This window comes from Kogia breviceps, chromosome 16 (genome assembly GCF_026419965.1).
Source record: "Kogia breviceps isolate mKogBre1 chromosome 16, mKogBre1 haplotype 1, whole genome shotgun sequence".
Taxonomy (NCBI): Eukaryota; Metazoa; Chordata; class Mammalia; order Artiodactyla; family Physeteridae; genus Kogia; species Kogia breviceps.
The window spans coordinates 78,191,833-78,752,427 of NC_081325.1; the positions used below are offsets into that span (position 1 = coordinate 78,191,833).

General features: G+C 54.8%; 10 protein-coding genes, 4 long non-coding RNA genes and 2 pseudogenes across 41 annotated transcripts in view; 8 read left to right on the plus strand and 8 right to left on the minus strand.

Annotated features, from left to right (window-relative positions):
* Positions 1–21,501: 21,501 nt before the first annotated feature.
* On the minus strand, positions 21,502–75,424 carry TUBGCP3 (tubulin gamma complex component 3). Of its 3 annotated transcripts, none has more exons than XM_059041562.2 (22): positions 75,162–75,424; positions 67,648–67,755; positions 66,571–66,638; positions 63,516–63,593; positions 61,876–62,093; positions 59,905–60,077; positions 59,024–59,142; positions 58,299–58,424; positions 56,279–56,347; positions 55,781–55,913; positions 53,709–53,875; positions 46,848–46,958; positions 46,407–46,515; positions 43,533–43,704; positions 41,506–41,641; positions 40,358–40,426; positions 37,726–37,861; positions 32,720–32,808; positions 32,463–32,594; positions 29,107–29,247; positions 24,972–25,088; positions 21,502–22,596 (listed from the first exon to the last, which is right to left on the minus strand). In XM_059041562.2, exons 1-22 carry the CDS (start codon positions 75,235–75,237, stop codon positions 22,438–22,440), a joined length of 2,706 nt encoding a protein of 901 aa, XP_058897545.1. In that variant the 5' UTR covers positions 75,238–75,424; the 3' UTR covers positions 21,502–22,437. The 3 variants fall into 3 exon arrangements, with proteins under 3 accessions (XP_058897545.1, XP_058897544.1, XP_066872349.1); XM_059041561.2 differs by having other exon boundaries at positions 43,533–43,722; positions 75,162–75,320; XM_067016248.1 differs by lacking the exon at positions 24,972–25,088 and having other exon boundaries at positions 43,533–43,722; positions 75,162–75,320.
* A 56,597-nt stretch (positions 75,425–132,021) lies between these two features.
* LOC136792756 (uncharacterized) lies at positions 132,022–134,554 on the minus strand. Its single transcript, XR_010837103.1, has 2 exons — positions 134,376–134,554; positions 132,022–133,494 (listed from the first exon to the last, which is right to left on the minus strand). It is a non-coding gene; the product is annotated as an uncharacterized lncRNA (long non-coding RNA).
* An 84-nt stretch (positions 134,555–134,638) lies between these two features.
* ATP11A (ATPase phospholipid transporting 11A) lies at positions 134,639–249,687 on the plus strand. 7 transcript variants are annotated; one of them, XM_067016862.1, is made up of 31 exons: positions 134,639–134,735; positions 187,358–187,480; positions 194,755–194,844; positions 195,843–195,923; positions 199,316–199,423; positions 202,329–202,457; positions 205,068–205,171; positions 205,660–205,710; positions 208,537–208,601; positions 209,270–209,351; positions 210,802–210,952; positions 212,328–212,525; positions 213,739–213,897; positions 215,215–215,378; positions 217,068–217,139; positions 218,191–218,264; positions 222,434–222,537; positions 227,011–227,192; positions 229,136–229,387; positions 230,515–230,689; positions 232,941–233,043; positions 233,297–233,442; positions 234,003–234,062; positions 234,525–234,652; positions 236,548–236,683; positions 242,102–242,167; positions 242,829–242,932; positions 244,959–245,124; positions 246,468–246,549; positions 248,400–248,503; positions 249,314–249,401. In XM_067016862.1, exons 1-30 carry the CDS (start codon positions 134,697–134,699, stop codon positions 248,444–248,446), a joined length of 3,441 nt encoding a protein of 1,146 aa, XP_066872963.1. In that variant the 5' UTR covers positions 134,639–134,696; the 3' UTR covers positions 248,447–248,503; positions 249,314–249,401. The 7 variants fall into 7 exon arrangements, with proteins under 7 accessions (XP_066872963.1, XP_058897541.1, XP_066872964.1 ...); XM_059041558.2 differs by lacking the exon at positions 248,400–248,503 and having other exon boundaries at positions 246,463–246,549; positions 249,314–249,395; XM_067016863.1 differs by lacking the exon at positions 249,314–249,401 and having other exon boundaries at positions 246,463–246,549; positions 248,400–248,472.
* On the minus strand, positions 147,756–153,268 carry LOC136792828 (uncharacterized). Its single transcript, XR_010837309.1, has 3 exons — positions 153,087–153,268; positions 149,235–149,380; positions 147,756–147,982 (listed from the first exon to the last, which is right to left on the minus strand). It is a non-coding gene; the product is annotated as an uncharacterized lncRNA (long non-coding RNA).
* On the minus strand, positions 212,042–297,035 carry LOC136792825 (uncharacterized). 2 transcript variants are annotated; one of them, XR_010837299.1, is made up of 7 exons: positions 296,611–297,035; positions 296,275–296,436; positions 294,422–294,610; positions 291,699–291,859; positions 290,293–290,706; positions 278,502–289,173; positions 212,042–212,051 (listed from the first exon to the last, which is right to left on the minus strand). It is a non-coding gene; the product is annotated as an uncharacterized lncRNA (long non-coding RNA). The 2 variants fall into 2 exon arrangements; XR_010837300.1 differs by lacking the exon at positions 212,042–212,051 and having other exon boundaries at positions 277,999–278,627; positions 278,668–289,173.
* MCF2L (MCF.2 cell line derived transforming sequence like) lies at positions 258,387–381,481 on the plus strand. Of its 10 annotated transcripts, XM_067016852.1 has the most exons (33): positions 258,387–258,544; positions 264,117–264,289; positions 331,822–331,905; positions 334,993–335,107; positions 347,411–347,501; positions 356,532–356,651; positions 358,755–358,871; positions 359,286–359,435; positions 360,134–360,258; positions 360,599–360,713; positions 361,979–362,098; positions 362,394–362,585; positions 362,993–363,184; positions 363,568–363,727; positions 364,373–364,446; positions 364,705–364,778; positions 365,997–366,063; positions 366,628–366,743; positions 367,975–368,044; positions 369,289–369,381; positions 369,483–369,575; positions 370,358–370,483; positions 371,307–371,528; positions 371,640–371,732; positions 372,798–372,876; positions 373,033–373,099; positions 373,938–374,056; positions 374,270–374,362; positions 375,386–375,460; positions 378,274–378,395; positions 379,600–379,712; positions 379,780–379,883; positions 379,983–381,481. In XM_067016852.1, the coding sequence occupies exons 2-33, from the start codon at positions 264,121–264,123 to the stop codon at positions 380,066–380,068; spliced, it is 3,636 nt and encodes a 1,211-aa protein (XP_066872953.1). In that variant the 5' UTR covers positions 258,387–258,544; positions 264,117–264,120; the 3' UTR covers positions 380,069–381,481. The 10 variants fall into 10 exon arrangements, with proteins under 10 accessions (XP_066872953.1, XP_066872956.1, XP_066872958.1 ...); XM_067016855.1 differs by lacking the exon at positions 374,270–374,362; XM_067016854.1 differs by lacking the exons at positions 258,387–258,544; positions 264,117–264,289 and adding an exon at positions 297,061–297,292.
* Positions 381,482–383,754: 2,273 nt separating this feature from the next.
* F7 (coagulation factor VII) lies at positions 383,755–389,719 on the plus strand. The gene is made up of 8 exons (XM_059041598.2): positions 383,755–383,824; positions 384,845–385,005; positions 385,566–385,590; positions 385,665–385,778; positions 387,163–387,303; positions 388,124–388,233; positions 388,448–388,571; positions 389,121–389,719. The coding sequence occupies exons 1-8, from the start codon at positions 383,755–383,757 to the stop codon at positions 389,717–389,719; spliced, it is 1,344 nt and encodes a 447-aa protein (XP_058897581.1).
* A 3,989-nt stretch (positions 389,720–393,708) lies between these two features.
* Positions 393,709–412,652, plus strand: F10 (coagulation factor X). Its single transcript, XM_059041597.2, has 8 exons — positions 393,709–393,778; positions 395,582–395,742; positions 404,668–404,692; positions 405,644–405,757; positions 407,084–407,215; positions 408,882–409,123; positions 411,099–411,216; positions 412,004–412,652. The coding sequence occupies exons 1-8, from the start codon at positions 393,709–393,711 to the stop codon at positions 412,570–412,572; spliced, it is 1,431 nt and encodes a 476-aa protein (XP_058897580.1). The 3' UTR covers positions 412,573–412,652.
* Positions 397,145–397,751, plus strand: LOC136792834 (lysine--tRNA ligase pseudogene; annotated as a pseudogene).
* Positions 412,653–420,572: 7,920 nt separating the features above from the next.
* PCID2 (PCI domain containing 2) lies at positions 420,573–437,122 on the minus strand. The gene is made up of 14 exons (XM_067016947.1): positions 436,422–437,122; positions 434,488–434,577; positions 432,397–432,470; positions 431,306–431,371; positions 430,217–430,258; positions 429,271–429,325; positions 426,749–426,852; positions 426,153–426,228; positions 425,263–425,404; positions 423,859–423,959; positions 422,387–422,460; positions 422,111–422,236; positions 421,265–421,388; positions 420,573–420,984 (listed from the first exon to the last, which is right to left on the minus strand). The coding sequence occupies exons 1-14, from the start codon at positions 436,983–436,985 to the stop codon at positions 420,895–420,897; spliced, it is 1,728 nt and encodes a 575-aa protein (XP_066873048.1). The 5' UTR covers positions 436,986–437,122; the 3' UTR covers positions 420,573–420,894.
* On the plus strand, positions 436,582–480,360 carry CUL4A (cullin 4A). The gene is made up of 20 exons (XM_059041594.2): positions 436,582–437,137; positions 437,807–437,922; positions 447,270–447,373; positions 448,921–448,990; positions 450,150–450,223; positions 452,665–452,827; positions 453,216–453,305; positions 454,303–454,385; positions 456,620–456,687; positions 458,884–459,002; positions 461,978–462,170; positions 463,500–463,604; positions 463,908–464,018; positions 464,101–464,186; positions 464,770–464,877; positions 472,619–472,732; positions 474,933–475,038; positions 475,159–475,331; positions 477,842–477,994; positions 478,987–480,360. The coding sequence occupies exons 1-20, from the start codon at positions 436,984–436,986 to the stop codon at positions 479,080–479,082; spliced, it is 2,286 nt and encodes a 761-aa protein (XP_058897577.1). The 5' UTR covers positions 436,582–436,983; the 3' UTR covers positions 479,083–480,360.
* Positions 466,922–468,168, plus strand: LOC131743134 (cbp/p300-interacting transactivator 1 pseudogene; annotated as a pseudogene).
* A 12,727-nt stretch (positions 480,361–493,087) lies between the features above and the next one.
* Positions 493,088–507,686, plus strand: LAMP1 (lysosomal associated membrane protein 1). 4 transcript variants are annotated; one of them, XM_067016949.1, is made up of 10 exons: positions 498,600–499,522; positions 499,691–499,842; positions 500,058–500,176; positions 502,022–502,238; positions 502,354–502,512; positions 504,728–504,915; positions 505,460–505,582; positions 506,168–506,234; positions 506,311–506,481; positions 506,733–507,686. In XM_067016949.1, exons 2-10 carry the CDS (start codon positions 499,836–499,838, stop codon positions 506,870–506,872), a joined length of 1,191 nt encoding a protein of 396 aa, XP_066873050.1. In that variant the 5' UTR covers positions 498,600–499,522; positions 499,691–499,835; the 3' UTR covers positions 506,873–507,686. The 4 variants fall into 4 exon arrangements, with proteins under 4 accessions (XP_058897757.1, XP_066873049.1, XP_066873050.1 ...); XM_067016951.1 differs by having other exon boundaries at positions 499,236–499,420; XM_059041774.2 differs by lacking the exons at positions 498,600–499,522; positions 499,691–499,842 and adding an exon at positions 493,088–493,388.
* A 1,197-nt stretch (positions 507,687–508,883) lies between these two features.
* GRTP1 (growth hormone regulated TBC protein 1) lies at positions 508,884–528,558 on the minus strand. 2 transcript variants are annotated; one of them, XM_059041836.2, is made up of 8 exons: positions 528,403–528,558; positions 527,971–528,122; positions 523,036–523,194; positions 520,359–520,483; positions 518,285–518,381; positions 514,342–514,514; positions 514,086–514,271; positions 508,884–509,146 (listed from the first exon to the last, which is right to left on the minus strand). In XM_059041836.2, exons 1-8 carry the CDS (start codon positions 528,447–528,449, stop codon positions 509,057–509,059), a joined length of 1,029 nt encoding a protein of 342 aa, XP_058897819.1. In that variant the 5' UTR covers positions 528,450–528,558; the 3' UTR covers positions 508,884–509,056. The 2 variants fall into 2 exon arrangements, with proteins under 2 accessions (XP_058897819.1, XP_066873053.1); XM_067016952.1 differs by lacking the exons at positions 527,971–528,122; positions 528,403–528,558 and adding an exon at positions 525,026–525,106.
* Positions 528,559–535,315: 6,757 nt separating this feature from the next.
* Positions 535,316–540,319, minus strand: LOC136792841 (uncharacterized). The gene is made up of 3 exons (XR_010837315.1): positions 539,723–540,319; positions 537,150–538,645; positions 535,316–536,285 (listed from the first exon to the last, which is right to left on the minus strand). It is a non-coding gene; the product is annotated as an uncharacterized lncRNA (long non-coding RNA).
* A 12,098-nt stretch (positions 540,320–552,417) lies between these two features.
* The window catches only part of ADPRHL1 (ADP-ribosylhydrolase like 1), a 12,333-nt gene continuing 4,155 nt past the window's right edge, over positions 552,418–560,595 (minus strand). For 5 of the 6 annotated variants that reach the window (XM_059041578.2, XM_067016381.1, XM_067016384.1 and 2 more), the window contains exons 3-7: positions 557,956–558,081; positions 556,369–556,509; positions 555,268–555,395; positions 553,873–554,005; positions 552,418–553,358 (exon numbers count right to left, since the gene is read on the minus strand). In XM_059041578.2, coding sequence (XP_058897561.1) covers positions 553,201–553,358; positions 553,873–554,005; positions 555,268–555,395; positions 556,369–556,509; positions 557,956–558,081 — 686 coding nt within the window. In that variant the 3' untranslated portion in view covers positions 552,418–553,200. The remainder of the gene's footprint in view (positions 553,359–553,872; positions 554,006–555,267; positions 555,396–556,368; positions 556,510–557,955; positions 558,082–560,595) is intronic. The other variant, XM_067016379.1, reaches the window with a different exon arrangement.

Here is a 560,595-nt window from a genome sequence, read left to right on the forward strand (position 1 = left end):
CATATATATACACTACCAAACGTAAAATAGCTAGCTAGTGGGAAGCAGCCGCATAGCACAGGGAGGTCAGCTCACTGCTTTGTGACCACCTAGAGGGGTGGGATAGGGAGGGTGGGAGGGAGGGAGACGCAAGAGGGAGGAGATATGGGGATATATGTGTAAGTATAGCTGATTCACTTTGTTATAAAGCAGAAACTAACACACCATTGTAAAGCAATTATACTCCAATAAAGAGGTTCAAAAAATCAGCAAATAAGAAAACTATTTTTCACTCATTCACTGCAAAATTTAACAGCAGGCAGAGTGAACTTTTCTGCTAAAGTTGATCTCACCTGTAGAACACTAGAATGACAGAAAGAGATCTTTGCACTTTTTCTAAACTGACAATTCTACCTCTTTTCTGGAATCTCTAAGTTCTGGGATGCACCTACCGACGTGAAGAATAGAAGAGAGAATGTCTATGGGAAAACATGGGAGAATGGAAACAAAACATGAAAAATTGGTGCTAAAAAAGAAAAAAAAGTCAATGTGTGTGTGTGTGTATGTAATAAATACCTGATGTGATCTGCATGTTTTGAAATAGAACTCAGTTCTATTTCGAAAGTGAGTTTCTGTCAGTACCCGGACAGTGAGTGGTGACGGGTGACCTTTGATATTGTCCCTCCCAGAGGGATTTCAGGCTGAAAAAATATGTTCCACGCTAAGGTGAAGTTCTCACCAAATGTAAAATTCTACTGCCAGGTAACACATTCAGCCCAAAATTCCTTTAAGTTAATTATACATGATCTGAGCAAGTGTATACACGTTCAGTCTCTTCACATCTGTACACATTTTCTAGTACTTTTGTTCTGATTTTTAAAGAACCTTGACTAATTCACTTTAGCGTGAAGCTAATCCTACACCGTGGGGCTAAGTATAAAACAAGTGACATTCTCAAATGGGTGACAAAAATGAACAGGCTGGGGACAATTAAGTCTCATTAGCTGCGTGTTGTCACGTTAACTACAGGGTGTGGCACCAATTTTCTCTTCTCTGTCATGAGCCAACACTCCCCCAGCTTTTACGGAGCCTCTTGGTGATGAGATGCCCAGAGCAAAAGCCCCGGTTCAGCTCCGTTCACGTAGAGCCCTCTGGACTTTACTTCCATTGACACAATCTTAGAAGTTCACCACTCAGGTCTGCTGGTCACAGTGATGAGGAACTGAAACGGTCACAAGTATCAGAAAAGCAGTTCTTTCCCTGCTACTCAATCCGCACCGCAGTCGGAGCCATGGGTGGAAACAGAGTGATTTTATTTCAGGTCATGATTTTAGAATCTTAACGGTGGTCATGAGACCCAGACATATAGGATGCCCAATTTTAATTCTTAGTCACTCAATCCCAGCGGTTGTAGGACTGACAACCGTGGATTTGTGAATCGGCCCAGGGGTATTAACTGTTGTCTGCTTTTCCACAGTGATGGGGAAAAACAGCAGTTAGGCTGAAGCACATATATTAGTGGGAGTGTTGCTGGTTTAAAAGCATCTTTAAAGTTTCCTTACCCTGTTTCCCTTTTTGTCTCTCTCTAGTTAATGATGTCCTTTGGGGATAAAAAAAAACCCTGCATTTAAGTTCAGCTAACAGAGGTCCTACTCCATAGCGGTATGTTCTGCAAGGAGTGGGTCTGGATAAACTCTTGTAGCACCATTTTATGTCTAAGCCCTGATTGCTTTTTCTTTGAATTTTCCAGTTAATACTTAATTCTATGTAAGCGACTTTTTTTCCCCTTTAATTGTAAAAGGTGAGCCTATCCTCAAACAATAGTGTGTTTTGTAGAATATATTGGGTTTTGCTAAAATTATTTCTTAAAGCAATATTGGGTTCTTTATCTGAATTCAAGAGAATGATACAAAACAGACCCTGAAAATGGACGTGGTCTCAGGGAGCACGTCTGCGCAGAAGTTCTAGGCCAGTCTTTGCCAGCGTGAGGTGCTCACAGCTGAGCATCTACACTGACCAGCCATAGGCAAGAGGTGGGATTTTATTACATGTAGAAATGTGTAAATCATCTGATTTCCTGTAACAGCAACACAGAAACACAGTCTTCTCAGAAAACACAGCCCATGCGGAGACAGAGAGGATGAATGAATGAATAGATGAACGGATGGGTGGATGGGTGGAGAGATGGATGGATGGGTGGAGAGATGGACGGATGGATGGAGGGATGGATGGGTGGAGGGATGGATACAGTGTTGTTCTCAGGGGTCCCCTCACTCAGGCAAACCCTCCCTGCTGCTTCCTCGGCAGAGGTGGCATTTCACTTTTCTCGCCCACACTTAGAGTTCCCGGTAGAGGCTCCTGGGAATGCAGAGCTATTGGTGCCCATTGAGGTCAAGGTTGGGGTACCCAAGCGCAGCGCCCGGCACCCCCAGCAGCCTCGGGCTGGGCAGTCGCAGGGCTGGTCTGCTCGGACTCCCCTCCCGTGGACCCTCCCCAGGTAGGAAGGGCCACTGGCCACAGCCCACGTGGCCTCCGTGCGAGACCCAGGTCCCTTCCCGCCCTTGCAGCATCCACATAACCCGTCCCTACGGGTAATCCGCGAAGCATCAGAACTCGGTGACCCTGACACAGCACATCTTTCCCAGCAACTCTGTTTAGAGCTTTCTGAGGACAAGAGTGAGAAGACAATTATACAGATTGCGGAGACCAGAGGAAGAGCAGGAGAAAGAGAAGCTCGGACAGACACGCCCCGCCCCCCCCCCAGTGGAAAGTGCGCAGCTCAGCAAATAACGGGGCAGCGTCCCAGCTGACAGGACGACGGCCCAGCGCCTGAGCGCACGCACACGCCTCGTGACACACCACGGCGCTCCCGAGAAGACTGTAAGCTGGGATGCGTCTTTGCAAGAAGCAGCCCATTAACCGCTGCTTGTGCGCTTCTCCAACTACAGTCCTTTAATTCCTTCATTTAGAAAACAGTTTACATGATAATACCCAGCGGCACTTCTGTTTTCAAACAATTGATTATATGGCTATTGTCAAATTATGGATCCACTGGATATTTTCATAAGTGAAAACCACTGCAAATGTGCTTTGAAAATGACCTTTAATTGGGGAGTCTGGTGACACATAGAGGCACGGCCTAAGGGTCCTGGTGCCCCTATTCCGAGGCCTCCCGGGGGTTGAAACATCTCCTCTCTCCTCTCAAGTTTTCTGGGAGCAGAGCTGCTCTGTGGACTTGGCAGCAGAAAGCCCGCGAGCCACAGCCCCCGCCCCCCGCCCTGGGGTCTCTGCCCCGCAGACCCCAGCCCTTGCAGACGGTCACCCTGCATCATCGGAGGGCCACGTGCTGGTGACCACACGTTCATTCTGTGGCTGAAAGTGCCTCAGACAAATCTTCCCGGAACCTCAAAATCCTGCCAACCCCCCCGGCTCAGCACCCGGCCAGCAAGGGATCTTCCCCAGCCCTAAACATCACAGACGTCAAGGCGGCAAAGGGCAGAGGCCCAGAGGCCAGATGCCCCCGGGGATGAGAGCAGGGCCTTGAGGAGCTCCTTCAGGGACAGGAAACGGCACAGCCAGTGGGGGATGGAGGGCGGTGGGAGGGGGTGTTGGGACATGACCCCGGAGGCCAGCCCCAGCCCAGTGATCTCAGCATTAGCCAGAGGTAAGCGACCCAGCCCCCTGGGGAGGGCCGTCCTAGGGGGATCCGTGTAAGAGGCTTGTCTGAAGTCACCACCCAGCACGTGGCTAAGCTGGGAAATCATCCAGCCCCTGCGACTGGAGCTGACCTCTTAACCGCGGTGCCCGTGGCTGCTCCAAAGCTTAACCCAGCTGGACACGTGCCCCGCCCGTTTCACAGACAGCCCGCACGCTCCTCTACTGCATGAGAATTGGAGCAGAGACACCTTTTTCCCTATTCTTCCCACTAAGCGCCTCGAAAAGTCCTGGTCGTCGCACACAAAGCAAACATGGGAAGCCTCTGGAAGGTGGGGGGGGGGGGGGCGGGCGGACAGGGGCCATGAGGGCCAGCCTGGCCGGGAGCCCCTAGGTTCGCGGTTTGGCTTATGGTTCCCACCAGGTGCTGGAGAAACTTGGCAAACCTGGAGACACCCACCGATCCATTCGAGAAAGCCTGCTCTCCAGCTTAAGGACCAGGAGACCAGCAGTGTTTCCACCGTAATGGCTCCACCCCCGCCAAACAGCACAGAAGAAATTCAGGCCCCGCCCCCAGCCTGCCAGCAGAAGTTCAGCGGCGAGTCAACACCTGCACCGTCGCGGGGCCGAAGAAAGGCGGCCAGCCCATGTTTGGGGTCGTGGTGGAGCGGGCTGAGGGGGGCACATGCGCTTCCACCCCAGCTGACAACACCACAGTGCACCAGTGCGGGGTCCGAAGCCTGCCCGCTCAAGGACAGGTTTAAATGAGATCCAGAGTCTTATAACACACACACCACCCACGTTTCCATCAGAGACGATCCACCACACCAAGAGCCAGGAAAATGTCACATGGAACAAGAACAGAAGCTCAATATATGCCAACACTGAAATAACAGATGTTAGAATTACCTGATAAGGACGTGAAAGCAGCGATGGTAAAAATGCTTCAACAAGCATTTACAAACACACTTGAAACAAATGAAGAAATAGAAAGTCTCAACAAAGACATAGAAGGTTTCAGCAAATAAATAGAAAATACAAAACAGAACCATCTAGACATTTCAGAGCTAACAAATATTGTATATGAAACAATATCAGATACAAATATTGTATCTGACCCACAAGATTGGCTCAACAGCAAAATGGAAAAAACAGAAAAAAAATTCAGTGAAAAAAGGTAACACGATAGACATTCCTCAGTGTAACTGACCATCTTAGCAAACTGATGAAGAAAGAGTCACACAATCGTATCAATTCATGCAGAAAAAATATTTAACAATTCTCCTCAAGTGGATGTACAGGTTTCACGCAAATTCCATCAAAATCCCAGCAAAATATTGTGCAGATATAGACAAGATTACCCTAAAATCTGTATGGAAAGGCAAAGGAACTAGAATAGCTAAAACAATTTTGAAAAAGAAAACTAAAGTGGAATTACTCTACCTGTTTTCCAGACTTTTTATGTAGCTTCAATAATCAGGGCAGTGTAGAATTGGTTGGGGCATAAACACATAGGTCAGTAATACAAAAGAAACAGAAGAGAGAACCCGGAAAGAGCCCCACACAATGACGGCCAACTGATTCTCTAAAAAAAGGCAAAAACAGTTCAATGGAAGAAGAATAGCCATTTCAAAAAATGGTGCTAGAGCAATTTTAAATCTTAAGGCAAAATAATGAACCTTGAACAAAACCCACAACTTATCAAAAAGTAACTCAAAGTCGATCATAAATTTAAACGTACAATTATAAAATTTTTAGAAGACAGGAGAGAAGCTTCAGGACCTAAGGCTTGGTGAAGAGTTCTCAGACGTGACACCAAAAGCACAAATAAAAGGAAAAAAAGCAAATACATTGGGCTCTTAGCACAATTAAAAACAGCTGTTATTCTACAGAAGACCTTGTAAAGAAGATTAAAAGACAAACTAGGGACTGAGAGAAATTTTTTGCAGATCAAGTGCCTAACAAAGCACTCATAGTTAGAATACATAAAGAGCCCTCAAGATGTAACAGTGAAAATCCCCAAACAATCCGGTTGGAAAATGGGCAAAAGATGTTGTCTGCAGAATAATGGTTCCCCAAAGTTACCCATATTCTCAGGCCTGTAACCTCCAGAACCTGAGAATATCTTGAGTTTTATGGCAAAGGATAACTAAGATTGCAGATGGAGTTAAGATGCAAGTAAACTGAGGGCTTCCCTGGTGGCGCAGTGGTTGAGAGTCCGCCTGCCGATGCAGGAGACGCGGGTTCGTGTCCCGGTCCGGGAGGATCCCACGTGCCGCGGAGCAGCCGGGCCCGTGAGCCGTGGCCGCTGAGCCTGCACGTCCGGAGCCCGTGCTCCGCAACGGGAGAGGCCACAGCAGTGAGAGGCCTTCGTACCGCAAAAACAAACAAAAAGATGCAAGTAAACTGAATTTGAGGATGGAGATTATCCTGGATCATCCACATGGGCTGTGTTAGGTTTCTCCAGGAAGCAGAGCTGATGTAGTAGGTGATGTAGGTATATATATAGGTGTAGGTGGTGTAGGTATATATATATAGAGAGAGAGAGAGAGAGAGAGAGATTTACTTTAAGGAATTGGCTCACAGAATTGTGGTGGCTGGCAGAGCCAAAATCAGCAGGGCAGGCGGGCGTGCTGGAGACCCAGGGAAGAGGTGACCCTACCATCTGCTGGCACAAGTCCCTCTTGCTCAGGGGACGTCAGTCTGTTTTTTCTATCCAGGCCTTCAACTGATTGGATGAGGCCCACCCACAGTCTGCTTTACTCAAAGCCCACCAATTTTTTTTTTCCTTTGAGAGCTAACATTTAATGAGTACTTAATACATGCCACGGACTCTTCCAGGCACTTTATATTTTTTATATTTTTCCCTCCCAATTTGAAACACAACATAACATAAAATTTACCACTGTAACAATTTTTAAGGGTATAGTTCAGCGATATTAAGGGCATTCATACTGTTGTTCAATCATCACCCCCATCTATCCCCATAAATCTTTTTTAGAAAAAAAGACATTGATTCAAGGAACAGAATATACTTAGAATTGTTTGCTTCTAAAAAGCCCATTTCCCCCAAGCTTTAACTTTCTGATTTCATATTAAGCAATGAAGTTATTTTACACAATCTAGTTAAACAATTTTACAGAAATAGTCCCATAACTCTTTTTATCTTGTAAAACATAAAGTCTAGACCCATTAAACAATAACCTTTCTGCCCTCACTCCGCTCCTTGCACCTACCCGTCTACTTTCTATCTCTGTGATTCTGACAGCTCTAAGTATCTCATATAAGTGCACTCAGACAGTATTTGTCTTATTGTGACTCTAAAGCCCACCAATTTAGACATAAATCTCACTCAAGACACCCTCACAGAAACAGCCAGAATAGTATCCAGTACATGTAGGTACTGTGGCCCAGCCACAGAGGCCATCGTAATCACAGGGGTCTATAGATGTCGCAGCAGAGAGAATCCGAGACAGGACAGGCTTTGAAGATGCAGGAGAAGAGCCGCAGCCCAAGAATGTGGTGGCTCCTGGGAACGGGAAGAGGCAAGGAAACAAATTCCATGGAGTTTCCAGAAGGCACACGGCACTGCTGACACCACGATTTTAGGCCAAGGACGCCCGGCTGGGGCTTCTGGTCTCCAGAACCAGTAAGATTATAACTTTATGCTGTTGGAAGTGAGCATGTAGGACACACCTGCCCAGGGTGGGTCCCTCCGGCTTTGCTGTCCACACCCTTACAGGGAAACGTCCAGAGCTTCATTCGTGAGAGCCCAGCTCTCTCTGCTTGGTCTAAATTGGAAGTGGAGACAAAAATTAGGAAAACTGTCAGTTACTGATCAGATCCCGGCAGGGGCTGTTGTTTAGCTACCTGGAACTACCTGGACGGTTACTGTGGATGGCGCTCTTTGCTCCTGGACGGTCACCACGGACACTGGCTCCCCTTCCCGGGCTGTGTGGTCACTGCAGACTGTGGGTCAAAGGTCTACATCCCTCCATGGTGCTGTTTTCCATTTGAGGCTGCTGGTCAACTGAATGGAAAGTGTCCAGACCACTGGTCTGTGCGTCATCAGATCATTAATTGACTCAGATGGGACACGGAACCCACCATGCCACCTGCAAATGTAAGCTGTGCTTAAATCCAACATGTCCGTGGACACTGCAAACGTCTGCAGTCTCCTCCGTGGCTATCCCTGAAGGGAGACTGTTTTCCACTACATCTACCCGAAGAAAGTCTTTAAAACATCTGCAGTAGTTCCCCATAACAGCAATGAAAACATAAAACATAAATGAAAACATAAAAAGCCAAAAGATCCCTGGTGGGCCTGCCACCCTTGGGTCCTCCCCGGGTTCAGGGGGCATCCAGGACCTCCCCCCTGTGGTTGGGCGACTGTCCACGTGGGACCCAGCCCTGCCCTGGGGTGGACCAGCTGCCCCATTCTGAGCCCCAGACACAGGAATCGGTCCCGGATTGGGATATGGGGTGCGATATGTCCCAGGCAAGCCAACCAGAATCCTGTGGCATTTTCTCAGTGCTGTGAATGGAGCAAGAGTCTCGGGGATGGAGCTGGGAGGTGGAGCGGGGGGGACAAGCAGCCGTGTTCCTGCTGAGATGGAGGGGGTGGGCTGGGGATGGTGGGGAGACTTAGGCGTCAGCCCCTGCCCTCCTGCTGTGGCTCCAGCACCTGCTCTGTAACTCGGTGAGCTCCCAGCCTCCTTCCAACGCGCCTCTCCGCCCCGCAGCTGGCTTTGCTGGGTTCTGCCAGGTCTCGGGGTCTGCAGGACTGAGGGAGGACCGGAACGGCCAACAGAAGTAAGGGGAGGGGATCCCCGACCCCCCAGGCCCCGGGGGTCTCCCGCATTTTCCTGTCTCTGCCGCCCACACAGGCAGGACCCGGCTCGCTTCCAGCCGTGACCGTCACACACCCCGGACATTCCACGGTGTCCTGGAGACCAAGGCGGGAGAGTCGGAGGGGACCTCAGGAGAGGCTCCTCCTTCCGCAGCTGGAGGTTCGCGGCGGCTAATGCAGGAGCGGCCCTCTTCGTCCTGCTGCTTTACTGCGGGCAGGGAGCTGAGCTCCGGCCAATAAACATGACCACGGGTACGGTCACGGGGCATCGCTGTGGCCGGGAGAAAACGGGTGCCTCCCCAGGCCGAGTCAGGCGGGCCATGGCTTTCTCCAAGGGGTCCCTCCCCTTCATGCCTCCCCAGATTTACCATTTGTTCCCGGGGAATGGAGCAAGTTGAAACGTTGTTCTATATTTGAAGCTTTTCTCAGATCCAATAGTCCATGGGAGAGTAGCATACATTATATATTTTAACTTTTAATTATGGAAAATTTCTAGCTTACCCAAAAGTAGGGGGAATCGTGGAAACTCCATCACCTGGTTTCAATCGTATACGTTTTGCCATCTTGTTTTACTCACACACACACACACACACACACACACTTTAGTTGTTACTGGAGCATTTTAGCATCGTCCAAGATGCCTTATGATTTTATGCAAATGCCTTCTTGCTAAGATAAAGGCATTTTTCTCTTACATACCTACAGCGTCATTGAAACACTAACAAAATTAACAAAAATCCCGTGCAGGGCTGGTACTGGCCCTCACTCAAGCCTCGCCCCAGGTCTCAGAATGTCCTTTACAGGTGGCTGGTTCGAATCCCACCCAAGCAGGCCCCACTTGGCTCCGGCTGTTGTGTCCTGACCTCTGAGTTGAGGAAGCGGACAGTGGACGCGCCCCCCCTGCTGGGATGTGACTCGCTGGCCGAGGGGGCTGAAGGTGCAGACAGACAGGGGTGGGCCCCCCAACCCCCTCTTCCTGGCAGGAGGCTGCAAGCCCAGGCCCCCTGCTCCCCCCTCCCCTTCCTGCCCCCCTCAGAGGTCACCGAGGGCGAGCTCGAGGAAAGGGGCCCCGACAGGCTCCCGGCCCGGCTCCCAGGCCGGACGAGCAGGCCCTGGAGAGTCAGCACAGGGCCCATGCGGCTCCCCTGAGATCAGGGCGTGGCCCAGGCCGGGCCCCGAGTTACCAGGGGGCGGCCCGGCCCAGCCTGGGTCTGGGCAAGGAGCAGCAGGTCACCCTGCCTGACCTCGTCATGGAGAAGCTACTGTTTCCAGCTGCTTTCCTGCAAGAAGCTTTGAGTTTTGAGGCTCCTACCAAGGACGGCATCCTCTGGGTGCTGGGGTGTCGAAGGGTCTGTGACAGGTGGGCACGTGCGGTCAGCCCACACTGCTGGGTTCCCCCGGCCGCCCGTTCCTTTTACGACTGTCGGGCCCCCGGTGCCCGCGGGAGCTGCGCCCACACGGGTTTGAACCAAGCGCTCGTGACGCAGCCCCAAGTCGGTCGGTCTCCTGTTGCAGACAGAGACGTCCGCAGGTGACCTTCCCGGGCTACCCAGCTCGGTTACCCGCCTAACGCGGGCCCGGGGCGGGCGGGGGGAAACTGAGAATGTCAGGAGGAGGAGGAGGTGCCGACGGGCGAAACACGGTGCGGCAGCCACGCTCGCTCGACAGCGCGCTTCACAAACCGGCCGAGGGCACAGAACATAAACACTTCCCTGCGGGCGCCCACTGGCCGGCACGCGGCTCCACCGTGCCTGGGGACAGACGCGGAGCGAGAAGCGCGCGGTGAGCAGAGCGCTCGCACGGGCGCCGCACCCGCCCGTCACGACCCGTCGCTGCCGCATCCGGAGAGGATGTGCTTTCGTCTGCGTTTGTGTTTACGGAGCTCGGCGCCCTGGAAGGCGTTGTCCTCGCAGCGCGGCGCTCGTTAGGCCCGTTTCCGGTGTCGTTCCAAGCCGCGGGCGCGCCGACGAGCCGATCGGTATGCAGATCGGCCACCGCGCCAACTGTTTGAAAAGCAGCGGCGTCGCCGCTGTGGTGCTGCAACTGGAGCGTCTGCGGGCGCCACCCGAGCGCTCGGTGCGCCCCGAGGGGAAGGCGGCCCCGCCCGGCCGGTCCCCGGGGGCGGCTGCAGGAGGAGGCTGACCCCGACCTTGAACGGACGACGCGGAGCCGCACGCCCAGCTCTGAGAAGAGGGGGCGCAGGCCTGGGGGTGCAGCCGGGGGCCCTCAGAGGCCCCGCCCACTCCCCGGCCCGCGGGGCGCCTTCCGCTCGGCCGGGCCCGGGAGGCCGGCGGCCAGGAGCCCAGGGGCCCCGCGGAGGACGGGCTTCCGGCGGCCAGCTCCCCCGGGGGACTCGGGCCCCCCGGAATCGCTCGCTTACGGACGAGGGCCGGCGGGGCCAGTGTCTCTGCCCCCCCCCCCCACCCCCGAGGCACAGGGCAGGTGGCCGTGACGGTCTCCCTTCCCGCACGTCACATCCTCAGCCCCCGGTCACGCTCAGCTTCCCAGAGCTGGGCGTCCGGCTGCACGGCCTCCACTCAAGGTCAGCAGCGTGGGCTTTTGACGGAAGGACGTGCGGGTCCTGTATTACAGGCTTCGTAACATCGTCCTCATGAGCCAGACCTGGGAGTCACGAGGCAAAGAGGTTCCAGAGGAGGGCTCCCAGCGATGGCTCTCCGACGTGGACTCCAGGCTCCGCGGCAGGGGAGCTGCTCTCACTCCCCTTCCTGGGCTGGAAGAGGTTCCTCACCACGAAGGGGTGTGGTGCCACTGACCACATAACATCACCTTTCCCTGACGTTGATCATTTTAGCCCAGTCTTAGATTTTTATTGGTATCTGTCGCAGTCCAGAGGAATCCAACCTACCTCCTTCGTCTTTCTCTGCTGAACGGAGCGGAAATTGAAAAGTTTCTGTGGGACATGGGGGTGTGGGAAACAGTGCAGGGTAGAGGCCAAGAGCTGGTCAGATCCTGGCTCTGACTCTTATTAGCTGGGCAACCTTGGTTAAGTTACTTCACCTCTCTGAACCTGTTTCATCATCTGTAAGCTATGGAGTTACTGTGAGGATTAAACGAATTGACAGAGGTAAACGACTTGGGGCAGACAGAGTCTGGTTCATAAGAAATGTCAGGCATTATTACAAGACTTTTTGGTTTTTATTAAGGTATAATTTACATACAGTGAAATCCATCCTTTTTACCATCCAGTCCTGCAAGGTTTTTTTGCTTTTTTTTTGTTTTTTTTTTTGTGGTACGCGGGCCTCTCACTGTTGTGGCCTCTCCCCTTGCGGAGCACAGGGTCCTGACGTGCAGGCGCAGCGGCCACGGCTCACAGGCCCAGCCGCTCCGCGGCACGAGGGATCCTCCCAGACCGGGGCACGAACCCGCGTCCCCTGCATCGGCGGGCGGACTCTCAACCACTGCGCCACCAGGGAAGCCCTGCCTGTCTTTTGATCCCAAATATTTTCTGTTGCCCCAGGTCCTCCTCAACATTTGATATTTTCTATTGTTTAACCAATCTAGTGAGCCTGCAGTGGTATGTTATTGTACTGTTGATTTGCATTTCCCTAGTAACTAGTAATGTTGAGCGTCTTGTCCTGTTTATTTGCCATCTGTATATCTTCTTTGGTCAGCTGTCTGTTCAAATATTTTGCCCATGATTTATTAGTTTGTTTTCTTATTATTGTATTTTGAGAGGTATTCGTATATTTTGGATACAAGTCTTTCACCAGATATGTGTTTGGACAATATTTTCTACCAGTCTGTGTGTGGTTTGCTTTTTCATTTGCATAACACTGTTTTTCAAAGATCAGAAATTCTTAATATGGATCAAGTCCAATTTATCAATTTTCATTGTATGGATCATGCTTTTGGTGTCAAATATCAGAAATCTTTGCCTAATTCAAAGTCACAAATATTTTCTATGTTCTTTTCTAGAAATTTTACAGTTGTAGATTTTACGTTTAGGACTATGATTTATGTTGAGTTAATGTGTGTCCATGATGAAAGGTATAGATATTTTGTTTTGGTTTGATTTCTTGCGTATACTGAGGCTCCATTGTCTCAACACCATTTGTTAAACAAACTCAGCTTTCTCTGTTGAGTTGCTTTTGCTGACACTTTGCTCTTTGAATTGCCAGATGGTGACAATCAGTTGATCACATGTGTGTGGGTCTATTTCTGGACTCTTTCTTTTGTCCACCAACATAAGATCCACTCTTTTTCAGATTTCACTTGTGTTGGTCACCGTATGTTTACAACAAGATTTGAAATCAGGTAGCGTGAATCCTCCCACTTTGGTCTTGATTTTCTAAATTGATTTAGCTGTTCTAGTTCCTTTGTCTTCCCACATAAATTTAAGAAACAGCTTGTTAATTTCAACAAAAAAAAATTGGGTGGGATTTTGATTGGGATTGCTACAGATCTGTAGATCACTTTGCAAGACGCTGACATCTTGACATATCCAGTCTTCTGACCTTGCAATGACTTCATCTCGTTAGGTCTCCTGTGACTCCCCTCATCAGCAACAAAACCCTGCATAATTAGATCATACATAAATATTTCCTATTTCTTAGTGCTCTACAAATGATACTTATTTTAATTTCCAATTGTCTGTTTCTAGCATATCGAAATATGATTGTTTCACACACTGAGTCTGTAAGCCACCACCCTGATCAACCTGCCTTCAGTTCCAGCAGTCTTCCTGTGGATTCTTCAGGATTTTCTACAAAATTATATTATATCTGTGAACAGTTTTGTTTTCCTTCTCCAATACAAACACCTTCTATTTATTTTTCTTGCCTTATTTCACCAGCTCCAATACAATGTTGGATGTTAAATAGGAGTGGTTAGAACAGACATCCTTTCATAACTTAGAGTGAAAACATTAAGGATGCTTTTACTAAAGCGGATGTTAGTTGTGGGCATTTTTAATAGAAGACCTTTATTAGGTTGAAGAAGTTACCTTCTTTCTACTCCTAGTTCACTGAGCGTTTTAATCACAAATGGAGGTTGAAATTTGACAAAGTTTTTTTCTGTATCTATGGCAGGCGTAGTGAACTTTTTGGTAAAAAGTCAGATAGCCAATATTTCAGTCTTTGAGGGCAATATGGTCTCTGTTGTAACTACTTAACTCTGTCATTGTAGCACAGAAGCAGCCAGAGACAATACATAAAAGAATGGGTGTGGCTGTATGTCAATAAAACTTTCTTTACTAAAACAGATGTTGATCCTATATCTTATGGCCCATAAGCCATCGTTTGCCAACCCTGATCTTTTGAAATCATCAGCTGGGTTTTTTTTAATCCTGTCCATATGATGAGTCACATGTGATTGATTTTGAGTGCTGAACCAGTCCTGTATTCCCAGGATAAACCCATTTGGTCATGACATAGTTTCTTTTCTATATTTTTGAGATTCAATTTGCTAAAATCTACTTAACAATTTTTGCATCTATGTTCTTGAGTGATATTGGCCTCTGTTTTTTTCTCCTTCTGATGTTTTTGTCTAGTTTTGGTTTCAAGGTAATAACGGCCTCCTAGAATGAGTTGAGAAGTGTTTCCTCTTCTTGATATGTCTCTATGAAATGGAAATTATTTCTACCTAAGATGTCTGGCGTACACACACACACACACACACACACACACACACACCCCTCTGGAATTCTCTTCCGACCCCATCTTTGAACTCCAGCTGCTTCGGCCTCTCCCTGCCCCCAACCCCATCTCCTCCGCACATTGAGACCTCTGGGCTCGGCTGTGTCCCCATCACTGTCTGGCCTGGAAAGTCTCCAGGCAGATGAACTGGAGGAACCATAGGAAACCCTTCATTAGTTTCCCCTCTCAGGGATTTCTATCCTTTGCTGCCTGTCTGGTGTATGTGAAATCATTATTTCATATATATATTTTTTCTAGTTTTTAAATTAACTTGGGAGGATAAATCTGTTCCTTGTTATTCCATCTTTTCCAGTCATGAAAATTCAAATACTAGGTTATACTGATGTGGTTCCATTGGGGGTCCTGTAGCTATGAAAATCTCTGCATTGTAACCCAGAGAGAAGACTCAGGTGGCCTGGAAAGAGCAGGGGCCAGAGACCCTAGTCCCCTGGGTTCTTTCCCAGCTAGGTCACCCGTGGCCCCAGTGACCTCAGGCAAAATCTGCCTCTCTGGGCTCTCACCTGTCAAAGGACAGTAAACATCATTCCTGAGCTTCGTCAGGTGCACTGATGGTCAGATGGAAGCCCACCTGCACAGGGGCCATGTGAATTGAATGTTGTCGTGATACGTGCTCCCTTGGGACTCCCAACTCCACAAATAAGCAAAGTTAAGATGTAAATTTTTATATTTATTGATGAATTGTATGTTTTTCCATAAATTCCCAGCCTGAATTATCTGTCAAAATTTCCTATACAATTTCCTCTTAAAAATACAGGTGTGGTTTTAAATATTCAGTGAGAGGATGATGTTGGTAATAATCTCTACGATGTGCAAAATCCCTGGAAGGACAACACACAGGGAGGGCATGACAGCTGCGGCTCCAAGAGGAAACTAGAGCCGATGATCGGAACGGCCAGACTTACCACGGACAGACTCTTTCAATTTAAAAATTGTACCATTGAAATTACAAATGTGGTACTTAAATAAAATTTAGCTTAGTTAGTATTTTCAAAGCCTGAAGCATCTTGAAGGATACTGGAACTGCAGACTTCTTCCCTTCCTTGTCGCCAGCACAGCCAGCTCCGCCTCTGTGATTTCCGGGGTGTCTGGAAAGTCCTCTTGGTCCCCGACACTGTCCCCGACATCCAGACTGTGCCTAAATGCCCGGTTTAGACTGGGGGCTCTGTTGAGATCGAAGCGTCCCACGGGGTAGATACAATTTTATGCCATAATCATTACTTTCCTATTAACATTAGCTTTAACAAAAGAGTCATTCACTCACTCAGTAACTATCTACTGAGTATCTGCTCAGAACAAGGGGTTCTTTTCCAACAGCCCACAGAGTAGCCAACGACTAGTTATTTCTCATGGGTTCAACACATATAAACGTCTAAACCTGAGGGTTTTCCTTAAGTGTTCCAGGCTGTACCTACATGGAGTTTTGGGAAAACCGAACGGAGGCAGGTCTTCTTGGTGAGCTCGGTGAGCAGGGCGGTGGGAAGGGCAGCTTCCTGCAGGCGAGGTCGTCCCCCGACAACAGGGACCCTCACGGGCAAAAGCTGCCTGAAGTGGCCCCCGCACCTCGCGCTGCTTCCCTTCCTTGGCAGCGGGACCAGTGAGTCCCACACAGTTATGCGTGCAAAGGGGTGGACAGGAGGGAGGGTGGAGGAGAATCGCCCTTTTGAGGAGTGAAGCATCTTACAAAATGAGTGTCCGGGACCAAGGACAGCAGCCAAGCGGCAGGGAGCATCGTCCGTGAAGGAAGCGGCGCCAGCGCGCACAGCAGACGACACAGATGACGCCAGCGTGTGCTCAGAGCGAGGGGAGGCGCACGGGAAGCATGAAGACGTGGCCTCTCCACCCCGCGCCTGAGCGCCCAGCAGCCACTCTCGGCTCTGGGCTCCCGCAAGGAAGGATGTTTCGAGGCCATGTCACGTCACGTGCTCTGCGAAACACTGCTTTCTCAGAGCTCACGGTTGTCTGAAGCTGAAAAGATGTTTGGAATCCTGCCTTAACGCTTCACCAAAGCTCGATCGTTATACTTACTTTTCCTCCAGGAGAGAAGAACTCAGACAGTGATCAACATGCGAAACAATCGGTTCTGGACACAATCCTTGAAATGACTGGAAAATCTCCAGGTAAATGGGAACAACAGTTTGGCTCTAATAGGGATTCTCTTCCCCGGTGAGAGGGCCCCGCGCGCCAGGGAGCAGCGCTGGAGGGGCAGCGGGCGCCGTCCCGGGGGCAGCGGCGCGGGCGCCCAGCGGCTCCGGGCCCAGCGCGTGCGCGTCGCAGGAGCCCCGGGCCGCGGGCGGGCGTGCCCTCCCTTCCCGCCGAACCGAGCGCGGCCGGGCCTCTTTCCCAGGAGGAAGCGGGACGCGGGGCCCCGGGACACAGCCCCGTGCGGCGGTGTCCGCGTCTCCGGCCCCGGGAGGCCCGCGCCGCCTGCCGGAGGCGCCACCCCGCCTGGGCCCCCGCTTCCCCGCGAGGCCTCTCCAGCCGCGACCCCTCCCCCCGGGAGCCCCGGCGGCTGCGCATCGGCCCCGGGAGGGAGGGTCCGGGTCCCGCCACCGGGGACGCCGCCAAAACCACGGGCGCTGCTGAGGGCAGGGTCTTAGAAAGGATGCTCGGGTCGCGGGGGGGAGACGAGGAGGACCCGCTGTGGCTCCAGAGCACCGGCACCGCTGTCCCCCAAATTAACCTCCCGCAGGAAGACGGGTGCTGCACGAAGCGGCGGGGGCCTCGCCACGGAGGAGCGCGCTGTCCAGAGCCGGCAGGAACGGCGGCCAGCTCTCCGGCCTGCGCCACGTGGAGCAACGAGGTGGCCAGGAGTCGCCAGCGAGCAGCCCTGCCTGAGCCCCTCGGGAAGCTCCCCACCCAGCCTGCACCCTCCGGGCCCCCCCACCGGGCATCAGCGGCTCTCCTGAGCCCACGCGTCTCCAGAGAAACCCGACAAGCACGCAGCCCACCCGATGTCACGCGCTGAGCGCAGGCCCCAGAGATGCGCCCCGAGGAGGGCAGGAGCCGGTACCCACAGCCAGGCGGCTGCCGCGTCCCTGCGTTTCCCGGTCTGTGAACGGCTGAGCAGGAACCACAGCCGCGTGAGCCTCTGGGGACAAAGCGAGTGGATGTTTCAGAGCCGCGTGGGTCCTGGCGCTGAGGCCGCACGGTGCCCTGGAGCGCTGAGCTGGGCCGTGCAGATAAGGCAGGCAGTGACACGGTGCAACGCGTCGGCCTGGGCACGGCCGGGGCTCCGTCCTCTCCTGGAAACGAGGCGGGGCTTCTCTGCCCTCCGCAGAAGACAGTAACAAAGATATCTGCAGATTATTATGAAAAAACGTTATCAGCTCCGGGAGTGATGATTTAAAATGGGTTATTTGTGAGAACCCAGTGGACACAGCACATTGAACTAGCGCTGCCCCTGTGCTGATGGGGCCGTGGGGGGGGGGGGGCGCTGCCAGGGCGGGGCAGCCCCCAGCGTGACAGTCAGCAAAAGCCCTCGTTCTGCCTCTGTCCCAGATGGTGACGCCACGTGTCAGGCTACAGGGAACCTAACCTGAGGGCTAAATCTGCCTTATCCTCTTCCTTCCTCTTTTCATCTTTTCAGGGACCCGGACGCCAGGCGGGGCAGCTCCGCCCCTGGACCCGGCCCGCCTGCGCCTGCATCGTGTGGTGACCCCGGCCCCTGTGGGCCTCCGCCAGGTCCTGTGAAAGGCACAGAGGACGAGGAAAGGAAACCGGCGCTGGGGCCTCCTGCCCCCCCCCCCTGCACCTGCGGGGTCCCCACCCTATAGATCCTGCAGGTGAAAAGGCCTCCGCTGGCCCAGGAGCAGGGGGACGACGAGGGCTGCTCAGGACGGTGCCGAGAAAAAGGAGCGTCACGGCACTGGCGCCTCGTGGAGACGGGGTTCCTCCTGTGGCCCCAGCAGACGGCCACACCGACGGGCACCCAGCTCAGCGCGGCGCGCGGCCGGGAGCCCGGCCGGAGCCGCAACACAGACGCCCTTTTCTTCCCACACCTCCAGCCTGAGCACTCGCGATCCAACAGCCCTCCCGGGACTCCCTCCCCCTCTGGCTGGAGACCCTCAGCCCCTGCGTCTTCCACCAGCGACACGAGGACGCCGCCTCGTTATACGATGTTATAGAAGACACATTTCGTTTGAAAAGTAGCTGCTTCCTCACTTGTCACTCGGGAGGCTCCCCTCGTGGCCGGCTGTGCGTCTGAAGGCCGTTGGGAATGTTTGCTCAGTGAGACCCGCAAATTTGGACATTTATTCTTCAGTAAAATCGCACATCTGACCGTATGAAGGCGCAGCCCTGAGGTCACAGGGCATCACGGAGGACTTTCAGGGCCTCTTCCCACCTCCCGGCAAAATACCGTGAACGCTCCACTACGTAAAGGATAAACTGAGGCTTCTGCTTCCACTTGGGCTTCGAAGGTCAAGTGGAAACGGGGGCAGCCCAGCTCCTTCCAGGCAGGGCCGTCGCAGGGGCCCATGCGCTGTGATGTCCCGGGAAGGGGGGCAGCGAGGAGGGGGCACATCCGAGACGACGCGAGGCCTGTGGTCCCGGAGGAGCCGTGCCCCGCAGACCCCCGCGGGGCAGCTGAGACGCAGGAAGAGCGGCCTGGAGACCCCGAGAGAAACGCTGGGCCCCTCACTCCTCTGGGGGCCGGCGTGTGGGGTCCTCTGTGCCCCTGCTGGGGACACGCAGGAACCAGGCCCCCTCGCCTGCCGACCGCAGGGCGGAGGCTTCTCCGGGGGGACCCCTTCCCCCACGTGCGGCTGGTGTCCCCGACACACGGCGGTGCTCTCGGGGCTCGGAAAGCTTTGCATTCCGATGTGTCTGAGCTTCCTTCCTCCTCCTCCGCAGCCCCGACCCGTGACCCCTCCGGTCCCGTCAGGGGCTCCCAGCCCCCGCCTGTGGTGCCGGGGTCACCGGGGCCCCCAGGGCTGGGGCACACGGCGCGGCCCTTCTGGAATCCGCCCTGAGGCCTTGGGCGGGCCATGTCGGGCTTCAGGACGCCCTCTAAGGGCTTGGCGCTCCCTTGAGGGGCCCAGGGGTCCGGCGCAGCTGCTCTGGGCGCCCGGGCTGGTGGGGTGACCCCAGCCGGCCCAGGCCTGCAGCCCACAAAACGAAGCGGCCTTCCCCAGCCCCACCCTTCACGTCAGGGCATCTAAGGGAAGGACCGCAGCTCTCCGCCAGGTAGGGTGGGCAGCACAGGCTGCAGGACAGGGCGGCCCGTCAGGTGTGGGCACAGGCTGGGACGGGCCAGCCCTGGCCCAAGCATCCCGCGGGCAGGGGACCCACAGGCCCCTGCAAGGACACGAGCCCAGCTCTGCGAGAGAAGGATGAGCAGGGCGGCGCTCTGATGGCAGAGGCTGGGCCGCGCTCCCGGTGGGGACAGACGCGGGCTGTCGGGCCCTCTGGCGTCCCTCGGCGGGACAGGGTTAGATTTCCGGTGGAAGCCGGAGAACGTGCGAGAAAGCCAGGCGAAAGCGCTTGTCAGCAGCATGAATCTGGGCTCCGAGCAAGTTGCTAGGCGATTCTCCGTGGCTGCATTTTTATTAAAACCGTAAACCGGAATAAAGGCAGAGATACAAATTTATTTCTCTTCTTGAAGAGACACCTGGCAACACGTCCACAGAACAATATCCATAATCACTTAGTCAAATTTCCATACCATTTGACTCAATTTTCTGGAAAGCAGAGGCATATTTTCAGCACAGAGAGATCCGTGTGTGATTCGCGCCCCCCTGCGCCCCACGCCCCCGCGGAGCTGGGCGCGGCCGGCGGGGAGGCTGCGGCAGCGGGGCCCGGCCCCGAGCGCCTTCTCCCCGCGGGCGGCACCGTCTGACACAGTGTCCCGGGGGCCCAGGTCCCAGCGTGCGGCTTCAGCACCTGGCGGCCCGCTCTGGCCGGGCCTGGCGACCTCAGTCACCTCAGCTCCTGAACCTGGGTCACCCTGCAAAACCACAGCAATGCAAACACCTCTGGGGCGGCTGGAGGGGAGGGAAGGCGCGGGCGCTGCCCGGTAGCCCCGGGGTCCGTCCCAGCCTCCCCGCCCCACACCCCCGCCGCCGCTGCCGTTTCCGTCGCGCTCCCCCCTCACGTGGCTGTGGTGCCCCGTGACCCAATTTGAGTGTGACCGTGGCTATTTGATCAAAGGGCTCTTTTCCCAACAAGCGGGATTTTCAGCTTGGCTGCGCCCTTCTGCCCTGCGAGGCCTGCGGGACACACCCTCCCCAGTGACAGAGAGTCACACGCCGGGAATTCTGCCGGCGACACGGGCCAACGCTAAGCCAACAGGCGGGAGGGTGGCAGGTCCTCCGAGCCCCAGGACGGCCTTCGGCCTTCGGCCTCGGCAAGCGGCCTCCTGCGCGGGGGGCGGGCTGGGCCTGCGGGGGCCGGGGCAGGGGCTTCTCCCCACGGAGCGCACGGCCCCACGACCGCGGACCTCGTGCACCGGGCCCTGCACGCGGCCCCCCAGCCGCGGCAACCGAAAGCTCAGGATGATTACCACCTTCTGGGTGAAACGGCGGCCCTGCCCTCCCGGGGCCGCGTGGGGCACCTGCCTCCAGAGGGCTCCCCCCCCCGCACCCCGGCACGGGGCCCCCCGCTCCCCGAAGCCGCTGCCGACTCTGGTTGGTGAGACCCTGCTCGCGGGTGACAGGCTGCCTGACCCTCTGCAGTCAGCGCCTCCGTCTTCCAGGCCCACGGCCCCTCCTGAGTGAGGCCCCCGGCCCGGCCCGGCCCGGCCTGGCCCGGCCCGGCCCGGGCTCCTGTCGGAGGCGACCCAACCCACGACTCAGCCCGATTACCTGACGGCTCCTAAGCCAAAGGGCGTTTCTGTCCCCAAATCTAGAGTGGCTTCTGCTGAGGAGTCATCTCTGGAGAAACGCTTCAGATAAATTAAAAGCAGGCTCCAAGGTCCCATAGCTTCGGGCAGTTTCTCCGGGAGATACACAATATATCATCATTTCTGGGAAGCTCTGCAGTAGAGAAACCTGCTTCAAATTCCTGATTGTACGAATTTTCAAACTGAAATTAAACGTATATCCTAGGAAGTTCTGACCTTCGCCCTGGGTCCATCTCTGCACAGCCAGCACCCCTGATGCCCCTCTTCTAAAGGGACTCTACACCCAAAGGAATGGGACGTGGGTAAAAACTGAAAGGACGCATCACGCAAGCCGCGAGGGGGGCGCTCCCTCTGGATCTGCACTGGAAGTCGCACACGGTCTGATTTCTTGGTTTCACTGATTCAATAATTCATGTACTGAAGCATAAGCTCTGCCAACCCCCAGCCCCCGGACCTGGCAAGTGAGCTATATGTCTCTTCATAGACAATCAAGAAAGAACCAACACTTCTGAAAGATAATTGCTTTTAATTTTCTAAGTTTTCACTTACGCAACATAATAAAGGCAGATTTATGTGACTCGATATGACATTTTTACAAAAAATGTCCCCCCAGCATCTGGGCAGTAGTATATAAATATTTACAATGAAAAAATAGGCAAGGAAAAAGGAAATCTTCATTGTTCAAGACAATTTCTTTCCAATGCTTATCAGAATCTTGAAAATAAAATACTTCATTAACTTTCTTAGTCATCCATATTTACATGTTGATTCAGCTGATGGTTCAAGAAATCTAGGCTTAAAGATGTTTTGTTCTACATCACTCCTGCTCTTTTTCTACACCATTTTCCAAGAGTTATCTGAGAGTAAATTAAATATAAAAATGTAAACTCTGAAGGAAGAGAAAAAAAGAACGTGTAAATGCACTGATAGAAAGGTCCTTACAGAGGTTAATATTTTACAACACTAAAAACCAAAATAAAATGCTCTATATATTTCTTTAGTAGGGACATTTGGTTTCGATTTAATTTGATTGTATTAACAAAAACTGCCTCTAAAGAGGATGCCAAAAAAACCAGCAACGATGCTACCATCCTAACTGCTGAATATCCATCACCCTAATTCTAAAAGAAACTGTGGTTTTTTTTCAAAACGTGACAAATATGAATTACATCACGGAGAGCTTAAAAGCCTCAACAAAGTGTGGTATCTTTTCAATATGAAGACTTTAAAAAATAAATTTGAATAGTGCAAGCCAGCCTCTTTAACGTAGTGATATTACAAATATATTCAACTCCAACGTAGGCAAGCACGACTCTGCCGCCGCCCGACGCCAGGCTGTCGAGGTTGCCGGGATCGAGGGCAGCAGGCGGTCCCCGAGGATGCGATGCGAGCGTTTCCATGACGACGCCTCCAGCGGTACCTGCCGCCCTGCGGCCGGGGCCTCACGTGTGGGAGCTGCGCCGGCCCCTGGCGCCCAGGGACACGCGGAGCCGCGGCTCCCGGGCGCGGTAATGCTCGTTGAAATCCAGCCTGAAGCTCAGGAAGCGCAGGCTCTCATCGGGGCTGGTCGTGAGCAACACCAGGAACTGCTGCACGATGCCCTGGAGAGACGCAGGGGACACACGCCCATCTCAGGTCCAGGAAGGAGCTGCCCACACAACCGCCCCGCCTTTAACCCCTTCCGGGGTTATTTCCACCAACACCCACCCTAGCGGTTGTCCCTGGGACCAGAGTTCACCCAGCCAAGGGCAGCCCCACGGGGAAGAGATGCCCATTTCCACAAATGCAAATTCACAACAGTAATTTCATGGAAAAGAACTAACCAACAGATTTTTCCTTTTTGCCCTTAAGTTCTACAAGAATTAGCAAAACAGCAAAGCAACTGGTGGGAAAACATCCTATTTTTAAAATTTTGAGTAGATAACTTCAGTGTGACACTTGTCATCTTTCACATGAGTTATGAAAGAGTATTTAATCATAAAGCCCTGACGGGAGGACAAATTGCGAACGCCAGGAACAGACACGTGACGTAAACCATGGCCTCGGGGTCCCGGTGCCTTTGGGGGTGTCGGGCCACGATTGCCCCCAAGGGCGGGCAGGGTGCGGCCGCATCACCGCCTCATGGCGGGGGGGGCGGGGGGGGGTCTGCAAAGACGACGACAGGGTGTGAGAGACGTTCACTCAACTTTAACAGAACAGAATTCCCAACTGCTTCTGTCCAGGCAGAGTCACTGAGTGAGGACAGCCCCCATCCCGGCCAACCCCTCGCCCGTCTCACGTCAGCTGACCGTCACCTGCTCCGGGGAAGCGCTCGGGAGGCTCTAATCGGCAGAGAAAAGGTCACCGACACGCCCTTGTCCATCCTTCCCGAACTCTCGGGGTGGACACTGCCCCCAACCCTTGCTTCTGGTGGAGCTCCTGGGAGCTGGGCCGCGTGCAGACACGTATATGTGACACGAGTCACTTTACACCGAGCAAACACACTGCCTGCGTGCGTCACCGTCTCTCTGGGTGAGGAGGACTTGGGAGAAAGGCCCGAAGGAACCATGCTGCTCAAAACACTGCCAGGGCTTCTCGCGAGCGTGAAACTGAAACACACCGACGCAGGACGCCTCCACCGGGACGCGTGAGGACATGCCTTCCCGCGGGGCCGGGCCCAGGGCCGCTCACAAGCAGCAAAGCACGGATGGTTGTTAAGACTCTCCAGTGTTTCAGCCACCGACACAAAGAAGACAGCAAAGGACTTACGTGTTCAAGCAGAGAAGTCTGAACGGCAATGGTTTACAAAGATCAAGGCTATAATGTTAAGTAATGCTGGGATTACATTTAAGATTACTTTTTTTTTTTTTGCGGTACGCGGGCCTCTCACCGCTGTGGCCTCTCCCGCTGCGGAGCGCAGGCTCCGGACGCGCAGGCTCAGCGGCCGTGGCTCACGGGCCCAGCCGCTCGGCGGCACGTGGGATCCTCCCGGACCGGGGCACGAACCCGCGTCCCCTGCATCGGCAGGCGGACTCTCCACCACTGCGCCACCAGGGAAGCCCTAAGATTACTTTTTAAAAACTGTATTAACTCTACCGGGAAATCATGGAACCACCACTGGCCTTTTAGAAATCAGCACTTGGACACATTTTAAGGTACTGAGTACTCCCTGCAGCTGGGCAGCTACCTTAATTAACAGCACGAAGCTAACCACGAGGCGTCCATTTCTGAGAATTATGAACCCGCACCACATACGTGACCGGGGTCAAGACGGTGCTTCCCCATCAAATCACCTGCCCAATAAAGATATGTTTGCACTGGACATAAACCCGTCATTACCACCATTTATGAAACATGTTTTCAACAAAAAGGTAAAAGGAGGCCAATGCCAAAGTGAGGCCACTTACAAAAGGGACAAATTTACCCCTTAATTATGCTGAAGAAAAATTCAAAATTAAAAAGTATGAGGACCTTGGGAAGCAAACTGGATGCCTAGGGAACAGGGTCGTGACGTTTCATTTAGAATTCTCTGAACCAATGAATCCACAGCACAAAAACATAATTTTCAAAGGTCTGGGGTTCAATGCTTGATTTGTCTAATTAGTTACCAGCAACGGAGTGGAAGAACTCTTCATAAAATCTTTTCATCTCTATTTCCATCACTAAAATCACCTTGAGAAACATGAAATCAGAAACCAAACGCTCAGAAGAGACAGACAACGCAGAGCGTGTGGCCTCCGCGGCCCCGCAGCCCGAGGCCCGACCCGCAGCAGCTCCCCGCGTGTCCGCAAAGGAGGGGGCCGCACAGCCGTGCCCACCAGAGCGGCCACGGGAAGGAAGGGCCACCAGAGGTCGGACAGCGCCGAGGGCAAGACTCCCACCCAGCGGCAAAGGCTGCACCGGCTGGAACGACGCCCCTCCGGTCACCTGGCCTCGAGCGTCAGTTACGGGAGGAGCGCGGCGTGACGTGGGCGGCACCCTGTCGCTGGACACGCACCTGGTAGAAATGCGTCAGTATGCGCAGCTGGGAGCACAGCCTGGGTATCGACTCCTGGAACTCCCGGACCCTCTGGTTCTCCTGCTCTTCTTCTGCGGCCGTCACCCCCCACTGGCCCTGAGGGTGCGAGGGAAGCAAACGGGTTAGACTGGGGTGGGGGGCCAATGGGGCGGGGCTGAGGCGGGGTTAGTGGCGGGGGCGGACTTCCACCCCTCTGCGCTGCTGGAAACGCCCAGGATCGTTTTCGGATGCCAAACTGTTCTCTGGCTTACTTTTTTCAATTAATCACGTGCCTCGGAAGTGTTTTACGTCAATACGCATGAGTACACGTAGAACTCCCTCTCTGTTCTTAGTAATGTTCATCGGCCAGTGTTACATTCTGTGACACCCCACAATTCCGACGATTTGTCACAGCTCACGAGTCTTCTGCTATTAGAAACAATGCTGTAATAAACAGCCTTGTATCTGCCATTTTGTACGTATTTCAATGCAGACAGTTTACGTGTCCGTAAACTGACCCCGGCGGTTCAAAGCACTGGCACGCTCCCACATCGCATTAGCTCCTGACTTGAACGCGAGCGCTTCTTACCATTTCCCTTAGCCGTGATGCGTGTAAAAGACTGTTCTCAATCACTGCTGAAGCTGACTAGCTGCCTTCCAGCCGGCACATGCAGGAATTATCACAGGATCGTTTCTTACCAATTAACAGGGTAAATTCCACGAGGGGACCTCCTGAACCCGGCGCCCCTTAAACCAACCCCAGTCTTGGTGGATTACTCTCTCAATACTCTGCCCAATGTTCCCACCGTATTTTCTGTAAGACTTCTTCCATCAGCGTTTACAACCTCGGTCTGGGATCAAGATTCTTGCATCTGACGTCAACCTCACAGGGCTTCCCAGGCAGGCTCTGGACGCTTCCCTCCCTGTGGCTGGACTGGCGCGCAGAGGTCCGGCCACGCCCACCGAGCCACGCCCTTTCCGGTGGCAGAGCTGCTGATAAGCAACTTTGCTCCGTGCTGAGCCACTGTTCTGCCTAGAATTTGCCCTCTGTCCTGGGGTCAACTCTAGCGAGTCCAGAGAAAGCCCTTCATCTCCCTCCCGTGTGCAGGCTGACCGCACGGATCCGAGCAAGACTGCAGGCGGCATTTCCTCACCTCCTCGGTGTATCTGTCTGCCCCCCACGGCCTCCTGGGCGGGCGCCCGGCTTCTCCTGCTCCCCCTGGGCCTGGGACGCCCTCCGTCCACGCTCACCCTCATCTCACCGGGGCCCTCCTCCTGCTGCCCGGCCGCCTCCGGGTTTCGCTGCTTCCCCAGCGGCTTCAGTGGGCGTCTGGGTGACTCTCTCCCCATTTATTTCCGTCGGCACGAGGGTTGTGCATTTTCAGAATTGCGTCCTGGGGCTCCGCGGCCTGAGAGACACGGGTCGCCTCTAGCGCCCCTCCGCCCCGCCCGCCGTGGCGGGTCCTCACCGCAACCCCATCTCCCATCACAAGCTGGCCCTGTCCTCCCGACTGCCTTGTGCCCTCGACGGCAACCTGCTTCCCTCTGGGCAACTTCAGTGCCCGGTGCGTCGCCCGTCCTTTCCACTCTATCCTGTCTCTTCTGTCCCAGAACCTCCCGACCGAGCAGGTCTGCCCAGACGAGCCCTCAGCCATGGGCGAGCAGGCGACAGGTCCAGAGGGCCGCCCCAGACCAGAGGTTACCCAGAGGCCTTTCCTTTGACGAGGTGGGTTTAGCCCCGCTACCTCTGTTGAGAGGACAGACACGTCTGGTCTCACTGCCATCATATCCACGAGACGCTTTCCGGTCTACCTGACGGTGGTCATCTGTTACCATACGGTCTGTGTCTCTTCTGATGACCAGAAGACTTCTCAGTTTGTTCCAGTGGCTGCCTTCATGCAACGGGCCACCCCTGCGCTCTATTTCTCCGGACAGCGTTACCAGCCAACCTGAGCGCGAATGAGAGTGTCCCCCTTCTTGCTGCCTGATTTTAGAAGACATTATTTTCATGTCTACATCTTTTAATGTATGTATACCTGTTTCACTTACTTCATGAGCTTTAAAAAATATCGTTCAATGCTGGGTTTTAAAAGATGAAGTAATTACTAAACTTATATTACTTTCTACCTCTTCTTCCCCTACCACCTTTTGTCTTTGCAAACAAACTTTGTCAAAACTCCACTTTACCGTAGTTCATATAAAAAAGCACAAGAATCCCAAGTGGATAGCATGATGCAGCGTCACGACGCGGTACACGCCTCACAGCTGGGCTGACACGTACGCTCACGTCAGCAGCACAGCGGCTGCGTCCAAACACTTTGTCTTGTAACCAGGTAACGATTTTACATAGTTAAATTCGATTTTGTTTTATAAATAAAAACTATCCCTAATAATTAAAAGCAAAAATGAAACCAGTTAATCTAACTGGGTACTGAGCTGGTGGCAAAACCTTACGGGAACAGCTATCGCAGGGAGGTCACCTTGCGGTAGCGGACACGTGGCTGGGAAGTCGCACGGGTGCTGCACTGTGAGGGGAGGGTCAGGATGCCTGTTCTGAGACCGTGGTGTGTACAGGTGTGTGGGGGGTGGGTGGAGTCAGAGAACAAAGAGCTGGGTGAGCGCCTGCTAGAAAACAAGATTTCCAATTGTGAGACGGAGAAAAGAAAGAAAGAAAAGGCCTTTAGCCCTAAATTTGAATTGGACATATTACCACACACGGTGTTGAGAAGTGGGAAGAAAGGAGAAAACGGAAGGCAGAGACTGAAGGAGGACAAGGCGCCGGGGAGCCCTAGCCCAGCAGCAGCAGGAACGCAAAAGGCTGCGGGCGGGGCGGGCAGAGGCCCCCCACCAGGCGCCCTGGGCCCTCCGAGCCGCCGCGCAGCCCCTCCAGCCTGCGGGGGCCTCAGGCCCGACGACCACCTGCAGATCACTCGGCCGCGTGACCCCTAACCACCCCCCGGGGACACTCGCGGCTCCGCCCTCTCCCGCGTATCCCGAGCACATCTGGACAAACACGCTGAATAAGCTGTCTCATCAGGCAGATCTGCTCCGAGGCGCTGACGGGTAACCGTCCGGAGAGGGAGCCTGGGCGCCCCGCCAGAGCGCAGACTCACGGCTCAGTGACTCCCCAGACGGGCAGAGCTCTGGCCGAGGGGGCAGTTTGAGAACCCGCAGCCGTGGCTGGATTTACTGGACACTTAGCAGCTGACGTACACCAGCACATGAAAACCAGGAGCTCCAGGGGAGCCTGTTTGTCTATTATCACTCCCATTCTACAAACCAGGAAACTGGTCTCAGAGAGGTCAAGTCAGCAAAGGCACAAAGCCGGTGACGGGGTCGTGGGCCTTCAGTCCGTCTGGTGCCCAGGCTTCCCGGGCCCGGCCAGGAGGCCCCGGGAGGCGGGGAGGACGCCAACTCTGACATTTCAGCCACAAACCCCTGCTCCTGGCAATGCAAACCAAGTGAGCAGTACACCCATCTCTAAAACAGCCGGAAGGCACGACACATACACGACGCGCTGTGACCCTTCCAAGTTAACGATCCTCTAACACAGACTACACGGAAATGCTCAAAAATAAAACTAATCCAACCGCATCAACTGAACAATTTGTCTGTCACCACCCCGAGAATAAGCATCTTGAAAAAGTGAAAGACTGTACAGATTATATCCAGTACAAGAAATCCCACAAAGACTCAAACTCATTCAATAAATCTTTGTACTTCAAGGTCATGAAGGACATGAACTACATCAGTAAGGTCACTGAAAAGAGCCGACGTGCAGAAATCCGGTTCCCACGGGTATACATGTGTCCAGCAGCTCCGGATGAGAGCGCTGCAGAGTCGGGCGCCGCCCAGCGGAGACAGCGGTGCCGACGAACGGATCGACACTTACCGAGGAACATGGCAAGAGACCGGCGCTCCCCGCGAACGCCGCCTTCGTTTATCTCTAGAGCTGAGGACGGCGACGGTGCCCACTGCCCGTAACAGGGGCCACAGCCGCTCAGGACCCCGGCTGGACGTGGATACGACCACAGCCTCAGCGGAAGTCGGGCGGCAGGGTCTCTGCCGCACTGGTAATTACCGCGGCAACGGGTCACTATCTAAACCGAAAAGCCCGCCAGCACCAAAACCGTACCTCGGCTTCACGCTGCTGCTTTTTCTCCTCAAACTGCAGGCGCCTCTGTAGCTCTTCCAGGGCGGCTCTGTAGATGGCGTCTTGAGTGTTCTGAAGCTCGATGATTTGATCAAACACGGCCCTCAGCTGGTTTAAAAGTGCCTGGGGAGAGAAGACAAGTTTTTTCTTTTTATGAACAGAGCCCCCAACACACTTATTACTAAGCTTTGCAAATAAAATATTGATACTTAGTGAAATTCTCAACGAGCTCTTTAGCTGTGAATTCATTCATGCGTCAGCAGACACTGAATGAACACCTGGTCCTGACAAACACGCGAATTCTGAATCACCATAGCAACAGCAAGCGGACAGAGCCCAGGCTCTCGGCCGAATCACCTCCCATCCTCACCGAGACCTGGCAACCCGAGGTGCTGCCCAGCTCCAAAGTGTGGAGCACGTAGCTGCATCCGCGGTGGGACTGCTCGAGGATTAGAAAGGGATGGGAAAACAATTTCTTTCTTTTTTTTTTTTTTGGTGGCACATACCAAACCTAGACATGGAGAATATGAGAGAGGAAATTCTTAAAAGTATAAAAAACAAATTCTGCAAGGTTTTTTGGAAAAAGGTATCATGCTTTACACAGGAATGAAAGGATGGTTTTTAACCAAGGGCAACAGTGCATCTCCCGAATTCACGGCGTTCCTCAGGGCACACACCTACCGCAGGTCATTCGTTCTCTCTCCAGGGCAGCACGGACAGGAGGCGACCACAGCACACAGTCTGTGTTTACACCAAAGGTTATCCACGCACCCTGCACACCCTAACCCAAGGCTGTACGGCAAGCACCGCGACGCGGGCGCCCGCGGAGGGGAAGGGGCGGCGCCTGAAAGGCAGCATGAGAGCCAACGCCCGCGGGGCCTTCCGCGGACAGCAGGCGCTGCGCCCGGCTCAGAGCCGCCTGTTCCTGGTGGGGCTGCAGCGTAACACAAAATCAAAACAAAAACTGGAGACGACTTTTCAACGAGGATTTATTTCTGCTAGTTTGTTTCTTTATCGTAGTCAAATAAGAATTTACCATTTTTGGAGCTGGGGTGACTTACTGCTGTTTACTCCAAGCTAAGAGTGCAATATGTGCTTCTGTTACCAGCAATCTGTTCAGACAGGGCGACTACAAAAGTGCCTTCTGTGCTGACACCGGTTTGCAACAATTTACAGTGCGACTCAGGATTTTTCTCAAGAATGCACAAACAGAAATTACAAAAATGTATACACACACCTGTCACAACCTCCAACTTCAAAATTACATGTATCAAACAGCCTTGTTTTTCTTACTAAGTGACGTAAGAAAAATACATTTAATTTATGTCAATAACAGACTGCCTTAATTTGTTTTATATATCGGGTTTCTTAAAAACCAAAAAACCCTCTAGTGATTACTTTAAATAAACCATCAAATTAAAAGTAAAACCCTCAGCAGACGGACCATTTCAGAAAAGATCATTAAGGCCTGCAGCAAATGACTCCTTCCACGAATTTAGCCAGGACCAACTCACACGTAAACATTTACTATCACGAGAACATTATGCTACAGGCAACACTGTTTTCTCCCTTGGATTCTGTTCCTCCCCGCAGACACTTGAGCAGTGAGCAGCGTGGCCTCCAGCTGTTTACAATGGAATTTCCACATGTGCAAACGGGCAGAGACACCGCCACTGGCAGGTGCACGTGCTCCTTATTCGCCGGCTGGGGGACAACCCGCAGCCCTTCACACGTTTTCTAAAAAGCATTAGATCCAACGATCATAAATCTCCCCGCAAAACACACACACACAAGATGACTTTTAATTGTTTAAAAACAGTAGCAACTCACGCGTGCCAGGCACTATGGTGACGGCTTACGAGCAGCGCACAATTTAATTCTCACAAATGTAGGGGAGAGAGAGGAGTGCCGTGCTCTTTCAAGACACGGGAACACCGGGGGCAAAAGCTGAGAAGCGGGACGGAGCCTCAGGCCCACCTGCCCGCAGCACTCCGCGCTGTGCCAGTGGACAAGGACGCGGTGGCAGTGAACGCCCGCAGCCCATCAGGCCGGGCCCTGGACACTCATCTACCCGGACTGAACATACGCGTGTCAGCAGGCAGACCCCTCACGGGACCTGCCCACAGCGTCAGCCTGATACAGACGAGGTGCAGTGATCTAGGCTGAAAGCCCGGAGGCGTGTGCTTCTTAAGATCTCCTCACGCTCCAAGTATTTTAAATTACTCCTGTGCCACTGTGTCAGTATATTTATAAGACATTCTATATAGAAGCATCTTTGATCTGAAGCATCTATAAAGAAGCACATATGATCAATAATTCTCTAATCATGAAATCTGGCATATCAAAATACCTGTTTTCCCAGCCATGGATGGCTAACCAGATATACTAAAAAAATCAGACAAGCAAAGATTCACTTTGTTATATAGCAGAAACTAGCATAGCACTGTAAAGCAATTATACTCCAATAAAGATGTTATTTTAAAAAATGATAAAAAAAAAAACAGTACTAAGATACAACTTCTCACCTATCTATCCCACTGGCAGAAATTTAAAAGTGTGACAATATGTTCTGCTGGCGAGGCTGTAGGAAAATGCACTCTTATGCACCTGCTGTGGGGAGAGCAAATGCACACAACGCTCTGGCAGGGATTCTGGCAACATCTAATAAAGCTATCTACTTAAAAAAAAAAATCAGACAAAACAGAAGCCCTTTCAAGCAGCGTGTTCCCACAGCCGGACCCCTGCAGCGGGTGGGGGCTTAGTGGGAAGCAGCCTCTGCAATCCTGAAATGTCTCTAGAGTCGCACATTTAACGTCAAAAACGTCCTTGAAATTTTGCTTCCTACTTCACACTTGCCTCAAGTGAAAGCGAAGTGCTCCTTATTTTCCCAGGTCTCTGGATGAAATCTAAGCTCCGGGAAGACTCGCCACCTGGAACGTGCAGCTTCCAGCGGGGCCCACGGGATGGAGTGGCAGTAAACAGGCAGACCGACAGCCTGTCCCAGCTCGGCCGCGGGGCCCCGGGAGGCCTGGCCCCGCCCACCTGAACTGAGGACGGGCTCTGAGCGCCTGTTCTCGCACTGCCGCCCCTCGGGCCGGCTCCCCGCGAGCGGCGCGCAAGGGCATCGCTGCCCCCCCAGGAGGTGGATGGGCGCCACCAGTCTTCACCCTTTCGGGCCCAGTTCAAGGCACGCTCTCACCTGAGCACCTGCTGCTCCGACCCTGACGGGGACACCACACATCACACTAACAGCAAGGCCGTCCCGACCGCCAGGGCAGCGGCTGCACCAGGGGACGAGCCCAGGGGAAGCGCCGGCTGACCGTCCGCTCCCGTCTTACCCTGGAGTCGGCATCCAGCAGACAGCGGGAGATGACGGTGTCCAGGAAGGCCTCGTGCGCGGCGATGATGTGGTCCAGGTCCTGGGCCTGCTGCACCTTGTTCCAAAGTTCATCCCACGAGCACTCAAGCACCTGGAAAAGACGAGAGCCTGAGGGGGGAGCTGGCGCCACGCTGGCGCGGCACCTTCTACGAAGCACAGCACGGAGGCCTGAGACAAGAGGACCTCAACCAGAATCAAGGGCTGATGCGAACGTACCTCAAATGTAATGTAATACTGCATCTGATGGATGAAATGGACCATCTCGGACGCCAGAATGTGACAGTGGTGCAGCACCCCAGAGAACTCTGCAAGAGAGCCGGACACCGCGGTCGGACGGCAGCACAGCCTGCCCCCCTGGCCGCCGGCAGGCTGCCTTCCCGACGACCCCCTCACTTTCACTCTCGATCCCTAAAGCAGGAAACGGCCTTTCCAGAGTCCGTATCTCTGTGCTACTTAAACACGTACTTAGCCACCTAATCGTGCAGTGACAGATTACTTTACAGAATACAAGGATCTAACAAGAAATGGCATAAAATGAAATAACTGTATTTGAAAATTAGAGAAACTGCTTTACAATAATGCAATATCTTGAATAAATATAAGCTCAATTTTATGGTTTCTTTACAATTTCACATCCCTTTAAAAAGGTTTCCATGACCAAGGCAAATTTGGCAACAATGCTAAAATATGTGTTATTTTCTTTATAGTCTTCAAGTACGACCAAATGTATTTTCACCCTAGAAAAACCATCTGTTCTGGAGTCTGAAGGGAGCACGGAGGCCAGCACCCTCCTTCTAAGATAAAGCCTCTGCAAGTGAAGGGACCCGAGGGACCCGAGGGCACTGCCCCCTGAAAAGGCTCTGGTAAAACGACCCACACGGTGAGGTCCGCAATCCCTCTAACACCACAGGGCTTCCCTTCCCCACGGGGCGCGGGGAGCCAGCGCTCTGAGCTGCAAGATTTCGGAACTGCTCACTGCCCAGTTAAGGCTCTACCGACTATGAAGCCAATTCATACAGAGACTGAATTCACAAGGTATACTTTGGTCCTTTAACTCCTAAAAATACAACTTACACCTGAAACAGCCCTTGAATCTCTTTACCCACAACCTTGAAAATACACTTAAAACATACTTAAACTATAAGTACTTGTGTTTTTGTAACTGAACCACACAAATAACCATGTAATTCTAAAAATCCCCAAAGCAAAGCAACATTCACCCTGAGGTCCAATAAATACATCAACACAGCACATCTCCCGCTGGGCTAACGCGGCGGCAGACAGCTTTACACAGACACCAAGAATGACCACTGTCCACTGCGGCGGCCTTAGGCGTGAGACGTTAGACCCGTCCGAAGTTCTCTACTGCCCCTCAAGGCTGCGGCAGGGACTTCGGGGCTTTACAATACACCAGCAGCTCTCACAGGCTTGACTGTGTGGTCTGGACATCCTTCCCAGAAGCTTCTGCCCAACTGGAGACGCACTGGAAATAGCCTTGAGTGTTGTTAAAAATTACAAAAGTTTCTTTCTAAAAAATACCCTAAAACAATTTATTCACAATTTCAAAATCACCTCCTTCAACTTTTATCTACAGCTGAGGGGATGATATTTAAAAGTGACTTCACCAAATTACCCATGAGATTCATTTCTCAAGGCTATGGAGTCAAAGGACGTTGGTAAGGTCCTGGGTCTTCCCTGTCTCCTGGGTACAAGACCTCTGGTCACCGGTCAGGGCCTCCTGCAGACACCGTCTGGCGTCCTCTGTCTACCAGGCAAGTGTGAGGACACCTGTCCGCGTGGGGCTCCCCAGGGGGTGCTGGGCTGAGCGCTGCACAGATTCCATCCTGGCAACCCCTGAAGGCAAGTGCTGCCAACCAGCCCCGACCCAGACGAGGACTCTGAGGCAGAAGACTACGAATGAGCTCGAGGCCACAGCCCGACCAGGCAGCACGGCCCAGCACCTGGGCAGGGCACTACACACGCAGCTTAGCGGCCTGGCGAACAAGAGGAGAACGCTTCACAGGCGTGTCAGCACCGAGGACGACCTACTCACCCACGTGGGCAAAAACGACAGACACAAAAAGGAACTTTCAAAGCGAAAAACATCTACTCAGCTTTGAGCCACCATTCCACTAAGTCTGGAACGCCAACTGTAAGATGGATCATCATCATACGAATCACCAAGAAAGGAAAACAAGTCCCGTGCCAGCAGGGGAGCCGACCACTTCCCCTACCTCCTCCTCCTCGTTCAGTTTTATTTCCAACGAGGACCAAAAAGGAGACTAGTTTAACATCATTCTTTGGGGAGGGGAAGCTCCATGCACTCCCTCCCCGCAGGACACAAAGGCTGAGAAAGAACGCAGCAAGCTCATTTACCTGTCCTTCCCTCTTTGTCTATTTCGTCTGGCTAAATGTTATTTGAAATACACATTTAGTTGCCACTAATAGCAACAGTTTTTAGATTAACTGAATCTAACAAAAGAACTTCCGTTTCTTTTTAAAGGAAAAAAATTTTTAAACCATTTCAGATCAACAATCTTTTCTGTCTACCTAAATGGCAAATATATATAAAAATGGGTTTAATCGGCTTGGCATACCATTATCAAAAACTCTTGCTCTGAGCAAATCATTTTCAGGTGTAACTATTTACTCCAAACAACTTATTTTGATGAATATTATTAAAATTATATCTGCGATGATAATCATGGATACTGTGCACATGACCAAACACACACGTGCATATGTGAAGGACTCCACGGGCTGCTTTCAGAAGCATTTTCTGGAATCTTCCTGTATTTTTGCCGCAGATTTATGGTTGGTGGGACATTTCTAAATCTGCTGTGTTAAAAAGACTAACTACCTGGTTGATCTCTGTTCATCAGATTGCCTGGCCACTAATAACTAAAACACTTCCTTATACGTTAAAGGTAAGAATGCTGCACTCCAACAGAAACATGAGCAAAAAAATAATTTCCTGAAAAAACAAACACAAATGACAAAAAGAAAGAAAGAAAGAAAGAAAGAAAGAAAAAGAAAGGAAAGTGTTTACATTCAATGATAATTTAAAAAGCATTAAAAGGAATTAGAATGAATTTCCAGGGAATTCCCTGGCGGTCCAGTGGTTAGGACTCTGTGCTTCCACTGCAGGGGGCACGGGTTCGATCCCTGGTCAGAGAACTAAGATCTCGCATGCCATGAGGTGTGGCCGAAAAATTTTTTTAAGTCATAGAAAACAAACAAATAAATAAATAAATAAAATGAACTTCCATTTTCACCTATCAAATTAACAGTTTGTTTGAACATAATATCCAATGTTAGTCAAAAAAAAAATAAATAAAAAGAAAAAAGAAGAGAACAGCAATACAGACAACTCTCAACCAGTGACAGCTGTGCTTAGGGGGATGTAAATTAAATTGGTACAAACTTTCCTGAAAAGTAATCTGACAATAAATACCAACAGAGTTAAAATATAAAGACTAAGAAATACAAGTATTAGTAAATGTAAAGTAAAACTAAGATTCGTATCTGTTAACGCAGCAATTCCATTTCCAATTCACCTATTCTAAAGAAATATTCAGAGACATATAAATATATATTTACACAAGGTTTATAGCATTATTTATACTCGTGGAAAAATAATTTTAAAAAACCGAAAAAACTGTATATCCAACCAAAAAGAAAAGATAAAATGATATGTCCACAGGAGGCAATATTATGCTATTAAAAATATTTTAGAAGACGTTTTAATGACAAGGAAAAAGACTCAGTGAAAGAAGCTGAAACTGAACACGATATAATAGGATCAAGTTATGTTAAAATTACACAGAAAACTGATCAAATAAATGTATTAGTTATCTTCAAGTAGAAAACAAAACTCATTGCTGACTATTCAAAATAATAACAGAAAAGCCAATTTGCATAGATGCTGATATTCAAATCAGAAAAATGTATCAGAACCAGCTAATACTTCGAACTGTTACAGAGCTCAGATTTCCCACAGCTAAAAGTAATACGGTTGCTTATTTCGAAAGGAGAAGAGTGATACCATGACAAATATCTGCGCTGCGCTGAAATGATCTCCGTCAGACACTGAGGAAGATGAGGCCCCTCTGCTCGCAGGGAGGGGACAGGGCGGCCCGGTGGACACCTGGCAGGCGCACCGACCGTGTGCGACTTCCGGGGAGGGGGCAGGGCGGCAGAGGCAGAGCCAGGAGCCAGCGCCTCCGCCCTCATCGACTCGAAAATGGACGCTGAAGGCATATTTACCGTCCACAACCACGAGAGGCTTTCAAAGAAAACGCGCCCTCTTGCCTCCTTCTCAGCCGCTCCAGAGGGACCCTACCGTTAATCTTCACGAAGTGAGTCTGGAGGAAGCTCGGCCAGGAGCCTAAGAGCATCAGGACCACCCGCCGGGTCCCGCCGGGAATAGAGACGCCTGGACGCCAGTAAAGCTGTGATTCCGCGTGTTACCACACGGACGGGTACCCACCAGCCCCCAGCTTCCGGGGTGTCACAGTTCTGGAACTCTGGGAGCTGCCCAGGGAGGAGCCTCGACCTAGTAAACAAGCAGAGCTCATGCAGGCCTTTCTGCAAACTACTGCTCCGTTTTTAGTAACTGCTTTCACCACAGGATTAAAAGTATGACTGTTTGGTTCTTCTCTGGAGACATAAATTGTTGAAATACTTTCTCAAACGTTTTGACCAAATCGCTTTCAATATAAAGATTTCAAAACTATTCATAACTGAAGTCACTCAATATTTATAACATTAAAATGAACTTGACTACATGATGAGTTTTATTATAGCTTTTAACTATAAAATATTGTAAAATCTTCCCATGTCCTGGTTTATGAACCAAAGCAATATTAAAGCAATTCCCAAACAGTTTAATTAAAACACTTAGTGAATTTTAAATGAGCCAGTGTTTTATTAAACGGCTTTCTTTCCTTAAAAATTATTTTTTTTAAAAAAATTAAAGTACATATATGAACACTACATGATTCTAAAAGAAACTTCAATGTCTAAAAAAACCTAACTTGACTCAATTTCTTTTCCTGATTTGCACTGAAGTCAAGATAAGCATATTACAAATGAGCCTCTTCACAAAAGACAAATCCAAAAGCACAAGAAACCACTTTTCAATTACTTTAAGAACACTTTTGTTTTTGTGAAGCTGCTATAAACCAAGAGCCAGGCAGGACACGCCCTCCGCCGGGGTTTACCTGGCATATTTCTCAGGAGCTTGGCGTTGCACATGTGCCCCTTCCGGATGTCGGTGAGGATGTACTCCATCCGCTTGGCCCTCCAGAGGAAGTTAAACACTCTCAGGTAGTGGCTCATACACTCTCGAGTGAACACCTGGAAAGTGCAGAACACAGGCTGACAGGGTCCTGTGAGGTGAGGGTCCTCCCAGGGCAGGGCTCAGTCTTTTTTTTTTTTCCTTAAACAGAAAGCCAGAGAACACACAACCAACTCTAACACGTTCTAAGTAGTATGTAAGCAACCGACACAGCACACTTTAGGAAAGTGTCATCACACAGCAACCACGCGGGTCGTTTATGTGTCAGAGCACATTCAACGGACCTGATGTACAAAAGTTCAGCGTGACCGAAATTCCTTACAAGTGTGAACTGCCTCGAGGGGACACTCACATCCCGCTGCACTCACACAGGGAAGCAGCAGCCCAGGGCGTGGCCCCTCAGTCCGTCCCTTACCGCAGAATAAAGTTCGGAGGAACATTCAACAAATAAGCTCCTGTGTCAGGAGCTCCTGTAACACCCTGGAGGTCAAGGGTAGAAATAAATGGATTTTATCCTGCCCATTGTCGAAACGACATTTGTCTTTCCATATCCTTCTTCACAGAATTTGTAAGAATCTAAAATAATGCTGTGTCATAGAAGATATAACTATGTAACTAAGATATGTACCCATTCTAATTACATTCTATATAAAAAATGACAATCTCAATGAGAATAGAAAGGAAATAGAGATTAATGTGGTAAATTAAACAGGGAAAAATCAGGAAATCCATTTGCTTCTAAAATCTGATTCTAAAACCATAAATTTTTAAAGCAGATAGTCCTCTTTTTACCTTTCCAGTAACTTCTGTAACCAACTGCACAGAATTTAATGTGATAGTTAAAAATTATTTCAATTTCTAACGTTAGTCTGATTACCTGCAGTTGTATAATAAGATGGCTACAGGTACAGCCACTCCACTGAGAACGTGCCAACCCAGGACACATGCCGAGCCTGGGACCGGAGGGCAAAGACCGGACGGGCAAGAGGCCGCTCCCCGGTGAGTCCCGGGCAGACCCCACCGAGCAATTACAAGACCTCTTCTCCTCCCAATCCAGCCTCTCCCACTGGACCATCAACCCAATGGAGTCGGCAGGGAGACTGACACCTATTAGCCATAGGCAGGGATCTATCTTAAATTTCTTTTTAAATACATCTATGATATAAACTTCTTTTCTTGACTCTATTAGAGCTTTAAAAAATCTAAAATCTTGAAAATATAACACTGCGTGATCAATTGTTTATGCACAAGGTATACCATGCATAACTTCGATACTCTCAGTAAGATGTGCGATATCATATACAATAATTAAGAAACCGTGTATACAGACCATGTTCAGTGTACCTACTACTCCAGGCACCTACATTTTGTGAAATAATCGATGCAGCTGCCTTCACTACGGTATCATTTATACTACGAAAAAAGTAATATGTAATATATGCAATATTAACAAGGTAGATAATATGAAAGTTTCTAACATAAATAATTTGTTAAAATATCCTGTTTTGTACATAATTACCTAAAACTATTTATGACATACATCAAAGGAGAAAAAACTAATTTGAATATGACCAAAAATTAAGTTTGAGCACAGTTATATATTGAAAATGTAGTAGCTTTGATCTGGTAAAATTTAAACACTGGGAGTTTATGCGTAAAAAGCCTGCCCCAGTAGCTACTGCCTCAGAGGAGACAGACAGAGCCACCTGCCAGAGCAAAGCTGTCAGCCCAAAGGGAATGCAGGAGAGCCTGGCTTCAGTGCAAGCTCTCCAGCAGGAGACAGGCCCACATCACACCTGGAGAGGAAGGACAGCCACGGACTCCAGCTCTGCAAAGACCGCTAGGGAAACACTGTAGAGCCAAGTTACACTACTTCTTAACAAAATATTTTCCCAAGAATTAGAAGAAACGTATGTCCTTCTTCAATATTTCAGATACGAAAATGACTGAGATAAGTTCAAAGAGATACCTTGGTCAAGGAGAGTTCACTCAAGTCTGAATAAAGAAAAACTGAGCACCAAAGAGGGCATTTTAATTGCAGACACACAAGAAGAGAGCTGTGCTGGTCAATCCTTTATGATCTGGGAACCATTCAAGGAAACAGTACTTTTCTTTAAACACAGTGAAAGCACTGTGAACAACAGGACAGCTATTTTCTCATCAGTTTAAATGAATACTAAATATCAAATTTTATCCAAGTAGTAAAAATACAACGCCACTAAAATACCTTATAGTTCCCTTCAAATTATCCTAAATTAGTCACTACAGTCTAAGAATAATGGAACAAAGTGAATAACCCATTTATTAAGTACTTGCTGAAACCTATGATAAGAACAAATGATATTAAGCATTCTTGAAATACTCCAGCACTTCAGCACTCATCAGTGACTGTTGCACACGCCCACGCCCACGCCTCTGGCTCAAGCATTCATTCAATGGACGCATCCGGGGTGTAAGCGAGCATTTCACAAGGCGCTCTCGAGAGGAAACCGACGCGGAAGCAACAGGCCGCGCAGCCACCCACACGGCTAGGACGGCGCCCAGCAGGATCTTACGGTCGCGATGGGCCCGTCGACGTGGTAGTCCAGGCTGAAGACGTCCCAGCCGGTGTCACCTGGAGAGACCTGAGGGCAAAAACACACACACAACTGCGGGCTTTCCCACCACTGTGAGGCCGTCGAGCCCTCAAAGAAAAGGCATTAAAATAAAGCCCATTTTTGGGGCTTCCCCGGTGGCGCAGCGGTTGGGAGTCCGCCTGCCGATGCGGGGGACGCGGGTTCGTGCCCCGGTCCGGGAAGATCCCACGTGCCGCGGAGCGGCTGGGCCCGTGAGTCGTGGCCGCTGCGCCTGCGCATCTGGAGCCTGTGCCCAGCAACGGGAGAGGCTGCGACAGTGAGAGGCCCGCATATCACAAAAAGAAAAAAAGAAAGTAAAGCCCATTTTTGACAAGCACTCAGCAGTTTTGAGCGTGGGCTGCACGGGAGCAGAGGGCGCCTTCTGTCCCCTCCTGTCCCCTCAGCATTGAGACACGGACAGGCACCTACGAGGTGCCCTGCAAATATTCTGGAATAAAGAGCATGTTTTTAATGAATGTTGTAAAATCAGTTTTAACATTCATCAGCCTTTTCTTAAACGACAAAAACCCCACCGCCTTTTGTGTTCCTGATCCTTAAAAGTAAACATTTTTTAAAAACCCACAGGTTCTGCTAATGGTCCTTCATCATAAGTAAGCAAACAGTGTATATTATGTTTATGAAATACTCATTCCCCTAAAAAAAGTCATCTTCTATCAACTAAAACTAAACACCTCTGTTTGTGGTCAATGCTGCTGTGATCTGTCACCGCTGTGCCCGGTATTGTCACCAGCAGCAGCAGCGGTGTGGCCAGGCCCCAGGACAGAGCTGCATGTCCCCTGCCCACAGCCCTGGGGGCCCTCTGTCAGGAGAACACACAGGTGCGGCGACCTGTCTGAGGCCACACCACGCCAGGCCACCGGACGGAGATTCCAACGCACGGTGGCCAGTACCCCCCCACCAGAGCGGAGCAGTGTGGAGCAGCACAGGGAAGAGAAGAGAGGAGAGGAGAAGAGAGGAGAAGAGAAGAGAAGAGAGGAGAGGAGAGGAGAGCAGAGCGGAGCAGCAGGGCCTCAGGCCACATGGACGGCGGCAGCGAGGAGCCCCGGGTGGGACCAGAGCTGCGGTACCTCCAGCAGCCTCACATCCAGTCTTCTGAGGGCCTCAGGGCTGTCAAACTGGGCGTTGGTGGCTCTGACAGCTGTTTCAAGAATTCCAGTCAAGTTGTGTTGGTACAAAGTCGTAGCCGGACGGACAAGTTCTGGTCTTAACAGATTTTTGTAAGAGTAAAAGAGAATGTTACTTGAATTCTTAATGCACTTCCTAAAAACTTAAAATTATAAAGAGTTCAAATTACAAAACCTAAAAGGACAAATGGAACCAATACAACACAGTAACAAAATGACTGGAATCTGAATGCTACAGAATTAACTATAAATAAGATTTCATCAAGTATTTTGGGGAGCAAAACACTTCTTTAAAATTAATTTTGATTCAGCTTAAAATTGAAAATCCTTAAGTGAGCCACGCATGTTAACAAATACACTTTTCAAACTTAAGCCTGGCCTACAGTAGCATGAACTACTGTAACTTCCTGTACAGATCCAATGGGCAGAAAGGGCTAGATTAAATCAAAACAATTGGCTGTGTGGACACCACGATTCTAAAGGCTAAAAACTACTGCATTACCGGCAAACATTTAAGGGTTACTGACATCTGCGTTACTAAATATGAAGCTAACATTTCTGAGATCCGCCCCAGGTGTGCGCAGGGTAAAAAAGAACCAACAACGTCAGTGTCGCTCAAATAAATCAGAGGCAAGCTAGAGACCGATGACATTCCCCCTTTAAAACTGGAAACTTAAAACAGGCCTTTGAGAAGAAATAAATTTTTCATTTACTATCAAGGGTGAGACACTCTAATTATTAAAACCCAGCATAAGGCAAACACGGGCAAGCCATCTAAATGATGCGACCTGCGACACGGCCATGGCCGCTAAACGTTCACGAAGCGCCCGCTCTCCTCCACCCCAAACCTGCATACTTGCTCCCCACTCCCTGGGCCACTGAAAGAACATCTCCCCCTAAACACTCATCTCTACCCACTCCCCACAGGTGCTGCCCTGGGACCAGTACCTAAGTCACCAGCGACCCCCTCCCTGACGCAGAGCAGAGAGGCTCCTTCAGGAAGTATAACCACTAAAAATTCATGCTCAGCAGATCACCAACGCTCTCATGAGCTAATTCCTCAAACAAGGTTACCGCCGAGCCTGCCACGTGTGCCCCCCAAACTCAATCGTCTTCCGTACTGAAGACGGCCTTCTGGTTAGGGGCGGAGCTACGGAGCTCCCGCGGCGGAAGCGGCTTCTCAAGTGCGCTCTCCCCACGCCCGCAGCTCCCCCTCGGCTGGGACCCTCTCGGGACGCGCCGTCCTGGCTCCGGCCCAGAGCCACGGAGACGGGCCCTGCGCGCGGCCCAACGATCCCGGAGGGGATTCTGACCCATGGAGTCCGGGGACCAAAGGCCTGAGGCACCGCTGGGCTCACACGGGCGGGACTCAAGTGGCCCAAAGGCGGCGCCAAGAAGCCACGTGTCCGGCCCTGGGCGCCCGGGTCCACGCTGTGCCCACCCCCGGCTGCCCGCCACAGAGCTGGCCCTCCTGTCTCTATGGCAGGAAGGAGGGACACACACTTCCTTCTAGAAGGGACGATGCCGGGGGAACGTCATGGAACTAAATGGAAGGAGTAGCTGTATTTGTGCTATGAAGTTGTTTTGTGTTTTGGTTTTTTTAGCAAGAAATAATGTAAACTAAAAACATGGAAGGAAACATTCCAGTTTAAAACGTGCATTTTCCCTCTCAGAGTGCACCCTCAAAGTGACGCCAAGCTGACCCACCCCCACAGCCCCGCCGGTCGGTGCCGGCGCCCGAGACGCGCGCGAGCCCCGAGAGCGAGAGCGAAGCGCCGGACAAGCAGACCTAAGGGGACGTGGCTTGACGACGCGACACTTTTTCTCCTCGGATTTCATCCTCCCAACGTTCTATGAGAATTCAACCCATTTCCCCTCCTGCCGCTTATTCTTTTAAAGAGAAACTTAAAGCGCTTTATCATGCTGATCTCTACCGCACGTTTACGGGAAAACCTCAAGAGCCTTCTTACTTGAGCAAATCCATTAAGTGCCGGATAAAGTCCCCTTGACCGAGCAGCAAGTACCGCCGCATGGCCTGCATGTGGTCCAGCAGGCTGTACTTCTTATTCAGAACGTCCAGGAGGTACTTGCTGGTCTCAAAATAAGCCGCGTCAATTTTCCCCTGAAATGCATTTTCCAAATCTGTGAAAAAATCTGCAGCTGTAAAGAACAAAAGGGAAAAGTACACGTACGTACATAATCTGCGGTTTACGAAGGAGGATGAGAGACTCACACACACAGAAGTCACTCCACAGCCGCTCCCGCTTCGCCGACAGGCCGAGGGCGCGGTCAGGAGGGCGCGTGTGTTCCTCCGAATAACGGTCCCATTACGAACAACCTGTTTCAGCACCGCTGCTGTTCTAATTACACGTGAGCGCGGAGCACGCGAGGCGTCCCCCCCTGCAGAAGCGGAGGTCTGGTGGTGCAGTAACGAGAGGGCGCCGGGCGCCGAGCTGACCTCGGCCACACTGCGGGCACGGGGCGGGGGGAGGGGCACCATCAATTTCTGTTGATCTACGTCATTTTAAAGATGTCACCATCGTCCCCCAGGAGTGTCCCTGCTGTGCCACTGTTTGGGTCACGAAGGGTTTTCACGCCAAAGAAAGGCCGAACGCCTGCGAGCGGCGGCCGAGGCGCCTGCCGGGAGGCACGCGACCCGAGCCTGAGGGCGGCCTCTGCTCCTGTGCCCCACAGGGGACGTCGACCTTCACCCTCTGGGCTCGCTTTCCAACCTCCAAAATGCCTCACAAACGAGAAATATAAACGCGGCTTTTCCCACCGCTTTCCGTAGCGGGCCCAGCAGCCCTTGCGAGCGCGCGCCTCTCCCCCGCCCAGCGGGGCCGGGAGCCAGGACAGGCTGGCCCGGAGGGCAGCAGCGGAGGAAGCAGGAGCCGCGGGCCGGCCAAGCGGCGGCGCTCTGCGGCATCTCCTGCCCGCCCGCGGGTCTCCGCAGCAGGCAGGGCGCAGCACTCGTCCTCCCTAAGCGCTATCTTCTCCGGCCACTAGGGGAACGTCGAAAGGCATCAAAACAACTCTTCACCTGGCTCTTCCTCCTCCTGCTACCTCTTCAACACAGGTGTTTGCAAACATTCTGTACTGGGACCTCCGTAGTCTAAGAACTAGCCTGGCATCTCTGAATCCCTAAAAAGTTCACGCAGAATAGCGCGTGTCAAACACACGTGAGACGGGGAGCCAGAGGGGTGAGAGGGAGACGTGTCTGGCCCGCGGCCGCAGCCGCCGCCTTGCCCGGGAGCCCTGGCCTTAACCGCATGGCGACACAGGTGCAACCACATCTCCCGTCAGCCCTGACCGTGATCTGGATTTTCAGTACAGCTCCAGCACGTTCTGGAATCTCCCCTAGTGAGTCCTCTCAGATGCTGAAAATCAAGCTGGGCCAAAAGGAACACAAAAAGCTGCTCAACATCACTCATCAGCAGGGAAACGCAGATCAAAACCACAATGAGATAGCACCCCACGCCGCTCAGAATGGCCACCATCGAAAAGTCAAGCAATTACAAGTGCTGACAAGGACATGGAGAAAAGGAAATCCTAGTACAGCGTCAGTGGGAATGTGAATGGATGCAGCCACTGCGGATAGTATGGTGGTTCCTCAAAAAATTAAGAATAGAACTGCCATACGACCCATCAATTCACATCAAAAAAGGAAATGAAGTCAGGATCTCAAACGAATCTCTGCACTCTGTGTTCACTGCAGCATTACTGACAAAAGCCAAGACATGGAAAGAACCAAAGTGTCGACGGACATATGCATGGATAGAGAAGATCCAGTGGAACATAACTCAGCCTTGAAAAAGAAGGTACTTCTGCCATTGGCGACAGCATGGATGGACCTCGATGACATCACGCTGAGTGAAGCGAGCCAGACAGAGAAAAGAAGTGCCGTATGGTCTCACTTACACGTGGAATCTAAAATAGTCAAACTCATAGGGCCAGAGCATAGCACGGTGGCTGCCAGGGACGGTGGGAGGGGGAAACGGGAAGGTGACGGTCCAAGGGTACCAAGTTTTGATTATACAAGATGCCTAAGCTCTGGAGACCTGTATATACCAGATGGCACAGCGCCGACGGCTAGCAGTACTGCACTGTGTACTTCAAGCACGTTATCTGCACACCTCATTTCATATATCACTTTCCAGCATTTTCTACTCAATGACTATTTCACTTTATTGTATGTTTAATCTCCATTCCTAGATCATATAGTCCATGAAAAGCATCATCATGGTGAATTCACACCATCTCCCCTATAGCTACCACAATGCCTCACACAAAATAAACTTGCATGAGTCAAGACAACAGTACAAGTTACAAATGTAGCCAAGACCGGACAGCTGTCCGTGTTAAGTCAGCCACACAGAGAACACGTGAAACTACTGAGGATGGGGCAGGCAGCAAGTGGGGAAAATGGCAGAGAGGACAGTGGTAAACGCAGGAAAACCACAGAACGGTTTTTAACACAGGGCGGCATCTGAAAACATAAACGCTGGGGGTCCGTGCTGATTTCTGAACAAGCCTCTGAGCTCATTAGCAAGTGTTTCCTTTATTTCCTTACTTTGGCATATTGTCACCGCATCATAAAAAAAGTAACACAAGTTACCAAGGAGAGTAAAATAGCTACACCTAGTTATTGCTTAACTGTCTAAGAAGGGAAATTCAAAATTTACACAGTAATAGATATTTTATACGCATCACACTGTGTATTAAGGTATCTTGGATAATAATTCAGAAAATCTGTCAGTCCTACTGAACGAGACATACTTCAAGCAACACAGAGCACTGTCACCACCACCACCACCCCGACATCACCACCATCATCGTCACCATACCGTCCTGGGGTGACTCTGCAGACTTGGTCACCGCTATCATCTTTGTAGTGGGCGTCTGGTCATGGCAAACCTGGTGCAGGAAGTTTATCGATTTTCCTATCAAAAGGACCTAAAAAAAAGAACATATTCTAGAGTTACCTTTATTCAAAATTAAAACGATCAAACATCCAAGCACTACACATATTCATAAGCAACAAATTATTCTATTGATTAAAAACTAAATAATAAGAACATCTGGGATAGTATCAAGTGAATTCCAGGAACTGAAAAAACTGTTATTAACCAACACATATTAATATGTTGAGGCAGTCAATTAACATACTTCACCTCAAGAATGTAAATCCTAAAATGCCACAGAACCGTGTTTAACTGAAGACTGGCTCTGTCAGCGGATGCAGGTAAAGAAGCATCAGCACACCAGTCAGAGCAGCCCCACCCCACCTTCCTGGACTGGTCCATCGTCATGAAGGACGGGATCATCGACTTCCTCAGGGTGTACTTGTCGTGCCACAGCCGGTCTGTCTTCACCGTTGGATCTGATGCTACGAAAAACTGAAAGGAAAGAGGCAGTGAAACGTGAGCAAGTGATCTTTATGGCGAAATATTAGCTAACAGCAGCACCAAGAAATAAGTAATTCTAGGAAGCAAAATTCTCCAGATATTGGGAGGCTTACCATTTATACAATAAATCTTATTTTAAGAGGCATTTTGATAGATCTCTCTAAATGGAATCACTTATTCCCCACTTTTTAAAACCAAAATATAGTGAAAATAGGATAAGCTTTTTCTTGAAGACATGTGGTCGCCCTCGTAAGTATAATATCAATCACAGCCTCTGCTGTGTACATCATGGATCTGAGTGTGAGGCCTGCCTAATCCACACGGACTCTTCCCAGAACCTTAGGAAAGGCACACAAGCCTCTGGGGCTGTTTGAATATTCAATTCAAGGCAATCCGGCCTTCCTCTCCTCCTTCCACCAATCAGCTGCGTCTCCTCTGGCCGCTGTGCCACCGCCAGCAGGGGCCCCAGGTCCACCCGCAGCACTGCAGGAAGCGACCTTCCCGGAGAACCACCACCCCGTTTCACTTCCTCACCTTCCCTAACCCCGCCCACCGGCCCGTTCCCTGACATCCAAAAGGGTAGGGTGTTAAGGAGAAAACTAAGCTGCTATTATTGTTTCCAGCTCCTTTGCTACTACACCGAGGCCATTCTCCTTTTTCAGTCATAGTCCTAACAGACTTGTGCTTTTATTTCTATAAACTCGATCTCTAATAGCAGAACTGCTGAGTCAAAGTAATTTCTGATTTTTATAAACTGCCAGATCTCCCTTCCAAACGGCCCTGTCAACTGACCCTCCCACCACAGGAAGCTCTACATTTCTGCATCCTTTGCTCCGTTTGAATTTTGCCAATCAGGCAAAATCATGGTTGCTTGTACTGTTCTTTTACTGACGACAAAGGAAGTTGGGACTATTTTCATAATGCTGATTACCACAGGATTTTCTCCTGTGAATTGTCTTTTCATAGCTTCATCCCATCTTTCTACTGTCTTTTTCTTACCAATACACAGAGGCTCTTCGTTACATAAGGGAGAGTGACCATTTGTGAATCATTAAGAATTACAAATGTTTCCACGTTAATGATTTGCCACCGTTTGTGGTCTGCTCCATGTTTTGTCTTTTTCTTTCTGGGTCATATTGGTGACTGTCTTCCTTAATGGCTTCCGGGTCTCCTGTCTTCCTAAGAGCTCCCCACCCTCGATTACGGAAATATCCTCCACAATTTTAGTAAGCACACTGGGCCCTGTGTATCCATGGTTGGGTGAATCCACGGATGCAGAACCCAGGGACGCGGGCTGGGTGGGCACCGCGCCATTTTACACAAAGGACTTGAGCATCGGCAAACGTTTATCTGCGAGGGTGCTGGAAGCAATGCCCCACGGATACGGAGGGACAGCCGTGTTCCCGCTGCGCTGTCTTCACTCTTAGATCTTCCATCCCTGCACACGGTAGACACTGGGGTCTGTTTCCTTCTGGGCCGCATTTTCTCTTTGCTGGCCAGGCCAGCGCCTCTTACTTAATACAGCACCCTCTCCTCTGAGCTCGCGTCCTCACCAGGAGCGGTCACTACAGTCACTCACACCCAACGATTAAAAGGGGAAAAACCGACTCCACCAAGAGACGCTGAGGAGCGCCTGACGGTGCGCTGACACCCACCCACGCGGCTCGTTAGCCGGACTGGAGCGCACCCGGCGGTCGGATCCGTCTCGGTTCCTGTCCCTCCCGGGGCCCCGTTTGCCCACCCTGGGAGGGCGGACCACCTTGAGCTGGCGCCGCGCCCTTCAGGCTCCACACGAGGTGCCCTCCCTGCCGCCGGCCTGATCCAGGCTCTAGGTCCCTAAGTGTTCATTTCTCCCCCGACCTAGAACCAGCCGCTTCTCCGAGGAGCCCCAGTCCCTTTTAGGGAGGAGTGGCATTTGGAGCACAGCCTGAGGACTTGGCCGCATTTTAGGTCAGCAGCCGGGCGTCTGAGACGCAGCAATGGCCGCGCGACACACGGCAGCTTGGTCCTCCCGCTGGGCTGTAAAATCCATGTAAGTCCTAACACACCTAAATGCCTTTTTGTTGATTTTTACATAAATTCCAAATCACCGATTGGTGACTAACACACAACCCTGGCTACAAAGGTGTGTCTGCAGATACAAAATGGATTTAAAGAATTTTAAAAATATTTTTTAGCAAATATATAGCAATGCAAAATTAATAGTTTCCTAGCAAAAAGTAAACAACCAAAATAAACCTAAGGAAGGGGCTTGAGAAACAGGGGAGGGAGGGAGAGAGAAGACTCTGAAAAGAGCAGTATCTGTAGAAGAAATCAGAAATGTAAACTGCTATCACTAAGACATGGGGCCTACTAAACTGTAAAAAAAGGTATCTTTCTTATATTATTCTAGACCACAGAAGAATGTGTGGTACCTGCTTGTTATTTTTATAAGCAGATATTCATTTAAAATTATTTATTTATTTATTTATTTATTTATTTTTGGCTGTGTCGGGTCTTCGTTGCTGTGCGCGGGCTTTCTCCAGCTGCGGCGAGCGGGGGCCACTCCTCATCGCGGTGCACGGGCCTCTCACTATTGTGGCCTCTCTTGTTGCGGAGCACAGGCTCCAGATGCACAGGCTCCCGGGCCGTGGTAGTTGTGGCTCCCGGGCCATGGTACCTGTTTATTTAATGAATCTCGTTTAACACAAGCTAATCCTGATAAAAATAATGCCCCAAATGGAAACTACACCACTTTCATTTGTGAATACAGATGAAGAAAGTTTGAGTGAAACATTATCCTCGCGTTACTGGAATGAAGTATTTGGGGGCACAACATACTTGTAATACACACTAAATGTGTAAAAATGAATTACAGAATATTATCATGTAGTCATTAAAAATGAAGTTTGGGAATTCCGCGGAGCAACTAAGCCCATGTGCCACAACTACTGAGCCTGCGCTCTAGAGACCGCAAGCCACAACTACTGAGCCCACGTGCCTAGAGCCCACGCTCTGCAGCAAGAGAAGCCGCTGCAATAAGAAACCCATGCACTGCAACGAAGAGCAGCCCCCGCTCACCGCAACTAGAGAAAGCCCGTGAGCAGCAACGAAGACCCAACGCAGCCAAAAATAAATAAATAAATTTATTTTTTTTTTAAAAAAGGTTACAAAATACTGTGTGGGGTATGATATACACACACATAAAAATATATAAGAATACACTGTAAAAAAGGGATATACAAAAATATTAACACAGGTTATAGGTTCATGATGAGATTCAATAAATTTTAATTTTCCCCTCTGTGTTTACATACTTAAAAACGTTTTAATTGCACATTTTTAAATCAGAAAAAAATACTGTTCAAAAGAACTGAGTAATGTAAGCCAATGAGTGAACATATGGTACAAGTAAGAATTTTTTTAGAAACACTGTTTTCCCAAAGCGATCAAGTAAAAGAGAGTTTTTTTTCCTGTTCACAGAAATCTACTCCCAAGGGTAACTATTTAAGGAAACAAAATTTCTAATGATGTTAAGGTCTTATATTTGATCTTTGTATTTGATCCTAGATGCTATCGAGCCATCTAGGATCAAATACAGCCAGTTTCCTTTAAGTAGGCATCTGAACAAATGCCAACATTTTGATGACCATGAGGATGAGACGGATACATTTATTTCCAACTCATGTTCTTATCTTTAAATATCAACTTAAATTATGAAAGTATTTATTGATATTCCTGTTTTTAGACTTTTTTGGTTTATATTCCCTTTCTAATTCTAAACAAATAACGACTGCCTTCAGTACTATTATAATGAGGCTATCACCACTTGAACATAAACTCAAATCAGCCCTGATAGAACTTAAAGTGTCACAAGCTCCCCAGGAACAATCGAAGAGGTTACCCAGTCACCACAGTACGTCCGCCCTGTGGCTCGCCATTCAACAGATTAGATTAACCGCATATAAATTGTTATTTATCTGTTATTCAATTAAACAGAAGCGCTAGTTTCTACAGACAACACACTAATTTATCCTGACAGTTGGAGTACAGCTGGATTTTTATCAGTATGAACAATAAGAAAATTTAATTTAAAAGATAAAGAACTCAGGCATTCAGTCATCTTTAGAAGTTATGAAAGCGTCACTTCATCTGAGGGCCAAGTAGCACTCAGTCACCCGACTAGCAAACACCGAGACGCCAACACCAAGAAGCCCGGGCATAATTAATTTTGCAAACAATATAGTTACAGAGGAAAAGAATCAAGGTCAGGATGTAATTGAAATATGTTTTTCTTTTACTGATGCACTTTCCACTCAAGGCTCTTTAATTTTCACCACTGTGTTAAACACAGAAAGAAGTGAGGGAAAATATAAAGCATAATTGAACCATGATTTCTCATGAAGTGCTGGACAAACGCCAAGGTCTTCCTGCTAAAAACAGAAATGAAGAGGGTAATTTCCTCAGCAAGCGACTTATCTTCTAAGACCAGATCCATTCATTCAGACCACAAAGGACCCCAACTTCAACGGGTCACCAGGCAGGCCGCCACCAAGAGACCCGCCTCTGGCCACGCAGAGAGGAGCCGGAGGCTCTGGACCAGGGGAAGAGGCCAGAGGCAGCTGACCAGGCAGACTGGCAGACACAGCTCTCAGGGCTGGGCGTGGAAGTGCCAAAGTGTAAGATAGGTACATGGTCAACCTTTAGATCCAATAATGCCTAGCAAAAGTGTAAGAGGAACAAAATAAGGAGAGTGCTGAAGGCATCCACAGAGATAGTCCAAAAAGCAGCCCCTGCATTCTCTCTAGTTAGCACACCGACCTTCCGAACCAAGCATGCAGATTTGAGAGCATCGCCAGAGCATTTCAGCTAACGTTTGATTGCTGTCTGAAATTTTTCTGATTTTGAAAGCAAGAGTGCTGACTTCTAACTTTTCCCTTATCTTCCTGTTCCTAGTTGAAGGCCCCAATCCTTTATAGCTCTGACAGGTTTATCCAAAAGGCAAAAATATAAAACAGGGCTTCCCTGGTGGCGCAGTGGTTGAGAGTCCACCTGCCGATGCAGGGGACACGGGTTCGTGCCCCGGTCCGGGAAGAACCCACATGCTGCGGAGCGGCCGGGCCCGTGAGCCATGGCCGCTGAGCCTGCGCGTCCGGAGCCTGTGCTCCGCAGCGGGGGAGGCCGCAACAGTGAGAGGCCCACGTACCAAAGGAAAAAAAAAAAAAAAGTCAGACAAATCCACAGGACAAATCGGGAAACAATACAAAGAGCAATTAGTAGGACAAACAAAAATAACCAATACACATGAAAAGCTGGTCAATCTCACTAGTAACCAGTGAGACACAAATACATAAATAACACAGGAGATGCCACATCTCATACATTAGATTAAAAACACTTTTACTCAGGTTGGGTAACAGGAAGGAGGAATAAGCCGACAGGGGCGCAGGGGGTGTGGGGACCAGGAAAGCCATCCAGCACTCGAGACGGAGTCAAACCTACACCTGTGCCCTCCCCACAGCCGAGCCAGCCCATCTCCCAGGACTGACTTCAGAGAAGCTCATAAACACTCCCAGGGAGGCACATAAAGGGGTGTTCACTTTAATAATGTGAGTAAGATTTAAAACTAAAAGAACATAATCTGCTGGGATAGGAGAGCTGTTAGGCAAAAGGGCTGTGTCCAGGCAGCAACAGTTACAAGCCCAACCCTGCACAGGAGGCCTACAGGGCACGCTGGAGGCCTCCACAGCGCGTGCGCGCGCGCGCACACACACACACACACACACACACACACACACACACACACACACACACACACATATACACACGTGGATGCCGTGTGTGTCCCCAAAGCACACAACAGTACCACCTGCGGTCAGATCTGCTTCCATGATTGCTTACATGCACTTTCACTTGCGAAAAACTAGGTGAAAACAGAAGCCTGGCCACATGGGCCACACGAACATCCCCACAGACGCACCTGAAACTGCCCTGCCACCTTCACCCACGCGTTCCAGCAGCCACGACCATCCGTCCTGCCTCTGCCCAGGCCCACAAGCTACTACCAGGGCTCTGTCAAGGTCAATTCCATATTTACTCTAGAATCTACCCATTTCTTAACCGTTTACTATGGGTTAAAAAATGTGCTACAGCTTCCATGTAATTCCCGTCCTTTTAAATGTAACGTAACGACAAGGTTTCTGAGTGCGGCGCCCGTCACTCTACTGACGGTAGCGCGACGGTCAGAAGTCTGGTTTTTACCGTATGGTTTTGCAGAGCAGTGATTTTTAGGGACAAATATGTTACATTCTGGCGGAACTAACTGTATTTCAAAAGGCACGTATACATATACACCTATACAAGTAACCTGTCTCATTCAACCTGTCGCACCACAGCTAACCAGGATGAGTTTAGTCCACGCAGTAACGGTGCAGAGCATCAGAACACGTAATACCACCTGCCAGGGAAACCGGACCGAGACTGGGGACACCTAGCCCTGGCTTTGCCACCAACTCGCTGATAAACAGGGACAGGCGATCTGACCTTGCTGAGTTTCCCACTGTTCAAACGAGGACACCAGTTTCTCACTAACCAAATACAGCTCTGATCAATGAGGTAAGTGGCAAAATAGGCCAGGCATGCAAGTGAAGTGCGGTGGCATCACTGTGAAGAGAAACTAGTTTTGGAAAGAAAATCAAGAAGGAGTAAGTGCTGCCACGGCCCTCGACGCCGCGCGCGAGGGGGGCTGCACGCGCCCCTTACTTCGTGGTACGTGTCCTCGAGCTCCCCATCGTAGATCCACCGGTAGAGGAAGCTCAGGATGGGGTGCGACACCAGGCTGAGGATGTGCTGCACCAGGGACCTCATGGAGGGGTCGCCCGTCTTGGTGTAGGCGTGGACGGCTGAAGCCAGCTCACCTCCCTTCCTTCCTGGGGACACAGCAAAACATCCACGTTGACACTCACGGCAGAAACCAACAACCGAACGCTAATGCAAACGGCCAAGTCACGGAGATAAAGTGTGGCTGCTCTCTTAGTACCGTTTGGACGGAGAAGCAGCAGTCAACGCATGACGGACCAGGAGCCCAGAGGCCTAGGGTCTACCTGGGCTTCACCGGAGTTAGAGGGCTTCACGTGACTCTCCACGACCTCTATGGAAAACGTGACTCGAGATACGATTGAGAACACAATTCTTCACCTTTTCTTGACTGACACCCACATCAAGACTCACAGTTGATACCACAATCCAATACACAAATAAGCATATACAGAAAACAAGAGTTTTAAAAAAACAATACTTACACTTTAAGATTTTCTGTCTTTTCCTTTTTCTCTTTTGGTATAATACGCTGGTCTCAACTCATTAGACTGATGTCATAACCCATTAACTAACTGGTGGCCCCACAGTTTGAAAACATGGCCCTGTGGTGACAGTGCCCGGTGTCCCAGGAGCACAGCTCAGCATAAAACATCGGGAGCAGCAAAAAACAGATCCCACAGTAGACGCACACCAGGAGTTTCCCGTGTGAATAATTCTGGAGTTTATTAGATTGCGGAAAGCGTTTTATTTAACAGCTTTATTGGAGTATAATTGCTTTACACTGGCGTGTTAGTTGCTGCTGTGTAACAAAGTGAACCAGCTCTACGTGTACATATGTCCCCATGTCTCCTCCCTCTCGCGTCTCCCTCCCACCCTCCCTATCCCACCCCTCTAGGTGGTCACAGAGCACCGAGCTGATCTCCCTGTGCTGTGCAGCTGCTTCCCACTAGCGATCTCTATTTTACGTTTGGTAGCGTATGTATGTCCACACCACTCCCTCACTTCGTCCCAGCTTACCCTTCCCCCTCCCCGCATCCTCAAGTCCATGCTCTACGTCTGCGTCTTCGGATTGAAGACATATTTTAAGGAAAGAACTGATGGGCCCTGACTTTAGTAAGATCCCTCTCGGCACGTGTGCACAAACAGAGACAGAGACAGCTGGAAGGTTATGAGGACAGGGCATGAAGAAGGTCCGGAGTGGGGACCCCAGTGTCCCCAGGAGGGCAAAGCCTGGGGGCCTGAGGAGGAGCTGGAGGCGCCAGGACCATGAAAGGGATGGGGGTCGGCAGGAGGACAGCTGGGGGGCTGCCGGTAGCTGGAGAGAAAGGAGGCATTTACTCACTGTATTCGACTTCTCTCACCTTTTGAGGAAGGTGCCCCCCACACCGTGCTCTTGGCATCAGTGGCCCTGAGAACCATCTCGTGGGAGGGGGGCAGCGCACGCGCAGCCGGGAGGGCGGGGCAGCCACCAGCCCCCACATCTCACCTGGCCCTCCCACCCCGACGGGGCAGGGACCCCCAGTGCCCATGGTTACAGGCGAGGAGAGACAAAGGGCTTCCTGGCCAAGGGAGCACACGCAGTGAGAAAGGTGCCGAGAAGCAACTAGAAACACAGGCCGAGGGCCCAGGGGACGCCCCGCCCAGACGCGCAAACAAGGGAACTTGTGACACAGCTGCTGAGCCCAGAGGTGGGCCAGAACCTGGGGCGGTGAAGCGCTAGGAGAGGCTGCTAATTGAAAGACAAATAAAAGAGGGACAGAGATAAGCAGCTGGGACACCATGGGCCACAGGAGAAGGCGAAATCTCTGAAAACTAGACCCCGCCCCATTCCCCTCAAGGAAGCTGAGCCTCCAAAGCAGCTATGCGGGCAGCTGGTTATTCTCCCCTACGATTTCATGTCTATTAATTTGTATTTAATCAGCATCCTTCTGGCTGTTAAGCATAGAAAAGGGCAGGCACAAAAATAAACCTCGGTGACATTCCCTAAAACCTGCTTTGAAATAAAGCAAAATGACCTTGGCAGTGGTCCACCAGGGCTGCCAGGGTCTTCAGTCTTATCTTGGGGTCATACGTCCAAACCAGGAGACGCCGGAGCGTTAAGCTACTCTCAAGGCCCAAATTCACACCCTGATCATCTTCTAACTGTAGCTGAAAAACAGGAAAGACAGAATGTGTAAGTACAGGTCACCAAACAGGCCAAGCATGTCTTAATCCATGTGAAGTAGACACAGGGAAAGGATTATCCTCAGAAAAATGAAACAGAAGGTCCCTCTGGGACGGCGACAGTTCCTTCAATCTACAGAGGAGGTCTGTTTCAATGGCAGACAGGACCCTGAAAATCAGCAATGAACTGGCTCTAGGACACACTGAAACTTTACAGACATCCAATCCTTCCCAACAGGATTATAAGATTTTTATCTTTTAAAAGTAATATACGAAGAAACATAAAAATTCTGTATAGTGGTTTTTCCTAACACTTCAAATCATGAAGAAATTTAAAATGAGGTATTTACCTGGGAATGTAAAACAGAGAGTAATCGGTAGTATTCTTTGAGTTCCTGGTGCAAGGCAGCACAAAAGCTCTGTGGAGAAAGGACGAAGCACAATTAAAGCAGGACGCGGTCACTGCACACGACGGTCACTACACCGCAGCACACGGGGACCTCGCGGGACGACGCCTTGCGACGAAGTTCGGGTGTCCGCGAGATGGAAGTCTGCTTCTGTCCACAGTACCCACGCCGGTGTACCCACCACGATACACGCATTTAAGAGCATCCGGAAAGGGCTGTCCCTCAGCATGAGCTTTGCAGGAGGGAAGTGGAGAAACACGGTGCATTTTTCATAAGCTAAAGGCTATTCACTTTAGACACTGATGCTTTATTTTCAGATTACGTCCCTTCTAATTTGTTTTTCATTGAAGTATAGTTGATTTACAATATTCTGTTAGTTTCAGGTGTACAGCAAAGTGATTCGGTTATACACATATATGTATACATCTATATTCTTTTTTTTGGACTCTTTTCTGTTAGAGGTTATTACAGGATACTGAATACAGTTCCCTGTGCTATACGGTAGGTCCTTGTTGTTCACCTATTTTATATACACGTAGTACCGTGTATCCGCTAATTCCAAACTCCTAATTTATCCCTCCCGCCACCTTCCCTCTAGTAACCATGTTTTCTGTGTCCTTGAGAAACCTGTCTGTCCTTTGCAGGTTCTATCACAGGCTCTCCTCCTACATATCCCTAGGCTTACACCCAGAGTTCATTCCAGAGTCACAGGAGTATGTGAAGGTCCTTCTGATATCTTTCCAGAATTTAAGATGGAAAAGGTACAAGGCAGTTTATAATAATGTGGACGGTACAACTCCCCTCACCAAAGTGGGGGGAAGTGGCGTGGAGCTGCCAATTTAAAAGTATCGCTAGTGAAGAATGTTAGAGAACATGAAAGAAACATTAAGTGTCTATCAACAGATGACGGGATAAAGAAGATGTGGTGTGGGGGGGGTGTGCATGTACGTGTACACACACACACACACACACGTATATATATATATGCAATGGAATATTACTCAGCTATAACAAAGAATGAAATAATGCCACCTGCAGAAGCATGGATGGACCCAGAGATTACCACACAAAGTGAAGTAAGTCAGACAAAGACAAATACCATATACCACTTCAATGTAGAATCTAAAAATAATACAAACGAACCTATTTACAAAACAGACACAGACTCACAGACATAGAAAACAAACTTATGGTTACCAAAGGAGAAAGGGAGGGAAGGGAGGGAGGGATGAACTGGGAGTATGGGATTAACAGATGCACACCACTATAGTAAAATAGATAAACAGGGATTTTAAGGTATAGCACGGGCAACGATAATCAATACTTGTAACTACAATGGAAGGTAATAAAAATACATACATATATACATATATACGTATACCCAAATCACTCTGATATACACCTGAAACACAACACTGTAAATCAACTATCCTTCAATTAAAAATTTTTTTGAGAGAATCAAGTCAAAGGGAAAATACACTAAAATATGTAAAGTGACTCATACATGGTCAGTGTTCCTAAGTATTCATTCAAAATTTTAAAAAATCGCTATAGGGCTTCCCTGGTGGCGCAGTGGTTGGGAGTCCGTCTTCCGATGCAGGGGACGCGGGTTCGTGCCCCGGTCCGGGAGGATCCCACGTGCCGCGGAGCGGCTGGGCCCGTGAGCCATGGCCGCTGAGCCTGCGCGTCCGGAGCCTGTGCTCTGCGACGGGAGAGGCCACGGCAGTGAGAGGCCCGCGCACCGAAAAAAAAAAAAAATCGCTCTATTTGATTATCTTCGTCACTATCCACTATGTTTTCTTTTCTTGAGTTGACCATGACTGACACAGTCCATTTTCAAACCTTCTTTATGTAAAAAGAACCCTCTTCAGAATGACTTTCTTATCAGATTCTAAGAAATTAAGCATTTCCCGAGGTGAATGCCACCCCAAGACCCCACGCGTCTCCGTAACAAAGAACATACCTGGCCTACAAGTCCAAATGAACGGTCTAGGCTCCTCTGGTCAGTGTATTTTCTGATTTTATTATGTAACCATCCCAACTCAGCAAGTCTGACTGTCGTATCCCTCAAAGATTTATTTAGGTTTGCCTAAAAAGTAAATATATCCAGAGTTTAAAAGAAAAAAAATTTTTAACACTAGGATTTTAATTATTATTATTTTTTAACTGTTTGTACTTTTATAATTCTTAGGCTTCAACATATGAAACTTAAAGATAACTAACAGCCCATCACTAAAGTGAAAGCAGTGAGACTCTAGGGAACCAAAAGCATCACAGAGCAGGCAGGGAAGTAAGACACCTCTGAGCAAGTGTTAGGCTTAGGTCCCACGCCCCAGGAGTGACTGGCCGGGGTACCCGGCGTGGCAGGGACAGTCTGTGACGTCAGTGGCCTCATGACTCGGCTAAGAGTCGCAAAAGGACAGAGGGTCAACAAGAAGGACTGTGGGAAAGGCAGGTTCTGGAAGACAGAAGCAAAGATGCCGGGATAGCTGGCCGTCAGGTAACTCGGGCGCCAGCGCCACAGGAGGAAAGGGGCCAACGCGCGGAGGATCGGACCAGGGCTCCGAGGTGCGGGCTGCCCAGGACCCCCGAGTCTGCACGCCAGCGCTCGGGAGCCCAGCACCGCCCGGCCCTGAGGCCATCTGCCTTGGCTCCTGAACACCTGAGGCAGGGTTTCAGCGGCCGCACCTTTCCCTCCACCCTGTAACAGTTGTCGGCGTTGCTCATCTTGACATTTCTGCCGTCTATGCCCTGGAAGACGTACAGAATATCTCTGACTAGGGCTGCCTCGGCAACTTCCACAGCACCTGTAACACGGTTTTCACAAGGTGAGATAAATCGCACAGCACGGTTCGCTTCAGGTAATATATTTGCAACCAGAACAAAATTTAAAAACTGAAGAAACGAGTTTAAGGTGAGAAAGAATATGAAGTTATAAGAGACGAGGAATTTCTGAAAAGGATATGGCGGTCATACAGTTTCTCTTCCAAAAGTCTGCTGAAAGGACAGAGCAATATGTGGGAGCTTAATATACGATCGAGGAGCAGCACACAAAGCACAGTCACGACAGGGCGGATAGTCAGTCCACACGGCGTTTAGAAAGCCGGCCGCACGACAGGCTCCACCTCCATCACCATGACGAAGGGAGCGAACACAGCACAAGGGGATTCATGATCTCCACAAGCCTTGGAACAAAAGCTCGCTCAGAATTGAGGTGTCACCCCACATGCCATGGCGAGAGGCAGAGCCCACAGACCCAAGGTGTCAGTGGGAGGAGACACAGTCAGAGCCCAGCCGGGGTCAGGCTCCCGCTCCAGGGCTGCAGCCGGTTGTGGCGATAATGGTCTGTGCGTATCAGATCGCAGCAAACCGGGCCTATCGTCACTGGGGAAGGGAGAGCGGACCCAGGAAAGCACTCGGCAAGGACTTGAGAAGTGGGCGGCTCTGGGGAGGTGCGGTCAGGGTGACAAAGCCAGCCTAGAGGACTGAGGCTCCCGAACCCCGTCACGGGAACGAGAAACCAGGCCGAGGTTGTGAGCGTTTAAAACAAGGGGTGCGTCCCTACTCACCACCTGCATCCCCCTCTCTCCGTGGCCTCGTCACGTTGCGAGAAACAGCACTGGGGACACCTTTCGAGGTAGTGGTTTGTAAAGAAGGCTGGTTTGCAGTTAAAGTCCACGCAAGACGTGAGCCCAGCTGCTGTCGAAGGCAATCTCCCACGCCCGGAGCTGGGTGAGACTGTCTGAAAGAGGAAGGGACCGTCTGTGTCTTCACATGCCCAGCTATTCACGGAGGACACAGAGACAGCCGAAGACACACCGCTTGAGTTGCTATCCTGAGTGACTTAATCCTGAGAACCTGAGACGCCCGAGCGACCGCACCACCGCCGCGCCCCCGTGCCCCGGCGACAACGCCCAAGGCCTCCTGGGCTCCCGCGGTGGCTCTTGGGCTCTTCCCGCCACCTCCACAGACTTCTCAACACACAAGTCACAACCTACGGGACTTTTCTTTACAAATACATAACACACACCACCCAGCTAAAACCACTTTGAGATTCACTACTGGTTTTACCCTAAAAGTTAACATCTTCCATCCAGTCACCATTCGCTGAGTTAAAAAATCCAAAACACTGTCCCCCTTCCCTGTCCTCCCTGTCCCTCAGTCTCCACAGCACCTGATACGAAAAGAAATACCGTCACCTGCAATTAGTTTTAAAAATGCACAAACATAAAATATAAGGCAAAGGCACATCCAAAGTCACGACAGCTTCTAATAATTTGGAGAACGTGCCAAAGCTGCTCCCTGAAGATGTAGGAAGCTGACAGCTGATTTCTAATGACATGTTTTGACAACCACAACAAAAATAGTGCTTCCTGGGACCGCAAAATGCGGAAACAAGGATCTCAGTGGCACTACTGCTTCCAAGTGGTGAGCTCTGGTTTTAAGTGGTCGAGTAAGAGAGGAAACAAAAACCTGAAGCGGCCCTGGCTTTTTCCTATTTTTGACGGGGGGAAGGTCATCAACAATAGTAAATTAAAACTATGTTTTTGAAGAGTCCTAAATTTAAGAAAAAATTCTAAAAGACCACTTCAGTTCAAAGTTCTCTAGACAGCTTTTTTATATCATGACACTATTTCAAATACTTATTTTAAAGGTGAAAATAAGAACATCTGTTTATTCTTTTAGCCAGAATATGAGTTTAAGATTAAATTTGGGGATGTATTGTGCCGTCTTTCTAAAATACTAGGCTCCATTTATTCCGCACGTGTGGTACACACATTCTATCTTCTAATAACTGTAACAAAATTTGATTAAGCCACACAATGACTTATAACTGTATCACGCTCACGTGGAAAACATCATTTGATGGTAAATCCTTGCTCACTGTTCTCCTGGGAAAATATCCACCTTGTGATACTTTAAAGCATAGTCTGCTTTAACGTGATTTCTAGGGATGTGTATGGAAAAACACACAGGAGCGCAAGGTTGCACGTCCACCGCGGCACTGGCACTTGCTTTAGTCTCAGCCGCGAGCTCTGCGCGGAATCGGACGCGACGGCGTTGGTGCAAAAGCACCGTAAGGTGCCACGCCCCTCAGTCTGAAGACTCGGCACCCGAGGGTGAGCAGCTTTCTCTTACGTCCCTGGCGCTTTAAGTAGCCGAGGACGAGAGCAGCACACGCTCGAAGGGGACAAGGAGCGCCGGGAGAAGGACGAGAGCCCAGCAGGGGCCTGCGCTCAGTCGCGGCCAGAGAAGGCTCTGCGCGCCGTCGCCCCCAGCTCACGGGCCTGGCCCCTAACGGGCGGGAGTCGGCCCGAACCCTTCACAGCCCGCGGGGACGAAACGCGGGAGAGCTCCCGTCTGAAACGGAGGGAGCTCCTTGAGGGAACACCCTAGACAAAGCACCTCGGACCCGCGCCCGGAACACCCCGGGCACAACGAGGCTCTGGAGGTGGTTTCGGTGCAGACGAACTGCCCGATGAAAGGCCCAGCGCCCCCTGCTCCTCCTGCGTGAGGACCCCGCGCGCAGGCTGGGTTACCCGGCGGGGAGGGGCTGGGGCGTCGGGGCCGGGCCGCCGAGCGTGCTCGCGCTGGCGCTGTTGATACCGCTGCTCCCCAGGCCGCCGGAGCTCTGGGCCGGCTGGGCGCTGCGGTCCTGGTAGCTCAGGGGCAGGGTCTGAGGCCTGGCGTAGTAGTAGGGGGTCGAGTGAGCATCTCGGGGCAGCGCTTGAGCGAACAACGTGGCGTAGCTGGAAACCTGAAAAGAAAAGGTGTCACGAATATGGGTACGAAATTACAGAACGCTTTCCCACACCAGCAAAGATACTTTACATTCAGACTTTGGTTCTATTTCTGTAACTGGATTTTGCGCAGGCAGACCTCAGAGATACTGTGGGTTCAGTTCCGGACCACCGCAATAAAATGAGTCGTGAAACAAAGCAAGTCACACGAACTTTCTGGCTTCCCAGTGCATATAAAAGTTACGCGTACACTATACTGTAGTCTATTGAGTATGCAACAGCATTATGTCTAAAAAGCAATATACACACCTTAACTTAAAAATACCTTATTGCTTAAAAATGCTAACCATCGTCTGACAATGCAAAGCTGCCACACACCCTCAGCTTGTAAAAAATGCAGTATCTGTGAGGCACGATAAAACGAGACGTGCCTGTATTTATTAAACGATAAATCAGTTAACATAGTTTTGAAATATGCCTGAACTGATAAAGTTCTGGAAAGTTTTCTGAATCTCAAAACTCCCACATGGTCTGATAACTAAACATTTTACTCGGAAACCAAGCAAACTGAAACTCAAATAATTACTCAAATATTTTTAAAAGTCTGGCATTATTATGTAATGAAAGAATGCTCATTACTCAGACTAAGGCTTTAAAGGTAAATATGACTCTTTCACCCACATTCTTCAACTCTTTAAACACTCAAATTTCTGTGGTTGAGCATCATATTACACCAGACTCTCTGGGACTCCGGGCGGCGGCCCAATAGCTCTTTCAAACACCGCACGGGTCAAAAACTGAACCCACTGACAACAAACTTTTCATGGTATAACAGTAATTAATGTTCATCATGATGTCTGAAAACCCTAAAAGGTCTTCTAATCCAACAAATAACGAAGCTGTGCTAATATTAATAACTTTACAGAATAAAAATCTGAAAACTGATAGTTTATGCTCTGTTTAACCAGACATTGTTATATTTGAAGTAATAACATGATTCTCAAAAACATCTTAAGGAAACACAGCATACTGACTAAAAATGCCCTTAAAAACAAAACAGGGCTTCCCTGGTGGCGCAGTGGCTGAGAGTCCGCCTGCCGATGCAGGGGACACGGGTTCGTGCCCCGGTCCGGGAAGATCCCACATGCCGCGGAGCGGCTGGGCCCGTGAGCCGTGGCCGCTGAGCCTGCGCGTCCGGAGCCTGTGCTCCGCAACGGGAGAGGCCACAACAGTGAGAGGCCCGCGTACTGCAAAAAAAAAAAAAAAAAGAAATCTCTTGACCCTCATGACTGCCCAGAAAACTATACAAATTTTTTTGCTTTTCTCCTATTATCTTCTTAAGTATGGAAGCCAATTCTTATCAAAATTTGGTGTAACTGTCCCAGCAAAAGGCACTGTGCTTTAAAAAGGCATCGCGCTGTGAAAATAGAGCCTCTCACCTTGTTAGGCTGCTTGCGTGGATCTTCACTAAGGCTTAGCAAGAGGTAGAGAATTGACCATTTATTTTTCAAAACTCCCTGTTTAGAAAGAAAACATTAAAAGAACAACTTTGTACTAGTTCCCAATTTTATCTTCCTCTCTCCTAAATTACCCTTATTTCCAAAATAGAAACGCATTTTAAAATTCACCTGGTAACATCAAATCTAAATTTGTCCATTTTTCAGGCACTACCATAGTGCTATCCATGAGAAGGCAAGAGAACATTCTCAAGAGGTCAAGACCCTTGGAACCTTTATCCCCCGGAAATGTAACTCCAAAGTCCCAACGCGAACATTTTTTCAATTACCCTATTCCTGTCTAACGGTATTTCCTCCCCGAAATAATTCTTATAATAACCAACTTCCCAAACACAGTGATTATAGGAATAATGCCATCACAAAATGTGTGAATGTTTTCCCCACCTTAAGTCCAATTTAAGCCATAAAAAAAATTAGGAAAAAAAAAATAATTCCAAAGTATAAGACATAGGTCTCAGCATCACGCACTCTTGGGAAACTCAAGGTTCTGAAGCACTCAGATGTCAGGATAACTACCCCTAGGTTTCTATGTAAGGTAATCATAATGATTTCATTAATTTCCAAACATGTATCACTCCCCCTGATTCACAACCGTTAACAGCAAGCAGCCCGCCCTCAATACGTTTTATCCCAAATTTACGGCACATTCCACTCCATTCCTGTATTCCTACCTTTCCTATCCATAGGCTAGAAACTATAAATACTTTATTTACAAAACAAATTATGGGACGGTTACTCAAGTTGCACAAGTTCTTCATTATATGTATAAAATATTTCTAGAAAGTTTCTTTAAAGAATAAGCTTATTCCAGGCATTTAATTGATTCACACAGAATTTTTCAGAAACAGCAAACTCCCCAGCTGGGACGACAGCAAGGAAGAAAGAGGGCAGCCCTGACAGAGGCCTCAGCCCAGGGGTAAGCAGACGTTCCGGCAAATACACTTCGGTATCGTGAACTGCCCTTCCGGACACAGGAGGATCGCTCAGTGGCCCAGGCTCACGAAAGGACCCCCGAGGAGACGTGCGTCTCTCAGAAACAGAGACGTGTCCCTGCAGCGCGGCAGCAGGGGCTCACTCTTCCTTCCCTGCCCTGCCTGTTCCAGGGGAAGCCGACCAGAAGCAAGGGAGCCTAGGGGCTGCAATCCACACCCGTCGGCCCCCCGGAGCCCAGAGCAGCAGAAAGGGGGAGAGAACAGAGCTGGTGGAACCACCGGAACCAACAACCCCAGCAGCGCACGTTCCAGATGATTCTAAGCCACTTCAGACCCTGCTGTCTCAGACTTGGAAACGGAAAGGACCTCAATTCAGACATAAGACGTTAAACGCCGTGCACACGCTGAATTTTAAGTGCGGAAGCACGTATCGGGGCCCCGTAAGCTCCAGAGGAGCATCGGAACAGGCGCTGCGCGCACAGGTATTTCCACCGGCGCCCACCCCTCCGGAGCCCCCCCCCCCCCCCCGCGCAGCCCCCCGCCTGGGGTCTAAGGACACAATGGCAAACGCAAAGGGCCCCTGGGACCCGCCCTGGTGCCCACGGGCACACTGCTGGAAGGCCCTGGCGGGCGAGAGGGAGGACAAAACACCGCAGCGGCAGCGGCTGCGGTTCCAAAGAAGCAGACGATTGCGCAACAAGAAGGAACGGCTCCCGGCTCCCGGCTCGCTCGCTTCAGCCTCCAGCCCTCGGAAGCCGGCTACTAGGTAAAACGTCGCCGCTTGAGGAGTAAGCATTTGGTGCTCCAAACTGAACTGTGGAAAACAGCCATTTAATTTAGAAACTCCCTAAATATGTTTTCGCCTAGTGGCCAGTGTTAACAGACAAAGCAGCTCTTACTGATGAAACTTCCCTTTGGGGATCTCAGGAAGGCTAATAAGCATCTCGGGAATGTGACACCTGATAAGCAGATCTTGGTAATTTTCAATGCACAAGGGAAGTTGTTTTTAAAAATAGAGGAAGATTAAGAAAACCAAATAATACAGCAGTTTGAAACTATGTGCCTGGAAATGACTGTACAAAAAAAGGTTCCTCCCTTTTTTTTTGATTTTATAATTTAATGTTAGATTATATTCATATTGAAAGGTTTTTCTAAAAATCCTATCTCTCGCAAGGTCATTTCTTAACTTCATAAATATCATCAAAGATGGAGAAACATACTTAAAGCAGTGAATCCAAGTAAATCCAATTGAATTAAGGAATCAAAATGGTCAGCAAATAAGGTTAGGCTTCTTTCTAGGGACACAACAGGCGAACAACGAGGAAGAGCTGAAAGAACCACGAGTTCTACTCCTGGCAGCATCAGGCTGCTCCGTGATTTCAGCATCGTGAGACTAACCCTGAGCCCAGGGTTTGTTGAGCAAAGCAGTGAACCACTCAGGATTTCACTTTCTTCTCTGTAAGAGAAGGGAGACGGCTACCTAGCCGTCTAGCTTCCTTTATAGTCTGAATCACAAAAATCCCCCCCTAGGATTCAGTTAGTTTACTGGGGTAAAGGCCAGCAGAATCTTTTATAAAAATAACAGGTTAGAAACAGCGCTCACGTGCAAGTATCGACATCCAGGCACAAAGTGTCCAAATCAAGTTTTTATTTATTGACTGTGCCAGTAATTTATTCACGGTAACAGCGGGAATTGGACCTGATGAACAACGAGACGCGCCAACAAGCTAAGCCTCTGCTGTCGTGTGTAGGCGCGTCAGAGCTTCTGCTGGTGTGCTTCCTCCCAGGGACGTAACTAAGGCTTCGGTGACACGCTCACGGCCCAGGAAGTCCTATCGCTTTCTCACTGTAGCTTCTTTCCTCTTTATAAGCAATTTCACATTCAACCCAGCTAGAATTCTACTTCTAACACCGAACGTCTTTGAAAAGCAAACACTGTCTAGAGTTGAAAGCCACTACCCAACACAGAGAAGGTGACCACGTGCTCCCGGCCCCACGAACTGCCTCGCCAACGGCAGAGCAGCTTTCAGACACGTGCGTGATACCTGTGAGTGAAGTTTCCTGTGGAGTTCCGAAAATAACGCAGCATCTGCTTCTCTTCTCTGTCGGGTAACTGGAAAGTCAGAAAATGAGCATGTGAACGACACACACCACAGTTTATTCTTATGATGCCCTTTCACCATCCACAGTGATGGGTAACTCGGACGTCGGCAACGAATATCGCGCTTAAGAATCAAAATAACTAGGCAATGTCACTTCAGCTCCATAAATTTCGTCAAGTCATTGGATCTGAGATTTGTAAAATATGGACAAAATTAGGGTGGAATCAACGTTTATGTGGAAATTGGCTAAAGTAACAGAAATGATGGCATTTTTTTAGATCCTATCTATAAATAGCAACAAACGGCCCAGTGAGGCAAAGTCCCACGAGTTTAGCTAGTTAATAAAGGCCACCTAGAGGGAGGGATGGGAAGTGAAAACATCTTTGGGATCCTAACTGCAAAAGGCAGTAACAAAGAAGTACCCCATTCATGACAGTGTGACTTAAAACCACACCTTCTAAGCATTTTTGTTAACGTATATGCACTGCTTCAGCTTGCTTTGGTGTAAGACGTAATAGTCAGTTACCGTTTCAAAATCGAAATCGAAACAGCTAAGGGGCTAATCTTCACCCAGGAACTCATTCCATGTCTGCGTGTCCCCAGGGCTCATGGCCACAGCACATTCTCTAGAAGTTGTTTTAACTGCCAAGATAATACCCTCTGTTATCTGGTCAAAAGGTGCATAAGATTAAATACAAGATGAGCAGCAAGTTACATGAAGTCCTTTTATCTTCCTCACATTCTTAACCCAGATTATGTTGTTATAACAGTATTTAAAACAACCCCCTTCCACTAAGTTCTTGTCCTTGTTTTTAATATATATTTTTATATATTTGTAATAGTGCCTATAATTAAAATGTGCTTGGGAACTACATATTACATACACATACAAAGAAATACATACATATATAGAGAGATACACAAGTATATCTGTGTGTGTGTGTGTGTGTGTGTGTGTAAACTTAAGCTCTGACAAGTTTAAGAATGCAGCACACGAGAACACTTAAGAAAAATACATACGTTCTTTCTTGATTTTTTCAGCTACGAGAAATTCATCTCTTTCAACAGTTGGGGCAAAGTTGCTGCCAATAACTCGCACGGCATACTGGAACTGCTGGGCCACATCGGCTGAAAGGTAAATAAGAGGATGCAAGTTATCACCATTACGTTACGTTGTGACCCCCGGAAGCTTCCAGTTCAGCACAGTGCCCTGGGCGTGCGCATCTACCGTCCACCCTCCCCGGGCTTAACGGGGAGGACAGAAGAGCCACAAGAGGCACAGACGGCGCGACTAAATGAGCAGGATGACAGTTTTACAGGGAAGGAGAGGGAGACAGCGACACAAAGTCTGAAAACCCCTAGGAGACAGAAAACAGACTGGACTGATAAACACAGAAAAAGGAGCAGGCAGAGCGCCAGCCCAAACCATGGCACCTGCTCAGCAGAGCCCACGGGGAGCGCCAGGGCTCACGTGCACACACACCAGGAGTGGCCGCGAGCAACCAAAACGGGCAGTAACTTGTGAACCACGTGTGCACTTCCGGGCAAAGAGGATGGCTTAAACACAGACACGTGCCTCCACGCCCTTCAAAAACCCCACTAGACTGAGAAAAGGGCATCTCTTTTTTTCTAAGACAGAAACCTACAAGAGCAAGGGAAACAAGGCAGGTCAGTAAACGCTGCTGACCCGACCTCTAAAAGTGTGTCCCACCGTGATCCCCTCTCAACAAGTCTCCCGAGTAGCTGGTGACCCACTCCTCCTCTTGCCCCTGGGGTAAATTACCCACACGCAGTCAGGCTGACCCTGAGGAAGGCCTACAACACTGGGCCCCTTGCCACCCGCCACGGCTCCTGACCCAGCTCACGACACACCAGCCATGCTCTGCGGTCCTGCCCTTCCTCGAGGAGGCCTCACTCACGCCCAGCTGAGAACCGACACACCCTCCCCCCCAGCTCCTCAGACCGCCTTCCCACCTCCAGCACACGTACGCACGCGCACGTACACACCCACGCACGTGCGGAGTCTTCCTTAAACACCACTGCACCACAACACAGAGGTGAGTGTCCACATGGGGGAAAGGAGCAAAAAGAAGTAGTGGAGTCACAGGATTAGAGGGGAGATCTTCTTCCTCATGGTTTCCCACGCTGTAAAAATTTTCTACACCAAGTAGACAGTAATTTTATAAATATTCAGTGTCACTGAACATCACTTATTTAAAAGGAGTGCTTGTATAACTATTTCAGTTAAAAATAATTTTTCGATAACCACGATCCTGAGTTCTACAAACAACAGTTCATTAACTACATACTCAAGGACATCACACAAAAATCCCCACTCTAAAAGTGTCATAAACTTTTGAATTTTCTCCCACCCAAAATCCAAACCTCCTCAGAACCAGACACAGTCTCCTCTTGCTGGTCTTCACACCGCCTCCACGCCTCTGTACGTCTACCACACCCCTCCCACCTCTGCAGCCACACCGCGGTCTCCCTATCTGCCAGCCAGCCAAATTTCCAGTCTACCTTTCTTGTTGATGATAAAATATCTGAAAAACCCACCAGCTATTTCTTAAACCAAATCTACCTATCCTGTGCTTCAAAGGCGGATGCACAGAATCCAGACTATGAAAGAAATTAGCAGAGGCAGTTATTCTTTCTTTAATAATGACTATCATCAATATGACATCAATAATGACTATCATTTAATAATGACTATCATCAAAGATTAAAATGCAAAATATCAGACAATGTCAACTACAAATTTCTCCTTTAACGTGTCAACTAGAAATTTCTCCCTTAACACTCCCAAAACATCATTCAATTTTTAGGGTATAAGTAACTCAATCAGTAATTCAGTGAATAATTCCAAAGCACCTACTACATGCCACACAGTACAGGCCCTAAGAACAGAACAGACAAGAAACAGTGGCTAACAAGGCAGCCTTAGTGAGAATACAAAAAAATGAGGCAAACAGTACACAAGGTAATCAGACTGTGAAAAGAGCTACTAAGAAATAAGCAGGACATTACGATGGCAAATAACAGGGAAGACTTCGTGAAACAGGCTGGTTAAGCAAGGCCTCTCTGAGGAAGTGACCTTTAAGGTAGGCAGGAGCCGGCCAGGCGAAAGGCCAGAGAACCAGGGGGAAAGGACGCAGCAGTGGGATTCACAGGGCTACTCGGGACACTGTTCCTCAAGGGAGGCCAATGACACTGGACTCTCAAATCCAAATCATCAAAGTCAAACTCATTCCATCACGAGTCCCAGACAAGGAGGTCCACACGGCAGCTCTGTGATGATCTGGGTTAACCCAAGACTGAAAATAGAAGTATTCAAACTTTTGACCACAAAGTACCAGAGTCCTCTCGCCTCCAATCTGCTCTGGGTACGTGCCAGGGGCGGGCGGCTATCAGGAGCGGGGAAGGGGAGGTACACCCCCCGCCAAGCCTCTGACGACATTTCTTTGAGAAGAAATGTCAGCGGTGAATTCAAGGATATACTGTCTGACGAGTGCCAGAGAGCCGCTGCAGCGCTGCCGACACACACACTTTCAAACAAGCGGGTGAGAGGCCACCCCACAGGCAGGGCCACGACTTCCCTGCCTCTTCTCAGCACAGAGACACGAGCAGGAGGGGCAGGAATGAGCCAGTTCAAGACAGAGGCTCCAGAGTCAGAGCCCTGGGCTCCCGTCGCAGCGAGCCAGCTACTTCACCTCCAGGCCTCAGGGACGTCATCTATAAAACGAGGTCGCTAGTAACCACCACAGCCTCCCAGAGGGCAAGCGGAGCATCTGGCACATCGCAAGGACTCAACAAACGTGAGCTATCCGTATTCTTATTAACCTGAAAATGTCATTTAAATGTACATTTTGTCTAGCAGAGCCATCAAAATTACAACTCAATAGAGCACCCCTAGTTTTTAACCTGAAGCAAGATAATGTGGTCTTCATCCTGTACGTTACAGACAGGGAACAAAATCAGCCTGCAACAGATCTGATTAAATTGTTTTCTAGAAATGACCCTCTGGCTGCAGGGTGGGAGAGAAACTGGGAGGAGGTGTAAATCCAGGGCCAGCGACACCGTGGGACCACAGGATCTCCACCCGACACGCGAAGGCCCAGAGAACACGCAGGGTTGGGCCCAAGAGGTTTCGGATGGAAGACAGCTGCCTCTGCATCCTGAACGGGTTATTATCCACACGTTCAGGTAAAAGACAACCACTGAACTTCAAGGTGCACAAAAATAAGCGAGTCCCCAGGAAATACAAAAACTCTACAGGCGTGTGCTTCCCAGAGATTCAGAAAGTGATGGAGGACAAACCGTCCAAGTCGTACGTTTCTGCCTTCCTGCACCTCCTCTACCTGTGGGCTTGTGCGCACATGACACTGCTTTCGTAAAGGACAGGCCAGCAGGTCAGTAACTTGAACCAGCAATCCCCACCCCAGACACAGGTCAGGATGACTGTTCCAGACACCAAGCTCCAACAGACACTGCCAGGACCAGTATCTCTGGAGGTGGGGCCCACAATATTAGCTGTGAATAAGTGCCACGTTCAGAGAATTCAAAATGAAAAGACGTAACAGTGCATACAGGAAAAAGTCTTCCCTCCACTACTGTCTGGCCACCAGCTCCTCTCCCCGAAGCAGCCAGTGTTATCAGGTTCTCGTGAGATCACAGATGACTCTGATGACAGTGCCAGTTGAAAAGCAATGCTCTAAACAAACAAAATAAAAACCATTGCTCTAGTTTGCGGTTCTCAAGTTTTGGTATCGAGCCCCCTTTACACGTTTAAGATTGAGGAGCCCTACAAGTGTGGTATTTATGGGGGGGTTACATCGATCTATATTTGCTGCGTTAAGAACATAAACCATGGTCATTTTTAAAGTTTGGTATTTATGGGGGGGTTACATCGATCTATATTTGCTGCGTTAGGAACATAAACCATGGTCATTTTTAAAGTTTGGTATTTTGGGGGTTGCATCGATCTATATTTGCTGCGTTAGAAACATAAACCATGGTGATTTTTAAATAGCAATAATAAACCCATTACATACAATTTTCAAATGAAGCCTAAACCTTTAAAATTTCAATATACACATTAATAAACATTTAGTGTACATTTTAACATACACATAAGTTTTTTCCCCACATAATATGTTTTGATGTATATTTAATATACATTGATTTTCCCAAGGTAAAGACTACACTTTTTTTGGAACTTCATCAAGAACTCTTAACAATTTTCAAAAATCATAAAGCCCGCAGCAACACCACTTGTGATCCGCAAACCACCAAGACGACATCCTTCCCCCGCCTGCGCCGTGGCTCCGGCTGCCCTCCCACGGCCGTTCCCAGTCAGGGCCACCGTCTGACCTCAGTATGTGGGCTACTGTAGTCCTACCTAAGCGCCTGTGCTGAAACACTTACCTGACAAAAACTCCTGTATTTCTTCTTAATCTCTAGTTAGCAAGAGGATTACAAAGCATGAAAAGGAATGTTGCCTCTGGCAGAGCTGAGACACTATAACATCAAGTACACTGTTTCCAAAGACAGAAATAATGACTATCCAAACATATAATAATAAGTAAAATGTTCTCCAGGAGAGGCTCAAGGATGTGGAGAGAGAATTCTCCTCTCACTGACTGGCACTCTGTGTTTCAAACAAACTCACAAGTGTTATAAGCTGGAAGAGGTGGGAAGTAATGGTTATACTAACTTTAAAAAAGGGTCAAGCACCATCACAGCTAGGTGCTTTGCTTCTGAAGGTCCCGTGAAGCTAACTACAAACTAAAAAAAACTTCATGAAAAATTGATTCATATGAAATTCACATTAAAAGTAACAAGTGTCTATTATGCCTCAATTTCACAGTATTAAAAAAGCAATATATTATAAAAGCATAAGGCCAATTGTTTGTAAGGTCACTAGAAAATGTAGTTAATCAAATGTTCCACTAAGTTAACAGATAAAACACCCACCAATGAAAAGAAATTTTTTAAAAATCTCAAACACTGTAAAGGCAGTAATAACATTGCTCCTCTGTTCACTAAGGAAGAACAAATTAAAACAGAACGAGGCAAGCTATTAAAGACATGTATTCTTCAGTAAGTAGCAGCATAATGTGGAATTATGAATACAACTGTTGGCGATCGTAGCTGTCCGGAACAGAATAAAGAGAGCATCGTTTTAGTGGATTTTACGATATATTTTACTCTGAGAGGATCTCAGGATCCTCAGGATCTCACAGTTTATTTACATTTTTTTCCTTCCAGTTTTATTGAGATATAACTGATATACATCACTGTATAAGTTTAAGATGTATAGGAGCCAATTTACTCTTAATTTAGACACAATTCTACATGGAGAGAGGACAGTGCAGAACTTTCTGAAAAGTTTTTCAACCTCCTGGAATGGGTGAAACTAAGTCAATCAAAAGGAGCCTCAAATGTTAAAATAAAATTTGAGAAACATGATGACACCTCGCAACGAATGAACTGTCTTCAAAGTCTAGTTGTGACAACGGAAATGGATGAATGTGTGGTATATCCCTGGAGGAAAACTGAGGGCCCACGGGTGTAACGTAAACCCTCACTTTAACATGAGTGAATCATAACCAGCAATCTCAGTTCCCTGGTGTCTCCTATGATCAGGAACATCAAATCAGAAAGGCAACTCAGACACACACAGAAGAGCTGGAGGTAAAAACAGAAAACAGCCAGGCCCCGCCCTCCTCAAGACCTCAGCACAGGTGTTCCAGGGCCCCTCCCTCTCTCCACCCAGGTCTCTGTTTAGGTATCCTCAGCTTTCCCTCAATATCCCTTTACCCTGGGCTTCCCTGGTGGCGCAGTGGTTAAGAATCCCCCTGCCAATGCAGGGGACACGGGTTTGACCCCTGGTCCCAGAAGATCCCACATGCTGTGGATCAACTAAGCCCATGCACCACAACTACTACGCCTGTGTTCTAGAGCCCACGAGCCACAACTACTGAGCCCGCTGAAGCCCGTGAACCACAACTACTACGCCTGTGCTCTAGAGCCCACGAGCCACAACTACTGAGCCTGTGTGCTGCAACTACTGATCCCAGGTGCCACAACTACTGAAGCCCGTGCACCTAGAGCCCATGCTCTGCAACAAGACAAACCACTGCAATGAGAAGCCCGTGCACCGTAACAAAGAGTAGCCCCGCTTGCAGCAATGAAGACCCAATGCAGCCAAAAGTAAATTAATTTTTTAAAAAAGATTAAATCTAGTCTAATAACTTGTAAATTTAAAAAATAAATCCCTTTACCCTACTTTATTTTTCATCACAGCACCACTAAACAACATTATAAGTTTACTGATTTTTTTAAAATAAGAAACGTTTCTTCCACTCTAAGGATGAGAGAAAATCTTCTTGTTTTTAATTTTTATTTATTTATTTACTTAACTTTTTGGCTGCCCCGCATGGTATTTGGGATCTTAGTTTCCCCGACCAGGGATCAAACCTGCGCCCCTTAATTGGAAGCATGAGTCTTAACCACTGGACCGCCAGGGAAGCCCCTAAGTTGACCGATTTTTATCACATATCCTCCACTAGAATGTAGGATCTATGAGAGGAATTACCTGTCTCTCTACCTTTGCATCACCAGCGCCTAGCACAGTGCCTGGAGGTGGGGGGAGCCCAACGATTTCTTCGATGAACAACGAGAAAGAGTGAAACTTCAAAAACTGGAGCAAGAACCGTGTAAAGTCAGTGTCATTTAACAGACTGACCAAAGAAAATTCATCTTTTTACTCCTAAGACCATCAAATAAATTATGTACGCTAATTGTCAGGAATCATGAAAGGTCAAAATGCAGTCTCAATTCTTTAATTTTGTTTTAAGTCTTCCTGCAAAAACTGCACACTTTCTTTCCCACATTATGGTGCTCAAGGAATATGTAACCCAGTTGCTTCAATTACCCAAAAGACCCCTTCGTAGTGCATCCCCTCTTCCCCCCTCCCTCCCGCCAAAACAAATATCGAGACGACAAACTGTGCCGTATTTTACGGTTCCAGGACTATACAAGGGCTTGACCTACTGCACGGGACTGGTCTGGTAGCAGGACTCGCCATGTGAACCCTGCAGAAATGGTTTTACATCAAAAGCAACCCTCAGCCCTTCCTCGAAGGAGAACGTGGCAGGTAACCGTCACGTTCATCCTCGAATCCGCTGCTTTGCTAATGTTAAGGGGAAACTGTGTGCCTCCACCACCCGGACCCCCTCCGCGGCGTCGCCCCCGCGCAGTCACGGGCGTGTGACCCGGGCCAGCCCGCCGCGCTCTCCATTCCGATAAGCGCGGGAGCGCCCGCCCGGCCCTGAGGCCGGAGGAGGCGGACGCGCGGCGGCTGACCGTCCTCCGGTCTGCACCCCGGCACTGCGCCGGGCAGCGGTGACTCAGCCGCTCAGGGACCGGCCTCCTTCCCCCGCCCCGGGGGCTGCAGCGCCCGCAGGCCCGCCAGCCCCGACCCCGCCAACCCCGGGGACGCCTCCCAGCCGCCCGGCCAGCCCCGCTACCTTCACTCCTGCCCAGGATCCGGCAGCACAGGTTCTGCAGCAGGACGTTCGGCGACTTATGGTCCGGGGTCGCCATCCTAGCCCGGGGCTACCCGCGGGGGCCCCGCGGAGCCCTCAGCGCTCGCCTGCCCCGCCCCGAGCCCGGCGTGCTCCGGAGGCCCGGCCGCCCGCGTCCGCCCCGCGGGCTCCCGGGTTTTCCACAGGTTAAGGGCCCGCTGGCAGCGCCGGCAAGAAGGACGCCATTTTGACGGAACCCGCCGAAACGCGGGCCCCTCCCACAATGCCCCGCTTCTTCCGGGCGCTCGGGGCCGGAGGTGCGCCGGCCTAAGGGTTCCTCCCGACAACTGCGGCCCAGCCAGGAAAGTTCCGGGACCAGGCACCCCAGCCGCTGATGCTCGCGGTGCTCAGACCCAGAAACGTCCCCAGGTGTCTTCGAGGGTCAGGACGGCTCTGACCCCCAGACGTCCCCAGCAGAGGGTCAGGACGGCCCCTGACCTGCTGTGAGAGTGGTGGGTGCCCTGCAGCGCTTTCACAGTCCATAATTTTTTTTTTTAAAGGATCATTGGTTCTGCTTACACTTTGGGTGGAGAAGTTAAGCAGATGCTGCGGTCAGGGGTAATGATGGCTGCAGAGAGCACAGGGTGGGGTGGACTGTGCTGGGGTACATGTGGAAACCTGGGGTCCTTGCATTTCTAGCTAGAGGCACAACCATAGGCAGAACCAGAGGGCGTCTATAAGAGCCCTAAAAGAAATCTCTTATTCTTGTACCTGCAAAGTCATCAGAACTGAGGACCAGACTCCAGTTATGATGCAAGTTGAACACACAGTCCTGCCAAGTCTCTCCTGTTAAGGGTGGATGGTTAATTGAGAAGTGGACCCTGAGGTTTGAGATGGAGACGTTTGGGTAAAATGTGAAAACCCAAGTCACCTGAACCTTCTTAAACACAGCAGGAAACCCCTCCTCGTGTGTGTGTGTGTGTGTGTGTGTGTGTGTGTGCAGAGTATGGCCTTTCCTACATTTTCTGAAGAATCAGGTTGGCTCTTCTCAGCAGCAAGTGAAGCAGAATTCCAAAGGACTCAAGTCATCCAAAAGGAGTGAAAGAGTGGACAGAGAAACAAAAAATCAAAGAGGACAACAGAAAACAAACTTTTAAAACAGTGTACCTAAATCCAACCACTCTAATGACTGCAACAAGTGTTAATGGATGAAATGCTCCACTAAAAGGCCAAGATTGCCAGAATGAGTGAAGGAAAAAAGCAGGACCTGATTACAGGTTAAGACATTTTAATATAAAAAGTTGGTAGACAGTAAATGGGTGGAGAAAAGATATACCATGAAAACAGTGAGTATAGCAAGGCTGGAGTGGCCACATTAACATCAGGTCAGATAGACTCGGAGACAGGGAGTATCCAGAGACAGAGAAGGACATCTCGTGCTGATAAAAGGGTTAGTTCCTTAGGAAGACACAACTGTAAATACGTGTGTGCCTGATGACAGACCCTCAAAATACATGAAGCCAGAGGGACTTCCAGAGATGATGGGTGAGGATGCAAGCAACTCCTTTTTCACCAAAAAAAAAAAAAGCAGAAAACTGGACCAAATTGCCAAGATGAACCAAGCCAGGGCACTGGAAATCAACCAAAGATAGACCACAAATTGGAAAGCATTCAGTCTTTAAAAAAATGATGGAGCTTCTAGGGAGAAAAACATGCATCTGTGGTCTTCTTGCCAGGACTGCTCCAGTCCCCACCACACAGCTTGACCCAGGAGAGCCCTGGTACTCCCAGTGCACGGTGGCTGCCCGACCATCGGCTTTGGTCCCAGAAGGGATGGGCTGAATTTGGGGCAGGAGGTGAAAAGCCATGGCTCACCAGTTAAAGGGGGCTTGGTAGGAAACGAACAGGGTGACACTCCAGCTACAGTAGCCCAAGGTTGGGGGCCCACTTGGTACAAGTGGCAGCCCTGCCAGGATTTTAATGCTGAGGGTGACTTTTGTGTCACCTTGACTGGCCATGGTGCCCAGATGTGTGGTAAAACATTGTTCTAGGTGTTACTGTGAGTGTGTTTGGGGATGAGATTAACATGTAAATAGTAGGCTTTGAGTAAAGCAGATTGCCCTCTGTAGTGTGGGTGGGCCTCATCCAATCAGTTGAAGGTCTGAATAGAACAAAAGACTGACCTTCCCGAAGGATGAGGGAGCTCTGCCGGCAGGTGGCCTTCAGACTCGAGCTGCAGCATCAGCTATTCCCTGGGTCTCCAGCTGACAGCTCACCCTGAAGATTGTGGAATTGCCATGCCCACACTCATGTGAGCCAATTCCTTAAAATAACTCAATCTCTTTCCCTCACTCTAGATAGATGATAGTGTAGAATATAAAACAATAAAAAATTTTCCTCCACTTAAAGAAAAGAAAGAAATAAAAATGAACATAGAACAGGAGGGACAAGAGAAAACATATTAAGATGGTATGTTGAAACCAAAGTAGCTCACAAATTACATTAAATATAAACGCACTAAGTCCACAGAGGTGAAGAACAATTCTAATCACATCCCATCAAGGCTGCAGTCTATTGACTGGACGTCTCACAGCTGGTGTGGACCTTGGTTAGCTGCCCTCCAGTGGTGTTCGTACCGTTACTCCTTTTCTCTTTCCTTTCTTGCTCTTTGGAAGAATGTCACTGTGCAGCCCACGCCTAGGGAGTGGGTAGTTATGGTCCCCTTCCCTAAGTGTGGGCTACCTACACAGATTTATGTAAAATTTTTCTGCATGGAGATTTCTTTATTCTCCCCCCCCCCATTTGCTTGTTTTTCAACAATTTACTTATATCAGTATGCATTTGCGGGTATTTATTTTTATACTTTGGGTCATAATCCAATAATGCATCACTTATTTTCTTGCTCAAATTGTTCCAGCCTTGGCTCTTGGGAGCTGTTTCAGCTGGCTCCTGTATGCCTTGGACACTCCCTCATGGCTGTGAGTTCTTTAAAAATAGTGAATAGACTTAATGGTTTTTAGTATCGTTTTCTTTTCTTTTTCTTTTTTTTTTTTTTTTTTTTTTTTTGGCTACACTGGGTCTTTGTTGCTGCGCGCGGGCTTTCTCTAGTTGGCAGCGAGCGGGTGCTACTCTTCGCTGCGGTGTGTGGGCTTCTCTTGTTGCGGAGCACGGGCTCTAGGCACGCGGGCTCTAGAGTGCAGGCTCAGTAGTTGTGGTGCATGGGCTTAGCTGCTCCGCGGCAGGTGGGATCTTCCTGGACCAGGGCTTGAACCCGTGTCCCCTGCACTGGCAGGCGGATTCTTAACCACTGTGCCAGAGAAGCCCAGTATCATTTTAAATTTATAGAAAGTTGAGTAAATAGTACAGAAAGGCTCATACACCCATCCACCCCATGCACAGCTTCCCCTATTATTAACATTTTGCATGAGTGTGGTATATCTGCTACAATTAATGAACCAATATGGACATGTTATTAACTAATGTCCATAGTTTATGTTAGTCCAGTGCTTCTGGGCGGTGGGTTATTGTGGTAAGACAGTGGATTCTGTGGTCAGGTGCCCCCGTCTCAACTTTTCTGTAAAACGGTGAGGCAGAGTCATGTGGGATACCACGGTAACGAGTTTCCACTTCTGGCTATTCGCATTCCCTTCTTCCCCGTGTGACCTGCTGCTGTGTCTCACTTCTCCTTGATATGGGGCTATACATTTAAAATTCTTTCATATTCTATCTCTTATGTCACATTTGATATCGTAGGAAAAAGCCCATTCAAGTTGTGTCAATCGGAAGCTTTGTGATTAACGAGCTTTCGGTACCAACTCAGTGATTATAAAGATCGGTAATGATTGATTGATGAAAACTAGTGAACAGTCTTTCAAATTACAATGAATTTTTTAATTGATATTCACTTTTCTTTTTTGAGACCATAATAATTTACTGTTCTGACATCAGATCAACAGAAAGAAACTCCAATTAGACTTTAAAACCTCATATATTTCAGGAACATGTCATTTAACCCTAGTAAGTGGATGGACAAATTACTTTAGAAGTCAAGAAGTCTTTTGAGCCACTGTCTTTTCTGTTATCTTGTTTTGTGAGTATGTAGTGTTTCTTCTCATACTTAAAAAAAATTGTAATCGGTTTTCAAAGGCTGACATCTGACACAGCTTTACTATAAATACCACCAGGGTTGAGTATTACCTTTGCCCTTCTCCCTGGCTTAGGAAGCAGGAGCCCCGACTCCCCTCTTTTCTAGCATTGTTTTTGTCAGATTTCTTTTATCTATTTCTCAGGTCTGTATTTACAGTTTTTGAAGTATATCACATTTTTTAGTATGGTGTTCAACCAGCACGTTGCTTCTTTGATTTTAAAAGTATGTTAAATTAATTTTTAAAACACCATTTTAAAAGAATACAAATGACTTTTCATAATGGGGATGAAATATCCTTGTTTGGGTACAAAATTCTGTGACTGGTATTTCCATCCTGCCCTCATCTCTCCCCTTTGACCGTGAATTTACCAACTTTACCTTCCCAGTTTACTCATGATCTGGTTGAATGTTCTTATGCTGTTGTCTAGGGGTGGCTGGGCATAGGTGGATTCTCTTGGTAGAAGACTGAACAGAGTTTTAGAGATTCTTCAAGCCTAAGCAGAGCCGTCGTGAGGAGTAAAGAAAGAGAAGGTGCACAGTGGGGCAGGTTGTACCCACCGCGTAGCTGGTGGGTCGCGTCTGCAGTGCTCGGCGCGTGGTGCTGTCGTCTGATCTTTGGGAGATAGAACCTGCCTCCGGGACTAGGGACTGGACACCCTTTTCGAGTCAGGTTAAAGGTGACAGCTGGGCTGCCTCCTGCGTGGGTCCCTCCGTGCCCTGCACCCGCCCCTCATCACCCCAGGCACATGAGGTGGGCTGACGCTTCCTCTCCTCCCGGGGCTGAGAAACCTGTGTTAAAGCCCTCGCCGGCCCAGGCTGGCCCTAGTACAGAGTTCGATTCCACGGCAGGATATATACCCTGTCCCTGCGAAGCTTCTGGGACCCAGACCGCCTTTGTCCATTCATCACTCCCAGGCCCTCAGGGCCCATCCGCAGGGGCTGTGGGGGTCACGATGTCCACCACGGCCACCTGGCCCAGCGTTGCTAGGTTACAGAGCTGCCGCGACCTGCTCTTTGTGTGCAGCGTGGACTAGCCCATCTCTAATCGTCACAAGCCCAGTCCTGTTCTCCCCATTGCAACCTGAAGTTATCAACCCCTTGTCCGAGTTCATGGCCAGGGTCAGACCCATGATTCAAACCTGGGTCGCAGGACCCTGAGACGGTGCGTTTCAGCCTCTCCTCCAGACACTCCTGATCACTGATATGTTTTGGAGCTGCTCTCCGGGGTCTTCAGCCCTTCGGTGCTGAGGAATTTGAGGAACGCTGCAAGGAGAAACCTGATAAAGCCTTTGAAAAAAGAAGTTAATTAGTTTTCCAGATGATTAGAGCGCTTAGTCCCCTTTTGCTTGAACAAATGCTTCGCTGAATTAACAACGGGCAGATAGGGAGCCTCTCTGAGCCACAGACGCTTCAAGGAGCCCTCGTGGCCGCTGGGGTCTAACACTCTCTCTGCTGGGCTCGCGCCTTTGTGCTCAGGCGTTGATTTGAAGCACGTGAATGACTGGGCAGCTCGCTTATTTCTATAAATATCTATCCTACGTTACCTTGGCAGCGCCGGAATTCAGCTCATCTCTGCAGAGTGGAAAGAGACATTTGCTGTTTGTCACGTTTTTATCTTTGCTGTGCCTCAGAAGACAATGGGATGGACCCATGACCCATCATGCACAACCAACACTGCTCGTTTTACATAAAATTTGCTTGAATATATTTTTAAAGACACAGCTGGAATAGATCAACACAAGGCGAGCTGTATAATATGAAGCACAGAATCAAAGCCGAGAAAATCCCCCCATCTTGTGTCTTACACATTAACTCTTTTTTTTTAAACATCTTTATTGGAGTATAATTGCTTTACAATAGTGTGTTAGTTGCTGCTGTATAACAAAGTGAATCAGCTATACGTATACATATATCCCCATATCCCCTCCCTCTTGCGTCTCCCTCCCACCCTCCCCACCCCACCCCTCTAGGTGGTCACAGAGCACCGAGCTGACCTCCCTGGGCTAACACATTAACTCTTCAATTTACACCAATTACACTCTCCCACAATCCCTTGCTGCCATTCACATCCAGTGTATAATGTAAATATAAAATTACTGTGTAGATATTCCCAAGGCAAGGTCTGCACTCGAAAGTCTCCCTGTGCACAACCTCAATTTACAGTTTAGAAGCAACGGCCTTAACACAAATTGTAAATCAACTATACTTCAATTTTAAAAATTGATTAATTTTTTTAAAAAAGCAGCAGACTTACTAAAGCACAGGAAGAACACCAAAACCAGAGGTGGATCATCTGACGGCCCTGCCTGGTCCTTACGCGGGCGGCTCATCTAACTTCTTCTTGCCTGCCTTCTGATCTGAAAAACAAAAACTGCAGCATTTTATTAATTTCAGATTCTTGTTGAAAGAACGGAGTGGATCACACCCCGTATACTCAGGCCTTTCCTGACCGTGACACCTCAGGGTCCCCCATCAGCCTTCGCAGAAATTGCATCCCAAGAACGGCTGCGATATCTTTGTAAGCTTTCAAGGCTGTCTTTGTGTTATAAGGGGGTTGTTTCAGAATTTTTCCCCCTAAAACCGGGTCTTTCTTCTTTGGGGGTAATTTTATTTAATTACTAATTCTCTATATTTGGTAGCTTTGTGTTGCTTTGTTCTTAAACTCAGAAGCCGTTCAGAATTCAGTATAACAATCCTACATGTTAATAACATCCACAAACGTATCGTGCTTCATTTTTTTATCTTTGGTTTATAAAATGGGGTCAAAGGTAACATGTACATAAAGAAAGGAAAGCAAAGGAGGGAGGAAAGGAAAGAGATTTTTTTTTAAATTTATTTATTTTTGGCTGCGCTGGGTCTTCGTTGCTGTGTGCAGGCTTTTTCTAGTTGAGGCGAGCGGGGTCTACTCTTCGTTGTGGTGTGCGGGCTTCTCATGGCGGTGGCTTCTCTTGTTGCGGAGCACGGGCTCTAGGCGCGCGGGCTTCAGTAGTTGTGGCACGTGGGCTAAGTAGTTGTGGCTCGCAGGCTCTAGAGCGCAGGCTCAGTAGATGTGGCGCACGGGCTTAGTTGCTCTGTGGCATGTGGGATCTTCCCGGACCAGGGCTCGAACCCGTGTCCCCTGCATTGGCAGGCGGATTCTTAACGACTGCGCCACCAGGGAAGCCCCAAGAGATTGATTTTGCTCACTTTATATCCAGAATTTTGTTATGCTGGCTCTGCTTCAAATCGACACTCCAACTCTCTTGTTTTAACTGTAACTGTGACTTTAACTGTCCACCTTCTCTATTCAGATCAGTTTTCCTCCCTGGGATCTTAAGAGCAGATTTCCAGGCAAAGACGTCACTGCTTAAGCCCTATCTCCAGAATTCCGAAAAGCATTTTGGTGGTAGATTGATAAGATTTCTTATTGTCCTGTGAGAAAACAATCCAATCAGTTTCAAATGCTTTGTTCTAATTTCTGCCAGGTCTTATTAAGTTTTACCCCATTTTCCTTAGCGTCTTGGCATTATGACCTCTTATTTTCAATTTATGCATACGTTTTATCTTTCTAAGGTTTTCTTTTGGCATCTTTTAGTTGGGGAAATAGCCTCCATATATTACCTTATGAAATTGTTTTTACTTCATGGCAGTGTTATATATACGCAATTATTTAAAAATAAACTTTTTTCTGCCCCCAAGGTAACAAATGTACATGGGAAAAATTGAGAACTGACAAAAATACTTAAAGGATAAAAATCAGGCATAATTGCACCCATAGGGACAGCCCCCATTCATTTTTTTCCCCCTTAATGTTTTAGCATCTATACACCCAGTCTTCCTCTGTGTGTGTACACATCCATATACATGCAATTGCACTACACATACTATTTTGTGACCTCCAGTTTCACTCGATATCACATCCTGTGTTTTGCTATGTCATCAAATAGGCTAAAGCCTGACCATTAATGACGACATGATATTCCGGCATATGGATATGTCACAATTTGTGTGATTAATCTCTCTCTTCATGATCCTGGATGTCCTGTTTGTTTGCAAATGTTTTGTTATTATATGCAAAGAACATTAAAGCCAATAAAGACAGCTTTGGACCCCAAACACTGGCTGAAGTCCATTTGTAAAGCCATCAACTTGGAGCAGACAAGCACTCTAAGTCTTCATCAGAACTGTGTCCTCGGGGATGACGTTCTCTTCGCCCGTCTCATTAGAAGTTAGAGCGAGTTGGGAACGATTCTGGCCTTTCCACCGCCGCTTGGCGCTTCACAGATTTGACCAGGCGGTGCCACGAGGAGGAAAGCGGCAGGGTTTGGAGCCAGGCGAGAGCTTCCCATCTTGGCTCTGCTGTCGACCGTCCGTGTGGCCGTCGCAGATGCACGGACACACTCGAGTCATGGCGTCCCGGTCAGTACAGAGGAGGCGGGCACACTGCGAAGGTAAACATACTGCGAAACGCTACACAAACTGAACCTCTTAGTGACACGGAATGATAAGTCTTATCATACCTACACTCCTAACCAGGAGCTACAGATAAGCCGGTTTGCCCCACCAAGCCTCCCTGATGTGGCGGTTATGATCGCTATTTTAGAAATAAGGAGCCTGAGGCTCAGAGGAGTTGAGTGTTTTACCTAAGCTCACACCGCAGTAAATGGCCAAGCAGGGGCCAGGATTCGTGTCTCTTCCAGGCTGAGGCTGTTCCTGCTATTAGCACACTACCTAATAGTAACTTTGGAATAGAAATTTGGATTACCACTTAGAATGTAGTTTTTAAATCTCTATTTGATTATTGATGGTCTATAAAATGCATTAATACTTCTTTTTTTAAAATTTATTTGGTTGCACCAGGTCTTAGTTGAGGCAGGCGGGCTCCTTAGTTGTGGCATGTGAGCTCTTAGTTGAGGCATGCATGTGGGATTTAGTTCCCTGGCCAGGGATCGAACTCGGGCCCCCTGCACTGAGAGCACAGAGTCTTAACCACTGCGCCACGAGGGAAGTCCCTAAAATGAATGATTACTTCTTATTTTAACACTATTTAAAAATTAGGGGGACCACAATGAGAAGTCCACGCACAGCAACAAAGACCCAACACAGCCAACAATAAAGAAAGAAAAAAAAATTTATAAAAAAAAAATTTGGAGATAAAAACTCAGTACAAAATCGTGTGTTAAAAAAACCTTTGCAGGAATTCCCTGGTAGTCCAGTGGTTAGGACTCCCTCCATGCCTTCACTGCCGTGGCCCAGGTTCAATCCCTGGTCAGAGAACTAAAATCCCACAAGCTGTGCGGCGTGGCCAAAAAAAAGAATCTTTGCCAGTTGACGTCTACCGTGTCAAAGCTGCTGTCTCTGTACACTTTTTAAAAGCAACGTTTTGTGGTTTTTTTCCCCAGTGAACAGTTTCCTTCCCAAAATTCCCTGGTGGGTTACATGGAAATTTAAGTTTCTCTGTATCTTGTTATCTAGCTCCTGGGAAATCATTTGAAATTCTTTTTTTTTTTTTTTTTTTTTTTTTTTTTTTTTTTTTTTTTGCGGTACGCGGGCCTCTCACTGTTGCGGCCTCTCCCGTTGCGGAGCACAGGCTCCGGACGCGCAGGCGCAGCGGCCACGGCTCACGGGCCCAGCCGCTCCGCGGCACGTGGGATCCTCCCGGACCGGGGCCCGAACCCGCGTCCCCTGCATCGGCAGGCGGACTCTCAGCCACTGCGCCACCAGGGAAACCCTCATTTGGAATTCTTGCCGCAAGAAGTACAATCAGAAATATTTTGGAAGATAGCATTCAATACATTTGATGCAGAAATCTGACAGGATCACTAGGTGGAGAAAATGTGCGTTTGGTTTAGAATTTTCTCAGCTCTTCTCTCCATTCTGTAAACCCACAGAGGACCAGAGAGGAATCCCCTCTTTTGCCATTAGGCCCTTCACGACTTAATAGCGCCAGGTCACCAGTGCCCCGCAAGGGGCCTGGGATGGGCTCTACCCAGGTAATGAATCAGGAGAGCGAGGCCAGGTGACGCCGGTCACCGCTGGACCGGCCTCCGAGTGCCGGCCTAGTGCTGCCCTCTGCTGGCCGGATGGGCCGAATTGCTCTCCCGAGACCCGGGAATTGCAGCTTAATCCCATCACCTGGTTTTAGAGAGTAAACCTCGTAAGCATTGTATCCTTAACGTTTCTGTCCTGGTCCACAGTCTTTGCCTTACTGCAAAAAGCTAATCCGGAGTGTGTGTTTTCTGCATCAAACGAATTAAATGCTATCTTCAAAAACGATGTTGGAAGAGCCTGTCTCATTTTCAGAATGCTTCTGAGACTGTCGCTCTGCCCTCAGTAAGAGAAAGTGGGAGACATCAACGCGTGCTGCAGAGTTCTTCAGAAAGACTGCGGCTCGAACGCCACCACCGGGGGTGTGACTCTGAGCAACTTACTTCTTCCAGCTTCAATTTTCTAATTTTCCAAATAGAATGAACACATTCACCTTGCCAGACTTGGAGAGGATTCAACAAGTTAATGTTTAAAAAAAAAAACCCAACCTGGTAAACATTTGAAAATTACAGTTTGTAAGGGACGTTATGGAAAGTCTACGAGTAGATTTCAGTACTTGAATTTTTTCAAGATTACATTAGAAGGCCTACCAAAGAGATTCGTTTTTATCACATTGAATCTATTTAAAAATGAAACTAGGGCTTCCCTGGTGGCGCAGTGGTTGAGAATCCGCCTGCCGATGCAGGGGTCACGGGTTCGTGCCCTGGTCCGGGAAGATCCCACATGCCGCGGAGCAACTAAGCCCGTGAGCCATGGCCGCTGGGCCTGCGCGTCCGGAGCCTGTGCTCCGCAACGGGAGAGGCCACAGCAGTGAGAGGCCCGCATACAGCAAAAAAAAAAAAAAAAAAAAAAAATGAAACTAATTCAGCATTACACATATGTGAATATTGTATTATTACATGTATTAAAAATTAATCAAAGATAATTTGAAAGTCGCCAAAGGTCTAAATATATAAAATTATTTCAATAGTCGTAACCAATGAGCAAAGGTCTGGTCTGTAGAGATTATTGACTTTATCTACATGGGACACCGGTCACTGTCAGGAGCACTGCTGTCCACTTGAGTCACGTGAGGCACAAATGAGGTCACATATATAAGGTGGAATCCCTATAACCATGTTTTCAATGTAGAAAATTAACTAATTTGTCAGTTACTTAAGATTGTGTTGTCTTTCGTCTTACTTGCTGAAAGAAAGCATTCTGGCCTCAGAGCCTGAAGCCCTAAATTTGAATCTGAGTCTGGCCACTGGGCAAACCCCTCCCAGATGTTGGAGAGCATCTCTGAGATGGACGCATCTTAACCCAGTGGCCACAGAGACCTCACCCCAGCGAACCATTGCTCCCTGGGATACAGTCAAACTGTCCCAACCCAAGAACTTCTCATCTGCTTCCTCTTTTCCTGGCCATGACTCTCGGCCATTCCTTTGACTCTTTGTTAACTTGGACTTGGTGTCTTCCATGCTAATACATGGGATCGAAAATACATGTCCACACTGAATTTTCATTTTTCTAATTACAACGTGAATACATGCTTAGTAAAGTTTTGAACTTTGTTGAAATATAAGCAGACCAGAATAGCATCGAAAGGGCCCTGAAAACTACATTGTCATTGGAATTACAGGTCTCAGAAGCAGGCTAGGCCTTACACACGAAACATAACCAGAAGCATTGCCTGATAAAATAGGAGACTTGAATAGGATCAAGATAAGAAACTGATGAAAGAAATCAAAGACAAGGGGCTTCCCTGGTGACAGAGTGGTTAAGAATCCGCCTGCCAATGCAGGGGACACGGGTTTGAACCCTGGTCAGGAGGATCCCACATGCCATGGAGCAACTAAGCCCGTGCATCACAACTACTGAGCCTGCGCTCTAGAGCCCATGAGCCACAACTACTGAAGCCCATGTGCCACAATTACTGAAGCCCGCTCACCACAACTACTGAAGCCCATGCGCCTAGAGCCCATGCTCCACAACAAGAGAAGCCACCACAATGAGAAGCCCTCACACATCAATGAAGAACCAATGCAGCCAAAAATAAATAAATAAAATTTATTTAAAAATTAAAAAAATTTTAAAAAGAATGTTAGGTGATAAAATGTATTTTTTTAAAAAGATATCAAAGATGACACAAACAGATGGAGAGATATACCATGTTCTTGGACTGGAAGAACCAATATGGTGAAAATGACTATACTACCCAAAGCAATCTACAGATTCACTGCAATCCCTATCAAACTACCAATGGCATTCTTCACAGAATTAGAACAAAAAATTTTACAATTCGTATGGAAACACAAAAGACCCCAAATAGCCAAAGCAATCTACAGAAAGAAAAACGGAGCTGGAGGAATCAGGGTCCCTGACTTCAGACTATACTACAAAGCTACAGTAATCAAGACAATATGGTACTGGCACAAAAACAGACATATAGATCAATGGTACAAGATAGAACACCCAGAGATAAACCCACACACATATAGTCACCTAATTTAAGACAAAGGTGGCAAGAACATACAATGGAGAACAGACAGCCTCTTCAATAAGTGGTGCTGGGAAGACTAGACAGCTACATGTAAAAGAATGAAATTAGAACACTACCTAACACCAAACACAGAATAAACTCCAAATGGATTAAAGACCTAAATGTAAGACCAGACACTATAAAACTCTTAGAGGAAAACATAGGAAAAACACTCTTTGACATAAACCACAGCAAGATCTTTTTTGAACCACCTCCTAAAGTAATGAAAATAAAAACAAATAAACAAATGGGACCTAACTAAACTTAAAAGCTTTTGCACAGCAAAGGAAACCATAAACAAGATGAAAAGACAACCCTCGGAATGGGAGAAAATATTTGCAAGTGAAACAACAGACAAAGGATTAATTTCCCAAATATACAAACAGCTCATTGAGCTCAATATAAAAAAAAAAACAAACAACCCAATTAAAAAATGGTCAGAAGACCTAAAGAGACATTAAAGAAGACATACAGATGGCCAAGAGGCACATGAAAAGATGCTCAACATCAGTAATTATTAGAGAAATGTAAATCAGAACAACAATGAGGTATCACCTCATACTGGTCAGAATGGCCATTAACAAAATATCTAGAAACAATAAATGCTGGACAGGGTGTGGAGAAAAGGGAACCCTCCTGCACTGTTGGTGGGAATGTAAATTGATACAGCCACTATGGAGAACAGTATGGAGGTTCCTTAAAAAACTACAAATAGAACTACCATACGACCCAGCAATCCCACTACTGGGCATAGACCCTGAGAAAACCATAATTCAAAACGAGTCATGTACCACAATGTTCACCGCAGCACTATTTACAATAGCCAGGACATGGAAGCAACCTAAGTGTCCATCGACAGATGAATGGATAAAGAAGATGTGGCACACATATACAATGGAATATTACTCAGCCATAAATAGAAAGAAATTTGAGTTATTTGTAGTGAGGAGGATGGACCTAGAGTCTGTCATGCTGAGTGAAGTAAGTCAGAAAGAGAAAAACAAATACCGTATGATAACACATATATATGGAATCTAAAAAAAAATGGTTCTGATGAACCTAGGAGCAGGACAGGAATAAAGATGCAGACGTAGAGAATGGACTTGAGGACATGGGGAGGGGGAAGGGTAAGCTGGGACGAAGTGAGAGAGTGGCATGGACATATATACACTCCCAAATGTAAAACAGATAGCTAGTGGGAAGCAGCCGCATAGCACAGGGAGATCAGCTTAGTGCTTTGTCACCACCTAGACGGGTGGGATAGGGAGGGTGGGAGGGAGGCTCAAGAGGGAGGGGATATGGGGACATACGTATACATATAGCTGATTCACTTTGTTGTACAACAGAAACTAGCACAGCATTGTGAAGCAATTATACTCCAGTAAAGATGTATTTTTAAAAATAAATAAACAAATAAAAAGAAAAGTCAGCCGAAATATTTTTAAAAATAAAATTATAGTTAGAGACTTCATTCAACACCTTATTCTGTGATATATATCAAATTTCTAGGCAGAAAATCAGTGAGGATATAGAAAAACTGAATACATTCAACCAATGGAATCTAACATTTTTAGAACACTGCACCCAACAGCAGCAGAATACACAGTTTTTCAAGGACCAAGGTAAACAATAACCTAAGTCACAAATTTAAAAGTATTGAAATCATGCAGAGTGTGTGTTCTCTGACCAAGTGGATTCAAACGAGAAATCAATAACAGAAAGACAACAGGAAAATCTCCAACAGGTGGAAACTAAGCACCACACGTATACATAATCCTTGGACCAAAGAGGAAGTCTCAAAAGAAATGTTGAAAATATGTAAACTCTAGGAAGATGAACATACATCATATCAAAATTTGTGGAATGCAGCTAAAGCAGTGCTGACAGGGACATTTATAACTCTAAGCGCTTAATCAGAAAAGAAGAAAAGTTTCAAATCGATAATGTAAGTTCTCAACTCAAGAAATTAGAAAAAGAAGGCTGAAATATATCCAAAGAAAGAAAAATGAAAAAAAAAATGATAAAGGCAGTAATCAATACAATTAAAACCATAAAAACATCAAGAAAGTCAATGAAACACAAAGTCACTTTTTCCCCCAAAATCAACAAAATTGATAAACCTCTAGAAAGTCTGAGAAAGATAAATAGAATACACAAATCAGCAATATCAGGTATAAAACAGTAAATATAACTACAGATCCTGTGGTCATTAAAGGATAAAAAGGGAATTCTATGAACAACATACGCTCATACATATGACAACTCAGAAGAAATGGACCAATGCCTCGAAAACCACAAACTACCAAAATTCAGCCAAGATGAAACAGATAATCAACTTATAGGTATATAACCTTTTTAAAAAAATTGACCTTGCACTAAAAGTTCTGAAAAAGTAATATCCAGATCCAGATGGTTTCACTAGAAAATTTCACCCAACATTTAAAGAATAACTACACAATTGCCTCTAGCAAACAGCAGAGAAGGGAAGGTTTTGTGAACCCAGTATAACCAAATGTCATCCAAAATATATAAGGAACTCCTACAACTCAATAGCAAAAAACACACAAATAATCTGATTTTAAAGTGGGCAAAGGACCTGAATAGATGTTTTTCCAAAGAAGACATGCAAATGGCCAACAGATACAAGAAAAGTTGCTCACTGGTCATCGGGGAAACGCAAGTCAACACCACAATGAGAGACCACCTCATGCCTGTCAGAATGGCCATCATCAGAAAGACAAGGAATAACAAGTGTTGCCGGGTATGTAGAAAAAAAGGGAACCCTTGTGCACTGTCGGTGAGAATGCAAATTGGTACAGTCATTATGGAAAACAGTATGGAGGTTCCTTAAACAATTAAAAACAGAACTACCATGTGATCCAGCAACCCCACTTCTGGGTCTGTATCCAAAGGAAATGAAATCAGGATCTCAAAGAGATATTGCACCTCATGTCCAGTGCGGCCTTATCCACAGTAACCAAGACATGGAAACGACTGAGTCTGCATCAACGAATGAGTGGACAAATGATGTTTCTCAGCCAAGAGAAAGAAGGAAATCCTGCCAACATAGATGGACCTTGAGGGCATTGTGCTAAGTGAATAACTCAGACAGAGAAAGACATACGTTGCATAATCTCACTTATTTGTGGAGTCTAAAAAAGTGCAGCTCATGGAAACAGAGAGAAGAATGGTAGTTGCCAGGGACAGGGGGGCAGGGGGACAGGGGAAACGGGGTGGAGAGGTGGTGGTGCTCAAAGGATACAAGCTTTCGGTTGTAAGAGGAAGAAGTTCTGCGGGTCTGATGTACGGCAGGGGGACTAGAGTTAACGATACTGTGTCGGATATTTGGAATTTGCTGACACAGTGGATCTTAAATGTGCTTTGGCACACACACACCAAAAACAGGTAACTGTGTGGCATGATGGATGTGTTCACTGACCTTGATGTGGTGGTAAATCATCTATATCTATATCTGTATCTGTACCTGTATATCATTACGTCGTACACCCTAGACTTACCCAGTGTTATTGATCATTATTGCACAATAAAACTGGACAAAAGGAAGGATATGCAAAATGAGGCAAAAAATGTGTCCTTCTGATTTATTTTTATCATTTAGAATCCTGCTGTCTCAACACACAGCTACAAGCTCCTTTCTATATATATTTTAAAAATGGGACGAGGTATTTCAAAGGAAGGAAGAAAGCTGTCTTTTATTTTAGGTTAATGAGCATTACCTTGCTCAGGAAATGTCCTTTCTATCCACCTCAAGTTCCTTTCAGCATCTGCTAGAGATGGCGAGAAAATGGCACTCTGATATGAAATCAATATCGAAGCAGATTGAAGGGGTGTTTTATATCGGGTTTCCATTTGCCAGCGTCGGCTGTGCAATAATGCTCAGAAAGGGTGCTGCGGTCCCTGCCAACAACAGACTCAGAAGTGCAATTTTGGCAAAATAAATAAAATGGTGGTTAAAAAATGATTTTCTTCTGCGGTGATCTCATAGGTCACGACATTGTGATCAAGGACACATTTCTTGCGAGTCCTGTAGAATACGTGGGAGATGGTTGAAAAGAAAAGCCGTTGTCGTGTTTTTAAATGATGTAGAAAGAGGTGAAAGAGACAAGAGGAAACTGGAATTCACCGCGTACCTACTAAGTGCAGGTGCTTTCTGTAGATGTAAACTGCCTTCCCAGAGATGCCCCAGAACGCGCTGGCCAACGCCGTCTGTGGTTCCCAATCCCAGCTGCACACTTGGCGTGCAGAATTCTCTGAACCCCCGTCAGGATTTCTGGGGCCTGGGCCCAGGACGGGTGTTCTGTGTGCACCACGGCCTCCCCGCTGGGGCAGCGCAGAGATGGGCCCCGTCCTCCGCCGAGGCCCAGCGCCGCCTGCTTTTCCTTCTTCACAGGGCTCTGCTCTTAACTGCCTGTGGCTCTCAATTCTTCTTTTTAATCTCTGGCTCCTATTTCACCAAAGAAGAGCCTGCCTGCTTCTGGTCTGCGCGCACCTGCAGTGCGGTCTCCCTAGATGCCACCCCTGACCCCGAGTCCTTAGCCCTGACCGACACCCCAGCTGTCAGAGGCTCACACCTCCCCAGGATGACTGAAGCCAGACTCAAACCTCACCCTGCAGTGTCTGGGCAGATGGTCGATATTTAACCAGGAAAACAAATGCCAAATGCAACTGAAATGATAGCAACTTTTTAAAACTCAGCACTCTCTGGTACTGGGGACACTTCTGTGGAGCTGGGGAGAAGAATGGCCGCCTGGTCTACCTCGCGGGGTTGTGCTGAGAAATCCGTACAGTCTCCGCAAGACGCTTTCCAGGTGCTGAGATGCTGCATCTCTGAGTAGCGGCCGCCCCTCCCGCCGACAGACCTCAGGGCGGCTTGTCACGGACGGGTCCTCGAGTGTGATGCTTTCCCAGGGCTCCCCCCGTCCTCTGGCACCCTGGTCCGGGTCCCCCATCACCTCCTAGTGGCCCAGGTCACCGGCCGTGTTCAGTTCTCGCCCAGTGGGACCACGCTCTCTCCCCGGAGTCAGGACAACTGTCCCCCCAGCCCGGTCTGTGGAGCTCACGTATCCCTGCTCTCTCGCCTCCTGCGGTGGTTCCTGCCCCGTCGACCACCCTTAAGGAGTAGATCGCCCACGTTTTCACCCTCGGTCCTTGTTTAGCTGTTGCGATCTGTGCGTACAGAGCATGTCCACTGCCCCACCCACGAGCTCCGGGGCGGACTTCTGGGCGCCAGAGGAGGCCTCGGGAAGGGGTCTCGGGCGCCAGGGACGGCCAGCGCTGGCCTGGGGGAGTTGGGGCCGAGCCGGGCTCTGCGCAGCACCCCCACCTCTCAACGTGCGGCTCACCCGTCGGCCCGGGAGCTCCTGGAGGGCAGAGGCCACGCTTTGCTAATACCTGGGTCCCAATACCGATGCACCGCCTTTCAATAAGTATTCGCTGTGGATAAATAAATGAGCGCTGATTCAATACGATTCCAAAGGCACCTAGGGGAGAAGACCATTCGTGGATCGTAAATACTTAGAGGAAGCGCCAAGGAGGAAGCTTATGTAAGCACCTCAGGAGCCTAAGAAAAGGCAACTTTACCCCTCATTCTGTGCTCGTGAGATGACAGAATTGATGTCTGATATTCATTAGTTTGGCAAATAACCAACAACTTGAAACTGTATTTCTTCACATCAGCAAGGCCTTGAATCTGCCTCAAGTGCATGCAGTTTCCTTGGAGAAGGAGGCAGCCTCTCCCCACGAGGCCCCTTCGAAGCCGTCGTCTCGGCACCCCAGGGTCCGCCCGCCCAGGGCACCGTGCCCTCACCGTCGTGGTGCGAGGGCTACCTCGTGAGCCCCGCCGGTGCCCTCACAGCGACCAGCAGAAGCTGAGAACCCCGCTTTCCTCCGTGGAGCTGTGCGTCCCGATCACCAGCTCAGCTCTTCAAGCCTCCTAAACCTTCCTAGTGTTAATTATAGGATCGGGAGTTCCGCGAGGTTACTTATCGTGGAACAGTAAAGCCTCCTTTGAAAAGCAGTAAATTTGTCTCTTCCAAGTTGAGGGGAGCCTCCGCCACCCACGTTCTGGGGTCTGGGCTCAGCAATCAGACTTTTTGCTCTGCCTCTGAAGCTCACCGTTTGAGAGAGTTCAGTCTTGCCCTCGAAGGCTTCCTATTTCTGTCCCTCCAGCTTTACTTTCTCCCAAGCGGTGGCTCCACTGCTATTGGCCTCTCGCAGTATTTCTCACGCTTCCTCTCTGCCTCGGGCTGTAGTGTGTGAGCTTTGCCCAGCATTTCCAGAGTGGAGTTAACGTGCTTTGTCCTAGAGGATGCTGGGGTTGTACATCTACCTCCAGTACCTGTTTGGATGACCTACAGAGTCTGGCTGTTCTCATAAACCGGGGTGTCTAGAAGAGACCAGACAGAGCATTTGCCTTCATCTGAATCACCTCCGCACATGCAGGCGGATCACGTAGGAGCCCCGGCAAAGCCCGCCCAGACGTTTCAGTTTTCCAAATGCATTCGGAGTTGTACCTTCCTTACGTCAAGCGGTGGCAAAACCGCGGAATCACGGAGCTAGGAAGGACCTTGACCATCATTCGGATCCATTTCCTGCCCCTCGGAAGGACCGATTTCAGCTTCCCCAGACGGGGGAAACGAATCCTGCCTTTAAAGTGCTTCAGCGAAGGTGACCCCACGTCCTCGCCCAGAGTTGGGTCCTTGCCGGTACAGCTCCTGCCTGGGGCCTGGACTCATCAAGCCCGTCCTGAAGAATCGTTCCTTCCAGGACACCTCCCATCCGCAACCTGAATCCAGACGCTTGTTCCTCTCCTCCTCTGCCAGGTCAGGGCGCCGAGCTGCGGCCTCCTACCCAAGCCCAGCCGCTGGGGGCTGCTGGCCACCTGCGTTCCACCCGCCCCGTCTGCCTTTGTTGGAAGTTACCCGGGGCTGAACGACGTCCACCACCCCCTCCTTCAGCTGTGAGCTCCTCTCTCAGGCCCCCAGATTTGGGGAGACGCCGAGGGACGAGAGCCAGGCTCTGCTCCTGCAGAGATGCGCCAGGGCCTTGCCTGCTGGGAGCCGGACAGACACCGAGAAATACAGGACGGGACGAATGGATAAATGCGTCAATTCCCTTGACTCAGGAAAATAAGTTTCAAGAGTCTCATGAAGAATTAAGATCTCTAGTTACTCTGAATGGAGGAGGGGACAGAACCTATTTCTAAAATAAGTTGTACAGATGATATATTTTCAGAATTTTCAACATAATAAGAATCGTAATTTCTTATTTGTTGATTTAAGTGTATCACCTTTTATGGGACCCAAGGAACTTTTTGACAAATAACTAGAAAAGAGCCAAAGGCAGTAAAAAAGAGGATCGGCACTGTTATCCGCTCTCTGCCCACGTTTATTGGATCTAGGTCTGTTTCCACACGCGCTGCTCAGGAACAGGAACAAAAGCCCATTTACAGCCGCTAAAAGGACCCGTGTGCACGTCGGGCGCTGGCTTCAGCCCGCGGTCATGCTGCCCGGTGCTTCCTCCGGGGAGAAGGCTTTGCATCCCAAGCGCCTGCTTCTCCTGGGATGCCAGCCTCTCCCAAGCTCACCGTGTCTCTTCTCTCACAAAGCCTCCTTCTTTCCGTAGCCGGGAGAAGTTGTACCTGCACAAAGTCAGGCTTGAAAATCTCTCTCGGAGGCGGCAGGACTTCATAGTCAAGCTAGTGATGTTGACTAGTGTGATGGAAATCATTTTACGAAAAAAAGTGTTAGAATGAAATGTCACCACCGCTCTAATGAAGATGAAAGTTTACATTAAATTATCCCTTGAACTAATGTTGGATAACCAACTCATTAATGAGGAAACTGCTTGTTCATTCTGGATTTCTGGGCATAATCCTGAAATTCAAGATCAAAGGGGTTTTACTATCAACCAACATTTGAAGAAATATTTCCTAGTGTCTCGTGGGCACATTTGTGACGAGAAATTCAAATCGCGTTATTTTAGCTCCGCCCAGAGCTGCGAAGGCCACGTGCAGGGGTGTCGCCAGCTCGACGCCTAGGCCGTGGTAGGACGGGGCCTGAGATGCTGGCTGGAAAGTGATAGGGTGATAAGAGCAAACAACCAGTAGCATTCTCCTTGTGCCGGGGAAAGAAGAGATAAGAGGAAACACGAGAGACTAGGAGGGAGAAAGCAGGAGAGAACCTGCGTGATCTGCTGGCCGGCGTTGGACTGGGACACAGCCGATACAGATGATGCGTGGCTGCCGCTTGGAGAATAGTAGCCCAGGACCGAGCAGAGGGGAAGTAACAGGTGGGAAATAGGCTGCTTACCAGCCCTCGCTCCTGCCACCCGTGTTTTAACCACACCTGTGAGCCCTGGTCCCCTCTCCCAGGACCAGGTGTTTATTTTATTTTATTTTATTTATTTTGGGCCACGTTGGGTCTTTGTTGCTGCGTGCGGGCTTTCTCTAGTTGCGGCGAGCGGGGGCTACTCTTGGTTGCGGTGCGCGGGCTTCTTCATTGTGGTGGCCTCTCGTTGCGGAGCACGGGCTCTAGGTGCACAGGCTTCAGTAGTTGTGGCGCACGGGCTTAGTTGCTCCGCGGCACGAGGGTTCTTCCCGGACCAGGGCTCGAACCTGTGTCCCCTGCATCGGCAGGCGGATTCTTAACCACTGCGCCACCAGGGAAGCCCCGGACCAGGTGTTTATTACTGGTGGATCAGATAAGCCCCATCACGGAACAGTGTCTGTACCCAGAAGCACTGACGTGCATTTCACTCATTCGGAATGAGAATTGCTCATAGAAAGCGCCGACGCTTCTGCAGCGTGCTTTTCAGGCTGGGCTCTGCGGCCCCAGCGGATACCTGGGCTGGGGTGCATTAATTTTGCTCCCGCTTGAGCCCTGGTGGAGAGAGGGGGCTCGCGCCCACCGCTGCCTCCTGCACCTGATGAGGCACCGGAGGTCTGACGACGGCATCAGCTCAGGGTGGGGTCGGAGGTGCAGGAGCAAGTTGGTGTCCAGGGCCAGGACGAGTTGCGTGGTTACTGTGCCAGTGGCTGTTGAGTCCCTTCTCCTCTGTGTGGAGCCAAGGCTGCTACCTAGAGTTGGGACAGAATGATCCCGGACCTGCTGTCCTGGCACGTCCCATACGTCACCTCACAGGGGAAGCCTTTCTAAAGAAAAGCCCAGGCTGCCAAACCAGCCGTCCCCTGACCAGAAAGAGACAAAGGCAGGGGGATGGGCGAGAGCATCCCAAGCAGTGAATCAGGCGTGCGGGTCCCCACCTGCCCTGGGCGCACAGGGGGTGGCTGTTCTCCCAGCCACGGTGCAGGCTCAACCAGGGACGTGGGTGAATAGCCACCTACCCGCCCACCGATGGATCGATGCTTCGATAGAGCGTGGGGGGCGCGGCGCCCGGCAGGGGGCACTCGGTGAACCCCCTGGGGCCCCTCCGAGCCTCTGTGATCTGGAACGGGGATCCTGCGCTTGGCGACAGCCCCGAGACGGAAGCTCGGGGCCGGAGGCTACGGACGGAGGACTCGGGAGCCAGGTGGCCGTGGGGGCGGCAGCGGGGGAGGCTGGCGACTCGGCTTTGGGGGACGCGGGAAATTTGAGCGGCCCGAGAACGCTGGGGGGTCCGGCAACCAAGACCCAGAAGTGAACGTAAGTCACGCGAGACAAAAAGTTAACCTTGGAAAAACAACAGAAAAGACTCTCCGTGGACAGCAGATGTGAAAAAGAAGGAGGGTATTCGTGTGGCAGATTGTCCGCGTGGACCCGGAGAGCCACGTGGCCGAGGAGGTGACGAGTGTGACGAGACCACCTCCTGTGTGTGCCCATCGCCCCCGCCTCACCTCTGCACCAAAGCTGTGCGTGCAGTCGCCCCCTCCCCGCGCGGGGTACAGCCCAAGACCCCCCTGTGGCTGCTGACAGCACGCGTGGTGCCAAACCCTACCTCCACTCTGTTTTCTTCGCTGCATCCGCCGTACGGTAAAGTTCAATTTGTAAATTACGCACAGTAAGATATTTACAACAATAACTAATAACAAAGTAGAACAATTACAACCATATGAAACCAAGCCCCCTAGAACCTTGTTCCCTAACTGAGTTTATGATTCAACTCTCCATCCCAAACTTGACTCCCTGTCTTGTGCCCTCTGACCTCAATCCTGTGCTCACGGGACGCTAATCAACAGGGTCGGACGGCTAAGATCGCTGCTGTGGATATGACACTGTCAATGGAGTAAAACCGCTATCACAGACGCGTCACCAGCACCTACAAACTCGGGTTGTCTCTCCAGGGCGGTACGAGTGAACAGACCCCCGAGCCGGGGACCATCTGGCCTGAGAATCGTAAAGCGGGGACATCCTGGCTCCCGAAATGTCACCGGATGATGATTAACCCCGGCCTCCTGGTTCTTCCCCTAAAAAAATCCCCGGCAACTCAACGCCCAAGAGGGAGTGGATCTGAGGCTTGTCTCCCACCCCCTTGCCTGGCGCCTGCAATAAACCTGTACTTTGTTGCAGACTCTCACCGTCAAGAGTTTGGCCCTTGCTCGGTTACAAATACCCTATAGTAACCGTCATGTGAATGCGGTATCCCCCCCAACCCCTCAAAATACCTTATTTACAAATGTAATACCTTTTCCATCTTAGCTAAGCAGTTATCACACACTGTGGCTGTAACTTCTGCAGTTTGAGGTGTAGCAGCAAAACCAGCTCGAATTTCTTTTTCCTTCTTCACGGTTTCATGGATAGAAGGTCCATCCTTGCCGTAGACCTTAGCAACCTTAGCATACAGGGTTTTTTCTTAGCTTATGAAGTCAAGAACTTTCCCCTTTTCACTTAGAGGAAGCACTTTACGGGCTTCTCTTGGTGTATCCGAGTTGCCAGCATCGCTGCTCTTACGCTTTGGGGCCTTTATTAAGTAACATCGGGGTCAGTTGAGCACAAGCCCTGCGGTACCTGATAACCGAGGCTACCGAGTGGCCGGCGGGCCTCGATTCGCTGGGCAAAGTGGTGGTTCACATCCGGGGGGTCCCCGTAAACCGAGTCCCCTTACTGAGTTCACATTGACCCTCTCCATCCAAAGCTTCAGTCCCTTTCCTGTCCCACCCCTGCTCCCCTCAGGGCTGAGGAGTGTCACAGGAAAGGGGCAATTGGAGCCAAGCAGGGCCCCTTGGGTCCCTCCCGGTTCAAAATCCCCTCCGTGTCCCCGGTTTCTTGTTTGTAGAAAAAAAGGCTTTAGTCTCCTAGGCCTTCCCCGAGTTCCAAAGAGCAGATTTATTGTCTTTATAGGACAATAAAGTCACGGGCCTCCTGGGTCCTTCTGAAGGGATGGAGATAGGACACTGATGCATATCTCTGAGTTGTGCTCTAGAAGCTGAGAGCCCCGCCCAGGTGGAGGATGGTAACCACGTGCTAACCACACGCACGCGGACCCCACGCCCCCCCACCCACGCCCCCCGAGCGGTTGGGACCAGAAGGCTGAGATTCCTGAAATGCCGCCTGTTACCTCACCGCCAACCGATCTGGAGAAGGCCCATGAGCCGATCACACACCCTGCAACCCTCTCCCCCAGACTGTCTTTTAAATCCCTTCCCTGAAAAACTGCAGGGATTCGGGTTTTTGAACGTGAGCTGCCCGTTCACCTTGCTTGGCACCTGCAGATAAACCCTGACTTTGCGGCAAACTCCCGCTGTCAGAGTTGGGCTTTTTGTGTCGCAGGCGCGTGGACCCTTGCTCACCTACAGCATCACACGTTGGAGGAAAGTATATGTCATGTCCCTGACCCATCCATTTAAATGCCGACCTGCTCAAACTAGCTCTGCAGATGAAACAGAATCGTGGAAAACCATGCCTTCGTCCCACAGTAAATGATACGCAAGGAAAAAGTGAGATAGAAAATGCCGTGTGTGTGTGTGTCAGAGAGAGGGTCCTCAGAGAGATACTAAAGTTCAGCGCAGAGATTCTAAACTACTTTATTCGGAAAACCTGCAAGCTTACAGATTTGTAGAATCAGCGCGAAGAATGTCCATAAAGCCTTTGCCCAGATTCACTTACTAACGTTTGGCCCCATTTGCTTTGGCATTTGTGTTCGCTCTCTCCGTGACACGTATGATCGCATGTACACACGCACCCCTTCCCCTGAGCTGCGTGACAGCCGGCTGCATGCGTCGCTGACCCTCTGACTACTTGAGCGCCGGTTTCCTTAGACTAAGGACCTTGTCTAACGTGACCACAGAGCAGCTGCCAAGGCCAGTAAATTCAACATCAACTCGATGTTTTTATCTAACCTACTGCCTGTATTCCAATCGTATCACTGACCCCATAACGTCCTTCATCCTATTTTCCCTCCAAGACAGGATCTCTTCCAGGGTCACACGTTGCTTTTGGGCTGCTCGTCTCCTGGTCTCCTGTGCCCGGCCTTCCCGTCTTTTAGGGCGCGGAAGCGGAGAGCTTTGGTCACAAAGCCGCAGACGGTCTGGGTGGGGAATGTACGCGGCCGGGGGCACCCCCTCCAGCGAGGCGGACCCACGGGCATCGGCCGCCCTCAGCTGGTCTCCCCCAGCTTGTCCCTGGATGTCCACACGTTCCTTCCGTCCCCCAAGCTGCTGGCCAATGTCCCAGGCCCTGGACGGCCTCCGTGTAGCCTTCCTTTTCTGCCCCGGGAGGACAGGCGTCCGGGGGAAGAGAAAGAGAACTTCCGGGACCCCGTAACTCCCACCCCAGGCCCGAGGAGACAGTACCGACAACGCCATTCGCAGTGGCCAAGGGTCCGGAGAAAGCCGAAGGGCTGCACAGAGGCCCCACATCACTGCCCGGTGGTCTCTGCGTCCGGGGGTCACTGACCGAGCGGCGGGAAATGCACACCTTGCTCTGGGCTTGTCCGCAAGGCCGGGCAGGACCGTGGGGCCTCTGACGGATGAAAACCTCCGGGACCCATTTTTAGGTAAAACGTAAGCACGTCCAGCCTGTCTGAACGCGGGGCTAAAGCCAGGTATTTCCGAATTCGGAAATCTTCAAAGGCAAAATGAAAACCCTGGAAACGCTTTGGATTACGACAACAGAACACGAGTGCCTTTTTTAAAGTAAAAAAAGGGCTTCCCTGGTGGCGCAGTGGTTGAGAATCCGCCTGCCGATGCAGGGAACACGGGTTCGTGCCCCGGTCCGGGAAGATCCCACGTGCCGCGGAGCAACTAAGCCCGTGAGCCATGGCCGCTGAGCCTGCGCGTCCGGAGCCTGTGCTCCGCAACGGGAGAGGCCACGACAGTGAGAGGCCCGCGTACCGCAAAAAAAAAAAAAAAAAAGTAAAAAAAAAAAATGTTTCAGGATCACATGTTTGAAAGGAGACTCGATCTAGCTGATACTGGTTATTTGCTCCAGGCAGATTCCAAATGCACTCTGTCCTTACGTTTTTCTGATAGAAAAAAAAAAAAAAAATCGACATCTGTTGCAAAGATCAGACCCTGTTTTCCTTAGTTGAGCGTTTGAATTCCCATCCTCTCGCGTGGCCCCTTTCTGCCTGCGGCGTCGCTTGTCACCGGTGCGCCGCGCTAGCTGTGCCTGGCAAGCCTGTGCTCACCGTTCGTCAACCAGTTACGCAGATTGACCGGGCTGGCCGTCCAGAATATGCGGAACTGGGCTTCCCCGTTTATTTGAAGACTGTGGTGGCGCAAAGACGCAGCAGCGCTGTCCCGTCAGGGCGCTTTCAGCCGCGGGGAAGCGCAAACCGCGCTACAGTGCGGGCAGGTCCCGGGCAGGTCCCGGGCCAGCTGCGCGTGCGGCGCCCACTCTTCCCCGCTCCGGGATTGCAGCTCCCCGCGGCGGGGACGGCGGCCGAGCCGGTGCGCTCCCGGCCGGGGGCCGCCCGTTCCCTCCCGGAGGGCAGGGGTAAGCGCGGCCCACGCCTGGTGGGGCTTCGCACGTGCGGGAGCCGGTCCAAGGCAGGGTTCTCACGGGCTGTCACCATGCCCGCGTCGCAGGTGAGGAAGCCGGGAACACGGACACGTCCAGCGACTCAGGGTAGAGCCGGGCTGCGAACCCCCCGCGGCCTGCGCCCCCCACCGCTCACCACGGTCTCTGCCCCTCCCAAGCCCACGCACACGTGTGGGCGGTGCGCGCGTGTCACCCCCACGTGGCGCGGGCCGGCACACGCCGCTGTCAACCTGCCCCCGCCGGCCTCCCGAGCTCCGCGGAGTCCGCCCGTGGCCCCAGCCTGCTCCCGGGGCGCCAGGAAGCCGGGGCCGAAGGCTCTGGGGTCTGTCGACGAGAAGGGCCCGTGTGGGACCTCCAGCCTCCTGTGCCCACTCCCTCCTTGAGACCCACATCTCAGGGGCCCAGAGCCCGTGTGCGTCTTCCAGGGGGAGGCCTGGGAGGCTTCAAGCAGCTTCACAACCAGCCCGGAACCCTTCACCAAGCTCAGCCTGAGGATGCTTCTCTCAGTTCGCACGATCGGTCGCAGTGACAAGCGCCGCCTCTCAAGAAATGTGGGAAATGTGGGAAAGGCCCCCAAGGAGAAGCCGAAACAATTAAGTGCTGCTTCTGCCAGTGGCACAGCCGGGCTCTCTCACGTAGCAACAGACGAGGGGTGCTGCCCGCCAGCCGCAGAGACCCGGCCTTTCCCCTCCCCGCCCTGCAATCAGAGGAAACCCCAGACAGAGGAGCCTCAAGGCCGCAAAGGTGTTGGCTAGAGCCCGGTTCCCTTAGCACGGCTCACACCTGCCGAGTCATCCGGCGCCTCTGCTTCAGGAAGCTTCGGCCGCTAACTAACCCCCAAAAGTCTCATGGAGAAACCGGGTGGAGTCCTGTAGGAGCTCTTGAAGCACTTCATTCAATTACAGGGCCGGGCGGCAAGCCCTCGGCTGAGTTGCTGACCCGGTCCGTTCCTGGAGAAGGAGGCTGGCCGGGCCGCTCGCTCCCCCGCGGCCCTGACCTGCGCCGTGTCCGGGTGACGACCCGAGGCTGACCCCCAGCAGACGGCAAAGCACAGGCTGAGTCTTCACTCTTTCCCCTGACGCTGTAGCTCTTACCTGGGGAGCCTTCCAGACAAGCCTCGGCCGGGGCTCCACCACCAGCCTTCTGGGTCCGTCCCGGGTGGCTCTGCTGGGAACATGGGTGAAAAGCCGTGTTCTGGATCTTTGTCTTGCAGGTTGAGGTAGGGAGCGTCTGCTCAGTTCAGTGGAGCACCGATGCAGTGAACCCCTATTTTGTACCCAGGTCTGTGTGAGGCCCAAGCTGCCCCGGGTTTCTGCGGCGCTTGGTGCGGCCATAGCCTGGCAGGGGCTTTGTTACCAGGCCCCAGGTGACCCCAGGTGGAGCCGAGCGCAAGAGCCGCTGTGCCCGGCAGGTGAACATTCAGACTCTTCCTATGGGATGTTCCGGGCATGTCCACCTCTTCAGCCGCTCGAGAAACCACTTGTGCTGTTCAGGCGCTGGAGTTTCGGGAGGGGCTGGCTCCCGAAAAGGCAGAGTCGTCTTAGCTTGATGTCAGCACGTCCGTGCACCGTGCTGCGGCCCCGAGCTCACTCTTTCCTAGAACCAGCTTCCCTCTCATCCATCCTGACTTTGTTGCTGAATCAGCACAGCATAAAAATGCAATCAGATCAATTAGTTGCTACTTGATGTTATGGCCATGTAGGCAGGTGGCATCCATCCCATCAGATACGTGGCCATGGTCACTTCGGATAAAATTACCCGAGAGGCAAAAATTAAGTGTAGCAGCCCATCCTCCTATTGGCAGCCTCTACTCTCCATCCGTCTCCCATCACTTGGGAACCCAAAACGTTCCCCTCCCCGTCCTCTACTTTAAAGCTTAGCTCATTTACCTCCAAAAGTGGTAAAAAGCAGATACATTCATTTTCCTTAAGATATAAATGGATGCATAAGGCTTCGGATGTTTGCTTTCTTAGAGATGTCTGTTCCATTGGCAACAGGACCTTAAAGTGTGAAAGTGAATTTCTCACCATCTCTCTCACATTCTGCACATCCTGCAAGCAAGGCATCAACCGCCTTTGTCCCCACTGGTTCTTCCAGAACGTCCGTGCAGCTGACAGCCTTGCAGGAGAGCAATGGCCGGGCCCCCCGGAGCAGAGGGCAGGCATGCCGAGTGCCTGCAGTAAGAGGTTCACGTTCCCCGAGCCCAGGGACCCACCGTGTGTGCAGCCCCTGTGTCCCCCGTGGGGCTTGGACAAGGGGACCACTCGCTCACGCTGATGCCTCTGCTGTCTGCAGGGCCAGGCGTCACACAGTCCTCTGTCCCCGACGGGGGTCTCCTGCTTCCTGCCAGATCTGTGGACCTGACGGGCTAACGTGAAAGCTCACGAGCAGGGTAACACCCGGTCATGTCACGGTTCTGGGCGCTGTATTCCTATGATGGCAAAAGGACTACAGCAAGGCGTGGCGACACAGGGAAACAGCAATTTAACAAGTGAAAAAGTAAGTCCAGAAACACCACGGAAAGGACAAGACCATTTTTACAAAGTTAAAAACAATCACACTCACACATATGCTTTTTAGAAATACATACGAATGCAAAACCCCAGAAAAATGAAAGCAAGGCCACAACGAACATGAGATGTAGGACGGTGGTTGCCTGGGATGGGACGCGAAGGGGCTGGCACGGGGCAGGGTTGAGGTGGAAATTACACAGTTCACGGTAGCTTATGGTAGAAGTTCTAGCTCTGTTTGGGGTGTGGCTTTATAGCTGCTTATCACATTATCAAAGATATCTAACGAGTAACTCACCCACCATCCACTGGCCAATGATGAAACGTGCTAATCCGGCTTGTACACCTGAGTCTGGTTAGATAGGGATAGATAATACATTAATTAAGTTAATAAATGGATGGGTGGATGGATAATAAATAACGGAATAAAGCTTGAGCCCCCCCAAAATCTTCCCTACTGAGGTGGTATCTGGAAGATGAAATGAGAAAATATTATGGGGGACATTGATCGAAAAGAACTGAGAACTGGTGCCACTGCAGATTTTTTTTACACCAGCACCAATGGTATCAACATCTTATACTGTGGAGGCCAAAGACACCCTTCAAGTTCCCACTCTAGGCCTCCCTGAACTTTGCTAGGTGTCCACATCGACCCATCTGCAGCATTAATTGAACTCCTAAAAAAGTATTCCAGGGCTTCCTCGTGGTGCAGTGGTTAAGAATCCGCCTGCCAATGCAGGGGACACGGGTTCGAGCCCAGGTCCGGGAAGATCCCACATGCCGCGGAGCAGCTAAGCCCGTGCGCCACAACTACTGAGCCTGCGCTCTAGAGACCGCGAGCCACAACTACTGAGCCCGTGTGCCACAACTACTGACGCCCGTGTGCCTAGAGGCCGTGCTCCGCAGCAAGAGAAGCCACCGCAATGAGAAGCCCGTGCACTGCAACAAGGAGTAGCTCCCGCTCGCCACAACTAGAGAAAGCCCGTGTGCAGCCATGAAGACCCAACGCAGCCCAAAATAATAAATAAAAATAAAATAAATTAATTTTAAAAAGAAAAGTATTCCATTTGGGGAGTGGCCCCCTAGAACCCCAAAGGTGCTGAGGGAGCCCAGAAACAACACGGAACCATGGTTGCTGGTTCCTGTGGAGCGTTCACTGGGCCATGGGCGGGACGTGGAGAAGAACCCAGGTGCCCCGCACGGGACGCTCCGGCCCAGACATGAAGCATCCTGGCGGCAGCTCTGAGCCTGGCCCAAGCCCACTGGCGTCGCCCTGCTGGCCCGCCTGGTCCAGGCAGCCCTGAGCGTGCTCTGCGTGTCAATGCCTTTCTTAGGACCTGACCTTTCACCCGGGACCCCCCAGCACAGCTGCCTTCCTCCCCCCGAGGGGCACTGCCTGTGCTAACACGCTCGGAGAAAGGATGCCAATTCACGGACTTGTCTAGGTCTCTGGGCTTGAGGGCTACCTTCCAAGGGGATTTTCCTGGAAGGCAGAATTGTCCTGGGCTGAGAAAGGCTTGCATGGTCCCCAGGCAAGGAATCACGTGTGTGCCTTAATATTACTTCGTAGGAAATAAAAGAATAACCACCCGAAAGTGGAATTCCGAGACCCAGGCGACCCAGGGCCTTGCGAGAGGCTTCGCCGTCAAGGAGGTTCGTGCCCTCACGCGAGCCTCCACTTTTCTAATCTCCCCAGCAGTAAAGGGCAGGCGCGGTCCCTCCGTGCGCTGAAATGCCGCGCGTCTGCGCTGGGACGTCACCCCCGCGCCAGACAGGGGCATCGCTTCCCGGCCCCTGGAAGAGGAGGACCTCCTGCAGCGGCCGCCCGGCTCCCCTCCTCCCCTTGCACCTGCGAGCGAGCTTGGAGGAGGTGGTTGTTTTCCTGCTGTGGCCTCCGGCCAGCAATACCTGCCCCGCCAGTCGGGGCGGGCTCAGGACGTAATGTCTGAGAAGCTCCTGACCTCATCGGAGAAGAGCGCTCTGTGAACCCAAGGAATTGGAAATAGAAGTGAAAGCAGCAGACGTTTAAGCGAGAGGGCAGACTTTCCCGTGCGGCTCAACGCGCCTGAGGGTGAAGGGCAGCGCGCTGAGGTCGGGGAGTGGGTCGGCTGACGGCGCACGAGGCGCCCGGGGCCGGCGGCGCAGCAGGCAGGGCCCGGCTGCCCACGAGAAGGCCTGTGCTCTGGCCAAACTCGCAGGCGGCGCTCAGCATCCCCGGCTGCTCCCAGGAAGGGGCCTGGCCGCCCGGAAGGGTGGCTGCACCGAGTACCGGGGGGCCGAGGACGCGGTCCCAAGCCTTCCCCAGACCCCGAGCAAGCCTCCCCCGCCCTGAGCCGCATCCCTCGGGGGAGGCGCGAGCAGAAACTTCTCAGCCTCCGCCCAGTCCGGTGATGCTTCGGTCAAATCCCTGAAGCGTCTGGGGTCCACGTCCTCCTGCCTGGGAGGCAGGGGCGCACGGACGCCAAGAACCTCGACCCTGGAGCACGGCTGCCTTGGCCTGAAATTCAGTGCTGCCACTGTTAAATGTTTTCCCCAAATTTTCTTATGAAACATTTTCAACTCGGCGAATCTGAATGAGTCGTCCAGTGAACAGCCCACCGCCTAGACGCTGTGCCACCACCGCCCGATCCACCTATCCTTCTCCCCAAGCCTTCCTGCCATTTGTGTATTTCAAATCAGCACCCCCCCGACGGGACACCAGCCCCTCCTCAGCTCAGCTCTGCCGCATCTGGGCCGCGTGGTCTCGGGCGAGCCAGTCTCTGCTGCTAATATTGTGCTTTGTCAGATTATTTTCAGCATAAACGGTTTCAAATAGAGAGGACATTTCAAAAAAGTAACCCATTGCCCTTAACGATCGCTTTTTTTTTTTTCTGATCCATTTCATGCAGACGGGGTAGCCATTCACACCCAATCACCTCGCCCTGCGTCTCTCACACAAGCAAAGGCTTCCTGTCATACAGGGAACTCCATCCGCCCTGTCCCGACGCCCTAATCACAGAACCCAGTCAAGAGTCATGCCTTGGGTTTTGTCTCAAATGTGTCTTTTGTCTGTTTCAATCTAGAACGGCCTCCCAAAATGTTCTCCCTCCTTTATTTACATAACATTCTCCCACAAAACGTTCATTTCTCTTCCATTAAGAAGCACACAGACCCCTCACCCCTTCATACCGTTTATGAACTCAGAGCCAATTTTACTTTCAAGTGGAGAAGGATATCCCTCAGACACACCTACCTTCTCCAAAAGTCACGTTGCTTCCTTCCTTTACAATGAAGATTCTGCGTTCTCGTCATTTTTTAACCTCTCAACCCTCAGAACAATTAGAAAAGGAACAACAGCCCGTGTGAACTGAATCACAGGCTGGGTCTCTTCTCCACAGGGTCTCCATTGCTGCTAAAAATAACTGACTCTTGAAATTTGATTGGATTTCATCAAAAGTATCTTAACGCCTCTGCAATGCATCCTGTTTAGGAACCAGATAGGGAAACTCTGGAGTCAGTTTTTGAATGTTACTACGTACTTTATCGACAGTTGTAATTTGCCTTTCATTACCGCATGCAAGTCTCGCACAAAAAGCTAAAATATAAACACGTTCTTCACCTGAAGGGAAGGAATCCTGTTCAAAACTGGTACGAAGTGGCCCTATTGAGGCTGTGCCGCCTGGCGGTGGCTCCGGCCCACCGGCTCCAGAACAAGGTGCAGACCCGGCCCCCCTGAGCCCGGCTGGGTCAGTACCACGGTCACAGCCCCTCCCCGGCCCGGCCGGCGTGGGGCGCGGCGCTGGGACACGGCGGGTGCGGGAGGTGTGTCTGGAAAGCACCGCCCAAGACAGAAGTGAAGTGGGCACTGCTGCTTCTCTGGGCTCCCGCCTCCCTGTCATCGTCGCCGAAACCCCGGACCCCCGGCCACCCCTCCCCGCACACGGAAGGCCTCGGCCGGCCTGTTCTGCCCTAAGCAGCGTCCAGGCCCTGGCCTCACAGCCAGCGGCAGGTGCTCAGGGATGGGCAGCGTCCCTCCGAGTCACGCCCAACAGGAGCCTGGGAATGCGGCCCCGCCGGAAGTAGGGTCTTTGCAGACGTCATCGAGTGAGCTGAGGTCATCCCGGGGTCGGGCCAGTCCTCGCCCAACACGACTGGAGTCCTCATAGGAAGCGGGAAATTTGGCCACAGACACAGAGGAGCCACGTGAAGACGGAGGCCGAGACTGGAGAGACGCACCTGCAAGCCAAGCGCTGCCAGCCGCCGTCACCGGGAGCCGGGCGAGCGAGGAGGGCGCCCCCGACACCCGGCTTCCCGACTCTGTGGCCTCCAGACTTTCTGTGGCGCTCGCTGCCCGGCCGTGGCGCTTTGTGGGCCCCGCCAGCCACCACGGGAGGCGTTCACGGCCGGTAAAGGCTGCCCTTTCTAACGGCGGGATCATGGCTCAGCCCCGAAGGGGACACCCCAGATGGTGACAGCGTAGAATCAGCAACACGCCAGGGAGGGGAGGAGGGGGGAGGAGGGGGGAGGAGGGGGGAGGAGGGGGGAGGAGGGGGGAGGAGGGGGGAGGAGGGCTTCCGGGGGCCCCGGCCCCACCTGGGCTTCAACAGGAGTCAGAGAAAAGCTGCTTCTCATCATTCTTCTAAGCGACTGTGTCAGAGCAGCCAGGTCAACCCGAGGAATCACACCTCTTTCTTTCCAAGTAAAGTTTAGGCAGACGTGCCTGACATGCCCCCCCCACCCCGCTGAGGAGACGCTCGGCCCGAGAGGGGGCAGCTCGCCCCATCATCCAGTGGAACCATTCGGTCACTTTCAAAAGCATGAAAGGTACTGCGTGGGGTCTCTGGCTTGTCGTTTTTCTAGGTCAAACAGAAAAGCAGCCAAGTCCGGTCATGCGCCCTGGGCAGGATTCTCCACATCCTCAATAACACCAAAAACACACAAGTTTTTCCCCCGCTCTGATCTCATCGTTTACACACTAATAAGGAGAAACACAGGACACAGCACTTCGGTATAATCACACCATTTCTTCCTCTTTTCAACAAAGACCCCACCACGCCAAACTCTTTGGCAGCTCGTTGATTCAAGAATTGGCAAATGAAGTAACCCCACCTGTGTTCTTAAATAGGTGGACAAGAGACAAAGACACATTTCACCTGATATCACTTATATGTGGAATCTAAAAACCGTGATACCAGTGAACTTATATACAAAACACAAATAGACCCACAGACATAGAAAACCAACTTATGGTTACCAGAGGGGATAGATGAGGAGTCTGGGATTGACAGACACACACCGCTATATACAGAATAGACCACCAACAAGGAGCTACTTTGCAGCACGGGGAACTCTGCTCAAGACTTTGTTATAACCGATACGGGGAAAGACTGAAAAGGAACAGGTACATGTATATGCACAACTGAATCACTTTGCTGTACACCTGAATCTAACACAACATGGTAAATCAAGTATATTTCAATTTTTAAAAATTCGTTTTTAAAAAAGACGGAGAAGAAAAGAGCCTTGAGAAGTGTCTCCTGACTTTTCCTTTAAGGGGGAGGGGGTCTTGAAAACCAGACCCAAGATCTGCATCCAGGATTCCAGGCCTTCTGTGCGGTGACCACATAACACGAGCTGTACCCTGTGGGAGCCTGGAGTATACATTTTCTAACGACCTACAGTTTGGGGTTGAATTAAATATTGAAGCAAACTCCAGAAATATCTACAAGGAAACACAGCAGCAATAGCGTATCGATTGTGCTAGACTGCTTAATAATTAATTCACTCACCTCGGGGTTTGAATGTCTTTCTGTTTGTGTCTCGGCATCACAGACAAAATACCGGGTGAGGGGCTGCAGCTTAGAGCCTCACTGGTGTCTCAAGTTCTGAGCAGAGTGTGGGAAGGAGAGGGCTGACCTCGAGTCCCTACATCCTGCTGACCCAGCGAGGGCTCTTCAGCTCAGCCCTTCTAAGCTCAAGCCTCGTAGGAACCTGGCAGGAGCGTTGGCTGAACCCCTGAAGGGGCCCTGGTGGACGTTTGGTGCTGCTGCTTCTGTGGCCTTGCATTACCTGATCAGTGTTCTGAACACGGTTAGAAGTAAGTGTTTCTGTCGTAAAGCTGGGTCCCCACGGCTTGTTCACATGGCCCCATGGGAAATAAGAACCAGAAATACCGGTCTCGCATCTGTGTCTCCGCCTCTTTGCAGCAGAGACCTGTGTTTGGCGTCCTCGCGGAGCATCACACCCTGCCGGTCCTCAGCGCTGAGCTTCCGAACGGGGCTCCGGGAGGCTCCGGTTCCGGGGGTCTTAGCCAATTCTTAAAAGGCCTGATCAAGTTACTGATTTAACAGCTGAATAGGTGAAAATAATCTTGCTCCAAGGGTTTGCCAACAGGAAGTTCCCTAGATTATGGGTCAGAGTTTTTGTGTTTCTTTTCTGCACAGGTACACTGAGATGGCGGAGGACTTCATTCCGGGGAAGCAATGGGTGTCACAGGTCTCAGAGAGGACACGGACCCCCCGCCCCACCACCACCCCGCCAGGGCCAACCCCCGCCTGGAGGGGAGAGGGGCCGGCACCCAGCTCGGATCCCACGGGGATCCAGAGCTTCCAGCAAAGGTTCTGGGGCCTGGGTGGGGCTGAGGGCGCTGGCCTCCAAGCTTATGTCAGACGATCTAGACAATCCAGTGGTGTGGGAAAGGGTGACGGATCCGGGCCCACGCGGCGAGGGGTGACGGTGGGTGGACGTGACCATCAGGGCCTGGAAGGAACGTAGGCAAGGCGTGCGGGTGCTGACGGGGCCCAGTCAGGTGAGGAGAAGGACCACAGGCCCTCTGCCCTCGGGTCTCGATCTGATTCTCTAAATGTGTGAGTTCCAGGACTTACGAAGCATAGATACTCAATTGCGTCTTCACCGCACCGCCTGGGACTTCGGAGCTTAAGCAAGCGGAGCACGGAATGTGGCAAACGTGGGGCCAGCGGGCCGGGAAAGCACGCCGGGCACCTTCACACCTTCATTCTTTCCTTCGTTCCTCTGCTCCGCAAATATTTCTCAAGCATCGACCAAAGCAAGCGCTGCCTCCTACTCCGAGCCAGGCCACTCGGCGCTCCTTCTGGACGCACTGCGCCCTCAGTTTTGTGGTGGGAGGGGACGGGAGGGGACGGTCCCACCGTGTGCAAGTGAAGCATAACGCGACGCTCACCTTCAGCACCGCGTGGTCTAGAATTAGAGAAACGCCACGAAGCCGCAGGATTTCTCCGTCCGTTGCAGAGGCGAGGGGTCCACGCGGACGAGGGCGGAGGGGGCCCTCTGAGTAGGCCGCCTCCTCTCCACCCATCGGGGTCTGGAAGTGCGCACCTCCCTCGGGACGGGGTGTCGTGGGGTGTCGTGGGGTGTCGTGGTGGTCCCGCCCCCGCTGCCACTTCTTGGGCCCCCCCTGAGCCTCCCCAGCGAGAACCAGCGGCGGGGCTGCGTTCCCCTCCGGAAAATTCGACGGGTGAGAACTCACATTTCTCACCATGAAGCAGACATTTCACACAACTCCTCTTAGCCAGCCGTGTTCCCTCCTAAGTTCCCCTCTTCCTTCGCTCACCCCAGGCAAAGTCTCATCTGCAGTCCTCACCTCTCTGTTCACCCTGTGGGTCATCTACCTCGGACCTTCTCCGGGCCAAGCGGAGCCTTATGCCAGGCAAATAAACCAGAAGGTGTTTCTTCAAAAGCTTTGAAATTCAAAGAACAATTCAAGGTAGAACTCCAAGATAATAACAATAACACCCAAAGGCACCATTGCTAAGCGTGTAAAGCGGCTCAGAGTGACCGCACGGACCCTGTAAGCACGAGGAAGGAACAAGTTTCCCTCGAAGGAGAGGTGGTGCAAAATCTCCCATCTTATAGCAAGAAAAGTGGGAACCCAGTAAGAGGGAGTGATATGCACAGACACACCCTGTGACCGAGATCTGGGAGATGGCGGGTTGGACCGCCACCCAGCTGTGTTAGAAACCCTGTGGGACTTCCCTGGTGGCGCAGTGGATAAGAATCCGCCTGCCGATGCAGGGGACACGGGTTCGAGCCCCGGTCTGGGAAGATCCCACATGCCGTGGGGCAGCTAAGCCCATGCACCACAGCTACTGAGCCTGCATGCCACAACTACTGAAGCGCACATGCCTAGAGCCCGTGCTCCACAACAAGAGAAGCCACCGCAATGAGAAGCCCACGCACCGCAACGAAGAGTAGCCCCCGCTCGCCGCAACTAGAGAAAGCCCGCACGCAGCAATGAAGACCCAAAGCAGCCCAAAACAAAAATTAATAAATAAATTAAAAACAAACAAACAAACAAAGAAAAAAGAAACCCTGTGCTCCGTCCTCTGTGAGGCCCTGGGTCCTGAAATGTTCCTGAACTTTCCTGGCTCCCATGTCACCTGCCACACAGCACTCTGGCCAATCTTGATTTTAAAGCTTGTCACGCAGATAAGGCCTGGAGAGCATTTAGAACAATGATTGGCATTTTGCCGTTCAAAACCTCACATGACCTCCAATTTTAAGACACCAGCCTTTGAAGTTTATTATCATGCAGCCTCCTTGATTGTAAAGCTTCCCCGTCCTACTGAAATCTTGGGCTGTACCTGGGCACAGGAAAAGCACAGCTATTGTGAAAGGAAAGTCAGAAAAGCAACAAGGAATATAAAACAGTTGCAAAATGCCCTCCTTGATATTCATGTTTTATTCATGAATGGACTTCGTCAGCACTTAGACCACAAACTTTGTGCTATAAGTAGAATTTCTCAGGAAAGTGGCTATAACTTAAACTTCCTTACTTCAAGCAGCTCTTTATGAATAATGTATCATGTATTATCCAAGATGCTTGTCAAGTTTGACTTACAAAATGGGAAAGTAAATTTAGTGAAGTAAAAAGGAAAGGAAAAACTCCAAATCATTCAAGTAACAACAAAATATGACAAACACTTAAAAAAAAAAAACCAACCAAGTGAAATTCTTCTCCTTAGTCACCAGGTAGATGCAGAAAAACCGATCATCACTTATGTAGAACTTCATTTAATGACATTGGTTTTCTGCATACAGAATGTCCTCTGTCCTTGGCCCCTGCCTGGTACCAGCCGTCTGTAAGTTCCCCTGTAAGGAATAGTCAGGGAACTTAAGTCTGAGGCCCCAAAAGTCCTGCTTCAGACACCAGCATAGCACGTGTGGGGTAGAGCCCGCCTCGTGCCCTCGGAGGAGAGGGCGGCCCTGTCCCAGCACCCTTCCAGTGGCACGGGAGCTGGGCCTGGACGTGCTTCCTGCATGGAGGGAGAGAGAGGAAGAGAAAACCCCCGGGTGAGGGAGGGAGTTTTGTAGGTTTCAAACAAAGATTTTTAATTAAATTCGTTTTCATTTTTCTTTGGTGGAAACTAATTCAAGTTTTTTATGTTGAACCAAATGCAGCTGCAATTTTTCTAGGTAAAGTGGGTCATATAGGGGTAAAAGATCACATAGTTCAACCTCGTATGTTGTTTGTGGGGCTCGCTCTGGCTCAGGCCCACACATGCTACACCTTCCCGGTCGGGGGCCGGGAGTCTAACGTCCTAACTCACCGCTTGCCTCTTGGCAGGAGGGGGTTCGCTACCCAGTGTCATTTTTGCCAGAAGCTCGATGGCGTGAAGAGGGGGAGGCACCCAGGAGCGAAGCCTCTCCAGCCTGACGCAGAGCAGTGGGTGAGGGGCTGTCAGGGTGAGCGGCACCTCCAGAGACCACCCGGCACAGGGTCTCTGCCGCACTTCATTCATTCGACAAGTATTGTTCGGGGACCTACTGTGCGCACTGCGAAGTTTGGGGATAGCGAACAAGACAGAAATCTTCCCCGTCCTCTGCCCTTTCATGACCTAAAATGTAAAATGAGGCCACGGTTTCTCAGGTAGGACACCAAAAGCGAACCCATGAAAAATAAAGTGCATTTCATCAGAATTTAAAACTTTGTATTGAAAATACCATTAAGAAAGCAGAAAGCCCCTAGAGTGGGAGAAATACTTGCAAATCATGTATCTGCTGAGAAAATTGCATCTGGAATATATAAAGAGGCCTTACAATTCAACAATAAAAACACAATCCGTATCTTAAAAGGAAATGGACTTGCCCAGACATTTCTCCCAAGGAGACACACAAGGATCCCATAAGCCCATGCAAAGATGCTCAACATCTTTAGTCATTGGGAAATGCAAATCCAAACCACAATGAGGAGCCACTTCATACCCAGCAGGATGGCGATAATAAAAAGACACATGATGACAAATGCCAGGAGGGACGAGGGGACCCTGGAGCCCCGCACATCACTGGCTGGATGTGAGACGGGGCAGCCGCTTCGGAAAACAGTCTGGCGGTTCCTCTAAAGGTCACACACAGAGTTACAGCGTGACCCAGCAATTCCACTCACAGGTATAGGCTCCAGAGCAATGGAAGCATATGTCCACACAAAGACTTGAATACTAATGTTTGTAAAAGCATCATTCACAATAGCCAGCAAGTGGAAAGAGCCCAGATCTCCATGCACTGACCAACGGACAAATAAACAGTGGTGGGTTCCGACCATGGAACATCACACAGCCCTCAGAAGGAAGGAAGCGGCGACACGCACCGCACCGTGGAAGGACTGTGAGATCGTGGAAGAGCCAGTCACTCTTTCCCATGATGACAAGCCCGCCCACGCGTCCTGCTTCGGGCCCATTTGCCGAGATGAGGACGTGGAGGGGGTGGCTGCGGGGAGGACAGGGAGGACGGAGCCGCTGGCGGGGCCGAGTCTGAGGCGGACCCGTCCCCGCAGAGGCGTGGCGGGTCCCTGCCCATCCCGGCTGGCACGCCTCGGGGAGGGGGCACTGGGCCTGCTGTCCTGGGGGCCTGAGCCACCTGCTTCAGCAGGTGCGTGAAGCGAAGGAGGGCCCCGGGCTGCCTGGAGGCGCAGAATCGACCCCCTTCTCGGCCTGTAATCACCTCAGTCTCGGTTTCAGTGCATTCGGTCCCGTGAACACTGTTCTCTGGGCCCCTCGCAAGGGACGCGGCCCGGCCCTCCCGCGGGCCCCGGGGGGCAGAGCATCACTGCTCCGCGGGAAGGGCGTCCGGCCTGCTCGTCTCCACCACCAGCTGCCCCGAGGCAGGTGCCCGCACCTCCGTAAAATGAGGGCAGGGTGGACCCTCCCCCTACGGCTCTACAGCCTCAGGCCGGAGAGCGCAGGGCACACGGGAGCCTGACTGCCAACCTCAGCGTTGGGCAGGCTTTCTGGAACAGCTTCCCATTTGCTTTACTTACTTCCAAGGCCTCCGTCTTGGTCTCTGTCCAAACCAAGAGATGCTGAGTGTGAGTCCACGGGGGCAGAGTCCGTCTCAGGAGGACCCGAGATCGGTACCTGGCACTCGGCCGGTGCACGCAGAGTGACTGGGGGGGGGGGGTGCGTCCTGCTACTTCCCGGGGCGGATCTAGAAGCCGGTGCGGCCTCGGGACCCCAGGGGAGAACTGGAAGATCGCTCTGCACTGAGCCTCTCTGAGGACCCAGGACCTCTTGGGAACTGGCCCGGCCCTCGTGCGCCTTAGGCCGTGCGCCCGGACCTGCAAGACGACAGCAGCGGTACACGTGCGGTGAACCGGCGCACGGAGACACGCAGAGCAGCGAGCTGATGCTTCGTCACAACCCTGGCCACTGTGGCGCGTCCCCACGAGGACGTCCGGCCCCCTGCCTCCGGGGCACTCTCGGGCCTTCAGGATGGAAGGCGTGGCCCAGGCCTCTGCCGAGCCGCACGTCTTAAATACCGTGAATGCTTTTTTGGTGGCGTCTTTCCTTTTACTGGACAGGATACATTGTTTTATTGTTTCCTATCTTCCTGCTCGTTAATGATTTTGTAGTCTCAGGGAAATGCACACTATTTCTATAAGAGGAAGCGGGGGAAGAAAAGAGCCTTAAAGGCCTGAAAATAAACTGCCTCTGCTAAGGCACGGACCTGAGTCCCCTCCGGGGCTTTGCCAGTTTGGTCCGTTCTGCCATGTCAAGTGTGCAGGCTTGGTTTTGCTCTGATCAAGTCAGCTCAGGGATTCACCTGGGGCTTCCCTGGTGGCACAGTGGTTGGGAGTCCGCCTGCCGATGCAGGGGACACGGGTTCGCGCCCCGGTCCGGGAGGATCCCACGTGCCGCGGGGCAAGTGGGCCCGTGAGCCACAACGACTGAGCCTGCGCGTCTGGAGCCCGTGCTCCGCAACAAGAGAGGCCGCGACAGTGAGAGGCCCGCGCACCGCGATGAAGAGTGGCCCCCGCTCGCCGCAACTAGAGAAAGCCCGCGCGCAGAAACGAAGACCCAACACAGCCAAAAATAAATAAATAAAATTAATAAACTCCTACCCCCAACATCTTCTTTAAAAAAAAAAAAAAAAAAGAATTCACGCTGTATGTTTTACTTCCAAGCTTACCAGGATGAAAAGGATCTTTTCATTAATATCAAGAAGAATACAGCCAAACCGAATCAGGTGTTTTATAAGTGGTGACCAAATGCAACTGAATAGTTTTCCATCTTGAATGTCTGTGAGAAAATATTTTCAACTTGGAGAGCCAATTAGTGAAAATAGGAGACTCTGAGAGCAGGATGGGAATGTCTGATTCCTATTTCTCTCCTTTTCCTTTTCGAAGCATTATTTGTGGATCGCTAGCAACTTAGACGTGAGGCGATCCCAGCGTGCTATTGACTAGAATGGCTTGCACAGATTTATTACCTTTCTCTGCGCACAGAACAACATTCTATTCTCAGATACCATGTTTAAGCCCTTCATGCATGTCAGGTAAATATTTTCTAATCTATCTCCTTAGACATTCCTCACAGTAATCAATATCTTTATATTGATGTGGAAAAACTCAAGATTGTAAGTTGTTTTGCCAAAATCAGTTCAGCAATCTAGGAGAAGATGTGAACCTGTCAGACCCGTCCTTCAGAGGCTGCCGTCTGCCCAGCCTCGCACGGTAGAGGAGATTCCTCCAGAACCTTCTCGGGCGTCCCTTGGAAGCTGCGCGCCATCCCACATGGGGTGGGGGGCGGGGGACGGAGGGGACACAGCCAGACTCAGCCAGGCTCCGGCCCCGGCTGGGTGGGCCCTGGCCTGTCCCATGACCTCTCTGAGCCTCCGTTTCTCCCAGCGCGGAATGGAGAGAGCCTCTCGGCCCTGCCCTGCAGGGTGTTTGAGATCATTCACGCGAAAGAACTTAACAACGATAAACTTAGTATGAAAGAACTTAAGCATCCCGTAAACACAAGGCACATTTTATTGCTCTCGAGGTTTGACCTTGAAAATACAGGGTAACATCCCTGTGCTGTTTCAACTCCTGGAAAAAGAAAGAGTCATAGGTTTATTTAATCAGTCTCCTGAAATCAGAGGTCTTCTACAGTAGTAATAGTGAATTATCCTCAAAAAGACCCAAGAATTCATGTCTGGGCCGGGGGTGAGGGGCGGGGAGCAGATAACATCTTCGCTGTCCTACAAAGCCCTGTGTTCGGACAACGCTGTATCTGTGAGCCCTTCTATTTGTGGATTCGTTAGAGAACAGTGGTCGGCTTTGATTCATTGGAGCTCAAGTGATGCAGAGACTTAGGCTCTCCGCTTCTACCGGCTCAGCGCCGAGGAGAGACGGCAGCTGGGGGGCGTCTGCTGTTCTGTCGTGACCGGTGTGCGGCCGCGGTACAGCGAGCGGGGACCCTCCAGGCCCCGGAGCGGGGCGTGGGGCTCCTCCCTGCAGCTCTGGGTCCCCGCGGGGGAAGACGCTCTCTTCCCTCCGATGGTTTACGTCAAGGTCAGGACAGCACACGTGTTTCCTGTGACCGAGGGGCATGAGGCCCCTCCTGGGCTCAGCTGTGAGGTTTGGGGGCAGCGTTTGTGGACTAATTTTTTTAATTGTTTATTTATTTTGGGCTGCTTTATATATTTGGGGTCTTCGTTGCTGCGCGCGGGCTTTCTCTAGTTGCAGCAAGCGGGGGCTGCTCTTCGTTGCGGTGCGCGGGCTTCTCACTGCGCTGGCTCCTCTAGCTGTGGAGCACGGGCTCTAGGCGCGCGGGCTTCAGTAGTTGTGGCACACAGGCTCAGTAGTTGTGGCGCACGGGCTTAGTTGCTCCGCGGCTTGTGGGATCTTCCCGGACCAGGGCTCGAACCCGTGTCCCCTGTCTTGGCAGGCGGATTCCTAACCACTGCGCCACCAGGGAAGCCCCCTCACATTATATATTATGTGTATATACCTATATATTCCCCTAGCACATAACAGAAATATGGACTTATTGGGACCCCACGTGGGACTAGATCCACTAGTTTGAGATAATATATTTTATACTTGGAAATAAGAGAGAACATGATATTGTATTTACCTGATAGTTTGTCTAGAAGTGACCACGCACATGTGACTGGGATAGAAGGAAAAACTGGAGAGATGTACGGTAATCTGCCTCTCCACTTTTACACCTGCCCCCCTCCCTCTCCTGGACCCCCTGCCCGATCCTGGTCGCCCAGGGAGGCTGCAGTCCGCAGAGGCAAACAGGAGAAAGATCAGAGGCTGGGTCGGCAGACTTCAGCCCTTCAGACCAACACCTTCACCAGCCTGAGATGAAATTAATTCACACATGGTGTGAACACCTCACACAATTTAGAAAAATCTCCGTAGCGCCCAAATTCCTACTCAGAGAAATATAAAGGAGAAGCCAAGTGTAATTTATGATGAAATAATGCATATCTAAGAATGTAAATTCTCAGGTATGATCACAGGGCAAAACAGAAAGTACTCAGATAACGTAATCAGAGGCTCACTCACTTTAATGTTTCAGTCTTTTCTTTTTTTTTTTTTTCTTTTGGCCACCGCACACAGCTTGTGGGATCGTAGTTCCCGAACCAGGGATTAAACCCAGGCCCTTGGGCTTCCCTGGTGGCGCAGTGGTTGGGAGTCCGCCTGCCGATGCAGGGGACACGGGTTCGTGCCCCGGTCCGGGAAGATCCTACGTGCCGCGGAGCGGCTGGGCCCGTGAGCCGTGGCCGCTGAGCCTGTGCATCCGGAGCCTGTGCTCCACGACGGGAGGGGCCACAGCGGCGAGAGGCCCGCGTACTGCAAAAAAATAAAAAATAAAAAAAATAAATAAACCGAGGCCCTCGTCAGTGAAAGCACAGAGCCCTAACCACTGGACCACAAGGGAATTCCCTAATGTATCAGTCTTGATGCTTAAAAAGTATGTTAAGAAGTGCTACTGCTCAAGAGGTAGAGAACATGGCAAAACAGTGGTACAGGTGGACATGAGAATTTAATCCGTAAGTACAGAGTCTGCATGTTAAAACCGCACACGAGTTCTTTGGGTTCCTATGTGACACGAGTGTCCAGGATGACTTTAAAGATGCCTCAAGGACCACTTCCGTTACGGTGGTGACGGCCCAGAGCGCCCCAGAGCCCCAGGACACACCGGGGAGGCACCACCGCTTCTGTGGGAGGGAAACAGTCAGATGAACTAATAGCAACCACCTTTCAAAACAACAACAAAAAATAAACCCTGTTGGTTTTCTTAAAATTGGTTCCACGGGCTTCCCTGGTGGCGCAGTGGTTGAGAGTCCGCCCGCCGATGCAGGGGACACAGGTTCGTGCCCCGGTCCGGGAAGATCCCACGTGCCGCGGAGCGGCTGGGCCCGTGAGCCGTGGCCGCTGGGCCTGCGCGTCCGGAGCCTGTGCTCCGCAACGGGAGAGGCCGCAGCGGTGAGAGGCCCGCGTACCACAGGAAAAAAAAAAAAAAATTGGTTCCACAGAATTCTAGCCTTCAACATGATAAAACCCCGAGTGATAAAGGTCATCAGTGTCCATAAATCTGGGTGATGTGACATCCGCCACCTTGACCTTTGACGCCGCTGTTCGGCCTTGAAAACGGGCTACCAGAGAGAAAACCTCGTTAGGGTGATGAGTCGATTCCTGCCCAGGAGGCCGGTGTGAGACAGGGATTCTCAGCCTCAACGCTGTCATTTCAGACCCAATACGGTTTGGACGTGAGGGCTGCTTGGCGCCCCGCAGGGTGCGAAGCTGCCTCCCAGCCTCCACCCACCGGGTGCCAGTAGTGAAGCCACGAGGCTCAAAACTGTCTGCAGGTCTTGTCCAATGTCCCCGGGGGACGGAGTCTGTCTGCTGTTTAGTGCAGTTAGTGATGTTTTTTTTGTTTTTTTTTACAAAAGAGAGTATGTTACACAGAAGCTTAACTCACCCGCTTAGAGCAGGGTCAGATACTATTCTATCAAGACCATGAATGGAGGGACCTGGAGTCTGTCCTACAGAGTGAAGTAAGTCAGAAAGAGAAAAACAAATACCGTACGCTAACACGTATATATGGAATCTGAAAAAATCGGTATAGATGATCTTATTTACAAAGCAGGAATAGAGACATAGACGCAGAGAACAAACATATGGGTATCAAGGGGGAAGCGGGGGTGGGGTGAATTGGGAGACTGGGATTGACGTACGTACACTATTGACGCTCTGTATAAAATAGGTAACTAATGAGAACCTACTGTAGAGCACAGGGGAACTCTACTAGGTGTTCTGTGGTGACCTAAATGGGAAGGAAATCCAAAAAAGAGGGCGTATATGTATACATATAGCCGATTCACTTTGCTGAACAGCAGAAATGAACACAACACTGTAAAGCAACTATACTCCAAAAAAAAGACCGTGAAAATGTATCTCATTACTTCCAGAAAATTGACTGAGAAAAAAATGCTTATTTTTCTTCCATTATTCCAATTAAGATCGCCCCTTGTTTTGTATATGAATACGGCTAATACGAGTTGAGCTGGTAGGGTGAGGGTGTAGCTCTTGTTTAGGATTTTCTCAGCCAACGGGAACACCTCTCGACAGTACTGAAAGCACACGTGAGCCCTTCTGAATCTGCCACTCAGGTGCAGGTTTGATCAATGCCATCATAATGAAGATTAAAATGTGATTTTGTTTTCTTAAGAAACATTGGAACAATTTATCCTAACCAGTCAGGTAGTCAATATGAACAAAACTTACTGGAGAAAGATAATCACTAGCTCATGTGATACAAATTTCATTGATTTACTTTTATGATTAAAAAACGAGTGGACAATTTGTCAGAGTTAAATATTTGTAGTTCTAATTTTAAAATTCGAGCTCTCCTTTATGACCCTAAAACTAAGCAGAGAGCCGCACTGGAAGTTCTCCCAGATTACACCAGAAACAGCCCCGCGAGCCAGTAAAATACGTGGTGCTTAGTGTTTCGTGTTTTCCTGACCTTATCACTGTTTTTAAATTTTAAACTTAATTTGTACCTGTACAGCTTTTCCGTTTGTTCAAAAATACCTTCCCACTAGTTTTATTTGTAAACGAAGCAGGTGACTTAATGATGCCACATTGAAGCTGCAGCATCTCCACATTCAGGGACGAGCCTGTGAGATGATATTTGACAAGGCACATTGCACGGCCTCGTTACCCCATTTTACAGGAAGGAAGCTGAGACCCCCCCCCCAAACCCGGAGACGGCGTCCACAACGAAACCAAGCCAACCCACAGCTCTGAACGTGAGTAGGTGAGAGGAAGCCCCCAACAGCTAGGAACCCCACAAGGTGTCACTGTCCGTGGTAAAGACACGGAGGGAGGGCTGACAGCAGGCCTGCAGTGGCCGCAAGTCCCAACCAAGAGGCGCAGCAAGGCCAGCGGAGCAGGAGCCCAAACTCGGGAGGGTCTGCAGGTTCCAGTCCGGGGTGGCTGCCGTGTGACCCCAGCAGCCTCTGAAGCAGCAGATGTGGGCCCCTGAGGCCAGAGCAGAGCTGAGAGGGGCGTCCAAAGGGAGCAGCGCAGGGGCACCGGGGCAAAAGGAAGAGAAGGCCCTGCGGAGGAAGAGGAGCAGGCGGGTCTCCGGAAGCAGGAAGCAGCTTTCAGGCTTTGTCTCACTTTGTGAGAACAGCAGGAGAAGTGAACAGAAAACGGACCTTTCTGCCAATGGATTAGATAACTTAGATGAAATGGCAAAATTCCTAGAAAAACAGAAGCTGCTGAAAATGGTTCATGAAGTTATAGAAAATCTGAATAGACTTTTTTTGGGGGTTTTTTTTGCAGTACGCGGGCCTCTCACCGCCGTGGCCTCTCCCATTGCGGAGCACAGGCTCCGGACGCGCAGGCTCAGCGGCCACGGCTCACGGGCCCAGCCGCTCCGCGGCATGTGGGATCTTCCCGGACCGGGGCACGAACCCGCGTCCCCTGCATCGGCAGGCGGACTCTCAACCGCTGCGCCACCAGGGAAGCCCCAATGCATGTAGTTTTTAACATAGCCAGACATCTGTGCTTTCTGTGGTCTGACTGTTAATAATGCATTAGTATTTGTTTGTATTCCCAATAAGTTGTATGACGGGAAAAGACACCAGAATTAAAACCCACTTGTGTAGTCTAAGCTGCGTGTCAAATGTGGATGACCCCTCCTCTCCACCCCCCCCCCTTTTCTCCCCCACCCCACCCCACCCCGTCCCATTCTTTGGCCATGTTTGCGAATCTTCCCTTTTTCAAAGTACCTATTTCACCATTGCATTCATTTATTTCCTTAAGATCAGAAGATCAGTCATTTACAGTTCGTTAGCTTTCTCGTACTGTTCTGGCTGCAAGTTCCGTGTCCGGAGGCGATAGTCAGTTCACCCTGGTCCACGTGACGCAGTCTTTACAGCTGGTGTCTGTGCTGCCTCCATCCTGCTTGTCAGACATTTTGAATTTCTCTCCAACTCCTTAAATGGCAAATGGTGCCCCTAAATGTAATCTTGATGGATTAACAGTCCTACTCTTTCAACGAAAACTGTGAGGCTGGGTCCAAGCCACCCTGGCTTGTGAGGAGGAGTGAAGCTATTTCCCGAGGCTTTGAGAGGTGAGCTGCGCGAGGGCCTGGCCCGGAGGCAGCTGCTGGGCGCAGCGGGAAGGAGGGTGGGGCCGCTCGGCTTCAGTCAGCTCCCTGCTGGGATTCATCGACAGGATCCAGACCGTTCTGGCGTGTGCAGAGCCCCTGTCGTGTCGGCAGCGTCGTCCAGAGGCCGCTGCGGGTCGGGCTTTGGCATCTAAGGGCAGGTGTGATCTTCCAGTTAGAAAGGTACCTGTGGTCACGGGTCCCATGACACCTGCTGTACCGTGCAGTCCCCGTGCTTGGCGCTCAGACGGAACGTAAACAAAGAATAGCCTCGTACCTGAAGGACCTTACAAGTTAGTCCGGGAAACAAGAGTAATCTGTAAAATGACGCTGTCCGAAGGCAAACAGAAAAGGATGAAATAATAGCAAACACGTACGGGCACAGTTCCCAGAGCTCCACCTGTGTTGATTCACGGATCCCGCACTAACCCATGAAGCAGGGATTGTCATTTCCCCCATTTTACAGACGAGACCCAGAGAATGTGTGCGGCCTTCCGAGGAGGCAGGCCCAGGGAGCGAGCCCGACGGTCCTGTGTGCACCATGGAAGCTGAAGGTGTGATGGGCTGGTGGACGGTAGAATAGGGAGGTAACTCCTCCTGGGCGCTGGGTAGGAATCACCCTCTCTTTCGGGACAAAGGGAATTCACAGGAAGCATTCAGGTCTCCCGGAACTGGAGGAGGCTGCAAGGCCAGGCTTAGAAAATTAACTGGCCGGAGACAGGCTGGGGCCCGGGACCACGGGTGGTGACACCACAGGGCGCCGGGCTGGCTGCTTCTGCCAGGAGGGATCCCCTGCGGCGAGCGTTCCCTGTGCCTTCCAGTCGTGGGGTCAGGTGTGAAAGTCGCGAGCGAGGGGTGCACGTGGGCCGGCAGCAGGTCGGGCAAGTCCCCCTCCCCACGCTGGGTCCCTGTAAGCGGTCCCCGCCCACCCCGGCACCGCGGCGGGAGTGCGGTAGGGAACAACCTCTCAGGTGCTTCTCCGTGGCTCAGATGTGCCCTGGTCATTACCGTGCGGGTGCGGCCACTGCAAAACCCACGGCGATACCCCTTGTAGGAACTCACAGGCGCGGGGCCGGAGAGCAGGCAGCAAGCAATGAGCATTTAGCGGGGAGCCGCGCTCGGGAGACCTGCTGCGTGCCACAGACGCCTGTAGTGGTTCCCGTGGCTGCAGACACGCGATCGCAGACTCAGGGGTTAGGAACCACGCAAGCTGTGATCTCACAGCTTCTGTGGGTCAGGAGACAGTAGGGTTAGTGGCGTCCTCTGCTCCGGAGGCCGATCAAGGTGCCAGCTGGGGCTGTGGTTGCACCCGAGGCCCGGGGCCGCCTTCCACACTCGCCGGTTGCAGCGGAGCTCGGTTCCTTGCGTTGGGACCCAGGTCGCTGTTTCTGGCTGCCTGACAGCGGGGGCCGTCTCAGTTGTGGGGCGCCCGCTCCCTGCCACGTGGCCTCCACACTCTGTGGCCGTTTGCCCTGTCTCTGCTGCTCGGGTCCGACCTCTCTCACCTGTTCTCCAGGCCCATCCAGGAAGGTCTCCTTTTGACGAACTCAAAGTCAACTGACGGCGGACCCCTGCTCCATCTGCAGAGTCCCTTCCTGTTCTCAGTACGAGGTGGCAAGTCGCGGGGGAGACACCCGGCGTGGCCACACGCTCCCCGTGGCAGGATGGGAAGGGGTGGTAGAGGGTGCCCCGGGGTGGGCTGGGGGGCATCTTGGAATTCTTTCCGGATGAAGGAGCCAGTGCCTAGTGGAGGGGGCACCCCAGGCCCGATCTCAAAGATCGGTGAGGTTTGCCCAGGACACGGAGGAGGAGGCGTGGTCCAGGGGATGGAGAGTAAAAATGTGGGGAGAAAAGGAAGGGAATCTGTCTAAACAGGTGCAGATCAACCAGCCATGAGACACTCTGAAAACTAGATGAGCACGTGGAGGTTTCATGGAGTAAAAAGCAATCAGATCTAATTAATATTAAAATGGTTCTTTTGGAATTAAAAATAAATTTTATTGACGTATGGTTGATTTACAATGTTGTGTTAGTTTCAGGTGTACAGCAAAGTGAATCAGCTATATATATAAAAAATATATATAAATATATATATTAAATATATATATATATAAAACTTTTCTATATATATTCTTTTTCAGATTCTTTGTACCTATAGGTTATTACAAAATATCAACATTGGGTATAGTTCCCTGTGCTATACAGCAGGTCCTTGTTGTTTATCTATCTTATATATAGTAAGTAGCATGTACCTGTTAATCCCAAACTCCTAATTTATCCCCCTCCCACCAATATTTAACTGTTAATAAAGTGACCATGGATTGGGTAACAGGATCAAATTCCTTACAGAAAAATTCACAGAGTAAAATTATTCCGTAACTGTATTGTCACAAAAAATCGGGCTTAAAATAGGTCCTAAGCAGCCACTGAGGTCCACTTACAGTTGAACCTGAAAGCCCCGTACTCTTAGCGTCCCTGTCTTTCATCAGGAAGTCTTGGGAGTATTGATTCTCGCACAGCAGATTTCAGGAAGGTCACCCACCCCAGACACTCGTCTGATGACGTTGAATGAGGTCCATTTGCCGAGCTCCCCCACACCCCCCACCCCAGCTCTCTAGAGGGCCTGGGGCACAGGCGTTCACTAGCCGATGGCAGGGGTAGAGAGAGAAAGCACGGAACACAAGCAGGAAGGCAGCACACCTGAGGGTCCTCAGCTGTCTTCTCTGCAGACCAAGGGTTCAAGAGCTTCGTGTGGCTCGTCTGCCCTCACAGTTTCCAAACCCTCAAGATTACAAATAACAAGGAGTTAAATTTTTTCTTTTTCCATTCTTAATTTACATGGAATTCCAAACCATGGAAACTCAGAGCCCAAACAGGTGACAAAGAAGTGTGCTCAGCACCCCGACAGACTTGAGGGCAGATTCAAAATCTCTTGTCACACTTAGAATCGTAGGAGACACAATCTCTGGGAAAGTTCCCGTAGAGACTCACGTGCCAGCCCTCAGATGACGTAACGTTTGTACCAGATCCAAAGGCAGCCGGCACGTTCATCTTCTGCCCATTTTACCCTCCCGGCTCAGCGACTGCTCCCCCGGCAGCTGGAAAAGACGGGTGTTTATAAAGGGCTTTGAAGATGGAAAGTAATGCAAGTGCCAAGATTATTATTAGTAACATTTCAAATTGGCTACTTGGAATTTGTGGCTGTACTTGATGACATTTCAATTAAGTTTCTAATTTTTCCAGTCAGGGGCAAAGAGAATTTATTTCTGGCCCCAAAGCTGAAGTCACGTCTGGCTCCCAGACGGCAATGCTCAGTACGCCTGAGCTCTGGCTGACGGGGTTTGCACACGGGCTCACTTTCTTAAGGCTTCCACAAGTAGACGGGAAAGGATACCCACCGCCCCTTTGTCTCCTGGAGCTCAGATTCCTCTCCTTTCCATGAGATGTCCCCACCTCCTTCTATGTTAGCCCAGAAACTGATCACTTCTGGAATCTAAAGACTACAACACAGTAGTGACTATAGCAAAGAAGCAGCAGACTCAGAGATTTAAAGAACAAACTAGTGCTTACTGGTGGGAAGAAAGGAGGGGTAAGGACAATATGGGGCTGGGAGTAAGCGGTACAAACTATCAGGCATAAAACAAGCTCCAAGGACATACTGTATAACACAGGGGATCTAGCCAACATTTTCTAACTATACATGGAGCACAAGCTTCAAGAATTGTGAATCACTATATTGTACACCTGTAGCTCATATAATATTGTACGAGTGGACTTCAATTAAAAAATAACCTCCATAGTAAAAGTCTGATTAAAGAAAAGAAATCGATCATTTTTGCCCAAAATTGGTAAGCCTCCTTCCATTTACAGCTTAGATTTTAAAATGAGAAATGGGGCTTCCCTGGTGGTGCAGTGGTTAAGAATCCGCCTACCAATGCAGGGTACATGGGTTCGAGCGCTGGTCCGGGAAGATCCCACGTGTCACGGAGCAACTAAGCCCGTGCACCACAACTATTGAGCCTGCGCTTTACGGTCCGCGAGTCACAACTACTGAGCCCACATGCCACAACTACTGAAGCCGACGTGCCTAGAGCCCGTGCTCCACAACAAGAGAACACACCACAATGAAAAGACCGCGCATGGCAACAAAGAGTAGCCCAAACTAGAGAAAGCCCACGGGCAGCAACAAAGACCCAATGCAGCCAAAAAGAAAAAATATAAATAAATAAAAACGAGAAACAATTTTTAGAACACTTACTGGTTTAAACTAAATATACTTGCTCTTTGTAACGAGTTTTTAAAGTTAGAGTGAGCTTGTCCGAGTAAGATGTCATTTTAACAAATTCCCACATGCTGTTTACTCGATTTTTTTTAGTTGTTTATTTAGTAACTAATTTGCAAAGTTCCAATACCTAAGGTGGACCATGAGAACTTCTCTTAGTAACATCTACTCATACACCCAACTGTATCTTGGAGTTCATGGAGATACCTTTCACCTATTTTGTTGTAGGTGTGGTTCATGGGGTTTTGGCTTGACTATCCAGTTGCCCAGTTTTAATGTTGGGATTTGGAAAGATTAAAAACTATGTCACCACCATCCTTTACCTTCAACATTTTTTTTTTTTTTTTTTTTTGCAGTACACGGGCCTCTCACTGTTATGGCCTCTCCCGTTGAGGAGCACAGGCTCCGGACGCGCAGGCGCAGCGGCCACGGCTCACGGGCCCGGCTGCTCCGCGGCATGTGGGATCTTCCCGGACCGGGGCACAAACCCTCGTCCCCTGTATCGGCAGGCGGACTCTCAACCACTGTGCCACCAGGGAAGCCCCAACATTTTTAAGACGAGTAATTCCTACCTATGATGATGTACCCAGTCAAATTATTCATCAACTATAATGTCAGAGAAAAAAACATTTGTAACATTTACTTTCCATGCACCCTTCCCCAGGAAGCTACTGGAGAATATATTCCAGCAAAATAAAGAAAGAAATCAGGAAAGGAGACAACATGGGATCTAGAAAATAAGCAAGAGGGAGAAGGAGGGAATTCCCAAGACATTGAAGTGAAGCCTATGGAGAATCCACACAAAGGCTGGGGAAGTCCTGTTTACAGAAACAAAGGGACAAGAGAAAGCAGCTTCCTAGTTTTCTAAAATATGTCCATAAAGAGAATATGCAGTGAAATGATGTTATGTGATGTCAACGTGACTTGCTGGGGTGAAGGTGCAATTTATTACAAGTAACGCTGATTTCTAATTATTGTCCAGCTCCTGCTTCGGATACCTTGTGATTTTATTTACCTTGCTGGAGAGGAGCAAAAATCTAAAGTTTCTGTTGAAATAAATGAGAACAACAAATTGCTTTCATGACTTTATTGGTAATTTTCAGCATCACAGACGTAGCTTTTTTTTTCCTGAAACGAAACTGGAATTAAAATAATAAAGCTCGGTCTTCCCTGGCGGCACAGTGGTTAAGAATCCGCCTGCCAATGCGGGGGACATGGGTTCGAGCTGTGGTCCGGGAAGATCCCACATGTCACAGAGCAACTAAGCCCGTGCGCCACAACTACTGAGCCCGCGCACCTAGAGCCCGTGCTCCACAACAAGAGAAGCCACCGCAATGAGAAGCCCGCGCGCCGCAACGAAGACCAATGCAGCCCAAAATAAATAAATGTATTTAAAAAAATCTCTTTAGAGGGGGAAAAAAGAGTGGGAAGGGTATAAAGGATAAATAAGGAAAGAGAAAAGGATGCTTAGCAATTTTTCACGTATTCTCACTGAAAAATAATGCGGAGAAAATGGGTAGCCTAGAAGCAAAATGAATCCTGAATAGGCTCATTTTGGGACAAGTACCCCTTTGCCTGAGTGACCACCGAGAGGCATGAGAGGGGACGGGGCCCGTCTGGGTCTGGGCAACAAACACCTCACTGTAGAGGGGAAGGGCCCGCAGGCAGTGGTCATTCTGGCATTCGGTCTGGACCTGCCTCTGACACCCCAAGGAAGAAAAGGGCTCCGAGTGACAGAGGAGACAAAAACCTCAAGAACACAAAAGGCAAGAAGGCACCGTGTCTCGCGATGGGCCGATCAGACCCGAGTAAGGCCAGGAATCCCGGGACCCAGCAAAAGCTTTCATGGGACAGCTCACAGCAGCGCTATAGGCACGTTTCGATCCTGCTGATTCTTTGAGACTGGTACTCATCCTACGCACGTATTTTGGATTAAGGATGATAATGAAGTGAAACTTTCCACTTTTTGGTATAACTGGGTAATGAACACGTTAAGCTAGACTTTTGAAAGTGACTCGGTGTCGCTGCCCCGCCGCTCCTCCCGTGTGGAGGGGTCTACTTTCCGCGTGAGACGGTCCGGCGGAGCCTCGTGGATGGGGTGACCTCGCGCTCAGTCCTCACGGCCACGGGCACTGATTTTCCCACAGGTGCTCAGACCACAAACTGTAAAGCCCTCCCTTTATTTTGCTATATTAATGCTCAGTGGCTGAAATAGCAGTTTAGGTGTACTGGTTCTTTCACCATTTACTGAGCACCTTTCTTGTCCACGGGACGGTGCTGTGCTGGGGGGGCGTCCCCCAGACCCTCCCCACTCAAGCAGGGACAGACATCTAGAGGAGCAGGTCTCAAACCTGCTGTATCCGAGAGCTTTTGAAAAACAGGGATGCCTGGGTCTCACGCTACACAGACTGAATCAGGATGCCTGGGCTAGGGGAACGGCTCCTGGGAAACAGCTGCTTTTTAAAACTCCGTGGATGATTTCAATCAACAGCCAGGGCTTAGAAATTAGTTTTGGACAAGTTAGTAAGTGAACTAAGAGTGCCGTTAAGAGGCGAAGGGAGGGGCTCATTGTCAATGTGTGGGAAGATGTCGGGGAAGGTGACATTGACGCGTGGCTGCAAAAGGAGGAACAGGACTTGGTGGGACAGACAAAGGATGGGGTAGAAGATTCCAGACAAAAGGGGTGGGGGAGGTGGGGGGGAGCCTGTAGGAGGACTTCTGCCACCAAAAGGACAATTCTAGGACCAGTCCACAGAAGGATGGCACCAAAATACCCCCAGACCCGTGGGAACAGTAACCCAGGAGAGGGGTGCAGATGTCCCAGCACTTGGAAGAGCAAGGATGCTCAGCTGAGGCCCTGCCCCCTTGTACATGACGTACTCTTCCGCCTGAAAACCAAACATGGAAAACTGAGACTGTCATACAGAGTGAAGTAAGTCAGAAAGAGAAAAACAAATACCGTATGCTAACACATATATATGGAATCTAAGAAAAAAAAAAAAATGTTCTGAAGAACCTAGAGGTAGGACAGGAATAAAGACGCAGACATAGAGAATGGACTTGAGGACACGGGGACGGGGAAGGGTAAGCTGGGACGAAGTGAGAGAGCAGCATGGACATATATACGCTACCAAACGTAGGGTGGATGGCTAGTGGGAAGCGGCCGCATAGCACAGGGAGATCAGCTCGATGCTCTGTGACCACCTAGAGGGGTGGGATAGGGAGGGTGGGAGGGAGACGCAAGAGGGAGGGGCTATGGGGATATATGTATACGTAGAGCTGATTCACTTTGTTACACAGCAGCAACTCACTCACCATTGTAAAGCAATTATACTCCAATAAAGATGTTAAAAAAACAAAACATAACATGGGAAACTCACACTTCCCTGTTCTGTGTTTTCAGCTATCAGTTTTGGCTTCAGGTTTGTTATCTGCGGTCCCAGTAACAATCACTGCTTTTGACTGTCTCCACGGGAACGCCCCACTTCTTTGCCCCTGTCCCCTTGTTTCTCAAAGGTCTTCTTCACGTGGGAGTCCCGGAACCAGGAGCCCTGGCTCCCACCCTCGTCTCTGCACGGTGGAGGAGGGTTAGGGCACATGTGTGTGAGCCGGTGCACGGGTGTGGGTGGGCGTGCAGCTGCTGCAGATCCACAGTCTGGCCTCGGTTTGGGGTTTGCCTCCTGCCTGCCCCTCCTACTTGCTCGTACCACCCTCCTTGGGGAAGCAGCCACGCTGTGTGGGGGTCAGGGGAAGGGCCTGATGGCCCCAAGCTCATCAGGATCCTACCATCCCCCTTGGACACCTACTAGACAGGGGTCTGCACTTAACCCAGGCCTAAGCCAATCATCTGATGGCATTCCACCGTCCTAGTAACTGGCCAGGAATGGGCAGAGGATGTGGCCGGTCCAGAGTGGAGACTCTTTCCCCTTGGATGGGAATAAAGAAACACACAGGCCCTGGAGCTCCCACAGCCGTTTCACTGTGACCTTCCTGTGATACTGTCAACATACTCAGTCATCGTCTGACGTGTAAGGTAGGTTATTTCTGAAGATGACTGTTCATAGGTTCTCTCATCCTTTATGCACAAGGCTCTGCCCCTGCCCCTTGAATCCAGGATGGTCGTGGACTTACTTTCCCCAATAGAATGAGAGGAGGGCGACGATCCAGAACTTCCAAGCCCAGACTTTCAGGGGCCGAGCAGTGTTCACTTTGACCCTCTTGGGATCCAGCTGCGTGTAAAGAAGCTCAGGCTGACCACCGAGTGCGCAGAGAGAGGCCACCTGCTCCCAGCTCCCCATTCACCCAGCCGAGACACTAGACATGTGACCAAAGCCGTCAGAAACCCCCAGGGCCCAGCTAAGCCCCCCAAAGAATGCAGATTCATGAACAATCCCAGCCAAGACCAGGTGGAACAGAGGAACCTTCCCCCAAACACAGTCCTGAGAAATAATAGCTCACTGGTGTTTAAGCTCCCAAGTTTGTGCGGTCTGTTACACAGAAATAAATAACCCACTCACAGCGTGAGTTGGACTTAATGTTACTTTAATAGAGTCCTAACTGGTTTGGTTCCATAGGTTTATTTTTTTATACAGCAGGTTCTTATTAGTTATCTATTTTATACATATTAGTGTATATATATCAATCCCACGTTTCCATAGGTTTAGCATTAGGATGCTGTGAGCCGCCAGCAACAGAAAATCCAACTCGGTAAGGATATTTATTATCTCTCAGAACGTGAAACCCAAGTCAGGGCAGCGGCCCAGTGGTGTCACCAAGGACCCACGCTCTTCCCATCTCTCCACGCTGCCCTCCCCACTGTGACGCTGTTCCTGTCACATCACCGATGCAAGAAGGCTGCAAAACGCCAGACATCACATCCAGACCCACAACATCCAGCAGGAAACAAGGAGCATGTCCTCTTTATGCGCCTTTTTGCGAGTGAGGAGACTTTTCTCAACAGTGGATTCACTGGGTTAAAGTCGTTTTAAACCAATCACAAGAAGAGGCATGGAGTTACCGAGATTAGCTTACATGGACCAGTCCGCCCCGAGCCACGCAGAGGGCGGCTACCTGCACCAAGGTGGGTTTCTGCCAGCAAGGACAAAGAGGGCGTGGCTGTGGCCACCCCAGTGTTTACTACAAGATGAAATTAGCATTGACCACTGAACAAAACAGGCACTCCTGAAAGGCACACAGCCTTCATCCTGCGGCCTTGTACGATCTCTGCCTGTGCCCTTCTACCCGCACCCCCTGCAGTGTCACCGTTTGCAAGGTGGTAGGCCAGTCGGTATCTGGCTCAAGCAGCCAGGGTCCTGGCAGAACGCAGAAGGCGTTCCCGGGAGGAGATGTGGGAGACCGCGTGGCGACAGGACCACCTGCTGCAGTGTCATCACGGCTCCACGACCCGCTTGAGGTGCTGTTCCCCAGGGCCCAGCTGACGCCGCCGCCTGCCCGTAGGAAGCATGGGGTGACAACTGTCACCCACTCATTCGGAGCCTGACACGAACTGATGCAACAGAAGAGAAAGCTGGACAAGCGCTGTGGTCACCGAAGGACACAGACACTGCCAGGCCGGGGTGCAGAGGAGGGAAGAAAGGCCCCAGCCTCTCTGCTTGGCCTCAGCCCGCAGCTGGCACCCCGTTGGCGAAGATCCACTGATGATGGCCGTGGGCCTCCTGGATGCCAAGCAGGAGAGAGTAGATTTGGTTGGAAAGTGGAGAATCAACGAGTTAGGAGACCGAAAACGAGCATTTTACTGAAGAAAAGCAGTTCAGAGTCCGGGTAGTTCAGCCATGACCACCATCCGCTCCCGCTCAATCCCAGGCTTCTGTATCTAATCCCCAAAGGGTCCAGCGGCTTCTCGTCCACGACCAGCCAGGGGGGCGCTCAGCGGCGTTCCCCCAGGGGCTTTGTCAGGCCCCTCTGGTTTCACAGCTGGTGGCCCGTGGCAGCGAGGACAGACGCTGGAAACAACGTGCATCCATTAATTCGAGGCTGACTGTGATGAGAAGAGATAGTTCGTTTCACGTCGGGAAAACAAGCATTCCCCGGGACTGAAATCGAGGTGTCTGAGAGACGCAAGGCTTCTCCGTCTGGTGCCCAGATAACGCACGAGCGCGCGCCCCCCGGGGCCTGGAGGCCCGGAGCCCAGAGCTCCTTCCTGCGGGCCCGGCTCAGCCTCCGGGTTGCCGCCTGGCACAGCCGGGGACGGAGGCAGGAGCTGGACCGGCAGGACTGAAGGGGGTGGCCAGCCAGGGGCGGGCTCGCCGAACAGGTTTAAGGCTGATTCCAACCCCTCAGCCCCGCCGGATTACAAGTGCCTGTGACTGTCGCAGCTCTGGAGTCCTTGGGCCAGGGGCCCCGGGCGAGGGAGCCGGCGGGGTTTCAGAAGGAAGCGGGGATCCTAGGTGGGAGACGCTGCGCTCACCTTCGCTCCAGCGCAGAGGAGCTGCGCGACCCCGGGCAGGCCCGCGGGGCCCGCCTCGGCACCCCCTCACCTGCCAAGCAGGCGGGCCGCGCTTGGGGCCGGCGAGCACGAGGGAGACACAGGCCGGGTTTAGCTGGTCTCCTGCCCAACCTGACCCCGCCCCCTCCCCTACTCCCCGCCATCTCGCGCCCGCCCTCGGCCCTTCGCGGGGAGATAGACGTTGCGGGCCGGACCCAGGGCTGGCTGGGCGCCCAGGCCCCGCCGTCCAGGCCCCGGCTGCGCGGCCCGCAGCCCCGCCCGGGAGGCGGAAGCAACAGGGAGCCGCGCCCCCGCCCCCCGCCCCCGGGTCCCCTCGGCGGCCCTGCGCCGGCGGGCGGGCCGGGGCGGGCGGGCCCCAGAGCGCCAGGGCGCGGGAGCGGGGCGGGGGCGCGGGCCGCGGGGCGCATGCTCACACGCGCTCGTGACGTGCGCGCGGGGACAGGCCTGCCGGAGGCCGGGCTGAGACGGCGGCGGGCGGAGACCGGGAGCAGAGCAGAGCAGGGCAGAGCCGCGGAGCGGAGAGGAGGAGCCGAGCAGCAGAGCAGCGGCGGGAGCGCCGGCCGCCGCGGGCCGGGACGGGCATGAGCGCGGAGGGGCCGCGGCCGCCCGCCGCACCGCCCGGCGCGCCCAGGCCGTGACCGGGGCGGGGCGCGCGGCCGCACTCGGGCCCGGGCCCATGGGCGCGCCGAGCCGGGCTCGGGGGCGCTGAGCGGGCGGGCGCGGCCGGAGGAGCCATGGACTGCACCCTCGTGCGGACGCTTGTGCGCAGATACGTGAGTGCGGCCGGCGCGGGGCCGGGACCGGGACCGGGCGGGACGGGCCCTCCGCCCCCGACCCTGCTGCGGCCGCCGGTCCGGGGGCGCTGAGGGCTTGGGCGGCCTCGTGCGGCCGACCACGCCCCGGGGGGCGGCAGGACGCGGGGTACCTGCGGAGCTGGCACCTGGGCCCCGACGGCGCGGGCGCCCACCCGCCGCGCGCCTCCCCGGAGCCGGGCGGGGCTGCCGGGGCAGAGACTGCTTAGATCGGCGCGGACCGGGCTGGGGAGGGATGCTCGCGCTCAGCCTCGCCTGCCGGCTCTGCCCCAGGGTTAAGGGACAGGGAGAGGGGCGCCCACAGGGAAGAAGGCGGTGGCTTTGCTCGTTAGTTTGGTAACAGCACCGGGGGGTTCGGAAGTGAAGTTTGGGACCTTTGTCCCGAAAGTAACTAAGCAGACCCGAGGCCGGCGGTTCGGGGTTCCCCCGGAGTCTTCGCTCCGGGAGGCGCTGGCGACGCCGGGCGCGGGCAGGGGGGCGCGGAGGGGCAGGTTGGGTTTGTTTCACATCCGCCCGAGGGGAGCCGCGTGCGGCGCTGACGCCGGCCCCGGGGAAAGAGGGGGTGCGCGCAGGAGAAGGACACCGGTCGCGTCTCTGACAAAGGCCCCCCCGTCCCCCGCGCGCACCGCCGCCAGTCACAGGTTGGAAAAGTCGCGCTCACTGAGGTTTCCGCTGGAAGAGGGAACGGTGGTGGGAACTTGGTTTTTTCTGGTTGAGGAATTCCCTTCGTCAGTCATTCATATTTATGTGCTTTCTTCGAGGAGACCTTGGCCGCAGACGAGAGTGTTTCTGTTCATGCAAGGGGAACGTTGAATCAATGCCTTCCCCCGAATCCATTCACTCACCAGAGGACTCAAGGGCCAGGGGAGCTTGTGGCACCTTCCAGTAGCTCCCCCGGGGGGGACGGCCTGCCTTCCAGTTACTGGGCGGACCCCTCTGGGATTCTGGTTAGAGCCGGGAAGGCTTCCCGTGGGAAGGGCCCTGTCCCCTCAGGGATTCTTGAGTCCATTTTATAACGTGAGTGTAAACATCAGGGTCACCTTGATGTCTCTACAGTAGTAAGTTCTGGAAAATCAGGTAACAGTGGCAGTAGGTAATCAGATGTCTTAGAGGAACGCTTGACGGGTCCCAGACGTTCTGCTCTCGGGCTCATGGCCCACGAGCTCGGAGCCGGCGTTTACAAACTAGGATGTGCTCCCTAGTTTTCCAGTTAGTGTCTATTCTTTTCCAACTCTGAGGCTCTGCGATAGGAAGGAGGGTTGAATTGTGAGCGGTGGTGTGCAGTCCCTATCCAGGAGAGGTGAAGGGGGGTCGACCGCCCTCCTGCCCCTGCCCCCTGCGTCCTCGGAGTCGGGCGGACGGGTGTGCAAGCTTTGTGCTTTTACTCCCTTACTTCCTCCAGGCCTTCGGCTGTTTCATGTCCTATCAATCTGTGTAAATGTCGGTGTACCTTATATTTTTTAATTCCCCTTTGCTGTGTTATAAGACTTACTTTTCTCAAACCTAACTGGTAAATGTTCTTCAGTGAACTTTCCCAGCATATATATTTGGTAATGTCCCTGGAATCCAGTTATGGGATGTGCTATTATTATTTCTTTGCTTCTCATTCCACATTTTTTCTAACAGTCTGATCATTTGGCCACTTCACCATATTCACATACAAAACCATTCATTTCTATGATATTAAACTCATGTCTATGTTATTAAACTAATTTGACTCTTTCCAGAAACAGTCAATCTGTTTGCTTATAATTGGATTATCTTTCAATATTTAGGGATTCATTATACTTCCTTTTGCTAGAGGGCGAAGGAAGATTCTGGGATTAAATATTCATATTTCCTTGTGGTTGCCATATATGACGTATTTCATAAGCATGAATAAAGTCATACCCCGTTCCCATCTGGTGTTCACACAGTCAGAATTTCTAGGACAAAGAAACCTTTTCATGATGATGCCTGAGGGCTGCCAAAGATAAAGGAGTCCTTGGAAACCATTGCTGTGGGTATTTTCTCTGGGTTAATTCCAGAGAGGTAGAATAGGCAAATGACTGAGAGAATTCCCTTCCGGGTTAGGCCAAGGTATATGCCAAAGCTGGCACGGCCGGTCGTTTGTGAGCCTGGATGCATATAAGCCACGTAGAGATGCACCGTACTTGTAAATGGCAAAATGCTTCTGTACCTTTTGAGCTTTCGAAAGAAATGTTTAAAGAAGTGGTGGAGAACTAGTGTTATCCTCTTAGAAGAGATGTGAGGTGGGAACCCTAGAGTCAGGTAGTTTAAATTCTGAGAGGAACCTGCAGAGTCTCCAGGAGCCCACCTGGGTGTGGACCTGGGCTGCCCACTCTGAGGCCGTGTCACCCTGGGCGGGTGGCTTCGCTTTTTCTCTGCCTCGGTTCCTCACCTGAGGATGAATAGCGGTACCCGTTGCAGAGGGCTATCGTGAGAATTGAATGAGTTAGTACAGGCCAGGAGCGAAGAGTGGTGCCCGGCTCTGCGGAGGGACTCGGCACACGTGTCACGACCAGCCGTTAGCGTAACTTTGCCCCCGGTCACTGGCCGGGGGAGCCAGGCCAGTCAGTACGGCCACCAGGGGCCCTGGTCCCCTGCTCTGGAGCAGCTTCGGGAAATTTTAAAACGAGGGGTGCCAAAATGCCACAGGCCCAGCGAAAAGCCTGCAGGCCACATTTGACCACAACAGTTATTTCCAGGCCAGGAGGACCACCTTGTCAGGACACTTCTCTCCTTCTTTCCATCCACGCCTCACATTCAGGAGATTTGACTGTAAAGCTTAATTTTGTTATGTTTCTGGCGTTTGTTTTTAGCAAACATCATTGATCCCTGGAGAACCTCAAGCATGGCTGTTAGAGTGCTTTACACCTTCTTAAAAATTCACCATTTGTATGCAGGCACGTGGGTCTGTTTGGGTTTGTTTTTTATCAGCAAATGGTGTGTGCCGTGGACGTCGGTGCCCGCTGATGCCGCCCTACCGGCGGACCCATCCATCGGACGCAGATTTAGTTTTAAAAACGTTCAGTGCCCGCTCACTTGGGGTTGCTTCTTAATGGTGCTTCCGATGTGGGGCCTCCGGATCTGCTCCTGGAGTCTACACCCCAGGACACTAACTTAAGCCACTGGAACCACTGAGGCCTTCAGGTATTTGAAGTAGGTGACCCCTTAGGCTGGCCCGAGGGCTGTGCTACAGTGTTTGCACAGGCCTTTCAAAGCAGTCTGCCAGGTGTATAATTTAACCTTTGTGTCCTGGCTGTTAAGTTCAGTTCCTTCCATTGTCCTTTCAAACCCTGTTTAATGTCTGTTGGGGATGAGGGACCTTGACATGCTTTTCTTTCACGCCTGAGGTAGGTTTAGTAACCCAAGGGGAAAAGAGAGTTTGGGTGGTTGGGTGTTGCTGCAGTCGGTTGCATTTCTAGGGATGAGCATACTGTCCTCAGTTTACAGTTAGCTAAAACCACCTGCAATCCACTGAGCTGCGGCTCAGTACGCAGGAAGGCCTCTGTTTACAGCTGTGCTGGGCCCTGGAGCCTAGAGACGCACTGTTCCTCCGTGCTGGGACCACATGTTCCACTGCCAACAGGGCTAATCAGAGATGCTTAGATCCCCAAGCCCCAGACTTAACAGATGCTTTTTTAACCAAGTTAAATGCTGGCAGAAATGCTATTTATTTGCAAGGAAAATCAATAAAATGCCATTTTTACAGCAATATAAACTGAACAAGATTGAACAAGGGATTGTTTTTGCTTTTACTTGACTCCTGGTATCTGAGAAACAAGATAGTTGTTTGTGGAGGTCAAAAGTTCAGCGTCAGAGCCTAACAGGCAGCTTGAGACCTGGCCCGGCCCCTGAGCGAGGCCTCGGGCGGCTTCCTGCTTGAAAGGAGACACCGACTGCGGCTCCGTGGGGGGCGCTGCCAGGATGGGGCGCTGTGGCACGAGGGGATGCTCCGTCCAGGGGCCTCTTGTTTGAAAGGTGAGCCTGGTGCTGCTGGCAGCCCCAGCTCCTCAGAGGGATGGCGTCTGCTGCTTCCTGGAGGGCCTCTGGCCCCCCTCCCCCCGCGGAGGGTGTGGAGGGCCGTGCTTGCCCTGCGCTCGGTGGAGAGCGCAGTGGTCCTCAGACAGGACGCCCCCCTGCCACCGGCCCGCGCCTGTCGGTGCCCTGAGTGCCCGTCTGGCTCGGGGCAGGTGAGCCCCGCTCTGTAAAGGTCTGTCCTGCAGCTTGGGGTCCCCCGCCCCTCACCCCTCCTTCTCCTGAATCAGCAGCGTCTCCCTTTTAGGGTGACGTCACCCAGTCCCTGTGGTACTCAGCCATGCCTTGAAATCGCCCTTTTTTTGAAAAGCAGACTTTCTTGACCCCGCATTTCCCTCCCACCATCTCCCGGCTTCCCTTTCCTTCACAGCCACGTTTCTGTAATGTGGCATCTCGGTGTCCCCCCGGTGGGCGTGTCTGTCCCCACCTCCATCGTGTCCGAGGTGGCCCCACCAGGGGTCACCTTTGTGTCCTCACAGCTGACCTCAGCGTACTTGGTGCAGGTGTTACCAAGTGCAAGTTTATGTGCCCGACGCACCGCGGCGTCAAGTTCGGAGCAGAGAAAGGTTTATTGCAGGCAGTGCCGAGCAAGGAGAAGGGGCGGCTTGTGCTCAGAAACCCTGAACTCCCTGACGGTTTTTGGGGAGAAGTGTTTAAAGGCAAAGTTGGGGGTGAGGGCGGCAGGGCGCGTGACTGTCTTCTGATTGGCTGGTGGCGAGGTAGCAGGGCGGGGCTCCAGGAATCTGTTCTCAGCCTGAAGCGACTGGGTGGGGTCTTGGTTCCTGCACAAGAGCTCGGAGGAGATGTGAAGGTGGTGATGTGCCTCCAGGGGAGCCAGGCCCCAGGCTGCACTGTCCCCCCTCCCGTGTCTCTGCACACCCCCCCACCCCCCCACGTCTCTGCACACCCCCACCCCCGCGCGTCCCTGATAGCAGCTGTTGGAGTCCGCCCTTTGGAACCCAGGGCAGGTCACAGAAACGGAAACGTTTTTCCTACGAACAAGAGACGGGGGACCCGGAAAGGATTTGTACCCGGAGGGCCTCACAGGGTCCTGCTGGGTTTCTTTGGCACGGCACATGTTTGGTGTGTGTTCACCGATGCAGCCTGAGCCAGACAAGGGGCAGACAGCCGGACCCCCATCCCTGTCCCTGTGGCATCTACCTTGGGCAGGGGGGGCCCAGAAGTGCTGTCCCAGGGCTCTGGGCAGTGGTGGGTGCGGGAGCTGGTGCCGCGAGGCTCGCTGAGCTGCGGTGTCTGGCGGGCGCGTCCGGGCAGAGAGGAGGGCCCAGCGGGTCAGTTGCCCCTTCGCCGGGGTCACCCCTGGGGCCTGATGCTGGTGCCCTCTCCCTCCCCTTCAACACCTTGCTCGGGAGAGACCTGGAATTCCTCCTCTGTGTCGCAGATCCCACATTACCTTATGGAGCCCAGCCTCCCTCCCCCATAAGCCTAGGACCACTCCTGGCACAGAGTCAGCGCTCTGTGAACATCTGCCCCCAGACTGATTATGCCTCTTATCATTGCTGTTAACAAGAACCTTGAAGAAGCTGCCCTTGGATGCTTCCTAAGGAGACCGTGGCGCTTCCAAGGACTTGAGTGATTTAATGACACGTCAAGCTTTTGGATTCTCTTTCCCTGGTACATTTCACAGAGCCTTAACGATATGGGAAAAGACGGGGAAGGCGTCCGGTCCCGCCCCCTCACTTAATAAACACTAAAGGGGAGGAAGTTAAGTCCCCAAGGTGCGGACGCCTGACTCGGTGGTAGCTTCCGCCGTGCTCTGTCTGCGGCTCGGCTCCAGGGCCGGTCCTCTGAACACTGGGCTCCCGGGATGTGTCTCCTCTTTTCTTGCATCCGTCCTGTGGACCCCGGGCCTGGAAAGGACCCTCTCCCGGAGCCTCATCATGAACGAGCATTCTTAGCTGGTTCCCTGTGAGGCCCGGACCCCCACCGCACACAGCGCAGAACGTTTTGCGTGGATGCTTTTTGTTTTCTGGGCAGGGGTTTCCCAGATTTGCTAGGTTCGCAAAGGAGTGCCTGCCCCAGTGAAGGCTGAGAACCTTGTCTGAAGACGCAGGAAGGGAACCGGCCCTTTGGTCCCTCCGATGTGGTTGTGTCAGAGCCACTTGAGTGTCAGGCCGACATTTAAACATGACTGAGTGTGAGCAAGTGTCCAGGTTTCCTCACTTTCTCATAAATGGTGTGATCTGGCAGTGCTGCGTTGGGTGGCTTCCCGGGACCACAGCTCACGGAGGGTTCGGCACCCTGTCCTGTGGCCGCCCTGTCATCACCACCCCGGGATACAGGCTCCTCCAGTTTGGGTGGACCTTTGAGCCCAAAGCAAGCTGCGTCTATAGGTAGTTTAGAAGACACCCGTGTGACGGGCCGCCGAGAACAGAGGGGTGGGCTCCGTGTCCCACGCTGTGTGTGCTGGGTGCAGGGGGGGGCGGTGCCGGGGGGGCGATCCGGCAGTATCTGCAGGGGTGGGGGGCTCGCTCATGCTGCGTGTGGACCCGGAAAAAGCCCGGCATTGGGTCGAGATCAGGAGAGGATTTTAGGCCCCCTCTGTTAACGTTACCTGTGTCACCTGGGCGAAGGCCAGACCGGAACAGGTGCGCTCTGTGGGTGAGTTAATCATTAGCTGCCTCTTCAAACCAAACTTTACATATTTTCCCCCATTTTTAAGTGGAGCGGGAGGAAAGTCACTTCCTCTGAGTCCTCCTTTCCCCACGCTCTCAGCGAGGAGTTTGTTGGTAACATATTTACACCCGTTTGCAGGTGTCCTTCCTATCTATGTTTCCGTCACTCCTGACTTGAGGAGTTAGTCATCCTCTGAGGAGAAAAGTCACTCGGATGGATTTCCAAATTCTTGTTCCAGAAATGTTTAGCCACCTCCCACCCTCCTGGTTTGTGTGGGCAAAATGTTTCCCATTTGTCTGTGCTTTTGATTTTATCTGCGGTGGGCTGCAGTGTCAGAGCACCTCCCGGGAGTGATGTAGGCGGTAGAAGAAGTCAGTTTTCCTGGGCGGCGGCGGCGGCGTGCCCCGCGCCACCCGGCATCAAAATCTGTGCGCGCTCGACACGGACTTGAGCCCACGTTAGCTGGCTGCACCTGTCAGGGCTGGTGGCCCTTGAGAAATTTGCCCCGTCCGTTGTGTGTGACTGACGGATAAAACATCTCCGCAAAGGTGGGCTGCCAGCGGCACAAAGGCTTTTAACTTCCACTCCGCGATAGGCAGAGGCCAGAGTTACCGTCTTCTGCACCGTTTGCCTCACGTGTTACCTGCTGGGGGGCGCTGCGTCTGTTCCAGGCGTCCCTCCCGCCGCGGGGCTCTCGGCGGGACCGGATGCCGCCCGCGTGGGCCTGGTGTCCCGCCGGAGCCGGTGCGCGTGCGCGCCTGAGAACACGCGGGCGCTCTTGGGAGTTTCCGTGGGACTCACGAGGCTTTCCGTGAACACACAGTGGGCGGGGGCGGGGCCCCGGTCCCTCCAGCCCGCCCCTCCCGGCTGTGTCCCCCGGGGGCAGCTCGGCGCCCTCGGTTCCCTCGTCTGCGCCGGGCGAGGGGCTTCCCAGTGAGCGTGGACGTTGTGCCCTTTGCCTTGACCTTTCAGCGCCCTTCTTCGCGCCTCTTTCCTGGGTCTTAGGTCGGAGACCAGCCAGCACGACTGTGCGATGCCGATCAAGTCAACACGCACGTTTCATTATTGAGGACGTTGATGCCAAGACTGTGGCCGAGGAAGGAGTGGTCTTGATGGCGAAGAGCTGACTTTGTTTCTGGGGTTGATCCCTGCGATGCTCACGGCGGGTCTGTGAACTTGAATGTTGTGTTTAAGCGCCAGCATCTAAAATGCGAAGTTGTGAGAGGCCTGGGCGTGTCCTGGTCTGCGCACCGCAGGCAGGGCTGGTGCCCACTGCGGAGCTCAGATCCTCAGCCTCGGGGCTGGAGGTGCGAGACCTGGGACCTGCAGGGGGGGTCCCGCGAGGGGCCTCCTCCTGGCTTGCAGATGGCAGCCTTCCCTCCCCTCAGCTGCCTCCTCTGGTGCCCAGAGAGGGAGGGAAGGAGGGAGGGGAGCAGAGCAAGTGATCTCTTCTCCCTCCTCCTGTAAGGACATCAAGCCTATCAGATTACGAGTCCACCCTTATGACCTCATTTCATCTTAATTACCTCCCCAAATCCCTGTGTCCAAGTCTAACCACATTGGGGGTCAGGGGTTCAACATGTGAATTCAGGGAGACACAGTTCAGTTCAAGGCTGTGAAAGGAGGCGCTGTTGGGTTGTAAACATTCACACAGGTAAAGAGCCTCAAAAGAGGCAGCTTGAAACAGTGCACCATTTGCTGACCGTTTTATCAAACAAACAAAAAAAATGTTCCACAAAATCGGGGAAGACTGAAATAAAATAAATGTGTAGTGGGAATGGGTTACTTTTTAAACCGTGGAGCAGGTTTAGGCCGTTGTTACCCCTGACAGACCACAGTTTGCATTATTTGATCAGAGCTAAGGTTGTGTGTATTTATATCTTTTTCTTCTCTTTCTGTTGCTGCTTCTTTCCCCCCGTAGGAGGCTTGGTAGGAGGACGGTGGTTGGTGTTAAGACAAGACTATAAAGTGTTGTTTGGGGTTTTGTGTTATGACCTAAATCCACAGCGTCTGGCTTGGTGACAGGACAGGTGTCACGGTATCTGCCACATAACTGGATTGGGCGGACGTGTCTGCTTCGGAAGTGGGGAGGCCGCCGCGTAACGAGCCAATTCTCCTGGTCAGTGGGGTTGGGTTTTAGGGACTCCACGCTGTCGGCCTGCTCTGTCCAGGGTGACCACTTACCATTGGCAGAATCGGAAAGTGACGGTTGGAAGGTGACCCCGAGCTGTCGTTAGGGTGACAGGGACGTGACTCCTCTGCACCCCCAGAGCGTGGCGTCACCCTGTCGCCCACACACCGTGGGCTTTCGCGGTAGTGCGTACGTTCCCAAGCCAGCTGCTGTGGACCTTTCCCTCTTAGGTTACTCTATAAGCACAGCCTCGTTCCCTTTTATTAAAAATGCGCTTACGCTGTTGTTAGCCCGCGTCGGAAATGATCCTGAAGCGTTATTCATCATATGATTAGGACCTTGGATGGCCTCGGCTGTTGCTGTGAGGCTGGTCGCTCACCAGCTAGTTAAAGCCACAGGACCCTCAGGGGCTCTCCCACCTCCCCACCCTGTCCCGTCCGAACTCTCTGTGCAGAACGACGGGCTCTGCTTCCTGAAGGTCAAGTTCGTACCTGGGCCATGTGAGTCTGACGCTGGCCTGGCATGTTGCCCTCGCTCCCGTGAGCCTGCTCCCGGACAGGGGCTGACCGCCCCTCCCTCCTCTCTGGACAGACCCCGGGCTGCCGGCGGCTGGGAAGGAGTCGGCCATCCCAGCCGTTACATAATCTCCCTCCTTCAGAGAAAAGAGGATCTCCTCCACCCGGCTTTCAGCCAAGGATTAGGGACAGTGAAAGGCGGCCTCGGGGACTGCGCACAAAACATGAGTTTTTAAATCATGGAATTAATTTAAAGTCATTGCACGGAACAAAATCATGGGGTGATCATCGGTGGGGAAGAGATGTGATATGAGGGTAAAGCAGACCTAGATTTTTCTGTCACTTTCAGGTGAAATATCTGATAAAATATCTGAAAGTGACAGAATCATGCATGTGGAATAATTTACATTACCTTTTCCGTTTAGAAAGTGTATGGAAACAGTTCTTTTGACTTGGATAAATTCAGGCAGACCATTAAAATAGTAGACAACCGCGAGGTGTGCGCGTGCATTGCTCTCAGGTGGATGTAAATCTGAAAGCAACGTGTTAGGAAGTCAGGGCGACCGTCTTGTGGCTACAGTCCGAGTCCTCCCTTCTGATGTTCAGCTCACTTCGCCATTTTTCTGTTGTAAAATGGGAATAAGCTATGGGAACCCTCGGCACTGAAGAACGTGTGGGGGGCAAACCTAGTTAGATGCCAGCAGAGGAAGGCGTGCGGTGCCCTCGGTGCCCACTAGGTGCCCAGCGTTGGCGCTTCACCAAATGTTTCGTGACGCTTGCCGAAGGGATTCCGTGGCAGGGAAGAACACACAGACCCCCCGGGCGCCCCTGGAGGCTGCATTTGGGTGGTATGTGACAAAACAAATAAGCACACAGTGGGCTAGGTGTCGGGAAGGGCCGCGGACAGACAGGAGCCGGGGAGAGGGTCACGGGGCGGTGGGGGGGTGACAGGAGCCAGGTCTGGGAGGGGGAGACAGGATGGTTCTGGGAAGGATGGAGGCCAGAGGCCAGCCCAGGGCGGCAGGCCCGAGGGCAGTGTGTGTGTGGGGGGGGATGTGACAGGAATGATGTGTCCCCAATGTTTTAATAGGAGCACGTGGCCGCCCCGCAAATTTCATTGTTTAAAATATAGAGTGTGTTATATATGTTGCCTTTTATAAAGGTTCCAGTTTGTTTGAAGATTATATGGACCTACTGTAGAGCACAAGGAGCTCTACTCAATACTCTGTGATGACCTATATGGGAAAGGAATCTAAAAAGAGAGCGGACGCATGTATCTGTATAACTCATCCACGGTGCTGTACTTCTGAAACTAGCACGACATTGTAAATCAACTGTATACGCTAATAAAACTTTAAAAAATCATATGGCCAAATGAGGAAAATGTTACATAATAGATAAATTAAGATGGTTTAACATTATAAAGATGCATTGACTTATTGAGTGAATATACGGTAGGTTGGCTTATGGGCAGTTGTTTTGTTATTGTGGTAAAATATCCCTAAAATTTACCATCTTGACCATTTCGAAGTGAGTGTATATAGTTCAGTGGCTTTAAGTACATTCACATCACCACCACCCATTTCTAGAACTTTTTCATCTTCCCAAACAGAAACTGATTTAAGAGCAATTTTAAGTAGTTTATTCCACATTTGATATTGTATATCTTGCTTTTTTGGAAACATGTTTTTTTAAATCAACGATAAGGACCTTAGCAGGGTCAGGGAAAGACTTATTGAAACCTAAGCACTGATTAAATTTTAACGGAAAATGTACCTTTGGCAGGAGGGTGTTTTTTTCTTTTAAATAATTGGCAATGGTAAGTTTTATTAAAATTTAAATACTTGAATGTGAGGATTCATTGGGGCTTTATGTTTCGTTTAGCGTGAGCGTGTCGAGAGCGGCCAGAGGTGGCGATTATCGCTCCAGAGAAGAAGATCTGATATTTGTCTTAGAACAAGTAATTCTGTAATGAAACAGAATATCATAAAAGTTATGTCTAGTTGGCAGTACTTTCAAATAATATAGTTCATAATGGTGTTTGTTTAACGATATTATAAGGCCACGTGGCTTTCTCCTAAGTGCGTTGATAAGGAATAGGGATTAAAGCATTTTATGTGAAATTTTCCTCCAGAAACTGCATTCTGCTGAGTCACTGGTTCAGATCAGTTTTCTGTTTTGAGTTAACCTGTAACATGTGTTCTTTTACTGTCTAAAAAATTATTAAGAATAGATTAAACTTAAAATGAAATCTTTTCTGTAAAATTATTGGGTCTGTGAGAAGCAGTTTCCTGTTATTTCTACTCCAAAGGGGATATAAGATTTTTCTGTTCTTAAATTGAAATAATCCCCTGATTTCATAAATCGCCCTGTTGCTTTTTAGAGAACAGCATGGTTTCAAAAGCAGTAAGTCCCACTCTCATTAAGTACTTAATTTATTAATGAGAAACTTAGTCGAAAAGTTGAATAATTACATCTCTTAAATAGTTTGGCTTGTAAAACACCGCAGCTGTAACAGAGATTCGGCGAGATGCTCAGCTTGGCAGGTGACCTTTGGAGCTGACGGAAAAGTGAAAATTAAAGAACGCTGATGGCACCTCCTCAGCACCCTCACGATTTACGTTTCTTGAAAGATGGGCTGATGCTGGTTTCCGTCAATCCATTACCCTTGCAGATTCAGAAGGGTTTTAGGTCTGGGGGATGACGTCTCGCCCACACAGAGGCCTCTGTCCCTCCCTGGGGTGAGGACTTGTCACTGGGGTCGCCGTGCCCGCTGCTGATTTTTTCCCCTTTTTTGTCCCAACCCTGGCAGACAGCTCACCCACCTTCAGTCATTTTCTCGGTGAACGACTGACTTCCCGCCTGTGCTCTGAACTCGCCGGGGGCGGGGTTTGTGCCCAGGTTGAGGACGCTGTGTATCTGACTCTCCTTGAGTTTGTTATTTTAATGGGCCCGGTCGAGGAAGAGAGCGATTTGGTTCAGGTCTTGACCCGAAGGCCGTGGGCCGGGCCTGAAGAGCAGACCCCGAGGGGAATTCAGGGAGCCCGTGTGTTTCGGGGACCCTGCTCCATGGCAGGCGGCCCGTCCAGCGCCCCACGTGGGCCCACGAGCTGCCCGCGCCCGCCCCGGGCTCGCCGGCCCTGCAGCGGGGCTGGGGGCTGGTGGGAGGCAGGTTTGCCGCCGGCCCGGGACTGACATTCCTCCTAGAGCAGAGCCGGCTTCTTTTCCAGTCCTGTTGTAACTTAGAATTTAGGGTTCACTGTAAAGTTTTGTGGGTTTTTTTTTTTTTTTTTTTGTGGTACGCGGGCCTCACTGTTGTGGCCTCTCCCTTTGCGGAGCACAGGCCCCGGACGCGCAGGCGCAGCGGCCACGGCTCACGGGCCCAGCCGCTCCGCGGCACGTGGGATCTTCCCGGACCGGGGCACGAGCCCGCGTCCCCTGCATCGGCAGGCGGATTCTCAACCACTGCACCACCAGGGAAGCCCAAGTTTTGTGGTTTTACAAATTGACTTGAAGTAGTCAGGGGGAGACTTGTCCGAGGTTACTTGTTTGTTCAAACTAGAAACTCCGAGGGAAGGAACGGAGCTAACTTAGGTCAGATCTCTGCTCTGCTTGGTGGGACACTGGGGAGGAAAGAAGGGCCACCGGACTTGCTGACCTGTGACTGTCCCCGGGTCCCGGGTGTGTTTTCATCTTGGGGCAGCTTTTCAGAATTCCGGGCTTGAGTTTGCTAGAGAGTGGTTGGTTATCCAGGGGCTGGGAGGCTGCTCCAATGTGTGAGGTCGGGTTGAACTGCCACGGTGACGGGGACAGACAGAGAGGAGGCTGTGTGGTCCCCGCCGTCTTTCTGAACGTGCCCCAGGAGCCTCGGCGCGGACCCGGTTCTGGAGGGCGAGGATGAAGAGAGGGCAGGGGAGAAGCCTTACTTAACAACCCGAGTCTGAGGTTCCTCACCCCCGCCCGGCCAGCTGTAGGGGACACGGAGCTAGACGGAGCTTCGTGATCAGAGCCGCCGCGCGCGCCTCTTCTCCATGTTTGCCTCCAAGTGCCTATAGCGCTACATGTGCCTCAAACATACCACAGTCGGCTTCCGCTTCCCGGTAGCTCCCAGGAGTAAGCAACGCAGTGTTCCTACAGGTAAAGAGCAACCTGATTAAGTCCCCCCACCCTGCCCCCAGACACAGATGAAGTGTTCTGTTCATGGTTCGGTTTAGCCTGGGGATCAGGGCACGAGGGCTGGTTTCCTGCAGCCCTCCTGCGTAGGTGGTGTCATTTGGGCCCCCAACTTACAGACAGTGAGGGGAGGCCGCCAGCCCAGGTCACACAGGGGCTGGGGGCAGAGGCTGGCCTGTCTCCAGGGCGGGTCCTTTCCCTGCGTTGTATGGCCACCACATGCACCTTCGGTAGGCAGCCCGCCCACTGGGTCCCACAGCTTGACCGCTAAGAGTGGGTGGGGAGAGAGCCATACCCTTGCACGGGCCCGGGGCAGAGGTCCTTTCTTATCGTTGGAAGGGCTGCTGCTGATTAAGTGGTGGTCACAGCCCCCACCTCCTTTCCTGTGGAGCCCCCTCCATGGACCAGCCTGGTGCCCCAGTGAGGCTAAGACCTCCAACGTGTAGCTCTACAGCTGCAGCGAAATCAGCCAGACAGCGCCCGCTCCTGCCCGCTCTTAAATCCATTGGACAGAACCATAAAGAGGCGAATATTCCGGAGCCATATTCCGGGACCCAGTGCCGAACACACCCGGGCAGGGCTGTGCATTGAGTGTCGGGACACTTTCAAAGGTGGGTGGTTTTCTGGCAGCTGCCCCTGGAACTCAGAGCCTGAATAAACCTACAGTTGGTGTTTGTTTGGATCTTTGAACGAGACACGTTTGGTTATTGTGAGTAGAGGCGTGAACGTTTAACACAAGTTCAGTTGGATTTCCGTGGACTTGGAATAGTTGTAAATTCATCCACGCAGTAATTACATCACAGAGTTCACAGAGCTCTGTGGATCTTGGTGAAATTATTTTTTATAAATTTCATGATCCTTGTGGATGTAAGAATTCATATTACTGAATGTGATCGAACAGAAAGGAGTCGTGTCCTGCGTAAACGGCAGTATTGAAATTGTATTACATGTCCTCGTGCTTACCTTTTAGAAGGTCTCGTGGGTTTTTAATTCCTGTTTAAGCTGTGGCTTCTGAGGCCGCAGTTGTTTCAGGCAGAGTGGAAATTTTATTCCCATTTTGTTTGTGGGAAGATCACATTCGGGCCATTTAATCTTCTGCTGGTAGCTCACTGTTGATAAGGATGAATTGAAACCAGGTATCAATTTGGGTGTACCTGATTGAGGGCAAGGGAGCCGTAGCCAGGCAGGTGGCGTAGGACGGGGTGGGCGGCTGGTCACATGAGCCCTGCGGCTTAATTACCTCTTGGCCCTGCGGCCCCCGGGCCTCTCCGCTCTCCCCCTGTTCCCTCTCCCTCACCTGCCTGTCTTCCTCCGTGACAAGCCCGGATCTCCTCACCTTTCCCTCCCTCATCCCCCATCCTTAGGGAGCATCTTCTGAGTTCGACTGGAAACGTTCCCTTCTCAACCAGAGAAAACGCTGTGGTTTTCCTGCCCTTCGGAGGACCCCACCCCCCCAGCTCTAAGCCACCATGGGGCGGGGCAGCAGGAAGGAAGGAGCAGAGCTGGGGGCTGGCCTGGCCGCTCCGTGTTCCAGCCCCACCCGCTGGGCTTAGTCTGTGTGTCTCTGTGCTGTCGCAGGTGCTCTGTGTGGGGAAGCTCCGACAGAGACCCATGAAGGGGAGATACCCCTGTCCGCAGGACTGCTGCAAACGCCCGAGGCTGTCCGTCCTGTAGTTTCCAAAGGACTCATGAGCTACTCATGCAGCACCGTCTTTTCTTGCAGAAATTTACCACTGTAGCCATTTCACGATACGAAATCAGAGGCACTAAGTTCGTTCATGAGATTGTGAGCCATCACGCCGTCCACGCTGGACTCTTCGTCTGAGATGGAAAGTCCGCCCCCGCTTAACACTGGCCGCCCCGCCCCCCGCCCTGGGGATCACAGCTGTGCTTTCTGTCCCCGGGACTGACCTGTCGAGACGGGTCCCTCCTGTAGGTGCGGCCACACGGGATTCCCGTCAGCAGAGTGTCCGCAAGGCTCATCCACCTCGTACGGGTGTAGAAATCCCCCTCCTTTCTAAAGCTGAATGGTTGCATGTGTATCACTCGTTTTGTTTATCCGCCGTTGTCGGTCGACACACGAGTTGCTTCCTGCAGCATTTTTTTATGGACCCAAAGCCTCCTGTGAAGACCAGGGCCTCAGGTTGCCCCAGACTCCAGTGGAGAAGGCTGTGTCGCTTGTCTCGGAACCTCGGCGCTTCGACAGGCCTGCAGCTGGGCAGCTCCCTAGCGCTGAAACCGCCCTTTCCCTGGGATTCTCTCTCTTTTTTTTTAACATCTTTATTGGAGTATAATTGCTTTACAATGGTGTGTTAGCTTCTGCTGTATAACAAAGTGAATCAGCTATACCTATACATATGTCCCCATATCCCCTCCCTCTTGCGTCTCCCTCCGTCCCACCCTCCCTATCCCACCCCTCTAGGTGGTCACAAAGCACCGAGCTGATCTCCCTGTGCCATGCGGCTGCTTCCCACTAGCTGTCTATTTTACATTTGGGAGTGTGTATATGTCTTTCTCCACACGTGACCCTAATCGCCACCCTTTCAGCACACGTGTGGCTGCTTTGTTGTTCGCTTGCTTTCACCCCGCCTGCAGCTCGGGGGAACTCGGACAGAGCCACCTCGGTCCTGCTGGCCCAGCCCTGCCTTCTGGGGCCAGAGCAGGGGCGGGACCGAGCCCCCCTCAGGCATGGGCAGGCTCTCACCTCTCCATCCAGGGCCAAAGCCTGGCTGGCTCCCTGGACTTGGACTTGACATGCTTCCCCCCTCCCCGACTCACGTCTGGGGTGTGTGTGTGTGTGTGTGTGTGTGTGAAGTGGGCTCGTCTAGGGACAGGCCGGCTCCCCTTCCAGAACCCCCTCTCTGTCCGCTTTGGAAGGAGCCGCACGGGCGATGGCAGGTGAAACTGCAGAAACCCTGGCGGTTCCGGGGCCCGCCCAAGCCCTGTGCTTTCTGGGCTCTCGGGTCTGTGGGCACGCAAGCCCCGGGGGTCGGGAGCCCCGCACGGGGGTGGCGGGCTTGGGGGCGAGGCGGGGGCTCAGGAGTGTTCTGAAAACAAGCAGGTGGAAGCTTTCTGCTGGGGTTTCTCCCAGAATGAGGACCAAGAGCCATGAGCAGAGATGGTCCTACTTGGGGAAGAGGTTGTTTTCAAGTTACAAAGAGCTGAATGAGCAGGATAAAATGTCAGATGCACAGTAGGGCCTCATGCATTTGGAATAAAAGCTGGTGAAATGGGTACATGAAGAGTTCACAGCCAGAAGAATAATTTTCCTCTTGAGTCACATGCAATTTTATTTCAGAATGTACGGCCGCACCTCAGAGCAGACGGGGCTCTCTCATCACACCGTCAGGTTGGTCGTTGATCAGGAGGGGACGTGGGGTTCTTTGGAAAACACAGTTTTAGGAAACATTTTAACAGCCAAACATACTTGGATTGAGAATAAATGTCCCCAAGTTCTCCTGTGGTAAGTGTTTGTGATTTTGGCTGTACAGCTTTTATGCTGCTGCGTATTCCAGACCCTACTGTGTATACAAATGTTACTGTGTATTCCAGACAGTTCGGCGTATACAAATGTTACTGTGTATTCCAGACACTGCCGCGTATTACAGACACGTGCAGTCTGTACAATTGCAATTTTTATAAAAGACACAACTCTGCCCCAGGCCCAGTGGAAGCGAGGCCTGGGGGTCAGGGCGGGGCTGAGGCTTCCTGCCCTGTCCCGGGGTTCGGGGCGTCTCTCCTGGCACGTGAGGTGCCGCCCACCGCGGAGCTCCCCAGGCTGCTCTCTGGGGTCTCAGCACATCACCGGCCACGTGGCTGAGCCCCGTCTCCAGCCCCGTCGTGAGTGTGCGGACAGCACCCTCCCCCCCCCAAACCATCCAGGGACCCGCCTGAGCCACCTGGGGAGGTGTGGCCGAAAGGGGCCCGTTTTGAAATGCAAGGACACTCCTGCCTCGCAGGAAATTCCAAGGGCTTGCGAAGCTCTGTGCCAGGGACCACATCCGCCCCACTTGTTTCAGGAGTCATTTGCGCTCCCCCCGCCCACACACCGCCTGGCGCCCAGCCCCGCCGTTTGCCACCGCCTCTCCAGGCCGCACTTGCGGTTTCTGTCCCCGGGCCTTGCGTCCCGCGCAGTGTCTTGGTTCCCAGCTGACAGTCACTGCCCCTTCCTGCGGCAGGCAGGCCGTGCTGTCCCTGGTGGATAATTTGGACCCCACCCCTGCTTCAACCCAGGGGCCGTCACAGAGGCCTCGCCACCCCCCTGCCCCCGGGGAATTGGCCCGCAGGCAGACAGACAGACAGGTACCTCCATGGTCCCAAGACGTGTGGCCTTGTGTGTCGGGGCGTGTCCGCGGAGGAGGGGACCCGGGCCGCCGAGGGGCGCTCGTGCCGAAGGATCGAGATCGGCTCCCTCCTCACCAGCCTCCTCCCTCCCTGCTGAGACCCGCCGGCCCTGACCGCCCCGCCCTGCCACCTGCTGCCTCTGCCTTTTGGTCTGTGCTTCTCGCGCGCTGCCCCTCACGTGCCCCCCTGCACCAGCCCAGCGGACCAACTGCACCCGCACCAGCCCAGGGCCCCCAGGTGCCTCAGCATAGCCTGCGTGGAGTTGGCGCTGAGTCTGTGTTTCATGACCCCAGACGCAGACAGTGGGTAATTTTCCCCTCCAGATAAGGTTGCCTGTGGTGATGCAGTAACGAAGGAGCTCAGACCCACGGGAAATTGGCTTTTGCACCCAGTTCCGTGGGGGCGGCCGGGGGGCGTGTTCCCTCCCTCAGTCAAGCAGTGCTCCAGCACCACAGGGCGCTCCAGACTCACCTCCGTTAGGACTGGCGGCAGCGCCAGGTCCCGCGAGACCACCCTCTGCTCCGGACGCGGGTCCCGGGTCCGGGCTGCCACCTGTGCCCCTGACCCACCGGCTGCGGTCAGAGGCTCCCACGGCCCCTCCTCGGGTCCGGTTCAGTCGCTGGAGCGCTCACAGAGCTCAGAGAAACACTTGACGTACTGACTCACCAGCTTATTACAAAAGTACACAGTTCAGCGTAACCGAGCAAGGGCTGTGAGCCTGCAGCACAGAAAGCCAAACTCCGAGAGCAGGTGTTCGCAGCAAAATAAGGGTTTATTGCAGGCGCCAGGCAAGGGGGTGGGAGACAAGCCTCAGATCCACTCCCTCTTGGGCGTTGAGTTGCCGGGGATTTTTTTAGGGGAAGAACCAGGAGGCCGGGGTTAATCATCATCCGGTGACATTTCGGGAGCCAGGATGTCCCCGCTTTACGATTCTCAGGCCAGATGGTCCCCGGCTCGGGGGTCTGTTCACTCGTACCGCCCTGGAGAGACAACCCGAGTTTGTAGGTGCTGGTGACGCGTCTGTGATAGCGGTTTTACTCCATTGACAGTGTCATATCCACAGCAGCGATCTTAGCCGTCCGACCCTCTTGATTAGCGTCCCGTGAGCACAAGATTGAGGTCAGAGGGCACAAGACAGGGAGTCAAGTTTTGGATGGAGAGAACTCAGCAAGGGAACGAGGTTTCATCAGCAGCAGCCGGATGGAAGAGAAGCACAGGACAAGGAGCGGCGAGGTGGCTGGAGGGCCCAGGCCACCACGGTCCCATCTCCACATGCTCACCAACCACCCACCGGGGAGGTCTCCACACCTGTCCTTTTGGGTTGTTATGGGGGCTTGGTGTTGGGAAATCTTACGAAAAACTCTGGGACGTGGCAAGTTTTCATTAATTTACATCTTTAAGGCTCTTTCATACTGTCTATGAATTCTTTAAGATAACTCAGTTTTATAGGTGTTGGTGAGGCTGAATGCTGTTTCTGGCAATAGCTTGCTGCTCTATTTTCAGCAAGTTTGCCTGTATTTTTCATTTTATTCAACCAGTAGTTAAGGAGGGCCCACTGTGGACCAGGTATTGCGCTGGCTGCTGGGAATACAGAATAAGCCAGACAACAGAAATGAGAATTGGTCTCTTCCCTGTAGGAACTTAAAGTCCAGCGGGAGAAACGGGCAAAGGGGCACAGTTTTGTTCTTGCTCGTGAAGGAATCTTTCAGGGTGAGGTGCAGGGATTTTCTGTGGGAGGGTCCTGCCCAGCCCCGGGTGTGGGTGCAGATGTCCTGAGTCAGCTTCCTGGAGGGCAGCTGGCCGGGGGACCTTCCTCTCACCCAACTCGTGTTTCCAGAAGGAAACTCTAGACCCAGCAGCCCACCCAGGGGCCAGCCTCAGGGCTGGGAGCATTTGTTAGGGGTGAGGCCACACTTGTACTTTGCAGTAGCGACCTGTCTCCTTGACTCATAACTGGGAATGAATGAGTAGTGGTTACTCATAGGGCTCTAGCGATGACCCTTCTCTGATGAGCAAAGGAAGAACGTCCCTTTTCCCCTACCTTTTCCCTAGGCCAGCAGGTAGCAAACTTGTTTTGAAAAGGGCAAATCTTTTGGGTTTATGGGGGTCTAAGTATTTACAATATAGTAAGTGTTTTAGGCTCTCAGGGCTACGAGCTCTGTGGCAATGACTCAGCTCTGCCATCTGGCAGGAAGGTGGCCGGGGACCATTCATGGTACCGGCCTGGCTGTGCGCCAGTGAAGCTGCGTTTACCAAACAGTCTCCTGCTTTGTCCTGGACTGAAGGGGTGGCTGTTGGCCCATGAACTTGGTGAGTACCCCTCCCCCGCCACTTGGCGCTTGTATCACTTTGTCAGTTTCCAGGTAGCTTTAACTAAAAATATTACTTATCGCTTGAGTCCGGGGTTCATCTTCTCCATCTTTTTCTCTTGATGACTTCGTTGATGGATGGATAGACATATATGTGGCTCGAGATGGAAACGTAAAAGAAGAGCATGGGGTGAGAGCCCCTCACGCCCGCCCCCCGGGGCCCCCCCACCTTCCCGCCACGCACAGGGCTGGCGAGTGGAGTGGGCACACGTACGGGGCATGACAGGGAGGGCGGGTAAAGCAGGCTTCCACACCGGCAGCGTTTGGGTGCTGTCTTTCTTCGTGGATTTGACGCGAGGGCTTTGTTCCCTCCTAAAGCCAGGATGGGGCCCAGCTGTCCAAGAACCCGGAGGACTGGGCGGCAGCCTTGCTGGGCCCAGGATGCCCGGGCCCCGGGGACCTGCTGTCTCTGGCCGAGCCGACTCTTACGGGGCTGCCGCTGCGTCACAGACCAGAAACCACTTTGTACAGTTTGGGGTTTTCGCCCGGTTCACACTTCGTCCCCGCCGCCTCCGGGCTGTGCTCGCGTGAGCCTCTGCTCGCCGTCCGTTACCGGCCCCGACGTCTGCGCGGAACAGAGCCAAAGGGCCTTCCGGGGCGCCCGGCTATTCTTAGTGTCCTGCTATCTTGAGCTGATGCCGTCAGGCCACCGTGAGGCCAGCAGGCCACCTCCTCACAGGAGGTTTTAGGAAACTGTGAGGCTGCCTCACCGCCACTTTGAAAGCCAGCAAAGGAGACTGGGAAGCTGCTATTTTGGAAACTCTCTTCAGCTGCTATTTTGGTCAATAATGAATCTGATTTGAAGCAAATTGGGAAAAATAATTGCTCTTAAATGGTTCATAAATATGATTTGTTGAATTCTTTAGGTAGAACGGTAGTCGGTACTACTCCGATTGGCCAGAATTTATACTTAAGAAAATTCCGTGCTGATTCTTAGTTACAGATTTGGTCTCTGGGGGGAGGGGTGCAGACGCCATCTCCTTCCCCATTTTCTGTTTCTGGGTTAAGTGTTTTCCTGACCCTGTGGACGTGAGCGTTTCCTCATGGGAAGTAAGGTCATCCTTGGGAAACCTCAGCAGCCTAAACGCAGGCAGTGGACAGAGCGGATGTATGGCAGGGGCAAGTGGCAGATGCCACCTCGGGCCGGGGTCTCTTTGTCCCCCAGCAGCAGCAGCAGTTTCTTTACGGGGCTCTGTCTGTCATCTTTGTTTACTGCCCGCCAGAGCCTGGTGGGAGGAAAGGCGGTGGTGGGGGAAGACAAGGACGGCATATTTCTGATGGGCGAGAGCACCCTTGGGGCGGGGTCAGAGCTCACAGCACCCGGGAGCTTCCACGCCTGTCCCTCCATTTAGGTGTGACGTTGACTCTCTCACCCTCAAGGGGTATGAGTTAACTCCTCACACATCACTGTGTCTGTGGTGGAGTCACGGGGGGGCACGCAGGAAATGGACGCAGTGAAGATGCTGGACCCCCGTGCTGGGTTGGGGGCTGCGGGGGTGGATTCACATGGGGGGATCACGGAGGTGGGCTCGGGCCGGTGGGGAGATCATCACGGAGGTGGGCTCAGGCCGGCGGGGGGGGATCATCACGGAGGTGGGCTCGGGCCTGGGGGGGGAGATCATCACGGAGGTGGGCTCGGGCCGATGGGGGGGGATCATCACGGAGGTGGGCTCGGGCCTGGGGGGGGAGATCATCACGGAGGTGGGCTCGGGCCGATGGGGGGGGATCATCACGGAGGTGGGCTCGGGCCTGGGGGGGGAGATCATCATGGAGGTGGGCTCGGGCCGGCGGGGGGAGATCATCACGGAGGTGGGCTCAGGCCGATGGGGGGGGATCATCACGGAGGTGGGCTTGGGCTGGGGGGGAGATCATCACGGAGGTGGGCTCGGACCTGGGGGGGGAGATCATCACGGAGGTGGGCTCTGGCCTGGGGGGGAGATCATCACGGAGGTGGGCTCGGGCCTGGGGGGGGAGATCATCACGGAGGTGGGCTCGGGCCGGGGGCGGATCACAGAAGTGGGCTCACACCCCCACTGCAGAGCTGGGCTCCCGGGGAGAAGGCAGCCGAGGCCGCCGCCTGGGCATTGCCCTCTCGACCTGCAGAGCTGGCCACTGGACCCAGCAGATGAACCCAGGCTTGGCACAGATCATGGATTTGCAAATAATTTCATAAGGGAGAAGCTTTTCAGGGGCTTTTCAGGGCTTTCAGGAATTGCTGTAACGTTTCCAACTTCGCAGTTAGAAACTGATCAATATTCCCTGGCTGGTTTTGTTTGCACAGACTTTCATCGGGGTGATTGTCTGCTCACCACACACCTCACATCAGCCGTTTATCCGTTACCGGAGGCAACTGGGGCTTCAGCGCGTCACCCAGAGAGCAGGGTTCTTGGGGGGAAAGATCTAACGTGTCAAAGGTGAGGGTTGAGTAGGACGGGAGCTCGTGGAGGGTGGCAGCCAGCTGAGTGCCGCTGGCTGGCGGGCGTGAGGGAGACTTGTCTGAATTTGGTTGCTGTTGTGGTGAAGTGAGTGGGCTTTTAAACCGAACTTGCTCGTGGGAAGATGCTTCCATTCATTATACATTCTTTCTTAAATAACTCAAATAAAATATTAAAGAGTAAAATTAGCTTTCTTACTAAATGAAGAGGAAGTGCCATCAGAGCAAAGACAGGGGCTGCACTCAGAGCTCTTCTGACGCCAGCGCAGTTCCTGACCTGCCTGTCCCGTGTCCCCAGCGGACGCCCAGCCCGCGCCTCGCCCGGGCCCCCGCCGACCCCCGTTCCGTGGCGTGCTGGTGCCGCGTGGATGGATTTCTGGTTTGTATTTTAGGTCCGTGGCAATGTGACGAGTAGGTGGGAGTCGGCCCCGCGTGTTAGAACCTGATTTGTCCCCGTTCAGTGACCGCCTGGCCCGGCTTGTGTGTCCCCTTGGGGGTGAGGGGTGGGGGACGTAGGGGAGGCCACCCCGCCAGACCGTGGAGCCAGGGGAGGGCCGGCGGGCTGAGCCGGGTCGGAGGAAGCAAAAGCAGCCCTCAGGTGCCTGCGTGTCCGGGGAAGCCCGTGGGAGAAGCGTCAGGTACAGCAGGGAGGGGGTGGGTTCCCAGTGCCTAGAGGGAGGGTGGCCCGCACGGCGTGGGCCCGGGGCGCACCGGTGTTTGCCCGTCACAAGTGCTGATGGGTTATTAAAGCTCAAGCAGGGGCTTCCTCCCGTTGGGAGGGCAGGCCTGGAGGGTCCCTTCCTAACCTGTCAGCAGGGACGCGTCTGCCGAACGTGCCCTTACCCAGGCTTCCGCGGTGCTGTGGTGGGCAGTCGGGGGCCGTGGTCAGGACCGCAGGGCCGTCTTACCTGTCTTCTGGTGCATCGGCTTTATTTGGACGAATGTTAACCTAAACATCTTTTAAGTTAAAACAAATTCTGGGGCCCTCCCTGGTGGCGCAGTGGTTAGGAATCTGCCTGCCAGTGCAGGGGACGCGGGCTCGAGCCCTGGTCCGGGAAGATCCCACGCGCCGTGGAGCGACTAGGCCTGTGCGCCACAACCACTGAGCCCATGAGCCACGACTACTGAGCCCGCGCGCCTAGAGTCTGTGCTCCGGTACAAGAGAAGCCACCACGATGAGAAGTCCGCGCACCGCAACAAAGAGTAGCCCCCGCTCGCCGCAACTAGAGAAAGCCCGTGCGCAGCAACGGAGACCCGACGCGGCCAAAGACAAATAAAATAAAAACAGACTCCCCCACAAATTGTGGTTTATTGTCGAGGAGCGTGAACACTGCATAAAATGAGAACACACACAAAGTTGAAAAGAAATCGCCCGGTGGGCAGGTCTCTCGCCCTCCTCCCCACCCCCGCCCCGTCTTCATTCTGTGTCTCTCCCCTCACTCTCTTCTGCCCTCAGTGGTTAAGCCAGAGAAATACCAGCCCTTCCACGTCTGTTTTACAGGCGTGTCTGCCTTCAGTCTGATGAGCGTTCCTGTTTGATTCAGGGGATGGATGCTGAAGCAGTTGACACGTCTTGTTCACAGGTTATTTATATAAAGATTTTTATACACGTTTTTCTTCCAAAAGTACATTGTATTGTTAAAATTCAGCATTAGAAGCACAAGGATACATTTCTTAAGGAATTCCCTGTACAGGCAAACGCTCGTTCAGAACCCCCCGTCCGTATCTCTCAGGGTCCTCGCACCTCCATGCCGTGATCAGGGAGTGGACTCTCGCCTCCGCTGAAAAGCCGGTGGGGTCGTGGAGAGTCGGGTGGGTCAGCGGGCGGAGCTAGGACTCCCCCCCCCCTCCCCGTGCCGGGTGTGGGATGAGTACAGGGCCACAGGGCTTGTTTGGGTGTAAGTAGTTTAGGCACAAATACAAAAATCCTGTCCTAATCCTGGTTATCAATACGCAAGGTGACTTTAGGGCAGCCTTCCCAACTTACAGGCTTGGAACAAACAGCACCTTTCACCTTTTTGTATGTACCTAGTATTTTTTGACCCGGTTTTTCATCTCAGGTTGGATGTTACGTTGACTTAACAGTGTTCTTGGACATCAGGTCTGCTCCTCCCGTCTCTCTTACGATAATGCTGCGGCATATATCTCTGTGCGTGAATCTTTGCCTGGACTTCTGACGCTTTTGTCCTTTAAGGTTGATTCTCCAAAGGAAGATTAATCTGAGAGAGACGAGAGAGTGGTTCCCAAACTGCTGACTGGAAGTTATCACTTCCACAAGCAGCCGGAAGGTGTTCCGTTTTAATGTTTTCTTGCCAACATTAAATATATAAAAACATGCCTTTGGCCTTTTGTTTTAATTTTCATTTCACGTCTTCACAGTTTTGTGTGGAGCCTGGCTGTTTGCTGAGAAGCTTGCGGGTTGGGTGGTTGGTTAAGGAAATCTGGGGCCCTCAGTCCCACCTTATCACTGGGACCAGGAGTATGGATGGCACAGAAGGTTTCCCTTTTTCTTTCTGAAAATGTGTCCGTCTGTGCACATGGAGCACGCTTCTGAAGATCTGAGCTGTATGTCGTGTATGTCCGGACTGGACTGAAATAGGTTTGTCTTCAAGGAATCTGTAGTAACTGAAAGTTGAAGATGAAAGGAAAACTTCTTGTCTTTATTTTATTTTTTTATTATTATTATTTTTTTTTTGCGGTATGCGGGCCCCTCACTGCTGTGGCCTCTCCCGCTGCGGAGCACAGGCTCCGGACGCGCAGGCCTGGCGGCCATGGCTCACGGGCCCAGCCGCTCCGCGGCATGCGGGATCCTCCCGGACCAGGGCACGAACCCGTGTCTCCTGCATCGGCAGGCAGACTCTCAACCACTGCGCCACCAGGGAAGCCCTTGTCTTTATTTTTAACCTGCCAACTAAAATCTGGGCAGAGATCAGCTTTGCAAGCCAGGAGCCTCAGCCATCAAACTTTGCAGGTCCACCCTCAGGCTGTTTGAACAGCCGAACTCCGGCTGTATCGGACTAAAAGTAAATTTATTAGTATGGTAAATATTAGCGACCAATGTGACCCAATACTTCAGTGTCATTTCCCTTCCATAAGCGTGCAGATTTCACAGTGGATAGCGATACGAATCAGTCTCTTTGTCAGCGATGCTTTGTTTTTATTGACGTAACAAAAGCTCTCCTGTTTTCCGCCAGTGGAGCCCACTGCTCCGTGCTGCTTGTGGGAGCGTTGTCCCAGTGTCGATGGGATGGCAATTCCAACAGCTGAGTGTTGTTCTAAATGTCCCTCGACTTCCAGAACGCAGTAGAAGTGCTGTGAGCCACCGCTGTTGAGATCTGGTCTTCCTCCTTCAGGAAGGGTTCGAAGTAGCTTATGCAATTCAATGCAACAAAAAGCAGGACATTTAAGAAGAAAAGTGTCAGCAGACAGCTGCTTACATTAGCTCTTTGTTTTCTTGCAGTTAAAGTAAAAAGTGGAAATGTTCATCTGGGTTTGGATTCTGTACCTGTATTGGGCAAAAGCAAACTCTTCCATTCAAGGGAGAATTAATTATAAAAGGACGCGGGGAAATCGATCGTCTTAAACTGTGATTTTGCTAATGTTTCCAAAATGTTCAGATTAAGGTCTTCTTCTTTAAACACAAGTGGACCCCTGTGAGACGCGCACAGGCCTGGTATCCTCGCTGTGACTGCTGGACTTTGCTTTCCGAATTCATACAAGGCTCAAGTTAGAGAACCCACAGCAGTCATTTTTAAGGTTTTCGGCAGCAGAGCCTCATCTCAAGATAATTTCATTTGTATAAATGTATAAGTTCCAAGTTTTAACATGTACTTACTATAAATTCAGAGAAAGTGAGACTTTAATGAGGAAATTTGCAGTCACAGGTTGGGGTGCCTGCCGGGGTCCATCTCTACTGCCGGGCTCCCTTTTGGTTGCGTCACGTAGGGAAAATCTTGCTGACATGTGAGTAGTCGTGAAGGTGGCAGGTTTTGGAACCCTTCCCTTTGCAGTGCGAACAGTTCCAGAACCTCCAGAGAGACATACATGGAGGTCAGTTCTCTAGCAGCTGCTTGAAATCACCTAATAAATAGTTGCCTGCATTTCTGAACGTGTGCACACGTCTTAAAATGGTTGCTAGCTGGATGTAGTGCAGGTGAAGCATCCGAGCTTGCCCCTTGGTGTGAACATGCGTAGAGGTCTCTCCCTCCATCCACGCCTTGCATTGTATATGGACCAGGGTACCAGGATGCTGGTTGTGAGGGCAGTGTGGACGGAGGGTGAGACCCGGGGCCCAACCAACTGCCCTGGGTTTGGATGCGACTCTGTCACTTAGCAGTTGTTTGACCTTTGGCAAGTTATTTAGTTTTCCTTAGCCTCGGTTTTCTTGTCCACAAATTGGGAATTGTAACAATGCCTTCTTCCTGGGAATCTTATGATGATTAAATGAGAAAATATATGTAAAGCGATTAAGTAATATCTGACATAGTAAGAGCACAAAAAGTATTAGCTAATCTTATAGGAAAACATGTGATTGTGGGATAGCACAGCTGCCTCCGAAGATTAGCAACTCCGACATCGAGCATTATGTGAGCTTTGCCTCAGTTTCTAGAAAATAATATATGTAAGCCGCTCACGGCACTCAGCAAAGAAGGTCGGGCTGATGAAAGAGGAGAGAACTGCTAATTATGAGTTGTAGTATCTCACTTCCAGGAAGGACTTGAAGCAGCTTACTGGAATTTTAAAAAAAGAAAGAAAAAAGTCAGTGTGGAGCTACAAACAATAGGAAAAGTTCTGTTCTGAGGTGTGCACACAAAATGTGAATTAACCTGGCAACACAAATTAAATTTAGATTTGGGTAGTTTCTAGCATGTTAATGTTTACAGCACCTTTGAGTGTGCAGGTTTTCTGTCAGTATTTTGAGAATCGTGCCCTGGTGGTGTCCACGTAGTTGACTGTCCATGGTGGAGGGAGAGGCTGACAGCAAGTAAATCACCTGTTAAACTACATAGTAGACAACCCGGATGTTGGCAAGGATGCGGAACCGTTAGAACTCATGTATATATACCGCTCGTGGGGATGTAAACTAAGGAGCACTCCAGACAACTGTCTGGCAATATCCGATCAAGTTATATATGTACACCTGGAAGCAACCCAAACATTTGTCAGCAGTAGGAAAAAGAACCAAAATAATTCATAATATGTTTATATAATGGCACAGCGCACGAGATATAAAACGAATGAACGACACATGTGACTCTCACAGGCCTAGGGTTGAGCCCAAAGAAGCCAGATGGAAAGAGTACCTTTCACAGAGGTCCACTTAGTGAAGTTCAAGCCAGGCACAGAGCGCACGATGCCAAATGCCCTGGCGGGAGAGGCTGGGGATAGTGGGAGGGGCTTCTCAGGGCAGAAGAGATGTTCTGTTTCTTGATCCCGGTCTGGGTACCCAGGTGAAGGCTGGGCTACACACCTGCATGGGCACTTTTCGTTTGTAAGTTACTTTTCAAGGGAATGTTCATCGAAATATAAAGCGATATGGTGATGGGTGTCATGGGGAAGCCTCCAGTGGGACCAGGAGCTAGAGGCAGTGGTGGGCTTGGGCGGGGGGTTGCAGGCCCTGAGGTGGGAGCAGGGAGGGGCGGCGAGTGACCCGGGGAGCCTTGGGCAGTGAGGTCAGGGAGGGCCCGGGGGCTGAGACACCTTCTCCTCTTAACTCTGGACGGATGGGAGCCTTGGAGGGTTTGGGAGGAGGTGGGAAGGAGGCAGCCTTGTGGCTGTGCGGAGAGTCACTGCGGGGTCGGGCGCTGAGCTGTAACCGTAGGGGGTGGTCCCAGCGAGCAGGTCCTCCCATGTATATGGCCCGCAGCGGGCTCCCCGTGGTTCCGGGAGACGCGGCTCCAGCACGACCCCGGGGCCTTCGGAGCCCCGGAGCCAGCATGCAGTGCTCACGGGGGTCCGTCTCGCCTCCTTCCCTGGGCCACACCGGTCAGGGCTCCTGGCTTTCCACGCCCTGAGCTCCAGAGGGCGGTGGTGCGCGTCCCACATCCGTCTGTGTCTGAAGGTGCTGGCGGTTCGCAAAGGCCTCTGTCCCCTGTTCCCTGAGCCTGGAGCAGCCGTGGGTGACATTTACGACGTGTACGGACGACGGGTGTTGCACGGGCAGGGCGGGGCTGTCCGTAAGAGGTCTGGACAGCGAGGAGGGAGGGCGGCCCCGTCCTGGGCAGCCTCAGGTGGAGGTGGGCAGGAAACGCAGTGGCCTCTGGCTGCGCCATCTCCCGAGGCCCTGCGCGAGGACGGCGCCCCGTGAGCCGCCCGGGCGGGGAGGGCTCGGGGGCGGGCCCCCCGCACCTGCCGAGCTCCTCCATGGCCGTGTCTTTAAGGCCCCTCTCCCCCGGGACACACGTCCCGTGGGGAGAGCTGTACAGTGTGCGTCTCAAGTGAAAAGAACTGTGTCCCTCGGAAATTTCCCGTGGGGTGTGTGGTTTATATTTAACTTCCTTTCAATTTAACGGTACTTAACTTTAGACCTTTTTGCTAGATAATACTTCGTTTTTGGAGAATCCAAAGGAGGGGTATTTTTAGAATTAAAATCACATCACATTCACCACGGGTAGTTTCTGAATTCTTAGGGTTTATCCCATTGCCACCGTTTTTGGTTTTTTAATGCTTATGTATTTATTTATGGGCTGCATCGGCTCTTAGCTGCGGCACGCGGGATCTTTCGTGGCAGCGCGTGGGCTCTTCGTTTCGTTGCGGTGCGCGCACGGGCTTCTCTCTAGTGGTGGCACTCCAGCTCCGTCACCCCGCGGCATGCGGACTCTTAGTTCCCTGGCCAGGGATCGAACCGGCGTCCTCCGAATTGCAGGACAGATTCTTAACCACTGGACCCCCAGGGAAGTCCCAGTGCCACTGGGTTTTAGCATTTCCAAATCCAAGTCTTTGCGGTTGTTAGAGCCGTAAGGACCCAGTTTGGCAGGTAAGCGCGTGCATGTGTGAATTTGCAGCTGTGGGACTGAGGTGACAGTGGAGGTGGGGCCTGAAGCTATAAAACCTGCTGAAAAGCCAGCCATTTCAACATACAGCCACTGAATGTGGTATGAAGGTTATTTGCTCTTAATAGCTACAAAAGGCTGTTATTTCCCAATTTGCTAGTAAGTTTATTCTAAAACAGTAGCAGTAAAACTCTAGCATGCAATATTGCCTTAAATTATGTATCAACATGGTCAAAGACAAAGGGAGTATGCAAAAAGGAAAATATATATTAGTGTGTCGTTATGGACCATTTGCCTTTCTTGTCCAGACCTTCTGTAATTTTATCCTTATAAAAATAATTGGAACACCAAGTGGTAAAAGGATACCATTGTTTGTGTTTCTGGCAGCATAATTGGCATAAGGGCTGTGGGGCAAGATTTTTGGACAAAATAAGCTATTAAAATTTTTAATATGCCTGAGTCTGTCTTTTAAGAATAGTATAGTAAGAAGAATTCATGAGAACTTTATACAGTTGTTTTGAGAATTAAATGAACAATACAGTGAAAGTGTTCAGAACAGTACCTTATAATTAGGAAGCATTGAGCTGTGTTTTTTTAAAAAGATAATTAATTAGTTAATTTAATTTTTGGCTGCGTTGGGTCATCGTTGCTGCGTGCCGGCTTTCTCCAGTTGCGGCGAGCGGGGGCTACTCTTCGTTGAGTTGCGTGGGCTTCTCATTGCAGTGCTTCTCTTGTGGAGCACGGGCTGTCGGCGCACAGGCTTCAGTAGTTATAGCACATGGGCTCAGTGGTTGCGGTGTGCAGGCTCTAGGGTGCACAGGCTTCAATAGTTGTGGTGCGCGGGCTCAGTAGTTGTGGCGCACGGGCTTAGTTGCTATGCGGCATGTGGGATCTTCCCGGACCAGGGCTCGAGCCCGTGTCCCCTGCATAGGCAGGCGGATTGTTAACCACTGCGCCACCAGGGAAGTCCCCAGTGAGCTGTCTTAATTATGTTACCCTTGTTTACTATCCAAGAGGCAGAGCTGTTGGTATTTTATGAGCAAATTTTACTTTTTTATCATGGCAATGCAAGTTTGTGAGTAGGTACACTGAAATGTTTCGGCTTTAGTAATATCAGGTGAAACTGCCTTTGATATACATCTTTCTTGAGTTGTCTCTGGCCTTTGGCAGAAAGGTGTGTGAAGTTAAGGTCAAATCATTGTATCCTTTGCACGGCTGGGGCACTCAGTAACCCTCTGGAAGGAGCTTTAAAGTGAATGGTGGCCCAGGCTCCAGACGAAGACTTCCCCAGCCAGAGAAGAACCGGTTTTGCGCATCCCAGGGGGCGGGCGCGCCTCCCTGGGCCCTCAATTTCGGTGTAACGGGTTATACTGTCTCCTCGTCCCCGTGTGTCTCGCAGATTCTGCTCCGATGCCCGGGAGCACTGGTTTTGTGAAAGATGAGCCGTTAAGATGTCTTCTTAACGAGACACTTGCTGCTGGAGTCACCTGGCAGTCGGCGGGCGGCCGGTCCCAGCCGCTAGCATCTTGTCACACTGAGCATTATTAAGGGTGAAATTTAGCTGATCTAACGAGGACTCTGACGTGCTTTTAAGTTTGTGTTTTCTGTAGTTGTGATTGTTTGAGAACCAAATGAGGCCAAGGTGGCACTTATTTAATGACTTCTGTATGGGATTTTGTCTTTGTGTTTAGGTCAGTGTTTTCAAGAACATAAAGCCAAACAAACAACTGCTAAGTTTCTCTGGGACTGGTAGTTTTGAGGGGTGGGGTTTGGGGAGGGGACTGAGGGCTGTAGTGGGGGAGGGGGCAGGGGGTCACTGTGAGGGGGGGGCGGGGAGCCACGGGGAGGGAGGGGGGCGAGGAGCCATGCCAGGGAGGGGGCTGGACAGGCGAGCCGGGGAGGCAGGTGGCCTCGCCAGGCTCTGTGGCAGGTAAGCGCTCTGGGGACAACCGAGAGGGTGGAGGGTGGTGTCCGGAGCTTGCTGTCCCGGTGGCCCAGGAACCCTGTTGGTGGGGGCAGCAGAGGGGCTGGCAGGAGGGCTGTGGCCTTGCCTTTCATGGATCATCCAGCTGGGCGGATGGCCGTCCCGGGGCAGTGGGAGCCTTGCTCCTATGTCACGGCGTCCAGCCTGACACGGGGGGGGGGGCGATTTTCAGCCGAGGCTGCTGTGTCTCTGCAGCTTTGTTGGACGTTTTCTCTGTCCACCTGGGTGGGTGGTACCCGGTCCTAGAGGCTTGAGGCCTTAGGAGCTGGAGGGGGTGTCTTGCCTTTAACACTGAAACAAATACTCGAGCCTCTTGTCCCAGGGCTGTCCTGGATCCAGGGGAGAAAAGGTGATGGTGACCCCTCCCGTGCAAAGCCCCGGCTGTCCTGACGCAGGGCAGACCCCACACTCACTCCTGGTCCTGACCGCCCGGGCCGAGGAGACAGTCCCGAAACGTGTGCAGACCCATTTGGAGACTGCTGTCACCTGTCCCAACGTGGCTCTGACACCAGAGCGCGCCCCCGGGACAGGCACATTCCGGAAAAGAGTGCCCTTGGGCAGGGCATCCCTCACGGTCACGGCGGGTCTGAAACCCCAGCCTCGCCCCGAGCGGATGCTGAGCATGACCAGCTGAAGGAAGGGCCCCCCCTTTGGGGACAGGCCTGGAGCGCTTGTCACCCTGACGCGTCAGAGGTGCCCGTGCCTGCAGGGTTTACAGCAGCGCCGGTGTCTGGCTTACAGTTGATGGATATTAGGGTAAACTGATAGCAGCACTAATTTTAGATCCTAGAGAACCAAAGCGAGACAAGGAAGAACTGAAAATTTGCTCAACTGTGTAAAAATGATGCTAATTACAGTCATTTGTGTGATGCCTATCATTTGTGCATAGTAACAACCTGCTTCCTCGTGAAGCCCCGACTCGCCTTGTTTTCGTTCATTCTGGTGGCATATTCCACGTAAGGTGACCAGCCTTCACGACGTGCCCCACGGGTAGCTGTACCTCGCGGGCTCCAGTGCGTGTTCTCAACCTGAAAATTCCAAAGAACATTCTCGGATTCTGACCTTGAGAATGTTGAGGTTTTCTATTTACAGAACATGCATTTTTCAAATCCTTTATTGCATGTACTGCAAGAGGGGAAGGAAACTCAAGAATTGCCTAGAAGTTCGATAAAGATAACTTCCTAAGCTAATGTAGTTTGGTTTTTAAGCTTAGGTAGCATAGTTTATGACACAGGGGATGCTGATGGCCTTTCTAGATGCAGAACGATTTTTGAAGCACAGTCATTAGCCGGCTCTGGCTCCTGCAGAGAAGATCCCAAGGATCAGAACAGAGCTCGTGACGCCCTCATCCTGGCGGTGAAGGGCGCAGATTTTGTGGGGTGTCTGTCTCACCCTTTACAGCATCATAAGCCCCAAGGGCTAGTGCTGAGCATCGTCAGAAAGTAGAAGGGCCGGGGCGGCCCTGGGGCGTCTCCAGACCCTGACTCTGCACAGACGCTACAGGTTCACTATAGCTGAGGAGTCTGTGGAAATACGTTTACGCTGACTTACGTAGTTTAAGGGGAAAAAATGACTCGTTGTTCATCTGCACTGGTCTCAGCATGTCCCGCTGTAGTTTAAAAATAGGGCCATCGGGCTTCCCTGGCGGCGCAGTGGTTGAGAGCCCGCCTGCCGATGCGGGGGACGTGGGTTCGAGCCCCGGTCCGGGAGGATCCCACGTGCCGCGGAGCGGCTGGGCCCGTGAGCCGTGGCCGCTGAGCCTGCGCGCCCGGAGCCTGTGCTCCGCAACGGGAGAGGCCACAACAGTGAGAGGCCCGCGTACCGCAAATAAATAAATAAATAAATAAAAGAATAGGGCCATCATGTCATCCAGGGGGTTTGCTATGATTTGGCGGATTTGCCAAGGACCCTGATCAGGTGTCTGGTTATGACTGAACCAGCGGTGCAGGTTGCAGGGAAAGCCAGCTTTCACATTTTGAAACTATTTTGTGCTGGTGTGAAAAGTGGCCGTTTGAGTCATAATACTACTCATAACAAGTAAAACTGAACCAGACCTCCATTGGGGGGAATTTGGCTGCTTGCCTCTTTCGAGTAAGAAACGCCTTCCTCTTCGCAAGAAAGTTCATGAAAGAACCGGAAGTGTCCCTGTTCTTTCACCTGGTTTGGGCCGATCTAAAAGGGTGTGATTTGAGCGTTTTTCCTCTGTGTTGACGTACCATGCTGTCCCCTGGTGATTTCAGGGATGGTTTCTCTCAGTTCGCTAACTGGTCCACCTCTGCACCTCCCCCGTTTGGTGACCCCCGGACACATCACGTGAAAGTGACAGAGCTTCACCGTGGTTAGTAGTTTACAGATGGCACCGCCCGCCGGTCACCACCTGTCCAGTGACCTCTACTTGGGATGCTCCCTTAACCCCACTTGCCTCTCCTGGCTTTTGCCGGGAAGGCGCATTTCTCCACCCACCTCATCCTGGTGCGTGGGGTGCGGTGTGGCGTGTCCCTCGGGTCCTCAGCTGTAGTTCGAGATGTGCCTTTGTAGCGACCATTTTCATGTAAATCCTGCAAACCGTGACCACAGGACACACAGGGGCCGCCCTGTTCTTTTCCAAACATGCTTCCAGCTTTACAGGCTCCTGAGTCACGTTCAGATGAGTTTCAGTGCAGAGTCAGCTGTGGCCTAAGGTAGAGCCCGAGTGAAGACTCCAGAATGAGGAACTTGTGTCTGAAAAGATCATCCTAAATTGTGTTATTTCAAACCAAGAGGAAGGAGAGGGATTTAAACTGTAACTCTGGTTACAGAGTTAGGAGGTTATCTGATAACAGAGTCATCAGGTGAGAAAGAGGCAGAGTTAATCCGGAGGAAGGACTGTGTGGGGTGACGGAAGGGTCTCTCCCGACCCCCCAGTTCTTCCTTGTGTCCGTGTTCGTGGCGCTCGGTGGGTTACCGTGGTGATGAGAGTCAGGCTTTGATCTTTGCTGGGATGTGAGGCCGAGGCTCCCCGCTGCAGAGGTGGGAGCTGCCATTGCCTGGCCGTGGCCTCGCAGGTGGGTTTCCTGTCTGGCCTCCGGCGAGCTGTTCGTCAGAGGGGGCCTCACGCTGGCGGCGGAGGTGCAGGCGGCGCTGCCCGTGTCCCTCCCGCGCCCCGCGCCCCTGCTCTGCCCGCTGCCTGTCGGGAGCCGCCACCCTGCATCTGGACACAGGGAACAGACTCTGTCCTCTTGCAGATTCATGTTTTCCTCCTTAACTAAAAAAGTAAAACAAAAACAAGCTTCTCCGTGGCACTGGCTTTGGCTAACTTCTGTTACCGTTTTCTTTACCTCATGACACTGTCCCGTGAGCCCATGTTGACGCTTGTGGCCCCCGGGCTCCAGGTCCAGCCCTGCCCCCCAGACGGGTGACCGCCGGTCCCCAGGCCCTGCTTCCTCAACTGGGAAGGACGCCCATGGGGGCGCCCGGTCAGTGCCCGGCACGGACCCGCTCTGCTAACTTCCCAGTGGAAATTGGCACTGGATCCAGACGAGACTTACGAGTCTTGAGGGAAATTGGCAACACAGTTAAATCGGAATTTAGCTCTTCATGCTTTTAGCCCAGGGTTTAAAGTGATTATTTAGAGCGTCGTCACTACCCAGCTGAGTGTTCGTTCTTTTACTCAGTCCGCGGTCACGGGAACATTTTATAAGTGCTGAGCACCTACTGTGCACCCGGGATGTGGACGATGAAAAGACACCAGTAAACAAATATCCTTACATTGCCGTTTATAGTTTAGAGATGTTCCTAGTCATGGTTATATTAAAATCACAGTAAGTGGGCTTCCCTGGTGGCGCAGTAGTTGAGAGTCCGCCTGCCAATGCAGGGGACATGGGTTCGAGCCCTGGTCTGGGAAGATCCCACATGCCGCGAAGCAACTGGGCCCGTGAGCCACAATTACTGAGCCTGCGCGTCTGGAGCCTGTGCTCCCCAACAAGAGAGGCCGCGATAGTGAGAGGCCCGCACACCGCGATGAAGAGTGGCCCCCACTTGCCACAACTAGAGAAAGCCCTCGCACAGAAAGGAAGACCCAACACCGTCATAAATAAATAAATAAATAAAATTTTAAAATCACAGTAAGAAGCTTTAAAAAAGAAGGTACCCAGCTCCCACCCCAAGAAATGAGAAGCTCTGAGCGGCAGGCCCAGGCGTGGTTCTTCCTTTTACTGTGTATTTTTTTAACTGTATTAATGAACACATAGCATAACATTTACCATCCTGACTGTTGCCCAGCGCACAGTGCAGCGGCGTTATAACTGCACTCACGCTGGGGCGCAGCAGACCTCCCGAACGTTCTCATCTTCCCAGCTGAAGCTCCGGGCCGTTAAACCCCCACCCTCTCCCCTCCCGTGTCCACCACGTACTTTCTGCCTCTGTGAACCTAGACGTCTCATACGGATCATACACTATTTGTCCTTTTGTAAGTGGTTTGTGTCACTGAGCACGGTGTCCTCAAGGTACATCCATGCTGTGGCAGGTGTCAGAATTCCTTTCCTTTTATTTTATTTTTTAAATTTTATTTATTTATTTTTTTGCGGTACGCGGGCCTCTCACCGCTGTGGCCTCTGCCGTCGCGGAGCACAGGCTCCGGACGCGCAGGCGCAGCGGCCACGGCTCACGGGCCCAGCTGCTCCGCGGCACGTGGGATCTTCCCGGACCGGGGCACGAACCCGCGTCCCCCGCATCGGCGGGCGGGCTCTCAACCGCTGCGCCACCAGGGAAGCCCAGAATTCCTTTCCTTTTGAAGGCCGAATAATATCCCATTGTATGTGTGGACCGCCTTTTGCTTGTCCATCACCTCTTGGTAGACATTTGGGCTTCACATCTTGTCTGTTATGAATGATGTTGCTGTGGATGTGGGCGCAGAAATGGCTCTTTGACTTCCTGCTTTCGGCTCTTTTCGGCGCATACCCAGAAGTGGGGCTGCTGGGCCATACGCTAATTCTATGTTTAATTTTGTGGGGAGCCTCCAAGCTGTTTTCCACGGCGGCGGTACCGTTGTACGTCCACAGCGCACTTTCTGCACGTCCTCCCCGGCGCCTCTTGTTCTCTGTTTTGACGGTGGCCACCCTGTCGGGCAGTGTCTCAGCGTGGCCCTGAGTTGCGTGTCCCTGGTGACCAGTGGTGCAGAACATCTTTCCACGCGCCTCTGGACCGCTGGTATATCTTCTTTGTAGGAATGTAGATGCAAGGCCTTTGCCCATTTTGTGACTGGTTATTTATTTTTGTGTTGTTGAGCGCTATTGGTATTGTTTTTCTCAAAGCTTCCTGAGTGGTACTGATGTGCTGACGGGGCTGGGAACCGGTGATCAGACATAAAACCAGCCCGTGAGCAACGGATCTGAGATTCTGGCTTTGTGCCGTTAGATGTGCTGTGTGTTCGGGAGGGTGGGAGGGGGGCCGGAGCCTCCGGAAAGCTGGCCGTAGGAGGCGGGTCCCTGCTGTGTGTGTCTTCAGTGGGCGCGACAGTTCGGAGTCAGGGCCTGGCTGTGGACGGGGAGTGGTTCACCTCAGGTGCTGCTTGAACCCTCAGCAGAAATGGGTCCTTGAGGGAGACCAGTCGGGGAGCCAGGGAAGAGCTCGTGATGCCCAGTCCCGACGGGGGGCCGGGCAGAGAGCGAACAGCGAGAGTGACGACGGTGCGCAGGCTGTCCCCGCAGGCTGGCCGACCCCCGGGCCGCCTCCTGGACCCCGGAGCCCTGACTGGCGAGGATTCGCTCCGATGGTGCAAGATACTGCAAAGGCAAAATAGATTTTTTGGCAGTGTTTCAAAGAAGCTATGCTTTTCTTAGAGAGCGCATCATGTGCACATTTCACAGATCCTTTGTAGCTTTTTGCAAAAAAAAAAAAAAGTAGGGCTGTGTGCAAAAAGAAAGGATAAAACGAAGTCGAGAGGATGGGATGGATTCATAAAACATTTACGGGCAGAGGCTGGAAGCCATTACACAGACCAAGATGGGCCTTTGTTACCTTTTAATTTTGATGATCGTGCAGTAGATGTATTTATTCTGAGAAGTAATCCTAAGTATGAATGCAGCTTTAAAATTGTGGGAATTTATGCCTATTTTTTGTTAATCTGAATAAGCAATTGTGTTGTCAGCCAGCCAGCTGCAGATATGATGTACAAAATATTGTAAAACCCTATTACCAGGCAGAAAATGCTGCCTGTAGGTCTGTATCTTCAATATTTTCACCATTAAAATTTCAGTCTGTGGTCAGCTCTGATTGCTACAAGGGCTTCACGATCATGCTGGCGTCTTTGTAACACCTTAAATTTGTTAATTCAGCCACCGCTGCCCACTTTTGCAGTGCCTCCCACCCTTTTCCAGCTCACAGAGAATGCACAGAGTCGTAATATTTGCACGAGGCTCTGGGTGGGCGGATGCGGCCAGGTAGCACCTGAGTCCCCAGCCCCTGGGCCTGGCCTCCATCCCAGCAGGATAAGAGTTGAGAGCCTGTCGGAATCTGTCACCCTGGCCCCAGCCTTCTATTTCTGATGCCATGCTTCCCTAAAAAATGGAAACTTATTTTTTTTAGCAGTTTGGAAGGAAGGGATTGTAAACAGTTTTTTATGAAATATATCAGGCATGCAAAAGAGTGTGTGTAATGTATACAAACAGTTTAAGAGTAATAATAACAAATGTGCAGCTAAACAAATCGATTATCACCAATATCTGCAGACTTCCCCGGGCGGGGCTGGGGTGGGGGGTGGGGGTGGAGATGGAGGCTGTCTGTCTGGCAGGGCTGACCCCTGACCTCTTCATGGTTAAGTGTGAGCAGCTTTCCCCCTTTGTAACAAAGAGGATTGTTGTGGTGGTCATTTATCAGCAGCAGCCAACACTTGCAGAGCAGTGAAGTCTGTGTTAAGTCATGTCTGGGTCTTCCTCTTCACGGCAGTCCCCGAGGTGAAGCAGCGTTACGTTCCATTTGCTGATGGGAATCGAGGTGCAGAAAGAAGAAAGTTGCCCTTGTGACGCGGCCGGTGAGTCTCAGAGAAGGCCTGTGGCTCGGGGTCCTTCCTCTGCTGTGACGGACACTTCTTGTGTGTTTGTTCGTATACGCATGTATATGCATAGGTGTGCAGATCTTAAAAATAATCATGTGGCCAGTTTGTCAGCCTTCCTGTGCCCGCGGGGGGCCGTGTGCTTTAAGGAACGACTCCTCTTTCTGCAGCATATTCTTATCTTAGGGACTTAAGGTGCATCACCTCCCCTGGGGCATCGAACTTGGAGCCTGGTGTCTGTTGATGGCATACAGGGTCTGCCTCCTTCCAAAGGAGTTCTGTGCTTGTGGAACGGATGGCAGCTGGGCGTCAGGGCCCCCTGCACGTTGGCAGCGTGGCTGGTACGGGCCTTTCTCTGCCAGGATAGTCAGGTGTAGGGTGGGCTGCGAAGGGGAATTTTGTTGGTTTTTATGCCACCTCGCCGTAAAAATGCACAGCATTTGCACTGTGTTCTGGGACAGTTTGGGATTGATTTCTCTGGGGTCCCTGCAGACTCTGGACGGTCTGTGATGTTGTGGAAGAGCCAGCGCCCTGCACCCTGGCCTCAGACTGCACGGGTTTAATGGGGAAGAGGTCCGGAAGAGGGTTATGTGTGGACCTAGAGGCCAGATGTGGAGGGGGTGTTTGCCCTGTGGACGGTCTTGGTTTCTCGTTCAGCTTCGTGCAGTGCACGGGTGTTGCCTGAGTGCCCGCCCTGCCTGGCGAGTGCTGCTCCGTGGCGGTCATGGGGGCCCTCGTGCCTCCGTTCCCGCGAGTCAGGCGGTCCACGTGTAAAAAACAGGGGCGTTTTTGTCGGATGTGAGGGCGCAGAGAGAGGCGGGGGGAGGGTGCCGGTGGGCGTGATGGCTGTTTATGCGGCGCCCGTGGGGAAAGGGCATCTCTGAGTACAGACCTGGGTCGTTGGAGCCTGCGAACATCCCGGGCCGGGCCCACGGTCCAGGGCCTGGGTGGCCGCACCGTGCCGTTTGCAAAGCTGGGTGGAGCCCCCGTGCGTCGGGGGCAGAGCTGCAGCCCAGAACGTGGACGGTCCCTGCTGACTGGTTGTGCGTTTCTATGTGAGAAAACTAATGAGGACTTGCAGTCAGAGACGTTCTGATCATCCGAGCTTAATGGCCTTGTAAGTGGAGTACACCCCGCGTTTCTACCGAACAAAGCACATACTGTAGTCTGACACCCGGAGGGGCTGCAGATGCCAGCAGTTGACTTGGCGCTCGCCATCCTGAAACTGCTGAAGACGAGACGTGGGGTCGCCAGGCAACGCCAGGATTTCCGGGAACGCCTGGCGCGGCGCTCCCGGGGCGGGGGGCGGGGGGCCCCCCCTCCTGGCTCCGGCGGCTGCGTGCGGGGGCTCTCCGGGGGCGGGTCCTCCGGAGTGAATCGAGGAGATGGAGAGACTGGCAAAAAATAAGTCATTACGGAAACTGTTGTGAGTGTTACAGGCCAGCTCTACAAGCTGTGGGGTTCGGGATGCCCAGCACCCTTCAGAGAGTGGGGCGGGGGGCGTCGGACCCTGCCCTTCAAACAACATGGCTCCTGGTCTCTGGGCTGAGGTCCTGTGAGCAAACACCGGAAGCCCTTTCATTTCAGTCAACAAGATGAAAACTCCTGACTCGTTGCCTGCAGCCTTTCTAGGAAGAGTAAGTTTAACCCACCTGGTTTTCTGAGTGTGTTGCTATCCTCTTGCATCTGTTTTAATTCCCCCCTCCTCCCCGAGAATTGACAGAATCAGGAAACAGCCGACAGCCCCCAGGTGGAGTGGGTGGGGCTCCCGCCCCCCCACCTGACGCTCACGTGCTCACCTGTGCGTGTGCTGGGTGGGCTGTGCTCAGGGCCCGGGCTGGGGGCCCGCTGTAAGGCTGCCCATGACCTTGGTGCCCCTTCCCTGAAGGCATGTGGTCACGGCCACCTGATGTGTGTGCTCGCACTCAAGGCAGCCTTGACTCTGACTCCTCGGTTATGTTAACAGTTCACTGAACTCGCAGGCCAGTAAAATTTGCTGGACATCAAGCTCAGCTCAGCCAGTTGACTTTCATTTACTGATGGAAAAATCAGAGACGGGCATTCTTTATCTTCCGTTTGCTTGTCAAAGATGCTGCCAAGATTATCTGGGGCATTTTGGAGCCTGTCTTGGAAGCTTTTGTTTTGTTTTATCTTTTTTTTTATAGAGCGATTTCATTTTTTCAAAACAATAAATTTATTTACTTATTTTTGACTGCGTTGGGTCTTCATTGCTGTGCACGGGCTTTCTCTAGTTGCGGTGAGCAGGGGCTACTCTCCGTTGCGGTGCGTGGGCTTCTCATTGCGGTGGCTTCTCTCGTTGCGGAGCACGGGCTCTAGGCGCGCGGGCTTCAGTAGTTGTCGTGCGTGGGCTCAGTAGTTGTGCATGGGCTTCTGACTGCAGTGGCTTCTCTCGTTGCGGAGCACAGGCTCTAGGCACGCGGGCTTCAATAGTTGTGGCACGCAGGCTTCAGTAGTTGTGGCACACGGGCTTAGTTGCTCCATGGCATGTGGGATCTTCCTGGACCAGAGATCAAACCCGTGTCCCCTGCATTGGCAGACAGATTCTCAACCACTCCGCCACAGGGAAGCCCTAGAGCGACTTCGTTTTGTTCTGATTTTGCCAAGCAGGCAGAGTGACATCGATTCTGAAATCTTGAATTCTTACTCAAATTAACGACGTGTCAATTGAAAAAAGACCTCGTGTCGCTTTTCTCCTAGAAAACCATAGTAACCGACTTGGCAACAAGTTATGCGTTCTTCTCGTGAGTTGCTTTTTGCTTAAAAAAAATGCACATGGTGGAAAACAGAACCTCGTAGGTGGATCCGCGCCACTGGTTCCTGTCCCCTCAGCTGGTAGGAGGCCCTCTGCCCACATGCCTCAGGGAAGGCTCCGCTTGGGATTCAGGGCAGAGGAACAGGAAGGTTTCGCGGTATTGACAGCAGCACGTGGGCTGAGCTTTCTGTCCCTCAGCCTCTGCGCGCGCGCCGCCCAGAGACGGGAACAAAAGTCACCTCTCATTTTTTTCTCATTATCTGGAACTCACGACAGTGCTGTCAGGCTGGTTGCCCTGTGCAGGTCCTGGGTTTCCTGGGGTCAAGGCCCACGAGGCCAGCAGCCTCAGAACCACACAGACAGTTCACACGGGCACTAAGGGCACGTTCACAGCTGGACGGGAGCCTCCTTCCACTCGGACTTGAGTTCCAGGACCCCGAACCATGTCTGTCTAAGGTGGTAATGACGGCCCCAGCGCTGGCCATGATACTTATTGCTTTGATAGGAATTGGACAAAAATCAAGCTGAGGTTTAAAGTACTGTGGCTGAGAAAGGATGAAAGGTTTTGATGTAGTTAAGTGTTTCATTTGTCGAGTCCACAAGCCTTTTTGGTAGAGTTACTGGTGCTGGGACGGTGCCATATGCATTGTACACATTGGACAAACACTGTCTCATCCGCTGGGCGTGGCCCCCAGGCCAGATGTCATGGCTTGTTCTGGCTGTGCTTTTACAAAGCCCTGAAACTCCTTGGTGCAGCCAGTGGTCCCGACCTGTCCCTGCCACCCCACGGCTGCCCGAGGAAGGGCTGCCCAGCCGTGGGACACGCCCATCTCCCTCCCTTCCTTACCTGCCCGGCCCTGCAGGAGTTTGTGTTTCCTTTTTATTTATTTATTTGGTCGCGCCGGGGGTCTTAGTTGCAGCAGGAGGCATCTTGTTGCCTGACCAGGGGTCGAAACTGGGCCCCCTGCGTTGGGAGCGCGGAGTCTTAACCACTGCGCCACCAGGGAAGTCCCCAGCTGCTTGTGTTTCTGACCCTGACAGAAGATAGAAAACGACACTAAATATGATCCTTGCTGTCAAGGAGCTTTAATCTACTCGAGATCGTGATAACTAACGCTTATGAAAGGTTTTTATTCTCCCCTAATTATTTATCCAGCCAAGCTTGACTACTTGGAATCTTATTTCAGCTCCTGGTCCTGACAGGTGGGACGGCACAGCTGGTCCTGCATCCTGGGCCTGACAGCCCAGCCTGGGGACCCGGGTGGGGAATCAGACTCCTGGGTTTTGCCCTGGACCTGCTGCTTTGGGCAAATCAGCTCCTCTTACTGGAGCTTTATCGTTCCTTCGTCTGTCAAATTATGTGGTGGGGTCTTCAGATCAATAAATCAATCAGCCATCAAATTTGTATCACCTAGGAACGGAAGTCAGATAGCACCTCCTTTAAAAATATCAACGTGTACAAAATTTTGCAGAAAGACGGGTAAGTCTGACTGCATCACAGTGTAAAACTCTACGCGAAAGACTACAGAAGTTAAAAGAGAAGTGACCAGCAGGGAGGAGGTGTGCAGTGCTTCAGTGTCTGTCACCTGTAACAAGCTTCTGTGAATCTGTGAGAAAAAGAAAACGCAGTAGAGAAAAGTGGGCAAGTGACGCGGAGCTCACAGCTCACGAGGGCCCAACCGCGGCAGCCAGGAAGGCAGCGAGCTCTTTCCCCAGACAGTCAGCTCGGCCGCATGCAGAGGCCCGTGACAGCTGGTGGGAGGTGGGCACCCGGGGGTCGGGCCTGCTGGGGGCTGCGTCCTGGGGTGTACGTTCAGAGCACGTCGGCTCCCCCAAACTGTGCCTGCCCGTGGCTTACCGTCCAGCCTCCTCTTCCAGAGTGACCCCCAGAGAGGCTCATGCCCACACGAGGACGTCTGCCTCGGCATGAAAAATCTGGGGGAAAACCTGTCGGGTACATGGGTCACTTGTAAGTTCCTTCTCTGGGGTTTGCAGTGGGTTAAAAGGATGGGCCCAGTCTGTGTTTATCCCTATAGGTAAGCCCTTGTCTCAGAGTCACCGTTACAGCCCCGTTCCCATGACCCTGGGTGAAACAGCGGGTTGGAGGGGGTTGGCACGCATGCTGTCATTGTGAGACACATTTGGGGACTCACGACTGCACCAGGTCGCGTGCATGGCTCGTGGCTGGGTTAACGTGGACGCTGAGTGTGACCTCCCCTTTGGGACGCTCCCAAAGTTCACCATCCATCAGATGTGCCTCGTGGGGAGGGGGCGGGGCTGAAGGGGGAAATCGGGGGCTGCAGCTCTGTCCATGAGGTGTTAGCTCTAAAAAGTCCTGTGTCAGACGTCGCGAGATGTTCATAGCTGCCGACTCTGGGTGTGGAGGCCTGCTCGCTCATCTCCCACTCCTGGTGCTTCTCCATTAAAGACGAAAGGTGTTTGACCCCAGAAATCAAACGCGGGCGAAGCCCCGGAGCCTTTTCCCATTTCCGTCTCTTTGTGGATTTGAAGGTCCTGGCAGAGGTGCTGGTCACCGCGCCCCTCCTCCTTGGGACTCGCCTCTTGCATTGAGGTCTCTCACTGCCTGCCCCTCGCGCCCTAGTTTCTAATAATGAATGAGTCGTGCGTGGGGAACAGGGCAGCACCTCCGAGGCTCCGTGCAGCCCCGCTGTGGGGCGCCAGCCTTGCTGCGTTTCCCTCCATTCCCCCCCCCCCCCGCCGCAGCCACCCCATGTGGCCCTGCCCGCCTGGCCTGCTCCTCTTCCCGGGGATCAGTGATGTAACAGCTCCTTCCCGGGCCTGCCACGCGGAGCACTGCGGTGCGGGCCGCAGCCTCAGGCTGCCAGGCCCGTGTCTCCCCCGAAAGAGACCCTTCGCTTCGGGGCTCCGGAGATTCGCGCGGGTTTCCAGGCCGAAGCCAGCCAGCTGGGCCGCGATTTCTGAAGCGGCTCCATGGATGTCGCTACCCAATCAGTCAGTATTTTCACCACACAGTTGGCCGTAACTCCTGACTCAGCCCTGAGGGTCCTTCATTAGATATATCTTCAATATTTAGAAAACATGCCTCCAGTGCCGTGGAAGGTATGTAATTTCAGCTGTGAAAAGCCTCCATGTATACCACCAACATGTTTTTGTGTGGGAATTGGGTGAGTTTGCTTGGTTTTCTGGCTGATTCATCTCTGGAAGGAGACAGTCTTTCCTGGGAAGTAAATACAGAAATCATGTGGTCCTCCGGCCGGCCTCCTGGCGACAGCTTTTCTAGCGCCGTATGAAGCCCTGGGGTTGGATACTTGATCATTTGAGCATCTCTCTCAGGCTAACTGATTTCCACCCACCGTCCTCGGGCTGTGGTTTCTGCTGGCCCGTGTGCGTGGCTGGCTCTTCTTCTCATGGTCCGTGTTCTGGCCTCGGCATCCACGTTTCATTCTGCAGAGGCTACTGCAGTTGCACTGTAATGTGAACAGCTGGGGACGCACCAGGATGTATGCCTGTCGTAAAGAGGGGCTGTTGCGTAGGGGGAACGTCGGGAGAGGAAGCGACAGCCTCGGAGAGGTCAGCGGGTTGGGGGCGGATGCAGAAACCGGACGGGTCTCTATCAGGCTGCCCGGCCTGCCCCTCTGCCTCCTTGGAACCCGGGCCTCTGTTCCCTTTTCTGTCCCTTCTTCATAAATGCCCCCTGCCGGCACCAGCACCCTCCCCAGCACAGGGACCATCCGGCCTGTGTCCCCGTCCCCCTCCTGACGCTCCTGGGGACACGGGGTCGCTGTGCTGTGCTCTGGACCGTGGGAGCCCTCGGCCCCTGGCTCACAGGGCAGTACTTACCTGGCCAGCGACTCCGGACTCCCTGCCCTTCTCTTTGGGGGAGGAGCTGACAGGCTGGGTCCCCTCTGGCCCGGGCGGGGGACCTGGGCTCACATCTAAGACCTGCGGGTGAGGTTCTTTCTCCGACGCTGTAAACCTCGTCTCCCTTCCTCGGGCTCTCTCGTTTCACCGTCTGGTCACTCACCTGGCCCATCTCGCCCGCACCTCCATACTGACTACATCAGCTCAGCCTGGAGTCGTCGCTTCTCGTCGATAGGCTGGTTCCCTGACTTCTACGTGGGGAAGCCGTGTCCCCAGCACGGAGACTGCCCCCTGAACAGGCAGGGACGTGACCCGTCCTCCCAGCCCCTCCGCAGGCAGCACGTGAGGGACCCACCCGGGCCTGCTTTCCAGGGGAGCCGGGCCTCTGTGGCCCCCATGGGACAGGGGGTGGCAGGTAACCCACCCGCGCGAGCTGAGCTGCAACCTGCTCCCCCACGGGGAGGTCTGAGCCCCAGCACCCACCCGTGACCAGAGACGAGGCTCCATCTCTGCACAGGCCCTGGTGATGTGTGTCGTGAGGGGGTCACGGTGGGAAACCGGATGGAAACCCCCCTTTGATCACTGCTGCCTTTTTTCACATGGAAGTCGCAGGAACGATTGTGTCTGCTTCACCTGCAGCCTCGTCTGGAAACTTATTTTTGTCAAAATCGTCACTGTTGTTTTTGCTCCCGTGTATTTCACAAGGTGGGCAGTGGCGGCCAGTGCTCTGTCCTGTCCAGCCCAGTCCCGGCCTCCCGCCCGGGCGCCCCAAGCACAGGACTCTTCATCTGCTGCTGTGAACTATCGAATTAGGAGAGCCCAGAGCAGGCCAAAAGTCGTCTGTGGTTAGAGTTTTTATTTTTATTTTGGCTCTGGACCCAGTAGATTATGGTTTAGGTCAGCCGGCATCTACCATTTTTCAGATGGTCAGTGTTTCCAAGTGAAGTGGACCATCACTGGTGCTTCTGTGATCCAAACAGTTTTGTGTTGAGAAGTACGTCCGTGGCAGAAAAATGCCACCGAGAGCCGTGCCGGGACCCGGATTTGTCTGGGAAGGAAGGGCCTGTCGTTCCCATTGAGTGTGGTCAGTGGGGAGGGGCTCCGGCAGAGGCCAAGGGCCCAGGTCCGGTGACGGGAGAGAGGGTGCGCACCTGGGCTCCTGCCTCACCACGGGAAGTCCAGACCCTGCTGCTGGCCCTGGAACGGCGAGTGGTTCACGCAGAGCACTCCGATCTGATCGGCAGTTAGACCCGTGGGTTCCACTTATCGAGCGTCACTTTGATCATGGCACCCGAGTAAGGCTTGCAGAAGCAGGAGTGAAGACTCCCGGGTGCAGACAGACACCCGCGGGTGTGGGCAGGGGTGACGGAAGGGGCCGCATCCCACACTCCTCATCACGAGGGAGCTGAAGTGCTGGGGAAAGTGAGCCAGAAAAACGCCTCAAGTTTAGAAACACCTCGGTGCTGTATCATCTTCTTACCCATCAAACAAGAAATGTTGCCTTTTAAAGCTATAAACAGACACCAGAACAAGGAATTGCTTTGTCATTGGATCCCTGTACATTTCAAAAATGGTCGTTAGGGGACTTCCCTGGTGGCGCAGTGGTTGAGAATCCGACTGCCGATGCAGCGGACGCGGGGTCAAGCCCTGGTCCGGGAAGATTCCACACGCCACGGAGCAACTAAGCCCGTGCGCCGCAACTACTGAGCCTGCGCTCTAGAGCCCACGAGCCACAACTACTGAAGCCCGCACGCCCAGAACCCATACTCCGCAATAATAGAAACCACCTCAGTGAGAAGCCTGTGCACCGCAACAAAGAGTAGCCCCCGCCAGCTGCAACTAGAGAAAGCCCGCGCAGCAACGAAGACCCAAAGCAGCCAAAAATAAATAAATACATTTCTTTAAAAAAAAAAGAAAGAAAGAAAGAGATGGTCGTTAGGTGGAACCACCTCTACAAAAATTGATCTGGGGGCTTCCCTGGTGGCGCAGTGGTTGAGAGTCCGCCTGCCGATGCAGGGGACGCGGGTTCGTGCCCCGGTCCGGGAAGATCCCACGTGCCGCGGAGCGGCTGGGCCCGTGAGCCGTGGCCGCTGAGCCTGCGTGTCCGGAGCCTGTGCTCCGCAACGGGAGAGGCCCGCATACCGGGAAAAAAAAAAAAATTGATCTGGTAATTCGAGGCTAGATTACATGTTTACGTCCCACTCCGACATGTAACTCAGCTAATAGGTTCTGTTTGTTTCAGCTGAAATTCAAAACTTCCATTAGGTGACTAACACTGGGTGAAATTGATCTTCCGCTTATTTTAGACCCTCTTTTGTCCTTGTGTGCTTTCTGACTTTAACAGCCCAGGCTGCTGTGCCCCCAATCCTAACAAGGCTGATGGCGAAGTTGTTAAAGGCGCAGCCACTGCATCTGACGTACCTGATGGCCCCGCGAGGCCCCTAGAAATGGGGTGTTTCCTTGGCTCAGGCCCAGAGAGCGAGGGCGCGGCGCTTGCTGTGTTCCTCCCGTTTTCCCCCAGGCATAATCTCTTTTCCAGCTTCTCGGCTGTTGGGCGTGGTCCTTTGGAAACGCATCCGGCTCAGTTTTATCCATCAGGAAATGCTATCTATTAAAAACCAGACCTTAAAGATACCATTCGTTTTCCCTAAAATGGAGAGGATCCTGCATTCTGGTGAAACCCAAGCTTCACTGTGATAAGAGGAGGGGGTGGATTTGTCTGGGAAGGAAGGGCCCATCTCAGCTTCAGAGACGTGAGTTCGCTGCACTGACGCAGGGTGGGGTCTCAGCACGGACGCAGAAGCAAGTGACGGGCAATGCTCGGGACCCAGGAATTCGTGGTGAGACCTAACCGACAGCTTTATTGAGGTAAAATTCATGGATCCTAAAACGCCTCTGTTCAAGTGGAATTTAGTACTGAACCAAGTTATGGAACATCGCCATAATCTAATCTGATTGATTGATCGATTGATGGCCACACCGTGCGGCAGGTGGGATCTTAGTTCCCCGACCAGGGATTGAACCCGTGCCCCCCATATTGGGAGTGTGGAGCCTTAACCACTGGACCGCCAGGGAAGTCCCCATCGTAATCTAGTTTTAAAACATTTTCATCACCCCGAAGAAACCCAGTACCCAAGCAACAGCTCCCCCAGCCCCTGGCAGCCACCACCATGCTTTCCGTCCCCATGGATTTGGCTGTTCTGGACGTTCCACACAAACAGATCACCCAGCCTTTGCTCCTTTGTGCCCGGCCCCTTCCTCCTGTGCAGGGTTTGATTTGCATTTCCTTGAGGGCTGCTGATTTTGAGCATCTTTCCGTGTGATGTTGGCCACTGTAACTCTTTGGAGAAAGTCTAGTCAAGTCTCCTTATTTGTCTTTTCGTTATTGGTTGCGATGGCCTCTGTCTATCCCAGGTACCAACCCCTGGTTAGATATGATTTGCGAGTATTTTCTAGGGCAACACTGGGGACCTTTCGCGCACCCTCAGGGGCCGCGCAGGCACAGCCTGGACCTCTGCTTCACCTGCATTTTGGTGGAACATCGTGTGGTGCCCCAGGAACGTGGAAATCTGTGGGGCCGGGTCCCACCCACCTTCCTGCCACCCCCGGGAGGGTGTCCGGCACAGTTTCCGGTGGCCGCCTGGCGTTCCGATGCAGGGGAGCCGCCTCCTGCCCACCACCCCCAGGATCGGGCTGCGCTCAGCCGCTGGTCTCCAGCCGTTTCCCAGGGCGTCGTGCCCGCGGCCCTTTGGTCACGCACACACCGCTTCCTCTGCAGTCAAGGAGACCCTTCCTGCCGCTTCAGCACGAAGGCTGAGCCCTTCGTGTAGTGCCCTTCTGCCCCCCAGGTCTGTCGCGGAACCCCCTCTGGGGCCCTTCTGGCTGCACGCCCTCTGAGCAGGCAAGCAGCGGTGCCCTTCCAGCTCCTGGTAAGCTGGATGCTTCATCTGTGGGGTTCCTGATGGTCGCCCTGGGGCCCAGGGAGAGGCGGGCGGCACTTTGGCTTACCTCATCCTTCTTCTGCGTTATAACCTGTGGGTGCCCCTCTGCACTCAGCTCGAGGTGGGGAACTTTCCCTTTCATGTCCACAGAGCCCTGGGGGTGCAGCTGCCAACCTCAGGTGTACCCGGGGCCTTAGGTGTACCCGGGGCCTCAGGTGTACCTGCAAAGTCGACTTCCGTGGGTGACACGTGTTGGGGGCTGAGCTGTGTCGCCTTAGGGGCATGTGCGGGCTCTAAAGCCCTGTCCCTGCTCCAGTGGGCCTGGAAATGGCAGCAAAGGGCATCACAGCGGGGAGTGTGGGTTTCAGAGTCGAGGGGCCAGTGTGGAGCGAAGGGGTGCAGGATGTTTAGGAGGCTCACCCTCCCCAGGTCACCCAGCTCCTCTCGTGCTTCAGCTCCTCCGCCGCCCCTGAGGAGAGGCTCTGGGCAGCCCAGAAGCAACGGCCCCTCCCTGCCCCGCAGCTCTTACTCAAGTGTCTCCTGCGCCCCCTGGGCCTTCCTGAAGGTGGAGGAAACACGCAGGTTCAGGGCCTCTTCCCATCGGAGGTTCAGCCTCTGGGCTCTGACGTGGTCTCTTCTCGCCCGTGTGTGTGTCGGATGGAGCAGGGCAGAAAGTCTGCTGAGGTTCCCGCCTGGTTTAGCACATGCTGGTAGAGAGATGGGGAGTGGGTTTGTTTCTGTTGACGGTTTGTAGATTTGCGATTAAGCAGCTGAGACAGCTCTGCCTTTGTAATTTGGACACGTTATCTGCTGTCTGGCTCAGCAGCAGCGTGTAAGTAGCCCTGAAGTCCCGCGACTTGTAAGGAGTGTTGAACACGTGTTGGCGGTGTCTCCGGGGAAGGTGGGGCTCGTCTTCCCGCTGCGCGTCCGCGTGGCTGCGCGTCCGCGTGGAGCGCTAGGAGGGCCGGCTCCGGGGCAGGGTTTGCTGGCCGCTTCCTGCTGCCGTCGTCCGAAGGGGACCCGACCCCCCTCCCGGCGCCAGGGACGGAGCCCCGTCCCTGCTCTGTCACACGGGGCTCAGGAGGCGCAAGGTTCATCCGCAGAGGAGCTTGTGTCGTGATGACGTGGCGAGTCCGCTGCCTGCCGTGTTGGGCTTGTTTTCCGACCTCGTCCCACAGGCAGCTGTCGTACCCCGAGCGGTGCGGCGGGAACAGCGCCGACTGGCGAGTGGCATCTGAGGCGTCGGATGATTACGGCCAAGCCCGCCTGGGCCCAGGGTATGAATTGGCCTTAACGGACCCCCTTCTGCCTGGCCTCCCTGGGGACGGGGCTCCTGCTGTGCCTCTGCCCGGCAGCCGCGGAACCGCTGTCTTCGAAGTTTAGGGGGAAAGGTTTCCAGGATTTTCATGTTTGTGTTAAAAGTTATATTTTTAGGGCTTCCCTGGCGGCGCAGGGGTCGAGAGTCCGCCTGCCGACGCGGGGGACGCGGGTTCGCGCCCCGGTCCGGGAGGATCCCACGTGCCGCGGAGCGGCTGGGCCCGTGAGCCGTGGCCGCTGAGCCTGCGCGTCCGGAGCCTGTGCTCCGCGACGGGAGAGGCTGCGGCGGTGAGAGTCCCGCGTACCACAAAATAAATAAATAAAAGTTATATTTTTATGCTTTCTTTCCTTGCCTGGCTCATTAATTACATATTCTTTTTCAGCGTAACTGCCTGAATCCACTAGACTATGAGAAGCACCTGTTTGACTGTGTTTTGAGACATAAAGGGAAATCGGGGGCCTTTTCAACCTTCTTAACTTTCATACCCAGAGGTTCATTTATGAAGCTCCTAAGCAGATTTGGAAGTCAACACCCCTTACTGGTGGCCTCGCCCCGAGGGGAAGGAGGCAGGGAGCCGGCTGCAGAGAGGGAGGGCTTCTTGCCAGGAGGGCAGCTGGCCTCCGCGTGGCCTCGTCCACACAGCGAGGCCCGAAGCAGGGGAAAGTAGGGAATGTACCAAGGAAACGTGCGGACAGGCAGCTGCTGTGGACTGGGGGTGATGGACTGGGGATGTACACACGTGAATAGACTTCCTTCCGCGAGAAGTCGACAGAAGAGCAGACGAGACGACAGTATAAGCAAAATAGAAAAAGAAAAGGGCAACGTAAGACTAACAATAATCTCAGACAACAGAAATGCTGGATTTTGCTCTGTTACCACCATTTGGCTTTAAAAAGTGAAGGTTCCCTGAAGCCACAAAGGCTGGACATGGTGCTGGACGGGACGGGCTGGGCGCAAAGGCTGGACACGGTGCTGGACGGGACGGGCTGGGCGCCAGGAGCATATGGCCGCGTGTTTCCTTTCGTTGCCTCTGTTTGTTCTTGAAAACGCTGAACAAGGGGCAGCCGTGCTCAGCCTTGTCTGTGGGGGGAGGTCCAGGGCCCCGTGCTGGGGCCGCCTGTCCGTCGGGGGAGGTCCAGGGCCCCGTGCTGGGGCCGCCTGTCCGTCGGGGGAGGTCCAGGGCCCCGTGCTGGGGCCGCCTGTCCGTGGGGGGAGGTCCAGGGCCCCGTGCTGGGGCCGCCTGTCCGTGGGGCGAGGTCCAGGGCCCCGTGCTGGGGCCGCCTGTCCGTGGGGGGAGGTCAGGGCCCCGTGCTGGGGCCGCCTGTCCGTGGGGGGAGGTCCAGGGCCCCGTGCTGGGGCCGCCTGTCCGTGGGGCGAGGTCCAGGGCCCCGTGCTGGGGCCGCCTGTCCGTGGGGGGAGGTCCAGGGCCCCGTGCTGGGGCCGCTCTACGAGGCTTCACCTTGATCTCTCAGCAGCAGCTGTCGTGTCTCAGGCACCGCGGTGCTCACTGCGTACGGTCGGTTGAGTGTCACCGGAAGGTTCTTCGGGTCGGAGGTGTTTCCTCAATGTCTGGCGCGCCACGCTCGGGGTAGTGCGACGATGAGTCCGACCCAGGGCTTCTCTGCTTCCGGGGAGGCGGATTGATGGAGCCGCTGCAGTGTGTGAACAGCCTTTCTGCTCTGAACTCAGAGTTTTACTTTTCTTCTTTCGTTAAAGACCTTTCCCCAAAGTTCTGGGATTGTCGTCTTTTTTCTGAAGGCTTAAGGTTTTGCTGTCACTCTCTGTTTTTGAATGGACCCGCCCTGTGGCATGTCCCCCGCCCACCGGCTTTGAAGGCCCCCTTCTGGTGGCCGCTCAGATCACTTCCCTGAAGAGCTGGGCGGGGGCTGGAAGCACTTATCCCGTGAGGGCCCAGTGGACGGGCAGGGGTGGGGGGCCCGGCCCTGCAGGTGCGCCCAGCCCTCCCCGGGGCCCGGCATGGACCCGCATCCAAGCCAAACCCCCGGAGGAGCCTGCCCCCCGCCCCGAGGCCCGCTCTGACCACTCTTTCCCCCGCAGTGTGCTGGGGAGGAGGACTGGGTGGACAGCCGGACCGTGTACGTGGGCCACCGCGAGCCCCCGCCGGGTGCTGAGGCGTACATCCCGCAGAGGTGCCCGGACAACAGAATCGTCTCCTCCAAGGTAAGCGTCAGCCTGCGACCTCCCCGCATGGCCCTCGGCGCGTGGGCCCTTCCTGGCCCAGCGACCCCCCGCCTTGGACGGCTGGGCTGCCAGCTCGGCACCCCTCCGGTTGCCCCGGACGCTGTTAAGACGACGTCACAGCACGTTGTCTTCACGTCCCTCTCACCTGTGTGTCACGTTTAAGGATCAGATTTGAAGTCTAGGACGTTCAGATCCCGCCGGCACCGCGTACTAGCCGTCTGGCCGCGTGCCACTATCGAGCCACCCCAGGCCAGGGTCTCCTCCTGCAAAACGGAGACGATGCAGGTGCCCCGGTGCCATCAGCGTGCAAACGCGCACGCTGGACGCGTGTCAGAGGCCGTCAGTTAGGAGCAGTGGCGCAAAGAGGAGGACCTGTGCGTGTCGCCGCTTACGGGGGGCGTGACCGTCTCTTGGCCTGGAGGTGGGGTTGCAGAACCGTCTTCACACCTCAGAGTAACCGGTAGCTGGGTCTTGAGAATGGGGTCGCTGACTCTGGGAAACAGTAAACGGTGGCTTTGCAGGCTGCGGAGAACATTCCACATGCCTGGGTGTCCTGCACACTCAGACCCACGTCACAGACCCACGCTGCATGTCCAGGTACCTGCGGTGGACCCGCTTAATTCTTTCATGAGTTATCAAGAGTGTCCCGTGCTTGTTATGAATACTTGACAACAGACAAGCTTTTCTAAAGCAGTTAAAAAAAATTTTTTTTTTTTTAGTAGAAGTACAGTTGATTTGCAATGTTGTGTTAATTTTTGCTGTACAGCAAAGCGGCTCAGTTACACGTGTACATATATATATATATACACATTCTTTTCCATTATGGTTTATCCCGGGGTATTAAATAGAGTTCCCTGTGCTCCACACTAGGACCTTGTTGTCCAGCCATTCTATATGTGATAGCTGCATCTACCAAACCCCAAACTCCCAGCCCACCCCTCCCCCGTCCCCCTCCCCCTCGGCAACCACCAGTCTGTTCTCTGTGTCTGTGAGTCTGTTTCTGTTTCGTAGATAGGTTCATTTGTGTAAGGCAGTTTTCTTAATGGAATTATTTTATTTTAAAACTGCAATGTAAAATAATAACTTTAGGGCTTCCCTGGTGGCGCAGCGGTTGAGAGCCCGCCTGCCGATGCAGGGGACGCGGGTTCGTGCCCCGGTCTGGGAAGATCCCACGTGCCGCGGAGCGGCTGGGCCCGTGAGCCGCGGCCGCTGAGCCTGCGCGTCCGGAGCCTGCGCTCCGCAATGGGAGAGGCCACAACAGTGAGAGGCCCGCGTACCCCAATAATAATAATAATAATAATAATAATAATAACTTTAATCTCCAGAAACACAGCACGGGTAAAAGTCAGTTGTTCGTAAACAGAATCACAGCCAAACAAACGTAGTCCGCGGTCGCCCAGACGCGACCAATGAAAGGAGCAATAAACAGGAGGACCTCGTATCCAGAAATAGGTCTTTGTAGTCGTGACATTTCTAAGTTAGACGGTCTCGAGTGGAGCTCACCGAACATGGACTCTGCCAACCACTAGTGCCCCCAGAGGAACAACATCTCCAACGTATTTCTTAGAAATCTGCTCGTGTGCGGGGCACACGCGTCGAGGAATGGGGAAGCGCACTGAAAACACTCCGCTGTTGTGCACGCGTGAACTTGCGGGGACGGCTTCGAGTCCCGAGTGCCCACGCTGCGCCGTGTCTAGTCTGGGCAGGACGCTTGACAGAGCCACCTCGGCTGCTGAGTCACACCCCGCACAGCTGGCTTCTCCCCCGGGGGCGAAGCTTGGGCCCTGCTGTCCCAGCCCCGTTCCTCCCGGGAACCAGGAAGGTTCTGTGCAGCCGCTCAAAGGAAACTTCAGAAACTCAGGGATCGGGGCAGCAAAGCCCTTCTTGACACATTCGGTGGACTAGAGCCCGAGGCTGCAGGGCACTGTGTTTGTTACGAAGCCCCGTCCACGCTCTGGGGGAGATAATTGAGAGCAGTGATTCCTAAATCCCGTTTAGGACCCCTTTCTGTGATTCAAGTTTCGAGCCAATTTATCATTTTCAGGTTTTCCCTCTAATATTCCCGCAGCCGGTGGCCAGCGAGATGTTGAGGGGCCCCGTGTCACCTCCCAGGGTCTGCTCGGCGCCGCCTTTCTCTCCTGCCTTGCCTGCGGTGGCTTCTTCCTATGTGCCCCGAGGCTCCTTGGGTTCTGACAGAGGAAACCTACCCCTGGGGCGAGGGCGTCGTAAGGATGGGTTTTGATGCAGGTGCAGGTCCCGGGCGCCTTTTCAAAACTGTTTCTTTTCAGGAAAGTTCCTTCACCCCAGGAAGCTGTGGAGCAGGACCTAACAGAATTAAGTCAGCATCTGCCCCAGGAGCCAGATCAGGCTGTCACACAGGAGGGGTGGGTTTTGGTGAAAAGTCAACAAGTCTCAGCTCTGAGGAGGGAGGGGACTTGCAGGATTAGTGGCTTGAAGTCAGTTCCAGGTAGATGATGGTGTGTAATTTCAAGAACAATTGCAGACAGCGTAACCTCGGTTGCTAATTGATCTCAGTACAGAGGAGATCCTCAGATGAGGCCCTAGAATCCAAGTCCGTAGCAGGGTGGACAGGCCATGGATTTAGACCAGATGACGTGGACATCTGGACACACGATCATTTTCATTTAAAAACACTATACTTCAATTAAAAAAATAAATAAAAATACATTTAAATACTGAAATTAAGACAACAAAACAGCTCAGGATGTGGAAAATACAACTTAATTTGTAAAGCATAAGTTTACAAACAGGTTTGGAGAATATGTTTGTGGTGATGTATATATTTGTGTTCTTGGGGAGAGAACATTCATTTCTACCTTAAAAGAAAAGATTGTCGACGAAGATTTCATAAGTGCGCAGACGCACTTTAGTAATAAGTTTTATGACTTATTACTTTAGGAGTAGTAGTACTACTACCAGCAGTAAAGTAGTAAGTTTGATTTTATTAAATCCAAGGTTGTGAAAGCATTTAGCACGTGAAAAGTTACACGAGGGGTGACAATGCTCATCTGGCCTGATCCGAAGAAGTGCTGTCACTGGTGATCAGTGAGTTCTGTTTCCTTTTGGGGCAGAACCTGGTAGAAATGACCCCAGCACAACTCCTTGGCTTCTGAGCTCACGCCGAGCCCCCAACCCAGGGCCTGCTCGAGCACCAGATCCTGGACTCAGGGGCCAATGAGGCTTCATCAAGTTACAAAATTGTACCTTTGGGCACAAACCGCGTGTGGCTCCCATCTCAGCCCTCAGGATGCTGTGGGATTAAATGTTCAGCTCAGGCTGTGCTGTCCCTCCACCCTGTACAGAAAGCTGAACTACTTGTGACTTTCCGGGTCGCCTTCCCTGGAGATCAGTGACGGTGCCTGGTGTGTTCTTAGGGCGCCCCGTGCACACCGGTGCGGGATTCCCCCTCCAGGCACACAATAGCCGCAGCCTCAGCGGTTTCCAGATGCTCTGGTTTCACTCTCCGGGGCTGGTGAAGCAGGGTGGCGCCAGGCTGTCCTCGTCTCCCCGTCTCCGTGTGACTAAAGGTCGACCAGGCGGGACGGCTTCTCTGCATCTGAGCCGCCGCCCTCCCAGTGAGTGCAGGACACAGGTGACTCTCACGGAAGGAAGAGAGTGGCCGGAACCAGCTCAGCGCTGAGGACACACGACCCCCCAGGGCAGATGCACACTTTGGGTGTGAAGTCTTTCATGGCGTGAAAGAAACGGAAGGCTAGTAATTGTCCTGTGGATTCAATGCTCCTCAAGTTGTCTGATGGGAAAGAGATGCTCCGCCGACCTCAGACTCCTGAGCTCCCTCATAGCAAAAAAAAAAAAAAAAAACCCTTTGTTCCATGCCTGTGGCTCAATACCAAGGATTCCAGTATTAAGTTCTATTCTCCTGATCGCGAGACTTGACGGATGTAGGTCAGAGTGTTGCATTGTACATTGTAATACAAAGTATTGCATTATATTGTGGCCCAAGTGTCTAAGCAAATATTTAGATCTTTACAGTTTAGCAGAGATCAAAAATGTACAATTGGGGGACTTCCCTGATGGCACAGTGGATAAGACCCCGTGCTCCCCATGCAGGGGGCCTGGGTTCTATCCCTGGTCAGGGAACTAGATCCCACATGCACGCTGCAACTAAAGATTCACACGCCGCAACTAAGGAGCCTGCCTGCCACAACTAAGACCTGGTGCAACCACATAAATAAGTAAATAAATAAATATTTTTTTAAAAAATGTGGTAGTGGAATATTTTTTAAATGTACAATTGGCACACCATTATCCAACTGCCAACTCTTACATGTGTAATAAAATGCTCATTTTATTTTATTTTATCCATACAGTACTGATATATCAGTGCAGTCATGAATGTTTCAACTATTTCACTGGGTTTTCACTTTTCTTACCATACATCATCAGGGATTTTGACCGTATTACTAATAATCAGCAGTAATAACTTATGACATTTATTCTGTAAAATATGGAGATCACAAAACATAATGTCTAAGCTGCAGCATGGGCCTCCTGTACCTGTTAAGAATAAAGTCATCATTTAAGTGGTTTTAAATTCCAGATCTGTACTGGTTCCCTGGTAGACTAGGATTTAGGAAACTGAAAGGGTGTCCTGAAATAATAGCATTAAATAGAATAAGACCAGATATTCACGTAGCGTGCTAGGGTTAATAAAAACTGATCTGCACGTTGGGTAAGATTGTAGAAGATGACGTTCTATAATAAATATATGCAGCTTTCTAATATGGAAACTTTCAAAAACATAGGAAAATAAAGAGAATAGGATAACAAATATCTATGCACATACCATCCACTGTCTGCAGTTATCAACAGATGGCCCAGTGTGTTTTTCTGTGCCTTTGTTTTCTTCCTCGAGATCATTTTGAAGCAAATCCTAAACAATATGTAATTTCCATCTATAAGTATTTCGGCAGATAGAAGATGGGATTTTAAGTAGGAACTTTTTCCATTAATGGGACTTTGCTACTGAATAGTGTGTCATAGGTGTTTGGGGAGGCATTTTGATTAACTACTGGGTAGTGAGTTTGTCAGCCTGGGTGCTGAGAGACAGGGTGGGTTTCCTGGGCTGGGGTCTTAAAGACAATTCCACTTTGGGATCAGTATCTCGTAGAAATAAGCATACGAAGAATGAAAGATCATTCTAGGTTGGTTACAGAACCACAAAAATGAGACATAAATGCCGTGATGACATAACTTATATTTCTTTTAATAACTCCTTTCGAAAGTTAGTGAAAAGTAACTGAATTTCATATGGCCCGCTTAAGAGAAAATATCTCTCAAACATTTTAAAAGATTGATTTGTTTGCGCTTCTTCTCAAGTTGTAGAATTTCATCGTCTCAGTCATTTTTGAGCCAGAACTCGGCCCTCATTACATTCCTTTAAGGCACATGCTGTTCTTAATACTCATTTTATAAACGAGAAGGGTAGAGCTCAGTCCTTACATTAAATAGTTTGCTCTAACCCAATTTTTAAATGTCAGGACCAGGGTTTAACATGGGGTCTGACTCCAAAGTCCATGTTTTTTGTGGTGTCGTAAAGAGTAAATATTTTGAGAATTCCATGGAGTAGTTGAATGTCCTGATATAGGAGGAGCAAGTTAAAAATTCAGATCATGGGTTTTTTTTGGGGGGGGGTTGTTTATTTTAAGGAAGAAAGTGCCTGTACTTTTACTGGCTATCAGGGTTGGGATTTTTTGTTTGTTTGTTTTTCTGATTGAGAAACAGAGATAAAGAAGATCTAGCAGTGTGCTCTGTCCTCTCAATTTCTGTGGCTACATTTCAGTCTCGGACCTGCCTTTTGGTTCTCAACTTGGTTGTACTCCAGTGAGGAAAACCTAGTGTGCATTTGACAAAATCCAACACTCAATCGTGACAAAAACTCTTGGAACGGAGGAGAATTTCCTCAAAAGCTACCAAAGAAACCCCCATAGCTAAAACCGTTCTTAATAGTGAAAAACTAGATGCTTTCACCCAAAGACTGAGAACGAGGCAAAGAGGCCCTTCTTACCATTCTTATTCAACGTCTTACTAGAAGTTGTAGCTAATACAGTAAGAGAAGGAAAGGGAATAAAAGATAGAGTGGGAAGGAAGAAATAAAGCTGTCTGTGTTTACAAGTGACATGATTGTCTATATAGAAAACCCAAAGAATTAACAGAACCTCTTGGAATTTATAAGCTATCATAGCAGACTGCAGGATGCAAAAGTCAATTGCGTCCCTATATGCCAGCAGCAAAGAAGTGGAATTTGAAATTAAAAACACAGCGTGATTTTCAAGAACCTGTGTTTGAGATCCTGGCGTTAAAGGAGCTCTTGGGGTGAGTTTGGTAACCAGCGTCAGGCTGCTCGGTGCCAGCGCCATCCCCTGATGGGAGCTGACCCAGGTGCTTGCGGGTCTGGATGCAGAGAGAGAACCCAGGTGCTTGCGGGTCTGGATGCAGAGAGAGAACCCAGGTGCTTACCGGTCCGATGAGAGAGATGGCAGGAAGAGCAGGCCCTCCCCCTCCACGGGACCATCCTCATTAAAAGGTAAAGCTGTCAAATGGAATTTTAAAAACAGTGTCCAACTCAGTGTTGACTGTAGGTTAATGACATACGGGACACGGTTGTTTTCAACGCAGAGGTTAGGGAAGGTGTCCTTCTGAGGCGAAAAACGAGACATTTGGCGAGTAAGTGGCCTGGCTACCCTCCCTGTGTCCCTCTGCAGCCCCCTAGGTAAGGGGGAGGGGCTGGCCCAGGACGCCTACTCAGTGCAGGAACCGTAGCCAAGCTGGGTCAAGGCCACCTGAAAATGGTGACTTCTGTTTTACTTTCTGTCTGCTCCTGGCCATGCTGTAACAAAACAGAGAGCTTACCAAAAATCACAATCAAAGAAAAATGCTAACCCTGTGTGTTTTGAGTTAACAATCAGAGGTTTATATTTTACCAGAGACATTTTAATAGTAAAACTATTCTCAAGCTACTTTGCCTTACCTTGAATTATTGGAATTAGGTAGTTGACATCTGCTGCTTTTGGAGCACATGTTCTGTGTTAGCAGTTGCTTTTACAGTCAACAAGTTGATAAAATGTCTACAGACACTCTCAATTTTGTTTTGTATCTAAAACTAGACATTTTGTACTTTGAAATTCAGGACTGCTTATCATGTGGTAGAGTAATACTACACAGTGTAAGATGTGATCAAAATGACTCCTTTCTGTTTTTCTTTTATACAGTACACATTTTGGAACTTCATACCCAAGAACTTATTTGAACAATTCAGAAGAATAGCCAACTTTTATTTTCTTATCATATTTCTGGTACAGGTAAGTCTGGTCATCTTTTTCTGTCACCTCAAATGTAACTATAAGTAAGTGGCATTTATTCTCAGGTGATTGGTTCGCTCATCAGCAGGAGCAAGGACTTGGTGCCCCTTTATCTTCACTTGTTTTCTTCGAGGAGAAGCATGTTGGTTCAGAGAGACCTGTTCACTAAAACATAGGCGTGAGCGCTGTGCCGGTGAACTGGTCCTGGCCACTTTCCATCCTCATTCTCCAGTGCTGGCGGGAGAGCAGGATCTTCCTAATATTTAGGGGGGATTCTCCTAAGAAAAAAACATTAAGAGAAAGAGAATTAAAAAAAGAGAGAGTGAAATCCACAGTGAGGTATGGATTAGGGAACAGGTCAGATGTGCTTTAAGAACAGCAACATAACTTCTCTCAATCATACAAAATACCGTTGAAGGACTTCTAAAATTTCCCCGACAGTAATTTATGCAAATAACGTCATTAAAGTGGGGCACCAGAAGCAGAGGGGTAAATTGAAATGAAACGTGCACTGGAGTCAGCCGGTGTCTTTGCCACTGCTGGCGTGGCTTCCTAAGCACATCCCGTAATTAAGGAGAAACTGCCCTCACTTTTGGATTTTTTTTTTTTTTTTTTTTTGCGGTACGCGGGCCTCTTACTGTTGTGGCCTCTCCCGTTGCGGAGCACAGGCTCCGGACGCGCAGGCTCAGCGGCCACGGCTCACGGGCCCGGCCGCTCCGCGGCACGTGGGATCCTCCCGGACCGGGGCACGAACCCGCGTCCCCTGCATCGGCAGGCGGACTCCCAACCGCTGCGCCACCAGGGAAGCCCTGCCCTCAGTTTTATAGTAAAAATTCATATCTAATTTATCTCCAGTGGTGGGATGAAGTGGGGTAACAGTAAAGCGAGTTAAAATGAGTCAGAGCAAACGTTGGGAGGTGCTACAGGGCCAGCCGGTCCGTCTAAAGCCCCTGAGAGGTGTCTCTGAAAATGACTCAACGGTTGTCTTGTCGTTGCAGCTGATTATTGATACGCCCACGAGTCCAGTCACGAGCGGCCTCCCGCTGTTCTTTGTCATCACCGTCACGGCTATCAAGCAGGTGAGCTTCACGGGCGGAAAACCGCTGCTATAGGACGTCGCCTTTCATCCAGTGCAGAGTTCCCTGCTTTGTTTCAGCTGGTTTGTAGGAAACTTGGCTGACTTCTAGAAATTCACTTCTGTAACTGGTTTAGATAGAGTCTTGAGTTAAGAGATACTTGAGTTAAGAGAAGAGAGATTGTGTCATTTAGTGCTAGTTTGTCGCCCTGAGAGTTTGAAGGGGACACGGCCGTTCTCGCGTGGAATCACCCGGAGACACAGCACCGGAGCTGCCTCGCCCACTGTGTCCCTGGCTGCCTGGCCCCGAGGACCTGCTCGTGCAGACGGTCTGGGATGTGGCTCCATAAGTAGAACAGCCCGGCGGCTCCTGACTCGCTCAGGGTGGGTCGTGCTGTTCCCAAGCCCGATACGTAAAGCCGGTGACTACAGGAAAGCAGTTTGTCTCTTAGTCCCGCCATCCGTTCAGCCAGTTAAATGCGCAACCATCACCTCTGTTTAGTTCCAGAAGGTTCCCGACAGCTTGAAAGAAGCCCCTGTACCCATGAACATCACTCCCCATCCCCGCCCCCCCCCCAGCTCCTGGCAGCCACCAGTCTACTTTCTGTTGCTCTAATTTGCCGATTCGGGACATTTCATGTTAACAGAATCACACAGTAGTGATCTTTTGTGTCCGGCTTATCTCACCGAGCACGTTTGCAAGTTTTATCCACGTTCTAGCACGTGTCAGTGCTTCGTTCACAGATGAACGATGTTCCTTCGTGTGGCTAGACCACATTTTGTTTATCCGTCATCCACTGACGGACATTTGGGGTGCTTCCCCTTTTTTTCTTTTAACGTGGCTTTATTTATTTACTTACTTACTTCTTGCCACATGGCGTGGCTTGGGGAATCTCAGTTCCCCGACCAGCGGTCGAACCCAGAGAAAGCGCAGAGTCCTAACCACTGGACAGCCAGGGAATTCCCGGGATGCTTCTACTTTTTGTCTGTTATGGAGAACACCGTCATGAACATTCACATGTAAGTCTTGTGTGGACGTAGGTTTTCATTTCTCCTGGGTACATACAAAGGAGTAGAGTTGCTCTGATGTTGTAAAGAACTGGCGAAGTATTTTCCAAAGTGACTGCCCCATTTCACATTCCAACCAGCCGTGTGGGAGGTTTCAGTTTCTCCACATTCCTGCTGAGGCTTCTTGTCCATCTTCTTTATTACACTTACCCTAGCGGGTGTGGCGTGGTATCCCGCTGTGGCTTTGATTTTACATTTCCTTGGTAACGAAGGATGCTGCGCGTCTTTTCATGAGCTTATTGGCCTTTTGTAAACCTTCTTTAGAGAAATAGCTTCAAGTCATTGGCCTGTTTTTAAATTGGGTTGTCTCTTTATCCACGAGTCAAGAAAATTCTTTATATGTTGTAGATACAAGACACTTACCTGCTGCAAACTTTTTTTTTAATGATTTATTTATTTGTTTTGGCTGCACCGGGTCTCAGTTGCGGCACGCGGGATCTTTTAGTTGTGGCATGCATGTGGGATCTTGTTCCCTGACTAGGGATGGAACCCTAGCCCCCTGCCTTGGGAGCACAGAGTCTTACCCACTGGACCACCAGGGAAGTAAGTCCCTGCTGCAAACTTTTGAACACGATGACATTTGCATTTGAAATAATTTACGGAAAGATAGCATCTCGTTACATTCTTGACGGTCACATTGTTGCTGACAGAGCCATGCGTTCTGTGTTAGTTTCTAAATAAAAAATTAAAACACGGAACACACGTGAGACATGGTACAAGTGGCAGTGGGTGACAGTGGGAACGAGGTGACGCATGGCGGAGTGACTGACTGCAGACCAAGAAAACACGAAGAGTGGAGCCTCAAGGTGACCTTTGTGAGTGTGAGGGCGCTGCCCGCTGCTCTCCCGGCTAGTCTTCACCGTGAACGTCTGCACTGGTCTGTATTTAATACGGAACCGTGAGCAGCATTTCAGGATTCCTTTGTGATAATTCGGGTTTTATTTTCCACTCACCAGTCATCTGGAAATACAGATTGGAACAACGATACGATTTTACTTTATACCCATTAAATTGGCTTTTAAATGTAAAAGTCTGAAGAGCAGGTGGGATTAAGATGCGGTCAAACAGGCATCCACACACACTGATGGGAGCACGTCGGGACCGTCTTGGGGAACAGTTTGGAATATCTGGCGAAGCTGAGGATGTGATACAGGGACCCACAGGTGGAGCCTGGTCTGTGCACTTGGCACGCACTGTGTGAGCATCTTAGGACAGACCAGTCACCAGGGGGCTGGCGACCCCAGGCCTGATCTTAGAGGGCTCTGCCCCGAGACAGTGATGCAGGCAGAGCTGAAAGAGCACCGAGCCAGCCCCCAGAGCATCCTGACCACAGCGAGGGGCCTCTGGATACAGCAAGTGTCCCTGTCCCTAAGTGTGTGCCCTTGAACTCCCCACCCTGTGGCTACGGAGTGAGGGTGGTGGTAGCAGCTCCTGGTGGCTGAGACCCGCCCATGGGCACAGAAAGCGCCTGCCTGCCACCCTGGCCAGGACACGGTGCCGGGCAGGTGAGAGCACCGCCCTCCGCAGCCCGGGTCCTTCCTGGCTCGACCCTCAGACACAGGCCAGCAGACCAGAAGGGCCTGAGGAGAGGATGAAGGAGGTCCCTCGTCGGAGCTGTGACCTTCCCGGACCACCCGTCCCCAAGCTAACCTCCAGCTCTGCCAGACCCCCTGCCCTCCTGACCGAGCCCTGGCTCCCCGCTTCCTCCTCAGCCCCTCCTCCTCTGCATGCGAAGCCCCTCCCACGGAGCCCACGCCTGGCCTGGCCAGCCACCGTGCTCCTCCGGGTGGGTGCCGAGCGGCGTCTCACGACACCGGGCGCCTCTGCGTGACCCTTGCAGCGCCCGCCTGGGTGGGCACAGCTCCCGGGTGCCGCCTGCTGCCCCGCCCGCCTGCCCGCGGCCCTCACCCCTCCCTTGGCCGCTCCTGAGACCCAGGGGGCTCGGGCGGCTCTCGGCCCCCCAGGGACCCCAGGCACAGCCCGGCTGACCCGAGGACGGCCGTCCGCCCGCCCGCGTGGGTCCCGACGGGAGCCTTTGGAGCCGTGTCGGGTGGGGCGGCGGCGCGTTGGTCCCGTCCTTGCGGGCCGGAGGCCGCGGCACGGGGTCGGTTCGGGACGCGTGTCCCTGTGAAGGACGCGCCAGGACTTGCCCGGGTGGGGGCTGGGCGCGAGGGAGGGGGCACAAAAGGGGACGTGGCTTCGCGCAGGGCGGCGGCGGGAGCCCAGGGACGCGGCTCCCGCCCGCTCGTGTCCACACGCACTTGACCGTGGCCGCGGCCGCGCCCGCCGAGTCCAGGAGGGGCTCACGGCGTCTCTCCCCCACCGCAGGGCTACGAGGACTGGCTGCGCCACAAAGCGGACAGCGCCGTGAACCAGTGCCCCGTGCACTTCGTCCAGCACGGCCGGCTGGTGCGGAAGCAGAGCCGGAAGCTCAGGGTGAGTCCCCGCCGACCCCCGCCGGCCCCCCGACGGCCGCAGAGCTGCTACGATGAGAGAACAGCGCCACGGGGCTGCTTTCTTTGGCCAAACCTTCGTCTGAAATTGTTTCATTTATTTATTGGATGTAGGCCCGCCCTCCTCCCCAAGTACTGCTCACGTCAGGCAAGCTCCTACCACTACCTGTTTTTAACTTCTTACTTCTATGCATGTATTTTTAAAGCTTTAGTCGACTTTATTTCTAGGGCAGGTTTAAGGTCACAGCAAATTGAGTGGAAGGTCCAAAGCCTCTGCGTGTCGCCCCCGCCCCCCATGCACAGCCTCTCGGCCGTCAGGCTCCCCCAGGCCTGTGGTCTGAAGCGTGTGACATGATAGTAGCCAGTCAAGACAGGGAAAGCTCTAAACACCTGTGGAAAAAAGGCAAACTATGATCGACTCTCCTAGTTGGAAATTTATGAAAACGGGGACAGAAACCTCCCTGAAAGCTGCATTTTAGTTTCTCTTTTTTTCAATGTATTATTGGCATAATAATGCATCATTATGTTTAAATTCGTATTTGGATTGTTTAAGTGGATTATTTTCAGGCCTGTGCTAGCCATTTGGAAGCGCTTACGTGTGTGCAGGTGACAAGCACGATTTTTACGGTTTGTCCCCAGTCGTGTCTCGCTGTGAGCCTGGGGGTGGAGCCTGGCCGGCTCCAGCTCCCCCTGGGGCTCGTCCTTGTCCCCCCGCCCCCTCCCCCTCCCCTGCAGCCCCACCGCCCCTCTGTCCCACGGGGGGCTGCTTTCCTGGCCAGAGGTCAGGGCAGGGCCATCGGGAAGCTGCTGTGGGAGAGGGTCGCCAGCCCTCGTGCACAGGGACAGAAAGGTGGGCCTCCGCGTCTCTGAACCCGAGCCTCTGCTTCCAGGCACATCCCCAGACCCTGGGGGGGCGGCGGGTCCGCCTGGGGGTCAGTGGGTATCTCGGGTGGAGGACAGGGTTCGGGGTGCCGGGACACTCCTGCTTCAGGTGTCGTCAGCGTGTGGTCCATCTTTGTTTACCTCGTAATAGTTATCATATGTGTTCTATGCTGGATGTATTTTTAAGTTTTTAAACCATATTTTCTTTGTTTTATACATTTCACCGCCCAGGTGTTTCAGTAATTCCCCTCTGTTAGCCTAGGTTGGCGATACCTTCCTAGCGGTCAGGGAGTCAGGAGGGGAGCAGCTGGGAGGACAGCCTCTCAGTGTGGGAACGCAGTGGGGACGCCCACGTGTATGTTAACAGGCTCTTTCGGACCCTAGGCTCCAAATACCATTTCCTTTAACAACTATATCTCCTTTGCAAAGTCTTCTATGCTTTGAATAAACGCCTCTTCAAAAACAGACCTAAACAGTACCTGTCAGCAGAAAATTGAATTTTTAATGTATCGATCTCCTGTGGGGAATGTCTGCTCTGTATCCAGCCTGTTTTACCCGAGAGGATTTTAATGGAGTCTGTGAGACAAGGAAGGAAGCAAAGGCTGCTTGTGGCTATAGTAGAAGAGGAACCTTCAGTTGGCCCACCTCCAGGATCTGTCCTCGCGTGGATGGCGTCATACAGCCTGTAGCTTCCATGCAGCTGAAGTCCCTTGGGACTCACCCAGGTTGGGCATCTGGACGCCTTCCTCTCGTTGCAGAGTCTGGTGGGGGCGGTGGCCCGGATGTTGACGGTTCTCCAGTTTGGAGCCGTTCAAATAAACCTGCTGTGAACATTTGTGTACGGGTTTTTGTATGAGTGTGGTTTCTGTTTCTCTGGCATAAAAACTCAAGGGTTCAGTTGCTGGGTTGTCATGAAATAACGGTGAAAGGAACAGCCAAACCGTTTCCCAGAGTGTCTGCACTGCGTACCAGCAACGTGTGAGAGGCCCGTTTCTCAGCATCCCCGGCAGCGCTTGGTGTTCTCAGTGTTTCTTCTCTCAGTCATTCTGATTCATGGTGCGGTTTAAGTGTGTGTTTCCCTAGATGCTGGTGACATCTTACCATGTGCTTATTTGCCATCGGGACATCCTCTTCATGAAACATGTATTCATGGCCTTCACCCATTTCCTCCTTGGACTATTGAGGGTTTTTACTGTTGAACGTTGAGAGTTTCTGTATTCTAGAATCTGGTCCTCTGTCAGAAATACCTTAATGGCATATTTCGCAAAGCCGAAGTTGTTCATTTTGATGAAGTCTAATTTACTGATCTTTCTTTTTATGGATGCTGCCTTTCGCGTCAAGGTTAAGAACTCTTTGCCAAGCCCTGGAGCCCGAAGGTTTTCTCTTGGTTTTTTTTCCTGAAAGTTTTATAGTTTTATGTTTCAGATTTAACTTCCTGATCCACCTGGTGTTACTTTTCACGTCAGGTGTGAGGTTGAGGTGAAAGTCCCTTTCTTGCCCGGGACTGACCAAGTGCTCATCTGTTGGAAAGGCTGTCCCTCCTCCGTCGAGCGGCTTTCGTACCTTTGTCCAAAGGCAGTTAAGCGTATTTTCGTGGGTCTGTTTCTGGGCTCTCGGCTGCGTCGCGATGGCCTGTGCCCGTCTTCTGCGGGGACCACTGGGGACCATCCGGCCCTGAGCGCCGCGGCCACGTCCCAGGCTTCATGCTGCAGGGTGACCGCCCCCCTCATCTGCCTGGTTGGGGTACAAATGGTGCAGATATTTCTATCACTGCAAAATACTCTGTCGTAACGCGCGCTGTCAAGCATCCCAGGTCTAAGGCTGGGGCACGGACCTCACAGGTCTTTCCTGGGTTTGGGCCAAATGTCCGGGAAGCGATCTTCCTCAGTCGTATTAACATCCACACACCTTCCTGCAAGTAACACCGTGATGGCATCTGTGGGAGCCGCCGCCCAGAGCCCGGTTTTCGGTTCACGGTACCGTCTGTCTGTCTGTCTGTCCTGCAGGTCGGGGACATCGTCATGGTCAAGGAGGACGAGACCTTCCCCTGTGACCTGATCTTCCTGTCCAGCAGCCGCGTGGACGGGACCTGCCACGTGACCACCGCCAGCCTGGACGGAGAGTCCAGCCACAAGGTAACGTGCCTGTTGCTGGTGCCCCGTCGGGACCTCCCCATCCACCCCCAGCTCTGCTCTTGTGGCAACAAGCTACACCGGGCCTGAGGCTCTGTGTTCAGGGAAAAGCCAGGGACTGTTTTCCTCTCGTTTGCTTCTCCCTGCTTCCCACTTTCTTCCTTCCATCCTCAGCCCCTGTAACGACCAGCCTCTCAGGTTAACAGAAGCAACTCCATGTTCCTTATTTGGCTGTGTCGTTTAGCAGCGGGTACCCAGTTAGGGAAGGAAGGAAGAGATTGTTGGAATTCTGAAGTTTTCCTTTTACTGCTCAAAGTTAGTGACTTGACTGGATGGAATTGTGTGAAAAGTGAGTCATGAGTCTAGTTTGCCCGACTGTTACATCAGGGAGTGTCTTTTTTTTTTTTAAATTTATTTATTATATTTATTTTTGGTTGCGTTGGGTCTTCGTTGCTGCCTGCGGGCTTTCTCTAGTTGTGGCGAGTGGGGGCTACTCTTCGTTGCGGTGCACGGGCTTCTCATTGTCGTGGCTTCTCTTGTTGCAGAGCACGGGCTCTAGGTGCGCGGGCTTCAGTAGTTGTGGCGCACGGGCTCAGTAGTCGTGGCGCACGGACTTAGTTGCTCCGCGGCATGTGGGATCTTGCCGGACCAGGGCTCTAACCTGTGTCCCCTGCATTGGCAGGAGGATTCTTAACCACTGTGCCACTAGGGAAGCCTATGAGTGTCTTTTTGTTAAAATATCTTAGTAAGGATTTTCTGAAATTATGATTCATTTCTTAACGCTCAATATGGAATTCTGTACCAGCGGCTAGTGCTACAAAATTTTAATCAACAATCACAAAAGAAGAAACACATCGTTATTAATTTTAAGGATTTCATTGTTTTAAAAACCTGGAAGCTTCCAAGGAGTTTATGCAAGTGAGCCTTGCTCTGAGGCTCTGGCTCCGGAAATGCAGCTCTAACAGTGCTTCAGCGCTGCCCGTGGACACAGGCGATGCTGTGCCGGGAAAGCACCAAAGGGCACCCTAATCCTTTGTGGGTGACTTGGGGTGTCGTCGTATGAAGCCCTGTGGGGTTTCCCACGTTTACTCTCACATTTTCTATGTAACGAATCCCAGGAGGGGGGACCCTTCTGGCACAGTCAACTGTCAGGGAGAGCAGTTCTGGGCTGGAAAGTGCTGGGTGTCCAGTGGCCGTTGGAGCTTGGGGTGTTGTGTCCCGTCCTCCCTGGCCCCGTGAGCCGTGCACATCCGGCTGCGGGCAGTGGGCTGCCCTCTGCACCCCGACCCACAGAGGGACCTCACTGCCTAGGCGCGTCCCTGGAGCAGACGCCGTGAGCCTCCAGGTGCATCACTGCCATGAGAGTGAAGTTTCACAGCTGTCACCCTGGTCCAGACGTGGCCCATGTCAGCACCGGGGCTGCGCTTGGACCTCTCTATGTTTGTGCTTGTGGGGGACGGAGTCACCTGAGCCCTTTCCTTAAAAGCAGAGGTCACAGGGCTTCCCTGGTGGCACAGTGGTTGAGAGTCCGCCTGCCGATGCAGGGGACGCGGGTTCGTGCGCGGTCCGGGAAGATCCCACGTGCCGCGGAGTGGCTGGCCCCCGTGAGCCGTGGCCGCTGAGCCTGCGCGTCTGGAGCCTGTGCTCCGCGACAGGAGAGGCCACAACAGTGAGAGGCCCGTGTACCGCAAAAAAAAAAAAAAAAAAAGCAGAGGTCACACCTACAGTTTTCACATCTGTAAGATGGGGGCAAACCTGTGTTCCAGGGGCTCTTGTGAGGCTATAATTAGGAAATGTCCCAAAGTGCCGACACACAAGTGCCTCCACACGTTGCAGGGATGCTGTGATCACACCCCCTGTTGCTCTGAATCCTTTCACGCTTTGCCCAACACTTACTCATGGGAGACACGGAGGAGACTGCGTCCCCTCACCCCGTCCCTCCTTCCTCTCTCCTCCCAAGGCTGGTCCACCCATCCATGCTCCCTGGTGCCATCTGGGCCCATCTTCTCAAAATGAGGTCCCAGACCCCAGCACCAGCATCACCTGGGATCAGGTTAGAAATGCGGTTCTCGGGCGCCACCCCAGACTCAGGGCCTGGGGGTGGGGCCTGGGGTCCGTGGCCCCCTTGGTTTGAGGAGCCCTGGGGTCAAGGCCAGGTGAGGGTCCGTGCAGAAAGCTGTGCTCCCCGGACAGTGACGGGTGAGGGCAGCTTGCCATGCCTGCGACAGCTGTCTGTGAACCATATAAACAAAAAAGAATATTTTAGGTCCCAAACTGGTTTCCTGATTCAGAGCCACCACTCTGACAGTTGAATCCAAGTGTCCAGTTTTGAAGAAGAATTCTGTTAGTTGATGACACTGGCTAAGAATGGAAGAATTTTCTGGCACCTAATAGGTACAGGAATCTGGGTGGTACCTACAGTTCTGTAACCTTGTTACATTTGCAAACTCCTTATTATACACTCTGCCTCGTATGGTAACCAGGCTTTGTAACCAGGCTTATTTATATGCCTAAAACATTAAACATTGGTGCTGCCCTAGGATGCGAGGCCCCCACTGCTGGGTTTGTCTTGATCATTTTGGCTGTGAATTCCCATTTCCTGTCAATCTGCAGACCCATTATGCAGTTCAAGACACAAAGGGGTTTCGTACGGAGGAAGATATAGATTCTCTCCACGCCACCATCGAGTGTGAGCAACCCCAGCCCGACCTCTACAGGTGAGCCGGCCTCCTGGTCCCGGGCGTCCTCCCTGCCGCCCACGCCACAGGCCCGGCCGCGTGGTGGTGTGCAGTGAGATTGTAAATCGCTGCTGAGAAATTAGGACCTGGTCAAAAATACATTACTTCTGTATTTGCATAGTCCAGCAACGTTCCAATCCATAACTCTTAATACAGATATTGGAAAAGGCTTAATGGAACTAAATTTGTCAAAGAAAAATGAATTTTCTGTATTTTGAGGAAGTGACTGTAAGGGAAATCATTTAAGTCGTGAGCTAAACAGGACAATTAAAAAGGGGGAGGAGGGGGGAGGAGGGGGGAGGAGGGGGTTAGCCTCACACCCCTGTGTTTCCAGTACAGAATCCCAGCCCGTCTTAGAAACGGGTCAGGGGTGAGCAGCGGGGTTCCCCAGAGCCGGGGTCTCGGGTCCTGACCCCTGACCCCGGCCCCCTGCCGCCCTGGGAGTGACCTGACTCTCCTGTCCCCAGGTTCGTCGGCCGCATAAATGTTTACAGCGATCTGAGTGACCCCGCGGTGAGGTGAGGAGTCCTGCTTCTTCCAAACACTCGGCGAGTTCTTCTCTGTCGTTCCATTACACGTGGATTCTTTTCCCGATGAGAGTTTTTCATCGTTGCTGTCCTGCTGGGCTTGAGGGGGGAGTTCTGCGTGACCAGGGGTCCGGGTTCCGCCCACTCGCCGGGTTCTCCCGTGTGCGCGTCCGGACGCGTTAACAGACGAGCGAGCCCGCGGAGCGCGTTCTCCCGTGGTTCTGCGCGCGTCTTCTCACAGCCCGGAAGGGGAGGAGCTTGTCCGGCGGGCGAGGGGCAGGCGCGCTTCCCCAGTAGAGACGCTTTTCATAGCTGAACAGACCGTGCGTCCCCAGCGAGGAGGCTGAAAGGTTTCTGACTTGGGGGCTGCTCGAATCTGCCCACACCCATCACTGGGACACAGCCTCAGTCTTAGACGTTGGGGGATGTGTCTCCCACGGGCTTGTCCGGGCTCACGTCCCCCCGGGGACGGGGGAGTCTGCTTCAGGGGAGGGGCGGCGGCCAGTGCCGTCACAGGTGGGTGTCCACACCTGCTGCATCAGCGGCCTCACCCCGACCGCCGGCGGCAGGGAGCTGACTCGGCCCTGAGGTCGCGGCGCCCAGACGGAGCTGTGGCCTGCGCTGCCTCGCTTCCCGGGCCTTGGACGTTTTATCTGCACGTGGCCTCAGGTCCACACGGAGGGAGCTTGGCTTTCAGTAGGTTTTGACATCGCTCTCCTTCTTCACAAACCCCGCTGGTTAGAGAAATTATTTTTCTTCCAAGTTAAGCAGTCAGCAGATTGTCTGTGTCCTGGCATTGCCTTGTGTATTAGAGAAAATACTGGGCCAGAAGTAGGGAAAAAAACACTCAGTGGGAAATTACTGCAAAACAAATCGTCATGGGGTTTATCTCCTTGAAAGTCTCCAGAAGTTCCTTGTTTTAAGGCAACAGTCGGCACCCCTCTGAGCATGTTTTGATCACCCTTCTTCATCAGCAGGTTAGCCGTTGCTTTCCAGAATCTATGGAGGCATTGCCTTGATTTTTCTTAAATACCTGTCGTTCTAAAGGTAAATGCCTAGTTACTTTGGAGAAATAATGTGGATTTCTGTGTCTTGCGGGGATTAATTTGAGTTTGAACAAGAGTGAATATATTTAGACGGATGCATATTGCCAGTGAGTGAGGCTGGAGAAGTGAGCGCTGCAGGCTTTCCTCGTGTGATATTTGGACGAAGTTGAAGGCTGAGCCCTTTGGGAAGATAATTACCAATATAGTTTGTATTTTGATACTAATTCTAGTTTAGCTTTTTAAGTATCTATATGATTCGGCAGACTTTATATATATATATATTTATATTTATATATTTATTAATATATATATTTATATATATATAAATATATTTTATATTTGGGCATTTAGAGATGTTTATAAACTCGTGGTGTGGACAGTTACGAGTATATATATCTAAGCTCCCAGTCTTGCTGGGGTGATACCCCTTCATCTTCCTGTCCAAACTAGAAGTGAAGTACGTTTTGAAGTAAATTATTTTCAGACTCTCCCCAGAGACACTTTATAAAGGGGCCATTTATTTCCATAAACGCCTTGGACATGAGCTGTCATAAGTGTTTGCTAACAGAGGCTGACAGTACTTGTAACACAAGCAGACGGCACGCGTGCAGCCGGGCGCCTGTCCCGCGTGGCTGTGAGGCTGGGGGACACACCCTGAGGCCATGGGACAGCCCTGGGTGGGCCCGTCGGGTCGGGGGCGGGGGGTCCCTGCCAGCACACCCCGCTGGGCAGCCCCTCTTTCTCATCTTCAGCCTGATGTGGTCCTGAGCTGGGTCAGCTAAGTATGCTGAACGCATTTGAGCCCATCACGTTCAGTGGATTCTCAACCTTCCATGGTAAAGGGAAATTAAATGCCGACAAAGTGAAAAGCAAGCTTTAGCCAATCTTTCCCTTTACCCCAAATCAACTCTTTCCCTTTACCCTCCGAAGAAGATCAGGAGAATATTGTAAATGGCAAACTTAGTGAATCTGAATTCTTATTCCCCTTCTACTCTTGGGAAACAGGAAGAAATTATTACTGGGTCAACAGAGGGGCCACTGGACCACGAGCCCCTGAAGGCAGAGCGTCTGCCTGCTGCTCACTGTTGGGTCCAGAGTGCTTGTTTTTACATGAATGGTTTCTAAATTCCTCGGTCGCTGCGTTTGCCCCTGCAGCAGTACCTGGATCGCCCCAGGCTTCCAGGCCGCCAGCATTCGGGGGCCTTTGGGGCTTGATGCAGTGCTTGAAAATGCCACGCAGGGCCTCATAGCCTTCTTCCCTGCAAGCACGACTGTGTACCCGAAACCCCCGAGGGTGCGGTAGAAACAGCTGAGTGAGGCGCAGGCACCGCTTGGGGTCCCCGGTGCCTCAGGCCTCCGACGTGAAGCCTGTTAGGGGCGGGTTTCCGGTTGGTCCCTCGAGTGGCACTTCTGACTAGTGCCCCGGGGCTGCTCATGGCACCTGTGGGGGCCCCAGCACCCTCGCTGTCGCCAGTGGAGCGCGTTTAAAGCCTTGGGGTGCGGCCCAGTGGGGCTGGGGCAGGGCTGGGGCCCTGGAGGAGCTGACTCTTCCGGGATCTCCCCGCAGACAGGTTCTTCCCGCCCCCCCAGGAAAAGAGCACGTGCTTTTACATGGGCCCGGCTAGCTTTCCTAGTCCAAGCACAAGCAGATCTACACTGAGACGGTCTCCTCTTAGAACAAACTGTGTGGAGCCCGTGAGCTGCTTCTCCATCTTTTCGTGCCGACCCGCTTTCTCCATCGCCTTGTTTCTGGTCATCCTTATCTTTACAGGCCATTAGGATCGGAAAACTTGCTTCTTAGAGGAGCCACGCTAAAGAACACTGAGAAAATCTTCGGTAAATGTTTTCGTTAGTGAATTATTAATAATAGCTTCCAAAACCAAGGACCCATTAAGCAGTTAAAATCCGTAGATTTAACTACGGATGAAAGCGTACCGTGAAAGCGTCTCTTTGTGCTTTGAGGGGCTGTGGATTTATGGCCGCGGTAATTTTCCTCACTAAGAAAACCAGTCACCGCGTATGACCGCAATCCGCAGAGCCGTGACACCTGGGAGTGTTGCTTGCAAATTAAGTGCCTGTAGTTTCTGACTCAAACGTAAACTTAATATCTATGAAACGGTTCACACAGTGTAGTTCTGCAAGAAATTTCCTTTAATGGCTGTATTTTTTTGCTAGTATTTCCCACTTCTGGTGGGTTTCTTTTTATGTTTTAACTGAAACAACTTATAAATATACAAATGTGTCCAGTTGTTGGAAAACTCAGTACGTTAAAATCTGAACTTAAAAAAAAGTGCAGGTTGCTCTTTATGCAGGAAAAGAAAAGCATTCCTTTGGTCAAAAGAATCCTGTGTGACTTTTTATGAACAGCTAGCTTGCCTAGAAACATTTAAAATACGATCCGTTTTGTCCAAAATTTCATGTGTATCGTAGCTGCGCGTACTTTACGATGTGGAGCGGGACACAGTTGTGGTATAGTTCTGACATCTGCCGTGTGTACTTTATAGGTGTTGCTATTTATACGGGCATGGAAACCAAGATGGCGCTGAATTATCAGTCAAAATCCCAGAAGCGATCTGCTGTCGAAAAGTAAGCTGAGTGCCCCATGATCCGAAACACGTAAAAGCCCATCCGTGGCTTCCCGCTGTCGCAAACCCCCGCAGATGGGGAACCGTCTTCCTCTTAGACCTACTAGCGACTCCCTCATGGGATCTGATGGGTAGTCAAGCGGGTTATTTAGACCTTAGATTGACAGTCTTACTTTGTGGGGACGTAAATGGCCACGCACGCTCAGCCACGTCTGCAGGCTCCCGCCCGTGCGTGGACACCTGGAGTTCTGGGTCAAGGTCAGTTGTGGGTGCCCAGCATCTCCTCCCGCCATTTCATGAAAAAGTGAAAGTTCAGTCACTTTTCTGATACGGGTTCAGTGAGGAAAGCATTCGCAGAGGGAACAGTCTTCTTTTCATTAAATGGTAAAATCCCGATAATAAGTCAAGGACACAGTTGAATTTGTAAGAAAGCATGGCCCGCCCAGAATGATGTCTTCTTTGCCTCTCGCTAAAAAGTGTGTCCTTGACTTGAAGTGTACAACTGAGTGTCCACATGTTGTGTAATAAAGGGCTCCTGGGTGATTTGTGGGGAGACTGTTGAGGCATCGTCTGTCTGCCCCTGGCAAGTCGACCTTGAAATGTGATCCTGGGTCTCTGTACATCTGTGGCTGCATCAGATGTGAACTTGGACAGTTGGTTCTTTTTTTTTTTTTTTTTTTTTTTTGCGGTACGCAGGCCTCTCACTGTTGTGGCCCCTCCTGCCGCGGAGCACAGGCTCCGGACGCGCAGCGGCCAAGGCTCACGGTCCTGGCCGCTCCGCGGCACGTGGGATCCTCCCGGACCGGGGCACAAACCCGCGTCCCCTGCATCGGCGGGCGGACCCCCAACCACTGCGCCACCAGGGAAGCCCGGACAGCTGGTTCTTATTAAAGAAGAATGTTTAGTTTCCAGATGTCTGCATTGGCAAATTGGTTTCAGAAATAGATATTGGAAAATCAAAGCTTCTTCATAAGCTCCTAAGATACCGGCTAAGGATTCAGCACTTTTCCTATGTGGAGGGCATTCGCTCCCTCCCTCCATCCTCCCTTCGTTCGTGGTGATAATCTCCAGGTTTGGAACTCACTGGCTGATGCTGCATGGTAGAAGAAATTGATTTCTGGGTATTCTTTGAATTAAGAAGAGCCCTAAACCATGCAGAAGCCCTGTGGGCAAGGCTGTGCCCTCCCGTGTGTTGGAGCTCCTGGCCCTCAGCACCTGCCCTGGTGGCCCCAGAGCACACGCCAGTGCTCACGGAGTGTACTCAGTCATAGACGAGCTTGCGTTTCCACTTTTACCGTGACAGCTCCTCCGGGGGTCCTTCAAAACCTGGTGTTGTGCTGTTCCTGTCTGTTCACAGCATGTCTGTGCTGACGTTTGTGAGAAAGGCAACGCACAGCTCAGGATTCCGCGGGGACTGGGCGCCAAGTCACCACCGCTGTCTTGTGTTTCAGGTCAATGAATGTGTTCCTCATTGTGTACCTCTGCATCCTGATCAGCAAAGCGCTGATTAACACCGTCATGAAGTACGTGTGGCAGAGCAAGCCGTTCCAAGATGAGCCGTGGTACAACCAGAAGACAGAGGCGGAGAGACAGAGGAACCTGGTACGGAAAGGGGCTCTGCAGGCTTTCGCTGTGGAAACGTGGGGAGACCGGATGAGGTCTAGGTTGAGGAAATCTTTGCGGTATAGACGCGCTCATTGATAGTGAAGGTAGAGGAAATCTTTGTGGTATAGACGCGCTCATTGATAGTGAAGGTAGAGGAAATCTTTGTGGTATAGACGCGCTCATTGATAGTGAAGGTAGAGGAAATCTTTGTGGTATAGATGCGCTCATTGATAGTGAAGGTAGAGGAAATCTTTGTGGTATAGACACGCTCATTGATAGTGAAGGTAGAGGAAATCTTTGTGGTATAGACGCGCTCATTGATAGTGAAGGTAGAGGAAATCTTTGCGGTATAGACGCGCTCATTGATATTGAAGGTAGAGGAAATCTTTGCGGTAGACGCGCTCATTGACAGTGAAGGTGTCAGCTGCCTGCCCTCGCCCCCGGCCCCACAGTTGTGGACACTGGTTGAGCTTCCTTCTTTGGCTATTTGAATAGTCAAGTCTGAAAAGGTATCGGCTTCCATCCTAGATTCATAAGGACACACCTTAAACACCTAAAACTCAGCGCGGTGACCTGTATTATAAGAGGGGCTGAGTAGCTGCTTATTAGTGAGATACACGGTCCCTAATTAGGTAATAGATGAATAAAAGGCACATCTCAATGATGGGAAATTACAATAAGAATTGGTTTCATTTTTACGTAGGGGGATTTTTGCTCCGTTGCTCATTTATCAAAAATGTTTTTCCCCAAACCAGCGTGTTAATTTGATGAAATGTCCTCTACTTCAAGCAGTACAGTCTTCTGGCTGGGCCTACCGCGTCCACCTGAGCGGTGTGCAAACCCAGACCTGGATCCCCTCAGCTCAGAGCAGGGGCCGTGTGCAGATCCCAACCTGCCCCCACTTCCTTCCTGTGTTCAGTCCGGCCTCCCATGAGACAAATGGCTCAGAAATAAGGATAAAACTATACAGAAACACCATTCGTACAGACCCCTAAATTCGGTCGTTTGTCAGACTCTCGAGGGGAACTTGCCATAATCACAGTATACAGCGTCCTGCGGGCTCTCAGCTGGAGACCCAGCCCCTGCTCCCCGCCGCCTCTGAGTGTGACTCACAAGTGACCTAATCCCCCCTCACGCCCCCCACCCCCCAGCAGTACAGATGTCGGGCAGCCCCTGTCCCGGGCCCGCCACGGCGCTGAAGTCGGGTGCAGGAGACAAAGCCGACGGCCCCCACCGCCCCAGTGGTCTTTACCTTGGGGTTCGAAGCGCTTGGTTTAAAGACAGCCCTTGTTCAGCTGTGCTGACTGGCTCTGAGCTGTGAGCCGCCGTGATGCTGGCGGGCGGCACGTGGGGTCACCCCGCCTTCTCTTAGCTTCTCAGAGCCTTCACGGACTTCCTGGCCTTCATGGTTCTCTTCAACTACATCATCCCCGTGTCCATGTACGTCACCGTGGAGATGCAGAAGTTCCTCGGCTCCTACTTCATCGCCTGGGACGAAGAGATGTTTGACGAGGCAACGGGGGAAGGGCCTCTGGTGAACACCTCGGATTTAAACGAGGAGCTCGGACAGGTCAGGTCTCCCGAATTATCTTCTCTCGCTGGCTGGCCGTCGAGCCCCTCTCTTTTACGTCCCCAGGTCTCTAGAAGCTGCGTGTGGTTCTTATCACGCAGGCAGATCATCAGGATGGTCAGATGGGAACGTTTCCATTTCAGCTCACGCACAGAGATACAAACTATACCTGGTGAAAGACGGCCGCGAGTGGCTTTTTAACTCTGTGTGACAGTGCGGGGTGCTTTGGGGTTTACGGATTATGCAGGTTCATCACGTTAACTCGCTGCCATAGGCTCTTCCGTGGCCTTTTTAAGTGGTGCTGATTCTGGGTCTCAGGGGAGGGTTAGCAGTGAGCTCGCTCACGGGGCTGCCCTCGGCCCTCCCGTCCCGTCTCCTCGGCCCTCGCGGCCCCGGTCATCATTGCCAGGGAGGGCAGCGTGAGACCTGAGTTTCAGTCTCGCGGTGTAAAGAGCTCCGAACCCCTCCACTGAACTCCTGCTCCAGGCTGACGGCTCGCGGCCTGGGCTCTGCACTGGCAGCTCTTGACCTGTAAAGTGGGCGTACTAACGGGTACCCGCCCTGCAGCGTGTCCCGCGGACGGCGCGTGTGGGTGGGGGCCCCCGCGCGGGAGCCCAGCAGGATGGGTAGAGCGTGGACTCGCCGGGACCCTCCAGCGGCTCCCTGGCCCACGGGTCTCCGATAGCTGGCGGCGGGGGCTCGGGGGGGACCCGTGCCCCCCACAGCTCACGAGGTGCCCGCGGGGTCCGGGATCCCCACCTTCCTTCAGTTCATCGAGATCCAGGGTTTAAAACTCCATGTAGTTTTCACACTTGCCGCAGTTTTCTATTGGAGATTTTTGTCCCGTGACTTGTTTGAATTCTGTCACCTTCCAGCCCTTAAACGATGCTGCAGGCTTGGACCTCCCAGGCCGTATGGGATAAGCTCATCCCACCTGTACCCTTGATTTTCTGGTCAGATCGGATCCAGGACCAAGCCCCCAACCCCTACCGCGTCTCTGTCTCTCCATGAGACCGAAGGAGAAAAGTGTAGGAAGTACCCCCTCGGCCCCCGGGGCCAGGCTGCGTCGGGACGCTCGCACGCACGGAGCTTCGGGCGGGGGTGGCAGCACAGTTGGGTGAAAGCCTCGAAGTGGCTTCATTCGGACGAGCCTGCCTTGGGGGGTCTGAGGGCCCTCGAGGGGCCGCAGCTCCCAGCCGAGCCATGTCTGCAGGTGGAGTACGTGTTCACGGACAAGACGGGCACGCTCACCGAGAACAACATGGAGTTCAAGGAGTGCTGTGTGGGGGGCCACGTGTACGCGCCGAACGCCATCTGCAACGGAGAGGCCGCCGTCGACATGATCGACGCCTCCCCGGGCGCCGGCGGGCGGGTAGGTGGCCACGCTCCTGGCTGTGCATCCTCTGCTCCCACCTGTCCGCGGGTGGGTCATGCGAGGGACCGGGGGCACCTCCCGTCCTGGGGCTCAGGACAGATGCTGCCCTCTGGCGACTTGTGGGAGAAGAGCTGTGAGTGTCCCCGTCTGCACAGGCGTCCCCAGGGGCATCTGGCCGTCTCATCAGGGCCGGGGCAGCTGTGTCACCACGTAGCGAAACCGTGGGCTCCGAGTAGGGGGCCCTGCAGACCATGAGTGCTCATACATGGACACAGAGACACACACACAGAGACACGGGCCCACACGTGCTCACAGACACAGGCGCACACACGTGCTCACAGACACACACTCGCACACAGACACAGGCACGTGTGCTCACAGACACACATAGACACACAGACACAGGCACACACGTGCTCACAGACACAGACACATCTGCACACAGACACACAGACACGTACGCACACCTGCACACACATAAGGCACATGCAGACACACACCACACAGACACACAAGGCACACACATGCTCAGACATAGACACACACCTGCACACAGATACACAAGGCACACACGTGCTTACACATAGACACACACTCACACACAGACACGGACACATGCCTGCACACAGACACACAAGGCACACACGTGTTCACATACACTACACACACACACACACACACACACACACACACACACACACACACTAGTTCTGTGGCTCCAGGTCTCACCCCCTCCAGGAGGGCCATGACCCTTGGCGACGGGTGCCCCGGAGACCGTTCCGGAAGCTTTGGTGTCTGCAGAGCCTCCATGGAGCCCCAGGGGACTGAGGTGGCCGGAGTCAGCTGTGCTTCCGCGGCCTTTTGAGAGCCGGTGCGTGTGTGCCTCTGGTGGAACAGAAACGGCCTCTTCCCCCCCGAGCGTCGGGGGAGGCCAGGTGGTCTGTGGCCTTGCAGGGCCTCCCACCTGCCTCAGCTGCCCACCTGGCCCACGCGAGGCCAGCCCAGCCCTCCTTGGCCCCCTCAGTCTCGGTCGCACCCCAGGGCGCGGGACAGCTTCTGGGAAGCCAGGGATCGCAGGCCCGTCTCTTCTTGCGGCCTTGAACCCACTGCCTCCCTGAGGTCCATGTCCGTCTTTGTCTGGACCGCGAGAGCGGAGGAAAGGCGGCCAGACTCCGCTGCCACCGCCAGAGGTGGAACTAGGACTCCCTGACCCCCAGGGCTGCAGGCCCGGCGTTGTTGTTTACCGTCTTCTGTTTGACCCCTTTGTGCTGAGCGGATGTGCCACAGAGCTGTGGGTTTGTGCTGCATTCGCAGGAGCAGGAAGAGCTGTTTTTCCGGGCCATCTGTCTGTGCCACACCATCCAGGTGAAGGACGACGACGAGGTGGACGGACCCAGGAAGTCGCCGGATTCAGGGAAGCGCTGCGCATACATCTCGTCCTCGCCGGACGAGGTGGCTCTGGTCGAAGGCATCCAGAGGTGCGTCTCTGGTCCCGGATGCGAGGGGGGTGCGGGGCTTCTCCACCCCGACCACGGGCTCGTCCTGGAAGCGTCCTGCGTCTGGCCTGTTCTGCTGAGGGGGCGGTCACTGCCCCTGTGCTCAGGGCTTCCCCGATTCCCACAGCGGTGCACGCGGGTCCCTCCTGCTGTCTCAGGGGGTGGTTTTTCCTGCTAACTTCTGCAGTAAATTAGTTAGAGGCCATTCCAAATAGTCACAGCCTTTTAAAGATGCCAGCAGTCTGAGAATCCCTTTATGACAGGTCTTCCTCATCCATCCTAGAGAATTGACACCCAGAGATATCAAGCAACTTCCCCAAAGTCACACAGCATGGAAAGGGTGATGCTGGGTGCTGGGGTTCTCTCACTGCTCACTTCCCATGTGTCCTATTGTGCTAACTCCACCTCCTTCGAGATCTTGTTATTGGGAGTTTTTGCTGCCTCATGACACGGGGTTGTAAGCAAACACTTGGAAAAATACTTTTTTCCAGACACATGGCATAATTTTCGTCAGGGAAATGTTTTTCCATTCTCACAGCTTATGGCCCTGATTTAATACTGAAGGTGCAGGATTTATACTGTACAGCACAGGGAACTAACGCAATATTTTATAGTAACTTGTAATGGAATATAATCTGCAAAAAGAACCGAACTGCAGTGCTGTACAACTGAAACTACAACCATATTGTAAATCAGCTATCTTTCGATGTAAAGGCCATGCTCTCCTTCCCCTTTGGCTGCCTTAGTGAGTGGGCACCAGGCACCTCTCCTCTAATTGGAACCCTGTTTTTGTTGTTGGCCAAACTATGTGTTTTTCCCATGCAATTTGAAAGTGACATCAGGTATGTAATTGTGTCGCCACAGACCTTTATTCGATGTACAAATTCACACTTACGTAGGTGAGAGTTCTTGAATCGAGATTTCTCTCTCCTTGGAAAACGAGTGCTCGGGAATGAAGGCACATTCAGTCATAGAGATCAACCTTCAAGCAGCCTCTCCTTCAGCCTGTCAGCTCCTGCCAGGTCGGCGGGACCCTGTCCCCATGGTCCCATAGTGTCTTCCTAGTACGGTTAGGGCTGTTGCCGTGTGAGTGTATGTCTCCACCTCCACGTCCTGGAAGCTCCTCGAGTCCAGAAGCCGGGCCCGTTTGCTCCCTGCCGCCCCAGCCCGGGCCCGCGTGGGCAGAGCCCTCACGCGCGCTGGTGCAGGAGGGGGCCTTACAGATGACGTGCCCCGTGGCCCGTTGGTTGGACGGGGCTGTGGTTTCCTCATCAGTAAAATGGAGCGTCTGCCTGGAGACCGATGGGCTCCCAGAGTGCTTCCAATTCTGACATGGTAGGTAAGCAACCTCTAAGCAGCCCCTCTGGTCAGTGGAGACAGGGACCAATCCTCAGACGTGCTGCCGTCCATACCGGCCCGTAAGAAGGCAGCTGAGGGCGTGTGGTGCGCCAGACGGTCGGGTGAGCCGACACTCCCTGGGCTCTCGGAGAAGGTTCCGAGACACAGCGCTATTATTTCGCCACTTTACAATGCAGTTTTTGCAGCCTCTGTTTTTCTGGAAGCATTTCTTTTTCAAAAGGAGCGCTCTCCCAGAGCGCACAATGGAAACGTGCTATGAAAGAGGCCCGTCAGGATCCACGTTAACTCCCAGGTGCGTCTTCTCCTCTGCAGACTGGGCTTCAGGTACCTGAGGCTGAAGGACAATTACATGGAGCTCCAGAACAGGGACAATGACATTGAGAGGTGAGAACCCTGCCTGCTTGGGATGGTAGGACAGGATGGTCCTTACAGAGCTCCTTCACTGGAGAAGATACCCAATTCTCTGTACTCCTTCCCACACTCATTCTCCCTCTTCTCAGTAACAACCCCAAGAATGTCACCGAAGCACCTGGAGAAGTTGAGTTGGACGGTTAGAGGAGAGGTGGGGTGGTGGTGTGCCCTCAGACAGGCTGGGGTTAAGCCACACATTGTCAGTTTTACTGCAGGAGTTGACAAAGCTTCTAGCATGTTCTGACACCCCCAGGGCCGAGCTCTGACTCCCCACGAGAGGGCCAACGTAAGCCCTTCCCCCGGGAGTGGCCCTGGAATCCTGTGTTCTCCGAGCAGGCTCCCAGGCCGTGGAGGACGGGGTCCTATAGAAACGCTGGGCCGTAGCCTTGGAGGGACCAGATGCACGGCAGACGTTTCACTTTCCACATCGACTCTTGGGGACCATCTAGTCTAAAACCGCTGCTCCCAGAGACAAGTGGCATGTTTTGATTTTGCCTCGGGGGATGGGGTCATCCATCTTCCCTTGATAAATAAACATCAATGGGCAGTTTTGGGTACGGCACACGTGGTAAAGAATGTAAGATTTGGTGGTGCTGGTCTCAAAAGAGCTGGATTTTACGTTTTTGCTCTTAAGAAAAATAGACTCCCAGGTTGTGGAGGCGGTGAGCCCCTCGACTCCAGGATGGCTGCCGGGCCCGAGGCCCGCCAGGTCAGCTGGGGCTCCTCCCGCAAGCGCTCGGGGCCTCTGGGCGCCGTGGGGTCACCCCTGGGAGGGCAGTGCCATTGCCGTCCGGCTTCTGGTTTCCAGCTGGAAAGGCAGGTGAGGGCGCCCTTGGTGCTCCGGGACCCCCGGGGGCCAGCTTGCAGGCCAGCGGGGCCGGTGCAGCCTCACAGCCACCTGGGCTGACGCCCCCTTGCTCTTTTAGGGACCCTGAAGCCCACGGGAGGGTCGCGATAGTCCCCCCGGTGTGACGACACGTGGAGCCGGATGATGGTCAAAGCAAGTTTTCAATCTCTTTTTCAGGTTCGAATTGCTGGAAATTTTGAGCTTTGACTCAGTAAGAAGGAGAATGAGTGTAATTGTCAAGTCTGCTACAGGTAGAAATTTCTTTCCTTTTGGTCTCTTAAATGATACAGTGTGACTGTGTTTTACTCTGATGCCTAAATTCTATAGGAGCTTTAAGGATTTAACTGTTGATCCTCTTTTTTAAAAACATGGATAAACGAACACTAAGTCCTCAACCTCAGGCCCCGTTTGTCCCCAAGCATCTTAGGCTGAGGTTTAGTCACCTTTGGTTTTTCCCTCGAGGGAAAGTCCTGCGACTCATCCCCGGGGCTATAAACTCCGCCCAGTTTACCGCACCGCAGCCTGTCTCCTGGGTCCCCACCTGCAGGCCCTGCCCAGGCACCTGCGACCGCGCCCTTCTCAAGCCCTCCTGTGCTTGCAGTCCGTGCCGGGCCTCCTGGGCTCGGGTCCTTGATGGAAACAGGTAGCTGCTCCTCCAGCTCTTCTATGGAGGCCCTGAGCTGCCTCCCGGCTTTCCTTCCCAGGCCGCCCCCCAAGGCACACCACCGGGCTTTTCCACCTGGAGGCCCTCCACCTGGCGTAGACTTTGCCACCTGGAGGCCCTCCACCTGGCGTAGACTTTTCCACCTGGAGGCCCTCCACCTGGCATAGACTTGTCCACCTGGAGGCCCTCTACCTGGGAGAGGTTTTCCACCTGGAGGCCCTCCACCTGGCATAGACTTTTCCACCTGGAGGCCCTCCACCTGGCAGGGCTTTTCCACCTGGAGGCCCTCTACCTGGCGTAGACTTGTCCACCTGGAGGACCTCTACCTTTCAGGGCTTTTCCACCTGGAGACCCTCTACCTGGCAGGGCTTTTCCACCTGAAGGCCCTCTACCTAGTGTAGACTTTTCCACCTGGAGGCCCTCTACCTAGCATAGAATTTTCCACCTGGAGGCCCTCTACCTGGAAGGGCTTTTCCACCTGGAGGCCCTCTACCTGGCAGGGCTTTTCCACCTGGAGGGCCCTCTACCTGGGAGAGCTGTTCCACCTGGAGGCTCTCTACCTGGTGTAGACTTTTCCACTCGGAGGTCCTCTACCTGGTCTGGACTTTTCCACTTAGAGTCCCTCTATCGGGTGTAGACTTTTCCACTGGGAGGCCCTCCACCTGGCAGGGCTTTTCCACCGGGAGGCCCTCTTACTCATGGGCGGCTCTCCCAGGACACCTCCGCAGCCACCTGTAGGAAGCCTTCCTGGTTTCCTTCTGCCCTCGCGGGCTGCACATGTCTGAATGCAGAGCCATACTTTCTCAACAGTGTGTCCAGCACAGCACTGCTGAGTGTTCAGTGAGTGCTGCTGGGTTCAGTTTACTAACGTGTTTTCAAGTGGCATCTTACCAAGAGACGTGGCATCTTACTCTTTTTTGTTTCTGAAAACTAGACCGCACTAGGCTATGTTTTTCTCTTTGGAAACTTGCCTGGAGAGCAACCAAACAAAGCTGCCGCCCTGAACCTAAACAGACTCAGCGTAAAGTATGCCCTGGAGAGCTCTACGTCAGCAGTGTCCTAACACACTCAGGTCGAGCGGATTTCGTTTCCTCCAAGTGACTTCCCTTAACAGGGCAGCGGGAGCCTCTTTCGATGGGACCGGAAATGCCTTATTTTGTCTCCCAAGCCGGTTGAGGACATCGGGAGGTTGCTGAAGGCCCGTCTCTCAGCCAGACCCTGTGAACCGCGCTCCGTGAGCTGGAGCACTTGGGCGTCTCAGAGCCGGATCCTCGTGGCTCCCTCGCCTCCGAAGCAGGCTGTCAGACGTGACGGCTCCACCAACAAGCCTTGCACCCGTGAGCGCCGTGGACATCAAGTCTTTACGTAAATGCCGCCCCGAACACGTGGCCGCAGGGGCAGCAGGACACGGGAAGCACACGGCCCGTCACGTTTGCAGACGAGTCCCCTGGGCGGGTGCTGCCCTCTGCTGTGCGCCGGCCAGCGCTGGGGTCCCTCCAGGATGAAGGCGTTCAACCACGCAAGGTCACACCGTCAGTCTTTCTCTCGCGTGGCTTTCCCCAATCCAAACGTGAATCGTGCTTGAGACAGCCCGGGAACCGGCAGTCGGGGCCACAGCCTCGGGAAGCAACGCGTCAGCTGGTCACAGCCCGTCTTCTGCCCCCTCTGCACGTTCTCCTGACCCGCCCCGGCACGGCGCTGGGACCGAGGTGTGGACCGTGGGGTCTTCACAAACAGCGACACTTCCCACAAAACGTGGCTCAGCCTGGGGCAGGAGCTGGGTCACGTGAAGGACTCACATCCTCGACATCCGCGCCGTTAGAAACCCCTTCCTGGAGGGGAGAGGCCGGGCCACCAGAACCCCGCGAGGCAGCAGTGAATTCTCAGAGATGTTGAATATTTAACTAAACAAGTGGTTCTCTAAGTAGTGATACCTCCCCGGAGATGACCCTAAAGGCACTGGTTTACAGCCTCGTGGGCAGGACGGAGACCAGAGCCCCTGCAGCCTTGAGCTTCTGAGGATTCTCCCCGAGAAGCCCCTGCAGCCGTGGAGCCCCCCAGGTCCCACGCGCTTGGCGTGGGCCACGGTCACCTCACCTGTGTGTTTGCACCCCTCTGGAGTTCTAACTTCTTATTCGTTTACAAACTGGAAAAGCAGGTCTACAGCTGGGGCCCAATACTCTCTGCTCTTGTCCTTTGCAAGTTAAATGTTGCCTTCCACTCCAGATGTGTTCACGTCAGAGGCTCTGCTTGACCAAGTCTTTAGGCTGAACACGTCCCACGTCTACGGCGGGTACAGAGGGATGACAGGTTGAGACTGTAGAAAATTTAAGTCATTCACAGGCCATTACTTGGAGTCATCTGTGGTTTTTCTAGAAAAAGAATTACTGTTCAGGAAGGTATCACCACTCAGAATTGTCTGGACCACAAAACTTGTTTTATCCCATATCTGACGCCGTGCGTACAAGCATTGCCTAGAAGTCACGGCTGGCTCCGGGCACGGATTCTGCCGTCAGGCTGGCGGGCATGTGACCAGGACTCTTGGGTCACGGCCCGAGGGTGTGCGGGCATCTCCTGGGGATCGGACTCACTGCTCAGATTCCCACCGGGGGCGGCGGCCGTGCTGCCGCTTCCTTCCCAGCTCAGCCCCACGCGTCCCCTCCGCATGCCTGCGACACACACTGCAGACGCCATCCTTCCTGGCCGTAGGTTGACGTTGCCCTGGGTTTAATTCCAGGACTTCCGTGAGCGTGAACCGGGCCGTGTTTTAAGTGTTTCTCTCCGTATGTTGCAGAAGATAGTTCTTCCTGGGACCAAGGACAGAGCCACGGTGGGCTCCGATGCTACCCCTGAGTTCACGGGCCCTTGTCCAGATCCCCGTGTGGACCACCGGTTCTGGGCTGCCCAGCCCTCGCCCCAGCACCGTGCCCCCTCCTCCCAGCCCCTCCTGGTGCCCTGGGTTTGGCTCCCGGGTTTCCTTCCCGCGGGCCGTCAGCGTCTTGGGCTTCCAGGGACCCACCCCAGGCCGGGGCTCGGTGCGCGTGATTTCTGTCTGATGACAAGTGCTGAACAGAGCCCGGTGCCAGCGGCAGTGCCCCCTCTCCGGCCCTGCAGCCGCTGTGACAAGCCCCTCGGTGCTTCTGCAGCAGAGAGCCACGTGGTTTGCAGGCCAGAAGAGTCCTCGAGAAAGAGGAGCCCCGGTGCCAGCGGCCTGTGGGTCAGCGCGGGCACCCGCACTTTTGTCCGAGCCGAGAGCTTCCCGACCCGTCTGGAAGGGAAAACCCTTCACCTTGAGGCGGGAGGAGCGTGCACCCCCAGCCCTGAGACGTGTGAAGTGACCGGGGCAGTAGGTGTGGGGAGAATCCTTCGACAGATGCTTCTCGTCACTGTCAGTCTTGGTCACGCCCGGTGTCCCAGCAGAGGCCACGCCCTCTGCGTCCGTACCCGTCCCTGGCCCCGAGCCTTGCCAGGGAGCAGGCGGAAGTGACAGAGGAGGAAGGACGCCCAGGAGCCAGTTTTGCTCCTGGTTCCTGACTTTCCTGAGATTCTGGCCTTGTGGGAATAAAACGAGGCTTTGGAGGGATCTGTAGCTTTGACGTTTTCCTGCTCTTACAGGTTATCGGGCCCGCCGACATCTCCACCACAGTCTCAGCGCCGGTGTCCCTGGTTTGGTTTTTAATAAAAGCATCATTTGAAAAATAATCTAATCTTCCCCATAGAGTGATTCAATGACAATCTTCTTTGCTCGTTTTCTAGGAGAAATTTATCTGTTTTGCAAAGGAGCAGATTCCTCAATATTTCCCCGAGTGATAGAAGGCAAAGTGGACCAGATCCGATCCAGAGTGGAGCGCAACGCAGTGGTGAGATGCGGGCGGCGGCCTCACGCCTCTCCTCCCTCGCGGGGGGCGCGTCCCCGCCGGGTGCCACGTGCGCGCGCCGCGGGAAGCCTGGCCACGTGCCCTTGGGCGGGCCCCACCCTCCGCAGCCCTCCGCTGGTGTCGGGGGTGGGGGCGTCCAGAGTGACAAGCACATATTGTGACGGTCCTGAAGAAAGTCGGTCTCGATCCTGAGGACTTCCGGTGATGGGCGCTTACTGCTTTCTCCCTCGTGGCCTGTTTGGCTTTCTTCTCACGTGTTGTTCTGGAGTGAGTGCTCATCTGCTCTGGGCTCATCCGAGCTCTTACACCGTCAGAGCTTCATTCCTTTTCGCGGCTGAAGAATATTCCATCGTGTGCACGCGCTACATGTGCCACACTGCGTCTACCCGTCATCTGTTGCTGGCACTTGGGTTGTTTCCACCTCTTGGCCACTGGGAACAATGCTGCTGTGAACGTGGGTGCGCTTGTATCTGTCTGAGTTCCTTTGATTGTGTTCCTAGGAGTGGGATGGCTGGGTCACCTGGTAATTCCGATGTTTCACTTTTTAAGGAAATGCCAGACCCTTCCCCAGAGGCTGCACCGTTTCACATCCCCACCCGCAGTGCGTGAAGGTTTCAGTTCCTCCACATCCTTGCCAACACTTGTTATTTTCCATTTTTGTTAACTGTAGTCACCCTGATTAGGTGTGAAGTGGTAACTCATCATGGCTTTTATTTGCATTTCCCTAATGACGGAAGATGCTAAGCACCTTTTTATGTGCTTAGTGACCATTTGTGTTTCTTCTTTGCAGAAATGCTATTTCAGGTTTTTTGCCCATTTTTCTTTTTTTTTTTTTTTGCGGTACGCGGGCCTCTCACTGTTGTGGCCTCTCCCGCCGCGGAGCACAGGCTCCGGACGCGCAGGCCCAGCGGCCATGGCTCATGGGCCCAGCCGCTCCGCGGCACGTGGGATCTTCCTGGACCGGGGCACGAACCCGTGTCCCCTGCATCGGCAGGCGGACTCTCAACCACTGCGCCACCAGGGAAGCCCTTGCCCATTTTTTAATCAGGTTTTTTTTCTTGTTGAATCGTAGTTCTTTATATATTCTGAATACTAACACCTTATCAGATGTATGAATTGCAGATATTTTCTCCCAGTCTTCAGGTTGTCTATCACTCTCTTGATAGTATCCTTTGATGCACAAAAGTTTTTAATTTTAATCAAGTCCAATTTATTTTTTTGTTGTGGCCTGTGCTTTTAGTGTCATATTTAAGAAACTGTTGTCAAATCCAAGATCATAATTTGTCCCGATGTTTTTTTCTTTTTTCTGAGCGTTTTATAATGCAGCACTTATATTCAGGTCTTTGATCCATTTAGAGTTAATTTTGTGGGGGGGGGACAGGTAAGGGTGCAGCGTCACTCTTCCACATATGGATGGCTGCTTGTGTCAGCACCATCGGTTGAACAAGACTGTTCTTTCCCTTTTGGATGGTCTTGGCCTCCTTGTCAAAAATCGTTGGGCCACATGTACAACTGTTCATTTTTGAGCTCTCAGCTCTGCTCCGTGGGTCTGTGTCTGTCTTTACGCTGGGACCACACCGTTCTGGTTACTTGTCCCTTTCCGGTGAGTTTTGGAACCAGGAAACGTGAGTCCGTCCTCCAGCCTCGTTCTTCTTTTACAAGACTGTGGTCGACTCTGAGTCGCTTGAGATTCCACGTGAATTTTAGGGTGGGTTTTCCCATTCCCACAAGAAGTGCCAGTGGAGTTTTGATAGGGGTTGTTCCGAACCTGTAGATCACTTTGGGTGGTGTTGTCATTGTGGATATTAAGTCTTGCAACCTATGAACACAGGATACCTTTCCATTTACTTAGATCTTCTATGATTTCTTTCAGCAACATATTGTGGTTTTCAGTCTATGAATCTTTCACCTCCATGGTTTAACTCATTCTTGGGTATTTTATTCTTTTTGATGCTATTGTAAATGGAATTGTTTTCTTAATTTCCTTTTGGGATTGTTCATACTTAGTGTGTAGAAATGCAACTGCTTTTTGTATGTTGACTTTGTATTCTGCACCTTTACTGAATTCGTCTTTTAGTTCCAACAATTTTTTTTTTTTTTTGGTGGTGGTGGAATCCTTAGAGTTTTCTACATAAAAGATTCTATCATCTAAGAACAGAAATAACTTTATTTCTTCCTTTCCACCTTGATACCTTTTTTTTCTTGCCTGATTGCTCTGGTTAAGACTTCTGGTACCATGTTGAATAGAACTGGCAAAGGCAGCCATCCTTGTCTTGTTCCTGATCTTAGGGAGAAAGTTTTCAATCTTTCCCCACTGAGTATGATGCTAGCTATGAGTTTTCATATATGGCTTTTATCAGGTTGAGGAAGTTCCCTTCTATCCTAGTTTACTGAGTGGTTTTATCATGAAAAGGTGTTGTGTTTTGTCAGATGCTTTTTTTGCACCTATTGAGATGATCATGTGAGTTTTTCTCCTTTGTTCTATTTATGTCATATATTACATTGGTTTTCATATGTTGAATCACCCTTGCATCGCTGGGATAAATCCCTCTTGGTCATGTATATAATCTTTCAGACATACTGTTAGATTCCGTTTATTGCAATTTTGTTGCGGGTTTTTGCATCTATGTTTGTAAGGGATGATGTTCTGTAATTTTCTTTCCTTGTGGTGTATTAGTCTGGCTTTGTTTGTATATCAGTATCGTTTTATATACAGTGGCCAGGGTTTCAGTAATACTTCACAGGAAGAATAGAGAAAAGTATTTCTACTCCATGTTTCCACAAGGGGACGTCCCATAGCTGCTTTTAAAAACGAGGTTCTATTTATTTCTGAATTTCTGCTGACCGTTCACACCAGCTCTGAATTACTATCCTCGTAAAACCTCTTTCTTATCGTGCAGTTTTCCTGGCATGAGAATGAAGTCATATATCCTGTGCGTTTCACTTCTTAGGAGAAGTCAGAGGATCCGTTCCGTAGTTCGAGTTCATGTCTCTGATCTGTAACTTGATCACCATGGATGCTTCTGATCCAACTTCAACCACTTACTTTTTTTAGCAGAAGTTACTGAGTTATTACTGTGTGCCAAGGAGTGGGGGGTGAAGTAAGACAGTGCCAGCGGCCTGAGAGCTCCCACCCCGCAAAGGAGGCAGACAGTCAGGAGGGCAGCGAAGTGAGCGGGCGGCGGACCCGGGAAGGATGCAGGGGAACAACGTCGCTGCTTTCACGGCTCAGGGGTGGAGAGGGACCTGCCTTCTCAGAGGGAGGCGAGCGCGCTTGCTTGTTCCCCTGTGACGGGGCTCGGCATCTGGATGGTGGGCGGTCACGGAGCTCAGAGCCTTCCCAGGGTGTCGGACACACAGATGCTGCTTTGGTCCTGCTCCTTCCCGGGGGCTCCCTTCCCGCCTTCAGGCTTCCGAGAGCTCCGAGGGACAAGAGCAGCTGTTAACCCGACCGTGATCGCGTCCTTCGGCTATATCTGGAGGTCGGAGAAAATACGAAATATGTGAAGCCTTCCCTGAGAGTTATGGGACATTAGAATTCATACAGTGGAAAACCTTAAAATCTTAGAACCCAGTGTTCTCCCAGAATTTGGACTGATGATGTAGGAGACGCTGGCTCATTTCAGGGGTTCCGTAGAGTTGGGGCTGAAGGAACAAGGGAAGCAGAAGGGGCTCATCCAAGGTCGCCAGTCAGGCCATTGTGATGGTTGCTTCATCGTGACCGAAGGAAACGTCTGTTGACGGAGTGCAAGCGCTCTGTGTGGTGCCTCCGAGAGCCCAGTTTCCTGGTGCCCTCCCGGCTGGTGTGCTTGCACTGTGCGCCCTGACATCCAGAGTTAGTCTTAGGTTCTTATTTTACTCTCCTGTGGACCCGATAGGTTTGATCAATAACCGTGTGGTTTTCCTTCAGTGAGACCCAGATAAGATCAGAGTGTTGCACAAACTCCCCACCTAAAGCGTCACTTTAGAAATAACACTTGATGGGACTTCCCTGGCGGTCCAGTGGTTAAGACTTTGAGCTTCCACTGCAGGGGGCGTGGGTTCAGTCCCTGGTCAGGGAACTAAGTTCCCAAATGCCACGTGGTGTGGCCAAAAAAAAAAAAAAAAAAAAAGAAATAGCACTTGACATTTACTATAAATTGCAAATTGCTATTGTACAAAAGGTTAACTCTTCACTTGTCAAAATAAAAGAACAAAGTCTTATCTTTCGACGGCCCTGGTTTATATTTTGTATTCCCACGCTTACGAGTTTGAAAACTTTATCATCTACCATGATTGTGTATATTTAAGGTGGATATGCTTCAGTTGCAGATGAGCAGCCCTTTGAGGGCGGGTTGGTTTCTCGTTCTCCGGTTAGCCTCTCTAGCTGGAGAGGGGTGTCAGGAAAGCTTTGCGAAGTGATATTCAGCAATGTGACCCTCAAGTTCACGTTCCGTGCTGCTTTGTGTTCTGCAGGAGGGGCTTCGGACCTTGTGCGTCGCCTACAAAAGGCTCATCCAGGAAGAATATGAAGGCATCTATAAGCTGCTGCAGGCTGCCAAAGTGGCGCTTCAAGATCGGGAAAGGAAATTAGCAGAAGCCTATGAGCAAATAGAGAAAGACCTTATCCTGCTCGGTGCTACGGCCGTGGAGGATCGGTAAAGGCTCACTGTGCTTGTCTTCAGAAATAATAATGTTGCAGTGGGATAGCAGGGGCTACGGGGGCGCTTCGGGAGGAGCCGCACAGCCGGTGTCAGCCGCACCCGGTGACCGCGTTCACGCGTCAGGACGGGGCAGGCCGCTTGGTTGCCTGGGGTAATAGCACAGGGGGTCAGGCTGTGCTGTTGTGCTGTTTGACTTTCCACGAATAAAAGGCCCGAAAGTCACACTTCCCCAGAAGAAACCAGAAATGGTCAGCATTTTCACACCGTATTATGAATAGTCAAGCTACAAGGCTGTGTTGTTCAATTATTCTTTAGAATGAAATCAATAACTAATCTGTGCCTAAATTTGTCACTAGTTCTTTCCAGATACAAGTGTAAACATTTTAGATCTTAACATTCTCAGTGTTTTTATCGTCACTCATTGAAGGAATTTAAAATAATGAAGTAGAATATTGCAAAAACTGACAATAATCGCTGGTAAAATTCCTGGGTCCTTGGAGGAATCCGGGAGAAGGGAAGGCTCTTAAGGGCGGAGTGATCCTCGCCTGCAGAGCCGAGGACCCTCACGGGGGTCCTGGGAGTTAATGCACCCGGCGGGGAGCTGGCACACCTCAGGACATTGAGAGTACATCCCCGGCGATGGGGGCGCGGGGAGGGGTGGAAGTGATGATATTTGATTACAAATTCTTTCTTTAAAATCTCTAGCCAACATCTTTACAGACCACTCTGGGCCTCGGTTTGCTTTTTGCAAAAAAGAATGAAATGGGAGATGGTTTTTTCTGTCTCTAGAATAGTAGGATTATATCCTCTCCAGACTTCACCTAGGAAGTTTATCCCAGAATCTAACCAGATGGTTCCAGTCAGAATCCAGATCCTTTCCTTTCCTTTCACTCAGCACTGGACAGAAATACAGTACATCAGGGACACACATCTATCAAAAACTAAGGCTCTAAAATCTAGAAAGCACGGCAGGCCCCCAAACGAGGCAGACATGGTTTTGATGCCAGACTTCCACAGATGGCAAGACAGCCTGACCAAGATCAAGAGCACCGTTTATCCTCAGACATGTTCTGTGACCTCTGCAAGCTTTGGGTTTGCGACACGTAGACCAGGATCCTAACACAGTCCTCACCCTGTAAGGTTTTGGCAAAGACAAAACGTCGCAGGCAGTGCTTCCCGCGGCACGTGACGCGGGCCGAGCCCGTGATGACCAGCAGCCAGTCCCAGGGCCACGACTGGCGTTGCACGTTCTTTATGGGGACCTGGGCTCCAGTTTGATTCGTGGCAAAATTAGAACAGTTTATGCACAAAGAAAAGGTGGTGAGTGTCACCTGTTCTGCAGATCCCGTTTCTCCCTGGTTAAGACTTTTTTGGTTGGTGGTTATGATGGGCCTTCTTATAATAGCGTAAAATCCTCTCTAGGGAGCAAGTCCCACCGGGCAGAAAACTGTGTGCTCGGCAGCTGTTACTTGTACAAGATGCCATTTTGTTCCTTAATATTTTATCCCTGTGGATTTTCTGGTATTAGGAAGTGTTCTGCTGTAAAAGGTTAATACACAGCTGTAACCAGCTTCAGGTCCTTCACAGTAAATCACGAGCCAGCCCCGCGGTGCTTTTTAATTTGGGGTCAAAAAAGGGAAACAGTGTAGCAGATCACAAGCTCTTGGAATGCTACACTTTGGCTTGCTGCGTCCACGCTGACGCGTGTGTGTCTTGCTTTTTAATTTGGGGGCAAAAAAGGGAAACAGTGTAGCAGATCACAAGCTCTTGGAATGCTACACTTTGGCTTGCTGCGTCCACGCTGACGCGTGCGTGCCGTGCTTTTTAATTTGGGGGCAGAGAAGGGAAACAGTGTAGCAGATCACAAGCTCTTGGAATGCTACACTTTGGCTTGCTGCGTCCACGCTGACGCGTGCCGCGCCCCGCCCCGCCCCCAGGCTGCAGGAGAAGGCGGCCGACACCATCGAGGCCCTGCAAAAGGCAGGCGTCAAGGTGTGGGTGCTCACGGGCGACAAGATGGAGACAGCGGCCGCTGCCTGCTACGCCTGCAAGCTCTTCCGCAGGAACACGCAGCTGCTCGAGGTCACCACCAAGAGGCTGGAGGAACAGAGTCTGCACGACGTGCTCTTCGAGCTGAGCAAGACCGTCCTGCACTGCGGCGCCAGCCTGACCCGCGACAACTTCTCAGGGTAGGCGGGACGTTTGCGGAGGGACTGGGCGAGCTCCGTGGGCAGGGCCGTGGCCTCAGCTCCCTTGTGCGGACGCGGTCCTGTCCTCTGGCCTCTAACAGCATGCCGTGGTCGGGACCATGACCAGAGCTATTTCTCTTTAGCAACTGTGACACGCCTTTTTGCATCAGAGCTGTGTGTGTGTGTGTGTGTGTGTGTGTGTGTGTGTGTGCGCGCGTGCTCACTTGCAGACTGCTGGCTGAGGATGCAAAGAGACTTGATTCATGGATTTACAAAATATCGTGCATGGGGTGATTCCTATCTACTTCTATGACACTTGGGGGCTGCATCGTGGATTCCTCAGGGCATCTGCCAGAGCAGGAGGGAGACATGAATAATGCATGGTCGTTTGTCGATTAAGACAAAACAGTGTATGCCCAACAGTTGTTTTTTCCAAGAATATTCACCAGTTTATTCACATTTTATCAATGCTGTCCTTGCTGGTATTAGATGCATGATCTAAGATTAGATTTCATTTGAATCATTTCAAATTTTCATTAACTTAGGTAAAGCAAAGGCAGGTCTCTAATCATATGTGAATTTAAAATTATTCACTTATAAATAGTACAACGATATTTCCCTTTGCCTTATCTGCAGAACTCCTTTTGGGGATTAGAGATATTCCTTGTAATTTTGAAACCCAGCAAAGAGAAATATTACGACCATGTTCTTTCCAAGTCAGGTCACCCGGGCAGAGTAGCACAGAGGTATTAGTTGTAACAATAAAGACTGTGGTTGGCTGAGGTAGCCAAGCAGTTCGGGAATGAAGGCCGATCTCTTCGATAGGGGGATAAATGCTCTCCTTCTGTTGTCAAGAAGTACCAGAACACGCCCAGGAATCCACAGTTGCAACCGTTGTTTGCTTTGCCTCAGTGAAATGAGAAAGTTTAATTCACACACAATTTTAAACAAAGGCCTCACAGCCACTAATCTAGAGACTATTATTATTGACAAAACAAGAAAAACCAGTTTCTTAATCCTTGATCCTGAATGTGTAGCATCTATAGATATCCCCCAAAAGTATACAGTCTTCTCAAATCTGTGGATTTAGTTATTGAGTAATTTCTCTGGTTTGTATGATCTGACAGACTCTCAGCCGATATGCAGGACTACGGTTTAATTATTGATGGCGCCGCGCTGTCCTTGATAATGAAGCCACGTGAGGACGGGAGCTCCAGCAACTACCGGCAGCTCTTCCTGGACATCTGCCGGAACTGCAGCGCGGTGCTCTGCTGCCGGATGGCGCCCCTGCAGAAGGCCCAGGTCCGCCGCCCGCCAGGAACCAGCTAGGGATCCCGGGGGGAAGGGGATTACGGAGTGAGAGCCATTCATGAGCCCGTACAGCCTCTGGGGTTTTTCTTTAAATCTAGCAAAGCACCTCCTTTTAAAAATGGAAGCAAAATGATAGGACTTGAAATGTGAGACTGACTTTGCCCGCTGCGATTAGTAGGCGTTGACGGAATCAGATGGACGGCCCTTCCGGGTTCAGGGGCCACGGGACACGCTCGTCCCGCCTCTCGCGTAAACAGAAGCGTACCCGGAGGCGGAGCCGTGTGTGAGAGTCTGTACGGAAGCCGGGAGGGAGGCAGCCGCAGTCGAGCACCTACTGTGTGCCGATTGCTGAGGCAGGTGCGAGCCCACCGACCCTCACGGTAACCCTGGAGGCGAGGGAGGCTGTGCTCATTTTAGGAATGAGGGAGAACCTGCCTGGCGGGATGATTTAGAAAGTGGCGGTCCGAATCGGCTTCCACTCTGTCGGACTCCGAACTCACGTTCTGCCCGCTGCGCCACACTCTTGTGGAAACACCACCTGACGTGTGTTTTTTTCTTAATGTGGTTTTTTTTTTTTTTTTTTTTGGCTGCGTCATGTCTTCGTTGCTGCGCGCGGGCTTTCTCTAGTTGCGACGAGCGGGGGCTACTCTTCGTTGCGGTGCGCGGGCTCTAGGCGCGCAGGCCCAGTAGTTGTGGCTCGAGGGCTCTAGGTCGCAGGCTCAGTCGTTGTGGCGCACGGGCTTAGTTGCTCCGCGGCGCGTGGGATCTTCCCGGACCAGGGCTCGAACCCGTGTGCCCTGCGTTGGCAGGCGGATTCTTAACCACTGCGCCACCAGGGAAGGGAAGCCCCCAGTTGTGTGTTTTTAAATATTTTTTTTAAGCATATGGGATACGAACGTGAGCATGTGTGCCTTTCTGGTGTTGGTAAACCTAAAACGGTCCCAATTCTGTAAACCACATTTTAGATAAGGGAGATCAGTTTCTCTTGCGTTGCTCATGAAGGAAACTGTCAGCTTCTCAGACTGACCTAGTGCATAAGGTAAAATACTGAACACCACGTGCAAAGGGGTCGTTTTTAGCGTCCTTGCATGTGTGCCACGCTGGTCTGCCACGTGACAGTGTGTCACCAAACACAAAAGGCCAGCATCGCCCTGGGGTGATTCTCGGTGAAGAGAAGCAGACTCAAGAATTCATGTACATTCTATTTGGGATAAAAATGGTTTTATTCCCGACTCTCCCTCTTAAGTGTGTGACCCTGCGTAAACCTTGTATAGTGACGTCCAGGACAGAACTAAGGATGTCGTTTGGTCTTCACATGTTACTTGGTATTTCTTTTAGGTTCTTAACTGACTTTTGCAAACTTTTATACCAATTAGTGTCTCAGTCTTGAAACAAGAAGACAATCCACACATTTTTTCCTCATCTTTTCAGTCTTACATCATGGAACCTTATACTTGGGCACATAAATAGGAAAAAAAAGACTGTAAAGAAACAGACTAAAAATTTGGAAAGTATTCATTGCATTGAGTTGTCAGATTTGGTTTTGCACACACGACAAATTTGAAAAGTAAATGAACAGCTTATTTTAAAAAATAGATGCTTAGGGCTTCCCTGGTGGTGCAGTGGTTGAGAGTCCGCCCGCCGATGCAGGGGACGCGGGTTCGTGCCCCGGTCCGGGAAGATCCCACATGCCGCGGAGCGGCTGGGCCCGTGAGCCGTGGCCGCCGAGCCTGCGCGTCCAGAGCCTGTGCTCCTCAACGGGAGAGGCCACAGCGGTGAGAGGCCCGCGTACCGTGAAAAAAAAAAGAAAAAAATAGATGCTTGAAACCAGATAGCTTGGAATAGCAGTATCTTCTAACGGAATGCAGCATTCACATCCCCCCCCCCATATATTTAAATCTGTTTCCCCCCACGTTTGCATAAGGAGTGGAGCGGATCGGCCCCTGCAAACGACTTCCTGGGTTTCACTCTCCGTCCTGTTGGCCCACCAGCCTGCTCAGCTCATCTTACTAGAGTCATTTCTTAGCTGCTTTTGCTTAAGTGTGTTTCGCTTTCAACGTGAAAAAGATTTTATCCTAAGTGGATAAAATAAACTGCATATAATAAATAATTGACTTTAAGAACATAGTTGTTTCATTTTTCCTTGACTAACTTTACGTCTTTGTCGTTTCTGCCTAGTTAGTGAACGACCTTTGCAAAAATAAAACAGAGACGATAAAATCTGCACTTACTTCTTTTCCAGATTGTTAAATTAATCAAATTTTCAAAAGAGCACCCTATCACTTTAGCGATTGGTGACGGCGCAAATGATGTCAGCATGATCCTAGAGGCCCACGTGGGCATAGGTAAGCCCCTCGGTTCTGCTTCCCCACGCCTCTTGGTAACCCGGGTTGATGACACAGCTGGGAGAGAAAGGACACAGCCAAGGCAGGGCCATAGAACTTAGACGCACGTTCAGGACACTGTCTGTGACCCAGAGTGTCCGTGACTGGAACTCCGACCCTCACGGTTCAGCCTCACCCCTGTTTGCCCGCGTCCGCGTCCACCTGCGTGGTGTTGAGAAAGGCTCTGCTCAGCGCGTTTGCTCCCTTCTCGTAGGCATCATCGGGAAAGAAGGTCGCCAGGCCGCGAGGAACAGTGACTACGCGATACCGAAATTTAAGCACTTAAAGAAGATGCTACTTGTTCATGGGCACTTTTACTATATTCGAATATCCGAGCTTGTGCAGTACTTCTTTTATAAGGTAGGAAGGCTTTCCTTTCCCCTCCCACCGTCTCAGAGTGTGTGATCAATGGCTCATCTGTCACGATGCCCCGAGGCTCCAGGGGTGATTTGTCCATGGATAGAAGTGACTGTCAGAAAGAAGTGGGTCATCGTAGGACCACGGGAGCAAGCGCCCAGCTCTCTTCGCACAGTCTCAAAACTGAATGTGGAGCCAGTGAGATACGGGCTGTAAAATGCTTGAGGAAGGGGCATTCTTTTCTAGTTCCTTGAAGTAGTTTCTTCTTTAATGCGGTTGCATTCTTTCCTGTCTGTACTGACACCGACGTTGCCGTCTCATTTCTCTGCCACAAGTTTCCCTTGAGTCTCTCTGATCTCAGGGTGACCGGAATGGTCCCGTGTGCGCTGTGGGAGCCCCTGAGATGAGGCAAAGAGTTTTAGAGCCATTGCCCGTCTTGCTGGAGAATGGGGGGCACTTTGCCCAGATAGCGTGTGTCACGTGGCCAGGCTCTGTGATGGGATAGAAAAGTGACGCCTCTTACAATATGCCCTTGATTAACAGGCGTGTGACTTGTCTTTCAGAATGTCTGCTTCATTTTCCCTCAGTTTTTATACCAGTTCTTCTGTGGGTTTTCACAACAGGTGAGTCCTGATGCCTGAGGTCGAGCTTGCCTAAGCCTTATCCTGCTTCCCTGCATGTGTCTGTGGCGGGTGGAGGGTGGACGGCAGGGCATGCAGGCCAGATGACCCCCGTTCGTCGCTGATCTGCTTTCATCTAAAGCAAGCAGGACCGGGGAGAATCGCAGCTTGGAGGTGGCGATCAGAATTGCAAACTTTTATGCAACTTTCTGTTGTTGCAGGTTTGGAATGGCAGGACCGGGTGGGTCCGCTGTGATTTTAATCCAGACTAGTCGACATCACGACACTTTGAAAAATGTCCTTGTCCTTCTGTATCTGTAGAAAAATGGCTCTGTGTGCGTTTTGGAATGCTCATGCTTGTGGGCCTTTGTAAAGGAAAACTACATACGCGTATTGAAACAAATTATCTAAAAACCTTGCCAAGATGCCCGGGTGCTGTTTTCACATGGCTTTTCGGTCCCGCAGACCCTGTACGACACGGCCTACCTGACGCTGTACAACATCAGCTTCACCTCCCTCCCCATCCTGCTGTACAGCCTGATGGAGCAGCACGTCGCCATGGACGCGCTCAAGAGAGACCCTGCCCTCTACAGGTACCTCAGGCAGACAGCCGCTGTAGACACGGAGCAGGACTGGGCAGCCCTACTGCGAATCCAGATAATACTCGCTTGAAGTACTTAAAAACCAGACGGTTCAGAGTCAGGTGACACACTTGCTTCCACAGGAGCTACTTCAAGCAGGAAGCAATGTCATTGAAGTGAATATGCTCCAAATTCAGACAGAGGAGTTATGTGCATTTGAATGTACATGTGAAGCCAGTTTGTACTTTACCGTGTTTTTCAATGGTTATGAAAGAACTTGGGGTGAGAGTTTCTATCCCCTTGTGACCCCAGTGGGTTTATGGCCTAAATGATCCTCGCAGGTCCGAATAGGTTCCATTCGGCGAGAAAAGAGAAAAGTTAACATATCTGATCTCAGGGCGCTCTTTTCTGCTAAAAGGTATTTTTAACAACAAGGAAAAGATTTTTCTGCTATTTTAGAACTGCACCCCAGGATCTTTGGCCGATTCATTGTGTCACCGTTTATTGTGGCTTTGTAAGTTAAACGTGTTATTTTCAGACCATTTTAGATGCACATGTGGTTGTAAGAAATAGTAGAGAGATTCTGTGAGGTTTTATCCAATTTCCCCAGTGGTAACATCTGAGACCATACTGCAGAACCACAGGACAAGGTCACAAGCAGGGCAACAACGCGACACGCCCAGCCGTCTTACTGGTCCTTGTTCGTGTGCACACGTGTACTCACATGTGTGTGCACTTAATTCTGTGCCGGCTTTTCATGTGTGTGAGCCCTGTGCCCACACAGTCAAGACACCTCACCAGCCCCACGGTCTACATCAGAATCATTAGCCATTAAATGGGGTCTTGAAGTGTTGGGGTCCAAAATAATCCCTGTAGGTGATTTAAAAAAAAAAAAAAAGCAAGCTCTGAGTTTGTCACGTGCATTGAATGATCCAGGAATAAGTCTAAGAAAATAGGAGAACACATACCATTTTAGACACACACCCGGAGGGAATCCTGCAGCTTCTCTGTCTTATTGAACTAAACTAACAGGCGTAGGAAGTCCTGTCGTGAAATGTACAGCCTGGTCCAGGAAGCCCGCGGTCTTGTCATTAGTGGATGCCAGCGTGTCCCTGTGTCCTGTGTCCTTACTTTCAGAAGCAGAAGTGTGAGTGCTGGCATCTTTCTTCTTGTAGTGATATCACAGTCCACTTTGAGAAATAAAATATTCAGGCAGAAATTGTTCAGGAATATCGTATGTAGTAAAATGCAAGGTCTGGAGAGCATTTTGCTTTTGCTCCCAGGAAGCTCAAACTTAATGTCTGTTGGCCCTTCCCACTGTGTTGGCTGGGGACATCACCCCTCGTACCTCAGCGTGTTTGCTCCCTTCTTGCCGTGCTTTGACCGTGATGGTTTCGGTTACAACAGCTTGGTGCTACACGCTGTCCCAGGGCCTTTTGGACCAGGTGTGGTGTTGAGCGAAGTGGCAGGCGGTGTGGCCGGAGGAGCCGCAGAGCTTCACGTGTGGCTCGGGGGCGTGGTCAGTCGTGAGGCCCACCTGGCATCCCCCAGGCTCCGTGCATTCAGAGCGTGTGCCGGCCGGCCGACAGGTGGAGGTGGGGATCTGGTCGCGACGTGAACTGGCTGTGCGGGGTGACCCCAGGCGGGAGACCGGGAACCCCGTGCTTGCGGCCGGGCTTCTCTAGGACCCGCTTTTCGGGGCTTGGCTGAGCGGGTATCGGTAGGGGCCCCGCCCCCTCCGAGGGCCCTCCTCCTCCTGTCCCCGCGGCTCTGCCACCTCGGGGCTCTCCGCGAGTCAGGGGCCCCCGGACGAGGACGGCGACCGCAGGGCCGGTGGACACAGCGGGGGCTGAGTGGGCGCATGTGCGTGGACGCGATCACAGGTTCCCACCCTTTGCCTTCCCCAGAGACATCGCCAAGAATGCTCTCCTCCGCTGGCGGGTGTTCATTTACTGGACGTTCTTAGGCGTGTTCGATGCCCTGGTGTTTTTCTTCGGTGCTTACTTCATGTTTGAAAACACAGCCGTGACCAGCAACGGACAGGTTAGTACGGAACTGGGTCGTGTCAACGTGGCTCTGGGATTCTTTGGGGATAGAGCTTGGATCCAGCACGATCCCGGGTCAGCGCAGTCTCAGCACAGCCCGTGGGGACCATGTCTGGGTGTCTGCCCCCCAGCTGCACGGAAGGGACGTGACGGCAGAGTTCTGCCGCCTGTAAGGACGCCCTTCCTGAGGGCTTCCAGGCTTTAGTTCTGTAGCTCACTCACCATTAGCTATATATCTAGTGGCTCGATTGGATCATTGAGACGTGGCTTATTAAACATGGGAAATAATTTAGTATTTAACCCATTTTAGTGTTTGTTCACGTCCTTTAGTATCTGTTTCCTTTGCAACAAGTAGACTGACAGTTTCCTGGTAGACGTTCAGCGCTCTGGTTTTTTGCATAATCTCTAGGGGTTGTTTTATTTGTATCTTGCTTTTTTCTTTTTGCCATGGCTTCCTTCCCACTCTCAGATAGTGACCACCAACACACACATGGTAAGAAATCTGTGGGTGTGTCCTTTGTGTTTCTGGAGTGCATTATACATAAAATATTTCTCGAAAATATTTTCCAACGTGACTCCCTTTGTGTGCTTTGTCGGTAGAGACGCTGTTAGTCGCTGCCCCACGTCTGTAGGACTGGGGCCGTCCCAGAGGCCTGTGTGTCCACTTGGGTCACTGTTGCTGAGGTTCCTCCCTGGATTTCCATGTTGGGGACCACCAGCGGGGGCAGTGATGTTTCTAAGTGGACTTGATCTGTTTGGACTTCCCTTGAGCTAAGTAAGTAGGAAGACACACAGGCACGCGAGGCCGGCGGGGACGCTGCTTTGGCCGTGGCTGACCTCCGCCCCGCCGCCTGGAGAGTGTCGGGAGGCCCGGGGCCCGGCGTCCTGCTTCTGGCCTGACGGCCCCGGGTCCACGTAAAGAAGGGGGTCTTGTGAACAGAGGTTTACTGCGTGTCCTGTTTGACGGGACACCTCTCCGCCCATTTGTCCCTCTGTGTGCTTGGCCTGAAGTTCAGAGTCTTGCTGTGTGTTTGCCCATCGATTTGTCTGTTTCTTTTTTCTTGTGACTGAAGGGTGCTGTTATCTCTCATTATAACTTAAACCAATCTTTCCTAAATTGATCTTGAGGATTTTTCAAAGTCTTATTGCACTTTTCTAAATTCTTTACGTTTTTCAAGAATTCACTCTTTGTCTTAGTTTTAGTAGAATAGTTCCCGGGTGCCACCAGGCCATAATGGGTCAGTAGTTGAGTCGAGCTGTCTTACCGTTGGCTCTTATGCATCTTTAGTGAGATTTCCTTGCGGGCCCCGTTTTAAGTGAGCACCTCACACGTACCTTAGCACAAGAGCTCAGACTTCGTGTCCCGGGCATCCGTGGTCCCAGGATCCAGGCAGTGAGTTGCTTCTGCGGGCGTCACCCTCGCTTCACCACTGTCGCTCCTTCAGTCGGACAGTTTCATGGTGTTAAAGCCGAGCAAATGGAAGTTCAGACGGATAAATACTGTGCGAGGTCGGGGATTAGAGCTCAAGCCCAGGGTATGTGTTTTAGACCATACGCAGCTGCTGAACTGCTTGGCGCTCACATCACGTGGTGACATGCTTGGCCCTGCCCTGCGAGCCCACGAGAGGGCGGGTGTGAGCAGGGAGGGGACACGTACCCTGGACACAGGTGCCGGTCGCCCAAGTGGCCTCGGATGCAGGCCTGGGGAGCCTTCCCGGCCCGAGGCTGGGCCACATCTCCTCCTGCCGCTGCTGTGGTCGGAGCTGCAGGCCCGGGGGCCTTGAGGCCCTTCCCGTGAGCCAAGGGCTTCTGCCGTTTCCTGCTTCTCTGCTCCTCGCTCCTGAGGGTGCCCTGGGCCACCATGGAACCCGGATCCCAGCGTCTAGAAGGGGCCTTTCCCGTGAGACGGTGACGTGCCATCCCTCCCCCGCCTGCCACCTCTGCGCCTTTGCTCAGCTCTTATGGGACAGAAGGGTTGGTTAGAATCTGAAACGATAACAGGAAGGGAGAGTGAGGTAGAAAAAACGCCAGTTGGCTGGGGCCCTGTGCGCACGGGCCAGGAGCTCTGAGGCCCCCTTGGGAACAGAGTCAGCACAGGCCACGCGCGCTTCCTGTCACGTGGAAATCTCCTGAGATGCACGGTGATGTCAGGAAGCAGCATGCGGGACAGTTGTACCAAGCGAGCTGCCGGACCTGGGCGTTTGTCCACGGCTGTGCCTTGGGTCACTGGCGCTCGGGGGACAATAAACAACCTAAAGACGTAGAGGCGTGAGAGCAGAACCAGCCCCAAAGCAGAGGGACCCCTGCGGGGACCCAGGGTAGACCTTTACCACCAGGAGGACGGGAGCCCCAGGAGGTGGGGAGCCCCAGGACCACACGTGGCGAGCGCACCCCGTCGATGGTCTGACTCTAGACCCCTGCGGTTCTGCGGGGGCTCCGCACAGAGCCTTCTCGCTCTGGATCTCTGGTTCTTAAATTCTTGTTTGTTTGGCAGGTAAGGGGGTTGCATCACTTACAAAACCACAAATGATGTCGTAGGCTGGTTCTGTAGTAATTCAGGTAAAGCTGCCAACAAAGCTGTAAGTCAAGGGCAGCCGCAGGTGGCTGGTGATGTCCTTGGTCTTGGGCAGCAGCTGGTTCGGTGATGATAACAGTAATCGCTGTCCCCCTCCAAGGAGGACGAACGTGTCTTCCTGGTGGGACATTTTAGCTGCCCTGTTCTAGTGAGGGTTGGGAGGTGACCCCCAAAGACCTGAATCATTCTGCAGGCATGTTCGTGGGTCTGTTGAGAACAACTGAATCATTGATAAGTTTTGAAAAAGAGAAATTCTCTTCTGGGGCATTTTCTGCACAGACATCAAGAGCTGTATTATTTCTCAAGTGAGAATATAAGACAATGACAATTTTATTGTTGTTGAACTGCGGGATATTCCTGGGTGGACGCTTGAAAGTTTGGGGCGCGTTGCAATAGAAGCCAGTAAACATCTAGAGAGCTGGAACGTGAGCGGCCCCCAGCGGGCTGAGGACGAGAGCACTAGCCGCTCAGCAGGGGGTCCCCATCAGCACGGGAAGCGAATGTAGTAGATGTTCCTTGTGACTGCGATCTTGAGAAAACACAAGACATGCGTTACTTCAGGAAATCAGCCCTGGGGCTTCCTGGGGGCCGGGGAGCTGATATCCCTCGGGAAAAAGGCTGTCCCTCAGGACACCCCTTTGAGAAAGGGGGTTGAAGCCCCAGTGACTCACCCCCGAAGTCCATAGAAATAATGGCCAACGAATCCAATAACACCTTGACTATCAGCTTGACCTGAGGGCTGCCTTAAATAAGGAACCCCAGAGGAGGTGATGGAGGTGTTACCGTGGTCTCCCCTCCCGGTGAGCTGCGACAGCTGGCGGAAGGCACAGGTGAAGGTGGGCAGGTGTGCAGCCTTGCCCGGGTTCCAACCCAAACGCCCGAACCTGATTCAGGGTACGCGTGCTTTGCTGCTGTGCGCCTGTAAACCTCGCGCCCTGTGTGCTGCTGGGCTGGGAGTGGATCCCAGACCCACCAGCATCTACCGAATCCTAGGAATCTTGGCAGCGCCTTGGGAGGCACCGTCCTACCCGTCTCGGGAAGAGAGGAGAAGCCACTTGAGCGACTGAGACTTTGTCCCCGATTGCGACGCTGCCCGAGGTGCCCTGTCACTCCGCCACTTGCACTGTACGCCCGCCCCTGCTGTCATCTAAGAGTTGTGTAAAAGACCTCTGAGTCCCTGCCAGGCACGGGTGGCGAACACAAGGGCTCTGAGGGCTCCTGCCCGCCCAGCTGAGCTGATGGTGCCCGCGGGCTTCACAGCTGCCCCCTCCCTGCACCTTCACCTTTTGTTTTTGCCTAAAAACGGTAGCTTCCAATGAAAAAGAAGCAGGTGCTGCGTCCTGCTGCGCCTGCTGGCCACCGCCGAGCTGCAACCCACCTCAGAGGTAAAATTTCCTGCCCCCGACATGAAGCGCTGAAGAGAGAAGCCTGTTTTTGAGGGTTTCCCAGCCTGGGCACTGTTGCCGGTGAGGCCAGGAGTTCTTGGTTGTAGGGCTGCCCCGGTGCCGTTCGCAGACCCCTGGCCTCTGCCTGCTGGATGCCAGTAGCCCCCCTGCCCCGAAGTGTCCCCAGACACTGCAGGTGTCCCCCACCTCGGGGACAGAATCACCTCCAGGGAGGGCCACTGTGGCTCTGGGTCCGAGCCCGGTTCTGATCACGTTGATCAAGCGAAGAGTAAAGTGACGAGGGGCCTTAAGTCTGTTTCCTACAAAAGTCCTGACGCTTCGGTGTTTCCCCTAGAATATTCCGCACGTAGGTTCTGGCCTCGGTAAACACCTCCCAAGGCCTGCAGCCCACACACTCGCCTGAAGGGAGTCGCGTGTAGGGACGTTTCTTTGGTTGAAAGCTAACCTACGGCAAGGCAGTTTTTATTCCAGCCTGTAGTGCTTTGTGACATAAAGCCTTGTTTTCGCTTAAGGAAGAACTAGGAACGTTTTCTGAGAGGCCCAGCTCACAGAACCCGAGCAACCAGAAGCGGGTCGGCTCTTAGGCGGTGTACGGATCTCGGGGGAGATAACTCTTGTACAGTAACATGTCCAAGAGGCTGGTTTGTCCCCAGGAGGAAGACTCCTACGTGGCTGCTGTTTCCTTTTGCTTGTGTCTGTGTCTGTGGGTGAGGAACGTGTTGTCTCCCGGTCGGACGTGTGTGCTCCCCGCCGGCCGAGCCCACATCCCGCCGGGGCCTCGTCCGGGGGCCGCCGCGTGTCCGAGGTTCTGGCCGCGGACCCGCCCCGGGCCCTTGTGCAGCCCTGTCGTGTCTCCCGCCCTCCGTTTCCGTGACTCCCACGGGGCCGCACCCCGGTGATGCCGCCCGCAGGGGACAGGCTCTTGCTCTCCCCGCTCCCAGGACGATATGCCGGCAGTGGTTTGCCTTCGGAGCCGACAGGTGTTTGAGCTGAAAAGAGACTAGACACGCGCTCTGCCGAGCGTGGGCCGGGCCACGGGGGAAGGTGTCGTCCGCATGAAACACGAGCGGGGAGAGCGGGGTCGGCCCCCTGCAGACCGTGACTCTAGCTCTCGGGCGTGTCCCGCCCTGGCTTGCGAGCGGGGCCACCGTTTGCGGGAGCAGCGAGGGGGCACCACCGGGGGCGGCTGTGCAGGAAGGACGAGGCGCCCACCGGGAACCACCACCCGCCCCGGCGATGCTGCGGGATCCGGGGCCTAGCGAGCCGGGCTCGGCCGGCCTCCCTCGCACGTTGCGGCCGACGTCGCGGGGTCTCCGCGCCTCTGGGGCCGGAAGTGCCAGGCGGGACAGTGGGAGGTGCTCTCTGCCCCTCGTGCGGGGCGCGAAGGGGGAGGATCCGTATTAGTGGGAGACGACGTGGACTCTTGTCTCCACAGATGTTTGGGAACTGGACCTTCGGGACGCTGGTGTTCACGGTGATGGTGTTTACGGTGACCCTGAAGGTACATCCCCTGACCTGACGTGCTTCCTCCGGGCACAGTCCGCCCTCCTAGCGAGCCGTGACCCTAACCCTAGCCCTGCCGGGGTCCTCTCCCCGCCACCAACTCGGCCCCGGCCCCGAGGGCAAAGGTCAGGATTACACAGAAGGCGAAGGAGGGAAGGAGCCTATTCTGCAGGAAGGGATGGGGTTTAGACTTCCTTTAAATGGCGCTCTGCCCCACCCCTAGGATAAGCAAAATACATCGTAACTGGAACAAATTAATGTACTGGGGAAATTTCAGCGCTTTGTCGAGTCGAGTCGGGTGCTTCCTGGAATATCATTATGAAGGTCCCCAATCCTACCAGCCTGAGCCTTGGAAAGTCCCGAAGCAACGTCCTGGGTAGAGCTATAACCGGCGCCTCGAGCCGTCGCCCACGTCGCCCTGTGGGAGCATCTCCCTGGGATCCGGGCAGAGTTGCCGGCAACGTTGAGGCTCGGAGGCCGCAGGGAGCCCTTTCTCTCCGTTGGAATCTAAAGTGTGTTTTTCCCAAGCGGGTTTATGTAGGCGTTTTGGCTAAAATTAAGGTTGTTTCCATTATCTTCTGGCTTCCTCCCCCAGCTGTCAGGGCTCACGGGGCCCCGCCCAGGGGACACCGCCACCAATCACCTCTTCCCTCTTTCAGCTGGCGCTGGACACACACTACTGGACTTGGATAAACCACTTTGTGATCTGGGGGTCACTGCTGTTCTACGTCGTCTTTTCCCTCCTCTGGGGAGGAATTATCTGGTATGGAGTTGATAATTATAGAATCACCATTACGTTACTAGTCCTGCGGTGTCTTTCCTCGAGGGCTGACAACCGTTATCTGTACGACCTCGTTCCTGTGTGCGGGAAGGGCGTGGCGCCAGGGCCAGGGGCCCGCAGGGGACGAGGCGGGTGTGGTCCCTGCTCCTTTCCGCCAGGTTCTCAGTGGGGGAGACACGCTGCATCATACATGCGACAGGGGAGGAGCAGACCGCACGCTACAGCAAGGGACCTATTTCAGATCAAAGGTTGGGGAAGGCCTCTCCAAAAAAAGCTGTTATTTAAACGGAAACCTGGGAGAAAAGCACTGTCATCCTCACGGTGGGTGCACCAGGGGAGCTGGCCCTGGGCCGAGGCGGTCGGACGCCAGACAGAGCCCTTCCTAAGGAAGGGAGCCCCACGTGCAGACACCTTGGGGCAGGGCCCGGCAGTGGAAGGGAGGTCCAGCCTGTCGGCCACGCAGGACCTAGAGCCCAGCCTGCCGCCAGCGAGGATTTTAAGCAGAGAAGCATCCGAGTCCGACTGCACTTTTAGGAAGGCCACCGTGGCTGCTGTGTTGAAAGTGAACTTGGGAGGGGAGCACAAACAAGACAAGCAGTCTAGAGACCATTGCGGTGCAGCGCTCAGTACTGACGAGGGCAGCAAGCGGCTGCACTTGGCGTCTGCCACAGGCCTGCCTTGGCCGGCGCTGTTGCGTCTGCCCAGACGTCCTTTCCAACTAGCCTGCCTGGTGAGCCCCTGTTCATCTTTCGAAGCCCGGCGGCCCGTCAGCCTCCTCCACTCTTCCCTCGAGTCGCCTCCCAGGCGGGCATTTCCACCTGGTCCCTCAAGCAGTTGCTCCTTCCCCTGTCACGGCGTATATGCTGGATTTACCTGCACTTCTCCCGTTTACGTTCCCACCTCCCCCATGAGCTGGAGAATTTCCCGATCAGGGCTGGGACTGGGGGCAGGCGAGTGCGGCCCGGGACCACAGCCTGGCCGAACGGGAGGCCGGAAGCAGTGTCCCCTCCACCTGGCGTCCCAAGTGCTGCTCTCGGCTCCCGGGAGGGGCAGGCGGCCCCTGAAATGGGGGAGAGGCTCCCCGGTCCGTGAGGCCCCCACGTGGAGGTTGCTGAGCTGACGTCCACCCAATGACCCGCTCTGTTGCTGAGCCCCCGGTGGCCAGATCGGTGCGTTGCACATTCTTGGAGACCAGGAAATCCAGGAAAACCAGACCAGCTTTTGGTGGGTTTCCAGCAGCCCTGCCCCAGGCCAAAGGTCTCCAGAGCGGCTGTGTAAATGGGAGGCTCCCCCGAAAACTCCCGGCCAGCTCCTGGGCCTTGGGGCTTCGGAGCCATGAAGCCGTGTGACTCAAGTTTAGCATCATCACTGCCCCTTTCCAGAGGCTTTTGTGATTCACCTGGCAGGAGAGTCATTTCATTCTCTGTATTTTTATGGAAATTTAAAAATTATATTATGGCATAATTTTTTAAGTATTTAATCATTCTGCTGACGCGTGCAGATATGAATGCATGAAGATAGGCGTGCTTGCATATCTTTTCCATATTAATAGCTATTATGCAGATATGATCCTAAGGTGCAAAAAAAATCACCTACTTCATCTTTTAAAATCTTTCCCGCTGTTCTGAAACTGAACTTTGGGGACTTATTTTCCCCTTTGGGATGACTTCATAGAATTCCTCTCCTTTTCCCGTGCGCTAACATGCAGCGTTACAGGGAGAGCTCACAAGCCAGTGTTTCCCGTGCGCTAACATGCAGCGTTACAGGGAGAGCTCACAAGCCAGTGTTTCCCGTGCGCTAACATGCAGCGTTACAGGGAGAGCTCACACGTCCGTGTTTCTGTGATTAGGCCCAGCAGGCAGGCTAGGTGGCTTGTCCAGTGACTGTCGTGACAAAAGTGAAAACTGCCAGAACGAACGGGCTCTTCCTGCAAGTAGAGAAAACGGGCCAGGATTTCGGCGTTTCTCCTGCCATCGTGTCATGTTTCTTCTTTCCCTCGACGCTGCAGGCCGTTCCTCAATTATCAAAGGATGTACTATGTGTTCATACAAATGCTGTCCAGCGGCCCCGCCTGGCTGGCCGTCGTCCTGCTCGTCACCGTCAGCCTCCTTCCCGACGTCCTCAAGAAAGTGCTATGCAGGCAGCTGTGGCCCAGCGCCACCGAGCGAGTCCAGGTACCGCCCCGGGCGCCGCCGTGGGGGCGGGCAGGCCTTGGAAAGGGGAGCGGGAAAGGTTGGGTTTGGAAATGTGGTCGGTCCACCGTGACTAATGAGTTCCGTGATGACACGTGGTTTTACAGCTGAACCTAGACGACCAGTGGTTAGACTTGAGCGGCCAGTCCCTGAACTAAGAAAAAGATTAAGAGAAAAAGATGAAACCAGTACAAAAGGCAAATTGTTTTGTGTACATTTTTAAAAGTTTTTTCAACTAATCCTTACCTTGAAGGTAAAATTGCATTAATTTTAGGGATGGTGAATTTGGCTCAGACTTTAGCATTTATTTTGGGGAATTCTGGTTATGAGTAGGTAGGGCTGTTGTTTTCCACACTCCCAAACGGAAGCCGACCAGCTGAATTCTGATTCAGCAAAGATGAGAGGTTCAAAGGATGCCCGCCCAGACTGGCATCGGACACAGAGGTGGTGCTCAGAGCTTCCCAAGAGCACCCTGACCCTCCCCGGAGTTCTTAGGGAGGTGATGTCGCCCGTCCCCTTACCCCTGTGGCCCCCCACACCCTCTCAGCCCTGTGACTTGCCCTTGGAGGTGCAGGCCTCGGGAAGAGGAGGAAGGATGCTAGTGAGAGGGCAGAGGCCGCGGCAGGGCCCGGGGCTGCAGGATGCTTGTCTCACCTGTAGCGCAAGGTGCTTGTGCAGGTGAAGGGGGCGGGCCGTGCAGCTGGGGAGGGACAGGAGGGAGGGTGGCAACAGGAGAGGCCGAGTGGCACGTCCTGGGGCCGAGTCGCTCTGAGAAGCTCAGGGGCCCGTGGTCTCAGTCCCCAGGCGCCGTTGGCCGGCTTTGGGGTGGAAAGCGGGTGGGCCTCCGGGGGCTGCAGCCGCGCTCACGGCACTTGCCCCCGCTCCCCTCCCAGCAGGTGACGGGTCGGATGGGCCTTCAGATCCCTGGTACTGGTTTACAGTGCTGAGCGCAGTGCCCCAGCCCCGGAGATTCTGCTGGGTTTGTAAAGTCAGTGCCCAGACGAGACGCAGGAGGGGTTAGTGCAGGTCCACGTCTGACAACTTCATCACGAGTTGCTCACAGCTGTCCGGGGCTGTTCCGGGCGGGACACAGGCGGGAGTGTGAGGGGAGGGATTCCGCCCGCCTGGGCCGGTGTGGCCTGGTTTCCGGCGGCTGCACGGATGTCCGGAGGCTGCCTCCGTCTCACCGGACTCACCGCCTTTTCTTTCTCTTCCCTTCTTCGTTCCTTTCGTCTTCCGGCCTCTTTGCCCAAATAACCACCTTGTTTAACGATGTGCATGGCCTCCTGACCTCTGACCTCTGACCTCTGGGACGGGCAGACTAGGAACCAGTGCCTTTCTGTCGAGCAGCCCACCGTCTTTATGCTTTCTCAGACTTCCAGCAGTCTGACTTTCTAACGGAACAAGGTGACGCTTTTCTGTCTTTCTGCATGTTTGGGACTTAGTCGCAGCACCGCACAGGGCTGACAGTTAAGCTCGGAGCCGCGCTCACAGGCCCGCCCCGGGCAGCACCGGGCCGCTGGCGCCGGGGATGCAGGGTGCTGGGCTCCTGCCGTCCGCGCCACTGACCGCTGACCGGGGCCTGTACGTGTCCCTGAGGAGCGTCAGAGCCCCTGTGCGTAGGTGGCTGCCGCGAGGCTGGTCCTGGTCCCCGCACGGGGCGGGGGGGCCGCTCCTGAGTCCCAGAGCCCGCCCTGCAGGCGGGACTGAGGGCCTCCGGAGAGGCCAGACTCAGGCCGTGCCACCGGGCTGCAGACAAAGCCAGGACAGACGTGTTTGGGGTCAACTTTTTTACCAAAGTTCCTCTTAACTTTTTTAAAAAGTCTGATCATTTTTAGAAAAAGGCGCTGACCTTGCCTTAAAGGGCCGTAGCGCCTCTCTCTCGGGCACACAGAGCCATTCACACAGTTTTCTGTGGCCGCCGCCCGGGATCAAAGGCGTTTCGTCCAGAGCCAAGGCTTCAGGGACACGGCGTATCTGTTTTCAGTTGTTTGTGTACCTGATGCCTCGTTTCTCTGTGCTCCAAATCAGGCACACTTTGAAGATCTGTATTTGGTGTTACTGCTTTACTAAGGCAGCTTGCTTAATGGGAAAATGCCTAAAGCAAAAAAAAAAAGGCTTTTTCTTTTAATAACTGTTCATATGCTATACAGCTTTAGCACTGTTTTTTAACTAGCAGGATGGTACATTTTTTAAGTTCGAGTAATTATTGGTAATCGACATTTTTTTAATCTGATGCCATCAGAGTTTTTTAGAATAAGTTACATCATTTCATCTTGCTGTTCACACACTTGAAAACATTCAGGATGAAATTATTAGGAACATTTTAATATGTCACAGGAGGTGCTTATGAGATCGGTTAAATCATGCCAACTCCAGGCTAAAACTAAATCCTCTGACTGTTAATGGAGTTCATTTAGAGTTGATTTGCAGAAGCCAGACTCTGGCCGCTTGGAGCAGGGCCCTGAGCTCTGTGTGTCCGTAGCCGCGGCCGTGACCCCAGGGTGCCTGGAGCCTGCACTCCGGGCACACACAGGGTCAGCGTGTTGTTGCTGGAGAACCGTCCAATTTCTGCAAAACTTGGGAGGAACAAACACTTGACTAGCCCTTTTGGGGGACGCACTGCGTTTGAGAGGGATGGCTTTTTCTTTTCACCTGTCCTGTTAAAGCGAAAAACATGGCAGGCACCGTGTGTGTACTTATAGATACGTGTGCATTTCTGGTTTCTACATCCATTTGCACACACAGTCGTGTGCGTTTCCGCCCCTGCAAAGAGCAGCCACCCCAGCGCTTGTCTGCTTCACCCCCTCCCCGCCAGAGAACATTCTGCAGCTCAAACTTGTGATTCTTCGACTCCTACAATTCTCTTCTTCCTTGTTACTGAGAAACTCATACAGCTTGACTCGAAAATCTCAAGTGTTCAGATGCCTGGCCCCGCTGACCTGTGGCCCTGTGACTCCTTGGACCTCCCAGATTCTGGTCTCAGGCCGGGACTCCTCTGTTTGACCAGAGACGGGGCCGAGGGAGGGGGGGTCGGGCAGGAACACAGAGAGGGACAGGCAGGCGGACAGAACGGGACAGAGGGACGGGCACAGAGCTCCTCCCTTGGGGCCAGGTGCCCTCTTGGGGAGCCCAGCCGTGCCGGGGTGGTCTCGGGGAGCGGGCAAGGTCGCTAGCCGACGCCCCACGCTGGGCAGCAGCCTCCCCGGTGGCCCGGCCTCCCCTCCGCGGGCTCAGTGTCTGTCCTCGCCTTGCAGAGGAGCTCGAGCCGCCGAGCCCCGGCCGACGCCGCGCCCAGCCCTGACCGGCCTCTCCTGACGGACCCCGAGCCGCGGCCGAGGCGCGAGTAGCTGGCGGATAGGTAACGGCCGCCCGCGGGCAGCCCGGTGTGCTGTGCTCTGGCCGACCGCGCGCTTTTCCTCCAAAGTTTTGCGTGCTGTGCTGTGTCTGTCAGGTTCGTGGTCACAAAGAGAGGCTTTTACACACGTGGGTTCCATCCCAGGTAAGTGGCCCGCCCAAGAGGCCGGCCGCGTGGGCTGCGTGCCGTGCACACGCACGCACACGCCTGCACACCTGTGCAGCGCACACGCCCGGCGGATGGCGCCCCACACGAGTCTGGTGTCTGGCGTCCAGAGCACGGTTCATTCATTCTCGTCCGTGGTGGTGGGAGTGGCTTCACCTGAAAGGTCCATCAGGAAAGACCACCTTTCGAAGCAAAAAAGGGGATCTGGAGTGAGCGGCCCGAGCCTCGGCTGGGGCAGGTGTCCAGCAGCGCCTCCAGCGTCTAGAGCAGGCGTCTCCCGCCCGGCCGCCCCTCCCCTCCCTGCCCGTTGGATGCGAACGCACGCGTGGGCCGGGGAGATGCCTCTGGGGGCGCTGGGTAGCGCGAGGTCAGCATCCCCATTAGAGAAACCGCAGCCAGCCCGGGCCCAGCGAGGGCCTTCGTGTTTTCACGCGTGTCTTCTGCGGGACGGTGGACCCGAGAAGGGGACACAGTCGCAGCCGGGACGGTCCACCCGCCTCCTCCGTGTCTGGTCCGGCTGTGTTCAGGGGAGCCCAGGCCGGGGCAGCAAGGGCGGCGGCCACGTCGGGGCGGCGGGTCAGACGACGGGTGCTCGACGGGATTCTCGTGGGGTCCCGGCACTGACTCTGTCCTTTCTGTTTCCGACAGACCACGTGCTTGGTGTCAGGACCACCTCTCGGGAGTCACCCTCTTGCCTCTCTGTAGACCCCAGCCCTGGGCAGTGGCGTGGGAGGGCGGGGGGCGCCAGGCCCCCTCCTGCCCAGCCTCTCCCACCCCCCGCGTCCCCACCCGGCTAGAGACCCTGCTCCCGTGGCCCGAGGGGAGACCGGATGCACGGATCACGGGTCCAGCCGCTAAGAGCCGCACGGTGAAGGGGACAGGACAGGCGTCCCCCGGCGGCGACCAGGCAGGACGCACACGAGCCCTCGGTGCCCCCCGTGGGAGCAGAAGGACGTCCGCGGGGGGTCGCGGTTCGCCCCGGGTGAGGCCGCTCCGCGACCTCCTGGGAAGCGCAGGGGTCGGGTCTGGCCCCTCCTCCCGGGCCCCCAAACCTCTGCTTTCGGAACCAGCCCACGGACACCCCAGGACCGGCACCCCTCCCTCCCATCCGTCCACTGTTGGCGCCGGGACCCGCAGTAGCGAGGCTGACCGTGGCCGTGTCTGGTCCCACGTCCCTTCCTGCGCGGGGCTGGGACCTGTGTGCTTCGGCACCTCCTGCTGCCTCCCCCCAGCTGCCTCTGCGAAGAGGGGAACCTGTCCAGTAAAGCTTCCGGCCCAGGTTCCGGGCGCTTCATCTTCCTGCCCCCGAGGGTGCGGCTCAGCGGGGCGCCCTTGCTTTGGGGGTTCGAGGGGAAGGGTGGGGTCTGGGTGCCCCCGAGGGGCCGGCCTCCGGCTGCGGCGCTCAGGCCCCCATTAAGAGTGGTCGGCCTCCCAGGCGGCGTTGTCCCCCAGATCTGTGTCAGGCCCACAGCTCTGACAAGGGGGCCTGGGCGACCTGAAAAGCAATATCGCCGCCCTCGCCGCCGCCGCGCTCGCTCTGACCAAAACCTGCTCTGCCGGGGCTCCTATCCGTGTCTCCTGGGGCGGGGGTGGGGGTGGGGGTTGAACCGTCAGAAGGCAGCTGTGCTGTAAACTCCCTGTGACTTTGCTGTACCAGTATCTTATTTCTAGAAATAACCCGTTCGACATAGCCTTAATAGTCCGTAAAGAAGACATTTCAGTTTGAGATTCAGAGCGTAAAACCAGTGGCTTTTTAGGAACGGGTCACCCAGAAGCTAAACATTGCCCCCGCTGGATGCATGAGTGGGATTTCGGGATGCTGGTTGGGGAGTGAACACTGGGTCTACTTCCGAGATGCTGGACATTAGGGATTTCGGGAAGTTCAAATTTCAGTTTGATTGTATAATGTTCACCTATAAACTATTTGTTTAAACGAGGCGATGAGTTCACAGCAAGAACGAGGGTACACGGGTAGTCGGGGTGAAGCAGGTGAAGTATAAACATACCAAAGACTAGGATGACGGGCGTGGCGCTTCCAGGGCGCCGGGGGTGGGAGGGCGTGTCTGTCTGAGGGTCCTCCAGCCTCCGCCCCGCCCTCTGTCACTCAAGCTCCTCGTCCAGTGTGTGGTCCACCCTAGAGCCTGCAAACAATGGTGTGTGCATTTTTACAGTCGTTTTTAAGAACCTAAAATGGGTATAAATGTAATACATGTGGGGGACAGGTTCTCTGTACGTTTAGTTAACAAATTGTTTGTAATGTATTTTTTTAGAAATCTTAAAATTCCCTTTGCACTGAAGTATTTTCATAGCTGTTTATAATCTCTTTTATTCATTTATTTGTTAATGTATCATATCTAATTTTTAAAGTATGTTTTTAAAGCTTTTATTTTTTAAGTTGATGACATTTGGGCCACTTTACATTTGAATTCTGATGAACATTTTGGCTGAATGTCTCAATACCTGATGAATGTGAATTTTCAGATTTGATTTTATTCTCTACACCTGTTTACTTTTGATGTTTCTGACGGTAGCGAGTAGCTAAAAGGCATATTTCGAGTATGATAATTTGCTATGCTTTCTTCACAGTTCATTGCCATTTCATCTGCTTTTCATTTGGTTTTTAATTTCTATCCTTCAGCCTTAAAATAGAAGCTTCTTGACGGTTCTGTGTCCTCTCTTTGCCTGTATTGAGACGGTTACCATTTACCTGGGATAAGTCAAGTCTCCTTATGAAAGTTACTGACCTTTACATGCTTCAAAAAGTCTCTTTTTAAAATTGTTTGGGAAATTATTAAGTGACTGTGCCTGATAATTTGAAATAGGTGAGGGGCATGAGATCAAAAGTAAAGTCAAAGGAGGGACAGGAGAACCCACCGAAGTGACATTTCAGACAAGACAATGAGATGCCCACCTGACAGTGGGCAGTACTTACTTGCCTTACACTAACCTTAAAGCAAGTAATTTAAGCATTGTCCTTAGTTTTGAAAATCTTACAGCTGCACGTTAATCACTTATTAACATTTCCCCCCTTGGTCCAGACGTCTGGTTCCTGACGCACACGCCATCCCCCAAAGCAAGCTGTCTGTAGGCCGTGTTGCCCCGGCCACCTCCGTGCTCCTGCTTTCAGCTCCCGGCCACCCGAGGCCGCAGGTGCATACACATCCCACGTCCTAAGGGGACCCTGTGGGGGCCTCTGAGCCCCACCCTCAGGACAGGTGGCTGCCAGCAGCCCTCGGACCCTCCCAGCTGCAGCGTCCTTGTGTCCAGAGCTGGGAGTAAAGACCCTCTCTTGGCAACTCCTGTTAGAACCCAAATCAGCCCATTCCTGTGCCCTTGATTACGCGGGGTGAACGCAGACCAAACGACCCGTGCCCCCCTCCCCGGGGGGGGGGGGCATGGCCCCCTGAGACCCTCTGCTGGCAGTGCCCGGCCGCCACGGAAGGAGCCCAGAAACGCCACCTTCTGCAGTAACAGGTTTATAGAAGCATAGTTTGGCCTGGTGAGATTTTGCAGCTTTAACTACAGAACTGCCTTGCACATGCTGTGTAACTATTCTTAAGTTCATGGGCATCAACCAGAAGTTCAGGGCAAAACCTAAGGGAAGTTTCCGGCCTTTTCCTTTAAAACCACTAAGTTCGTCTGTTTTGCACTATTAATGACGTAATACAACCACTTCTGCTTTATCTTAAAATTAATGGTATTTATTTGACAACTCAGTGTAACAGCTTGCTATGCACTTTCTTTTGGAAGTTTCCCATTTGTAACTTTAAAAACAGGAAAAATGTCAGCTGGCAAACGCATTCTTTTTTTTTCTTTTTCGTTAGAGGTGAATGGGGGTGAGAATCACTGATTGTCTATAAACAAAGCTTTAATGAAGATGTGTCAGAGTATTATTAAAGTGTGATTCTACTTTTGCAGAAAAAAATCTAAAGATCAGTTTATATAGCTTTATTTTTTACCTTATCAAAATATACAGAATTTTAATATGCGTATATTGTCTCTGACTTAAAGTTATAATGTGTCTCTGCATTGCTGTTTAAAATGTCCATTCATTATGTAATGTAATAAAAGAGAATCTTCAAAAATGTATTTAACATGAATGTTATCTCTAGGTGTTGTCATCATAAATACTGGAAGTTATTTTTAAATTATTGACTATAGTAGGTGCGTTTAAGATAATAAATCAGCCTCCAAACAGTAATGTTTAATTGATAATTATTTATTAACCTGCTTTGAAAAATTAAATTGTGAATTAAACCAAATCTTTAATTTCTGTAGAATTTATTTTGTATGCTACTGTTTTTAACTTTTATTTCTGTAGATAAAGTATATCTTCATAATACAAATTATGATTGGACTTTTCTGCAGATTAAGCAGGAGACCTGAATCTGCTTGCAATAAAGAAGAAGAAAGGTCTGGATTAGTTTCTTTACAAATTAAAAACATCATAGGAGTTGGTCTTAACCTTCTGCTAAGAGGAGCTGCCGGGTAAACACTCTCAAAGCGAGTGTCTCTGTTTGGGATGAAGTGGAGGGCACTGTGGGAGCTGGTGCCTTGGGAACGTGTGGGACCCCGTGCCGCCCCGAGGTCAGGTCGAGGGGCGCAGGACAGGAAGCTCAGTGTCGGATTTCCTAGCGCTGAGATCCTGCCCATCCCCCTCCAGCTGCTCCCTGACCCTCCGCCGGAGACCCCTTTCCATCTGGATTCCTCCCCTTTCCCTCCAGGCTCTCCTCCCTTCCCCGCCCTTGTCCAGGCCCCCCGGTCCCACAGGCTCGTGGGCGGTCGGAGGGAGGGCGGGCTCTGTGCGCCCAGCACCCCGCGCTCGCGCTCGGGTTCCTGCCCCCGCCAGCCCTGGCCTCCCCGCCCCCTGGCCGCTGCTCCCACCAGCACCACCGAGCTCCCTGTCTCCTCTGAAAGCTTCAACCTCAGAAAACTCCACACATCCTCACACCAGGTCTCATTCCTGGGATTAGGGGACCAGGGTGGAGCCAGGTCGAGGGTCCTGAGAAAGGGCCTCCCTGGGCTGGGGCAGGACTGCCGCTTCAGGGCCCACTGGCTCCCTGGGAAGAACCGGCTCCGGCCTCCAGCTTCACCGGGCACAGTTCTAAACTGGGGGCTTTTTTCCCGGCTCCCAAACACCATGAAACAAGCACACAGCCGAGGCGAGTAACTCACCCTGAGTGGGTGACCTTGGCTGTCAGACCAAACGCCAGCAGCCAACACAGCTACAGACGCTACAGGAAGCAGATGCTGCCGGTGAGTCGGAGTCCCGGGGCTGCTGTTTGCTGTGGTCCGGTGTCCGCACCCGCCTCAGGTGACCCAAACGTGTGACCACGCTAACCTGGGCAGCTGGGAGGAGGTGCTGGCCTTTCAGAGCGAGTGAGGGCACCCTCGCCTGAGGCTCTGCAGGTGTGAACAGCCAGCCTGTGCGCCCGTGTTCACGTGAACACAGCCCTTTATTCTACTGGGCGTATCCCAGCTTGAACAACACCCACGTTATTAAGCTTCCTCTTTCATGGAAAAATCTTAGAAACACATAATTTCTCAATTCCTTTCTTGCACTAAGGGGATACCACTAAAACTGTATCATCGTATTAACTTCCCCACAGAAAATGCTCACCCCTTTGTACATTTTTATTATTCACCCCTTTGTACTTTTTTATTATTCACCCCTTTGTACATTTTTATTATTCAGGCCGTTCGAATAATTCAGGAGCATTTAATTAGCAATCTTCTAATTCCTCATCGAGGTACATTAGTCCTAATCAAGCCTGACGGAGGCCCAGCAGAAATCGAGAGATGCAGCATCTTTAATCAGATGAAGAATTTCTTACTCAAGACATCAAACCCCACAACTGGTGGACAGGTGTCATGTCTAAAGGCAATCTTGAGTCAGCGCTTGACACCCAGAGAAATTTACACTTAATGCCCCACACAGCACGTTCTTCACATTCTTCAAGGCCCCCGTCTCTTCGTTACATAGTGTTGTGTGCTCCACTGACCCATCAGCAAGGCATGAGAACTCATAACACCCCAGAAACCATGAGAAGGGCTGCGCCTTGTACCTGAGGGGCCTATGACAGACCCTGTCCCAATTTATTTGTTAAAACTTTAATGAGAAATATGGATTACTAGATGTACTACTTATTAAGAGTATGTATTATCCTTTAAGATTAGTTATACAGGGGCTTCCCTAGTGGTGCAGTTGTTAAGAATCTGTCTGCCAATGCAGGGGACACGGGTTCGAGCCCTGGTCTGGGAAGATCCCACGCGCCGTGGAGCAGCTGGGCCTGTGCGCCGCCAACTACAGAGCCCACGCACCGCGACGAAGAGTAGCGCTGCAACTAGAGAAAGCGCGCGCGCAGCAACGAAGACCCAACACAGCCAAAAGTAAATAAATTAATTAATTTCAAAAAATAGTTACACAACATCATAATTTGAAAAAGTTCACTCATCAATGCTCTTATTCACTTGGTTTTTACAAGATCCAAAGAGAGAGAGAGGGTTGTAAAATAATTAAGAATAAAATTTCCTCTGAGACTCAGATAGTTTCAGTACCTTTAGAATTTTAAAAAGACCTACTGTAAAGTCTCAAAATATAAGCCAAGTATCAAAATAAACATGGTGCTTTAATTAGCTAAGACTTTGTCTTGTTTATGAATGATTACGGTTCCCAAATTCTTATAAACTAGTTGAGCAGAAAATATATGTGTTGTTGGGGACATGAAGGCTAAAACAGACCGGCGACACCGAATGTGTGAAACCTGAAGAGACTGGCTATTATTGTAGCACTTGTAGGTCGTCTTACCACAGTTAAGAGGAGGTCATTCCATGTGGACAGGACAGTGTGAAAGAATCACCAGGCAGCACAGTAAAGCCACTTGGAAGAAAATATGTGTCTCCTGTTCCCTGGGGCTGTGGTGGCCCACGGCTCAAACAGGAACTGACTGTCTGAGGTCAGGCTGGCTCCCTCGGGGCTGGGAGGGAGGGTCCGCCCCTGGGGCTCCTGGAGACCCTGTCCCTGTGCCTGTCTGTATCCCAACGTCCCATCTTTATAAGGACGTCCGTCACATTGGGTTAGGGGCCCACGCTGATGACCTTCTGTTACAGTAGTTGTGTCTGTAAAGACCTTATTTCCAAATAAGGTCACATTCTAAAGCGCCAGGGGTTAGGCTCTCAACATACCTTTCTGGGGAGACACAATTCAACCCATCAGTCTGTTTGGGGCGACCACGGGGACTGTACCCTTGGGATGCGCAGAGGGCCGGGGTGTTTGAGGGCAGAGCTCAGCTGCCTCCCCGCTCCCGGGGCTGCTAACTCCCGCCGCCTCCACGCTGTCCGCCTGGGGGTGCAAGCCCGTGGCCACCGTGGGCCCAGCGGGGCCCGCCCACACCGCGCCGGCGTTCGCAGCCCGACGGGTTCGTCCCAGGGGAGCCGCCCCGCGCAGCAGCCAGCACGGGGCCTGGGGCCTTTGCTGCTGCCTGAATAACTCCGGGAACGGGAGGCTCAGGGCCCTGCCCGCCCCGCCGGCCCCGCGGCAGAGCCGGGCACCGGGCCGGAGGTGCCTCAGCTCAGGGGGAGCGCGGGAGGAAGGGTCGGGGCCCGGTGGTCCTCCCCGGCCGGTTGGCTCTCTGACGCCCTAGCGACGGGGTAGGCAGCCCCCCAGCCCCCCAGCGGGACGGCCCTTCAGGGCTCCTCAGGACCCCAGAGGACCAGGTCCCGTGCCTGGCCTCCCGCGGGTCCCAGGGGACGCCAGGCTTACGGAGAGCAGGGCGGTTCTCCCCGCTCGGGTGTTACTACGTCCTTTAACACAACTTCTCTGTGGGAGCAACGCTTTCCACAAAGGCTTTATTTACTCTCAAGCGGCAAAGTTCCAACTCCCCGAGCGGCCATCAGCACGGTGACCGAGCGGGGACGCCGCTCACAGCTGCCGGGCGCCCGCAGGCCCGAGCTGCCCGGGGTCCAGGCCGCCAGCCCCACCTCTGCGGAGGCCACGGGCCACGGCCCGGCTCCGCCTCCCACCCCGGGAACGACCCCGTGCGGGGGCGGAGGCTCCCCAGGCGAGCTGTCCCCGAAACCTCGGCTCCCCGGGGCCCTTTCTACAACTCCACTTGTGATGCTAATTTCCTTGCGCTTCCCCCGGGCCTCGGGCCCGGAAAGCCGGCCGAGCAGGCACAAAGGGCTCGCCAGGCCCCAGAGGCCGCCGCCAGCAGGCCGCCCGCCGGGCTTTTGTTCTGGGGCTTCGCTGCCCCCGAGTTACGGCCACTTTAATGAGCCCTGGCCACTTCTCAGAGCACAGGGGTCTTGCGGCTTTGTCCCCCGTGCTCTGTGTCCGCCCCACGTCGCTCCCCACATCCCGAGGCCGAACGCCTTCGCGGGGAAGGAAAGGGGCTCCGGGCTCGCTGGCCTGTCTCCGGGGGCGGGCGACCGAGATGGGGGCCCAGGGCCCGTCGGGGGACGCCCGCCTCGGGGCAGGTGGGCGCCAGGTCGGAATCCGTGCCGCGCGGCCGTGGGATCTGAGCCTGCGGATCCCCTGACCGGGGTCGCGCGGGTCGGCGACTGCTTCCCCGCGTTTCCGCGCCGGCGGCGCTGTCCGCACGCCCCGCAGAGGAGGCCTCGCTTTGGACTTCCGCGGCTCCAGTAAGCGGTACCCAAACAGCCTCGGGGGGGGCACCCCCGTGACCCAAGTCCTCGGCGCGTCGTGGGAAAGAGGGACGGGGTCTTAACAGTTCAGGACCCCACGCTGCCCCACCTGCCTGGTCTCCAGGCCCTTTCTGCCTCCAACCCCGGCTGGTTCTCGGGGGCGTTTCCAGTGGACCCCACCCCCACCCCCCTTGTGTGTTGGAAACCATCCAGCTGGGGGAGTTCCCTGCCTCTACCGTCCTGTCCCCTCAGGCCACCCTCCTTCTGCAGCCGCCGCCGCTGCGCCCGTGAAGGAGCGGGTGACCTGCCCACCCAGGAGCCCTGCCCTCCCCCGCACGCATCCCGTGGGGGGAGAGCCTGCCCGCCTGGGCCCCGGGACGCCGGTGAAGCGCACGCGGACTTGCAAGGCGATGCTGCGTGGCCGCGGGAACCGCACTTTGAGGGGAAAGTCCTTCAGAGGCCCCGCCCTAGAGCCTTTGGGGTTCATGTTGGCCACCTTCGTGGCAGAAGCCCGCGCTTGTTTTACTCACATTTCCCACGTGACCCACTAAATGCAGACGTTTTAAAGCTCCAAGTAAAATAAAGTTTATACCCAGGTCAACATGTGGGATGCTTCAGTCCTGTGCACCTCAGTTTTCTGAGTTCTACTCGGGAACTTGTGTGTGCCCCGAACCCTGGAAGGTCCAAGAGTGAAAAGGCGGGCGCCTGCCTTTTCCGTGCAAACGCCTCCGCAGGGTCGGGGACCCCCCGCGGCCGGCCCTCCGCGAGCCACTTCCTGCCCTGGGATCCGCAAACCCGAAGCCCGGTCCGAGCAGCTCGCGGGCGACGCCCACCTCGACCCTCGGGCCGCGGCACCTGCCCCAAGCAGGCCAACGGGGGGCGTGGGGGGAGCGTGCGGACACGCGGGGCCAGCGGGAGGGGCGGGGCTCGGAGGCTCCTCCCCTCCCTCCCCCACCCCGCGTCCTCCCGGCCCCGCCCACTCGGCTCGCTCCCTCCGCGCTGTCCCCTCCCCCACCGCTCCCTTTACCTCAGACCCTCCGCCCTCCTCCTTCCCCTGCCCCCCGCCACTCGCTTGCCGCCTCCGGAGCAGCCCTCCACCCCACCGCCCTCCTGCCCTCCCCTCCCCTCCCCCCCTCTCCCCTCTCCCCTCCCTCAGGCCGAGGGGGAGCGGCCTCAGCGCGGGCACCTGCGGGCGGAGGCCGCGGACGCGGGGAGGACGGGCCCACGGCCGGGCAGGTGTGTGGGGCTGGAGAAGGGGGGAAGGGGGCCGGGGAAGGGAGGGGGGAGGGCGCTCGGTCAGCTCCTGGAGGCTCCGCTCGCCTCCCGTCCCCGCCCCCGCCCCGCGTGCGACCCGTGAGAGCCCAGGGAGGGGACTCCTGGCGGGGCCGGAGCGCGGGCTCCGCGAGCACAGACGCCCTCCCCGCTGCCGGGGCCGGGGTCCCGCACACCCCGGCAGGTGTCACTCCCAGGCCTTCTCCTGCAGGGTTCCCTCCGCGGAGGAGCCGTCCCCCAGGCTCTGCAGACCCCCAGCAGGTGCCGGGACAGGTGTGATCAGGGCGGGCGGCTGGGGCGTGGGTCCCCGCCCCCCCCCCCCGACTCTGCGCTTCCTGGCCAGGCAGCGGGGGTGGCGTGGCCCCAGCCTGGCTGTTTTGCCTTTCAGCCGGGCCGCAGAAAAGTAGCCTCTGCAGCTTAAAAATAATGCCGTTTGCTCTTTCAACTCCAGAGACTATTGCTGCCAGTTTTTCAAAACCACACTTTGTTGCCTTTCTGTAGCGCTAGACACTTAAATGGGAGCCGGGCAGGAGCTGGTCCTGAAGGAGACTTTCTTCTGGAGGAGGTGCAGCCTCTTAACCTCGCTGAAAGCGTCCCCCTCCGGGGCCACGTGGCTCGCCCCGCCCCTGATGGGCCGCCTGCGAGCCCTGCGCGGGGAAGGGGTTAAGGATGTGTGGGGTGGCCGTGGGAGGCCCCAGGATGTGTGACCGCTGGGAGGGGCAGAGCCAGGCCACAGAAATAGAAGTGCGCTGGTGCTGGAGTGGCTGCCGTGGGCCCCAGGGCGGCAGGGGACCCCGCTGGGCAGGTGGGTGAGGGCCGCAGGCCCTGGGGAAGTCGTCCTTGCGCCTGAGGGTCTTCTAATATGCAAATCATCGGTGAAATGACCGGCCCAAAGCTGGTTTGGGGACCTGAGTTCTGAGCTCTGCTCCAGCCTCCTGGGACCCACTGCAGCGGGAGAGACCACCACCACGGGGGACAGGGAGTCCTGCCCTGCGGTCCTGGGGGGGCGGCCAGGCGGCGCTCTCTCTGGGGTGAGTCAATCCGGGAGGGATAGGAAGAGAGCGTTTTCAGCTCTATTTTAGGACCCCCGCCCCCTGGGGCAGGGGCACCCTCCCAGGTCCTGGCCTCACGGTCTGGGCAGGCGCTAGTGCGGCTGCGGTCAGGAACCCCCCCAGCCTCTGTGGCCTCAGCCCCGCCCCGTGTGACGCCCCTTGGCAGCCAGGACTGTTGTGTGAAACGCTGTGACTAGAGAGCCGAGGACCTTACGCACCCGGAGCCTGATTACGGCCCTCCTGGCTACAGCTTCAGGCAGACCCTTTCCAGAGTGGTGGAGGCACCATCTTCATACAAGAGACCCTCGGAACAAGAGGAGGACGGCAGTCTGACTCGTCGAGGTGATCGGATTTGCGGAGCTCGGTGACAGAGGACTTCTGTGCTTGAAATGGAGCTTGAAATCCCGTCTTTCTCCTCAAGTTGAGTGTCTTCACTCCCCCCCCTCCCCCGACCTCCGCCATCATTGCTGGGCTTCTGTTGAACTCATGTCCTCAGGTCAGCGGTAACTGTAATCGGCGGTCCAAGATCAGCTTTCCACGAGACCCTCTTTCTGAGTTTGGGGCTCCGTTGTGAAAACTGGACATTTATCTGGGAAGCAGCATCCTGGTGACTGGAAGTAAAATGCAGTCACTTGGAAAGAAGAGCTTTCTGCCGATAGGCATTTAAGTACCTTCTGTAAAATGGCGGAAAAACCTGAAGTTGAAAGGAAGGTTACTGGAGTCCTTGTGTGGTGGAAATAAACTGACCTGGAATGTTACAGATTCGGATTCGCAGCATCTGGCCACCAGCTTAGTTGATTTGGTGCTATTTTAAGAGGCTCTGGGAGAAGAAGTTAGAAGTGTAACAGTAACAGTGACAGGAAGGTGACGTTCTGTTCTAGGTAAAGCCCAGCCTCTTGTTCTCAAGTTCACTCATTCCACCCCACCCTCAGCTCAGCTCAGGAGGGCCTGGGTGAAGCTCTTACCCGACAGACAGAGACTCTGGGCTGAGCGCGCGCATACACCCTAAACCTGGCCGAGGGCGTACAGGGCTGCATGTGGAGTCTTCGTGCTGGCGGAGCCGGCCCGTAGTACCCTCGCCGTGGGGACGGCTGCGTCCTGTGTCCTCTGGGCCTCCCCACGTAGAAGGCTGGGGACTTCCAGCCCACGACGGGATTCTGGACACTCCGTGTCTACCGAGAAACTCGTGGACATCTGGAGCCTGACACTTCACTTTGTGGTCAGGGGCCCCTCCTGAAGCGCCTCATCAAGCATCAGGGCAGCCCCAGTCAGCTCCAGGGTCCCCAGGAAACCTGGCCCTCCCTGGAACCTCCCAGCACCTCTTTGGAGACCAAAGGACCAGTCCCTCCGCAGCTCCACGGAAGTGAGCAAGGAGCCGTCCAGGGTCCGTCTGCAGGGCCTGCACCAGGATGGGTAACCTTTGGGACGTGTCAGGTGGAGTGTGGACGTCAGTCACCGCTGGGGGCATTCCGTCCAATCTTTTGAGAAAGTGAAGAACTTTATTCAAAATACCGAGTTGAAACAAAGACAACAATCTGAACAAATCAAAGAGGAAGGTAATGGTGTGGACGTCAAAGAGAGTATCGCTGGAAGGACTTGACATCTTCACAGACTTCGTCCTCCTCGCTTGTCTGTGTCTCATTCCGACTTTAGGGCTGGAAAGGGAGCGCAGTGGGCCTGGCTCCCGCGGGGAAGGCCCTGCTCTTGTCCCGCAAAACGGGCCCGAGGGGCAGGGAGGGCGGGGCGGGTGGAGATGGAGAGTTCACCTCCCTTGAGGGTTGCCCGTCCCAGGCACCGAGTTGGGCAGCCCCTGCCTCCCTTCCTGGTGCCCTAGATGGTGCGGCAGGTGTGAGCGCCACGGAGCACCGCTGCCCCATGGCTGTGGACCCTGGACAAACCGCTCTTCCGGGCTGCGAGCTCCCTGGGGTGGGGCTGCCCCGTGTCTGCGCCCTCAGCGCCCAGGGGGACGACGCAGGTGTGCAGGGAGCTGGCTGAGCAGGTGGCAAGCCGGGGAAGCTCCTGGCGTGGATGTCCCACCGTGCTTGGCCATGTCTAGCCGCCGGGTGACCAAGGCCTCATGTGTGTGCGGGACACCTGGAGCTCGGAGGCCAAGACCACACGTGGGCCCCCGTCATCTCTGGCCTGGCTGCTCGTCAGGGCTTTTTCGGTGGGAAACAGGACGTCGACAGGCACCGACAGGGTTTGGTGCTCTGTGGTGACGCCAGCCTTGAGATTTTTAAAGTGAACAGAGGGTAACAGGAACGCATGTGGGCCTAATGTCTGGGTTTGTCCTCTGCGCCCTTGGACTGTGGGCAGCACCGAGCTGGAGAAACCGCCCTGTCTCCTGGCCTCTCTGGAGGGATGTTTCAGCACCTCTGCGATGCTGCTGTCCACGCAGCTGGAGAAGGAAAATCCCAGTGGAAGGCAGAAGCCCCACCCTCCTGGGCCCCTGGCACCGGCAGCCTCGGGGCCGGAGGCTGACCGCAGAGAGGGGGGCAGCCCTGGACCGTGTCCTGTGGAAGCAGGATGCTCACCCGCCCTCTAGCCGGGTCAGGCCAAGGGCACGTTTCTTCTGTTTCTCACAACAAACTCGTTAAAAGCGAACCTTGGATCTCACACTTGTGTCTTGAGCCTGAGCGGCCGCTGATACTTACAACAGCGCCTTCTTGGGTTGGTGGGAGGGCTGTCCTGGAGTGGGGGGTGGGGCATCGTGGCCACTGGGGTGAGGCAGGCACACCGGCCTTTTCCGTTCCTTCTGGAGGTTTGAGATCACGATCAGCCTGCTCGTGTCGGAAATTCTCTGAGTAGAATTTAAAAGAAAAGAAGACAAAAGAGGGTTTGGGGTTTTGTTTTGTTTTTAGCTAGGGAAATTCCTTTTCCTACTTTTAAATGTCAGAACTAGACTGAAACCACCAGAAGTCTGTAGCATCTGTGCCCTCCCGAGCACCTGCCTGGCCTGGGTTTCTTGGGAAGATGCAGCAGGACCCGAGGACCAGGGCCGAGGGCTGAGGTCCTGCTGGAGGAGATGCTGTGGGTTGTGGCTCCCTTGTCTCTTGTCACCAGGAAGGTCCCTCATCATAGGCTCACGCAAACGGGTTTAATAAAACGTTACAGGGACCTGAAGACATGCCTGGAAAAGTGGCACAAAGTCTCGTGTGGGTAACAGATAAAACAGACAAGGTACTGACCAAAGGCAGTGTTGATAGAGGCAAAGGGACGTGCCTTTGAGGCTGTGGGAGCCCAGTGGGGTTGTAGATTTTGGCGGGAAGAGGAGGGGATGGGAGGAAACGCCACCTGTCCGTGTTAGTGTGGGGTTGGTGGAGCCCCAGAGGGTTGGGGACCTGAACTGTGTATCCCCTGCCCCGTGGCAGCCCCTTCGCCCCTGGAATGATGGTCGAGGCTCCGAGCCATGGTTCTCATGTAGGCGGCCCGTTGAAACGCGTCCCTGGGGCCTCTGACAGTGGTGGGCTTGTGAACGGTGCTGGGCGTGGGCTGGCATCGCGCGGCCGGGTGGCCAGGGAGGACCTTGGGGGAGGGGCTTTAGGGAAGGGCAAGAAGTGGGGGGAGATGTGGGAACAGGAGGGTCATCCAGAGTAGCTGGGTGGCCTTTCCCGTGTGTCCAGGTGGCCTCCTCCCCGGGCTAATGAGGGTTTGCCCGTGGGGTGCGGCTGGAAGCAGGACAAGCCCCCTGAGTGGAGGAAGCAGCTGAGCAGCCGCCATGGGACCCCCAAGCAGAATTTATCCAAGTTGAATTGTTTACATCTCTACTCTTAAGGAAGGGGCCCAGCCAGGTATTAAGCCAATGAGCCATAAATATGCCAAAAACCTGAGTACAGGAAGGAGTCATCTGTGATTACCTACTGGCAGTGAGCGTCTACCCAGCAGGTGATTTCACACGGCTTCTGTTTGAAATACTGTCACTAGCCGTCTCGTTAAATCCAAGATTGCCTCCCAAAGACTTGATCTGAGTTTCTTCACCAAATTTTCACTGCAGGAGTAAGACTCGAATGTTTGTCCTGGCACTCGGACGGCATTCTTTACCTGGAGGGTTGGAGGTGTTTCCAGCGCAGGTGGCAGCGCCTCTGAAAGTTTGCCCGTTCGGTGGATTTGACTGTGACATTGAAACCAGGAGAACCAGGGGCTTTTTTATCCTTGAAACAAGAGCCCAGATGTCAAGGGGAAAATCTAGTTTTCTCCTTTTCTTAAGCAGCAGAAGTAAATAATATTTGTGCTTGCGCCACGGGTTACTCCATTCCGGCCCACTATAAAAGAACGCTGCTTCTTTAACCGAGCGTTGACACGGTAGAAATTCACTGGGGAAGGATGGCTTGAATTCTGAATAACCTGCCTCCCTTTCAGAATAAACACCGCTGCAGGCTGTATCTGGTGCTTTGGGTTTTGTTCAAAGAAACACGGCCGATGTCTTTGGCTGCGTGGGCTGCGTGAGCTGCGTTTCCTTTTAAACCCTGTTTCTCGCTCTGCAGACTCATGTTTGACTGTTGGAGGTTCATCCTGCGCAAGGAGACTGCAGGTGACGATGGGCCTCTCGCGCGAGCGCCCGGCGAGGCCAAAGAGGAAGAAAGTGACCCTCGGGTCCATGTGTCTGACGTCATCAGGCTCGTGCAAGACCAGCCGGGGGGGACGCCCACGCCCACAGGTAGGGCCGCCTTACGCCTCTGGGTCCTGATTGCGCCTCCGGTCCTCCCGGGGGGACCGACGTGTTTTAGATCCGGGGGAACAGCGCGCCTTGGCCTCCTGGGTCGCCTGCCGGCGGGGGCGGACCCAGGCTGGACCCAGGGGCCGCCCCTGCCCTCGTGTGGGGGAGACGTCACCTGCGCGCGTCTGCGCGTTTGGCTTCCTGGCAGTCGACCCGCTGAGGCTGGTTCCGGCGGGAGCGCGAGGAGCCCCCGTCCGGCTTGTAGACGGAGCGCGGCCCTCCCCCAGGGCACCGCCCCGGCCTCCGCTTCAGCTTCAGCGCCACGCACGCCGTTGTTTGGGTTTGGTGCCTTGTCAGACGGAGGTGGTGCCAGGCTTGTCCTGGTCACCGCAGCAGTGGCCCGGGCCCGCGGGACACACTGGGCGGTGCCCACCCGCCCTCCTCGGAGCTCGGCCCGACCCCCGGCCCAGGCCCGGGCCCCCTTTCTTCCTGTTCCTGGCCGTCCTGAGCGCTCTCCCCACACCGCTTAGTGGAGGAACGTGGCTCCTGTGCCTGTTAGATGTGCTGTGTTTAATCATTTGCTGCCATTCCCTCCCAAAGTGACCCCCGAAGTAGTTTTCCCTGGACGAGGGGCGCGCGCGCACGGCCGCCCGAGGTCCGCCGGTCATCTGCTGGCGAGCGCGCTGGCCCGGGCCGTGGCGTCCCCCGGGGACTGGGCCGGAGCCAGAAGCCAGAGACTCATCCGGGAACTTGGGTAACGGTTCTTCCGGCTGCACCGCGGGAGCTTTCTCGGCCCCAGGCTGGCTCCCGCGATGGCTCGGGCGGCTGGGGCTCGGGGCAGCGCTGTCGCCCTGAGACTCTGCTGAGTCCCGCACCGCCGGCTCCCGGCTGTGTCCTGGGCTCCGTCCTGCCGCGGGCGTATGGGGTACGAAGTCTGCTTGTGTCAGGACTTAAGTCTTTGAAATCAGTATGGTAAAACGTACGTAACGTAAAATTGGCCATTTCAACTTTTTTTTTTTTTTTTTTTTTTGCGGTATGCGGGCCTCTCACCGTTGCGGCCCCTCCCGCCGCGGAGCACAGGCCCCGGACGCACAGGCCCAGCGGCCATGGCTCACGGGCCCAGCCGCTCCGCGGCACGTGGGACCCTCCCGGACCAGGGCACGAACCCGCGTCCCCTGCATCGGCAGGCGGACTCCCAACCACTGCGCCACCAGGGAAGCCCCATTTCAACTATTTTTAAGCGTGTGGTTCAGTGACGTGAAGTACACTCAACGCTGCCCTGCAGCCATCGCCGCCGTCCGCCTCTGAACTCTCTCATCTCCCCAAACTGAAGCTCTGTCCCCGCGAAATGCTCCCTGCGCCGCCCTCCCGCAGCGGGGGCCCCGCCGTCCACTGTCTGCCTCCGCGATTCAGACTCCTTCAAAGCCCTCGTGTCCGTGGAGTCAGACGGTGTCTGCTTGTGGCTTCTCTTCGAGCCAGCGCGGTGTCCTGGAGGCCCATCTGTGTCGTGTCCTGGGTCGGTGCCTCACTCCGCAGAGCCGAGTCCTGTTCCCTTGTGGGGATGGGCCGCACTGTCTATCCGTTGTCTGCTGAGACACCTGGGCGGCTTCCACCTCTTGGCCGCTGTGGACGGCGTTGCTGCGAACGAAGTTCACGGGTGTCTGCCGAGGCCCTGCCTCCCCTTCTTGGGCTGCATCCCCGGCAGTGGGATTGCCCGTCATGAAAGCGTTCGCTGGTTTTGAAACCCGAAGGGAAGCTGGTTTCCTCCTGTCCAACTGGGTGACGGTGAGGTGAAGGGCTGGTCTGTCTGGTCCGACTTCCAGACTCCGCATCAGCAGACACGTGTCTTGGAGGAGGTCAGGGCGTCTGGGCCGGGCTGCGTGAGCGCCGGTGAGCTCGATGTGGCGAGGGGGCCTCCCCCTCCCGCCCCCCCCCCCCGCCCTCCACACGAGGCCTTCGTGTCCACACGCTGGGGCCCTGTGACCTCCTGCTGCCGTCTGTGCCACGGAGCCGGCGGGTGATGGGTGTGCGCCGTCCGCCCTGGCCGTGCCCGCGTCACGCGCAGAGGGGCAGTGGGCCCACGTCCGCGGTTGGCGTGGCCTCGTTCCTCGCAAGCAGGCTGCGGGGCACGAGGCTGCATTTGTCCGGAAACGTTTGCTCGTGTTTCCGAATGCCTGCTGCCATCGTGAAGCCTGAGTTTGGAAACAGGAAGGGGAGCTGAGAACGCGTAGCAGTTTCCCTGTCACAGCAGAAGCCCACCCACCATGGCCGTGCACGTTTCCTTTTTAGAAAGTTCTGTCTGTCCTGATCGGTTAGGAGTGTCTTTAGTGATGCCAAAATGCCACCTACAATATTCGTTGAATTGTGAAGTTGCTGTTGTTTGGGTCAAAAACCTTAGCATATCGGTAATTGCTGGTAGCTGAACCCAACACCTTAGTGCATCTACGGTGTGAGGTCCTTCAGGATTCTGGGGAGGGGGCTCCTGAGAACGGGGTCGGAGGAGACTCAGGGAGGGGCCCTGGGCCCTTCACATTTCTGGGGAGGGAGGTTTGCAGAAACAATTCGCTTGGGCTGAAAATGCATTTCGGAAAAGGGGAAAATGACCACAGGAAAGTGATGCTTGGAGAGAAATTGGCTTCTTGTCTGTCCCCAATGTTTCTGGCCTGGGTGGTGGTTGCAGTTTAAGGAGAACGAGTGACCTTCCGTGATCGTGGCCCGCTCGGGGGTCGAGCTGTACAGAATTGGGCGGACGTGGCACTCGCGGTGTCCTGGTTCTTGTCTCCGAAGCTCATTCTCTCTCTCGGGACCGTCCGTACTTTCCTGGGGGCCCCGTGGTGTTGCCGACCCTCTCGACCGAGCCAAGAACACCCGGCCCGGCCAGTCCGTTCTTTGTGGTTTTGTGCGTCTCGAGGGGGACGTTCTCAAAAGACAAATACGCTCTTGGTGGAAACGGAGCTCCTGGTGTTTCCCTAAATGATTCACTTCTCATTTTTAACCTTTCTTGATCCCTTGGTCTTTATTTGGACTTTTTATATTAGCCAGGAAGCTAGAAGGAATTCCTTTTAGCTTTAGGAACTGTGTTTTAGAGAACACAGCGCCATTCGTGAATTTGTAAATATTTGGAGACCAGCTGGTGTGTTGCAGGTTGACGCTGGGAGCGGATTGATCGTCTTCTTAGGGCAGCTGCCGGGGGGCCAGGGCCGGGTGAGGCAGCGGGGATGGCGGGAGGCCTCAGGGTAGAAGGGCCCCGAGCAGCCCCGAGCTGATCAACCCCCCCGGCCACCTTGCAAAGCTCTGGGGACTCCAGGGGAGTCCTCTGTCCCCCAGCGTCTCCGGCATGCTCTTCTCGGAATCGGCTTGGTGTGTTTCATCTTTACTTAGCACGCACAGGCCGCGTCACCTAGGACCAGGAGTGGCGGCTGAGCTGCTGGAGGAGGTTGCTCACAGGCCTGGGGATGCCGGGGAGCCCTCAGCCCGGAGCCCGGCCCCGGGGACCCGCCTCTGGCAGCCAGTGCGGCGTGCCCAGTAGCAGCGGCGAGTTTGTTAGTGTTTCATCAGAAACTTAGCGGGTTTTCTGTTTGACTGTGTGCTTTATGACACGTGCCGTATGACCAGCGTGACCCAGTGGCCACACCCTCCTCTGAACATGACCAGCGGGTACGGCCGCATCTCCCCTAGCCAGGGGGCGTCTGAGGGGCCACAGCCTTTGCGCCCTTTGACCTGGTCCCACTGTCCAGAAATCCCTCCTCCCCTGGCCTTGCCCTGGGCATCGTGCCTGCCTATCCAGGACTGGCAGACACCCCACCTGCTCCAAGAAGCGCTGCCCCCCGGCGTCCCGCCCATCATCCTCCCCCTGGGGCTGCGCCTGCGACCCCGTGACCCCGCGACCCCGTGACCCTGTGACCCCGCAGAGCGAGCGCTGCCCCGCCTCTGGCTCTGCCTCACAATCGACATGACGATTAACCGCCAAGAACTGGAAAACACTTGCTGCAAAGATACGGCCTTTCTGTACGTGGCTCTCCTACGAGGCGGGATCAGCGGCACAGGCGTCTTAACAGAAACTAAAGCTTTAGGGATGACACAGCAGCACGAGGACGAGAAACACTGTCCTGTGAATAAACGGAAACGAGAAAAGTCGATTTCCCACGGGCGTCTCCTTTGTCTCTATCCTTATGGACAAAACTTTTAAACCCACTGCTGGTAAGGATGCCTGTCCTTACAGCTGACCTGGAAATCAGGCTGATGGTGTGGATAAGAATCTTCAAGCATTTTGTTTTCAATCAACAATCTCCACTTCTAGAATTTAAACTAAGGAATTAATTAAAAATTGTCATGAAGATTCATAAACAAAGATGTTCACCAGAGTCATTATTTATGATGATGGCTATTTGGGGAAAAGCAAAATCACAGGATTGGAGGGTGGCGAAATCATTTAGTTGTCCGGTGATAACTGTCCCATGTCTTATGCTCTAAGAAGTGATGCTGCCGATTATAAAACAATACACTGTGACGGCAGTTTTGTGGGCACAAAGTGTGTGTCGTTTTGATGAAAGACCTACAATGGGTGCCTCGGTGTATTTTTATCACTCATTCGCAGTTGTTCCTTTCCTCTGTTTTTCCACATCAGGAAGCCTTACTGTCTCTGAGATACTCATTTCCCAAAGCAGGACGTGAGCCTGGACCCTGTCGGCCCCAGGACCCACCTCCCGTCCCACGCTGACCCTGTTCCTGGGAGCGTATGCCCACGCGGGTGCTGTTTCCACAGCAACTGTCCCCACTGCGTGGTCCCTTTGGGATGCGCCCAGCTTCTCCCGAGGGCAGGAGGGCACAGAGCAGCTTTGAAGGGAGGTCTGGTGGGAGAATTTTCCTGGGGGAGAAGCTGGGTATGAATAGAGCCGCGGAAAGGGGGGCCAGGCAGCCCCTCCACTGGGTCACACCCTGGGCACCGCTTGGGAAGGGGCCAGGCCTCCTCCCCCATGGCATCCCCACCCTGGGCCAGACGCTCCAGAATAAACAAATCAAGAATGAAGAAAAATAGGTCTATCAGGTGCCTCTTTGGTGTTTGTGGAGACGATCGTAACGTTCTTATTAACATATGACGTTAGGAGACAGCGCAGTCATGAATTTTACCATATTTAGTCCCTCTGTGTTCCAGGCATAAACCCCAAGCAGTCGTGATAACATTCTTTTAACGTGATGCTGAAGTCTATTTAATACCATTTTTTTCTTTCTTTACAGCTGGATCTTTGTATGCAGTATGTTCCAGAAATCTTTCCATGTCAGTTCACTTAGAGTGACCTCAGTTTGCATTTCAGGTGTGACGTACTCTCAGTACCAATTCGATGATTCTGTTTTTAGAAATAGATTTTAATCTTCAGAACAGTTTTAGATGAACAGACAAGTTGTGACGGTAGCGCAGAGCTCCCACGTACCTCACGCTCAGTTTCCACTGTTAGTGACATCTTACATTTTTATCGTGCGTCTGTTACAATTGATGAGTCAATGTTGAGATATTGTTATTAAAGTCCACACTTTATTCAGATTGCCTCGGTGTTTACCTACTGTCCTTGTTCTGTTAGAGGGTCCCATCCTGACACCACATGACACGTAGTCACCAGGTCTCCTCAGGGTCCGCTCGGCTGTGACGGCCTCTCAGACTCACCTTGTTTGGTGACCTCGACGGCTTTGAGGGGGGCCGGCGCGCGTTCTGTAGGACGCCCCTTGGCTGGGATTCGTCTGATGTCCTTTTCCTGGTTAGACTGGGGCGGGGGTTTGGGAGGGTCACCGCAGAGGCAAAAGTGCCCTTGACGTCACCATGACTCACCCCGGAGGGTGTTGGCCCTGGTCACCTGGCCAAGGTGTGAGTGTCAGGCTCCCCATGGCACAGGTCCCCCCCCCCCACCGCCGCTGCGGTCCGTGCTTTTGGAACCAGGCTGCTCTGTGCAGCTCATCCTGAAGGATGGGGCTATGTGAGACCATTGTATTTAAGGGTGTTTAATTAATTTTACTGGCCATCCGTTTCTGCTTCTGTCTCTATTTCTCGTGCTTTATTTCTCCTGTAAGAATCTTTTGAGCTCCTTCCTGATTCATTTATTTTGCATTCAGTCTCGGGGCATTAATGGAATGAATCTATTAATCTTTCCTGCCCCCCAACTCCCCGCCGCTCGGCGGGCACCTCTGCTCCCACACCCCTCGTTTCCTGGCACCGACTGGACAGAACCAGAACCTGGTGTCTCCATCCGTCCCGCTCGTACTTGGGGAGTGAGGATGGGCGTCGTGTGCCAACCGGGTCTCAACAGAGCTGATGCGAGCGTAGCAGAAGGAAGATCGTTTGATTTTCCCTTCTCAGCCGTGAGCCTCGGTGAGCCCGAAGCCCTCAGGGAGGCTGCTGTGTCTGCACGGACTGTCCAGGCCTGCTCTCTCCCCGGCCCAGTGCCCGTCCCCACCCTCACTCCCTCCTGTGGGCAACCCTGAGCCCACCCCACACGGGACTGAATCCCTCGCAGGAGCGCCTTCCGCCAGTGCCACCCTTCCACCTGCACCACACGCCTGCCTTCCTGGCTGTCGCTGCCTGGACCTTTCCCTCCACCTGAGGCCCGCCTGACCACACCTGCGTCCTACCTGTGTCCCACCTGAACCTCACCTGTGCCCCACCTGTGTCCCCCTGTGCCCCACCTGACCACACCTGTGCCCCCCTGTGTCCCACCTGTGCCCCACCTGACCACACCTGTGCCCCCTGTGTCCCACCTGTGTTCCACCTGTGCCCCGCCTGAGCCCCGCCTGAGCCCCGCCTGAGCCCCGCCTGAGCCTTGGTGCCTCTTCCTCCCTCCAACGTCGCTCCAGCTCCCCCTTGTCCTCCCAGCGTCTCTGGGTCTTCATTCTCTCCGGACCACGTCAGTTCAGAGGTGCTGTAGCGTCTCCCGCCCGGGAGCCTGCCCGCCGTCTGCACCCAGCCCCTCAGTACCCTCGCAGTCCCCTGGCTGTGGGTACCAGACACGTCGGGCCGCCCTGAGCCCCACCTCTAGCTGCCTCCGCGGCACCTCCGCCTGCAGGCCTTGCCGACTGCTTGCTCCACACCTGCTCCACCCTCCGGCTCCTCCGTCACTTCCCTGCCCCGCAGCCCCCGGAACCTCCTCTGGGGTCTCGGGCCGACTCTTGCCCTCGTGGGCTCAGTGTCTCTGTGCTGTCCACTCGTTTATTGTCTCTCCATGTGCGTAGAGATGATGTGACTGATTCAGATTCATCTAAAATACATGAAATCCTACAATAGGGCTTTTAGTCTTAGTCATTTTCCCAGTTGTGTATTCTAAGGGGTGACCACCAGGTTACGGGTTTGCAATTTTTATGTTAAGGTGCCATTTGGGGGGATTCCCCGGTGGTCCGGCGGCGAGCATGCTGCACTGTCACCGCCGAGGGCCTGGGTCCAATCCCTGAACGGGGAACTCGACCCCACAAGCCGCGCAGCACGGCCAAAGATAAGTAAAATAACATAAAATGCCATTTTCATACCAAAAATGTTCGGAACCACGGTTTTGCTTTGGAAGAAAATGCTTTGAAAAAATAGAAAGCGTGTAAACTACAAGTTCTTATGGTAATTCTTATCATATGTTTGTTTTCCCTGTGGACTGTATTTGTGGTCTTGTTTTAGCTGCTTTAAAATCTGATCTGGACATTTAGCCAGGCAACTTTTTCAGTTACTCTCTGAAAACAGAGAGTGATGAAACAGCCTTCATTCATTTCACTGGCACCATCTGCAACTCTGAAATGCAATTTTTAATTCATTGAATTAAGTAGACCGTGAAATGTGTTCGAGACGCAATATTCCATTTCTCCGTGCTTTGAAGGACCCAACAACTGGTATGATTTCTCTGTATAATTTCTCCTCCTTCAGATATCAAGGCTTGGCTGAATTATGCATCTTTAATTATTTACCGACCTTCTCTTCTTAAATAAACAGACCTACCAAGTAGTTTGATGCCTCTTCAGGAAACGCCACGTCTCCTAGTGGCTGACATCTCTCGTGAGTTTTGCCACCTCTCTTGACCTGTGCCCTGTGCAGCTGGGACCTTTTCTGTTTTCTGAGGTTAGAAGCGGGAGGGCGATCACGACACCTGGAGAGTTAGGCGTTTAAGGGAAAGGGGGTGCGGCCAGCAAACCCAGGTGGCCTCGCTCACCTGAAGAGCGATCTGGGTCTTCAGGACTCAGTTCTGAGGTCACATCTGATGGAAGTACCTTTTCTTTCCTGTGTTGGCACGAACACGGAAGAAAACTTGACCCGGCAGGCAGCTGTGCAGCCCACGCGTGGGTGTTGCCTCCACACGTGTGTGGTCAGTTATGGACACTCACTCACGGGCACACGTGTCTCCTGGGCGGAGCTGGGTCCCTGGGGCGTGGTTAACAGGACCCAGCAGCCTGGCTGCAGAGTCGGGACAGGTGTCAGCAGACAGAGATGTCGGGACAGGCGGGGATCTGATGGATGCCCTGAGTACGGACCGCCGTTAACCAGGGAGCAGCCTCGCACCTGGGGGCAGGGGGACGGGGCCCTGACTGGCCTGGGCTTTAGAGGGGGGACAGAATTCAGCGGGCGGAGGGACAGAAAAGCCCCCTCCCGCCCCGGCTGCGGGACACAGCACCTTGTGCTTCTCACCTGCTCTGACAAAGTGGGTAGAAACGGGGTTCCCGCCTGGTGGGTGTTCACCCTGAAGCAGATGTTGGGAGACAGGAAGGGAGGGTTACACGGGCGCGGGGAGGGGAGGGGTGCCCTCGCAGTAAAGTAGATAAAGAAAAAGCTGCCCTGAGATCTGAGGACACTTAGACCTGATGACAGGTTCTAGGAAATGCCGGGAACAGGGACCTCGCTAAAGGCCGCTGAAGGCGAGTGACTGTCAGACTCCGGTCTGTGGGAAGCCTTACGTGGCCGTTGAAAAGTTGCAGAGAAGAAAGAACCGGAGGAGAACCTACAGGTCCGAAGGGCTGCCGGGAAGTAACAGCCAGTCCGGTGTGTGAGCTGGACCGTGCAGATCCCAATTCTAACAAACCCAGCGGGCTCAGAAAGCAGAGACACGATACTTAAACTAGGAACTGTTAACTGCACCGTGGCCGCGCAGCTGTGGATTGTCCCGTGTTTGTGTTTAGATGGTGGTGTGTGTCTCCTTAGACCACGCGGGGCAGGGGCGTGGCAGCGGTTGGCGGGATGAGGAGGACGCGGGGCGGGGCGGGCGCAGACGCCCGCGCTCCTTACCCTGTGCCGCTGCTTCTGTTCACGTTTGAGGTTTCGACCGTGGGCGGAAAATCCCCTGTAACCTGACTTGCGTGCCAGAGACCACGACTGGGGGTCATCACGATCCGGGCTGGTTCTCTGCCGGGTCGCATCCCCGGGGACCGGCGGAGAGCGGGCTTCTTTCCGTCCAGCCGGGCCCACAGTTACCAGACCTGAGCGCCGAGGAACAGTTTTCGTTTTTCAAATAAATCTGGTGCATTTTTCCTCCTTTAAAAAAAAAAGCCATGACGGGTCTGCTGCAGGTGCATTTTCAGCCGCAGCAGCAGGCACGTGGGACGGCCCCGTCTGCCTGTTGCTGTGGAGGGGGAGGGGGGGAGCGGGAACCACAGGTCACGTGGGCGTGGCTTTGGCACGGGTGGGGAGGGTGTTGGCATGAGCCTGGAAGCTCCGCGACCCTGCCCCGAGGCGGGGAGGACGAGAGTCGCCCTCGGGAAGAAGAGGGCTGCTGCCCCGAGTGACACCCCACCCCGGGGGGGGTCCCCGACAGCTCCTGGCTCCCGGCCGTCTGAGGTTGGTGCTGGGGACACAGAGTCAGAGACTCTAACTGGCCTTTGCAAGACGGACTCCGGGCCACCGGCGCCTGGAGGGACTCGCCCGGCCCCTGGACTCAGGTGCCAGCGGAGGCCGGGCTGGCCGTGGCTGTGGGCCGTTCGCCTTCGGGTTTGCTGTGCGTCCCCTGGGGGCTTAACCTTCGCCACAGACGGCAGCCAGGCCCCGCGAGCCGAGCTCTGGAGTCGCGGCGGCCCTTCCCGTCCCCCGAGGGCACTGACTTCAGTGGGACACGGGACAGCAGGAAAAGCCTGCTCTCAGGCACGTCAGCAGCATCACTGCAGGAAACGGAGAGAGCTGACCCGAAGCTCGTCCCCAGGTTAACTCTTCAACCCCCGCGGAGCCTCGGGAGCAGGCAGCGTTCATCTTGCCCTCACAGCCACGCGAACCGCTCGGAACCTGCAGAGACGGGCCTCTGTGGCCTGCGCTCACCGCCCGCCTGGGCCGCCAGCACCTGCTCGGCGCCTCCAAGGTGGACGGGGAGGCCCTGCCTCGGCCCCGGCAGCGGGGCGGGGGACGGGGCCGCTGTGCCCTACTGGATTCGCCCTGTGGAGCCTCCCTTTTCTCAGGGGCCCTGTTTCCTGACGTCCTTCCCGCTGGACGTTGACGCGCGATTCAGAACCAGAGGAGCCGTTGTGATCAGTGAGGTGAGGGCTGCAGGATGCTGCGGCTGCTTTGAAGACACCGGACGGTTTCTTCCAAAATTCTTAGCACGTGATCCGGTGACCGCTCTCCTGTGTATTTACCCAGACGAGCTGAAGAAACTTATACCCACACAAAACCTGCGCGTGGATGTTTGTGGCAGCTTTATTCAGAGCAGCCAAGACTTGGATGCAGCCAGGGTGCCCTTTAGCAGGTGACGGATAAACGAAGTGTGGTCCATCTGGCCGATGATCCTGTTCGGGGCTGAGAGGAGATGAGCAGAGAGGATTTTAGGGCAAGTGAAGCCATTCTGCACGGTTATGGTGGTAGATGCAGGACATCACGTATCTGTCCATACCCAGAGAACTTTACAGCACAAAGCGTGAACCTCAGTGCGTGCAAATGAAACAAACCACTGAGGGGGTCAGGGGTCTCAGGAAGCACACAGACGTGACAAATGTGTGGTCAGCATAGGGTGGGTGGCGTGCGGATGTGCGTGGCCTGGGGAGGGAGGGGGTCTGTACACGGGGCCAAGGGACCCCTGGCGTTTGTCGGTGGTTTCCTCCCTGTTGTTATTAACAGTTAACGGTTAGGCGGGAATGTTCGCCTGTTTGAGGTGTGGTGTTGACGGACCTCTTCTCCTGTCTTTATTTTTGACGATGGCGTGAACAGGACGTGTGTCCTCAGTCCCCGAGCGGTGACCCCCTGGGTGCAGGAATGTCATGTGTGGAAGGGGTCCCGGGGGCTGGAGCTGAGACACACGGACCGCCTCACGCCACTGGGACCCGGTTGCCCCAGCATCCTCAGCGCCGGCGCCCCAGAGACTTCTGAACCCCCGTTACGAACAGGCCGGCCTTCCCGTGGGCCCCGGGCCGCTCCCCGAATTCTCAGTTCAGAGGTGTTGATGGGCCTTTTGAAAGTGGGACCAGTTTCCTGGCCCTGGACGCGTTAGTGTTAGGGTTTGTGTTTCCCAACAAATAAACACTTTGGAAGATGTGACAGGGTCACATCATAAGATCTAAGTTCAGCAAGGGGATGCCTTGTGTGCCCCCCAAATTCATGTGTCAGAGTCCTGACCCGCAGCACCTCAAAATGTGACCTTATTTGGGAAAAGGGTTGTTGCAGATGTGACTAGGTAAGATGAGGCCTTACTAGAATGGGCTGGTCCTGATCCAGCGTGACTGGTGTCCTCATAAAGGTGGGAAATTTAGACACACATGGGGAAGCCACGGGAAGATGAAGGCAGGATCAGAGTGACGCTTCTACGGGGCAGGGGTGCCAGGAGCCACCAGGAGCTGGGCGAGAGCCCGGGACAGACCCCCCCCTTGTGGCCTCAGTAGGAGCCAGTCTGCCGGCACGTTGACCCTGGACTCCTGGCTGGAGACTCTGAGACGACAGATCCCTGTTGTTTAAGCCGCTCAGTCCGGGGAACTCTGTTACCGTGGCCCCAGGACACGCAGAGTTTTCCTGCTCGTCGCCTGCCATTTAATGCCGTTACCAAGCTTTGGGTGAAAGCCTCTGATTCAGTGCTGGTTATTTGCAAGAATATGTTCTGGGGGTCGAAGCGAAGGAATAAGATGGTGTGATTTATTCGCTGGTGGCAGAAAATTCATGGACGCTTTGTCAAAAGATTTTCCTTCATCTGAACACAATCTGAAATGTTTTGCTGGAAAACATTTGTGATTCAGCTGCTCTGGGAGCTTATTTCTTAGATGTCTTTCTGCAAAGCACGGACTGTAGATACTAAGTCCTCATGCAGGATGATGGTTACACCTCGAGGTTACTGATTCTCTAAAGTGAATTCTTTAAAACTCCAGTTTAAAAATTATCTAATGGAGTCAAATAAAGAGAACGCAGAGGGCTTCCCTGGTGGCGCAGTGGTTGAGAGTCCGCCTGCCGATGCGGGGGGCGCGGGTTCGTGCCCCGGTCCGGGAGGATCCCGCGTGCCGCGGAGCGGCTGGGCCCGTGAGCCGTGGCCTCTGAGCCTGTGCGTCGGGAGCCTGTGCTCCGCAGCGGGAGAGGCCACAGCAGTGAGAGGCCCGCGTACCACAAAAAAAAAAAAGAGAGAGAATGCAGAGCAAAAGTACCAGATGGTGCGCTTCATCTTTGTTTGGGAGGAACGTAAGTGTTTTCCTGACACCCTGCTGGATAATCTTCGGGAGGTGAAGGCGGTGACTGTGCCTTCGTAAACCCAGGAGCCTCGCACCTGCTGCGGGGCCGTGACGGCAGATCCAGGAACAGAAGCTCGGGTGGCTCGGAGGAAAGGGGCCTTTGTTTAGTTTGAGAGCAGAGCAGGCACTTCGAAACTGGACCCCATTCCTGACCTCAGCCCATCCTCGTGTCCACCGTTTAGTGTGAAATGTCCACGTTTTGTGTGGCTTAAACGACAGCTGGGCCACGTGTTGCACATACTGACTTGCTCTCCGGAGCACCGCAGAGGCAGGGTGGGAGACGCAGCGGGGGTCTCCCTGGAGGGCGGCGGCCGGATTGGGGGCTGGGGAGGCTGCCCCAAGCCCCTCGCACACAAGGACAGGAGGAGGGACAGCACAGAAACGGCACAGAATGTCAGCAGCCGCAGCTTTCAAGGAAGAAAAATCAAGCACGTGGAAGAAAGAAAAATGTCACCTTTGAGTTTCAGTTTCCAGATGCATCTGCGAGCTTCACGGAACAGCAGATCAAGAATTTGTTTTACGCTCTGAGGAAAGGAAGGCCAAGTCACGCGCTCGTCGTTTGAGGGCCGCCCCTTGGAGCCAGGCGGGGCAAGCGGGAACAGGCCACCCGGGTGCGCAGGGCTTTGGCAGCCCCGGCGGCTCTGGGATCTGGGGCCGGCCGCCCCGCCGTGGGTCCGCCCTGTGCCCTGTGGGGCATGGGCAGTACCCCGAGTCGTGACGACCAGAGATGCCTCCTGACGCTGTCCGGTACCCGGGCTAGGGGCAAAATCGCCGCCCTCTCTCCACCGAGCCCTGCTCTGACAAGAGATGAAACTCCAACATAGCTTTGCTCTCCGGGGCAGATGGCGCTGCTAGGTTGGGGGCTCCACGTCCAGAGAGCCCCGGTCCTGAGCCCTCCCTGGAGGCCGCTTCTCCCCCCAAGAGACTCTCCTTACCGGTCACCCGCAGGTAACTCCGGGCTCCGCCGGCCCCTCAAGCAAAGATTTCTTTTTTTTTTTTTTATTTAAAAAAATTTTTTTAAATTTTTTGCTGTATTTTTTTTTATTATTATTTTTATTATTTTTTTAACATCTTTATTGGAGTATAACTGTTTTACAATAGTGTGTTAGTTTCTCCTTTACAACAAAGTGAATCAGTTATACATATACATATGTTCCCATATCTCTTCCCTCTTGCGTCTCCCTCCCTCCCACCCCTCTAGGTGGTCACAGAGCACGGAGCTGATCTCCCTGTGCTATGCGGCTGCTTCCCACTAGCGATCTCATTTACATTCGGTAGTGTGTATATGTCCCTGCCCCTGTCTCACATCGTCACAGCTTTTACCCTTCCCCCTCCCCATATCCTCAAGTCTGTGCTCTAGTAGGTCTCACTTTTTCATAATAAGTATTTTAAGTCCTTGGAAGCATCTCACCACTTTCTCATGTAAATCGTGAAGCTACTGTGGCTTTTACAGTGAGCCGCTTGTACCTGGTTTACTTTGACACCCTCGCAAAGGCCGTCATAGCTCATTTTCCTGTGTGTCTGCGGACAGGAGTGTCCTCGGTGACGCTGACTCCCCGCCGCGCGGCACGCGGAAGGTGCCGGCATGTGAACACAGGGGCGCAGCGTCTCGCGGGCACTGTGGTCAGCTGCGGGCGGAGGTCCTGGCGTCCTGGAGGGTCCGGCTTCCGGTAAACACTGACTTTGACTTTGAAACCTGTGTGCTAGTGTCTGAACACGGAAACTGACTTTGAAACCTGTGTGCTAGTGTCTGAACACGGAAACTGCTGTCTGGTTTTGTGTAAAATACAGTGTTTCTGGGCTCAGATACGTGTACCCAAATTTTACTGACAGGACTGTCCCAGGGGTTCAGGGCATCCACAGTTGTTGACGGCATGGACACCCTGAGAATTCCAATTCCCCTGCCGCCTGGCAGGCTGGCCTGGCCCCGCTAGACACCCTCGTGCCAGCAGGTGGCACTGCTGGGCTGGCCAAGGCTGGACCACCTTTCCTTCCGTGTTTAGGGGTGAAATGTGTCTTGAGGCTGTGGCAGGATGGTGGAGACGCTTTAGGCGAGTACAGTTTGGGTGAGCGGGGAAGTCAGGCCTGCTCCTAGGAGAAGCCGAGGGCTCCCAGGAGGCCTGGAGCCACAGGCTCGTGTACCCGCCCAGGAGTCCCGCAGGTGAGTTTATGCCCAGGCGAGTTTACAGGCAGGTCACCCTGCAGCCGGGGTGGCGCCCGGGCGAGCTCGGCGTTCTCCGAGTTTCTCCGCCAGCTTCTGGATTGTTGCAGGGAAAGTAGAAGAAAATGACTTGTGAGAAGCTCGACGGCGTCCAGGAGGGGCTGGTGTGTGTGAATGTCGATTGTCTGGTCCGCCATTCACTTCAGTTCTCATAACAGCTTATTTAGGCATAATTCGCATACACGCGGAGCTCGGAGATGTTGTGGGTTTGGTTCCAGGCCAACCATAGTAAAGCAGGTACCTCGACGGAGAGTCACACGAATTTCTTGGTTTCCTGGTACACGTAAAAGCTACGTTTACACTATACTGTAGTCTGTTAAGTGTGCAACAACAGCATTATGTCTAAAAAAAATAAATAAAACCTACATACCTTAATTTAAAAATACTTTATTGCTAAAAAATGGCAGTTATCCTCAGACAACCCAGGGTCGCCACAGACCTTCAATCTGTAAAGAATGCGGTATCTGCGAAGCACGATCAAACAAGGTGTGCAGGTACCATAAAGCTTCACCCTTTTAAAATGTGTAATTTGGTGGCTTTTAGTGTGTGCACAGAGCCGGGCAGCCACCAGCCTCTAATTTTAGGCCACCCCCCGGCCCAGAGCAACCCCCACACCGGCCCTGACTCCCCAGCGCCCTTCTGCCCCCGTGGCTTTGCCTGCTCTGGGCGCCTCACATACTGGGCTCAGTACGCGGCCCTTTGTGTCTGGCCTCTTCCCCTTAGCGTGTTTTCAGGGATCACACGTGTTGTCGCACGTGTCCGCGCTTCCTTCCTCTCCACGGCTGGGTCGTGCCCCCCGCCCCGTGTGGACGGACCTCGCTTCATGTCCGTCAGTCGCCGGACACTGGGGTCCTTTCCACGTCTCGACTGCTGTGAGCACTGGAGCACTAGCGTCTGTGTGGCCTGGCTTTCCTTCCTCTTGGGCTGGACCTGGGCTGCAGCTGCTGATCACGTCTCCCACAGCGGCTGCCCCCCCCCTCCACTCCTGTCCCCACCAGCTGTGTCCCTGTGCACCGACTCTTTCGGCCGCCCGCCGGGAGGGAGGTGCTGCCTCCTGTGACCCGATGTGTTTTTCCCTGATCGCCGACGATGGTAAGCGTCTTTCCCTGAGCTTGAAGGCCGTCTTATACATTCTTCAGAGAATGGTGAGTGCAGGTCCTTTTCGTTAGGGGTGTGTGTCTTCTTACCGTTAGTTGTGGAGGGCTCTGCGTTTTCTGGGCACACGGCCCTGGGCCCTCCTGCGTCCCTGGCTCTCACTCTGGGGTTCCCACCTGGCACGGCGGGTGTGCGGGCGAGCTGCCCGTGGCCGGGGGCCCTTCTGCGCACAGTGGGGCACGCAGGAGGTCCGGCCGCCACCCACCCATGGTGACAACCAAACCCGTGCCCAGGGCCAGGAGTCCCCTGTGGGAAGTGCCACTTCACTAATGCGCTGACCCTGAGGGCCCAGAGGGCCCTGGGGTTGGTTTCCTGCTGGGGTGAATGGGCGTGGTCCCCGGGGCTGGGTGCACCTGGGCCCGTGATACCCTGAGTGGAGCGTCTCAGAGCAGAGTTTGTCTTGGGGAACGTGCCTTCCTGACGGGCAAGTTTCCGGGGTCCGGCGCCCCAAACCATGTGTTTTTTGCTTCTCAGGCTGCAGCAGGGCCTGGGGAGAGGGAGGAAGGTCCTGTGGGCACCACGGGGGTGTGGGGGCCAGGGAATTGGGGGGTGGAGGGGCGAGTGAGCAGGACACGAGGGTAGGTCGCCAGGCCTCCAGCTTGCATCCTGCGGGAAGGACCACATCACAGGGACGCCCCAGAGCCACCTGGGGGGACCACAGGGCGGGCAGAGAGAAGGGGGGATTTTAGGGCAGTGAAACCACCTTGCCCAATACCGTAATGGTGGGCACGTGACATCATGCATTGGTCCAAACCCAAAAACTGCCCGACGCAAAGAGTGAGCTCTGACGTAAACTGCAGATTTCGTGAGTAACGCAGAGCGTAGCAATGCCGGTTCGTCCGTCGTAGCCTGAGTGCCACACCAGCGAGGTGGGGTGTGGACACTGCCTGCACTTCCTCTTCCTTGTTCTGCAAACCTCAAACTGCTTTCACAGTTGAAGTCTCATTTCTAAGCGCTTGTCGTGGACGGGGGTGATTCCACGTCACTGTCCTTGGGGTCTTTTCCCACGAGGTGTGTTTGAAGCGGCGGTGGCGGGTTTGCAGCCTCACCTCCTGCACCGTCTTCTTGACCGTGGGCCGTGCGCCCACCTGGCTGAGCAGGAAGAGCCCGTGTGGGCGGAGTCAAAGCCTCGTCTGTACGTGCGACGCGGCCTCGTCTTGCGTCCACGGGTGGTGATGGAGCGTGTCTGGCATGTTTATACGCCCACTACCTGAGGTGTGGCTGAAACAGATATTGGGTTGGGACCAGCATCCTTAGACTTACAGAAACGAACCACAGGCGGGTGAATCAGCGAGACCATGGTTCACTGACACGGATACTAACCGTGTTTTTAATTTTTTAAACCCAGGACCCCTCCTGTGGCTTCCTGGTGGTTCCAGCCAGGTGGGAAACTGCGGTTATTTCCTGCAGAACACCTGAGCTCACCTGAGGGCCAGCCTTCTCTCTTTGGGGCATCACGTTTTGAGGGGATTTCTTTTTATTTATTTATTTATATTTTAAAATATCTTTATTGGAGTATAATTGCTTTACAATGGTGTGTTAGTTTCTGCTTTATAACAAAGTGAATCAGTTATACATATGTTCCCATGTCTCTTCCCTCTTGCGTCTCCCTCTTTGAAATGCTAACGCTTTTCCATTTGTATTTGTTGAATTTCCAGAGCTTTCCATGACGGATGCTAACATTTAATCACCTTTTTGCTTTGTCAGCTTTTCATTTGAAATGTCAGAATGAAAGTAGGCACATTTGCTACCCAGTGAAATTACTCTCACTAAAGCTAGCCAACATCCTTCAACAGATATCCCTAAAGATCATTTTTCTTCCCTTTGCAGTAAAAACGACAGTAACTCTAATCTCCAAATAAACAAAATAGATGCAGCTGTGACCCGCAGAAGCATAATTACTAGCTAGATACCTTGTGAGCCGACAAATCACTAAACTTTAAACCTATGTGAAGGCACGTGTTCTACCAAACAGGCCGGAAACAGACAAGAATGGCAGGTCACGGCTTTATTCCAGCCGCTCCGAGGAAGAGGGCTGTGTCTGCCCCAACCCTCCTGGGGTTTTGCTGTGAAAATGGGCTGGAGGCTCCCTCCAGGTCAGCACCCGCCCCCCCCCAAACCCCAGGCCAGGGCCTCCTCTTATGTGGGAGACTGAGAGGCAGCCCCCTTTGTTGTCTCAGGAGTTTTTTCTGAATGAATTCACCCCGAGCCAGAGGGAGGTGTGTATCCAGAGCTCCCTGGGTCAGAAGAGATGCTTGTACTCTGATGTCACTTTAAAACTTAACCCATGAAAGACCACGGCACAGAAGGTGGGGCAGACGGACTTTCCCCTGATCCTTCCACTCGGTAAACACAGGCCCCTGAGCTTTACGTGTGAGAAAAGCGAGAAGATGCTGAGAAGGAGGAGAGCAGCCAGGACCCCAGGGCCCAAGAGGGACACAGTGGTCCAGGCTGGGCGCTGGAGGAAGCAGCAACTGGAAGCGCCACTGGGCACAGCCCCAGAGAGCCCTGACCGAAGCCTGCCCTCTCCACCGAAGGACCAGGAGAGGGAGGACAGCAGTTTCTGGATGACACCCGCTCCACCCAGGCCTGACATCACGGGAAAACTGTGCCCCTCCACCTGCCAGGCCCCAAAGCTGGCGGGCACTTCGACTCCCACCCTGAGAGGCTGCACGAGGCTCCCCTGCCTCATTCGGGGGTAATGAGCCCCATCCCAGCGCTGACACTTGAGGTCAGTGGAGACCACGTGGGGAGCCTGGACGTCCCCCTGCCCTGTGACTCAGAGGAGGCTTAGTGGACCCAGGACTCTCACCGCCACCCGGGGCACGAGCGAGGTCCCCCTCACCGCAGTGACAGTGGGGGTGCTCAGGGAGAAAAGCAAGGAGCCCCAGTCCCCCCAGCCGTGAGGCACCAGTGGAGACCCCTCAGCAGTGACAGGGGGCCCCCCGACCTCTCACCCTCTGCCCCAGACGTCGAGAGTCTTGAGTGTCCCCGGTGGGGAACCTGGCCTCTACCCCTGCCCAGCAGTGAAGAGGCGGCGCCCTTACTCCCCTCCCTGTTGGAGCGCCCAGAGGAAGTCAGCCAAAACAGCAGATTTTTAACAAGCCCAGAGTTTTGTAACATAACGCAAACGCGCCCACGTGTCCTTCGAAGACTAACTGTCGTGTCAGGAACCAGGAAGAGCTCAAAATGAATGGAAAAGGACGAGAGGTGTCAACACAGAGATGGGAGAGATGGCAAGACCGTCCGACAAAGAGGCCAAAGCAGCCGCCACAAAACGCTCCAGCGAGCGGTTACAGACATGCTTTCAAAGGGAAGAATAAGGAATCTCAGCACAGAGATAGAAGGTGGAGAGAGAAGGAAACGGAAATTTCATAAATACTGTAATTGAAGCAAAAAAAATCCCAATCAGTCAGTGGGCTCAGCAACAAAAGGGAGAGGACGGCAGAAAGAATCTATAAACTTGAAGATAAAACAACAGAAATCACCCAACCTGAACAACACAAAGAAAATGAACTGAAGGAAAATAAAAAAGAACAGAGCCCTGGGGCCGGAGTGGATTCTAACGGAAGATCTGACCTTCCCGTCACTGGAGTCAGAGGAGAGAAGACAGAGGGGGGGCTGAAAAGTACCTAAATAAAGGCTGAAAATGGCCCAAGTTGGCAAAAGACACAAACCCAAATATTCAAGAAATTAGTAGAACCCCAGTTAGAATAAATCCCCCCGAACCGCACCAAGACATATAGTTAAACTTCTGCAGACTGAAGGCAAACAGAAATTTCTTGAAAAGCACAGACTACCACAATTCACTTGATAGGAAACAGATCATCTGAATAGTCTGAAGCTCTTACAGACATTGAGTTCGTAATTTTAAAACTCTCAAAAAAGAAATCTTCAGATCAACATGGTCTCACTCAAGAATTCTTCCGAGCGTTAAAGAACACCGACTCTGCACACACTCTCTCTTCCTGTTCATTTTGTGAGGCCAGTGTTACACTGGTGCCCAAACCAGACAAAAACGAGAACGAGAACTACGGCCCATTAACCCTCGCGAATACAGACACAAAATCCATAGCAAAATATTAGCAAGTAGAATGAAGCAATATATAATCAGAATTATTCATTACGGCCAGCCTGGGTTTAATCCAGGAATGCAGGCCGGACCAGTATTTGAAAATGAATCAGTGTAACCCACCATATTAATGAACTAAAGGAAAATCACACGGTCATTTCAATCAATGCAGAAAAAGTATTTCACAAAATTCAACACCCTTTCAGAAATATAGGAATACAGGGGAGCTTCTTAACTTATCAGAGTACTTACAAAAAAACTCCCACAGCTGACGTTACACTTAGTGGTGAGGCCTGTATGCTTTCCCCGTGCAGCTGGGAACAATGTTCTCAACATTGTACTGGAAGTTCCTGCTGGCGCAGTGAGTCGGGAAAAGGAAGTAAAAGGCATGGAGATTGGCAAGGAAGAATCAAACAGTCTCTATTTACAGATGACACGATTGTCTAACTGTAAAATCTCAAGGACTCTACAGAAGTGCCCTAGAACTAATGAGTGAGTTTAGCAAGGCTGCAGGATACAAGATAAACATTGAAAAAAAATCAATTGTATTTCTCCGTATAGCAATGAACACATGGACCCCAAAATTAAAGATACAATACCATTTACAATTACTCCAAAAAATTAAATACTTAGGTGCAACTCCAACAAAACACGTACACGGCTTGAAAACTAGAAAATGCTGATGAAGGAACTCAAATACCTAAATAAATGGAGAGACATACTGTGTGTAGGGATCGGATGTCTTAATATAGTAAAGACCTCAGTTCTTTCCAAAGTGATTAACAAAATTCCTATCAAAATCCCAACAAAAATTTTTTGGTAGATATAGACAAGATTATCATAAAATTTGTGTGGCAAGTCAAAGAGGTAGAATACCTAAAATACCTTGAAAAAGAAGACTATAGTAAGAGGAACCAGTCTACATGATGCAAGGCATTATTTTGCCCCACTAACCGGGATGGGTAGGAGCCGGCGGAGAGACAGACAGTGGAGCGGAATATACAGAGCTCGGAAGTCACCCCACACAGACGGACCAACTGATTTTTGACAAAGGTGTAAAATCCGCTCAGTGGGGGAAAAACCGCCTTTCCACAAATGGTCTGGAGCAGTCGGACATCAGAGGCAAAACAAAACCGAACGAAAAGCCATGACTTAAGTTTCACACCTTATACAAAAATGAACTCGAAATGGATCACAGATTTAAACATAAAGTGTAAAACTGTAAAACGTCAGAAAAAAATATAGTAGATGATATTCAGGACCTAGGAATAGACAAAGAGTTCATAGACATGATGCCAAAAACATGATAAAAGAAAAAATGGGTCAATTAGACTTTATCAAAATGAAAAACGTATGCTGTCCAAAGGACCCTGCTAGGAGAACAAAGACAAGCTACAGGCAGGAGAAAATACTTGCAAACCACAGAGGACTAAGGAGTCTCAAAGCTCAGCGGTCTCAAAGCAAACAATCCAGTTAGAAGATGGAAAACAGAGACGAGGAGATATTGATGACAAGGGAACACCAGAAAGGTGATTAGGGAAATGCAACATAGCTACGAGCTACCATCACACACCTGTCGGAGGAGCTAAAGTGAAGCACAGGGGCCGCAGCGAATGCCGGAGAGGATGCCGAGAAGCTGCGTCTCCGTGTTGATGGCGGGGCGAGTGTAAAACGGGACCGCCATCTGGAAACAGTCGGCCAGTTTCTTTTAAAACAAAACATGCAGCTGTCATCCAACCCGGCAAATGGCACTCCTGGGCATTTATCCCAGAGAAAGGAAAACACGTTCACACAAATTCACGCGCACGATGTTTCCATTCGCTGTATCCACAGGAGCCCCAAACTGGAAAGAACCCTAACGTCCGTCAGTGGGTGGATGGCGAGAAGAAGCTGTGGTCCCTCCACTCTGTGGGGCGCTAACTACTCAGCAAGAACGAGGACAAACGACGGGTTCACGAGACCACCTGGACGAACCTCCAGAGAGTCAGGCTGAGTGACTCCATTTAGAGAACGTTCCTGAAATGGCAGCACTGTGGAAATGGGGAGAAAACTAGTGGTCGACAGGGTTCAGGAGGGGGTGGGAGGGAGGAGGGTGTCTATAAAAGGGGACCGTGCGGTGACGGGGAGCCCAGGGTGTGGGCTGTGTCGGTGTCAGTATCCATGCTGTGACATCTTACTGTACGTCTGCACGTTGTAACCATTGGGGGGAAAGGGACCTCTGGATCACTCCTTATAACTGCATGTGAACCTACAACTGACTTAAAGAAAAGGAAGTTAATAATCCACAGCCCTATTCACTCACTGCCAACAAGTCCACACGTGTGTGCTGGGTAGGAAGAGTTTTGCCAAGACGTAGAATCTTAACTTGCAGTGGGAAGGAGGGGAAAAAGAGCTTTCCTTTTAGATAGCTGTGACCTTGACTGGCTTAAAATAAATATTTGCTACAGAGTTATAGGTCCAGATCTACAAGTTAAAATGCATGTTAAGGCAGGTTAAATCCAATTTCAGTGACCTTGGTGTTGAGCCTTGGAAAATATGTCCTCTAAGTTAACGCTTGAGTAAATGACATTTCTGAAATTAAATCAGGTATGTTTAAATATTCAGTGGTAGGCAAAGGAGATGGAGGCGGCGGCCCGATTCCAAGGGGACTGTGGTTGCTTCCTGCTGCTGCTGCTGGAGCCTCAGCGGGGGCTGCAAGGGAGCTCAGAGCACCCCATGCCCTCCCCCCGCCCCCTCCCCGCCTTCCCCTACTGCCCTGCGGGCACCGCTGGTGTCACTGTGTGCGATTCACACACATGCCTGGCTTCCCGGAGGTCTTAGCACCGAGGCGCCCCTACGTCGTCTTTTCCACTGACCACGTCCCTGGGGAGAGACAGGAGGCCCACAGCCCACGTACCAGCCCCCGAGCCTCTGCAGAGCCTGAGTGCCTGTGACCCCCTCCTCTGGACCTTCTGGTATTTTGTGGATTGTCGGGTGGGGAGAATCTGAAAACATACGATAAAATCAGATTTAAAGTTGTTACTACTAGTTTTCTAAACAAAATAATAAACCCACCTCCTTCTTACAGACTGGCATGTTCTCGCATGTTTACGGTTTTGGACCCCAGTCCCCGGGGCAGCGGTATAAACGGCACAGACGTGTGCGTCAGCCCGGGCGCCCCCGAGAAGACCCGTTCTCCTTCCCACCGGTGACCTGTATTGTTATAGCGGCTTCCTTTCCACTCAGACGCCAAATCCACTGCCCGGGGCGGGTGGGCGGGGTAACCAAAGGCGGCAGGCGACAGTTACACGCCCGCCCGCTCGGGGAAGAGATACTGTGTTTACGGAGAGCAGTCGGCACTCAGAAGGCCCGAGGTACCTTGGGTGTGAGGGGCTACTTTGCGCGAGGCTGTCCCGTGGGCTGGTGCTGGGGCGCGCCCCACCCATCCCCAGGGAGCTGAAAGGGGCCCTGCTCCCTGCGGGCGGAAGAGGATGCGACCCTTTGCCAGGGGCCCTATTTCGGCATCAGCGCCTATTCCGTGCATTTTTGGTGGAAGGAACGTTTCCAGCCCTGATCTCTAGGATGTGGTGAAGGGCTGGCCGTCTGACACTAACCCGAGAGAGGTCGGACGTGGGTGTCCATCTCCTCCGGGGTCCAGCAGACAAAGGTGGACACGAGCAGACACATACGGAGCCGCCACCCGCCCAGGGGGCCGTGGGAGCCTAAGGCGGAAGCCGTGATCTCTGTGTCACAGGGTTCAGCTGTGCAGGGACACAAACGGCAGAGGCCCTGAGGGTGTCCCGGCCCCCAGGGACTGCCATGGCCCCTGTTCCCTGGCCTCCCGCCCACGGCCTCCCAGTGGGAATCTGGGAGCTGCTCTCAGGAGGGGGACCGGGCAAAGGCAGGACTGGGGAGGGGGCCGCGCGACCCGAAGACCGTGTCTGCGTCCGGTGCCCCGATGCTCTCTGGAGGGGACTGTATTTGACAGTCTCCTTCGGCCGCCCTCCTGGCCTTTCTCCGCGGCTGTGAAGTCGTGAGTTGTTTGCTTTTATCCTGGAACTTCTCCCAAACTTGTCTTATCACCCGATGAGACTGTAAGTGCCCAGAGCCAGGGTCGTATTTCACTCTCCCGTAACACCCGCCTTCCCAGGCCTCAAACACAGCGGCAGCGAAGGAATGAAATCTCCCCACCTCTGCCCCAGCCGGCTCAGGTCCCTCTGGGCTGCCGCGCCGCCCTCGGTGTCCGCCTCCCCGCTCCAGCCCTCACCCCCCGGGGCGGGGGCCCCTGGCCCCGGCCCCCTCCTCACGCTGGCGTTGCGCTCTCACCGCCTGGCTAAGATGTCCAGGCTGAAAGAAGGAAATCCTGTCGCTTGTCCCACGGGCACTGACCTGGAGGACGTATGCCGACCGGCGTGAGCAGGCAGAGAGGGGCAGAGGCTGCGAGGCCCGCAGCGCGAGGGCTGTGAGGTCTCAACAGTCAGACCCGGAGGAGCAGGCGGGACGGGGGCTGCAGGGGCTGCAGGGGGAGCTCAGCGGGCGTGGAGTCTCGCTTACGGAGACGAGGCTGCTCTGGAGCTGCTGACGGCACAGCGCCCTGGTCGAGAGCTCGGTGCTGTGCACCTGAAACCGCGTCAGAGGGCACGTCTCACGTTAAGTGTTCTGGCCGCAGCAAAGGGGGTGCAGGCAGCTCGGGGCGAGGGCTCCATCTGTTCCCGTGCCCGTGGAGGGGCTCTCGGGGCTCTCGCAGGTCCCGAGTCATCGCACTGTACACGGTAACGGTGTGGCTCTTCGTGTCTCAAACTGGCCTCAGTAAAGCTGTTCAGAGACGGAAATAGTGAAATAAAAGAACAACAGATGTTAGTGGAGCCGCTTTAATTTTTCACTCTCTCTTTATTGAACCCCATGATTCCGCTGACCTGTTCCGGCAGCCACAGGGGCCACCTGGAAGCTGGGCCCCTCTGAACAACCGTCCTCTGTGGGCTGAGCCCCTCCCCGCGGCACCCCCTGTGGCCAAGGTCCCGGACTCTGGTTTGAGGAGGCAGCTGGGCCTCAGGAGGACCTGGGTTTCTGGGTTCCGTGTGTTCGTTGCAGGATTGGGAGCGTGGCTTTGCGAACATAAGGTGCTCATATTTGCTGGCTTGCCGTGTAAGGAGAAAATAGCCCTGGCATACTCGGAGCTACGCCATGTCACACCCGCTGTGCCCTGAGGGGCCGCTGGGCCACGGCCAGGCTGGGGGCCTGCGTCATCAGACCTCGGGAGTCGGGCAAACGAAGAAGACGTGGCCCCGACCTGGGCCACAGAGGGGGCGGCTCAAGTCTGTGCTGGGCCTCAGGGCTCAGGGGTAGGTGCGTGTGGGGTCCCCCCGGTCGCCCTGAACCACGGGGACAAGGCCAGTGGTCCATTCCGGCTTTTCTGCCTGATTCTCTGAATATTTATCACACGTGTACCACGTGCCAGGAACCCTTCCTAACCGTTTCCACGTAATCTAATCCTCGAAACAACCCAGTGCTGTAGGCGTTTTGTGGTCCCCACTCACAGATGGGGAAACTGAGGCAGAGCGTGACTAGGAAACTTCTTCGAGGTCACCCACCCAGTAAGTAAGTGGCCAGGCCGGGATGTGAGCGCAGGTTGCTGACTCTGGAACGCAAACTCCGAACTGCGCCGCTAGGCAGCGTCTCCCAGAGGGACGTTTCCACCCCTAAAAGCGCACTGTCAGCATTCGGCCTTCCGTGGGGATGTCTCCCCAGAGGCGCAGAGTTGGGGCTCACGGTAGGGATGCCACGCGCACGACCCCGAACGTGGGGGCCTCTTAAACGCACGCGCAGGAGATCCCCGGGGGCTCAGAGTCTAAAATCAACTCCAGCTGCCAGGATCGGGTGTCAGTGTTGCACTGAGTCCCGGAGGAAGCGATGCCAGGTCCCTTCAGGGCCTACCATGTGCTCTCCTCTGTCTCCTTCGGCTTCTTGGAAAGTATCTGAAATGAGGGAAGAAAGTCCAGAGGCCACCATGCACCGAACTATCCTTCCTGCTTCCCAGGAGGCGCGATTCCCAAGGAACCGAAAGAGCCCAACACAGGTGCGAGGTCCATCACAGCCGGACGCCTGGCATGGTTTTCCTCAAGTACCAGGCTTGTCTGCTGAGCTCTCAAGCCTTCTGTGCACTCGTGTAACATCTGGGGATCTTATCAGCTCCCGGGTGGGCAGATCCTCCTGTCCTCACGGCCAGGCAGCCCGGTCACTTCGGTGACTCTGTAGCAACACGCCTACGTCGTGGCAAGCACGGCTCCTTTTCTCCCCCTCCCCGGACGGCCGTCCGTGTGACGCGACGCCTCATTACAGGCGGACGTCCTAGGGAAGAAAGCAAAGAGCTCGGGAGGACTGGAGCGTGGCCGTGACTGTGACCAGACGAAGCCAGGACCTGCTGTCCAGGGCAACGCAGGAGGGGCCCCGGAGGCCACCGGGCTGCTGTCACAGCTGAGTGCCGGGGCTGGGGGGCCGCTGCTGCCTGGGGGGGGCGGTGCTCCCAGCATCGAGGCGCCTCGCTCCTGGGCGGGCCCGGGCGTGGTATGGGCCTAGGTGGCCGCCCCTCCAGAGGGTCGGAGGGTAAACCCTGGTGTTGTCGTGGCAGCGTCGACGTTCTCTGCAGGGCTCCAGGCCGGGAAGGCTGTGTGAGGGCGGCCCCTGGGGCCTGCACCGACCCCCCGCCCCATCTTGGAAGACGGCCCCCCGGGGCCTTAGGATCTGGACGGGCTCAGGGCCTGTTACCCTCCGTTCTTCCCTTTCTCCCCTTTGGGACGGGGCTGTCTGTCCCTCGGAAGCGGCCGCCTGTCCGGTTTCACAGGCTCTCGGCCGGAGGGGACCTGGCCTCGGTGAATTGCCTCAGCTATATGTAGTTCAGGTGAGACTCGGGACTCTTCTGAGTTGATGCCAGAACAAACGTGTGAGGATGTAGATTTCGGGGGGCCGGGGGCAGAATGCTGGGGTCAGGCTGAGTCCCACCCCCCAAATTCATATGTCGAAATTGTAACTCCCAAGGAGATGGTGTCAGGAGGTGGGGGGCTTTGGGGTGATTAGGTCATGAGGGTGGAGCCCCATATGGCATTAGGGCTCTTACAGAAGGGACCCGAGAGAGTGTGAGGACACGGCAAGGAGGCCCTAGAAAGGGGATCCTCCCCAGACCAGACCACGCTGGCGTCTTGGTCCTGGACGCCCCGCCTCCAGAACCGTGGGCACTAAATTTCTGTTGTTTACGAGCCCCGAGCCTATGCTGTTCTGCTACAGCTTCCACACCGGCTCAGGCGCGGCAGGAAAGTGTGAAGTGGGCCCTTGCACTTACTTACTGCTTTACATCTGAACGAACGTTCTTCCCAGAAAGTCGAAATCTCTCTGACTTGGAGGCTGCTCTGGCCCACGAGGAGATGCACAGGCCCGATGCCCCAAAAGATCTGTCCAAGGTGCCCAGCCGGGAGGTGGCAGGGCTGAACCCCAGCCTGGTGACACCCTGAAAATAAACGCAGAACCGAGGATGCCAGTGCCCTGGGTCCCTGCAAGCCGGAGTGGGTGTGGGATCCCAGACCCGGCACTGCCCTCCCCGCCGGCCCTGCCCTGTGTGGCTGCAGGGGGACCTGCGGCCCCGCGGAACAGGGGCTGGGTTAGGGGTGTAGCCCTTTCTGAGGAGGGCTCCACAGCGGGTCCCCACCTGCTCACTCACAGCCTGAGAGCACCACTCAGACCAGAGGCTTTTAACTTCCCAGTTAGGATCTTTCTGGACGGTCAGGAGTCGTTTATGGCCTGCCGGGGGATCTTTGTGAAGTTTCCCTTGAACGATGCCCATTCAGTTATGGAAGGGACACCCTGCCTTGCTCCCAGGTGAGTGGCGCTGTGACAGTGGCAAGCTCTCTGAATTCTGCGTTTCCTCTTAGGATGCACAGGGCGCCGGGCTCCTTGCTGAGCTCAGGAGTGGCAATGCAGAGCCTGTCAAGGCTGTGAAAGGGCAAAGCTGGAGAAGCAGGGCCTCGGTCTGTGGAGGTGTCTGGTTAACCTGAGCCTCATGAGACAGGACGCCGTCTGCAGGTTTCCCGAACTGGGCCGGGATCCAGCAGGTGTGGCCATGCCCAGGCCAGCCCCTCTGTTACCTACAGAGGGGGTCCCGGTGACTTTTTATTGAGTCCAGAAGTTTATTAATTGTTGTCATTCAGTTAGCTCAGCTCAGTTTCCAAGGCTCAGTCCTGGTGTAAAACCTCGGTCTCCATCTCTCCCTCTCCACCCTGCCCCGCCCAACCTGGGCGCAGGTTTGGGATGGATGGGGCACCTCTCCCCGCTCTCCCTGCCCCCGGCATCTCCCTGGACCCGGGGCGGGGCAGGGCGGGGGGTGCCCGCACGCGCACGTGCCGACCGCCTCGCGGCGCCGCCTCGCGGAGACCAGCGTGTGGGGTCGGCCACGCGCACCGCCGCCACCCCCGTGGCGCCACTTCTAGCCGATCCGGTGACGGCCACCCTCCCCTGGAGCCTCCACACCAAACCTGGGCCGTGGGCCCCCTGCCGCCTTTTGGGTGGACGCCCCTACACACGCCGTCGAGTTTGCGGTGCACGGTGCGACAGTGCGATACGTGGCACACCGAGTGAGCGCCACGACGAGCCAGTTACTCTCCCCACCGCATCACATAGTTACCATGTCTCTTCCGTGGTGAGAACCTTCGAGATCTGCCCTCTTAACAACGCTCACGTTTAGAATACGGTGTTGCTAACTGTAGTCACCGCGCTGAACGGTGGAGCCTGGAACTTCCTCATCTGTAACCGTAACGGGCGGTTGGTGTCCGTGGGGCACCGCGTCCCCATGTCCCACGACAAGCCCCTGCCCGCAGCCCTCGGTAACCACCATCCTACTCTTCCTCTGAGTTTGGTTTTTTTAGATTCCGCACGTAAGTGAGATCACACGGTGTTCGTCTCTCTGTGTCTGACTGACTTCGCTCAGCATAACGCCCTCAGGGTCCATCCATGCTGCTACAGGTGGCGGGATTTCATTGCTTTTTACGTCTGAGTAACAGTCCACTGTGTGTATGTACATCTTCTCCATGCATTCATCCGTGGACGGACACTTAGGTTGCTTCCATATCTTGGCTGCTGTAAATAGTGCTGCAGTTCACACAGTACTTATATCTTTATGAATTCGTGTTTTTGTTTTCTTCAGAAAAATGCCCAGAAGTGGAATTACCAGATCGTATGGAAGTTCTGTTTGTAGTTTTTTGAGGAACCTCCACACTGTTTTCCACAGCGGCTGCACCAGTTTCCATTCCCACCAGCGGTGCACGAGGGCTCCCTCTTCTCCGTGTCCTCGCCAGCACTTGCCGTCTCTTGTCTATTTGATGAGGCTGTCCTGCCAGGCGTGCGGTGGCGTCTCCCCGAGGTCTGGCTTGCATTCCTGACATCCTTGGTGTTGAGCACCCTCCAGCCGTTCTCATGCTGTGTGCTGGCTGAGCCACAGCTCGTCCCTCCCGCAGCATCCTGGGTGAACCCTGCCTCTTGCCCTCGGAGTGTTCCGTCCGCGCCTTTGGCCCGGGGTTACAGGAAAGGCAGCTGACGGGGCCCCGGGCCTGGGGCTCATGCTGGGAGCCCCGTGAGGGCAGGGACCGCCCCCAGCCCCGCCGCCTGCTCAGCGCTCACCTGGACCCAGCGCCCAGGCGGAAGTTGCCCAGCAGAGGCGGATGTGTCCTGAGGTCCCCGAGGGCCCGGGATGCCCCCTCAGCTGGACGCAGGCTCTGCGCCCCAGCTCACGGGTGGGGCTGTCTGCCCAACGCTGTGGGTTTCTTCACAGCGTCCTTTTCCGGTCTCCCCTTTTCCTTTGCTGCCTGCCCCCACCGCCGTGCGGGACAGTCTAGTGCAGGAAACAGGACACCCAGGCCTGGCGGCGGCTCCTGCTACCTTCCAAGAGCCACGTCTCCACCTCTCCCAGGGCCCCCTCCTCTCTCCCGAGGGCGGGCTCCCCCCGGCGCCTGGGTTCTCAGAACCTGACCTGCACACCCTCCCAGCTCTCCTGTTCCTCCCCTCCCCTCTCAGGGCTGACCTTCTGGAACGGTTGCTAAGAGGATGTGCTCGGCACCCAGGGACAATCTCACGTTCCGCCTCTTCTTTCTGGGACGGGCCCAGGCGGTGGTGCAGAGCAGGCCTGTGCTCTTGGGACGCTCGGGCTAAGATGCTTCGTGCAGGGTGGGGTCTGGGGGTGACATTCCAACTGGCCCGTGACCGTGTTGCCCTGAAGCAAACACTTGTGTTTAGGCCTGTGTGTTTATACGCATCTAAGTTTGATCCTGTCTGACACCTTCTCAGCTGTGTGACCTTTGGGGCAAGTTACTGGACCTCTCTTTGCCTTATTCTGCAAAACAGGGTAGAAACAGTGCCTGCCTCCTAAATCCTCGTGAAGATTTAACCCGTTCACATCATGGAAAGCGCTTAGGAGGGTCCCCGAAACATAGTAAGTGGTCAGTAGTGTTGGGGGGGGGATTGTTATGACTGTTATACTTTACGCCACATTCAGTCATTTTTATAGCAAGGTGGCACCACGTGTGCCGTAATTTAAGAAGAGAGTAAAGGTCCGATACAGACTGAGAGGGAGGGAGGGACTGACTCACGGGATCCCGGAGGCCAGCAAGTCTGAAGTGTGCAGCGTGGCCGCAGGCTGGGGGCCCGGGAAGAGCTGAGTCTGGTCAGTCTAGAGGCAGAATTCCCTCTCCCTCGGGAACCTCAATCTTTTCCTCTTCGACTGATCGGACAAGGCCCACCCACACCAGAGAGGGTGATCTGCTGGTCTGCATATTCATCATGGCTACAAAACACCCTCGAAATGACATCCAGACAGTTTGAGCTAACATCTGGGCACCAAGGCCAGCAGACGCAACCCTGAAGCAGCACTGGAGTTAGCGGCTTGGTCCCAGAAATGCACCAGCGAGAGGTGCTTCAGGGGACGAAGCTGAGAGTGAGCGGGGAGCACCTGGCTGACAAAGGGAACGGGAGTCAGTGAGAGCAGCACGGCCAGGAGGTTTGCCTTTTCCTTTGTTTTGCTGTTGGTTTAAAGATGGGCTAGACCCCGGCAGCAGTTCTCAAAGTAAGAAGGGCATGTCCCTGGATCCCCCGGACCTACTGGACAGGGAACTCTGGGGGGAGGGTGCTGGCCTTCCGGGGTTAACGAGCTCTCGGGGGACCCCACTCACCTCAAGTTGGAGCACCATTTGCGTACGCTTTTGTGCCTGGAGAGGGGGAGGGGCTGGTACCTGGGAGAGAGGAGGCCCCGCCCAGGTGGCTGTGGGGGCCTGAGGGCACGTGGCCTGGGGCCAGTTGTAGTCCAGGACAGAGGTGGCTGTTTCTGCCCTTGGACCAGTGGGAAGGCGGATGTGCCCCCCTGCACTTCGGGGAGGGCTGGGCCAGCGTTTCTGGACGCTCCGCCAGGTGACCGGCCCTGCCCGAAGCTGCAGGCGGGAGGCGGTGATGGGGGCGGGCTGGCCTGGCGTGGGCACAGCAGGGTTTGCTTCAGCTGCAGGAGCCCAGGCCGTGTGTCCACAGGGAGAGGCTCACCCTCTGCCCTGCGGCCACACCTTTCCTGACCCCCACGCCCTTCGCTGGCCTCTACTCGGAACTACACAAAACTGCTGACGTTCAGTGCGTTTTGACGCTAACAAAGAAAAATCATCAGTTTCTTAGCTTTACTCCACACTATCCATGTGTGGCTATTACACCTTCATTTCATGTTGCAATTATGTGTTTCCAGAGCTTTCTTGCCCCCTGACCCTTGAGCTCTGAAGGCAAACGCTGGGCCACCTTCACCTTTTTACCCTCCCCTCCTCCCCGCCATCGGTGCCAGCGGTTAGTGGGCACACACTGTGCTGACACGAGCTGCCCACTTGAATCCCCAAAACCACTTACGGAAACGGGCACTTCCTCCTGAGACACTCCCTCTGTGATGCCAGCCTCTAAGGGATGGCCAGCCCCTCGTAAGGAGAGGCCAGTCAGGGTCCAGAGCACACACGTGGTCCACGCACATCCCTGGGAAGTGGTGCCATGGCCGGGCACACTCACGACCGGCATCTGCAGGATGTCGGGGTGCAGAACGCAATGGGTGGCTTCGTGCCAACCGTGGCGAGGTCACAGGGCCCGAGTCTGGGCGCGCGCTTCCCTCCTGCGCCTCGCGTCCTCGGGGCAGGCGGCGCAGGGGGAGCGGCCGGCCCACCCCTCCACCCGCGGACCCACCGACCTACTCACCCGGGGCGGCGCGGGGAGGGCGCGCTCGGCTGCTGCGGCCTCTGCACCTGCCTGGGGGCGGCCGGAGGTAACGGCGGGCAGGCTCCGGCTCGAGCCTGCAGCTTCCCCTGTCTCTCCGGGGAGGGCGCAGAGACCCGCGGCTGGAAGGGTGGGCCGGGCTGCGCCTGTGCGCCCGCGGGGAGGGGAGGGGTGCGCTGCGGGCTGAGGTCGCTGCGGGCTGAGATCGCGGCAGGGGTGCGCCCTCCCGCCCGCGGGGCTCCCAGGTGGCCTTGGGGGTGCGCGCGCGGGACTGTCCGGGGTCCGTGGGTGCGCGCGGGGCTCCCGGGTGACCGCGGGGGGGGCCCTTGCCGAGCTCCCTGGTCACCGCGGGGGTGCACTCGCGGGGCTCCCAGGTGGCCGCGGGGAGACGCGGGGCGCGCACCGCTTCCGCTTCCGCCGAGCAGCTCCCCGCACCCCGCGCAGGGCGCGCCCCCTTGGCGGGGCTCGGGGGCCAATCCCGGGAAGGCAGCGCTGCCGGCCCCCTCCCCACCGCCTACCCCGCCCATAAAGCACCTCTGGTGCAGAGGAAAGCAGGGCTTCTGGACCATTCTGCTGGGTCTCAGGATGAGGTTCTGCCTGAGAAATGAAGAGATGGCCCTGGAGGAAATGGTGCAGAGATTGAATGCGGTTTCCAAGCGCACTGGTAGGCGGAGCCGCTGGCCCTGAAGCCCGTTCTTGAGCTTGACATCATGTGCTGAGTCTGGGGAGATGCGGCTGGTTTTTCTGTAACAGCTTGCATTTCTTTTTCCAAGCAGAGGTAACAGGACAGCAGGAGGACGGCTTTGGTCTGGTAGCTGATAGGCTCCGTGGCCGGTCAGCCCGATTTTATTCCGCCTGGGAAGGTGGACGGAATTGCAGATTGGTGACGGGCTTTCTGGGAGACCCCAGGTCTGTACGTGGGGCCGTGGTCTGAAATCTGCCCATTCAACCTGCATTTCGGCTTCATGGCTACAGTCGCGGTGGAGAAAGCGTACGTGTTTGTGGCCTGAAAATGACGTGAGCCCAGGCGTTTGGAGCCGGTGTAGGGCTGGCAGAGCGTCAGAAGCTCGTTTTGAGGGGGGGGAATCTGGTCAGTCAGGTCGTTCTTCTCTCACCAGATATGACCCGAACGTAAGACAGATGTTGGGACGCGGGGTGGGTGTGGAGCGGGGCACAGCTTGACTGGGTGCCGCGTTCTGCCCTGAGTGAAGGATGGCTCACAATTAGCTCTGAGGAGGAGTTCCAGGGGGTTCGTTTGGATTCAGGAGAGCTGGGCACCGCTTTCAGGCGGTTACTTCTGAGCCTTCCTGCTGCGTGCGCGGGGCACGTCGGCCTGCGCTCGTTCTCCTTGAAATGAGTAGGAAGTAGGCGGGTATCATTAACAGTGAGTTGCCAACCTTTTGCCTGACGTTGCCCTGCCTTGGCAGGGACCGTGGCCTCATTGTCTGAATGCTTTCCTGAGAGATTAGGTTACTTGGTGTGGGGCATGGTATCCCCCCACCCCTCTCTTATAAGCGCGGGACCCCACAGATTTGGAGGGCAAAGTGACGGCTAAGTCGGTGTAAGCACACTGTGTGTGATGGTCTGACCGAGACTTTGGGAGACATTGTTTTCAATGGTGATTTTTGTGATTAAAGCTGCTGGATTTATGGTAAATGGGTCAAAAGCAAATAAAGCCATTTTGCGCCACGTGGCCCCTCATTCTTAGGAAGGGGCCCTTGTTCTGACACGCAGGTCGCATTTCGCCGGGAACCGGATGCGGCGTGTGCCGCTGAGGTGAGGGGCACGGGGCTGGGCTCCGGGTGCCCCTGCGCTGGGCTGGGGCTGGGATTACAGAGCCAGCGGGAGCTGTTCCCACGAGTGATGTCATCCCTGCATCTCAGGGATGCAGGCTTCTTGGTGAGCTCGCAAGACGCATGTGCACTTTGAATTGCGAAAAGGCCTCCTGCCCAGAGTGGGGGGGCGCTGACGGCCCCCCCGCGAGTCGTGCTGCGAGCCAGGTCCCTGGGGACCGTCGCCTCGCTCTAAACGGCAGCTCTCTAGGTGTGTGTCCTCTGACACACCTGTGCCCCGGCTCCAGTCTCGCCAAGACTCTTTAAATCCAGGTCAGCAGACTCTGGTCTTAGGAACACCCCATCGGGCTTGGTTAGCGGAGAGGACCTGCTTCCCTCCCGCTAACACCGCCTCTTCCTTCAGCACAAACCCACTTCCCACTCCTGCAACAGGGAAGTGCCGCCGACGGCGCCGGGCGTGTGTCGTGCGGTGTTGACACAGTTCCCCCGCCGAGGGTGGGCGGGTTACACGTGCTCTTGTGGGGACGGGGATATAGGTCACTGTAAACCCCCCACCAGCTCAGGTCTGTATCCCCAGCACTTCCTCAGAGGAAGCCCCATCCGTAGCAGGATGGCTGTGTCTGGAGGCCACAGAGGGCACTTGGATGCTGCTGTCGCGATTCAGGGGAGGGGGTTCGGAGCTGCGGCTCGGGTGCCCTGAGCCCTCCCAGGGCTGGGCGGCAGTTTCCCTGCGCGGAGCTGGACCCTCCAAGGCCCTGCCCTGGACCGGCAGCGCTTTCTCTCGCCTGCTGTGCGGACGCGCTGCCACCTGATCTTAGCTTCGGGGTTACTGTGGCCCCGTGGCCTCCAGGACGGTCAACAGCTGGTTAGTCCGCCCGTGAAGGAGGAGACGCCTGCTGCCCGTGTGGCGTGCGTGGCTGTTGACCTTGAGAAGTTAAATTCTCTGGACTCTCGCGCTCAATCTTTAATCACAAGGCCAGGACCCCCTTCCGTGTGGTTGGGCTCCTTTTCCAGCGTTTTCATTGTCTTGGCTTTCTCCCTAGGTTTGCAGTGAGTGGTGACAAGGTAAGAAACATGTGAGGGAGGAGTGCTAATGGGTGGAGTCCTTGTAAGCATTTGCCCCTGCAGGAGAGCAGTGGCTTGAACCGGAGCGTCTGGATCTTCCGGAGGGGATCGTCTCAGATTCCGGGGCCGCCCCGGAGTTTCCGACTCAGGAAGTCGGGGGCCTGGGGGTTTGCATTTTAAGTTCTCGGGTGACGCCGATGGTGCTGGTCCAGGAAGCAAGACTGGAGGAACACTTAGTAGAAAAGTCTTTGAATCTAGTGCCGCCTTCTCCACTGATTGACCTTGAGCAAAGTGCTAGCTCCTGTCGTGGGTGGATGGACGGACAGACGGATGGATAAGGAAGGATGGGTGGGTGGACGGACGGACCCATGGACGAGGTTGCACACAAGACGGTACAAGATAGAAGCGCTATCCTATTTCAGAGTTTTCGTGTCTCCTGACGAGGACTGACAGCTCCTAGCTCTTTGCATGTTGAAGGAACGAATCATTGGTTTGCATCAGGACATAAGCAGCGAGGCCGTTCACTCCTCCGGTTCAGGTTCAGCCCCAGGACCCTTACTCTTGATCCAAACGTCTTCCCTTGTGCCCTTTTGGTCCCATTATCTCATCTTTTACACCACCTTTAACCACAGTGCAAGAAGCTAAATCCAACTGCTGTCCCAGCTGCTAACTCGGCCTGTGGGGGGCAGGGATGCTGTCCCAGCGCCATCGTTCTAGCGGCACCTGAGTACACGGTGTTCACGTGTCTGACCTGCTCCTTTGAAGGACCCAGGCGTCCCACAGCCGTGTCCTCTGAAAGCCGTGATCAGTTGCAAGAAGTGAGGCTTTGTAGGGATCCTATCGCCGAGCTCCCTGGAGAGCCCCGACAGAGGCCTGACCTGAGCGTCTCTTTGTAGGGAAAACAGACACTGTTGGGTGGAGACTGACGGCCCGGGGGCGGGGCCGCCGCAGCCACAGCCTCTCCTCTCCTGGCCTGTGTGGCCTGCGCCCCCGCCCCGCGGAGTCCGCTGTGCTCCGGGTTGTTCCTAAGGAAACCGCTGGGCTCTGAGGCTGGGCTGGCCGCTGTGGTCCTGCTCCGGCCCCCCTGCACTCCCGCCCCACCTGGGACAGCCTGGCTCCAGCCCAGGACTGTCACCTCCACCCCAGCGCGCCCACTTCTGGCACGGCGGGCTCTGCCCTGGTCGTGCCTGGTCCCTGGGGGATGTGCCCGCCTGGGCAGGGAGCTTCCTCCCTTCTGCGTGGCAGGGCTTGTGGTGGCTCTTCTGCGTCCAGGGTCCCTGGTGATGCTCACCCCTCCCTCCGGACCCCCGACTGGTGCCCATGCCCTGTGGTTGGCGTCACTGGGGCTGACCCGCCTTTTCTCTGCACCAGCCTGAGTCCAACAGCCAGCGAGGCGGCCCGGCCCCCCTCCCCTACCATCAGCCCTGCGAGGAGGGTCCCCTTTCCCCGCCCCCTCGCAGTTCTTCGAGGCGGCGTAACGCTTCCTAGAGGCTTGCTCCGGGTGATAGATGGAACACAGCACGCGCGCGTCTCAGCTATGGCGAGTGGAAACGTGATGACTTTATTTATTTTATTTTTTTCATGATGGCTTTGTTTGAAGAGCTTACACACACAGTGGAGCACGTAAGTGGTGCTGAGGGCAGCGTTGCCTGAAGTTTCACGAACGTGCCTTCGTGGCCGCCCTTGCAGCTGTCCTCTGTCTTGAGATGCTTGCTGCAAGCCCGGTTTCCTCCCCGGAACTGAGCAGGTTGTCTTTCGGATTTGCCGGGTGCCGCCTCTGAGGTTCCAGAGCGCCAGGCTGCACGTCTCCTCGCGGTGTGGGGACCGTTCTCTTCCTGGGGCCGCGGTGCTTTTCCTGGGTTGCTTCAGAGGGTGAACCCGCGAGATGAGGGTGCGGGGGGCTTGGGGTGAGCGGCCCCCGGCCAGCCGGCAGCTGGAGCCTGGTCCTTGCTGCTCTGGTGGGTGGAAAACTCTGAGGATTCACTCAGTGCCTCTTCGTTAGGTGTTTGGTTTTTCACCTTTGGAGTTTGCTTTTTTCCCATACATACATAGACCAAACATGGGCAGTTAACGAGTCAAAGAAATCGTGGGCTCCTCTACAGAACTTAAGATTTGAGCAAATGATTGTCAAAATCTTGTGTTTTAATAAAAGGAAGAATTATATTTTACCAAATAGAAGTCAGCACGTAATTAAGAAGCTCCCTTCAGCCTCACAGCCCCTTGCCCTGTGCAGAGCTGGGGCTTCCCACTCACGGCTCCCCACGCCCTGGCCTCTATCATGCATGTTATTAACTACGTCATTTGACTAACATCCCAGTAATGAAAGGTGGGGATTCTCCAGGCGAGTGAGAAGGAAAAGGGAGCGCCCCGGGGGACTGGGAGTTGGCTCGGAGGGGAGGGGGCCGGGGCCGATGACCCAGGCGGGGCAGGTGTGCGGAGGACACACACTGGCGAGTCCGGGGCCCAGACCCCTTTGCCCAGCTCAGTCGCCACAGATGCACACGTATGAGAGGAAGTCAAACTCTGGGGAGACTTTCAAGAAAATTTAAAGTTGAAAATACAAAAGAGCTGATTGTTCTTTCTCAGCTTTTGAGATACGTGCCTCTTATGTGTCTCGATTGGGGTTTCAACGAACGTCCTGCGGCTTTGCTTTGTTCCATTATGAGTAAGTGTGAAAGAAAGGAGTCCCGTCCCCAAAGCGTGACCGGTCAGTTCCTCCTGTTTATCGTCATCTGCGTGGCCGTGGTACTTGCTTCAGCAAAGGGAAGGACTGGTGTCAGAATGTCACCAAATGATGACATCTTGGACAAGACATTAGGGACGGTGAACTCATGCCCCCAATACGACTTCACTTTTGTAAGGGTGCTTTGTCTTTAAGGACAAAAATTTTTTACTGTTTTGATTCCTGAATCCTTAAGAAGGGGAACGTGTCATTGGTACTGAAGTGATACCGGAGTATGGAAAGCAGTTGAGTGCACGTAGATGGCAGGTCTCCGTGGTTTCTCAGCTTTATAACTTTATGCCTCCATCCAGTCTGGGGGACGCAAGTTTTTTCTGCCTCTTCTCGTCTGAAGCCACAGCCTTAGTGTGGACGGGATCTCTCAGTCCTGTGGACGCTTCCCTCCATTCACGCACCGGACGCTTAGGGAGCCGAAGCGAGGCCGGGCCAGCATGGCACGCACGCCCGCCATGCGGAGCGTGACGGCGAGGTTCTGTCTGGATCCGGAAGCTTCGCCGGGAACAGTCCTCAGACACAACCCTCACTGACCGTGATCAGTGTTAGAACCTGAGCGTTTCACGGGCTGCATCCTTGTTGCCAGCACCGGGAAGACCCTTATGTAAAATGTGGCCCCGCCGCGTCCCAATCTGTGTCTTTGATGTTTGTGGGAATTCCCTGGCGGTCCAGTGGCCAGCATTCCACGATTCCACTGCAGGGGGCACAGGGCCGATCCCTGGTCAGGGAGCTGAGATTGTGCATATGCTGCATGGTGCGGCCAAAAAAAGAGAAAAGGAAAGAAAGAAAGATTTTTGCAAACACAGCTTAGAAAGGGCCTGAATCACCCTGTCATCTGTTATCTGTGTTTTAAGAGATTTCTAAAGTCATACGCCCTGGGCATCATCTCTAGATTGTGTCATGATTGGTCAGTCAGTTGTGACGTATCCTTTATTTAAAGAAATTAAGCATATCATTTAAGAAGCTCGTTTTTAAGAGTAACTAGTTCCAGACTCTACAATGGCCTGTTTCTCCACACATGGTTTTATTCCTGGGTTACAGAAGCCTCCGAGTTTTAGAACCATAACAAGTCCCACAGGTTACCTTGATCGCCCAGCTCCCAGAACTTTCTTTGTTAGAGGGAAGACACGTGCCTGGAAATGACAGAAAGCATCCCTACTCGACGCCCCTCCTGAACACGGAACAGCTTAGGAGGGTCTGGCCGCGCGGCTGCCTCAGGAGCCGTCACTAGATGGGACCACGGGTTGTGGCCGAGAGCGGTGCCAGGTCATGGGACCGAGAGCCCGAGGAGGGATCGTCAGGTGTGTGGCCGCCGGTGGACCTCAGCGCTCACCGGACCCGAGACCACACAGCCAGACGAGTCCCCCCTCCCCCCGACCCAGCGCAACAGGGGCGCCAGGCGCCAGGTCGCGGAAAACCCCGGGGAGGGCTGAAGCGGGCAGTGGGGCCATATGCTCGTCCGTGCTCCGCGGGGCAGGGGCTCCTCGGGGCAGGGGCTCCTCGGGTGCGGGTGTGCCCACCGGTGCGACGGCTTCACGGGAGTCCACTGACTCCACGGGTGAGCCGCGGGCTGCCCTCTGTACACGGTGTCCCAAGAAGAGCGAGGGGCACACCTCGTGCACCTCAGTTTGGAGCGTGGCCTGAGGGCCCGCTGCTGCCCCCTCCGCTCCCGCCTGCATCCCGCCCCCGGAGGGCTGAATTTTCAATCACCCCGTGTCTCACTTGGCCTCAGACCTGCACTAAATGACTCCCTGCGCCCCTGGAAGGATTAAAGGCTCTTTTACTGCCAAAAGCCATGCCATTTATGGAATTTCCTAGTAACTTGAGGCCACGTTGTATGAAATACACCCCTGGGTCCAGAGAAGCGAGCCTGCTTCGTGAATGGCCTTCAGCTTCCCCGGCCAGCATCCTATCAGGAGCCCTGGCTCTCGGGAGTCTTTGTGATCTTTTTCACGGGGTCTTGGGGAGGAAACGCCCGCCAACTGCCGGCAAAATCCCGCAGAGCCTCAGGATGCTTGGACACCCGAGGCCGCAAACGAGCAAGACAAACAGTGTGTGAGTGAGGCCCCAGCGCAGAGCCGACTTTTGGAAAGGGGTTTAATTAGTAATAGCTTTAGAACAGTTAGGTATTCGGGAGAAAGTGGATTAACCACGGCCACGTGGTGGGAAGAGACCGTACTGGGGGGTCATAGACCGTCTGGGCCGGCGCGCAGGGGCGAGTTCTGACCACCGGCCCGAACCCCGGGGTTCAGGGTTCTCTGCGCGAGCCGCACGCACGGGGAGGGACACAGCCCAGGGTGACGGCTCGCTGCGGGCCCTGGTCACCCGCGGCGGCGGCTTCCGTGGATTCGTGGGGAGCACGTTGCCACGTGGCTGTTCCCGAGGCGCCGCACCCAGGTTGCGGGAAGGGGCCCGCGTCCCAGACATGCCGCATCAAACGCACCGTCTGTTTCCTCTGGATCGTGTGCCGGGCCAGCCTCTCTGGGAAGCCGGTGTGGAAACGCAAGCGTGGACGGCGTCTGCTCTGGCTTGGGTGTCGTGTCGTGTCGTGTCGGGAGCGCTCGTGGGAGGAGGGAGAACCTCCCTCCAGGGTCGTGGTGCGGCCCTGTCACCTGGGCTCCGGGAAGGGCGCCCAGGTGCTTCCTCCCACACCCTGCAACCTTGAGCATCTAGTGAGCGCCCGGAGCCCGGGGAGCCTCTGCGTCACACGGCGTAATCGGCACGGAGCTGCGTGCAGGGCTCTGCCACGCCCAGGGCGCCCGGCCGCCGGCCCGCATCACAGGCGTCCCGGGGGGCCTTGGTCGAGGGGCGGGCCCAGCGTCTCTCCGTGGAAAGTGCTGCTCTGGCCAAACAAAGCAGCGTTCGGGTTTCCTCTCCCAGAGCTGGAGCTGCAGGAGTGACAGAGGGCGGAACTGCCAGTTTATTTCAAGAGAGCCCAGGCCGCGTCCCCTGAGGCCCTCCTGCCACGTTGTTTGTTTGGACGTGAGGCTTCCTGAGCTTGGAAGGGGCTTTGGCTCTGGCGGCCCCTGAGGCCGGGAGCTCCGCCACAACTCCCCACCCCCCAAGGAAGGAAACGCCCAGGACTTGCAAGTAGACAGCCGAGCCGAGCCCACGGCCGGAGCCCTTCCCTGACAGTCCTGTGCTCTGCAGCCAGGCCCCCTGTGCACAGCTGCCCGAGTGGCCTGGCGGTGCCGGGCGGCGTGGGGACCGTGGCCTGGACGTGCACGGTAGACCCGAGGCCACCCGGGGGCCTCGTCCCAGCGCAGCGTGCAGCCTGCGCCCGGCACCCCCACTGCACGTCCCCAGAGTCGGCTCGGCTTTCGAGTGAGTGTCCCCGATGGAGCCCCGCAGGGCAGCCTTCGAGTGAGCCTGTCCTGAAGACCCGCTGCCGCCGCTGCCGCTGCGTCCCCGGTGGGGAGACGACATGATGGCCGAGAGGGACGCGTCCCGGGCCCGCCCCTGGCGCTGGCTCTGCCCGCTTCCCCTGCTGCAGTGCTGGAGGCATCGGGCGGCCTCGCGGTGCCCACAGCCCGGTGAGGTGGGACGGGTGGCGCTGGCCGCGGGGCGTGGGGACCAGCGCCTGGGTCCCTTGGCGGGCGGGCGGCTCCCTGTGTATTTCTTTCACCAAAGAAACGTGTGCCACTCACAGGACTCTTCGGAAAGGCTGGAATAGGAAAGCCGTGTTGGGCAGCCTTGACTGAGGCTGGGCTGCAGCTCTTACCTGGTTTCCTTTGTCCTCTGTCCCGAGGGCCCTGGGCTCGGGCTGGGACCACAGTGGGGCAGGCGCGGGGAAGGCTCGGCCCGACGGCGCAGGACAAACCCTCGTGGGTCTCGAAGAACGGTTTTCCCGGCTCACGGCCCCAGGAGCGGGGCTTCCACGGGGCGGACCTGGAGAGAAGAGCCCCGTCTCCATGCTCTGCTCCTCCGGCGGGGCCCCTTCCTCCTTCGGGGACCTGCAGCGGGGAGGGTGGGCGCCGACCGAGGTACGCTCCGCGCGGCCGTGAGGCTGGGACCGCTCCCCGGGACGGACGCCCGTGCGGCTGCGACGTGCAACATCAGAAACAACGGGTCGGAGCCGCGGCCCCTCTGTGCCTCGGCCCTCGGTCCTCTCCTTTGCGGGGAGGGTCGGGCAGCCGTCCGGCGCCGGGGGCACCGAGAGAGAGGGCAGGGCACCCCGACTGGACGGAGCCGCGCGCGTGGCCCCGCTGGAGCTGGACTCGGCCTCGCGCTGCCGGCTCTGTGGCCGTCGTTCTGGGCCCAGCCCCGTGAGCGCCCACGGCGCGCGGCCTTTCGCCAGCTCCGCTGACTTCTGCCCTCAGCTCAGTGCGAGGGGCCGTCGGCAGGGGCTGCGTGGGCCCCCGCCTGGCCCGGAGCACACGGCTGTGAGTGCTGCGTGAGACCTTCTCCCGTCTCCCTCCCAAGGCCACGCTGGGCTGGGCACTCCGCCCAGGCGGCGGCGTCCCCGAGTAGCCTGCGGAGGAGCCCTGGCCTTGGGGATCTGCGCCGTGGCTGTGAGGGTGGCACCCAGGACCCCCAACCCCAGAGGACGGAATTGTTGTCCTGACGCCCCGGGGGGAAGGGTGGGGCCTGAGTCTGCCCCCCACTCCCCAGGCGTGCGTTGGGGCAGTGGATCTAGGCCTCCAGGGGCCCTATGCTGCGAAGTGGGGCCCCGAGGGTCCTCTCTCTATGGAGTTAGGGGGTGGCTGTGACCATCAGAGATCTGGGAGAGGGGGCCATGTGACCGGAGCAGCTTCTCTTCCTGGTTAGCACGTTAGACGCCGTTGTTCTGTGCTCTGCCTGTGGGTCGTGAGGCTCCGGAGCGGACGATGGGCAGTTAACTGCTTCGTGACACACGTGGCCCCTGGTCAGTGTGGATCCGTGCAGCCTCCACCTCCCGCTCCGTCCGTCTGCTCCCCACACCCCGCCCCGTCCGGCCTGGCGCTTCTGGGACCAGTTTCCTGGACCTGCAGGAGCAGTGCCCAAGCTCTCGGGTCGCCACAGCATCACTTTTTCCTGCTCCCATAGAAGCAGTGTGGCCGCAGCTTTCCTTCCTGCCTGTGAGTTTGCCCTGGTTGCTTCCTTGCAAACGCATCCGTGCACATGTCTAGGTCAGGCTGGCCTCTGCATCCCAGGGACGGACCTTCCCCGGCACCTCAGCCGTTTCCCTGGGGTGAATGTGGAAAGAAACACCTTCAAGTAAGGGGACGAACAGAGTCAGACTTCCCGCTGCAAGGGGAGGGTGCAGGAGAAAGTGTGGCTGCGAGGCTGTGGTTTTCTTTGATCGCCCGTGACGGAGAGGCGCGAGCAGGTGACTCATGTGAACGTCAGCTGCCGGTACACCCAAGTGCAGTTCAGTGGCAGAGCTGCTTTGTGGTGGGCTGTCCGGGCAGCTGCGAGTGCTGGCGAGCCCTCCTGGGCCGTTCCGGCAGGACCCGGGCCACGCGCTGGCCGTCGGGTCTCCTCCGGCCTGAGTCCCGTCCTCTCTGTGGGAGGCACCTGGGCTCACCGTGACTGGGGCTCGGATTTAGAGCTTTGCGGCATCACTATCTCATGCGAATGTCACCCACTTTACAGACGGGGAGGGCCAGGTAGCAGTTGTCAGAAATAGCATCGCTTGTCCTGGACGGTCGTCCCGAGTGACAGCCGAGAACAGCCTCTCGGTCCAATTGGCCCCGTGGCCCCGAGCTCGAGACTCCGAAGGTCACAGCATCGAGAACAGTTCACGTACCGAAGCTCATGTCTGGTCACTGGGTGACCTGACCCCGGTGGGTCGCTCTTACCACACGCCTCTCTGGGCTGCAGCCCCCGGCCCTTGCCCAGAGGACGGCGGGGACAGGACGGCCGAGGGGCTGCCTGTTCTAGGGGCACAGGCCTGGGGGGCCGCCGGGTCTCTGCCTGGGTCTCATGTGGGCAGGATGGAGTGTCTCTCCGCCCACCCCTTCCAGCACTTTCTGGAAACACTTTTGGCACCGAGGGGTGGACACTGCAGCCCCCGGGCAGGGTGGGAGCGCCCAGGACGCAGCCCAGGTCCCCCTGAGCCCGCCAGGCATGAAGTTAATCTGGGCAGTGCAGTTTCTGTTTTGATTCTCCGGCTTTTCCGCTCTTGTTGCATGTCCAAATTCCCCTCGGAACTGCTGTTCACATGACAGTAGCATCGACGGACCGGGTGCCATTCTCCCCACATTTGGCTAAAAATACTCAGCTGGTGAATTTTAATTGAGTCAGAGCGGCCATGGGGAAGTGAAACTCGCGCTCCTGGGACCTCAGCGTCTCACGTGGCCCCGAGTCTCAGAAAGCTCAGCTTCCGCCCCAAGAGCAGAGGCCAGGGGAGGCGGGCTGGGGGCGTATCCCCACCGGCAGCAGGTGTCGCTCAGAGCTGCTGGCCAGTGCAGGTGCACGTCAGACCCGGACGTGGAGGTGGGAGAACGTCCGCCACGAGGGCAGAGGCGCCATCAGGTGGGGCACGCCCAGACCGAACCCTCCCGAGGGCCGCGGCGTCGGGCAGAGGTGGCCGCTCTCCGTAGTCTGTCTCTCGAGGGGCCGTAGGCAGTGAACCGAGGCTGGGACGCTTCCCCGGGGAGGCGTGCCCAGTGCCGTCCTGCTGGCGCTGCCGTGTTTGCTGTGATGCCCGGGAGGCGTGAGTAACATCAGCAAACAGCCTGGCAGCTCGCAGGCTGTTTGCAGTGTGGGCGTGGCTGCTCCTCACGGGGCACGAGATGCTTTTTATGTGCTTTACCTGCCGTGCTGGCTTTTCTTTCCCCAGAGTGGTACGGGGGGCAGAAGGGGTTCAGGACCTGTGGGATGCGGTTCTGCGATAGAAAACCATGTATCTAACACGTACAAAAGAGCAAGAAGGAAAAGTGGTGAGGCCTCCTGCTTCATCTGAGTCTCTGCCGGTGGCCCCAGGAGGGAAGAGGGTTCCGAGCCCCCGGCCCAGCGCAGGAGCCTCCACTCGGGTCTGCCTGAGGGTGGGGGTCCCTCTGCATCCTGCCCCCCCAGCCCTGGGGCACCCGAGCTGGGTGGGCAGCAGCAGAGATGCCCCCTCCCCGGCTGGCTGGTGCGGGGCGTGCGGGACCAGTGAGACTGACGGAACACGAGGGGGAGGCCGCGGCCCCTTCCGTCGGGTCCCTGCACCTCCGCGGGCCCGAGGCGGGGCCAGGACGCTCCCTCAGGCCCCCGGTGCCCTAGGCCAGGCGCCCGCGCAGGCTCCGCCCTGTCCTCTAGCGGGTCCGGGCCCCCATGCTCCTCCCCCGAGACCGCCTGTCCCTCCCACCGTCCCCCCTCCCCCAGGAATCAGGCATCTCTTCTGAGCCCAAACCAGTTGGCCCAGCATCTAAGTAATGCTTAGTTATGTCCGGTAGCACAAAGGTAAATGGTGTGTTGGCTTCAGAGAGCTTTTCTTTTGTCAACATCTTTATTGGAGTATAATTGCTTTACAATGGTGAGTGAGTTTCTGCTGTGTAACAAAGTGAATCAGCTATTCGTATACATATATCCCCATATCTCCTCCCTTATTTGGTAGTGTATATGTCCATGCCCCTCTCTCACTTGGTCCCAGCTTACCCTTCCCCCTTCCCGTGTCCTCAGGTCCATTCTCTACATCTGCGTCTTTATTCCTGTCCTGCCCCTAGGCTCATCAGAACCTTTTTGTTTGTTTTTTAGATTACATATATATGTGTTAGCATACGGTATTTGTTTTTCTCTTTCTGACTTACTTCACTCTGTATGACAGTCTCTAGGTCCTTCCACCTCACTACAGATAACTCAGTTTCATTTCTTTTTATGGCTGAGTAATATTCCATTGTATATATGTGCCACATCTTCTTTATCCATTCATCTGTTGACAGACTTAGGTTGCTTCCATGTCCTGGCTATTGTACATAGAGCTGCGGTGAACATTGTGGTACATGACTCTTTTTGAATTATGGTTTTCTCAGGGTATATGCCCAGTAGTGGGATTGCTGGGTCGTATGGTAGTTCTATTTTTAGTTTTTTAAGGAACCTCCATACTGTTCTCCATAGTGGCTGTATCAATTTACATTCCCACCAACAGTGCAGGAGGGTTCCCTTTTCTTCACACCCTCTCCAGCATTTATTGTTTGTAGATTTTAAAAAATTAATTTATTTATTCATTTATTTATTTTTGGCTGCGTTGGGTCTCCGTTGCTGTGCGTGGGCCGTCTCCAGTTACGAGGAGCAGGTGCCACTCATTGAGGTGCGCAGGCTTCTCAAGGTGATGGCATCGCCTGTTGTGGACCATGGGCTCTAGGCGCACGGGCTCAGCAGCTGTGGCACATGGGCTCAGTAGTTGTGGCTCACTTGCTCTAGAGCGCAGGCTCAACAGTTGAGGCACACGGGCTCAGTTGCTCCGCGGCATGTGGGATCCTCCCGGACCAGGGCTCGAACCCATGTCCCCTGCATTGGCAGGAAGATTCTTAACCACTGTGCCACCAGGGAAGTCCCTATTGTTTGTAGATTTTTTGATGATGGCCATTCTGACCGTTGTGAGGTGATACCTCATTGTGGTTTTGATTTGCATTGCTGTAATGATCAGTGATGTTGAGCATCCTTTCAGGTATTTGTAGGATATCTGTATATCTTTTTTGGAGAAATGTCTGTGTAGGTCTTCTGCCCAATTTTGGATTGGGTTGTTTGTTTTTTTGATATTGAGCTGCATAAGCTGCTTGTATATTTTGGAGATTAGTATTTTGTCAGTTGCCTCATTTGCAAATATTTTATCCCATTCTGAGGGTTTTTTCATCCTGTTTCTGGTTTCCTTTGCTGTGCAAAAGCTTTTAGGTTTCATTAGGCCCCACTTGTTGATTTTTATTTTTATTTCCATTTCTCTAGGAGGTGGGTCAAAAAGGATCTTGCTGTGATTTATTTCGTAGAGTGTTCTGCCTATGTTTTCCTCTAAGAGTTTTATAGTGTTTGGCCTTATATTTAGGTCTTTAGTCCCTTTTGAGTTTATTTTTGTGTATGGTGTTAGGAAGTATTCTAATTTCATTCTCTTACATGTAGCTGTCCTGTTTTCCCAGCATGACTTATTGAAGAGGCTGTCTTTTCTCCATCCTGTATTCTTGCCTCCTTCATCAAAGATAAGGTGACCATATGTGCATGTGTTTATCTCTGGGCCTTCCATCCAGTTCCGTTGATCTATATTTCTGTTTTTGTGACAGTACCATACTGTCTTGATTACTGTAGCTTTGTACTATAGTCTGAAGTCCAGGAGCCTGCTTCCTCAAGCTCTGTTTTTCTTTCTCAAGATTGCTTAGGCTATTCGGGGTCTTTTGTGTTTCCATACAAATTGTGAAATTTTTTTGTTCTAGTTCTGTGAAAAATGCCATTGGTGGTTTGATAGGGATTGTATTGAATCTGTAGATTGCTTTGGGTAGCATAGTCATTTTCACAATGTTGATTCTTCCAATCCAAGAACATGGTCTATCTCTCCATCTGTTGGTATCATCTTTAATTTCTTTCATCAGTGTCTTACAGTTTAATGCATACAGGTCTTTGGTCCCCTTAGGTAGGTTTATTCCGAGGTATTTTATTCTTTTTGTTGCAAGGGTGAATGGGAGTGTTTTCTTAATTTCTGTTTCAGATTTTTCATCGTCAGTGTATAGGAATGCAAGAGATTTCTGTGCATTAATTTTGTATCCTGCAACTTTACCAAATTCATTGATTAGCTCTAGTAGTTTTCTGGTAGCATCTTTAGGATTCTCTGCATGTAGTATCATGTCATCTGCAAACAGTGACAGCTTTACTTCTTCTTTTCCGATTTGGATTCCTTTTATTTCTTTTTCTTTTCTGATTGCTGTGGCTAAAACTTCCAAAACTATGTTGAATAATAGTGGTGAGAGTGTACAACCTTGTCTTGTTCCTGATCTTAGAGGAAATGGTTTCAGTTTTTCACCATTGAAAATGATGTTGGCTGTGGGTTTGTCGTATATGGCCTTTATTATGTTGAGGTAAGTTCCCTCTATGCCTACTTTCTGGAGGGTTTTTTAATCATAAATGGATGTTGAATTTTGTTGAAAGCTTTTTCTGAATCTATTGAGATGATCATATGGTTCTTCTCCTTCAATTTGTTAATATGGTGTATCCCATTGATTGATTAGCATGTACTGAAGAACCCTTGCATTCTGGGATAAACCCCACTTGATCATGGTGTATGATCCTATTAATGTGCTGTTGGATTCTGTTTGCTAGTATTTTGTTGAGGATTTTTGCATCTAATTTCATCAGTGATATTGGCCTGTAGTTTTCTTTTTTTGTAGTATCTTTGCCTGGTTTTGGTTTCAGGGTGATGGTGGCCTCATAGAATGAGTTTGGGAGTGTTCCTTCCTCTGCAGTTTTCTGGAAGTGTTTGAGAAGGATAGGTGTTAGCGCTTCTCTAAATGTTTGATAGAATTCACCTGTGAAGCCATCTGGTCTTGGGCTTTTGTTTGTTGGAATATTTTAAATCACTGTTTCAATTTCAGTGCTTGTGCTTCATCTGCTAATATTTTCTATTTCTTCCTGGTTCAGTCTCGGCAGGTTGTGCATTTCTAAGAATTTGTCCAGGTTGTCCATTTTGTTGGCATAGAGCTGCTTGTAGTAGTGTCTCATGATCCTTTGTATTTCTGCAGTGTCAGTTGTTACTTCTCCTTTTTCATTTCTAATTCTGTTGATTTGAGTCTTCTTTCTTTTTTTCTTGATGAGTCTGGCTAAGGGTTTATCAATTGTGTTTATCTCCTCAGAGAACCACCTTTTAGTTTTATTGATCTTTGCTATTGTTTCCTTCATTTCTTTTTCATTTATTTCTGATCTGATCTTTATGATTTCTTTCCTTCTGCTAACCTCGGGGGTTTTTTGTTCTTCTTTCTCTAATAGCTTTATGTGTAAAGTTAGATTGTTTAGTTGAGATTTTTCTTGTTTCTTGAGGTAGGTTTTAAAAATAAAAACAGAGTTTTCTAAAGTGCCGGCAGTGGCCACCCTGGGACCGAGGCCCTCCCGCTGCCCCGCGTGGCGGCAGAGCTGTGAGCCAACCCAACGGCGTTTGTACCACGATTTCCCGAGTCTCCTGCGACGGGAAGCTTGTTTTGGAAACAGCTTTAAACGAGTCATGGCATCTGCCCCTCCCGAGGCATCTTCCCGTTGTCGCTGCGTCTGTCTCCTCCATCCGCTGTCCTCACTCTCGGGGCCATCTTCCCCAGATGTGGGTCCGGTGGGCCCGTGGGCGTCCCCATCTGGTGCCCCCTCGGTTCTCCTGAGCACCCCGCCTGGCAGCACCGCCCACCTGCTGTCTTTCACTTCTGGGCTCCCGTTCGCGAGCCTCCTGCCCGGGATCTGAGCTGCCACCCCCTCGAAACTCTTTCAGCCCTTCAGGCACACCCAGCACTGGCTCAGGCTGGTCTGCACCCCACACCCCGGGTGAGGGCCGCCTTCCTCTGTGCCCTGTGGCCAGGGTCCTGCCACCCTGTGAACGGAGGGGATTGTGAGCCCCGGAGGGTGGGTCACCTTGTTCCGACCCCTCCCTTAAGGAAACTGAGAGCAGCTCGGCGGTCGGATTTAGAATCCAGAATTCCCGAGACCACCGCGGTGCAGCCCAGAAAAGCCCATGTCACCTCTCTACGCCGTCCTAAATCCCACAACGAAAGCCCCTTTGTGCTTTCCGGGTGGTGGGGAGAATGCTGCTGCCTCTCCTCTGGGGGCAGGAAGGGCCCAGTAAGTCAGGCGTCCCTCCGAGCCCTGGACATCTGCCGTCCACTGGCCGAGCCCCCAGGGCGTCCCGGACTCATGGGTGTCCTGGACCCATGGGTGTGCAGTGGACGGACCCAGCCTCACCCTCACTCAGTGGCATCTTATTAACCTAAGGCCCAGCTGTGTTTGCTCTCTGCCCTCACAGCCGCCCGGATTTACTTACTGGGTTTGTGACAGAAGTTGTGGATCCGGCAGGCGGGGCCTGGCCCCCTCCCGGCCCTTCTGTCCAGGTCGCACCTTGTGCAGAACAAATGGAACATTGTTTCATTGTTTTCGCTGCCCTGGAGCGTGGGGAGGGATGGGCGCAGGTGAACACTCGTCCCAGCCCCGCCCGGAAGGCAGGAGATAGTGTGTGCAGCTCTTGTGTCTTTCTTCCGACCGGGCAGGAGAGTCTTCCTGTTCAGCTCGCTCACGCTCACGGGGGTGGGCGGGGGCCGCCCAGCCCTGCTCACAGCCCTGCGCGCGGCGGCCCATCTGCTCTGCGGCCCGCAGGAGGGGGTGCTGAGCCCCTCGCGCTGCCTTCCACCCGAGTGGTTGGGTGTCGCTGGCTTCCGCTGGCCTCGCCCGTGTCCGTCTTTCAGTCCTCTCACGAGAGACGTTCGGGCACCCCCAGGGTAACTGCAATGCACGGTCACCGTGTAGCGTGAGGCCGGGATAAAAGCCAGAACTAAGCACTTGCCGCGGCCCCCCCTCCGGTCCTGCTGTGGACGGGCCTAAAACGCCGGGGCTCCTCCCTGCGGTGGCCGGGAGAGGAAAGCACGCGTGCGTGCGGGAACACGGGGCGCAGGCGTGCGGCGAAGCGCGGGGTCGAGCGGTGCTCAGAGGGAGGGGCGGGCGTGCAGGCCGGGCTGGGGCCCTGTGGGGTGTGGCGTCTGCCGCCCCGGGGGGTGACTGGGCGCCAGAATCGGGTTGCAGTCAGATGGAAGGGAAGCCAGAGAGACAGAGAAGCAGCCTGGCTCCACCGCAGCCGGGCTGGGTGCCCGTGGACCAGCTTTGATGCCGCGGGGCGGGGGTGCGCTCGGCCCCGGTTTCATGCGTCCCATCTCCGGCCGCCCATGAAATGCGGTCAGAGCCCCCGGTGCCCTTGGCACTTGAACCCCACAGGCAGAGGGCAGACAGGCAGAGCTGCACCCCGCCGCACGTCGCCGCCAGCCTTGACGCCCCCTTGGCGGGAAGCGCGGGTCGGAGGCGTGCGTGCTGAGAGCCGGCAAGGCGCCTGGTCTGGCAATTCTGGCCGCAGGGGAGGCCCAGGGCACGGAGGGGGGGGGGCGTCAGCCGAGTGGTTGCGGCTGCAACAGCGACAAGCGCGCTCCCTTCCCCAAAGGGGCCGGGAGACTCAGAGCACAGCCTCGCGGCGGCCTTCCGTGACTCTGCCGCGGGCCCGCGAGCCCGCGTCCCCTTCCTCTCGGGCTCGCTGTGAACTCGGGCCTGGAAGGGCGTAAGTCATCTTGGGGGAGGATGAAGAAGAGACAGCCCTTGCGAGGGTCCAGGGCGCATGGACGGTGCTGAGGACCGGCGTGGGGCGCCCGTGGAGGGTGGGCAGGAGACTCTAGTCCAGCCGCCAAATAAAGCCAGAATCATCGCAAGGCCTCCGGGGCAGGTAAAGGAATCGGGGGAAGGAGCTATGTGCCTGGAGCCTGGGGCCAGGGCTAGACCCCCGATAGACCCTGAGCCGGGACGTGGGACCGGGGGACGGGTGGGGGTGCTCGTCTTCCGCGAGCGCTGGTTTAAGACTGGAGGGCGCCGGCTGCAGACTCGCATCCAGCTGGTTGCGTGGACCACGGTGCTTGCGGGAGCCGAGAGGTTGCCTGGGGCCAAGCTGCCTTCGCAGGCAGCTCTGCCCGGTGGCCGCCCACCCGCCTTTCGGATCCTGCACATTGTGGCGGCACGTGCCCCGGGGTGGGGTCCCCGCACACCTTCCTAGGTCCTCACGGCTGCATCCACGGCTGGAGCTTGTGCGGAAGCGGGGGGCGCGAGGACCGCCGCTCAGGCCAGCTCCTCAGGACCTGCCTGTCTTTCCAAGAAGGCTGCTTCTTATCCTGTGACCGTGGGGGACCTTGGGGGCAGGGGTGATGCATTCAGCTTAGGAGAGCCGGGTGGACGGGGCTGCAGGAGACAAAAAGCAGGGCAGAGCCCCGGAGCATCTTAATGTAAGGGGCAGCAGCTGGGGGTGGGAAGGACCCGGGCTGCAAGGATCATGGGGCCTTAGCAGGGCAGTGAGGTCAGGGAGGGGGCCGGGGAGGGGGCCAGGGGCCAACTAGGCCTGGGGGCCTGGAGAGGACTGAGTAGCCGCTGTGTCCAATTTCCCCGCTGCCTGAGGCTTTGCTGATCAGGGACACCTGCCTCACAGGTTGCCATGACGATGAAACAGGACCAGGTGGCAAGGGTGGCCTCGGCAAACAAGGGCGCGCCTGTGAGTGAGGGACGGTCCCTCCCACGTTATCGCCAGCGGGTCCTGGCTGGAGAGGGTGGCGGCTTGGTCCAGGGAGCGCAGCCGTGCCCACGAGGAGACTGTCCTCGGTTAGCTTGTCTTGCATCCCTGGGCAAGGAAGAATGAATACCAAGTGTCTGTAACTTTACAGGACCAGCGAGGCGGGAGGTCAGGGTGCGGTCGGGGGTGCGCCCTTGTGTGCTCAGAGCATGCCGTCGCCCGTACCGCGTGCTAAATATGCACCTGTGACCCGGAACACTGCGTTTTCTCGTTGAATTCCGTGCCTGCGTGTCCTTCCAGCTAAGGGAGCCCCTGCAGGGTCACGGGGGAAGCTGGAGCGCCCTTCGCAGCGGTTTCTCTGGGGAACAGAGGCCCTTCCCCTGCCCGCTGCCTTTCTCTCAGGGCGTCCGCCTGGGGCCCATGGTCGGCAGCCTCTGGCCTCCAGTTCCTCTCCGACCCCCAGGCCTCCTTCCCTGGATTCTCTGCACCCCCTCCTGCCGCTGGTTCTTTCCCCATCTTGCGCTGGTCGCCTGCCTGTACTGCTGGGCAGAGCCGCATACAATTGCCTTCTTTGTAGGTTTAAAAGGTTTGAATATCCGCAAACTCACCAAACCCTGCACCTGGGAGAGCCTTTACATCTTAAGCAAACACCCTCGTGGCCCAGCGGCCAGCCCTGGGGCCAGGTCCTGAGTGAGCTCACAGGCCTGGGTCGCAGCCAACTCTGCAGAAGTAACCAGTGTCAGCTGATCCGGGCTGAGGTCTCGAATCCCCCCCCCCCAGATGGACACGCCCGCCAGCCCGAGAGCCGCAAGTCGGTGGCATCCATCCGTGTGCGACTCTGGGCTGCGGCTCAGCTGTCCTGCAGTGTGACTTGTCATCCCTGGCCCAGGGCCTGTCCTTGAGGCTCTGCGGGGCATCAGCTACTGAGCCGTCCCCAGAGACTGCGAGAAATGTCTGCGTGCCCTTTGGCCGCAGCTGGCCCGCACACCCTTCCTCACTACCGTGCACGGCCCACTCTTGAGAGCGCGGCATCGGGTGGACGTGAAAACCAGGGGCCGAAGCGATGGTCCTGGAGCCGTCAGCACAGCCAGAGGAAGACCCCGGCGGCTTCCAGGCCTGTGGCGGAGCCTGTGGTCAAGGGCCACGTGGGGGGCAGCTGGGCGCACAGGGACTGACGCGGAGGCCCGAGGCCGAAGAGAGCCGTGCGAGCATGGACCTGTGGTCCGGACGCCACCCCGAGGGCCTCTGGGGCTGCGGAGAGCCAGTGTGGGGAGGTGACTGCAGAGGGAATAGCCGCCTCCTCCCTCCTCTCCCGCCCGTCCGAGATCACGTTCCTTTCCTCACGCACCTGCCCTGGGCTGCTGGAGCTGTAGCGGGGGCTCGGCCCTGGGGGGCAGCAGCAGACACAAGCTGAGGCGCAGACGTGGGCACCCGGCTGCCGCGGACGCGGGAACGGGGCTGGCGGTGTGCCGACGGGTCAGTGGTGCCAGTGCCCCTCAGCTCTCCGGTCTTTGGGGTAGAGAGACCAGGCGCTGATTAACCGTGAGGGGTTTGCCCTGATGCTCCCCTGACCGTGGCTCCCAGCCTCCTCTGACCCCTCCCACCGGACCCCACGCCTCAGTGGCCGCAGCCGCACGTTTCCTGGATGAACAGATCACGTGTCTTTAGAGGGAAACCTACAAACCAGTAGCTCTCTTTTTAAACTCGGAGTCGGGGATCCGGAGCGGACCGGTTTTAAAGGAGAGCGCGGTGCCTTCTGGCTGGTTCTGCACAAGCACAGGGCGGGCATGAGGACTCCACCCTCCAGACCCGTGGGCCTCGGACCTCACCTCGGAGGCCACGCAACTCAGCAGTGGGCCTGGCACGCATCTCACGTTCAAGTGCAGCCTGGAGAGGAAACGTTGGGGCTGGAGAAGGGCGCCCGCAGCTGAACCTGTGAGCCCAGAGCTCGCGGCCCAGCAGCTGGCTGAGGAGCGTGGTGACCTGCCTGAGACAGTGGCCTGCAGGTCGGGCCTTCGACCTTGACTCGGTCGGGAAGGAAGGACGGTGGAAGCAGGCGAGGCTGGACGACGTACCCCAGGCGTGCGCCATGACCTCCTGGTAAAAGCATGTTGGGCCTGAAGACTCCTTTCTCAGAACGGTCACCTCTCATGCTGTCGGTCACTCACTCGGCAGGCGTCCACCACCATGCTGGATGCCCAAGGTGTCCCTGGGGCAGGAGGGGCCGTTGTGGTCTCCGCGGGGTCAGAGGCCAGCCACCCTGAGCGTGATTCTGGAGGCGGGGCAGGACCCGCCTGAGGTGTGAGCCGCAGGCCACGTGTCGGGGGATGTGGGCGAGGGCTGCTCAGGGAGGAGGTGGGCCGGCCCAGCCACAGAGGGCCTTGCCCACCATGCTGGGAGCTGCATCCCGACCTGCAGGAACGGCCGTGGTCTCAGCCCCTGGGTGGAGGGTGTGAGAGCTGTGCTCGAGGGAGGCCGCAGAGGAGCTGTTACAAGGAAGACGTGGGAACCATCCAGCAAAGGTCCAGGTCAGACCCGGGACCACGTGACGCGCGACGGGAGCGTGGACGGGGCGCGTGTTGGCTGTGCCTTGACCGGTGCCCCCAGTGGCCTGAGCTGCTGGACTCCACAGCTTCCTCTGGGGTGAGCGGCCTGGGGCCCAGGCAGGGGGAGAGCACATCTGCCTCATTCCCACAATGGAGAGGACGGAGCCCTCGCTGCCCGTGGATGCACAGCCACGGGCAGTCCTGGTCCAGCCGGAGGACCGTTCCCTCCAGGTGGGTCGGCTCCAGGCTAGACTCAGCCCCTCGGGTCCTTCCTGCTGGAGATCTGGTCCTTGGGGGGCTGCCTGGCCTCCCCCTCCCCCGGGAGCGCCACCTGCAGAACCGAACCCTGCGTTTTAACATGCTCCCCCGGACCGCCCTCGCCCCGCGGCGGCCGCCCCCCCAGTCCCATTTTCCTTGTTCTCAGCCACCTCCCTGGCCCCCAGCCCCTGGCGGCGATGTTCTGAGGCCTGGCTGCCCAGGACCTGGGGGGTCGCCCCTGGGAGGTCCTGGCCGGGTCCTGCGCCCCCAACCCCGGCCGTCCTGCCTCCCGCCCGCCCGGCTTAGGGAGCCGCTGAGCGCGGGGCCCCGCAGGGAGGATCTGGACGGGCGACGGGGAGGGAGCCGGCGCTGCGTGAGCCCTGCCACCGCCTGGCCGCACGGTTAACCGGCGGCGGGCAGCGTAAGGGAGCCGACCGCAGGCCCCGGGCTCGGGACGGCCAACCCGAGGCCCCGGGGAGCGCCCGGGTGCTCGCACTCCGGGCGGCGGCGCGAACATGGAGCCCGACCGCGTCCCTTTGTGCGCCCAGCACGGGCGTTCCGGGCGGCCGGTCGCCACCCCCTGACGCTGCCGGCGGGCGACAGCATGACCTTAAGCCTCCTCTCCCTGCTGTCGCGGGACCTGTCCGCGCTGTGGCTGCTCCTGAAGACCCGCACAGGTGCGCGGCCGGTGGGCGCCGTGGGGACCGTGCGCGAGGGGGCGGGGCCCTGGGGGCCTGGCGCGTCGCCCGCGCCGGACTCGGGACTTGTCCGCGGGGTCCGGGCCGGGTGGCGGGCGCGGAAGGGAGCTTCCTGGTGGGCGTGCCGCGCGTCCCCCCCATCCCCATCCTCGTCCTCGGGCAGCGCCTGCCGGGTACGGGGCCACAGTCGCCGCTCCCCTGGAAGCTCCTTTGTTCCGGCTGCGGGAGACCTGGCGATGCCGGGGGCGGGGGGGGGGCCGCCGGTGGGGGCTCTCCACGCAGCGGGACCAGGGCTGGACCGGGGCGGGGGGGGAGCCCCGGGGGGCGGTCTGCAGCTCGCGCTCCTGTACCTGCCTGGCTGGGGGAGGGTCACACCCGTGGTGACCGAGAACAAAGAGCTGGGCCCGGGAGGGCGCCCAGTTTCCTGGGCTCGTTTCTAGGGACGGAAGGTCTCGCTTGGAAGTAGTTTGTCGTGAGTTCATTTTGCTGTGGGGGCTTCTGCTGAGGATTGAGCAACACCGCGTTAGATAGTCTTTTGTCAGTTTTAATGAATCAGCCGCAGCCTAGCCTTCAGTGCGTGAGGTTTCCGGTTTTATAACGAGGTGACCCGTAGGTGAGACGCGGGAATCAGTGAGTTTCCTGACGGACGAGGCTCAGGACGGTGACCGCCTGCCAGGCCGGAGCACAAGCTGGTACACGGGGTGCGAGCGTGTGATTCACGCCTGAGGTGGCAGCACGGTGACAAGGCTGGGATCCTGGAAGGAACGCCTCCTGGGGCGTAGAGCTCAGAGGCTCGCCAGTGGGCTGTGCGTTCGCTACCGAATGCTGGCGTCTCCCCTCCTGTGGACCCGCGTGGTCATCAAAGCCGTCCCTTTGTTTCCAAACTACACTCCGGCTCTGATTCTTAGCTCGTTCCCTCAAAAATTCTAGGTGTTTTTCTAACACGTGCTTTATTTTTTTTAAGATAAACGGGCTCTTGAGTGAATGTCCTGAGGCAATTTGGGGTGCCTGAGGGGTGGAGGGCTTCTCCCCCAGTCTCTGGAAACCATCCACTGGTTTCCTACAGAAGGAAGCGTTTGTCCAGTTTCCCAGAGTTCTTGGCACATGTGATGGGACCTCTCCCTTGGTGTTGCCGGGGAACACTCCCCAGGTGGCCCGTACCCGGCCCGTAATCGGATGCTGACTTTCGTGAGCGCCTGCTGTTTGCAGACAGGTTGCTGCACCTCCTTCCTCACTCCTGCTCAGGCTGCACAGGATCGCGGGGTGGGGTGGGGCGGCGCGGTTGGCACCGGCCAAGCCGGCAGCTGGGCCCTGGGCAGATGGAGGGGATGAGAGTCACGTGGCGAGACCACAGCTCCACGTCCAGGGCAGCAGAGCCCGCGGAGCAGGACAGGAGGGCTGAGCCACGCTCCCAGACCAGGGCCGGGGTCTCCCGTCCTGTCCCTTCTGAAACCAGTGAGGTCGCCGGCTGTGCACAAGCCGCCACTGCCGAACCCCCAGCTCCCTCTCCGTCACCCCTTCTCCACTCCCTCCTCTCTCTGTCTCTGTGTCTCTCTCACTTGGTCTGTCTCGCTGTGTCTGTGTGTGTCATTGTCTCTGCCTCTCTCCCTCTCTCTGTGTCTCTTCCCCTCTCTGTCTCTCCCCCTCAGTCCCTCTGTCTGTCTGTGTCTTTCTCAGTCTGTCTCTCTCCCCTGTCTCCTGCGTGTGCCCGGGGCTCCGCGGTCAAGCGCCAGCGGGGCAGCGTCCGTGGAGGGCCCAAGCCCCGCTCTGCTCTGTGCCGCCCCATCTGGCGGTCAGGGACCCCGTCAGCAGGGCCGCCTGGGTGAGGCTCAGGGTGACATGCGCCCCCCGTCCCTGTCGCCCAGGGCCCCAGCCTCCTCTGCCCTGTGCGTCATTTCTGGGTTTTTTTGTGGGGTGTGTTTTGAGAAGGTTAATGCAGTTCCTTGTTTGGTCTTAGATTTATCAAGCTGCGGACACTTAGGAAGTGGGAGTCGAAGAGCGTGTCCACCATCGAGGGGAGGGTTTGGGGCGCTTCTGGGGCCCTTGCAGAAGCATGGTGTGGCTGTCAGGGCTGCACTGGCCTCCCACACGGCCCGTTCTGTGAGCTGCTTCCGAGGGTAGATCTGGACAGGTCCCCGGGGGTACTGGTCCCAGCCCCGCCTTCCGCCCTCGGAGCGAGGAGGGGCGGCAGTAGGTGGACATCCCTGAGCTTTATGGACGTGCTGCTTTTTACTGTTGACGCGTGGTTGTTTTAGGAAAGAGCTGTCGCACATCTCCTTCATTTCCAAACAGCAGTGGGCTCACACGTGTGTGTGTCTGGGGTGTGTTTGTGAGACGTGGCCGACAAGCTGCCGGGGGCCCAGCGTGGCGGGAGGCTTGACCCAAAGCCGAGTGAGGGTGGGGCCTTGCTGCCGGCGCGCCGCTCGGACCCGCTGGGTTTCACTGAACCCCGAAGTGCCCGCGTCCGAAGAGGGCGTGGTGGTGGTGTGGCTTGAAGGGTGTGTGAGCTGCTGGCCGTCGGCCCCCCGGGAAGGCTCCACATCCTCTCCAGGCCCTTGGGGCACCTCCTGTGCCCTCTGCCCGGCGCGTCCTGCGGGGAGGCCGGGCCAGCGTGACCCCAGCCGCAGCCCCCGTCCCCGTCATCTCCAGGGCCTGGAATCCCATCTGGACCGTGTCCCTGATCTCTGTGGAGGCCCCACCCAGCCGGGATGAGATGCAAACGGCACAAGGGCGGGTTCCACCTAACTGGGCGCCCGAGGGTCGCTGCTTTGGGAACAGGCCGGAGCCCGCGGGACTTCCAGCGCAGCTCAGACCGAAGCTGGGGGCCTGCCTGCTGGGGGCTGCGGTTCTGCTCTCGGACCCGCTCTTCCGCAGGGACGTGGGCCGCTGGGTGCGTGTTTAAGTGGCAACATTAGGTCATCAGGGAGGTGCCCTCGGGCCCAGGACGCCCCGGAGAAGGAGGAAGGTTCGGAAAGGACTGACCCTCAGGCCCTGGGCGGGGGCGGAGCAGTGAGGCCCAGGAGACAGACGCCCACCGTCTGGCCCGGGGGCTGCTTCGCGCCTGCACCTGCAGGTTCCCCGCCCCTTTCCAGCGTGGCCGGGCTCTGGGGGCTCCCAGGAGCCATGGGGAGCCGGTGGGTCTCAGCAGTTCCGCCCACTGCGTCGCCGTAACTTTGGGTCGTGGTGCGTGACGACCTGCCCGGTGTGCTGGCCGGGCCCGGGAGCTGGACCCCGGCAGGGTTTGCCCGGGGCTGCGCGGGGAGGAGGGTCACCAGGAGGGCGTCGTTGAAAGTGAAAGGCCCGTGGAGATTGTATTCCGCGCCAGCCCACACCCGGTGCCCGAGCTTGGAGGCCCCGGGCCGCCCTCGTCCTCCCCGCCCTCGTTACCGGGGGCCACCTGCCACCTGGCCCCCTGCTGGGGGTGAGCCCCACCCTAACCCTCCAGCCTGCTCTGGGCACTCAGAGTCACCGCGCGGAGTAACGTGCAGTAAACTAACCTGCCTGCGATGTGGCCAGGAGGCCTCCGGCTGGGCTTCCATGCCCGCCCCCCCCCCCCCGCCACCCCCATCCTGCAGGTCTGATTCTAGTCCATCGGGGCCCTTCTCCAGGGAGGCCTCGCAGGGGCAGCCCGACCCCGCTTGGAGCTCCACGGTGTGGGTGCAAAGGAGGCCCTCGCCCACGGCAAGGCTGTCCCTTCTGGGTCCTCTACGGGGCCCAAGGCCCCTTGGTCCAAGCAGCCATCCTCAAGCCCAGCCCGGAGCCCACCCTGGGCCGTCCGAGCACGCGGCCAGACCCCAGCTCCGCGACCCGGGCGGAGCTGAGCGAGTGCGGCGGCGCCTCTCCCCCACACCCTGCGGCTTGGTCCTCTCTGCTGGGCAGGGCCGGCCCCGCCGCCCTCCGCTCTTGATGTCCAGACACTAGAGCCTTCCGTCCGGCTCTGCGGCCAGTGGCCGCGTGTGGCTGTTACAGTCAAACCCGTTAAAACTGGATAAAATGAACGCCTGCAGTCGCTCCACCGCACCGACCCCGTTACGGGCGCTCGGCGGCATCTGAGGGTCGGGCGGCAGGGACGGGGGCACTCCGGTCATCTCGGGAGCTCTGGGAGCGGGGTGCCTGCTCTGGAGACACGTGAGCCGCCACGCAGATGAGGCGCACGCAGCGGGGGTGCCGGGCTCTGGGATCGGCACTGGGGTGGCCCCAGCTGAGCTGAGAGACGCAGGACGGTCAGGCCGGGTGGAGGGTCCTAGGCAGAGTGTGCCTCCAAGCAGGTGCGGGAGCAGGAGCCGCCGGGGGGGACCATCCCACCCCGAACCCGCCTTTCCCTGTGGGCGCGTCCCTGCTCTCCGTGACGGCAGCAGTGGCGGGAGAGGCTGAGGGGTGGATGCGGCCCTTTCCTGGTCCGACCTCCCCGAGGTACAGCGCGGCCAGGTGCCAGCTCACAGACTAGCGGCAATTAAACACCCACCGTATGCCAGACGCCATGCCGCTGCATGTGCGCACAAGCCTCCTCAGAGCTAGATGCCGCGACTATCCTGATATACAGACAAAGAGACCAACCCAGAGAGGTTAGGTAACGCGTCCAAGGTCACACAGCCTCCACCTGCCTCAGGGGCACTGGTACACTGCCCAGGGGACCAGGAATCCCTGCACGTAACAGGTGACTCTGCAAAATAAAACACAGCCTCTGGACCAGGAGGTGGCCCAGAGGCCAGAGCAGCTCTGCAGATGGCATGTCTGTGTGAGCCTTGGGGACAACGGACAGTCCGTGCTCACAGGTGGCTGCAGGTGCACGTCTGCCCGTTCACCAAGGGCAAGGTCATTCTCCTCTCCGCCCACAGCTTCAGATCTTATAAGATCTCGGATCAGAATTCTCCTTAGGGGCTTCCCTGGTGGCGCAGCGGTTAAGATCCACCTGCCAATGCAGGGGACACGGGTTTGAGCCCTGGTCCGGGAGGAGCCCACACGCCGCGGAGCAACTAAGCCCGTGTGCCACAACTACTGAAGCCCACACTCCTGGAGCCCGTGCTCCGCAATAAGAGAAGCCACTGCAATGAGAAGCCCGTGCACTGCCATAAAGAGTAGCCCCTGCTCGCCACAACTAGAGAAAGCCCGTGCGCAGCAACGAAGACTCAACACAGCCAAAAATGCAGGGAGGGAGGGAGGGAGGGAGGGAGGATGGATTCTCCTTAGACTCTGAGGAGGAAATACAAACTCACGAGCTGATTTAAAGTGTCTCAGCTAATTGCAGTGTCATTTCTTGGACCGTTGCCACAGGGTCAGGGACTCCCCAGATCACATGCAGGAGAGGGCCTTCCCGTTTGCTGTAACCCCTCTGAGCCCGGGAGGGGCCCAGCTTCCCCTGCTTTGCAGTTACTTGGAGCTCTTCTCCGCGGCTCTGCAGAGCCAAGCCTCCCACCAAGTTAGACATGCCCCCCCCTACCCGCCAGCATTTCCACTTGCTAACCCCAGCCCCAGCCCCAGCATCACCCACCCTGATGCCGTCTCAGGCTGAGGGCACCCCTGCCCCGCCCTTCTTTGCTCTGCTGCACCTATGGTCGCCGCATCACTGCTGTGTGGCCTCGGGCAAGTCACTCAGCCTCTCTGTGCCTTACTTTGCTCATCCAAAAAAATGGGATAATCGTGTTCCCACCTCTTGGTTTGTTGTGACAATTAAGTGCATTCGTACATTAAAAGTACTTAGTAATAGTTATACTGCAACTGCTATTTATACTGTGGATTAAAGATTTTCTGTGTGAACCCATTTAAAAGTAATCCAGTTGCCCAGACAGCCTACAAGTTTAAGAAATGCTTACTTTCCTCCTATACTTTCTCTAATATCCACTGGTCACAGTGAGATGTTTGAGACACACTTGCTTCCTTGATTGAGACCTTGGTGTTTTGTTTTAACTTTAATCTGTGTCATTGACTCAGTGGGTACTTGTGTGGGAGTTTCATTTAAGACTTTGTGTTTTCATAAGGAGCAGCAAGGGTGGCCTGTCCCCAGGTATGCTATCAACAACGTGAATCCTGCAGGAGTCGGGAGGTGCCGTGCACCCCCTTCTCCCCGCACACCCCAGAACCTGTGACAGCTAAGTTTGGGGGGTAGTCCCGGAGTCTCCAAGACAAGAGGTTTTCTGTGGTGCTCCCCAAGTTGTCCGACTGCGGAGCCCTTCTCTCCCTGGCTGGGGAGGGGGCTCTGCCGAAGGTGCAGAGAAGTGAAACTCTGGAGCCCCCGGTGTGAGGGGAGCCCCTGGGAAAATGCTCCGTGTTGGTGTGAGGGTTGCTTACGCGCTGATGCAGGTCGGGGCGGGTCTCTGCGTGCTTGGCGAGCTGCCTGGAGCCTGTGTTAGAGAGGATTCTGAGGCCCGCTAGGGCTCAGCCGTCTGCCATCGGCAGGCGGTGCGACCTCTAAGCCAGGGGTCTGCCGTGTCCCGCGTCTCCCGGGACGTGGCAGAGGTGGTGTAGTTGACATGCTACCGGACAGGATTCCAAAAGCTATTTTTTTTTTTTTTTTTTTTTTTTTTGCTGTACGCGGGCCTCTCACTGTTGTGGCCACTCCCGTTGCGGAGCACCGGCTCCGGACGCGCAGGCTCAGCGGCCATGGCTCATGGGCCCAGCTGCTCCGCAGCATGTGGGATCTTCCCGGACCGGGGCACGAACCCGTGTTCCCTGCATCGGCAGGCAGATTCTCAACCACTGCGCCACCAGGGAAGCCCCCAAAAGCTATTTTTTAAGAAGTTGTTTGTAGCTCTGAAACTGCCAAGCGTGCGGTGTGAATATCCACAAGCCAGGCTGTGAAATGTGCGTGCAAGCTCCGTATCCGGGCCCCTGGCGTGGGTGTGGAGCGTACGCCCCAAGGCCCACCCGGCTGAAGCTGCTGCCCAGGTGGTCTCTTCCGACATCCAAAACCTTCACAGAACGGGTGTTAGTGAAGGGGCGGATGGAAACGCGTCCGCTGGCGTCCCTGGGGGAGCCCTGGCCTCTGATTTGCTGTCCAGCGCACAGAGGAGGGTCTGATCGGCACCAGCCCCACAGGCAGGCGGCCTCGAGAAGCCTGCGCTCGTCTGAGATCAAGTGAGAAGGCCGTGGCCGGCGGGGCAGGGCAGGATGAGAGTCTACGTGAGCCTTGCCGAGGCCCCAGCAGAGTCGTTCCCATGCAGCCTGAGCTGCACACACGCTGCCGAGTGCGCCGTGGCCTTGGAAGATGCAGGTCTGGAGCCTGGATGGTAGGAGGCCGCTGGGCCTCGTCTGCACGGATGGTGCCCTCTGTGGTCCCCCAGGGCCTCCTGCGGCTCTGCTCGGTGTTTGTCCCTGGTGTCCACGCGGGAGAGCTCCTACGGCGCCAGCTGGGCCCCGGCTGGTTCCCTGAGCTCCGCCGGGGGTGCCTGGGAGCCAACCCCTCTGCTGAGGATGGGGCCTCCCTGAGGACGGGTCTGGTCAAGCATCTTCTCACATGGGGCCTTTTATTTAAAAATACATAAGGATTCACGTCCCGAGATCAGGGAATCGGGGAGAACAGTGGTGAACTGAGTTAACGATGCACCGTACGTGACGTGAAATGTCTGTGCCTAATCCAGTAACGAGTAACTTGTTAAAAACCCCCAGGGTGGCCTGTGAGAGAGGAGTCAGCCCAAGTGGGTGTGGATCTCCAACATCCCGAAGGGCTGAATCCCAGAGCCGTCCCGTGGACTACAGGCTGCCATGGAGATGCCCCTCCTGCCGACCCGGGACTCGGGGGGCTGATGGGTCCCTGCCTGACCGAGGCCGGAACGGAGCCCCGGGCATCCCCGTCCCCCAGCTGGCAGTCAGCTCCCCGCGGCCGCTCCTCTGCGCACACTCTGCGCTGCTCTGGGGCCTCCTGGGCGGGTTCCTGGTGGGCTAGGAATCCCACCCACGTGAGCTGGTGAGGCCACGCCAGGGACTCTCCACGTCGGACCCTGAAAGGACATCATGGGTGTATTCTGACAGAAAATAAACAAAAGCCTTTGGTGTGGACGTTCAGCCAGATATAAACAAGGAAGAGAATGAGCTCGTCACGGACTTGGTGGACTTTGCGGCCCGGGGCCTCTTGCCAGCTGCCGACCCCTCCGTGGGAGCCCTTCTCAGGCTCCTGTCCCCCCTTCAGCAAGACCCGAGGTCACCGGCAAGGCAGGGGCCAGCCTCCGAACACGAATGCCGGGCTCCTGCGCGTGCTGTGGGCTCCCTTGACCCAGACCCTCGCCACCTGGACGTGCGTTTGCAGGGTCCACGCGCTCTGTGTCTCTCGAGCCCCAGCCCTGCCTGTGCTCTCGGCCCAGGGCGACGCTGGCAAGCGCGGTGCAGCTCGGAGGCCCTTCCCGTGGGCAGCACGGGCCAGATGCGGCCTGCTCTGCGTTACGAAATCCTCGTCCTAAAAGAAAGCAAATGCGTGAGTCAGTTTGCCAGAGGAAGGAAGTTTGCTGCCCGAGTCTGATTGTGTTACGATGAAACGGTGTGAGGACAAAAGGCCGGTGCCCCCTCCCCCGGACTCCCCGATTCCTGCGCAGACCAGGCAGGACCCAGGGGACCACTTTGTGGCCAGAGATTCCGGCGGTTGGTGTTTCTTCCCCTTTGTCCTCACGTAGAGCTGAGCTGGGTCCCCGCACCACTGAGATGTCGTGGGCTCAGCGAGGGGTCGTCCCCCCCGGCCACTGACTGACAGGGAGCTGGCGTCTGTCCCCTGCGGGGCTCCGGACAGAGCCACCTTTCCAGACGGGCTCCCAGAGCCGGTGCCAGCGGGACAGGTCAACCTGCAGACCCCGCCCCCGGCCCCCACCCTGCGGGGGCCGGAAGGGAGGGCTGTCCTCCCCCCGCTGCACCCCTCCCGCCCCAGAGCGACTCTGTTGGGTAATTGCCTGGAGTCTCCGCTTACGTCTGGGCGACAGGAAAGTTGTCGGGTGGTTAAAGTGAGGCATTGTGTGCACACAGAGCGAGTCTGTGCAGGAGCTGGGCCTCCCCTGACCCTGACCCTGACCCTGAGCTGGCGGGCAGGGTGACCCCACTTCCCGTCCCAGGCCTCAGATGGGCCAGGCCGGGCACCCCCACTGCCTTCTCAACCGGCCGTCACCTGCCGCTCGAGTGCAAGATGAAATATCGTGCATGAGGCCCCAGTCTTTGAGGGAGAAAGAAGCAGTAAGTGCCTGACGCCGCAGCGCCTGCTGTCCACGGAGGGTCACGTGACAAACACCATGTGCCTCGATGGCAGCTGGAAGCGGCTCGGTTATTCTCAGCTCTCCGAGGGGCGGCCAGGGACCATTTAAGACGTATGAGTTTCTGTACGGAGTCCATTTGTCTGAATGGACCTCGTGCGCAGAGTAACCCTACTTTTAAACCTAAACCGGGTCATTTGATCTAAGGCACAGTGTTAGGTTAGCTCTGCCCAAGAAAATTCACAGGGGGTGGGTTCTGGGGCGCGGCTGCCGTGGTCAGCAGTCTGCACCCACGGGGCCTGCGACGGGCAGAAATTCTAGAACCAGCCTGTGTGCAAGTCAGAACGAACTTGGCCAAATTAGCCAGGTTCCAAATGAAGCTCTGAGGAGTCATCTTCTGTTCATTCAGCACGAGCTCTTTGGGCTCCTGCCCTGGGAGTGGGCCGGCTGGTGCCCTCTGCGGGGGATGCAGGATGCTGTGAGGCCCCTGCCGGGCTAGGAGGTGGAGAAAGCCCCCCGCCCCCGAAGAGGTGACATCTCGGTCAGATATCTTGAGTAACACTGGACCAGGAAACAGGGATGGGAAAAGCATCACGGAGGGGGCAGCCTGTGCAAAGACCCCCGGGCCTGGCAGGACCTCGGCCGGTCGGGGAACTCGAGGCACGTCGGGGCGGCGGCCCCCAGCGCGTCACCCCTGTGGAAGCAACGTAACGTGGGCAGCGGTCCAGCCGGTGAGAAAGGGCAGGACGGCCAGGAGTATCAGCCGCGCCCCTAGTGCGTGGGGAGCCGTCTGCCGGCCGGGGGGGCTGGACGCGGAGGGCGGACAGCTCTGGTGTCCACAGCGAGCTCAGGAAGGAGGGAGTGTGCTCATCGGAGGGGCCGCGCTGAAGGCCCTACCACTCGGAGCTGCTCGGAACCAGGCCTGAGGATCTCTGCAGAAATGCCCGTCAGAGTCTCGATGTGGTCCTGGGGGTCTGCGGGCCGAGGGCAGTCTTGCCAGGCCTGGGGAGCTGCCCGACCCGGCGTCCACGCCGGTCAGGGGACTGGCCAGCTCGCAGCATCCGTGCTGTTTTCTGCAGCCCTGGGTGTCTCCTTTCCAAGCTTGAGGGAGACCCCACTTCCCCGGGTGTCTGTCCCGATGACGTGCTTGTCCCCGGCGGGCAGAGGCCGGACTTGAGGAGAACAGGGTCCCTGCTCGACAGCGGGGGGAGCGTAAACTCTGGCCTCCCAGCCTCCGTGCAGTGGACTGTCCATTGCACCCGACGTGTGTTCTAAATAAATGAGGTGTGACGGCCATAAACCACCTCGTCTGCAATTAAAAACATTTCAGGTTTTCTTTTAGCGCTTGTTTCCAGCCCTGGTTTTCTCCCACAAAAGAAAGCCGCTGGTGAGACGTTTCCCTGCACAGGGGAGGTGGCGTGGCCCCAAGCTGCCCGTGGAGCCGGCAGAGTCACGGCCTCTGAGTTTTTTGAGCGGGACCCGTCATTCAGTCCCTGACCCTGAACGTGCTGCGGCTCTGTCGGGACGAGTGGCCCAGGGACACGGCCCACGTCACGTACTTGTCAGCACCAAGGCGGAGTCACAGGGCAGCCAGCCCTGGGTCTCGGCAGTTCCACAAATGACAGCCAGGATCTGGGGACCCGCCTGTGCGTTTAACTGTGCCACCTGCTCGTGTTTGCTGGTCTGCAGGACCAGGAGAGCAGGATGGAGGCTCATCCGCTCGGAGGGCGTTTCACGGTCTCCGTGACCCGAATCTGCAGGCCCTGGGGGCCTGGGTCTTCTTCTGAGTGTAGGAGAGCTGACTCTTAAGCCGTTTGTGAGTTGTAGTCTCTGTGAAGTTGTGTCAACATTCAAGGCTGCCGTCTCTCCAGGACACCTGGGTCTGGAGACACGAGACATGGGCCGCCAGTCACGTGGTACCAACCTAGCAGCAACTAGAGTCACAGGCCCCCAAAGGCCCCCGAGCACCCCGGCTCTGTGGCCACCTGCTGGTGCCCCCGCAGGGACCCAGACCCGGTCTGTGTCTGGGTTCCACCAGGAGTCTTGCTAAACATTTTGTTTCTGGTCAACGCCTCCAGGTTGTGACTGGGTCACTCCGGGCCCTGAACTAGGACTTGTGGCCGTCAGTACCCGGCTCAGCGCCCTGCTCAGGGTCAGTGTCAGGCGGGGGTGAGGCTCCAGGCACGTGTGTCTGAACCCACTGCCGTGGCCAGGTTTCCACCCCGACCAGTGGGTTGTTGCACAGACAGCAGGCGAGAACCCCAAGGGTGGCCCAGCCACTTCCAGGACATCGCTAGGTGCTCTCAGACCAAAGCGTGTCTGCTCCCTGAGCACTTGTCTCGGGCTCAGTCCTCTAGCTCCCGGTCCTGGCCCACTCCCCTCTACCTCCCCTCTGCCCACCTATCCTTCTCTGTCCCTCCCTGTCCCTCCCTGTCCCCCTCTGTCCCTCTCTCTCCCTCCCTGTCCCCCTCTCTGTCCCTCCGTGTCCCTCTCTCTCCCTCCCTGTCCCTTCCTCCACTTCCTCCGCCTTTCTCTGGGCTTCTGACACACACCACGCTTTAAATATTGATGAATCACTCAGCGCACAGCTTTCTGTGCTCTGAGAAACAAAGGTTTCTGTACTGGAAACTGGAATCCCTTTGGCCAGGCCTGTGACTGCTGGGCCCTCGAGTGTCTGCGGTGGGGCCGACCCAGACGTAGCGCGGAGGCCATTTCCCCCAGGTGACAGCGTGTCTCCGTCTGCTCTGCTCTCCCCGCAGATGAGATCATGCACCGCGACATCAGCCCGCTCTGTGCAGCCGACATCCAGGACCAGCTGCAGAAGCGCTTTGCTTACCTGTCTGGTGAGTGCCAAGGCCAGGGCGTGTGACGGGGGCAGGGGGGTGTCTGCTGGGCCAGGCGGTCGGCCTCCTGGTCCTCCGTGACCGCGTCGTGGAGCCTGGGGACAATCCGTGCAGCGCAGCCCCCCCCCCGCCATCGCACTGATGCCTGTGGTGAGGGCAGCTCAGAGCCGGCAAGTGCCGCCAGGGGTCAGTTGGGCCCCCGGGGGGGCGTGGCCCGAGTGCTTCTGGCTGCGGTCTCCTGGATTCCAGAGCTTTCCTGGGACCGGGAGGAGGTGCAGGTGTGGCACAGCCGCCCCTGTGCAGTGTCCAGGGCCCGGGGTCTGGCTTCCGTGGCTCCGTCTTCTGGGAGAAGCCCCTGGGGTGCCACCGCCACGGGCGAGGGACCAGCACTGCCCACAAACCTGTCCTGGGGTCACCGTGTCTCCAGCCCCTGTCCACCTACCACCCTCCCCTGGGATCCGGGTTCTGTCTCCAGCCTGCAGGGACATCTTGTTGCCCTGTCCGGCTGGCCAGGGCGCTGGGGCCTGGGGCCTGCAAAGGCCGTGACCACTGCATGAGAGCAGTGCCTGGAGCGGGGCGGTCACCTCCCCACCGGGCGGGCCTGCCGGCCAAGGCCGCCTGTGCTGTCAGGCAGGGGCCCAAGGATGAAGGCCCCCTGCTCACGGCCCTTTCCCCTGGCCAGCAGGCAGGAGTTTCTCCGGAGCTCCGAGAGCCGGTCCTGCACCCCCGGGCTCACCCGCCCGTCCCTTGGTGCCAGGAGCTGCTCCCCAGGCCGTGCCCTGTGTGGCTCTGGCCCACCTGCCCCCCTGCACATGGACCCGCGATGTCACTCGGGGGCTTAAGTGCCTCTTGAGGCCTGAGCCCCGTGAGCAGGAAAGCTGGGCCTCTGAGGCTTGTCAGCGGAGACGGCATCCTGCTCTTCCTGGAGGGGCCACCACCGCAGGGGGTGCCCACCTCACGGAGGAAGGAGGGAGAGTGGGCTGTCCTCTGAGAAAAGTCCCCAACAGGACAGGGTCATGACCATGACCTTCCTTCAGGTCTTCACCCGCTGCCCTCAGGAGGAAACCCCAGGGGGGCCCTGACCACCCCCCCAGACACACCTCTTGTTATTCAGAGGCCACCGGGTGCTCAGGGAGGGGGTTTTGCAGAAGTAACCACGCCCCCAGGTCACTGACCACTGGGCCTCACAGGCCCCAGGCCCCCCAGCACACGGGGGGCCAAGGACAAGGGAGCTGATGTGACCAAGATACCCCACCGCCGGCCTGGGCTATGGGGGGGATGTCTGGAGGAAGGTGGGCAGCCGAGGCGGGCAGAGAGCGACCCCAGCCCTACAGCCACGGGAGGGGATTCTGCCGGCACCTGAGGGAGCCTGGAAGGTGACCCCGGGCTCAGGCGAGCCCACAGGCGGGTGGCAAGGCCCTGAGCTGAGGACCACCAAGCGCGCCGCCATCCCAGCCTGCAGGGCGCGAGCCGGCGGACCGGGCTGGTTCACGTCGTCGAGTCTGGGAATTGGTTAGAGGACAACGCATCTTGAGCTTCAACATCTGAAACAAAGCTGGACCGTCCTGGGTTTCTGCGGACACTCCATGCGGGTTGGCCAAGCAGAGCCCGGGGGCGGGGGTGGCCTCCGTCCTCTCCATCCCTCTCCCACCCGCCAGGACACCCAGGCTGCCCACCTCCCAACGTGAGGACGCCCTGGCCGGTTATCACGGCGCCCACCGCCTGCCCCGGACCAAACTGCCGTCATCTCCTGCCGGGGTGTCCACGTGTGAAGGTCAGGGTGGCTGGCTTCGCAGCCCAGCGCCGCTGACACTGGGGGCACGGCTCCCCTGTGGGGCTGTCCCACATTGTAGGACGTAGAGCAGCCCCACCCACCGGAGGCCAGCACCCCCCAGAGTGACGACCAGGACTGCCCAGACGCTGCCAGTGGACACCAGAGCATGCCGGTGTGGACAGAGTGAGAGGTCTCCAGGGGGCATGCGGGTCGGCCCTTGCCAGGGGTGCCAGGTGCTCGCCTGCGTCAGGCCGTCTGCAGCTGGCTGCCTGTGCCCGCTCACTGCAGACCGGCCTTGAGAGTCACGTGGCATCCCTTCTGCCACCCCGGACGGGCCAGGCCAGCCTCGGTTCAAAGGGAAGAGAGAAGGACCCAGCCCCGGGGGAGCAGAGGTGGCCATCTCCTGCCGCCCAGGACACCAGCGGGCAGCAGACCACCCCTGACCTCACCTCCCGGCCTCTGCACCGCTGCTCCAGGCCATCGGTGGGACAGCTCGGCGCAGGCTCCCAGCCTGCACCTCCACGCCTGACTGCCTGGCCCTGGGGAGCCGTGCTCACCTTCCCAGATCCAAGGCCACCGCCTCGTCTTCCCCTGGGAACTGTGTCGGGTGCGCCTCCCCTGGGAAAAGTGCCCCCCCCCCGCCGGTTCCACCTGTACCTCCCCACACACGGTGCCGAAGGGATGACCCCCATCAGACGGGAATTTTCTACCCGAAGTCGCCACAGGGCGAGCGGGCAGTTGCGCTGCAGCTGACGGCACGTGCGACGTTTAAAAGCTCGTCACGTCGCCTATGGAACACGGAAGACGTCCACGCCGTCAGGAAGGAAGCAGGACGCCAGCGTTCTGCTCAGCGCGGTCTGTCACACACAAAAGTGCACGGAAGTGGGTCTGGGAGGAAACGTGCTCCCGCGACGCGCCCGCGACGGCAGAATAGCGGGTGCTTGTTTCGGCTCATCACTTCACTCCAAACATTTCCATCGATAGCACGCGTTTCCCTCATAATAAAAGACGTGGAAGGGGCTTCCCCGGCGGCCCGGTGGTTAGGACTTCGCCTTCCAGTGCAGGGGGTGCGGGCTCGATCCCTGGTCGGGGAGCTAAGATCCCACCTGCCTGCGGCCAAAAAAACAAAACGTAAAAACAGAAGCAATACTGTAACAAATTCAATAAAGACTGTAAAAATGGTCTACGTCAAATAAAAAACAACAACAGCAACATGGAAAGTGAGTTTCATTCTGGAAAATGACTGTCCTGCCGAGACCTGGGAGCAGCACCCCGCGACCCCCGTGCTGAGCGCTGCTCTGCTCTCTCCCCAGGTGGGCGGGGGCAGGACGGCAGCCCCGTCATCACCTTCCCCGACTACCCGGCCTTCGGCGATGTCCCCGACAAGGAGTTCCAGAACGTCATGACCTATCTCACCAGCATCCCCAGGTGCGTGTGGACGGGTCGCTGTTTTATTACAGGCAGAACTGGGTCCGTCCTCCGAAAAGGTAGGGAGACCTCCTCCGAGCCCACGGCCGTGCTGGGCAGCGTGGCACCCGGGAGCCAGAGGGCGGGGGGACGCTGCTGCCCGGGGGTCCCCCCCTCAGAAGGGGTGAGGCTGTAGACCTCCCGCCCAGCCGGTGAGCGGCTGCTCCGCTAAGGCACCGGGGACATGGGTGCCATCAGACTCTCCCTCCGTCGGGTTTCGGAAGGCGGGTCACAGCTCGGTGAATTAAGTCTAATCTGGGAAACAGACCCGACAGCGAGTCTGACCGCCCGACACCTGTCCTACAGAAACCGCTGGTCCACGTCGTCCGGTCAGCACCGATCAGTGCCGGGGGAAGGGGGAGGCTGGGGGAGCTCCTTCCAGATGCCTGCGGGGTGGAGCTGTTCAGCCGGGGGAGCGCTCCCGACGGACGTGAGTGGTGAAGGTCGCGCGGCAGAGAGAGCTGGACGCCGCGCCCTGGGTCCCGCGGGGCGGGGCCTCTCGTTAGGGTTGGGTCAGGGTGGCCACCGCCTCCATCCTTCTCTGTACCCAACTCGCTGGGCCAGGCTCCGGGTGGCCGAGCTGAGGCGGGAGGTTCAGCCACTGTCCTGGGAGTGCGTAGCCTTCCTTAAGGGCCCCTCGGGCTGGCCGTGCCCCCTCGATGGGCTTCACGGGGGCTTGCCATCCTGCAAAGCATCTCCATTTGTCTTCTCCCTTGAAGTTACAGCCAGGAAGGCCATGGACAAGGCCCCTGGACCTCGGGGGACGATGCTTGAGTAGGTTCAAGGGTCTGGAGAGTGGCGGGAAGGTGGGTGCTGCCCGCGTGGAGCAGCACAGGGCTGTCCTCGCGGGAGGGGGACCCGGGACGGTGGGCCCAGCTCTCGGCGTGCCCAGCAGTGAGACGCAGGAAAGCCGCACAGCTTTGGTGGTGGGACACCGGGGACAGGCCAGCAAGAGGAAGGGCAGCTGCACTCGGCACCGGTTTCAGGTGGTCCGGTGATGTAACAAGAAGACGGCGGCTGTTGGTGGCTGACTGTGGGCCCCCCCAGGGGTCGTCGCACTGGCCCTCCGGGGGGCGGGCTTGTGCCCAGCTCGCCAGCTCCCCTCCATGACATCTCCCAGGGGTGGGCGTTCCACGTCCAGGTGAGGCGTGGCCCTCCTCCCCCACCCTGTGGCCCCCCTGCCCCGTGCCTCTTTTCCCCCATCTCCCGTGGTCCCCAGGCCTGTCTCAGACCAGGCAGCAGAGCTCACAGTGCAGTAAGGTCCGTGTGGACGCTGCCCGGGGAGGGCTCCGAGGCACTGTTCTCAGCCCGACACCCGTGAGCCGTGAGAGGCCGCCTGCACTCCGTGGAGGTTTCTGCCCATGTCTCCCCTGTGTGGAGCCGGCTGAGCGCCCGCTGCTCTTTCCTGAACCGCCAGTGGGTCAGGGTCAGATGACTCAGAGGCCTTGGCAAAGGGCGGCGGGCTCTGCGCTCATCCGGGGGCCCGGAGACCCCCGTGGCCTCCTCGCTGCCACCTCATCTCTCTGTCTCTTCCCCGTCCGGCCCCTGCGTAGGGACGTACGGTCCGAAGTCCTGCGGTTAGAAGCCGCCGTGAGCCTTCTCCGTAGCTACGGGCCCGGCCCTGCCGCCCTAGCCGAGGCGGTGGCCGGCCCTGGACTCGGTGGTCGGCGGGTGGCGTTGCCGTGGTGACCGGACCGCTCAGTGCAGCCTGGGCAAGGGCCCCGGGGGGCTACACCCCATTACCCACCTACAATGGTTCGGCGGGCTGACCCTCCCCTGCCCGTGGGGGAATCTCAGGGTTCAGGTCGCTCTCGGGTTTGGAAAGGTCAGAGGTCACTTGCTGTCTGGCAGCGTCGACAGCTAGCTCCGAGGCGAGCCTCCTCCCGGACGGACGCAGCAGACCAGCCCCTGTGCCCTCCCGGCCCCTCCCCTCCCGGGTCACCGCTCTCGCTAGTGCTGCGGCTCCTCAGGCCTCCTGGCCTCGGGGCCTTTGCACTCACTCCCGCGGCCCCGGTGGCTCCTTTTCGGGCTGCAGGCCCCCTCCTCTGGTAGGCCCTCCGTCACACCCGCGACCCCCGGGCCCCGGCCCACTGGCTCCCTGGCTTCACAGGCTTACCTGCAGTGTCCCCGTTACCTGACAGCTCGGTGTTGGTCTGTGTCTGCCCTGTACGCAGGTCCCGAGAGCAGCAGGTGATTCCTTGGTAAATATTTCCTGGACAAGTGGGCTTCGTATGCAGAGAGCAAAGCCAGCTCAGGTGGTAAAGTCAGCCTGCAGCCTGGCGGGACTGAGGCTCCCCCCGTGTCCCTCACCGCAGCACACTCACCTCCCCTTCAGGTGGGACCAGCACCTGTGTTTCTCTCCTTCTTTAAGGGGTTCTCACTCCGGTGCAGTGGAACCTCTCCAAACCTTGGCCTCCAAGGTCGCAAACAGAATCTGCCCGTGGATGCAAGGGCAAGAAACATGTTTCCCCTGAAGCTGAGGAGTGATGGTGGGTTCCTTGTACCTGGCGGGGCTATGGTGCCGTGGACCTGGCCACGGGGCCAGCTTGAGCGTGTGCAGCCCAGACCTGTGGGCTCCGTCTCCAGGGAGACGCGTGCGGCGGCGTGGTGGTCGGCGTGTGTCCCGTTCACCTCTCTTCCTCCTGACGGAGGATGGCGGGGGGGTGGGTCCCGTGGCCCCGACGCCCTCTCACGCAGACTGAAACCCCCGTGTCAGCACTGGACACCGTCCTTTTGCAGCTGGGTGCCGGGCCAGCGGGCGAGAGGCAGCTGCCCGGCAGGCTGTCGAGGAGGCGGGGAGGAGCCGCGTTCCGAGCCCCTGGCCGCGCGCTATTGGGCAGGCTCCTCGGGGTTGTGGGGGGATCAGCCCCGAGCGAGGGCGGATTCGGGGGACCTCCTAAGGGTACGGAAGGGTGTCGCCCATCAGCTCACAGGCAGCTACGTTTCCAGAAGGTTCAGCGCACGTCTCACGGGGGGGCGACACTCGGTGTCCGTGGGTCAAGCAGGGCCGGGCGCTGCCTGCCAAGGGCTCCCGTCCTACGGGAACCCAGTGAGGGAGGGGCTGCCGCCTGGCGGACACAGCCAGCACTGCCGGCCCCAAGAAAAGGGGGAGTCCCCCCTGCCCCCCGCTCGGGCCGGGCTTACCCTAGACAGCCCGGCGCCAGCACGGCCTCCACACGGGAGGGTGAGATCCGGGACCAAGCGCGCCGTAAAGGTCAACGCAAGTCACGTGGACGGACGTCTCGTGCCAGCTCTTCTGAGAGCCGCTGACTCCTGAAGTCGGCCCCGAGCTTCTCTCGTCCTCTGAAAAACACACCCTCTTGCGCGTAGCTCTCACCCCGTTACTACACACAGAGGACAGGAGCCCCAGGTTACACCTGGTTCACAGTCGTGGGTCATCTCGAAACCTTACGCTGCCGGGCAGCCCTCGTCTGGATGCACCAGACGCACGTGAGCGTGGAAATGCCTCCACGAGAGAAGCTGGGCTGCCTTGGTGATTTCTCAGCTGGCGAGTCCGCGGCCGCACCGCGGGGCTGCTCCCGGGAGCCCGTCGTGGCTCGGAGGCCGGCTTCCCACTGGGATGCCTACCACCCTTGCGGCTCTTCTGGAGCTTGATCACCACCATCTGCCAGGCCGGTGGGGACAAGTCCAAGGACGTGTGACCGTGCCCCCCAGGCCCTGCCCGAAGGGTGGCTGTGACCTCAGCAGAACTCATGCCGGGGGTTGGGGGGGTGCACGTGGCAGGGGACAAAACAGGTAAATCCTGCGCTCGTGGCCTCAGAAAATTAAATGAGATGCAAGGAGTGTGGGTTGCGAAAGAAAAAAGCAAAGCAAAAGGGGGTGAAGGATGGGGGCGTGGGGAGAGGGGATCGCCTGCCGACGGTGACTTATGGGAGGTGAGGGGACCTCTGGCAGGGGGGACTGTCCTCACGGGACCCCCGGGGGGGCAGATCTCAGGGGGGACGGTCCTCACGGGACCCCCAGAGGGGTCTCACGGGGGATGATCCTCACAGGACCCCCGGGGGGTGGATCTCACAGGGGACGATCCTCACAGGACCCCTGGGTGGGCCTCAGGGGGGACGGTCCTCACAGGACCCCTGGGGCGGTGTCAGTCGGGGGGTCCTTCCAGGATCTGCTCTCGAGGCAGCTGGGCAGTGGTCAGTGAGGGGTGGGGGCGGGGCAGATGAGGTTTTCTTTTAGGATGAGGCAGATCACAGCACGTTTATGCTGATGGAAATTGCCCAGTAAAAAACGAAAGACTGTGACCATTTGATTCATTTACACCTGCCATGTGTCTCCATGCAGGGCTTGGGTCCAGCACCCAGTAAATTGTGAGCGAGTCACGGAGCCGTGATGCCGGGCTCCAGGGCCCCTCCTCCCGCGATGCTGGAGTCTGGGTCTCCCCCACCCCCCATCCACCTCTTACCCCCTCGCACCCCTCCCCGCGGCAAGAGCGAAGTTTCCAAGCGGGTCCTCCTCTCCTGGTGAAGGCAGTCACCGGCGGCTTCCCCTGTGGGTGCAGGCGGACACACGCACAAGATAGGCACGGGCACACGCGTGCACTCACACACGCAAGGCCGTAGGGTCGCAGGGCTGCCAACGCTGAGACAGCAGGTCTCTGGCTTTTCCTCGAAGGACGGAGTTGGCCGTCCTGGACGCCCTTCCACACGGCAGTCCCGCAGGACGCCCTGGGGGCATCCCGCACCCACTCGCCCTGGGCTTGGGAGATAACATCTCGAGGAGGATCGCCTTCCTGCGCAGCTGCCGTCCCTCCCGAGCCCGCTGACGGCGCAGCTCAGGGGCTCCTAGATTACCTGACGCCGATAAGGATGCTAGCTTTCCACGGACCCAGGTCAGATCACCCAGCTGCTCGGGAGACAGAGGCTCGTCTCCCATCTGGCTTTCGTGGTGGGCGGTGTTCGCCCCGAGGAGAGGTGCTCGCAAAGAGGTCACCCACACACAGGGGTGCGCCACACGTCACACACACGAATGCTCATACGTGCATAGGAGCGGGTGTGCCCGCCACACGCAAGCGTGCACACCACACGCATGCACACGCATGGCCCCACGTGGAGTTGTATGGACTACGTGATGGGGAAAGGCAGCGCGCGTGGGGGTGGAGCAGGGCTGTAAATGCCGTTCTGAGGCTCCCAGCCGCGTGCTCGGGACACGCCTAATGCCAAGCCCTGCAGCCAGGCCGCCTCTCACCCTGCCTTCAGCCCCTGGCAGCACCTCACTTCTCGCTGTGGCTGTGATTTCCATGTGAATTTTCAGTTGACTTCTGAATATAAAGATAGAAAATGTGGCATGAACATGTCCCGAGCAATTCAAACGCATACGTGAAGAATCGTTAGCTTTCACGCTCCCCACGGGAAACCGCAGTTGAGCATCTCGCTCCGTCCGTGTGCAAATGCCCCCCCGCAAGACAGGACAGCGCAGCCCCTTCCTGGTCGACGGCATGTGGCAGGCGTCCTCGTGGACGGCGCCCTGCCTGTCCTTTGGCGGCCGCACTGCAGCCTCGGGTGTGCGTGGACCGGGCAGGTGAGCCCAGCCTGTGGCCACCACCCCTCCGTCTCCTGCAGCCTTGCCCCCGTGTGGCAGGTGCTCCGTTCTGAGGCTGGACACCTTGAAGCTGATCCCGTTTGAAACAGCTCTCAGGTGCTCTGGCGGGGGGTGATCCTTCCCTGCGGCTCGCGTAATTAGCAAGCAAAGGGTCGTTCTTGCTGTCTGCTGTTCATTTGCTGTCCAGTGGCCTGGCTCAGCCCGTTGCCCCACGTGGCCTGAAGCTCAGGGACCCCTGCCCGCCGGGGCAACCTCTCCACAGGGGTCCTGTCTCTCTGTCCTCCCGATCTTGTTCTCCTGTGGCGCCAGAGGCTGCCCGGCTCAGAACTCTTTCTTTGTTGTAATGATCTTTTTCTGTCACCACCGTCTAGCATGACAGCCACTGGCCACGTGTAGCCATTTAAATTGAAACTAACTAAATGTCAAAGCTCAGTTTCTGGGCCGGGCTAGCCGTCCTGCGGTTCCCAGGGGCCAGCGGCTGCCATATCGGGCAGCTCAGAAGTGGGGCGTCTCCACCTGTTGGGCACGTGGGCTGTGATGGTGCGGCACCCAGCTAACAGCGGCCATGCCCTTCACCTGTGGGGGGAAGGGCGAGAGACCTGCCCGGGAGGAGGGGTGCGGCCCTGCCCTGCTTGGGAACAGCGACAGGTCCCCCCATGAGGGGAGCCCAAGAGGGGTGGGCGTGGGCTTGGGGAGCCCCTCCCTCGCTGCTGTCAGAGCGCCCGCCCGGGCTGCACCCAGCAGCCCATGCACGTGGGGGGGTCGCCACGCCCAGAGGCCTCCTCATCTAGGGTTTCAGCTCCAGGTGCAGAGGACGTGTCTGAGGCAGCCCCGGGCACAGTGGAGTCGGGACAGCAGAGCGGCTGGGTCTCAGGACCCGCTTGGAGGGCAGGAGCCAGACGGCAGGCAGCTGGGGCTGCAGGAGCAACGTGGAGCCTCTGGCAGGTAACCAGGTAGCAGGGATTCCGGACTTGCCGAGGTGGTGCTGGCGTCTTCGTGCCCTCAGGGGAGCAGTTCACTCTGTTACAAAGAGGTGGCCGATAGTGTGTGTGTATGTGCGTGTGTGTCTTTTTTTTTTTTTTTTTCATGTATTTAAGGAAGCTATGTGCTTGGTGGCTTTTTCCCCCAACATAATTTTCTAATTGTGGGAAGATACACTTACTTCTCGCCATCCTAACTGTTTCTAAGTGCACGGCTCAGTGGTGTCACACGCGTGCTGCTGTGCAGCAAACTCCAGAGTTTGTCGTCTTGTAGACCTGAAACTCTGTCCCCGTGAAACGCTCCCTCCCCTGAGGCCTCCGCGAGCCGTGCCCCCCCCCCCCCGTCCACTTTCTGTCTCCGTGAATTTGACTCCTCCAGGGACCTCCGCATGAGTGGAATCAGACCGGATTTGTCACTCTGGGGTGGCTTATTTCACTGAGCATCATGTCCTCGAGGTTCACCCGTGTCGTAGCGGGTGTCAGGATCTCCTTCCTTTTTAAGGCTGAGCGATACCCCGTTGTATGGATGGACCACACTGTTCATCCGTCATCTGTTGGAGGAGGCTGTGTCTGAGGTCGATTAAAATCGGTCTTTGAAAACCAGGTACATACTCCAGTTTCCTTCTGTGCCAGGTGGGCCCCTGTAGACGGGGCACGGGGCTGCACGTTGACCTCTTCGTTGTCTAAGAAAGACCCTCCTACTACTGCACGTGCGTCGGTTCAAACAAATCTTGAGTATGTTCACGTTGATGTTGATGTGGAAAAAACAACTCAAATACAAAGAACAGAAAATGCACGTTTTCAGGCTCTTTGGAGAAATCCCTGTGTCTTTGTACGAGGTGGACTGTTTCCTTCGGGTCGCGAGGAAGAGGCAACAGCCCTGCTGTGTGGTCAGGGCTCCCTGGCCAGTCCTGCTCTCCCCCGTGTGTGTCTGACCCTGACGGGGCTGCTGTAGCCTTGAGAACAGATATGGTACTGTCACCAAGTGTGAAAGAGTTCTTTAAAAGGGTCTGACGTTTTCCTTGCTGTTGTGCTTTCTGGGATGAAAAGCTGACCAGCATTAAGAGAACCATATTGCACACGTGATATGATAACAGGTGCAGGTTTTGAATCACAAGAAGAGGGAAGAGACAGCCAGGAAAGAAAGGCTCAGGCTTGAATGCTCAGGGCTACGTTCAAAGTCACAGTGTTTGAACCTGGCAGGTAAGTCACAGGCAGAGAGGAAACGGGCTATGGCATTTCGCTTACAAAAGGAAGACAGGGAAGTAAAATCTTTGTAACATTCGCAGCCTCTGTAGACCAGGGTCAAAACATGGGATGAAAAGAGAGAAGAAAGGGCAAAGAAGTATAGCCAGGTGGGGAAGCAGGGGCAGTCAGGAAGGTGGGGCAGGTCCTGCCTGAACCCATTTGTTCTACAAGCCAGCCTGTGCCCCCTGACCCCCAGCTACAGCCTCCACCTGGCCTGGCCACCCCCTGCCCACCCGAGGGCTGGCCCGGCCCCAGGGCCCACCTGCTTGGCCAGGGCCCCTGGAGGAGGTGGGACCTTCTCTCCCACGGGCCCCTGGGGATGCACTGCCCTGCCACCTGCCAGGCCGGTCTGGGATGGGTGCCAGCCTGACGGCGCCTCCTTCCAGGGCCTGCCTGGCCCTCTGGCCCCCGTTGCTGGGCTTGTTTCCCCCGCCTGGTGCCAGGCCTAGGTGGCCTCTGTCAAGGTGGCCCTGAGAACGCTCACCTCACCCCAGCCATGGTCCTTCCCACCGGGAGCTCCACGCGGGCCGAGCGAGGCCAATCCGGGCCTGATGTCCCCGCCTGTCCCTGCTCTGTGATGTGTTGGGTCTGAGAACAAGATGCAGCCGCGCAGGAACCGGTCAGGGTGACACCAGGTGGCCATGGCCTCGCTGCGGGGACCCACCCAGCCCAGCCTTTGTCCCCGGGCCACCCTTATGCTACTCCTGCCCAACGAAGGGGAGGTCAGACCACAGCTGACCGTGCCTCAGGCCACCCGGGGCCACCCCGAGGAGGTAGCAGGCCTGGGGTGTTAGAGAGGACACCGTGCCTGCGTGAGCTCTGGGCCTTTGTGATTGTTTGGGCCAAAAGTGAGCCCATCAGCCTCACTCAGTGGCCAGGCAGCCATCCAACGGCCCCTCCGAGCGGCTGTTGGGACATTGTGGGCTGACGTCTGTACATCCACAGGGCCGCATGTGTCCAGGGTCCCGGGGGCCTGCCCGCGTGGCTGCAGCTTCTGGATTACTTGCTCCAGTTTCCCCCACTGCCACCACCCTCAGCACAGTCACCCCGAGGCCTGGCACACGAGGGACCCTGGGGGCCGGCCTCTTGTGCGATCTGAGCGTCAGCCACCCGCCCTCTCCCCTGGGCACGCGAGGTCACAGACGCGGGAGCCGGGCAGACGGGACCCTCCTTAGTGCGGTGGAGGGCGGAGCGACGGGCCCCCGGGGGGCTGAGCCCTGGCTCCTGGGGGCCGGGCAGATCACGTGGCCTTGCTCTGGGGCTGCAGTCACGTGGGCAGAGGGGGCCTTGGAGGGTCCCTGCGTCCGTATATAAGGTGCCTTCTGTTAACGCCTGTGTGCCTCTGAGCCAGCGTTCCCAAAACGCAGTCAGAGACAGCAGAGGGGCAGGGAGGAGAGCTCCCGTGGCCCCGAGCCAGGTGCTGGTGCGCGGCGTTGTCACCGTCCGCCTCTGGCGCCGGGTCCCCTGCAGAGGAGGGGCCCTGCCTGGCCCGACACGGGAGGCAGCCCAGGGGTGGGCGGGAGGGAGGGCGGCTTTATCCCGCAGGGTGGACTCGGCCTGGGGGCTCTGGACTCAGAGCCAGGCCACGGGCCCCACCTGGTCTGTGCTCCCCAGCTGTGTGACTCCGGGCGGACAGCATTGCCTCTCTGTGCCTCTGGCTCATTGTGAGGAGTGAGGGAAGAACAGCCCCAGGCCTCAGTGCAGTGCCTGCCAGGAGGGGGGACACAGGCGGGGCCTCGGCCACAGCTTCCCTCGCACGACCCCCCTGGGCACCTGCGGGCCGCAGGCGGATGACCGCAGCGCTCTGGCCTGAGTGTTTTCATACACCGGGAGCTGCCGGCCCGACCTCTGCCTCGCTGGGAAACCCGCCTGCCAGGCCACGGTTTTGTGGGTCCAGTAAATTCCTCATGTTTCTCTTGAAATTCTCTTTTTAAGAGACTGTGTCGTTGGCGCCTTTGCCTCTTCGTCGTGTTTGCTGTCAGCGCTGTCCACTGAGGTCGTAACAGAGGCTTTGACGTTACAGACTTTTTACCGTAAGGCTTTCAAATGCGCAGAGCAACTTAAAGGCCCCAGGGGACAGGGCTGGGGGTGGCAGGGGGACGTGGAAGGGACGCGGGCGGTGGGCGCGAGGCCCTGGGCCGCGTGCTCCGCGAGTGGCCAGGCCGCCGGCCCTGCTCGTGCGTGAGCGTGACAGGCCGCCGAGGGCCGCGGGGTCAGCGCAGGGCCCGCGGGAGAACGGTCAAGCGCAGAACCGTGGCTGACACCCTGAGGCCTGCTGTGGAGTCACAAGGGGTGACGGGGAGCCGGGCCGCGCTCCTGGTCCCCAAGCGCCCGAGCTCTGTCTCGGGGGAAGGGAGATGGCCGCGCAGCAGCCGCCGCTGAATAGAGCGCGTGGTGGGCTTGGCGCCGTCGTCAGGCTTTGCTCTCGCGGCAGCCCCGGAGGTGGACACCGTTCGGGTCCCGCTTTTGCTTCTCGGCCAAGTGGCCCGTCCGAGTGGCACCGGGGAACGGCCCGGCCTGTGGCGACAGGCCCGTGTCCCGCGCGTGGCGCCCGCCCCTGGGCCGTGCCCCTCTCGGTAGCCCCCCATGGGCGGGTGGTCTGGGAGCGTGTCTCAGAGCCCTGTGCCGGTGGGGCCCATGCCTGGCAGGGTGGCTGCCGGCTCAGGGGAAGCGAGTCTCTTCCACTTTAGCAAGAGTGAGAACCATGGGGCCGGGCCTCAGACCCGGGCCGGCCCCCCAGCACAGACCGCAGGGCAGCTCCCCTGTGAGACGGCGGCGGGGTGGGGAGGAGCGCAGACACAGCCTGTAGAGAAGCGGCTGTGGTTGGTGTCGTCAGGGGACCGCGTGGGGCTTGTCCCCCCAGGGGAGGGGCCGCCGAGAGGGGCAGTCTCGGCAGAGCACCAGCGAGTGGACGGGGCGGGGCCCACGCGGCCACCCGATGCGCTGCCTTCTCGCGCCGGGCTGAGCCCCGGTTCCCATGGCCAAGGCTGGGAGGGTTCAGCAGCCTGCCCGGGGCTGCCCAGAGGAAAGCGTGTGCCCGTGACGCCGAGGGGCCCCAGGCTCCTGACCGCCCAGGCCAGAGCCGGCACCAGGCTTCCGGGCCGTCTCAGCTTCGACTGCCCTGCCCGCCCAGATCAGGCCCTGGGGCCGCCGTCCACGTGGAGCGCCTGCTGCCGGGCGTGGGGGGTGCGGGGCAAGGCGGCTGTGATCCCAGGTACCTGGCACTTAAGCCCAAGTGGTAAACAGAATGAAAGTTCCCTCCATGAGAGCTGAGCCCGATTGGAGGACAGTTCTGTCGGGGGCGCCGTGTTGGCCGCGAGACCGTCATTGGCCTGGCTGTGCGTACTCTGACGTCAGCAGCAGAAACCAAAATTGACATCTGTTTGTGCTTTCACCTGGAAGGCCTGTGCTGTCTCTGGACCAGGAAACGCTGAACAGGTGGAGCCTTTCAGCGTCAGGCGCGCTGACGCCTTTCAACGTCAGGCGCGCTGACGCACAGCCGGCGGCGCGCACGCTCCCGCACGGGCGTGACCTTGCGTGTCTCCGTCCGCGGCGCCGCTCTGAGAGAGAGCGTTTGGGCTGTTTCAGCTCCGACTTCTGTTACATAGTGTTCCCAACAGGCAGAGCACTGCCAGCAGCCGCGTAATTTATTTGTGTGCCGTGTATTTCTGGTCTTCACTTAAACCGGTGGTATGTTCAGAGACTTGGAAGTTAGCAATTCCAGTCAGAGCCTCAGCCGGCTCTCTCACTCCTTCCGCGCGGATTGGTGGCGTGGGCACCGCCGCTCTGCAGTTGGCTCACGGTGGCGGGCTTGTCCAAGGGGAGAAGCCTCCTGGTCTCCACAGTGACTCAGACGCCGCATCAGGCTGAGTGGGGACGGGGCTGTCGTCACCAGGTGCTCAGCATCTTTTTCACAGATGCCGCTGCTGCGAGAAGCCTCATCTTGTCTCCCGTCCCCAGCGGACGCTCGTGCACCTTCGGGCGCCTCGGGGGTTTTCTCCCGAGCTGTGGCCGTGCCTTCAAGAGCGATTTTGTGTCGCGGATGAACTCGGGGCACCCCAGATGCTGGGACTAATGGGACATGTGGGTCATAGGCTCACTGTGAAGGGCTGGGCCGGCCGGTCCACTTGCAAGGGAAGGTGACCAGCTCTGACTGGAACAGCTGGGCTCCAGGAAGCATGGGCCCTGCCCGCCTCTCTGTGCCGGGAGCTGGTTGGTGTCAGGCTGGGAAAGAAACAGCACAGAGTCTGTCCGTCCGTCTCGGGTCAGAGCGAGCCCTGGAAGGTGCCCACGAGCTCAGGGAAGCCCCGCAGGGGGCTCGATGCTGTCCTGGCACGCGGCGCCCCTGGCACACCGTGAAGCAGCGTGCGGGTCGCAGGAGGAGCCGGTGTGCGCCGCGCTCTTCCCAGAGATGGATGGCAGGGAAGGCCCGGCCTCCGGCGGCACACTGAGCACGGCCCTCTCCTCCTTTCAGCCTGCAGGATGCTGGCGTCGGGTTCATCCTGGTCATAGACCGCAGGCAGGACAAATGGACCTCGGTCAAGGCGTCCATCCTGAGAATCGCGGTAAGTGTCGGTACCGCGCCCGCGCCCCCCACCCCCTCCTCCTGGGCGGGTGACGCGGCCTTCCCTGCCTGCCGGCACTTTGGGTTCCGGCCTGTGGTGCTCGGTGGGGCGCCGGCTCGTAGCACCAGCCTGGGGCAGGGCCAGCCCACACCTCCCTGGGTTCCTCGCGTTGCTGGCCCAGGTGTGTGTGCGTGTCTGTGCACGCGTGTGCGCATGCCTGTGCGTTCTCAAGTGGGTTAACTCTCAGGGGCTGTGTTATAATGTGAGAGCAGTTTCACCAGCTGGTTTGTTTCTGACGTTGAGTCTGTGAGATGCTCAGGACATACCGTGCAGTCCTTCTTGAGGGTGACGAGAGTGTCACGGAAACCTTCAGCCTACAAGTTTGGGGATTGTATTGAATAGCTTTTCCTATGTGACGTTCTCCTTCTGAACCGGCTGTTTCCTCTTTAGTCTTACGAGTAAGTCAGACTAGTAGCCGCCCTTGGTGGCCCTCATGGCCACGTGGAGACGCTCCTGGTCCGCAGGCTGTGGGCGGGAGAGCCGCTGCTCTGCGGCGCTGCCGTGCTGGTTTTAGCCGCGGCAGGCGCTGAAGAGGGAAGCTGAAGTCAGCAGAAAGCCCCCGGTCTTATTTTGGGCGCGGCTTGGCCCCGCTCCCGAGCTGGGTGCGGAGCGCTCCTCCCAGGCCGAGTTTCACCCCCACCTTGCCTCGCCACAGCCAGAGTGACCCCGGGCGCCTGTGGGCTCCACGCTCCGCTGCCCCCGACCCTCGGTGGGGTGACGCTCCCCCAGCCTCTTGCTCTGGGTCTTGTTCTGGCCTCTGAGGGGCTGTTGCTGTGCGGGGGTCTGGATGGGGCGGGAGAGCTGATCGCTTCTCCCGGTTGCCTCGGTACTTCCTCCGAACAGCGCTTCGGGCTCAGTATCTGCTCCGACACTCACGACCGACAGGGTCCTGTGCAGACCCGTCCCGGGGCTGCCCGCTCCCCGCTCCCCACTTTGTCCTCCTGACAAAGCGACTCCCTCACCGCCCTGCCTCTCCTTCCCCGTCCCCACCAGGCACGCACTCTCTGCCTCACTGTTTGTCCGCAACAAATCAAAACACCTCAGGACGTTTCAAAAGAAGCGTATTCACGTTTCATCGTCAGCTTTCCTTTGTTTTTAAATCCTTAGAAACTCACAGAGGACTTTGATGTGCCACCACCAGTTAACAGCCAGCATGACCATTTCATTATTTTAAATTTTAAAATAAATTTGCGCATGATGTCACCTGACAGCCCAAATTAAAGATTAAATTGTAAAAGCCACTTGGGTCAGATGCACAAAGGACTTAACAACACATTTTTCTTGAATCAATAACTCAGTGAATTAGTCCTCAGCTGGTGGCCAAGAAGTTTCCAGTCAAGTGTGTTGCTGTTTTAAAAGGTGACACCGTTATAATAACAACATTTTCGAGTCCAATAATCTGCCCAGTTCTTTTGAGTTTATCTCTCAGTGGTTTGAACCACCGCTCAGGCACGTTGTGGTATGCGCGGGCGTCCGAGTCCGCCGCTTTGCCGTGATGGTCACGGGCATCCTCCTGGGGTCCAGGCCTTGCCGCACGCCACACCCTGGGGGGCCTCACCCAGAGCCAGGGTGGCTGCCCCTCATCCCTCCATACCCGCCCCTAGCGGCCCCCCCAACCCTGGAGCAGGGCTGCACTCAGTCCCTGCCTGGCCTCCCTTCCTGGGGGGGTACCCTCGTTCTCTGTTGGCACGCCATGGTCCCTCGAGGCCACGGCCAGCCCCATTCGCCTTTGTGTGGCCGGCACCCAGCCTGGGCCCGGGCGAGACAGGAGCGCTGTGAATATCTCTCCAGCTGATCAGCCACTCCTGGTCAGATAATAAGAGATTCTCCAAATGCAGTATTGTTTTCTAAGAAACAGAGACATTATTTTTAAAACCTGAGTAATCATCGAGATTGTCAGTGGCCCAGGGTAGACCCGTTGTAGGGTCAGGCTCTCCCGTGGCTGAGTATAAACATAGTTATACTCTTCACCCAGTTGTTTTTTTGTTTCGTTTTGTTTCGTTTTTGGCTGCGTGGGGTCTTCATTGCTGCTCACGGGCTTTCTCTAGTTGCGGCGAGCGGGGGCTGCTCTTCGTTGCGGTGCGGTGGCTTCTCATCGCGGTGGCTTCTCTTGTTGCGGAGCATGGGCTCTAGGCACGCGGGCTTCAGTAGTTGTGACGCACAGGCTCAGTAGTTGTGGCCCGCGGGCTTAGTTACTCCACAGTATACGGGATTTTCCTGGACCAGGGCTCGAACCCATGCCCCCTCAATTGGAAGGTGGATTCTTAACCACTGCACCACCAGGGAAGTCCCTTCATCCAGTTTATAACGAGATGAATTTCTGAAGAGAGCTGGCTCAACTTCAAAACTTTGTGAAAATCATAACTGAAAAGTTAGAGTTTTCATGTTTGCACTGATTCTTATACAATAAAAATATAAATTTTTCTCCTATAAGCCTTAGGGCTCCCCAGTACTGCCTTGGAACTGCTCAGAAGTTAGCACTTTTCAGCAGAATTGTCAAAAATTCTCTTTGAACTCCAATGGTTTTTGATACAAGAATTCACTGATCGTATTAATGCCCAAAGTTCTCTTTATATATTCAACACATTTATCCAGACCTTAACGTGTGCCTGGTATGGCAGGAGGTGCTGGGGACGGGGGAGCGTAGCGAGAAATGTGTAGACCAGTGGAGTGCAGATGGCTGACATTGTGACCAGACGCCGGACATACACACACGGGGCACCGGAGGCGGGGCAGGGAGGCCACAGGGGGTGGGGACACTGCGAGACCAGCCTTGCCACTCACGCTCCATGTGCCCCCCTGAGCTACGTGCGGGGTCCCGTCCACACCCTGGCTCTGGTGGGGACAGAGCCGGCGCCTTGTCCCCACGCAGGGGAGCAGCAGAGGGCAGAGCTGGCCCCCGATGCCATCCCCTGCTGTGGACCTGGACCGTCAGCCTCACTGGCCTTTGCTTTCATCCAGGGGAGCTTGGGGGAGAAGACCACCTGGCTTCAGCTGGGCCAGAGCCCTTGAGGAAGGGACATCTGTCGGCACCGGCCCACCCTGAGCGATTCCACCATGGCCCGGGGCCGCAGGCAGAGAGGCTACTGATCCAAACATGTTTGGCCGCCCGAGTGAGCCTGGACGCTTACATAATGCGCTGAAATTGGGGGCTATTTTAAGCTGCCATGTGTGCTGTCTCGTGAGCTGAGTTTTCTGTGCTTTGGGGTGTTCTTTTTCCTTTGTTTGGATGCCTCTGCCTCAGCTTGGAATAGAAAAATAGTCTTATCTTTGGACATTGAAGGGTCCAAAGTCCAGTGTCGCCAAAATCAGACTTGCTATGTCCCCATCAAGAGCAGAGCCCATGGCAGCTCACCGGGTGTCAGTTCGATGTGCATGTTTGCCTGTCACAGTTCACGGTCACAAGCCATGGATGAGACCCAAAGCTGAGAGTTCGAACATAGCTCTTTGTCCAACCGTTGGATCGAGGTTTGGACCATCCTCAGATGGTTGTATCTTTCATAAAATACCATGTATACTCTTCTGGGATTCCGTTTAAAATTGAACCCCCTTTTTCTAAACTACAGGAGTTTGTGGAGGAGTTGGGGGGCAGCTGGGGACATTGCAGCAGAGGGTGCTGATCTGTGTTTGGAGCCAGCCTGACTCAGCTGAGTCCGTACCCTAGAGCACACCTTGAAGGAAATCACAGTGAGAGCTGTTTCTAGTCTGCATGGGGCAGAGCTCCAGGTTTTGCATATAAAGCCTATGCCTTCTGTGTGCAGAAAAGGTACAAAATGAAGTATCTGAAGCACCAGGATTTTTAGGTCATCCAGTAAATATTCCAAATATAGCAAAATAGCATTGTCCTAAACAATGCTAGTGAATTCCTACTGTGCGCTAGTTACTAGAGGTCTAAGCGCCGCTTGGTGAGCACCTGGTGGAGGGAAGACGGGGGCAGAGCAAACTCCGGGAGGGCTTCCCGGCTGAGGTGGCCCTGCCGAGAGCTGGGAGGGGAAGGAGGCCTTGTCTGCGCCTCGGAACACAGACGGAAAGGCGGGGAGCCAGGGCATGGCTCCTTCCGAGGGCCTGGGGTGCAGGGGGTGGAACACAGGTCACTGAGGGGGTCGGGTCATAGCACCGCTCTGGCTGAAGATAACACAGAGACTGGCCCCTTGGGAGGCCAGCATTGACTCTTGAAGAGCTGCGGCTTCTATAATAAGTAGCTCAGCAGAGCTGCTCTGTGGAGGGGACAGGGCACCTCCAGCCCTGGGCTGTGCGTGGAGAGGCCTTGATGCAGCTTTCCTTAAACTCACCTGTGCTGCAGGTGGGGACTGGGCTTCAAAGGGCCGAGGCCGCCTACTGATGGGGTCGACGGCTGGGGGTCCAAGTCCAGGCCGGTGGGCAGTGCAGGTCCACACAGAATGTTTCAGGGGAGCACAGCTCCCCTGATGTGGGGAGTATTCGGTCTAATGATCGTCCTCCGACCAAAGAGGTGCCCTTCCTACCGAGTTCTTAAATGTCTTTTCCGTAACGGTGTTTATGACGGTCTCCACACCGTCCCCCCGGAGGTGGGGGATCTTAGACGGCCCCGTCCTCACTGCTCACACCCGACCTGCGTGGGAGCCACGCTGGGAGTGAGGGGAGCCTCTTCTCGCGTCAGCCGCTCCGATTCGGGCCCCAGGGTTTTCATCTGTTGGCACTGAGACACCAAGCTTCAAGTTGATATGCATCACACAGACTTGTGTTTTTTGACTGCTGTCAGACAAATGTTACTGGTCAGGCTTCGGCTGCTCTGTTTGAAATCAGATGTATAGTCAGGCTGGGTAAATGTGACTTTGAGCAAAACTTAAGAAAGTAACATGCACTTGGGGAGGGTTTTCAAGGCCCATTCCCTGAGGCACCGGGGTTCCACAGAGCTTCTACTGCGTTCCACTGCATTTAGCTGTTTTGTAAATGTAGGTGATGTCTTTGCATTGTATAAGGCTCTTAGAATATTAATTCAGAAACCAGCCTCTGTTTCTGTCTCCAGATTACATTTTAATGGTCCTCACACCATCTATCTGTTCCTCAACCAATGAAGGTCAGTCTCAGGAAAGAAACAGTATTACTTTCAGGTTACATAGAAACTATCATAATCACTTGATTACTGAGTAAGTTACAAAAAGATGTTATTTTCTAGTCTTCATCCCAAATCTTCCATATAGTTACTCTATTTTTATTTATTTATTTTTGGCTGCATTGGGTCTTCGTTGCCGCACGTGGGCTTTCTCTAGTTGCGGCAAGCGGGGGCTACTCTTCATTGTGGTGCGTGGACTTCTCATTCTGGTGGCTTCTCGTTGCAGAGCATGGGCTCTAGGCACGTGAGCTTCAGTATTTGCAGCACATGGGCTGAGTAGTTGCAGCGCGTGGGCTCTAGAGTGCAGACTCAGTAGCTGTGGCTCATGGGCCCAGCCGCTCCGCGGCATGTGAGATCTTCCCGGACCAGGGCTTGAACCCGTGTCCCCTGCTTCGGCAGGCAGATTCTTAACCACTGTGCCACCAGGGAAGTCCCATAGTTACTCTATTTTTTTTTGTTTTTGTTTTTGTTTTTTTGCGGTACGCGGGCCTCTCACTGCTGCGGCCTCTCCCGTTGTGGAGCACAGGCTCCGGACGCGCAGGCTCAGCGGCCACGGCTCACAGGCCCGGCCGCTCCGCGGCACGTGGGATCCTCCCGGACCGGGGCACGAACCCGCGTCCCCTGCATCAGCAGGCGGACTCTCAGCCACTGCGCCACCAGGGAAGCCCCATAGTTACTCTATTTTTAAAATAAAGGTTTTGTTTTGGAATTTCCCTGAGCTTTTCATACAGATGTTTGACTCCAAGGGGGAGAAAATTAATCTGCAGCTATAAATTATGATTTAACTTATAGTTGTGTGTGTTTCATTGAAGTGTTCCCACTGGGCCGGGGTCTCACAGTTACTCTCTTCAATATAAAGACTCAGTCATTTAGAGACACGGAGAGACTGAAGCAGAGGACAAGAAGGGGACAATCTTCTCCACGTTGACGGTCCCCCTCAGGGACGGTGAGCACGGCTGGTGCCCCTCCTCCCAGGATGGGGTGGGCAAGTCCCCCACCCTGGGTTTCCTGGCCACCTGCCCTGAGTGGGCATCAGTGACGGACAAGGGCTCGTGTTACCTTGTAAGCTCAGGCCACACCAGCTGTGAGGGGCGGATCAGGGCAATAAAACTGGGCCGAAGGCTGGAAAGCGTGCCTTGGTGTCACCTCCAGAAAGAGATGCTGAAGGCGGTTTTCCTGAAGTAGTGGAGGCCGGTCTCATGCCTGGTGGTGGGGTGTGCACGGCCCTCTTGCTGATGGGGACCCAGAGCCCCCCCGTCGGGCTGCCCACCTTCTCGTCTTTGTCCACAACACTCAGCGGGCAGCTGCTCGGGTGCTGGCACGGGGGACACGCAGTCCTGCCCTCCAGGGCTGTGATGGCGACACCTGGACACATTAGGGACTGTGGGGTGGGGGGGAGGGGCGGCAGGCGATGGAGGAGGGGTGCGGTGGGGGCAGGGGGGAGGGCGGCAGGCGATAGAGGGGCCCCAGCAGGTGTAGGGCAGGCGCGGCTAGGCTGGAGACAGGGTGCGGAGTCACAGTGGTGACCAGCGCTGTGTCCTGGTGTGCAGAGAGGCCGAGGAGTGCAAGAGAGGCCAGGAGGTGGGGTGGAGGTGCAGGAAAGCTCAGCTTCCAGGCGGCCGTGCGCTGGGGCAGAGCACACCTGAGAAGACGTCTGGGGGCCTGTGGTTGACTCGCGGGGTAAAGATCCAGTAGAGGGGATTGAGGTCGGGTTCCGTGAAGGGCCAGGACCCCACCGTGGCCTGGTGAGAGTGGCTGCAGATCAGGCAGGTGGCGGCCTGGGCAGGAGGGCAGCAGGGAGCAGATGTGCATCAACCACAGGAACGGGATGGCGTGATCCAGCCCCGAGATGTGAGTCGTGTTTGGAGACAGAGGACGATGGGGCAGGGCCCCTGGGCAGACACGGAGGCCGAACGCTCGCTGCTGGGATTCAGGGTGGCCGCCCAGACACGGTGGGAGGGCAGGCCCTGGGGCCGCGGGGCCATGGCCTCGCTGTGTCCGGTTCGGGGACGGGATAGCGGAATCCTCCGACGCGGGCCAGGCTCCCAGGGCCTCCCTGACCCACCAGCGTGCCAGGCAGGTGTCCAGGTGAGGAGGCTGGGGAGGGCGTGCGAACCCCGTCGGGCGGCCGCGGGGTCGGGGAGGCGCGCCACCGGCCACGGTCGGGACTCTGGGCTTGTTGGCGGTAAGGCGGGGGCTTCTCTGGATGTTCTGGATGGGGCTTTCGTGGTCAGCTGACATCTCAAGAGGGTCACAGCGCTTCTGTGGGGAACAGCTGGGCAGGATCAGGTCAGGGCCGCCGGCAGGAGGGACACTGTCTGCCCCGTCTGGCCGGGGAGCCCCGAGCCTGAGCGCCCAGTGCCAGCGGCCTCTCTCTCTCCTCCTTTTTCTCTCACTTGAGGAACCGGTTCTCAGACCGAGGCCACCGGATGTGGCACCAGGGCCCTGGGCGGACAATGCCACTGTCTCGGCTTCAGTCAGGAGCAGGGCTCTGGACGCTGCCCGGGCAGCAAGGAGCTCGGCCTCCAGGACCGTGGGGTGAGGAAGGCGCTTTGTTATCCCTGTTTGCAGACGGGGAGACCGAGGCACAGAGGTTAACTTGTCCAAGGTCAGGCACCTGGTATGCAGAGCTTACGTGAATGTGCAAATCTGCTCACATGACCGCATCTACGGGTGTGCGCCTGGGTGTAAGCTTATCTTTAACTCTGTTTTAGGTGATGTGTGTGTGTGTGTGTGTGTGTGTGTGTGGCTTTGTCTTTATTGCACAAGTGTCTTAGTTTCCTGGGGCCGTCATAACAGATACCATAGACCACAGAGGGGCTCAAATGACAGGAATCTCCTGTCCCCCGGTCTGCAGGCAGAAGTCTGAGATCACGGTGTCGGCAGGCTGGTCCCTCTGCGGCTGTGGAGGGGTGTCCCTCCGTGCTCCCCCAGCGTCTGGTGGCCTCTGGACACCCTCAGCCGTGGCAGCCCCTGTCTCTACATCCATCCTCACACAGCGTCCCCACGGGTCTCTATGTCCAAATGTCCCCTTTGTATTTATAAGGACACAGTCATGTCCGGTCATGGGCCTGCCCTGATGACCTCATCTTAACTCAGTCACCTCTGTGAAGACCCTAAAGACATTCTGAGCCACTGGGGACGTGGACTTCAAAATAAGAATCTGGGGGCACCAACTCAGCCTTAACAAAAGGTCAAAGCTCGTTTTTTTAGTTTATTTTTATTTTTTAATTTTTATTGAAATATAGTTCAGGAGCTTCCCTGGTGGCGCAGTGGTTGAGAGTCCGCCTGCCGATGCAGGGGACGCGGGTTCGTGTCCCGGTCCGGGAGGATCCCACGTGCCGCGGAGCGACTGGGCCCGTGAGCCGTGGCTGCTGAGCCTGCACGTCCGGAGCCTGTGCTCCGCAGCAGGAGAGGCCACAACAGTGAGAGGCCCGCATACCGCAAAAAAAAAAAAGAAAAAAAGAAAAAAAGAAAGAAATATAGTTCATTCACAATGTTGTGTTAGTTTCAAATGTACGGTAAAGTGATTCAATTATACATATACATAAATATATATCTTCTTTTATATTCTCTTCCATTATAGGTTATTACAAGCTCCCCAGAAGGTCAAAGCTTTTGACCTTGAAGTTTATAAGCTGCATAACACAGTTGTACCAAGCAGTGTGACTTTTCTCCTTTTCTGTAAGAAACGGTGACGCTCTAACAGTGCAGTGTCTGTAACCGTTTCCACTTTAGTCTGACGTTGGTGTGTTGGAAACACCCGCTCTGGTGGGCTGGTCCTCCCCATTGGGACCGAGGGCCGCTGCGGGGTGGAGGCCCGGCTTGCAGCCGTGCTGCCCACAGACAGAGCCATGGCTCTCTGTCCCCTGCAGGCGTCCTTCCCGGCAAACCTCCAGCTCGTCCTTGTCCTGCGCCCAACGGGATTTTTCCAAAGGACGCTCTCTGACCTCGCCTTCAGGTTTAACAGAGATGACTTTAAGATGAAGGTACCGGTAAGTGCCCACCTCCTGTGAGGAGCGGCCCAGCTCCACCTGGGCCAGGGAAGTGGGTGTGAGTGACCCCCAGCCGCAGAGGGATCCCGGTCTCACCTTCTCACTCCGGCTGGCACAGGGCAGCCCCTGGCATCTGCCATTTGTCCTTTAAAGGCAGAGGTTGCAGGGCTCCCTTAGAGGCTGTGCACCGAGGAAGCCTGCGTCCCCCCCAGGGAGGCTGGCCCACATTGAGCCAGGTACCCAGAGCAACGTTGGAAGGGGTTGCCCGGCAACGTGCCCGTTACCAAGAGGACAGAGCCCACCCCCAGCACCTTATGACCGCTCCAACAAGACCAGCCAGGTTTCTCTTGGGATCTGAGAATCCTGGTGTGGGTCACCGTCCCCGAGGTTGTCCCCTGCCCTCCATGCTCAGGACAGAGGGTGCTTTGCCGGCCTGGGCCAGGTGTGCAGGCCACACTTAGTGGCCCTAGACCTCGGGCTCCGGGGTTTGAGGGGAAGGGGGTGCACCCATTTTTGTAGCATCAAAAGCCTTGGTTTCTGGGCTTCCCTGGTGGCGCAGTGGTTGAGAGTCCGCCTGCCGATGCGGGGGACGCGGGTTCGTGCCCCGGTCCGGGAGGATCCCACGTGCCGCGGAGCGGCTGGGCCCGTGAGCCACGGCCGCTGAGCCTGCGCGTCCGGAGCCTGTGCTCCGCAACGGGAGAGGCCACAGCGGTGAGAGGCCCGCATACCGCAAAAAAAAAAAAAAAAGCCTTGGTTTCTGATGCTGGGGGCAGGGGTCTGTGCTCCCCGGGCCGCAGCCTGGCCTTCCCTCTGCAGAGCCATCTCCTGGGCACCAACGTCTCAGGGACCCTGTGAGGCGGTGACATTTGCCCATATTTGGTGAGTGACCCTTGCTAACAAGAGACCCTGGGTCAGAGGAAACAAGGCTGTGGTCCCACCCTAGGTGCGGTGGTTGCCCTGCACATGGTCCCGTGGGGCTGAGCCCGTGAGTTCTCAAAACACGGTTTCACAGAATTCATCGCCAGCCTCTCCTGTTCCCTGGCCCATTTTGGATCATTCTTTAGAATTAGAGAAGCATCATCTCCAGAAGGCTGTTGCTACATTGTGTCCACATCAGTGTTCTGGTGCCTGTGCTGACCTCGGTGCTAAGTAGAAAATGTTAAGAGAGGCGGTGTGTTCTCGCCTTTTCTGTCGTGATTCAGTAGACACGAAGCAGATGGAAATTACGGAGGAAGAGCGTTAGGTCCTTGGATAGTGGACCAACCCGTCCTGGTCCTGTTGGCATGAATCAGGCTGATCTGGGGGAACGGCCTTGCCGGATGGCAAAGAGAGACCAGATACCTCCGCTGAGAACTGACATCGTAGCCTGTTCTTAAGTGAAGGTTATGCCTCAGTCGGGGGGCCTCACATGGGCCCCCAACGGCAGGGCAGGTGGTCCTCCGGGTCTCAGTGGCACCCCAACCTCCCACGTCGGGACAGAGTTGACCCGGGACGTGTCAGATGTCCCCTCGGCCCCCAGCGAACTCGGAGTTTAATAAAACACGAGGTGGTGTCGAGTGGCACGTGGGCTGAGCCTCCCAGGACCTCGGCAGCAGCAACTGACAGCTTGCAAAGCAAAGGCTGTATTTTTATCCAAGCTCATGGATGGAATGACCTCAAAAGGACAAGAGCAAAGATAGGAAGTAAAACTCATCCGTGTGGAAGAGCCTCCGGGGCCACCTGTTCTCCCCAAAGGCAGCTGTGCCGTGCTGGGCACCTACCCCCGCCCCTGCGGAGCCTCCCGGGCCTCAGCAGGAATGCGGACAGACCCGCGGCTCTGGGGTCCGTGCGGCTCCGTTAGCACAAGGGCCCCCTCACCCATCAGATGCCCGGTGTCGGCAGCGTGCCCGGCCCCATCCGGGGCTTTGCTCGACCCCAGCGGCTGTTGTCTGGTGAGACTGGTCATCGTACACCCGTTTCACGGATGGGAGAGCCGAGGCCCAGGGGGCGTCGCACCCTGCCCTCCACGGAGGAGCCAAGAGATGCCTTCTGTCCACGCCAGCCTTGGCCCCTCGTCTGCGTCTGCGGGCCGGTCTGCTTACAGGCGGCTCTCATCCTCCCCAGGTCATAATGCTGAGCTCCGTCCCGGAATTGCACAGTTACATCGACAAGTCCCAGCTGACCGAGGACCTGGGCGGGACACTGCATTACTGCCACTCCAGGTGGCTCTGCCACCGCACCGTGAGTCCCCCGCGTCCTCCGTAACCATAGTCAATCCAGCAGAGCTGCTCTTGCCTTAAGGTGCTGCCTTTTCCAAGACCTCTTCCCGTTTACCCGGGTTTTCTCCCCAAGAACAAGCAGGTGGTCTCAGTGGACCTTAGTCATCAGAAGGAGTAACGTGAGTCATGAGTCGGGAGTGGCTTTCTTGGGCTCAGGACAGACAAGAAGGAGGAAAAGCAGGAGCTGGGTGCCCGGCGCTCACCCTCTGAGGAGCGTGCAGAGCCCGTGTCTGTGAAGGAGCCAAGGCGGAGACGCAGGGGGAGGACGAGGCGCCCGGCCGGTCCTCCTGAGACGGGCTGGGCTGCGGCCAAGCTTCCAGGCGCAGGAGGGCGCAGCGCGTGAGCGGCTTTGTGACGGTGTTTTCCTCCCCGCCAGGCGATAGAGAGCTTCGCCCTCCTGGTTAAGCAGACCGCTCAGATGCTGCAGGCCTTTGGGACTGAGCTTGCCGAGACGGAGCTGCCCAACGACGTACAGTCCACGAGCGCCGTGCTCCACGCCCACACGGAGAAGAAGGACAGGGCCAAGGTGCGTGCGCGGGCCGGATGGTGCGGGGAGGGCCGTCGGGTAAGTGGAGCCGCGGAGGCTCCCGAGGTACGTTCTGGGCTCCCGAGCTGGGTGCCCTGCAGGGAAGCTGAACCTCCCTTCCAAGCAGCGTCTCTGGTTGGGCCCTGCCGTCCTGCTGCCGGGCCCTGCTGATCAGGGCAACGAGACAGCATCCCCGGTGCCCCCGGGAGAGGGGGGCGGACCCGGACAGCTGAGCCCGACCAAGTGGTCACGGCACACAGCTGGCTTCCTGGTAAGCGCGATCAGGGCTGTGCCCCGGAGGTAGCTGCGTGAGTCAGGCTTTGAGTTGGTGGGGGCGTGACCCGTTGCTGGTGTTCGGGGGCTGCCCCCCACCCGGCCAAGGAGCCCTCACCCCATTTAGCCCCCGGCGGCGGGGCCGCGGGAGCAGACACGCGGGGGTCTTGTTTCCTGTTACCCTGTCCGGTCCCACTGCCTGGGGGGCCCGTAACCCTAGCCCTGCCCCGGTCGCGGTGCGAGCGCCTCCCCAGCGCTGCTGAGCGGTCAGCAGAGGGTCTGGGGGACAGGCATAGGCCACCGTGTGCCCACCTTATTGTCATCTCCTTCACACTTCCTTGCGGGGCCGGGCACCACGGAGCCCACCTCCCGGGGCCAAGTCCAGGGCCCGGCGCGGGGTGATGGGTGGCGCGCTCTTCCCACAGGAGGACATGAGGCTGGCGCTGGACGAGGGGCGGAGTGTCCTAGAGAGCATCCGGGAGCCACTGGCCCGGGGCCCGGAGCAGAGTCCGAACCAGGGCCAGCTGGACAGTCAGAGCACCGTGCAGAGGTGAGGCCAGGGCCGGCGGGGTCAGGGCGGCAGCGTGTGACCTGTAGGCGCAGAGGCAGCTCACCGCTTTCTCGTCCCCTGGGCTGAGGTTGTAAATGATAGGCCCAAACGGCCACGTCTCCACCTTTCAAAACAACACACTCGGCTCAACCACCGCCCCAAGTGGCTCCGAGAGACTCAGGGTGCCCCAGGGCGTCAAGGGCAAGGGCAGGGCCCTGGGGGGAAACAGACCCCGGCCCCCGAGCGCTCCGATGCGCCCATTCCCGTGTGGAGGGCAGGCCGAGCGCCCCACCCGCTTGGCGCTGCAGGGGCCCAGCACAGCTGCCGTCCCTTCTCGCAGGCTCCTGGCCCAGCTGAATGAAACCGAGGCCGCCTTTGATGAGTTTTGGGCAAAGCATCAGCAAAAACTGGAGCAGTGCCTGCAGCTCCGGCATTTCGAGCAGGACTTCCGAGAGGTGAGAGGCCGGGGCTCGGGGAGCGTGCAGGTGGGCGCCCGGCACCGCGGCTGCAGAAGGCCGCTGACAGTGCTCGGTGAGAACTGGCTCGTCAGCCACACAGAGCCGCGGGATTGGCTTGGACTGTGTGAGCAATGAGAAAACCATTGCAGACGAAGGTCGTAGAAACTCTGTCCCTCCCCCTTCATCCTTCTCCATCACAGTTGTTTTAGCTGTTCTGGTTCCTTTGCCTTTCCGTGTAACTTTAAAATAATCTTGTCTGTGCCTACGAGAAAATCCTGCTGGGGCTCTGTCAGGAATTGTGTTGAACCTGTACCTAAATTTGGGGAGAATCAGCACCTTTACTGTGCCAAGTCCTCCACTCAATGAACACATAGGTCAGTCCATTTATTTAGATTTTTCTTGGATTTCTTTCACCAGTGCTGTATGGTTTGCGCGAGTTCAGTACAAGTTTTGTTTTGTTTTGTTTTGTTTTGTTTTTTGCGGTATGCGGGCCTCTCACCACTGTGGCCTCTCCCGTTGCGGAGCACAGGCTCCGGACACGCAGGCTCAGTGGCCACGGCTCACGGGCCCAGCCGCTCCGCGGCACGTGGGATCTTCCCGGACCAGGGCACGAGCCCGTGTCCCCTGCATTGGCAGGCGGACTCGCAACCACTGCACCACCAGGGAAGCCCAAGTACATGTTTTGTTTGATTCACGTGTACACATTCTGTTTCTTAAGCAATTATAGATGGTGTTGTATTTTTAATTTCGGTGCCCATGTGCTCATTGCTATCTACAGAAGTACCGCTGGGTGTTTGTGTATTCATCTTGTCTCCTGAAACCTTGCTGAACTCAATCTGGGAGTCGTTTTGTAGAGTTTCAGGGTTTCTCCACATAGACGATCAGGTCATGTGCAAACAGAAATAGCTTGATTCCTTCTTTTTTGATCTGTATGTCTTTATTTGTTTATATTTTTAAATTGTCTGCCCTGTTGCCCCGGAGAGAGCTTCCACCACTCTGATGGTGGTGAGAGTGGGCGTCCCTGCCTTGCTTCCAGGCTCACGGGGAAGGTGTTTGTCTCCAACGTTACACCTGTGGCGTCAGCAGTAGGATCGCTTTTTCTCAAATCGAGGAAGTTTCCCTCTAGCCCTGCTTCTGAGAGGGGGTCCGGGCCCCCCTCCGCTCCCTGCACACCCCGTTCCTGCAGCATCCCCCCCCCCTTCTCAGCCGTGGCTCTTCTCACTGCTCTCCCCACCTGGTCTCTCACCCCCACTCCGTCGCAGGTCAAAGCCGCCTTGGACATGTTGGCCCAGAAGATCACGACCTTCACCGATGTGGGGAACAGCCTGGCGCACGTGGAGCACCTCCTGAAGGACCTGGCCAGCTTTGAGGAGAAGTCCAGTGTAAGAAGGGACGTGGGCGGCAGGGCCGGGCAGCCTGGGGATGCTGTGCTCAGTGTCACCGTCCCCGCAGAAGCCCCCCTCCCTTCCCTGAGCCCCATGGGCAGGGGGAGGGGCGGCTGCCTGGCCCACTCACCCCCCACTGACCCCCGTCAAACCCCCGCTGACCCCCGTCCCGCCCCCGCTGACCCCCATCCCACCCTGCTGACCCCCACGCCCACTCCTGCCGACCCCTGGCAGGAAATGGCACCCCTTTGCCCCAAGAACCAGGCTGAGCCGATCTCTGGCGGCTCCACAGGCCGTTGCGCAGCGGGCCCGCACCCTGGCCCTGGAGGGTGAGCGGCTCATTGAGCTGAAGCACTACGCCGTGGACTCCATCCGCCCCAAGTGCCACGAGCTCCGCCAGCTGTGTGACCAGTTTGCAGCTGACATCGGGCGGAGAAGAGGGCTGCTGGGCAAGGCGCTGGATCTGCATGGCCTCCTCGAGGCGGTAGGCCCCCCAGCCCGGCCCATGCACCCCGCGCCCTGCGGTCCCGCGGGGACGCTCCTGCCATGGGCCGGGCCCCAGGCACCGGTGAAAAATGGCCCTTTCCTGTGGCCCAGAAGGTCCTGTTCTGACACGGGGGACCGTTTACAGGACTCGCCTGCCACAACTGGCCGTTTCTTTAAGAAACCCAGAGGCTGACTGGCCAGCCAGTTCCCTGCACTTTGTCCTCAGTGTGGATGCGTCCCGTCCTGGGCGATGCACTTGGTTTCAGGCCTGCGTCCCCCAGGGGAGCCCTCTGGATGTAGGGGCAGGATAGAGACGCTACGTCCTGCAGGTGGTCCCAAAGCACAGCGGTCAGCGGGCCATGTGAGACGCCAGGACAGCTTCCAAGGTGCCTTCTCTCCCTCCAGTCCATGAAGTGGTGTGATGAGGGCATCTACCTGCTGGCCTCGCAACCAGTGGACAAGTGCCAGTCCCAGGACGGCGCCGAGGCGGCCCTCCAGGAAATCGAGAAGTTTTTGGAGACGGGCGCGGAAAATAAGATCCAGGAGCTCAGCAAAATCTACCAGGATTACGAGCCCATCCTCACCCGAGACCTGCTGGTGAGGAGACAGCTTGTCACCCGTCGGACGAGGAGTTACTCTAATGATTCCTAGAGACGCCAGGCGACCGGGAGGCGGGGAGCAGAGGGTGCCTTGCAGGCCGGACGTCACTCCCAGGCCCCCCACACCCCCACGGGGTCCCTGCCTGCGGGGAGGGCCCTCGCTCGGTGCCGTGGCCGAGCTCTCTGTTGACAGCGCGCTGAAACCGGACTCCTCCGGCCAGCTGTCCGCAGCGCCCCCGCCGGCCGCCCACTGGGCTCTAGGCCCGGGGCCCCTCCTCCCTTGGTGCCCGCCAAGTGGCAAGGGCAGAGCGGGGGCCACGTGTGTCCCGGCAGCTCTCGGGAGGTGTCCTGCTGATGAGCCCGTCGCCCCCTTCCCTGCAGGAGCACGTGCAGAAAGTCTTCCGGAAGCAGGAGAGCGCAGAGGGGATGTTTCACCGGAGGCGGGCGAGCCTCAAGAAGCTGGCCGCCAAGCAGACGCGGCCCGTGCAGCCAGTGGCCCCCCGGCCAGAGGCACCCACGAAGTCGCCCTGTGCCTCCCCGGGTATGAGTGGTCGCCCCCACCCTGGGGAAGGCCCCCCTCCAGCCAGCCCGTCGCACGGCACATAAAGTGCCATCGGCCCTCGGCTGGGTGGGGACCACCTGTCGGGGCCTTTCCTGGGCGCATCCCGCCTGTCTGTCCTTGGCACCGTAGCCGGGATGGTCTTCCCCTCGCACAGCTCGGCCCTCTGCCCCAAAGCCTCCCGGTTCCCCCAGTGCAGCACTTCTGGAAGGCACAGCTGGACCCGCGGCCTCTCCTACGGCCCCTCCTATCACCTCCTGTCCACAAACACACTGGCCCAGCTGCCAGCCCAGCTCCCGCGGCTTTCTACAGCTGTGGCTGCTGTCGGCCGTGGGTGCTGAAAGGCCCTGAGCCCAGTGCGCGGGGCCCATTCGGAGGCCTCCAGGCCCCAAGCCCCCCCCCGTCACCTGGGAGCCGGGCTGCACTGGGAGGTGGTGGACAGTGGACTGCCCGCGCGCCCAGAGCCCCGCTGCCTGGCGCTGTACCTCACTGCACTTTCCTCACCCTGCTCTGCACTGCTCGCTGCGTTTCCTCCAAGAGTTAAAAAAACTCACACAAAGACAGGCGGATGGTCTCCAGGCAGTAAGACGCCAGGTCCCACTCCTTCTCCACTTCTTTCCAAACCAGGCATCCGGAGAGGTTCCGAGAACCACAGTTCTGAGGGCAGCGTGCTCCGGAGGGGGCCCTATAGGAGGGCCAAGGTGAGTGCCCGTCCCTGCCACCTGGTCCCCACTGCCCCCGGCCCCCCGCCGGGCTCCCCCCGCTCCTGCTCACAGGCCAGTGCACCTGGGGGCGTCCTCTGCTCCCTGCCAGATCCCTCCCCCCGGGCCCCCCTCATCCCGCCTGCGGGGCCTCAGGCCCACCCCCGACCGACAGGAGCTTGGCTTCTGGACGCCGGGCACCAGGCTACACCTCCTCGTTGCCGAAAGCGCGACGTGGGCCTGCGCCTTTCTCCCCAGAGTGAAGTGAGCGAGGGCCGGCAGGGCCGCAGCCGCTCCACGGGGGACGAGGAGAGCCTGGCCATCCTGCGGAGGTGGGTGGCCTGCCTTTCCCCCAGCAGGTCTGAGGACAAGTGTGACCCACCAGATCTCAGCCCCTGGGAGGGTCTGTACGTAAAGGAGCCCCAGGAGGTGGGACCCACCAGCCTCACCCTGCAGCCACAGAGCAGGAGCAGAGCTGCCTCGTGGGTGCACGCGGCGCGTTCTCTTGTCCTCTACGTGTCCACACCTGAACCGAAACAGAGGTCTTCCTCCGAAAGGCCATGTTTGCTCCTGGCTCGCAGGCAGCACTTGGGTGACCCAGAACAGCCCGTGTTGTCCCTCCCTGAGCCCAGGGCACATGGCTAGTGGGATGCGGCCCCAGGCCACTCTCGCAGGGCTGGCCTCGGACCCACCCCCGCCGGCCCCATCTCCTCGGGACGGGCCCCTCCTGCCGCCCACGAGCCTTTCCGACCCTCCACTCCGCGCGCTGGTGCTGGGCGTCACTTCTCTTTCTTGGTCTCTCCCCACCACAACCCTGCGGAGGCTCTGCTCGCCCCCCACCCGCCCTGGGCACCCCGCACGTCCAGCCCCACCCAGATGCCGGGAGAGTGTCTGTCCCTGCACGGACGCACTGCTGGGCTCCGAACTCTGGACTGGGCGGGAAGGCACTGCCCATGTGCTTCCCAGGCTGGCGGTCGCTCTCCCACGGGGCCCCCGCCGGCCAGCCGAGCTGGATCGTCCGTAGCTGCACGAAGGCAGCCTGCACTCGGCACCCTCCCGCGCCCACTCTGAAACCAGCCTCCCACGGGACGTCCTCCCCGCCGAGCTCACACTGCCGTCCCGCCTGCGCTGGAGAGGGAACCCGAGTCTTCCTCTCCCGCGGCCCGTACCGCCCTGCGTGGAGCACACAGGCACTTGGAGCTGCGCTGGAGCCAGCTGATGTGCTGGCTGCTGTTTGCTCCACCATCCCAACCCTTGGCTCCGTTTTCTGTGTATGAAAACAGGAAGCTTGGTCATAGGCAGTTAGAAGGTGATCCTGGTCCGTAAGGCGAGGTCTGACTGGCCGGTTTGCAAGCCAGGCCCTCCCGGGAGCCCCTGATGGCACATAGACATTGCCCAGAGGGTCGCCGCAGAAGCGCTGCATGCGGGCGGTTGGCGGGGCCTCGGGGAGGGGAGGGGCAGGGCAGCTGCGGAGCACTTGGAGCCCAGGGCGGCTCCTCGGGAGACGGTCGGGAAGCTGCTCCTGCGTGAAAGCCGGCACCCATCCACAGGCACGTGATGAACGAGCTTCTGGACACAGAGCGGGTCTACGTGGAGGAGCTGCTGTGCATTCTGGAGGTGAGGGCGCCGCGACGCCGTGTGGTCTCGTGGCCACGGCACAGCTCTGCCGAGACGGCCCAGGGCTGGAGACCACTCACCTTTCTGTCCACGGGACAGGGGCGCTGGCTGCAGGTGCGCTTGCACCGGCCCGAGAGGGCGGCCGCGCCTGACCCTCCCTGGGTGGGGGGCTGTTGCCTGGGGGTGCAGAAGGGCTTCCGGGTGCGGGACTCTTCTATCGTGGGGCACAGGCAGTGGTCACGGGTGCGGCACAGAGATAACCCAGCAAGACGCACACACGGGATTTGTCCTCTTCGTGGAAGGTGTACCTGAATTTAAAAGGGTTAAAAGGGAGTAGGATGGAACCACCCCCGCAAAACAAATAATTGGTGCTGCTTCTAATTCCCTCGTATTTCTGGTGCTGGTCCGGAGAATCACCTTAGATGGTCAGTGAATGAATTTGAGGTGGATTCGATTTCCAAAGCCTGAGACAGTGTCACTTCCCCACTGGCGGCCACGTGGAGACCAGGCTTATGCGGGGCTCATGGGCCCGGGCTCCCCCGCTGACCACTCCCCCCTCCTCAGGGCTATGCTGCTGAGATGGACAACCCTTTAATGACACATCTCATCTCGACGGGGCTTCAAAACAAGAAGGATGTTCTGTTTGGAAACATGGAAGAAATTTACCATTTTCATAACAGGTCAGGCCCTCCCTCGGGTCGCCCACGGGCCTCAGCTTATGCTTTGCTGGGGGAGAAGATGCCTCCCTTCCTCTCAAGAGGGATAAGCGGGCGGGCAGCGGGTTCAGTAGGGTGTGCCCAGGGTAGCTGCCTGGGCGGCGGTGAGTTCCAAGGGGCCCCACGGAGGGAGGAAGCAGGAGCTGGCCCCCCAGGTGTGCGCACTCGGCCCGTTTGGATGGCACCGAAGCCACAGCCCTGGGCGAGGCCCTTGCCCAGCCCGTCTCGAAAGGACGGCAGCACCGCAGTTTCCTTCGTGCCCGTCCTCCCCTCGTGGGGCCACCCGTGGCCTCTGTGGCTGTGGGGAAAGTGTGCATGGCCCTTCTGGGCCCGCTCACCCTCAGCGATCTCGGGGGCTCTCGGGAAAGATCAGCGGCGGGCACACATGGGGCGGAGGGCAGCAGCTGGGCAGCGGGGCCTGCGGTCCTGAGGAAGGGCCGCTGTGCGCGACCCCTCCAGTGCTGCCGGCTCTCCCCCACCCTGGACTCCAGGAGACGCTGGGGCGTCTGTCTGGCCACTCGCTTTTGCCCTCTGTCCTCAGCCACCGTCCCCGCTGCTTATAAAGGAGGCGGCAGGTGTCACCTGAGCCGCAGCCGGAGCCTTCCCTTGGGGATGGCAGTGGGCAGGTGGCCTGGTCCCCCTGGTCCCTCAGCATCCTCGGCGCCAGCCTAGGGTCTCGGCCCGTCCTCGGTGCGGGGGCCCTGGAGGGATTTACCCAGTGGACAGATGCGAGTCAGAAACCGAGAGGAAAACTCAGCCCACAGGCTCAGGGGCAGCGCTTCGTGGAGGAGGGTCCCAGGGGCAGAGCCAAGGTCCCTTACGTCTGCAGCAAACCCACGGAGCACATGGGCTGTGAGGGCCTTGAGATGCTCCCGTCTGCCGCTCTGGACTCTTCATCCATGTTTGTGCTGATGGAGCATCTCCCAACTTCTTTGTGAACGCAACACCAGAAACAAAGCATCCCCACGGGGCCACGGCTGCATGAACCTGAGAGTCTGGTGCCGTCGGGACCCCAGGAGGGACAGCTGTGGGCTTCAGGTCCCGAAATCGGGTGGCGCGTCCCTGCTCCCGGTCTCCGGGACTGTCCAGGGTCAGGATGAGTGCTGTCCAGAACATAACGTCTGATGGTTTGTAACAGGTGCCGTCTTACGCTGGTGGTGGTTCGTGTGACCTATTGCAAACTTTCTTTGTCTAGAATATTCCTGAGGGAGCTGGAGAACTACATTGACTGCCCAGAGCTGGTTGGAAGGTGCTTTCTAGAAAGGGTATGTGTTTCTCAGATGTGCCCTTCGCCGCGCCTTAATTCTTACCGTTACTCCTTGCGGCCACGATGGCTTTAAATTCTGTCACAGTCCCCGTCTAACCAACCGAAATCACAAGTACAAATGTTTCCGGTTTGGCTGAGATGCTTTTTGGTAGGGCCAGAAGAATACAGTTTTGTCTAAAGCCAAATACTAGTCCAAAAAGAAGAGAGACTATAAAACATCAGCTTTAAGAGATGCCAAAATTATACAGCGTCTAAGTTTTGATCTCAAGTGTAGGGGTAGCTGGCGCTCCTTCTTGCTGGGGTTAGTTTCGTGCTGGTCTTGCCGATCAGGACTCCCTCACTCCCCAGCTGACCCTGGACGGTCACTCGTGCTCTGAAGTTGTAGACGCGCTCTCCTTCCGGCGGGACGCTCGCTAGCGTGGGGGCTTGTGGCGAGGCTCTGGGAGCGGGAGGGGATGCGGGATGCTGTCTCCCCCGACCCTGCTGTATGGATCCCAGTGAACTGCTGACTCCGCAGCAGGGGACGCACTTCCTTCCTCCCAGTAGTGAAAAGGTCGCCTACACTACGTAAGCCAGAGGCCGAGGCTCCTTGTCAGGAATTGGCATCAAGGGACAGCAGGGGCATTGTCTGTGCTCCACTCGGCCTGGCCCTGGGGAGCGCCTCCCTGTGCTCTCGTGAGAAGCGGAGGGGGGGGGAGCATCGCGCAGTGCCTCGGGGGTTGTCGGCAGCGTCAGCCACTCCTGGGGACCCGTGAGCGGTGCAGGCTCTCAGGCCGCCCCTGACCTGCAGAACCCGGAACTCGGGTGGAGGTGGCAGTCACTGTTTTATCCAGCCCGCTGGCCGTTCTGACGTACACGCAAGTGTGAGTACCCCTGTGTAGCTGAGCCCTGGCCAGCCTTTCTTTACAGTCTGTGCTGCTCCTGCGTTTCTTTTCAGTCTGTTATCTCTGAGGCCAAAGCCAGCCGTATGGACCTAATCTTTTATAAAAGGAGTACCAGGACTAGGGCAGCCCTGAGAACTGAACTTCGGAGGGGCTGTTACCTGGCTGCCCGCCAGTGACAGCCGTGGCGTCTGAGATGGAGGCGTGACCCGGATTCGGGGAGAGGTCGTGCTGGTCCCGGAGGTGCCGTGCGTCCTCGTGCAGAGGGGTGTGACTCAGCGGTGCGGTCAGCCCCCCTCGGGGCGCTGAGATCCCCATGAGCGCAGAGGCGCCCTGTGACTCGGCCCCTGTCCCGGTGCAGATGGAGGAGTTCCAGATCTACGAGAAGTACTGCCAGAACAAGCCGCGCTCCGAGAGCCTGTGGAGACAGTGCTCTGACTGCCCCTTTTTCCAGGTGTGTCTCCTGGCTCTCTTGAGCGGGGACGGCCCTTTACTGGTTGCCTCTCAGACAAGGGAGAGCAGCAGCCGTCTAAAGCGGAGGTTCTGCGGTTGCAGGAGTGCCAGAAGAAGTTGGACCACAAGCTGGGCCTCGACTCCTACCTGCTGAAGCCGGTCCAGAGGATCACCAAGTACCAGCTGCTGCTCAAGGTGAGAAGCTGGGCGGCCACACCTGGCCGGGTGTCCCCCGGAGCCCCCTCCCCGCCTGCCCCCCCCAGCCGCACACCATTCAGTGGCGGCTGCCCCGTCCCGTCCCTGAACCCCGTGGTCTCTGGGCACCTTCTTCCCGTCTCTGCGAGGCCCTGGCTCTTCGCACGCCTTTGTGGAGGGCCTGCTGTGCGCCGCCCATTGTCGGGGGTCAGGGACACAGAGGGCAACAGGTGGGCAGAGCCTGCCCCACAGGGGACACGCGAGGCTGCCCGTGTCCTGCTGTCTTGGGGGCCCAGCAGAGCAGATCGCCGAGGCCCGAGAATGGGTGTGAAGAGCTGGAACAGATGTTCGTTCGGGGTCAGATCTGGACGGAAGGGGTGACGGCTTAGAGGCGGGGAGACGGGAGCTGCGACAGGGGTGGGGCCGGGTGCTCTCCCAGGCCAGGCGCTGCGAGGGGTCTGCCCTTGCCCAGCTCAGGGACAAGCCCGATCTGCAGCTGCGAGGGCTGGGGTGTGGCCCGCAGTGGCCGGGAAGGTGGCTTCCTGAGGCACTCCGGGGCCAGGGCTCAGGCAGGCCCCCCGACGGGGGGAGGGCGTGAGTGTCTGAGTGCATGTGGGGTGTTGTCCCCGCCGGTAACGACTGCACGGGAGCCACACACGTGTCCTGAAGGTCGGTGCCCGGGCTGCCCAGGGCCTTCACCTGGGGGGCAGGGCACGGGCACCCAGGCACTCTCAGTGGGGCGGTGGGGCTCAGGGTCCAGATGTGCATGGAACCTCCCCTAGGAGATGCTGAAATACAGCAAGAGCTGCGAGGGGGCCGAGGACCTGCAGGAGGCCCTGAGCTCCATCCTGGGCATCCTCAAGGCGGTGAACGACTCCATGCACCTGATCGCCATCACGGGCTATGAGGTGAGGCCCCCGACCCTGTCCTGCAGGAGGAGCCCACGAGCCGGGGGCGGGGCGTTGGGCCGTCCCATTGCCAGTGTGGACCCTGCACGCGCACCACCCAGAACGCCGCCGTCAAACCTGGCTCTGGCTGGGCCGCGGGCGCGCTGCACGCGGCTCTCCAGCCTGTGCGGAAGCCAGGGCGCTTCACCCCGTGGCTGCACCTCAGCACAGAGGCGGCTCCGAAAACACTTCAGTCCCGGTCTTTCCCTGAACCCGTTTTGTTCTCGGTGACACGGCGTGTGGGCGTGACCATGAGGACCCGGCCTCCTGCTCCTCTGTACCCGCGTCAGGCCGCGCACGGCTCCTGTCCTCTCTGTAAATCCACTCAGCACTCGCCTCTGTTTTTTCATTAATAGACTTTCTTTGTGGAGCAGTAGTGGGTTCACAGCAAAACTGAGGGGAACGCACAGGGGTTTCCCACCCAGCCACCCCCGTCCAGCCCGCCTCATGGAGTCAGGCGTTTGTCACAGCCGACGGCCTCCACTGGCGTGTCACCCAGAGTCCACGGCCCACGGCAGGGTCACTCGGGGGGTTTGGACAAACCGATGACCCGTGTCTCCCATGGTAGCGTCACACAGAGCAGCCCACTGCCCTAGACACCCCTGGGCTCCCCCATTCATCCCCGCAGACCCCCTGTGACCCCCGACCTTTCCAGCATGCAGCAGACTTGCCTCTCCCGGGTGTTGGGCCGTTGGACCCCGCGGGGTGCAGCCTGGCCTCCCAGATGGGCTCCTCGGCCACACCCGCTCTGGGCGCTAACTGCACCCCACGCCACCACCTTCAGGGGAACCTGAGCGACTTGGGGAAGCTGCTGATGCAGGGCTCCTTCAGCGTCTGGACGGACCACAAGAAGGGCCACACCAAGGTGAAGGACCTGGCCAGGTTCAAGCCCATGCAGCGCCACCTGTTCCTGCACGAGAAGGCCGTGCTCTTCTGTAAGAAGCGGGAGGAGAACGGCGAGGGCTACGAGAAGGCACCCTCCTACAGCTTCAAGCAGTCCCTGAACGTGAGTGATGCTGCCCCGAGGAGCCCCCGGGGCCCCCGCTGGGCTGCGCCGCCGCCTTCTGGAGCGGGGGTGCCCTCGCCCTGATGCCCACCGCCCGCCCCGCCCTCACAGATGGCGGCCGTCGGCATAACAGAGACCGTGAAAGGGGACGCGAAGAAGTTCGAGATCTGGTACAACGCCAGAGAGGAGGTGTACATTGTACAGGTAGGCCCTCGCTCTCGGGCCAGGCTTCGCGGTCTGCCCAGCCCCCCAAGGACTGCCAGCGAGCGTCTTCTGCTGAGAGCCGCCGTCTAGAATCTCCGGGAAGCTCTATTCCCCAGAGGCCAGGGCCCCGCCATTCGTGTGGGGCTGCCCTGGGCCATCAGTAACTAAGCCAAGCCCAGGACGAGGTACAGGGACACTGCGGGGCAGGGCGGCTCCACGTGCCTGCCAGGAAATGGGCTCCTGGTCCCGGGATGGCGCGGGGGCCCGGCCCGCCTGGGCCAGGCGTCCACACTGCCGCGCACGACCGGGCTCCTGCGGGGAGCGTGTCCTCCTCGCTCGCCGGTGATGGCGGGAGGTGGTGGAGTGTAAGTTCGCCCGTGAGCGACCCCAGCCCGAGAGGGCGATCCGGTGCTGGGAGGTGCCTCGCCGGCTGCCCCTGTCGGTTCTGACGCCCTTGGTGGTCTGGGCCTGGGGACCCTGGGGGGATGCCACACCACCTCAGCGTGGAGGCCCCGGTGACCTGCACTCTTCACAGCTCACAACACCCAGGCCGGCGCGGCCAGCCGAGGGCCCCACGGAGCTACAGCGGGAGCGGCCAGGGGCTCGGTCAGCGCCCCGGCTTTGCACAAGCCCAGAGTCCTTAGGGCCCAGCCGCCCACCTGCACTGCCCTCGGGCCCCGGGCAGAGTGGAGGTGGGGCAGCAGCCTGGCCACGCCAGTCCAGCTCCTGGTCCACTTGCGGGATGTCAGACCCCCGTCATCCTTGTCAGCTAGGGAGACGTCAGGGCCGCTTCCCAGAGAAGCACACTCTCAGGGCAGGCCACGTTGCAGGGGCTCCCACCAAGTCAGAGTCGAGCCTGTACAGGGTGCTGGCCTGGGGTCCGTGCACGGGCGCCCGCGGGGCCTGCCCGTCGCACCCTCGCCCGAGGGGGCGCCATCCCGCATCCCGAGCGTGGTGCCGTGAGCCCCGATTCTGAGGGTCCCGGGCGCCTGCAGAGTGAGACACTGACGCGCGTGTCCCTCGGGAACACACGCCCTCACCTTCTGGTCTGCTTTGGGGGCACAGGCACCAACTCCTGAAATCAAGGCCGCCTGGGTGAGCGAGATCCGGAAGGTGCTGACGAGCCAGCTGCAGGCGTGCAGAGGTGAGGGCACATCCTCTGGGCTGCCCCCCGGGGGCCCGCTTACGTTCCCGCAAAGCATCCCCGGGATCCTTAGCCACCTGAGGCACCGCGTGTAGCACCTGGAGGGGAAGGTGCTGGATTCGCGTTCCTGAGCCACGCTGGGCTCTTGTCCCGCAGAGGCCAGCCAGCACCGAGCCCTGGAGCAGTCCCACAGCCTGCCCTTGCCCACGCCCGCCGGCATCAGGTGAGGCCCGGCCCCGCGTCGGGGGGGGGGTCGCCAGTGGCAGCCAGCCCGTGCCGCCGGGTCTCTGCGGCCCTGTCACCGAGTCTCCTGGTCGTCGGGGTCGCTCTGGAGTGCGTCCCTGGGGTCACATGCTGTTGGGTCAGTCCCGGCAGGTCAGCGTCAAGGCCTGTGCCTCTAGCCCCAGCCCCAGCCCAAGGCCCGTCCGCAGCATCTCTGACCGTTTTCCGTCCGGGAGGTAGTTCCCATCACGATCAGTGCGCGGTGGACAGCTGTTCCAGAGAGCAGCCCAGCGCCAGCATTTCGGTGATGGTAGCGCCCCAGGTGGACGGGGACCCCGGGGCGCGGGAGGCTCAGAGCTGAGCCCGAGGCCCATGGCTCGCAGACAGACGCAGGGTGACGTTTCACACTGGCCTCATCGTACCTTTTCTGCCCTTATTTTTCCTTTGTTATTTTATTCATTCACTTGTTTACTGTTTCTTAGGTAAGCCATGTCTAATTATTCATGGTTGAAATAATAATGATGCTTTAATAATGATTTATGGTCTAAATAAATAAACCACAGAATAATAGCTTTAAAGGAGAAAGGGCCCCCCCAGGGGAAAGAAAACAACAAAACCGCCTCCTACTTAATAGTCAGGGAGGTGGGTTTTGTTCTCACTTGGCTCCGCCTGCCGGGAGTCTAGACGTGAGTGGCCGTGGCCGTGGCCCTGCGGCAGGAGGCGCGTAGCCCGCAGGCCCGGGGAGAACCTCAGGGAGGTCTGCACCCTCCTCCTCGCAGACCTTTGAACGCTAACCAGGCAACATTCCCTTTCTTTTTCCATGTGTCTGATGTCATTAGTCCCTCTAAAGGGAACACAAAAAACGTCAGAAAGCTGGAAGAAAGAAAAACGGACCCGCTGAACCTGGAGGGATACGTGGGCCCCGCGCCACTGCCGAGGCCCCCCGAGAAGGGCAGAGGTGGGTGTTGGGGCCAAGCCCAGAAGTGTCGGGAGCTGCATCGGGGGTCTGCGGCGGGTGTGTCAGGGCCTCACAGCCCCTGGTGGGTGGGCACACGGAAGGTTCACGGAAGCGCGGGGCCCGGCGCCTGCACAGAGCACAGGGACCCCGGGCGTGACCGCCTGCCCTCTGGGGCCGCCCGGCGCCCTCTGCACTGCCCTCTCTTCCCCGCAGATGACGCGGTCACTAGCTCTACCTCAGAAAGCTCTGCGCTTTCCAAAAAGCGCTTCACCCTGCAGAGCTTTGCTGCCCTCAAAGGTCAGAAAGGTAAAGGTGCCCGGCCCCGGCCGGCCGGCGGGCTTCTGGGCGGGTCGCGCCCATAGCTGTCTGTCATCCATCCGTGCCGTGCTCATCCGTGTGGACGGTCTCGGGAGGGGCGTCTGCCTCTTGCGGGGGTCGCCAGGCACACGTCTGCCATTGAGTCGCTCTCTTTCCCTGATGCTGGCGGGTCTGTCATTCGTGCAGCCAGGGCTCTGTTTTCAGGGCCTTTTCTTTGCAGAGGTGGAGGTGAGCTCTTCTGACAGAGGCCCTCCTGCCAGGAGCTGGAACCGTCCTTTGCTTTTCTGGTCCAGCTCCTCCATTTGCCACCTTTTCCCGTGGGGTCTCCGAGGGCATTGCTCCCCTGCCAGAGTGCGAGGCATCCACTTCCCTCTGGGCGTTTCTAGTGCACAGGCGGGTTCAGAACACCGGATGGAGATCTCTAAAAGCTTGCCTGGGCTCCTGGGCAGTGAATATATGGGGGAAATACACCCAGACAGCACATAAGGCCAGCCCTGAGGTTCCAGGCGGGTCGTTAGAGGACTCCCTGCCCGATACTGAAAGCCCGTGTTGTCTAGAGGTCTTTTCTTTGGTCCAAACAATTGGAGGTTTCTTTTCTTTTTTTTCCCAATTTATAAAATACTTTTAAGTTGACCTCAAACAAACAAAAAGACGGACAAATCCTGGTCCTTATACCTTGCTGGGTTTGGCGAGCATGCGTACTGGGCATGCTTTACGCGGAGCTCAGAAAACAAGCCAAGGGGCCGCTTACCTACAACTCCGATGCCGACGCAGGGCCATCACCCGCCGTCTCATCCTCCTGCTCTCCTGGGCCTCCCCCTTGACCTCTGATCCCTCCACCAGCTGAGCTGTGTTCCCAAGAAGCTGCTTTCTGAGTCACTGGAAAGCAGCCTGTTGGCCACGTGTGTGTCCCGCCCAGCATGAGCCCGGTGTCTCTCCTGCCCCCTCGGTGCTTGGCTCGCTCCTCACCCTGTCTCTCCCGTTCTGTCTCTGCTCTTCCTCCTTTTGCAGCCTCTCCTACCAGTCCCGACAAAAAAGCTAAGCGACACCAAGTAAAGAGCGACCCAACGCCTTTTGGTTTACGAGGTAGAGTGGCTCGGCCTTCTGGACTAGCCTGGCGCCATTTCCCCGTCCGGTTAGGGACCCTGACTCGCCATCTGAGCTGCCCAGTGAAGTAGGTCCCTCCCAGCCAGGAGCACAGTCACTGTTTTGTTCAAAGCCTGACGCTCCGGCGACAGGTACCGTGGTGACGTCATGCTTCTCGGTCCAAGGGCTCAGGCCAGGGCTGCCCACTGGCCACCAGGTAGCAGCTGCTGACACCTGGCTGGCGCCTGGGCTGGGCTGGCTCTCTTACTCAGTGGCTGCGGGGCTCCGCGTCCAGGCCCACGCTTCCTCACCGTTTGTCCCTGTGCTTCTGGGGACGGCAGCCCGCACGTCCCGCCTGACCGCGCAGACAGATGGGGTGAGGTTCCGTATTGGAACTCATATTCGGAGGGCAGAGCCCCCCAGGGAAACCCAAAGCCCCCCACCTCCGCCCAGCCCAGCTTGAGAGTCTGAGGGTCGCAGACAGGATTTCACTCTGTGAGCTTCCCAGACCATGTGATGGAGCGGCCGCGCCCGATCCGACACAGACCCCCCTCGGGCCTCCGTCCACAGTCTGCACTGCAGGGACCCAGGCTGCGCCCTCTCTCTTCCCTGGGCAGGAGAGCCCACAGATCCACCCCCACCCCAGCCTGCACCCAGCCCTGCAGATGGAGCCCCAGGCACCACGGTTTCCGGGGAGGGGCTGGTCTTGGCCATTTGTGTTCCTGCTTAAGGAGGCCCAGAGGTGCCCGAGGCATGTCCCTGCTTTACTGACTCTCCTTGTGTGGGAAGCTGCACTCAGCTCAGATGCTGCGTCTGCTGCCTTTGAGCCCAGAGTGTCACCTGTGAGACAAGTGAGGTGACCTCATGTCCCGGCAGATGAGTGTTAGAGCCCTGAGCCCGGGCCCAGTTGCCAGCCCCCCTCCCTCCCTCCCTCCGCCTCCTCCTCCCCTCTTTCCCTCTCCCTCTACTCCGTCCTCCTCCTCTTGCCTCTCCTCCTCTGCCTTCCCCTCCTTTCCCACCCCTTCTACTCCCTCTCTCTCCTCCTTTTCCTTCCCCCTCCCCCTCCCCTCCTCCTCCTTCTCCTCTCCCCTCCCCCCCCTTCCTTCCCCTCGGAATCACTTCAGTCCACAGCAGGTGACAGTGAGCTGCAGGGCGTCCTGGCTGGCACTCTTGAAAATGCCAAGTGCTTGCTTCCCTAGAGTTTCATCAGCCCCTTGTATTTTCCGTATCAGTGTCAGTACCTCTTTTACTGGAACGAAAGGTGACCATATTCACGGTTGCCTTGGCCTGATGTCCTCCTCAAAGCCCCCAGCATCCTACATGGATTGAGCGCGCCGTGGGGCTCAGCATTTCATGCTTATTCTCGTGTCACTGTGTTGACCATCCCACTTGTTAACAGAGGCCCCGGGCGGCCAGGTGTGACCAAAGGGCAGAGCCGTCCGTCCACGCAGCTCTCGAGCGAGGGTTTACACACTCGCTCGAGAGCTGCGTGGACGGACGGCTGGAATCTCAAATGTAAATGGATTTACAGGCCTCCGTCTCCAGGGGCCACCCCTGTGCCCACCGAGCAGCGTCGTCTTCCTGCCCTCGCTGCCCCCCTTCGGACACATGCTTCCATTGGGCTGGGAGCCCTGTGTCTGTCGGTGCTGGGCTGGAGGGGTGGACATCTGTGGCCAGCCGCCCGGCGCCGGGGCCCCTGGTAACCCCCGCCCGGCGTCCGTCTGAGCTTCCCGCCCTGGGCGGCTACGGACGTGCCCAAGCAGGCGGCGAGCGTGGTCCCGCTTCCTGCGTGGCCGCCGGCCGCCGGGGGCCGTGGGTCGGCTCACCACCCCTGCCCGGCTGGAGAGGCAGGGCCAGAGGGTCTCCGGGCACCGGGCCTGGCGTGGAGCAGGGACTCAGCGCCCTGCGGTCTGGGGGGATCTCTGGGTCCCAGCTCCCTTTTCTGTGACGACAGAGGCAGCTCCCTGACACCGCTTTAACACAGGCTTGTCACTGCCAGCCTTCGAAGTGTCGGCCTTGGGACAGCTGCCCCTCTGTCTGCACCCTACTGCAAGGGGTGGGGGGACATGCAGGCATGCATTCTGCCCTTGTCCACGTGGTTCCCTCACTCCCTCTCTCCCAGGAGAAGGTGTGCTTCTGGCCACACCAGATGGAACTGGGAATTGGTTCTGGATCCGCTCCCCTCTTGTCGAAATGCCACTTAACGCGGAGCGGCGGCTGGGGTCCAGAACCACAGGCGCGTGGCTTCGGCCTCTCGCTTCGTTCCTGGCACTTGTGTTTCTCCACAACGCATGTGCACTCTCCCCCGATGGGAAATGCAGCGGCTCCTCTGGGGACCCAGGGCAGTAGAAGGAATGTTTCCCTGGTTTGTAAAGCCCGGAGGCAGCTTCTTCCCCGCCTGTGACCCGAGGAACTCAGGTGAATTAGCACAGGGCGGCCCCCTCCCTGGCCTGGGCGCTCTCAGCACCCAGCATCGTGAAGAGCTGTTCTCCCGGCCGGCCGATGGGTATCAAGCGTTGCAGGTGTTGATTAAAAACGCCTTTCCCTCGTCGTTCGCCTCAACACGGACGGGCGGGTGTCACCAGCTGTCCGGTGGAGGCTGGGGTTGGTTTCCGGCCGCGGAAACAGGTGCTGTGGCCCCGGCCCCCTGGGCAGCTTGCACGGTTGAAAGCAGAAAGCTGCGGGTGTCCGGCCCGCCTTTTCGCGCCGCTGGGAAGGGCAGGCTCCCCCAGCCGACACGTGTGGGTGGCGGGGACGTCCGTAGGCCGCCCTCGACCTCGAGAGGGTCCTCACCGGGGCCTGGTCCTCTCTAGGTTGGAGCAAAACGTCTCAGCCGTCAGAGGCTCCTGAGGACAACGACGGCTGGTCCAGTGCCGAGGAGCCGGTCAACTCCTCGGACGCAGAGGAGGAAGGCGGAGTGGGCCTCAGGAAGCTGGTAACCTTGGTGCCCGCCGCGTCTGCTGCACCGCTGGTCCCGGGCGGCAGGGCACCAGCAGTGCAGCTCGGGGGGCCGCGCCTCCTAGGGCGTAGGGAGGGACCTTCAGGTGCCAGGGCCCCACGGCTGTGTGCCCGCCCTCCTGTAGTTCTCATCAGACCACCTCAGGGCGGACGGTGCACACCTCTGACCTGCCCCTCAGAGGAGCTTTCTTAAAGCTGCGTGTGCGCCGCCGTCTGTTTCAGGGAATCGCACTGTCTGAGGTACGGGTTTGCTTTCTAAACAAAGTCCTGTTTTAGCATGAGCGGCACAGGAAACTACATATTAAGTCATCAGAGTCAGGACGGTAGCAACAGTTATTGCTGCCCGCTCAGTGCTGCCCTGGTCCACACCTGGTTTACTGCAGCGAGCAAAGCACCCCAGAGTTGGAAGGGTAGACACGGGTAAACGGAGGAGAGCGGAGGGAGAGTCTCGGGCGGCCAGGGCAGCCTCTCCCGGGGAGGCCTGAGGCTGAGGAGAGCCGGCCAGGGCGTTGGGGGACCAGTGCGGCGAGCCGGGAGGCCGGGCAGGCCTGGTGGGTTTGCGTTCCGCTCTCGGTGCAGCAGGAGGGTGTGAGGTGCTGCTCAGGGGGTCCAGAGAGGGTGCAGCTGCCCCCGTGAGGATAACGACCACTGGCCTGGCTTTCCCTGCTCCCAAGCCTGGTGGCGCGTGACCCCTGCACAGTTCAGGGTCTCCCAGTCATGCGTCTCGCTGCTCGTGAGGCCGGAGCCCCACAGTCCAGCAGAATGGCCCCCCTTCTCAGAGTCCGCATCGCGCAGCAGCTCCATCCACAGGTGTGCTGAGCCCCTGCTGCGTCAGGCACTGAGTGCAAACGGGACAAGGCGGACAAGAATCCCCCTCTCCTGGGGTGAAAGACTAGGAAAAGGCAGAGCACGTGCGGTGAGGGCAGAGGCCCTGGACCGTAGGAGCTGGGTGTGCTGGGGGCACTGGGGTGCAGCCAAGGGCACACTGCACAGGCTGGTCGGGTTTAGTGGTCGCCACGAGAGACAGCGTCTCCCTGGACTAGGAGACCTTCCCAATAGTAAGGCCGTGGTCCCACCGGAAGCTGCGAATGGCAAGGCTCTCGTCCTTCCCGGGACGCTGGACGCTGGGCACCGACAGATGCGTGCCACGTGTGCCATGCGCCCTGCCGTCCCCTCCCCAGGTCCCCGGGAAGTACACCGTCATGGGTCTGGACGAGAAGGGGGGCCCCGACGCGCTGGTCCTCAGGAGCGGGGACGAGGTGGAGCTGGTGCAGGAGGGCGACGAGGGCCTCTGGTAAGACCGCCCGCGCGCCCCCGCGGAGCCCGCGCGCGCTGCCGCACCCTGACCGCGCCCTTTGCAGGTTCGTGCGGAACCTGAGCTCCGGCGGCGAGGGCTGGCTGCCGGCCCGCGACCTGTCCTCGCTCCTCGGCCAGCGCGGCGCCCCCGGGTGCCTGAGCAGCCCAGGTACGGTCCCCCGCGCAGCCCAGGCACTGCGGCAAAGGCGGGGCCGGGGCCAGGGGCGGGGCCAGGACGCGCGGCAGCCGCTCGCCTGCTTGTCCGCAGAGTCCAGCGCGGGGTCCGCCCTGCTGAGCGCCTCGTCCAGCTGCAGCGAGAGCTGCGCGGCCGCCCTCGCGGACCTGCAGGGGTAGCGCCGCGGCCACCCCGCCTGCGGCCCTGGGAGCTGGCCTCTGCTCGGGCCGGCGCCCACAGAACCGCCCACGGAAGCCGCCGCGGCCCCAGACGAAGGTTCGGCAAGAGTCCACCCTGCGGCCTCGGCGCCAGGACCAGCGCGGCTCCGCGGCTTCCTCGGGGAGTCGGACGGACGGGGCTGCAGACGACAGACCTCCGGTGCAGAAGGGCTCCCGGGACTCCCCTTCGGTTTCCGCCGTTTCTGGTCCGGTGCTTTCTGCAGGATCACGCGTTCTGTGGAGCTGCTTCCAAAGGAAGTGACCGATTCACTGACCCAGCGGCTTGCGGCGCGGGCAGGAGGCTAGTTTGTCTTCTACACATTTTTTTTTTTTTTTTTTTTTTTAAGCAACGATTAATTCTACGGCCATCTTTTTGGTGATACTTTGGCCTCTGATCTTTACCAAGAATCACTGTGTTTACGTGAAATGACAATTTCATACTGTATTTGATATAAAACTATTTTTTGTTACTGGGGTTTACATGGCGCTGAATGATTTGGGGGACACGCTCTCGTGGAAACAGCCCACCTGGTCACAGGTGAGTGGAAGGACGTCCCCCGGTGGAATCAGGCAGCCGTTTCTACAAACACAGGCAATTAGAAACCAAGGAAATTCCTTCACCTGTGTAGGTTAATTTTCAAAGGAAAACGTAAACTATAATTTGAAATATTAACCTTTTCTACAGAAAAAAAAAATGGGGGACTCGATTTTTTAACACACTTCACTGTATTAGGATATTTCTATTGTTTTTAAAGACTATGTAAAGATGCAGTTTTTCCAGGTGTCATCTGAACCGATGCTGTCACAGGAGCCCAGGGAAAACCTGAGCCCCCAGCCCCCTGGCCCCCCTGCCTTGCATGTCCTGTGTGGAACTGTCCTGAGCACAGGAGCAGAGTTTATCTTACTCAAATCAAGGCAGAACTGGAAAGGAAACTCTTCTGTTTTACTGTTTTTTTGTGTTTCAGAAACAAATTCTGTTCCTTGGAAATGCTTCTTTCTGTGTCTGATTGGGGCAGATATTTTTATATGTGTGTATATATGTCGACGTGTGTACATGCGTCCCCACTGAGGGGTGTATTTATGGCCTCCAAGCTGCTGGCGATGTGTCACTTTACAGCCCCCCCTGAGCCCCGGGCCCCTGCAGCCCAGCCCATGGGCTCCCCGTCCTCGTGCAGGGCCAGACCTCTCCGGAGTGTGTAGTAGACGAAGTACAAGCTCGGCAGCTTTTCTCCTGGTGTTTAAGTTATTTGGAAAACGATGCTTCACATACTTTACTGAGCATATTGATTGTTCAGGCACCATTCCTGCCACCCCAGCCTGGGACTGCCCACCATGTTTGTGATCTCTTCCTCATAAAAGCACTTTAAAACCTCATGTTTCGGTCACTGTTCCTTTTTTTTAACTGCTGATGTAAGTGATATTTAAAAATCCGAGTTCTTTGTTGTAATGGCTGGTGTTTGAATAAACATCGGCACCTCTTGCTGTCAGCCTTCCTCTTTAAAGGCACAGGACCTGAAACTGGGGGGTAACGTTAGGCTCGCCCTCACCGGAACGCCCCCCACCCCCCGATGCCAGTGTGGGCCGGAGGGGCCCAGGGCGAGTGGGGCCTCCTCATCCCTGAGCCCTCGACCCCAGCACCCATGCCCCCCTCCCCCGTCAGGGGTTCTCCTGCAGGAATAAGATAGGGTGAACTCTGTACCTGGGAGAACTAGCACAAGCGTCAGTGGGCGTAGTGGCTCCTCAAAGCCAGGTCCCCACTGGCCTGCAGCGTCCCCTCCACCTCTGCGGGGACCCCGTCACCCTGGACCTGAGTGCCTCTGTCCTTCGCATTGCCCTAATTCATGCTGATGCCCTGTGCCTGGCGGGTCATTTGTCTGCGGAAACCTGGTTCAGTGGTGATGCTGCGAGAAGCCCTAGAAGGAGCAGAGTTTGCTCCTCACCCCCGAGCCTTGTCCCTACTGGGCCTGCGGTCACGATGCCCTTCGCACGGCTCCAGACACAGGTGCAGCTCAGCTCCATTCAAGGGAAGCCAGCGGCACCGGGCTGAGAGCGTATCCCCCGAGGATCCCTGTCCGCCTGGGCCCCGGAAGGTGATCCTGCTTGGGTACAGGGTCACTGCAGGTGCGGTTGGTTAAGATGGGGTCACGGTGGCCCCTAATCCAATGACTGGTGTCCTTATAAGGAGCAGGAAATTTGGACACACACACACACACAACCAGGCAGGAGCAGCCCTGTGCCGGTCTGGAGGGCTGGCTCAGCATGGCAGGGCTACCAAGGGCCACCAGAGCCCCAGGAGCTGCAAGAGGCCAGAGGACCCTCCCACAGAGCCTCTGGAGAGAGCGTGGCCCTGGGACACCTGCCTCCAGACCAGGGACTGGACAGATTCCTGTCGCTGGAGCCCCTGGGGGCAGCGCTAAGAGTCAGTGACCAGTGCGCGCGCTGCACTCGGTCTGAGAAGGTGGGCAGCCCTGGGGCCGGAGGAAGCCCCGGGCAGCGGCCACACCCGGCAGGGGTGGCAGGCGGCGCTTCTGGAGCCCTCGTAGGACAGTGCACACCCCCAGGCTCTCGGCAGGGCGAGCAGCCCCACTGCCCCGCAAAGAAAGTGAGGCTCCAAGGAATGCGCCCCTTCCTCCCAAAGCCGGGAGGAGACGGACCCTGACAGCACCCTGACAGGTGGTCTGACTCCAGAGCTGCTGCGCGCACTGGGCCCAGGTGTCGCCACGAAGGGCTGTGAGAGTCCCTCCCCTCCTCCTCCTCTCCCCCTCCCCCCTTCACAATAAATTCCCGTATAACTGAATTCCTAAGCGATTGTTGACGGTGACAAATAGAAATTCCAGAGGCGATAAGTGTTGTCCTCTAAGGACTGCCTTCCACCTGGGGAGGGGGTAGCGCCAGACCCCCCGGAACAGCCGGGTCTCCTCGCGCCCCCTCTGAAGATAAATGCGCAGAGCTGGCGTGCCCAGCCCCCACGCGTTTATGGAGAGGAGGCCGAACGCCGGAGTGAGACTTGCAGGGTGACCGCCAGCCCAACGCGCCCAGGACAGTCCCAGTTAAGCCTGGAAAGTCCAGAGTCCTGAGAAACCCATTCGTGCCTGGCAGCCAGGATAGCTGGTCACCCCGGCTGGTGGCCTGGGCCCAGGAGGGCATGAGGGACAAGACCCGGGCCCCCCAGGGCTGAAACGGGCAGGGGCTCCGCTGCAGGCACGCACCCCTCCCCCTCGCGCTCCCAGAGGGGCCCTTCGGCTGAGAAACCAGGCCGCCCCTGTGACAAAATATTCACATTCACGCCCCAGATCCGCTTGCCTTTCCCGGTATCCTCACTGCGGGGGACAGCTCTCCACCGCCGTTCAGTTGTGTTTCCCAGCTCGCCGTCCTGGGTCCTCGGCTGCAGACTTCTGAGCCGCATTTGAGCTGCACACGCCAGACACGCATCCCGACGCCGGCGTCTCATCTCGGACGCGGAGCCGATTCCCCAGGCCCGTGCCCTGGGGCGGCCCGTCTGTTCTGTCCGCAGGCGCTGGGCGGGGGACCCCACACCATGTGCTTGGGAGGCCAGGCCTCCCTCCCCCACCCTCTCCAGCGCTTGGAGAACTTTGCCCGCCTCCCCACCTGGAAAGTCAACAGACTAAGCGACCCAGGGCCTCGCCATGGTTCCTGGGCTCCGGGGGCTGGCCCTCCTCTGCCTTCTGCTTGGCCTGCGGGGGTCCCTGGAGGCAGGTACGCGAGGGAGGTTTCCCCATTCAGCCAGCAGAAGGGCAGCCGACCCCCAAAGCCGGCCCGTGTGCTGGGCGCTCCCGTTTGCTGGCAGCTCTGCTCTACTCTGCTTTCCTTCCGAAAGGCAAAGGTACCCAGAGCCTCGCCCAGCATTTGGAGGAAGGTCTTCGGGGAATTATTTTCCAGATTTTGGGGAGCCGTGGCGTTCCCCGGCCACAGTGGGCACCCCCGCCTGCCGCCAACACCCCCCCACCCCCAGCACAGGATCTGGGGCTCAGAGGTGCCTCTCTCACTCTGCTCTCTCGGCCTCTCGGCGGGGGGCTGGCACGAGGGGAGGTGTGGGGACGCTGGAGCGTGAGGATCTGCCACCACGCCTGTGACCCCTGCACCCCGTGCTCGCAGACGCTGGGAGGCCGGAGCCGGTAACAAGGGGACAGCTCGGTGAGCTGTCATCGTGACTCTCCAGCACCGAGGGGCGGCCGAGGCGGGAACCAGGCACCGACACTGTCCCGCCAAGTCCGCATCACGCTGTCCCTCAGATCCCACGGCCAGACTCTGGGGTCCGAGTGGCGGAGCTGGTGCCGCCCACGGTCCTTCCTGCTTGTCTTCCTTCTTCACTTAACATCGCACCTTCTTAAGCATCAGGGGGCACCGTCATTTAGTGTTTCAGATTATTTGTCTCCAGCTTTCCTGATGGCTGGGTCTCTGTGCAGGTCTCAGAGCATTTCCTTGGGATAAATTCCTAGAAGTGAAGGGACCAGGTCAAGGGTGTGAATGTGTTATGATGACTTACTGAGCACATTACCTTCCTCCTGCACATAAAGCTTATGCAGTTGCCCGCTGGCGGCGACGAGAACGTGCTGCGATTGCAAACTCAGCCAGGCCTGTGGACAGGAGCCCCCTGACCCCCATCACCTAGCGGAAGGGATGGTGGGAACAGTCCTGGGGAGGGTGGGGTGGGGGCACGGGAGGGTGTGCCCCCCCCACCCCCGGGCGTCCAGCGTCTCACGGCCCTCCCTCCAGTCTTCGTCTCCCAGGAGCAAGCCCACAGCGTCCTGCACAGGCCCCGGCGCGCCAACGGGTGGCTGGAGGAACTGTGGCCGGGTTCCCTGGAGCGCGAGTGCAGGGAGGAGCTCTGCTCCTTCGAGGAGGCCCGGGAGATCTTCCAGAGCCAGGAGAGGACGGTGAGCTCGCCGGGGGGCCAGCGGGCGTGCGGCGGCCACCCCGTGGTTGTGAGGCCTGCTTTGATTCTCACGACGACCCTGCCAGTTTCACTTCATTGGCCAAGATTCCTCGGGACCCCCGTTTACTGACGGGGCCTCTGCGGTCGGCAGAGCTCCCACGCGCCCCTTCCCACCTTCCCCCGCTCGGCGGGTAACGGGACAGTCGATGCAGCATCCGAGGAGGAACTGGGGGCTCAGCGAGCGGGGGTGTCTTGTCCGCGTGCACAGCTCGGACGTGGCAGAGCTAAAGCCTGAGGACCCTGACTTGGGAGAGGAAATCTGTGACCTCTGGTGGCTTTAGCAACGGCGGGTGGATATTAGGGAAAAACTCGCTTCCCCTGGATGCACCCACCTCGTCTCCAGAGGAAAAAGTCTGGCTTTCAGAGCCCATCACGAGGGCCAGGTCAGAAGCGCCCCAGCCCGCCCCAGCCCACCCCAGCCCACCAGCTCCTTCCACGGGGACCATAAGCATTGCCTCTCGTGCACGCCTGTATCACGCACCTTCCTCTTTGCTCCCTCAGAATCAGTTCTGGATTTCTTACAACGGTGAGTATGTGCCCGGCAGGCTGGACCTGCCCGCCAGCCCCCGTCTCGGCACCCTAGCACTGGCTTGCTCGCAGACGGGGACCAGTGCGCCTCCAGGCCCTGCCAGAACGGAGGCTCCTGCGAGGACCAGCTGCAGACCTACCTCTGCTTCTGCCTGGACGGCTTCGAGGGCCGGAACTGTGAGGCGGGTGAGGAGGCCTGGGGTCCCCGGGGGCGCCGCTGAGCACGGCCTGGGGGGAGGGCGGCCCCGGTGACCTGGAAGGGCCACGATCTGGAAGGGCCGCAACTGAGAGTCTCGGATCTGGGGTTCTCAGGTGCTAATTCTTCCACTTTGGATGCCCTGTCCCCTTCTGGGCTCCCGGCACCGGGAAATTCTGATGCTCCTGGAGGGGCCCGGGGCATCACTGCCTCTCCGGCAGCTCCACACATCCCCGTGGCGAGGTGGTCAGGGAAGCTCGGCCTCCCCTGCTTGCTGTTACAAGGGTGGGCCCAGTATTGCAGTAGCACACAGCTCAGGGCTCCCCAGACCACCCTCCGCGTCAGTCATCTGCTAGAAGGTCAGCGTGCTCTGAAGGCCGACACAGGCACGGTTACAGTTATCACACGGAAAGGATATGGGTTCAAACAGCCGAGGGGCCAGGTGTGAGCTCCCAGCGGCTTCCTCCCGGCGCCCTGCGGATGGTGTTCTGTTCTCCGAGACCACGTGGGACAGAACTTACAGAGACTCATCCGCCAGGGACGCGCCCACAAGCCCCGGTGTCCTGAGGTCCCGCTGGGGCTCAGGCACAAGGATGTGGCTGCCCCCGTGTCCAGCCCCTCCAGGGGCCGCGCTGATGCCAGGTGGCCCCGGGCCCCCAGGAAAACAACACGCTAATCGGGCAGGTCAAGTTAAAGCGGACGACGTCCCCAGAGGGGGGCAGAGTCACTTCCTGGGGTCCCTCCCCACCTGTGAACGTTCTGATGCCGCCTAGCTCGTCTCAAAGGACCACAGTCAGAGAGGGAAGGGGACAGCCAGGGAGGAGGGTCCCCGCCGGTCACCTGGGGCTTGGGTGCTCAGCAGCCCTGCTGTGAATTCACCTCCAGGACAGGCCTTCCCGCTGCTGGCCCTGGACTTGCAGACGGAGCCAACCACGTGTCCGCAACAAAGTTCCCTCTTTCAGAGGCAGGTCGAGCCGGCGGCCAGCCCGGGCGGCTCCCCGGGACACCAGGCCCGGCTGCAGACCAGCCTCCTGGCTCTGATGCTCGCGGGCACGCCTCCGACGGAGTCGGACTCGTGCACCGTCCCCAGGGGCCTCTGCTTTCCCCAGCCCGGGAGGGGCTGACGTTGCGGAGGCCGCGGTGTGCCGGCCCCGCACCCCCGCTGGCGAAGTTGCTCAGATGTGGGGCCCTGCCCCAAACGCCAGCTCTTGCCCTTCTGGGTCAGTCTGCAGAGTGGGCTGGTGCCCGGCTGTCCCTGGACCCGGAAGCTGGGTGCCACCTTCGTGCAGAACACGGCCCCTGGCCCAGGGAGGGGAGGCCCCCGGGGCCTGCTTGCCCTGACCGGGCCTGGTCGGCCACGCCCTCTGCCCTCAGACAAGAAGAGCCAGCTGACCTGCCCGAATGACAATGGGGGCTGTGAGCAGTACTGCAGGAATGACGCGGGGGCCGGGCGCACCTGCTGGTGCCACGAGGGGTACGCGCTCCAGGCGGACGGGCTCTCCTGCAAGCCCACAGGTAACAGGTCCCCGGGGGCCAGGCAGGGCTGGGCGGCTTCATGTCCCATAGGCAGTCACTGTTCTGACACACGTCCCCCTGTTGGCCACAAGATGGGATGGTGGGAAGCACAGCATCACTTAGCATCTACCAGGCACGGGGCAGACGGGAAGCTGGGGTGGAGGCGGCCGCCCCCGCCCCCAGAGCAGGGAGGGGCCTCGGTGGGCAGGGCGGAGCCCCGGGGCGGAGCCGGGCTGCAGAAGGCGGGGCTGGCTGCCCACCCCACTCCCCGCGCCCAGTGTGTCTGTACGGACCCGCAGCACGATTCTGGGTTCCAAGACTCTTCAACAGCAAGCACTTTTGGGAAAACGGAAAACGTCTCCAAACCAGCCTAAAGGCGATGGGGCTGCAGGTGCCAAAGCTGACCCCACCCCCAGCCCTGCATCTCTCCAGAGGTGGATGTACCCAGCCTTGTCTAGGAAGCCTGAAATTCAGCTGCCGCCTCTAAAGCCTTTCTTTTCTGGCCTGGGGCTTTCTTGGAGGAGGGTGGAAAACTTAGAGCCGGGTCAGAAGAGCAGCCCAATTGTCCGAGATGCCGGCCATCTTACACAGCTCATCCTTTACACCTTCAGTGACTTCCAGCTGCACGTCTTCCCCCCTTGGAAAATGAGCAGGACCCAGCCTCCAGCACCCTGGGCCATCTGCTTCCCCGGCAGCTCCCGCAAGCGCCTGCCGCAGCCCCGGGCAGGACCAGAGGCGCAGCCGCCCGTCCCCAGGGCCTCTGGCCTTTCTCACCAGCACCCCACACATCCCCACGTCTCGCTGGATTTGTTTTACACAGTTGAATATCCGTGCGGAAAACTGCCTGTCCTGGAAAAAAGCAACGACAGCAATCCCCAAGGCCGAATCGTGGGCGGTCACGTCTGCCCCAAAGGGGAGTGTCCCTGGCAGGTAAGGCTCCAGGAGCGTTGGCTCGAACCTGGGTGACGATCCCGGGCTGGCACAGCAGAGGCCACCGTCCGGCCAGCGTCCACCAGTTTTCCACTCCCTTAGCCAGATGGAAGAGGCCTGTAGAGCAGCCCCCGTCTGGGGTGCACGGGAAAGGGGAGCCCCCAAGGCAGCCACGACGGGAACGCGAGCTTCCAGCATCTGCTGTGCCCTTCAGGCCATGCTGAAGCTGAATGGGGCGCTGCTGTGTGGGGGCTCCCTGCTCGACACTGTCTGGGTGGTCTCTGCAGCCCACTGCTTCGACAGACTCCGAAGTGGGAGCAACCTGACAGTGGTGCTGGGTAGGTTGCGCGGCGCCTCCTTTTGCCGGGGGCGGTCCTTGAGTGATAACCTCGGGGCTGAGACTCGGGGCTTCCGCGACCAGCGACCTGCCCCACAAAGAGAGGTGGCAGTGTCTGGGCAGACCCCATACCCACAGCGCCACTGTGGCCACCCCCCTCAGCCTCTGCCACCCAGATGCGGCCTGGGGTGACGCTGCTCCCGCCAAGGTCCCCGAGGGGGTGCCCCACCCAAGGCTGCGCTGCCCGGTGGGTTGAGGGGACGACGAGGACCCCGGGAGGGCCAGGCCCCGTCTGGAAGAACCAGGGGACCCGGGGCACCCTCTCCGCACCCAGCCACGGCGGCCCGCCCGACTCCCTCATCGCCTCCGGCACTTCGGGTCCAGATCCGCCCCGACTCACGCCCACGCTGACCCCCCAAGCAGCCCTAGGAGGCTGCTGGCCCACCAGGGGTGGGGGACGCAGGGCCCCTCCTGCCCGAAAGGAGACCCTGGCCCAGGAGGCGAGGCGGGGAGTGAGTGGACGGTCCTCCCCGGCCCCCGCCCCCCGCAGGCGAGCACGACCTCAGCCAGGACGAGGGTGACGAGCAGGAACGGCAGGTGGCTCAGGTCATCATCCCCGACAAGTACGTCCGGGGCAAGACGGACCACGACCTGGCCCTGCTCCGCCTGGCGCAGCCCGTGGCCCTCGGCGACCTTGTGGTGCCCCTCTGCCTGCCCGAGCGGGCCTTCGCGGAGGGGACGCTGGCCTTCGTGCGCTTCTCGGCCGTCAGCGGCTGGGGCCAGCTCCTGGAGCGCGGCGCCACGGCCCTCCGGCTCATGGCCGTGCACGTGCCCCGGCTCCTGACCCAGGACTGCCAGCAGCAGTCCCGCCGGAGGCCCGGCGGCCCCGTCGTCACCGACAACATGTTCTGCGCCGGCTACGCAGACGGCAGCAAGGACGCCTGCAAGGGCGACAGCGGGGGCCCGCACGCCACCCGCTTCCAGGGCACCTGGTACCTGACGGGCATCGTCAGCTGGGGCGAGGGCTGCGCGGCCGCCGGCCACTTCGGCGTCTACACCCGGGTCTCCCAGTACACGGCCTGGCTCCGCCGTCTCATGGGCTCCCCGCCACCCTCAGAGGGCCTCGTCCAGGCCCCGCTGCTGCCCTAGCACCCGCCCCTCAAATAAAGCCGCCGTGCGAGCCCGGTCTTCCCGCGCAGAGGCTAGAAATTCTCCTGTGGTTCTTGGAGTGGGGGAGGGGGAAGCGGAAACAGAGACGGAGAGACAGAGACAGACAGACACAGAGAGGGAGACCGACAGACAGAGAGAAACTGAGGGATGGAGAGACAGAGAGAAACCTGAGGGAGATCCTGAGGAGCTGGAGAGAAAAAGAGCCTGAGCGTCAAAGAGGCAGACGGAGAGGGGAAGGGGACAGAAGGTGACACACTGGGCAGAGCACGCGGGGACTGGGCGCGCCGGGGCGGCAGCAGAGGCGTGAGTGTCCACCCGCGGTGACAAGTCCACTCGCGGAGACGGGTCCACCCGCGGTAACGGGTCCACCCCTGGAGACGTGTCCACCCGCGGTGACGTGTCCACCCGCGGTAACGGGTCCACCCCCGGAGACGTGTCCACCCGCGGTGACGGGTCCACCCACGATGACGGGTCCACACACGGAGACGGGTCCACCCCCGGAGACGTGTCCACCCGCGGTGACGGGTCCACCCGCGGTGACGTGTCCACCCCCGGAGACGTGTCCACCCGCGGTGACGGGTCCACCCGCGATGACGGGTCCACACACGGAGACGGGTCCACCCGTGGTGACTGCTCCACCCGCGGTGACGGGTCCACACACGGAGACGGGTCCACCCCCGGAGACGTGTCCACCCGCGGTGACGGGTCCACCCGCGATGACGGGTCCACCCGCGGTGACGGGTCCACCCGCGATGACGGGTCCACCCGCGGAGACGTGTCCACCCGCGGTGACGGGTCCACCCGCGGTGACGGGTCCACACACGGAGACGGGTCCACCCCCGGAGACGTGTCCACCCGCGGTGAGGGGTCCACCCGCGATGACGTGTCCACCCGCGGTGACGGGTCCACCCGCGGTGACGGGTCCACCCGCGGAGACGGGTCCACCCGCGGTGACGGGTCCACCCGCGATGACGGGTCCACACACGGAGACGGGTCCACCCGCGGTGACGGGTCCACCCGCGGTGACGGGTCCACACACGGAGACGGGTCCACCCGTGGTGACTGCTCCACCCGCGGTGACGGGTCCACACACGGAGACGGGTCCACCCGCGGTGACGGTGCTGCTTCCCCACACGTTCGTCTCTCGCTCAAGCGTTTCATCTTCATCACAGATAAATTGTTAGCATCCGCCACTCACTGTGCTGAATATCCTTCCAGATCTTTTCTTTCCTTTTTATAAATTTATTTATTTATTTTTGGCTGCGTCGTGTCTTCGTTGCTGCGCGCGGGCTTTCTCTAGTTGCGGCGAGTGGGGGCTACTCTTCGTTGCGGTGCGCGGCTTCCTCATTGCCGTGGCTTCTCTTGTTGTGGAGCACGTGCCCTAGGTGCACAAGGTTCAGTAGTTGCGGCACGCTGGCTCAGTAGTTGTGGCTCACGGGCTCTAGAGTGCAGGCTGAGTAGTTGTAGCGCACAGGCTTAGCTGCTCCATGGCATGTGGGATCTTCCCGGACCAGGGCTCGAACCCGTGTCCCCTGCATTGGCAGGTGGATTCCTAACCACTGCGCCACCAGGGAAGCCCCCCGATCTTTTCTAAGTGTGCGAACTTTACCATAACACGCGGCCTCATGCTCTGCACACCTGCTCCCCCACTGACAAGCAGCCGAGCCTCCTCCAAGCCCCTGGTAGCTGCCTGCCCTCCCTCAGTCGTCCAGAGGCACTTCATGGAGACCCTCGTGTTTATCTTTGAGCAGGTCTCCTTCACAATCACCAACTTCGCTGAAGTGAACCTTGCATGAGGCTGTTTCCAAACACAACAGCTCTCGTGGATTTGGAGGCTACAGTCCCCAACCCTGAGGACTGGGTGTCTCTTGCAGCCGAGGCCCCAGCAGATGACCCCCGGCTTGGGGGCCAGCAGGGATGTCCCATAAATGCAGGTTCCCAGGTCCTGCCCAGCTCAGTGGGATGGGGGTGAGGCCCCTTGACCTACCTTCTTACCGAGCCCCTCCAGTGAGGGGCACACAGGCCTCATGCTGGGAAGACTGAGGAACCAGGGACCAGGCAGGGGAGCGCCTGACCCCACCTGCACCCAGCCAGGCGGGCAAGGCCACCCCGGCGGGTGGCCACCTCCCGCAGGACTCGCCCATCCCGGCCTGGGACGCCGTGCTGCAAGTGCCAGACCCGCTCTGGAGGACAGTCCAGCCTGCTGAGTAAGCAGGGCTCTGCAAGCCTGGCCACGTGTTTGGGAATTAAGGTTCCCCGGGGCACCCACACAGCCCCTTGAAATCGCAGGGCTGAGCTGCTGGAACAGAGGCGGCCTGGCCGAAGAGACCGTCTGAGCCGCAGACCTCACGTGCTCACCGTCTGAGCCTTTACAGAAACACTTGGCTGCCCCGTCAGGAGGTAGTTTCTAGGGTTCTCGCCAGGCACACGTCAAGAGCTCCAACCCTGGGCCAGACCTCCTGGAGTGGCTCTGGCTCTGGCCCCTCAGAGGCACCACCAACCCTCTCCGCCCCTCATTTCATCTACAACATGGGGCCCGCTGCCATGCCTGTCATGAGGATGAAACCGGCGCAGGTAAAATGAGGCACTGGGAGCACAGGCCACCTGGCCAAGGCCAGGAAAGCCGATCTGCAAACGTCCAGGTGCCCCCAGCTCACAGCTCAGGCTGCAGACACTCGAGAAATTCTGCAACCAAAATGCCCGAGGTCTCCGGAGGCCCTGAGCCCAGCGAGCCTCTTGTTTCTTCCTGGAAATGAAAACTGGCTGGACTCCTCTTCCTGGGAAGAAAAGGGGATGTGGGGCTCAAGGGGCCAAGCCAGGAGCCCACTCAGACCCACAGGGGTTCAGCAGGTCGTGGGTGGGCTGCTGGCTCTGCCCCGCTTTCCCCGGCCTCACTGCTGCGGTGGGCGCAGAGCCGGGCCACGCCGCAGTGCATCACCCGCACGGACCATCTCCCCTTGCCAGGCGCGGGGAATCCAGTCTCGCCCCACACGCCCAGCAGTGCAGAGACAGGGCAGCACAGAGACCAGGCGAGCCAGGCGCAGGGACCAGGCTCTGCACATCACACTGACCACCCTGTGAAGGACCAGCCCTGGCCTGGGCGCCCAGCAGGAGCGTTCTGGGACATCACCGATTCGTTCAGTCCACTGGTGTTTACTGAGCACCTACTGTGTGCTAGACACCCCTCTCCGAGCTGGACACAGAGCAGCCAACAAGCCAAGCGACCAGGGTGTCATACGTGGGAAGCGTCAGGTGTGCTCGGTGCGTGGAACACAGCACAACCCCCTCATCTCCCAGCACAAGCACTCACCCCACCGGCGGTTCCCAGGCCTCTTCCTCCAGAGCCTGGACTCTGGCTGCAGAGCCCCAGTCAGCGGAGAAGCTAGGGCCATGTCCCACACCTGCCACTCCAGGGAGGGGAGGTTCCCGGAGGGCAGATCAGCCCAGGGCCCCGTGGGGCGCACACACCTCCCACCCAGCGTGGCAGAAAGCGCCGGGTCCTAACGCCGCGTCCACCACACATGGCCATGGACTCACGCTCCACCTCTCCCTAAACCTGTTTTCTGTCCTAGAGAAAAGATGGGCAAACGATGCTTGGCTTTTATCGTGGTTGTAGGAACAAAAACAGAGCTAGACATAAACGCCTGAAAACTGTAAAATGACCTTTTTTTTCTCTCTCAGAACAAAGAGCTCCTGTGCCCACAGCAGGCCCCCCGGACACGGTTCCTGACAAGGACAAGGTTGGACCAGGACCTCCCCACACGGCTACACAGGCCAGGGTGACCATGCCCTCAGTGCGGTCGCCTGCCCCTGGCCTCCCCCCGCCTCCCCTGCCAGCGGGCAGGCCCGGGCTCCAATCAGAAGGCTGCGATAAACAGAAGGGCGCCAGCCGCCCTCCAGCCAGGGTGAGTGAACCTTGCCCCAGAGGCCTGTCGCGGCGGGGACGGACAGCTGTCCGCGGCCACACCATGGCGGGCCTGCCGTGCCTCGTCCTTCTCAGCGCCTCCCTGGCTGGCCTTCTGCTGCCGGGGGGAAGTGGTAAGTGCCCCTCACCCTGCAGGCTGCAGGGGTGGCCCGGGAGAGGAGGAGAGAGGGTGAGGGGTCAGGGCGATGCCCCTGAACTTCCACGGCGTGGAGAGAGGGTGCCCATCCCCTGTGGGAGGCTGGCACGAGAGCCTGACTTGGTGGCTTCAGCCAAGCGTATCTCAGGGCCAGGTGTGCCTCCCTGTGGGTGGAGAGTCAGACAGCAGATCACAAGACAGACAGAAACGCCAGCAGAGAAGGAGGGAGAGAGACAGAGACAGAGAGGAAGGGAGACGGAGGGAGGGGGAGGGGCAGGGGCAGGCAGAGACAGAGAGAAGCCCCCTTCCTCTGCCAGAGCAAACTGCGGGCACAGAGGCTAGGGGATCACAGGCAGAGAGGAGCTTCCGTGGCAGGGAAGAGGATGAGAGCCAGTGCCACCACCCTCAGGCTGGCTCCGCCAGGGGGCTCTAGGCTCTCTGGGACTCCAGACCTGTCCAAGAGAAGAAGCCAGAAAGGACAGAGTGGAGGCAGCCCCAGGGGCCTGTCTGCATGTTTGCACTCTAGGTGACGTGGAAGTTCAGGGGCCCAGGCGCGTGGGAGAAGGAAAGGGTGAAAAGTGAGAAAGAGAAACAAATCGAACAGGAGGCGGGGCATCAGGTAGGGGAAGGAGGGAGAGGAGGAATGGGTGTGTGGCTTGTATTTCAAAGCAAGCGCTCCCTGGTGGAGCAGACGTTTGGAGGAACGGAGGATGGGCCCCCACAGAACAAATGTGGACCTGGCCTTGCCGGGAAAACATAGGTGTCACTAAAAGAAATGGGGAATTTGGAAGGGAAAGTAATTTGAGGTAGGATCGAGTGAACACCAGGCGTTTTATACACTCTTTAAAACAACTCTAAGAAGTAGGTATCTAATTCCCACTTGCCAATATTCAGTAGTAGGTGACCAAAATGCATTTGCCACTCAAGACAGTTTGATTCTGCAGTCCTGTTTTTTAGTTTCGGACATGGGGAGTCTGGAGTTCTGATGTGAGGGCAGACATCCATCGCTGTGAGAGAGCTGAAAACACAGCTCACGATGGAAGTTGGGACTAGAAATACCAACTTGGAGAGTCATCTTCCTTATGGCGAGACTCTCAATTCCCCAGCAAAAAAGAGGCAGAGAGCAGGGCAGAGCGCCAAGAAAAGGACCTGAGGGCCACCCACAGCACAGTGAAAAGGGGAAGAGGAGTGGGTGAGACCGGTTAGACCCGGGCAGCTCGGCAGGGACTACTGAGGGAACAGGGCAGAGATCCCTGATGGGGGAGATCTCTGAGTCAGGACACTTTAACTGGGAAGTCAATTTAGCAGGCTTTTTTTTTTTTTAATGAAACAGAAGTAGAAAATTTTGTAACAAGTACTATTTTGTAGAAAATAATAGTAAGCACTATTTCTTGAAACCTTTGTTTTACTCTTGTGTACTTGTGTCCTAGGATTTGAAACAAATCATACTTTTAATTGTAGATCATGCAAAACCGTGTCACCTCCCCACCTAACGCAGAGCTGAGACCCTGAAGGGTGGGGAGGGGGGGCGAAGGGGAACAGCTGAGCCACAGGACGGAGTGGAGGGCCGGGGGAAGCAAGAGGGACCGAAGGGCGAGTTCCAGAAGGAGGGCTCGGGTCTCAGCGCAGGGCCGGGTGTGCGCATACAGGGCGGGGCAGGTCAGTGGTGGGCGCGTGGGCCCAGGGCAGGCGTCCGACCCGTTACTCGCGGGGGCGGGGGTGGCCCGAGGACGGGACCCGCATATGGGCGAGCACGTGACAGCCGCGTTCTCCACCACAGTGTTCCTGCCCCGTGACCAGGCCCACGGCGTCCTGCAGAGGGTCCGCAGGGCCAACTTGTTTTGGGAGGAATTTAAGAAGGGAAACCTGGAGAGGGAGTGCCTAGAGGAGGCCTGCTCATATGAGGAGGCCCGCGAGGTCTTCGAGAACACGGAGAAGACGGTAAGGGGCGGCGCGGCCAGGACGCACTTACAGGGTTGCGGGGGCTTCTGAAGCGCTGTCAGGTCCACCGTAAAACTCAAAATGTTCATCTAGGAACGCGCTGTAGGCCTCGGCAGTGCACAAGGTTCCCGGGCCCGGGCTCTTCGCTCAGACGCTCAGCCGCCGCCATACTCGCCAACGGTTTCCGGTCCTGAGACCGCAGGGTGGGTCGGTGCGCAGGCGCAGGACGAACGCAGCCTCGTGGCCCCGTTCTGCGCCTGCGCAGCAGCGGCAGCTGCGGCGGGGGCAGCGGCAGCGGCGCCGGCGGCGCGAAAGCATCCGCCCCTCCCCCAGGAGAGGCGGGGCCTCCTATGCTGACCCGGAAGTCTCTGAGGTCCATTAGCCACCTCGTGTCATGCTGTCGTCTGGCACCTTGCGTCAGGCCGTAGGGCGGCTTGGCTGCAGTGCAGGGGCCGAGGTGGAGGTGGACGGACGCGAGCTAAAACTGAGCAACCGCAAAATGAAGACTCCTAAAGGCTGAGGAGAAAGTGGCGGAGAAGGAGGCCAAGCAGGAGCCCACGAGAGACAGCCTGGCCGCAGATGGCGGACCTGTCCACACCACGGGCCCACAGTGGAGCGTCCAGCGGAGGCTGGGTGCTGGGGGACCCATGCCACACAGGCTCAATTAGACTCCCGCCTGCTCTAGGCAGCCTGGACACCACTGGCCTGGCTCACCTTAAAGGTGGCAGAAGAGTGCCCTTGGAGGACAGGTCCAGTTGCAAGTCATGGATGAGTGGAGAAATGTTAAGTCGGAAGAAGAATTTAGTCAAGTCTATAGCAGACTGCCTTGTGGAGACCAGAGAATCCTGGGAAAACCGAGGAGCAGAGCTGAGAGTCCCTCAGCTCCACAGACTCGCATTACTGTCTTCTTGCTTCCATGGGCACCTCATTCCCCTTTGGCTGAAAGGCGAGGAAAGGCGGTATCATCGGAGATTCTGACTCCAGCCAGAGTGACTTTGTGAGGAAGAAGTGTATCCTGTACGCCAAGATGATCATGTGTAGAAGAAATTTCTTGGAAGAGTTGGGGTTCCTAGATGAACTTCCCATACTGAATGCTGCTTCACAGGGAGCTGTGACCAAGCTTTCCATCACCTAGCTAGCACAGCAAGCTGGACGTGAACTTACGTGTAAGAACTGCTCCAGAACTCCAACTGTAAAATGTAGGTAGTCGGTGGCATTGACTGCGTTTGTGATGTTGGATGCCAGTTCCAGACTGTTTGACTCGAACTCACCACTCGTGAGTTTTACCTGGCCGATTATGATCTCATGAAATCGTGGATATCATATCAGGGCTGCTGAACATGTTACGGGCAGTTACAAGACCACCCACCATCCAGTCAGCCCAGCAGGCCAAACCCATGAGATGGACTCCACCCCACCCTTCTGGAGAATCAGCACAATAGAAGGGCTCAAGAAAAACCTGGGAGTGAAGCTGCCGGAAACTAACCTCTTCAGAACGGAAGAGACTGAAAAAATTATTGATCACATCTGTGTCACAAAAACTGCTGAATGTCCTCGGCCTCAGACCACAGGCAGACTCCTTGCTAAGCTTGTCAGAGTCCCTGAAAGTGGCTTGCAGCAGCGACCCACTTATCGGTGATCGCCCACAAATAACAGCCAGACAGACTGCTCTGGGTCTCACTGAGCAGGTTGAGCTGCTTGTCATGAGGAGGGAAGTGTGCAGTGCTTACACTGGGTTAAATAGTCCTATACAGCAGCCAGAGGCTTTTAAACAACAGGCCAGAGCCACCAACGAGGATGATGTTCATAGGTGAAAACTTCTATACCTCCTGGAATCCAGGCTGCCCGCCCATCTGGCTGTGGCATGGACATTGGCTGCATCACCATGTTTCTCAGTCTACGGTAACATCAAGGAAGTACTTCTGTTTCCTGCCATGAAACCTGAAGGTAAGGAGAATGTGGCAACCACTGATACACTGAAAAGCACAATAGTTGGCACTTCTGTCTAGAAAATAATAATTGGTAAGTTGTATGACTCAGACATCTTTGCATTCCTGCAAAAGGTCAAGGTCTGCAAGGGAATTCTTGTGTTGCTATCCATTTGACTACCATAGTTCATTTCAGCCACCAGAAGAGAGAAGAATTAAGAATTCATTTTTACTCCTTGTTACCAAGTGAATGATTTATCTCTTTTCAAAAGTTATTGGGCTTCCCTGGTGGCGCAGTGGTTGAGAGCTCGCCTGCCGATGCAGGGGACACGGGTTCATGCCCCGGTCCGGGAAGATCCCACATGCCGCAGAGCAGCTGGGCCCATGAGCCATGGTCGCTGAGCCTGTGCGTCCGGGGCCACAACAGTGAGAGAGGCCCGCGTACGGCAAAAAAAAAAAAAAAAAAAAAAAAAAAAGTTATTCATAATTTCAGGAACTGTTTTTATTTTTTTTATTTTTATTTTTATTTTTATTTATTTATTTATTTATTTTGTGGTACGCGGGCCTCTCACCGCTGTGGCCTCTCCCGTTGCGGAGCACAGGCTCCGGACGCGCAGGCCCAGCGGCCACGGCTCACGGGCCCAGCCGTTCCGCGGCACGTGGGATCCTCCTGGACCGGGGCACGAACCCGCGCCCCCCCGCATCGGCAGGCGGACTCCCAACCACTGCGCCACCAGGGAAGCCTGTTTTTATTTTTAAATGTTCGTTTAATTCACATACACTTAACAGTTTTTTAAAATAATAAAAATAATTGTAGTGCCGCATTCATGTTCTGCCTTTTTCCTCAGCATCATTTCCCAAACACTCTTCCTTACTTCCTTAGAACTGCCATACTTATAATTTTAAAGAGCTAAGTTGTTTGTTTGTTTGTTTGTTTGGGCCATGCTGCACAGTTTGTAGGATCTTAGTTCCCCAAATAGGGATTGAACCCACACACTCAGCAGTGAAAGTTCAGAGTCCTAACCACCAGACCGCCAGGGAATTCTCTAAATAATCCACGTGTCAAAGAAGAAGTCTCAAGGGAAGCTAGAAAATACTTTCAGGACTTCCCTGGTGGTCCAGTGGTTAAGAATCCACCTTCCAGTGCAGGGGACGTGGATTCGATCCCTGGTTGGGGAACTAAGGTCCCACATGCTACAGGCCAGCTAAGCCCACGTGCCACAACTACTGAGCCCACACGCCTCAACTAGAGAGCCCACGTGCTGTAAACTACAGAGCCCACATGCTCTAGAGCCTGTGCGCCACAACTAGAGAGAGAAAACCCACACGACACAACTAGAGAGAAGCCTGCGCACCACAACGAAAGATCCCGCGTGCTGTGACGAGGATCTGCGTGCCGCAAGTAAGACCCGACACAGCCAAAAATAAAAATATATATACGTAAATAAAATTTTTGAAAAAAGAAAAGAAAATACTCTCAGCTGAACAAAAATGAATATATAACATACAAAATCTGTGGGATGCAGCTAAACAGTGCTTATCGGGAAATTTATAGCATGAAATGTTTTTATAGGGAAAGAAGTTCTCAAATTGATAATCTAAGCTTCCACCTTAAGACACACACACAAAAAAAGGCAAAGTAAACCCAAAAGAGGAGAAATCAATAAAATTGAAGACGTGAAATATAGAGAAAATCAGTAAAACTGATAAGATTTAACAAGGTTGACAAAAAAGAGCACATGAATTGTATCAGGAATGAACGAAGAGATATTACTACAGACCCTGCATATGTTAAAAGGATAATAAGAGAATACTATGAACAACTCCATGCACAAATTTGGATGGAATTTTACAATTTGGATGAAATGGACCAGTTCCTCAAAACCATGAATTACCAAAACACATAGTACAACAGAGATATCTGCAAATTCAACTTCTTAGTTAAAAACCTTCTGTAAGGGAAATGTCCAGGTCCAGATTGTGTCACTGGTGAGTTTTACCAAACATTTAAAGAAGAAGTAACACCAATTCTGTGTAATCTCTTCTAGAAACGAAAAGGGAACACTTGTAAGTTTGTTTTCTGTCAGCATTACCCTGATGCCAAAACCCACGAAAACAGAAGAAAGAGAAAAAGAGGGAAGGAGGCAGGGAGGGAGGAAGGTAGAAAGAAAGAAAGCTATATAACAACATTTCTCATGAACCTCTTATAAAAACTCTCAACAAATTATTAGCAAATTGAATAAAGCAATATATGTTAAAAAAGAAGAATACACAATGACCAAGTGGGTTTACCTGGGGCACACAAGGCTGGCTCAGTATTTGAAAATCGATAGTGTAATCCACCAGTTTAAAGAAGAAAAAATCCACTTAATCATATCAACTGATAGAGAAAAAGCACCTGACAAGATGCAACATCCATTCATGATAAAAAACCTTTCAGTGATTTCCCTGGTGGTCCAGTGAGTAAGACTGTGTGCTCCCAACGCAGGGGACAGGGGTTTGATCCCTGGTAGGGTTATGAGATCCTGCACGCATGCCGCAACTAAAAGATCCCACATGCTTCAACGAAGACCCAGAGCAGCCAAAAATAAATAAATATTTTAAAATAAATATTTTTAAATAAGTAAATAAAACAATTATTTTTTTAAAAAAAAACCTTTCAGCAAACTACAATTAAAAGGGAACTTCTTCAACATGATAAAGATTATTAACAAGGAACCTACAACTGATATCGTGATGAAAACTGAATGCTTTTACTGGGAAAAAGGCAAGGATGTCCATTTCTAATACTCCCAATTCAGCATTGTACTGGAAACCCTAGCCATAAGGAAGGTTTAACAATAAGCTAAGATAAAGAAATAAGACTCCCTATTTGCAAGTAACATGATTATCTACATAGAAAATCCCATGGAATCTGGAAAAAATACTCCTAAAATGTATGTGTCTAGCGAAGTCACAGAATACAAGGTCAGCACACAAATACTAATTGTATTTCTGTGTAGTAGTAATGTGCGGTTAGAAACAAAAAAAATTAATGCCACTTACTGTTCCAAAGAAAAACATCTGTGTGTAAATCTAATAAAACATGTACACGACCTGTATGCTGAAATCTGCAAAACGCTAACAAAAGGAAGAGGACCTAAATAAATAGACATAGAATGTTCATGGTTTGAAAGACTTAACATATTAAAATATTGACTCTTCCCAATTTGATATATAGATTTAATGCAGGGCCAAACTTCCATCAGATAAAGACAAGTTGATTCAATATTTGTAATATGGAAAAACAAAGGAATTAGAATAGCTAAAACAATTTTGAGAAAGAAGATAAAATTGGAGGAATCACACTACCTGATTTAAAGACTTACTGTAAATCTACATTAATCATAGAGATATGGGACTTCCTTGGTGGCGCAATGGTTAAGAATCCGCCTGCCAGTGCAGGGGACACAGGTTCAATCCCTGGTCCCAGAAGATCCCACATGCCACGGAGCAGCTAAGCCCATGCACCACAACTACTGAGCCCGAGTGCTGCAACTTGCCTGCGTTCCTGGAGCCCATGCTCCGCAACAAGAGAAGCCACTGCAGTGAGAAGCCCATGCACCGCAACGAAGAGTAGCCCCTGCTCGCCACAACTAGAGAAAGCCCACACACAGCAACGAAGACCCAACGCAGCCAAAAATATATAAATAAATAAATAAAATCGTAGCGATATTGATGTGTGGTATTGGTAAAGGGATAAACACATAGATCAAAAGAACAGAATAGAAAGTCCATAAATAGACCCACGCAAATATGGCCAGTTGATTTTTTAAAAATATTTATTTATTTAGGCTGTGCCGGGTCTTATTGCAGCACGCAGGATCTTCGTTGCCACATGCAGGATCTGTAGTTGCGGTATGCATGCGGGATCTTTAGTTGTAGCATGCATGCGGGATCTAGTTTCCCTACCAGGGATCGAACCTGAGCCCCCTGCATTGGGAGCACTGAGTCCTACCCACTGGACCACTGGGGAAGTCCTTGGCCAATTGATTTTGACAAAGGTGCACAAGCATTTCAACAGAAAAAGAATTCTCTTTTTCAATAAATGGTATTGGAATAATTCTACATCTATATGCAAAAAAGGTCAGCTTTCACCTAAACCTCACAACCATACAAATATTATCTCAAAATGGACCATATAGCTCTAAAGATAAAACAGGAAACTTTTAGGAGAAAATTTTCATGACACAAAGTTAAGTTAGGCAAAAATTCTTAGACGTGACACCAAAAGCATAATCCATAAAAAGTATATACATAAATTAGACTTATTCTAAATTTAAAACTTTTGCTCTGTGAAAAACATTAAGAGAATGAAAATACAAGCTATTGACTAAGAAAGTATTTGTAAATCACATATCTGCCAAAAGTTTTGTGGTCAAAATATATAAAGAACTCTCACAAGTCAACAGAAGAAAATAAACAACCCAATTAAATACAATGAGCAAAAGGTTTGAACAGACACTTCACTAAAGAGGATACATGGCTGGCAAATAAGCATACGAGAAGATATCCAATATTATTAGCCATTACAGAAATGCAGATTAAAACCACGATGAGGGACTTCCCTGGTGGTCCAGTGGTTAAGACTCCATGCTTCCACTGCAGGGGGCATGCGTTTGATCCCTGGCCAGGGAACTGAGGTCCCACATGCTGCAAGGTGCGCCCCCCGCCCCCAACACAAAACAAACCAACCCACCACAGTGAGATGCCACTACCCACCTAGAATAAGAAACAAGTGCTGGTGAGGATGTGGAGCCACCACAACTCATACACTGCTTGTGGGCATACCACATGGTATAGCCAGTCTGAAAACCAGTTTGACAGTTTCTTATAAAGTTACCATGTGACTCAGCAATCCCATTCTTGGGTATTTACCGTAGAGAACTGAAAACTTTTTTCACACAAAACCTGTACGTAAATGTTTAGAGCAACTCTATTCCTAATTGCCGAAAACTAGAAATAGTACAAACGTCCTTTGTTAGGTGAATGGATGAACAAACCGGGGTACGTCGCACAGTGGAACACTGCTCATCAGTAAAAGAGAACAAACTATCGCCACGCACAGTAACTTGAACGAATTTCGGTTTCAGAGGCACTCTGCTGAACGAGGGAAGCTCGTTTCACAAGGTTATATCACATATGAGTCCATTTACAGGCCATTCTCAAGAAGTCATAACTAGAGTGACGCAGCGCAGACTCGTGCTGGGCATTCGGAGGGGGCGTGGCCAGTGGCGGACAGGGTTGGAGGAGATGGAGCTGTTCCGCGTCTCGGTTGTGGCGGTGATTATACAAATCTACTTTTATAGAATTGTACACCAAAAAAAAGTCAGTTTTACTGTGATACATTTTTAAATAAAAAATTTAAAAGATAGTGCAGTCATTCCTTAGGCCTTCTGTAACAAAGCACCACAAATTGGGTGTGTTAAAACAACAGAAATTTACTCTCTCACAGTTCTGGAGACCACAAGTCGAAATCCAAGTGTCACCAGGCTTGGTTCCTTCTGGAAGGTCTGAGGGAGGATCTGTTCCATCCTCTCCCCCAGCTTCTGGGGGTGACCAGCAGCCCTTGCTGATCCTTGGCTGGTAGATACATCCCTCCACTCTGCCTGCACCGTCACACAGCCTTCTCTCTGTGGGGCCTGTGTGATATTTTTTGTCTCTTATAAGGACACTCTCATTGATTGGGGGTCTACCCTAATCCAGTACGAGCTGTTCTCGATCCATAACTTAATTACATCTGCAAAGACCCTCTTTCCATTAAGGTCAAACTCTGAGGTTGCACCTAAGTTGGGGCCAGGGAGTAGGGGAGACACTAATTAACCTACTATAGATAGAAAAAAATTGTTTTAAGACTACAAACATTTCTTTTCAGTGTTACATAGGCTCTTGATGCCCTATTTTAAGCTAATTACCAATTATCTTTTTTTTCAAGTAACATATGATTATTCTCCAAGCATCTGATCCTGTTTTGAATCTTTGACCCAGGTATCTTAATGTAAAACCACTTATTGATTGGTTTGGGGGTAGCAAATAGAGCAAACCGTTTTTGGTACAATCCGTTTCTTGGTAATTAATTTGAAAATAAATTTTCAATATTTAACAAAGTTGTGCAATTAAGATGATCGAGCATGGCATCTGGGAAATATTTTGTAATATTAAATGATTCATATTAATCTTAAATTGATATACATGTAGGTCTAGATGTAATATGTGTGAAGTATAACACTGATTCTTCATATAAAAGCTTGGATATAGGTATTGATTTAAGAGATAGTAAAAAATTATATGATAATATTGTATATGATGAAATTAAAATGTTTTGTCTTAGCAATTACAATTATTTGTCATTATGAATTTATTACAGTGTTTGAATGTGATACATAAAGTTTACGGTTTGCTTCCGAATCTAAGCAATTACTTTAGCGATTTTACTGCAGTTGCTGTTGTCTCAGCACAGTTTCTCCAAACTGAGATTAGTGAAAAACAAACAAATAAAACCTATATGGAAACTTTTGTGGTTCAAGAAGAGTAATCTAATTTCGAATTAACAGTTGAAGCAAATAATGTGAAAATCTTGATTGTGATCATATCGTTAGTAATTTTGCTAGGATGAAAGTTAGAAAAGTACATTTAATATTACAAAATGTTTCCCAGATGCCGTGTTCAACTGTGTGAGCAGGCAAGAAAATGGACGCTAGTTTGTATTGGGATGTGATCATTTATTACACAAAGGTGTATTGTATCTTTAAAAAAAGATGAATGAAGCCACACCTTTACAAATGCAGGAGATCTGAAAAAATTTCCCTTTTAGATTGAATAGTTCTAGAGCATTTTGTTCCAGAAAATGACCTCTGTTTGGGAAATAGCCTATTCACTTGAGTTACTAGATTGTGGCTGTTATTGGTGTAAAATGTCTCTTTTCCATAATGCATTAAAAATTTTTTTTCCCTTTTAGAATGAATTCTGGAATATATACAAAGGTGAGATCTTTTCTATTTAAGTCTTGAGTGAGCCGGGTTCATGGGGTATTTAAATCAGGAGAGATTGTATTCAAATTTTGAAGATGTTTCCTGAATTTCCTTTCTGCTCTTGTTAAAATTTTACTTATCTAAGACTTTTCCCCTCTGTTTCCATAACAGTTATCATAAAATAGTTTTTTATAGTAGCTTTATACTAATTCTAGTTTTGTTACTTATATACATTTAAATCGGTTTATTCCCATTTGAGGATACCAAATTCCATGATAATTTTTTTAAACCCAAGTATATTAGGTAGAAACAAAAAATGAGAGTCTGAAACACTGGGTCCTCTAGTAAGGTAACCACCTTGATTTAATGCTTATAGCATCTGAAATGGTATTTATCATGACTAATGTTTTCTTTCCGGTAACAGTATTCAGGTTTCTCAAAATGACAATTGGACCTATCTCTAAATTATATTGTACAAATGCCCCAAGAAATGTGAAGTCCCGGGTTAGTGCTGTACAGGAGCTTTTCATTCTCCTTTTACACCCAAACCATTGGAAATAGGAACCCTCTTGTCAATGCCCAGCCCAGAAACAAGTGTCCAGCAATCACTTATCCTCCTTCCTTCCAGCTGACCCCATGTGGTCGCCAGCACAGGGCTCCTCTCCGTGATGGAAAAACGTCAGTGATTGTAAAAACACTGTCAGAGGTCTCAGCAAAAATTGGAAAGCTCAGTCAGCAATCCAGCTAGATACAGGCCTCACGTAGCCACGAAGCTGGGGGGGGCAGGCGGGGGGCGGGCAGTGGTAACGAAGTCCAGACAGGACAACTTGCTTACAGGAAAACAGGAAGAATCCCAGGTTCCTTCAAGTTTGAGAACTGGGCGCCAGAATCAACACAGCAAAATCGTTTGCACGATGAGGGGAATTGCCTGCAAGCTGTGGTTTCCAAATGTTTTCTTCGCAGATGGTGACCAGTGTGAAAGCCGTCCTTGCCTGAATCAGGGCAAATGTAAAGATGGCCTCGGGGAATACACGTGCATCTGTCTGGAAGGATTTGAAGGCAAAAACTGTGAATTACGTGAGTTCCTTTTCTTGGTGTACCTTCAGGTCAGAGCCCCCTGCGGAGGCCAGGTGGGAATGCGGGAAGAAGCTAGAGGCCCAAGGAAACCCTCTCCGGTCACGTGGGGTTCAGCGTGTGCTCCGTGAGGCTGTGCCGTTGCAGGTAGCAGCGGAACATGAGTCAGAGTCCCCAGAGTGGAGGACGGGATACCGGGCACTCCTGCCTCTCTGAGGAGCAGCTGTGGAACGAACGTTCCCGAAGGGTGGGGCCCCTTCACGTGAAACGAGAACCGATGTTTCTTTCCTCGGAGGAGGATGTTTCTCCTGCTTCTCAGGATCTTGGAAATTCGTGCAAATGTCAGTGCTGAATGCTTGGGATTGTCCAATTTTTAAAATTTGGTACAATTAATTCTGCATGGAAAAATCACTGAGTTTTCCTAATACAGTGATTAATTTTTCATAAAAAATAGGTTAGTATTAGGCCAGTTTTCCCTGAGGAGAAAGATTCAAGCTTCTTTTTTAATTTCTTAATCTGTAATCTTTATAGCATGCTCTTCGATTGGACACTTCTGAGTTTTCCCCAGTGGGAGTATCAGTCGTGCACCCTTCCATCCACCGTCCAGAGCTGCTTCCCCAAATACCGTTTGGCTGACGCTGGGGCTGTCAGGAATGTTTTCTAAAGTTCTTTAATGTTTGCCCCGTAACTATTCTTTCATCAAAACCCAGTGGCGAAATGTAAAGTCAGCTGCCAGGGCGGCATGACTGATGAGTCTGGGGTCTGATGTCCGGTGCACGCTGGCGGGGGTGACGCTGGCACAGTCCGGTGGTGAGGTCCCCTGTGCCCGGCGCCTCGCGGGACCTGGATGGCTCTCCTGGGGGCTGGGTGGTCTCCACCCCTTTACAAGTGACGCGACAGGCCGTGGGGTTTAAATAACGTGCCCAAATCACACAGCTAGAGACCGATGGCCAGCTGGGAGCCGGCCTGAGTCCGGGATGTGGCTACCACCCTTCCTTCCCGCCGCACAGGAGCCAGACCCCCGTCTGGGGATGAACCCCAGGTCCTTTATGCCACGGGGGACCGAGACCTCAGAGTGTACGCGTGGGCTGCTCCCGGCTCGGCCCGAGCTCCCACCTTGCTGGCCAGTGCCGCCACGCCCTTCTTAGGGCTGAACTTGAGACCCTCCAGCCTCCAGGCCCTCCCTGGGCTTGTGCGGGCTCCCTGGCCCCCGGGGCCCCACGTGGGCGGGGGAGGGGCCTGCTCGGGGTGCCGGCCGGTGGGCACCGTGGCACCGGCGGGTGAAGGCACGTCCCGGGCCGCGCCCTCAGCTTCCTGGCTCTTCCGCAGCCACGCGTGAGCTCTGCAGCCTGGACAACGGGGGCTGCGACCAGTTCTGCAGGGAGGAGCGGGGCGTGGTGCTGTGCTCCTGCGCCAGCGGGTACCACCTGGGCGACGACGGCAAGTCCTGCGTCTCCGCAGGTAGGAGGGGCGCAGGCTGGGCTCCCGGTGGGGCTCGTGGTTTAGAGACAGACCCACTGTTTCTGTGAACGGCCTGAGAAACGGGCCAGTGATGTCAGCTCTCCTGGGGGCACGTGTAGTGTGAGGGTAACGCGTGGAGGCCCGGTTGCCCAGTGCCCGGCTCGCAGCGAGTCCCAGATGGCCACTTTGCAGCTGCCACGATGGCGTCCCCGTCCCTCTCGGAAGGGCGGGGGCTTGGGAGGCTGGAGTCACAAGGGCCGGAGCCGTGGGCCGACCAAGAAGCCGGGGAGGAGTGCGGGGGCCGGAAGCGGAACCCAGGGCCCTCCAGCACTGTTCTGGGTTGCGTGGGCGCCGATGTTAACGGAATTTTTTTTGCTTGATGAAAGCCAGATGCCATGCACCTGGCCCAGAAGCTCACGGAGGGCTGAGTGCGGGGGCCCGGGTCCTGGGGGTCCTGGGGGTGGGAGAGGCCCCGTCTCACACCCCGTGGGGAGTCCTGCCTGACCGGGACTCCTCTGCTGCGGGGCGGGGGCCGGCCACGCCCCTCTCAACTCGGGCTCCTTCTTGGGGTGACCCCAGCTCCTCCTCCAGCAGGCCCCAGCTGGCCCGCAGCCTTGGCATTACCTGGGGTGGTGAGGAATGCAGAGTCCTGGGCCCACCGCAGAGGTGGGCATATTCCAGGGCAGCGGCAGTTGTGTAAAATTAAATCTCTCAACGGGTAGAGGACAGTGAGATTTACATTTCTGTTGGTAATGAGATTTTAAACTTAAGCCGGTCCAAAAAACATTTTAATTGAAGTCGTTGCTTGACATGCTTGCAAAATTTTTTTAATTCCGGGAATAATTACAGATCAATTTAAAATAAAGTTTGATGTCTGAAAATAAAATCAGGTAAACGACTTCCTGGTGCAGAAAGTTCTGTTCTAAGTCATGGACCAGCTGATGCAGAATTTCAAGGGGGCAGTGATCACAAATGTTAAGGGCCAGGCGGCTGGTGAGGGAAGAGCTCTCCTCCCACGAGCGAGCGAGCGCATTCCCGGTCCACTCGCGGGCCCTGCGGGGCAAGCGCCACCAAGAACACACACGGGGGACCCGCCTCAGGCCTGCGGCCCCCCGCTCCGCCGCCTCTGCCCGGCTTCGCCCCCGCTCCGCCTCGGGCCCCTCGTTGGCAAGGACGCGGAAGGACACGCTTTGGGCATTTCCGGCCGCTCCGCCTGCTTGGCGCCGGTGAGGGTCGCTGCCGTCCTCCAGCCCAGAACGCTGCTGCTTCTTCAGCGTTTCCTTAGGAAATGTTTCCAGCCCACAGCGGGGCGAAGAGAACTTCGGGGGTTGAGCGCCCCGGCCCCCCTTTCTGCCTCCCTGGTCCCCACGCGCCAGTCGCGTCCCCCGCAGCCGCACGCTCCTCCGCCCAGCCACGGCCGCCCGGCTTCTGCAGGCGGCCCAGTAGACGGCAGAGCCCGCTCCACGCGTCCACACGCCGGCCGGCCGGAGGTCAGGGCTCCCACCCGAAGGCCGGCCGCTAGCAGGACACGGGGCACCCCGCCCCCCAGAGGCCCCTCTCGGCCCCCTTCCCCGGGACACACTCCTGCGGCTCCTCCTCGCAGCGGCCTGCGTGGGCGCTGCAGGGAGGCCTCCGCGAGGCTGAGGCCCGACTGCCCTTCTTGCAGAGCCCTTCCCCTGCGGGAAGCTCACGCAGGGACGCAGCCGGCGGTCAGCCGCCCACGGCAGCGGGGAGACCCCCGAAGCAGGCTTGCCGGAGCAGTACGACCGCGGAGACCTGGGCCCCACCGAGAGCTGCCTCGACCTGCTGGGCCTCAACAGGACCGAGCCCAGCCCCAAGGAGGACGAGAGCCACCTGACCCGGATCGTGGGCGGGAGGGACTGCGAAGAGGGGGAGTGCCCCTGGCAGGTAACCGCGCGGGCTCAGCGCCGCTTAGCTGGGTGGGGGCCCACGCGAGCCTGCAGCAGCCTTGGGCGGGCAGCGGCGGAAGGGCCCGAGGCGGAAGAGGCCGGGCCTCCGCCCGCCCCCGCCCGGCCGCCCCTCCCGCCCAGGCAGAGAGGGGCTCCAGCTCGGGGCAGCGGGGGCCCGCGGGCGGAGGGCGGCTCCCCTGAGGCCTCTGCTTGCTCTTTGGTCCAACGGGAGGCGGCGGAAAGAGTTGCGCTCCTTGTTTCATTTCTAATTTGGTAGATTTTTTTATACCCGAACACCCAAGTCCTTAATGAGGCAGATGGTACCTTAGCAAAAAGTATATGCATTTGTTTTCAAAGGTAAAAACTCACTCTTTGGTTGTTGATTTGGACTAAAGTTGCCAGATTTAGCAAATGAAGCACAGGTTTCCACTTAATTTTGAATTTCAGATAAACAGTAAATAACTTTTAATGTGAGTATGTGCCAGATATCACACGGGACGCACACTGAAGATGATTTGCTATTTGCTTGAGTCAGATTTAACTGGGGGCCTCCGTTCTATCCAGGAGCCTCACTTGGACTTTAAGTTTTTAGTGTCCAAAGCCAAAATGCCTTCTCCTACCAGTAATATTCCCGGAGCTGCCGACAACGCTTAGGAATGACGTCAGCTGGCCCCCACTGGCTACAAGGCCGGTGTGCGTTTATCTGAATTATCACGAGCCCGAGCAAGGACACGCCAAAACCTAGTCACCATCCAGGCAGAGCGTGTCGCAGGTCAGGGCTGCCTGGGTGTCGTGCGTGTGGGTCTGAAAGCGCCAGGGCCTCTTCTCTCACATGTGGCATCACGACCTAGGAAGGGAGGTGAGCCCCCTGCCAAATCCCCACAATTCTAGTTGCTGCGCGAGAGGGCCAGGAACGCGGTCCCCGTGGAGCGTGTGAATTCCCACTGGGAAAGGAGGGCGGCTCCCCACAGGGCCGGGGCGGACACGGGGCTCTGAGAGGGGCTCGCATGGGGCTCTCTGGGGAGCGAGCAGGAGGAGCCTCACGGGAGGGTCCCCGCCGCATGTCCGTCTCCAGGGAGGACGGTCAGTGTCCCAAGTCTTAGGAAGACTGACCCTCCTCACTTGTCACACAAGTGGGGTTATGAGCGGATAAATTTTGCAAAAACAAAAACAAAACATCACGACTTCGTGCTAGTCATGAGCGTCCTCCAGAGTTCTTTTAGAACTTGACCTTGTTAAGAGTTTCATTAACCTGCACCCTCTCAACCCATGGCTGTTGCTTAGGGAAGAGCAAGTCCCCAGAGAAGGGAGAGCAGAAAACGCTCTCTCCGCACTTGCCGGCCCAGTTCTTTGGGGAAAAGGAAAATAGGGGAAGGGTCTGTGCTCTCGCTCGCCCAGTCAGCACCCCATCCCGGTGGAGTGCTCCCCGCCCCGCGCCCTGTCAGGAGCAGCCATGTGGACCCCAGGGGCCGGCCTTGAACGGTAGTACCCGCAGCCGCTGGGGGGGGGGGGGGGTTCCGGACGGTGGAAGCGTCCCCAGGCCCAGCGTTGCAAGTGTCTCGTCCAGAGCCTGGTGTCTGCCTGGTCTGGGGCCTAATTCACACCAGAGACAACAGACAGCAGTTCTGCACCTAGAGCTGCGGAGGGGCCTTCCGGAGCCGGGAGATACAGTCGGGTAGGGCCTGGCCGGGCGAGTCTGGAGTCTGGGTGGGGAGAACCCCCTCCGCCGTAGCGCTGGGCCCTTGGCAGGGCCGTGGGGTCCACAGTGGGCCCGCTCTGAGGACGGGCGGCACTGGGCGGCCCGGCCCCTGGGGGTGGGCACGGGCGTGCGCTGGCCTGGTCCTCGTTCCAGCCTGAAGACCCCCCGAGTCCTCCCGGGGGGCAGGCCCGCTGCGGTGGGGAGACGGGGAGGAGGCTTGGGCTGAAGGTCTCAGAGTCAGGCTCCACCTGGCGCCTCTGGCCCCCCGTCGCAGGCTCTGCTTGTCAACGAGGAAAACGAGGGCTTCTGCGGGGGCACCATCCTGAGTGAGTTCTGCGTCCTCACCGCGGCGCACTGTCTCCTGCAGGCCAGGTGGTTCACGGTGAGGGTAGGTGAGTGCTGCTCACACCCCGGGGGCCCCCGGGTTCAGAGGCGCTGGGACTGATAGGCCGGCCGGAAGCGCTAGCTCAAATACTGAGGTCCCGAGGGGAAGAGGGAGGCCGGGGGAGGGGGGGCGCCCCTGCCCCTGCGCACAGGGCCCGCAGTGCCCTCTCCTCCGGGAAGCCCCCCGGAGCCCCCAGCCGTCTGAGCAGCCGGCACTGCTGCCCCACATGTGCATCTGGGGGACGCTTTCCTAACGTGCCCTTCTCACCACGCCCTAGAGCTGCTCTGTGACAATCCGGTGCAAGCCGCATGCCCGAGCCGCGGCCGTAACGTCTAGCCTCCTAGTTACGTTACGTCTCCTAGTGTACGTTCTAAAAGTCCACAGGTGATACTCACTTCGGTAACACACCTCATTACCCAGTATAGCCAAAAGAGTGTCCGTTCGACCTGTAATCGGCTTGTAAAGTACTCGAGGTACTCTGAGTTATTTTTTCATTCTGAGATTTGGCATGTGTGGGTCCTGATAGTGCCCGCTTGGCCCCGTGGCTGTGGGTAGGTCTGGCAGGTCAGGCCCGGTGCCCAGCCCCAGCCGCGGGCAGACCAGGCGAAGGTGGCCGCTGCCCCCGGTGGGGAAGCAGAGGCTGTCACACTGGCCTCGCTCTAGTCGCCTGTATTTCACGTTTCCTAGTGACCACGTGCCAGTCTCTAAGCAGAAAAAAAGTGGAACCGTTTTAAAGCGTCAGTGACGCGCAGGGCCTGGCGGCCCCCAGCTGACAGCCACGTCCCCGTCCGCAGGCGACCGGAACACGGAGAAGGAGGAGGGCAACGAGATGGCCCACGAGGTGGAGGTGACTGTGAAGCACAGCCGGTTCGTCAAGGACACGTACGACTTCGACATCGCGCTGCTGCGGCTCAAGACGCCCATCAAGTTCCGCAGGAACGTGGCGCCCGCCTGCCTGCCGGAGAAGGACTGGGCCGAGGCCACGCTGCTGACCCAGAAGACGGGCGTCGTCAGCGGCTTCGGGCGCACTCACGAGCGCGGCCGCCTGTCGTCCACGCTCAAGATGCTGGAGGTGCCCTACGTGGACCGGAACACTTGCAAGCTGTCCAGCAGCTTCAACATCACCCCCAACATGTTCTGCGCCGGCTACGACGAGCAGCCCGAGGACGCCTGCCAGGGCGACAGCGGCGGCCCCCACGTCACCCGCTTCAGGGACACCTACTTCCTCACTGGCATCGTCAGCTGGGGCGAAGGGTGCGCGCGGAAGGGGAAGTATGGCGTCTACACCAAGGTCACCAACTTCCTCAAGTGGATTGACAAGTCCATGAAAGCCGGGCTGGGGGCGGGGCCGGGCCCCCAGTGAAGCCCCACCCCCCGCAGCCCCTGCCCCTCCTCCCTCTCAGCACTGGGGCTCTGAGCCGCCTGCCCCCCTGCCGTGATTAGAGCCGGGCCCGTTCCTTATCGTGCTTCCGTCCTTGCCTCGCCGAAGTGGGAATGAAGGTCCATTTGGAGCCCGGGACCCTGCCTTCCCGTCGCCAGCTGGGAGGTTTCAGGGTTCGGGAGGTGCTACCCACATAGGGTGGGCCAGGGCTCCCAGACCAAGTCTTAAAACTGAGGGGCCTTTTCTGTTCACAGCGCGTTTCTCTGTCCTGGAGGCCGCCAGCTGCCCCCCCGGGCTGCTCGCAACACTGCTGAGTAAACCAGCAGGGTTCGGGGAGCGCAGGGGCGCCAGGGCCAGCCCCCCTCCCCGGGGTCGGGTGGGGCTTCCCCACGCGTGCCCTCCTGGCCCTGAGTCACCTCCCAGGAGATGCAGGCTCCCTGGGAAGGCAGGGCCCAGAGGGCTCATCGGCAGGGACTTTTTTTTTTTTTTTTTTTTTTTTTTTTTGCGGTACGCGGGCCTCTCACTGTCGCGGCCCCTCCCGTTGCGGAGCACAGGCTCCGGACGCGCAGGCGCAGCGGCCATGGATGGCCCACGGGCCCAGCCGCTCCGCGGCACGTGGGATCCTCCCGGACCGGGGCGCGAACCCGCGTCCCCTGCATCGGCAGGCGGACTCTCAACCACTGCGCTACCAGGGAAGCCCCAGGGACATTTTAATGTTGACCTAAAGACCGGCTCTCTACGTGGCTTCACGGCTGCGTCCCCGGGGGCCCCCGCCGCACACGCACAGGGGCTCCGGAGCCACCGGCACGCCCCAGGGTGTGACTGTTGCCAGGCCGGGGCTCTGGAGTCTGCCTCTAGGCCACAGCCCAGAGCACGAACACAGCTCTGGCTAGCCCCTGCTGCCCCCTGCTACCCTGCTTGCGAGGTGTGTGCTGGGGGGCTGCAGGAGGGCCGACCCTCCTCCCGTGGTCACAGCCCAGGTCGAGCCCTCCCGTCCACACCAGTTCCAGGCCCTCAAGCCAAACGGCCAGGAAAACCAGACATGCTTCTAGAAAAAGCAGTCACCTCAGACGGGACCTGCCGTGTTTCCCGGTACTGTTTGCATTTTGCGTAACTCGGCTAAGCAAACTTTCAAAGTTCCAGTACGAGAGCCCCCAAGGTCACTGGCTGGGCAGTTGCGTAAACAGGAGATCTGCACGTTTGCAAAAATCAACGCAAATGGGCTTCCCAGAAACGGTCAAGCCAGAGGGTCCGCTTCTGCACGTTCCGCTTGACCTCCTCAAAGGGAACCGTCCCGCAGAGAAGGCCTCGGACGGCCAGGCCCTGCGTGCTGGGGACGGGGGTCTCTGATCAGAGCAAACCTGGATGGGCTGTCAGCCCACAGGTTGCCTGGGGTCCGGAGAGAGCTCTGGGGGAGCCCTCCTTCCCGCCAGGCTTGCATCTGTCACCAGCGGGGCCGATCCCACAGGTCGGAGAGAAAGGGGAGCTGGGCACCTGGGAGCCGAGGGCAGAGGAGTCCCCACCGCCCGAGGCACTGAACCTTCCCCGTTGGGAAACAGAGCTGGACTCAGTGAGGTTCCAGAGGGCCGCTCGTCTGGGTTGCACGGATGCTGGTTCCGTGGGCCCTGGGACCACCTGCCTCAAAGCTCGTCTCCAGGTGGACCTGAATGGGCACGGTCGGCCCCGCCCCACTGCATGGCCCTTAGAAAGTCTCCTCCGGGGGCAGACGTGAGCAGGAAGCCGACCGTGAGGAACCACGGCGGGGGGGGCGGGGGGGTTCAGGGTCTGGCTGGCCCTCCCGAGGCTGAGGGGCCGCTCACCTGTACCCGCGGCCCCTGAGGGGGGAGGGCGAAGACGCGGCTGGGACGGAGCCGCGTTTGGGGCGGGGAGGGCGGAGCGGCTGCATGGCGGCGGGGTGGCAGGGGGAGGGGCGGGCTTAGAGAGCCGGAGACCTGCAGACGCAGGGCCCCTGGAGGCCTCCGCCCGCCGCAGGTGCAGCCCCCGGCCCTCGGGGCTGGAGGGCGATGCTTCCGCTCTAGGAGGACCCTCACTACAGCCACCACGAGACCCTGATAGAGGTACCAGCGCCCTGGGGAATGTCACCCCGAGCATCGGGCGTCGCCCGCGGGCGCAACTTGAATTGCAAACAGGATGGGGTAGCTCTGCGTAGGAGAGCCCGGGGCGCCTCACCGAGTGGGGGTGTGTCCTCATCGGCGACGCGGACGGGGAGCAGGGCTCCTGCCAAGAACGGGGTTCAGCCCTGGTCGGCGAGGTGCCCACGTCAGAAAGAACAAAACAGCTGGGCAAACACGCTACACGAGCCTCCGAAGGAAACCAAGAGGAAGCGGGGAGAGAGGGCACCGTGCGGGTTCTCGTCAGGGGCCCCTCAACAGGGGGAAGCGCGGTGTGCGGGCCGCCGGGGGAGGGAGGGAGACAGACAGACAGAGACACAGAGACAGAGAGTCAGAGACTGAGACGGACGGAGGCAGAGCGCCCACGGGGGGCCCGAGCTGACCCGCTCGGTGAGGGGGGGTGAGTTTGCTGTCCCCGCAGACGGAGGTCAGGGTATCTACCCCCTCGGGGTGCAAGCGAGGCTCTTCCCGAGCGCCCCCCGGGCCCGCTTCCCCGTGGCACTGGGTGCCCCAGGAGCGCTGGTCCCTCTGGGAGGTGGTGGGCTCCGCAGCCCTTCCAGGGGCCCCGCCGGCCCTCGAGGGCTGCCCCGGCGCCGCGGGCAGGGGGTCGCTGCCGCTCTGCTCGGGTTACCCCCCCGGGGAGCCTCTGTGGCCGGCTTGTCCAAGACAGCCCCGCCGCCCTGTGCCGCCCTAGGTGCCCTGCTTTCCTCGACTGCGAAGCGTGCCGCCGTGTCTCCCCGGCCGCGGTCCAGGCCCGGCTCCCGGCTCCCGGCTCCCGACCTCCGACCTCCGACCTCCGACCTCCTCCCGGGGAGCCGCCCCAGCTCCGTCCCTCTGGGCCGCGGCCTTTCATGTCTCTGTCTTCGCCTCTCTTCGCCTTAAACAGAAAAAGACAGGCCTGAAGCCTCCCTCTATTTAGGGCACTGAATTATCCGGTAAAATATCCAGTAAACCCGCTGTCGTCTGCGGACGGCTTCTCTGAGGGGGTTGGTTTCCTGTCCGCACCGCCCTCCTCGCCCTCCTCGCCCCGCGCGGCGCCCAGCCCGCAGGCTTGCGTGTGGGTGGCCTCCCAGACATGGGTCCAGAGCCAAAGCAAGGCCCGGGCCCTGCTCACAACCAGCTGGCCGGAGTCCGTCCAGCTCCACTGCCATGTTCAGGAAATGTCTCTTCTTTGGCACCATTTCTGTTATTTTCCTGTTTCTCGCTTGCCTGGTTTGGAAGCTAAACATTCTATTTCTAGTCATCCAGTGACCACTCTTGACACTGAAACTTTCATGTCTAACTTAGCAATACCTGAAGTTACTATGTTTGCCCTTCTCCCAAATTATTTCAAGCACCTCCCACCAGGCTCATCTGCTATTTTGATCAATATTTTATTATTTTCTTGCTTTTTTAGTAACTCCACAAAATAAGTATTGTTTTTAATCATACCGCCAACATGGGTTTGGATTTACCTACGTTTTGCATTTTCCTTGCATCCCAGGCCCCTCATGCAGATCAGCCCCCTCTGCCTCGTCTGTCCTTTAGAACAGCCCTGTCAATAGAAACACAATATCGGCCACCGACGTAACTTAAATTTTCTAGTAGCCACGTGCATAAAAGTAAAAGCAGGTGAAATTAATTTTGAGTGTGTTTTACCTACCTCAATACATCTAAATATTATCTCAACATGTAATGAATAGTAAAAAATGAGAGACAGTCACATTTTCTCTTTCTACTAAGTCTTTGCCCTCTGGGGTGTACAGCCTTTTACTCTTGGAGCACATCCTGGCTTGGACCAGTCAATCTCAAGTGCCCGGTAACCACAGCGACCACCATGGTCGACAGAGAGCTTTAAAGGGCCCTTTGGTGAAGGGGCTGCCTCAGCCCCGCGTGCGCGCGCGTGCGCGCATGTGCGGAACGCGTCTACGCCGCACTGCTGCTCGCGAGCAGGTGGGCCGGGCAGAAGCGTTCGGCCGCTGGGTGGAGGCCCGGCCAGACGACGGACAGAGCTCAGTGACCACCGAACCCGAAAGGACCGAGGGAGGGGACATCAAGTGAGAGGCGGGGTGGGGGCGGGGATCTGTCCCCAGCGGGACCTTTGCTGCCTGTCCTCCTGAGCGTCCATCTTCCGGGTGTCCATCACTCACCCCTTCTCGCCCCTCCACTCCGCGCGCTGAGGCGGCCTCAGCAGTGGGTGGGCTGGGCTGGGCTCGCTGGAGGGGTGTGCGCCCGTATTCCTAACCACGACACTATACTGTCCTGAATCCTGCCATGTGGCACCAACTCTTTACTGTGTTTGGTTTTGAAAGGTAAAACTAACAAATTCCGAAGGAGAAGACTTCTGTGGAGGTGTTCTAATACAGGACAGTTTTGTACTGACAACAGCAAAATGTTCACTCTTGTACAGAAACATTAGTGTGAAAACAAGTAAGTATTTTATCATTCTTTTTTTAAAATGTATTTATTTATTTATTTATCTTTTAAGTTTTGGCAGCGTTGGGTCTTCGTTGCCGTGTGCAGGCTTTCTCGAGTTGCGGTGAGCCGGGGCTACTCTTCGTTGCGGTGCGCGGGCTTCTCATTGCGGTGGCCTCTCTTGGTGCGGAGCACGGGCTCTAGGTGCGCAGGCTTCAGTAGTTGTGGAACGTGGGCTCAGTAGTTGTGGCTCACGGGCTCTAGAGTGCAGGCTCAGTAGTTGTGGCTCGCGGGCTTAGTTGCTCCGCGACATGTGGGATCTTCCCGGGCCAGGGCTCGAACCCGTGTCCCTTGAATTAGCAGGCAGATTCTTAACCACTGCACCACCAGGGAAGCCCTATCATTCCTTTTTTTAAGATCACGTCGGAAGTAAAAACTATCCTATGTAGAAATAAAAATTTTAATCTAGAATTTTTGCTTCTAATGCAATACAGACTGAGCTTATCATCCTACTAGTGAGATCACTCATAAAGTCATAAAGCAACGGGGAAACCTAGTGGAACTCTGGGCACAGCAAGCAGACAAATGTGGAATATTTAGTCCAAGGAGGAAATCACAGCTGATGAAACTGTCACTTAATTTGACACTGACATGGAGCAGCTCAGATCCCTGTGCACCCCCGGGGCTGTGCTGTGCTGTGAAACTGCTCCACAGTGATTCCCAGGACCCTCAAATATACTCTCCATCGCCAGACATTTTTCAGTCAACAGAACGTCAGCCTAGAAAATGACATCTGAAAAGCCAAGCTCTGATTGGCTTGGAGAGGTTCCTCCTAATTTCTCCCTAGTCTTCTGACCGGTTCAGCAACCGCACTGCGCTCCGCGCCCGCGCCCCCGTCACGGGGTTTCCTAGAGGAGAGTGTGGGAGAGGCCCCTCGGTGGGGTAGCCCCTGTCCCCTGCGCGCAGGAGCCGGGCGGCGGGGCGCACGGAGTCACCTTGACTCCCGGCCTCCTTCCAGGTTCCCGCCGGCGGTGGAGGTGAAGGGCGTCCATGTGCACACGAGATTCGAGGCGGACGCGGGCGACAATGACGTGGCCCTGCTGGATCTGGCGCGGCCCGTGCGCTGCCCCGGGAGGGCAGAGGAGCGGGAAGCGCGAGGGGCTGGAAAGCAAACCGCGGGCCTCTGCGCGGCCCGACCCCGGGCCGGGAGCAGCGGGGGGGCCGGGAGCAGCGGGGCGGCCGGGCCGAAGGGCCGCAGCCCCACGAAGCGGGCGGCGCAGGGACCGCGCGGGAGCCCCGCGGCCCCGTGACGCCGCCGCCGCCTCCGCCGCCGCCCACGCAGACGCACCGCGAGTCCAGCCAGAACCGCGCTTCCCGCAGGCCCGAGCGGCGGGCGAGAGCGCGTGGGTGCACATCGCGTCTGTTTCCCCGTTAATCTCTACGCCGCAGGCGCCCGGTTCCCCCGAGGGAGGGAAGGGCTCTCACGGCTGACAGCTCCGTGGCCGCCACGGCGGGGCCTGAAGGCACCCCCGCACCCCCCCGCGGAAGGCACAGCCGGGGGCGGGCTCCTTCCTGACGCGCTGCTGGGGAAAGGAGGGTTGTTTTAAGGGGTTAAAACGGTGACTTACACACTCTCCTCGCTGGAGAACGGAGTTTAAACACAATTCAGAGTTTTAAGTAACAACCCTTAAACACGATGCTTGTTTCATTTCTGATATTATACTTCAACCCCAGAGTTAGCCTCTTTTGGCCAATCTGCAAATGCGCTGGCCCATTTCTCTGAAAGGCCCTTGGCAAAAATAAGTATATGAATCTGGCGCAAACTAACGGACAGGGCAGTGGAGGAACAGGAGTGGGCTTTGAAGTCTTACTGGAGTGTGGCTGTGTTATCTTCAAACCGTCATAAGGTCATCAGGTCACTGCTTTGAATGGCTACCAAGGATTTAAAATCCAGCGGATGAGCGCTGCAACTTCTACGTAAAGAATTCTGGAAAGATACCTGCAATCTCGTTGACGGCATTAATTTGCCCTACAAACCTGGATTTGCTAGGGTAGAAGCCCTACCTGGAAATTATGACAAACACAGCACAGGCAGAGGTAAGAATCTCCCTACAGCATTTACGGGCTCTATAAAAACAAGGACCACCGCAGAGAAAGATTACAGGCCGGCGGCGCAGCCGAGACGCAGAGGGCCATGAGAAATGAAAACTGCTCTAGTCACGTGTATAGCTTAATAAACGGTTAGAAACCCCACGAGGTAAGCAAATCAAAACAATAAAACTCAAGAAAAGGGAACTTGATTAGTCGGCCGCACCCACTCACGCCCGGGTACAGACCGTCTGCTTCCGAATTTGGGGGCAGTGCGAACGACCACGCCAGGCCTGTGTTCACGAGGCCAGGCCGGCCGCTCCACACACAGGCCTCCAGCCCCGCGGGAACACAGCATGCTCGCGCCCGAAGTCGTTTCTTTCACCGCCGAGTACGCTTCACAGCCAGTCCCTGATTTTGTACCGTTCAAGAAAATACCTGAAAGTGTTGAAAATGCCCAGCTTTCTACGCTACAAAATCCGGGCACGCTCGCAGAAGTCCAGTGCTCCCCCCGCAGCGAGGACGCAGCTCTCGTCCGTGAGGGTGTGCCAGGCCCCGCGGAGCAGCGGTGCCGTGACAGCGGCGCCCCGGGAAACGCGGACTGTCTCACCATGGCCGTCGGCGCCTCCCCCAGGCCCCGCTCTCCTGCTCAGGGAACTGGTGGGGGGAGGCGGCTGCGGGCCTGACACCCACGGGAGGCCGTCCCCTCCACACCGCCCGTCCCCACGACCAAGTTTGGACATGCCCAGGGCGGAGGTCACACTGTTGACTCGGAAGCCCAGCTCACAGAAGTGGATCCAGTTCCACCTCTTCTTTGGGGTCCTCGCTCTCGGAATGCGGCTCCATCCGACTGGAGAGGCCCACGTGGAGCCCGGCTGAGCGCCAGTCAGAGCCCGGGGCCGACGTGCCTTCAGGGTGGGTCACTCGTGCAGCCCGGGAGAGCCCTACAGATGAGCCACGTGGAGCAGAGGCCAGGAGCACTACACACTTCTGAGCCAACCAGGACTGGCAGCTGGGGCAGCTGACGCGGGGGGCACAGGTGGGAGGCCTCGGCGGTGTGTGTGTGTGTGTGCAAAGGGCACAAGCGGCCTCCAGGTTTGGTGCCTTTGCAGCGATGAGCAACTAGAGTCCATGACATTTCCTTCTTTAGTAAGTTTTGCATAGACAGAGGAAATACACATACTCTGAAAAAACAGCGATGACACCTGGAAAATTTAAATCGAAGTAAATTCAGCTTGTAAAAAGAAGCATTAAGTTAACCCGGCATTTTGATTCCGCAAAATGTTCAACTTTAACATAAAAATAGATGTATCCCAGAAGATATAGTAAAGAATACACCTTTTTGTAAAAATTCAGATCGAATACACCTTTTTGTATAAATTCAGATCACGTTTTTTAATAGAAAGAGTTAAAAGATGCCTTCACGAACAACACTCGTGAGAAGTAGACAGCTGCCTCGGAGACCGTGTCCCTCGCGTGAGTGTCACCGGCACCCCAGGGCCGGCAGAGACGGCTGTGCTTTCTGAGAAGGGGGTTCTAGTCCTTTGTGAGGTGCATATTCTTCGTCAGCTGTGATGTCAGAGACACTGAGGTCCCAGCATCCCCAGGAAAAGACCCAGAGGCTCCAGCCGCAGAGCTCTCGGCAGGATGAGAACCGGGACGGCCCCTCTCCCTGTCCTCGGGGGCGGGGTCAGCACACCGTGGACAGCGGGGGGAAGGGGTTCTGCTTGCTGACAACCAGCTTCTGGTGCTGGTGCGAGATGTAGCCTTTAATGTGACCCTGTGGGAGAAGAGCAGAGGCGGCCTATGTTTCTGGGCCTGGGTCTCGTCAAGCCTGCGGGGGTGAAGGACCTGGCGCTGTGGCACAAGTATCCCCCCCACCCCTGCCACAGTCACCGGGCAGTCAGCTCTCTGGAAGGACGATGAATGAACACGCACAGGGGAGAACAGAGAAATGTGTGCCATGTGCATCCACCCCGCCCGCACAGAGCCCTCTGGGAACAAGGAAGGCGTCAGAGCTCCCGGCGAAGACGGGGCCCAGGGGAGGCGCGGCCACACACCATGTAGATCAGGTTGGCCAGGATGCACTGGACCTCGGCGATGTCCACGTCCTCCACCTGCATGAACTTCAGGGCAACCAGGAACGCATCCAGGGACAGCTGGTGTGTCTTGAGTAACAGGTACCTGGAAGAGGGACAGAGCTCACGCTCATCAGGGACGGGCTGTGAGGACGGAGTCAGTAGGAGAAACATCTACCGAGAAACCTCTGTTCAAGAGGGACAAAGCATCTCCCACCTGCCAGACACACTTGAAAAATAAAGAGCTTTTAATTCTGACTTTCCAATTTTAAAAAGCCACTAGTACAAATATACTTTACGTTTACTGAATATTTGCTTGAATCTCAGATGTACGGTTTCTCACATTTTAACATCCTTAAAATCGAGAGGCACCTTACAATGGACAGTGTCTCAGGTGTGATGAACTGTGGTCCTTTTGCTAATTTTGATATATTCCTCGTAGCCAGAAAAAGTCTGACTTTGACTGAAGTTAAACTGAGATCCTGCTGGGACCAGGCCTCAGAGAAGAGTCAACTTCCAGAGTGACACGGAACAAAAGAACCACCTCGTGATGGACAGGGCTGGTGGGGAGGGTCAGCAGGTCACCAGCAGAGACACGGGCAACGGGTCCCACACTGTCCGGCAAAATGGGAAGCGCCTGGTTCTCGGGGCTGGCGCTAAAACGTCTATCACAAGGTCTTCGCCGCAACCCGAGTTATTCCTCCCGCAGCGGCGGGCAGCGCTCCGCTCCCTCACCCGTGCGGCCGTAGCGCCAGGGCCCAGGGCAGTGTGCGGGCTGCGGAAGATGGATTTTATCCCACAGAATGGAAAAGAAAGGACTCTGCTTACACTTTCTTGAAAAGATTCCTGTAGGTGATAATCTTCAGCTTCTCGAGGATAAGGAAAATGCCGCAGCGGATGAAGAAGGCCTCGTGCTTGGCCAGAGCCTCGTTCAGGAGGAGGAGGTTGCCTTCGCTGGGCGGCAGGACAGACGCACAGACATAGTCAGAACAACACCCAGGACGAGAGCACATCGAAACGCCATTAGTTCTCTCACAACACGAGGACGTTTGTGCTGATTTTATCTTCTAAGAGGTCTCAAATAGAAAAGGGAAAATACTCTACCTCACAGCTTTGGTCACCTCCGCAAACTGCATGAGATGGTACTTTCTCAGGAGCTCAATAGTCGGCATGTGACCCTAAGAGTAAATTTCCAGAATAAGAACCCTTTCACTTTTAACCAAATTGTCTTTGATAAAACTCTTATCAAGGAAAAGTTTTAAAAACTTGCAACCTGCGTTTCTTAGGCTTTCTTCCTAAGTTGCTGAACAAGAACTGAAAGCATCCTAGTCTACTGGAAAAAAAACAACAAAAAACCAACGCTGGTCTGGAAATCAGAAAACCTAGCCAAAACACGGTTTTGTCATCAGTGACGTCTGACCTTGATCTCGACCTCAGTATTGGATCATAGGAGGTGGGTGACACCTGAAGCAATACTAGGCTACAATGTAGGAATTCAGAAACAGCTTCTAGAAGAACCAGCTGAAAAATCTAAAACTGGTTGTTCCTGTGAAGTCAGGTTAGCAGTGGGGAGGAAGGTGTGATACTCTCTTTCCCACTACAAGTCGCCCTGAACTAGGTAAGTATGTGTGTGTTGTTTTGATAATTTTAAAAAATTTTTAAATGGGAGGAAAGGAATCTCTATCTATTACTTTGAGGATGTTTTAGTCAAATAACTTGCTAGCTATTTGTCATTTCTTTACAAATATCAAAAATAATTTTCGGGCTTCCCTGGTGGCGCAGTGGTTGAGAATCCGCCTGCCGATGCAGGGTACACGGGTTCGTGCCCCGGTCCGGGAAGATCCCACGTGCCGCGGAGCGGCTGGGCCCGTGAGCCGTGGCCGCTGAGCCTGCGCGTCTGGAGCCTGTGCTCCGCAACGGGAGAGGACACAACAGTGAGAGGCCCGCGTACCGAAAAAAAAAAAAAAAAATTTTCAGTGACCAAGTAAGATACCTACAGACAGGCTGGAATGACCTTTTTCTTTCTTGGTTAATCCGTTTCTATAAATTTAGATTTTTTAGGGGAAACAAAAATAATATGCACTTATTTTACTTGTCTTATATATGTCAAACTTTTGAGTTAGGGAACTTCAAGAGAAGGGAAACACAGGCAAGCCTTTCCAGAAGGATGTGGAGGTGCCAGTCACGGAAACAGTAGTTCGGGTCACACCCAAGGCTCATTCCTCCTCAATTTTTGGGGTGTGCTCATGTGCAGCTCAGACTGTGACCCATCACACACCACTGGCTGTGCTGTACAACATCTGCCGAGGGCTTCCCTGGTGGCGCAGTGGTTGAGAGCCCGCCTGCCAATGCAGGGAACACGGGTTCGTGCCCCGGTCCGGGAGGATCCCACATGCTGCGGAGCGGCCGGGCCCGTGAGCCGTGGCCGCTGAGCCTGAGCGTCCGGAGCCTGTGCTCCGCAACGGGAGAGGCCGCAGCGGTGAGAGGCCCGCGTACCGCAAAAACAAAAAACCAAACAAACATCTGCCCACTTCTTGTAGACCACAGGACCCGTGAGAGCTGGTGAGATCACTTACCAGGAGCATCTTCACAGGAAGTAGATAAATGAGGACCATCCTTTTGTTCTTCTGGCTCAAACGGTGGCAGTGCTCAAAAGCAAAGGACAGGTACTCCTCAGCTGCAGAGTCAGCCACAGACACGGTCACCACAGTCCCCACCCTGCGCCTGACGCTACCACCCACCCTTACGTGAAGGCCCGAAAGGTTTCAGGAACTGCAGATATCTACAGTCAATATCAACAAATTATTTCCTGCTGTGTCAGGTATTCAAAAATACCACTCAGGGCTTCCCTGGTGGCGCAGTGGTTGAGAATCCGCCTGCCAACGCAGGGGACAGGGGTTCGAGCCCTGGTCCAGGAAGAGCCGATGCGCCACAACTACTGAGCCCGCAAGCCACAACTACTGAGCCTGCACTCTAGAGCCCGAGCTCCGCAACAAGAGAAGCCACCACAATAGGAAGCCCGCGTACCATAGGGAAGAGTAGCCCCCGCTCGCTGCAGCTAGAGAAAGCCCACGCGCAGCAACGAAGACCCAAGGCAGCCAAAAAATATATAAATAGATAAATGAATTTTTTAAAAAGTAAAAAATAAAAGCTTCTCTTCTTATGCTTGATATTTAAAGGGAAAAAAAAAGATGGGGGAGCTAACCAAGAAAAGCCCTCTTTCAAAAGCTGTAGCTGTGTTAAAAATTTTGTGAAAGAAAATGAAAAGTTGGTCTACACAACCCTACAGAGTAAAAAAACAGAGCACTTATTATGAGAGAGCTGTTAGTTTTGTTATCGGAGCATCCATGGCCGTTGACACACGGAGAGGAGGTGCTCCTTATGTCTGCTGTGTTGCCTGAAGTCACATGGCTTCGCGTGCAAATAACTGTCAGAGAAGTGAGTTTAGAAAGTCCGGTCTGAGGACGAGAGAAGCATCATCAAGGACCACCACATGCCAGCTACTCCAAAGGTTCAGAAAGAAGAAACATGGCTTCCTGTTCTTGAGAAAGCCAACGACACAAGCCTCACAACGTGATTTCACGAAAGCGCAGCTCTGACGCGGCACCGATCCGCCACGCACGGCCACAAGCGCCGAAGATGGCACCAGCGCAAAGGCTCGTCCACCACCGCTGCAGCTGAGCTACGCGCTGCCCGATCTCCGCGTCCTGGGCCAACGGGACCGGCAGAGGCCACGGGGAAACAGCGGCTGTGGCCTGCACAACACATTGCCCAGAAAAGGACACGCGGGCGCCCGGCTCAGAGACCCGGCGCGGAGCAAGGAACTTCACGTGGGGCTTTCTCTTGTGGAACCGACGTAGTGTCAAAAATAAACACAGCTGTGGACGCAGCCAACACCCACGGTCCACCTTCAGCGGGGACAGGAGGCAGTGACCGTGTCCCCTGAACCCAGCCCCGGCTGCTCAGCAGCAGTGACACACCTTGCTTGAAGTCGCTGTCGAACATGGCCTTCCGCCCCACGTAGTACCTGTACGTCACCCTCTGGGCAGTGCTGTAGTCGTCCTTCAGGTTTGAGCTGTCGATGGCTCGGATGAGCGGTTTACACAAATGGAGCTTGTTGATCTACAACGAGTAACAATCTACCCTAAACAGTATTTTAAATCAATAGGCAAGACAAACATAAACTTCTGGTTACAAAGTACACGCCTCCTTGCGGTGGGATTCACATCATCAAAACCGAAGGCTTGGGCTTCCCTGGCGGCGCAGTGGTGGAGAGCCCGCCTGCCGACGCAGGGGACGCGGGTTCGTGCCCCGGTCCGGGAGGATCCCACGTGCCGCGGAGCGGCCGGGCCCGTGAGCCGTGGCCGCTGAGCCTGCGCGTCCGGAGCCTGTGCTCCGCGACGGGAGAGGCCACGACAGTGAGAGGACCGCGTACCGCAAAAAAAAAAAAAAACAAAAAAAAACCCGAAGGCTTGATGCTGACACCGCACCACAGCTGCTCAGCCTGACCACGCCCACCGCGGAGGGCCCACCCGCACAGGGCCCGGGCCCGGCACCCCTCGCCTGGTCGTCCCCACACCGACGACACCACACGGACACCGGCGTGAGGCGCTGGCACCTCACTTCCCCTGGAGCCGAGCGCGCGCCTCGCCGGGCGGGGGCTAAAGAGGCCCACGGGCGTGAAGCGCTGACAGCAGCCCTCGCGCTGGGCAGCCCCTGGGCGCGCGCCAGCTCCCAGGATTCTGTGCGCAGCCGGGGGCGGGGGCACCGCTTGCCCGGGAGGCCGGCGGACGGTAAACAGAAGGGCTTTCTGGGAAGACAGGTCGAAAGCAGACCCAACAGAGAGACGCAGAGTTCTGACGGCATTTACCTTAAAATAGATCTTGAATAACTGATTCACCAGAAACAGCATGCCCCACTTCTTGGAGTCCTCTATGCCCGCACGGCTACGGGGAGAACAGTTATGTTAAAGCTGCCCGGGAAGTAAAGATGTCACGTGTCAACCGCAAAATCAGCTTCCGCAACCAATGAGCGTCTTAAGATAGAGCCCCACGGCTCGAGTCATGTGCACAGAAGACTACAACGCCACGAAAGAAGACGTCTTCTCTAACACCGTGGGTACTCGGGGGATACAGCGCCTTGCCACAGCAGACGAAAACCGCTCAGTTTGCAGCGATGTTGTGTAAAAGCGGACTGCGATAAAGCGCTTGGGGAAAAGGAAAAAGTACCTTCTCTTATCGTCACAGCCACCGAAACACACGACGACACGCAGGGACCTCGGAAAGCGTGAGACCCAGAGCGCAGGCCACATGGGCCCAGAAGTGCTACATGTGTGCGGAAGCGTAAGAGGTGGTTCTTTTCTCTTACGTCCTTATGAGACAATGCACTATTTGAAGCAAAAACTAACAGCAATCGTGGGGTTAAGGCCAGCGCCAAGCAGGGCGGGCAGGGCGGTGGGGCGCTCACGTGTCGCTGGCGCAGACGCGGAAGCAGCTCATCAGCAGCTCGGCCGCCTTCTCCAGCATGTCCCCAACTTTGCTCTTTCCTTTCTTTACCAGCTGCTGATCTGCCTGATAGAAGATAAAAATCTTTAATCTTTACTTTTCATCTCCTCTAGACGCCTCGATTAAACAGATCACGGCACAGCTAGAAGCAAAAACATACAGCTGAGGGTCGTCCCCAAAGGTTCTGGCGAGACCACCTAGCCTGTGCTACTACGTTTTCCGAAACGGAGGCGTCTACAGCGTGTTCCAGCTCTTCCACAAATCAAATCTTCAACCAATTCAAGCCAGTAAGTCGGTCATGGACTCCTTGCGCCTGCGCGACCCGTACCACGCACTGCTAACTAGGCAGCGAAGCCGCCAAGCCCCATCTCCCACACGTGTGATGTTTGCACGGACGGTGCAGTGGACGGCAAGGGACAGGACTGGCGCCTGCCCGGCGGCCCCAACCGCACTCGTGGCCAGTGTCCTGAACCCCGCGCACCCGCGTCCTCCCATCAACCAACCAATACAGCTAACTTCACTTTAGAGGGTCAGTGAGGATGCAGTAAATATTAACATTAGTAAGTCTTAGTCCTTGAATATGTGTATTTTTAGTGTTCTTTGTGATGAAGCGGGAAGTCCACCTGTTTTTAAGGAAAAGCACTGGGGCCACTGTCAAGGCCGCAAGCTGGACCGTGGAACAAAGCCTGGCCAGCCAGCGTGGGCCACTGGCCGGCGCAGGGCTCTGGAAAGTGAATGAAGCAAGCCTGTCACTCCCAGGCAAACACTGACAGTTATCTGCTGCCGATGACATATGCACTTTCAAGAAAAACTTAGAACTTTGGAAAACTTGTATTGACCACCAAGAGCCTGGCAGCTTTCCATTGCTTCACGATTTCTCTGATGAGGTCACTGGAGATATAAATGTAGAGTTTTCCTGGTTTTTGTTTTTTCACATAATGAAATATGTTAACATTTGGAACGTCAGGGTAACTCAGTGAACCAAAACTCTCCAAATGATCAATGTACAACGTTACAAAATCCTACAGGGGTAAAAGATCCATTCACCGTGCAGGACCCACCAGTGGGTTTGGATGTAACAGGAAACGGTCACTGCTAAGCTTCAGAGGCCACACTGTAACGAACCTTAAAAACTACTCTTGTAGTTTAAAAAGGCGTAGCTCAGAGAAGGGCGTCTACGACCGCCTGAAAAGGCTACTAGAACAGGCCTCCCACTTCCATGCACATCTGCGTGAGGTCATTCAACGAAAACAAGGTACTGCAAAGAGTGAATTCGGAAGCAGACATAAGAATCCGAGCGGCTTCTGTTGAGCCATACATTAAAGAGATCAAAACAGATAAAAATGCCACTTTTTAGTACATTTTGTTCACTTTGAAAATAGTTTGCTTTAATTTAGAAAGTCAGTTATGTTACCACATAAAAGGTTTATCATTTCAGGTGAACAATATTAAAAATTTTCCCAGTTAAAATTTCTAATACAGTAAGTATTGATATAACCCATATGAATGGAAGCTTCCAGGGGTCCTCAATAATTTCTATCTAAGTTATTATATTTTTCAGTTCTAAAATTTCCATTTGGCGCTGCTTTATATCTTGCATTTCTTTGCCGAGACGTCTCCACCTGCTTCAAGCGCGTTCACGCCTGCCCCTGGGGTTTTCTGGCGGCGGGGGTGGACTCCCCAACCCCGTCCTCAGTGCTGGGTGCTTGCTGACTATCTCCCCCACGCAGAGTCTCAAAGGCCAAGACTCCCGATTCCTGGTATGACAAGGGACTCTCGATTATATCCTGGATGCCCGGATGTCATAAGACTGTGGCTCTTCTTGTTGCAGCCAGGCCTGTGCTCACACCGCGCCACCCACTGCTGACAGGGCTGGGCCTGCAGACCCCCTTGGAGGCAGCTGGGATGCTCCCCGCCCCAGAGGTGGGGTGGAAGGGAGGGAGCCGTGTCGTCTCTGCCTGTCAGTGTCCCCGGGATGGGTTTCAGGCTTTGCCGCCAAACCGAACCAGGATGCCCAGGAGACGAGAAGGAAACAAACACAGGGTCTTCTCTCCACCTCTCAGAGCCACGCTGGCCTTAAAACTCCCAGCAGGAGGGAGAGAAACACGTGCCTACTGTGTCTTGTCCAGAACCAGAAGTTATCAATAGTTTTTAAAACTGTAAAGGGGTGTCAGGACCAAAAACTTAAGAACTGCTGCTCCCCAAATGGATGCTGACCCCAGGGGGAAATCGACTCATGAAATCCTCCTCGTTCCAGAGAACGCTCAGCACTCCCTGAATCGGACGGGGCGCATCCCCACCGCTGACAAGAGCGCAGTCCCTCGTGCGTGAGCGAAGACCCCCCCCCCCGTGCTCTCGCTCTCCACGCCAGATTCACCTGACCCCGCGTGTTCCTCAACATTTGTGGAAAGAATGACAGGAAGTTAAGCAACAGATAGCTAACGAGTTTGGGTTTAAAACAACAGTGACAGAAACTGAACTTACATTGTTGGCAAATATTCGAAGGTCAAGTGCCACCGCATACATGACAGGCAGAGCCCTACGGGGCAAAAACAAGTGTGTGTGAAGCGGCTCTGGGGTCAGAGGTTCCATCACCAGAGGTGGGGACGCCAGGGCTGCCATCCAGAACAGGGGTCACCAGCCCACACCAAGGGGCTGCTACGCTTTCCCTCACCCTCCTCCCGGGCTGGCGGCAGCACCTCCCCATCTGCACGGAGACCCGGGAAGTCGAGGGGCTCAGCCCTGGCAGCACCCTCCCCCTACGCTGGGACAGGAAGTCTCCTTCCCCTCAGCCCCTACCACCAGCCAGCAGCTCCATGAAAACAAGACATGGTTCACGACGACCTCCTAACAGGGCCCAAGGTATGTAACAGACCGATGTCATAAGACCGCTTTTCAAAACCTAGCTGGCAGTGTGTTAATTTTATGTGTAAGAGAGACCTTCACTGAAAAAGGGCTTTTTTGGGTTTTTTTTAGTAAAAGGTATTTGCAAGCCTTCAGTTATTTTAGTATAAACAAAATTTCAGTATTTACCAAGATTTTTAATAAATCGTAAAATAGTTTACCAAGGAATTTAAAATAACCCAGTTATTATGTATTCTATCATCCCAAATGAACTGTAATTGATCTACATCTTTTATCCAAGTTTAACACCAAAAGTAAGTTCAAAATTGACAAAAGGAAAAAATAATATTTAATAAATATTTGGGGGCATGGAATGGCTGAAATACTTCATATTTACAGAAAAACACTGCAAATAATCTGGCTGACCTGCCATTTAACTTTACACTATTAAAACTCCATTATGTGTTGATATTATCATGTCAACACACAATATTAAATACCAACACAGAAAATACAATTAAAACTTCTGCTTTTAAAAAAGAAAAATGCCATCTGCTAATTTCCAGCTGTTTCTGTTTGTACTCACCAGTTTTCTTCTTTGTGGGCCTGAAATGCCCGTAGGAATGACGTAGTATATTAAGGAAGGTCCAACATAAAAAGTTCAAGTCATGCTACAACTGAAAGACTAAAGAACAACAAGGGTTCTAAACTGTAAGGGTTACAGCTCACCACTTAAAAGATTATGTATCAGAGCAGCAGGTTCTTGAAGGGAAAAAATACATAAGCCCACATTACAAATTCCTGAGTATCATTAGGTACAAGTAAATACATTTATTTTATACATACTTTCCCCAGAGTAAGAAAAAGACTGTTATAAGATTTTTAAAACTAGCAATTTCATACACTTTATTTGGTTTCTCTGAGCCCAGATGATCACAACTTATATATAATGTGCTTTAGAATCTGTCGTATACAGCTTATTTCATTGATTACAGAATTCTTGAATTCAAAGGAGACTTGGCTGGTCAGTAACCAATTCTCTTCTGTGTATATTAAGCAAGATGGTTTAAAAATGAGTAACTAAAAGGAATTCCCTGGCGGTCCAGTGGTTAGGACTCGGCACCTTCACTGCCGGGTTCCACAAGCTATGCGGCTTGGCCAAAAAAAAAAAGAGCAACTAAAGTCTGGATATACGTATAAGCAGTACTAGAATACTCACTGACCAGGGCCTTAGCCATAAGATACCACTTCAGTGACTGAAATCAGAATTGGCTCGATTAAGGCCCTCAGTGGCCACAATTCAATGACGCTGTGTGTGTTGCGTCCACTCTTCCATCCGTGCCCGGGTCTGGAAGCTCTTCTCTTCCTCCAAGGGGACTAACCCATCCCTGTAACTACACTGAATGTTGGAAAGGCAACAAAACATTATTCTTCACAATAGAAGTAAATAAAATCCTTAATCATAACCAAGGTTCTTCCCTGCCATATAGGTGACTGGACACCAGTCTGAAGGCCATGCTAAATTTAAGTACCTGAGTGGAAGAGCTAAATGAGCTTCTCCTGCTTTCTGATTAAAGGTGTGACTAAAACTGGCCTGATGTTTCAAGATCTTAGCCCCCAAGTAACCCACTGTATCTGTTAGACATTGAACAGTAACGCACACGACAAAAGATATTGGACAATGACGGTCTGGCACTTGTACGCCTCTATGAAGTCGTGGTTCCCCACCGCGTACGTGCACCTGGAAAGGAAGCGGTGGGCACTGAGGACGGACGGGCAGAAAGTGCACTCCCCGCTGAAAGCCGGCGTGAGCCACGCCGGCCGCGCTGCTCGCTCCCAGCACAAATGCCCTGCTCTAGCTGACCTGGGGCCACCGGGTACCAGAGGAGATCCCACGCTACATATGCTGGGCCTGTTCTTTCAAGTCCCAGAAGGAGAAGCCCAGCTGCAGAGGTTCCACTAACAACACGCAAATGGCCCTTCTCGGGCACCGATGGGCAAGGACACTCTACCCAGACACCCGCCTGTCAGTGTCACTATCAGTCAGTCCGTCCCCAAATCTGGCACCTCACTGCATGCTGCACAGAGCTAGGAAGCTGCTACAAGAAACACAGTGGCACTCCAACTTTTCCAGAGATCTCCGGGGCCCCGCAGGTCTGCCCTGCCCTGCCCTGCCCCCACACCCCAGCCCGATCAAGACTCCGGAGAAGAGGGCAGGCAGGAGGACAAGCAAATACTACACACTGTAAGACCTAGAGCTTGCCGGGATCGAGGCTTTAGAGGTGGAAACAGTAGACACGACATGTGAATAAAAAGCAGAATTTCATCTGCTCTGCTCTGCTCCAGTTTCTTTCCCCGTAAGGCCAAGAGGTTAAAAACTGGGCGTTTCCATGAAAAACGCAAGTCGATAGTGGGCGCCACATCCTGCTGCACAAAAGACCACTACACAGCCAGTAGGATGAATATCAAATGCTTTTCAGAGCATCACACAGAAGATTACCATTTCATGTTAACTTTTAAAAACATACGTGGTCCCTGAATAAAAAATTTATTAAAATTCTAAAGTATTTCATTTTATTTTTTTAAAGTATTTTAAACTTCACAAGATTTTCGTAGGTGTTACCAAAGTGAAATTACAAACACACTTTTCTACTTTTTCAAAGGAAATTTTTCACTGCTTCAAGCATGAAATGATGTTGAATAAAACCCCTAGTCAGTTCAGCAATTGTCAGATTTGCTTGTTTTTCTTCCTCACTCGTGGATTACCTTAAATGAGCTGCAAACATTTCGTCATAAGGGGGTTCCAAAACTTGTTGACACTTCTCTTCTGGAGAGGCCATCTAAATGATTGTAAGAAAAATGGTAAAAATAAAATTAACTGGGACAGAAAGAATGCAACATGTAGGAAGAGATTTAGACAAACCTTTGTTTCAAAAGGATTTACACTTTACAGTTGAGAGTAACTCTTCACACTTTAGCACTTCAAAAAAAAAGGTTCATTTCTTCCACACATATTTTTTTTTTTTTTTTTTTCCAGTATGCGGGCCTCTCACTGTTGTGGCCTCTCCCATTGCGGAGCACAGGCTCCGGACGCGCAGGCCTAGCGGCCATGGCTCACGGGCTTAGCCGCTCCGCGGCATGCGGGATCTTCCCGGACCGGGGCACGAACCCGTGTCCCCTGCATCGGCAGGCGGATTCTCAACCACTGCGCCACCAGGGAAGCCCTCTTCCACACATATTTATCAAGCACGACCTATGCGCAGGGCAGGAGATGAACACAATTTGCTTTGTCTACCACAGGCCAGGAAATACTCTAGGCATGTTCATATACGTCTTAATCTATTTATTAAGCAGCTACTATGTGCCTCGTGTGAGGTCGAAGGAGCTGGAGACAATGCCTGCGGCAAGGGGGGTCGGGGTGTCAGGAATCACTCCCGCTCACTCCCTGCAGACAGGACTGCCCACTCAGGGTCCTGGGAGACAGCAGACATTCACCTCGAACTTGCCCTCGCCTCTCAGTGGCCAAATTCTGGATAACACGAGCATCACAGTGGATTATGCAGTGCACTGAATTTAAAAGAAAGGGACTCAGTGAATCCACACTGATACAGCTCTATAAATGAGAGAGGGAGAATGACAGCATGGGAAAGATCTCCAACCTACAGTCCCTGACAAGACAACCGGGCAGACAACGGGCCCAGCGAGGCAGCTGTCACATGGAAGGACGTGGAGTTTTGGAGTGAAGGAATCAGCCTCGGGTCACAAACGGGCGAGCAGACGTGTACCAGGGACAGCCTGCCAGCAAGCTGAACCCGAGTCCCATCAGGACTCCGAGCACTTTCTTTTATTTTTTTTAAATTTAATTTTATTTATCTTTGGCTGCATTTGGGTCTTCGCTGCTGCGTGTGGGCTTTCTCTAGTTGTGGCGAGCAGGGGCTACTCTTTGTTGCTATGCGTGGGTTTCTCATCGCGGTGGCTTCTCTTGCTGTGGAGCACGGGCTCTAGGCACGCAGGCTTCAGTAGCTATGGCACGCCGGCTTCCGTAGTTGTGGCTCATGGGCTCTAGAGTGCAGACTCAGTAGTTGTGGCACACGGGCTTCATTGCTTTGCGGGTGGGATCTTCCCGGACCAGGGCTCGAACCCGTGTCCCCTGCATTGGCAGTCGGACTCTTAACCACTGCGCCACCAGGGAAGCCCAGGGCACTTTCTTTCGAAAGAAAAATTTAGGTCCCTGATAGGACACTCCAACATTGTAACAGCTATCAACGAGGAAATGGGCGTTACAAAATATCAACAATATCTTCCACAGAAGCTATTGCTTGGAGAGCATTTATCATCTGAATCAAGAACGCTTATATTTTAGAGCAGGGGCTGGCAGATGCTCACATAAATGGCCAGCCAGGAAATGCTGAAGGCTCTGCTGGGCCCATGTGCCTCTGTGGCAGCCAGCGTGCAACGCAGACGGCTGTGCTCCAACGAAACCTCACTGGCAGCAACAGGGCACGGCTTTGGGCTCCAGGGACAGCCAGGCCTGGGCAGAGCCCGAGCCCCACTACCTGTCCGCTGGATGACCCTGGATGACCTGGCCCTGCTGCTGCACTTCTCTGAACCCCAGAGCGTCGTGTGGGCATTAAATGCAGGAAAACGAGCACAGATTGCAGGGCAGACTCTGAGACGCGGTGCTCAATTAAGGCTCAATAAATGAGCTGGAATTAGATAAACTGTGAAGGAACTTGGCAATTTTCAAACAAGAGTGGCAACATTAGTTTCCTTCCTACTCAAAGTCTAAACTTTTCTTAGGAAGGTGGTGGCCCTGTAACCCTCTCAGACACCTGCGTGCGTGGTCCCACCACCTACCTGGAGCCGTGGGTTGGCAACATGAGGGTGCTTGAAAGACACCAGCTCTGCAAGGGACGACCCGTCTCTGGCGTCGAGTGCTTCGCAGACCTGAAGCGTTTGGAAAGAGAAGAGCTAAGTGGAAAATAAAACACTCTGTCCTGATGGAACCTAGAGAGCACACTGCACACCCCTAAACTTCACTTTCCCTACTTTGAAAGGGGTCAAAATGTAACAATCAGTTCTCTCCTTAGCCAGCAAATAATCACTGCATCAGGTGGTTGCTGGCCGAGGATGTTGCAAAGGTGAGAAATAAGTCGAAGCTGACAGGGTCACTGAGATTCAAGCAACAATAAACTTTGGAAGCTAAGGAATAGGCAGGTTCTGACTCGGACAGAAAATGGCTGAAGGTTGGGCTAACAGAGGTAGTGAGCTTGGTGTCACAGCATGGACTCTGGGGCCAGGACTCCCAGTCTGAATGTGACGCTTACTAGCCCAGTGACCTTGGAAAGTCACTTAACATCCTCTGTAAAATGGGGCTTGCAATGGACCAACCCCCTAGGAAAACAGTAACGATGATGAGCTGCCGTGTACCGCGGCGCCTGGTTCTCGGTAAGCCTTCACCAAGCATTCATCGTGCCTGTTCTTCTCATAGCCACCCCGCTGTTCCGTGGGGTGGAACAGAGAAGACAGACAATTAAAGGAGATTCTCAGAGTGCTCCTCTGGGAAGGCAGGGAACAGGACCGAGCTGTATTCTGGAGAAACAGAGGCATGGGAAACTGAGACAGACAGACCAGCACGAGCTCTAACTCACTGCTCACTACAACGTGGAGATCCGAGCACTGGTACATCACTCGGCCTCACGCCCCTCCACCTGCCTGCATCTATCCAGCCCACAAACTGTACTGCACACTGCGTGGCTCAGACACTGTTCAAGGCACACATAGTGCCCCTCCCCCCAAACCCTGGGATTAGGTGTGGGCAAGAAAACTGTAAGAGATTTAGAAATATACAAAAGATACAAATATACAGAAGATAAAAGTTATAACAAAGCATAAAATTCTGGAGAGACTCTATATTCACATTGGTTCTCAAATGTCTACGTACTTGTTCAACTTTAAATAAAAACTAATAGTGAAAAATGTTAACTCTGCAAAGATAAGACCAAGGTGGACTTATCCTTAGAGAAAAGGTCTTAGGCCTCATTCAGAAGACTGCAAACTAATGTATATTTGTAAGCTGTAAGTTAAGATTAAAGCATGTATCTGTTTTTTTCATGATTCCTGTTTTAACCAACTTTCTCAACTAACCAAACAACTAATGGTTCCGATCTTGCTAGACTATATTCAACTGCCAACTAGGTATCTTGGCCTGGTTGTCAACAGACACCTCCAACCCGACACGTCCAAGACTACATTTGTTTTTCCCTCCAAATCTGTCCTGCTCATCTGCTGCCCAACTAGAAACCTAGGAATCATTCTTGACTCCTCCCCGTTCCCCAATCGCACGTCCTTATTCCACCAAGCCCTGGTAAAGTCTCCTTCAGATATTCTAAAAAGCCCACTCCCCCTTTTCCTTATCCCTATTACTACGGTTCTAGTTCTGCGAATTAGCACAGCCCAGAGGAAAGACTACAAGCTTAGAATCCATAAATACCTATGTTTGCGCTGTGCTGCTGCGTTCACAGGCTGTATGGACAAAACGTGAGAGACGCCCTTCCCCAAGGATGTAAGCAGCGGATCGCTAACACAGACCGGCTCGCAGCCGGACCACTTGCTCTGTACCCCCGTTACTTCCACCACTTTGTCCCCCCTCCCCACACGCCCCTAAACTGAGCGCGGCCAGGGGCTCCAGCGCAGCCGGTGGACAGACTCGCCCGGGCTCCCGCTCCGGCCCGCAGGCCAAGACAGCGGGAGGACAGCTGGCAGGCGGCCCACTGGCCGAGGAAATTTACCTGCTGCAGGTACTGGTTGATGGTGATGTGCGCCATTGCCGCTCCCGCCGCTGCCCCGCGGAGCAGCGCTCCCCGTCGCCGCCGTCGCGTCACTTCCGGGCCGCGGTCCGGTCCCGGCCCCGCGCCGCCGGCCCCGCCTTCCGCGCACGTTGGTTCCGGAGGCAGCGTGTACGCGGGAGTGCGAGCCCCGGGCCGGTATGGCGGCGCGCCCGGGTTGAGGAAGGTCGGGGGCTGCGCTGCGACTCCCTGCCCCCCACACGAGGCCGCCTCGTCGGCGCCCCGGTGCCCGGGCCTGCCGGGCCCTCGACTGTTGCGTGTTCCACACGGACCGCGGCGGACGCGGACTGCGGTGCCCGCGAGCTCGGGGCTGGGTCGGGTCGGGGTCTGGCGCGCTCCTGAGGCCTGCGGCACCGCGTCTGGTCGGGCGGCGATTGGGCCGGGCCGGGCGGGGCTGAGGGGGCGCAGCGGAGGTAGGGCGAGGCCGGGCGGCGGAGACCGAGGCCGAGGCGGAGGCCGAGGCGGAGGCCGGGCGGGCGGCGGGCGGGGCGTTACGGCCGCGGCCATGGCCGACGAGACCCCTCGGAAGGGCAGCTTCTCGGCGCTTGTCGGACACACCAACGGCCTAACCAAGCCCGCGTCCCTTGCCGCGGCCGCCGTCACCTCCAAGCCGGGGGCCACCGGCGGCTCCAAGAAGCTCGTGATCAAGAATTTCCGAGGTGGGTGCGGGGCGGGGGGGTGGGGGTCCCTCCCCTCGGCCGCTCGGGCTGCGACGTCGGCTGGCCGGCGCGGGCTGGCGGCGGCTTCCCCGTGGTCTGTACAGTTGATGCAATGGCATTGAGTGACGCCAGGTAACTCAGGTGTCCCGGTTCACACGGCCGAGCCGGACCGAGTAGCAGGACTGAAGCTCTTCGTGATGTAATTTAATTACTTGCTCCACTTCTCACCAGCTCTGTCGCTGTCACTGTATCAAAGCAGGCGTCTTCGATGCAGACACACCAGTTACAAGCTTATTCTTCACCTTCCTCCTAGTTTGGAGTAGTTTCAGTCAACTTTAAATGTTGTAGAGAGCTTAACTATTCCACGTTTATACGTTTGTGAAACCCACTTGTTAAGTAAAGGAATACCGTAAAATTTGTATGATTTCCTACATGTGCTTATCTTAAGTATCAGTACTAGACATGTTTGTTTAGCCAAACGAAGATGGGGTGGTTGCATAGTCTGTAACCCAAGAAATTTATAAATATGGTACTTGTATTGGGAAAACCTAATTTTTGCGTTCCTTACCTATGTGTCTTTTAAGTACTTTTTTTGTGGAATAGATTTTTTTAAATGTGTGATTCTTAGCATGGATGCCATTACCCACTGACTCCCATCTGCATTTACAGACAGACCTAAATTGCCTGATAACTACACTCAGGACACCTGGCAGAAACTTCATGAAGCAGTGAAAGCCATACAAAGTAGTACCTCCATCAGATATAACCTGGAAGAGCTCTACCAGGTAAGGCTCCACACGTGCAAAAAGCAGAGCTTGTTAGAATTCTCACTGAGATGTAAACGCGCAGTTTTCTTAGGGAGAACTTTAAGACCTGAGGGGGCCAGGGCCAATCACTTACCTGATTGTTTCTTATAGTGTCTAAATAGCACAATTATCCAACTCCAGTGAAATGTGACCCAGACGTGGATTTTGTGCTCCTCGGTGTTGTTTCAGTCAGTAATGAAGGGGATAATAGAAATCGACTCTTTGCCTGCAACAAGAACAGTAGGAGTTCTGTGGCAGCGTGTCCCAAGTCGAGGAGTGTTTTCCGTTTTGGTGGTTGTGGGATTTTTGTTTCATTTTCAGGCCTCAGCTGTCTAGAAGGGTATTTAAAGTTAACCCATTACAGGAGAGAAGTGCGTTTCTAAGAGTCACATGACTTCTAATATTTTTCCAAATATGCAGCAAACTATTATTATAATTCCATTATGTTATATATGAAACTCTTACTACAGTTTGACTTGTTAATGTGGATTTTGCCCTTTTCATTGTGTTTTGTGATTAGTTGTTGCAGTTAAAATGTGCAGACTGGTTTTGTTACATTTAATTTGAGATAACGGTGTTCCTTTTCTAACAGGAGAAGAAATGATCAAAAGTACGTTTGACTGTCGGGATATTTCAGTTACACACAGACTGGTTTTCCTGATATCTTGTTTTTAAAGAATGACATTCGCTAACTAGTCTAATATTATCTACATTTTAGGTAATATGATAGCACAGTTTCTACTAAGAGACTTAAGAAGTTTTTTTCTGTTTACATAAGTGATTACATTATAAAAATTATGGAAACTACAAAAATTACAAAGAAGAAAATAAAAATCACCCATATCCCTACCACCCAGAGAAGACTACCATTGACTTTTTTTTTGTTTTTGTTTTTTTGTTTTTTTGTTTTGCGGTATGCGGGCCTCTCACTGTTGTGGCCTCTCCCGTTGCGGAGCACAGGCTCCGGACGCGCAGGCCTAGCGGCCATGGCTCACGGGCTTAGTTGCTCCGCGGCATGTGGGATCTTCCCGGACCAGGGCACGAACCCGTGTCTCCTACATCGGCAGGCGGATTCTCAACCACTGCGCCACCAGGGAAGCCCTACCATTGACTTTTTGATGGACACCTGTCCCTTCTTTGTCTTAAGTTTGTGTGAGGTTATTGTATTGTTTAATCGACTTAATTACGGTGTAGAATATGTACTTCAACAAGTTTAACGAATGTATCCAATTGTATAACCACCACACTATCAAGATACAGAATGTTTCTGTCACCCTGAAAAGTTCCTGGGGCCCCACTGGTCCTGTCCTGCGCCCGAAGCCCCAGTCCTTGGCGGTCACTGATGTGCCTTGTGTCGGTATGTTTTGCCGTCTCTAGAGTCTCATGTCGGTGGAACCGTGCAGTTGTGCCGATAGCTCCTTTCACTTAGGGTAGAGCTTGTGAGTTGGGCGCGTGCACGCGTGTGACGGTAATTCCTTTCTTTGTTGCTGAGTTCCCTGGGGACCACCAGCTAGTTGCCCTGAGGTAATGGATGTCTGGGTGTCTCATTTTGGGTTGTTATGAATAAGGCTGCTGCAGACATTCATGGGTAAGTCTTCGCGTGGACAGAAATTGTATTTCTCTTGGGTGAACATCTGGAAGTAGGTTCTCAGAGTAAAATGGAAAGTGTGTGTCTAACTTTACAAGACGTTTCCTAACTTTTTCAGCACGGCTTCAGCACTTTGCCTCTCTGCCAGTGGCGTGCGTGTGAGCGTTGCGGCTGCTCCGTGTCCTTGCTGACGCTGGGTATTGTCAGTCTTTTTCACTTTTGCTATTCTAGTAGGTGAGCAGTGGAATTTCACTACAGTTTTGACTTGCATTTCCCTGACGGTATTAAGTATCTTTTCTTGTGCCGGTTGCCATTCCATGCACCTTCTTTAGTAAAGTGTGTGTTCAGATCTTCAGCTCATTTTTTATGGTGGTGTTTATTTTCTTATTATCGAGTGTTTGAGTTTATTATGTGTTCGGAGCATGCAGCCTGTACCAGGTATTTGCCTTGCAAATTCGTTCTCCCAATTCGCAGCTTGTCTTTTGATTCTCTCGACTATGGCTTTCAGAGAGCAGACGTTTTAAATTTTGATGAAGTCTTTGTATCCGTTTGGTCTTTTATGGATTGTGCTTTTAGTGTCTCTCTGAGAAGTCTTTGCCTAATCTAAGGTGGTAAAGATTTTCCCTTGTATTTCCTTCTTTTAGCGTTTTAGGTTTTACATTCAGGTCTGTTGTCTGTTTTGAGGTGACTTTTTATATCTGCCGTGAGGTATAAATGCGGGTTCACTGTCTTCCCTGTGGAGGTCCAGTTGGTCCAATGCCATGAGTTGAGGCGTCTGTCTTCCCCAGCAAACTGCCTTTGCTCCTTTTTCAGAAGTCCTTGTCCCTGTGAGTGTGGGTGTCCTAAGTCTCAAAGTCTGGAGTTCTGGCTCTGCAGCTTTTTCCTTTTTTGGGTGAACTTGTTTTGCGTAGTCTAGGTCCATTATGTTTCCATATGAATTTTAGAATCTGTTTGCCAATTTCTGCAAAAAAACCTCCTAGGATTTTTGTTTGGATTATGTGTAATTGTAGGTGAGCGTGGGGAGAGCTGCTATCTTGACGACACTGAACCCCCCAGTTGACCACAAGGGACAGCTCTCGCTTAGTTAGGTCTCAGCGATGTTTTCTAGTTCCGCTGTGCGGGTCTTGTACATCTTTTGTGAAATTTATCCCTAAAGCATTTCATATTTTTATGGTATTGTAAAAGGTAGTATAAATTTTAATTTCTGGTTGTTGATAGAACTTACAAATACAACTCACGTTTATAAATTGATCTTGTATAATGCTGTTTTGCTAACCGCACTTATCTCTAGTAGCTCTTTTGTAGATCCCATTGAATTTTCTGTGTAGACAATCGTGTCGCCTATACAGAGAGATAACTTTACTTCTCTCTTTCTAATCTGCATGCCTTTTATTTCCTTTCTTGCCTCATTGCACTATATAGAACCTCTGGTGGTTAGTACGATGGTTAATAGAAACGGAAAAAGCAGACATCCTTGTTTTGTTCCTGGTCTTAGGGGAGAAAGCTTTCAGTCTTTCATCATTGAACACCATATGATGCTAGCTGTGGGTTTTTCAAAAATACCCATTATCAGGTTGAGGAAGTTCCTTTCTGTTCCTAGGTTGTTGAGAGTTTTTATCAGAAATACCTGTTGGATTTTGACAAATTCTTCTGTGACTGTTGAGACGGTCATGTGATTTTTGTTTTTTAGTTTGTTAATTACACGGATTGATTTTTCAAATGTCTTTCATTCTGGTATAAATCCTACTTAGTCATGATGTATTATCTTTTTTATGTACTGTTGGACTCAGTTTGCTGACATTTTGTTAATTTTTGCATCTGTGATCACAAAGGATATTGTATTATTCTCGTGTAATGTCTGTGTCTGCTTTTAGCATCAGAGTAATGCTGGCCTCATAAAATGAGTTGGAAATGTTCCCTTTTCATTGTCTAGAAAACTTTGTATAGAATTGGTATTATTTCTTTTTTATTATTTTTTAATAATTTTTTTTTTTTTGGCTGGGTTGGGTCTTCGTTGCGGTGCGCGGGCTTCTCATTGCGATGGCTTCTCTTGTCGTGGAGCACGGGCTCTAGGCAGGCGCATGGGCTTCAGTAGTTGTGGCACTTGGGTTAAGTAGTTGTGGCTCGCGGGCTTTAGGGCACAGGCTCAGTAGCTGTGGGGCATGGGCTCAGTAGTTGTGGCACAAGGGCTCAGTAGTTGTGGCGCGTGGGCTCTAGAGCGCAGGCTCAGTAGTTGTGGCGCACGGGCTTAGTTGCTCTGCGGCACGGGGGATCTTCCCGGACCAGGGCTCGAACCCGTGTTCCCTGCATTGGCAGGTGGATTCTTAAGCACTGTGCCACCAGGGAAGTCCAGAATTAGTATTATTTTTTTCCTTAAATGTTTGAGAGAATTCCCCAGTGAAGCCATCTTGGCTTTCTTTGTGGAAAGATTTTCAACTACAGATGTCATTAGTAGATATAGAACTATTCGGTTTATCCATTTCTTTAAGTTCACTCATCTTCTGCAGTGTTTAATCTGCCATTAATACCATCTGGTATAATTTTCACCTCTGCATTGTCTTCCTCTCTAGGTGTTCAATTTGAATCTTTTTTCGTATCTTTTCTTTGCTCAACTTTCTTTAACGTGTGGAGCATAGTTATAGCTCTTTTGTGTCCTTGTCTGCTGATTCTGTCAATTCCAGGTTGCTCTGACTGACTGATTTTTCTCCCCAGTAAAGGTTGTTTTCCTCCTTCTTTGCATGTTTGATAGCTTTGATTGGATGCCAGACATTGTGAATTTTGACTTGTGTGGTAGATGCTTTTGTATTTCTCTGAATATTCTTGAGCTTTGTTCCAGACTTGGTTAAATTATTTAGAATCAGTTTGACCTTTTAGACGGTTGCCTTTAAGCGTTGCTAGGCAGGACTAGAGCAGTGTTTTGTCCAGGGCTAATTGCCCTGCTGCTGAGACCAACCTCCTTGAATCCTCTGCCCAGCGTCCTGCTGTGTTCCCACCTGGCTGGTGGGAAGTGTGTGGGCACCAGAGCCCAAGGTCTCTAAACTTTCGGGGGTTCTTTCCCTCACCTCGGCCGTCTCCTCCCACATACGTGCTGGACAGCGCTCTTCTGAGCACTCGAATTGGACCCTAAGGTCATCTCCCCTCAGGGCATTCGCCCTGCAGACTTAGGCCTCAGCCCAGGGCGACTGCTGTGTGGCCTGGACGCTGGATGCCAGAAGCCAGAGTGGTTAGTGCTTGTCTGTCTACTGTCTGCCAAGGCCACGGCCTCTCAGAGCCCAATGTGCAGCGCTTCGGAAACTGCTGCTTTGTGTATTACTTCAGCAAAGGCTGAGTCCGCTTCCTTTACTTCGTTTGGACCAGGAAGGAGCAAGAGTCCCACCGAGTGCCCAGACTCAGAGGCTTTTGATGTAATGACGTGCTGTGTCTTCCAGCTGTAGGGTTCGTTATTGCTCTTCCCTGGAGATTTGGCTGGTATCAATTGCCCGTCATTTTTCTTAGGAAAATTACTTTGCTGGACCTTTTACCCAGGATGTGTTTCATAATAGTCACCATAGATATTATTGTAAACAGTGTTTCTAGATGCCCTGGGTATCGCGGGTGTCCGTGTGGGTATATGTGAGACCCTGAGGGCTAGGGCTGCTTACCCCCAAAGTGGCACCGCTCTTTCCAGGGGACATCTCAGGAGGGCCCGTGGGGGGGGGGTGCAGGGGAAGGGCTTTTGGACGCAGGCGCGTGGGCGGGTACCTGGCCACTCAGAAGTTCCAGCAAGTCTAAGTACATCTCTGCAGAGTGAGCTGCTCACATCTTGTGGAGAAAATGGGGTGGAGATGGTAAGTGACGTCACGGTGAAACTATCCTGGTCTCCAGTAGAGTGGACGGTGCGCTGGACCTGGTGTTTCAGAATAAAGCCTGCATTTCTGCTGAGGTGGTGTGGTGTATAATTTGCCAGAGAATCTTATGTGCAAGTAACAGTTCTCACCAAAGCTGGAAAGGCTGTTTGTTTGTTTGTTTTTGAGGAGGTTTTCAGGATTGTTTGAGGGAGAACCTCTTGTTTTGATATTGATCAGTTTCCCAAAAGTGGGGTCTGGCATCTCCCTGTGCCGGGTCTGAGGAGGCCTTGGAGGGAAAGGTCAGCTCCTGCCTGTCTGCACAGCCTGCCTGCAGTTTCTTAGTTATTTTTATTTTTGTTTGGTAGAAAGGGGTATTCAGACTACATTAAAAAGTCTTAGTAGATACACATCCTGCTGAGAGTCATTCTTTTATTGTAATGCGAGGAGGAGGAGATTTTGAGTGCATAGATCTTTTCTGAATTTAGATCTGAAATCTCAACTTGCTGAAGAAAGTATATCTTGTGTGTCTTAGGTCTATATGTTTTAGTCCTACTTATCATCTCAATGAGACAACAGAAAACTGAAGACTACATTTTCAGGCATGGTTTGGGGGAAGGCTATGTGTTGATTTCAGACTAGCGTTTTGTTTGTTTTGTTTTTGGCTTTTTTTTATTATTGAAGAACAGTTGATTTACAATGCTGTGGCAATCTCTGCTGTACAGCAGTGACTCAGTTATACACATAGAGACATTCTTTTTTAAATATGCTTTTCCATTACCATTTGTCCCAGGAGATGGGAGATAGTTCGCTGTGTTATGCAGTAGGACCTTGTTGTTTATCCACCGTAACTGTGGCAGCTTGCATCTACCAACCCAGACTCCCAGTGCATCCCTCCCCCTCCCCCACCCCCTCCCCCGCCCCCTCGGCAACAAGTCTCATCTCTGCGGATTTCAGACTAGTTTTGATGCACAGAATCAAACCTGTCACAGAGAACTTGTGCTTGAGAAAAGCTGTGCTGCTGACCTTGAGTCACAGGGTAAATGTCTCCAGGAAACCCTGTGCCTGGTGAGAGCTCGGTGAAGGAGGACGGAGTGGAGTCAGGTCCTGATGGATTAATAGGGTGGGTGAAAGCGATGCAAGTGGGTGAGGAAGCCGAGAAAGTGGGAAACAAGTGGACACTGTTTGATGGACCAATTTGAGAATGTAAATAATCAAGAGTGAATTCAATGCATAAGTTATTCAAAAACAGAGAATATTCAGGTTCGGATATCTTAGGCCTAATAGGAAGGATTTTGTTAATGCAGCGGCTTTGGTCACTCAGCGAAGTCAGTCATTTGTACGCGGGCATCACGTCCGGCATTCACCACGGGGACCGGGAGGGTGGATGTCTTCCTGGGACGCCGCCCCCCCCATTCTTCGTCCCACGTTCAGGCCCAAGTCCTTGTCTCCTTCTTACGTTGCCCTTTACTCGTTTCTCGTGGATGGGAACCGCGGAGTCCTGGTGGCGGCTTCCCGTGTGTGGTGTGGTGTGGTGTGTGGTGTGCTTGTGGGTCTCGCTCAGGCAGGCCTGCCGCCCAGTAGGCTAACCCCGGCTGCAGGAAGCCGCCCATTGGTCCTCGGGATAGTCCACAGGGGCGTGGCTTCCCCGGGGGCGGGGGTGGGTGTTTGTTTTTCATTTTTCCCCTTCCTTTACCTAAATAACTCAGAGTACTTGCCCGCTCTTTCCCTTACCATTTCTCACTCTGAAATGTCCCACTCCTCTCTGACGTCAGCCGTCGCCTTAGCTACTGGCACCCCAAGTGCGTAGTTGCAGGTGCCACTTGGCTGTTTTGCTCCCGTAAGGCCCTGGCGGGGGATCCCCACTGAGGGGAGCGCCCTCGCAGGCATGGGTGTTTTGCTGGGACACTTGTCTGTCCTGAGACAGATAAGTGTGTGCAGAGCGGGCGTGGTGGCAGGGCTGGGAGGCTGGGACGGGCGGGTGTTTCCACTGGGCTGTGCTGGTGGGAGGAAAACCTCTGTCCCAGCGCTACGAGGGCCTGGGTCCTGCCACTCCCTGCCTCCAGTGCTTGGATCCAGAGGTGTGCTCGGGACCAGTACCGGTACCGGTCGCGTGAGGTGCTTCGTACACCAGGAGGAGGCATTTCTGAGCGTCCAGGTGTGACTGAATCTCCTGAACGTGTTCTGGGGAGGGCCTTCTGTGTTGGGCGGCTCCTGCAGCCCCGAAGAGCCCACGGCGTCCCTGCCCCCCACCCGCCCCCCCGCAGGGAGCGAGCCAGTGACAAGGTGCCTGTAACATGAAGACGCCAGCAGTGACTCAGCAAAGACCTGAGAGGTGCCGGCGCCCCCAGCACAACTGGGTGCCCCAGGGCTTGGCTGGTGGTTTTAAGAGGCCTCCAGATTCTCAGAAAAGAAATCTCAGTGGGCTTCACGTAAATAGTAAGCACGTGCTCAACAGGACGTTATATATACACGAGGGAGAGCCGGCTCTAGCATCCAACCAAACAAGTCACAACTGGGAAAAGATTGTTTTGAGGACGTTGACACCTGGTTCAGGAGTCAGAGCGTTCAGAGGATGGTTCTAAGATGTCCTTTTACGAAGGGCACGTACCACTAAGCTTATCTTGATTTTTACCAAAGAAAAATGTTTTCTTCATATATTATATTAAAAATTTACTTGGTAATAATTGTAATGACTAACTACTGGTGCAAAGGCCTTTGTTAGGAGGTTATCTTGGTTTTTTTTTTGAGAGAGAAGGAGACAGTGGATCTTGGACTGAATTATAAAAACATGAAGCTTTGGGGAAAGGAATTGAAGGATGTACGAACAAAATGTGGATGGGAATCCCTTGTTCTCAGTAAGGCAGAATGTAAGGGAAAGGTAGTTTTATTCTTTTAATTGTTGTCATTAGTCCATATTCTCTTTGACCTTTATAAATATGCATGTGTTTTATGTATTATATATTTTTTTACATAATTATTTTCTTAATATCTATAAAAATTTAAGTTGCCCTTTTTTTCCCCTCGGGAATATAGTATTTGAGTTAAGATTCCAAAGTGCCTCCGTTCTGTATATCCCCCATATATTTTAAAATAGTTCAAAAATAGGCAGTAGAAAAACTACATTTCTGTTTATAATATTTCGTATTTGGATTGAATCAGAAGCTGATTTTGTACATGAGATTTGAAAGAAAATTTTATTAGAACTGGTTAAGAATATACAAGCATTATTCCTTTGATGTGGGTCAAAACAGCTAATGAAAACTATTTCTGCCGCAAAACCTTGTTTCTTCATCAATTTGAGTCAGACTTGGCCCGTGTTCCGTCAGCTTATTTGGGACGGAATCAAACGCACGAGCATGAAAGGAGCTGGAATTCTTGTCGCTCTTCCCCCGCTGGACGGTGGTCACCGGGGTCTGGAGCAGGGATTTCCGGCTCTGGTTCTACGTTGGCGATGATCGTCAGGGTCAACTCACACACCTTCCTGTGGCTCCGCCTCCGACTAAGGAGTCATCCAGACACAGGCCCGGGGGGCTCAAGCTGCTTTTGAGTCCTCGGGGGACGGTGTGCAGCCAGCTTGAGAGGCTGTTGAAGAGGGAAGCTTCCGAGAGTATCTGGAGAAGCCCAGACTGGGGCGGGCCCACGTGGGGCCTGCCTGTCTTGGGGCTGTCAGCGCGGCGCCGTCCCATCTGCGCTCCAGGTTCACTGTTGTTAGGGACCATTTTTACCAAACTTTTACTGGATTCCAGCATTCCAGCGAGAATTGCCCTTGACCATGATAACTTATTTGTGGATTACATAAGTGGTGGGCGTGGCTTGGTGTTCCGATTAGAGCTGTTTGTACAGATAGGTTGCTTTTAAAGAACAAATTTGTCGTTCACAGTGAATAACTCATTTATACCTTTTGTTTTCAGGCTGTTGAAAATCTTTGTTCTCACAAAGTTTCCCCAGTGCTCTACCAGCAGCTGCGCCAGGTCTGTGAAGGCCACGTCCAAGCACAAATCCTTCAGTTTAGAGAATATCCTTTTTTTGGCTTGTGAAGTTCCTATTTATTACCTAAATCTTTTGAAACTGAATATTAATAGGATAAAGAACTAATGAGTATCCTTAATATTAAAGCAAAAGCTTTTAAAATTCTCTTTTATTTATAGAAACAAAACCTTACACTTGTATCCTATAACCCAACGTAACAGACTTTTTTAGTGGGTGGGGTGAGGCCCCACCTGGCCGCAGCTCCCGGGCCTCCCAGCGCCTCAGCTTGGCTGGCGTGTGCTTGACCCTGTGCAGCCTTGCTTTCGGGCCCCCGCTGGCCACAGAGACCAGTCAGGGTGCCGCCACGTGGTGAGCGCCTTGGCTCAGCACTGGGCACCGGAGCTGCCGGGCCGCTGCCGATGTGGCACCTGCCTACGTGTGCTTACGACACAGGCTTTTTCAGACTGTTCGCGGAAGGTCTGATACCATATGGGCCTTTGTAGTTGTGAGCAGTTGTAACGGTTCTTCCAGAATTGCTTGTTAACCGTTCAGCTATTCGGTCTTTGCTGTGACTCGCTCTGTTTCAAAGTTAGGAGCGGACCCTCGAGAAAATGAATGAGGCGCTTGGCTGGGACCCCTGTGGCTGTGGTCAGTGCGCCCCCAGCCCCTGCCCCTTCCAGCGCCCCCAGCCCCCCCACCGGGCCTCCTGCCGCTGATGACCCCAGGGCCTTCCGATTTCACACGCCAGAAACGGGCTGCTGTGTGTTGCCTCCTCTCTCCGTGCTCGGAATGTTGCATGGAACCTCGCAGCCGTGCCCAGCCGTGCGCCTGCTGCACCTCGGCCGAGGGGCCACACTGAGGGCTGTGTCCGTGTCCGTGCCGTGTCCGGTGCCGTGGAGCTGAGACGGGCTGGAGCAGGGCTGAGGCCCGGGAGGCTGGGTCCTTGCCTCCGCCAGCTGCCTGCGCCCCCGTCCAAAGGGAGGAACGGTGCGCTGTGCGGCTGGGTGGGCTGTAGGCGGTGCAGACGTCGTGACTGTGGGGCTCTGATTAACCTGTGCACGCAGTGCCCGGGTGCTTGGCGAGGTGCCCTAGGAGCCCGCGCCGGGTGTCTTGCTGTAAACAGCATCCCGAGAGTCAGGTCGCGCACGTGGTGCACGGATGAGACGTGACGTCCGTCTCTGTGAGACCAGAAGCGACAGTTGCCCCTCAGCCGTTGTCTCCCGTCTGCCCGTCCCCTGGTGCTGTTCATAGTGACCGGCTTCCTCGCCTCTGGGACAGCATCTGCAGAGCTGCCCTTTGGGGCGGGGCCTTTGGTCCACCCCCAGCCCTCTCAACGGGCTTTGGGGTGAAAGGGAAACGGGGAGGGGCAGGAAGAGATGGAGGCAGGTGAGTGCAGGCAGGTTCATCACAGGTTGGCAGGGAGACACGGAGTCTGGAAACCACGTGTGTGGTTTCTGAGCTTCTGCCCTTTCAGTATTCTGATTACTAAATAACACGCGCTACTCGGAGGCGAAGAGAGCAGAAAGTAAGGGGTAAAAATTGCAATAAGTAAATTGGCCGGTGTTTCTGAAGTTTTCCTTAGCAGGTCTGCACAGACTCACTAGATAGTGTTTTATTTTTAAAGAAGATTAACACATGCTGGCAGGATCACTGCAGACAAATGGTAAGCCTGCTGACATGCTCCCTGAGTGGGTCTCAGTGCACACGCCCTCTTGGGTCTTTTCCTCCAGCCTCTGGCTCAGCTGGATGGAAGGCAGATTCGAGTAGCTGGGAGTGTATGTGCCCCCTTTGCAGCCAGCTGTGTCGTTTGTTTTCCTTTGTAACCAAAGCGTGGCCCCATCTACCTTCCCTCAACCCCCAAGGAAGGCAGGGCCCGGTTGGGAGCTGGGATGGGGAGTTCTGTTCAGGTCAGGTGCTGCCATCCAGCTCCGACAGAGCTAGACAGTGGGTGGAGAAGAGTGGGGACGGTCTGCTCTTCTGGGGTGGGGCTGGCTGCGAGCTTGGCCTTCGGGCCGACCGCACAGGTAACTCATGGTGCTGTGATTGCCCGTGGGTCTCTGAAGTTTTCCTTGATCTCAGTTTATGCCTGAGAATCAAGCCTGAATTCCAGGAGTTTACTGTAACTAGACAACCAGGCTTAGACTTAGTAGATATATTGATTCTAATTTGATTTTATGTGTATGAGTTTTCAGGGTGACCTGGCTGAAAATTATGTGAGTGAGAGAAAAGATAGTATCAATAGCTTTCCTAGTTAGGTCGAATTCTTTTGTTTCCTGACTGGGGTGTGTAGGCGACAATGAACGAGTCTCTCTTGGGCCAGGCACCGGGGGGCCATAGAAACAGGCGAACGTGTTGGGAAGGTTCTCTCTGCGTGTGTAAGCAAACCTCCACGACACCGTCTGGGGTGCTCCTGAGAGAGAGCCCCGGGGCCGCCGCCCACCTCGTGAGCCTGCAAAGTAAAGTCGAGTACACACACGTGGCTGAGAGCCTCGTGCCGATGTAACGAGCCGGAATGCTGGAAAAATTCAGCTTAGAGCATCTCCCGGTCTAAGGAGATTCAGCACATCAGTCAGGAAGTGACTGAATCTCAAAGGCATCTTTGAGGCGACGTGCTGTACAATCCCTGCAGTAAGATTTTCTGGATAAAAGAGATGAAAAGCAAACACCAAGGGGAACATGTAAATTCAGGGAAAAATCAATCCTGAGGGTCTTGAAGGTAAAAACATCTTTTCATTGAGAAACAATCATGTTAGCTTTGAGACAGCTACGGTTGAGTGATTTGTCGGTAAGGTACGTAAATAAGGCCTTCTCCTGCCCTCCAGATCATGATCAGAAGTATCTTCCTGTTTCTGGATCGTACTTACGTGCTTCAGAATTCCATGCTTCCTTCCATCTGGTGAGTGTCCCCCGGTCCTGGTCTGTGGCCGCGGCTGCGGCTGACCTGTGTCTCCAATGGTTGATGTGATGACACGTGCCTGACCATCTGTCTGTGGTCCTCTGTGTGGGCCCGGGTTGCTGGCACACAGGCCTGCCCCTCAGTGGCTCTCGGCCCAGAAGTGTCTGTCACCATGAGGGGGCGGCCGCCAGTCCAGCACGTTCTCCTGCGGGCGTGGACGTGCCTTGTGAAGCCCGTTTCTGTCACCTCTTCCACCTCTGCTCTGGGAAAGGCTGGGGAGCCGGTCGCTCTCTGATGGCACCTCCCGGTGCCCTGCTGATGGGCCGGGCACAGGGCGTTGGCCTCCGTCTGCTTGGGGAAGTGTGAGTCGGGAACCCTGTGCCCACGTTGCCCTGGGTCCCTGGTCCCCGGCTTCCAGCGTCGTCCCCGGGCAGCTCAGCCTTGGTGACGGGGCCTGTCTGTGGTCTCGCCCTCGGTCCTCCTGGCCTGTGCCCACATGGACGTTCCCTCTCGATTCAGCGTGCTGTGCCCTCTCGCCACCTCTAAGCCCCGTTCTGTAAAGTCCCTTCCTTTTCTAGTTTCCTGGCCGTCCGTTCACTCTGACCCAAGGCAGTGCGATTTCTCCTTCTACCACCGGGAAACCGCTTGTCTTTGTTCCCTGTAACCCACGCGTGGGGCGGCTGGGGCCCTCTCTCCTCTCCGTAATTCCACGTCTCCTCTGCTCCTCTTTCCTCTCAGCCCCGACTCCTGCACGGCTCCTACCAGACAGACACCCATGAACGTCTGCAGGACAGATCGTTGTTTCTCAGAGAAACAATCAGTTTGGAAAAGCTGATGATGGCAGGAAGTCACAGAGCTCCTCCTCTGTGCGGGGCTTTGGCCTAAGGGCTTCAACACCTCCTGACTGACGTCATCCTTAGAGCAGCTCCGTGAGGGATGACCTTCCTCCACATGGAGAAACTGAGGCAGCGCGGCTGCCACCGCAGGACCCTCTTCTGAAGCCACACTCTCAGCTCAGGCTCCAGCAAAGCCGCCAGGATGTGCCCATGGCTTCCTCCTCCCTCGGTGCGCCTGGGCGCAGCAGGCTTCCTCTCCCCACCTCCTCCCGTCTCAGCTAGCGGGCTGCTCCCATGGACTCTGCAAAGCTCAGGCCGGGGCTCCACTGCACACCCACGTTTCTCACGCACCCTTACAGCGATCCCTGCCGTCCTGCACGAGCACACTTGCTTCCCTACCTGCTGCAGTGGACGGGGGCTGGTAGGGTTCACGCTCTGGGCAGTGCCTCCAGGTTAGACAGCAGGGTTACGTTATAAACTACGTTTAGACTATGGAGCCTGACGAGCTGGGCACAGCAAGCTCCTTGTAATCTCTCTGCCTCAGTTTCTCCATGTGGAGGACGGTCATCCCTCACGGAGCTGCTCTAAGGATGACGTCAGTCAGGAGGTGTTGAAGCCCTTAGGCCAGAGCCCCGCACAGAGGAGGAGCTCTGTGACTTCCTGCCATCATCAGCTTTTCCAAACTGATTGTTGCTCTGAGAAACAACGATCTGTCCTGCAGACGTTCGTGGGTGTCTGTCTGGTAGGAGCCGTGCAGGAGTCGGGGCTGAGAGGAAAGAGGAGCAGAGGAGACGTGGAATTACGGAGAGGAGAGAGGGCCCCAGCCGCCCCACGCGTGGGTTACAGGGAACAAAGACAAGCGGTTTCCCGGTGGTAGAAGGAGAAATCGCACTGCCTTGGGTCAGAGTGAACGGACGGCCAGGAAACTAGAAAAGGAAGGGACTTTACAGAACGGGGCTTAGAGGTGGCGAGAGGGCACAGCATGCTGAATCGGGAGGGAGCAGGCTGAGGGAGTGTGATGCACTCTGGTTTGCACCCCCAGTCCTGTCGTCCTGTAACCAGGGCTGCCCAGGAGGAGCAGCTGGACGGTGGGGGCAGGGCAGGCGGAGGGTCTCAGGGCTCCCCGGCAGGACGGCGGGAAGAGCCCGCTGACCCATGCAGGAAACAGGCAGCATTGATGAGGAAAGAGATACAAGGCACACCAGACTGTCAAGGATGAAAATTTTGTTTATTTTTTTTTTTTTGCGGTACGCGGGCCTCTCACTGTTGTGGCCCCTCCCGTTGCGGAGCACAGGTTCCGGACGCGCAGGCTTAGCGGCCGTGGCTCACGGGCCCAGCCGCTCCGCGGCACGTGGGATCCTCCCGGACCGGGGTGCGAACCCGTGCCCCCTGCATCGGCAGGTGGACTCTCAACCACTGCGCCACCAGGGAAGCCCTGAAAATTTTTTTTTGGAAAATTTTTTGTAAAAAAAGGAGTTCTTGACACCTGAACCAGAGAGTTAGCAAGTCCGTAGTTTGGGGATAATATTCATAGTGTAGCTGGAGCTTCACCCAGAACTTCTAAGAAGTGAAACTAAAACAGCCTTGTCTTCCCTGTTTGTACAGGGACATGGGGTTAGAACTATTTAGAAACCACATCATTAGTGATAAAGTGGTCCAGACAAAGACCATCGATGGCACCCTGCTGCTGATCGAGCGGGAGCGGAGCGGGGAGGCCGTGGACCGGAGCCTGCTGCGCAGCCTGCTGGGCATGCTGTCTGACCTCCAGGTGGGTACCGCGCGCCCTCACCGCTCACGGGGGAGGCACCGGACCCTGTCCCAGCTGCTGGCACCCGGGCGACGTGGTGTCACGATGTCAGTGTCGGAACTGACACCGTTAGAGTATCGGTAGAAAGTATGGGAGGGGAATGGCTCGGCTGTCACTCACCCGGAGCTGGGGAAGGGGCCGCTTTTGCCGCACAGACTCAGTGCCCCGGGAGACGGCCGGGGCCTGGGAACGCCCTGGGCAGCGCGGGGAGACTGGGCGGGCCCAGGCAGCTTGGCACGGGCACGGGTCACGGCAGCCGTGCGCCCTCGACGTGGGGCTGCACCCGCACTTCAAGCTGAGAGCTAGGTTTCTTCGCTGTAATTGGTCGTTAACCCTGCTCATTTTTTAGGTGTATAAAGATTCATTTGAACTGAAATTTTTGGAAGAAACTAATTGTTTATATGCTGCAGAAGGCCAGAGGTTAATGCAAGAAAGAGAGGTGAGGCAACGAAATGTTTCTGAATTCCCTGGTTTTCACAGATGTGCATCTAAGTGTGATTTCTAAATGTTTGTCTCTTCACACTGGCATACATCTCACTGAAAATCTTCCGAAAGCTACAATCTCGTTTAAATTCCTAGTGATGAGCTTCTTTGTGAGTTTATTAAGGGCTTAATTTTTTTCTCCTAATTTAGAAACCCTTCTATTGCCCCCCGCCCCCAATAAAAAAGCTAGTGAAATAGCTTCTAAAATACATAAAGGAACTCAAGCTGAAACAAGAGTTTAAAAGATAATTCTTAAATATGAAAGAGAAACCTGACATGTTAGACATTTTCATCTCTTTGAGGCATTGAAAAGATTACCCCAAAAGCCATGGGAAAAAACCAAGTATTTAGTAGTAATAAGAACCCCAAAACTTGATAGCCGGTTTCTCGGGTATCAGAGCCCAGCTCAGCAGGAATCCCCTCGGGACCGTCACAGGAGGGGGAGTCGGAGACCCACCTGGCTGCCGTCCCGGGATCACGGCCTCAGCGGCCCCTGTCATGGGGCCTTTGCTGTGCAGGCAGGTGACCCTTCACCCGTGGAAACTCAGAGTGTGTTTTGAGATCTCCTGCAGCCACTCTCTTTGGGGCCTCGGAGGAACAGTCTGTTGCTTGGCGTTTGCCAACCCCGCCAAGCGTGGGCTGGGGGGTGCTGTGACCTGTCCCTGGGCCTCAGTGGCGGGAGGACCCTCCCCGGGAGCAGGGCAGGACCGTGCCATGCTGCCTGCCCCCATTCCAGACGTTACCTTCAGTCTCCAGGACTGGGTTGAAGGAAACCTCCTGCCGTGTATCCCCCTCCCCCTCCTCACCACCCCCACCCCTGGTAGTCTGTTAACATTTTGGCCTGAATGTACATTCTGCTTTTTTTTCTTAAATAAGGAAAACAGTATTTCAGCTTCTTGGGTAACATGAAGAAGGTTTTTGTTGCTGATGTATTTAAATGTTGTGTTTGGAAGGTTCCGGAGTACCTGAACCATGTGAGTAAGCGCCTGGGGGAGGAGGGTGACCGCGTGATCACGTATCTAGACCACAGCACACAGTGAGTACCGCTCCCGCGCTCAGCTCTGTTACCCACGGCGTCTTGTAGACTCACTCGCTGCTCCTTAAACCTGAACGTTTTCTGCTCCTGGGACAGTTTGCTTGTTGCCTGTGATTACTCAGCACTTGTAAGTCACACTGACTCGTGGCCTGTGGTGAGTTATCGTCCAAAGGGAGTGATTCAGGCTGAGATACTTGGTAACTTTTTATAGACAGTTTATAATTTATGTTATAAACGTATAATAAATTTATAGAAGTTTATGTTAATGAGGTGTTGAATATAGGCAATTTCCGTTATAAAGTTTTGTTGGACATCTGATATAGCTGTAATTTTTCCTTATAGTACCCAGTCACATTATTTTTTCTTTTAACATTATATTTATTTTTGGTTGTATCGGGTCTTAGTTGTGGTATGCGGGATCTTTTGATTTTTTTTTTTTTTTTTTTGCGGTACGTGGGCCTCACTGTTGTGGCCTCTCCCGTTGCGGAGCACAGGCTCTGGACACGCAGGCTCAGCAGCCATGGCTCACGGGCCCAGCTGCTCCGCGGCACGTGGGATCCTCCCAGACCGGGGCGCGAACCCGTGTCCGCTGCATCAGCAGGCGGACTCTCAACCACTGCGCCACCCGGGAAGCCCTGCAGGATATTTTGTCGCAGCATGCGGGCTTCTCTCTAGTTGCGGTGCGCGGGCTCCAGAGCGCGTGGGCTCTGTAGTTGTGGTGCACGGGCTCAGTAGTTGCGGCCCATGGGCTTAGTTGCCCTGCGGCACGTGGGATCTTAGTTCCCCTACCAGGGATCAAACCCGCGTCCCCTGCGTTGGAAGGCGGATTCTTAACCACTGGACCACCAGGGAAGTAACTTGTCCCTTCTCTTTTTATCCAGTTTTTTTTTTTACTCTAAACGTGAGGTCAGTGAGTAGCTAGGGAAAAGTACCCGGGCAGGTTTTGTGAATGTCTGCATCAGGCACATAATATTTATTCAAGTGAGGAAGATTAGAGCAGAAACATGAGAGACAGAAAAGAGAGATGTCTTTAAGAGGGAAAGTGCTAAAACGTGCAGAACGTGGTGGCTCCCAGGGGTGGGGGGAGGGGCCAGGCAGGATGAAAGAAAGGGACAGGATGTGACAGCTTGAGAACACGGAAAATAGAGGGTCGTGAAGCAGAGGTGAGGCTGTTCTCGGACACCTGGCGCTGGAGATGCCGAGCGGACCCCAGGTGCAAGGCGGTGCCGTCGGGCCGAAGCGGGGTCCACGGGGGTGGGAGGGGGTGGGGAGGTGGAGGAGACTATGTCCAGCGCCCGGTGGCGCTGGGCACCTCGGCCCCTCCTCCCCGCCCTCAGGTGTGTAGGTGCTGTATTATAACTGCCCCCTCCCCAGTCTCGCTTAGGAGTGTCTTGAGAGTTGAGCAGAGGGTGGCCCCCCTCTGGCTTAGGGTTTCGAGGGGCACTGCCCGAGGTGGCTCCTGCGGTGCGGGCGATTCAGAGTCACAGAGTGAGAAACGGTTTTGGTTTTCGGAGAAACAGGAGGGAGGTGGCAGATGCAGGAGCCGCGGGAGCCGCGGGAGCCGGCCGGCCGCGCTCCGGGCGCCCCTCCCTGCCTCGCCCGTGCTCGCCACCACCCTTGGGACAGGCGCCGTGGGCGTCGGTGCAGGCCACACCTCTGGGCCCTCCGTGCCCAGAGCCCCGAGCGCCTGCTGCACCTCTCTCTGGGGTCGCCCTGAGGTCCGCCTGAGATGGTGCAGTGCAGAGTTCCTCAAAATGAAGGCCAAGGTCAGTACGCCTTGGAGGGACGGAAGCGAGATCTCTGGTCCCCTAAAAGCAGAACTGAGCGAACGGGGCTGATGGATCAGGAGTAGCAGCTGTGTGTCCTGTGTGGCATTCCAGGCCTCTCTGGGAAGTCAGACTGTGAAGAGTGGTCCTGGGGGAAAAGAGGCAGGAAGAAGTGAGGGCCGAGGGCCGCGGTGGGTGCAGGAGGCCGTCTGTGGGACCCGGGCGGGGCAGGGTCGCGGGCAGCCTGCCCGGGTCAGCCTTCATCCCCAGGCGCGGTGGGCGAGGGCGCCTCCCATCCGCTCTGTCCCCCTCTCCTGGGGCCCCGGTGACCCGAGTCTGTGTCAGCGTCGGCGGTGGCTGGGCGTGGGCTGACTTGGGCTCAGCTGCGTGGACAGGGGTCACCGTCCTCCACAGCCGACAGGCTCTCCCCTGCACTTCCTTCCTGACACGCCTCTGTTTACTTCCCAGGAAACCACTGATCGCCTGTGTGGAGAAGCAGCTGTTAGGAGAACATTTAACAGCGATTCTGCAGAAAGGTAGGTTTTCCCAGCTCTGTGTCTCTGCATTGATTGCTCGTCCCTGATTTGCTAAGAGAGTTAGCAGAGCGTTGTAAGCATGCGAGGACGCTTGTTGTAAGAAGACAGACACTAAGATCATCGGGAAAATGATGGACATGAGCGCTTGAGGGGAAAATTGATTACTGGCAATAGTGAAAGGCGCGCGTAAGAAGCACAGTTTAAGCTAAAATCACGTGAAATCCTATCCGGGCTGAGAGGTTGGCTGCGAGAGGCCCTCTGGCCGGCGACGGCCTGGGCTGTGCTCACGGGCCCCATCCTGTACGGTGACATCCCTCCTGGGCACTGACCGCAGGTGTGGACGCGCGTGGTCCGATGGGCGGGGGCGCCCAGGGGCTGCATCCCTGCCCTACGTGCGGCTTTGCGGCGGACAAGCTGCTGGCGCCGTGGTCCCAGGACAGAGGCGGACCAGGCCAGCGTGGCACGCGGCCGACAGTGTGGTTTTAGCACCGGGCTGTTAGAGGCGATGTGATGTTTTCACTCCCACCCTCGCTGTAATGAGCACAGTCTAACCTTCTTGCACGCTTTAGTGCTTGGTGTTGCTCTTTATATCATTTACTGTTACGTTTGAAAGTCATTTTGGAGCCACGAGATCTGTTTCAAGCTATTGGAAACCTTAAAGTCTAATTTTGGGAAGGCCCGGTAGCCCCCAAATGCGTCTGGTTGGGGTCTGCTTTGCCAGATGGTAATATTATCTCTAATGAGACACTAAACGTGGGGCTTCCAAGTGAAACCAGAATGAAGCCAAAAAGAGAGAATTAGTGTTGGTGAGCATCTGCTGTACTTCATGTAAATGCCTTCTGGTCCTAGAACAGCCCCAGTTTACAGGAAAACCGAGTGAGACACTAGTGCCTCAGATCATGGCCCAAAAGCCAAGGGCCAGGGTGCGAATCTGGTGTCTCCTGCTCACATTACACTGGAGCCCGCACACTGGTACGTTTCCACGTGGATGGGGCCTCGATTTACTGTCCACCTGAAACAAGTGTCCTCCGATTTCATACTAGATGTTTATTAAAAAGGAGTCACATTTTCGTGGGGGGCGGGGGCGCCACGCCGTACGGCATGAGGGATCTTAGTTCCCCGACCAGGGATCGAACCCTCACCCCCTACAGTGGAAGCACAGGAGTCTTAACCACTGGACCACCAGGGCAGTCCAAAAAGGAGTCACTTTTAGAAGAAAAGGGAACTTCAAGTAGACAGTAGAAATTTGGATGAATTGTTTCAGTGTGTATTTTGATAAGCAAAATTGTTTCAAGAAAATGGTAAATTATATATATGTAAGAGTATAGTCTAAATTTTATTAAAGGCATTTTAAAAATTAAAAGCTATAATTTTTGAATTTTTAAATCATCATTCAGCGTTTCAGTAGATCAGTTGTAGAATAAGTTATCTGCATCAGTAGATCAAATCGCAGTTGAGAGAAATACAGACACTTGGAGCCTTGCTCAGGGCCCGTCAGTATAGCCGACGCGTTTGTGTGTCTTTGACGTGTGGACAGTGTGCCTGATTTATAGCAGAAGCTGAGGCTGCAGTCACGTGACTGGCTCACAGCTTCTCCGCTCTAACCTCACTGCCTCCCCCCAGTTATCAGAAATCAGGTGGTTAGAAAATCCTTCATGAAGCTCTTCTGATTGTGGTGGTTTTAGAAAATCTTTGTAAAATGTTAAAATCTGAAATAGTAAAGACCTAAAAAAATGCTGTTAAGCACCTACAAGTATCTGATAAACAATACATGTTTTCCTTCCACAATTTATTATACAGGTGAATAAAATAAGTCAACTAAAAGATTAGATTTGATAGCTTATCTTAGGCAAATATACTTTCTGGCTGATGGACTAAATCAGAAGTGACTTGGGGTCGTAAAGCTCCCAGGTCAGAGAGTTGGTGTGAGCGTTCTTCAGACCTTTGCTGCATTAGCCAAACAAGGGTCCTCCATGCAGGGAAGGGGTAGAGACTACATCTCCCAGTATGGTGCTCAGGGAACAAGACTCACCTGGGGGGCTGTGTCATGGGGCCTTGCCCGCGGAGGAACCAGGCGACCCCTGGGTTTCCACGTCCGCGGGGGCCCTGTGTGCCGCGAGCCCCGGCCCGGCCTAGCTTTTGCTCGTGCCGCCTTCCCGCCCACCATGCCGAGCTAACGTTGCCGTGTGATCTCAGGGCTGGACCACCTGTTGGATGAGAACAGAGTGCCCGACCTCACTCAGATGTACCAGCTGTTCAGCCGTGTGCGGGGCGGCCAGCAGGCACTGCTGCAGCACTGGAGTGAGTACATCAAGGTGCGTGGCTGTTGGTTGGGCTCTGCGAGGGACGGGCGTGGGGCCGCCGTCACCCATCTCCCTCCAGGTCACTCGTGCACAGGATCTGTAGGGACGAATACCGTCCCGGTGTAAACACGTTTTAAAAGCTGCCATTTGGCCGTGGGTTGGCCAAAAAGTTCCTTCGGTTTTCAAGTAGAAATAAAAGACACGTTTTTCATTTTCACCAAGAACTTTATCGAACATCTTACTCACTCTTTTGTTCCACTACCTTCTGCCATTTTTCAGGCAACTTCATAATTCCGTCATCCCAAAACTTTTTACCTTTTTGAGCAAAGAACTGTTCAGGTGCCTTTCACTCTATTCCAGGGAATTGCATTTTTTTTCATTAAGAGAATTTTGTAAAGCCTGAAATAAATGGAAATCTGAAGGTGCAACGTCTGGTGATACAGTGGATGAGTCAGAACTTCCCAGCCGAGCTGTAACAGTCTTTGCCTGGTCGTCATAGAAACATGCGGTCTTGCGTTATCCTGATAGAAGATGACGTGTTTTCTGTTGACTAATTCTGGACGCTTTTCATCGAGTGCTGCTTTCAGTTGGTCTCATTGGGAGCAGTACTTTGGAATTAATCGTTTGGTTTTCCCGAAGAAGCTCATAATAGAGGACTGCCTTCCAATCCCACCATATACACAGCATCACCTTTTTTGGCATTTGGTGTGGCTGGTGGTGGTCCATTTCACTTGCCCCACGATCTCTTTACTGTACAGTATCTACTTTTCATCGCCCATCACAATTTGTTTTAGAAATAGAACGTTTAAGTAGAGAATTATATGCGGAAATACCGTCAAGTAGGTTTTTTTCCCTTAACTTATGTGAAACCCAAACGTCAAAGCGATTCACATAACCAAGCTGGTGCAAATGATTTTCAGTGCTTGATTTGGATATTTTGAGTATCTTGGCTATCCTACCCCATGGTGTAACATTGATTGTTCTCAGTTAATGTCCCGATTCGATCGCTATCAACTTCAGCTGGTCTACCCAGCAGTGGAGCATCGTCCAGCGAGAGATCTCCAGCACGAAACTTCGCAAACCGCTTTTGAGACGTTCAATCAGTCACAGCACCTTCTTCATACACTGCACAAATCTGTTTTTGTGCTTCAGTTGCGTTTTTACCTTTCGAAATAATAAAGCATAATAATATGCCGAGAAGGTGGTTTTTTCTTCCATCTTTAGTATTAAAATAGCTACACAAAGATTCACCAGTTTTGATAAGTCTTTTTTTAAACGCACGCTGATGTGACAGCTGTCACAATACAGTCTAACAAAATTGTTTTGAATGAAGTTCAAGACAACTAAGCGCTACTAGAGCCATCTTGCAGAAAAAACTGAACGAACCTTTTGGCCAACCCGATACTAGCTGAGTTCTACAGTCGAGACTTTCAAAAGTTGTTTTTGTGAATCTTCTGTATAAACGTGATCTCATGCCTTTGCTCAGTGGGACATTTTGGTATGTCAGGTGGGTGTGTATGCTACTTTGTTTCCTAGAAATCCAGGATTTACTACGTAAGCATGTACTTGCGGGTTTCTGCATGTGTACGCATGCGTGTGCGTGTGTGTATGGTTATCCAAAGGCAACAGGAGAGATCCTTGTGGTTCTGACCGCTTGTCCTCTTGGCCTTGGGCGTAGATGGCACACACAGGTGCTGCCTGCCCACGTGACGCACGCGCAGGGAGCTGCAGGCGAACACCGCGCCCCGTCGGGGTGGGACAGGTGGACTGTGTCAAGGCCAGTGTCCCGGCTGGGGCGCTGCTCAGTAGCTTCCCACAGGGCACCATCGGGGAGACGAGGCCTAGTGTGCGAGGACATCGTCACTCTTTCTGCCGCACGTGAATCTGTAACTGTCACGGGGAAAATTCAGCTGAGGAAAAAGATAAAGGAAATAATCAGACCGGAAGTTGCATGTTGGTCTGCATGTGGCCGGCTTGGACACACGCACACGCGCATGCACGCACACATGCCCCCAGGATTTTGTGCGGCTGCATTGAGCTGAAAGGCATAAGCGACTCACGCTGGGTCAGCATCGGAGCTTTATGTTAAGAAAGGCCAGTGGAGATTGAGGGTTTTGCCGACCAGTAGTCCTGAGAGAACAGGAACAGGTGCTGAGCACAGGAGTTCACCTTTGCAGCGTCCATTCTCGGCAGGAAGAGTCAGTGTGAACCGTGTGAACACCGTTACGCTGTGACAGCACAGTGTTTCCTCACAAAATAAAGCTGACCCCCACGTGTCGTGCTCTTATGTACATTATTTTAAAATCCTGTCGGTGTGAAAGGGTAGAGAGTGAAGAGTGCGTCCCCCCCGCCCCTGCTGGTCATGGCCTGTCCCTCTCCAGAAGGTCTTTGTGCCGTGTCATTTGTACCTTTTCACCAGCGATCAGCTTCCACGGCCACCTTTGACGTGTAACTGTGTGTGTGTCCTGTGAAGACGTGTCTTACATTGAACCACAGTTGCGTTCAGCGTCTCTTCAGCTGGTAGTTTTTCATCAGACAGCGAACTGTTGTTGTCACGCACAGACTTTTAGTAACGTTTAAATAGCATCTTTAAATTAAAAATACAGGCTAAAAACCAGGCTCTAAACCACCCACGGTTAGAAGTGAAGGGGAAAGAAAACTATAGTCAGGAAGTCCAAATAGGTGTATCGGGTTAAGGGAGTTACTTTCTATTTGAGGAATTTACAAGTAAAAGCTCTTCAGAAAGCAACAGACATTTCCCCAGTAATTGATAAATTCTTGCAGAAGCAGAATTGTAAACCTAAAGCATTAGTTGCATATCCACTTAATTTTCAGAAGGGGGACTAAATTTGTGAAACTTTTGAAATTATTTAGTGTGTAACATCAGGAGTGATTAACTTATACAAAACTATCATGATTGTTTGATAGCAGGAGAACAGTTGTGTTATGTCAGAAACCTGTTGATAACTTGGGTTATGTTTTTGCAGACTTTTGGGACAACGATCGTTATCAATCCTGAAAAAGATAAGGATATGGTGCAGGACCTGCTGGACTTCAAGGACCGAGTGGACCACGTGATAGAAGTGTGCTTCCAGAGAAATGAGAAGTTCATCAACCTGATGAAGGAGTCTTTCGAATCGTTCATCAACAAGAGGCCAAACAAACCTGCAGAGCTGATCGGTAGAAACACATACTTCTGTACCTTTTCTTAACATGGGAAAATAAAGCAAAACTCAAGTAGATTTTTTTCCCAAAAGTTCAACCTCCTATGGGGAGGGCAGGGAACATGCCTTAACAGGACACACAAAAAACCCCCCACACACAGCTGTGTGCTCATAGATATATTAAATACATATGTAAGTGCGTGGTACTTTCATAAGGGTGAATGTAGTTGTGATTTCGTAAGGAAATGGAACTTGACATCATAAGAGAGGAAGGGACTTAAAGATTTATCCTAGTTTGCACTACTCACGGCTCCAGAGTTGTTTCTGTAAGGATGAGCCTTGATTTTCTATGTCGACTACAAGCCAGTGATTTCTGCTCAGAAATTGCATTGAGGTTTGTTACCTATGAGCGTTATGAGCTTATGAGGATATGTGTCAGTCTCTGGATAATACTTAACAGGAGACGCTGTGTAGTCACTATCTTTGTATCCTCCAGTCAGTATTAAAGTATGTAAAATTGAATGACATCTCAGGAGATAGCATGTTTTAAGGTGAAACAGTTTTTAAATTATCCCTTTATATGATTATTTCATGATAATATCAAAATATTTTAGGATTCACAGAATTTCATTAGTGAGTAAAAATTTTTTTTTTTTTTTTTTTTTTTTTTTATTGAAATTGACAGGAGGCAAAGGGCAGGGAAGGTGTGATGCAGACCTGGGCTCTGTTGAGGGTTGTTGAAAATGTGTGGTGGGAACATGGGGTTCACTGTACAAGTGACTACTTCTGTGTATGTTCAGAATATTTCATAATAAAGAATGATAAGGGGAAAAAAGCAACAAGAGAAGTTTAAAGGCAATTTAATTTGGCCTTTGAACCACTTTATGGATTGCAATTTCTCTAAAGATGGGTTCAGACTCTTGGGAGCTTGGGTTCTGCCTTCCTTAAGCCAGGTCACGGTTGGTTTGTGTATCTCAGAAACAAGAAGCCCAAGGAGAACTGCTCTTCCCTGCATTGTCAGCCCTGAGAAGAGTGCTTTCTCTTAGGAAAATCTCACCCGGATGTATCACACCACATCTTGGAGACAGGGTACTGCAATTTCTGGAGCAGTCATGTGTCATGAGCCCCAGCATGGGATCAAAGTGTTTGTTCTCAGTGCCCTGAAAGTACAGATCTTAGAAAATCAGGTGTTTGCCTTTTTGTCTCATAATAATGTCATTTTGGAAAGGTTCCAGAATGTTACTGTTCAGTTTTTGTGTGGAGAAATTAAAGCTCTTCCTTCACCTATTTAGAATATGTATTATATAATGAATGCTTATTTTTCAAATAATTTAACCTCTTACAGCAAAGCACGTTGATTCAAAATTGAGAGCAGGTAATAAGGAAGCAACGGACGAGGAGCTGGAGAGGATCCTGGACAAGATCATGATCCTATTCCGGTTCATTCACGGTGAGTGGGGCTCGCGGCATCTCCTCACTGCCGGGCACAGAGGACGCAGTGTCCGCAGAGCGTCTGTAGTTGGGCCCTGTCTTCTTTTGAGAAAAACGGGAATGTGTCTGCTTCTCTGTTACCACGTGGACTAGGGTGATGGCTGACGGCTGTCACGGACTGAGTCAGGTGTTTGTGGGGATTCAGTGGGTAGAGCTGGCTTGCATCAGGGTGGACGCCCCTCTGGCTGTTTCAGCTGTCAAGGTGAACGTTTGCACGGTAGCTATCTAATGACTTACGTTGCTCTCACTTGCTCATAAATAGGTAAAGATGTCTTTGAAGCATTTTATAAGAAAGATTTGGCAAAAAGACTCCTCGTTGGAAAAAGTGCCTCTGTTGATGCTGAAAAGTCTATGCTGTCGAAGCTGAAGCACGGTGAGCGTGTGGGGCGGGGGTGGGGCGCGGTGCCCGATGGGTGTTCTCCCAGGATGCTCACCTGCAGTCCACTTGTGTGCAGAGTGTGGGGCTGCTTTCACCAGCAAGCTGGAAGGCATGTTCAAGGACATGGAGCTCTCTAAGGACATCATGGTTCATTTCAAGCAGGCAAGTTGTGTTCTTGTCAAGTAAAACAGCCTTTTAAACAGTATCCTATTTTAAATTGTGAGAAGTGATTATGTAAATTATGTACATAAGTATGTGAATTATGTAGAATCCTCGTCCTTAAAAATTACACCATTAACGTCTCACGTATTCAAAAAACTTAAATTCAAAATGAAAAAGAAAAATAATTCCTGGGAATTCCCTGGCAGTCCAGTGGTTAAGACTCCACTCTTTCACTGCCAAGGGCCCAGGTTCAGTCCCTGGTTGGGGGAACTAAGATCCCACGAGCTGTGCAGTACAGCCAAAAAAAGAAAAAGGGAAAATAATCCCTAAAATTGCACACTAAACATTTGACTTAAGTGAGTTTAATGATCCTTATTTGATACAAGACTAAAGAAGAGAAAACATATCTAGTGACTTTAGAACAGGGTGTGTGGTTTTGGTGAAATATGTTCCAGGGACTAAAATAAATGAAAACACAAGGTAAACTGTTCTTTGAAAATGACACCATTTACTTTTTAATGAATTAATTCTTTTTGGTGATATTCTAAAGTAATCATTCTGTCCCGATTTTCTTTGTTTTTAGTATATGCAGAATCAAAGTGACCCAGGCTCTATAGACCTGACAGTGAACATACTTACGATGGGATACTGGCCGACGTACACCCCCATGGAAGTACATCTGACTCCAGAGGTAAGCGTTTTAAAGCCCGAATGCCCTTTGTTATTCATATACTGGTGCTCCAGAGCCCCACAGACCTCACCCTTGTCGCACCCATGCTGGCACAGATGTGCTCTCTTTCAAGGAGTTTTGACACACTTGGTCAAAACCCCAATCGTCCCTGTCTAAACAGTGTTCGCAGTGGACACTTTTTGTCTCCGTGTCCACCGGCCGCCTGTCAAGAAGGTGCTAGCACAGGCGCTTTTCTAAAAAGTTCTTGCATGCGGAGCCATGGGCCTCCTTGTCTGGCTGTTCCTCCTGCCCGTTGTAGACAGCGCCAGGGTCCCGTGAGGGGCAGGGGACAGTGCATCACTCTGGTTCTCTGGGGACATGCGGGTACTGGGGAGAACCTTGGGCTTGGGCACGGAACGTGCAGAGAAGGAAGCAGCACCCGGACCGCTGGTCAGGGCTCCGGCTGGCTGGTACCAGGCCTCCAGGAAGAGAGCTGGGCATGGAGCCCTGGACCCTGGGAGCTGGGGCAGAGCGCTGCCTCTTGGAGCCCATCTTCCCGTTTCCAAGACAGTATCTTTCCTTGGCTGTTCTGTTTCTGACCCCACTAGTCAGTTGCCTTTGTGGTTTTCTTCTGTTTTTTCCCTTCCCCTCCCTCCCGAATGCTGATGTTCTCTGGAAGCCCCCTCAGCTTCCTTCCCCTTGCGCACATACCCGACTCAGCCTCCAGCCTGTATGTCCGCTTGCCCCACGGGACCTTCACGGCCGTGGGCTCGGCCCTCCCTTTTTCCATTCGGAAAAAGAATGGAGGCAAAGGTTGAGAAGATGCAAGAAATGTTTTAACAAAGACCTAGAAGAATTAAAGAACAAACAAACAGAGATGAACAATACAGTAACTGGAATGAAAAATACACTAGAAGGAATCAATAGCAGAATAACTGAGGCAGAAGAACGGATAAGTGACCTGGAAGACAGAATGGTGGAATTCACTGCTGTGGAACAAAATAAAGAAAAAAGCATGAAAAGAAATTAAGACAGCCTAAGAGAGACCTCTGGGACAACATTAAATGCAGCAACATTTGCATTATAGAGGTCCCAGAAGGAGAATAAAGAGAGAAAGGTCCCAAGAAAATATTTGAAGAGATTATAGTTGAAAACTTCCCTGACATGGGAAAGGAAATAGCCACCCAAGTCCAGGAAGCACAGAGAGTCCCAGGCAGGATAAACCCAGGGAGAAACACGCCGAGACACATAGCAATCAAACTGACAAAAATTAAAGACAGAGGAAAATTACTGAAAGCAACAAGGGGAAAACGACAAATAACATACAAGGGAACTCCCATAAGGTTAACAGCTGATTTCTCAGCAGAAACTCTACAAGCCAGAAGGGAGTGGCACAGTATAATTAAAGTGATGAAAGGGAAGAACCTACAACCAAGATTACTCTACCCGGCAAGGATCTCATACAGATTCAATGGAGAAATCAAAAGTTTCACAGACAAGCAAAAGCTAAGAGAATTCAGCACCACCAAACCAGCTGTACAACAAATGCTAAAGGAACTTCTCTAAGTGGGAAACACAAGAGAAGAAAAAGACCTACAAAAACAAACCCATAACAATTAAGAAAATGGTCATAGGAATATAAGTATCAATAATTACCTTAAACGTGAATGGATTAAATGCTCTAACCAAAAGACACAGGCTCACTGAATGCATACGAAAACAAGACCCATATATATGCTGCCTACAAGAGACCCACTTCACACCTAGGGACACATACAGATTGAAAGTGAGGGGATGGAGAAAGACATTCTATGCAAATGGAAATCAAAAGAAAGCTGGAGTAGCAATACTCGTATCAGATGAAATAGACTTTAAAATAAAGAATGTTACAAGATGGCAGTGGCACAGTGCAGTGGTGTGGGCTTCTCCCAGGCGCCCAGGGGTCGGGTGGCACTGAGCACAACCAGCTCGCGGTGGTGGTGGCAGCGTGTGTGCCAGGGACTGGGGGCTCCGCCGCTGCGCCCGCGGCTCACGGGGCTCCGCACTTCCCTCTCTCCAGGGCAGGCGGCTTCGCGGAGCTTGGCTTCCACTGACTTTGCTAATCGCCCGGACCGCATCTGGACGCTCCAGCTCTGGGGCTGCACAAAGCTCAGGTGGCGAAACTGACTGGTCTGGTTAGAGCGCATCCAAGCCAAGCCACAGTACTGTTTGGATTTTTAAATTTCTCCTGAGTGAGAAAATAGCAATCAAGATGGAGCCATCTGCACAACAGCTCCAGCTGGCAGCATCACCTCCCACCAATTTATCCAACTTCTGCCAAGGCTCTGAAATGCCAACTATGTCGAGGCTTGCACTTGATGTCAAGGGTGGCACCTCACCTATAAAGGAGGATGCCAACCCAGAGATGAGCTCTCTGGCCTACTCTAACCTGGAGGTGAAAGATCACAAAGCAGTGGCCATCCTGCACTTCCCTGGGGTAACCTCAAATGGAACCAAGGCCATTGGGGCTCCCGCTAGTTCCTCGGGATCTCCAGCTCCAATAAGCTCTCCTACTGCTGCCCTCCCACTAAACCCCCACCTTTCAACCTGCACCCCGCCCCTCACCTGCTGGCCAGTATACAGCTGCAGAAACTTAATAGCCAGTATCATGGGATGGCCACCGCCACTCCGGGCCAACCTGGGGGTGGGGGCGCAGGGCCCCTGCCAAACTGGGGCTTCGGGGCTCAGGCGGGAGGGGCAGGGTCACTCTCTCCTTCTGCTGGTGACCAGAGCCCTGCCGTCATCGATTCAGACCTGGTGGATGAGGAGGTGCTGATGTCACTGGTGGTGGAACTGGGACTGGACCAAGGAAGGCAATGAGCTTCCGGAGCTGTGGCTGGGGCAGAATGAGTTTGACTCCACTGCAGACTTTCCCTCTGGCTGCTGATGCTAACTGTTCCTAAAGATGGAGGAATAAAGCCACCAATTCTGTTGTCAATAAAAATAAAAGTTAGTTACAAGAAAAAAAAGAATGTTACAAGAGACAAGGAAAGACACTGCATAATGATCAAGGGATCAATCCAAGAAGAAGATGTAACAGTTATTAAATACATATGCACCCAACATAGGAGCACCTAAATACGTAAGGCAACTGCTAACAGCTGTAAAAGAGGAAATCGACAGTGACACAGTAATAGTGGGGGACTTTAACACCTCACCTACACCAATGGACAGATCATCCAGACAGAAAATTAATAAGGAAACACAAGCTTTAAATGACACAATAGACCAGATAAATTTAATTGATATTTATCCATCCAAAAATGGCAGATTACACTTTCTTCTCAAGTGCACATGGATCATTCTCCAGGATAGTTCACATCTTGGATCATAAATCAATCTTTGGTAAATTTAAGAAAATCAAAATCATATCAAGCATCTTTTCCAACCACAATGCTCTGAGATTAGAAATCAAGTACAGGGGGAAAAAACGTAAAAAACAAAAACACATGGAGGCTAAACAATACATTACTAAATAACCAAGAGATCACTGAAGAAATCAAAGAGGAAGTCAGAAATTACCTAGAGCAAAATGACAACGAAAACATGCCGATCCAAAACCTATGGGATGCAGCAAAAGCAGTTCTAAGAGGGAAGTTTATAGCAATACAAGCCTACCTCAAGAAACAAGAAAAATTTCAAATAGACAATCTAACCTTATACCTAAAGGAACTAGAGAAAGAAGAACCAGAAAACCCCGAAGTTAGCAGAAGGAAAGAAATCATAAAGATCAGAGTAGAAAGAAATGAAATAGAAACAAAACAATAGCAAAGATCAGTAAAACTAAAAGCTGGTTCTCTGAGAAGATAAACAAAATTGATAAACCATTAGCCAGACTCATCAAGAAAAAGAGGGAGTGGGACTTCCCTGGTAGTGCAGTGGTTAAGAATCCGCCTGCCAATGCAGGGGTCACAGGTTCGAGTCCTGGTCTGGGAAGATGCCACATGCTGTGGAGCAACTAAGCCCGTGCGCCACAACTGCTGAGCCTGTGCTTTAGAGGCCGCGTGCCACAACTATTGAAGCCCATGTGCCTAGAGCCCCTGCTCCGCAACGAGAGAAGCCACCGCAATGAGAAGCACGCGCACCTCGACAAAGCGGTGCGCAACTAGAGAAAGCCCGTGTGCAGAACTAGAGAAATAGATAGATAGATAGAGGCGTGGATGGCTCTGGAGACTGTCACGCAGAGTGAAGTAAGTCAGAAAGAGAAAACAAATACCGTATGTTAACGCATGTATGGGGAACCTAGAAAACTGTTACAGATGAACCAGTTTGCAGGGCAGAAATAGACACAGATGTAGAGAACAAACACGGACACCAAGGGGGGAAAGCGGCAGGGGGTTGGGGGTGTGGTGTGATGAACTGGGAGATTTGGATTGACAGGTATGCACTGATGTGTGTAAAATGGATAACTAATAAGAACCTGCTGTATAAAAATCAGATAAGATTCAAAAATTAACACCCCCCACAACTGAGGCTTAGAGGGCTTGGCAGGACGGCTCAGAGTTCCCAGCACCCCCCACTGCTGCTCAGCGCCGCCAGGTGTGCCCGTGGCGCTCCGCGTGACGCGCGGCGTTTCCTGGCCTGCTTGAGGGTAGGTCGCGCTGTCCTTTAAGCACGGTGTGTTAGTGGGGACTTGCTGGGGGCGGAGCCAGAGGGCACTGCCAAGCGCAGAGAGTCGACGCGGATGTGCCGGCCCCATCCTGCGTGTCGCCGTATTCCGATTTTGTCAGTGTCCCAGCCGCGTCCTGCGTGGCCTTTTCTCTGGTTGCCAGGCCCAGCACAGGCCCCCACGTCGCCCGCGAGCGTGTCTGCAGTCCCCTTCAGCGGGGGCAGCGGCACCCCCTTCCTTTTCCCTCACGCCGCAGCCCTTTTGGAACTGCAGGCGGCTCTCGCAGGCTCCCGGCTCGCCGGCCGCGCAGCCCCTGCTACCGTCTTGGTCCCTGGCCAGGGCCGCACGCTGGTCCGTTGCCCCTGGTGACAATGACACCTGTGCTCACCTGGTTAAGGTGCCAGCCGGTTTGTAGTTACCAAGTAACTTGTGGGGAGAATTCGAGGACGACGTGAACCTTTTCATCCCCGTCAGACTCGCCCGGGTCCATGCTCTCCTTACGAGCAGTGATCCCGTGCCTTCTCCTGTTTCTCTCTCTTTCGAAGTAGCATCCTCTTGCAAGGACGAGCCTTCCCCTCCTCTGCCCCACGAATTTACTTATTTTTCCTCTGTCTCTGTCAGTGCGCTCCTGGATTCTTACCTATTTGATGCTGAGATTACCCCACCTTTGGCTTGCGGGGGCTCTTCCAGCTCCTGTGCTTCAGCACGTACCCCTGAGAACCTTGGTCTTCTAGCAGAAGGTGTTTGGGGCTTCCCAAATACTCGTGCTTGGTAAAATACACCTACAATTTTGTGTACAGCTATGGAAAGTTCATAACTTTTTCCCTAATATGCAGTCCCTGTCATCCCCCCCCACTACACACACACACACACACACCCCACACACACACCCCACACGCACCACACACACGCACCACACACACCACACACACACCACACACACACACACACCCCGCCCCAGACCCAGGCAACGGCAGCATCAGGTCCTCAGGGTTCATCCACGCGGTCGCATGTGGCATCTTCATGCCTGCGCCTACCTAAGGCTGAGCAGCGCTCCATCGGGGACGCGGACCACATCCGTTTATCCATCGATGGCCATGTGGGCTCTTTCCACCTTCTGGCTGTCGTGGATGATGCTGCTTTGAACGTGAGCGTGCCGTGTTTGGTTGCCCGTTGTCGGCTTTTTGGGGTCTGTCCCTAGGAGTAGAAGTGCTGGTTCGTGTGATAATTGTTCAACTTTTTTGACGAACTACCACCATTTTTCATAGCACCTACACCATTTTACGTTCCCATCAGCAACTCACAGGGGTTCCAAGTTCCACAACGTCTCACCATTTATTATTTTTCATTTTTTATGATAGCCATCTTAGTGGGTATGAATCAGCATCTTGTTTTGGTTAGACTTGCTTTTGCCTGTTGACTGACGGTGTTGAGCATCTTTTCATGTGCTTAGTGGCTATTTGTAGACCTTCTTTGAAGAATTGTCTATTCAAGTCCTTTGCCCTTTTTTTTTTTTTTTTTTTTTTTTTTTTTCTTTTTTCAGTACACGGGCCTCTCACTGTCGTGGCCTCTCCCGCTGCGGAGCACAGGCTCCGGACGCGCAGGCTCAGCGGCCACGGCTCACGGGCCCAGCCGCTCCGCGGCACGTGGGATCTTCCCTGACCGGGGCACGAACCCGCGTCCCCTGCATCGGCAGGCGGACTCTCAACCACTGCGCCGCCCAGGAAGCCTTTGCCCATTTTTTAATTGTGTTTTCTGTCTGTTAAGTGGTGAGAGTTCTTTCTGTGTTCCAGACATTAGATCCTTAGCAGACATGTGACTTGCAAATACCTTCTGTGAGTTGTCTTTTTATTTTCTTGATAGTGTCCTCTGCATAAAAGTTTTTAATTTTGATGAAGTCCACTTAATCTATTTTTTTTCTGTTGTTACTTGTTACTTTTGGTCATATCTAAAAAACTATTGCCAAATCCAAGGTCATGAAAATTTGTGCCTATGTTTTCTTCTAAGAGCTTTATAGTTTTGACTCTTATATTTAGGTCTTTGATCTTTGTTGAGCCTAGAATGGTAACTAGTTAGTAAGCACCCAGTGTTAGCTGCTGCTACCTTATTATAATCATTATTATTATTTCTCCTCCTGGGAATTAATCTCCAGGAAATAATTGTAGGAGAGGTCTGCACTGGAAGGTTTATCACACTGTTGACTTTTTGTTAGGTGTGAGATGGTAGAGTAGACCCGTTTTCTAGAAGAGTCCTTGTCTGTTAGCTGTGTCTGAAACTCTTCGAAACGCACTGGCATCATGCCTGGGACTTGCTGTACTGAAGATGGGTCCTGGGCCCCGGGGTGACCAGGAGCTGAGTTGGGAGCGTGAAGAGGAGTTGCCAGGCAGCCACGAGGCTGGCAGGCCTTCCCGACAGAGGGCCCAGGCCCTCATCCCTCAGCACCGGCTTTGCAGTAGCGCAGAGGCAGCCCAGGTCCCGCTCCCTGAGCACCCCGTCCAGAGGGCTGGTGACGGTGCTGGTGGAGCAGCTCCAGACCTGGCAGAGCGGTGGGATGAGGAGGTGCGCGCCGTGAAGTGGGGAGGGCCGGGCCCAGGGGAGGACTGAACCCTCTCCTAGGAACTGGGCCTCAGCTGGTGACACTGCCAGGGCCGAGTGGAGTGCGGGCCCTGGGGCTCCAGGGCGAGAAGACAAACCCGAGAAGACCCAGAAGGCGTGGTCGCCAGTTGGAGACAGGAATCCTCGTGATGAGGGTCTTGGGCGCCCGGGGGCAGGGGGAGCTGCGGAGGGGAGCTGTTGAGAGGGGCCATCTCGCCAGATGAAGCCTGATGAGAGCCGCGGCTGCTCCTGGGTGCGGAGGCTTCAGGAGGGGCCGAGGAAACCTGCGGGGGCCCAGGAGGGAGGTCCGGGCCGCACCCCCAGCAGGGCTGGACGGTGTCAGGAGCCCTCCCAGAAAGTAGCATTGAAATCGCGGCAGCCTCAGTGCCCAAGCAGGTGGCGGCAGCTGTCAAAACACAGAACTGACTTTTCATTCAGCCGTGAACACTGAACAGTATGTGGCTCTTCAGGTTAAAGGTGTTTAGCATAATTAAATTTCTTGTTTTCTTGGCTTGACAGATGATTAAACTTCAGGAAGTATTCAAGACGTTCTATCTTGGAAAGCACAGCGGTCGGAAGCTGCAGTGGCAAACTACGCTGGGTCACGCCGTGCTGAAAGCGGAGTTTAAAGAGGTGGGTCCCGCGTCTCCTCCGCTTCGCAGTTTTCTTAAGTACGTTAATGGAATGTGCTTTGATCGTGATTGAACTTCGGTAGCAAAGAAAGAAGCGGTTTTTCAGTGTAACTCAACACTGGCTTTTCAAAGGTCAATAAAATGAAACAGTTGAAGGATTACTATTCTAATCAATAAAAATTAATTAGAATAGAAAAGGATTTACGTGATTAAAAATAGAGCTAAGGGCTTCCCTGGTGGCGCAGTGGTTGAGAGTCCGCCTGACGATGCAGGGGACGCGGGTTCGTGCCCCGGTCCGGGAAGATCCCACGTGCCACGGAGCGGCTGGGCCCGTGAGCCGTGGCCGCTGCGCCTGCGTGTCTGGAGCCTGTGCCCCGCAGCGGGAGAGGCCGCGACAGTGAGGGGCCCGCGTACCGCAAAAAAAAAAAAAAAAAAAAAAAAAAAGAAAAATAGAGCTAAGGCTGTGAAGAGGCAGTTCATAAAGTGAGACTCAAACATCGCTATCCTTGAAAACGTATCCACTTCCCTGCCAGTCAGAGGGTTACAGGTTAAAAACAAAACGCCACTCTCTGACTGGGAAACTGATAGAGGCTACAACGGAAAGAACAGCAGCCTCACGCCCTGCTGGACGGAGCCCGTGGGCTCTGCAGGGGGCAGTGTGGTGCTGCATCTCAAAACCCGAGATCACGGGCTTCGTTGCAAGTAGTTCCAGCTCTGGGAATTCATCTTAACAAAACATTTTCACAGATGGATGAATAAGAATATTCGTTTCAGTGCTGTTATTAAAAGGGATAATTTAGGAAGGGAAAATGCATACAATGTATTGATAAATGAAAGAAGCATGTCACAAAATAGTCCATATTCAAACTTAACTTCAATTTTGTAAACAAAATTCAATTATGTACACTGAGCCAAAAAATTACAGAATTCTGTTTTGCAATTGTACTACGTTAACTATGCATTTTCATATAAATTACATATACATGTATATACAATTATGCATAAATTATCTGTACATATTTCATTGTGTGTTATTGTACAGGGTCATATACACAAAACCACGCACACTACATATAGTTCTTTTTTTTAAAACTAAATTGATTTATTTGTTTCATTTTTGGCTGCGTTGGGTCTTCGTTGCTGCGCGCAGGCTTCCTCTAGTTGCGGCGAGTGGGGGCTTCTCTTCGTTGTGGTGCATGGACTTCTCATCGTGGTGGCTTCTCGTCGCGGAGCATGGGCTCTAGGCACGCGGGCTTCAGTAGTTGTGGCTCGTTGGCTCAGTAGTTGCGGCTTGCGGGCTCTAGAGCACAGGCTCAGTCGTTATGGCGCCCGGGCTTAGTTGCTCTGCAGCATGTGGGATCTTCCCGGACCAGGGCTCGAACCCCTGTCCCCTGCATTAGCAGGCAGATTCTTAACCACTGTGCCACCAGGGAATTCCTCACATACGGTTCTTTAAGGTATCGTGAGAGTTAAATCCCACAGTCCCCTTACTGTCCACATCCCCGGCTGGGCCCAGAGGAAGCACGTGCACGGGGTGCCCCTCCCCACAGTAACCACGTGGCGAGTGTCTGTGGCAGGGGCTGGGTGATAGGAGGTGGGGCCCATGTCAGCTGCCGCAGTGGAGGGAGTATTGCGATAAGGTGGGTCACATGGCTTTGCGTGTGTGACAGGGCTACGTCTGAGAAGCCATTATATACCTTAATTTAAAAATGCTTCATTGCCAAGAAAATGCTAACCGTCGTGTGAGCCTTCAGCAAGTCCTAATCCTTTTCTGGTGGAGGGTTTGAAATGCTGAGTCACTGGCATGGGACACGGGCACAGAAAGAGCAGGTGCTTGGAAAAGGAGCCGACAGACACCCAGACCTGCGGGCGAGCAGGGTGTGACGTGTGCGCCTGTCCCCAGTGGTCCTTGTCCTCTTCACGCGGCACCAGCCGTGCCTCCTGCCAGCTTCCCTCCATCCCGGCCTCGTCACCGTGCCTTCTTGTGTTTTGTCCAGAGTGCTTCAAGAGAAGAAGGAGTGCAATCCTGACTCATTCTGTTCTTGTACAGCTAGTAACTTAATTTCTTCTTACTGGTGTTTAATTAGTAATTTCTCACCATTCCCTGCGCACACAAAGTTTGAGAGCGAAGAGAAGCCTCTTAAAAAGGTCTGCGGAGTGTGCAAACACAGCTTCCCACGTGAGCTGTCCTTCTCTTTCAGGGAAAGAAGGAGTTCCAGGTGTCGCTGTTCCAGACCCTAGTGCTTCTCATGTTCAACGAAGGGGATGGCTTTGGCTTTGAGGACATAAAGATGGCCACTGGGATAGGTAGGCCCGCCTCCTCGGTGGTGGGTGGTTCCGGGGAGGGGGTGGGGGCGCCGCCTCTGCCGGCCACACCGGAGATCGTGGCTGCTCGGGGCCCTGACCTGTGCACTTTCTCCCGCTCAGAGGACAGCGAGCTGCGGAGGACTTTGCAGTCCCTGGCCTGCGGGAAGGCGCGCGTCCTGATCAAAAGTCCCAAAGGAAGGGAGGTGGAAGACGGAGACAGATTCATCTTCAATGGAGAATTCAAGCACAAGTTGTTTCGGATCAAGATCAATCAAATTCAGATGAAAGAAACCGTACGTATCCCCTTTCTCTCTTCTTGTTACACGGCGTTCACCAGGGAATCACTAGTTTTAGAGTAATTTCTCGACTGTAGGGTTCCAGAGCATATTCTAAAGTGTCTAATCACGTATGTCATATCTAGGAGAGCGCTTATTTTAACGTAACTTTCGTTACTTTGATACAACAAGAGCAAAAATCAGAAAGAAACGCATTTAACAGTTAGGGTTCCTATTCCCAGAAGTAGTGGATAAATCAGATCTTCCTAGACCACACATGCCGTCCGCGTGGAGAGCACGTCATTTCCAAAGCCCGGTGACTTGTCTCTTGACTTCTGCGCAGCACCCAGCCATTCCCTCAGCTTCGCCTCTACCAGGTCCTGGGGCGGAAGTGGTGCGGGTCCTGGGAGTCGTGGCCCCACCGCCAACGCCTCTGGGATCCACGTACAGGTGGAGCGTCTGTAGCTTTGATCAGGCTCGAGTGTCACGTGTCCGGAGCAGGTTCTGGACCTGCCCTCGGGCCTTCCTGATGCAGAAGCCCTGGCATCGCAGGGCTGTGGTCAGCGTGCGGGCCAGGCAGGCAGGCGCACCCTGGTGCCCACCTACAGAGCAGGTGTCAGCCGCCCCCTTGTACCTGTGGATGAGCGAGGCGGGGCCTTGTGGGGAGGGAGGTGGTCCGGGTGACGCACGGGCAGCTCCGAAGGTCTGAGGTGGCGTCACAGGTGCTCTTACACCTGTAGTGGGACCGAGGCCTGCTGCCCTTCCCCGGAGGAGCTCGGTGTTGCCCACTCGGGAAGTATGTTCAGATCATGCAAAAGAGATAGACCGGTAAATACGTGAAAGGTGTTTAATCCCATCAGGAATTTTTTCAGTTCAAATTAAAATAATATTCTATTTTTTGGCTGTCAACTTGGGAAACGTTCAAAAGCTTGATGGTATCCGGAGTTGGCAAGAATATGAGAACGCGGGAATTTTTATGTTTTTATTTTTTAAGAGAGGTTTGGATCGGCGCAGCGTTTTCGGTGGGTAATTGGACGCATCCGTTAAAGGCTTAAGGCACACAGCCTGTGTTCCATCTTTCCTACTATGAGGAATTCTTACCAGGGTGACAAAAGGGTGTAAGGCTCTGCAGTTATAATTCCCAGGCGGGCGGTCCGTCACCTCTTGCCTCCAGAGGCGGCCCCTCCCGCCACCTGAGTTCGCAGGCAGCTTTTTTCTCTGATGTACGTGTATAAACTTGTCTTCATGGGACCGCTCCACGTGCCACTTACATGCACCGTTTTGTAGGCTGTTCCTGTTCTTCACCCTGGGCCTCTTTCCACGTCAGGCCTTGGTGTCTAAGGGCGCACAGTCGTCCGTCGCGTGGCGCGAATCCGAGAGTCCGTGGGGTTAGCGTGCAGGGTCACGCTAACCGTCCTGTACGACACTCTCCGGTCCCCGGCTGGCTTGTTTCTGGAGTATCAGCTCCTTGCCCGGGAATCGCTGGGTCAGAGAGCGGGGACTTTGTTGCTTTGACCCTCCGCCAGATTGCAGTCTCTGGCTCTCGGGGGTCCTGCCCTCCGCCCCCTGCCTCTGCCCGCCCCAGTCTCAGGCACGGAGATAGTTCATTGCCACGTTCGGGTGACTTCCTTTGGTTCCTCCGAGCATCTTCTTGCCACTTAAGAGCTCGTACAAAGTAGGTGACCTTTCTAGTCCTTAGTTCTTCATCTTTTAAAATAAGTGTGACCCCGTCTCAGGGTGTAAGTAAGATTCCAGTGGGAACGCTCGCTTCAGCCTCTTGGGTAGAGGCGCCTGTAAGTGCTTCGTCGATGTCGATCCTGCCGCCTCGTGGGTTGCCGTTTGCATTTTTCTCTTTTTAATTAATCGCTTGAATTCAAGTCACTGGTGCATTTACTGTAATATTCCACCTCTGACTTGTGCGTATCCTGTTGACGTTGAGGAGATTAACCTTTGTCTTTTGTGCACATGATTTTGTCATTCTGAGAGCGTTTCCCCCGTGATTATAGTGGGAAGTAGAGTCTTTTCTTCCACAGTTTCTGACTGGGGGGTCATCCTAGGAAAGACCTTCCTCTAACCCAAATTTTAAAGAACATTCACCTCTATTTTTCTAGTAGTTTATACATTTAAATCTTTCTCTGAGCAGTGTAGAAGTTATTGTAGTATCAGAAAACATTGTAACCACCCTCCCTACTTTAAAAAGTGAGCCGATTCTCTGATAACCTCTTGGAACTGTCAGCTTTATTACAATCGGATTCACATATTATGGGGCACTGTCTCATTTCTCCTCCACAGGTTCTGTTGATCTATTTCATAGCCGGCACCCAAAGTCTTTTAATTAATGTTCCTATTCCTATAAATTTACTTATTTTGGTCCTGAAGTTAAACGGTTTTACTAGAACAAATTTGCAGCGCAGAACAGGACCCACCCGCAGTGTGGCCTTTCTTTCAACAGAGGCTTCTCCTCGGACTCCACAGTCGGAGATAAGTAGCGCTGAAATACACCCTCACGTCTGTCTTCTCCTGTGCAGGTTGAAGAGCAGGTCAGCACCACGGAGCGCGTGTTCCAGGACCGGCAGTACCAGATCGACGCGGCCATCGTCAGGATCATGAAGATGAGAAAGACGCTGGGCCACAACCTGCTCGTCTCCGAACTGTATAATCAGCTGAAGTTCCCCGTCAAGGTGAGTGGGTGTCCGCTTGCTTAAGTCGCAGCACCAGGTACCCCCTGGCAAAGCGCATACGAGTCTCAGGACCGTTAGCGTCGGATCATCCGTCCTCCGTTACAGCTGGTCACACACCACAGAAGTCTCCGTGTGTGTGTGAGGGTGGGGCTCCGCCTGACGCCCGGTCCCCGCGGCAGGGACGCCGGGGCCTGGCTCGCTCTCCTCCCGCTGTCGTCACGTTGCCTCTGCCCGAGGACGTCTGCCCTGGAGCCTCCAGCAGGCGTCCCAGCACCACCTGTGCTCCTGGGCAGAAGTCCTCTGAGGCCGTGTCGTGCAGCCCAGGCGGCCCGGGGAGTGGACGGACACTGGACGGGCCAGTGGGCCGTCCTGTGCCCTGCCGTGCTCTGCACCCCACGGGGCCGGAGTCCCTGCCCCTGCACAGGAGGGGCCCGGCGGTTCAACAGAGGCTGCGGAAGCGCCAGCTCTGCTCCGACAGGTGCTGGTATCGGCCCATCACTTGGGGTGGAGGGTCTGCTCGGGCTCGGAGGCGAGCGCGCAGGTGCGCCTCCCAACGCAGACGTGCCCGGGGCGTCTCCTTCCCGGGGGCCCTGCCCACGAGAAGCACGTGCAGTAGCACTCGGTGACGGCAGGCGGCATCGGGGCGTCGTCTCACGAAGGAAGGACACGCCCCGGGCCGGCTCCGCCAGGCTGTGGCGTGTAGCGACCTCGGAGCTGTGCCCACCGTTCAGAGCCTCACAGCCCCAGTGGGCAGCCCTGCTCGGACGCCTGCCACACGGAAGGAAGCCCTCTGCTCACGATACGACGTTAACATTGTCTTTGGAAGCAGAGAGTTTTGTTCTAGCGTTTTATAACTGGCTTCTGATTATAAACAATTCTTTGTAGATGGGTGTGTTGATATGTGCTATATGCTTCGAGCGTGGTATCTTATATTCCCCTGTGGTTGTAAATTTAACGCCACTATAATTGGGGCTTTTGTTCTTCTTTTCCAGCCTGGAGATTTGAAAAAGAGAATCGAATCTCTCATAGACAGAGACTACATGGAGAGAGACCAGGACAGTCCCAACCAGTACCGCTACGTGGCCTGAGGCTCGTGGCGGCTCCTCCCATGAGACACTAGAATGTATCTTTAGGGCAGAAACACTTCTGTGCTGTTTCCAGGACTTTCTGGTACTTCGCAGCATGGCTCCTTTGGGACTAGCAGGAAAGGGGGGACCCTTGGATCCTCCTTCACAGGCTCAAGGATTTGCAAATGGCTTGTGTACCTTCCCTCCCGTTCTTCTTCCTGTTCCTTTAGGCGTTTGGATGGTTCCGTGGCTCTGCAGAGTGACTCTGAGGTCGGACGGTCGGACAAGCAGATACTGGCTTCTTAAAAGGCTCCTTTGTAAGCGGTGTTCTCGTGGCAGAAGCTGATGTTCGGATGTGTGTGTGTGTGTGTGTGTGTGTGTGTGATCAGTGTGTGTGATGTTTGGGGTGTGTGTGTGTGTGTGTGTGTGTGTGTGTGAGATGTTCGGTGTGTGTGTCGGGGTGTGTCTGTGTGTGTGTGTGAGTGACCCTCCGTGCTGCCCTTCTGTAGCTGCAGGGACACAAGCTCTTAGACCCAGAACAAGAACGCTTGCTGGTGACCATTAGGGAGAAACGGTCTGTGTTAAAGCTGGCTGGTCGATTACGCAGCCTGGATAGTAGCGCCAGTAGCGCCTGTTCCCGCTCTTGCAGCCAGTGCTCACCTCTGAGGACTGGTTTTCAGGATGGGGCTCCTTGGCGAGACCTCAGATGCACCAAGAGGACACCACGTCTGACATTTGTGATGCCGCGAGCCCATCAGCGCCTTCACTTCCACTGCGTCCCTTGTGGGTTTTCTGTTTGAGGGTTTAGAGGGGGGTAGTGTGTGTGTGTGTTTGCTGTTCTAAGATTGAGTCTAGCAGCCCCGTCCTCTGCATTGGGGAACTGCTGTTTGATTTTTTCTAATTGCAGTGTTTGTATGATTGCGACAATAAAGTTTGGTTTTGTTTTCACGGCCCCGGGTGGGGTGGCTGTCCTCTGCTGTAACCACTGTAAACGTTTCGGAGGAGACTTGACGTCGTGAGCAGGGGTGGCCTCGGTGGCACCTGCTTTCATGTTGTGTGCGCACAGCTGAGGCTGGGCAGCGGGCGGTGGTGCCCGTGCGGCGACTGAAACGAGATGCTTTTCTGAGAACATTTAAAAGTGCTTTACTTTTACATAACAGCACGCTGCATTTTGATTAAAAGCTACCAAAGGAATTTTGATCATGGTGTAAGTGTTGAAAGCAATATTTTCTGGAATATACCAAGTTTATATAATTTGATTTTTGTGCTAAATTATTAAAAGATTCTCCCTTTTTGAAACATGCGTGTTTAAAATATGACATCTTATGGGTTTCCGTATGAAAATCCTCACTCTTTAAGTATCATCCTTATTTCTATATTTGTAAATTTTCATTTGTGAGTTCAGTAACAGATGGTCGATAAGAGACCAGATAGATTCTACTTCTTAGACTTTAAGTTCATTATCTCTTGATTGTTGACATTGTAATTTAATGTAGACTTACCCTGAATAAAATTAGTTTAATTGGCCTTAAAATTACATTAATGAAACTGTGGTACGCAAACGACACATTCCTCCTCACCCTTTTAGCGTGGCAGACGGCAGGCCGGGGTGGCCCGCAGCCCCAGCCCCCTGTTCTGACCTCGCTGTGTTTCACCCGTGAGCTTCCTTAAGGGTCACGTCACGTCACGTCTCATTACAGTTAAAGGTCAACGTAGGAAACTGGCAGTCGAGGAATGATTGAAATTGAAAAGACACGTAGGCAAAAAGCTACTAAATTGGAAGGAAGGAGGTGAGGTGCTCTGATGACTGACAGGGGGAAGCCCTGGGCTTCAGGCAGGAGGAGGTCCGGGCAGCGCGGGACGGTGTCAGACGTCCCCTTGAGAACACAGACACGGTGACTCTGTAGTAACAGCAGGAAAGAAACAGGCAAGAGGAGCGGAGCGTTGTTTCAGACCTCCTGACGCAGGGCGGCGGGGCAGAGCGGTCCGTGCGGAAACCGCGCCCGCGGGGCTGTAGCGGGGCGGGGCTGGGGACACGTGCGTCACCAAGGGTCCAAGAAATGAAACTGTAAACAGAAGAAGAAAACGTGAGGTGCGTCTCTTTTGGAGTGGAAAAAAGTCTAATATGAATTCAGATCCCTTTTTCAGATCCCTTTTTTAAAAGACAAAGATAAATGACATTCTTAAAAATCGGGGTGGGGGGGAAACGTTTTTAAGGAAAAACTGGCAATTTGGGGGGTCAGAATAAGGCGGTGCTGAGCATGTTCGTGTGCACAGAACTGCCAGCCAGCCGGCCGTGGCTGTGCTCTCGGCTGTGCTCTCAGTGAGTCCGAGCCCGGAGCAGCTGGGGGGCCGCCGTGGTCCCTGGCGCAGGAGGGCGTGGGTCGGGACAGGCGCTCGCTGGGGCTGGGGCTGGTCTGGGGGGCGGGAGGGGCTGAGGAAGGATCAGAGCTGGAGGACGGACCCGGTGGATCAGGAGGAGAAGCACCGGGTACCCGTGATGCCGAGGGTGGCCAAGCCCCCCCGCCTCAGGCCCCGGGGAGACGTTTCGGGTGGCCGAGCTGTTAGGCCAGGCAGGAGATCTGCTGCCCAACAACACCCTGTCCCCCCGTTCCCTCCCTGGGGTGGGGGGTGACCCTCTGATGAGGTCGGCCCTGGTCCACCTCTGGCCTGGAAGCGGAACCTGCCCATCAAGAGACGGAGGGTCGAGGGGTCAGCAGAAAGGACTGGGGGGGCCGGACCATCAGGGTGGATGGGGCTCCCGTGCTTGGGCTCAGACCCACGGGCCTCAGGACCTGCCCCCTCAGCTGCAACGTGGAACGGTGGTCTCTCAGCTAAACTCACAAGCACATTGTTCGAAAATGCCCGTACCCTTGACCCACCGAAGTCCACATCCCTATCGATGTCCTGCCGCCCGTGGGCAGGGAAGCCTGGTACTGGAACAGCACACACAGAAAAAATCCTGAACGTCCTTGGACAGGACTTAGGTGGTGTCTGTCCAAACGTGTGTGACGCTGGGTCCCCCAAGCCTTCCCCAGAGTGAGATCCAGACGCTGATGGAGCGGATGTCGCATGGGAGGGAGAGGTGTGGCCACGGGAGGGGGCAGAGCACCACCCCCGTGCACGCGTGTATGTGTGCGTGCGCGCAGGTGCACAACAGCACACAGCTGTCCCCTCACAATGGACTTGCAGGACCAAGGGAAACTGTTCGTTGCATGCTTTGCACTGCTGGAATTTTTTTAAATTAATTAATTAATTTATTTATGGCTGTGTTGGGTCTTCGTTTCCGCGCGAGGGCTTTCTCTAGTGGCGGCGAGCGGGGGCCACTCTTCATCGCGGTGCGCGGGCCTCTCACTGTCGCGGCCTCTCTCGCTGCGGAGCACAGGCTCCAGACGCGCAGGCTCAGCAGTTGTGGCTCACGGGCCCAGTTGCTCCGCGGCACGTAGGATCTTCCCGGACCAGGGCTCGAACCCGTGTCCCCCGAACTTGCAGGCAGATTCTCAACCACTGCGCCACCAGGGAAGTCCCTGCTTGAATTTTTGTCGAAACAAAAAGTTTGTAGATAAAATTCATCCAAATTGTTAAGAAAAACAAAATGGCCCCGCACACCACACCCGTAGCATCCTGCCCCTGCTATGGAGGGCGTGGTCACAGCCCACCCAGAGGAGCCCCAGTGCTCCTCGCCCCGCCTCCTCATCTAGCCAGTCGTGTCCTCCTCAGTTCCTTTATAGTAAGTCACACACTCCAACCGCGATTTGCTTGGCTCAACTGTCCCTCGAGAGTATCTAGTATGAAAACGAGGAAATGAAGGTCCGTATTCTTCCCCGTGATTCCTCCCCCTTCCAGTTTCTGACAGCTCTTGTCATATCCTGTTTATATATTTATACATAGTAAACTTTGCATGTTTTGTCTAAACGTTGCAAACTCACAAAAGGCATTTACGATCATCTGTTAACTGACCCTGGAACCCCGGAGTGAAGTGTGATTCTGTACCCGGGCAGCTCAGAGTCTGAGCACAGAGACGAATAAGCTCTCTTCTTCCAAATGCCATCCAACGCTCAAAGTTCATGTCATATTTTAACTTGCTTTATGTTTGGACTCTGGTCCAGCTTTTTGTCTTCCCTGGACATTTAAAAATAAACATTTTAAATAAAAATATAGCAATTTTTAATGCTATTGTTGACCAAAAACACCCCACAAACCTGTCTTATCACCACGATCTGCAATTTTCTTATTAAACTCTGCACGAATCCCATTTCTTCCCAAAGACCTTTTCTTCAGAACCTGATGCCTTCCGACCGGCTGCGTGGCTGGCGTCCCCTCCTCCCCAGACCCCAGCCTTCCTTTTGCTTATTTTCCTGATTCGTTTTTACTAAAGTGATCCTTACATGACTTCCTCCTCAGCAGAAAGGCATGAGAGGAAAATGTTCTGAATCCTTGCTTGTCTGACTTATTTTGCCTTCGTGTTAGTAGTTTGGCTGCGTGTGAAGTTCTAGGTTCGGGACTTCCCTGGAGGTCCAGTGGTAAAGAATCCGCCTTCCGATGCAGGGGACGGGGGTTCGTGCCCCGGTCCGGGAAGATCCCACATGCCGTGGAGCGGCTGGGCCCGTGAGCCGTGGCCGCTGAGCCTGCGCACCCGGAGCCTGTGCTCCGCAAGGGGAGAGGCCACAACAGTGAGAGGCCCGCGTACCGCAAAAAAAAAAAGAGTCTTTTCATCAAATAGCTATCCATACTGGGGCCGGGGGGTGGGGGGGAAGGAATGAACATTGACTCTTATCTCACACCATCTGCAAAATTTAATGTGATCATAGGCCTAATTGTAGAAGCTAAAACCATATACCTTCTAGAAAAAAACAGGAGAAAAATCTTTATGGTGTTGGGATATGCAAAGATTTCTTAGGATAGAAAAAGTATGAAGCATAAAAAATACCAATAAACGGGATTTTCATTAAATTTAAAGCTTGCTTTTTATTTATTTATTTATTTATTTTTTGCGGTATGCGGGCCTCTCACTGTTGTGGCCTCTCCCGTTGCGGAGCACAGGCTCCGGATGCGCAGGCCTAGCGGCCATGGCTCACGGGCTTAGTTGCTCCGCGGCACGTGGGATCTTCCCGGACCAGGGCACGAACCCGTGTCTCCTGCATCGGCAGGCGGATTCTCCACCACTGCGCCACCAGGGAAGCCCTAAAGCTTGCTTTTTAAAAGGTACTATTAAGAAATAAAAAGGCAAGCCACATAATGGCGAAAAATATTTACAATACATCAGAGTATCTGTATCCAAAATATATAAAAACACTTAGAATTCAATAACAAGAAAACTAGTCACCCATTTTTTAAAATAGGACAAAGTTTAAACACTTACCCAAAGAAGATATGTGAATTATTAGGCACAGGAAAAGATCTTCGACCTCAACAGTCATCAAGAAAATGCAAATTACAATCACAATGAGATACCATTAGACAGCTGTCGTAATTTTTTAAATTTAAAAGACTAATGATACCAAGTATTGGCCAGGGTGTGGAGCTACTGTTGGGGGGAACTTACAATGGTACAACCACTTTGGAAAAGCGTTTGACAGTTTCTTTTTAAAGCTAAACAAACACCTACCATATGACCCAGCCATCCCACTCCTAGGTATTTACCCAAGAGAAATGAAAGCATCTGTCCACACAACGATTTGGTGTTGAGTATTTATAGCAGCTTTATTTTTATTTATATTTATTTATATTTTATATTTATATTTATTTATATTTATATTTATTTATATTTTATTTATATTTATTTATAGTAGCCACCAAAATACTGGAAATAACCAAAAGTCCTTCAACAGGTGAATGGGTAAAAAGGTGTGGTAGGTGCACCCTGGAATGAGCTGCCATCAGCAATGAAAAGGCGTGAACTAGTGGTTCACACGGCATGGATGAATCCAGATACAAAAATGTATGTACCGTATATGCCATTCCATCTATCTGAGATTCTGTAACACGAAGAACTAACCTGTAGCGCCAGGAAGCCGATCCGCGGCTGCCTGGGGTTAGGGACGGGGGAGAACCACAGAGGGGCACGAGGGGCCCTGTGGGATTGAAGAAAATGTCTTCTATCTTGATTGGGGTGGTGGTCTCGTGGGTGTTTGCTGTTGACTAAGAAAACGCAGAAGGCTGCATATAAGAAAAGAACTTATTTGGGATCTTTAAGAATTTCCACTTGGGAAACACAGATTTGGGTAAAGCTGAAAGAGTGTTCAATAGAAGAGAAAAAGAGTCGGGGGCTCACAAAGGCGAACGCCATGGGCTGGTTTTTGTTTGTTAATTTACCACCTGAACCATTTTTTAAAATATTTGTTTATTTATTTATTTAGGCTGTGACGGACCTTCATTGCGGCCTGCGGACTCTTAGCTGCAGCCAGCATGCAGGATCCGGCTCCCCGGCCAGGGACCCAACCCATGACCCCTGCACTGGGAGCGTGGAGTCTCAGCCACTGGGCCGCCAGGGGAGGCCCTGTGAGGTTGTTAAAGTCCAGCAAGAATTATGATTGACTCTGACCCAAGAAAGGAGATACTTGTCCCCAAGGGATAGGCTGTCACAAGTTATTTAGGCAAGGGGTCCGTCCGATAAGTGTCTTGAGTTTCTGGAATGTTGTGCAGATGTTCCAGACGCATCAAGACAATAAGTGGTCAGAGTTCCGATTCCGTCCAGACTGAGATGCATACAAACCCCACTTCCTCAGCGGCCTCCGGTCCATTTAGAGGCTCTCTCGGCAATACGGGTGCCATTTTGATTTTCCTCGCACACTACCTTTGTCAAAACTCATCACACTGTACACCTAAAATGGTATGTGTATTTTATATAAACGAACCTTTAAAAAGTTGATTTGACAAGGTGAAAGTTACAAGAAAAAAAGAAAATGAACGGGGCACCTTTGCCTGGCTCTACCTGGAGAAACAAAAAGGCAAGAGGAGACTTGTCTTAGGCTTTTTTTTCAGTTGGAATCGTGGTCGTTGTGATCTTTCTTAATGTTTCTATCTTGGTCCTAAACTTTTCTTTTGTAGTTAGGAACAGGCAACGCCCAGATTAACTGATTAATACGCCAGCCTTCATCTGTCTGGAACAGAAGCTCTCCCAGGAGCTCTGCGGTCACACCCTCTCCTGCTGTCAGCCTTGCCAGCCATATTGCAGCAGACTTGTGGGTTCGCTGGCCACACAGAACCCCCGTGAGTTACAATCACGCGTTATAAAGGTGGAAGTAGCTTCACGTGGACTTCAGTTCCTGTCCTGTGTCGCCCACGACTAGGAAGAGGCCTCGCTGGCCACATCTTATTTCTCAAACAAGCTCAGGCGTGAGTCACACCTGAACCTCAGACCAGGGTCACAGACGGCGTCCAGGAGACTGCCACTGAAACTCCACGGGACTGAAGTCACACAAGTTCTCGTGCTGCTGGTGACTTGGAGCTACTAGATTTCATCTGCTTTCTAAGAAAGCAAAAGTTTTGGTTCTTTTTTACGAGGCTTCCTTTTTTGTAACCTTCTAAAAGGAAGCCTACTGTGGTTGAAGAATTTCGAGGAAACTAACAAAAGGAAGTTCTCCGGGAGGTGCGTGGGACGTGTATAAAAGATGTTCTCAATGGCCTTACATCAAGTAGCGAAGAAGGTGTTAGCAACCTGAAGGAGAGGCTGATTTTTTTAAAAAAATATTGTATGATGGGGGTCTTACTTCTTTCCCCACTTATTAGCATATATGTCACTTGAAAGCACACTGTGTTCTATTTTTCTGACATGCTATTCATTAATACTAGTCTTACACTTCCCAGCCATGATTCTCTTGCCTTTTGTTTCATTTCTGGACTAAGTGAGCTAAGTGGACAAGAGAACTGGAAAAGAGAAGTCAGCAGTCACGGCCCCCGCGAGGGCGGTGCAGGCCCACGTCTGTGAGGCATGCCTGCTGCGCGCCAGGGGCCCCCTGGACTCACAGGTCGGGGCTCCACGCCGGGCAGCCCTGTGGCACCCACGTCCCCCAGGTCCAGGGCTGGGGACTCTCACGTCTGCAAACAGTGCTCCCTTCCGAGGGGAGTTCTTGGGCAAAGCAAGGACGACGGGTAACGAGTGAACCAGAAACGCGAGCGCACTACTCAGCCCGTGAGGAAGGGAAAGGGAAGGGCGAACCCTCAGGCCCTTTTATGGTCGCTGGCCGGGCACACGGGCAGGTGTGTGTTAAACACCACTGCTCCTTACCTAGTCAATTTAATCCACAGGGGGAAAGAACCTCGGAGAAAATCATTAACAGAAATAATTTATCCTCAAAATATTTATCACAGTAGTTGTGAGATAACAGAAAATATACATATTGGTCTCTGCCCCCGGTTCCTGGCCCAAGGCTCCTGAAACCCTTGGAACGTCCTGACAAGACCACTGGGAGCATCTTCTGTTCTCATACGAGGTCTCTGACCCTGTTCCTGACACACAGCCCCTAAACCCCATGGGGTTCCCTGGGTGACAGGAGCATCCTTTGCTCTCATGAGGCGACTCCAGGCGGGCTTCTGGACGGCTCCCGGTCTCCGCAAAGACCAAGCCGCGAGGAGAAGCTGGGAGCTTCCAGCCCCACCCCATTCTCGGGAAGGAAAGAGGGCTGGAGATCGAGTTAACCGTCCCCCATGCCTCTGTGATGAAACCTCCGTAAAATCCCAACAGCGTGGGGTTCAGAGAGCTTCCAGGTTGGGGAACACACCCGCGTGCCAGGAAGCTGGCGCCGCGACGCCACGGGGACAGAATCTCCCGCGCTCGGGACCCTTCGGGACCTCGCCTCTCCGTCCGGCTGTTCAGCTGTGTCCTGAAGCGGCCCCTTTCCTGCGGGATGAGCCGGCAGACCCGAGGAGCGCTCCCCCGACTTCGGTGAGCCCTTCCAGCAAATTACCGGGGGCCGAGTCGGGGGTGGGGACAAGTCGGAGAGAGGCCGTGGGTAACCCGGGGACCTGCCACTGGCTGCTGATCGGCACCTGAAGGGTGGGGCTGAGCCCTTGACCCGGGGACCTCGGGGAGTGTCGGGGCTGAGGTCACGTGGGGGACAGCCGGCTGGAGCTGCAGCTCTGCGGGGGGAACCCGTCTGGCGTCAGGAGTGCTGTGGGTGTGGCAGGTATCAGAGCAGAGACACAGGAGCAGCGAGGCTTGTCCTAAACAGCGGGTTCCGCCCCCGATGCCGTCAGCGTCAGCTCCCCATTCAGCGGTTCGGCGCCCGGGGCTGCTGGCAGCTCAGGCTGGCACCTGCGTCCCCGAGGCCCCGCGTGGCCACCACCTGGCCCCTTTCCCGGGGGGAGTCCTCAGGAGCCCCACCTGCAGGGCTGTGCTTCTCGGCCCTCAGCGGGCGCTTGGGAGACAGTCCGACCCGCGCAAGCACCCGGCTCTGTGGATTTCCGTGACTCTCCCTCGATCTGTGTTCGAAACACACCCACCAGCTCCAGCTCACAGGGTCCCCTCTTCCCCCCTGCAGCTTGTCTCTCCCACAGCAAGGAACCTGCGGGTTCTCATTATCTGCAAAATATCTCCTCATTCGTTCAACACCGGTAAACATACAGCTTCAGAACCACTAGCCACCCCAGCGAAAAGGAGCCGGCCAGCCGGACGACAGGGTCCGCACACGGAGTTCCTGGGGTCGGCGGTGTGGCCACGGGGCCACCAGCACAGTCACCTTGGTCACGGACTGCACCCCCACATCCTGCTTGATAGTTTTAAAATTAACGTTCGGGGTACACGTTCCCATGCGTTTGGCAAACCTTCAAAGTCCCATCCCCACCCTCTCGTTAGCCGGCGGAACAGCCCTGTCAGCCCAGACCCCTCAGGCTGCCCCCAGCCCTGCCAATCCGGACAGTTTTGCCCTTTCCAGAATGTCCCGTACTTCCCAGTGCACGGAGGACCCCCGCCACCGCCTGCATGCAGCCTGGGGCAATGATGGCCTACGGCTGCCTAAACACTGCCAAGCTCGGTCAGAATTTCTCTTGGGTGAACGTTAGTTTTATTTTTAAAGACAACTTGATTGCAAAAGATCACATGGCAAAACAGACAACAATAGTTAGAAAAACCCTGAAGGAGAAAAGGGAGGGGGCTGGCCCTGCAGATACAGCATCCATAACTTCAGAAGCACGTGAGGCGCTGGGGCAGCTCCGAAAGTCAAGTCAAGTCAAGTCTGTGCTCACGTCAGCACAGGATGAGGGTGGAATCTGAAATCAGTGGGCCAAAGGTGAGCTTTCGATAAGCGGAAGGAGGATACCTAGAGACCTGCGTGGGAAGGGTGACACGGACCCCTTCTCTGCCCTGCCCGTCGGCATCCTGCATCAGAGATACAAATGCAGAAATGAAACTACACACGCGCTGGCAGAGAACAGACGGAGTCTTCTAACCGAGGACTAGGAAGGACTTAAAACCCAAATGCTAGGGAAGAGTGATCAATTCACCCACGTTTAAACAAAAGAACTTCTGCAAACAAAAACATGCCATAAGCAAACTAAAATACCAAAAATGATTCTAAAAATGATACACTGACTTTAAAAATGTGACTTGTATTGCAAGTATCTCTAGAATCTGATAGAAAGATGGGCAAAAAGGGCAGGTGCCCCACTCATAAGGAAAATGCAAATGAAAGCTGCAGGGACATAATTTCTTACGGGTCAGGTCAGGCTGTGGGCACGCAGGCTCTCTGCTGACGCATCGCTGGTCGGACGGCAACAGCGGCAGCCCACGTGGAGAGAAATACCACAGTTACTCACATCTAGAAGGCTGCACTACCAAGACCACACAATTTTAACCTGAAAATGATAATAACTACAAAAGACTGACGACATATCAACTATACAGAAATCCACGGTAGCATAGCACTTCAACATCACATTTTTAAAAATGTGATGTTCACTTTGTTTTTTAATTAATAAACTGGATTTTTTAGAGCAGTTTCAGGTTCATAGCAAAATTGAAAGTACAGAGTTCCCATACCCCCTCTGCTACCTCCCCGCCACGCACATCAGTGTCCACACCAGGTGGGGCATCGGTCACCGCTGAGGAACCTGCACCGACAGGTCATCACCCCCCAGAGCGCACGGTTCACGCCAGGCGCGGCAGCTCACTTTTGGAAGCTGCTTCAGCACTGAGTTCTTACTCTGATGCCAGACAAAAGAATCACGAATCAGGCACAGATCCCACCTTTCCTGTAGGGACGGTATTTTGGAGTAACCAACTGGTCCACGATGGAAAATTCTTCCTTACAGGCCTGCTCCAGCTGACAACACAATAGGAAAGACAGAATCAGAAACTGCCAGGGACTTCCCTGGCGGTCCAGTGGTTAGGACTCTGTGCTTCCATTGCCGGGGGCACGGGTTTGATCCCTGGTCAGGGAACTAAGATCCCACAAGCTGCGTGGCATGGCCAAAAAGAAAAAAAAAAAAAAAACAGATCAGACCCAGCCTTCATTAAGGATTCAAACAAAAAAGACTACCAAACAAGAAAATCCCACCATATTATTTTTCCATAGTCTATTAAAATGTCACTTCATAGAATTTTTGCTAAACCTTTCATTTTTCTGTTTTTTTTACACCCTGTTCTTTTGCTCACACAAACTCCTTTTGGTCTTTAAAAGGAGAAGATTTCAAACGCAGCACGTATTGGGCAGTTGGACACAGCAGAAATGTGCTCTGATGGGTCTAAGCAGAAACGTCCCCTGGTGAAAGGGCTCTCGAGTAGCTCACAGAATTTCCAAAAGGAATGCAGAATGACGCGGGGGCACGGGCAGGCGTGAGGGGGCGGCAATGGCCGCCACGGCTGAAGACCCCACAAACCCAGCCCGCTGAAGACCCTTCACCACTGCCTCGAGAAATGCCACTTGGCTGCGGCCACAGCTGCCGTCCTGCCAGACACCACGTTCCGGGGCAGCTGGCTTCTCTGCAACCACTAGCTCCTGATCCAGTTGACCGGGCTGCACTCAGGCTGAGCGCGCACCTTAGCCGCTAGGCAGGCTGGGAAAGTGACCACCTGGTTTTTTCAGCTTCTGCCGGGTGCTCTGTCTGCCGTCCATATTTGGAGGGTAAGGCGTTCTCTCAACGTAGGAAGGGCCTTCCAAGGCTGGAAAGCACAAAATTAACAGGGCTTTTGTTTCCATACTCAAGATTATTTGGTAGTTTCTCACCATCAGAAAGTTCAACAGAAAAGAGAACTATTTTAGAATTTTCTAGTTTCATCTGAACGTAACACTCTGTTGCATAGGGACAGCTCAGGCTCAAATAATAACCTACTGTACAAACATCATGTTAACAACCTGTTGCTGATAAAGGACTTCACAGTGAAAGCATAGAGACCTCAGATCCAGCACCTCCTCTTTCCCACGGCACACTTCAATGGACAGCACTTCTCTTAAATGGGATTCTGCTTAGACTCTCCCCCATTTGGAACAGCAACAAACAAAAAATCCAGAAAGATGCCTAAACACCTAAACAAGACATCAGCAAATCAACTCTGTAGTAACGGTAGATTTCTGCCCCAAAGAGCTGCGCAACCTGCGGACTAAGAGTGTTGCCTGCCATGTCAGTAAGGAAGGACGCTGCAGCCAGCAGTCACCAGTAACTGCACCCACTCCCCACCCCGCAGCCTGAGAAAACTCACGAAGGAGACAAGGAATGCCTGCCATCGAGGAGTCATCACATTGCAACCACCCCAGACGGTGAGCCCCGAGGGGACTCAGGATGAGAAAGCACAGGACACTGGCCCCAGAGAGCTGAGGTGCAGATCAAAGGAATGATTTCAGTGAGCCCAGACTCCTGCATCTTTCCATGCATATAGAAAAGCGCTAAATTCCTTAACTTGAGATATCTGGTTTTCCTTAATTAACGATAATCTTTTGACATTCCGACTACCTGCCCTTCGTTGCAAAAACTCCTATATATCCTGGCTCCCCCCTCAGAGCAGTTTTCTCGGGGTTGAGATGCCCCGGCTTGAAGTCCTAAGAACGATCCCTGAATAAAACATAGCTCTCAACTTTCATATTGTGGGTTGTTCTTTTTTCTTCAGTCGACAAAACCTAACGAGCCTGGGGCTCCCTCAGCCTCTTTGCTTCCCTTTTACTTGAAATCCTTCAGTGTCATGACTTTTTCAGCTGATTGTGTTAGAAGATGGCGGGGAAGGGAAGGGAAACTGGACAGGAAGAAATAACAACAAGGAAGAAGACAAAATCTACAAAATGCAAACAAATATAAGGACAACAACAACAAAAGTCACAAACATCAAAGCCTATGACACGTAGTAACCAACACACCTGCACTGAAGGTGAACTGGAGGCACGTTTCCCCAAGAGGTGGGGTTGGAAGTGCTCAGCGAAGCAGCAGGGCAGGAGGACGTCACCTCTCTCTGCAAAGGGCCGGTGTGGCCAGAGCGCAGGCAGCAGTTGAGAAAAGAGAAGAACCGGGCAGAGCCTAGAAGCAAATCAGGAACTGGGGAGTGAGTGAGAGGCACTTCAGGAAGGTTCTGGAAGCAGCGAGGCTGCGATTTCATTCCCTGGGTAGCTTGGGGCCTTTCTAAACTTTCCGGGCAGAGGCCGCCCAGTCCCCCACGGCCTCTAGGACGGGGTGACAGCCGGGAGCCACCGAACCCTCTGAAGCCCCTTCAACCAAGATTGTGTCTAGCTTTACATCCTGTGCCTTGTGTTTTTCTAGCACGAGGGGTAACACTCAGTACGCGTGTTCACATCCCTCTCCTTCCTACCCCCCAGCCCGGATTCTCCACCGGCCCCGAGGCCGAGAGACGCGTTAGCATCGGCGTCCCTGCGGAAACGCCCTCTCGTCTCCCGTGGGGCGGCCGCCGTGGGACTCCCACCCTCGGCCCGCGGCGGAGAGCCGCACGTCCGGTCCAAACCCCTCTTTTCATCCGACAGCCCCAGGCGGGACCCAGAGGCCCAGCAAGGAGGTGATCAGCTGCGCCCACCGCCCGCCTTCCGCTTCCGCCGGCCGGAGACCGGGCTGGGGTCGGAGGCGAGACCCGAATCACGTGGCGTCGCGGTCACGTGTCAGGTCCAGGTAACTTGCGAGGCGGGCGCAGGGAACACGCCTGAGCTCTCTCACTCTCGCGAGATGCGCGGGGGTCACGTGACGGCGCGGGCGCGGCGCTGCTTCACGTGACAGACGCCGCCGGTCGTGGGGTTTGTTTGCTGCAGCGGGCGCAACAGCGGGACCAGCTGCCCACACGCCGGCCGGGTCAGACCCCGGCCCGCCCGCCCCCGACCCCGCCCGACTCCCGCTCGCGCCCATGGCGGCCCCCGGCGGCGCCCAGCGATGGCTGCTGCTGACCCTGCTGCTGTTCGGTGAGAGGCCGGGCTGGGGCGGAGGGCTCAGGGCTCAGGGGCTGCGGGGGGAGGGTCGGGCAGGTGTGCGGTGCTGCGCGGGCCCAGAGGGATGTGGGGCGGCGTGAGGGGCGGGGGGCTGCTCGGGGGCCGGGAGCTGCGGGGGGAGGGGTCGGGCCAGGTGCTCAGAAGTGGACGAGGGAGGGAGGGCCCGGCGCAGCCTTCGGGTCCCAGACCTCGGGTTGTGGGGCCAGTCGACAGTGACTTGGTGGTTTCTGAGCGGCGTGGTTCGCGCCCTTATTTGGGGGCACGGGTGGCCCCGGGGGGCTGCGTGCGGCTGCAGCCGGAGACGCGGGACCGCGTGGGCCTCGGTTTGCGCCCGACGCGCATGTCCGTGCAGGAGAATAGGGCGGGCGGGGACCCCGGCCTTTAGAGTTCGTCCTTCGGGCTTTTAACCTTCGCCCCCAGCAGCATGGCACGGAGCGCTGACGCGTGTGTTTATGTCGTTGTGAATTTTAATTACGTTATAATGACTTAAAGTTGCCCTTGAGAGTTTCGGGGAGCCCACAGTGGACAGAAGGAGAGGGGGGCTAGGCCTGGCCTCCCAAGGGTGGTCTCCATTTCTAGTGAGTCGTCAGGAGCGCTGCGTGTGTGTGTGTGTGTGTGTGTGTGTGCGCGCGCGCGTGCGTGTGCTCTGGACCCAGGGAACTCGGGAGCTGTCCGTGGGCGCCGGTGTTTTATCCATTGAGGAATTTTGTTGTCACTTATCTGTTCTAAGGAGAAAGGAATTGTGCTGACTTAAACAAGAATCACTGCGTGGTTTGATTTTTATGGCTACTGAGAGCTCTCTCTCTGGCACTTTCTCACCTGGTCCCCATGATACGGGAAGATTAAAGTGCCAGGAACTGAAAAGAGGTACCGGAGCTCACTGGTGGGCGCTCCCTTGAGTTCAGCAGACACAGAAGCAGTCTCCCAAGTACCTGCCGGGAATTCTCTAAGTATCTACTCTGAAGTTCTTTTATTGTGACAGAATGAATTTTGGTTGCAGGATTTTGTTTTGCCTATTGCGTAAAATGAGTTCTTTGAGCTGCAGGACCAGTGCAAGGGGTGACCTTATTCCAGCCGCAAACCCGGAGCCTTGCTCTCCCTAGCAGGTGTCATGAGTTTTGAGAGGACCTGGTGGGACAAGTCTTGTAGTGTCAAGGCGTCTCATTGTTCTTTATTAGAAGAGCTCGCGTGTGTTAGGACTCTCACATTTTGTTTCATGTTTTAAAAACTCACCTGAATGAAGAGAAAAATCCATACTTCCCTACACTGATAGCTTGGAGTATCATGCATGCAATTCGCTTTTTCTCTTCTTTTTTTTTTTTTGGCCATGCCACGAGGCTTGCATGATCTTAGTTCCCTGATCAGGGATTGAACCCGGGCCCCCAGCAGTAGAAGTGCAGAGTCCTAACCACTGGACCGCCAGGGAGTTCCCATAATTAGCCTTTTAATGTCCATTCCATCATATCTTTTAAGTTTTGGGGGTTTTTTTGTTTTTATTTGTTTGTTTGTTTTTGCGGTACGCGGGCCTCTCACTGTTGCGGCCTCTCCCGTTGCGGAGCACAGGCTCCGGACGCGCAGGCTCATGTCCACGGCTCACGGGCCCAGCCGCTCCATGGCATGTGGGATCTTCCCGGACCGGGGCACGAACCCGTGTCCCCTGCATCGGCAGGCGGACTCTCAACCACTGCGCCACCAGCGAAGCCCTTAAGTTTTATATTCAGTTAAAAATCCAAGTTTTAAAAAAGGTCTATTAAGAGCTTGTATTTAGGTCTGTTTAAAATAATGTCTAGGCTTGGAGCGGCTAGGCCCATGAGCCATGGCCGCTGAGCCTGTGCGTCCGGAGCCTGTGCTCCGCAACGGGAGAGGCCGCAACAGTGAGAGGCCCGCGTACCGGGGAAAAAAAAAAAAAAGTCTATTTTATTTTATTTTATTATTATTATTTTTTTCAAACCACAGAATATTAATTGAATAATAAACTTGTGGCACACAATCCAGCTGCATTGGTTTTCTTTACATTCATTCATTTTCCAGTTGGCAACTTCCATCACATTAGCAGAGTAACCAGTAAGTTGTCTTCTATTTTCTAAAAGGTTTTTCCCATCACTGTCTGCATCACTCAGAGTCTTACACGTACAAAAGCTGAGTTTAGGGAGTTGCTAAAATTCACCTGTCAGACCAAACTGAGATTGGCTGCTTGTTCCCCCATTTGAGCCTAAGTCTTTAGCCTGGACACACCTCTTTCATGGGCACAACTAGGGAACAGAAAAATGGCAACAGTTCTACAGCTCATAATATAACCAGTCTGAAGGGTTTCCCTACTCACAGACCCCTTTATTTACTGCAAGTTAAGCCTCACCGTTAAACAATACATTCTGAAACTATGAAACTGGGTGTGATGCCTAACAGAACACAGCCTCACAACTGTGATGGCACCAGGGTGGCTTGAGGCTTGGGTGCAATGAGACAGGGAGGGTTCACTCGCCACCCTTACTATTTCCTGTCTTCTTCCCATTCTCACACCAGATCGTTCCTACCATCCCTGGGAGGTTGTCTTGCCTGGCTGCAAGGTTTTAAAACACCAAAGACAAAATCATGAGTGATTACTTACAGGTACATCAGAATATGTATTTACGTACACAAGCACTGGAAGGGGACACAGAATACTAAAGACAATTGATGGGGTGAGACTGTGGGTAATTTTTCTTTCTTCTAAAAAAGTCTATTTTAATGCACAGTTTCACCAAAAAGCATCTTTTCTAAAAATATTTCCAACTTCTAAGTCACAAATTCATCCTGCTTTGATAATTAGAAAGTGAAGTTTCCTTTGTGTTTTAATACTTGGTAGAAAGTGTAGACAAGTGTGAACTGAAACTTCTTGATACATATGATTAAGTATATTGAATAATGGGGCTCTTGACTGTTGATGTCACCGGGATGACCTCCTTCCCCTTTCCGAATGAAGAACTGTTGCTTAGGAAGTTTGAAAAAATGTTTTATACCGATTAATATTACCCTCGCTTGTGGGAGTTTGCCAGTTACCCAGGTTGGCGACCTAATTGTTCAGCAGATTTGAGGTCAAGATGTTCTGGGTCCATAATTTTGAATTTATATTGTTAGGTCCATCCCAGGCTGTATTAGTCCTTTCTCCTCTCTGCGTCTGGAAGACTGGACTGTGTGCATGTACAGCACATGCTTCTGCTGGAGCTTTGGTTCTGCGGTGTTGCGATTATTTTCACACCTGTGTCTGCCTTGCGTCACAGCCTACCTCGCGCCTCACATAGAGTAAGTGCTCAGCGTGTACACGAAGGGATGTACGGCGGTCCCTAACTGCACATGCACATCAGCTGTTCAGAAACGTGCATACTGGTCTCTAGAGTCTGTGGCTCCGTGTCTGGGATGGAGCCTTGGTCTTTCTTTTTTTCCTTTACATTTTCACAGGTGATTATGTGTCACTGGTTAAGAAGAATAAAAATACTGGATTCAAGAAAATCGAGCCAAGAGAAATTAGAAAGTGATTTCTATTAAACAGTTTAACAAAGAATGTATTGACTTGTTGCCCTAGATGGCAGTTTCTTTCATATGGAAGCGAGTCTGTCATAATTTGAAGCATATTCACTTGCTTACCAAGTGCTGGAGAGAAAGTGTGGTTCAGGGGTGGACCTCCCTGTGCCGCCGGCCCATGGCAGGCTCAGCGGGCACATGCCGTGACTCAGCAGACCCAGTTCCAGATCTGGCTCTGCACCATCACTAGCTGTGTGACCTCGAGCACAGTAGTTAACTTCTCTGTGCTTTGGACTCCACATCTGTGAAAGGAAATCTTCATAGTGTCCGCCTATTAAAGTTGTCACGATGGTTGATAGTTACCTGCAAGGTGCACTACACGTGCTCGTTAAATGGAACGCTTATTTGACGGTCTGTGTCAGGTACCAAGGATTCCACAATAGATGAGGGCCGTGTAGCACTGAACGCATTGATAGTAACAGCTAACACTGAAAGCAGGCTGACGCCTTGTACCCAGCGCGCCCCTTGCTTTGGCTCACTTGATGCTCTGACCATCCTCGATGCTTGTTTCCGTCTCACAGGTGCCTAAACCGAGGCGCGTGGTGGCTCCTCTGGGCCCGGGGTTACAGTCAGTTAGCGGTGGAGTCTGTCAGAGACTGAGGTCTCTCATCTCAGGCAGGCGTGCTCCCACAGCTGCACCTGTTTTAGAGACTGGAGTGTCTCCAGGTGGGAGTGTTTTGAAGGAATAAGCGACTCGCTCCTCCATGGGACCCCTGGGGAGAGGTTGGCGTGAGTGGGGCGTGCGTGCTGAAGAGGAGCAGCTACCGGTGGTGCAGGTTCTGACTTTCGGGAGGGACACCCCCCAAATTACTGCAAACATCCTAGCGAATTTGAGATGGTGGTTGTCTTTTATAGAGTTAGAAACTAATTTCTGACTATTAGCATATGTGTTTCTCTTACAGTTTTTTGTTGTAATGCTCTTGTAGACATTTTTCTCTTGACCAAAATTGGCTCTGGTTTCTTGTTTTAATAGTGGAAAATTTGGGGGCCTCTAGTGCTGCCGATGCGTTTTGTTTTGTGTTTCTGGGTTGTTTTGGCCGCGCCTTTCGGCATGTGGGATCTTGGTTCCCCGACTAGGGATTGAACCCGTGCCCCCTGCAGTGGAAGCATGGAGTCCTAACCACTGGACCGCCAGGTAAGTCCCTGATGCTTATTTTAAGTTTGTTTTAGTAATACTGCTTTGTTGTCCTTTGAAAGCTCAGACTTTCAGCATGTTTACTAAATGAAAAAATTGACTGAAACGTTATTTATGAAGTGTTTTCTAGTTAAGTGCTTTGAGTCACTAGAACGTTTTTTTTGTGACTTAGGGACCTATTTTATAGGAGGATGGCTTGGTAGGAGCTGGTCTGTGCAGGCCCCTGTGGGAGGTGGCCAACTGACCTGCTGTGCCGTGGCACATGTGACAGCATGTGGCACCAGCGCCCAGGCCGTTGGGGGCAGCTCAGGTCTGGGGGCGCCCATGTGCACTGTGAGCTGGTCGGTGTCCGGCGTTTCTCTGGCCTCAGCACCCAGGCTTTTGCTTCTGCTGTTGAGCCTGCGTTTGCCTGGCTGGCATCTCTGTAGCTCTTGTGCACTTACTCCGTCGCTCTCATAGAGACATGTCTTTAAAAACCTTCACTGTAGGGCTTCCCTGGTGGCACAGTGGTTAAGAATCTGCCTGCCAGTACAGGGGACACAGGTTCGAGCCCTGGTCCGGGAAGATCCCACATGCTGCGGAGCAACTAAGCCCGTGCGCCACAACCACTGAGCCCATGAGCCACAACTACTGAAGCCCACACGCCTAGAGCCTATGCTCCGCAATAAGAGAAGCCACCGCAATGAGAAGCCCGCACACCGCGACCAAGAGTAGCCCCTGCTTGCCGCAACTAGAGAAAGCCCGCGCGCAGCAACGAAGACCCAACGCAGCCAAAAAAATAAAAATTAATTAATTAAAATAAAAAACTTCACTGTGTCAAAAACTAGTTGTGGGATTTTCTCTAGGTTTTTAAAAGGAACGTTCATTCATTGGAAATGACTTTAGTGGAATCTTGCTGCAGTATTCGGCGAGGTGGGGGTTAAAATTTGTGAAGCACAACAGACAGAATTTTCCTTGTCTGCCCTGGTTTGCTTCATTTGTAGCAGTTTTTCTTTATGAGCACAGATTTTGATATTTCCTTTACCTGAGGCTTACAGGGGGGTATGCAGGGGTTCTGTCTATACTGTTCACTTTAGGCTGAAGTAGTAGTTGCTCTGAAGGTTTTATTTGGTGATGGTCCCAAGGGTGAAGTGAACTGGGTTCCCTGGAGTCATTTTATCACGTCAGCGACAGGGACTTCAGAATGAAAGCTAGTTGGCTGTCCTTGGAGCGTGCTGCCTGGGTCACATGTACCCTTAGAGCCGTCATAGCCAGATGTGCCGCTGCTTGACGAAGGGCGTGCAGACACCTCAGCCGCAGAAGCAAGGAGGTGTGCTCCTGGGAGTGTGGCAGTGCCCGGTGCTGGTTGGTGGCTGCTTGGCTTTAGGGTGGTCAGGACACCTGCCCGTCTGTGAAAGAACCCTGTGCTAAGGTGTGTGACTGTCACTTAACCTTCTGTGACTTAGATCGGAGTGCATTTGCTGCTAAGCTGCCTGCTCGGGGTTTTGGGGTGTGGCCCTGGCCCTGAGAACTAGCTCAGAGCGGTGGCCACTCGCAGGTTGGAGTACCTGTGACAGCTGCCTTCCGCCCCTTCCCTCAGGCACTTGGCAGAGCTACCTACCGACGCGGAGTGTTGTCCTAAGGTCACACAGCCAAGTCCAGGTCCAGTGGAATTACTGTATTTTGTGGACCTTCTGGAAATGGGCAAAGAGCTCTGATCTTTGAGTCTGCGGCTTTTCGAGCTAATGACAGGTTGGCAAACTGATGGGATGGGTTTAGAGAGAACATTTGCAGACCAGTCTCCAGGGAGGACAGAAGCCCAGCTGAGCCCCACCTGCGGGATCTGTGTGTCTAGTTCTTCGGCGATTTAAGTAGCTTTCCTAATAACAACTGTATTGCCACAGCTGTAGACAACCAAAATTTTCTAAAAGGTGTTTGGTCATTTCTGTCTTTCCTGGAGTTAACAGGCCTCGTGCATGGTGCGTCAGCTGTGTTTGTGGTGAAAGATGGCAGTGGGACAGCTTGTATCATGGCCAACTTCTCTGCTGCCTTCTTGACCAGCTATGACACCAAGAATGGTTCTAAGGTAGGAAACACCAGGGCCCTGCATGCCTTGCTTGTGTGCGTGTGTGAGAATTTAACCTGCCTTGACAGTCTTACACGTGTGTGTGTGTTTCTTGTATGTTATACACTGCTGTGTCTCATAGGCTGTTAGTACCTGTAATAGTCTATGCATTTTATCTACTGAAGATGCAGTCATGTTGTATACAAACTAGTTTGTGCTCACTATTGTGAGCATTTTTCCAGTTTTCTTCTTGATTATCTTTTGTAATCACAACGTAGTATTTCATTATGCTAATCGTGCTAATTTACTAACCCATCCCCTGTAACTCAGTTTTCTTATATTCTTTTTATGCCTGGTGTACAGCTCTGTGATTATAGCTTTTTTGATCTGTCGAATCTGCTTTAGGTAAACTGTTACACTCCAAGAATCGTGTGTAAACAGGTGCTCGAGGTGCAGTGCCACTGTACTAGTTTGATTAGAATGTCCCTTTTGGTTTTGTTAAAACAGCTTTGTGCCTCTGCAGGATGAGAAAGGCTTTCTGCATTTACCAGATCCCTAACAAATAAGCAGCATTTCTTTGTTACCTCTTCCTCCACGAATTACCTGTTAGTGGACCTTTCACTTTCTCTTTCCATTTAACATTTGTTCTTGTAAACATACTCTTATATTTTGTTTTCAGTGCTTTGTTGAAGCAGTGTTTTTCCTTACCCATCTCCACATCCAAGGCACCGTATCTGTTTTCTGGCACTTGGAGGGCAGTGGGGGCCCAGGACTGCTGGAAGGACAAGTGGCTTCTTCAGAGCCCCCTGGACGCGCCAGCTGCCTGGCCTCCTACGCTCATTGGCCCTGTCCTGGTATAAATGTGGTCTCTATCAGAACAGAAGAAAGCACGGAAAGCTTCATTCCACAGAAATGTCTCCAATTGTAAAGACTTGTCCAAGCACCTTTTATTTATTTTTAGATTTTTTTTTAACCGTGGACCATTTTTACAGTCTTTATTGAATTTTTTACAATATTGCTTCTGTTTTATGTCTTGGTTTTTTGGCCACAAGGCATGTGGGATCTTAGCTCCCCAACCAGGGATTGAACCTGCACTCCCTGCACTGGAAGGCGAAGTCTTTAACCACTGGAGCCCCAGGGAAGTCCCCTAGGCACCTTTTATTCTAATTTCTACTTCACTTCTTTTTGTTTGGATTTTTTAAAACATTGTTTCATTATATACTAATTGCGTTACACAAACGGGAACATCCGTTTGCTGTCATGTGCCTTCCCACTTCACACAGTGTGTCTTTGTCACAGGCGTGGTCTCTGCATCAGGACAGTGCTAGGACAGCTTCCCACAGGTCGTCCTTCACCCAGTCTGGTTCATCGAGATGAGCTTTGGTGGTTTTGTAGTTGTTTGTTTTGTTTATAATAGTTAATTCAGACAATTCTGCAGCAAACTCCCTCTTCTCTTTGTTTAGAAAGACATCTTCTTTAAATAAATTTTTCTATGGCAAACACGAGGTAATGGCTTTTTTCAGATAAAAGTATCAGCTCATCCTGAAGCCCAAAGTGAGTTATTTCACTTTACTGAGATAAGTGTAGTTTTAATTCTCTTGTAAATTAAAATCATATTAGTTAAGAACAGTTTTAAATTAGTGAATAATTAGGTCATCCTTGCCTTGCACTTGAGTTACGTTCTGGTCTATTATTTGACATGTAATACTGACTTTCATGTTTTTCGTTTTTATTGAAAATGAACGCATTAATGGTGACATCTGAGATGGAGCTGGGGTCGGGGCGTATGTCAGACCTTTGGTGTTTCCGCACCCCTTCAGTAACCTACACCCTAACTGGGTTCCGCTGTCGTCGTGTTCGTTCCAGAGCGTGACCTTTGAGCTGCCGGCCAGTGCAGCAGTATTAAATAGCAGCTCTTGTGGCAAAGGAAATGCTTCTGACTCCAGTCTCGAGATCGCTTTTGGAAGAGGCCATACGCTGACCCTCAGTTTCACAAGAAACGCAACACGTTACAGTGTCCAGCTGATGCGTTTTGTTTATAACTTGTCAGATACAGGCATTTTCCCCAATTCGAGCTCCAAGGGTAAGAACCAATATGGACCAATTATGGGGTGGAGAAAACTGGGTCGGGGGAGTATCTCAAATTGCTTCTAACTAAGCACTTCCAGGAGTTAAAGATCGATTTTTTCTTCGTGCAGAAACCAAGACTGTGGAATCCGTAACCGACATCAAGGCGGACATAAATACAAAGTACAGGTGTGTGAGCAGCAGGCAGGTCCACCTGCACAACGTGACCATCACGCTCCGTGACGCCACCATTCAGGCCTACCTCTCCAACAGCAGCTTCAGCAGGGAGGGTGAGGACCGCCCCCGGCCCAGCCCCCACGGGTGCCCGGGGACACCTCCGTGTCTTCGGAGGGCTGGCCCCGGCCCCTCTGTCTTCAGAGAAGGTTACCTCTTTCAGTGAGGGTGGATTGAAACAGGCTAAAGGGGCAAAGCAGTTCAGACCCTCTCTCTTCCCTTGTTACAGAGCCGACGGGCTTAGGGTCGTAGGCTCTGCTTCAGCTCAAGCCGCTGTGTCGACACAGAGACCTCGCCTGACCTCAGTCCAGCTCGGGCAGCCCGGGGCAGGGGTGGGGGAGCCTTTCAGGGAGACCACGGCCCCGGGGGGCGCCCACCAGCCCAGCCCTGTGGACTCGGGTGAGGTAGTCGACCTCCTGCTTCCTCGCCTGTGAAGTGAGGCGGCTCGCCCGTGTGCGCAGCGCGGGGACTCGCGGGACGCGCCTGCCGAGCGCTGCTCCGGGCGCCAGCCGCGGCCTGTGCTAGAGCGGGTCGTTTTCTCACTGCGATTCCTCACATCCTGCCGCTCAGCTCGCTGTCACTTCCTGCGGGGAGGGAGGCGTCCCCACCGGCGTTCTCCGCGTGTGAGCCTTGCCCCGCAGCCTTCCCTGGCGGCTCGGGAGCAGCTGGGGTGCCTGCTGACCCCGCGGCCCTCCGTGCGGCCGGCTGCGGCCCCGGGCTGGCCAGGGCCTCGGGGCTCTGCACAGCCAAGGACGAAAAATGGTGGTTTGGCTTACAGATTAACATTAAAAAATAACGTTTCACAACACATGAAAATGCTATACAATTAAGTTTTACTGATCATAAGCAGCCTTTTATTGGGACACAGCCGTGCTCACTCACTCACCATTCCTGCGGCTGCTCGCTCGCTCGCGCTCGGCAGAGCTAGGTTGGGACAGGCCCTACAGCCGCCTGGCCGGCGGGCGGAGGACCGCGGTGTACCCATCTTTCCAGCTTTCATGTTTGATGAGTGGATTCTTGGCAGCTCTTCTGAGGGAGAAGCTCAAAACAAATTGCTTTTCAGCGAAGTTTATCACACGTCTCACCTCCTGCCCAGTCTGGTCTTACTAACGTCTTCATTCCTTGGAAACCTGAGTCTCACTCCCAGTCCAGCTTAGGTGCGGGCCATGCTAAAACGTCTCTTTCCCCTCGAAACTTGGTCAGTGCGACGTGCAGGTTTATCTGAGTATCCGCAGCTGCTGGGAGACCATCAGGGGCCTTCGGGGCGCGTGAGCTTGCGAACCGGGAGGAGGGCACTGGAGGGTGCGCAGCCCCGCCCCGCCCCCCTCCTCCCCTGCCGCCACCCCTGGGCTCCCTGCTCCCAGCCTTCAGAGAAGGCGTGTCCGGCCCGTCAGCCCCTGTGGGACACGTACAGTTACTTTTCAGCTTTTGCCTCAGTCAGCTTTGATTTTGAATGTAAATTTTGGTCGTAAGCAGTCCTGGCGGGTCAGATTCTGAGGGACGGGGTCGTACGCGTACCCTCAGTGTGTCCTCCGGGGGCGCCCTGTGCCCTCCCCTGTCGGACCTATGCGGCCAGGGCCGCCCCCATCTCCTGATTGTGTCTCTTGCCGCCGGGCCCCCGCCCTGGAGGAGCACCCACAGCAGTTGGCTGGCCCCGGGCATGGAGTCTCGGCTCCATCCTTGAGCAGTAGGGCCGTCTGGTGCCGTTCTCCCGGGGGCGCCACGCCGGTGGTCCGGGCTGGCGATGGTGTGTGTGTCCGGCGTCTGTTCCCGCGGAGCCCAGGCACTCCGGGACGCTCTGCTGCTGTCTCTGGGGCCATTTCCAGCCCGGCACAGGAGCTCGGAGAACATATATGTGAATTGTTGCCGTTGCAAGTGGCCTGGGTCCCCAAAGCACTGGATGGAGTTGAGGTTTTGTTCTGACCTCACGGGGGGAAGGTTTGTGCTACAAGGGAGGGTGTCCTTGCAGACGAGGGGCCACCCGAGGCTGAGGTGGAAGGGTGTCCAGTGGGAGCTGCATGTGGAGGCAGGCGGAGGCGGGGGGCTGGGCTCCCAGCGGGCCCAGGTCGAGCGTCACCGAGGTGACCTGCTCCCGTCCAGGGTTCCAGAGCAGTGTTAGTTAGCCCGCGTCTCCCTGGAGGCTTGGAGGTCGTGTTCTGCGGGGCGGGGCCCGGCCCCTTGAGAGCGTCAGCTGGGGCCCAGGGTGGGCTCGGGGTCCAGGTTGCCTGGAGGTCCCGAGGCGGCGGCACGACTCACCCCACGTCCCCACAGAGACGCACTGTGAGCAAGACGGGCCCTCGCCACCCACCCCGACGGCGCCAGCCCGGCCCTCGCCTGCCCCGACGGTGCCCGAGAGCCCCTCGGTGTCCAGGTACAACGTGAGCGGTGCCAACGGGACCTGCCTGCTGGCCAGCATGGGGCTGCAGCTGAACATCACCTACAGCACGAGGGGCAACACGGTAGGCCGCCAGCGCCCTTCCCCGCCTGGGCCTTGTGGACCGGGCTTCCCGGGGTGGGCCGCGGGTGCTGTGTGTCCCAGCCTGCCCGGCCGGGCCCCCATCCCGCCTGGGCCGCTGTCTCTGCAACGGCAGGGTTGAGTCTCCCGACCCAGGCTGTTCTGCGGCCCCAAAGCCTCAGCGTGTGTTGTCACCACAGGACGGGTGTGCCGGCCTGGGAGGTGGTGGGATTTTCTTGGACGCTTTACTGCTCGGACACTCGGCTTGTCTTTCTACTCTTCCGTTGAGATGACGTTTCTCCCTGAGGGTGAGAGTCTGGGGATGGAGACGGGGGCCGCCCCCCGCTGCAGGGACGAGAAAGCAGCCGGAAGTACCAGGAGGACCGTCTGGCATCCCGAAATCTGCCCCTGTGTGAACTTGTCATGTTATCTTCTGGTTTTGGTTCACATGAACATGGCCTTGAAGCCGCTGCTTTTGGGCTGCCTCTGTCCCCTCAGGAGCGCGGGGCCCGGGGGAGGGGAGCTGACCTCTTGGTTCTTCTCACTAGACGGTGGCCAGAGAGTTCAACATCGACCCCAACAAGACCACCTTCGGGGGCAGCTGCACAGCCCAGCTGGTTACCCTGGCGCTCCGCAGCGGGAACCTGCTCCTGGTGCTGCAGTTTGCGATGGTGAGGGCCCGCTCGGCCCCGCCCGCCTCCCCCGCTCGGCCCCGCCTCCCCCGCTCGGCCCCGCCTCCCCCGCTCGGCCCCGCCTCCCCCGCTCGGCCCCGCCTCCCGGACCCTCGGGCCCCACCCTCGTCTGTCAGCAGACGCCTGGCGCTTATCCGTGGCCTCAGGTGCTGTTCTCCGCCCGTCCTGGGGGCAGCTGTCTCTGCACCCTCTGCTCTTCGTACCTGCCGGGAAGGGCCGAGTAAGGGAAGAGCGGAAGAGCCCCTCCCTGGTGGGTGTTCGGGGTACACTCCGCAGGTGAACTGCTGGGTTTCTCCTGATGAAGTTCAACTTTCCTAGGAAGTTAAATGTTGACTTTTCTGGAACGTAGCTCCTTCAGTCCGCATCTTAGCAGAGTCTGATTCTGTAACGAGGTTTGTAAGAAGCTGATCAGAATTCATGTTCCCGAGTCCGACAGGCTGCCTTTCATAGGCTGGGCGCTCTGCAGTTTCCTTCTGAAGCTCCGGGCGCGGGAGGTCACCTGTATCGCCGGGTGCCCCCCCCCGCAGCCCGATGGTGACCGTGTGATTGTCGTCGTCTCCTTAGAATGCAAGTTCCAGCCGGGTTTTCCTGCAGGGAGTCCAGCTGACTATGACTCTGCCCGACGCCAGAGGTAGGACCCCGCCCCCCCCCAAAACCGGCATGCCTGTGCGGGTGCCCCCGGGCACTCACCCCCGCTGCCTTTGCAGACCCCACGTTCAAGGCCACCAACAGCTCGCTGAGGGCGCTGCAGGCCACCGCCGGAAACTCCTATAAGTGTAACGCCGAGGAGCGCGTGCGGGTCACCGAGGCCTTCTTCCTCAACATATTCAGAGTGTGGGTCCAGGCGTTCCACGTGGACGGGGACAAGTTTGGGCCTGGTGAGTAGGCGAGGATGTGGTCCACGTAGCTGACGGCCGGGGGACCCTTTGCAAGTCTGAGGGATTTTAGCGCCGGTTCCCCTGGCCGCGCCACCTGGCCTCCGCGCGCCCCAGCCCGTCCGCGGGTGTGCCCACGCCCCCCTTGGAGCAGAGCGCTGGCGAGGCCTCGCCCCGTGGCAGCGCGTGGGCAGCGGCCTCCGGCGTGGTGGCGGCGGGCGGAGGTGGGCAGCGCGGGCCTTCTGTCTCCGCAGCGGAGGAGTGCCAGCTGGACGAGGACAGCACGCTGATCCCCATCGCCGTGGGCGGCGCCCTGGCGGGGCTGGTCCTCAGCGTCCTCATCGCCTACCTTATCGGCCGGAAGAGGAGCCACGCCGGCTACCAGACCATCTAGCCGGCTGCCCGCCCCCGCCGCGGGCCAGCAGCAGCTGTACGGCCTCGGCCGTTCCCTGGGCTTAGATTGCTGTCGAGGGGGGCACCCTTTTTTGCAAACTGGTTTTCACATCTGCTTCGTCCAATGTGAAGTTCATCCGGCCACATTTACTATGCACAAGAGAGTAACTATGGAAATGACGGTGTTAATTTTGCTAACTGGGTTAAATATTTTGCCGACTGGTTAAACGTTAATATTTACCAAAGTAGGACTCTAAAGGGGGTGGGGGGTAAGAGAGCTTTCCTAAATGGGCACTGGCTCCGCTCTCGTTTGGCTTTTTAAGATTCCGGTGTTTGGTCTCTTCACTCTTTACTCAGACGTAAGCCTTACAAAGGGAGAGTCTCTGGTCTTAATGCTTTGATGAAGGCTGGTAGCTGTGAGCCTGACACGAAGAAATCAGTAGGAACGAGGATCGTAGGGCAGGCCTAAGAAGATGCAGACCTGAGATGCTTAAGTTAAGCTTTAGAAGCCAGGGCGGGCCCGGCCCCTGGAGCATCAGGGCTCCCGGGCGCTGGGTCCTGGGGCTTTCCACCCTCTGCCACTCGAGATCTGGCACTTTTTAAAATAGAAAAATGGGTGTTATTTTTATTTACTTTCTTGTAAACTGATTTTCCGTCTTCTGTTGGAGGTTTGGGGTGATCCTTTGTCTGCACTGTGTACAGTAATTGTTTCACTCTGATTCATCGCTTGCAGCTCGGTGGGCTGTGTGCTGAGGATCGTCCCCTCCTGGGACGCGTTGCCGTAACGATGCTAATAAAACGTCTCTTTGTTTGTCTCTCTGTACCTCATGCTTTTGTCGGCTCCCGGCGAGAGGTGGCGACGGGCGTGCGGTGGGCAGCGTGTGCCTGGGGGCTGCTGGGTGGCGGGTCCTCTGGGTGGCGACTCGAGGAAAGGCCAGTCTTCAGCTGTAGTGGTACAGCACGTGGAGCCCTGTGGCTCTGGGGACAGATCACCCCACGGAAGATAGGCCCTTACCTGGTCCCCCGCGGCAGCGGCCACCGAGGGGGAGCTGGGGCCCCAGCTAGCAGAGACCCGCGCCCTTGGAGGACCTACGGGCCTTGCCGAGGCCCAGGGCAGCCTGCCTGCAGGTGGACCTGTGCAGCCTGTACCGTGCAGCCGTCCCTTCAGACCAGGCTCAGCGGAGCAGGGCCCGCGAGGGATGCCGAGGTGGGGTAGGACACGGCTGCCCGGCAGCAGCCCGGCCGCAAGTGGCATGAGCTGCGTCGTCGTCCCCCGTGTCCATCTCCGCTGCTCTGCGTGTGGGTGGTGCGGGCCTGAGCTCGAGCGGAGAGACCAGCAGCCGGCCTGGCCTGCAGGGTCAGGTCTTGGCAGGCGTGGTGGGATTTGTAGCATCACACGGGGTAGGAACACGTTAAGTTAAATACCCAGCCTGGAGGTGGTGCATCCGCCTTCACGGAGCCCCAGGCAGTGACGCGCCCCAGGCTCTAGCAGGGCAGCTGGTCAGCTCCCACGGAGGGGGACCCGTCGCGTGGTTCCTTCCAGGAAGAGCCCACCTGTCCCCGTGTGTCCTGTGCAGGACAGCCTGCCCGGGCTGTGGGTTTCTCAGCCAGAGGTAGAACCCCCAGAGGGAGGGAGACGGGGTCAGGGTGAAGGTCCAGGGCCTCCAGCCCCGAAGGGAGGGGTCTCGCTGGGGGCATCTTCTCCCTCCAGGGGTCCGGGGTGACGCAGCCCAGATCTGACTTGCAGGCCTTAAATCTTCCACACGTACATCTGGTTTATTCTTCACGTAACAGGATAATTTAAAAAAAAAATCATTTGAAAAACTTACCTTCTACAGCGAGGTCACGAGCGCAAACCTCCCCTGGAGGCCACTGCTCTTCTGCAGGAAGGACAGTATGTACTGGCACGGCGACACTGATGCAAGTCACTGCTGGGGGTTGGTTTTCAGTGGCTGGTGAGCCGATGCAGACTCACAGGTGCCCACGGAATAAACACAATCGCACACGTCACGTTGTATATGTTACCAGTGTCTCAGGTAAAAATATATATTTAGAAACACAAAGAGCTAGACTTGAAGAGCTGTGTTACAGAAGGACAATTAAATCGCTCCCGGCTGGAGTATGGAGGCTGCGTGTGTGTCTTGGCGGCACAAGGTGGGGGGCGGCCCCACGACCCGAAGGCTGGTCAGCCCTGCGCCAGCAGCCGGGCCCGGCAACGCTCCCTCAGCCTGGCGATGCTGGCCCTGGACAGGCTCCCAGGTGCTGAGAAGATTTTCTGCAATAGAGAGGGATTAGTTTAAACCCCGCAATGCGTTTCCCCTTCCTGCCCCTGGTAAAGGCTGGGCCGAGGCCCGTCGGTCAGTGAGCGAAGGAAGGTCACCTGTTTCCATCACTTTTTAAAAACAAAAGGATGTTAGTAACAGAATTAACTCAACCATCAGCACAGACACTGCCTGAAGAGGCTGAGGCTTCCCCACGAGGCCAGTGGGGGCGCTGGGAACGCACAGCCCCTTTGACCTTCCCCCCAGGAAGCCAGGGGCGCGGGGAGCCCGGTGGGGCGGCCAGACTTTGGAGCAGAGAAGGGTTTACTGCGGGGCCGAGCAAGAACAGGCGGCTCGTGCCCCCAAAAGGCCCAAACTCCTGCAAGGGTTTCAGCAAAGCACTTTCAAGACCAGATGAAGGAGGGGGTCCTAGGGTGTGAGACCGGCTCTGCACAGTTCTGTGGTTGATGGTGAGGTCACAGGGTCACATTATCAATCCTCAGGCGCCAGAAGTGCTGGGGGCGACATTCCTTGGTGGTTTTAGCATCTGAAAAACTCAGGAAACGTGCGTGAGATACGATTATCTGGGTACTTCAGAGGAGCCACAGTAGAGGAGACGGGGGAAGGGTCTGCCCTGGGAAGGCCCACGGGGTCCTGCTCCGTTACACTTGGGTCACATTTCGTACTTTAAAAATTTTGAATCCAATCCATAAAATGTCTCAGATTCTGAAGTCTGAGGCTCTGAGCTCTAGGAATTAAAATTCGGTAACATCTTGTCCAATTTTCATTCTTTTGGTGTTTCTTTGTTTTTGTGGTAAAACCCACATATCGAGTTGCCCAAAAAGTGCCTTCGGTTTTTAAGTAAAAATAAAAGACGTTTTTCATTTTCACCAAGAACTTTACCGAACAATATATTCACCCTTTTGTTCCACTACCTTCTGCCATTTTCCAGGCACCTTCATAATTCCCTCTTTCCGAAACTTTTATCTTTTCTGAGCAAAGAACTGTCCCAGGTGCCTCGTACAGTCTTTCAAGGAATTGAATTTTTTTCCATTAAGAGAATTTTGTAAAGACCAAAATAAATGGGAATCCGAAGATGCAACGTCTGGTGAATACCGAGGATGAATCAGAACTTACCAGCTGTAACAAGCTGTAACAGTCTTTGCCTGGTCATTAAAGAAACATGCGGTCTTGCGTTATCCTGATGGAAGATGACGTGTTTTCTGTTGACTAATTCTGGACGCTTTTCATCGAGTGCTGCTTTCAGTTGGTCTCATTGGGAGCAGTACTTGTTGGAATTAATCATTTGGTTTTCTGGAAGGAGCTCATAATAGAGGGCTCCCTTCCAACCCCACCATATACACAGCATCACCTTCTTTGGATGAAGACTGGCCTTTGGAGTGGCTGGTGGTGGTTCATTTCACTTGCCCCACGATCTCTTCTGTTCCACATCATTGTACAGTATCCACTTTGCACCGCCCATCACAGTGTTTTAAAAACGGAACGTTTTCATTACGTTTCAGTAGAGAATTGCATGCGGAAATATGGTCAAGGTTTTTTTCGCTTAACTTATGTGGAACCCAAACATCAAAGGGATGAACGTAACCGAGCCGGTGCAAATGATTTTCAACGTTTGGTTTGGAGGTTTTGAGTATGTCGGCGATCTCCCGCGTGGCATACCGTTGATTGTTCACAATTAATGTCCCGATTCGATCGCTAGCAACTTCAACTGGTCTACTCAACAGTGGAGCATCGTGCAGCGAGAGATCTCCAGCACGAAACTTCGCAAACCACTTTTGGCACGTTCCAGCAGTCACAGCACCTTCTCTATACACTGCACAAATCTCTTTTTTGCATTTTGGTTGCGTTTTTACCTCTATTGAAAGCACAATATGCTGAAAATGTTGTTTTTCCTTCCATCTTCAACATTAAAATGGCTACACAAAAATTCACTAATTTTGATGTCTTTTCTTAAAAGGATGCTGATATGACAGCCGTCACAATACAATCTAACAAAAATTTTTTTTTAATATGTCTTTACTGGAGTATAACTGCTTCACAATACTGCGCTAGCCTCTGTCACACAACAAAATGAATCAGCCATACGCATACATATATCCCCATATCCCCTCCCTCTTGCATCTCCTTCTCACCCTCCCTATCCCACCCCTCTAGGTGGTCACAAAGCACCGAGCTGATCTCCCTGTGCTATGCGGCTGTTTCCCACTAGCTATTTTACATTTGGTTGTGTACATATGTCCATGCCACTCTCTCACTTTGTCCCGGCTTCCCCTCCACATCCCCCACCTTGTCCTCAAGTCCATTCTCTCTGTCTACATCTTTATTCCTGCTCTGCCACTAGATTCATCAACACCATTTTTTTTTAGATTCCATATATATGCATTAGCATATGGTATTTGTTTTTCTCTTTCCGACTTACTTCACTCTGTATGAGAGCCTACGTCCATCCACCTCACTACAAATAACTCAATTTCATTCTTTTTATGGCTGAGTAATATTCCATTGTATATATGTGACATATCTTCTTTATCCATTCATCTGTCGATGTGGACTGCCAGGGAAGCCCCTCTGTCCATTTTTCTTTTTCTTTTTTAAAAATTTATTTATTTATTTATTTATTTATTTTTTTTTTATTTTTTATTTTATTTTTTTTTTTGCGGTATGCGGGCCTCTCACCGTTGTGGCCTCTCCCGTCGCGGAGCACAGGCTCCGGACGCGCAGGCTCGGCGGCCATGGCTCACGGGCCCAGCCGCTCCGCGGCACGTGGGATCCTCCCGGACCAGGGCACGAACCCGTGTCTCCTGCATCGGCAGGCGGACTCCCAACCACTGCACCACCAGAGAAGCCCAAAAATTTATTTATTTATGGCTGTGTTGGGTCTTCATTGCGGTGCGCGGGCTTCTCTTGTTGTGGAGCACGGGCTCTAGGTGCACAGGCTTCAGTAGTTGTGGCACGCGGGCTCAGCAGTTGTGGCTCGCGGGCTCTAGAGCGCAGGCTCAGTCGTTGTGGCGCACGGGCTTAGTTGCTCCGTGGCATGTGGGATCTTCCCAGACCAGGGCTCGAACCCGTGTCCCCTGCACTGGCAGGCGGATTCTCAACCACGGTGCCACCAGGGAAGTCCACTCTGCCCATTTTTAAATGTAATTCCTTGGCTCCTTGTTGCGATGTGGTCTCTGTGTGTCTGGATGTTGACCCCTTAGCAGACGTGGTTTGCACAGTCTCTCCTGTTCTGTGAGTTCCCTCTTCGCTCTGCTGTCGGTGTCCGTTGCTGCACAGGAGCCCTGATTTTGCTTTTGCCCTTCTTGTGTGGGCTCTTTTCGTTTTGACTGCCCGCAGCAGCTCGGAAGCCGGTCGGGGCCGTCGGTGAGCAGACTAAGCAAGGAAGAAACCAGATTTGAGAAGTGGAAGCAGGAAGGGACTCAGACTTGCTTCCAGTAACAGAGAAACTGCTTCACAACGAGGAGGAGAGAAGGTGCCTGGGGGGCGGGGTGGGAGCACCTGGGAGCAAGGGCCGGACCTGAGAACAAACTCTTCAGACGGGTTCAGCCGTCCTCTTCCCATCACGTTGCTCTCAGCTGCCAATGAGATCACGGCTTTCATTCTCAAGGGAATTCTAGACGTTCTCACACAGGATTTCAGAGAGGTTAGACCTATGAACTGCAGTTTTGCTGAAATGCGTATACAACTTTGATGAGACCCCCGAGAAAATAAGACCAGGGCCACCTCCTCGCCAGCGTCCCATGATGGCCACACCTGTCGTGGGCAGACACATGTCTTTACGCAGAGGTTTTTCTGCCGTGTGGGGAGACCACCCCGCCGATCCTCCGTGTCCACTCAGCTCACAGGGCCCAGAACACCTTTGGGCCGGAACACCGGCCACACCCGCCGTGGACACACGTCCGCCTGCAGCCATCACACAAGCAAGCCAGGCGCCTGCACTAACTGAGCACCTACTGTGTGCAGGTGCCCTGCTCCACACAGACAGACTCGCACCAGCTCGGAAGCATCAGCCCGAGTCCAAGGGCCGGAAGCCAAAGTTGCACTGTCTGACTCTATTTGTGCCAAAGTCCAGGAGGCCGAGCCATGGGGACAGAGCAGGGCGTTAGCTGGGGCTGGGGCGCCCTTTGGGGAGAAGAAAACGCCTGGGTCCAGAGACGCAGCTGCACCGCCCGCTGAGTGGGAGGCACTGAAGAGCTCTGAAACCTCCAGGTAAAGGGTGAATTGTACAGGGCCTTCGTTCACTGAAACCAAACACCTAAACGGGCCTAGGCTGCAGGACCTCCTGGCCAGGGGCCTCGTACCCTGGGGGCGGGGGAGGGGTCGCGTCGTCAGTGCAGCTGTTTCAAATGGGAGGGCGAAGAGCAGCTCGGGGCCGGGCGTCCGGGTCAGCGCTGCCCCCTCCCAGGGTCACTGCGGGCCTGGGCTTCGCGCCCTCGTCCCAGTCGTCCCGTAAACGCCCCCCCGCCCCCGCCGGCGCGCCTTCCCGCGGGCCTGTGGGACGCAGCAGCCACTTCGTTCACTCAGGCGATCTGAGTTACCCACACGGCCTGCGCCAGGCCCGGGACCCAGCGGGGAGGGACAGACGGGCGGGACCCCACCAAGGCCGGAGAGAAGCCAACAGGCGTAGTAGGGCTGCGCAGGAACGGGGGGCCCGGTGTAGACCGGGCCATCGGGCAAGCCTGGGACGGGGGCGGTCACCTCCCAGGCCCGGGAGAAACCAAGGTGTGGATCCGACGGGGCTCCCTGGGGGGCCCCGGGCGGCACCCGGGGCTGACGGCGCAGGAGGGGAGCGAGCGTGAGTGCCCCGGGTCTGCCGGGTGCCCCGGGCGCCAGGAGAAGCTGGCCTGGAAGGGCTGGAGACCCGCCCTGGGCTGCTGAGGGGCGAGGGCCGGGCAGGCCGCGCAGGGAGGCCGGCAGGGCGCTGACACCCACCTGCATGAAGGTGTGGCATTCGGTCACGAAGCTCCCTCCGGTGATCTCCTTGAACTTCTCACAGATGTCGGGGACGCTGGTGGCTTCCAAGATCAAGGCCTGATGTTGCTTGATGAGGGTCAGTGCCACCCGGAAGATGATCTTGGAGCCCTCGTTGAACAGACAATCCCAGACGCGGAGCACGGTCTGCAGAGGAGGAGACAGCGGTCGGCGCGTGGCCGCCCCGTCGGCCCCAGTCCGAGCCGGGCGCCCTCACCTCCACGGGCAGGACGTCCACAAAGAGGCAGATGAACCAGCGCGACACGACCAGGGTCCACAGCAGGCCGTGACCGTCCATCAGGGCCGCCACCGCCGGCAGCTTGGTCCTCACCAGCTCCCCGAGGACCTCCTGGTCCGTCTTCAGGCCCAGCATCGAGGGGCTGTAGTAATCTGCACGGGGACAGGGGAGAAGCGGGGGCGTGGGCCCCACAGACCGTAGCCCCTGACAGCCGCGACCCTCGCTCCCCCTGAGCCGTGAGGGGGCCGCGCCCAGGGACCCTTTCCAGGGGATGACCCAGGGTAAGGTCCCAGACACAGGGATGCAGGAACTCCGGGGAGCGGTGCCCGGAGTGGGGCCCCGGTCCAAACGCTCCGGACGGCAACGCCCACTGGGCATCTGTCACAACCTGATGGAAAGCGGGGACATTTGCAACCCAAGATCAGGCAGCCAACAGTGGGTACAACCAAGTGTCCGTCGATGGATGGACGGGAAAACCGAACGTGTGAGTGTCCCGCCCCTCCCCAAAGTGTCCTGGGCACCCACCTAGCACAGAACACCACCCCTCTTGTGTCTCGTGTCCTATTTTCCTCTCATGGAGAAGATGCAGGTGAACGTTACAGGAGAGCATCAGACAGACCAACGCCTCCAACTGCATGACTGTCTTTTGAATGGACACTTTCTTGCCAAGGAATTTTCTAGCTTAATATCATGTATTATAATAAATCTTAATGCTTCAACTTTGCTATAAAAATAGGAATAAAATAAAATAATAAAACAGGGGGTCTTCCCTGGTGGTGCAGTGGTTAAGAATCCACCTGCCAAGGCAGGGGATACGGGTTCAAACCCTGCCCGGGAAGATCCCACATGCTGCGGAGCAACTAAGCCCGCGTGTCACAACTATTGAGCCTGCGCTCTAGAGCCCGTGAGCCACAACTACTGAGTCCACACGCCAAATTACTGAGCCTGCGCTCTAGAGACTGCGAGCCACAACTACTGAGTCCACACGCCACAACTACTGAGCCTGCGCTCTAGAGACTGCGAGCCACAACTACTGAGTCCACACGCCACAACTACTGAGCCTGCGCTCTAGAGCCCGTGAGCCACAACTACTGAGTCCACACGCCACAACTACTGAGCCTGCGCTCTAGAGACTGCGAGCCACAACTACTGAGCCCACATGCCACAACTACTGAGCCTGTGCTCTAGAGCCCGCGAGCCACAGCTACTGAGCCCGCAGGCCACACTACTGAAGCCCGCGTGCCTAGAGCCCGTGCTCTGCAACAAGAGAGGCCACCGCAATGAGAAGCCCGCGCACCACAACGAAGACCCAACGCAGCCAAAAATAAATAAATAAATAAAATAAAAATTTTTTAAAATAATAAAATAAAATAGGAAAACTTGGTACACGTTCTGTGCCGGCTGCCACACACAGGTTGGTCATTCAGCACGGCAAAGGGAAAGGTGTTCTTGTTAATTAAGTATTTGGGTTAAAATAGAATCATTGTGAGCATCGACATGACATCACGGTCACACCACTGGTTTTCAGAGCGTGTGCACACGTTAAACCACGCTTCGCACTAAAGACCCCAGAAATCAGTTACTAGAAGCCTGTTCAGTTATAAATACCTGGGACTGAAACTTCCCTCCCTCCCATACCCTCCTCTCACTTCTGTTCCTAAACCCTAGGGCCGCTGGCTGTCCTGTCCTCTCAACTAGCAGCGCTCTGGCTCTGGTCCCGGGGGAAAGGGGCAGGCTCCACTCCCCGTCCTGCGGGGTGCTGAGCCGTCTCAGGAGAGCGCGGCGGAGACAGCGGATCTGCAGAGCCGTGAGCACAGCATGGCCTCGTTCTCGGTTACAGAGAGGCTTAGGGCAGCTCCCCAAATAGTCAAGGTCACACCCCAAATCCACCACAGGCCTGAGCCGGTCGCAGGAGGGTCCCTGACACCCCCCGTGCCCCGGTCTGCCGTGAGCCACTGATGGCAAACCCCGAGGGCCAGGCCCCGCCTGCAGCCCCCCTCAGCCTGGCTGGCCTGTGCACAGACACCAAGGACCGTCTCCCCGAGGCAGGCCTCTCCCAGGGTCGCCCCACTTTGCAAACAGCCCAACGACTGCGTCAGCACGTGGAGAGGGGGAGCGCTGCCGCAGGGGCAGGTGGGTCCGGAGAGCCCCGGCTACCGTCGCCCCCAGAATGAGCCCTGCCCACCCTCGCCTGGGCCCCACCTTCTGGCTTCAGCGGGGCTGCTCCCGGGAGGGGCAATCGTCGCCCGGCTCCCCTGTGTCTCAAGGGGAGACAGGTCGGACCGGCTCTCAGGTCGCGAGTGTGTTCGTTCATAAATGGGCTGACTTATCACCAATGTGACATCCCGAGCTGGCCCAGCCCATCCCACGCCCCGTCCCTTCTCTGCAGGCTCAGCAGTGTGAGGGCAGAGGGGATAGGGGTTCCCCGGAGGAAGAGACCCAGACATAACTTTCTTGACGTCAAAGAAGCCATTTTAGGTCTGGGCCATCCTGTGATCTAAGCCTGGCCACGCTGCCCTGTCCTTGCAGAAGAACGCGCCTATCTGCATTGTAGTTTAGTTTGACTGAACCCAATAATTATCAGAAGTGACATTTAATGGTCTTAAAAATAAGTCTGTGTAACGCACTACCCCCGGGGGGCCACCTGGAGCCTTGCTTTTCTGTCTCGCTAGGTCAGCCCTTACAGCCTCTGTTTATCTCCGTTCTGCTGCTGTCACCACCAGGCTTTTAGGCTTTGTGCCCTGATGTTCCCCAAACCCCCAAAGAGCACCCGGAATTGGTCACGGCGGGAACGTTCATCACAATGCAGTCTCTGACCTAACTGAGCAAACGGTGACCACGGGGCCGTGCTGGCGTTCTGTCTGGAAGCCTGTCCATCTTTTCCCCTGGCAGCCGTTCAGGCTCCGCCATGAAGCCGGGGCAGCTGCCCCTCTCCGTCCTCCGTCCCCCGCGGGCGGCACCCCCCCCAGCCCTTGATAACAGCGGCACAAGCCGGAGGAGAGGCGCCCTCTCCACGGCACCGCCCAGGCTCACCTCCCGGGGGCACAGAGCCGTGGGTCTGAGCCCAGGCCTCCGTGCCGCCATCCATGAAGGGGACTCCGCGGCTGGCGTGTGTGGTGTGGCTGCTCCGTGGATCGGACGAGGGCGGGTGCAGGCGAGCCCGGGGCCTGCACGGGCCCCGGCTGCCCTCGCATCTGAACACGCAGCCCCCAGGACGGGCGGCTGCTCTCCCGGCTGGTCCTGGGCGCGCACAGCAGACAAGACCACCAGGGTTCGCCGCGTGGGCAGCCGGAGCCCGTCTGTGGTCGCCAGGACTTTGCCAGCGGCCGGACCCATCACCGCCATCGTGGCTGGGGGGCCACATCTGCCCAAGGCCTCCCCGCCCCCAGACGGCTCCGGCCACTTCTTGTCCCAAAGGGACCCTACTCTGCAGCTCACCGTCTACACGGCGCATCACAGAAATCGGTGGTGGTTTATTAACTGAAACAATTAACGTTCAATAATAAATAGAAAAGAAGAAATGCATGAGAGGAATGATCTTCGCCTCGAGAGCGGTGACCACAGCAGCTGGCGGTCCCCGCGCTCACGGCCACGCACGAGCCCAGCGACGAGGCTACAGAAGCCCGGCCGCTCGCCTGCCTGCTCACTGCGGCCGCAACGACCCCCGGGGCCCGGACACCAGCGGCGCAGACCGGGGTCAGGGGCCGCGAGCCCGGCTCGGCCACGCCCAGGCCCCGACGCGGCGCCACCCGCTGGGACCCCGCGTCTTGCGCGCTCCCGTCTCAACTCAACTGCAAGAAGGTTTTGGACCTCGACTCTCAGACAGTTCCTTCTGTTTCATCACATCCTGACTTGCCAGCGGCGTCGTTTCGGCAACACCAGAAAGCGACGGTTCCACTCTTACCGCGAGGACTCTACGTACCCGGGAGGATTCTGCCAACAAGGGCGTCCAACAGCCAAAAGGACTCCTCTTCGCTCCTTGTCACCAGAATCAGATACCCTGCTAGAAAGTTCATTCCCTGAAATTAGACAAAAGAACAAAAGAAACTCACTGAGGTCTAAACCGCCTGCAGATTCTGCAATCGCCTGGCCAACGGCTAACTCTCCATTTCCTGGCTCTTTCCTAAAACGTGCCTGATTCTGGAACGACCTTTCGGTGGAGCTATAGCGTCTAAGGCTCTGCCATCTGGCAACACGTGTAGTCGGGCCCATGACTCCCGCCTTAGAACAAGCCAGGGCCTCGTGTTCATGAAACCATATTGGGGGGGAAGCTAGGCCAGCGACCACACTTCCTAAGGACGGTCAGGCGCGCGGTCTGACGCTCGGGGACGTTGAGGTGGGATCTCGTGACGGAGCCCATTTGGGGAAATTCAGGGCGCACAGCGCCAAGGGGCCAGACACGGCCATATACACACAGTTCAGGACCCTCAGCCGCCAGGGGCGGGTGGACCCAGGAAGGAGCCGCGGTGGCCTAGCGCCGAGTCAGCGTCCCTCCTGCGTGACTGGGTTTCGGGTGACTTCCACTTTCTTCTTTGCTGCTTCTCTACAACTTCTAAAATAAGCATGTATTTCTCTAGCAATAAGGGGGAAATCCAGCTCTCGTCAACCAACAAGTTAAATTTGGACCCAGACACACCACCCGCAGAGGCTACGGGTCGCCAGCGAGACAGCCATGGAGGAGCCAGCCCTCCGACCCCCGGACCTCGGACTCCTGCCTGCGGGCCCGAGAGATGATCGACTCCTGTCCCGTGCGCCTCTCAGCCGGGGGCACGAAGTCACGGCAGCCACAGGAAGCTCAGACGTGTGTGAGTGTGTGTGTGTGTGTGTGTGTGTGTGTGTGTGTGTGTGTACATACATGCGTGTACTTCCCAAAAGCCAGCAGAGCTGTGGCATCAGGTTCATGTTTAAAATTGTGTGGGTTATTTTTTAAACCTATTTTTTAAACCCACAAGAACAGCAGCTAGAATAACCTAAGGACAGTTTCTCGGCCGCCCTGTCTCCCCAGCTCCTGAAGGTCAGCTCCTGCCCCAGGACAGTGCGTTAAGGGCAGTCGTAACAGGAGACAGTGACGGGGTTCCCTCGAAGACCAGGCCCGCCCAGCGGCGTCTTTCCCGCAGGCACCCCCCGCGGAACAGCGGCCCGAAACCCCCCTGGGGATGGCGCCGGCCGCTCTGAACGGCCTCCTCACGTGTCTTTGCTGCTGGTCTTTTCAAAGCGCCCGCCTCACTCCTTCCCACAACCCCCGGTCCCCGCGGGGCCGAGGCCACGCCACGTGCCGTCCACACGGGACACGAGCTGCCGGGGCCGCCCCGAGCGGGCGTCCGTGTCCCCTGCCGCCCGCCCGGCGCTTGTGGTCCCGGCCCTGGAGCCACCTGGGACCGTAGGTGCTACCGCCCAGGGCCTGCCTTCCTCTCGGGGACGCTTTGGCCCGGCCTCGGCTCAGGCGGCACAGGGGCCTCGCACGCAGTGACAGGAGCCCCCAGCCGCAGCCCCTGTTCCGTGCCCACACCGGCCGGGACCCGGCAGCCTCCGGAGTGCAGGGCGGGAGGGCACGGTCCCTCCGGCTCCCGGCCCAGCTCCCCTCGCTTTCCGGGTCGTGAACGCTGTCCCTTCGATGCTCCAGAAGGAGAGTCCGCAGGGAGCAACGAGAACCGATTCCTGCCCCCCAACGGGCAGCTCCGCGCAGCAGCAACAGAGCAAGACCCCTGTCACCCCCTACTGCCGGCTGGTCGGCTTCCGGAAACCGCCTCGAAGGGCTGGCCCACCGCACGCGTGCACGCTCAGACACGCACGCGTGTGCACACCATCTGCACCAAGACGAGGGGGTGCTGGTCTCCCGTGCCCGTGCTCAGGTCAGCAGCTCCCCCTTGCCGCCGCCCCGTCTCCGGGGGCTGGCACCGCCGGGAGACGGTGAAGTCCCAGCCTGGGTCGGGGGCACCTGGCAGCTCAGGACCGGGCGGACGTCCCTGCTGGGGCTGCGGGCGCCGGGGGCTCACCTGGCAGTAGCCCACGCCACGGTTGTGGTGCCCGTAGGCCAGCAGCACGTTGTACAGGGTCCTCTGCAGGCAGGGGTCCGAGCCCTTCCGGAACCGTACGTTGTCAGGGAAGGTCCTGTTCATGTCTGTGAGGAAACACCCGTGGCGCAGGTCACTCAGGGCTGGGGACAGAGACGGCTCTGCGACGGACCCAGACCCTTCCTGACCTCCTCCATCAGCCGGCCTCGGGGACGCCCCGGGGGCCCTGTCCCGCGGCAGCCGGGCCCGGGGACACTGGTGGGCCCAGCAGCCCTTCCTCTCGCGTCAGCAAGGACGACAGAGCAGCCTCCTCGGATGAGGCCGGGCTGCTCGGGCCCTGGCGGCTCCTGCCGTCCCCGCGCCCCCCGCTTAGCTGGGGGTGAGGTGGGGTGACAGGTGAACAGCTTATGTAAAACTTCGGAAAACTTTCCCAGTTCTGGCGACTGAAGGAGGCAGGACACAACCGAGATTCCCGTTTAGAGATAAACAGACAAAAGGGAAAACTGAGCCCGAAATAAACTCATCGCCTCCGGCTTCCGTCCGCAGGACACTCCCGGCAGCCTGTTGCCGCTGCTCGGCCCCCCTCCCCGCCCGGGCCCGCCTGAAGGAGCTGCGATCCTGCGATCCTGCGATCCTGCGATCCTGCGATCCTGCGAGGCGAGGACGGGGGCAGAGGAAGGAGGGCGGGGTCAGCTAAGCACTGCTGGCGCCGCTTGGATCAGAGCGGCGGTGGCCGCGCCACAGCGGGACTCAGGGACACAGCGGAGCGCTGGAGGCCTCAACGCTGCTGCAGGAGTGAATTCTGCCCCCGGGCTCTGGCCCAGGCCAGGTCTCTGCCCGTGAAAACCAGCTCTGAGCCGCCGAGCTGCGTGCTGCCTGCCTCAAAGCACGTAAGCTTTCGTTGTATTTTTTTTTACAAAGAAGAGTTTTTTCCTGGAATTCTGAACCTTCCACAACCTGGCATCCACCACAGGGAAATGAGTGCTTTTCACTAATTCAGACTAGAGTGATCATCGGTGCGCACTGCTGCATACTGTTTTCCACGATGAGATGTTTCTCCGTGTTTTGAGATCTCTCTACCCCTACCCCACTGCCACGCTAGAGGCTGCCACGGCGGGATGTTTGGTCTGCACTTATGTGGCACAAAGCACCAGCTCTCCTGTCCCTATAAAATGACTGATCCAGACTCTTCAAAACTAGACCTAGAATCATCACGTGACCCAGCAATTCCACTCCTGCGCATGGACCCAAAACACTGAAAGCAGGTCTCAAAGGATTACTTGCACACCCCCGTTCATGCAGCATAACTCAGGGGCCAGACGGTGGAAGCAGCGCAAGTGTCTGTGGACAGACGATGGGTAAACACAACGCAGTCTCTACACACAACAGAGTGTTGCTCAGCCTCAGAAAGGAAGGGAATCCCGACACTCGCTCAACACGGGTGAACCTTGAGGCCGAACCTCGAGGCCGTTATGCTCAGTGAAATAAGCCAGACGCAAAAGGACAAACACTGTAACATTCCAGCCATATGAAGTCCCTAGAGGCGTCAAATTCACAGAGACAGAGAGTGGGTGGTGGGAGGCGGGGGAGGGGGTGGGGAGTTAGTGTTTAATAGGGACAGAGGTTCAGTTTGGAAAGACAGCAAGGTAAATTTTACGTACCCCAAAACTCCGCACTAAATAGAGCCTTTAAAATTCATTTTTCAAACGAACAGCCACATTCTACTTTATTTAACATGATCGGCCTTCGCTTGGACCTGAGGTCTCTTCCTACCCTGAATCAGCACGTCTGGCCCTGCGGAGGGACCCCCGCACGTGTGCCCGCAGGGTCACGGCAGCGTCTGTTCTGAGCCCTTTGGCCGGGGTTTGCTGTGGCATCAGGATGCAGCCAGCAGGCTCGGCGCCCCAGTGCCCCCCACCCCGTCTCCAGCTCTGGGATCTGAGACCCCTAGTCCTTACGCTGGAGACGCACCACCTTCTCAACGTTACAAGTCAGTCCAGCCTCTCTGACGTTAAAGGTGATCAAATTTTCTAAATGAAGTATTTGTGTTTAAATCTGTAGTTCTCAAAAGCTGTTAAAGTCAGAAAGGCAGATGTACCTCCTAAAAATCTAATTATTCAATTTAGGTTAAACATTTTTTTGAGTACTTTGAACTTTGAAGAGCCTATGAGCCTATCCCTACGGGACCAGTGAGGAAATTGGAGGAAAAAGAAGATAGAAGCCCAAAATACGAGCATCCCTGGACACTCCGAGTATGACATAAAGAGAGGTCTCTGGTGTGTGGCTTCCTGCACGTGTGCGGCTGTGTCTGTGAGTCCGCGGGGCTCACCCAGCCCACGTCCCTCCTGCACTGACTGCTAGCTCAGCGGCCTCGCGTTCCTGGAGGGAGTCTTCTCAGAAGAAATCTGGTCTTTCTAGTACCATTTTCCTTACCACCTAGCTAGACACGCAAATATTTTCTGAACCAGTTCAAATCACCTTCCTCCCCTCATGAATGCCTGAGTTTTGATTTTCCTTTCACATAACTGAAATCAGTTGGTGCATCTTTAACCATGTAACTTTCCTCATCAACATCACAACATCGCCAGGTGCTAACACAGTTTCCTTCTGGGGGCGCCACCCAGCCCCCCTGTCCCCGGGGACAGACCCCGTGCGTCACCTGTCCTGATGGCCTCCTCCAGGCTGTCATCCCTCTCTCCCTGGAGGAGGCGGCGGTAGTAGCCGGGGTTCTGGTCCATCTGGGCCTGGGCTCCGCTCACCCCCATCCAGACGCGGGCCCGGTGCTCCAGCGGGACGCCTTTCCGGATGTAGCGCTTCACTGCAACGGAGGGAAGAGGCAGCTCCAGACAGACCGCTGGGCGCTTCCCGAGGCCAGAAACCACACGGTTCGCTTCGGGCTCTCACCGAAATCGGTCAATCAGACGTAAGAAAGGTGCAAAAGTTCACGCACCTCCACCAAACCGATACGTGCGCTCATTACAGAATTCCGCCCTCCTTCCCGTCCCCAACCTGAGCACAGTCCGGAGGCTACAGAGGCCCTGGTACCTCTAGCTCGCTGCCGGCACAAGAATACGGGCTGCGAGGGTCACCTCCGGTCCCCGCCCTGCCCGCCCCTTGGCCTGTGCCGGACGCGGTGCCAAGGCACCGGCCGTATTTAACAGAAAACGATTTCAGGCTACAGTCAAGAAAAGCACTATCGCTAAAATCTTGTAACTCAGACCGAAGGTCACCTGTACGTGAGCACCTTAAAAGAGGCTTCCCGGAGGCGAGGCTTCCCGGAGGCCACGCCTCGAGCACCGCCGGCTCCTGGGAGGGCGTGTGGGACAGGAAACGCACGGCAAATGTGTGCAAAGGGATGCGGGGATGGTGAGGGATGGCCAGAGGAAGGAAAGGACAGATTTTTAACGCCGTCCGCCAAAGGCAAAGAAAACCCGAGAAACCCTTTGCCAGTTTAGAAGCGTGTTGTAGGATCGCGTCTGGGCCAGAACGTCTTGGCCAGCGTGGCTTGGTCTGGCCATTCTGTTATTGGGACATGACGTTTTCAAGTGTACCCTCCAACTTAGTACGATTTACACGAGCCCTCGGGGGTCAGCGTGACCAGCAGTGCCCAGAGCGAATTAATCCTCTTCTCGCAACAGCAAGGGGATGGACGGGCCAGGCCTAACTCAGGAGGGGGCCGTTCCCACTGAGACGGAGGAAAAGGAAAGGACACGCGGAAACCGCTGAAATAAGAGCACTGGGGCTATATCACTGACAAGAGCACCAAAAATGAAAGGAGAGATATTTAGGTATAAACCTAACGGAACATCTGCAAAGAGAAATCAAAGAACGAAATAAACGGAGGGAGACGCCAATACACCGTCAGGATCCCTCGCGCTGCCCTGTAGCTGCCGCCACACCCACCCAGGCCTCTGCCGACGTCCAGGCCTGCAGGTCAGCCACCCAGGATCACGCCGGAGGGGCTTCTGACCGACTGCTCTGAACCTTACCTGTGGTGGGGATTACCTGACTGCATTTGTCTACACTCATAGACCTGTACGCCAAGAAGAGCGAATTTCACTGCACATTTTTAAAAATTAATATAAAGTGTAAAAAGGAAAGTGCACCCCGGTTAAACCCCTCACACTGTGCCTCAGCAGCCCGGACCTTGAGTAGGCCTCAGTCTCCTAACCTGTGAAATGGGAACAAAGCACAGCCCAGTGCCTCAAATACAGTCAGGACTCGGGGCTCTCGGCTGGCTGTAAGAACAATAACTGCACCCAGAAGTTTCAGAGAATACAGGCTTCTGTTACTTTCGTTGTTTGTTATCTGAATTTACTGTTTCTTTGGAAGAGAAAGAAAACAGTTTTCCCATATCCTCAGAGACTGACACTTCCCCAAGGACAGGGCTAACCCATGCGTCCTCCTGGACGTTTGGAGGAGCGTAAAATATATGGTAAAAACAGTTGGCAATTTTTTTAAAAGAAGCTAGACCGCAAAGAATTAACTCCCAGCTGTCGGCCCCCGCAAAGTTAAGCAGATTCCCAGGTTTTTTATATTTGTCTTTAAAATATGTTTTGCAACTTCATTCTCATTTAGATGGTGCTAATACCATAGCCCACTGGGCAGGAGACATAGAAGAAGCAAACGGGACGGAGCTTTCCTCTCACCAAGTGCCTTCACACCAAGACGGAAAGAAACGTAAGGGTAGCTTCCAGGTCGAGCACGGAGAGCAAGCGATCTCAGGCTCCCGGTGGATACTCGCCACAGACAAAGAAAAAGAAAAGCTTCATCGTATCTACAGCTAGCGTCCTCAAGCAGGGTGAGTTTCAGCTGTCATCTGAAGACGTGCTGGATTCCAGGATTTGTGGGTAATCGCGTGACTGGAGACAAGATGGAAGTCCTCTCAAAAAAAGAGAACAAACACAGTAGGACCCAAAGAGCCAGGAGCAGTGAAGGCACGGGAGCAACGGTGGTCTTCGGGCGTGCTTGCTGGTGGCAGGGTCAGGGTTCCAAACTCGGCTGCCTGGCTCTTACTGCGCAAGCTCGGTCCCACAGCCCTCCCACGGCCTCCCTTCCCTGGGGTGCTGCACACCCGACGGCACTACGGCCAGCCCGGAACGTCTGGCAGGAAAACACTGGATGCCCATTTCCTGGATCACACGTCCACTGCTGTCTACACCGACTGCCCCTCCCTTGGAGCCCCGTGGGCGCTGCAGCCTCCCCCGGCCGTCACACCCGGAAGCCACACCAGCTCCAGCGGCAACGCCCTGGCCCGCAGAACCGTGCGAGCCCACACGCCTCTAGCTGGATTTCCTGAAAGAACTTCAGGTCACTATGCTCTCCGGTTCAGCTCGACGGTGAACCCCGTCCCCACGCCAGAGGCTCATCAGGGATCAAGTATATTGGCTCCTAAACCTGTAAGCCAAGTATACTCGCTGCCATGATCAGACAGTTTAACGAACATTGCATATATTTTTTAAAAATTAAAGCAAAAAAAATAATTGTTATTTCAATAAAACCAAGTTAAATTTTCAGAAAAAGTTGATCAGTGCTCCAAAGGGCAAAAGCAAAAACAAAACAAAACCTTTAAATCAGACAACCTCGAAAGTCGAGGAAAAGACTAAAGATCTGGAAGGATTCTACATTCAGATTGCTTTTATTCCCCATCCACCTGGAAAAAAAAACCCGACACTGGAAAATAGATACAACGTGTTAAGTATGGTTTCGGCAGGAAAGATACAGAGTTGGTGGACCCTCCCTGTTCAAAGAAAAGATGACAGGATAGAATCAAATGACAAAAATCAAAGAGGAATAAACATGAACGTGTGTTTTATATAAAAACAAAGGCTTATGCGCACATGTATATCTTGCAGTGACTCTGCATTAACTGACCTCTGGGTCAGCTGGACCCCTGGGTCTATGTTGGACAGGAAGTCTTCTCCTGCATTAAAAAGCAAACGACAGGGCTGCCCTGGTGGCGCAGTGATTGAGAATCCACCTGCCGATACAAGGGACGCGGGTTCGTGCCCCGGTCTGGGAAGAGCCCACACGCCGCAGAGCGGCTGGGCCCGTGAGCCATGGCCGCTGAGCCTGCGCGTCCGGAGCCTGTGCTCCGCAACAGGAGAGGCCACAGCGGTGAGGCCCGTGTACCACAAAAAAAAAAAAAAAAGGATGTTTTCCCATGTGCAAAAATTAAGTTTATTTTTATATACTTGTGTGTAACTTTTAAAAACAAATCAAAAGGGAAAAAATGAACCCGATGTCTGCTGGAAACACATTAACACCAGCAGCAACGCAGGGATGGACCTCGCGTACAATCACACAGGATATTAGCTTAGGGGTCTGGAAAGCCAGAAGGGTCAACCTTTGAGGTCCCTTCAGGCTGATTATATGAAACACTAGTTTACCCATGTCCTTACTAAACACTGACTGCCAGTAACAGCCTTGAGGATGGAGGGCCTGGTTGAGGGAGAAGCCCGGGGTGAGGCCGAGGTGCGGGTCCACCTGCCTCCACCCCCGCCCCGCGTTAATCCCACAAGTATTTCCCAAGCATCTCCTGCGTACTGGGGCCCCTCTGGGCCCTAGTCACCAACCCCTTGAAAGGCAAAAATTGACCTGTCACCCCCTTGCTTAAACGCTGACTTCTCTCTGCCTGGTTGTGCAACGTGTGCCCACCTGTGACCTGGTGCAGGGCCCCTGTTCCACCGCCGGGCCCTCCTCACCACACCTCTAATACTCTGGTCACAACTCAGTACCTGGTGGCTGGGACCCCCGCCCTCACCCCTTAATTGTCATTAATGTCCCATGTCAGGAAGCCCCAGTAGCCCCTCTGCCCCACATGCTTGAGCTTCCTTAGCTCCCCGGGGCACATTCCCTTCTACCCCTCACCACCTGCCCACAGGTACCCACGGTCTGCCCTCTATCCACAGCGTGAGGAACACTACAGGCAAACACTCCATTCATTCATTCAACAAACACTGAAGCAATCATCCATCCAATCCAGCCGGCAGGGAGGGGTCTTTGATCCCAGCAGGGGAAACAAAGAATAAAATAAGTATGACCCACACTGCATAAGACAGGGAGGAACAGAAAATAAGCAAGGAAAGGACAGGAAGTGTGGGTCTGTGGGGTGAGACAGGAAGGCTTCCTGGAGGTGGCATTCCAATCCAGACCTGAAGGAGGAGAGGACACAGCCTGGGGCTGGGGAAGAACCCCAAGGAGAAGCAGGGGAAGAGGTGGGGGGGGTGCAGGAAGGACCCCGCTTTCACTCTGCGGGGGTCAGGGAGAGCTCTGCCCAGAAGCGCACAAGGGCACAGCCCTGGCCACTCTCATTTGGAGGAGCAGAAAAATCCACCTTTTTCTGGAAAGAAGGCCATGGTCTCCATCCATCTCAAAGAACAAGCAGGCCTCATGCCGAAGGGAAGAAAGGAGGGCCTGCACCTTGACCGTGCAGCGCCCTCACCTGTGAGCCTGCGCGGGATACGAGCCAGGCTCGCGGCAGCCTTCCCCCCAAGATCCGAGACCCGAAGGAACCCCTGACCTCCCTGGCGCGCCCGTCACCCGTCGGTCGGGTCACTTGTTGCGCGCCTGGTGGATCAGGCTCCGAACTCACGTGTCATACTCTTCTGGATACCACCGCCTCCCTTTAGAAGTCTAGACCATTTTATGGCTCTTCTGGTGAGTATCGCCAGATAGGCAGAAAAAAATTCTTCATAAGCTGCATAGTCAAAGTCCTCAGGCCTTTCAAACCCGTACGGATCGATCCTACGACACAAACAGACCCAGAGTAAAGTTCCGCGCGCACGTGGGACGTGGGACCTGCGGCGCCCGGCGCCCGGGGCCCCCCGTGGGGGGCGCGTGCTCCCCCCCCATCCTCCAGGGCGCAGGAAGGGGCGGCGGGCCGAGCGCGGGCGCGTGCGCAGCGCAGGGGCCGCCCAGGGGCGCGCAGGCGCCGGGCACCACCGCCCCCGCCGGCTCCACGCCACTGGCACCCGCGCCCGCTCCCCCGGGCTGGGCCAGGGGCGCCCGGGCCTCGCGCGCCTACCTGGGGACCCGTTCCCGCGCCGCCTGCGCGCGCCCCGCGGACTCCATGCCGGGAGGGGAGGGAGGGGGCGCCCGGGCCGCGGAGCCGGGGGTGCCAAGTCCACCTCCCGGGACTCGGGGCGCCTCCGGTCTTTCCGCCGGGCCGCGGGCGCCGGGAGGCGGGGCTGGCGGCGGGGGAGGGGCGGGGAAGGAGGGCGGGGGGGAGGAATGGGAATGTAAGGGGAGGGGAGGGCGGGGGCGCGGCTGGCGAGGGAGAGACGGGGCGGGGCCCGAAGGGATGATGGGGCGGGAGGGGCTGCACCTGCTCCTGCGCCAGGAGCAGCTGGAGCCCGGAGCCTGGGAGGGGCCGCAGCTCGGCCGCCACGCGGTCCCCGAGGCCGGGAGGGAGGAGGCGGCGCAATGGGGGATAGTGGACCGGGGGCGGGATGGGGAGACCGGGGTGGGTGGGGATTTGGGGGACCTGGGGCGGGACTGGGGGCTCAACCTGGCAAGACTGGCCGGACAGGTGCGGCGGGTACCACCCCTCATCCCCCACCCCCGGGCCTGCCGGGCCCGGAGCAAAGGTTGGAGGAGATCAGTCCAGTTTGGATTCTTCTGACAGCACTCCAAACCGCAGTGCCCCGCAGGTCCAAAGGCCAGCGTTCTGACCTATGACTGCTATTTTAATGTTGTTTTTGCAGAAAAAGATCGTCTTATTTTTTACTTGGTCTTTTTCAGCCGACACTTAGACCTGAGAACAACACATAAATAAGTGGATTTTTTTTTTTTTTTTTTGTCTGCGTTGGGTCTTCGTTGCTGCGCGCAGGCTTTCTCTAGTTGCAGCGAGCGGGGGGCTACTCTTCGTTGTGGTACGCGGGCTTCTCATCGCGGTGGCTTCTCTTGCTGCGGAGCACGGGCTCTAGGCGCATGGGCTTCAGTAGTTGCAGCTCGTGGGCTCAGTAGTTGCGGCTCGCGGGCTCTAGAGCGCAGGCTCAGTAGTTGTGGCGCACGGGCTTAGTTGCTCTGCAGCATGTGGGATCTTCCCGGGTCGGGGATCGAACCTATGTCCCCTGCATTGGCAGGCGGATTCCTAACCACTGCGCCACCAGAGAAGCCCCAAGTAAGTGGATCTTCATCCCTGCAGCCCCACCCCCAGGGAAATCTGCCCTGTCTCTCCCCGCCTCCCCAAACCAGACTGGGGGCGAGGATCCAGGTCCTCCACAGAAACCTGCCTTCAACCCCGTCCCTGGGGCAAGCCCTGCCGGGACCACAACATCCAAAGAGCTGGCGGGCTGGCGCTCCTCCAGCCCAACTGATGGAGGGTGGGCTGGGCCCTGCAGGATTGCCATCTGGGGTGACCTGGGGTTAACAGCCCACACGTCTGCTCTGCTCCCCAAAGGGGCCCCTCCTCCCACTGCCTCCTCCCCGCACATCTTGGCAGCATGAGTCACCTCTGTGCGCCGCCTGCGATTGAACAGAAATGAGATCCCAGCCTTGCGTGCCTTTCAGTTTGAGGGCGACACCAGCAGATGTGAGCGCCACGGTTACCATGTTGCGCGTCCCCTGTCCCCCCGATACTGCAGGACAGCCCTGGTTTAGGGCAGCATCTTTCTCGGCCCCTGCTCACCATTGCACCGTCCCCACATTTCAGTATCGTGGCGTGAAAACCATGTCTAAACCGCTTTTCGTATTTGGGAGGCCATCGAGAATTTGCCCAAACTGTCATTTTGAATTTTGCCTTGGAAATGTGGTGAGGTAAAAGGGGATTTAAGATTCTTTAAATTTAAGATTTACGGCCCTTTTTCAGCCTCAGCCCTCCACGTGCCAAGGGTCCTTTTTAAGAAATGGGTTCAGACCGCAGGCAGATCAGGCAAATCAGAAAAGACACCATCTCTGCAGACGTCACGTGGCCACCTGGCTGTGCAGGGCCCACTCCACCAGGGCCCGACACCTTTGGAGACAGTGTCTCACTGGGGATCTGGATGTACTTTCTCGTGACAAGTGCCTATAAGCCGAGGCTGGGCGTGGGGGAAACGGGATTGCCAACATCCACTGCAAATCTACCTGCGCTGTTGTGAACCAGCCTGGCCCTCAACACTGGTTTTTCGGGAACATTCCATCTGAGGGCTAAGCAAGGAGCCTGGGAAGGAATTTGGGGAACATACCTGTCCCTAAGCTGGGGATGTCTGTCTGTCCATTTCCATGGAAGTCTGTAGGAAGTTAGTGCTCCACTGAACATGACCCCAAATGCCCCCCATTTGCTGGTTCTGGGGAGACTTTCCAAGCCCTCGGCTCAGTTCACAGTATCCCTTTTAAGACCTACCTCCTTGGCCCTCCCGCCAACATGGTGCCTCCTTCTGCAGATTCCAATCCGCAGGCAGGGTGACTTACCCTCCCACCAGCGCGGGCCCCCCCCACCCCCCGGCCCACGCGGCGCCCACCGGTGCGGGTCTTACAAATCATCAAGCGCCAGCCCTGCCCCGCCCCCGGCGCCCCGCCGTCCTGTCTCCGCCCCGCCCTCCTGTTTCTGCCCCGCCCTCCTGCCTCTGCCCCGCCCCTGGCGCCCCGCCGTCCGGTATCTGCCACGCCCCCAGAGCCCCGCCCTCCTGTCTCTGCCCCGCCCCTTTCCCTGGCAGGCCCCCCTCTGCCGCCCTGGGCAGGGCTGCTCCCAGGTGCGGCAGGTGACTCCCTGAATCCCCCACCCGTTCCGGCCTTTCTTGGGGGCCCAAACCACATTTCCTACTCCCTGTCTCCAAGAGCATGTCCGGTGCGGCTGCCCTCACTCCTCTCGTGGCCCAAAGTGGCCCAGCCCAGCCGCTCCCCTGGCCCGGCGGGCCTGGCGGGCACTCCCTGCTCCCCCTCGGGCTCTTTTCCTAACGCTGCGCTCCTCAGGCACATTCCAGCCTCCGTCTCCCCCCGTGTCCGCACAGCCGCCTGGGCCCGCGCCGACAGGAAACACAGACCGCGGATACGGGCACTTGGACTCGGGTGTGATAGCAGGACCCCCGACCGAGGGCGTTTGGAGCCACATGAAGCGAGGGCGAGCATTAGATAAGAGGGGGCCGCCCTGCAGGAGGAGTGCAAGGAGCGATACGGGGAGAAAGCACCGAGTCCGAGTCCGAGGCGGCCACGAGGGTCCGCAGCCAGAGGACGGCTTGAGGGCCGCTGGCCCCGCCTCGCAGCGTCCGCCCAAGCCCCCCCCCTGGGAGCAAGAGGCAGCCGGAGCCCTGTGTCCTCGGTGCCCCTCCATCCACACCGCCAGACGGCCGGTGCCCTGAGCACCCCGGGCACCCCCACCGGCCACATGCCCTTCCCCCAAAGCCTGTGACTGTCCACGCAGGCAGGTCCCATCCAGAGGAAGGGAGCCACATGGAGCATGGCGCCTCAGGGCGATGGCGTGCCCGGGCTGGGGTGCAGCCGGCTCCTGGTGTCCTGCTGCCCGCCCCGTCAGGCTGCTGGAGGAACCTGCTTCGCAGCACTAAAGCTTCCGGCCCTGTGGGAGAACTACCCGCCCAGGGGCCCCGGGTCCTCGGGTCCTCTGGGGAGGCCGGCCACGCCCAGCCCGGTGTCCACTCACCACCCATCAGACGCCCCTCCTCCTGCAGGGACTCTTGTTCTCGTCGCCTGGCTGTAAGAGCTGCTGCCGTTTGAAGTAAGACGTGCCGTCAGAGCTCTTAAGTTCTGGGGGTGCCGGTCCCCCCCAAGACTAATGGAAAGTCCAGGCAACGTCATCTATCACTGTGAAGACCTGAGGGTAGTGAAAGGACCATGGTGACAACCTCCAAACCTGGTGGTCACTGAGGGTCGGGGGGCCGGCCCCAGGGGCGGCGGCCTCCCCACGGGGAAGTCGGAGGGCGGTCCGAGCGGCAGCAATGCTGCTCACACGCCTTCCAGTAAAGTACGAAGCCCGGCTTGGTTTTTTTTTTTGCGGTACGCGGGCCTCTCACTGTCGCGGCCTCTCCCGTCGCGGAGCACGGGCTCCGGACCCACAGGCTCAGCGGCCACGGCTCACGGGCCCGGCCGCTCCGCGGCATGTGGGATCTTCCCGGACCGGGTCACGAACCCGCGTCCCCTGCATCGGCGGCCGGGCTCTCAACCACTGCGCCACCAGGGAAACACCCGGTTTGTTTTTTATTTGGCTAAAGAAGAGCAGTTATGGGTAAAATGATATGAAGTCTGGAGTTGGCTTTAAATATACTCCAGCGAAGGGGGAAAAGGACAGAGTAGACGGGGAAAAATGCAGAATCACTGAAGAGGGGTATTGAGTACCTGGGGGGATTTTTATGCCTGTGTGAATATTTCCATGATAATTAGTTTTAAAGGGTAAAGGAGAGATGTCCTGTCCCGTCCGCCCGCTGTGCGCCGCCTGGGCCCCTGGTCTGGGGCCGCCACAGGCACAGCGGGATTGATGTTCTCAGAGGGTCCTCACAAGGCCATCCACTCCTACACGGCTCCTGCCCTTCCCGGAAAGCAAGCAGGGCCACATGCAGAGTCACGGGTACACTATTAAGGACCTGCGGGGGGGGGCATAGAAATGACCCACGTGGGGAGGTCTTGAGGTTTCCAGTGACCCAGCCAGGTGCCCACGTCTCCTACACCGGCCGGCAGTGAGTGCAGGAGGCCTGGATCTCAGGGTGGTTTCATCATCACGTCCCTTCCATCCCTCCTGCCCTTTTCTTATCCCTTTGGGTGAGGTCCAGGCAGGGACCACAGCTGGCACCAGACTGTCCCAGGAACACCAGGCCACATGATCACCCTATGGAGGCCTCTTTTCAGGGGAAAGCCACCATCCCCATGGCTGCAGGGGTGGGGACTCGGGTCCTGGAGGCTCGCCCCTTAGGTGGGTGACCTGGCCAGGCTGTGTCTCCTTGTGCACAGAAGGACTCAGGGAGAAAACCTCAGGGGCTCAGCTGGTGCTCCTGTTCCTCCGTCAGTGCTGAAACGACACCCCACCCCTGGGGGCCAATGTGCCCTGCGGGAAGTCACATCCCTGTCCTTTGAAGAAGAAAACAGGTTTAGGGAGGCGGCAGGTCCAAAGTCTTCCTGCTCCCGGCGGGTGATTCCCGTGATTCCCGTGGTTACCACCGTGGGGAGGGCGTGGTTCTAGAGTAGAAGGCGGGTCTGAGGCCCGCTTGTCCTCAGACGCCTGTTTGTCTGGCCTCTCCACTCTTTTTTTTTTTTTTTTTAACATCTTTATTGGAGTATAGTTGCTTTACAGTGGTGTGTTAGTTTCTGCTTTACAACAAAGTGAATCAGTTATACATATACATATGTTCCCATATCTCTTCCCTCTTGCGTCTCCCTCCCTCCCGCCCTCCCTATCCCACCCCTCTAGGTGGTCACAAACCGCCCAGCTGATCTCCCTGTGCTGTGTGGCTGCTTCCCACTAGCTGTCTGTTTTACATTCGGTAGTGTATATATGTCCACGGCAATCTCTCACTTCGTCCCAGCTTACCCTTCCGCCTCCCCATATCCTCAGGTCCATGCTCTAGTAGGTCTGCATCTTTACTCTCATCTTGCCCCTAGGTTCTTCATGACCTTTCTTTTTTAGATTCCATATATATGTGTTAGCATACGGTATTGGTTTTTCTCTTTCTGACTTACTTCACTCTGTATGACAGACGCCAGGTCCATCCACCTCACTACAAATAACTCAATTTCGTTTCCTTTTATGGCTGAGTAATATTCCATTGTATATATGTGCCACATCTTCTTTATCCATTCATCTGTTGATGGACACTTAGGTTGCTTCCATGTCCTGGCTATAGTAAATAGAGCTGCAATGAACATTTTGGTACATGACTCTTTTTGAATTATGGTTTTCTGAGGGTATATGCCCAGTAGTGGGATTGCTGGGTCATATGGTAGTTCTATTCGTAGTTTTTTAAGGAACCTCCATACTGTTCTCCATAGTGGCTGTATCAATTTTCATCCCCACCAACAGTACAAGAGTGTTCCCTTTTCTCCACACCCTCTCCAGCATTTATTGTTTCTAGAGTTTTTTGATGATGGCCATTCTGACTGGTGTGAGATGATATCTCATTGTAGTTTTGATTTGCATTTATCTAATGATTAATGATGTTGAGCATTCTTTCATGTGTTTGTTGGCAATCTGTATATCTTCTTTGGAGAAATGTCTATTTAGGTCTTCTGCCCATTTTTGGATTGGGTTGTTTGTTTTTTTGTTATTGAGCTGCGTGAGTTGCTTATACATTTTGGAGATTAATCCTTTGTCAGTTGCTTCATTTGCAACTATTTTCTCCCATTCTGAGGGATGTCTTTTGGTCTTGTTTATGGTATCCTTTGCTGTGCAAAAGCTTTTCAGTTTCATTAGGCCCCATTTGTTTATTTTTGTTTTTATTTCCGTTTCTCTAGAATGTGGGTCAAAAAGGATCTTACTGTGATTTATGTCATAGAGTGTTCTGCCTATGTTTTCCTCTAAGAGTTTAATAGTGTCTGGCCTTACATTTAGGTCTTTAACCCATTTTGAGTTTATTTTTGTGTATGGTGTTAGGGAGAGTTCTAATTTCATACTTTTACATGTACCTGTCCAGTTTTCCCAGCACCACTTATTGAAGAGGCTGTCTTTTCTCCACTGTATATTCTTGCCTCCTTTATCAAAGATAAGGTGACCATATGTGTGTGGGTTTATCTCTGGGCTTTCTATCCTGTTCCATTGATCTATATTTCTGTTTTTGTGCCAGTACCATACTGTCTTGATTACTGTAGCTTTGTAGTATAGTCTGAAGTCAGGAAGCCTGATTCCTCCAGCTCCATTTTTCTTTCTCAAGATTGCTTTGGCTATTCGGGGTCTTTTGTGTTTCCATACAAATTGTGAAGACGTCACAAAAAAGAAAACTACAGGCCAATATCACTGATGAAATAGACGCAAAAATCCTCAACAAAATACTAGCAAACAGAATCTAACAGCACATTAAAAGGATCATACACCATGATCAAGTGGGGTTTATTCCAGGAATGCAAGGATTCTTCAATATACGCAAATCAATCAACGTGATACACCATATCAACAAACTGAAGGAGAAAAACCATATGATTATCTCAATAGATGCAGAGAAAGCTTTTGACAAAATTCAACACCCATTTATGATAAAAACCCTGCAGAAAGTAGGCATAGAGGGAACTTTCCTCAACATGATAAAGGCCATATATGACAAACCCACAGCCAACATCGTCCTCAATGGTGAAAAACTGAAACCATTTCCACTAAGATCAACAAGGGAAGGTTGCCCACTCTCACCACTCTTATTCAACATAGTTTTGGAAGTTTTAGCCCCAGCAATCAGAGAAGACAAAGAGATAAAAGGAATCCAAATCGGAAAAGAAGAAGTAAAGCTGTCACCATTTGCAGATGACGTGATACTCTACACAGAGGATCCTAAAGATGCTACCAGAAAAGTACTAGAGCTAATCAATGAATTTGGTAAAGTAGCAGGATACAAAATTAATGCACAGAAATCTCTGGCATTCCTATACACTAATGATGAAAAATCTGAAAGTGAAATTAAGAAAACACTCCCATTTACCACTGCAACAAAAAGAATAAAATATCTAGGAATAAACCTACCTAAGGAGACAAAAGACTTGTATGCAGAAAATTATAAGACACTGATGAAAGAAATTAAAGATGATACAAATAGATGGAGAGATATACCATGTTCTTGGATTGGAAGAATCAACATTGTGAAAATGACTCTACTACCCACAGCAATCTACAGATTCAGTGCAATCCCTATCAAACTACCACTGGCATTTTTTACAGAACTAGAACAAAAAATCTCCCCACTCTTTGAATACCGATTTCAAATGTCAGGCACTTTGCAGGCTCTGGGATCGGAGGAAGCTTGTGATCTGCTTCAGGAGACGGTTTTATGAGAGTGTAACCTGTAAGTAAGATATATTTTTATAATAAGAGAAAATGAGCCTCTTGAAGAACAAGGGCTGTGAAGCCACCTGGCATGTATAGTGACCACAATGAGGTTTCTGTGTTTGTTTATTCGGCTGCGCCGTGGCTTGTGGGATCTTGTTCCCCGACCGGGGATCAAACCCGGGCCCTCACTGTGACGGCGCCAGGCCCTAACCACTGGACGGCCGGGGAAGTCCCCACAACAAGGAGACGCTGCGACACGGGAGAGGTGCAGGAGGCCCCCGGGAGGAGCTGGGAGCCTGTCCTGGGGGGACTGACAGGCCGACGGGTGGAAGGGCTGAAGGGTGCCAGCCTGGGCAGGCGCCCCCTCCCCGGCGGGTGCCCCCCTCCTCTGTAACAGAAGCCCCACCTCCCAGCACCAACTGGTGGCTGAAACAACAGAAGTCTATTCCTCCCCGTTCTGGAGGCTGGAGGCCCAAGGCCACAGTGGCGACAGATTCTTCTGTGTCTGGGCCGTGCTCGGCCGTTTCCTCCCCGTGTCCCCACGGGGTCATCCCCTGTGCGTGTCTGTGTCCTGATCTCCTCTTCTTATTAGGACACTGGTCATGTGGGATTAGGGCCACCCTAGTGACCTCATCTGACCTCAATCACCTCTTTAAAGGCCCTGTCTCCAAACATGTTCACGTTCAAAAATATTTCTAGTCTTGAAAAATAACAACACTCTCAACTTTGGGATTTAAGAGCAATAATATAAAGAGAAAATGTTCCAAAAGTTACACATCCAGAGAAACCCACTTCACTTACACCTGAAGCAGGGCTGACATGTTTAGCAAATAAAATACACACTCGGGGCACCCAGTGTGGGACATGCTTCCACTTACGTGTAGGTGTTCACGTGTGTCTGCACTTCAGATGCGACCAGCATTCCAGCTGGCAACCTGTCCCGAAATCATATGAAACTGTGACCCGGTTTCCTTTGAACAAGAGGTAGGGAGGTCTTTTTCCCTTGAGACTCTTTCTCAAGGCTGTTCTCCCAGGAAGAACAGTCGCGTCCTTTGTTTCTGACAGTCTGAGCACAGCTTCTGTCGCCCACAGAGTTGACAGCGCCTCCGCCTTAGATGCAAAGCAGGTTCCATTCTGCTCTGCAACCGGGCCTCAGGGTGAGAGGCCTCAGGACTTCCCAGGTCAGGAAGTGGTGAGGTGGAGGATCTCCTAGGCCGTGGGAAATGTTCTGAATATACAAAGATGCATGTCAACAACCTACCCTAGGAGCCTGATCTTTACAGTATTAACTTTAAGATAAATACTGGAAGCCGTGTTTGATTCTATTCAAACACGAGCACTCCTGAGGGGTCACTGTGTGCAAAGCATCACTCACCCAGTTTCGTTCAGGACACCGCAATCACTCTAAGGGGAAATGCAAACCGAAACCATAAATTTTAATTTAAAATCTTCCCTGTGGGGAAGGGACGGACTGGGAGTTTGGGATTAGCAGATGCAAACTAGTATATATAGGATGGATAAACAATACGATCCTACCGTAGAGCACAAGGAACTATATTCAATATCCTGGGATAAACCATTATGGGAAAGAATATGAAAAAGAATGTGTGTATATACATATAAATGAATCACTTTGCTGTATAGCACACATTAATACAACATTGTAAATCAACTATGCTCCAATAAAATAAGTTTTTTAAAGAAAAAATAAATAAGATAAAATTTCCCTAGTGCAAAGAGTGTGCGCCCCTTCCCTCTTTGACGTGATGTCAAACTCTAAAGCCTCTGGGCGGGTTTGCGTCCGCGATGCCTTTCTTGGGCTGCGGCACCCGTCTCTGCAGTGTGAATGTGGAGGAGAGTCCCCTCTGGGGAACATCGGCCAGGAGCAGGTTTGCAGGATGCCACTTCCTCTTGTGCAGAAGACAGGAGTTTCACTTCTCCTGCCGTGCGTCGAGGGTGCCGTCTGGGGTCTGCTTCCCAGAGCTCAGTGGATTAGTGGGAGGGGTACATTCTGCCCAAAGCTCGTTGGAGGGGAGAACTGTTCTCTTTGCCTTCCGCCTTTCTGGACAGGTTTTCTGGGCTAGAAGACGCTTGGCTGTTCATTTTGTTGTGAGGCTGGCGTGCTGCTTGGGGATCTGGGTGGGAGTGGCCCCACTGGGGAGCACAGACTCGCGGTCCAAGGGAAGCGATGCCTCTGCCTAAAGCTTCTGGTAGCTCTGAGACCACCTTCCTTCCTCCAATACCTGCCGATGCCCAGACCCCAGACCTTTGTGGGCTCTGGTCCTGCGTTTTCTATAACGCTGTCTTACTCCTGCTTTCCAGGGGCTCCAACGGGTTAACACTTTTGTGCACATCTCCTTCCAGACCTTCTAACCTGTGTAGGGAATAGAACAGCACGTATGTGTGCACACACACACCTACGCACGTGTGCACACCCCACACATACAGTGCCACATGTACACACACGCAGCACACATACATGTACACACGCGCGCATGCACACCTACACACGTGTGCACACACACCGCGCGCGCGCACACACACACACTCTTTAATGGGCTCTCCTTCCACATAACCTTGGGGCCTTTCTTGGATCCTCAACCCACCCTCACTCTGTAACCCAGCCCTGCCCTTTCTACCGCCTCTAAGACCAGGAATACTTGTTGCTAGGTAAGCGGCATCCCATGTGCCTTAGTTAAAACCTGCAGCTGAGCACATGGTGCTCGGTAAGAGGAGCCCACCCGAGTGTATCCTGCACGGTTCATCTACCTGACGATTCAGAACAAGAATCGAATCCACAGTGATTGAAAGGGGAGCAGTAACTCTGTGCTAACCTGTGGAGGGGCGGGTGCCACGACGCTCCCTTTGGGGTGGAGACGACCGAGGTGCCCGCGAGCGCCCCCGGCTCCGCCTCCCTATGCGCACGCACACGCACGCGCACGCACGCCCCCGCCCCTCCCGCGCGCGCGCGCGCGCCCGTGCCTCCCGCCCCGCCGCCCCCCAGGGAGGGACCTGCCCGGGCGGGAGCCAGTCCCGGTCCCGATGGGAGGGTCGGGCCCGGGTCCTGGTGCGGAAAGGCTGGGGGCCCCGCGTGCCCGCCTGGCACACCGGGGTGCCTCGGCGTGATGAGGCCCGGGCCTGCACACCCCGTGCAGGCGCAGATCGGCGCCGGCTTCCCGGGCCCGCAGTGCCCCCTGGTGGCCCCGGTGACGCCGGCCGTCACTCCCAGAACTGAGCGAGTCTGTGCCCAGCCGGCTGGAGTCGGCCTCGCGACTCGGGGACGGGCAAACGCGGCCCGGACGTGTGGGGACTGGGGCCAGGTCCCCAGGACTCGAGCGGGGCAGCCCCTCCCCTGTCCCCTGACGCTTGGAAGCAGGAATAAAAGTGTCCCCGACGCGTTTAGATTAACTTAGGAAACAGTGACACATAAAGACGAGAACAAGAAAAGTACCTGTAATTCTCTACTGTCGCCGCTGCTGCAGCCGCCAGCGCCCAGGCGTCAGGACTTGCTTCTTTCATTACTTACTGTCATCCATCACGGGGCGAGCATGGGAACAGCATTTGTTGGCTGATTTCTTCAGCCTTGTTTCTGAGAGATTTAAAATTATCCTCTGGCTGTGGATTCCTGGCGGGTCCACACCTCCTTCAGGTTTGGGGTTAAAACACGACTTGCCGTGGAGCAGTCCCCAGGCCAGGTCCTTGCCTGTCAGCACGACCCCACGCGGCCTGCGACTGCGCGGTAAGCAGCACGCACGTATTTGGTCCGGGTTCCTGGCTCTGAGTGCCCACAACCCTCGGTCTTTGCTCTTGTCGTTCGTGACAAGCCCCTTCGGACCTCAAGGCGGCAACTCTGGAGGTGAGGGCTGATTGCCCGGGAGACCTACCTCGTGGCTAGCAGTGTCGAAAATAACCAATGCACCGTCTGTAATAGGAACAGAAGAGAGTGTCACGCGAGCCAAACTGAGGACCGTGCCCAGAAGAGAGCCTCGCAGGTCACTCTGAGGACCTGCTCCGGAGACGCAGGGCTCCCAGCGCAGTTTCATGTCTTGCCCGGACAAAGAACATCAAACACGTCAGGGCTCCAGTCCTTCACGGCTGGAAGAAACCCCAAACAGCAGACCAGCACGTGCACATCAAGTCAGCGTGGCCTTGGCACCTGGGAAGGGACTCTCACCATCCAGGGAGGACCGGCATTGGCGTCCCAGAGGGGAGGCAGTTAAAGCTTTATTTTTAACGTGGACATTCTTGACTTCTGGTCGATGTGCCCTTTTCTCTAATAATTAAAGCAAATGAACAGTGTATGTTTGATAGGCCACAAACAGGCTACTTTAGTTGCATAAAATTCATGTTAACCCATGGATTAGCCAGAATGACCTCCCCACACCTAGTATGTGAACATTCTTTAATCAGAGCGTTGGAACCTTTAGCCTCAGCCCCGACCTCGGGGAAGGGGGGAGGCTGGAGGTTGAGTTAATCGCCAATGGCCAGTGATTTAATCAGCCCTGCGTGGTCAGGGACTCTCCATAAAAACCCTAGACACAGGGTTTAGTGAGCATGTGGGTTGGTGGACACATCGGGGTGCCGGAGGGTGGCGCACCCCAGCCCCATAGGGACAGAAGCCCCCGTGCTCAGGGCCGGTCGGGACCTCACTCTACAGACCTCTTCACCTGGCTGTTCATCTGTAAGCTTTGTAATAAGCTGGTAACAGGTAGAGATGTGTTACTCTGAGTTCTGGGAGCAGTTATAGCAAATTATCAAACCCGAGGAGGGGTTGTGGGAACCCCGACTTATAGCCACATTAGATAGAAGTGAGGGTGACCTGGGGACCCACCACTGCGATCGGGGCTGAGCCTGTATCTGTGGGGTGGATGGTGTGTCCGAACTGAACTGACTGTAGGACCCGGCTGGTGTCCAGGGAAACAGGGGGCACGTCCGCTGTCAGAGTGTTGTGAGAAGTGATGAAATATAATAGAATTCATATTTTATGGCAAGACAAGAAAACTTTAAACATAAAATTTTTCTTTGCCTGTTTGGGCCTCCTCCCTGCTCTTTAGTCTGTGCTGTGCATCTGCATTGACCAGACCTCCTAGGAGAAGCTTCCCTCTTGACTGTGCGAGGGGCCCACAATGACCCACTACTCACTTTGGACTTGCAGACCCGGACTGTGTGAACCGTCAATATGTCATTCGACTCTAACCCTTCGTCTCAAAACCGAACCTAACTGTGCTTTGACCTCGAACGGGCGAAACAGTCTTTAGAAATTTCTGAGGCTCTCCCCTGGGTTGGCTCACACAGAATTTTCCATTTCTTTCTTAGATCAATAACTGAATAGGTTTTTTGTCGACATAAGAAAAGGCGGTTTCCTTAGGCTCTTAGTTCTTTTAGGGAAAATGCCCGATGCTGTCACAGGTCGAAGGTGGATCCACAAACCAGTATCCAGTGGCGCCCAGCCGAGCCAGGCCAGTCCTCGCAGTCAAGGAAACACACGGCTGTGGGCTCGAGATCACCCCGCCTGCTCCTCTGAGAAGTCCTTCCTGAGCAGGAGGAGGGGGACACTCATCTCCTGGGTCTCCGTGCACCAAGAAGCGTGTCAGGAGGAGCGGAGCCTGAACCCCACCCCCCAGCCCCGCCCCCACGAGTGGGGCTCGCTTGGAGGCCAACGCGCTCGCCTCCCCGGATGCTGAGCTGCAGGCCCTGCTCCAGGCACCGCAGATTCCCTGGTCGTCATGGGGGCGGCGGGCACCGGGGGTGACCGTGCTGGGGCCCTGCCTCCCGTGCCCCCCGCCTCCTGCCCGCGTGGCGGCCCCGCGTCTCCCCGGGGTGCTCTGCTCCAGCCCACCGGGCACCTGCGCATCCTGGGAGGCCGCTGGCTTTGCCCCAAGCCCACCCAAGGGGCTCTCCCCGCAGGCCTCTGACCGAATCTCCCGCACGCAGCTCCTGGCCCTACGGCTGCTTCCTGAGGGGAAATTCTGCCCCCTCCGTGCAGCCCTCAAAAAGGCAAGGATGAGATGTGCCATGCGCAACACATTTTATTTCCTTTCTTGAAGTTATTTCCAGCTGAACAATAATTCTCTCAAAGGAGAGAATACCACAAAATATATCTAGTAATTTTTGTCTAATGAATCATTTTAGAGTTATTTGTACACACAGGAGGATAAAACAAGGAACACTGAATCAACAGGTGAGGGTTTATATGTAATCAAATAATTAAAAGATCATGACCAAAAGGCAAAGACGCCCTCATTACAAAAATAAGAAGTGACGCTGAGTTTGTAAACTTCTCAATGATGCTGTTCCCGATGGAGCATCGGAAATAAAACGCACTCTTGTGATTCCGGCGATGCTGTCTCCTCCGTGAGCTGCACGCACGTACATGCGGGGCTCGCAGACGGGTCTGTAAACAGTCGGAGCTGTAAAGCACGGAATCGAGGTGAAGGTCAACGAGCTACTCAAATATGCGAAGGTGAACGTCCACTAAAACGCTGATAAAAACATCAGCCCACCCACTTCTGCAACAGTTGTTTCAACCCGGGGGGTTCCAGGGTCTTTCTTTTGTAGAGAAGACTGTCACTCTCCGACTTTACGGTCTAGGACAATGTGATGCACGCTGACCTCCCAGTAACTCCGCAGGAAAAATCACTCTCGGTTCTTTCCTTTGGGGTCGTCGGTTGTGGGCGAGCGGAGGGCGGTGTAACCTGCAGCCGCGATCGTGGAACCTGGCCCCTGGGGCTGCAGACTCGCCCTGCACCTGCCAACGTCGAGGGGAGCTCCGTGTACACTTTTTCTGAGGCTGCGATCTGGCTGGATTCTGGTCATGTTTCCACCACTTGAAGTGATACCACCGTCTGCATCTCCAGTGGACGTTCTGGTCTATTTAAAAATAGCAACAGGGCTTCCCTGGTGGCGCAGTGGTTGAGAGTCCGCCTGCCGATGCAGGGGACACGGGTTCGTGCCCCAGTCCGGGAAGATCCCACGTGCCGCGGAGCGGCTGGGCCCGTGAGCCGTGGCCGCTGAGCCTGCGCGACCGGAGCCTGCGCTCCGCAACGGGAGAGGCCACAACAGTGAGAGGCCCGCGTACCACAAAAAAAATAATAATAATAAAATAAAATAAAATAAAAATAGCAACAAAACGCTCCTGCTTCTTATTTTTAAAAGGGAACACCCAGTGAATATAGTACTTTTATTTCCTCCATCTGTCATCACGTTCTTTGCCAAACGTTGCCTCAGATCCTTCGTGGAACAAAGTAGAAATAAATAAAGAGAATACATCAGATGGGGCCACCAGGTGCGGTAGTGGGAAGGGAACTTCCAGGCCCAGCAGAGATGCCGCCTGTGAGCAGGCAGGGCTGAGGGACGGGAAAGGCCCAGGGTCCGGGCCTCTGCTGGGACCCCTCCTTGTCCATTTGGCCAAGGAGCCTCCTGGGTTCTGCAGCTCCAGGGGCCCGACCCCAAGCCTGGTGTAGGCTTCCCGAGACTCCTGGGGTGGGGGCAGCCTGGAGCCCCGTGGCCCACGTGCTGACCAGCCTCCCGGATGTGGGCCGGCCCCGGAGCCAGCGACCTCGATCCTGACCACGCCGGCTCTCAGCTGGTGGGAGAGAAACTCAGCAGGTGACACGCCCGCCCCAGGGTCCTCATCCCAGAAGTCGGGGTCCTCATCCAGGTGCCCAGACACTGGACACGGGGCAGCACTGTGGGTGCAGGTAACACTCAGGCTGCAGACACCCCTGGCTGGGCCCCGAGCACTGCGTGCTCTATGGAGGGGGGGTGCATATCTGGAGGGGTGACTGAGGGAGGCCTCCAAGCGACCCTCAGACGTGCCCAGTGTTGGCGCTGAGGACGTTTCCAGTATGCTGGACATTAAGTTAATGGCCTGGTTGCGGGGGGGGGGGCGGCAGGAGTGAGCCCCTTCCCGGGCGGAGCACAGCTGGCTGCCCACCTCCTGCCTCCACCTGGCCCCCTGCCGAGCTCAGGGCCACTCGGGCCACCACGCCCGTTCGTCCCCTCGGCAGACCTGTCCTGGGATGAGACGGGACAGGGCCGGTTCTTACTCAGCGCCTATCAGAGCTCAGGTCAGAAGCCTTGTCTCTGCAAGTGAACCTTCAAACGGGAGAGCAAAGGAGGGCAGGCACCCGTCGGGGAAGCTGCTGCAGGACAAGCAGGGATCCTCCGGGGAATCACTCAGCTGTGGGGGCCGCAAGAATCACGGGGCCTCCAAGAGCAGAGGGATGCCACCAAAAGCCTCAAAAGCAGCGTGGGCGCTGGGGGAGCCCCACCCAGCTCGGCCTGGACCCCCGTGGTCCCTTGGACCAGGCCCCCCACACGCCAGGTTTCAGGCTGCCTCGTGGCTGTGACTAAGCTTTCAGCTGCACACGGTGTGACCTCGTGTCTGTGCCTCAGGACAGAGGCTGAGGGAACCGCTCAGAGAACTAACGGCAAGACAGTGACAAAATCACCTCCAGGCAATGTGGTGACCGGCCAGTGGTTTTTATTTCCTTCCTCGTCCTTCTAGACAGTGCTCGAATAGTCTAGACAGAAAGTGCATCGTCTAAGTGACGGAAAGAGCTGGAACTGAGCAGCGTCTCTGGCGGGAAACACCCGGACGCTGTGCGGGAGGGCAGCAGGGCTGCAGTGCGCGTTCTGTCACCGACCTGTGCCGCGTCCAGGGCCCTGCAGGGCTCGCAGACCCCGAGGAGGCTGCTGGGATGATGGTGGGTCAGACGAGACTGGGTTACTTTTCTCACCGGTTTCTGAATGAAAGCGTCCTTGGAATCGTGCACCTGAAAACAGCCTTTTCACGGCTCTGACGGTCACTGTCCTCTGGAGTCGACGCCCCCTGGTTCGCTGGCTCCGTCACGGCTCTGACGGTCACTGTCCTCTGGAGTCGACGCCCCCTGGTTTGCTGGCTCCGGCCAGGCTGGGGGGACAGAGGGGCCACAGCCGGATGCCAGCGTCTCCCTGTCAGGCGGCTGTGGGGTCATGGACGCGGCGCCCCGCCCCCCGGTGGTCGCCAGGTCAGACTGAAGCCCTCTGACTCTTTCCAGGACGGGCAGGGCCACTCGGGGCCACTCGCCATCCTGGCCGTGTCTGAGCCAGGCGGGGTCACCTCGGCACCTGCTGGTGACCCGAGGCCGCGCCCCAGGAGGGGACGGGCCAGTTGCACGGGAAGTTCAGCACCGAAGGTCGGAACCTCCTGTGCAGAGACGGGCGTGAGCCTGAGGGCCGCGAAGGCGCCAGGTGTGGGCGGAGTGTCGCCGACGTGGCCAGAGTGTGCTGGCCGCAGGGCTTCCGTCCTCCCAGGGCCACTCACGACAGAGGACACGGCCCCGCAGACCGGCCGCCGGCGCCCAGAGCCGAGGGTCACCTGGAGGAAGGAACGGGCGGGAGGCCTCGGGCCGCCGGCTCCCGGGAGGGCCTCACTTGGGAAGCGCGAACGTGTCGCTGGCCCTGAGGACGGCTGGTCTAAAGGACAACTCGAAGGACCTCTGGTCGCTGAAGCTCTGGGCTGTGTATTTGGCCAGGTGCGCGCCCCTGCCGCCGCGCCCACGTCCCTGAGTGTCCGGGGGCCCCCCCGGGGAAGGGGCGCGGGCCGTGGGGCAGCCGTCTAGCACGGCCGAGGGCACGGTGGAGCCAGGCGCTGGCCGGGCCCCGGGGGCCGTCGGGCTCTCCCCCTGCCCGCGTGGCTCTCCGCGAGCCCCCTGGCCACCCCTGGAGGCTGCCGGTCTCCGGGACGCCTCGTTGTTGCCCGCGGGGGGCACCACCTCCGCTGCCCTGCTCGCGGGCTGAGCCGAGTCAGGGGGGGCCGTCCTGCCGGCCTGGGCCTGGGCGGCGTGCGCCGGGCTTCCTGCGCGGGGAGGAGCTGGGTTCTTTGCAGCCGGGGCCCCACGTCCCTGAGCGGGGCCCTCTGTGTGCCTCGCCCGCTGCCCCTGCGGCCACTCTGGGCTCTTCCCAGTGTGCGGGCCGGGAGCCTCCGCCGGGGCCGTCGGGTCACCGTCCACAGCCTCTTCAGCCCCACTCGAGCGGGCCTTCTCGCCCCCAAGGCCTTCTCCTTTCCTTCCAGGATCTTGCAGACTCGCAGCCCCCGGCGGCCCCTCCTCTTGCCCACGGGGACGTTTTCCGCCGCCCAGGCCGGCCCTCTCCCGGCCCGTGACTTCCCTGGGGGCCCGGAGGTCGGGGTGCTTCCGGAACACCGGCTCGGCCCTCGGCCCGTCCGCCGCTGTGGACGCGGGGGGAGGCAGGCAGGAAGGCCCGGCACTGAGGGGAAGCGGTTCCCCGGGTGCGATGCGCGTCCCGCCCTCGGCCCGCTGGCTCGCAGAAGGCGGCGGCCCAGGGCCCCAAGCGCGGCTCAGAGTCCCCGCCACGTGGCTCCCCCGAGGTGCCGGGAGATCCGGGCTTGGAGCCGGGGGCTTTGGGCCGCGCCCCCGAGGGCTCTGCCACGCAGCACCCGAGACGCTGCCCCCAGCTGCCGCCTTCCTTTCATCTGCGGCCAGTTCCCCTGGAGCTGCCACGTGGGGCTCGACAGGCAGGGTCTGGGCACCGGCGGCCTCCCGAGGTGGGGCGGGGAGGGACCCCGAGGCTCTGCGCACGCTGCGGCCCCCGGGCTGGCCATCAGGCTCCTGGGCCGCGAGACCCGGCTCTGTGGGCCGGGCGGCGCCCCTTTCCTCCTGCTCCTCGGCCACCCGGCTTCCAGGGCTCGGGGCATCACCCGGCGCCAGGGCTGGGGGGCTCCTGGAGGCCCCTGCAGCCGTCTCCCGCCCGGGGGCTTTGACGCTCCTCGGCTGTGTTCGTTCATTTAAGGAGCTCGCTCTGTTCTCGCCAGGATCGTGGCTGGCTCTCCCTTCGGCCGTCAGCAGGGGCTGGGCTGGCTCCAAGGACGACGGGGGCCCCCTGTGTCCTTCCTGCGCACGCGGAGGGCGCTTGTCCACCGAGGGCAGATTCTCAGGCCTCCTCCCGTCCTGGGCCGGTGCTTCTGGCCTCATGGAGACACTCACCTCGCTCCTCCCGGGAACCCTGGGCTCCAGCGCTTGCGGACCGCCAGGGGCACAGCCGGCGAGTCCCCTCCATCGGTTTTCCGAGGCCGCGGACCGATGTGATGAGGAGCCGGCGTCACCAGCCGGCCTTTCCTCGCGTCCTGGAGGCAGAGGCGTCTTAGAACTTAACTGGGAAGCGTCCTCTCTCCAAATGTCCTGGTGCTTCGGGAGCCTGTGTGAAGTCCCAGGGCTGCGTCTGGCTTCCTTTCTTCCAGGGGAAGTTTTCTGCGATTTCGTCGTGGGAACTGCCTCGGGGACGTCTGGACCATGGCAGGCAGCTCCCGGAGGCGGAGGCGCGAGCGTTGGCTGTGCCCCTGGGCCCTGCTGTGGCGGGGTGGGCGGGCTCAGACCTGCCGACGACGGGGCGCCCCTACTTCCACCCTCGGCCGTAGTGGGAGTGGGGGCGCCTGCATTTGCAGTCACACCCTCTCCTCCCAGAAGACGCCAGCCCTGGTGTTCAGGGCCTGGTGCCCTCCGCAGGGCGGCAGGAGGGGGCGGCACTGCGTGGACAGCCGGGAGTCTGGCCGTGGCCTGCGGAGACTCCGCGGCCGGCTGTGTGCGCCGCGCGGCCTGGGCTGCGCGCGCCGCGAGTGGGGAGATTTGCCCCGGCGCCCGCTCTTCTGGGCAGCCCTCCTGGACAGCGAAGAGGGGGTCTGGCTCCGAGTCTGCAGTCATTCTTTCCGTTTCATCCTCTGAACTGCAGACGGTCGGGGCGACTTCAGGGGCAGCCCCCGCTCCGCCCCCCACGAGCCCCGGCCGGGGGCCCAGCCTTGCTCCCCTCGGCCCCTGGGCGGCGCCCGTCCTGCCGCCGCCTTCCGCTGCCGCCGTGCCCCCCGGGCTGCCTGGTCCCCGTGGGCTCATCACGGGCTCGCGGCCAGGAGGGACCTCACCGCAGGGGGAGGCGGGCGAGGGGCCCGCCCTGGGGACACCGCCGGGCCCCGCACCCGGGAGCGCTGTCTCCGGGCCGGCGCTGGGCGCGGAGGGCTGCCGGGGCTGCCCGCAGCCTGGCGCGTGGCTCCCGCCGGGCGTCTCCCGCGCGCGGGGGGCCGTGCCCGTTTCTCCTCTGGCGCCGTGGGACATCCAGCTGCGGGGGCCGCCGCCGACGGTGGCGACGCTCAAGGGCAGCGGGGGCTCGGCCGGGGCGGCCAGGCAGCGGACGGGGGGCGCCCGGACGCAGGTGCTGGCCGGGGCGGCCGTGCGGGGCCCGCGGCGCTCGGGCCGGCGCTTCTCCGTGTGCGGGTCCGCGCGCGGCGCCAGGAGGCCGGCCTCGGCGCGGCGGCCCCCGCTCCGCTCAAAGGTCTCCCGCAGCTTGGCCAGCGCGGCGCTCCGCCGGCCGCCCCCCTGGCGGGGGCCCCGGGCGGCTCCGGGCGGCGCCGCGGGAGGCTCCTGCTCGGCCTCCTTCTCCCCCGCGGCCAGGAACACCGTCAGGATGCTCTTTACCGAGCTCCTGCCGGCGGGGGGCCCCCGGGGCTTCTGGCGAGCCAGCGGCTCCCGGCCCCGCGCGGGGCGGCCGGCTCCCTCCCCGGCCTTCTCCGGGAACTCGTGCGCGGTGGCCGTCACCAGGCTCCTGCCGGGGCCCGGCCTGTCCTTGATCATCAGCCGCCCCACCTCCCGGGGCCTCTTGGGGCGCGGCTCCCGGCCGGTGCCCGTGAACTTGGCCTTGAGGAGCTGGAAGCGTGTGGGTCGCCGCTGGCCGTCCCGGGGCTCGGGCGCCGGGCTGGTCCTGCTCACCCTGCCTTCTGGCCTCCTGGCGGGAGGAGGCCCCCGGGGCCCGTCCTCGCGGTCGGCGACGTAGAGCAGCAGGCTGCTGAGGATGGCGCGGGCCGCCGGGTCGCCTGTCACCCTGCTGACTTTCTTTTTTAGGGCTTGGACGTCAACGGGCGTCTCATTGCTGCGAATCCTGCCGCTCCTGGGGCTGTAGGGAAAAGGATGAAGCGTCACAGATTTGATCACCATTTTTTCTAAGGTGGCCCCTTGGAACGTTTCTCGCGGGACAATCCCATTGAAAATACCCAAGAAGCCCAGGAACAGAAGCCCGGGCGGCAAGCGGCTTGGGTTCCGGTGTGTCCCTGGGGCGGCCTCGCAGAGTCAGGGTCGCCCACCGCCTGGAACTTTGGGTCACTATTTCCCTTTCTGTTAAGTGGCCGCCTTTTGCTGAACTGTACCCTCTGCGGGGCTTTGGAGAGCTGACGCTAAGTGGCTTTGGGAAAGCGCTTTGGAAAACTACTCTCATACGTGAGGTATTTACGTCTTGTTTTGCAGTGGGCGTGTTTCAAACTTGCATAAGTTAGGAGAAAAGCATAAAGGGCTTACATTCTCTGTGCGTTCTCTGCTTTCCTCTAACTATACTGCATTATATTCTGATTTAGTCCCAAGGGTGCCGTCGTCCGCAGAGCTGACTCTGAGAGCAACAGGGGGTGAGGCCCCCGGCCCTGGGCGGGTCTAGCGGCCAGAGACTCAGCAGTGGGGCGGGGGCTGGGGCGAGGCCCGGAGCAGGAGGGCGTGGTCTTCCCTGCCCAGTAGAGGGGAGGAGGGCGGGGGGCACCGGCCGCCACCTGCCCTCCTGAGCCCCCTCGGAATGCTCCCAGAGCAACCCCGAGGCTGAGGGGCCTGAGCCCTCACCCTCCACGGCCCTGTTCCCGGGACCCCTTCGCCCCAGCCCAGCCCAGCGGCTGACGGGGCTGTGACCTTGAGCGTCCAGGCCGAGAGGCTGTCCCCTGAGGGCACGCCTGCGAGCGAGCACTGGCGAAGCAGGAGCCTCCCCCCGGTGGGGCTTCCACCTCTCCAGACGGTAGTTTGGCAAAGACGTGCCCAGAATTGCAGCTCAGCCATCAGCCCGGCTAGCTGTTTATCCCAAAGAGACGATCAGGGCGCAGAGCAAAGCTTCGTGTGCTGCGTGTGACACCGGAAACGGGACACATCCTAAGTGCCTGACAAAAACGTCACGTCTGAGTCTGAGGGGAGACAATCTACAGCAGGAAAGTGCTCAGGACGCAGCCGGCGGAGACGCAGACCCAAAGCAGGCTGGAAGGGAACGCGCGAGCATACTTTTCTTTCTGTACTTGGCAGAAGAGAGAGCTCTGTTTCTGGAAGTTGCACACAAGCTTCCTTTAAGAGCCGTTAGGAGCGCTTCCGCGGTGGGAGGACAGCGGTGGGGCCCCTGCTGGCCTCACCGTCTGTGAGCTGGGCGCCCGTCCACTGCCTGGCGGCGGATCCCGGACGGACAATTACTCCTTTCGGGGGAGTGAACGTAACCGCGGAATTTTCCATAGAACCCCGAATTCACCCCGACGCCGTGAACCCACGCGGAATGCGGCTGCTCCCATTGATACCCTCAGATGCCGGAGGACCTGGGCGCCCAGAGCGAGGTGACCCCGCCAGAAGCCCCAGCTCAGACGTCTCGGGGACCCAAGACCTGCATTTGCAGCAAGTCCCCTGAGTGGCCGTAGCTGCTGGCCCTGGGGGCCACTTTGAGAACGGCCGGGACGGAGCGAGAGCTTCCCAGCCTCAGACCTCCGTGGGTTTGCTGCCGCCGTGGTGGACGAGGCTCCGCAAACAAACCCAGCCCCGACGCCCCTGAGCTCCGAGGTGGCAGAGGGGCCGGCACGGCTGTGGGGTGGCCACAGCCGAAAACACATGACAGCTGAATCTGGGGCCGCACCCAGAATCTGAGGGGGTCGGGCTGTGCTGAGCCCCGGCCAGAGGGGTATGTGCCCTGGGCTCGCTGGGCAGCCAGGCTCCAGTGCACTGGCCCTCGACTGGTCCCAGCTCATTCCCGCCCCGGGGCCTGAGCAGCTGACGCACTGGGCGTCTCGTGTCCCCCGCTGGGGTCCCCACCCGAGCACACAGCCCCCAGCACGTCCCCGGGGTGCACAGCGGGCTGTGCACTCCTCATCCTTGCCTGAGGCCTGGGTGCAGCACAGAGCACGTGGAGTGTGGCTCTGCGTGGCCCCCTAGTAGCACACAGGCTCCGCGCGGGGAGACTGCCCCTTCCCCGCTTTCCCAGGGCTCACAGCAGCACCTGTGGAAGGGCCCCGCGCCGGTGCGTCCCTGAGCGCCCGCTCCCCGCTGCCCCTTGTGCCCGCCCGCCAGCCTCTCTGCCCTGCTCTCCTCCACTCCCCTCGAACTCTGGCCGTGCTGTGCTCTGTCCCAGCGCCACACTTCCCCCACGCTGAGCCTTCTGGCCTGGCACAGCCATGCTCCTGACGCGCTCCTATTCATCCCTCAGGACCCGGTTCTGATGTCCCCGCTTTCCCAGTGGCCCGGATGCCTTGTCCCCACTGGTCCTGTGAGGCCTCTTAGTGTCCCCCGCAGGGTGACGGTCCCGACCTCTGCACCCCGAAGTCACTGAGTCAGAGTGGACGGCAGGCGAGCTCCCCTGGGGGGGGCGAGGTCCTTCTGTCCAGACTTGAAGGCAGGCCCAGCACATTCTTTTGGGACCTCCCTGCTCCCGGGGCACCTCGGGCCTGGGTGAGAGCTCCCGCCCACCATGGGGGGGGGGTCGGCCCAGCCCATCTCGGCCTGCTCAGCACTGCCTGGAGGACCGGTGGACCCGTGGCTTCACGTCCAACCCCTTCCACGCAGCAGACTGCGAAGGGCTGCTTTTAGGGAAAGCCGGGGACACGGGACAGACTCCCCCCAGGAAGCCCAACCTGTCGTGTGTGTCTGGGAAAGTGTCGGCTTACCTTAAGTGGGTTCTGTTCCTGGAACACAATTCTCATTAATCTCCCAGCCCCGCTAAACCTATCCGGACCCCGCATGGTGGAGCGTCCCCCCGACCCCGCCTCTTCTGACTGAAAAGCATCTTGAGCAACAAAGGTTAGTTCAGTTATTCGGCAACATGGCGTGGAAGCCACTGTGTTACTACGTGCGGGATGGCCCAAGGTGTCTCTCCAGCACGGCCGGGAGCCGCACTTGCCCGAGGAGTGCAAAGTGATGGAGTCTGTGGAAAACACGCCCATCCCGTCCCCACGCCCAGGACGCCGGGAGGCACCTTGGGGCCGAGCGTCTGCGTGTCCGGCGGGGACGCGACCGGCTGTGCTCGGAGGCGAGCCTTCAGCACGCAGGGCCTGTGGTCACAAGACGGGCCCAGCCAAGCCGCCAAAGCACATGTTACACGTCAATCACCAACCGCTGCTTTACTCACACCAGAGGCTACTTCAAAGAGATTTGTGTCCAAGGTTATTTTTAACAAGAGCAAATGTGGGGAAGCCCCGGCCACGGGGAACAGGGCCAGCTCTGTCCTTGTCAGCGAGCCCGGGGCAGGGCGGCGCATGGGAGGATGCGGGCCGCACGAGGCCCCCGTTTCCTGGCTTCATCAGTTAGTCGTTCTAAGAGAGGCTGGTGTTAAATCTAGTGAGATGAAACGTGGGCTGGAGCTTAAACACAGCGTGTGCCCCCCCGCAGGCGCCAGCGCTGGCTTCTCGTCCTCCTGCTCTGGACACACGGCGGTGAGAACGCAGACGCAGCGCCAGGTGAGGCCCCGTGCGGCTCGGGAGCCCGAGGTGCGCAGGTGTCGCACCGCACGTCTAAGAGCTAGAAAGAGACCGCGCTGGGTGCCCTGCAGACAGAGGAGGCCGTCCGGGCAGAGCCATCGTGGTTATGGGTGCTGTTGGAATCAGTGAGCAAACGCGTTAGTTTGGCGACAGAATAAAATACACCGAGTGTCCAAGAGGCCCTTCGTGACCTCGCGTTTGGAGGTGGAGGCTGCTGAGTCCGGAGGGACGTCAGTGAGGCCCCGGGCTTGGCCAGGACAGGAAGACTATTCCCATAGGACAGACGGTGTGTTTTATACAGCGGTTAGGCCTCTGAAATCGGGAGGAAAAGTTAAGATGCCACATGAGCTGCGGGTGGCCCCGAGGCGCCGGCGGGCCGGGCGGGGGCCGGGCGCGGGGAAGGGGCTTTACTTCTCCTCCGTGGACCGGCGGTAGAGCACCTCGCCCAGGCGCCGCAGCTCCTCCCTGTGCTCCAGCGCGCGGTACAGGCCCGCGGGGACGGCGTCCAGGCCGTGCAGCAGCCCGAACAGGCAGCCGGCGATGGCCCCCGTGGCCCCGCTCTCACCTGGAACGAAGCACAGGCCCTCAGGGCTGCACGGCGGTCCCTGGCCCCCGCTGCCCCCGTTGCCCCCGTTGCCCCCTTGCCAGGAGGCCGGGCCATCTCAGCCTCCGCCCTTGGCCTCAGCCAAAGCCCAGGTTTGCTCCGGGTGGTGCTGGGGAAGCGGGGGGGGGGGGGGGGGGGGGGGCGGGTCCCCTCCCGGGGGGGTTCCCCTCCCCTCCCCCTCCTGGGACAGCCACACACCCTGGTGCGCTTGGGCGACCCCCCCCCCGCGGGTCCTGCGCATGCGCCGCCCACCACCCCCGCCCGCCGCCCCCGCTTCGGGCTCTCAGCCTCCCCCCGCCCAGTGCGCGCGCGGCCTGGCCCGCTGCCCCTTCCCCTCTCCCCCTGCCCCGGGAGGTGTCGCGTCTCCACACCTGGGCACCCGGAGGTCCCAGCGGTGTAGGTGGGGAGCCCGGGCCCGGCAGGAGGGCCTGGCTGGTGGCCCCTTACTTCACACTCGCGAGAAGGCGCGTCTCACCTCCGTGGAACATGGCCCGGCGGCAGAGCTCCGTCCAGCTGCCCTTGGCCCCTAGGAGGGCATCGTACGCAATCATGGGGGCGTCGTGGCCCCGCCGGCCCCCTCGACCCTCCGAGCTCCATTTCCTGTAGGTCTGGAGAAAGCGCCACAGGTCAGAGGCACGGGCCGCCGGCAACCGTGTCCCGCGCGTTAGAGCACGAGCTTCCGGCTTGTCTGTGCGCTTCTGTGACGCCCCGTGTGCCGGGCATTTGCCCCAGGGCCGCGCGTGGACACTGAGCGGGAAAGACTGGCTTCCCGTGTCTCCCACCCCAGCCGTCCCACAGATAAACAAACTCGCCAGCTGCCGGGCAGCGGGGTCTACGACAGAGACAGCCGTCGAGGGGTCTGGAGTGCCGTGACGGGGCCGCCGCGCGAGCACGGCCGGGCGCCACCGCGTGACCCGCAGTCTGCGTGGGGCACAGCGACAAGCGGGGCCGGGCAGGGGTGCCGCGTGTGGGCAGGGCCGCAGGCTGCCCGGAGGACATGGTGGGGGGGGGGGCCACGGCGGCCGGAGCAGCTGGTGGCTCCGAGCAGGCCCCTGTGGGTCTGCACAGACGGCTGACGGGGCGCAGGGGCCAGACAGGGCCGGGGAGGTGGACGCGGGCAGGCCACAGCCCTGTGCCTTAGCAGCGGAGTCAGTGCCGGTTTGGGGCAACAGCGTCTCCACAGGAGGAAGAATAACAGTGTTGCTGAGCCTCTCTGCATCGGGGGGCCCATGAGAGATAAGTGAAAGGGCGGTAGGAAGCGCCTACAAAGGGAAGGGTGGACCCTTCCTCTCCCCCTGCTCCTTCCTGACACCTGGGATGCAGATGTGCTGGCGGCAGGGGAGCAGCCAGTTTGGACTACGAGGCGTGCTTGCAGAACAGCAGAGCAGCCAGACAGAAGGGTCCTCGGCTCCTCACGGCAAGGGCTTCTGACTCAGCTCTGATTCCCTTGACGTGAGGATAATGAACTTCTGTCTTGGTTAAACCGCAGTTACGGCGGTTTCTCTTATGCTACCAAACACGATCCCGCCGATTTCAGCCACTAGGGGGTTTTCTCAGCACGGGGAGCGCCGGTGGTTTGCACAGACGTATCCGTCCCGTCCCTCTATCCCCAGACCCTAGAAGAGATGAAGTGAGACGGACTATTTTCACGTTTTCAACTTTTCTACCACAAATCGTGCTGATAATCAGAGAAGATGACAAGATAAGAGCACTATCCATTTCAAATGGGCTTTTCCTTCGAGAAGCTTCCACGGCCCCTTCCAGCTGATCCCTCAGCGCACATCCACCGTGGGGTTCCGTACAGCCGGGGGCGCTGGGTGGCGGCCCCGACAGCTCCTGCCCCCCACCCGTGTCGGCCCGGCAGACCTACCTTGTCCCTCTCCTCTGCGTCATAGCGGTCGGGAAAGCTGGCCTCATTCTCCGTGTCCTCACTGATTTTTCTCTCCTCCAAGTAAAACTGCCATTTAGCTTCAAAGTAAAACCAGTGCTCCTGGTATTCTAAACACAAAAAGCAGATGAGTGGGCTGCGGCGGCCGTCTAGCTGGGTGCCGTGGGCAGCGGGCGGGAGGAAGGAGGCAGAGCCCATGCCCTCCGCCCAGCCTGGGGCAGAGGAGGGCCTGGCGCCTCGCCTTAGCTGTGGCTTGGGAAATTCGAAAATGCTCACATTGAAGCTACTTTGAAATACCAGCAAGGAAGATGGAGAATGAAACCAACCCAAAGAATTGCTTGACAATGCGCTGAGCTAAGGCAGCGATCGCGGTATTTTTAAGTGGCTTCTCTCGAAAATTCTGAACGTGTGTATTTTTTTAAAAATTAATTTTATTTATTTTTGGCTGCGTTGCGTCTTTGTTGCTGCATGGGGGCTACTCTTCGTTGCGGTGAGCGTGCTTCTCACTGCGGTGGCTTCTCTTATTGCGGAGCACGGGCTCTAGGTGCACGGGCTCAGTAGTTGTGGCACATGGGCTTAGTTGCTCCGCGGAATGTGGGATCTTCCCGGACCAGGGCTCAAACCCGTATCCCCTGCCTTGGCAGGCGGATTCTCAGCCACTGCGCCACCAGGGAAGCCCTGAACCTGTGTATTTTTATTAATTCAACACTGTGCCTGCAAAGTCAGGAGAGAGGATGTTCGTTATCCCTAACTAGCAGCTTGACCTCCAAGCCCCAGAGGCGCTGAGGCGACTTTTCTGAAGTCATTTCAGGAGGGTGCCGCTGCAAAGTCTGGAGCGGCAGCTGCAACGGCTCGTGGATGACAGGGGTGTGTGTGTGGGGTGCCCGCGTCTCGGGACCCCAGAGGGGATCCCCGTGCTTGCCTGACCCGCTGCCCTCTGGCCAGGCGATACTGCAGGCCTTCTTCGTGGGTGAGCCTGTCACATGCCCCCCCCCAGTCTATCCCAGTCTGCTCTGGGTGTGGCTGGAGCCCACCTCCTTCTAAGGTGCCGGGGGAGGGTGTCGGGAGGGAGGCCGGGCTCACCTGCCAGGTGCCGGATGGTCCTCTTACAATACTCCTCGGCCAGCGGGACAGTCCTCAGCATGTCTCGTCCCCACTGCTCCAGCCGCTTCCCCTGAACGGCGTACGACGCGAACAGGGCCGTGCACAGGGACCCGAGGAAGCCTGGGGGTGGGCAGGAGAGAGGGTCAATGTTGGCACCAGCCACGCCCTCTCCCAGGTGCTGGACACACTGTGTCCCTGGCCTTTGCGAATCTGACCTTCAGTTACCGTCTGCAAGGGGGCAGCGGCGGGGTGGGGAGAGCACGATCCCCGCCTCCAAGCGCTGCTGTGGGAACGGATGCAAGCCCACGTGAGCCCCCGCCGAGCTGCCCCGAGCGGCCACGGGAAGCGGGGCCCCAGGGAGGCGTCAGCCGCAACCACTTCTGGGGCAGGGACAAGCGTCCGGGGTCCAGCTGCCATCCTGACCACCTGCCACCGCCCACGCCCCGTCACGGGGCGCTTCAGCTCCAGATCTGGGACGCGATGCTCCCAGGCAACAAATGTAAGAAAAATTGACACTTGCCTCCAAAGGCAGTTCAAAAATTGCAAAGGAGAGTGGAGTTAAAACGTGCTTCCCGGTGTTAAGTGTGTGCTGTCCGACCCTAGTCGCCAGCCTAGGAATATATAAATTACCAGCTCTTAAACACGTGAAACAACACTTCTTTCATAAGAGTGGGCAGTAAGTTAACTAACGTTCTAGATGTTTAAACTCTCACCCCAGGTTCTCGTACTCGTGGCATTGTTCCCAAACGTTCACCATTTTCCTGTTGGAAGGCTGTTTATGTTTAATTCACTTCTGCCGAGTCGGGGGTTAGCAAACACCTCTCCACCACTCGGACGTTGCCGCCCGGCTGAATTACATGGCTTTGTGCTCCGAGATCTGACGGGCTCATCCGCGGGGTCCGTGGCTCAGCGGCCGCGCCTGCTGTGGACTCAGCGGCGTGTTCTACCACGGCCACGCCTCAGGTGCCACGGCGCCCGCGTCGGCTGCTTCCTGGAGGGCACAGGGTGGCCCTCGCAGCTCAGGGGGCGACACCAGAAAGCCTGGACCCTGCAGGTGACCTTGAAAGGAGCACAGTCACCGAGCGCAGCTGGCACCCTCGGCCCAGGGGGCCGGGAGCCGAGCTCAGCCAGCACTCAGGAGGGCCCCCCTGTCCTGAAGTTTGGAGCTGCTGCTTCCCGGTCACGTCTCACGGGCGGGAGCTGGGCCAGCAGGCCTGCCCTCCCTCTGGAGCGCGACCCGGGGGGGGGGCAGCCCGGAGTGTGGGCCCCCTGCACGCCCCGAGCGGCGCTGTTATTCGACCCGCTTTGCCCTGACGCACGGCGGGGAGCGGCTTCTGCCGCCACGGCCACTGGCCCCGGCCACGCGGTGCGCACGGCCCGACGGCGGGGCCGGCTCCCCGCTGGGCAGCCCGGCAGGAGTGCTGGCTCCCGGGGCTCCAGCCAGAGCCCAGGCTCGTGCGGAACCGGTGCCGCCCCGCTTTTCTTGTGACGTGACCGACTCTGAAGCGGGGAGAAGGCCTTGCCGTCCGGTCCCGCCCGCCCCCCCGCCGCCCGCCGCCGCGTCACCTGTGGGGTGGTTGTGTGTCATCCGGCCGCACTCCACGCTGACCTCGAGCAGCGTCTCCAGCCGCCCCGGCTGCCAGTACCGCATGCCCACGCACATCGCCTTGGTGGCAGCACCGAACCCGGAGCCTGCGTGGAACGTGGGATGCCTGGTCTTAGACCTCCGCGCCGGTGATGTCGGCTCTGGCGGTCTAGCGCTCACGAACCATATGAAGATGTACAAAGACTATGTGCTACCATGTTTATCGCGGGGTCATTTAAATGAGTCAAGAATAGGGAAACTGCCCACATTCCTGACAAAGAAAAGAGAGGAAAGAAGTTGCAAAGCAGCCGTTAAAAACAGGATTTTTGATGGGATGAGGAAACGCTCCTTCTGGGAGAAGGCAGGAGAGAGAATTGCACGCCCAGTAGGCTTCCAGTGGTGTGTTTCCTCTTTTTAAAAGCAGCTTCATTGAGTTATAATTGACATACGATCAACTGCACATATTTAAGGAAGGCAAGTTCTCCTGACAAAATACGCCTGTGAAACCGGCACCTAAATAAAAACTGCAGACGTATCTATCACCCCTCCCCCCAGTCTTCTTGTGTCCCGGCCTCTGCCATCCTCACAGACCCCAGCTTAGTCTGCATCTTGCAGACTAAACTCTGCATTTGGCAGGGTTTTAGGTAAACAGACGTGTGGCTTCGCCTTTTCATTCTCTTAGCAGCGTCGTCAGGAGGGCAGGAGAACGCACTCGGGAAGTATTCCTCGAGGACTCTGCTTTCCTGGGGGAGTTTTGTACAGTTGGTACCATCGCTTCTTTAACTGCTTCTAGAATCTCCGCTGAGGCCACCTGGACCCAGAGTTTTCCTTGTAAAAAGCTCTTTCATCGATTTAATGTTACCTGGGTGTCCTGTTTAGTCCTGAGTGACCTTTGGTAGTTTATGTATTTCGAGGAACTTATCCGTTTCATCTAAGCTGTTAAATTTATTGGTATAAAGCTTTTACTAATATTCCTTCACTGTCCTTTCAACTTCTATAGAATCTGTAGTGACCTCACCCCCTCATTGTCGATACTGGTAATTTGTGTTTTCCTCTTCTCTTCTTGACCATTGGGGCTAGAAGAGTATCAGTTTTTTTATCTTCTTAAAGAGTCAGCTATTGGTTTTCTTGATTTTCTCTGATTTTTCTGTTCTCTATGTCATTGATTTTCACTCTGACTTTCAATTTTTCCTTTCTTTCATTTTCTTTGGGCTCTTTTTGCTCTTTTTCTAGTTTCTCACAGTAAAGATGGAGTCATTGGTTTGAGAACTTGCTACTACGAGATCTCTGCCTGTAATTGTGGGTTTGTCTGCTTCTCCGTTCAGCTCTATTAGTTTTTGCTTCATCTATTTTGAAGCTTTGTTACGAGGCACATCAACTTCCAGGTTTGTTATTTCTCCGGATGAACGGACGCCTCCCTTTTTCCCTGGCGACATTCTTCCCTTTTGCTGTTTTTGAAGGAGTCACGCCAGCCTCCCTGTGATCAGCGTCACGCGGCGGGTCTCTCTCCGTCTAACCTGTTTGTATTTACAGTCGTGCCTCCCTTACAAGCAGCGCAGAGTTGGGACTTGCTGCTTCTTCCCGCCGGGCCTTCGGTTCGGGGTCCTTAGACCGCTCTTGCTTGCTGGCATGATTGACGAGGAGGTGATGTCCTCATCTTGGTACTGGGTGTTCTGACTGTTATTTGCACCCTTCTCTCTCTCTCCTGCCAAGAGGACGGCGCGTTATGGAGCGGGAAGAGGCGCTTGCACCCAGATGAGTATTCCCGCGGGGGGAGGACGGCACAGAGCCTCGTGGGGCCACAGCTCCAGCACGGAGGGGCCCACGGGGGTCAGAGCCGCGGCGCGCTCGGCACGCAGACTGGTTGGAGCCGGCCTTCCTCGTGGGGAGGAGAGGACCCGAGGTCTGTGTGGTCTCCGCTCCCCGCTCCCGGGGCCGGGCCGCCCCCGAAGCCCAGGCCAGGCGGTGGGCCGCATGCAGCCTCCCGGGCTGCGGGGGAGGCCCTTTCCCCTCCCCACGGGGCAGACGTGGCGCCGGCTGAGGGCGTCCACGTGGACCCTCAACGGAGAGGCGTCTCCCGCCAGGGAGGGGGAGTCTGGGCCAAGGGCCGCTCCTCCTGGTCCCCACGGGGGGACGGTCCGGGCAGCGCCGCCTGGCCCAGCTGAGCGCCCAGGTCACACGACGGCGGCTCCCGCAGCGAGTATCATTGGAAGGGTTCCGTTTCGTGGCTTTGGCTGGCTTACGAGTCGTCGCTGTTCCGGGATTTGAGCAGCTGCCTTGGGTCCACCTTCGCAGGACACCGACCCACTTCAGGGCTGAGTGGGGCTCGGACCCTCGCGGCGCCCCCGTGCTGGGGTGTCCGGCATTTGCTTGGACCTGTCTGGTAGACACCGCAGCACATCGTTATTACTTTTAATGCCACGCCTGTTAGAGAGGGTTAAAGACTAAGTCAACACCCGCGCCCTCACCGTGTCCACCGACTCCCTGCCCCGCTGGCGGTGTCCTCCTGCCCGAAGGACGTCCTGGGCATCTCCCCCTGGGCACCTGCCCGGCATGAACTCCTCGGTTCGTTTGCCTGCAAAGGCCACTTGGCCTTCACTCGCGAAGGCGTCCTCTGGGTG

Excerpts from the sequence above, each read along its gene's own strand:
- TUBGCP3 (XM_059041561.2), bottom strand. The coding sequence starts at position 75,237 with ATGGCGACCCCGGACCATAAGTCGCCGAACGTCCTGCTGCAGAACCTG. Across the intron at positions 56,348-58,298 it reads CATTTGGACTTGTAGGCCAG|AGCTTTTGTGCTGCCTTGCA; the intron begins GTATGTTCTTTG and ends CTTTCTCCACAG. Across the intron at positions 53,876-55,780 it reads CCTGGTGGACCACTGCCAAG|GAAGGAAGGGAGGTGAGCTG; the intron begins GTCATTTTGCTT and ends CTGTGTCCCCAG.
- ATP11A (XM_067016860.1), top strand. The coding sequence starts at position 134,697 with ATGGACTGCACCCTCGTGCGGACGCTTGTGCGCAGATAC. Across the intron at positions 195,924-199,315 it reads CCGTCACGGCTATCAAGCAG|GGCTACGAGGACTGGCTGCG; the intron begins GTGAGCTTCACG and ends CCCCCACCGCAG. Across the intron at positions 234,063-234,524 it reads TCTGTGGGTTTTCACAACAG|ACCCTGTACGACACGGCCTA; the intron begins GTGAGTCCTGAT and ends TCGGTCCCGCAG.
- MCF2L (XM_067016852.1), top strand. The coding sequence starts at position 264,121 with ATGTTTGACTGTTGGAGGTTCATCCTGCGCAAGGAGACTGCAGGTGAC. Across the intron at positions 366,744-367,974 it reads ATTTACCATTTTCATAACAG|AATATTCCTGAGGGAGCTGG; the intron begins GTCAGGCCCTCC and ends TTCTTTGTCTAG. Across the intron at positions 369,382-369,482 it reads CTGACTGCCCCTTTTTCCAG|GAGTGCCAGAAGAAGTTGGA; the intron begins GTGTGTCTCCTG and ends CTGCGGTTGCAG.
- F7 (XM_059041598.2), top strand. The coding sequence starts at position 383,755 with ATGGTTCCTGGGCTCCGGGGGCTGGCCCTCCTCTGCCTTCTGCTTGGC. Across the intron at positions 385,006-385,565 it reads TCCAGAGCCAGGAGAGGACG|AATCAGTTCTGGATTTCTTA; the intron begins GTGAGCTCGCCG and ends TTGCTCCCTCAG. Across the intron at positions 388,572-389,120 it reads CAACCTGACAGTGGTGCTGG|GCGAGCACGACCTCAGCCAG; the intron begins GTAGGTTGCGCG and ends CGCCCCCCGCAG.
- F10 (XM_059041597.2), top strand. The coding sequence starts at position 393,709 with ATGGCGGGCCTGCCGTGCCTCGTCCTTCTCAGCGCCTCCCTGGCTGGC. Across the intron at positions 404,693-405,643 it reads ATTCTGGAATATATACAAAG|ATGGTGACCAGTGTGAAAGC; the intron begins GTGAGATCTTTT and ends TTTTCTTCGCAG. Across the intron at positions 411,217-412,003 it reads GTGGTTCACGGTGAGGGTAG|GCGACCGGAACACGGAGAAG; the intron begins GTGAGTGCTGCT and ends CCCCGTCCGCAG.
- CUL4A (XM_059041594.2), top strand. The coding sequence starts at position 436,984 with ATGGCCGACGAGACCCCTCGGAAGGGCAGCTTCTCGGCGCTTGTCGGA. Across the intron at positions 450,224-452,664 it reads TCCATGCTTCCTTCCATCTG|GGACATGGGGTTAGAACTAT; the intron begins GTGAGTGTCCCC and ends CTGTTTGTACAG. Across the intron at positions 453,306-454,302 it reads GGTTAATGCAAGAAAGAGAG|GTTCCGGAGTACCTGAACCA; the intron begins GTGAGGCAACGA and ends TGTGTTTGGAAG.
- PCID2 (XM_067016947.1), bottom strand. The coding sequence starts at position 436,985 with ATGGCCGCGGCCGTAACGCCCCGCCCGCCGCCCGCCCGGCCTCCGCCT. Across the intron at positions 430,259-431,305 it reads TGCCAGACCGTCATTGTCCA|GTCATTCCTACGGGCATTTC; the intron begins ATATCTTTTGTC and ends TTAATATACTAC. Across the intron at positions 422,461-423,858 it reads TTCCTGTGAAGATGCTCCTG|GGTCACATGCCGACTATTGA; the intron begins GTAAGTGATCTC and ends ATTTACTCTTAG.
- LAMP1 (XM_059041774.2), top strand. The coding sequence starts at position 493,334 with ATGGCGGCCCCCGGCGGCGCCCAGCGATGGCTGCTGCTGACCCTGCTG. Across the intron at positions 505,583-506,167 it reads TGGTGCTGCAGTTTGCGATG|AATGCAAGTTCCAGCCGGGT; the intron begins GTGAGGGCCCGC and ends TCGTCTCCTTAG. Across the intron at positions 506,482-506,732 it reads CGGGGACAAGTTTGGGCCTG|CGGAGGAGTGCCAGCTGGAC; the intron begins GTGAGTAGGCGA and ends CTGTCTCCGCAG.
- GRTP1 (XM_059041836.2), bottom strand. The coding sequence starts at position 528,449 with ATGGAGTCCGCGGGGCGCGCGCAGGCGGCGCGGGAACGGGTCCCCAG. Across the intron at positions 523,195-527,970 it reads TATCCAGAAGAGTATGACAC|TGAAGCGCTACATCCGGAAA; the intron begins GTGAGTTCGGAG and ends CCTCCGTTGCAG. Across the intron at positions 514,272-514,341 it reads TGGACGTCCTGCCCGTGGAG|ACCGTGCTCCGCGTCTGGGA; the intron begins GTGAGGGCGCCC and ends CCTCCTCTGCAG.